The sequence below is a fragment of the Rattus norvegicus genome, chromosome 11, assembly GCF_021556685.1.
Source record: "Rattus norvegicus strain SHRSP/BbbUtx chromosome 11, alternate assembly SHRSP_T2T, whole genome shotgun sequence".
Taxonomy (NCBI): Eukaryota; Metazoa; Chordata; class Mammalia; order Rodentia; family Muridae; genus Rattus; species Rattus norvegicus.
Genome location: NC_141544.1, coordinates 32635433 through 33212148, shown reverse-complemented (window position 1 = coordinate 33212148; position 576716 = coordinate 32635433).

Genomic DNA, 576716 nt, shown 5'->3' with positions numbered 1-576716 from the left:
TTGTTTAAAACAGTTATGCATTTGTCTAATTGGGTGGCTGTATATGTATGGGCCACATGTGGGGCAGGCTGTGAATGGGTGTTCCTTCTGCCTCTGGTTTAATCTTTGCCTCCCTATACCCTGCCAAGGGTATTCTTGTTCCCCTTTTAAAGAAGGAGTGAAGCATTCGCATTTTGGCCCATACATATACAGCCACCCAATTAGGCAAGATGAATGAAGCAAAGAAGTGCAGACCGACAGGAGCCGGATGTAGATCTCTCCTGAGAGACACAGCCAGAATACAGCAAATACATAGAGAACGCCGGCAGCAAACCACTGAACTGAGAACGGTACTCCCGTTGAAGGAATCGGAGACAGGGCTGGAAGAGCTTGAAAAGCTCGAGACCCCGTATGAACAACAATGCCAACCAACCAGAGCTTCCACGGACTAAGCCACTACCTAAAGACTATACATGGACTGACCCTGGACTCTGACCACATAGGTAGCAATGAATAGCCTAGTAAGAGCACCAGTGGAAGGGGAAGCCCTTGGTCCTGCTAAGACTGAACCCCCAGTGAACGGGATTCTTGGGGGGAGGGTAGTAATGGGGGAGGATGGGGAGGGGAACACCCATAAGGAAGGGGAGGGGGTAGGGTTGAGGGGATGTTGACCTGGAAACCGGGAAGGGGAATAACAATCGAAATGTAAATAAGAAATACTCAAGTTAATAAAAAACAAAAAAAAAGAAAGAAAAAGAAAGAAAACAGTTACCCAGCATGCTGGTGTGTATGTGGCAGAAGAAAGGAACCAGGTTAGATAATATTCTCAGAAAAAAACAAATGAATGATGTGTCATGACATATCCCATATATATTTATATTTCCCCTTTTGTTAAAAAAGGAGTCTTTTCTCATATAATTTATTATGATTATAGTTCTTCTTCTCTCAACTCCTCTTCAGTCCTCCCTACCTCCCTTTCATTCCGGATCCACTCACTACCTGTCTCTCGTTACAAACAACTAAAAGGAACAACAACAAAACAAACAAAAACCAGAACATAGCAAAATACTATAAAATGAAACAAAAATTATCACTTCAAAGTAGGACAAAACCAAACACCAGAAGGAAAAGTGCCTACAATAAGAATAAGAATCAGACCTACTCTTTCACACACGCTAGAGTCCTATAAAAACACTCAACTAAAACTATAACACGTAGAAGACTTGGTCCAATACCATGTTCGCTTTACTTGCTGCTTCACCCTCTGTGAGTTCGGATGAGTTTTCCTATTAGATTTCGAAAACTTTGTCCTCCTGTTGTCCTCCATCCTTTCTAGCTCTTACATTCATTCCTCATGGTGTTCCCTAAGCTCAGAGAGTATGAATTTAATGGAGACATCACATGTAAGTTTGAGCCTTCTACAATCCCTCAATCTCTTCATAATGCCTGACTGTTTGTCGCTTCCCATTTACTTCTGGAGGAACCTTCTCTGATTATGGTTAAATAAAGGACTGCTCCATGAATATTGTTACTTGTTCTCTTTATATTCTTTTAGACAAGTAGTATTTTGTTGGATTCTAGATCTCTTGCGCTATTTTGTCTCTGATTCTTGGTCACCAAAACAGTGGTCGTGTTGGTTCGATTCTAGAGAGTACGGCTTAAATCTAATCAATCTAATCAAAACTCCTACAAGTTCTGTGTCACTGGTGTCCTAAGAATGTTTTGTAGGAGGACAGATTGTGAATAAATCAGTTTTTGTCTACATTTTATTTTGGCAGTCTGGAGTACCTTCCTGTACCAAATACATTAGAAGAAGGGGCAAAGGTTCCATGTAGGCAACGGCTTGATGTCTCCATATTCTGGTTGAGTGGTATGGGTGTTGTCTCCAACAATATGGCCTTGCTGTCTATTTGCAGGGACCAGTGTATTGTCCTGTCAACAGCCTGAGTTGTTTGGGGCTTTCCATAGGACTCCTTTAACCAACAATTCAACTAAATGCAAACTACTTCCTGTACTCAAAGCCTCATATGTGACAACAGATGCCTACTTGGCATTCTGTCTCCCTCATTATTTGGAGACCTTGTTAGGATCACCATCAGATATTTTGAGAAGTTTCTATAACATTAGCTTTCGATACCACCCCTCAAATATCCCTTAATTCTAGCAATCTTTCCCCATATATCTTCCCTCAACCCCATCTTCCTCTCCTTCCTTATCTGAGTATCCTATTCTCATTATCCCCAAGCCCAAGCCCATACCAAAAAAAAATCTATGTCCCCCTTCAAAATGATACATGTGTCCTCCCTAGTCCATTTTTCTATAAATGACCTAGCTGGAATTATGGATTGTACCTTGATCATCATTTATTAAATGGCCCATATTCTCATATAAGTTAATAATAGCATATTTACCTTTCTGGGTCTTGTTTACCTCTTTAGAAATGATTTCTGTAGTTTCATCCATTTGCCATAAATGTTTATAATGTGAGAATTAAAACAAGAAAATAAAGTATTAACCTTATCCATGGAGGCTAGCAATGTGCCACAAGGCTTCTCTTTTCATTTGTCTACACACATCTTTGAATGGTCATAAAATGCTTCAAGTATTGCTATTCTGTGAAAAGAAAATTTTGGTGAAGAAATATTGATAAGCATAGATTTATTAATATAGACAACCTACAGTAAGTGCTGTAAAGCAGATGTTCTGCAGGAATAAAAAAAAACATTGTAAAAAGCTTTCTTCTTGTTTATCCAAAACAAATTCTTTTGGTTTTGTTTTGGTTGGTTTTGTAAAAACTTTTACCTGGGCTACTAAGTTCTTCAGAGATCCATGACATTATAAAACACCATTTCCAATGTTCTGAAAACAGAAGAGAATATTTTTCTCTGTCACTGGGGAAAATGACCCTGGTTAACTATCAAAGGTGAGCATAATGCAGTACCTCATAGATTGTAGAACTTAAACGGAGGATTTTTATACAAAGGTACACTCTGTTCTAACCTCTCTCTGAGGACTGTAAGAACAATTCTCATCTTTAAATAAAACCATTCTCTATTTTGTAGATTGTGTGGGTTCAAAATACTTCTATTAGTTCAAGTTTTTTTAGAAACAGGTTGTTTAGGAAGTTTTAATCTTTACATTCTTTACATTTTATGTTAACACTGAAATGTTGAAATGCTATTCACTGAACTAATATTTATATTTCAGTGTTTCATAAAATGCGGGGCGATAAAGATGAATTGAAAGAGAGTAGATTTCGTAGTCTGAGTAGAAACTGAAAATACTCTGCATGCATTTATAATTTAATATTAATGCAGAGTAAACATATCTGCAGAGAAAAATAATACCTTGCAGATTGCTCAGATATACAAACACAGGAACAATAGACACAATTTCAAGATTGAGTATAATTTAAATGAGTTTTCATGTTTGTAGAATATATTGCTATGGTTTATATCCAGCCAATTGAGCTGCTGCTGTTTTGTTTGTTTTGTTCTGTTTTACAGATAACAACATTTTAAAACTGTAAACCTGAAGGCAAAGCATCAGTCTTTCTTAGCCATGTTCTATCATCTAAACATAATAAGTTATTTCTGCATCCTATTTTTCAGACTACAAACCTTGGTAAATAATTATTAGATGAAAAAACGACATCACTTTAAGTATTGGTAATGGAAAGTCAATGTAAAGATGAAAATGGTCTGAGAGTGATGGACACTATGAAGGATTCTTGAGCTTCAGAAAGTACATGGAAATCTTGGATTGGAAACATGTTCTCATTGGGCACCACTATTATATTGTGGTATTGCATCCAGAAGATACTTGGGGGTTCTTGGAACCAACTGAAATTATACACTAATTCAAAAATGAATTCAATGCCTAACAAATTCAGAATCCCAAAAGATAGTTTATAAACATGTATAAAGTTCATAAAGTGTTCTCTAGAACTTATATTATTGTAGACATTCAAATGAGTCACTTTGATGCCCTCAGTATGGACTTCCATACAATAGTATAAAATAGCCCAAAGAAAATACTCTTTGTCATCTATCTAGGCAGTTCTCATTGAAATGATGTGAAATTTAAACTTCTCAGTTCACACATGAAGAAGAGAGGTATTGTATCCTATAGATAACATTAGTTTTAAAGAAAATATCACATACATAAACAAAATAATGTAATATATTATTTAATTTAATAAACACATATATTATACTGTGTTTACATAATATATATATATATATATATATGAAAACAAACCAATTTTCAGGAAAGTTTAATAATAATTGTTAAAGATGATGTTATGTGAATGCTTCTTGATGACAATTATACCTATAGATAACTTTAGCAAGTCATCCTGTTAAAAGTTAAGCAATGAAAGAATTTGTTCAAATGATTCTTTTAAGGAGATTTTGTTAAGCACCTTTGAACAAGTCTCTTCTACCTATCTATCAACATAACCTCCTCCTCTGTGGGAAACTTCCAGAATTCACTTTATAAATATAGTGGTGTCAGCGATGATTTAAAAGTGGAGTCAAGTGCATGTCACCACTGATGTCTTTACACTACACCTGTGTGACAATTGGCACAGACACTTTTGGCTTGAAAACAAATCCAGGTGAGCTTCAAGAACTTGTCTGTCTTAACTATTGAGCCATTAAATTTTTAATGACTTGAAGGTTTAAATTATAAACAAGTCTTACTAAAGAAAAGAATTGACTTGTTAAAAAACAAACAAACAAAAATGACATATAGAGAAGTCAGGAAAATGAGATATATTTACTTTAGTTATTAACATTTCCAAAATATTGAGATGTAGCTTTTATAAAGAATTCAGTCTGTGCAGAAACTTTAATATAGAGATGGTCAAATCCATTAACTCCCAAGGAGTAGACCTTCCAAATCAACTTTGATGCTCTTCCCACAAAGGAGATCTATCTATCTAAGAAGTTAGACTTTGCAATACTTAGCCTAAGCGTATAAAGGAGAACTGTACATCTGCTGTTTCAGAATTGCATGAGTTTTCTACTTTTTTACAGATCCAGATGAAAAAGCAAGATAAAAGCAAAAATTCAGTAATATTATTAATAAATATTAAATGATAATAATAAAAAAAGACCAATGAAAAAACTCTAAAGCAAGCAGCTAATAGAGAAAATAAATTCCAAATTGTTAATATATTATGAATCCTAATTTTCAAAATTTACAGCTCATTTCTACCTTTGGAAGAAAAACATTCATATACATATACATACACATTCATACATGCATACACATACATATATGAAACTCAAACAATAGCAGGAAAATCAATAACTTAACTAGAATATTGGCAAAGATGTGAATCAATATTTTTCAAAGTAAGAAAGTAATGAAACTGTATAATTAAAAAAAACCTCAAATCAGTACAAGTCAGATTTTATTTCCCTGTTAGAACACAAAAGAAATTAACAAGAATTTTGACTTTTGAGATATTTTTTCCAAATGAAAATAGTAATTATCCTCATTTGTAACTCAAGTAATATGTAATTAATCTTTTTTGCTCGAACAACCCATATTGTGTTAGATAATTCAAAATAGTTTTCCCAGTTCTTAAAATGCAGGATTTTTTTCTAAACTAAATATTAATGGAAAAGGTGACAAAAGTATCTGCAAAAATCTACTGGTAAATAATGAAATTCAGTTGGCATTACTAAAGTACTTTTATTACTCAATTGTGATTTGAAATCTGTTCTCTTTATATTGTTTCTTATGATTTGGGAGTATAAGTTACAAATAAAATAACGATATTGTTCTCTTTACCCTACTTAAAAGATATTTTGCAAAAAGCATCTGAAGTAAGAGAAAAAATATATTCATGGTTGCAGACAAATTTTGCTCCAAGCGTACGCTATATTCTTATTGAGTAGGTCTGGCCAAACTAGTGCCTTTGCTAACTGTACTGTAGATCTTATTTAATCCAATGATTAAATCCAGATTTACCTTCAATGGCCTAGACAATAAGAACATGTTTTCCTGTTCCTGTTCCTGTTCTTAGTATAGAACAAAACAAGTTAACTTCTACTGAGCTACATCTACAGCCCTATTTTTTTCCTATTTCAACATAGGTTCATGAAGTTTGGGCATTCAAATGCTGATTTTCTTTACATTACCTTTACATTACCTAAATATTTCTAATATAATAGTTAAAGAAAGATCTATTGAAGATATATAAATTTATGTTCAGATTATAAAATTTTATTTACATTATAAAATAAAATTTTTAAATTTTAAAAATTTAAAATATGAAAATTAGTTGCTTGATTTTTGCTGAAATACTTTGAAAATACTGATCTTAAGTAGTTTTTGAAATATTAGTAATATATTCAATATACTAAATACAAAATCAGTACCTATATCAAGGATGGAGTCCAAACTAAAAAAAATTATTTAATAATTTAGTTTTATACTGTAACCATATTTTCTATTTTTATTAAGATGAAACTGAAAAATTCTTATATATTTACATTGAATAATATGACAATTTAGTATATCTGAATTGACTTTAGTAATGTTTTATCATATTCACCCTCACTTTATTATTGTGTTTATGTTAATTACTAATGTGTGTGTGTGTGAGTGAGTGTGTGTGTGTGTGTGTGTGTGTGTGTGTGTGTGTGTGTGTGCGCACACATGCCTGTGTATTGAGAACAAATAAGACTAGCCGAACTTTAGCACTCAGTAAACTGCTACTAGTTTTGGTCTTTTTTGGACATTGGATCAATATCAACTTTATTCTCTCACTAATGTATACCATTCCAACCCACTTTCCCACCCAAGAATGACCTCTTTTGAGTAGTTACTTAGCATTGCTATACTTTATAATAAGGAATTTGGTGTCTGAGAGTGTTAAGTGTAAATTATACTATGCATCACATGAGTTTCTGCACATGATTTACTTTAAATCACACCCAATCATCTTGATCCAATAAGCTGTTAATGATAGGTTTTGTTTTCTTAAAGATTGTATGATATTTTGGTTTTAAAGTGCTGAAGTCATGCTTTTGAACTCTACTCATGCTTGAAACCATGGGATCCACTTCTGAGTCATTATGCAGATATTGATATGTGTATGGGAGGGCAAAAAATTCTCTAACGTGCTGTTCTTTTAATATGTCCACTTATAATTGAGTGTATAACACATGTATTTCTTTCTACCTATGGGTTCCCTCACTCAGTATGATATTAGCAAGTCCCATCCATTTACCTGCCAAATCACTGATGTCTTGGTTTTTAACAGAGGAATAGTATTCTGTTGTGTAGATGTACCACATTTTTTCATCCCTTCTTCAGTAGAGGGCTAATATCCACTTATCAATGAGTGCATACCATGTGTGTTTTCCTGTAATTGGGTTACCTCACTCGGGATGATATTTTCCAGTTCCTTAATCATGACCTTTTACAATTAGGAAAATGACACCCTTCACAATAGTCCCAAATAACATAAAATTCCTCGGTGTGACTCTAACCAAGCAAGTGAAATATCTGTATGACAAGAACTTCAAGTCACTGAAGAAAGAAATTAAAGATTTCAGAGGATATAAAGAACCCCCATGTTCATGGATTGGCAAGATTAATATAATAAAAATGGTCATTTTGCCAAAAGTAATCTACAGATTCAATCCCCATCAAAATTCTAACTCAATTATTTATAGTTAGAAAGAACAATTTGCAAATTCATTTGGAATAACAAAAGACACAGGATAGCAAAATCTATCCTCAACAATAAAAGAACTTCTGGGGGAATCACCATCCCTGACCTCAAGCTCTTTTATAGAACAATACTGATAAGAAACTGTGTGGTATTGGTACAGAGACAGGCAGGTAGATCAGTGGAACAGAATTGATGACCCAGAAATGAACCCACACACCTATGATCACTTGATTTTTGACAAAGGAGCCAAAACCATCAAGACGGAAAAAAAACAGCATGTTCAACAAATGATTCTGGTTCAACTGTAGGTCAGCATGTAGAAGAATGAAAATTGACTCATACTTATCCTGTACAAAGCTTTAGTCCAAGTAGATCAAGGACCTCCACATAAAATCAGATATACTCAAACTAAGTGCAGAACAAGGGAGAAACAGCCTTGATCACATGGGCACTGAGGGAAATTTCCTGAACAAAATACCAATGGCTTATGATCTAAGATAAAAAAATCAACAAACAGGACTTCATAAAATGGCAAAGCTTCTGTAAGGCAAAGGACACTGTCATTAGGACAAAATGGCAACCAACAGATTGGGAAAAGATCTTTTCCAACCCTACATCTGATAGAGGCTAATATCTATAATATACAAAGAATTCAAGATGTTAGACTCCAGAGAGACAAATATCCCTATTAAAAATGGGTTACAGAGCTAAAACAATAATTATCAGCTGAGGAATATCAAATGCCTCAGTAGTACCTACAGAAATGTTCAACATTTTTAGTCATTAGGAACATGCAAATCAAAACAACGCTGAGACTCTGCCTCACACCTATCAGAATGGCTAACATCAAATGCACTACCTGAGGACCCAGCTATACCTATCTTGAGCATATACCCAAAAGATGCTACAACGTCCAGCAAAGACACATACTCTTGAAGGGGCGGGGAAGTAGGGAAAATGGGGAGTTGTTTGGCCTTAAGAAGGCCACATCAATGATTGCTGTAGTCTCTGATATCTGTCCTGATTGGATCCAAGTGAAAGTTCCTGAGATCAGGAGTTCAAGCAGGTCAGTTCAGAGAATCTGATGATGGATCTCACCAAAGCTGTATATTCTGCAATAAAAAAAATCTCAAAACAAAATTTTTGTACTATCAAGATATCTACATCGATTACATCAGTCTGTGTAGGCTGTACACAGGGTTAGGATGAAAGTCTGCTCCAATCATAAGTCTTCATTCTTGTCATGTGCAGGATGACACAGAGATTTTTTGTTTCTTTGTTTGATCCACCTGAATCTATTTTCAGGTGATCTTCCTCTGTCATATCTGATCCATATAGCTCTGAAAGGTGTATAGACACTAATCAGCTTTTACAAAAACAAAGACAAAACATTTCTGCTAAATATGCACATCCTTGAGCCAATAACCAGTAAAACCTTTAGCATGATCTCTCTCCCAGAGGAATAATATAACCACAAAACCCCAAATAGAACCCATTTTGAAAATTAAAACAATCTAAAACAAAGGAAGTAAACTAAAATATTGTATAAGCCTATTCTTAGGCTTTCTTTATTCTGTCACACCAGGAAATTAACCCAAAATTCTCTTGGAGCCCACATTCAAAGAGCGTGAGTTTCTTACAGACTGTAGTACACCATCTGTCTGTTATGCTCTCTGCCTGAAGTCAGTGACAAATGTTTCCTATCCGAGTTCTGAACCACAGGCGAATTTCCCTACATGACTTAAAAAATCTGTATATAAATCTATTGTAAAAGCAAGTAAAGCAGCCTTAGAATTAAATCATACTCTAATCAACATCTGCTGAGGAAGCAGGCAGCTTCCATTTTGTGGCTTTCTGACTCAGTGCAGCCGTCTTGTTTCTTTTCACAGCAGGGGAATACAGAGCCTTCTTTCTTTGTTTCAAGGTTCCTGTGCTAGGCCATTACATGACCCGACTCTTCCCTGCTCACCAAACCTCCATATTTCTAACTAAATTTCTAATGTTAGGCTACGAATCTTAAATTTCTAGTACATTCTTGCCTGCTACATTGCATATCATCTATAGCATGATATATTTAAAAAAAAAGGCACCAGCACTCTGTCACCAGCTATTTTCTGGCCCCAGCATTCTCTTCACTTCCGTAGACAACCCCATGCATTGAATGCTCATCTAGTGGCTCTCTTGCTTGGGACTCTGCTCACATTCCCAGCATCTGCCCCTTGTGGTTATAGTCACAAATCCCCGTAACCGGGTAAACTCAAAGCTCTAGAGGCTTGCAATTTTTTATTGGATTTTTTTTATTTACATTTCGAATGTTATTCCCTTTCCTGGTTCTCTGTCCGTTCGCCCATCCCCTCTCTCCGTTCTTCTATGAGGGTTTCCCCTTCTCCCATCAACCCCCCTCTTCCACCCTCCCTTACATTCCCCTGCACTAGGGTGGTCCAACCTTGACAGGACCAAGGATTCTCCTCTTACTGGTGCCCAACAATGCTATCTTCTTCTTCATAGGCAGCTGGAGCCTATGGGTCTGTCTATGTGTGGTCTTCGGGTAGTGGTTTAGTCCCTGGGAGCTCTGGTTGGTTGGTATTGTTTTCCTTATGAGGTTGCAAGCCCATCCAGCTCCTTCAACCCTTTCTCAAATTCCTCCAATGGGGACTCCGTTTTAGTTCAGTGGTTTGCTGCTAGCATTCGCCTCTGTATTTGACATGCTCTGGCTGAGCCTCTTAGGAGAGAGCAGCATCAGGCTCCTGTCAGCATGCATTTTTTGGCTTCATCAATATTACCTAGTTTTGGTGGCTATATATAAATGGGCTGTATACCCAGGTGGGGCAGGCTCGGAATGGCCATTCCTTCAGTCTCTGCTCCAAACTTTGTCTCCATATGCCCTCCTACAAATATTTTTGTTCCTCCTTTTAAGAAGGACTGAAGCATCCATACTTGATCGGCCTTTTTCTTGAGCTTCATGTGTTTTGTGGACTGTATCTTGTGCATGCGAGCTCTTGAGCTAATATCCACTTATCAGTGAGTACATACCATGTGTGATTTTTGTGATTGGGTTACCTCACTCAGGATGATACTTTCTAGTTCGATCTCTTTTAGAGGCTTGTAATTTATCAATCAGACTTATATCAATAAATTCTCATCCCACAGAATGTCCACATAAAGAACTCAGAGACTGTTAGAAATTGCCCACCTAGATAAGACAAATTGTCCTATAATAATCTATCCCTTATAAGATATTCATAGCTACCTGTGGCTATTTAAAGTCATGAGGAATCTGGATTGTATTTCTCTTTCTCCATCTTTTTTCCTCCTCCTTCTCCTATCTCTCCTGCCTCTCAAAAACTCTCACCCCTCCCTCCTTTTTTACTGTCCAATCACAGGCTCTAGCTTTGTCTTTCACCTGCCCTCACATACTTACAGTAATCATATATATATATATATATATATATATATATATATATATATATATAATTTAGCAAACATGCATGCAAATATATATGTAATTTTTAAATGGAATCTCTTAATTCATGCTAGCATAGAATTATGAGCCTTAGGGTCATATCACTGTACATAGTCATCATTAGATTGATTAAAATACTTATATGGTCAAGAAAATACATCCTAAAATGACCACAATTTCCACAGGAAGAGTTACATTAAATCATCATATTTGAGGCATACATCACATATAAACCAAGACTTAAAAATGAGGAAACCGATTGCATATAAAAATATAACCACATGAGATAGGTGAGAAGAAGTAAACTGTATAACCAAAAGAGAGGAGGAAAATGTGTTGTACATTTTGTGTGGCAGCAGACATACTCAGTCAGCCAATTTTTAGCCAACACTGAATGCTAAAAGCAAGTGTTAGGAGTGTGAAAAGCATTCCAAAGGGCTAAGGTTTTGTGCTAACTGGAAGTTCACTTTGGGCTTCCACAGCTCTCATATCTGATACGCTCTACTACAGAACCTCTTCACACATCAGGTGTCTGAAAGGATGCTTGCACACAGCAAGTTCTTAGCCCTGCAGCATTTGTGTGTTCCACTTTGATTCTGTTTTATTATTTCTTTTCGTTTTTGAGGTTACAACTTAATTATATCATTGCCAATTTCCAATTCTTCCCTATAAACTGTCACAAAATGACATGTTTTCCATTAATTTTTGTCACACACATATGTATGTATTTATGTACATATATATTTCTAAATGCATATGTATGTATGTACATGTATATTCCTAAATGCAAGTATGCTCTGCTTAGACTGTATAATGTTACTCGCATGTATGTATTCAAGAATGATTATTTACTATAGGAAAATGAATTAGTGTGCTCTTCCTTGGGGAAAAAACATTCTCTTGCTCTCATTACCCTTTAGTCACATGACTTTTTATGTAGGGTTAAGGGCTCTGGGGATTTCTCTAGTCCACCTTAGCATGTCTGCTGTTGCTGATAATGATTTTAATACATATATACAATTCCAGAATACAGGGAAATCATAAATAAAATGTAATTTCACTAAGAAGATGTAATTTTAGGCTAATTTTGTATATAAACCAATGACATTTCCCAATACTCTACAAAATATTCCTTCAATTATTCCCCATCTTACCTGGAAATGATTCCATATGAGATCAGGTTGTATTATTTTATTTCTAAAATGGCATGCATTTACTACAGAAGGAAAGGAGAAGCATTTATTGATCACTTAGATAGAAATCAAATTTGTCAATGAATTTCTGAGTTAATTTTTTATAGAAAATTTTAATCCTGATCTGGGGTTTCTGCCTTGACTTTGACTATTAAGTTCCCAGATAAAAGACACACAGCTTTTATTATTAACAATGAGTCTTAAACAGCACAAGAACTGGGCAGGTATATACTCTCTCCTCTAGGCTAAAATGTGGTACATCTACACAATGGAATATTATTCAGCTATCAAAAACAATAACTTTATGAAATTCATAGGCAAATGGATGGAACTGGAAAATATCATCCTGAGTGAGGTAACCCAATCACAGAAAAACACACATGGTATGCACTCATTGATAAGTGGCTATTAGCCCAAATGCTTGAATTATCCTAGATTCAAAGAACACATGAAACTCAAGACGGATGATCAAAATGCGAATGCATCACTCCTTCTTTAAAAGGGGAACAAGAAAACTCTTGGCAGGGAAGAGAGAGGCAAAGATTAAAACAGAGACTGAAGGAACACCCATTCAGAGCCTGCCCCACATGTGGCCCATACATATACAGCCACCCAATTAGACAAGATGGATGAAGCAAAGAAGTGCAGACCGACAGGAGCCGGATGTAGATCTCTCCCGAGAGACACAGCCAGAATATAGCAAATACAGAGGCGAATGTCAGCAGCAAATACTAAACTGAGAACGGGACCCCCGTTGAAGGAATCAGAGAAAGGACTGGAAGAGCTTGAAGGGGCTCGAGACCCCATATGTACAGCAATGCCAAGCAACCAGAGCTTCCAGGGACTAAGCCACTACCTAAAGACTATACATGGACTGACCCTGGACTCTGACCTCAGAGGTAGCAATGAATATCCTAGTAAGAGCACCAGTGGAAGGGGAAGCCCTGGGTCCTGCTAAGACTGAACCCCCAGTGAACGTGATTGCTAGTGGGAGGGTGGTAATGGGGGGAGGATGGGGAGAGGAACACCCATAGAGAAGGAGAGGGGGAGCGGTTAGGGGAATGTTGGTCTGGAAACCGGGAAGGGGAATAATAATCGAAATGCAAATAAGAAATACTCAAGTTAATAAAGATAAAAAAAATTAAAAATTAAAAAAAGTCTACTTTCCTATCCATCACCTCTAGTTATTACAATTTCATTAGGTTGCTCTTAACTTTAATTGTCAGGCCATGTTCTCTTGACTCATAACCCATGACATCTCTCTTCTTCACCTTCTTCTCTCCCTCTTGGTCTCTTCTCCCCAGCCATTGGCTCCTAGAATCTTTATTTACCAATCTACATTAACTTGTGGGCAAGGTCACATAGATTCATTTGGATCTACATGAATACTCTCATGTCTGGGCCAATCAGGTCTTGGGGCTTCACACGTAGCATTACAATAGACAGAAAAAGACCAAACCTCAAGAATAATTCTCCTCCTCTTCCTATTGGGTTTATGTACTTCATGGACCTGAACATCTAAGTTACTTTCCCAAGGTCATGTAAGGAGTAAATGGTAAGCAAGTTCTCCTTTTTTCAGATTTGTTTTCTTTTAATATACCATAACTACTGACATAGAACAACAGAAAGGAGGAAATGACTTTTTCTATCCTGTGACAGTATTTTGTGTCATGGAGACATAGAAATAAAGACTCATAAATAGCATCAAGTAGTCGCTAAACAGTAAGGGTCTTGTGAGCCATTCCCTTCTCTATACGTCCTGAGTTATCTAACCTAATCCATGTCATATTCACCTTGTCAATGTTCCAAGCAATTGGGAATATTTTATGAATCTTTGAACTCACTTTCATCCTGTTTTTGTATGTTCAGTGACACATAAGCCACAGGGAATGGTGCAAACACTGGAAACAACAGTATCATTAAATATTTTGCTGCATATTATTTTCATCACATAATTACTTTGTGAGTATAGTTTCTTGCTTTCATAGGCTTGGAGAAGTCTAGCCCAAGATAATCAATTTGACATTAAAAATATATAATTGATTATAATAATTATGTTTTAAAAGGTTCTATTATTTTGTTCACTCTTCTCATTCTAAATGTGTACACAAATATACTCACATTCATAATTGTATGGAAATCACTGGTACTATTTATTTATTAAGGTCTGAAGGACTGAGGAAATTCAATATGTTATAGACCTCTTTAGCCCACCATCTTCTAGATCCTTAAAAAGAGTCAAGGATCTAGGTCTAAAGGCTAAATCTTTCCAAGGTTACAGAGATATGACTTTGGTGTTATTAGATACACCAGGCTCTGATGAACACAGTAGAGGAAAGTGATGTGCCATGAACTTACGACTCTTCTCAATACTTTGTAGCCTAAGTTATGAATCTAAGCAGAACCAGTGTCAGCAGAAGACCTCAAGACTGGAAGCACCAGTGATTCCCACCCCATAAGCTCCAGAACGGATGCACACAGTCTCTACAGGGTACACTGCCCTTCTCCCCTCGTTCTCTCATCGCGAATCAAAAGGCAGCCTCAGTAAATGATGAATGGAACATACTTTAAGTGTAATTTTATTTATCAGCTAATAGAAAGAGGGACTTAATCAAAGTCTAGTTATGTATTTCTAACAAACATTTATGCATATGTAAACTTGTGACTTGATATTTATTCACATTATGTCTTAAGGCTAAAACCATGTTATCTTCTGTATTTGATGAATGCGGAAAACATGGCTAAGTGTGATTTATTATCTTCCCAAGGCCATGTGGGTAAACTAAGACAAATTCTGAACTAAAAAGTTCATAAACCACTCCTGTGCCTACAGTTTTCATGAATGTGACTGCTCAGAAGCTGTGCTTTATAATAATTGTACATGAGAATGGTTTAGGTCTTTTAACACAAATTTTATATAAACAGCCAAGGGTACATAATTCTCTGGGTTTCTTGACTGCAAAACACAAACATGCTGGCACAGAATCCTAGTACTCAGAGGTGGAGGCAGAAGGATCAGAATTTGAAGGTTATTTCTGACTGCATAGCAATTTTGAGACTAGCCTAGGATACCTACAAGCCTGTCTCAAATATCAAGCAAGTATTTAAAAAGCAAAATGTGGCTAATATTCAAAATAATCTTGAAACTAATAGAAATGAGTTCACTATCAGAGTAAATTAAACTGATACAATTAGTCTAAAATATCAGACAACTTCTGCTCACACTATTTGATGTCAAATGCATATCAGAATAGATATTTTAATGCTGATATAAGGAAGTGCAATCATTACCCAGTTTCTGTCATGCATTAATTAATAGATTTAATAAACCTATAGTAAACTTGTTATGGTGGTCTGAATCCCAAGTGAATGTCTTTATTTTAATCAATAAAGCAGATGCTATCTGAACCAACTCATGATCATGAATTACTAAACACCTTGTTATTTAGAGACAATCCACTGACAAATTTGCAGAAGTTGCTATTTCAGCATCATTGAACATGGAATATAGGGAAGAAAAATTGAATTACACTTAAATATTTATCAAAGAAGAAATAGCATTAAATATTTCAGCAATGTTATTTCTTTCAAAAGAATTAAATTATGTGATCCAAAACTGTCATATATATATATATATATATATATACATATATACAAATATATATGGAGAGAGAGAGACATATCATATAGATATAGATAGATATATAGATTGTATGACATATATGTGTTTATTCAAATCTGTGCCACTACAACCACAACAGACACATGTTGGAGTTCTGCAGGTTGTAAGTTCAAAGACAAGCTTTTTGAAATAGGGATATACCAAGGTACCAGCCAAAAGAGAAAAAATAATATGAATCGACTGTCAGATATTTGAATCGCCATTTTAGACTAACTCCAAGATGAATGGAGCAGATCTCGGTGAACTGACATTTCTGGGCTATTCCTCTATAATAATGTTTATTAGAAAGACAATATAATCATCATCAGTACAATGCAATGGTGGGACATATTACCAGAGAAGCTTTCTAGTTTGTGGGCATTTTTGTTTCTTCTTTCTTCAGTTGAGAGATCAGTAAGGAGTTCTATTGAAGCCTGTATCGTGTAGTTTCTCAGCAAGCTGAAAGTGCTGAGCAGGTCGTGTTAACCTCTTTTCCAAACACACACTGTACAGCCTAGAAACCATGCTGTTCCTTACAGCAGCAGTTACAGATGCTCACCTGCCCTCCGTGTTCAAAGGCAACTGGAGTTCGAAAGAAAGGAGCCTTATTCAGGCCTTGCATTATCCTATCCATCTCTTAGAGTTTGGAACCCCAGTTCTTCACATTATTGCCAACTTCACCTACCAACATGCCACATATATATGTTCAGGGTAAACTGCATTTACTCAGTCACTTTGTATTACATATTTTATAGCCATTAAATGGTATCTTATGCATCTCTTCATGCTCCTATTTATTAGTATGCATTATTTTATGTATCTGCTATGCTTTGGGGTTTTCTTTTCCTTATGTTTATCTGTATGTTCATACTTGAAAAACAAGGGCAAAATACCTAGTTAATACATACTAGAAACTATTTTTTTCTGTTTAGTACATTGTAACTAATGTGTATTAAACCTAATGAAAAATCTATATGTTTTCATTAGAATCTCATTGCCCTGAATATAAAACTGATATTTATAGAATTACAACTGAAAATGAAATGTGCAGTAATAGGTGATGAGTAACAGTGAACACACTATATGACATTTTGGAATTTAGGATGACAATAATTTTGTTATTTATCTCTTTCCATACATAAAGGCCCACATCCACATATATGGTATAACTATTTAACACAAGCTTTATTTACTGTTAGACTATAGCATAGAGAGGATGTCTACAAGACTCTTAAGCTTATTAACACTCCTTGTTTCAAAGCATAAGTGTTCATATTATTCTATTTCAAAGCTCCATCTCTGAAAACTATGTATCTGTTTAGATATTTTTTATATTCCCTTCTGTCTCTGGATTACTGCCGTTCCTTTCTCATAACAATGCACAAAGCTATCTGTTCTCAGATTTTTAGCTATCTCCTTTCTGGTCTTTTGTGATGCCTCATTTTATTCCATAATTCATCACTTTTCAGGTGCATTATATCACTCTCTCTCCTCATAATTCTCTAACGTGTCTTTCATTCTCATTGAAACTTAATGAAGATAAGCAGCCTGGACAGCCACTAATGTGAATAATTTATTAAGACTCATTGCACTGTTTAAGGAAAATAATTAATATTAAAGAATTGACTTTCCTTTTTTATCAAAACAGAATTGTTACTTTGACCTCCATTTAACACTGAATTCTAAAGATATTTTTTCTAGTATTGTAGACACAGTAAGAATGTTAGAAGTGAACATGGAAGAGAATATTTTAATTTACTTCTTTTTTTCACTTTCCTGGAAGACTGCTGATTGGAGACTCTATGAACAAGTGTTTACTTGGTTCATGACTGTTAAGCTGGGACAACTAGAAATGAAGACAGCATATCATAGAGAATTTAATATTGTTTACAAATAGTGTCAGAAGACACAATATGATGGAAAATATAAGAAAGAAAAGGAAGAATGGAAGAAAAACACAGGAAAAGAAAAGGGGCAAGGGGAAAGAAGACAGAACAATTTGTATAACTGGGGTTGGTGAAAGACAAACATACCCTCTGATCAATAACAATGCCCAGGATAACTCCAACCTTCTTGTGGTGATGACTTTCTTCATTCATGAGCATGGTATACTATCACTTAATTACGTCATCAAGGTCCCCTCTCCTAACACAATTAAAATGAAAAATAATTTTATTCCGAGATTCAGGGGTTTATTAAGACTACAGAAATAATGTGTGTCTATTTTGTAATCCAGACAGAATAATATTTTTGCCATACTTTTGAGAACATGACTGTGTTTTTAAGTAGTCACATAAATATTTTTCAATCAGAAAGAGCTATACTATACCCTTATCATTAAGCAAACAAAGTTTTTGTTACTACGTGAGATACAGAATTCAGATAAAACACACTCTGCTTTTGAATAACAAACCATGCCCTAAAACATGATTAAAATTTTAATAATGACTCTAATATTTGATGTATTCTAGATTAAGCATTGAGAATCTACTATAGACTATGATCAGAGTTTTTGCTTTGTGAGAAAATGGAAGAAGCTACTACTTAAATATCAACCAATAACTATTATGGTACAATGTACAGAAAGCAATGAAAGTTTGAGCCTTAAGTTCATTGCTACACAGGCAAGAAGAGGCACAGTGACATTTAATTCTCAATATTAAAGAAGAAAATAAACAGTGAAAGCCAGACAGACATACATAGACAAACTTAAAGGCAGTAGAACAGTTTGGAGAACGAATTCTCTGAGCAATTCAAAGGCAAGCACATGTCTGTCTTCTAAAACTTACATTAATATCCTGATCTGAATTAGTTCAGATAGTGATGTAATTAAATAGCAATTTAAAGAGTTAATTAAGTTTAGATTCAATCACTGAGGTGAGTATTTGTGGTGGCTCAAATAGCAATGGCCCCTACAGACTTATGTGTTTGCTTAGCCATAGGGACCAGCATTATTAGGACATATGGCCTTGTTGGAGTGGGTATGGCTTCATGTAGTAGTAAATATGTTGCTGCGAAGGGAGGTTTGAGGTCTAATGTTCTCAAACTATGCCCAGTGTAGTACAAAGTCTCCTTCTGCTGCCTGTGGATCAAATTGTAGAACTCTTTGCCTCTTCTTTATCACCATGTTAGCACAGATGCTGCCATGATTTTTGCCAGGAAGAAAATGAACTAAACCTCTAAAAGTATAAGCAAGCCCAAAATAATGATTGTCCTTTATGAGGGTTGATTTGGTAAAATTGTCTCTTCATTACAGTAGAAACCCAAACTAAGACAGTCTTAATAAAATTGTATTTATTTCTTGACACAAAGACTATACTAGGACATAGACACTCATAGACAAAAGAGCAGGTGAAGCCACAGTTTGCATATATCATCATCTCTAATGAGGTGACAGTTCTCAGGAAAACAAAAACAAAAGTGACAACAACAAATAACCTTGTTAGTTTCTAAGATCCATGACTTTAAGTTTATGTTTGTTTTAGCTCAGGTTTCAATTGCTGTGATAAAACACCACAACCAAAAGTGCCGTGGGGGGTAAAATGTTTCTTTCACTTGTAATTCTCTGCTCGCATCTTATCACTGAGAGAAATCAGGGCAGAACCTCAAGGCAGGAACTTGGAGGCAGCAACTAAAGCAAAGGGCAAGTTTCCATGGTTTGCTCACTGACTGTTTTTAATACAACGCTTGTCCAGGAATAGTACTTTCCAGAATGAGCTGAACTTAGTCATATCTATCATCAATCAAGAAAATACACTGCAGACTTGTGTACAATCTGAGTGGAGGCATTTTCTCAATTGAGGTTACTCTTCCAAGATGTTACTTGTGTCAAGAAGAAAAGAATTTCCTCACAGTGCTGTTATTTAAGGCACTTTACTGCATTTTATTATGTTAGTTCTTGCAGAGGAATACAGTGCATATTGCTGTTTAAAGCAAAAGTCGGTAAGTTCTGTGAGATGGCCTCATAATTTAGAATACTTGACACAGTTCGATGACATGAATTTGGTCCTCAAGGCTCTAAAAATAGTTAGATATGGTGATGTACTTCTTCTACAGTATCTGTCCTGATCTGTACTTTTGTGGTGAAGTGAGATGCGAGGACAGGAGAACTGGCCCAAAGATTTCAGGCTAACATGGAATAAAAACAAAAAAACAAAAAACAAAAAACAAAAAAAAAAAAACAAAAAACAAAACAAAACAAAAAAACAAAACAAAAATAAAAAACAAAACAAAACAAAACAAAAAAAGCAATAAAAGAGAAGAGATTGCAGTGAGACTTTGCAGTGAGACTTGGTTAACAATACAGGAGAATGGACTCTGAAATTTGTCAACTGATTTTTATGAATGTGCTAATGACCCCATACCCATACTGACACATATGTCATACACATACCCAGTAATAAAAAGTATTTTTAAAAAAAATCAAAGAGATACACACCATATAAATTTGGGACCATTGTCTAAAATTTGAATGTTTATAAAATATGAGTGTGTGCTACACATTTCAATAACTTGTATATTAATTAAAGTGTCATTACTAACATTCTATAATGAACTGAGTAAGATGTGGCCACAGTCATGGTGATGAGAAAATACAATTTTTCAGATGGACAGTATGGGGCCTACATAAAACAGAATTTGAGGACTCCGTATATGAGAAGTGAGCTGTAAAATGAGATCATTGTGAGTCGGAACTGCCAGAATCGGACTGAATTGGCAAGAGTACTGTGGAAACAGTCAATTATGTCTGCAACCCTTAGGAGATGGGTGGTTAACTGCTGAAGATGCCATTTTAGAGCGGACGGTTATTAAAATCTAAAGCATGCAATAATACCTTCCTTTCATTTTCTATAAGCATTTATTCTCTACGACATGGGATTATTGGTAACTGGTAAGGGCTGTGAAATCAGAAGAATTGAAAAGCTGAGCATTTTGAAGATTTATAAAGTAGGCAGTCATCCCCTGAGACATCCAAATTACACCAGTATTGTCAATACAGATTAAGACAGAACTCTGCAGAAGAATACTTTTAAAAGAGGCTTATTTTAACTGGAAATGTAGTAGCACATGTCTTGTTTTACCAAATTAACAAAGTCATATTTTGAAAATATATTCATTGTCAACTCAGTCACATGTTGATTTCCTAATCATTTATTTGTGTGGCATAGCATTAACATCTAGTTCATATTCTGTTTGTGTTTTGTATTCTCAGACATGAATGGTATTAAAGTGCTTATTTATTTTTCAGTGAAATGGAAATTAGTTGTACATGGAAAAGAAGAGATAATGTTTGAATAGTAAGATTTTCAAGTGAAAATGGGAGAGAGTTAATTCCAGAAACAAAGATTTCTAACCTGTTTTCCTTGATAAGTATATTCCTGATCCACCATCAAAAGTTCTTTATGACATAGATGAAGACCATTCCAGGAATCCAAAATGGATCAAAATGTAAAGAACTACTTACTAAATATGTGTAAAACCCCAATTGATATAGACAAAAAATCACTTCTACACGGAAAGCTCAGGAAACACCACTGTAAAAATATTATAAGAGCTTAGCTATCTGCTGTAAGATAGTGTTTCCTCCATGTAGCAGGAAATCTCAATGATATGGTTGCCAAAACAAGATCTCAGAGACAGATACAGAGGTGGAGAGAGAGATAGGGATAGAGAAGGAGGGAGTGTGGGATGAAGAGAGGAAGAGAGAGAGAGGAGAGGAGAGGAGAGGAGAGGAGAGGAGAGGAGAGGAGAGGAGAGGAGAGGAGAGGAGAGGAGAGGAGAGGAGAGGAGAGAGAATATTTAAAGAACAGGAGGTCCTGTTTTGGATTAGAGTGTAGATGTGGCATGTGAGGAGTTGGAGGCGGTAAGTGATGTGTGGACATGTTGCATAGAGTACTAATGTGCAAAATCTCAAGAATTAAACTTGTTACTTAAGGAAACGAAGCTTAAATTAACTTTCCAGTAGGTTCTGGAAAAATTTCTCAGTGGTTATGGTCACTGTTTCTCTTGCAAGGAACACAGGTTCATTTACCAGCACCCACATGGTAATTAATAATCACTTAACAATCGAGTTCCTTTGAATCTGATGCCCTCTACTAACCTCCAAGGTTATCAGGCACACAGTTGATGCATATGTAGGCAGACAAACATTCATATACACAAAAAATACATCTTTGAAATATATTTTAAATGGCATGGTATCTTTCAAAAACCAAGAAAAGAGGAATCATTATGTTGAAAATCACCAACTATGAAAGGACCTATGGCTACTGGAGCAACTAGAACTACTGTTGGAATATTGTAAAAGAACTACCAAAGAATTCAGTTGTAGACTCATATATCCCATATCATTTTGTAAATCATATTTTAAAGTGGTGTTGTTCATTGTTTCTATGTTCCACAGTACAGAATGTATGTCAAAGTAATTATTATTTTATAGTGCCTTTTTTGTCTCAGTGGGTAGAATATGTATGTTTTCAAATCCAGGAGTGATAATAAATGTATTCTCTTTGTCATTTTTCAAATGAGAATTTCTTTATATTTGTAGTTCCTGTGGATCTGGATTTCCTGTTGTCTGAGAAGAAATACTTTTCCACAGAGCAGAGCATCACTAGGCTTTAATTTATGATTGCTACTTAGTGAATATATCTTTTTATGTGAAAGAACAATGTCACCATCAGTAAAGGCAAAGGTAGGTATATACTAAGCAGTGCAGGCAGAAAAGAAATAATTTAATCCCCATGTGAAACATTGGAGAGTCTTTTACTGCTCTTATGTCAGTGTTGTTTATTGCAAATGGATAGATTGCACCCTTCCATCCTGAGCATGACATTCTAAAAGTGGACCAGACTGGACAGTGGCAGGATATGCTTCCTTCACTATGTTTATAATCAATTAGAATAATGTTAATTCTAGGAAGTTGTAGAGAGTATAGACTTGGTAAAAAAATACATGCTTCTTCAACTACAGCACTATTGGTGGGGTTTCTCTTATCAACAGATTCTAAGTTTTACTGAAAAATAGTTGACATAGGTTCTAGATAATCTCAGCTAGATTTGATACATGATGTAGGCCTTATAGTCTGCAATGGACTTGAACATGTTATCCTTGAAAAATGAAACTTTCTTTTCTCTAAGTCTCTGCGAAATTATCTGCTGTTGTGTTGTTAAGACCAAAGACTGACCCAACTGATACTTCCTTTAAAATTGCTTTTGACAAAAACATACATATCTCAAGGTCATTAAGTTTCATTCTACGTCGGTCCATCTCTTGTAGTGGTGAATGCCATTGTCAAATGTAGAACCTCCTTGCTTATATTTGAGAAGACTTAAAAGCCATTGTCAACATATCCAAAGGCAGAGGCATTACTGTACTTTGTTTCTATTCCTCCTTTTGATTTCTATTTCTTGATCTCTTAGAGCAGAAAATTCTTTAAAATATCTCTAAAAATTACTATTCCTGGGCTATACCTCTAGAAAACAATATAATAGATAATGAATAACAGCAAATTAAAATGATTATCCAAAATTTAGCATATACTTTCATAAATCTTTGAGCTTGACAGGAGACTCTTGTGTATAGATTTTGAGATCCTTAAGATTTTTAGATGAGGAATATATTTTAAAGGTCCTGACATATAAATTGTACAGAGAATACCTTATGTTTATATGGATGTGGCATATATCAATATCAAGTTTGATGGCCTGTGGCTTAGGTCATCGAAATAGGAAGTGGGACATCAAAGATGCAGAAAGAATTCTGGGCTGGGGACAAGTGGTAGATTCACCCAGGAAGATTTACTGAGACAGACACATGGCACCTGAGCACAGGTAACCAGCCACATGGAAGAATGCAGGTTAAAATAAATGGGTTATTTCAAGTTACAATCTAGTCAGACAAGAACCTAGCTGTATGGCCAAGGTATATGTAAATATATTCTGAATCTGAGTCTTATTTCTGAGAGCATGGGAGACTGGGAGACTGGGGATTGAATCAGTCTTAACATGAAGAATTGATAGTCTTAAATTCACAGAAAGGGGGGAAATCTCCACGTATAAGACCCTCAGTGAAAGGACAAGAAAGCCTACCATGAGCTCCAAAGAAAGAGAACAAGAATTCCCTGAAGACTAGCTTCTCACACACCAAAGTATGAAACCAAGGAGAGAGAAGGAGAGAATCAGGCAAGTTTTATAACATAGTGATGAATCCTGCTGGAGGAGACACATCCTCTTTCACTGAGGCCAGACAGGGCAGCTCTGTTGGGGATTCCACAGTCAGGTTACAGCTTTAGGGACCCACATGGAGACTGAGCTCTATGACTGTTACTTTCGTGTAGGTAGCCTCGGTCCAGCCCATCTTTGCATGGTGACTCAGTCCCTGATGCCTCCCAGGGTACCAGGTTAGTTGACACTCTGGGTCTTCCTGTGGAGTTCCTATCCCCTTCAAGATTCTTCAATCCTTCCTCAATCTCTTCTGTAAGAGTCCCAGACCACTGTCCAGTATTTGTTTGTGGGTCTTTGTGTCTGTTTCAGTCAGCTGCTGGGTAGAATTTCTCAGAGGATAGGTAATGCTAGTTTCCTGTCTGCCAATATAACAGAATATCAATGATAGTGTCGGACAGTGGCGCTTTCCCATGAGATGGGTCTCAAGTTCTACAAAGATTCCATGTATCAGGGTGGGGGGTTAGCCACACAGGGACCTACCCTCTAAGAGGAGAAGAGGATGGGGGATGAGGGAGGGACAATGTGATGTGAGAACTGGGAAGGGGCAGAATTTGGGATGTAAACAATCAAACAAATTAATTAATTAATTTAAAAATATTAGCTCTGCATTGCTAGATCAAGATGTAGACCATGAAAATGGTTAGTAATTTTGTTGTCTTTTTCAGTTTGAGAAAACATGGATTAATTCTCTAGCTTTTTTGATTTTGTAAAACTTTCAAATGATTAATTCAAATGATTCTTTTTTTAATCATGAATGTTCTGTCTCTTATTTCTTTTTACTTTTCTTTAGATCATCAGACCCTCAGTAATTTGTTTTTTTTTTTAATATTTGAGACATTTTATTTGTATTTCACTCTAGGATATAAAAACTTAGTGTTATTGGTATGTAAGTAGTACATAGATTTTCATGAGTATTTAAAGAATTGATACCTACATTTCACATAATTTGAAGAAATTCCAACATTAATCAAGTATCAGTTGTTGTATTTGGCACATTTAAAATAAAACGTAGAGATTAAAACTACCTAACTTGGGGTTGGGGATTTAGCTCAGTGGTAGAGCGCTTGCCTAGGAAGTGCAAGGCCCTGGGTTCGGTCCCCAGCTCCTAAAAAAGAAAAAGAACCAAAAAAAAAAAAAAAAACTACCTAACTTTCCTTCCTGATCCACTAACTGGAATGATATTCTGTAAGAAAGAACATACGTGTGAAAGACAGTTAGACTAATCACAAAAAAAAAAAAAAACAGTGAATGTAGCAAGTATAAAACATTAACAAAACCAAAATGTCATGCATTTTTTCAGCACTGTTCATATGTAACATTTCCAAAACTAACACAGCTAGGAAGCAACTATTAGAGTTTGTATTCAAGTCTCTGAGTGTTTTTTCTTTTCTTTTATTGGTTATTTTCTTTCTTTATGTTTCAAATGTTATTCCCCTTTTCCGTTTTCCCTCTGAAAATCTCCCTCCACCTGCTTCTATAAGGGTGCTCTGTCACCCACTCCCCCACTCCCTCCTGCCGCCATGCCCTGGCAGTCCCCTACAATGGAATGTCAAGCCTTCACAGGACCAAGCGCCTCTCTGTAGAGATGGCTTAGAGGTGACAAGTGCTGGCTCCTCTTCCAGAGGTCCTGAACTCATTTTCCAACAACCATATGGTAGCTCAAATGATTCTTAACCATAGTACTAAAACTACTTGGACATTTAAAATAAAATTCTGTAGCCTTCCTGTAACTTCCTCAAAGAAAACTGCAGTTTTCTTGTTGGTCCTTTGTCCTCCCACTGAGTAGTTCATAAACAAGTTGGAACTTCTGAGTGACAATCATTCTCTGCCGTGATGAGACAGACATTTTCTTCAGGGTTTCTCTAATACATAAACTAGACATATTAGGTACTGATCAATAAAACCAAGGAATTCTATCATCTGGTGATAGAATCTGAAGTTGAAAAAGCACTACATTACAAGTTAGAGTAAGTATCAGAGTTAATGTGATTCTTTTAGATGTACAAAATCATGTGTAAAATATTCTCATCATATTACAAATAGTTTTATGTAAAAATGTCATGAGTCCTTCAGCATATACATTTGACATTAAAACCTGAAGGTGGTTGTTTGGAAATACATAGATTTTGGACATACTATGAGCAACTTATGGTTCTGAGACTATGCATGAGAGCCTACTGGTCATCAACAGTAGAGAACTAACAATTAAACTTGTGATGGTGTGCAGAAATATAATCAGAATGCAATTATTTTACTCTTCATCCAACACCTATGTTCATATTTAGCATGTGATATGATCATGAAAAGGTTATGCCAGTAGCAAAAATGAGACATGCAACTTTCCAAACATGACTTAAAAACAAAACTAATGGCCTTGTTAGGCACCAGTGGAAGGAGAACCACTTGGTCCTGTCAAGGCTTGACCCCCAGTGCAGGGGAATGTCAGAGGGTAGGAAGGGGGTTGGATGGGAAGGGTAACACCCTTATAGAAGAAGTGGAGGGGATGGGATAGGGAGTTTATAGGCCAGAAACCAGGAAAAGGAATAACATTTGAAATGTAAATTTAAAAAATCCAATAAAAGAAAAAAAGAACAAAACAAAAATAAAAATACTAGGAGAAATATACATTGTTATAGAAGGTAATTGTATGTGCATCTACAGTTCCCTACAACTGCTTCATGTATTTTTATTTTGTTTCCTAAAAATATGTCTGTGTCCCCTGTTAAATACTGATCTCTTGAAACATGACACCTTTGATATATTGCATTTTAAAATAAGAAAATATAACAAGTCAAGGGTGATTACACTCCCAAAACCAAACGACAGAAAGGTAGAAATAAGAATGTCTTACAAAACTACAGAGGTCTTACTGCTTAGTGCTTGAAAGATGAGAAACTGATCCTACGCTGCAGTAGGAAAGGAGAGAGGATTACTAATGCCTTCACTCTAGGTTGCATCTCTTCATACCAGTTCTCTCACTCTGCACAACACCAGTCCCAGAGAGAAAAGAAGGCAACCATAAAAGGAAATGTCAAACAGTCCTAAAGCTAACACATTTCCCTGCGTTATAGAATCTCAGCCTGAGAACCGACGTCCAATCCTAGGCATACAGCTCAGTCTTACATTTCATCTAACATCTTTCTTTTGTCGAAGACACTAAATAATCCTACACTTGGCTATTTTCTTTTACAGTTAATACATGTTTCGGTATACACAAGGAAAGAGTCAGTGTACTTCCCTGTACAGTAAGGAATGTTCTAGTGGAGATAGTGAAATTAAACTGTGTAGCACAGAAAATGAGGAAATGCCATTATTCCTGATGGAACATATTAGGACAAAGAGTTTCTGGATAAGTTTATGCAACGTGGCAGTGGATCTAGCTTGGGGTATTCAGTAGGTGAAATGGGGAAAAGAATTTTAAGCAAAACTGCAGGACAACAATTAATAAAGTTAGCCTCTGAAGAATTGTTTAGAAAATGACATGGATCAGGTAAATGACTTTTTTTTTTGCTTATTGTTCTGGAAGTCAAATCATTCTTTGTATTGTTTCTCTACTAAAGAAACGGATCTGCATCCCTACATTTTGAAGCCCACTTCTGCCAATTTCAAAATAAAGAAAGAAAGAAATAGCACTAAATAGATGAGTAAGAGTGCTTGATGTATAAACCTGAGGCCTGATTTGATCCCTCAACCCAAGTGAAAATCCAGGCATGACCCCACGCAGAGCTGTAACCTCAGCATGTTGGAAAGGGATGCTGAAGGTCCCTGGGGCTTGTTGAACTGCCAGTCTGTGTGTCACCGTGAACTATACATTCATTGAGAGACTGGTAACTAGATTCCAGATATTAGCTGACTCTCATGAAACACACCAAAAATTTACTGAGCAAAACATGTTAAAATGCAAGAAGGAAAAAAAAAGATTTATTGAGACAAGCTGACATCCTTGGTTCATCCTGGTTTTCTTTTTTATTCCTTTTTTCTTATTTGAAATTATATATATGATTCGTTATTTTATCTATTTACATTTCAAATATAATCCCCCTTCCTGCTTTCCCCTCTGCAAAGCCCCTATTCTATCTCCCCTTCCTCGTTTTCTTATCCTATCATATTTCTTATGGTTTCATGCAGATTTTTGCTCCTAGCAGGCCTTTTGTTCCTTGCTACCCTTCCCATGGGAGTGGAAGCAGTTCTCTTAGGAAAAGTGTCTCTGATTTCCTGACAGTGAATGAATGTGTGTATCTCTCTCTCTCTCTCTCTGTCTGTCTCTCTGTCTGTCTCTCTCTCTCTCTCTGTCTCTGTCTCTCTCTGTCTCTCTCTGTCTCTCTCTGTCTCTCTCTCTCTGTGTGTGTGTGTGTGTGTGTGTGTGTGTGTGTGTGTGTGTGTATTTTCAATCATTGCATATCATAAGACAAGGAGGACCGAGCTATGCATACATCTAAGAAAGTAAAACTAGAGGGTGTGATGGCTTGGGCATGTGGTCTTGTAGAAGATCAGAGTTTCATTCCCAGCACCTATGCTGGGTAGCTATCTGCAACTCTACTTCTAAGTGCTTTTGGAGCCGTTGTTCCCTGCTGACACTAGAATTCTCATTCAGTATTCATACAAAGACCTACATACATATAATCATATACGAGAAAACAAATTTAAAAAGCACAATCAATAATAACAATACTCTTCAAAATTAAACTTTTTCACATCTTTTTATTAATTATTTTATTTATTTACATTTCAAATGTCTTTCTTACTGCTTGGTCCCTCCTCCACAGGCTTCCCACCCCATACCCCATCCCTTTAGCCTCTCAGAGAGTGCTCCCACACACACATGTCCACTCCAAACTCATCCCTCTAGCACCTCCCTACTCTGGACCATCAAGCATCCACATGACCAAATCATCCCCTCCCACGGAGGCCACACAAGTCTGTCTATGCTACCTATGCACCAGGAGCCGCAGATGTTCCGGTACACAAAGCACCCTTCACCAGAGGAAGATGACCACTGATAAAAATATTTCCCATATGGTGCCTGGGAAATGGTCGGCTTCAGAGACCCTTTGCTCATTCTTTATGAGCATTTCATGCTTACCATGAACTTACAAGTTTCCCTCTTGCTTTATTTTTCTGATTATTTGATTTTGAGTTGTTTCTAGAAGTCAACTAATATATAAAGGGGGGAGTTATGACATAGCTGCCAGACCAGTGAGATTTATTTCTGAAGGGTTGTTACATTTCAAAACACTGCATCCGGAGACTCTATGTTCAGCGCGCTGCAGGAGACTGAAGAAAACATTTCTTTCCTTGGCCACCACAATGTGGAAAGTGATCTTTTTATAAGAAAGGAGAATAAAGAATAAAAGAATCAGGAACAGTTTTAACTAATGACATGTTAATGACAGGAGGGGAAGGAAAGAGGATAAACAAAGCAGGTAACTCCAAAATCTAACAGAAAATCACGTACATTGTGATGTGGACGGCTTTAGTACAGTTACTGAAAAGTAGTCAGGAAAATAGGTTAAATTTAGCAGTCACATAAATTGTTGGCAAAGCTATATTAAAGGGAAAAAAAGACACAAGAAGAAAGCGTACTTAAACTTGGAGGGGAGGGGGTTTGTGGGTGGGCCAGGAAGACTTAGAAGAGTTGAAATGGTAACTTGTTCATATCAAACCATGTTATATACCTTTAGGAATATTCCATAAAATTTAACAAAATACTTTAAAATGGAAATAATTTAGAAATAAAATATGAGCTGAGTACATCTGTTTCTCAGTGTTTTGCCTCTGATGTAGTGAGTCCGAAGGCCTAACAGTCCTGTGACCATGTATTCTCAGCACTAATGTTCCATATTCTCAGGCTGTAAGGAGAAAAAAACCCAGAATCATAACCAGTTCAAAACTGTTTTCTCAACATTAAAGAGCTATAATTATAAGGAACAGCTCCAGAAACTACAGTTTGTACCCAAAACAATAAAAAAGCCTCTCCTTTTTTCTTTTGATAGCTATTTTCTTTATTTACATTTCAAGTGTAATCCCCTTTCCCAGTTTCCCTTCTAGAAACTCCTTATCCCATTCCCCTGATTCTATGATGGTGCTCACCCACCCAGTCCCTCCCTCTTCCCTGCCCTGGCATTCCCCTACACTGGAGCATCAAGCCTTCACAAGATCAAGGGCCTCTCCTCACACTGATGTCCAACAAGGTCTTCTTCTCCTACCTAGTCGTTCCAGGTGTGCTCATTTGTTAGTGATTTAGTCCTTGGGAGCTTTGGGGTGTGTGATTTGTTGATAATGTTGTTCTTCCTATGAGGTTGCAAACTTATTTAGCTCCTCAGTCCTTTCTCTAGTTCCTCCACTGGGGACCTTGTTCTCAGTCCAATGGTTGGCTGCAAGCATCTGCCTCTACATTTATCAGGCTCTGGCACAGACTCTCAGGTGACAACTGCATCAGGTTCCTGTCAGCATGCACTTTTTAGCATCTACAATAGTGTCTGGGTTTGGTGACTGTGTATGAGATGTATTCCCAGGTGGGGCAGTATTTTGATGGCCTTTCCTTCAGTCTCTGCTCCACATTTTGTATATTTTCCCCTGAGAGAGTAATTTGTTCCCCATTCTAAGAAAGACTGAAGCAACCATATTTTGGTTTTCCTTCCTTTTTGAGCTTCATGTGGTCTATAAATTGTATCATAGGTATTCTGAGCTTTTGGGCTAATAATCCACTTATCAGTAAGTGCATACCATGTGTGCTCCTTTGTGAGTTACCTCACTCAGGATGATAATTAGTAGTTCCATCCATTTGACTAGGAATTTTATAAAGTCATTGGTTTTAATAGTGATTAGGAGTCCCATGTGTACATGTACCACAATTTCTGTATCCATTCCTCTGTTGAAGGGCATCTGGGTGCTTTCCTGCTTCTGACTATTATAAATAAGGCTGTTATAAACATAGAGAAGCACGTGTCCTTGTTAAGATTCCACTCTGTACCTTTACAGGTTGTTATGACTATTCTTAACGGATGGATGTGTATAGGGCTTTGTATGTTTAGGTGGGCAATTACATCCTATCAGTTGGATCAGTGGCTACTGCTTTTTGTGTTCTTTCATGTAGCGATTTAAGTTTAAGAGAGTGTGTGGCGGCTGGAGACACTAAGCCACCAAGGAAATTGAATGTTTGTTTCTGGCAAGATATCTACCAGACATCTTGGGGCACTGTGGTATCAGATCTAGTGGGGGATAAAAGACAGCATTTTATTTATTTATTTTTTTATAATTTTACAGCTCCGGGTTTTATGTGGAGGTCCTTGATCCACTTGGACCTGAGTGGTGTACAAGGTATAAGAATGGTTTGATTTGCAATCTTCTACATGCTTACCACCAGTTGAACCAGAATAATTTGTTTGACATGGTGTCTCTTTTCTACTGGACGGTTTTAGCTCCTCTGTCAAAGATCAAGGGAACATAGTGTGTGGGTTCACTTCCGATTTTCTACTTTATTCCATTGATCTACCTGCCTCTCTCTGTACCAATAACAGTTTTTATCAAGACTGCTGTGTAGTACAGCTTGAGGTCAGGAATGGTGATTCCCCCAGAAGTTATTTCATTGTTCATAATATTTTTCACTATCCTGGGATTTTTGTTATTCCAAATAAATTACCAAAATGCTCTTTCTATCTCTATGAATAATTGAGTTGGAATTTTGAGGCGGATTGCATTAAATCTGTAGAATTTTTCAGTATGATGGCTATTTCTACTATATTAATCTTGCCAATCCATCAGCAGGGGAGATCTTTGTATCTTCTGAGGTCTTTGACTTTTTCCAAGACTTGAAGTTCTTGACACAAAGATATATCACTTGCTTGATTATTGTCACACCAAGGTATTTTGTATTATTTGTGACTATTGTGAAGGGTGTTATTTCTCAGCCTGTTTAACCTTTTCTCAAATGTTTCTCATCATCTAATGAGATGATCATGTGTTTTTCTCCTTTGACTTTGTTTATACAGTGTATTACATTGATGGATTCCATATATTGAGCCATCCTTACATTCATGTGAGGAAGCCTACTTGATCATAATGGGTGATCATTTTGTTGTGTTCTTGGACTTGTTTTGTGAGAATTCTGCATATTTTTGCATTGATATTTATAGGAGAAATTGGTCTGAAGTTCCAGTTCTTTGTTGGGTCTTCGTGTGATTTAGGTATAAGCATAATTGTGGCTTCTTAGAACTTATTGGTTAGTGTTCCTTCTGATTCTATTTTGTGGAGTAATTTGAAGAGTCTTGGTATTAGGTCTCCTTTAAAGGTCTGATAAAATTCCACACTAAACCATCTGGTTCTGGGCTTTTTTTGGTTGGGAGACTTTTAATGCTTGCTTCTATTTCTTTAGGAGTTATGGCACTGTTTAGATTGTTTATCTGATGCTGATTTAACTTTGGTACCTGTTATTTGTTTAGAAAAAATGTCCATTTCCTTCAGACTTTCTAGTTTTGTTGAATAAAGGCTTTTGTAGTAGGATCTCAATTTTTTTTAATTTCCCCAATTTTTGTTTTCATGTCTCCATTTCATTTCTGATTTTGTTAATTTGGAATCATTCTCTGTGCCCTCTGGTTAGTCTGGCTAAGTGTTTATCTATCTTGTTCATTTTCTCAAATAACCAGCTCTTAGTTTTTTTGATTCTTTGTATAGTTCTTTTTTTGTTTCTACTTGTTTGATTTTGGCCCTGAGTTTGATTATTTCCTGTCATCTACTCTGGCGTGTATTTGTTTCTTTTTGTTCTAAGCTTTCAGGTATGCTGTTAAGCTACTAGTGTATGATCTCTGTGGTTTCTTCTTGGAGGCACTCAGAGCTATGAGTTTTCCTCTTATCACTGCTTTCACCATCTCCCATAAGGATGAGTATATTGTGTCTTCATTTTCATTAAATGCTAAACAGTCTTTAATTTCTTTCTTTATTTCATCCTTGACCAAGTAATCATTGAGTTGATCATGGTTCAGCTTCCAAGTGTATGTGGTCTTTCTGTAGTTTTATTTTTTTGTTTGCTTTTTGTTTTTTTGGGGGGGGGTTCTTTTTTGCTGTTGTTGTTGTTGTTGTTGTTGTTGTTGTTGTTACTGAAGACCAGCCTTAGTTCGTGGTGATCTGATACGATGCATGGGATTATTTCAATCTTCTTGTAATTGTTGAGGCCTGTTTTGTGACAAATTATAAGGTAAATATTGGAGAAGGAAGCATGAGGTGCTGAGAAGAAGGTATATTCTTTTCTTTTAGTATGAAATGTTCTATAGATATTTGTTAAATCCATTTGGTTTATAACTTCACCTAATTTTACCGTGTGTCTACTTGGTTTCTGTTTCATGAGCTGTTCATTACTGAGAATGATATTTTGGAGTCTCCCATTATTATTGTTTGACAGTCTATGTGTGCCTTAAGGTTTATTGCAGTTTCTTTTATGAATGTGGGTACCCTTGCATTTGATCATAGATGTTCCAAATTGGATTAGGAGTTCATCTTGGAAGATTTATTCTTTGATGAATATGAAGTGTGCTTCCTTATCTTTTTTCATAACTTTTGCTTGAATGTCACTTTTATTCAATAGTAGCATGGCTACTCCATTTTGGACTCTTTGTTGTTGTTGTTGTTTTCAATCTTTATTTAATTGGGTATTTCTTATTTACATTTCAAATGTTATTCCCTTTCCTGGTTTCCAGGCCAACATTCTCCTAACCCCTCCCACTCCTATTCTATGTGGGTGTTCCCATTCCCATTCTCCCCCTATTACCACCATCCCCTCAACAATCCAGTTCACTGGGGGTCCAGCCTTGGCAGGGCCAAGAGCTTCCCCTTCCACTGGTGCTCTTACTAGACTATTCATTGCTACCTACGAATTTGGAGTCCAGGGTCAGTCCATGTATAGTCTTTGGGTAGTGGCTTAGTCCCTGGAAGCTCTGGTTGGTTGGCACTGTTATTCATAAGAGGTCTCAAACCCCTGCAGTTCTTTCAGTCCTTTTTCTGATTCCTTCAACGGGGTTCCCATTCTCAGTTCAGTGGTTTGTTGATCGCATTCACCTATGTATTTGCCATAATCCACCTGTGTCTCTCAGGAGAGATATACATCTGGTTCCTGTCAGCCTTCACCTCTTTGCTTCATCCATCTTATCTAGTTTGGTGGCTGTATATGTATGGGCCACATGTGGGTCAGGCTCTGAATGGGCGTTCCTTCCGTCTCTGTTCTAAACTTTGCCTCCCTAACCCTTCGTAAGGGTATTTTTGTTCCCCTTTTAAAGAAGGAGTGAAGCATCTGCATTTTTATCATCTTTCTTGAGTTTCATGTGTTCTGTGCATCTAGGGTAATTTGAGCATTTGGACAAATATCCAATTATCAGTGAGTGCATGCCCTGTGTGTTTTTTCTGTGATTGGGTTACCTCACTCAGGATGATATTTTCCAGTTACATCCATTTGCATATGAATTTCATAAAGTCATTGTTTTTTATAGCTGAGTAGTATTCCATTGTGTAGATGTACCACATTTTCTGTATCCATTCCTATGTTGAAGGGCATCTGGGTTCTTTCCAGCTTCTGGCTATTATAAATAAGGCTGTTCTGAACATAGTGGAGCATGTGTCTTTGGTGTATGCTGGAAATCTTTTGGGTATATGCCCAAGAGAGGTATACTGTTTCCTCAGGTAGTACAATGTCCAATTTTCTGAGGAACTTCCAGACTGATTTCTGGAATGGTTGCATCACTCTGCAATCCCACCATCAATAGAGGAGTGTACCTCTTTCTCCACATTCTTGCCACTATCTACTGCCACTGGAGTTTTGATCTTAGTCATTCTGACTGCCGAGAGATGGCATTGCTATTCCAGGGTTGTTTTGATTTGCATTTCCCTTTTGACCTAACAACAGTGTCCTTTGCCTTAAAGAAGCTTTGCAGTTTTATGAGATCCCATTTTTCGATTCTTGATCTTAGAACATAAGCCATTGGTGTTTTGTTCAGGAAATTTTCTCCAGTGCCCATGTGTTGGAGATTCTTCCCTACTTTTTCTTCTATTAGTTTGAGTGTATCTAGTTTGATGTGGAGGTCCTTCATCCACTTGGTCTTAAGCTTTGTACAGGGTGATAAGAATGAATGGATCTGCATTCTTCTACATGCTGACCTCCAGTTGAACTAGCACCATTTGCTGATTATGCTATCTTTTTTCCATTGGATGATTTTGGCTCCTTTGTCGAAAATCAAGTGACCATAGGTGTGTGGGTTCAATTCTGGGTCTTCAATACTATTCCCCTGGTCTATCTGCCTGTCTCTGTACCAATACCATACAATTTTTATTACTATTGCTTTGTAATACTGCTTGAGTTCAGGGATATTGAAACCCCATAAGTCCTTTTATTGTTGAGGGTAGTTTTAGCTATCCTGAGTTTTTTGTTATTCCAGATGAATTTGCAAATTTTTCTTTCTAACTCTCTGAAGAATTAGGTTGGAATTTGAATGGGGATTGCATTGAATCTGTAGATCGCTTCTGGTAAAATGGCCATTTTTACTTTATTAATCCTGCCGATCCATGATCATGGGAGATCTTTCCATCTTCTTAGATCTTCTTCAACTTCTTTCTTCAGAGGCTTGAAGTTCTCATTATACAGATCTTTCACGAGCTTGGATAAAGTCACACTGAGGTATTTTATATTATTTGGGACTATTATGATGGGTGACATTTCCCTAATTTCTTTCTCAGCTTGTTTCTCTTTCATATAGAGGAAGGCTACTGATTTATTTGAATCAATTTTATAACCAGCCACTTTGCTGAAGGTGTTTGTCAGGTTTAGTAGTTTTCTTGTGGAACTTTTGTGTTCACTTATGTATAATATCATATCATTTGCAAGTAGTGGTATTCTGACTTCTTCCTTTCCAATCTGTATCCATTTGATCTCGTTTTGTTGTCTGATTGCTCTGGCTAGGGTTGCAAGAACTATATTGAATAAGTAGGGAGAGAGTAGGCAGCCTTGTCTAGTCATTGATTTTAGTGGATTGCTTCAAGTTTCTCTCCATTTAGTTTAATGTTAGCTACTGGTTTGCTGTATATGGCTTTTACTATGTTAAGGTATGGGCGTTGCATTCTTGTTCTTTCCAGAACTTTTATCATGAAGCAGTTTTGAATTTTGTCAAATGCTTTCTCAGCATCTAATGAAATGATCATGTGGATTTTATCTTTCAGATTTTTTATATAGTGGATTACATTGATGGTTTTCCATATATTAAAACATCCCTGCATACCAGGGATGAAGACTACTTGATCATGATGGACGATTGTTTTGATGTGCTCTTGGATTCAGTTTGCCAGAAATTTATTGAGTATCTTTGCGTCGATATTCATAATGAAAATTGGTCTGAAGTTCTCTCTTTGTTGGGTCTTTGTGTGGTTTAGGTATAATAGTAATTGTGGCATCATTGAAAGAATTTGAGAGTGCTCCATCTGTTTCAGTTTTGTGGAATAGTTTGGACAATATTGGTATGAGGTCTTCTATGAAGGTCTGATAGAATTCTGCACTGAACCCATCCTGACCTGAGCTCTTTTTGGTTGGGAGACTTTTAATAACTGCTTCTATTTCTTTAGGAGTTATGAGGTTGTTTAAATGATATATCTGTTCCTGATTTAACTTCGGTACCTGGTATCTGTCTAGGAAATTGTCCATTTCTTCCAGAGTTTCAAGTTTTGTTGAATATAAGCTTTTTAGTAGAATCTGATGATTTTTTTGAATTTCCTTTGATTGTGTTGTTATGTCTCCCTTTTCATTTCTGATTTTGTTAATTTGGACAAACTCTCTGTGTCCTCTGCTTAGTCTGGCCAAGGGTTTATCTATCTTGTTGATTTTCTCAAAGAACCAGATTTTGGTTCTGTTGATTCTTTGTATAGTCCTTTTTGTTTCTACTTGGTTGATTTCAGCTCTGAGTTTGATTATTTCCTGCCTTCTATTCCTCCTGAGTAGGTTTGGTTCTTTTTGTCTTAGAGCTTTTAGGTGTGCTGTCAAGCTGGTGACATATGCTCTCTCCTGTTTCTTTCTGCAGGCACTCAGAGCTGTGAGTTTTCCTCTTAGCACAGCTTTCATTGTGTCCCATACGTTTGGGCATGTTCTACCTCCATTTTCATTAAATTCTAAGAAGTCTTTAATTTCTTTCTTTATTTCTTCCTTGACCAGGTTATCATTGAGTAGAGCATTGTTCAATTTCCACGTATATGTGGTCATTCTTTCTCTATTGTTATTGAAGACCAGCTTTAGCCTGTGGTGGTCTGATAAGACGCATGGGCTTATTTCTATCTTTCTGTATCTGTTGGGGCCTATTTTGTGCCCAATTATAAGTTCAATTTTGAAGAAATTACCCTGAGGTGGTGAGAAGACGGTATATCCCTTTTTTTTAGGATAGAATGTCCTATAAATATCTGTTAATTTCATTTGGTTCATGACTTCTCTTAGTCTGTCTATGTCTCTGTTTAATTTCTGTGTGAGGTGCAATGCATGCTTTGAGCTTTAGTAAGGTTTCTTTTATGTATGTAGGTGCCCTTTCATTTGGAGCATAGATATTTAGGATTGAGAGTTCATCTTGGTGGATTTTTTCTTTGATGAATATGAAGTGTCCTTCCTTATCTTTTTTGATGACTTTTGGTTGAAAATCAGTTTTATTTGGTATTCGGTATTAGAATGACTACTCCAGCTTGCTTTTTGAGACTATTTGCTTAGAATGTTGTTTTCTAACCTTTGAACCTGAGGTAGTGTCTGTCTTTGTCTCTGAGTTGTGTTTCCTGTACGCAGCAAAATGCTGGGTCCTCATTGCGTATCCAGTTTGTTAATCTGTGTCTATTTATTGGGGAATTGAGTCCATTAATGTTGAGAAATATTAAGGAATAGTGATTGTTGCTTCCTTTTATATTCATATTTGGATGTGAGATCATGTTTGTGTGCTTCTCTTTGTTTTGTTGCAAAACTATTAGTTTCTTGCTTTTTCTAGGGTGTAACTTGTCTCCTTTTGTTGGGCTTTACCCTTTATTATCTCTTTTAGGTCTGGATTTATGTAAAGATATTGTGTAGATTTGGTTTTGTCATGGAATATCTTGGTTTCTCCATCTATGGTAATTGAGAGTTTTGCTGGATACAGTAACCTGGGCTGGCATTTGTGTTCTCTTAGGGTCTGTATGACATCTGTCCGGGATCTTCTGGCTTTCATAGTCTCTGGTGAGAAGACTGCTATAATTCTGATAGGTCTGCCTTTATATGTTACCTGACCTTTTCCCCTTACTGCTTTTAATACTCTTTCTTTGTTTGTGCATTTGGTGTTTTGACTATTATGTGATGGTAGGAGTTTCTTTTCTGGTTCAATCTATTTGGAGTTCTGTAGCCTTCTTGTATGTTTATAGGCATCTCTTTCTGTAGGTTAAGGAAGTTTTCTTCTATGACTTTTTGAAGATATTTACTGGTCCTTTGAGCTGGGAGTCTTCACTCTCTTCTATACCTATTATCCTTAGGTTTGATCTTTTCATTGTGTCCCGGATTCCCTGTATGTTTTGGGCCAGTGCCTTTTTCTGTTTTACATTATCTTTGACAGTTGTGTCGATGATTTCTATTGAATCTTCTGCTCCTGAGTGTCTCTATTCTATCTCTTGTATTATGTTGGTGTTGCTTGTATCTATGACTCCTTGTCTCTTCCTTTGGTTTTTTTATATCCAGGGTTTTCTCTCTTTGTGCTTTCTTTATTGTTCCATTTTCAGATCCTTTACCTGTTTGACTGTGTTTTCCTGTAATTCTTTCAGGGATTTTTTGTGTTTTCTCTCTGTAGGCTTCTACTTGTTTACTTGTGTTTTCCTGCATTTCCCTAAGGGAGTTCTTTATGTCTTTCTTTAAGTCCTCCATCATCATGATCAAATGTGATTTTTAAATCTAGATCTTGCTTTTCTGGTGTGTTTGGATATTCAGTGTTTGCTTTGGTGGGAGAATTAGGCTCTGATGACACCATGTAGTCTTGATTTCTGTTGTTTGGGTTCCTGTGCTTGCCTCTCAACTTCAGGTTGTCTCTGGTGTTACTTGTTTTGCTATTTCTGACAGTGGCTAGACCATCCTATAGACCTGTGATTCAGGAGTGCTGTACCTGTTTTCCTGTTTTCTTTCCACCAGTTATGGGAGCAGAGTGTTCTGCTCTCAGATGTCTACTTGTTCCTGTCCATTGGCTTTCACCTGTCTGTGTAGGTTGGAACCAGAAGGGCCTGCCCCTACTTCTACTGGGTTCCTATGTGCAGGGGTCCCAGATGGTTCTAGGTGTTTTCCTCTAGAGTCAGAAATCTGGGCAGAAAGTAGTCTCCTCTGGTTTCCCAGGTGTGTCTGCCCCTCTGAAGGTCTATCTCTCCCTCCCACGGGATTTGGGTGCGGTAGCTGTTTGACCTGGTCCTTTCAGATCTGGGCGCAGTCTGGAGCCCAGGGTTCCTGAAGCTTGACTGCTGCAATGTTCCCACGCCCAGAGGCCCTATACATTTTCCTTTTGGACCAAGGATGTGGGCAAAGGTGGACAGAAGTGGTGGTCTTTCCTGCCCTGTAGTCTCAGGATTGCCCATACTTCTGGGCGATCTGCTCTCTCTCCCTTGGGGTTTGGGAGCAGGGAGCTGTGGGCCAGGATCAGTGAGATCTGAGCCCCTCCATTTTGTTTTTTGGAGCCATTTACTTAGAAATTGCATTTTCCAGCCTTTTCCTCTGAGATCATGTCAGTCTTTGTCACTGAAGTGTGTTTCCTGTATTCAACAACATGCTGGGTCCTGTTTCCTCATCTAGTCAGTTAGTCTATGTCTCTCTATTGGGGATTGATTCCACTGATGTTAAGATACATTTTGGAAAAGTGATTGTTGCTTCCTGTTATTTTTGTTGTTAGAGGCAGAATTTTGTTTGGCTGCCTTCTTTCGGTTTGTTAAAAGAAGATAACTTACTTGCTTTTTCTTAGTGTGTAGTTTTCCTCCTTGGGTTGGAATTTTCCATCTTTGTGTGTGTAGTGGGGGGAATAGATTTATGGAAAGATATTGTTTAATATTGCTTTTGTCATGGAATATCTTGGTGTCCCCATCTTTGTTAATTGAGAAGTTTGCGGGGTATAGTTTACTAGGCTGGCATTTAAGTTCCTTTAGTGTTTGCATGACACATGTCCAGGATATTCTGGCTGTCAAACTCTCTGTTAAAAAGTCTGGTGTAAGTTCTGCCTTTATATGTTACTTTACATTTTTTCCTTACTGTTTTTAGTATTCTTTGTTTTGTGCATTTGGTGTTTTGGGTATTACGTGACAGAATGAGACTTTTTTCTGGTCCAGTCTATTTGGAGTTCTATAGACTTCTTGTATGTTGATAGCTCTTGCTATAAGTTAAGGAAATTTTCTTGTATAATTTTGTTGAAGATATTTACTTACCCTTTAAGTGAGGATTTTTTTGCTCTCTTCTATACCTATTATCCTTGGGTTTGGTCTTCTTATTGTGTCCTACATTTCCTGAATGTTTTGGGTTAGGACCATTTTGCATTTTGCATTTTCTTTGACTGTTCTGTCAATATTTTCTATGGTATCTTCTGCACCTGAGATTCTCTATTCTATATCTTGTATTCTGTTGGTGATGCTTGCATCTATGACGCCTCATCTCTTTCCTAGGTTTTCTATCTCGGGCTTGTCTCACTTTGTGATTTCTTTATTTTTCCTATTTTCATTTTAGATCCCAGCAGTATTGTTTAATTCCTTCACCTGTTTAGTTCTGTTTTCCTGCAATTCTTTAAGGGATTTTTGTGTTTTCTCTTTAAGGACTTCTACCTGTTTACCTGTGTTCTCCTGTATTTAATTAAGGGAGTTATTTATGTCCTTCCAAACGTCCTCTAACATTATCATTAGAAGTGATTTTAAATCTGAATCTTGCTTTTCTGGTGTGATGGGGTATCAAGGACTTACTCTCGTGGGAGAACTGGGTTCTGATGATGCCAAGTACCCTTGATTTCTGTTGCTTATATTCTAGTGCATGCTTCTTGGCATTTGGTTATCTCTAATGCTACTTGCTGCTGCTGTCTCTGACAAGAACCTGACTCTCCTTTGATCCTGGTTGTGTCAAAACTCCTCATACTCCATCTGTCTCTGAAAACCTGTGATTCTGGGATCCTGTGATCCAGAGATCCTGGGTGTCTCAGAACTTCAGGGAGTCAAACTGCCACTGAGATCCTGAAATCCTGGTGTGAACAAGCTCCTAAGATCCTGTATTTTCAGAAATCCTGGAATTCGAGCTTGTTCAGGGTGTTGCAGGAGTGGGTTGGGACTCAGAGCCCTGGGTTTGCTCCGGGTACTGATTCAAGTGGGATCTAACCCTTACCTCTAGGTGGGCAGAGATTTCTGTTTCCCTAGTGCCTATGGAGGTCCCAGTTATGCTGGGTGTTGGGAAAGATGTTATGGCCTCTACTGTGATCTTCACCTTGTCAGAGTTCCAGTGCACCTAGTTGTGTCAGATCTCGTGGAAGTTGAGTGTCCTCTGTGATCCTTGGTGTTTCAAATCACCTGGGAGTTGGGCAGCCTCTGGGTATTGTAAGAATAGATGCAGAGACAGCACTCCAAGTTTGCTCTGGGTTCAGGTTCATACTGGATCGAAACTGTGCCACTGGCTGGAGGAGGGTTCCTGAGTCCCTGGATCCTGGGATACCCAGTTATTCCGGAAATTGGGGGAGATCTTGTGGCCTCTCCTGAGTTCCTGGACGATTCAGAGAAACTGGAGTTGGGCTTCCTCTGAGTATGGTGGGAATGGGTGAAGGACCAGCACCCAAGGTCTGCCAATAAACGAGCTTCTACATGAGTCAAGTAGTCCCTGTATTCAATATTTGCTAAGGTAATATTTGAAGAAGCGCTGCTTAAAAATGCTACATCGAGGCTGTTTCTATCCTCTTATTATATCCAAGCACTAACTAGAGATACTGTAGATGGAAGGCAGATGTCTTGAATCCTTCCCAAAGAAACTCATCAATTAGGGTTTAAATCGCATTCTAATAGAAGAAACAAAAGTTGAGACCACTTGCAAACAAACGTTATCAACCATATCACATTTCCTTTTGTAAGGATAATTCTATCATAGTTCACCCACATGTAAGTTTCCTGGTCATAACTTATTTATCCCTAGTAAGAACATCCACACTATTATAAAAATTATTTCTATATATATAGGACTTCTATACATTTCAAAGTTTTGATGTACTCCTCTATTGTAAAGCGAGATGAAATCAACTTGTATAACTTTTCTCCTGTTCACCTTTATCCTGTGAGTTTACTTTATAGACTCAGCTATTCAATTTTCAGTTTCAAAATATGCCATGGAATCTAGTATCACCCTGCTAATGAGCAGTTTATAGCGGGAGTCATGATGCAAGTAACGTTAGTGTATAAAATACCCTCCCAACCTTTTCTCCTCTTTAAGCACCACTAGATTTAAGTAACCTGAATACTTTAGTGACATATTTTAGGATGACATTTCTTGAATTATTCACTAAGTTGAAATTGAAATTATATTTCCTCAATTCTTTCATGATCTACTCTGCAACTTATTATAAACAGACTTGACCTGTCATAAAAGAGGAAATACTTTCTTTTCTATATTTGTGAATAAGGTCTTGTCCTTCCTTACCACAAACTAATAAGAAATTGATGATTTTGTGCTAATTGCAATTAAAGTTTCAGTTATCTCAGATACTTTGAATTGTTCAAGTCATGGAGATTAGGGCTCGCCTATGTTCTGTATTGAGATAACTAATGTAGAAACAGAAATTACATTGGATGGTGATGACATACTTTTGAAAAATTTTTTATTAGATATATTTGTTTACTTACATTTCAAACGTTATTCCCCTTCCCAGTTTCCTGTCCATAAGTGCCTATTCCCTCCCCTTCCCCTCCTCCATGTGGTATTACCCCTATACATTCCCCTTATTGTTAATCTTAGCACTTGGGAGAAAGAGGAAGACAAACCTCTGATTTTGAGGACATCCTGGTCTGCAATGTGAGTTCTAGGACAGGCTACACAAAAAAATTCTGTCTTTCAAAAAGAAATTACAACAACCCTACCCCCTACTACTTGGTACTACTACCCCTAACATATAAGCAAGTACATTTTTAATGATTAATTTTATTTTTATCTTTGTGTGTGTCTCTGTGTATACCATATGTATGATTGTTTTTGTGTGTCTGCATACATGTATGTGTCCCCTGATGCTGGAGGTGATTGTGAATTACCCTACATGGTTATTGGACACCAGACACCAGTCCTCTATAAAAATAGTAAGCATTCTTTTTTTTCTTTTTTTTCATCTTTATTAACTTGGGTATTTCTTATTTACATTTCAATTGTTATTTCCCTTCCTGGTTTCTGGGCCAACATCCCCCTAACCCCTCCTTTTCCCCTTCTCTATGGGTGTTCCCCTCCCCATCCTCCCACATTACTGCCCTCCCACCAACCATCACGTTCACTGCGGGTTCAGTCTTGGCAGGACCCAGGGCTTCCCCTCCACTGGTGCTCTTACTAGGCTATTCATTGCTACATATGCAGTTGGAGTCCAGGGTCAGTCCATGTATAGTCTTTGGGGAGAGATGGCTCAGCCGTTAAAGGCTAGGCTCACAACCAAAAATAGTAAGCATTCTTAATTGCCAAACTATCCCTATAACCCCAAGAGAATTTTAGTGATGTTAGCGACGTTTCCCAGATTTTGTTTGTGAACATTTTGTATTTTCTTTTTATTTGCTCAACCACAACAGTTATCAGTGTCTTCAGTCTTGTATTAGATCTGGATGCTTGCCACATACTAAGGAAATATTATGTAATATTTATAAAAATAGAAAATAACAGCACTTTTAGTTTTGCCTCAAAGGAGAAAATTCACAGTCTGCCTTCTTCTTGCCCATAGCTGTGTCAGAATCATATAAAACATTAAACAGAAGCCAAGAAACATGAACCCGGATATTTAGCCTTGATCTGCAGTTACCTGAAAATGGAGACATCTTTCTCTTGGTGGTACAGGGTTTGGAGATTTTCACTTCCAACGCATTACATTTTAAATAGAGAATGGAAGTAAAAATGACATTGTTGAAAATATATCCTACATCAAAGGAAACTGTTATAGACCTATTGAAATTATAACTGTTATATTTTTAAAATAACTTACTTTTTAAAGTAAGTTTTTTTTAATTTTATTCTCAATGTTTCTTTGTCACTTCTTTCAGAAGCATCATCACGAGGTTAGGTCAACACTAAAGATAAGCTACAGAGGAAGTGGAGAAGCTAAGATCTGAAGTGGAGAGGCTGTGTTCTCAAAAAGAAATGCAATATTTTAGACCTTCCAAAGAAGAATCATTCATTTGAGGAAATCCTTTGTGTGAATCAGAAGCATGATAGCAATTCAAGTACAATTAAGAAAGTCTATTTTAAAAGAATTACAGTTCTCAGGATAGTTATAGAAATTGAATAAGCTGCAGCAGTAATTCAAAATTCTTCAGGGACCGGAGGATACTTTTTCTATGAAATATGAAATAAAGGCTTTAGACAATGAAGGAGTACAGTTTTCAATCCCAAAGAAGGGTTCAGTGTAACAGATGGCAGGTTACTATTGATAATACAGTAGTAAGGAAAAGAAAGCCCATTCCTGCTCTGTCACTATTTCTCTCTGATTTTTATTTTCTGTGTGTGTATGTTTGTGTGTGTGTGTGTATGTGTGGTGTGTATGTGTGTATTTGTGGTATGTATGTATGTGTGTAGTGTGCGTATATGTGGTGTGTGTGTGTGTTTGTGTGTGTGTGCGTGTGTGTGTGTGATATGTATATATACATGGTTATCATCTCCCAGTAAGTACAGTAGGCAATATGCAAATATATCAATATTTGTAATTGAAGTCAACTTTAATCCCAAAGAAACTTATTTGATACAGTAAACACTGAATTAATAACATAAAGTGGTAGTGACAGAGTATTTAATTTTAAATGCTAGATCACAATTAAAACTTCATTACTGAAATACTACCAGGAGGACCAAGTATGCTATTTCTCTGGGAGAAGTCACCTGCCATATTGAGAAGGACCCCAGCATCTTATACTAAGTGTTGTGTTGCAGTGAACGCAGCCTTACTGCTCACAGTAATAAGAGCTGCCTGTTGGAGCCAGATCAACTCAGTCTTTAACACGGCAGCACCTGTATGAATGTCCCGATGCACCCCAGAAGAAGTCTTTGAGACGTCCAAATTCCAGAAATCTGGGTTTTCAGGAATTGAAGACCACTCTGTATTTTGTAAATTACTGCATTTGGAGTCATTTGCAGTGAGATATTTAATAAACAGCAAAAGTATCAGTGAGCACATTAATAATTAGTTGACTTAAAATGATATAGAAATTTGAAGTTGAGTCTAGAATTATGGAATTTCACAAAGGACATCAGTTACTGATGATGGACATGTTTTTAGATACATAATATAGGAACATTATGAAAATATTTATATAGCACTTATTTTTATTACTTTTTCTTTTTAGAAGCCAGTCTTTTCTCCTCTCGATGTTTGCCCTCCCATGGTTCCTCATCCATTCCTCCATTCCCCTTTCTCCAAGATTATGTCTCTCCACACCTGTCAGGCTTCCCAATTCCCTGGGACTTCAAGTCTCTCAAGGGTTAGGCACCTCTTCTCCCACTGAGACAAGACGCACCAGTCCTCTGCTGTATATGGCTTGGGGGCTTTGGACGAGATCAAGTATGCTGCTTGGTTGGTGGCTCATTGTCTGAGAGATCTCAGGGGTCTGCGGTAGTTAGGATTGCTGGTATTCCTATATAGCACATTTTGTGATAAATATGCAAAGCTCACACACATATATGTATATATATACAAAACACACATATATGCATATATCATTGCAACAAAGCACTGAGTATAGGTTGTTTGAGCCCTTCTCAAAATGGCAGGAGACTTAGAGAAAACAGTGCAATATGTCAGGGAACTGTTTCAGTCATGACTATATGTGTATATACACACTCAGTTTTCTTGTGCAGACGCAGTTATGCAAAGTTTTCGAGCTTCTGGGTACTATCATCAATACACGAGGTTATGTTTCCCACTACACAATCGATTTTGTCAGTAATAAAACCATTGCCATTCCAATGGGCACTTTTATGCAATACTGACCAATCTTCACAAATAAATGGGTTCCTCTGGCTCCTTGTATTCTATGCCTCTGTCTTATCTCGCTTTTCCTTCCATACGAATATGTGTGTGTGTGTGTGTGTGTGTGTGTGCGCGTGCGTGTGTGTGTGTGTGTGTGCGTGCGTGTGTGTGTGTGCGTGTGTGTGTGTGTGCGTGCGTGTGTGTGTGTGTGTGTGCGTGCGTGCGTGTGTGTGTGTGTGTGCGTGTGTGTGTGTGTGTGCGTGCGTGTGTGTGTGCGTGCGTGCGTGTGTGTGTGTGTGCGCGCGTGCGTGCGCGTGTGTGTGTGTGCGCGCGTGCGTGCGCGTGTGTGTGTGTGTGTGTGTGTGTGTGTGTAGTAAGTGTTGTTTGTCTCTTAGATACTCAAGTTTTCTAATATTCCAGTTGATGTGAGTAATGCAGAACACAGGTCTTCAGAGAATTTCCTTTTGTGGGTTCATTTACCCTACCAGGAAAAAGAAAACATTAGAATTCAAGATGTATTCAGAAATAAAGTAGAAAAGAAATCCCAACTTTGTAGAATGAACAGTTGTACAGAGAGAGTGGCGGGGGGGGGGATATGTCAATCAAGTTTCACTTCTGTCAGAACTATCCTTGAGAAATGATCCCTGAGAAGGAAAGATTTTGGCTCAGTCTTCAATGAGTACAGATCTGATAACTTGATATTAAAAATAATTTTAATAGAAAAACAGTGAAATATTTAAGTATAGAGTGAACTATTTTACATTACTTTGAAATAGTACCTCATATGCCTGTCCAAATTTAATATACAGGTACATAGAAAGTCAGTAATCTGTCATTACATCATTTCCTTCATTACTAAATAAAAACTGCAATGCAGGGGCAAACAAAGACAAAAGTTAAATATTGTTCTATTTTTTTAACTAAAATTTTATTTGACTACATTTCAAATGTTGTCCCCCTTTCCAGTTTCCCCTCCACATAGACCCCCATCCCATGCTCTGCTGTGTATGCAGTTGGAGCCTTGAGTGCCTCCCTGTGTACTCTGAGGTTGATGGTTTAGTCTCTGGGCGCTCTGGGGGGTCTGGTTGGTTGATGTTGCTGTTCTTCCTATTGGATTGCCATCCCCTTTGGCTCCTTCAGTCCTTCCCCTAAGAGATGGCTCAGCAGTTAAGAGCACCTGGCTGCTCTTTCAGAGGTTCTGAGTTCAATTATCAGCTACCATATGGTGGCTCACAACCACCTGTAAGGGGATCCGATGCCCTCTTCTGATGTGTCTGAAGACAGTGACACTGTACTCATATATATAACAATACCTATCATTCTATAACATCAATCATTCTTCTTTTTAACGTGTTCACCTGCCACTTTTGAAAATGTCACATTGGACCTATGTGGTCCTCATTATTCTACTGGACTGCCTACTGCCCAATTCCAAGTTCTTCACCCATGAATTCATGATTTCTAGTCATTTTTTTTGGACTGGATTCAGTAAAATTAGAAACTTCACATCAAATCTATGAGTAATTGTTAACATTTGATCTAATAACATATGTTGTTTTTGTTTTCTTATAAGTAGACATAGATGATTCGTAATAAAGGGGCAAAGTGAGGATGTTTTTGTACAAAAGTATAATGACTAAGCACATAGAATATTCTTTGTTGAAGAAAAGCCGAAAATGCCAGGAAACTTTAACATTAAAAAAGTATATAAAAAGAGGAGAGGTAGGGAAATATCTAAGGTCACCAAAGAGGACCGGAACCATAAAACATAGTGAGCTTATACTGTGAGAGAAATAAAACTGTAAAATATATGTTCAGCTTCTTTGAACTGGGACATTTATTGTTAAGTCCAGCATAACTGTTATTGGGCTTAACTTCTTCTGCAACCAGTTATGTGTATTGCTAACAGGAAAGTCATAGTTCTTTGTGGGTGTTGAAAGCGCAGACTTTTATTGACAATGTGAATGTAGTAACCAATTATGAACACGACAAAAATATCCTGAGGTTATAAAAGAACAGTATTTATATATATTTTTGCTATTGTAAATGAGCTGATAACAGTTTGATATAAAAAAGATTAAATTCTGCACTCTGTAGTTCTTTATACAATTGTCACCTGTCACTAAAGTAAGAGGGTAGTTTATTTATTTTTAATTTTTTTATTATTTTTTTTATTAACTTGAGTATTTCTTATATACATTTCAAGTGTTATTCGCTTTCCCGGTTTCCGGGCAAACATCCCCCTCCCCCCTCCCCTTAAGAGGGTAGTTTAATATCACTAACAAAAATATGATTCCTTTACATACAATGAGTCATTTTCATACATTTACATATTATTTCATAAAATTATTAGCCTTATGCAAATAACAAAACCTGTTAGAAACTAGTCACTTATTACTAAAATGCATTTGAACATGATAAATTATTTTCATGGGAAATACATTAAAGAAACTTTAAAGAGCAGAAGTTGTCTGCTAATATCTTTATTTTAGAATGTTTTATTTAATCACATTTTAAATTTTCCATACACCGGTATTACACTAATCCAAAATGTAAATGATTCTGTGGAAAGAACTTCCTGAAAAGCGTATGCATGTTGCCAAAGAGATATAAAAATAGAACCTCAAAAAGGTAACTGAGCAAAGTAATAATTACAGATTGTTAATACCTGTTGTTTTCCATCTCATGGTAAAATACATAGTATTACCTGTGATACTTCAAATTATTAAGTGTGGGTTCCATTTTCCAAAATTAAACTACTAAAATAGAAACTCCAGGAGAAGGCAGGTCATTTTCTAATGCAGTGCTTAACTCAAACAGCCTCCAAACTTGGATGACATGAGTAGTGATGGATCAGAAATTTGATGGGTAACATTATTGAAAGTGAAAGTTTTCGATCTCAGTCCTCAAACCACCATAGTAGTGAGTTTTCTAAATCAAATGGCAGCCCATATCAAGTAGCTAGATTGGAGAAATCTGCCTAGATTGCCATATCTGAAGCACCATGTTGAGTCTGTTGGCTGGTACTTGGAACACTTGAGACGCTGCACAGGAGATCCTTTCCGAACTTCCAAGGACAAACCGTTTCCCCTTGATTCCTCTGGTACTCTGCTATCTCTTCAGAAATCTCCTGACCGCCTCTCAGGAGAAGGGGAGACAGAAAATGTATTCATGCTACTGATTTTTCCTTTCTGTGGATTTTTTAAATTATTTTTTATTTATAATAATACATTTTATTTATTTACATTTTAAATGCTATCTGCTTTCCTGGTTTCCCTTCTGCAAACCCTCTATCCCAACCCCTAAGCCCCTCCCCCTTCCCCTCCTCCTCTCCCTCCCCCTGCTTCTATTAGGGTTCTTCTCCAACTACCTACTCCCAATTCATTGCCCTAGCATTCCCCTACACTGGGGCATCGAGCCTTCCCAGGACCAAGAGCCTCCCTTCCCAGTGATGTCAGATAAGGCCATCCTCTGCTATATATGCTGCTGGAGCCGTGGCTCCCACCATGTATACTCTTTGTTTGGTGGTTTATCTGGGAGCTCTAGGGTGTTCTAGTTGGTTGATATTGTTCTTCCTATGGGTTTGCAAATTCCTTCAGCTCCTTCAGTCCCTTTTCTAACTGCTCCACCGGAGTCCCAGTACTCAGTCAGATGGCTGGCTGGTAGCATCTCTAACTGTAGTGGCCAGGCCCTGGAAGAGCCTCTCAGGAGACAGCTATATCAGGCTCCTCTTAGCAAGCACTTGTAGGCATCAGCAATAGTGACTGGGTTTGGTGTCTGCATATGGGATGGATCCTGCATATGGGATGGATTCCCAGGTGGAGCAGTCTCTGGCCTTTGCTTCAGTCTCTGCTCCACTAAACATTGCTTCAGTAAGCCCATTAAAGTGTTTGAGTACTCATGCTCTTTTGCCCTTAGAAGAAAACATTAACACATAGATATGTATAGAAATTCCTACATTTACACATCAAAATTCTCTCAGTAAAATTATATTTCTCGTTACTTCAAAAAATCCCAAATTGTGCTTGGGGAAAACTTTTGTTGTCTATCAACATAAATTTGGCTCATAGTTCATCTGTTTGGACTGTGGTTAAATATTAGGTAGATAGACAAAAGATAGATAGATAGATAGATAGAGATAGAGAGATAGAGAGATAGTTAGAGAGATAGATAATACATACATATTTACATACATACACATATACATATACATATATATACACACACATATATATATACTATATTCTTAAAATATGTTTCAAATAATTTGGTACCTTTGCCATATTCTGCATTTGTAAATAGAAACGAACAACAACAACAACAAAAAACTTAGTCTGAATATTTGAAATGTAATTGCCTTACACAGAATTTTGTTTTCTTATTAAAGTTTGTTTTGTAAATTCACAGTAAATGAGCATAAAGGACAAAGGACTCATTGCAGAGGTAAGAATTAAGAGTGTTGCAGTGGGAGAGAGGCCAGCATTTGTTATCTTGCTTCAGGCTGTGCTTTTTTAGAAGGGTTGCTCAGCATCCAAAGTGAAATGGACCTAAAAAAAAATCCTTGTTTCATAATCATTATACGATATCTCTGACAAATCAAAAGGGATACTCAGTCGATAAATAATTAATTTAGCCAAGAATTTTAATTTTGGAATGTGGGCAAACCTTTAAAGTCTTTATTAAAGTAATTAGACCTCTATATTTAACCAATGTCTGAATTGAAATGTTAAATATTATGATTTATCATTGGAGAATCACTGTATTACACTGAAAATGGATTTAAATGGCACTATTAAAATAATGTCACTTTTAAGGAGCCATGAATGATCTGACTCTCAGTACTTCCAAATACTTAAAATTAAGATAAAATAAATCTTCACTTTGCTGTATTTCTCAATTAGTATTGATATTTTGTGAATCATTAGTGAGATGCATTGCTCTTTGCAACACTGAATACTTCAACAACAAAAGTAACTACGCTTTCTGCACTTGAATTAGATTAGCCAGATTTGAACTCTGTCTGTCTGTCTATCTATCTATCTATCTATCTATCTATCTATCTATCTATCTATTTATCTATCTACCTATCCATCACCTGTCTATATTACAAACACACACACACACACACACACACACACACACACACACACACACACTTACATCTGAATATATAGTATGTATATCAATAGGTGTTTTCTTATTTTCTGTTTATTTTATAGACACACATTCTCTCTCTCTCTCTCTCTGTGTGTGTGTGTGAGTGTGTGTGTGTGTGTCTTTGTGTGTGTCTGCATGTGCACGTGCACACATTGGGGCAGGGAGCATAGTCTTCTGTTTGTCTTGAATTCTTGATCCTTTTGAATCCATCATCTCTGGACTACATTAGATATTGACACACACAACCATGTCAGGCTCAATTGATATTTTCGAGTCAACAAAGTTAGGCCAACAGCACATCTGGGCAAGAAGGCATGAAAAATTTTGGTTAATTCCTTCAGTGAGAAAAACTGATGTATAAATATTACCAATGATCTGTCCTTGTAGTCGTCTGGCATGATCCGAACATGGCCACCTATTGTGATCAGCCTCCTCTCCTTATCCCACAATATTATCTGGGTTTGAAGGCTGTGTAGGGATGTATCGCCGTGTGGGGAAGTATCTGAATGACCTTTTCGTCTCTATTCCACACTTTATCTCTGTATTTCCTCCCATGAGTATTTTTATTCCCCCTTCTAAGAAGGTCTGAAGCATCCCCACTTTGGTCTTCCTTCTTCTTGAACTTTATGATGATTTGCATATGCTTGGCCCAGGGAGTATCACTATTAGACAGTGTGGCCTTGTTAGAGGAAGTGTGTCACTGTGGGGTGAACTTGGAGATCCTCCTCCTAGTTGCCTGAGGATGCCCTGCCTGTTCCTGATGTCCTTTGTGTGAGGATGTAGAACTCAGCTCCTCCTGCACCATGGCTGCCTAGATGCTGCCATGCTCCCACCTTGATGATAATAGACTGAACCTGTAATCCAGCCCCAATTAAATGTTGTTCTTTATAAAACTCATATTGGTCATGGTGTCTGTTCACAGCAATAAAACCCTAAGACAGAAGTTGGTAATAGAGACTAGGGTACTGCTGTGATAGGCCTGACCATGTTTTGTATGGAAGAATGTGGATTTTGGGACTTCAGATTTGGAAAGCAGTGGAATGCTTTAAATGGGACGCAATGGGCAAACTTAGTAGAAATGCAGAAATCTTTGTTATTGACAAAAATTTGAAATGTTCAGACCCGGCCCAAGATGGTTCAGTGAAGAAGAATGTTAGTATGTGGCCTACACACTGTTTTTGTGGTATTTGGGGGGGAAATGTGGCTGTTTTTGCCATTGTCCAAAGAGTGTGCCTGAGGTTAAGCTGAGGAAATTTAGATTAATTGCTTGGAAAAAGGAACTTGCAAAACAGTCTGATATATATTCTATGGTGTAGTTACTAAAATTCACTCTTATGAAGAACATGTTAATGAAAAAAAGGGAAATTGAGAGAGGAAAAATACAAAATATATAGTTTGAGTATTAAAGGGACACCTGGAAGTGAAATGGAACTGAAATCCTGTGTTCAAGAATATTAAATTGAATTAAGGGAGTAATGACCTTGGGGCAAGATCCCACCCAACTTAGTTAGCTCCAGTCATCTTAGTACAAGCCTTTAATCCCAGGAGACAGGCATACATATCTCTGAGCTCAAGGCCAATCTACAGCAAGATCCAGGACAGCCAAGCTTAGGCAGCGAAGGAGTTAGAAAAGAAACTAGTGATAATGTAATAGAACAAGGGGGCCATGTTCCAGCTCCTGCAAGCAGCAGAACTCAGCAGCTTTGGACATGTGTCTCTGGCTTTATATTCAAGAGGAGAAGGAGACTACTGGAACAATTGATGCTGGTCAGCTGGAGCTAAGGAATTAGTAGTAATTAAGAAAGAGACCAGCATCATTGAGGTGAAATCTTCAGGGAAATATTTTCTGGGAGCACAAAGAAGCTGTGTTCCAGAGATAGTTAAGGTTGTACCTCATGCTTCAGCTGGACTTGGTAATATGTAAGAGTCACCCAGGTGGTACTGGTTATGAACACATGAAGTCATCCCGAGGAACAGCTGAGGCTTGTGACTGTGAGAGACCATGGAAGGCATTGGTGAACATATAGTCTCAGATGTAGTTGACAACCCAGGAACAAAGGAGTCATGCAAAGGTGTTGAGGCTTGGCACCATGGAAGAACCTATGAGGGGGGCTATTGGGTCATCAATGGAGGCGTTAGCGAAAAGACTGAAGTATCAGAAGGAGTTTGCAACCCCATAAGAAGAACATAATATCAACCAATCAGATCCCCCCCAGTGCTCCCAGGGACTAAATCACCATCCCAAGAGAACACAGGGATGGACCTAGGACTCCATCAGCATATGTAGCAGAAGATGAACTTGTTGGGCATCAATGGGAGGAGAGTCCCTTGGTCCTGTCAAGGTTTGATGCCCCAGTGTAGGGGAATGTTAGGGCAGGGAGGTGGGAGGGAGTGGGAGTGGGTGGGTGAGGGAGTACCCTCACAGAAGCAATTCGTGTGGGATAGCAGATTTCTGGAGGGGAATCCAGGAAATGGAATAGCGGTTAAAATGTAAATTAAAAAAAAGAAAGAACTATTAACCAGGAAATTAAATGAAGTTAAAGCCCAATCATAATAAATATTGACTTAGCCTATTGATATTAAGTTCATAGAATTCTATAATTATAGAGATGAAGAATATATGATAATTTTGGTCATAATAGGAATTCTCATATCCTTATAAATATGTATGCCCATGTACATATTTCATATATTCTTAACAGTACCTTTTTATCAGAACAAGAATAAACTATATTTCATTCTGATTAAATTGGTAATAAATGCCCACCAAGACTACAATATGTATTTTAAAACATGGTCAAATATAGACTTTAATTCTATAGTAACTATTCTAACTCCTAAACCACCATAATTAAGCAAGAAAAGGAGAAGTACCAAATTGGAAAAATACTAAATATTTATTATGTTCTCTGGAACAATAAAGTTGAGTATTTCTTATCTTAGAATATTATAAACTTATCATTTTGTAAAATTAAGAAGAAAATATCAATCATAAAACACAAACATACACAGTGAGACAAGAGAGAGAGAGAAGAAATATCAGGAAGTTATTATAAGCACTTTTAGAAATGTATAAAAGTAATGGTACTAAGATAAAGTTAATTTTTTTATCAAAAATTGACTAAACCGACTTTCAGTAAGCACTTTGTTTTCTTGTGCTTACAGACAAAGATTTTCATACTTCGAACATTGTGATAATGTATCAGTGTTTTTTTTTTCACTAAAGTTATCCAATCACTTGACTTTTACTCTACCCTACCTCCATATAGTATAGATTTTCTAGGTGAACGTAAATATGCAAAAGCAATAATGACTGTATATAAATCAGAATTTTCTTCTGTCAGACATGATCCACTTTTTGACATTGAATGAAGACAAGACTCTGACATTGTTACCAATGGGTTTATTCTAAACAAATGTTAAAGTAATTTATCAAATTAAAATAAATAAACTTATATCTTGTACTGCTTTGGTTATTTTCATGGATTACATTTGGTTCGCATGCATATTTACTCTGGATTGCATCTAATTGCGCTAGAAGGGTCATGATATGCAAACAGTATCCACGGGTAGGAAACATTGGAATGAAAGATTAACCTAAACAAAATGCCTATTTGAATGAAGAGAATTCTAAACGCTTTTGTTTCAGAAAGGGTCTCGTGTGTTTCAGTATGCTTCACACTCCCTATGATTTTAAAACTCTGTTCCTCTGTCTCTTTGCTAAGTGCTGGAATCAGAGGGCAACGAGTCCTTCATGCTGTCTGAGGAAGGACCTAGGGCTTTGCACACGCAAGATGAGCACTCCAACAGCTTAGTTGCATCTCCATTCTACTCTTGCTCAATTTGTTTAAGTAAATAAATAAATAAAGGTCATTCAAAATAATTCAATAAAGTTGTCATACCTTAATAAATAAGACTTAAATTTAGTGATGGCAATATCACTCACTTAGTTAATGAATATTTAACATTACCTTATTTTATAAACTAGTCTTATAAATTGAGAAATTTTAAAGTTTTACAAAATATCTCCAAGAAATTTAAAATAGTTGTCAGTTTATTCCTCACAATCCACATTAATGAATTGGCATAATTATATATATATATACATATATATATATACTTATAATAATGTTTACAGAGATAAGGAGACCATAATTGTACTCTATCATATAGCAAAGAAAGAAATATTAATTTTAAGACACTTAAATACAGTAATTCTTATCTGCTGGGTCAAACCTGATAGCTTCCTTCCTGTGGTGTATCTCCCATGGTACTAGAAAATATAATGCATGCTACCAAGATGTTAAGGAACTGGTAGTATGACCAAGTTTTATCACTTATGTTACAAGAGTAGCAAGCATAGCACGGTATCTGTAAAGGTGCAGCAAATGCCTCATACATGCAGGTAGTAACAAACAGCCGTACAATTGCCTTCCAATCCAGTAAACATGATGGAAAACATCCCTCATTTTAGAAACTTGCCAACCATCACAGGGCCACTGAAGACGTAAATCTTGACAGAGAATAGAGGTCAACAAGCTGAAGGTCCCAAGTGAGGACACCTCAGTCGTACTTGGGAGATAGAAAAAAGCAATCACAAGGAGGACGGAGGGACTTGGGAGGGAAAGGTGAACAGAGTGGGAAACATGATCTGGTACTGGGAGGGGGAAAAGGACTGAATCCCTGAGGGCAAGCAGAAAGAATGAAAATAGGAGGAAGGAGTTTGGAAGAACCCTCCAGAATGTACCAGAGACCTGGGAGGTTAGAGACTCTCAGGACACAAAGCGGGGGTGGGGGGGTGTTGGTCAAATGCCCTACAGTGGGGAGAAGGAACTTATTGAGCCCAACTCCAGCAGAAAGACGGGGCATCAAGTGAGGGGTGCAATTGCTATCCTAGAGTCAAAACTGTGACCCAAAATTCTTCCTGTCTGAAAGAACTGCAGGGATGGAAATGGACAAAAGCCTGAGGAAAAGAAGGTTCAGTTACAGATTTGAACTGAGATCCAGCTCAAGGGGAAGCCCCAAGGCATGACACTGTTACTGAGGCTATGGGGCGCCCACAGAAAGGGACCTATCATGACTGCCCCCAAGAAGCCCCAACAAGCAGCTGAAAGAGTCAGATGCAGATATGTGCGCCCAACCAAGGAACAGAAGCTGCTGAATCCTCTGTTGAATTAGGGAAAAATTGGAGGAAGCTGAGGAGGAGGGCAAATCTGTAGGAGAACCAGCAGTCTCAATTAACCTGAATCCCCAAGATCTCTCAGACACCATCCAGACAGCATAAACCAGCTGAGATGAGGCCCCCAACACATATACAGCAGAGGACTGCTGGGTCTGGGTTCAGTAAGACATCCAAGAGAATCAAGACCTTAGGAAATTTAGAGGTCTGGTGAGGTGGGCTCAATGGGGACATCCTAGTAGAGACTGGAAGGGTAGGGAGATATGGAATGTAGAAGAATCAGAGGGTGGACTGGGAGGGGAATAAAATCTGGAGTATACAAACAAACAAACAAACAAACAAATAAATAAATAAGTAAATAATCTTTAGAGAGTGTCTATTACCACCTCTTTTCTAGACTAATGTAATTCCTACCTAAGTCCTAAATCATTTCGTTATATTTACAGGTTAGTGAAGCTCTCACCCTTCTTCAAGGAATCTTCTCTTTACAGCAAATCGGGACTATCACAGAAAACACAACTGGATTCTATGCAGAGATGAACAGACCTTTCACGGCCCAACCACCTCAATGGATACATCACAACTCCTGCATCAGCTTCTGAGGGAATATACCTTAAGTGGTGCCAGAAAGATTAGAAGAAGGAAAAGAGCAGGAAATCTGCTGGTGAAACCGTTTCTTTTGAACAAGAGCAGAATAATGCCAATACTGACAGATATGATAGTGGAGTGATGAAAATCTCAGTAGTTGTGCCCCTGAACTAGAATCATCTGGCAACTGATGAGTAATAAGAAAGACAGAGTTATCCCTTTTCTGAATGGGCAACCTATGGTGAATGGTGAGCCCTGAAACCATAGAAGAACAGACATCAAGTCAGTCTCAGCAGGTTGCATTTATATATTTACACATTATGAATAAACAGACAATATAGCATATGTGTGCTTATTTCTCTCTTTATTTGGGAGAATTTTTTTTCTGATAAAAAAGACCAAATGTGCATTCTAGGTTCAAGATAACAAAATGAGCATTTCTATTACGGAATAATTTAATGTGTATGCTCACAGAATTCATGTAATCTATTTTATGATTTGAGCCAAGCATGTATAAAAATACTTAAAAATTACATACTCCCACTTTGAGTATCTGAGAGTTATTTTTCAACAGTTGATTTCTGGCTGGATTACTCTCTAATTTTTCTGCAGTAATTAAAAACATAATTGTATAAATTTTTAATGTTAAAGATCAAGTGAAATTTTAATTGGATTATGGTGACCTGTAGCAAAATAAAAGGTGATCATGGGCTTTCAGTCGTTCAAGTAAAAAAAAAAATTAACTAGTCCAACAGACCAGCAATATTCAACCATGTATAAGTTACATTAAATTTACAGAGTAAATGAAAATGCTATGATAACAAAAAATAACAGGAAATTAAATAACATAGAAGCTAAGCCATTCCTATTGCCCTGAATTCCTACATGGATCCTGATTGTAACTGCCAGTTGCACAGTGAGTTCCATCAGAAAAATCACACAGTATGTTCAGAAAACAAACGTTAAAGGTGTAGGCTAGTCTAGTGTACATGACACATCGATGTTCAGAATTCAGAAACCATTTGTACTTCCAGATCTTAAGAGGTGAAGACAAGAGCTTTCAAGAAGACTGGATAGGTAGATTAGGCAAATTGTGAAGATATGGATTCAAAACTAGCCCTGCATCAGAGAATACAATTGAGAAAATTTGACAAGACCCTTGACATCAACCTCTGGTCTCCACATACACAAGCACACAGGCATACATGCACTCCCACACCAGAAATGCATACAGATAAGTGCAAAACAGACTTTAAAATAATAAACAAGCAGAAATTACTATTTTATAAGAGTTTATTTATTCTCTATGCTGAAAGGGGTTTGAAGGATAAGGAACCCTCAACTCATTTTTGGTGGGACTGTGAATAGATAGAGCCACTGCCTGTGTGGAGAATTCCCAAAACCCTAAAAGGAAAGGTACCATATGACCCAGCTATTCGCTCCTTGTTATATGGCTGAAAGACAACAAAATACTGTGCAGGTACTTTTCAGTCATGTTCATTGCTTCAATATTCTTAATGGGTAGAAAATAGAAACCAACTAAATGCCCATGAACCATTGAATGGATAATGAAAATGTCGAGCATATATACTAAGGAACACTATTCATCTGTAAAGAAAAAAATGAAATCATTCACTTTTAGGGTAATTGTTTGGAAACTGAAAACAACATATTAAGTGAGGTAACTTGATCCCAGAAAAACAAATCCCATGTTCTATGTCTTTGGATGTCCCTAACTCTAAAGCTTTAGAGGTTAAGAAATATACTGGGTTAACTGCACCAATGTGGGAGATGAGTGAGAAGCATTTCCAGGATGGGGAGTGGAGAAGCAATGGGGAGGGCAAGAGCAGGGTGGAAGTGGTCTGGCAATAAGGTGTAGTGTGTAGTTTCCACTACCCCACTTTAAGCTCCAGGTGAACTGCTCTACCAGCCCCTGCCCAGGTTCCCTCTGATTAGCTTATTTTTAATATGCTTTACCTCAATGGCAGGGCTCTTACAAGTCTCTCTTAGCTAGACTGCTCTTTTCTTCACTCACAGCTCAACACCTCTAATTCTGCCCTCAGCTCAGTTCCTCAGTTACCTTTAGTCCTAGCTCAGCACCCAAAATCTGCCCTTGGCTCAGTTGCATTTCTAATCTCCTGCCTGCTATCCCAGGCCCATTCGAGGAAGTGGCCAATGGCCACTCCATCCAAGATCTTTATGGTTGGTGGCTCTTTCTCCCTCTTAAGCATAGAGATTCCTTTCTTCCCTCCTGTGTCTGATAGCTTGCCTGTGGGAACCTGGAAGCCCTGCCTACTTCATCCAGCCATTCGTCCCTAGCACCTTTATTGATCTATTAAGAACTAGCTGGGGAACAGAACCATTTACTCATATAAACTTATAGTTTACAAGAAAGTTTCAAATCTATGCTAACAGTGATCCTCACGAGAGCCAAAGACCACCTATAGGAACATTCAAAAACAGACATGAAACTTCCTTGAGTCGCAGTTTCCTCAGACTCCAAAAACATTAGAGGCTATAGTTGTTGTTCTTGGTTACTCTCTAGAGGTGAGGAAGTACCTTTTGCTAAAGACACCATTTTCTTCAGACAATGAGTCCCCACATCCCTGAGATGGAACTGAACAGGATGCCTCCCTCCTGAGGACTATCTGAAAGTGCTGTCCTCTGAAATGATGGAGGCAACTAACAGTTATGTCCAGCTAGAACTATAATGAACCACGATGACCAGCATACATGATAACCTTAAAGGTAAAGCAGTGATTCCTTGCAGGTGACCAACACCTGTTAAATTGGATTTAAGACCATCTCAACAGGAGGATAATCATATCTCATATAGGAAATTTAGTCAAGTACCCATCCCTAGTGACATCATGGATCTTAAAGAAGAACCCACAGCTACTATTCCCTATACCAGAACAAACTGTAACTATGTTCTTCATGTTCCTACAGATATATTTAATGAGGTGCCCACACCTCTTGGTACAAAACAAAGGCCATTAGAGATAACCACAATCAATAAAAATAGGGAGCTATAGTGTCTAGTCTCGGTAGATACATCTATAAAACAGCGATCATGCCTAAGACTCACAGAACATTGTAAAAGAAAGTGTAGGAAGATTGTAAGTGCCAGATTAGGAAGTTTTCTGTGACAATGTGTCTTTTTGTAATATCAGAAGCATACTCACGGAACTGACTACACATAAGCTGAATGAGTAAAACAAGAGACATGAAAAGTAGACAGGGAAAATCCAAAAGCCTATAGGTATGTGTGTTCGTGGACCAGAAGAAGGTTTTAGGTCCTCTGGAGATAAAATTACAGATAATTGTTAGTTGTCCTGGAGATGGTGAGGAACCCAGGTCCACAGCAAGAACAAGAATTTTTAAAAAACTATACCATCTTTCCAATATGAATAGTTAGTTATATACTCCATTAATGCCTTTTTGATCTCAAGGGAAGTATCATGGAAAACTGTTTCATGAAAAAAATCATTTTATTGTTAATAGCAATTACTGGAACTAAAGTTTCATCTTTGAGTATACATTTCCATGAATTAGTTGATTGTTATAAATATTTGAAGATGGATCCTTAAATCATGTTGTTTTCAATTTTAAAAATATCAACTATCGCTCTTACGTATTTCAGAATTATTTTATAGAATGCAATATCATGTGACAGAAATTTAATTACATACCTGATGTTTATTAAGAGCTAATATCTGTATTTATTTGCTCACACTTTGCTTGTGCTTTAACTGAATACACACAACCTTACAAGTGGATTTTCAGGTTGGATTGCTTCAAAATAGAAAGCCTTATTTTTAAAATTATAATTCTCCCATCATTAAAATGCAACTTTTAAAACAACTAAAGTTTTCCTATAATTAAGAAGAAAACTTAAAACTACTTTTGATGTCGCTCTGAATTATGTTAAATTACCTTAGATTTTCATGTATTGTTTGATTCAAAACAACCTCATAATTAATAGTTATGTGTTTTTTAATTTTAATTTCACCTCAAATGAATTTTAATTATTTATTTGTAATACATGTTATGAAACAAGTACACATGTAACATAAAATAATTCATAAGTTGCAGTTCAAAGATATTAATTTTGAAAAGTATTTTTGTGTGCATGTTCTGTTATTATTCTCCTTTTTATAAGTACTAACAATCTTTTCTCCACTACTATGAGAAGATTTACTCTTAATGTAAAGTTACTAGTCTTTAGGCCCTGCTGTGAACAGATTTTATACACAACCTTCTCTGACAACCTGTAAAGATCGATTGGTGATTATGTTCTATAGAAACACATGAATGCCTCTTTCCTAAAAGAGGAATCTAAATCTTTTGTGGTTCTTTATCTGCTCTCAAGATTAAAAAGTAATAATAATAAAATAGTAGAACTAGAATCCCTATGGAGAGCTCTTGGTTTAAGTATTTGTGTAACTCTTTTCTCAGTGTGAACTGTCTCCTTTACTGTCTCCTGCGGTATCTAATCTCATCATATCTTACTTTCACCACTCTTACAAATACTGTCATTAGAGAAAAGAGCCTTTGCTCTGGGGCCAAGCAAGTAAGGTGTCAATTACAGAGCGATAAGAAGAAGAGATGTGACCCAGAAAGTTAAACCCATTTTGCCTTTGTGATTTTGATAGATTCACTCAGTATGAAAAGAAGCCAAGAGAAAAAAGCTACATTTTAATAATTTGTAGAAAATTTGTTCCTAGGCATGACCTGTCACTAAAATGCTGTGGTCCTGGAAAATGCCTTAGAAAATTATATATTTAACTGAAATACTTTGAATTTTAGGAAAATAAAGGCAAGAGAGAGAATTATTAAATCTTTTTTTTTTTTGCTTGTTTTACTTTCGAGGAACACATTGAATGAATAAAGGATGCCTGTCTGCAGGCAAGGACAGTTTTCTTTATATGTGACTGATACACAATTTATTATAGGTGATAATATCTATATGAAGAACCTACTTTAGAGCTAGAAGTGATATACAGAAAAATAGTCACTAATGATTGACAGTTCAAAGCTCAGGAAAATGCAAAAGCTCAGTTTAATTAATGTTAGATTTCTCTGACTGAATGCAAAGAAAATGAAAGAGTTACAAAAGATGATGATCCAAATGTTCTTGCATCCTATGAAGGATACATTATTAGAATTATTTCTTTTTAAAAAATATTTCTTTATTTTATTTATATGACTACACTGAACCTGTCTTCAGACACACCAGAAGAGGGCATCAGACACATTACAGTTGGTTGTGAGCCACCATGTGGTTGCCGGGAATTAAACTCAGGACCTCTGGAAGAGCAGTCAGTGCTCTTAATCTCTGAGCCATCTCTCCAGTCCCCTATCTCTTTTAATTTTACTGAGATTATAATTAAATTTCATTATTTTTTCTTTTTCTTTTTCTCCCTCTAAACATGCTAATATACAACAATGCTCTCTTTCAAATTCATAGCCTCTATTTACATTAGTTATTACACACAGACATACACACACTCACACACATACACACACAAAGACACACATACCTGCATCTACATTAATATCTACTTTTACATATACACTACACATATACACATATACATATATATACATACATATGCATATATGTTTATATACACCTATATAAATGTGTATGTGTTTATGTGTATGTGCGTGTGTATATGTATGTGTATTCCTAAACACAAACTGCTCATTGTGTAATGTCACTTGCATGTATAATTTCAGACTGATCATCTTATACTCTACAATCGTTTACTGTGCTACAACTTATCAAAATATGTAGAAGTGCAGTCCTGCCACAATGGCTGCATTTATAAAGCAACTCCAAAACTTGGACTTGGGGATCATTGTAGGAGTAAGCATGCAAAGATGGTAAGAATCAGAAAATTGTTGTTTGCTGTGCGGTTCTATGTATACATAATGTCAGATGTTGCACCCACTTACCTACGTAAACATGAGCTGAACATTTTTAAAGCACCCATTGTGATGAAGCTTTGTGTGTTTTCTGTGAGGTTTGAGTGACAGAAACTGTCTTCTGCCTAAAAGTGGCAGTTTTTACTTCATGTTAAATATGATCAGGTTGAATTATTGATACATTGGTGAGACTGTCCTAAGTATATTCATGGTGTTGGAAGTAACTCCTCAAACTACTAGAGAAAAAAAGACATTCATCAATATCATCCAGATACAGACTCTGCTAAAATAGTGATCTACCAGAAAAAAAAGTACATAAATGGTGTGGGCACAACCAAGCACATTTTTCTTAGATTTAGGGTCATTTTCTTGAGATAAGTTTCATAAATGGTGCTGCTAAAATAGCCAAGAACCTGAAACTAAATAGATCATTGCTATATTCTTCTAAGGGACCATAACAATGGTGAGTGCATCATTCAACCCTCATTGGCAAACTTCACACAGTACAATTGGCACAGTTACCCACATTTGGGTAACACACAGACGCTGATAACATTTTTAGCCCTGAGCCATGTTGGGGTTATCTTCAAGTTCCTCAAGCATCTCCTCAAGATTCGGTGATCTAAGAAAGTTATAAGGCAGAATTATTGCAAGAACAGGAGAGTCTGGATAAGGCTAAGGAAAATGTGCCTTCCAGACACAACAGTACTGTTAAACACATGTCCTCACAGAAAATGTGACAACATGCACAAGACTTGTACAAGTTCAAACAAAATAAATTCCCAGAAATAGAAGGTGATCTGAATATAATCATCCAGTCTTGAACAGTAATCCATTTAGATATAGTCCTGGCTTGCAAGGGAAATCAGTTTTTGCCAATGTAACTGGGAAGACCAACTAACAATAAGGCCAGGCCCCATGGCTAAGAGTAGTTGTACATACACAAAACTGAGACACATCGCTTTGGTTTGGTACGTGTGGTTTTGTTTTGCTTTGTCTTGTTATTTTTGTTTTATTGTTATTATTCTGTTGGTTTTTAGTTTCATGGTCTTTTATTTTTATTTTTTATTTATTTTTTTTACATTTCTAGAGAGTGGGAGAGGGAGATGGAGATAAAGAGCACAAAGTTGTATGAATAGAGAGGTGGATAGGATCTGTGAGAATTTGGGAAAGGAAAATCACTATCCACTATATTGTATAAAATGTTTTAAGTAGAAATGAATAAATGAAGTAGCAAACCTTTTTTATTGTCCAAGCTTTGATTAGACTGATTACTCAAATGCAATGCATAGCATAGTAAAGCTTTTTCTTTGTCTTTAATTTTAATTTTATTTTTCTTGAACATTTTACGTATTTACATCACAAATGTTATCTCCTTTCACCCCTCTCCTGTATCCAATTTTCCTCCCCACCGCATCTATGAGGATGCTTCCACTCCCACTGACTCTCAATTCAACATCATGTTATTCCCCTCTATTGTGGAAATGAACTTTCACAGGACAAAGGGCTTCTTCTCCTACTGATGCCATTCTCTGCTACATATGTGGCTACAGTCATAGATTTCTCCATGTGTACTCATTTGTTGGTAGTATAGTCCATGGGAGCTCTTGTGAGGTCTAGTTGGATGGTCTTGTTGTGTTTCCTATGTGTTTCCTATGCAAACCCCTTCAGCTCCTTCAGTCCTTTCTCTAACTCTTTCATTGGGGTCCCTACGCTCAGCCCAATGGTTAGCTGCAAGCATCCTCATCTGTATCAGTAAGGCATAGCCTCTCAGGAGACATCCACATCTGTCTCCTGTCAGAAAGTACTTCTTGGCATGATTAATACTGAGTTTGGTGGCTGCATACAGGATGGTTTCCCAGGTGGGGCAGTCTCTAGATGACATTTCTTCAGTCCCCGCTCCACTCCTTGTTTCTATATATCCCCCCATGAGTCTTTTGTTCTTCCTTCTAAGAATGACTGAAACATCCACACTGTGTTTTTTCTTCTTCTTGAGCTTTATATGATCTGTGAATTTTATCTTAGGTATTCCAAGTTTTTGGGCTAGTATCTACTTTTTAGTGAGTGTATACTATGTGTGTTCTTTTGTGACTGTATTATCTCACTTAGGATGATATTTTCTAGTTGCATCCATTTGCCTATGAATTTCATGAAGTCACAGTTTTTGATAGCTGAGTAGTACTCCATCGTGTAAATGTACCATATTTTCTGTATCTGTTCCTCTGTTGAAGGGCATCTGGGTTCTTTCCAGCTTCTGGCTATTATAAATAAGGCTGCTATGAACATAGTGGAGCATGTGTCCTTGTTATATGTTGGAGCAAATTTGGGTATATGCCCAGGAGAGATATAGCTGTGTCCTTAGGTAGTACTATGTCCAATTTCCTGAGGAACCTCCAGATTGATTTCCAGAGCGATTGTACCAGTTTGCAATCCCACCAACAATGAGGTAGTATTCCTATTTCTCCATATCCTCTCCAGCATCTAATGTCACCTAAGGTTTTGATCTCAGCCATTCTGACTGGTGTGAAGTAGAATCTCGGGGTTGTTTTGATTTGTATTCCCTGATGACTAAGGATGTTGAACATGTCTTTAGGTCCTTCGCAACTATTCAGTATTCCTTGGTTGAGAATTCTTTGTTTAGCTCTGTATTCCATTTTATAGAATTGTTTGATTCTCTGGAGTCTAACTTTTGAGTTCTTTGTATATATTAGATTTTAGCTCTCTTTTGGATGTAGGATTGGTTAACATCTTAACCCAATCTGTTGGTTGCCTTTTTTCCCCATTGACAGTGTCTTTTGCCTTATAGAAGGCATAGCACTACGTATGGACACAGTTATATCTCTCCTAGGCATACACCCAAAATTTCAATGTTATGAGACCCATTTGTCAATTCTTGATCTTAGAGCCTGAGCCACTGTTTTTTGTTGTTGTTGTTGTTGTTCAGGAAAATTTCTCTTGAGCCTATGTGTTCAAGGATCTTCACCATATTTCCTTCTATTAGTTTCATTGTACCTGGTTTTGTGTAGAGGTCTTTGATTCACTTGGATTTGAGCTCTGTATAAGAATGGGTCAATTGTAGCAAAACTTTTGGCACAAGATGGTTTTAGACTCAGAAGCTGTCAGAGAATGGATGCCAGTAATTTGCAGATAGACTTGTCAATGTGGGACTCTGGTGAGGAATTCAGAAACTGATCCTTGAAAATAAGAGTCAAAGACATTGTCTCAACTAGAAAACGTGGTTTGAAACTTCTCCACATGGATCTAATCTTTCAAATCACTTCAGAAAAAAATGTTAAGAAACCTTTTAAAAATGAAAGGAGAACTGAACATTTCCAGTTTCAGAGAAAGTTATGGTTTCTGAAATAAGATCACAAAAATGGGCAGACTTAACAGTAGAAGATGGCAAACAGTTCTCTCTTGGAATGGAAATAAATAGGAAAGCAGAGAAAACGATATGGTTTCTGAATTATAGATCTCAGGATGTCATCAGGCTTAACTATGAGTATCAATAAGTAGTTATGTATGGGGACAAGCTTTGATATGTATAAGTTCTTATTTCAGAACAGACATATCTAGCCCTCATACTATTTTATCATCTTAGTTGTGAACTATTTTCTTTCAAAATCTGGATTTAGACTGATTTCTTTACATTTTAAAATGGGAGTTTTCTCAAAGCAGTTATGGTAGCTCAAATCTCTATTCCCAGTAGACCTGAAGTTTCAGGCCTCTGAGCCATGAGAATTGCTGTCATTTCAGTATATGGCTATCTAGATCTACACATTGATTTCTGGGATATAATGGGTTTCAATGGGAGAGAACATCTTAAGAACCCAAAATGGACAACAAATCACCAAGGAACAACCATAGCAACAAAAAGTTTCCATTTTTCATTTTTACAAGAGTCCTGAAACAAGCTACTTATACTCACATCAAGAGGGTTTTGGTCTATATGTGATTCAAAATAATTGGCATGTATCTCAGAGGTAAGGAAATTGGTAAGTATTCATAAGACTCTAGGCTAAGGAACCAGTTCTACACACACACACACACACACACACACACACACACACACACACACACATCACACACATGAAAATACACAGACACAGGCACACACATGAACATCTGCACACACAGAAAGACATACCAACAAAGACACAGACACAGACACATACCTGCACATACCACAAATACAGACAAATACACAGAAACACATAAGCCTCTTTCAAATACATACACAGAGATACACTGCACAGGTTAACACACACAGCACAGAGACAGACACATATACATAACAAAACATACTCTGATACCTAAACTACACAAGGACTCAACCAAAAAAGAGAACTTCTAACCAATCTCACTTATGAATACTGATGCAAATACTCAATAAAATTATCACAAACCAAATCCAAGAGCACATCAAAACCATCATTCACCATGATCAAGTAGGCTTCATCCCAGGGATGGAAGGTGGTTCAGTATATGAAAATCCATCAATGTAATCCACTATATAAACAAACTCAAAGAAAAATAGTCACATGATCATCTTCTATAATGCATAAAAAGCATTTGACAAAATATATACCCCTTCATGTAAAAAGTATTGAAGAGATCAAGATTCAAGGCCCATCCCTAAACATAATAAAAGCAATTTACTGCAAATCAGTACCCAATATCAAATTAAATGGAGAGATAACTGGAGGAATCCCACTAAAACCTAACACAAAACAAGGATGTCCACTCTCTCCATATTCAATATAGTACTTGAAGTGCTAGCTTGAACAATACGACAACCAAAAGAGATCATGGGTTGCAAATTGGCAAAGAAAAATTAAAGTTGTTACTATTTGCAGATGATGTAATAGTATATATAAGTGAACACAAAAATTTGACCAGAGAACTTCTCCAGGTAACAAACAACTTCAGCAAAGTGTCCAGATATAAATGATACAAATGATAAACAGTCTGAGAAAGAAATTAGAGAAACAATTCCCTTCACAATAGTGACAGATAATATTAAATATCTTGGGGTAACTCTAACCAAACAAGTGAAAGACCTTTATGATAAGAATTTCAAGACTATCAAGAAAGATTCAGAGCAGGTCTCAGAAAATGGAGAGATCTACCATGCTCATGCATTGGCAGAATTAACATAGTAAAAATGGTCATCTACAGATTCAGTGCAATACCCATCAAAATCCATAGAAAATTCTTCAAAGACATGGAAAGAGCCATTCTCAAATTCATCTGGAAAGGCAAAAGAACAAAAAACAAACAAACAAAAAAACAGAATAGCAAAAACAAGTCTTAACAATAAAAGAATGGCTGGGGTAATCACCATCCTTGACCTAAAGCTCTACTACAGAGCAATAGTGATTAAAAACTCCATGGTATTGGTACAGGGACAGACAGGTTGATCAATGGATTAGAACTGTGGTCCCAGAAATAAAACCACACACTTATGCACACTTGACCTTTAACAAAGAAGCCAAAAATATACAATTGAAAAAAGAAATCATCTTCAATAAATGGTGCTGGTCTCACTGGCTGCCTGTATATAGATAAATGAAAATAGACCTGTATTTGTCACAGTGCACAAAGCTCAAGCTGAAGTGGATCAAGGACTTCAACATAAAAGCAGATGCACTGAATATAATAGAAGAGAAAGTGGGAAGAACATTGAACTCATTGGTACAGGGGGAAATTTCCTAAACAGAACTCCAATGGCTCATGCCCTAAGATTAAGAATTGATAAATGGGACCACATGAAACTGGAAAGTTTCTGTAAGGCAAAGAACATAGTCAATTAGACAAATCTACATTCCGGGAAAAAATTTTCACTAGCCCCAAATCTGATAGAGGGCCAATACCCAACCTATATAAAGAACTCAAGAGCTCTCTGCTCCCAGACCCCGTGAGAGAGAGAGACCTCACCGCCTGGTCAGGTGGGCACTCCTGAGGCTGCAGAGCAGAAGAGACCACCAACACTGCCGACCCCTGCCCACATCCCTGACCCAAGAGGAAACTGTATAAGGCCTCTGGGCTCCCGTGGGGGAGGGCCCAGAAGCGGCAGGACCCCTGCCTGAGACACCACCAGAACCTGAAGGAAACAGACCGGATAAACAGTTCTCTGCACCCAAATCCCGTGGGAGGGAGAGCTAAACCTTCAGAGAGGCAGACAAGCCTGGGAAACCAGAAGAGACTGCTCTCTGCACACACATCTCGGATGCCAGAGGAAAAAGCCAAAGACCATCTGGAACCCTGGTGCACTGAAGCTCCCGGAAGGGGCGGCACAGGTCTTCCTGGATGCTGCCGCTGCAGAGAGCCCGTGGGCAGCACCCCACAAGCGAACTTGAGCCTCGGGACCACAGGTAAGACCAAATTTTCTGCTGCAAGAAAGCTGCCTGGTGAACTCAAGACACAGGCCCACAGGAACAGCCGAAGACCTGTAGAGAGGAAAAACTACATGCCCGAAAGCAGAACACTCTGTCCCCATAACTGACTGAAAGACAGGAAAACAGGTCTACAGCACTCCTGACATACAGGCTTATAGGACAGTCTAGCCACTGTCAGAAATAGCAGAACAAAGTAACACTAGAGATAATCTGATGGCAAGAGGAAAGCGCAGGAACCCAAGTAACAGAAACCAAGACTACATGGCACCATCGGAGCCCAATTCTCCCATCAAAACAAACATGGAATATCCAAACACACCAGAAAAGCAAGATCTAGTTTCAAAATCATTTTTGATCATGATGCTGGAGGACTTCAAGAAAGACATGAAGAACTCCCTTAGAGAACAAGTAGAAGCGTACAGAGAGGAGTCGCAAAAATGCCTGAAAGAATTCCAGGAAAACATAAATAAAAAAGTAGAAGCCCATAGAGAGGAGACACAAAAATCCCTGAAAGAATTCCAGGAAAACATAAATAAACAAGTAGAAGCCCATAGAGAGGAGACACAAAAATCCCTGAAAGAATTCCAGGAAAACACAATCAAACAGTTGAAGGAATTAAAAATGGAAATAGAAGCAATCAAGAAAGAACACATGGAAACAACCCTGGATATAGAAAACCAAAAGAAGAGACAAGGAGCTGTAGATACAAGCTTCACCAACAGAATACAAGAGATGGAAGAGAGAATCTCAGGAGCAGAAGATTCCATAGAAATCATTGACTCAACTGTCAAAGATAATGTAAAGCATATAAAAGCTACTGGTCCAAAACATACAGGAAATCCAGGACTCAATGAGAAGATCAAACCTAAGGATAATAGGTATAGAAGAGAGTGAAGACTCCCAGCTCAAAGGACTAGTAAATATCTTCAACAAAATCATAGAAGAAAACTTCCCTAACCTAAAAAAAGAGATGCCCATAGGCATAAAAGAAGCCTACAGAACTCCAAAGATTGGACCAGAAAAGAAACACCTCCCGTCACATAATTGTCAAAACACCAAACGCACAAAATAAAGAAAGAATATTAAAAGCAGTAAGGGAAAAAGGTCAAGTAACATATAAAGGCAGACCTATCAGAATCACACCAGACTTTTCGCCAGAAACTATGAAGGCCAGAAGATCCTGGACTGATGTCATACAGACCCTAAGAGAACAAAAATGCCAGCCCAGGTTACTGTATCCAGCAAAACTCTCAATTAAGATTGATGGAGAAACCAAGATATTCCATGACAAAACCAAATTTACACAATATCTTTCTACAAATCCAGAACTACAAAGGATAATAAATGGTAAAGCCCAACATAAGGAGGCAAGCTATACCCTAGAAGAAGCAAGAAACTATTCGTCTTGGCAACAAAACAAAGAGAATGAAAGCACACAAACATAACCTCACATCCAAATATGAATATAACGGGAAGCAATATTCACTATTCCTTAATATCTCTCAATATCAATGGCCTCAACTCCCCAATAAAAAGACATAGATTAACAAACTGGATACACAACGAGGACCCTGCATTCTGCTGCCTATAGGAAACACACCTCAGAGACAAAGACAGACACTACTTCAGAGTGAAAGGCTGGAAAACAACTTTCCAAGCAAATGGTCAGAAGAAGCAAGCTGGAGTAGCCATTCTCATATCAAATAAAATCAATTTCCAACTAAAAGTCATCAAAAAAGTTAAGGAAGGACACTTCATATTCATCAAAGGAAAAATCCACCAAGATGAACTCTCAATCCTAAATATCTATGCCCCAAATACAAGGGCACCTACATACGTAAAAGAAACCTTACTAAAGCTCAAAACACACATTGCACCTCACACAGTAATAGTGGGAGATTTCAACACCCCACTCTCATCAATGGACAGAACATGGAAACAGAAATTAAACAGTGATGTCGACAGACTAAGAGAAGTCATGAGCCAAATGTACTTCACGGATATTTATAGAACATTCTATCCTAAAGCAAAAGGATATACCTTCTTCTCAGCTCCTCATGGTACTTTCTCCAAAATTGACCATATAATTGGTCAAAAAACGGGCCTCAACAGGTACAGAAAGATAGAAATAATCCCATGCGTGCTATCGGACCACCACGGCCTAAAACTGGTCTTCAATAACAATAAGGGAAGAATGCCCACATATACGTGGAAATTGAACAATGCTCTACTCAATGATAACCTGGTCAAGGAAGAAATAAAGAAAGAAATTAAAAACTTTTTAGAATTTAATGAAAATGAAGGTACAACATACCCAAACTTATGGGACACAATGAAAGCTGTGCTAAGAGGAAAACTCATAGCACTGAGTGCCTGCAGAAAGAAACAGGAAAGAGCATATGTCAGCAGCTTGACAGCACACCTAAAAGCTCTAGAACAAAAAGAAGCGAATACACCCAGGAGGAGTAGAAGGCAGGAAATAATCAAACTCAGAGCTGAAATCAACCAAGTAGAAACAAAAAGGACCATAGAAAGAATCAACAGAACCAAAAGTTGGTTCTTTGAGAAAATCAACAAGATAGATAAACCCTTAGCCAGACTAATGAGAGGACACAGAGAGTGCGTCCAAATTAACAAAATCAGAAATGAAAATGGAGACATAACTACAGATTCAGAGGAAATTCAAAAAATCATCAGATCTTACTATAAAAACCTATATTCAACAAAACTTGAAAATCTTCAGGAAATGGACAATTTCCTAGACAGATACCAGGTATCGAAGTTAAATCAGGAACAGATAAACCAGTTAAACAACCCCATAACTCCTAATGAAATAGAAGCAGTCATTAAAGGTCTCCCAACCAAAAAGAGCCCAGGTCCAGACGGGTTTAGTGCAGAATTCTATCAAACCTTCATAGAAGACCTCATACCAATATTATCCAAACTATTCCACAAAATTGAAACAGATGGATCACTACCGAATTCCTTCTATGAAGCCACAATTACTCTTATACCTAAACCATACATAGACACAACAAAGAAAGAGAACTTCAGACCAATTTCCCTTATGAATATCGATGCAAAAATACTCAATAAAATTCTGGCAAACTGAATTCAAGAACACATCAAAACAATCATCCACCATGATCAAGTAGGCTTCATCCCAGGCATGCAGGGATGGTTTAATATACGAAAACCATCAACGTGATCCATTATATAAACAAACTGAAAGAACAGAACCACATGATCATTTCATTAGATGCTGAGAAAGCATTTGACAAAATTCAACACCCCTTCACGATAAAAGTCCTGGAAAGAATAGGAATTCAAGGCCCATACCTAAACATAGTAAAAGCCATATACAGCAAACCATTTGCTAACATTAAACTAAATGGAGAGAAACTTGAAGCAATCCCACTAAAATCAGGGACTAGACAAGGCTGCCCACTCTCTCCCTACTTATTCAATATAGTTCTTGAAGTTCTAGCCAGAGCAATCAGGCAACAAAAGGAGATCAAGGGGATACAGATCGGAAAAGAAGAGGTCAAAATATCACTATTTGCAGATGACATGATAGTATATTTAAGTGATCCCAAAAGTTCCACCAGAGATCTACTAAAGCTGATAAACAACTTCAGCAAAGTGGCTGGGTATAAAATTAACTCAAATAAATCAGTTGCCTTCCTCTATACAAAAGAGAAACAAGCCGAGAAAGAAATTAGGGAAACGACACCCTTCATAATAGACCCAAATAATATAAAGTACCTCGGTGTGACTTTAACCAAGCAAGTAAAAGATCTGTACAATAAGAACTTCAAGACACTGAGGAAAGAAATTGAAGAAGACCTCAGAAGATGGAAAGATCTCCCATGCTCATGGATTGGCAGGATTAATATAGTAAAAATGGCCATTTTACCAAAAGCAATCTACAGATTCAATGCAATCCCCATCAAAATACCAATCCAATTCTTCAAAGAGTTAGACAGAACAATTTGCAAATTCATCTGGAATAACAAAAAACCCAGGATAGCTAAAGCTATCCTCAACAATAAAAGGACTTCAGGGGGAATCACTATCCCTGAACTCAAGCAGTATTACAGAGCAATAGTGATAAAAACTGCATGGTATTGGTACAGAGACAGACAGATAGACCAATGGAATAGAATTGAAGACCCAGAAATGAACCCACACACCTATGGTCACTTGATTTTTGACAAAGGAGCCAAAACCATCCAATGGAAAAAAGATAGCATTTTCAGCAAATGGTGCTGGTTCAACTGGAGGGCAACATTTAGAAGAATGCAGATCGATCCATGCTTATCACCCTGTACAAAGCTTAAGTCCAAGTGGATCAAGGACCTCCACATCAAACCAGACACACTCAAATTAATAGAAGAAAAACTAAGGAAGCATCTGGAACACATGGGCACTGGAAAAAATTTCCTGAACAAAACACCAATGGCTTATGCTCTAAGATCAAGAATCGACAAATGGGATCTCATAAAACTGCAAAGCTTCTGTAAGGCAAAGGACACTGTGGTTAGGACAAAACGGCAATCAACAGATTGGGAAAAGATCTTTACCAATCCTACAACAGATAGAGGCCTTATATCCAAAATATACAAAGAACTCAAGAAGTTAGACCGCAGGGAAACAAATAACCCTATTAAAAAATGGGGTTCAGAGCTAAACAAAGAATTCACAGCTGAGGAATGCCGAATGGCTGAGAAACACCTAAAGAAATGTTCAACATCTTTAGTCATAAGGGAAATGCAAATCAAAACAACCCTGAGATTTCACCTCACAACAGTGAGAATGGCTAAGATCAAAAACTCAGGTGACAGCAGATGCTGGCGAGGATGTGGAGAAAGAGGAACACTCCTCCATTGTTGGTGGGATTGCAGACTGGTAAAACCATTCTGGAAATCAGTCTGGAGGTTCCTCAGAAAATTGGACATTGAACTGCCTGAGGATCCAGCTATACCTCTCTTGGGCATATACCCAAAAGACGCCTCAACATATAAAAGAGACACGTGCTCCACTATGTTCATTGCAGCCTTATTTATAATAGCCAGAAACTGGAAAGAACCCAGATGCCCTTCAACAGAGGAATGGATACAGAAAATGTGGTACATCTACACAATGGAATATTACTCAGCTATCAAAAACAACGAGTTTATGAAATTCGTAGGCAAATGGTTGGAATTGGAAAATATCATCCTGAGTGAGCTAACCCAATCACAGAAGGACACACATGGTATGCACTCATTGATAAGTGGCTATTAGCCCAAATGCTTGAATTACCCTAGATCCCTAGAACAAACGAAACTCAAGACAGATGATCAAAAGGTGAATGCTTCACTCCTTCTTTAAATGAGGAAAAAGAATACCCTTGGCAGGGAAGGGAGAGGCAAAGATTAAAACAGAGACTGAAGGAACACCCATTCAGAGCCTGCCCCACATGTGGCCCATACATATAGAGCCACCCAATTAGACAAGATGGATGAAGCAAAGAAGTGCAGACTGACAGGAGCCGGATGTAGATTGCTCCTGAGAGACACAGCCAGAATACAGCAAATACAGAGTCGAATGCCAGCAGCAAACCACTGAACTGAGAATAGGACCCCCGTTGAAGGAATCAGAGAAAGAACTGGAAGAGCTTGAAGGGGCTCGAGACCCCATATGTACAACAATGCCAAGCAACCAGAGCTTCCAGGGACTAAGCCACTACCTAAAGACTATACATGGACTGACCCTGGACTCTGACCTCATAGGTAGCAATGAATATCCTAGTAAGAGCACCAGTGGAAGGGGAAGCCCTGGGTCCTGCTAAGACTGAACCCGCAGTGAACTAGACTATGGGGGGAGGGTGGCAATGGGGGGAGGGTTGGGAGGGGAACACCCATAAGGAAGGGGAGGGGTGAAGGGGATGTTTGCCCGGAAACCGGGAAAGGGAATAACACTTGAAATGTATATAAGAAATACTCAAGTTAATAAAAAAAAAGTACTCAAGAAGCTTACCACTAAAAAGCTAAATCACCCAATCAAAAAACTAAACAGAGTATTGATATTAGAGGAATCTCCAGTGTCTGAGAAGTACCTAAAGAAATGTTAAAATTCCTTAGTTATCAGAGAAACGCAAATCAGAATGACCCTGAGATTCTACCTTATACCAGTCAGAATGGCTAAGATCAAAATCTCAAGGTGACAACACATGTTGGTGAGTATGTGGAGAAAGAAGAACATTTTTCCAATGCTAGTGGGATTGCAAACTCGTACAACCACTGTTGTAATCAATTTGGAGTTTCCTCAGAAAACTGGAAATAGACCTCTCTAAAGACCCAGAAATACCACTCTTGGGAATATTCCCCAAAGATGCCTCACCATGCCACAGGGGCACATGTTACACTATGTGGTTTTATTTGTGATAGCCAGAAACTGGAACCAACCCAAATGTCCCATGACAGAAGAATGGATACAGAAAATGTGGTTCACTTCCTCAATGGAATACTACTCAGTTATAAAGAACCATACATCCTGAGTTTTGCAGGCAAATGGATGAAACTAGAAAAGGACATCTTGAGTGAGATCAGTCAGATCTAAAACAAATGCACAATATGTTCTCACTAATAAGTGGATATTAGCCAAAAAAGTACAGAATACCTAAGATGCAGTCCACAGAACTCAGAAAAGTTCAACAAGTTGAAGGGCCCAAGTGAGGTTTGTCTCAGTTCGACTTGGGAGGGAGAAGAAAGCAACCATATAGAGTTGAGGGGGAGGTAGGGACAGGGAGGGAAAGGGGATGTGGTTGGGGGAGAGGGGAACATGATCTGGTATTGGATGAGGGAAAAGGACTGAAGCCCTGAGGGCCAGCAGAAAGAATGGAAACAGGCAACCTCAGGAAGAAGGAGTTTGGGAAGATACTCTAGAATGTACCAGAGACCTGGGAGGTGAGAGACTCTCAGGACTCAAATTGGGGGACTCTAGGTGAAATGCCTTATAGTGGGGAGAGGGAAATTATTGAATCCACCTCTAGCAGAAAGACAGGGCATCTAGTGATGGGGTTGCTATCTCACAGCCAAAGCTCTGACCTCTCTGAAATTCTTCCTCTCTGAAAGAAATAATTCTTCCTCTCTGAAAGAAATTCAGGGATAGAAATGGAGAAGAGTCTTAGGAAAAGAAGGTCCAGCAACAGGCCCAAAGTGGGATCTAGCTCAAGGGGAGGCCCTAAGACCTGACACCGTTACTGAAGCTATGGAGAGTTCACAAAAAAGGGACCTACTGAGACTGCTCTCCAAAGAACCCAACAAGCAGCTAAAATAGTCAGATGCAGATATGTGTACCCAACCAACAAACAGAAGCTGCTGACCCTTCTGGTTGAGTTAGGAAAAAGCTGGAGGAAGCTAAGGAGGAGGGCAACCCTGTTGGAGGACCAGCAGTCTCAATTAACCTGGAGCCCTGAGATCTCTCAGACACTGGATCACCAACCAGACAGCATACACCAGCTGAGATGAGGCCTCCAACACATACACAGCAGAGAACTTCCGGGTCTGGGTTCAGTTAGAGAAGTTGTACCTAACACTCAAGAGACTGGAGATCTCAGAAATTTTAAAGTTCAGCTGGAGTTGGTGGGCTGGGGACATCCTTGTGGAGATGGTGGAGGTGCTGTGCGAGGGTCAGGGAGAAGTTATAGGATGTTGAACTCTCAGGGGTGAACCGTGAGGGGAATAAAATCTGGAGTGTTAAAATAAATAATTAATTTATTAATTAAAAACATGCACAACACACTGATACACACACACACACACACACACACATGAAAGACCATTGTCAAGCTGTCTGTAAAGATGATTATCCATCCTATTTATTTCTTTCAGAATATGTCAATATATTGGTCGTCATATGTCACAAAGCTTGTCTCCACCCTGGGAAGCAATCTCTGTACACATCAGAAAGTGACTTGCACCATTTGTATCACAGAAAGATGACTCAGACATGTGCTCTTACATGCCATGGACATGTGGGAATGATCTGGATACATCTGGCTGGCTCGTTTCATTTGCATACTCACTGCTTAGCATCTCTTATTATTTTTTCAGTTACATCCTGAAACTGAAAGGCTTCTGTAAGGCAAGGGACACTGTAAATAGGACAAAATGGCAACTTACAGATTGGGAAAAGATCTTCACTAACCGCACATCTGATAGATGGCTAATATCCTAAATATACAAAGAACTCAAAAAGTTAGACTTTAGAAAACTAAATAACCCATTTAAAAAATGGGACACAGAGCTAAACAGTGAGTTCTCAACTGAGGAATCTCAAATGGCTGAGAAGCACTTAACGCAATGTTCAACGTCCTTAGTCCTCAGAGAAACGCAAATCAAAAGAACCCTGTCATCCCACTTATACCATTCAGAATGGCTAAGATCAACAACTCAGGTGACAGCAGATGCTTCCTGACGATGTGGAGGGACTGCAAACTGGCACAACCACTTTGGAAATCAATCTGGCAGTTCCTCAGAAAATTGGAAATAGAACTCTCTGAAGACCCAGCTATGCCACCCCTGGGCATATACCCAAATGATGCCCCACCATATCACAAGGACACATGATCCACTATGCTCATAGCAGTCTTACTTATAATAGCCAGAAGCTGGAAATGACCAAGATGGCTGTCGATCAAAGAATGGATACAGATAATATGGTCCATTTACTCCGTGGAATACTATTCAACTATTAAAACATGGACATCATGAATTTTGCAGGCAAATGCATGGAACTTGAAAACATCCTGTGTGAGATAACCCAGACCCAAAAGGACATATATGGTATATACTTACTGATCAGTGGATATTAGCCAAAATGTTCAGAATACCCATGCTACAACTCATAGACCATAAGAAAGTCTTTTAAAGTAAGAGGTTCCTATGTATGTGAGACCAGGTATAGGCTGGCAATGCAGAGCAATTTTGAATGTGAACGGACAGACATGCAAGAAAGTGAAGAATCATAGAGACTGGGCAATCCCATCCGAGGCAAAGGTGACTATTACTAAGCTTCACACCACAGTCACTCGTCTAGGCATCTGCTATCTGAGGATAGTTCATCTTTCATGTTAAGTTTAAAAAAAAGTCATACATTATTTATGCAAATGCTAATGGTTTATGTCAATTAATGTTTCATTTACATCTTCCTTTTGACATGTACCTGGTCCATTACAGGTCCACTGCCGCTAATTTACCATGTAGTAGAATTGCCAAACAGGTTAATTTTTCTGTGAATATGAGCAATTTTAGCACATCATTTTGCCAGGGTTTTTTTTCTTTTTTCCTTCCTAACACAGGAATAGCATTAATACAAGAGCTAGGGAACGTTTTATCATGTCTCTTTTATGTGTTAAGTGATTCCAGGAACTGCCAAGTGCACCTTAAAGGACAGTGCTGTGTCAATTATCATAATCACTGTCCCCTCTTTCTCGCACAGACTTCTGCCATTAAGAGTCAGCTTACTGCTGAATGTCTCCTGATTTTAAACCTCTTGAGAGAATTCCCGCCTTCTCCTATGTGTCAATTCATTAAAGTCTTAGATATTTTGACATGCTTTAAAAGTGCCACCTTCTGTACTTTAAATACCATTTTATGTAATGACTTTAAAATTTTAATTGCAGAAATATCTCCTATGATTTTTATGACACTTTATATCTTCTGCACTTAAATATTTCATAACATTACAGAAAAATTTCCAACATATTACAACATATTCCCTACAACTTTTCCAGGTAGAAGTAATACCTATGTTTTATTTATCCATGGCAACATTATATTTTGTTACTTAAATACTTTCTAAAAACTCACTTATAAAATATTGTCTGGACATTCCTACAGTGTTGCCATCATTACTAAAAATTTGTGGCCAACAACTTGAATCCAAATGAATATTTTATTCAATGTAATACATAAATTTCTAAACACATATGGAAACTAAGATCTCTCTATAACAAAATTATGTTCTCTTTTATAGGTACAATTTGCCTGCATGAGACACTTGATCTCCTGGAGGTACTGCTGAAAATATATTTTCTCAGTTTCCGCAATTATACAGCTTCTGTCATTTTTGTCTGCATTTCCTTACAAGGGTCTTAAACCATCTATTTTTCCCAAGATATTCCAACTCCTTAATTGGATCCCTCACTTGGATTATGTTCTACACACCTCTCTCTGTTTGAATATTTTTATTATTTATGTGCCAACCAGTAGAAACTACAGATATAGCTCAACATGTATGGTCATTAAAGTCATGGTCTTTTTTTTTTTTTTTTTGGTTCTTTTTTTTCGGAGCTGGGGACCGAACCCAGGGCCTTGCGCTTCCTAGGCAAGCGCTCTACCACTGAGCTAAATCCCCAACCCCTAGTCATGGTCTTTTTAAAGAAAACAGGGACCCAACAAAGACTCTCTAGTTAGCTTTTTTATTCTTTTTTATTTTTTCCAGCATAGACGTTAGAATTGTTTATTTACTATCATTTACTGTCTGTGTCATTGCATAGACCCACATTCTTAATATCTTAATCATCACAAACATCTGATTTATAACCAGTACCCATTGCCAGAACTTTCTGACACAAAATTCTTTTCCCATCCCATGTGACCCCAGAGGCAACACTTTTAACACATCTAATATTTAGAGAGATTCCTTATCTCAGGGGCATGGGTTTTTTTAATTACTTCTGTCCAGAACCTCTTATAGTAATTATTGCTAAGAACTGGTACAGTGATTTTAAATAATTCTATTATTCTTTTTTGTGTTGTATTTATTTATGCACGGCTTATCCTGAAGAAGTTTTTTCTAAAAACTATTTCCTTTTGAATTGTTTTGTTACAAAAAAAATGGATGTAAAATACTGTGTGCCTGTATATATGTGTGTGTGCGCATATGTGTGTGTTTGCTTGTATATATGTTTCCTACTTGGATTATGGATAAATATTTAGAGGGATAATTACTTCAAATATCTTATTTCATTTTTGTATATATGTGTACACTAGATATGTATTAACAATGGTAGAGTTCACAATATTTTCCAGTGTCAGTACCAGCAATGCAAGAGCTCTTTTATCTCATCTAATAAAAGAGCATTGTAGTTGTATGTATTATAGAAACTTCTAGGTTCAGAGTGCCATATTCTGACAATATATGTCTTCACATATTTTAATATAAAATTTTATTTGATTATAAAATGAAATAAGTACCAGCATCCTATAGTTTAAGGTTATTTAAGTATGTGAACATAGACAGAAATAATTTATAATTCTACTGACAGACAGTATATGATAGTGAAGAAACAAATTCAATAGTTATGCTGAAAAAAATAAATCTAACTACAGGGTCCTTGTTTTTGTTAAAAAGACCATGACTTTAATGGCCATGAATGTTGAAAGTAAATAAGCATTGTAATACCTAAACATTGTCTATGAAATGGAACAAGGTCAGTTACTAACTAGATTCTTATTATTGGATCCACAATCTCTTTTTAACACTGACAACTTTCACAAGGTTTTACAAAGTTTGCATGAAGTCATGTGAATAGGAGGAAACAAAAGGATTAGTCCTCTAGTGTCATTGTCAATAGGCTAACATAGAAACAAAACTGCTGATTCCAAGGGGCCCCTTTCATCAATAAATGTAAATATCACTGGTATTATTCCTTAACATTTCCTTTGAGGGAGAGTCTTAGGTAAGCCAGACTTCCTTAGCACTTACTATATATACAAGGATGACTTTAAACTTCTGATCCTTCTGGTCAACGTGCTGAAATATGCAGCTGTTTCCCCATCCATGGCTTATGAGTTTGTGAGGATAGAACATAGGATCTTGTACTTCTTGCTTGCCTAGCAAACACTTTATCTATGGGTTACAGCCATAGATTCACTTCTAAAGCTTTTTCTTCTCTTGATGAAATTAAAAATGCCTCCTTCCTTTCCTTTATCTGGACACTTTGCATTTATAAAAGAAAATGCCAAACATGATCATAAAAGAACTAGGGGCAATGCAAGTATCAGTAAAATGTCTGTCACTGAAGCAAAATATTAATATACATAGTGAAATGCCATTGACCAATCAAGGCTTCTCACTTAGATGTGCAAATATACTCACATGAAAATAAGTATTGATTTATAACTTTATCATATTTTGTGTTGAAAGAAATATAATTAAAATGTTAATTATCAATTGACATTATAGTTTATAAGATGGGAATTTATTCAGTTTCTGAAAATCAAACATTAGGGACTGGAAAGGTGGCTCAGCGGTTAAGAGCATGAACTGTTCTTCCAGAGGTCCTGAGTTCAATTCCCAGCAACCTCATGGTGGCTCACAACCATCTCTAATGGGTTCTGCTGCCCTTTTCTGGTGTGTCTGAAAATAATTACAGTGTACTCACATACAATAAATAAATCTTCAGAAACAATTCTTTAAAAAATTCATACCGTAATAAATAACAAAATTGTATATGATAGTAATCAGATGTAATGTAAACAAATATCATATTATATTCTTTGGAATACTCATCATTATTTTTAAAGTGGGTGATTTTTATACTGAAATGCCAAGTACAGAATATATAATTCAATTTTATGCTGTTGCCGTATCAATGGTAACAGGGTTTGGGTATTTAATAATACTTAACAAGATTTGTTGACAGAAATTTTCCATATCATTCCATTACTCTCAATAAATTCATTAAAAAATACATATCCTACTCAACTTCTTTCTTTGTTAAGAATGACAAAATATACAGTTTTTTCAAAAGACAAAAACCCAAAGAACTTTATACGGGTCTTCTGACATTTATCATGTCTTTTTTTGCTTAAACATATGTGTATGCATTCGTCCTTTAAAATATATACCTTCATTTGTAAAATCCAGACACTCATATACACTTGAGAATGCTTTGCTAACTGTAGTAGATGGTGAGGACTGAGTGAACAGGAATCCACACTCATCTATTTTTTTTTCATGTAGAGTTCAAGGAAAACAAAAGCCTGAGGCTATTGAATAGCTGGAATCCAATGGCCTGCTCTGAAGTGAGCTAACAGGAAACCCATTCACACATCCTCTACTTCCTTTCAGTTTGTGATGGATTGTCTAGAATGTCATGAAATTCCTTTCACCTTTCTGAATGCAGTGGCATTTTGTAATGCTTTATTATAGACTCACAAGCTACCAACAAGATTTTGAAATATAATGAAGAAGCTTCCTTTTACTTAACATGACCAACTTCATACCAAGCTGCCACAGAACCAATGGAAGAAAAGCATCCATTATGAATATATAAACAAAATAGTGTGAACTATGAAAACAAATTTAATAGATTATAATTGTCAAATTTTATAATAGCATTGTTCTTACTTATTTTATATAGTATATATTTGTTAATAAAATATTCTTACCAATATATATAGAAAAGTATTACTATGCATTAAAAGCATATTATATTCATTTTACATAGTAACAGCTAAGTTATTATTACTCTAAAAACTTTATAGAATTTTCTAGAGAAAAAGAACGGTTTGCTTTGTGTTCAAGACTAATCTTGATTCCAGAAACTCATAAATTAGGTCAAAAATTGGTTTCCCATAAGATGGCTGCTTAGGGTGGAAGAGAACAAGGGGTCAAAAATAGGGAGTGGAGATGTTTTGGAAATGCCATGGCCCTATAATTCTTTACATGCTATTAATAATAAAATAAATAAAAACATTTCTCAGAAAGGAAAATTTGAATGAATATATCAAAAGTCAGCCTGAGCTAAAAGAAATATAAAGTTATATTTTTCTATGTCTTTTGTTCATTCAGAGTTATAGGTGTTTATATATATATGAACATGTATAATTATATTATATGTGATATATATATATACATATATATATACACATATAGATATACATATGGCATCTGGTGTAATTCATATACATTAATTAATTGATAGTATTATCTGGTCCCCAATTTAAATTTTTAAACATATGAGGAAGCTGAGACAAAGTAAATGTCATGGAGACGGTGAGCTGTTAACATAATACAAACTAGAGTAACTGTGAAGAGCAAACCTGATCTGTGGGCTTCTCTATGTCAACTGTTTTAAGTGATCATTATAATGTTAGGGCCCAATATAGATATCTGATACCATAATTGCTGGACAGGGGAGCCTGGCATATTTAAAAAGTGTGCTGAGCAAGCCACAGAAAGCATTCTATTAAGCAGTATAGTTCTATAGTCTCTGCTTCAGTTGCTACCTCTGGGTATTGGGGTGGCTTTTCTTAATGATGGACTGAATCTCTAAGCTACATACAACTTTTCCTCTCCATGTTTCTTTTGGTCATGATATTTACCACAGCAATAGAGAGGAAACCAACAACAAAATGGTTTCAGGAATGGTTGCTGCTGGACCTGACCATGCTATTTTCATACCATGGTCTATATTGGGGTCAAAGTTAGTGTATTTTGGAGGTTTGACTTGGAAATTCCATTTTATATTTAGACATTATTGAGATCTCCTAGTTATTCAGAAGATGATGCTGAAATATATACCGAAAATCAATGCCTGTTGTAAAGTATCAATGGAAATTATGAGAGTTCTGTAATGACTCCATCACTGTCATTCTTGTCACCACAAGCATGTTTAATGAAGAATCTATGGCTTCTGGCTATCTGAGGCTGAACAAAATCAGTTCTTATCTACAAGAGAAAACATCATTGGAGGCAATTTTTGGGTTTTCTGAGGCAATAGAAGATAGTTAAAGTTGAATAGTCAGGTATGCTTACAAAGAAGCCCAGCATCATTGAGAGGCAACCTCAGTGTCAGCACACAGAAGGTGTGGACTGGAAGGTTCCCAGGCTGTGCCTCGAGGATATAGTCAAACAAAATCTGTAAGAATTGTCCATTTTCTGTTCATTTAGGAGTCATGAAAGCCTTAGGACTGAAGGGGTCATGGACTGAAGCTAGGGCGTGGCCTAACTGGACAGTGATAGAAAGCTTGAAGAGACAAGAACAGGCCATTGAAGAAGGTGCAGTGAAGACCTCAGGATAGCAAAACAGAGCGTTGAGAAGTCTACATAAAGCAGTTGCACATAGGAGACAGGACTAGCCTGAACCTACAGGTCAAGATGTATAAGTCGCTTAAAGCCGAAATGCTAATGAGGGAGCTGAATATCAGACATTCAGCTACAACATTGAAGCTACACTGAAGAATTTTGGTTTTGCTTAGATTTGACTGCTTTTATGCCAAGATTTCAGTCTTAATTTTTGTTTAAACAGAAGCTCACTAGCGACCAATACAGAAAACCACAACCCATCAAAATGCAGTGATCTGAATCCCAAGTCCAGTGAATATATCTACAAAATGCCTCCTGCACCTAATGATCAGAGAGCAATGCAGAAGTGAGGACAGAAAGATTGCAAGGTGTCAGAGTGTTGGGATATTTTTTTGTAACATTGTAGTTCCTAGTAATGTCAGATGCTACACCGTAAATTTTCTTCAAAGTGACTGACTAAATCTGAGCCAAACAAGTGAAACAGTAGACACACTAAACTGTACAGAGAACTCATGAGGCCTCAAAGTTGCAGAGTGATTGTTAAAGTGTGTAATAATGGGGTAAGGAAATTGCTCAGTGGGTAAGAGCTTTAGCTATTTTTCTCAGGTACCTGTGTTCAATATCCAATACCCACATATTAGTTCATAACCTCTATAAACCTAGTTCTGGAAGATCTGACAATTCCATGTGGCTTCACTAATCATCCCAATGCACCATACCCAGACATTCAGATAGGCAAATATATACTTAAAAATATACAATACAATCATCTCTCTCTCTCTCCGTTCTCTGTCTCTGTCTCTCTTTCTCTCTCTCTCTCTCTCTCTATATATATATATATATATATATATAGAGAGAGAGAGAGAGAGAGAGAGAGAGCTGTAATGCTTATAGTGTTATTAATATGAGATCTTGGAGGCAAAAAAAGTGAAGATCATGGTTTAAAGTGAGATATATTTTATGTAAAAGTTGACACAAAAGTGAAAAAACTTGGAAGAATGAACTTTAATTAAAGGCTGATTATACCAGGTGGGTTTGTGGGTATTTTTCAGGTAACTGTCTTTACTGAAGGTTGATATGGGAGGGACCAGCTCACCATGAATATTCCCACTCCCGAGCAGGTTTGTGTAAGAATTATTGTTGAGAAAGCCAGAGAGAGCAAGCCAATAAGCAGCATTCAACAACATTCATCTAGTTTATGCTACTTTAGTTCTTGTAAGCCCTGTCTCCAGTTCCCGGCTTGGTCTTCATTGACATTATATAGACTATAAACTGTAAGAAAAATAAAACCCTTTCTCCCAAGGTTGATTTTGGGAATAATTTTATCATAACAATATTCTCCTGAACTGGGGGTCCAGCCTTGGCAGTACCAAGGGCTTCCCCTTCCACTGGTGCCCCAACAAGGCTATTCTCTGCTACATATGTAGTTGGAGTCCTGGGTCAGTCCATGTATAGTCTTGGCGTAGTGGTTTAGCCCTGGAAGCTCTGGTTGGTTGGCATTGTTGTTCTTACCAGGGTGGGGGGTTGCAAGCTCCTTCAACTCTTTTAATTCCTCCTCTAATTCCCCCAAAGGGGGTTCTTTCTCAGTTCAGTGGTTTGCTGCTAGCATTGACCTCTATATTGGACGTGCTCTGGATGTGTCTCTCGGGAGAGATCTATGTCTGGTCCCTTTCAACATGCATTTTTTAGCTTCATCAATCTTACCTAGTTTTGGTGGCTGTGTATATATATATTTTCTAGTTTATTTCATTTGCCTATGAATTTAATGAAGTCATTGTTTTTGATAGCTGAGTAGTACTCCATTGTGTAGATGTACCATATTTTTTTAATCTATTCCTCTGTTGAAGGGCATCTGGGTTCTTTCCAGCTTCTGGCTATTATAAATAAGGCTGCTATGAACATACTGGAGCACGTGTCTTAGTTATATGTTGGGGCATCTTTCGGGTATATGCCCAAGAGAGGTATAGCTGGGTCCTCAGGTAGTGCAATGTCCAATTTTCTGAGGCACCTCCAGACTGATTTCCAGAATGGTTGTAGTAGTCTGCAATCCCACCAACAATGGAGGAGTGTTCTTCTTTCTCCACATCCTTGCCATCATCTGCTGTCACCTGAGATTTTTATCTTAGCCATTCTGACTGGTGTGAGGTGAAATCTCAGGGTTGTTTTGATTTGCATTTCCCTTATGACTAAAGATGTTGAACATTTCTTTAGGTACTTTTTGGCCATTCGATATTCCTCAGCTGAAAATGTTTTGTTTAGCTCTGTACGACATTTTTAATAGTGTTATTTGGCTCTCTGGAGTCTAACCTCTTGATTTTTTTTTGTATATTTTGGATATTAGCCCTCTATCAGATGTAGGATTGGTATTGATCTTTTCCCAAATTGTTGGTTGCCATTTTGTCCAAATGACAGTGTATTTTTTGCCTTACAGCAGCTTCGCAGTTTTATGAGGTCCCATTTATTGATTCTTGATCTTAAAGCATAAGCTATTGGTGTTTTGTTCAGGAAATTTTCCCCAGTGGCCATGTGCTCGAGACTCTTCCCCACTTTTTCTTCTATTAGTTTGAGTGTATCTGGTTTGATGTGGACGTCCTTGGACTTAAGCTTTATACAAGGTATTCTTTGTCTTAGAAAGTTTATAAGCACAGAGGCAACTTCCAAAAATGAAAGGAGGTTTTTACATTTTCTTTATTTTAAAAAGTTTACTGTACTTCCTAACTAGAACCGTGGGAAGACAGAAGAGCACTTGACAAGACTCAACAGTTTATCCAGAGGTCTTTCCTTTAAGTTGCAAATGTCTGCTGTTCATCATAAGCATGATTTTCAAACTTTTCGATTTTACTTTCAAATGAAAACTCCTTGCTCTTTTTGACATACTGATATCTTAGAATATCACACACTCTACTCAGCCTATTAGGGCCTGCTTCCTTCCTAGTCTCCTTTTGCCTATCTTTTTCTATTTTCCCTGAAGGCATTTTCTTGAAATGCAGTGTATTGCTTTATACTCCTTCATAAAGCATGATATTTAAAAATACTTTGTACCCAAAATCTCATTTCTTTGATTTTCCCCCCTTCACGTTTTAAGCTATTTTTGCATGGCTATAAAATATACATTTAAATAACTTCCTCTTCTCACATTCTTTGGCTTAGACAATGTAATTGACCTCTAAGCAACCAAGAAATCTTTCTGGCTTATTTTTAGCTCTATTTGTTACCATTTGCTGTCAAGGTCATTAAACATTCTCTAGAGACTACTGCTAAATACTATTAACTAGGACTCATTTTCAGTTCAAATTAGCTCAACACGGGACATAGGCATATAACCAGCTCCTCCTGGAGTGTATGGATATATGATTTCTAATCAATTTAATTAAGTTCAATATTTTATAAATATTAGATAGGTAGCATAGTGTTCTTACCAATAAAATCTAAATTTTATATGACTTTCACTATTTTTTTAAATATTGACAATGGTCTCCATATATGGAGCAACATGAAGAGGATATATTGCTCTCCCTGAGGACAAAGGATGATCCTTAATACCCAAGTCCTTTTACCTTTACCTACAGCCCCAGTGTGACTCAATGCTTCTACTTTCTGCAGGTAATTGCACTCTCACGTGCAGATCATGCACAGATATTTATATGTGTCTAATTAAACATGATCAAATAAATCTGTAAAATGAATATTGGAAATATATTTGGAAACTACAAAAAAATCAATCAAAGCAAAAAGTCAATAAAAAGAGAACTCATGTTATATAAGTATTTTATATTTAAAGTTGAGTACCATGTTAAGTAATTATACATGTATAGGTTTGAAATAAGTACATTTTAAGGAGAATATATTTGAACATAATGAATATTTGAATGGTTTTCTTTCTTTGCTCACATAATGATGGATATTACAAAAATAAAATTTTGAAAAGAAAGGTTTATATAACATTGAACTAATATTGGTTTGAAGATTCTAAATTTCATAAAAGCAAAGAATTACTGATCTGCATAACTGGTATAGTTTCAACTGCTCTCCATACAACAAAAAGAAAAAAATTAATTGACTGTAAACTTGGTCCCAGTTGGTCTTTGAAATTGGAAGGAACTAAGGCTCAGGTCCATATTGTTTTAATGAACAATGATGTGTGAAATGAATCATAGCCTTGTCAACAAGATAATGGTGAATTATAGCATATTCATGGAGGAATGGTTATATGACAAGCACATTAAGCATTTTGTAAAAGATGGCAGTGAGTTTCTATCTGAAACTAAAAAGGTGCAGTCAATCTATAGCTTTAAGACACGCTATGAACAGAGTGAGTTAGTGTTCTGAAGACTTTACAGGAACAGGACATTTTTGTTGGCATCCTACTTGTTTTGTAACATATTTATTAGGATCTAACAGTTAAGTTCATGCAGATTCATTACAGTTATATGTCGCAAGTCATCATGTGCTTTTCAGGCTAAAGTAGAGGCATAGGGAGCCCTATGCCTTATTAGGAAATATCCAGAGAAGATTTACATTTTCATCATACTTTTATGGATTTTTAGCAAAATTCAGATTTCTGTGCTTAATAGTCTGCTATTAGCTCACTTTGTTAAATTACTAATTAGTATTTTCCTGGATCACTCTATTCATGTTTTCTTTTTTCTTTCCTTCTTCGAAGACAGTAAAATGAGCTCTATCTCTCTCAGGTCAGGTGGCATGCTTCTCTCCCGTCCACACTGCTCATTATCCTCTTCTTTCTTCTTCATTTTCCCTTCTCTCAGACTTAGTCAAGGAACAGTTCTTCATGTAATTGTATTGAACCAGTCACTATAGACTACCTCATCAAGGTGTGTCCCCTTACATGTGTAGACTCCTTTATGCCATGCAAGAGCTTATATTTATTCCAAACGTTAGACTTTGGACATCTTGGGAGGTGTATGCTATTCTGTCTATCAGGATTTTTGACATCATTTTCTTTATCCAGAGAAGTTTTTGCAAAGGCAAAGAAAACAGACTGAATACTTTAAATAAGATGATTTGATTTCTTCTTCTAGAGTCCTAGCTTTTCAGCAGTGTGGTTTTCTTTCTTTCTTTCCTTCTTTCTTTCTTTCTTTCTTTCTTTCTTTCTTTCTTTCTTTCTTTCTCTCTCTCTCTCTCTCTCTCTTTTTCTTTCTTTCTTTCTTTCTTTCTTTCTTTCTTTCTTTCTTTCTTTCTTTCTTTCTTTCTTTCTTTCTTTCTTTTCCAGACTCTTTTCTTGACTTACAAACTTACAGATAACTAAGTTTTTGCTTTATCCCAAGTAATACATTTATTTTCTCCATGATTGTTTCTCTATGGGTGCAAATTTCTTAGAGAAAGCCTGATCTGATTGGATGAGGATCTATACTGCTGCAATTATACCTAATACCGTCCACTTCCTAGAAGGCCATAATTCTAAATATAATCCCTTTCTAAGATGCTGTGTGTCAGGGTTTTGATAGGAAAGCTGACTGTGATACAGGGAAGCCCACAGTATCCAGTGAAGCCAAAAAAGCATACATGAGGCTAGTTTAATGATTCAGTGTGAAAGGCACATGTGGCCAAGCCTGATGCCCTAAGTTCAAACCCTAGAACTCTCGTGATGGAAAAGGAAACTGACTCCAGCTAGATGTCCTATGATAACCACATGTGCACTGGGGTTTACATGCGCGCGCGCGCACACACACACACACACACACACACACACACACACACACACACACACAAACACAAAAAACAGGCACACATAAACAAATTAATAAGTAAAACAAATACATAAATTTCATTAAAGTTTCAAAAACAGGTTACTTTAAGTCTAATCATAAATACTCCTAATCAGACAAATCTGAGAGTTCATAGTGCTCCCTACTATTCTATATGAACAATCTCAACCCAGTACACATCATGTACAGCACAACCTTCATAATAGAATTATGTCATTATGTATCCTATAGATAATTATTTTAGTATATATATATTGTCAAATCTTAACAACATGGTTTGTCTTGAAGAAAATATACATATATAATAAGAGTAATGTATGATTTCATATTATTTATGAATTTATAACTCTTATGTTTAAGGTCTATGTATTTTCACAGGCCTAAAACTCATATATATGCACATGAAATGGACTTGTTAATAGACATTGTATAACTAACCCATATAAGGTTTACTAATGGAATAATTGTATGCTTTATGGAGTTTAATTATTTATTTAAAGCAGTCACCATGATTTGGAGCATCCCACAAGGAAACTGGAAATGCCATTGCAATGATGCTATGGCATGATTTCTGTAAGCTTCGTGCTAAGAAGATACCAAAAAGCAGCAGTATCTCAATTATGGATAATAATTCCAAGAACTTTCTGGAAGAAGTAACACTAATGAAAACATGCATCCAGCCAGTTCTGAATCCCAGAATAAAGACATGCATAACTTCCTTGTTTAGGAATAGACTGAAAGTATAAACGTTTAAACTTGCGGTGCGGATGCATCTGGAAGTTAGACTAGTGAGGCAATGTGGGGAAGATGGAAACATCCTCAGACAGGCAGGAAAACAGAGATATAGTCATTTTTCCCATCTATGACATCTGCTATGCTATCCAAAATATTAGAAGTGCATCTCAGAGGAAATGACTTGGAATGCTGTGTAAAAATCTTTGCAAATTCATCAGGGCTGCAGCTGTAGGCATGTTTCCCCAAACTATAGCCAGCAAATAATTTACTGATTGATAAAGATAGTACCTTGGAGTGTTTAGGGGGGCAGTAAATTGTGTCTACACAACAAACTAATGAAACTAATGAAGCCTGACAATGTGTCAATTGTTTTTCTTCTTTTTCTAGACTCTTAAATAACTTGCCTCATTTAGGCACATGATTTAGAAGTATCTTTTTAACTTTATTTTCTATTCCAAAGGAAATCACAAGTAGAGATTTTTAAGTGACTCTTTCAAAGAAAGTATGTGTTGAGAGGCAGGTGCATAGGTACATCCTGGGAACTGACTACATATGGTTTACTACTATAGCTGTGTTTGAATGTGTAGACAGAGCAAGTTATTCAGGAAGGGATGGCAATAGAACTACATCTGAGAGAATCTAGACTGGGAAAGCACAGAGGCAGTGTAAGAGATTAGATATGGAAAACAGATTAAACATAAATGACAACTCGTGGCTCAAAATAAAAAAATAAAATAAACCCAAAACCAAATATAGTTACATTTGTGTCATTCTTGCTTATAAAAGTGCCTACATTTATTTTTATACTTTGTATGCTTTTAAAATTTTGATTTTTACTTATTCATTAATCATTTTTTTTTGTAGTTCAGACTTTATCCCCCTCCGGTCTGCCTCTTGATTGCTACCTATCCCATAACTCCTCTTCCTCACCAACCCCCAAACCACCATCTCCAAGATGATGTCCCCTGTCCCCAACCCAGACCTCCACCCAGCCAAGACTCCCCACACGCTGGGGCCTCCAGTCTCTTGAGGGTTAGGTCCAAGTTCTGTGACTGAGACCATACCCGGAAGTCCTCTGCTGTTTATGTGTCTGGAGGCCTCATGTCAGCTAGTGTATGCTGCCTGGTTAGTGGCTCGGTGGCTCGGTGTCTGAGAGATCCCGGGGGTCCAGGTTATTTGAGACTGCTGGTCTTCCTATAGGGATGTCCTCCTCCTCAGCTTTTTTCAGCTTTTCTGTATTGAGTTTGTTCTACTTCCTATATTGGACTTCATATACCTCATGAATAATTTTTAGTTTAGTCCATCTTTATAAATCAACATCTAATAGTAAAATGACAATTTTCATAGAGTAGAAGCAAAATAATTTTAAACGGGCAACTGCTGTAAAATCTTTGATTCTAAATATGTCTGATAAACAGTTTTGTACATCAAAATAGTGTAACTTCAAGAAATATTTTCTGGCAAAATTTGTAAAGCTTTGTTAAGCAGCAAACATCCCAAAGTGAAAAATATCAGGTATTTGACAAAACTTAAAACTGTGTTCCTAAGGCATATTATTACATGTTGACAGAAGTCACTTACACAGTTAAGGGTATATCTTAGTTAAGGTGAACAGACACCATGATCAAGGCAACTTTTAGAACAACCATATTTAATTGGGGCTGGTTTCCAGGTTCAGATGTTCAGTCCCTTATCATCAAGGCAAGAATATGGCAGCATGCAGGGAGGCATGGTACTGAGTAGCTGTGAGTTCTACATTTTTATCTGAAGACGGCTAGCAGAATACTGATTTCCAGGGAGCTAGGGTGAGGGTCTTAAGCCCAGTCCCATAGTGAAACACCTACTCCAACAAGGACACACCTCCTAATAATGTCACTCCAGGGCCAAGTATATACAAACTACAACAGCATGCATTTTTCAAACATTTTTACTCTAAAACATGTATCAACAAATGTCTTTACTCAGATGCACATTTTCTTATCTCATCTTACTCCTGCATGGACATAATAAATGATTCATAACACCTGTTCTAAGGTCTCTTTGCCTCCAGATGTTTTGTCCTAGTTTTTATGGTGCAGATCTCTGGATCTAAACTGCACATGGTTTAATATCTATCAAAAATCAAAACTCTGTTTTAAAATGGAAGCTGTAACATGTAGTGTCCTGTTGTCTCAGATCCCATGTCCTGCATTCCTATAAAACTGAAGGCCATCTCTATGTCTAAAGAATTCAAGTCACTTTCATAATTTAGAACAGAACCTCAGTTATGTTTCTTACAAATATCTCTCTAGGACATGCAAATCGCAGTTTCCATAGAAGAATATTGACATATCAAGCTCCAGAGAAAACTTTATTTAGAATCCGAGATTTCTAATGCTGTTGACAGAAAAATATATTAAATAATGCTATTTCTATATGACTGCTAAATTGTATTTTTCTGTTGTTTCATTAAAAATTAATACATACATATTTAGTTTATATATATTTATTTATATTTAGTTTATATATATTTAGTTTTTATATAGTTCAGAGTTCCAAGTGATATTAAATACATTTTAACATTTTATTGCTGCAGTGCTAGTTTAGCTGTACTTTATCATGTGCTCTCAGGCATACCCTTTACCAATACGAAATTGGCAAAACTCTTCCAGAAGTCATTTTTATTTGAAATGGCCTATTGCTATTTAATTTCCCAATGAATATAATGTGTGTCTTACATTCATGTACAAAATTTTCAAAGCCAGACTGTTCTAATCAGGTGCTAAATCAATTTTATAGCCATATTTTATTTTCCTAGTATTTCCAAATATGCCATTTCAAGATTATGCCCTATATATTTAAATTAAATAAATGCATTAGTTACTAATAATGCTTTGACAAGAGGAATGGACATTGAATCTTAAGCATTGTGGCATTTGGTTTTTGTTGTTGTTTTTTGTTTTTTGTTTTTTGTTTTTTTTTTACTATTCCTTACTGGAACTTGAGTGGAGAGCATCACGTATACACTGTTAAACTAACTGGCCCTCTTCAAGAGAAATAAGTATCCTAATTGTGTAAATGTTGTTGATACCTTTCTCTCCATACACCTTTCTAATATTCTTGTTGGGAATCCATCCCATATGTAGCCACCAAACCCAGTCACTATTGCTGATGCCAAGAAGTGCTTGCTGACAGTAGACAGATATGGGTGTCTCCTGAGAGGCTGTGCTAGAGCCCTACTGATACAGTTGAGGATGCTTACAGCTGACAATTGGACTAAAAGAGGGAACTCCAAAGTAGGAGTTAGAGAAAAGACAGAAGGAGTGGAAAGGGTTTGCAGCCCATAGGAAGAACAACAATATGAACCAACTAAACCCTACTAGAGCTCCCAGGGACTTAACCACCAACCAATGGAGGAACCCATGGCTCCAGCCTCATATGTAGCAGAGGACGGCATTGTCCAGATTAACAGGAGAAAAAGTCCTTGGTTCTGAGAAGGCTTGATTCCCTAGTGTAAGGGAATGCCATAGTGATTAGGTGGGATTGGATGAGTGGAAGTGAGAGCATCTTCATAGAAGCAGGGGAGAGGGGATGGGGTATGGAAGAGGAGAGAGGGTATGGGAGTGGAGGGGAACAGAGATAACATTTGAAAAAAATAAAAATATAAAAAAGTCTTTTAGTATCAAAGATATAACCTAAACTTAAAATATCTCTTTAACTCTGATTACATTTGTTACCTTACAGATGACCTACAACAGTATAAATTAACACCAAGAAGAGTTACTCTTGTTAAATTTAAACTTCCAAATTGTTGATGAAATTAAAAGGAAAATTTGTTATGTTCTCTTGAAAGCAGAAGTAATGGATTTGAGTGCATTAATTTGAGTTTGTTTTTCAGAAAATGAAGTCCTCTCTGTCAGTGTTTAATCAAATGGGCAATCAAAAGATAGTCCAGAAAGTATGTAGTTAGGGAGACAGCTCAACCAAGTCCAGTCCCTTTATTAATGGAGTTACAAATGTCATAGCCAGATCACACTTTGGAATGGTCCTCTGAACATTTTGTAGAATTTTGTCTCACTGTGAGTTTTTACCACTACATTGTTATGTAAAAGAATGAAAGGCATCTGAATAAGTAAAAGATTGTTTTGTTTTGTCCATTAGAACAGAGCCTTCTAATTTTTCTGCTACATTTATAAAATTATTTGTTTAATAGAAATGGTACATAATTGCTTTCCTAAATAAAGAAGTAACAACATGGGTTTCTCATCTAATGAAATTTATTTGCTTGGACATAATTGTTTTCAAGAAGTTTTTGTAATAAAAGAACTCAAAAAAAAGTGATTTTTCTTGATTCTGAATTTTAAAGACTTCTCAATTTTTTTCTACTTTTATTAATTGAACAATTTCAGAAATGTATTTATTCAATCAGCATACTTAATTTCTAGGTACATAGCATTATTCTTGCAAGTTGGGAACAACTTTTTAAAGGAAGCAACAAAATGCACCAACGTATTAAAATTGCATGTGATAGATTTTATAGACATGGAGAATGTAATGTTGCCTCTGGAAGCTGGCAGATTTAGTGGGTAGAGAATATGGAGAAATTGATCAAAGAACCACGAGGATATACCTTCAAGGGAGGATTGAGTCATAGTTTTATATCACAAACTTCATGAAAACATCTCCCCTACTGAGAATAAAGTTTTCTATTCTAATACCTTGAAAAATTAGTGTTAAAAGTTGTGCTAGTACTGCAAAGGGTTGCTCCCTCCAAATATCACACAGTATTATAGGAGAGATATTTCCATGAAATCTGTCTCCAGTCCTACTATATGTGAGCCAAGAGAAAGCAAGGAAAAGAGTGGCACACTAATAGTCAAAGACAATTCCAGAAAATTCCTAAATGGTAGAAATGGAAGAATTTCTGCACTGCTACAGATATTGAATGTGTTGGAATATAAAATACTTAGATAAGACATGGAAGGCTCATGATCTCTTTCACATGTTTATCCTATATATTTTTTCTTTCTTGTTCTTCCTTCCATCCTTCCTTCCTTCCTTCCTTCCTTCCTTCCTTCCTTCCTTCCTTTTTTGTTGTTCCTGAGTTATATGCATTACTTTAAATGTATAACTGTGAGCAAGACCTTGTCTTTAGCTCTGTGATCCTGACTAGGTAATTTAAAACCTGAAATAGTTAAAAAGAAAAATAGATTTCCCCACTACCAGGCATATGGTCCATATACCAGGCTTAGGAATTATGGTTAGATTCAGGTTCATGTCTGGTATTTAAACCAATTGAAGTACATCTTCATAAGACTAAATATCTTAAACTTCTGGGATATGACAAACACCAAACAAATATTGTCAGAAATTAAATTGTTTGACTTCATTAGATGTCAGAGAAATGAAGAGCTGATATATGTGGGAGTAACATGTATCATCAAAATATAGATGCCTTATTCATTATTAAAATTAGAATGTTGAGAATATTTTCCATTTACAAATAAAATCATTAATCTGGGCTCATTATATGAGCCCTATTGATCCTGAAAAGGATTTGATGAAGTAGCATAAAGTTATTAAATCCTGCTCTTATCACAAAGAAAAATAAGCTTATATGTGTGTCCTACTGATAGTGGGCCATGGAATTAAATTTACTTGTGAAAGACAGCACATTATTTTCGTGTTTCAATTACTTGGGGACGATTATCATTTCTTTAGACAACTGATGCTTAACTAAACAATACATTTTCGACTTCTACAATCTGTCTTCATAACTTGGCAAGTCGATTCCATTAATCATTGTGCTTCTCTCAAAACAATTCCTAAAGCCTTTTGTGAATGCTATATTAAGCTAAATATATCAGCTACACACACATTTATTGTTACCAGAGTCACAGGTGCTAGCCAATAGATGGCTTTTTATCTTGTATTCTGAAAGGTATAGTCATTCTATCAGCCATGTTGAGTAGATATTCTTGTTTCAAATAGCTCAGCTCCTGGGAGATACAGATGTGAAGATGATGTCTGTTTATATAAGCTCAGCCCCTGCTTATTGGGAAGTCTAAACCATCATTCTTCTATGATATCAGAAACCAACCATTCATTGCCTCAAAAAGTGACTCATCACAGAGACGGTCTTGTTATCAGCTCTGTTACCATTTACTACCTCAACTTTTTCTACTTTTCAGGCTAACTACTTTGTTAGTTTCCTTAGGTTCCCTGTATTTCCTTCCCTATTCAGCCTTTTAAGATTGCTCAATTTAGGTTTTGAGTCACAAGTGTCATAACACTTTGTAAAACATGTCAAAATTTCTATACTTCTAAGCAAAAGCTACAGCAATTTTAGCTATACACACATGGCTTTTATTTAATACTAATAACATTTTATATGTCTATATATTTATTAATTATATATAATATATGAACATATGTATATCACACATATACACACTAATATATATTATAATATTATCCTAATTGTTAATTCAGCTTATATTAGTGGTTCTATTCTTTCTGCTGGCATATATTTTCGGCTCACAGCATATTTCCAACATTCTAATGAATACATCTACTACTCAGCTACTTATGTGGATGTTTACTTCAAGTAATTAATCACCTGTAGACAGTGATAAATCAGGTATTTTTTTGGTTGGTAAGCTGAATTTTATAAGCACAGATCCTTGTGACTATAGATAGCTAAGATGTCTAAAGTTTCTTATGCATTATATGGAGTCTAAATATGTATTATATGGGTTTCTTTTGGTTAAACAGCTTTTGACTGTACTATGAACTTAAATTCCATGTGATAGAAAACAAAGTAAACAAGGGTAAAATTAAAAAGTAAAGTAAAATCTGTAAGTGTGTGTGTGTGTGTGTGTGTGTGTGTGTGTGTGTGTGTCTGCCTGTCTGTCTCTCTCCCTCTCTCTCTCTCTCTCTGTCCCCATCCACAGTCTCTGTCCCCAATCAGTGTATTTGCTCTTTTCCTAAGGCCATGTACCTCCGTGATTGATAAGCTGTAATTCTTGTCACCCAATCTGTCTGATTCTAATGATGTATTCTTCCAGGTCTCAGCACATAGACAAGTACTTGGGTGACTGTGGCAACAGATTTTTCAAGTTTGAGACAACCTTAAGACACACAGTGGTTTCTGCAGATGCTGTAGCTAAGAGTGCATTTCAAGAAAACAAACAATATCATTCTCTGGGTCTACCTTTAAGAAACTTCAGTTTCTGTTCTCATGTGACAGCTGAGTTGAGAGCATCATTTGGTGGTACCACATACACAGTAGAGTGGAACCAACAATATATTTTTGTCAGTTCCTCTCAAATTTATCATTGCAGCACACAGTACTATTGTATTCTCATTTGTAATATAAAAGTATATGTTATTTTTAAAAAACAATGACATTTTTACAATTTATATCTTTATTCCCCATCTCTCACTAATCCTAAATGCAGTTTTACTAGTTTTCTGGGTTTTTAGATGTGGATTGGGTGAAATATTTCATTTGGCTAATTATTAGTATTTTTTCTTGCATTATTCACCTAAAATTGCTCTCCTTGAAGATAATTTCAAACAGCTTTATTGTAATATCCTTTTTACCAGAAAAATGCAAACAGTGTTGTATAGAAATTAATCAAGTTTTAGGATACAAGGAGATTAGATAAAAATCACTTGTATTTTATTTTCAAAAATGTGTTAGCAAATTTTGTCATCACCAGTAATCAACACATGCAACAGCAAAACCTGGCTCTCAAGCACACCTGACACAAGTCACTTATGCCTAGTGCTTAAGTTCTAGGCAAGAGGCAAATCTGTTCTCTAGCACCAATAATGTGTTCTAAAGGTTTTCCCCTCTTGGTGTTTCACATGTCTCTATGTCTCAACAATTAATCATATTTTCATAAATATGTGATGGATCTTTGTTTCCAATCTTGTATATCACTTATAATGCCAGACTAAGTATTTAAAAACTAATTCCTATTTATCTTGTCAATAGGTCAGATAAAAACTTCTCTAGGGATGAACAATGATGCTCCTTATGTTACTTTTTCCTCAGTCAAGTGTGCGTTATTTGCTTAGTGTTTATGTGTAGTCTATCTTCCCCCTCAGTGAGAATTGTCAGTTTCAATCAGGAATGGGACAGAGGAGAAAAGGCCATCAGTTAAAAGAAACTTGGGTACACCAAGATTTTCTTCTGCTTGCAGGCTCATGAGAGAACTCTGTACATGAATGCACATTGTGAAGAACAAAGACTGAATTTCAAAAGCTCGGCTCTATTGTGATTGAATAAAACTATTTTCCCTTTCCCTGAATTATCTCTAAGAAATATTAATACACATAGAAAAAGGTCAGCACTTGAGTCATTCATTTTTTTCCTGACATTATATGTTCTTTCTCAGAGTAGACCTTGCAGGGGGAGTGGTTTTCTCTTTCCTTTTTGAAGAGTTTATTTTGCCTAAACTTAATTGACAAACATAGTGACAATTGACCGAGTTGATAGAGAGAACTCTGAAATTCAGTGGGCGTAGCCACTTGATTTCTAATTTGTAAAACTACTTTAATAGATTTTATTTTTCAGTGTCCATATTGTTTATTTTCCCTGTATAAGTTTCTTGAACTCCATATGAAGCCATTTCCTGCACTGCTACACATACAAGTGTCTGAACAATGCTTGCAATATGTAGTTACATATATCTTGACTCAACTTCTCTCCGCATCAATTTTTCACCCTTTATAGTCCAATACAACCTTCCTTTAGACGTTAGGTGAGTCCAATTTTAATTTTCAATTTGACACAATCTTCAATGGAATCACCTGGGAAGAGAATTTCAGCGGGGAATTGGAAAGATTATGTTGGCCTGTGGGCAGGACCTCAGAGGATTGTCTTGAATGCAATTATGCTAATTGATGTAAGAAGACAACCTATAAAATTGGTGGCACTGTTGTCTGGGTGTGTGTCCTGGATGTATGAACGCGGGGAACATGAGTCAAGCAAAAACTTTGTGCATTCTCTTGTCTGTGGATGCCATTGTCTTCTTGATGTTCTGACTGCCTTGACTTCCCCACAGTTCTGGACAATAAACAGGAATGGTGAACTAAAACAAATGTAATTTGCTTTCTAACTAGCTTTCACTTGCACATTTTATTACAGCAACAGTCAACAAAAGTAGAAAAGTCACCTATTTTGTCTCTTTTACCTGTGACAATTTTAAATGATCTGCCCTACACTATTTCGTATCTGTTCATCATCTATAAAATTTCAGCTTAGTGTGACAAATTTTTCTTAAAAAAATGTTCAAGTCCTTGGTCTTTTAAAATAATTACCATCGAGAATTACCACATATCTGACATTTGTCTGTAGATAATGTATACCTGTCAAGATTGGACGTTTAGAAATATCTTTTTCCTGTACAGGTTAATATGCTTTAACACATGTTTTCTAGCATTTACATTATATTTAACTTTATAAATAGCATTCACAAATTATCAAGAACAATGCTTCTATGGATCAAGGACAGTAATGGGGCTTAGAAAGAACTTGGATGATCAAATAGCGTTGTGATTATATTACCAAATCACCTCACAGTAAATTAAAAAAATAATAAAGACTGAAAGAAATTAAATTTCATGCCATTCCCTAAATCCATTAGTCACACACCATATTGACTATCATTTTTAAAAATTACTTAAAACTCCAGGTAATTTCTCAAATAACAGCCACATTGCTGAAGTGAGTACAAATGATAAAAAAAAAAAGGCCTAGGAAGAAAGTTAGTAATGACAATAAAACAATAAAAGCTAGAGCCAATCAAAAACAATGACTTTATGAAATTCATAGGCAAATGGATGGAACTGGAAAATATCATCCTGAGTGAGGTAACCCAATCACAGAAAAACACACATGGTATGCATTCATTGATAAGTGGCTATTAGCCCAAATGCTTAAATAACCCTAGATGCACAGAACACATGAAACTCAAGAAGGATGACCAAAATGTGAATGCTTCACTCCTTCTTTAAAAGGGGAACAAGAATACCCTTTGGAGGGAGTAGGGAGGCAAAGATTAAAACAGAGGCAGAAGGAACACCCATTCAGAGCCTGCCCCACATGTGGCCCATACATATACAGCCACCAAACTAGATAAGATGGATGAAGCAAAGAAGTGCAGGCCGACAGAAACAGGATGTAGATCTCTCCTGAGAGACACACCCAGAATACAGCAAATACATAGGCGAATGCCAGCAGCAAACCACTGAACTGAGAACAGGACCCCCGCTGAAGGAATCAGAGAAAGGACTGGAAGAGCTTGAAGGGGCTCGAGACCCCATATGAACAACAATGCCAACCAACCAGAGCTTCCAGGGACTAAGCCACTACCCAAAGACTATACATGGACTGACCCTGGGCTCCAACCTCATAGGTAGCAATGAATATCCTAGTAAGATCACCAGTGGAAGGGAAAGCTCTTGGTCCTGCCATGACTGAAACCCCAGTGAACGTGATTGTTGGGGGAGGGTGGCAATGGGGGGAGGATGGGGAGGGGAAGCCCATATAGAAGGGGAGGGGGAGGGGCTTTGGGGGATGTTGGCCTGGAAACCGGGAAAGTGAATAACAATCGAAATGTAAATAAGAAATACTCAAGTTAATAAAGATATATTAAAAAAAGCTAGAACCAGAGAAATGGCCTTAACTCTTATATCCTAAGGTGTGTATATGTAGAAGTTTATCAATTTGATGACATAAAACTCACATTTACATATGATTTGTTTTTTTTTTAGTGTCAACTTTTCTTTAGATAAGTCTCTCTATCACAAGAAAACTATCAGGTACAGAAAGAATAATGGAAAAATAAGTTTAGAGTAATGAATTTAAAGCTCATTTGATCTGATAATTTAATAAAAACCTAATCAGTAGTACTCCCTTTTTTCAAAAGACTTATTTTATTTGTGAGTACACTGTAGCTGTCAGAAACACCAGAAGAGGGCATCAGATCCCATTACAGATGGTTGTGAGCCACCATATGGTTGCGGGCAATTGAACTCAGGACCTCTGAAAGAGCAGTTGGTGCTCTTAACTCTTGAGCCATATCTCCACACTGATCTGATAATTTAAAGAACAGTTTGCAGCTAATGACCTTGGGATAGTAAAAGCATATCAAGATTGCTTGATTATAACTCTGCTACACCCATTTTTCCGATACTCAAAACCAGAAATGTGAGGGGGATTGCAATTTATTCGCATTAAAATGAAGAGAAGCTGCTCTTTTTATTCTCCAATCTGTTCTATGGGTGTATGTACTTAAGAAAAAACAAATCTTAAATTTAGCAAGGAAAAGCTATTCTTCAACAGAGCATTGGTGTTTTTGCAATAGTAGGGGTTTACTAAATTAAAAATTCAGTGCCAATCTCAGGGTTCTTCCCTATGTGTTGTTATCAGAGGAACCCAAGGAGAACCAAAACCTCAAAGCTTACTACCATCATTCTAGGTTGCCCATCATAGCTAGATCACAATACTGCTATTACTGAAGATGCCACTCTCTTCGGATGCAGGGATAGAGAAATGAACTCAGACTAACCAGGTCCATACTGATGACCACATTACATACTGTGTTTTGTAGACTGCTCAGGAATTAAGTCTGCAATTGCTGTACTTAGCACTTGACTCTGGATGGTACATTACATCCTTGGGAGGATGTGCCCCACCACAGCTTACTCAGGTCAACATTTCTGATTACAATATTTGTGGACATTAGACTTCACCTTCTTTAGACTCCAAATTTAGGCTGCACTCAGAGACAATTCAGAGATCCTCCAGCTCTTCAGATTTGAGCTGATACTATGTTTTTTATTCTGTCTGTCAGTTGGTTTAAAACTTGGTGGGCTAAACATTTCCTGGGATCTACCTCTCCCATGTATAGATTACAATGGTTACATAAGTAGATAAGTCAGCTTCCAATCATGTAGGGAAATCCAATATCCTTCTATAATTATATATGACCATATATTTAATAACAAACTATATAATTTATATATATATATATATATATATGTTCAGAATAAATTGTTAGACAGAAAAGTTCAACTCTTTGACTGACCATAACATCAACAACATCAAACAAACAAACAAACAAAGCACACCCTCAAACATAATACTTTTTTAAGGTTTAGAGAATTTACTTATGACAATGCCATATCCATATAATACACACACACACATATATACATATATATTACTATCTATTAAACATAAACATATATTGTACACATAACACATTAATAATACAGAGAAGTAACAATAATAATAACAATATGGTACATATACCATACAGAATGTGCATCCATTTTGTTCTGTTCCTTCAGTGAACCTTGATTAACTGAAATATTTGATGGGAGAATAATTTTTCTGATACGTATGATGTACACGAACTCCTGCAGAGAAATATCATTAAGGATGTAATAAACAGTGCTACAGCATTTGACACTGGAGAAGAGAGGATATCATCAGCTTATCGAAACAGGAAACAACGATATTCTGGTTGAGGGAGTGGGCTACACAGTAAAGACAAGCCATTCAGCCAACTATGTAAAACAATAGAAATCCGAATTGTCTTTGTCATGAATAAATTCCCTAAAACTTGTTGAAGTATCATGGCTGTGTGTGTGTGTTTGTGTGTGTGTGTGTGTGTGTGTGTGTGTGTGTGTGTGTGTAATGTGTTTCTGTCAGTTATTAAACAAGAAACAAAGAGATGAGGTTTTTAGCCTGAAACTTTATTCTGAAGCAAAAGGCCTGCTTTGGTTTAGCACTGTGAGAAATAATTGGAATATTGATATCAAGGGCCACTGTTGCCTGTAGGTGTTGATATTGCAATCACATCTTTCTTGACTGAGAGTATAAAGACTTGGCTTCCTTTCACCTCTCATGGGCTCAGAGAGGACCGATTCTCTGCCTTGTGCTCAATTCGGCTCCAAGTCATTTGTACTGTCTCTAGAAACAGCACGCCAGCCATAGTATTGTCTGAAAATTCCTATCAACATTCTGACCATGAAGGAAGTGGAGTGTGAACCATAGAGTTGGATGTCAAATCATGCTTCAGTATTTTTTTTTCATTCACCAGGAACTGAAAGTGTTGGTGGCAGATTACTCCTAGCAGAGCAGTGTTTCTTTTAGTTTAGAGTCAATTCTGAGTGTTAGTGACTGAGAAACAACCTTATAACCTTTATCAGAACATTTCTGGCTTATGATCTTGCAGTGAATATTAACTTAGTTCAATCAGACAGACAGTGAATTTTTCATCAAATGGATAGAAAGACAGGCCTTCAGAAATATTATCTAGTCTCACTTACTGTATATTTTGGAATACAAAATAAAAACAAATTTTCTATGCTTATGCTTTCATGTGAAAAAATTTAAAACAATGAGCTCTTAAGTATCAGTGAAAAAATTGATTGTTAAACGAAGCTTTTTGGTTTTGTCTACAAAGCAAGAGTCAACAGGAAGGGTAAAAAGGCTTCCTAACAATGGCTTTTTGTAGCCGAGTCAGAGAACATGACAGTGACATGTGAAGAAAACTAGCCTCCTATCAGCTAGTTAGGAAAGATCCAGAGATGCAAAGGCAGATGTGAATTGGAATCGATGGCTAGGCAGTTTAGTTGACACTATGGCACCTGTGAGAATTCTATGATGTATTCTGCAAAAGATTGCCCAGGAACTAATGGAGCTTAGACTTCAAAAATCTGCAGCCTGGAGAAGTGTCTCTGTAGTAAAGAACACTTTTTGCATTTTCAAAGAACCTGGGTTTGGTTTCCAGTAGTAACACTGAATAGCTTTCAGCCTATAACTCCAGTTGTAAACAATATACCTAGGCACATCATAAATGCACACACACATACATACACACACACACACACACACACACACACAGAGAGAGAGAGAGAGAGAGAGAGAGAGGGGGGGGAGGGAGGGAGAGAGAGATCCATCATACCGAAATAAATCTTTCATAAACAACCGAAAGCAATCTAAACTGTCTGTGCGGGTGAAGGCTATATAAGAAGACAACTATATTTCTAATCATATGCAAACAAGTTTAAGAAATAAGTGGGATGGGATATATACAAGATGGTGAAGGATGATAATAATGGACAATATTAATTTGTGAAAAGAGAAACTACAGGAAAAATAGAATTACCTCACCATAATACAGAGAAAGTTAAAATTTGTTATTAATAAAACAAAGTATAAATATTTTATGTGTATATCATACCTACCCGCATAAAAAGTAACATAATAAAATGTTTTGTCCATCCTGAGTGATCACATAATACATGATTGGTTTTAGAATCATTTCACATTGTTTTTATGGTAGGCCAGGAAAAGGGCAATGGTTAGAAAAGGAGCCTTTATATATTGGTCAGTACTGCATTAGCTTACTCAGATCAATAAACATGCATTCTTCTAAGGAAGAATAGATAGAAAATTATGAGAGAAAGAGGAAACGTCTTAAGTAATAAGCAAGAGAAATAGACTAATTGATAGCATTTCCTTAACAGTATGACAAAATTGAGTTAATATTCTTTCATAGATATTTCATCTTTAAGCAACAATGAATCAGGATCAGAACCTATGTGTATGAGCATATATGACATTGAGAAAACAACCTTTTGTCTTCATCATTACCTGAGAACCTCAAAGAATATTGTTTACATTAAAGATGCCCTACATCTTTATACAGCTGTGAGCTAGATGTCTAACTTGATTATAATGCTGCCAGTTTTCACTCAGTAAACACACAGTGATTCCATTTGTGTTTCTTAGAGCTTCAAACCCACAAATGTTCCATATGACGATTTAAAAAAAAAAAAGATCTTCAGGTCCATCTTCTCTTTAGAGAAATCTATACACATACTCTTGAGCGTGTCTTACCTTCTTTTGAGCATTTCTGCTTTTCATTGCCTTCATGCTTAAATGTATATTAAAGTACCTTTAGTAAAAATCTCCAGTTCTGCTTCATAAAATGGCAAGCATTAAAATTTTTATGGTACCAAAGCCACAAAATCTGGGTTGACCTGATTTGATGCAGCAAAAGCAAGGCTATTGTGGAGCATGGCATTCTGGTGCAGTTTCTTTCTCTCCTCACTGATAAAAAATTGTATCATGTATTATTATTTAAATATATCTTCTCGGGCTTGTAAAGCTAGTACATATCCCACTTTTTTTCTAAACTACATTCTGGATTTTGTTTCAAATCTTTCAACTTTATGAAGAGTATATAGACTATACTCTGGATTCTTGCTCTAGATATATGGTCTGTATGCCAGATGGTACATGAATTATTACTCACAAACTTTTTCATAATGATTGTTATGAGGGAAACACAGAATAGATTGATTGCAGGTTGACTTGGGAAAGAAGATAATATGAAATTATTTTTCAGAATGAAATTTGTAAGTAGATCTTAGGACCCATCAGGGGATTGGGGCACAATTAAATCTTGAGGTAGAGGGGCAGTTAGTAGAGACATACAGGACAACAGAGTGGTTTCCCAAGAAGACTGTTTTCCTTTCAACCTGGACAACAGCGTCATTAGGCATATGAGTAGAAGGCAGTTTTCATGTATAACACTGTAAGGGTAGGTTTTAGAAAGGAGAAGTAGACCATTCATTTTTTCCAGGAAACAAACAAACAAAATATTCTATTAATCTCTTAGTTCTCAGGCTACAAAGAAGGTCCACACCATATGACTTAGTTTGTTCTATCCTTTGTGCCAAGGACACAGGTAATGGGAGGGGGGACTTTAAATTGGCCTTGAAATTGCAAGGTACAGGGGTTGGGCTTTCTAACAGATGTGAGTGGGTGCCACGTGACTTTGTTCTTGGGAATATGACAGCAGGGACAATTGGTCTGAATCCTGAGATAGGAAATAGTCCGCAGTCTAACAATTATGCACTCATTGTCTACTGTTTAACACCTTCTACGGCCAATCAATACACCTCTAACTTGTAAATACAGTGGAATGCTTTAGGACTAGCTCTTGTACCCATGCTTTTCTCTGTGATTCTAGCCTTTATTTACAGTGCTCATTTTTCATGACATATTTAATGAAGTTTTGCATGTTTTAACTTGATCAAAGTAATACTTTACCTGAGCTCTACTAAGTGGCCAACAGATAGTTTTCTCAGTATATAGCACATGATTGCAGAAGTTATATTTAATTTTTTTGTTTTCTACGATTATGCAAGCACCATAAACTTATATCTCAGTGTTATAAATCTTTCATCATTTATCTGCAATGCTTCCTGGTAATAAGAAAACTACCAACTTTGTATTTTTGATAAATGCTGAAGGCAAGCATGTAGCTGTTTGCCAGAAGTGGTCATGCCACTTTCATAGACTTCTCCAATCTTCCTTTTTTTCCCCTCCATCTTTATTAAATTGGGAATTTCTTATTTACATTTCGATTGTTATTCCCTTTCCCGGTTTCCAGGCCAACATCCCCCTAACCCCTCCCCTTCCCCTTCTATATGGGTGTTCCCCTCCCCATCCTCCCCCCATTACCGCCTTTCCCCCAACAATCAGGGTCACTGGGGGAAGTCTTGGCAGGACCAATAAAACCAATCCAGCGAAAGTGATTCTATGAAATTCAGGTCTTGTAACATTAACTCGCTATTTATTGCATCAGCATCAATTGGTTTTCTTTTTCCTTCCTTAATTTCACTTTTCACTGTGTCATCATCACATCTCAATGAAAAATAAATAAGTGTAACTCTTTCACAAGTGATCCATAGATCAAGAAGAAACTACACTTATATATCATTGTAGAGAGATTAGCTTGTGTATTGTATGGCTGCATCATTCGCCAATTAAACAAACCTATTACCTATAGGAAAGGGTTGAATATAAGGAGGGGCGTCTGGGAGAGGAATAGGCTATTTAGATTTGCAAGGGAAGATCTCACAAGATGAACTCATGATAACTGAGCACTGGAAAACAGCCACATGGCAGAATATAGATTAGAACAAATGGATTAATTTAAGTGATGATCTGCTCAGAGAGGTGTCTAGCTATATGGCCGGGATATTTGTAAGCTTTTGAATCTTATTTCTGTGATCATGAGTCTATGAGGAAGAACTACTCATAACTTCTACAATATTTTCTTAAGAGTACTACTGAATTTATGGTAAAGTTGAAATTAATCTTTTTGTGATAAAATATTAAATGGAACAAAATGAGATTTGCTTGTATAGGAATAGAAAAATACTAAGAATTTTTTTTTTACTTTTCTGGCAAGAAAATATTTTTGAAGCCATTTCCATCTCACTTTCTGTTTTGTAGAGCCATGCATCACTGCTGAATCGATTCTAGCATTTCAAAATTGCCGTGGCATTTCTACGTGTTTGGGAAGACACACTCTCTAGAAACTACCACTGTTTGGCAAGGATGCAAAATGTTTACTCAAGCAACACTATCAAGCCCTTCCACCTATTGTATAGCCATCATTTCTGTCAATGTGTTAGTCAGGTAGTAAAGCATTATAGGCTTGGTGGTCATTGAACATGGACCTGCAGCATCAGCTTTGAACCTCCTTCTTGTTTCCTTGGTAACAAATAACCTTCAGATAAGAAAAATATGATCATTTCACTTTCTCAAAATTTAAACTCTCTTGGGCAAACAGAAGTATACAGGATCCAACAGCTTCAGTAATACACGTTAAGATGAAATTTCACTTTTTTTCTGTTATATAATTCATCAGTAAAAAAACATAGAGTTTGAATTCTCCCTCTGTTCTTGGGCAGTATTCTTATATTCTGTTTAAAAGACAATAGTATCAAAAAACAATCCCATTGTTCCTATCTACTAGGAGTTAACATCAATCAGCTTGTCAATAAATAGCGTAGATAGGAGACCATAGCTCAAGAATAATGATCTATCAGAAAACATACTAAAAAGATGTGACACACAACTATATTCCTCTGGGGATTTGTGTTCAAGACTCCATGATCCTCTCCCTTAGTGTCATAGCTCACAAATTTTCCCTCATTTACTAAGTTTTACATTACATAAAGGCACAAGTTTCTTCGACTTCATTGCATCTTTGTTTTTATAGTGACCAACATTTTGAACCTGTTTGTCTTGAGACCCTGGTCACTTTTACTTTCACTGAAAACTTCAGTCTAATGCAGCTAAGTTCTGCCTCCTATATTTACAAAATATACCTATAAAAGAGAGCCCCATGTTGTCATGCAACAAATGCACAACCATTGCTGAAAGCTGTGCATAGGGTGGAAGTGGGGAGGGAGACACATTTACTAAATATGAAAATAGTCATTATCAATGTTAATTTTCATATAGAACAGTTGCACATGTAGACAAGCATTATGTATTCACCTTATACTAGATTTCTTTCCTTACTGCTATCTTGACAAACAGGTTTGACCCTGGTTTTGTGAACACAAACCTTAGAATAGCTTCCTAGCTTCGTGTGTTCTTTTTCTGTTTCTGACACAGACCTCCTTACAGCCCATAAATGCAGCGTCTTTTGAGTTAGATGCTAACATACAATGAGACCTTCATCTGGACTCCACCAAAACTCCAGGGTAATTTGGATTATTTTATCACATCTGTGCTCATTAACAAAAGTATTTTTTGCCTCATATTTGATTGTACTTTTTTCTTCACACGGCTAAAACCTAAGCTTCAAAGAGGAAGATACTTTTCCCCCTTGTTCGTCATTATCTCTATCGTATTAATCATCTGACATAAAAAATAGCCAAGTAGATGAATGAGTGAGGGCTAAGCAATGGGGAAGATGTGCTCATCCTACAGCCATCCCATCTTGTTCCCACTCCACAAAAAAACAGAGGATACATCTATTTGGGTAATAAATATTGTAACAATAGATCTCGGATAATAAGTACTTTTCCATTTTAAGTGTATTATAACAATGATAAAAATGATGATTAATCAATGGATCAGTATGTGAAAAAGTTATTTAAAGTCTTTATGAAAGATATTCAATTAGAAAGTTTTGAATATCCAATGGACCTAGAATATAGCTGAAGTAGATATTAATAATTCATAGAGGTTATACATAGCATTCTTTAACTCTAAATTCTTCAACACATAGTTGTTGACAAATATGAGTAGAGAACAAACATGAAATAAAAAAATAAAAATGTATGCTAGACTCCCTACCATTAAAAGCTGATGTAGAATATAAGGAGATGCTAACCTGAGGCATTTTCTAGGTTCAGTGAACTCTCTGTTAATAGCATATAACATATTATTATGTGAATTGTTAAAAGTCTTCTATAATTGAAAAAATAGCATAAAATTAAGGCCTGTCATCAAAGCACACAAAAGTGAGATTTTGAGCTTATTACATGATCTCATTATAATGTCATGATTTTATGGTTACCTCTACTTACAGATGCATTGATAGATATTAAATGTGCCATTTTTCTATGCCACCGAATGCTAATTTTGCAAAAAGAAATCAACTAAAGTTGTCTTAGAATGGAATTTGTATCTTTTGCTATATTTGTGTACTTCTAAGCAGCATGCCTTCATGAAACATTTTTTTCCAAAAACCTGCTAAAGAGGGAGTAGTTCTATACCTGGATATTTCAGTCTATCAATCTTTGTTTTCATGTGCAATCTTAGTTACCTAAGCCATTATTCATTCTTTTTTCCCTTTCTAGGTGCCAACTCTTGACTTTGTATGAAATGTCACTGTATAGACATAGCAAAATTGTTTCATGTTTAACGTACCTTTATACCATACACGACTAAAGAAAAGTAAGGAAAAAATACATTTGAAGGTGATTTCCAGGAAGTCCCTGGAGAGTGGCTGAGTCAGCTACTAACTAGAAAATTCCCCTTTAAACTTCATCTTCCTTTTATCTGTCCTCTATTCACAACCACTTGACCTCCGGGATCAAAGTTTGCAGCTCCATTATCTACTATTTAACCTTTTGCATATATAGCACAGACTGAAAATGATGAATCCGATAGAAGGAAGGACTGGAGTCTCTGATGGTTTGACAAAGTCACTACGCTCAGCCTAGAAATCTACCTTTTAATTCCCTTGAGGTGAGAAAGAATGAAAAACGTGCCTTATTTTATCCCAGCCAGAGGCAATTTCTTACTTTTCCATTTTGTATATTTCCAAGGGGATATGACTGATTCTTCCAACAAGTCACAGAATTAATGAAATCATTAATTAAATGATTGATTTATATTTTGTCAAGAAATATTTCCTTTACTAAACAAAATGTACCTGTTTTTATTAATTTATCAGTCATCGTAATTCCCACAATTACTTAAAGGTATGAGCAATATCAATCAGATAAATTATAAAAATGTTTCCAATGACTGATAAAATAGTGTACTGATCATACTATATTTTAAATCTTGACACATCTGAACTGGCAATAAAGGACAAGAGAATTACAGAATAATTAAAAGATGAAAAACAATTTTTTAACATAAGAATAGTTGGTCATAAAAGGTAGGGTGTTGGTCTGGTACCACTATGTATTCAAATGCTAAATGCTGGCCTCTGGGATCTGGTTGACCCTAGACCTACAACCTACCCTGCCTACAAGATTTGCTGGGGAAATGGCACAGAACTTTGTGGAAATGGCTACCCTGTTTGTTTAACATGAGGTACATTCCACAGGACACAAAATTATCCCATGCTTTTTGGACATCTTTATCTGGGTCCCTGCCCTGGAAGAAATGGGAACCCCAATGAAGAGAAAAGAAAAGAATGTAGACATTACAGGGAATGGGGGAAAACCAGAAGATCATGGTCCATTGAATACATGAAGCGGGGCTCACGAGAGCTCAGAGATTGAAATGGCAAGCACATAGCCTGAATGGGTCTGCCTAGATATTATGGTTGTTTACTTGATATTTTTGTGTGACTTCTAAGACTGGGATTGGGTATGTCTCTGAGGACCTTTGCCTTGTCTACATCTTGTTTTGTTCATTTTCAGGTTTTATACTACTCCTTTTCAAAAAAGAAAAATCTGTATTTTCTGACATGTTTTGGTGATAGTATAAATAAGTAGGTTGGAGAAATTAAGTTAAAAACACTTCAACTAACTTTATAATAACAATATTAAAATTATGATGCATAACTTGTCACATTTTCTTGCTAGAATTAGATCTAAGAAGTTAGTGTTATAAATTTAATTTTATTTTAAATTCTGAATTGTTTCTTTATCTTTTCCAAATTTGTCTTCAACAATATAATGTACTCCTTCAGCTCATGTTTTGGCATCCAGGTGGGTGGCTCTGACCCTGCCTAGAGACATACTAGCACAGTAATCTCCGACAGTCTCTGGGCATTTCAATCTTTCAGCAACCTTTTCTAAAATGCTCTCTGAAACCTGAGGTATGGAAGGTTACTGTAGCAACTAGATATGTTTTAAACTTTGAAAGGAGGAGAAGAAAGTGTAAACGATGCAATTATGCTATATCTCAAAACATGAAGGACAATATTGAAAAATAAAGTAAGAAATTATTATTACTTTCGAAATATGACCTTCATTATATATAATCCAAAATGCAATCATATTGCTAACTCAAGTTTTAGCCACTTTAATTTAATTTAAATTTAATGGAAACTTTTAAGATTAACTGATGTTCTATTGTAATTTTCTTTTTATTTTTCTACTCAAAGATGAGAGAAATTATTATTTTTAGATTATATATGATAAGATACTTTCTATTCTGATGGGTATTTAAACATAACAAGTGAAAGGTTTATAGTTAATATGATAAATGTTAACATTCTTTTATGCTTTCTCTGTGGAAGGATCACATGAACCCACTTTTCAACATGCAGTTCACTCTGTGTTATAGAGCCTTGGTGTTATCTTTTCAAACTTGTTTATAGTTAAGTCATGGTGCAGAAAGCAGTGATTCATATGGAAGTCAAATTTCCCTATGGCATAATTATTATAAAACATTTCCAAGATTTTATGGTAATTTTAATAAGCAAATGTTACTGTATTATTTTTAACCTCCATATATGAATTGCCCTTCTCATTAAAATTTTGATAGAATTGGCATACCTGAAGGATTGTATAAATAATTTACCATGGTTTGATGGATGCCAAGTGTCATAGGAGAGCATGAAAATACATAGTGTTATTTAGCTAAGGAAGCCCACCACTTCTTTATATTCCCTATGTATTAATATATGAATCTAGATGTCTCTAGACTAATATCCAACGAATTTTATATAACTTTGAGATATTGTACACACTCAGGAATTAATTTTGAATTTTATAAAATACATATTTATAAGCTCAGTGTCCAGGTCAGATCCACCCTGCCCTAGGGCAGTGAAGTACATTGCTGAGAGACTACCAAATACCTAAAATTGCCCTGAGAGATAAGACTTATTACAGAAGCACTTGGCTCAGTAAAAGGCTACGCTTTTTTTCTTCCCCTTGAACCTTCAAGCGAAAGGCCAGTGTTGTCCTGCTAGGTGTGTAGCTCTTAGCCCATACACAGTTCTCTGTAGTTGGTCACTGTGTGGAGAGATCTTCCTTAGGCAGAAGAATGTAAACATTGCACCTGTACTTTGCTCTCGTGTATTTCCTAGGAACAGATTACCTTTGGCCAACATCCAGAACATACCTTCAAACTGAAGCTTTGAGTTTTAATTTCATTCAAAACCTGATGGTGCTAACCTAAGCAATATTGACATAGAAAGAGGTATCACATTGCCCAATTTGAAATTACATTATAAAACCATAGTAATAAAACCCGCTATTAGACAAAGAGAGAAATATTACTCCATTGAGTAGACTTGAGGATCCAGGTATGATCCCAACTAACTGAATTTACCTGATTTTTGGCAAACACACCAAACATAAACATGGGGAAAAATGGAAAATATGTAACAAATGCTGACTGTTAAACTGAATTTCAAAATGTAGGAAACAATGAAACTAGCTCCTTTCCTCTCATCTTGCTAAACAAAGAAACAAACAAACAAAGTAAAAAATGACAACAACAAAACCTCAACTCCAAATTGACTAAGGACCCCAACATAAGATATGTTTGCCTGAAATACAACAGAAAATAACGAATGCATTGCTGCTTATAGGCAGAGGCAATGCCTTTCTAAAGAGGACTGTGGCAGTTCAGGCATCTAGAGCACATGAACACTTGATTTCAGAGCTGGTGGCACTCTTTAGGGAGGTCTAATGAGGTAGGTTCCCTGGAGGAATTACTTATTAGAGGCAGATTTTGAGAGTTTAAAGCTTCACCACTCATTTGGTTTCTTCTCTCCGCTTCTATTTTTGTGATTGAACATGTAAGCTGCCACTTCCTGCTCATTCCACATGCATGCTTATTGTTTGAGGACATGAGTCAGAGTGATGACATACTTTTATTCCTCTGGTCCCATAAGTCCAAATAAACTTTTTTCTACCAAATAATCTTTGTTCAATTGCATCAATCATAGTGATGGTCAAACTTAACAGCTATGAGTAGAAAAATGCAAATGCATTTATAATGTAGCTCTGTTCAAAACTCAACTCTGTATAAAAAAATAAATCTCAATATTAGGCCATATGCATTGGATATAATAAAAAAGAATGTAAGAAATAGTCATGAACTGAAAGGTTTTTGTAAACAGAATATCAATTGTACAGTCACTGAGAACAATGACTAAGAAATGGGATCTCATGAAACTGAAAAGCTTCTGTATAGTAAAGGCACCAGCACCATCATTCGAACAAAGCAGCAGGCTTCTGAATGGGAAAGGAGTTTTACTAACTTCAAATCTGATAGAGGGATAATAACTAAATCATATTAAAAAAAAAAACAAGAAAACTGAACATGAACCCAATTAAAATTGGGCTGTCATTCTAAACAGAGAATCCAAAAAGAGGAAACCCAAATGGCTGTCAAGTACTTAAAGAAATGTTCAACACCTTCCTTCATTAAGGAAATGAAAATCATAACTACTTGAGATATTATTTTATAATTGTCAGGATGCCTGAGAATAATATAACACAAGACAGCTCATTCTGGTGAGGATATAGAAAAGGAATCTCCCATCCACGGCTGATGAACCAAACCTGTACAGCTGCTATGCACATTGGTGTGAAAGTTCCTCAGGGACCTGGGAAATGACCTACCTTGATATCTAGCTGTATTGCTCTCAGCTGTATAACCAAATGACTTTACATCCTACGGCAGGGACACTTCCTCGACCATATTCATTGCTGTTGCAATTTCTCCCTATTATTGGAAAAAGTTAACAGTGTACAAGGCTATCAGTGGAAGAATGGATAAAAAAAATGGTGTGTTTACATAATACACTACTTCACTGTTTAAAAATATCATGAAATACACAGAAAAAAATGGATGCAATTAGGAAAAAATATCCTGAGTGAGGTAAACCAAACCCAAAACCCAATATGACATTTATTTGTTTATATGTAGATATAAGCTATTTGCTATTCCTATAATGGCAGTAGTTTGGCATAGAGTAAATGACTGGAGGAAAGGATACTTGTCCTTAAGAAAGAGAAGTAGAATACACAGTTATGGATGGATGGGGGTGGCTAGAATTGGTGCATCAAATGTGGGATACAAGGAAAGGGTAAATTAAAAGGGAGATATAAAACTAAGGGGCATTTGAGTGGTTGTTTGAAAATTCAATATGTTAAAAATTTATATAAATATGTACTGTATATATTTATATATAATTGTATATGAAATACATAATTATATATGAAAATCTGTCAAATGCCTGGGAGAGAAGCCTAACTAGATATTTCCCAAAAAGAAATAAAGCATCCACTCTGGGAACAGGTTACAATCATCAAGGTTTTGGCCAAAGGAGACATGGACATTCCATATAACCCAGGATAATTCCTAGACTCCGTGAACTCAGTGTTGCCAAAGACAACAACTCGCTGGTTATGAAGGAGTCCTGCTGTCAGTAACTTAGAGTCTTTAACTTTATGATGTAGTGTCCATAGTGCTGCAAAGAATTCTGCATGATACCTAGAAGAAAGGTGGAACCAACCAGCTAGAAACTCTGCAGTCTATGATAGAGAATCAAATTATATTTTGAATTAATAGAATGATTATGGTAAAAGACACAAATACAGGAAAGAGTAATAGCACTGACAAAGTTGTCAATAATATGAGTAATGTTTGACTTGCATAATTCCATCAACATATTTTTCTTTGCTCATATGCTATTTATTTATGCAAATTCATGGTGGTGTTTAATTTTAGTATCACAGCAAAATGTGCACAAAATCATAAATCTACCCTACTTCAGTACTCTGTTTTATTTTACTTATCAAAAAGTATTTGGGAGTATGAGAATTATTTACAGACTTTGTATACCAATTAATATATATATATATATACATATATATATGGTAGTACGAGGCATATCGCCTTGACAGATTGCATCTGACTTTTACCACTTTTTGTCATACTTATTGGTATGCAGTTTTTAGCCAGTTAAAATTAATATATTGTTATAGAGTATACCTGAATTGGAATCATTGGGGCAAAAATCCTGAATTTGAGTAAGGTAACTAAATGGTCCAGTAAATTATGGGTGATGTATGATTCATGCTTTCAGCCAGGTTTGTGTGATATGCTTTATTTTAGAGATTTGAGTGGTCATTTTACTTTATCCGCAGTGTTTTTGACCTTATACATCCTTTGAGTGTGAAGTCACAGTTGGTCTTCACATATTCTTATATATACATACAACCACAAAACATCAAGTCTTATACCTTAAAGTGTGTGTGTGTGTGTGTGTGTGTGTGTGTGTGTGTGTGTACAACAGATGAAACTGTGGGTAATATCTATATTCACATGGGTAGAGGCTACATACACACCTGTGTGCAGGCCTTTCAGTGATAGAGAACAACCTATGGCATTATATTATTATATTCCAGGGCCATTCACCTCGGATCCCTCTGTCTCTCTGTCTCTGTCTCTCTGTCTCTGTCTCTCTGTCTCTGTCTCTCTGTCTCTCTGTCTCTGTCTCTCTCTCTCTCCTGCCCCCCCCCCCCGTGTGTGTGTGTGTGTGTGTGTGTGTGTGTGTGTATGTGTTTCTTGTTTTATTTGTTTGGTTCATTTTGAATTTTATTTTTTTTTTTTTGCTTTTACAAAAAGAGAGAAATGAAGGGAGCATGGGTTTGGGTGAGTGGGAAGTTGTAAAGGATTTGGAGGAGAGGAAAAGCATGATCAGAATATATTGTATGATTTTTTTCAATTAAAATAAATAAATAGTAAGAGAAATTTTGAAGAAAATGTTTTAAGACCATTAGATTTCTTAGATACTGCATCACCAACCAGGCAGTGTACACCAGCTGAGATGAGGCCTCCAACACTTATACAGCAGAGGACTCCCAGGTCTGGGTTCAGTCAGAGAAGATGCACCTAACCCTCAAGAGACTGGAGGCACCAGGAAGTTTAGAGGTCAGTGTAGTGGGTGGGGACATCCTTGTGGAGATGGGAGGGGGTGATTGAGTGCGAGAGGCAGGGAGGAAGTATGGAATGTGGAACCCTCAGGGTGGACTGCTGTATCAGGAGGGGAATAAAATCTGGAGTGTAAAAATAAATTAATTAATTAAAAAATATACTAATATATATTTGCAATAATGACCACAAAATCTCCCATAATGTTTAAAATAAGTTTACAAATTTTCACTGGGCTGAATTTATAGATGTCCTGCTATTTTGTAGGTCACAGTTGTGCATAATATAAAGCACTTAAGTTTTCTCATGTTTACAGCTGAGACTTCTGCCACGCTTCTATCCTAGTTTGGAATCCTCTGCTAGTAACCATTCAGTTGATTTTACCTTATGCTTGTGACAATAGAAGAAGCTTCATCATGACCCTAGTGTCATTTCTAATGTGTAGTACAAAAATAGCAATCGTATTTGAATAAACTCAAAACATTAATGTGTGAGTAAAAGTCAGAAAATAATTACTAGGGATATACCTTTCATGTACCCTTCATAGCACTGAAAGCTAAGAGCTAGCAAAGAGTGAACACACATTATATTCAAACGTGAAATATAAATTTCACCTAAATACCACCCAGCCTTGACCTGTGAAGCCAAGGAAAGAAGCAAGGATACTTGGTAAGTGAAAGATAAGGAAATATAATTTTCCAGTTAAGTAAACGAGAAGAAACGAGAGGCACATTGCTATTTGGATCGAAGTGATATACACACTTTTTTTTCTATTCTTCAAAGAACGATATGGTGTCTGCACATTCTAGTTTACTCCTCTCCAAGGACTGACATTAACGAGTCATGTAACTATGAACAACTCATTTTAATAGCCTTATCTTTTTCTTCCAAAATGTAAGTGAGAGAGTTCTAATAGGCAGTAATTTCGCCTTTGATCATAGTCAGCATGAGCATCAAGACATACTCGGTGTTCAGAACAGGATACACAGCAGTGTTTAGAACTGAAAGCATCGAAATATGTTTCTTTTTTTTATTTTTATTTTTTTTATTAACTTGAGTATTTCTTATATACATTTCAAGTGTTATTCCCTTTCCCCGTATCCGGGCAAACATCCCCCTCCCCCCTCCCCTTCCTTACGGGTGTTCCCCTCCCAACCCTCCCCCCATTACCGCCCTCCCCCCATAGTCTAGTTCACTGGGGGTTCAGTCTTAGCAGGACCCAGGGCTTCCCCTTCCACTGGTGCTCTTACTAGGATATGCATTGCTACCTATGAGGTCAGAGTCCAGGGTCAGTCCATGTATAGTCTTTGGGTAGGGGCTTAGTCCCTGGAAGCTCTGGTTGCTTGGCATTGTTGTACATATGGAGTCTCGAGCCCCATCAAGGCATAGGGGCTGGGGATTTAGCTCAGTGGTAGAGCGCTTACCTAGGAAGCGCAAGGCCCTGGGTTCGGTCCCCAGCTCCGAAAAAAAAAAAAAAAGAATCAAGGCATAAGGAAAAAATTATTTTGTTCTCAACTATCAAAAGACTGTTTCAAACCTTATTGATCAAGTTGTATTTATTATACAGTTAATTTTATCACTTATTTTACATCGATATGGAACCTGGACCTAACAATGAACAAATATATTCTCATGCTGTCCTAAAGGACTTGTCACTTCTACAGTCTTTCTTCTAATTTTAGTGGCCTAGATGAAATTGTGCATTTTAGGATGGCCATAGGGTTGAGAGCATTTACTTTGTGTTCATGTATATAAGAAGCATAGGCTGCATGTCAATCCTTCTTCAAAAGCTGATATATGGTGAATTTTAAGCCACCATTGTGATGCTAGGTAGGAGCAAGAGTACTGACAGGGAAATGTTATGTTCAACCGGTTCACAAATGTTATTCTCATAATAAACATAAATGGGGGGCCTTAAGGATACACCTTGATTCTGCCACAGAAAGGAGTAAGATCAGTATTGTTTGTAACTGAGAAGATCATTTTATCAGGAGCAAACATTCTGTTTTTCGGTTTGTTGACATTCTAGTCTATAGAATTTTCATGAATGAATTTATACTGGTTAGAAGTTGCTCAATAAAGACTGTTATATCAATCTGAATGGAAAGGCTGAGAGATTATTTAAACTCTGTCATTTTCTCTCTCTTCTTCCCTCCATTTTTCTATATAGGATATTGATGAAATACAGAGTAGTGCAAATCACATTACAGATTAAAATATATTGTTCTATTGTTTGAATCATAGAACAAAATTATAGCACACATAAATGATACCAATGATGAACTAGGGGTATTCGATTTGGTTAAACAATTGGAACAAAATCACAGACTACATAAATTAAAATAAAGAAATGTATATGTCAAAGTGCTGCATCTTGGTAGTTAATAAACAAAGTATTAACAAGGTTGGTTTCTGTGTTAGCTTTGTTGTGGCTTTCATATGGTCACTCTTACAATGTCCTCGCATGGCTATCCTTTGCACAGGAAGACTCCCATTAACCTCTTCTCTATCTTTATAGGATACTTGCTTAGTTGGATGTGAGCTGAGTGTTAAATCATCACTTAACCTTAATTATCTCTTCAATGCCATGTGTCTAGGCATTGTTACAATGAGGTTATACTGTAAACCTATGTCTTAGTTAGGGTTTAATTGCTGTGATGAAACACCATGTCTAAGAGCAACCCTTAGGAGGAAAGGGTTTATTTGTCTTACCTTTCCACACTGCAGTCAATTACTGAAGGAAATCACATCAGGCAATCAAGCAATCCTGGAAGCTTGAGGGACAAGCTGTTGCAGAGGTCATAGGGGTGCTACTTAATGCCCCTTTTCCTCGTTTGTTCAACCTGCCTTATAGAACCCAGGACCACCACCCCAGGAGTAGCAACACACTCAACAGGGGGCTGACCCCAATCAATCACTAATTTAAAAAATGCCCTGTATTCAAAACTTATGGAGGCATTTTCTCAATTGAGGTTTCCTCCTTTCAGATAAGTATAGTCTGTGTCACGTTGACATAAAACTGGCCAGTACAACATATGAAAAATTTATTGCCATAATTCAATGAACAACAGTGTTAACTTAGTTTGTATTATACTTCTTCCTCATTACTAATTGCACATAATGTTTAAAATCATATGGAAACCTACTGTTATTTTAGTGTTCATGTGCATATATTAATATTAAATTAAAAGTGTTAAATTGTATTTGACATACACAGAACATTATACTCATCAGAGAAACCACAGTGAGCCAAATGAATAGTTCAGTGCCTGATGTAGTAGATACCTTTCCTTCATTTGTCACAGAGTAGTGTCCTGGTGGAGAACGACAGAAAGTACATGTTACTGCCATCCTCTTGGATACCCATCAGCACCACTAAAGACAGAACACACACTAGTTACAGGACAGGAAGAAATGAAGCTTCCTTCTGCCTATCTTTCATAGTACTGAAAGGTATTATGTAGTCTGCCTTCAACAGTCTTACTTTCCTGTAAGCCGATGAACTATTACAATGTCTAGCATAACTATGCAGGTCCTTGAGCACAAGAGTGCCGAGAATGATGGGAATAAACAACTCTTAAATGGTTGGATTGAAGCTTCACAATACAGAAGGAAACATGTGCTCAGTGCTGCTAAAATTTGGCTAGTAAATACACAGTCCTGAGGTATCAATCTACTAATATTTTTCTGCTAAATGGATATACTATTGAACCATTTTTTCAAATTTAATATTTCAGGGTACTTTTCAAGATTCTTGCCCTCTAACATTTATATTAATATCTTACTTACATTATAGGATAATATAATCCCATCAGCTAAGCTGTGGGGTGGATTTGGAACTTGATTTAAGATATTAGCCTAGGATCAAGGTGAGGCTCACTTGCTGATGAAGTTGAGATTGAAAATTCTGGGGTTTTTTGTTCGTTTGTTTTTTGTTTCTAATGAGTAAACTAAGGGAGTGACTTCCCCATTTGGTTTTCTTTAATGAATAGAATAGTCCTCAAAGATATATGAGTCACTACCTCCAGTCAAAGTTTCCTCTTTGCCACTGACTTTATATGATATACTGTATGTTAGAGTAGTAGTGTATTACCATTATTATGAGTAGCCATGTTGGACGCAATACTATAATGAGCTTTGTATACATGATTGTGTACAGCTGTTACTTTCAAGACAATGAAAGTCCTCTTCTACCTGATATAGCTGTCACCTGAGAGGCTCTGTCAGAGCCTGACAAATACAAAGGCAGATGGTTGCAGACAACCAATGGACTGAGAATGGGGTACCCAATGGATGAGTTAGAGAAAGGACTAAGGAGCTGAAAGGGTTTGCAAGCACATAGGAAGAACAACAATGTCAACTAGCCAGGCACCCCAGAGCTTCCATGGACTAAACCACCATCCCAAGAGTACACATCGAGCTACCAATGGCTCCAGCTGCATATGTAGCAGATGATGGCCTTGTTAGGCACCAATGGGAGGAAAGGCCCTTGGTTCTATGAAGGCTTGGTGGCCTAGGGAACGCCAGGGAGGAGAGGAGAGAGGGATTAAGCAAGTCAGTGAGGGAGCACCCTCATAGAAGCAGGTTGAGGGGGCTGGAATACGGGGGTGTCGGAGGGGGTGTCCCCCTGAAAGGGGATAACATTTGAAATGTAAATAAAGAAAAATATCCAATAAAAGAAAAAAAATTAAAAAACTGAAAGAAAGTCCTCTTCTGTACCCACAAGTTACAGATTGAGCATGGACACTAATATTCTATAAACTCTTATGAGAATATAGACACAACAGATAGCCACACTACTACTAAGAAGACCTCAAAGCAGATAATATGGTTTAAGAAATAATCAGCACTTTAATTTATTTTACATTTACTTCTTATTTCTTGTTCAATGTGGGTAGTGTGTGTGTGTTGTGTGTTTGTGTGTGTGTGTTGTGTGTTTGTGTGTGTGTGTTTGTGCTATGTGAATGTGTGTCTATCTATGCCTATGTCTCAGTGTCACTGTAGAACTTGTGAGGATTGATTTTTCCTTCCATCCTGGGTTCCCAGAATCAAACTCAGGTTGCCAGGCTTTGTATCACAAGCATTTCTAAACAGAACAATTTTCCTGGTCACATAACTGAAAATTTGTTCAATTCAAAGAAAGATAACACACATACACACACACTCATATGCATAAGTGTATTTTCCATTATGACCGGTCATTCATTTCTTACATTGATTGGGTTGATAATCAGTTCCTGACAGAATCTCTTCTATTCTTGCTGAGGCCATTTCAAGTTCATCCAGAATTGTATTTCTTTATGAAGAATTCAATGGAAAATTACCCAACTCTGTTGTAGGACCTAAGATGAATCTGTCTGAGCAAGTTTTTCATAACTTCTGCTGAACTGTCTGCTTGTGTAGACCCCCTCCTGTTAGCTCTTTAGCTGCAGTTAAATTGCTTACTTCTGAAAAGTCCCCCGTGTAGTTGCCAAGTTAGATACCAGGACATGATTTTGTCTTCAAGATCCCTGTGTTTCAGATTCTCAGGGCTATACTTAAGTCCTGGATATCTGAACTTAGTCCCAGCTAGACTTTCAGTTGGATATAATCTATGGTTATGGTCATCTCTAGTGAGCTCCCCATAATAACATCAAACATTATTTGCACAGAATGAAAATTAAAATTTTAAATAATCTTGCCCTAAATCTCAAAACAGAAAGTATTTATTAAGTATTATTATCTTATCAAAAATTCAGCACTAATATTCTTTAACAAAGAAATGTCATTAGAATGGATCTTTTCGTCTTTCAGGTTGACTTCTGGGACAAAATATAAAAGTACATTTTAATGTAATTTCCATAAACCTATAGTAGACTAAATGTGTTCTGAACTCCACAACGTAAAAATCTTATAACTATTGATTTCTACCTTACAAATCTCTTGCTGCTTTAAGTCCTGTTAAGCAGTCTCCTGAATTTAAATCTAAAACCAAAGCATTCCGTCATACTCAGCCCAATGCTACTCAGTAACATGAACGTTGGACAGAGAATACTTTTGTACTTGAGAAAGTTTTATGGCAAAGTCCTATAAAGTCAAAATGAAAATGAGAATCAAGGTGATTGCTAAATTGAAGAGTCAAAATAAGATTGCAAAATTTCTGAAAAAAAATATATAAGGGCCACTTTCCATCAGACGAGTAAATGTCCCCAGTATCTGAATTAAATCCAAAAGCACAATGAATTGTTGTACTTGGACAATACTGTCTTAAAGGATGGAAACATCTGACTGCAGCCTATGGGTTCCATGATGAATGGATGCAGCCATCTGATGGAATAAGTACAACTTTAATGTACAAATAATGAACCTCTATTAAAATAATGGATATCATCAATCAAATCACTGCAGCAAAGTCATAAACCTGTGGCAACATAACGGCCATGAGGGCACTGGCTTTATGAATTGGGTATAGTGCAGTACCATTTCTCTAAGAGACGCTACTAAATATATCCCTGTGAAAGTGACTTGTGGATGTGACAAAGGTTGTAGACTATTCATTTAAAATAATGCTAGGTTCACATTATGATAGCTGCCGGTTCCCTTTTAATCTCACTTAGTCCTGAACCATGCTCCAGCTAAGACAAACATCCACTTGTGCTCCATTCTGATACTTCCGTATTTCTAACATGCTATAAAAATAAAAGGAGAAAGAGACAGAATGCATTAAGGAAACACCAAGTCTCTCTTTAAAGTAGATTTAGTGTCTTCTTCCTCAGTGTTTGTACTTACTAAATTCCCTTAAACCCGTCTTCATTTAAACCATATTCGCAGCCTTTGCTCAGGGTTGTAACTGTTTGCCATTCATATCTTTAATTTGCAGGTTTTATTATTTCCAGTAAAATTTCCAGTTCAATTTAATAAGACTTTTAGACAAAACAAGAAGTGATTTAACATAGCACTTACAAGCTATTCTCTAAGATTTTAGAAATAAAAATATATAAAAGGACAGTAGAAATGAATACCTATTTAGTAGAAATTATATATTCAGTGTGAAACACTTTTCTTCTAAATGATATCTCATATAAGTTTTGTTTGACTATTTAAAATTTTGTGCTAAACAGTTATAACAATGTCCTCATGTTATAGCTACAATTATTTTTAAAGTCATTTGATATAAGGACATGTTAAATAGTATGGATGTTGTTCTCTTAAGCTTCTAACTTACCTTACAAAAACTTAATTCCATTGTTGTCATAGTCCACAGCCATATGTACAAATACTACAGAAATTCCGTAAAATATATGTGTTCAATATGCAGAGACAACAGCATCATCTCTCCTTTACGGAAATCTACACTATTGGCAGGAAATGTTCAAGTTGGATACAATTAAGTGATATGTGTTAGCAACGGTTACTACGGTGCTTTCACCAAAATAACTGATGCCAAATTCTGACATTAAAACTTACAATTTAGTTTCAAGCAGAGAAAAATAAATATCACCAAATAAGGCATTTGCTTTGGAATATACATAAACTGTAGTGGAAGACATACTGAGAAGCCACAGCATTGTTCAACACGAATGCAATAAATATTTAAACCACAAGAAAAGATGCCATATGAAGGAACAAGGTTAATGGAAATAATCATGAGACTCAAATATTGTGAACTCCGTAAATGTCTATTGTAATTAAGAAATTGAGAAGCTCTTGGTCCTGCCAAGGCTCGACCCCCAGTGTACAATGTCAGGGCAGGGAAGCAAGAAGGAGTTGGTCTTTGGGTGGGGGAACACCCTCATACAAGAAGTGGGAGGTGGGATGGGATAGGGGGTTTATGAACAGGAAACAGGGAAAGAGAATAACATTTGAAATTTAAATAAAAAATATCCAATTGGAAAAAAAAACTATCCCATCCTCAGTGTCCTCAAAATCTTAAGAGGCTTCTAAATGTAGCACCCCTAAAAAAAGAAAAGAAAAGAAGCAAGGAAGAAAGTGCTTTAAATAACTAGCTCTGTTATCCAGAATCTAGTTAGCTCACAAGAGGCCTTTTAACTGTAGGCTTGTGGACCCAAGTACACATCCATAATGCCTTGCATATATGGCAAGCCAGTGATTAATACTGCAAACATATTAATAAGTAAACTTTGAGAACTGATGAAATCAGAGACCTTTTTTATGACCAAAAAAGATGTGGGTGTTGTTTTCTGAATTGTATGTTTTAGGTTCACAAGTTTTAACATTGTAGGTGTATGTAGACATGTTCCTTAAAATGTATACTTAGCTGTGTATTGGATTCCTAAAGTTTGCATTTTTGTTCTTTTCTTAGAACATGGAGTTTTTTATTTTAAAAAAATTACCTCTCTTGGGCATATACCCGAAAGATGCCCCAACATATAAAAAAGACACGTGCTCCACTATGTTCATAGCAGCCTTATTTATAATAGCCAGAAGCTGGAAAGAACCCAGATGCCCTTCAACAGAGGAATGGATACAGAAAATGTGGTACATCTACACAATGGAATATTACTCAGCTATCAGAAACAATGACTTTATGAAATTCGTAGGTAAATGGTTGGAACTGGAAAATATCATCCTGAGTGAGGTAACCCAATCACAGAAAAACACACATGGTATGCACTCATTGATTAGTGGCTATTAGCCCAAATGCTTGAATTGCCCTAGATGCACAGAACACATGAAATTCAAGATGGATGATCAAAATGTGAATGCTTCACTCCTTCTTTAAAAGGGGAACAAGAATACCCTTAGCAAGGAATAGGGAATAGGAAGGCAAAGTTTAGAACAGAGGCAGAAGGAACACCCATTCAGAGCCTGTCCCACATGTGGCCCATACATATACAGCCACCAAAACTAGATAAGATGGATGAAGCAAAGAAGTGCAGACTGACAGGAACCAGATGTAGACCTCTCCTGAGAGATACAGCCAGAATATAGCAAATACATGGGTGAATGCCAGCAGCAACTGAGAACGGGACCCCCATTGAAGGAATCAGAGAAAGGACTGGAAGAGCTTGAAGGGGCTTGAGACCCCATATGAACAACAATACCAAGCAACCAGAGCTTCCAGGGACTAAGCCACTGCCCAAAGATTATACATGGACTGACCCTGGACTCTGACCTCATAGGTAGCAATGAATAGCCTAGTAAGAGCACCAGTGGAAGGGGAAGCCATGGGTCCTGCTAAGACTGAACCCCTAGTGAACGTGATTGTTGGGGGGGAAGGTAGTAATGGGGGGAGGATGTGGAGGGGAACACCCATATATTAGGTGAGGGGGAGGGGTTAGGGGGATGTTGGCCCGGAAACCGGGAAAGGGAACAACATTCAAAATTAAAAACAAAGCACAAAGACACATCATAATTATCTCACTGTACAGAAATGCTATGAATGCTAAGACAATCCCCAATAAAATATATTCAGTGTTAATCTATTTATATTTTTGGTTGTGAGCCTAGCCTTTAACGGCTGAGCCATCTCTCCAGCCCAGTGTTAATCTATTTAAATAGTAAAATTCTCTGAGAGATTTAAAATATAGTGTAAGTTGTTTCCTATGTTTTAGGCTTAAAACATATTTTAATTACCATGTGTTATATCCAGAAACTAGACTATTAAAATACCTGGAAGTCATCTTTGATTCCATTATTTTCAACTTATTTCAGCAATCAATACCTATTCTTTGCTCGATGCTATTTAATTTTGGCAGATTTCAGAACATATTTTACACTTAATTGCATGTGTAACAAATGAAATAAATTAAATAAGGGCAGTCAAGTGATTTTAGCAAATCCTGAAATTATCTAAGCAATCTGGTTTTCTTTCCTTGGTTTAGTCTTTTGAGATAATATACATACTTAGCATTGGTACTAATTAAATTCTTATCACAGAAGTTTTTAATTTCCTTTAAACTTAAAATGGGGTACAGAATAAATCCTTGGTTTTCATTATAATGAACATTATTTTGCATACATTGTCTGATCATTAGTAAAGATTGATCATCTCAGATATCTATTGAGTGGGAATTACATGCCATATTAGTTAATGTAGCAATCAAGCTGGAATTATATTAAAGAGACTGGAAATTAGATGTGTATGTCTGCTTGCCACTGTTAAATGTTTATTTACAATAAACAGAAACATATAGTGAATTTGGTCAGCAATGCTATTTAAATAACATCTTAAAGAGAAGAAGAGATAGTTCATCTCTCTAGAGCAGATGTCACCAACTCAGTGACAGGAATTTGATCCATGAGACTCAGATAAGAAAGAGAGAAGTGACTTGCTCAAGTTGTCCTGTTACAAGATATTTGATCACACATATAACCCAAAAATTGTGTGATTTACTGGGAAAAACAGAATAAAACATTTGTTTCTAGTTGTGATGTGGCTCATCTACAGGACACATCTCTAATCTAAGAGCTTTCTGCATATTTTAAACAGGATTAAATGAGGTGAAGCAGCAGCCAGTTGAGAGGAAGTGAAAATAAATTTATTAAGAAATTCTCATAGAGGGTAAGAAGGAGTCAGAAGGACTAATAGAGAGATGTCCAGGAAGTAGAAGGGAGGGACAATCAGTTTGAAGGAGTTGGTTTGTGACAGCATGAGAAAGAAGCATGGCTTTTAAGATGTCACTTGAGGAAGAATGTCACCTGACTGCTTTCTCCGCCTTTCTGAGCTAGCCAGCTTCCACCCAGGCATCTGGCTCCAGAGTCTTCATTGGTAAAATTGAATGACTGAGATTTTGTGGAAAGCAACAACATGCTTCAGGGTGAATGCCAGAACCATGGTGTGTGACCCCACACAGATGTACACACACACACACACACACACACACACACACACACACACGCACGCACGCACGCACGCACACGCACGCACACTTTTTAGAAATATCTTATAATAACAAGTGAAATAATCTTTAAAGAAAAAAATAAAAATTAAATAAAATGATAAAAAAAAATCTGTAACCAAAACCATGTATCCATATACCATATAGTTACTTGCAATAACATTTCTTTCTTAAAAATAAAAACATTTTATACAAAGCTACATACATACCCTTACCCTGTCATCTTCCCAGTTGCCAGTGTTCTTAGAAAGTATTTTCAAAACACAAGATGTCAAGATTAAACTAACGTGTACGTTTAGGAGCCTGGTGGCTGGTGCAGCAAGTCATCAAGATTATTTGATCTCCTTCCCAGCACATAGGCAATTTACTAAGCTTCTTCTACAATTAGTGTAGGGATCAAAGAAGACATTTTATGTACTCTAAGGAATGAAGACATTCTAAAATATGAAAAATGTGTGCTACTAGTGAAGAAAGGACTAGATATAATTAAGAAAAAAGAAGGCAAAATTTTTGTTACAGTACAAAGAGTATACTTTAAAATACATTCAATTTATAAGATGAGGGGGTGTTTCTAATAGAATTTTCAGAAATTCAGGTATATTAAAATTTATAACTGAAATTAGGTAGTATTTACAAAAAATAAAAGAAACCATTATGTTTTCAATCTATGATGAGAAAATAATAGTTACTGAGATAATATTAAGGAAATGAGGCATGACCTGAAGAGTCTTACAAATGATAGGGAATTTTGTGAAGAAGAAAGTGAACCCCAGTAATAAGATGCTGCTACGACTTAGGAAACTATTGTCTATGTTCTTGATATTACACAGTGACCTGGCATACCAACATTTTAGAGCATTTTCTAAAACTATCCAATCTAATATAAAAACCCAAAAGCAACTGAAACCTTCATTTTAAAATACTAAAATTATCATGTGCCTCATTTCTGTGCTCTTTGTTACTGCTCCCTCGTGCCCTTCTTCCAAGCCCTAGAATTTATACTGTCTGTAAAGGAGAACCATTTGCTCTGTAGAGCCATGCTTAGGAATTATGTGTTCACTGTGTAATAATTTTAGTTGATTTTACTGTCTGACTTGTTGTTAGTTTAATTTTTTGAAAAATTTATTTGTGTTCATTTGTTTTGTGTTAGGACTATGAATGTTCTTGCTTTATTTATTCCTGTGCATAAGTATTTAGGTCGCCTCCATCCCCGATGTTTGCTGAGGTCAATAGACAGTACCGATGTTTGCTGAGGTCAATAGACAGTACCGGATTTCCTAGAACTGGTGTTAGAGAATGTTGCAGGCCATCAAAGAGGTGCTATGAACAGGTCCTGAGACCTCTGCATAGAAATAAGTTCTCTCTGATGCAAGCTCATCTCTCCAGCTCCTGTTTTGTCCTAGGAAATACTTTACACTCACTCCTTATGTTATTTACACAACATTAACAATGCGCACTTGTAAACTTGAAAAATTTATGTTTCCAATTTCAATGTATGACACTATTTTTTATCTTAACCAACTATTTTTAAAAGAGGTGAGATTTAGTATTTGAGGAGCAATGTTTATTTTCTAAAATGTCCCAAAGATGGGAATACACATGATATATAAATGAAGCTTCTGAAGCAAGGTCACTTCCATGGGAGTATTTAAAATTCTAAAAATTTCTTTCCATCATCGTTGAAAGTGAGACATGCCAACTGTTGAAGAAGAGAGATCTGTGCCATTGTTTTGCTTTCTAATACTTGTTTTAAAAGTTTGAAGGAACATAGAGAACTTTTGGTCTGGACAGCACTTGTGATATCTTGGCATTCGATGCATTCTAAAAATTATCACTCACAATTAACTGATGCTTAATCTTCCTGAGAACAGATGGCAAAGTTAAACAGAGTTTGCATATTCAGAATCAAAAAGCAGGAATGTGATTGAAAATTCACACTGAAATACTGTAACAGAATAGCCACATTTCCAGACAAAAGCATTTATATCTCTTCTTACATATCACAGTTCTCAGCTTGCATTCTTCCTCATATTGAGCGGTATAATGTTTCACCCTGTTTGGGTTACAGTCAGTCATCTGACTGTCAGGTCAATCTGTTTCGCACTGGGTTCTATTCTCCAAGTATTATTACATGTGCTTATAAGTGACATGTGTTTGAATGGATTGCAGATTGTAAATTTGTTATTAGTGAGTTTATTAGTCAGGGTTCCCTAGAGTCACAGAATTTATGGGTAGTTTCTATATAGTAAGGGAATTTTTTATGATGACTTACAGTCTGTAGTCCAACTACCCAACAATGGTCAGCTGTGAACGGAAGTCCAAGGATTCAGTGTGGCTGTGTCCCACCAGGCAAGCAGGGGAAGAAGAGCGAATCTTCCTCTTCAATGTCCCTATGTAGGTGTAATGTCCCTCTGTGATGTCTCTAGCAGAAGGTGGGGCCCAGATTAAAGGTGTATAGCACCATCCCTGGATTTGGGACTTGCTTTGTCCCAGATGACCTTGAACTCAGAGATCTCCTTGTCTTAATCTCCTGGGATCCATAGCTACTATGCCTCAAGATCCTCCTGTCAAGATTCAGGTCAGAAACTTGTATCTACCAGCCTCAAGATATGGATCACAGTGAGCCTTCCAGTTCTGGGTTGCAGTTCATTCCAAGTATAATCAAGTTGACAACCAGGAATAGCCATTAAAATGGGTGTGGATAAGCCAGACACAACCCTACATCTTGAAGAAAAAAGGCAGTCACTAGCTTTGGCTTAATAATTTATTTATTAGCTTTTTGGTTGCTTTCATGACCTAAATAAATTTATAAAATCTTACTTCAATTTACAACAATAACACTTTTAAACTATTACATCTATATGTAGTGAGCAGAATAACTCTCCAACTCATTTGAATCACATTAAAGATTAAAAAGCCTGATGTTATATAGAGACGTGAAACATCTCTCTCTCTCTCCCTATCTATCTATCTATCTATCTATCTATCTATCTATCTATCTATCTATCTGTATGTATTTATAAAGAGCACAAGAATTTAGAACAGAACAAAGAGGGTTGAATAAACAACAAGTTCAAAAATATAGTACAGTTTGAGGATAAGAAAGGGAAAGAGGAATCATGCAATTATATTTTAAAAATTAAAAAATGTTTTACAAAATATCAAATATCTTTATCTCTATTTCTTATTAGAGAATAGCTGTATTTGAATGAATGCAATTTTATTCCCATAGCTATTTTAGTCCTATAGACTATTTCAGAATTCTTACCACAGAACTATAAGATAACATTGTTTTTGGAGCTATTAAACTTATGGTTAATCACCAGAGCATGCCTAGAAAACAGATACATCTTCTCTTTCTATATTTATTACTATTCTCTAGGGCTCTTCCTGCTCATTCTGGTACCTACCTTATCTAAGCACAATCAACAAAGCCTTTTTATCAGTGGAGCATGCAAACTATGTGCCAACTGCTTATCAATAACTTTAAGAGACTTACAACTTATTATATATATTAATATTTATTACAAAATATTATTGAACCATAACATTATTCATGGGAATATGTGGAGCTTTTATTTGTCTAAATATATTTTCCTTTCATGAATCAATATAATAAAAACTGTTACTTCATCACCTTCTCATTTTTATTTAAAGAATGTCATACATATATTCTAATTATGATTTCCCTCCCCCAACTCTTCCCAAATGCTTATTACCACCCTATCCACACAAATCCACATACAAACTTTCTCTCTCTCTTTTGATAACAACAGCAACAAAAATATGAGTAGTTGTGGTGCCAAATAAACAAATGGCTCTGGTCTGGTCACAGAGCTATTCCTCAAAATTCATATACTAAAATCAGATTGGTCTGGCTTTAAATTCCTTGTTATAGTTATGCCATACTATGAACACAAATTTATATTAAATGCTGTTCCCAATACTAACTCTACATGACAAAGATCCAGGTAACTTTTAGTATTACAGAAGGCCAGTAGCTTAAACATAAATTTTCTCTTACATATTACAAACATATTTAAAATAATGATAAGCCATCTTAATATTGTAAAACTTAAAGGGACAAAATCAAGTTTATGAGGTCAGTGTCTAAGAATTTGAAGTATTTCCCTTTTTGTAAGAATACCATGTAACTGCTGATGATACTAGTCAAGGATATTTATAATTTATCCTTACAATATATCAATGTAGAATAAAAAACCTTATAAATACTTGATACATTTGATAGAGTAAGTATGGAAACTGCAAATTGATCATGCATAGAATAGAAAAATAGATAGTGCCCAAGTGACAGAGAAATATTTTAATATTGTTTTTAAATTTTATCTTCATGATATTTTTGCCTTTTGTGTATTTATAATGCATTTTTTGCTAGTACCCATTTGCTTTTACTGAGTTTCCAGATGTTTTAATATTTTTATTTGTGATCCTATGAAATACAATTTTCTGTATGTCACTAGTGGTTAAGGTAAGTAACTGGGTATATTAATTAGTTTGCATTTAGCAAGTGTCTTTTATTGCTGCAAGACAAATGTCAGTTCATAACTGGAGCTAAAACTACACCTATTCTCTTCGTGTTTCTGTTTCTGTTTTTCTGTCTGTTTCTCTCTCTCTCTCTCTCTCTCTCTCTCTCTCTCTCTCTCTCTCTTTCTCTCTCCTTTTCAATTTTTTTGAGACAGAGTATCTCTATGACCCTCAGCTGTCTCTCAAGACTCACTCACTGTGTACCTGAGACTGACATCAGCTGTAATATAATCCTGGTTCAGTTTCATTCTGTTGAAATTGCAGGTTTGTATCACCAAAGCTGATCAATATTTGACATTTCTTCTTTTATAAAAGAGCAAATGTATGTAGAAGAAAAGTAAGAACAAACAAAATTATAGAAAGAAGGAAGAAAGGTAGTGAAAAACAGAGGGATGGTCCCCAGGCAACATGATAACAGGATTGGGTTAGTATGAAATTGATGAGATATAGTGACTATAAATTCATACATTTGATAAGAGAATGAAGTTTAGAAATACCTAAGTCAAGCTATTTTGCCCTGTTTCTAACTTTAAGCAATGTATACAAGGAAACATGGATGTGAGTACACATTTGTATAAGTGATATATACCATGTAGCAGAAATTGTACCTCTAAGATAAACCATTATAACAGAAAACTTGTTGCAAATTTTTAAAACTTTAAATTGTCCACATGTGGCCCATACATATACAGCCACCAAACTAGATAAGATGGATGAAGCAAAAAAGTGCAGGCTGACAGGAACCGGATGTAGATCTCTCCTAAGAGACACACCCAGAATACAGCAAATACATAGGCGAATGCCAGCAGCAAACCACTGAACTGAGAACGGGACCCCCGTTGAAGGAATCAGAGAAAGAACTGGAAGAGCTCGAAGGGGCTCGAGACCCCATATGTACAACAATGCCAAGCAACCAGAGCTTCCAGGGACTAAGCCACTACCTAAAGACTATACATGGACTGACCCTGGACTCTGACCTCATAGGTATCAATGAATAGCCTAGTAAGAGCGCCAGTGGAAGGGGAAGTCCTTGGTCCTGCCAAGGCTGGACCCCAAGTCAACAGGTTACTTGGGGGGAGGGCGGTAATGGGGGAGGTTTGGGAGGGTAACACCCATATAGAAGGGGATGGGGAGTCGCTAGAGTGGTGTTGGCCTGGAAGCCTGGAAAGGGAATAACATTTGAAATGTAAATAAGAAATACCCAATTTAATAAAGATGGGGGAAAAAAAGAAAAAAAACTTTAAATTGTCTTTATTAAAATTAAAAAAACTGTTTTAATAGTTATAATCTCTAATCTTTAGGGATTATAATGTTAGATAAGTAATTCTATGATTGTAGTGCTAATTCACAAAACCAATTATCCTACAATAGACCAAGTTTTCTCCAGAAATGTCAAGAGCACACTTCCTTAAATTATATAATACTAAATTAAGGCACATTTTTAGCAACATGTAGTTCAATTCGTAATTAGCTGAAAATGTATCCTTTATCAAAGTCCCAACATATAGGCCTTCTTACTCACACTGCCCAGCTCATTCCTCTGTAGCAGACGAAGGCAAACCACCCAGGTTTCCTCTTGAGTGGGTCTCCGCGCAGGTATTCATTTAGGTACTCAACCGATGAGCTTCCTTCCTGCCAACTGTTTGATTTGTATATTTAAATTCTGTCAATAAAGAATTTGAAGTCAGCGAGGACAAGTTTATTACTTTTTATCTCCCATGTATGACTCTGAAAGAAATCGAAAGAAGCTTAAACAAGAAAATTTAGCTTCCGGTCTCCATCTGCTTCCAGGAGCTAAGGCTGTAGCCTTACCCAAATCCATACCCAAATCCAGCCCAGAGAGAACTGGTCTCACAGGAGTGATCTAACTCCTAAGGCAACAGGTGAGACCGTGCTCTGTAGTTCCTATGCCCTGTGCACTCCTCGGGAGTTTCTCTTTGGACAGTTATTGTAGTTAAACTGGGGTCTCACTTGTGGGCTGTGAAGTGAGAGCACTCCTGGGAAACCAGTTCTCTCTGGGCAGGATTTGGCTACGGAGGGCTGTGTGACTCCAGGGCACAGATGGAGACCTGAAGGATCCTGTCTCAGGCTGCTCGACAGTTCCTATGCCCTATGGATTCCTGGTGGGTCTCTCTTTGGACAGTTATTGGAGTGAAAGTGAGGTATTTCACTGGGGTTTAAGGAAATCATTCTTTACTAGTAGAGTACGAAATATAGTATAGGAGAATTTGATTAGTATCAGGATACAAATTGTTAAATACATCTTGAGTACACTGGTGCTTGTTGTATATTTCAGAGGAAAGCAAATCTAGTTTGAAAGATTCATATTGCACAAATACTTTAAGAAACTATGTTGCAAACATCAAGTGTCCACAGGTGTTGGAGTTTATTTCTCCGTCTTCAATTCTATTCCACTGATTGAGCTGTCTCTGCACCAATACCATGTGTTTTTTGTTTGTTTGTTTGTTTGTTTGTTTTTGGGTTTTTTTGTGTTTTTTTTTTTTTGGTTCTTTTTTCAGAGCTGGGGACCGAACCCAGGGCCTTGGGCTTCCTAGGCAAGCGCTCTACCACTGAGCTAAATCCCCAACCCCGTGTTTTTTATCACTATTGTTTTTGTAGTATAAGATCAGGAAATTCTCCCAGAATTTCTTTTATTGTTGAGAATTGTCACTATCCTGGATTTTTTTCCATATGAAGATGAAAGCTGCTCTTTGCATGCCCGTGAAGAATTGGATTGGAATTTTAATTGGGATTGCATTGAATCTATAGATTTTTTTATGGTAGGATGGCCATTTTTACTGTTAATCCTACCTATCCATGGGCATGGGAAGTAGGAGGGGGAGGGGAAAGGGGGGCAGAATCAGGTATGGGGGAAGATAGCAGAGAAGTCTGGAGGGCCAGGTGTGGTGGGGGCAGGGGGAATCTTTAGACAATCCCAGAGACCTGGAATGTTAGAAACTACCAGGACTCAATGGGAATGACATTAGCCGAAATGCTGAACAGTAGAGATATAGAACCTGAAGAGATCACCTTCAGTAGATAGACATGGCCTCAACTTGAGCCAGGGGGCTACCTACCCATCTTAAACATTTTTGACCTAGAGTTGTTTCTGTTCAAAGGAAATGCAGGAATGAAAATGGGACAGAGACTGAAAGGAAGTGTAACCAGTGCCCGACGCAACTTGTGATCCAGCCCATGAGTGGACATCAACTATTACTGATGCCATATTATGCTTGCAGACAGGAACCTGGCATAGCTGCCCTCTGAGAAGCCCTATCAGTAGCTGACTGAGACAAATGCTGATACTTAAAGGCAACCATTAGATTGAGATCTATAGTAGAGTTAGGGGAGAGACTAAAGGAGCTTAGGGAGACTGCAACCCCATAGGAAGAACAACAGTGTCAACCAAACTGGACCCCTCAGAAATCCTGAAGACTAAGATACCAACCAAGGAGCATACATTGGCTGTTCTGGGGCCTCAGGCACATGTGTAGAAAAGGATTGCCTTGTCTGGTCTCAGTAAGAGAGGATGAGCTTAGTCCAGTGGAAACTTGATTCCCCAGGGAAGAGGGATGCTAGTGGGGATGAAGTGGGGGTGGGTGGGGGTGGTTAGGCATTGGGGAAGAACTTCTCAGAGGGAGGGGAGGGAAGGTGAGGTGAAGTACTTGGGGAGGGGAGACCAAGAAGGGGAGCAACTTTTGGAATGTAAATAAATAAAATAATTGTACATAAAAAGGAAAGTATGTTGCATATTTCCCCATATTTTTTATAATACATCTTTACATCTTTGTCCTTCAGGGAATAATTCAGGAGATTTAATATGGGGAAGGTTAGAATATAAAATATACATGATATTTTATTGGTATCAATGGAATAACTAGATTCAGGTTGCACATACATAAATATCAGTGTCTGATAGAACACTGTAACCACTGTCAGGTGGGACTTAAATGTAGAGAAATCTTTGCATCTGGCCTCAGCGGAGTTCATCTTGAGAACTCATGTGAGAATGTACAGGTAGAACATGAGGACAGCCATAAGGGAAGACATGTACTCAAGGCTGCAAAGATCAGAACAATCAGATCATCTGCAGGTGTATTTGAGCAATGCAAAGGATTAAGGAGATACAGTCAGAAAAGAAATGTTTGATAATCTTGTAGCCACAGAAGGAAAAAGAGAAAATTTTGTGGTGACTACAAGGATCATGGTACTTTATGTGACACGATGACAGTGTAGAGCTAAGGCTTACATGTGGACTCATAGGGGTCGTAAGGTATTGCAGACATAATTAAAAAATAGGTCACTGTCAATGAAGAGTAGAAAGAAAACTAGCTATGCCACAGAAAGATAATAGGAGATTGCATTTTGATTTTGATTTTTATTCAACAACTATGGGACCAAAATGATGGTAAACCTTGTAGTAGATCAAAACGTATGTGCTTTATGAATACCATACAATGTATAGACATGGTTTGAAGGAAGAGACTTCACTTCTGCAGAAGAAAACATATGTAGCACCTACTTGTAAAGCTTGCCAATGATAGACATTCCTAGGGAAGTGAATTTTAAGTATTAATTTGACACTATGTTACAAAGAATATTGAATTTAGACTGTGACATCAGTCACAGGAACACTGGACTAGGGACTAAGGCTGATGAACTTGCAGCTATAGTCAGTCTGCTTGGACCCTAATGGGCAGGGGATTGGTTGATTCTCTCTTGGCTCACAAAGCATAATGCTGAGCTCTGCTTACAGCTTTGTCCCCTGTACATGGTAAGAATATCTTTTCAAATTAAACATTTTAAATTATTTTTTCTAATATTTATCTTTAATCTTTTATTACAGTCCAGTCTTTTTCCTCTTACTGGTCCACCTGCCATTCAACCAAAGTTCCTCATCCCATTTCTCTTCTCCCATAATTCCCCACCCATCCCACCCCTGCTGTCCTCATCCTCCCCACCCTACTCCCACCCGACCCTGTCAGGCCTCCCTAATCTCTGGGGCCTTAAGTCTTTCCAGGTTTAGGCATGTCCTCTCTTGTTGAGGGTAAACCAGGCAGTCCTCTGCCTTATATGTGTCTGGGGACTCAGACCAGATAATGTATGCTGTCTAATGGTGGTGGCTCAGTATCTGAGAGACTTCAGAGGTCTTAGTGAGTTGAGATGGCTGGTCTTTGTATGGGGTCCAGCTGCCCCTCAACTTTATCCAGCCCTTTCTTAATTCAGCCACATGGTTCCCCAACTTAAGCCGAATGGTTGGGTTTAAGTATCTACTTCTGTCTCAGTCAACTGCTTGTTGGTCCTCTCAGAGGACAACCATGCTAGGCTCTTGTCTATAAACACACCATAGAATCAATAATAGGGTCAGGCCTTGGAGCCTCCCTTGAGATGCATACCAAGTTGGGCTGATGGCTGGACATCCTCTCCCTCAGTCTCTTCTATATTTTTGTCCCTGAAGAGCTCTTTTAGACAGGAACAATACTGGGTCAGAGGCTTTCACTGTGAGATGGCAACCCCATCAGTCCACTGATAGCCTATCTTTCTACTGGAGGTGGACTCTACAAGTTTTCTCTCTCCACTTTTGGGCATTTCATCTAAGGTCCCTCCCTTTGAGTCTCTCACTTCCCAAGTCTCTGGTACATTCTAGAGTGTTCCCCCACCTCCTGCCTCCCACCTCCTGCCTCCTACCTCCTAATGTTGCATATTTCAATTCACTCTGCTGGCCCACAGTGCTTAATTCCTGTTCCCTGCCCAGTAACTGAACTTGTTCCCCTTTTCCCCAATCTCTCCCCTCTCCCCCCCAGGTCCCTCTGCTCGTCTGCCCTGCCCCATGATTGATTTCTTCTCCCTCCCTAGTGGGCTTGAAGCATCCTTACTTGGGTCTGTTCTCCTTGTTAACCTTCTTGAGTTCTGTGGATTGTATCCTGGGTATTCTGTACTTGTTTTTGGCTAATATCCACTGATTAGTGAGTCCTTACCATGCCTGTCCCCTTGGGTCTGAGGTACCTCATTCAAGATAATATTTACTAGTTCCTTCCATTTGCTTGTAAAACTTACAATGTCCTCATTCTTAATAGCTGAATAATATTCCATTGTGTAAATGAACCACATTTTCTGTATCCATTCTTCCTTTGTGAACATCTGGGTTGTTTCAGCTTCTGGCTATCACAAATCGGGCTGTTTTGAACACAGTGGAGCACGTGCCCCTGTTGCATGGTGGGGCATCTTTTGGATATGTGCCAAGAGTAGGTCTTCAGGTTGATAAATTTCTAATTTCCTGTGGTACCTCCAGATTGATTTCCATAGTGGTTAGTGGCTCCATAATAAAAACAAGGCTAGCAAAGTTGATTAACCATGGTTCTGTGCTACAGTTAACATTAAGTAACATCTTTTCCATCTTTGTCAAACATCAAGGGTCCTGAGGTGTGTGGGTTAATTTCTGGGTCTTGGATTCAATTTCATTAATCAACTTCTCTGTTTCTGTACCAATACAATGCAGTATTTTATAAATATTACTCTGTATTACAGCTTTAGATCAGGTATGGTGATTCCTCCAGAGGATCTTTTATTGCTCTGTATTGTTTTGGTTGTCCTGAGATTTTATTCTTCCATATGAAGTTGAGAATTGGTCTTTCAATGTATGTAGAAAATTGTGTTGAAATTTTGATGGGGATATCTTTGAATCTATAGGTTCCTGTTGGTAAAATGGCCATTTTTCACTATGTTAATCCTAGTAATCCAAGAGCATGGGATACCATTTCATCATATGATATCTTCTTCAATACTTTCTTCAGGGACTTGAAGTTCTCATGCAGAACTTTTACTTGCTTGGTTAGAGTAACACCAAGGTATATTATTTTATTTGTGGCTATTGTGAAGGTTTTGTTTTTGTGGTTTCTTTCTCAGCCCATTGATAATTTATATAAAGTAAGGCTACTTATGTCTTTGAGTTAATTTTATATCCAGCAACTTTGCTGAAGCTATTTTTCAGCTTTATGAGTCTCTGATAGAATTTTGGCAATACTATCACATCATCCACAAATAGTGATGCCTTGACTTCTTAATAACAGATTTCCATGGTGGTCAGGTAAAATATAGTAGATTTTCTATCTTTTATGGGTTAGAACAATGCTATAGCAATAACCTGTAGATTAAAAAACATTGAAATGGATTCTAATGATTAATTCAATCAAGACCAATTGTTTGGTTCTATGTTCATTGCTGATTCAAACAGGAGCATTGTAATAGGTTGATATTAGTTCTCCTGTATTAGAGATTTGCTCTTCTGCCAAATTTTGCTAATATGTATATTAGATAAAAGAAGCAACAGCTTTATCCTAGTTACAATAGATGTTTAAATAATATTATCTCTGTTCCAACCAAATTATATTTAATCAAAATTCTGTTACCTGATGAGATGCTTTGCATTTGATTTAATTCAAGTATATTTTAATATAAAGTTGTCCCTGTGGTAGCATTTGTCTGCTAGATTACAGATGGATGAGCCAGATGAAGAGGGCAGCCTGCTTTGTTGTGTAGGATATATGAAATGCTGTAAACTCTCATTTTGTTTCCTCACAGAAAGGGATGACATGAGAGACTGTACCCATTTACTCCCATGTCACCGGCCAAGCATTCCCTACCCACTGGTACCAGGTATGGTCATCCTTTGCTACATATGCAGCTGAAGCCATGGGTCCCTTCATGTGTATTCTTTAGTTGTTGGTTTAGTCCCTGGGAGCTCTGGGGGGGGGGGTCTGGTTGTTTGATATTGTTTTTCTTCTTATAGGGTTGCAAACCCTTCAGCTCCTTTAGTCCTTCCCCTAACTCCTCCATTGGGGTCCCCATGTTCAGTCCAATGGTTATCTGCAAGCATCTGCCTCTATATTGGTCAGGCTCTTGTAGAGCCTCTCATGAGACACCTATATCAGGCTCCTATCAGCAAGCACTTCTTGACATTAGCAGTAGAGTTGAGTTTGGTGGCTGCATATGAGATGGATCCCCAGGTGGGGCAGTCACTGGATGGCCTTTCTTTTCATCTCTGCTCCACTCATTGTTTCTGTATTTTCTTTACACAGGAGCAATTCTTGGTTAAAATTTTCGAGATGTGTGTTTGGCCCCATTTCTCAATTGGGAACCATGACTACAATCTGGATATTTGCTCTATGGGTTCTCTCTCCTCTTTGTTGGGTATTTCAGCTAATGTCATCCCCTTTGGCTTCTGGGTGCCTCTTGCTTTCCCGGATAAGTGGATATAAGGGGAAAAAATCTCAGAATACCCAGGATAAAACTCACAGACCATAAGAAGCTCATGGAGAAAGAAGACCAAATATAGATTCTTCAGTTCTACTTGGAAGGGGAAACAAAATAACCATGGAAGTTAGAGGGTGGGAGGGACTTGAGAGAAAGAGTACAGGGGAAGGGGTAAGGGGACAAGATCAGGTGTGGGAGGAGACAGGGGTGATGTACAGAGAGTCGGGAAATAGAAGAAAGCTGTGTAGCAATGGGGGATAGGAAACTCGGGGCAGCCACCAGGAAGTTCTAAAAGCCACAGGCTTTTAAAAGATTAGTTTTGTGCAAGTGTACATTATTCCTATGACTGTGGGAGCAGAGTTTGAGTCTCTAGACCTCACTTAAGCAAATATTCATCTGCTGTTTCTTCTGTATCTCTTTGTTGTAAGTGAACCTGGTTGCATAAGTAATATATGTCCGGGAATTTATCTTCTTGTCCAACAATAAAAGTCTAGGTAGAAATTTTAGAAAGACCAACTAAGCAAGTAATTTGTAGTACTTGTAAAAGCCTCAGAGTTAGAAGAGGCATCTGTGTTGGAAAGAAATTAGAGAAACAGGAGTCTTGTTGATTATTTACTGTGTCCAAACTGCATTAATTTTGTAGCAATCCATTCAATTTCATGGGAAAGAAATGTGTAATTGAACTCTGAAGAGAGTGTAATTTGCATGACCTAGGGATCCCATGAAGACACTATTTTTCGGTATATTTTGATTCCATACATAAAAACTGTAAATGTCCAAACAGTTTCACAGACAGTAATTTTTGTTATATATGCAAATTATGACTATTCATTTGTATATTATGTAGGCTATGTTCCCTGTCCTCCATTGAATTTACCAGAATGAAGCAATGGTAATTAAATATACATCATTTTCTTCAGAATATTCACCAGTATCTTTCTTCCTAGTAAGCTGATAATTCTCTTTTCCAGGATAATAGTAAAGTTTAGGAGCCTACTTTCAGATAGTGTCTGCTAATAATTTATCAAGAGCCACAGTCAGATACACCCTAGCAATTCCTGCAGGTGTCTAGGGGCCTGTTTGGACATCTATTACAAAAGAGGAAATGCCAATAACCAGGTGTTCTCCTGTCACTGTGGTTACTGCCATTCCCCAGAGTCTTAAAGTCCCCATTACACAACAGAGGTTGTAATTCACGAAGTAGCTCAGAGATAAGATGTGCTGCCAAATTCCACATCAACTGTTTTACAGTAGTGATTAAATTTTAGGAAAAGCCAAATTGTCAAAACAAGAGCCTTTAAGATCATTTCAATAGAAATTTAATTTTTACATAAAAATTTTCTATTCAACTATCTTAAATTTAAATAGAAAATTTAAAAAAATGATTTAATCATATTTCATTTTTCTTTTCCTCCTGATGTCCAGGCCTAGAGCTAAACATAGTACTTATCTCTCAGATACTTTCTTTCACGAATCAGCTATCAAAACTTTTGTTATGTTTTAGTTGAAATAATAGCATGATCTAAGTGCATTTGGTCATCATCACACATGTTGTTAAGCAGTTAATTCAGTGATGTTAAGTTGTAAGCATCTTAAACCCCTTCTGGAAGTTGGTAATTACATTTTGCAAAGTAACCTTTAGTTTTAACATTATCAAATAAGGTCATAGCAAGTCATAAGCATAATTCAGTTTTCAGTGGAAAAATATTGTTCAACTAAAAATACTACTTTTACTCTTGGAAGTAATTAACCCCAGATACTTACTTTTTCAACACCTATGTTCAGAAACAAGCATAAAACTATTTCAGATAGTTTTAGCATACTTTATCATTTAATTGCAAAATCTTGTACTAAGAGAGTCTCAATAAAAAGGTCCAGCAACAGGCCTAAAGTGGGATCCAGCTCAAGGGGAAGGCCCAAGTCTTGACACTATTACTGAGGCTATGGACTGGTCACAAAAAAGAGACCTATCATGACTGCCCTCCAAAAGACCCAACAAACAGCTGAAAGAGTTAAATGCATATATTTGTACCCAACCAATGAAGAATATGTTGTGGTTGAATTAGGTAAATGATGCAAGACGCTGAGGAGGAAGGTGACCTTGTAGAAGAACCAGCAGTCTCATTTAACCTGGACTCCGGCAATCTCTCAGACACGAAACCACCAACCAGGCATGATACGTGTTCTGATATGAGGCCCCGAACACATATACAGCAGAGGATTGCTTGGTCTCCATTCAGTCAGAGAAGATGCACCTAACCCTCAAGATACTGGAGACCCCATGGAGTAGAGGTCTGGTGGGTTGGGAAGGTGGGAGCATCCTCGTAGAGACAGGGAGTTGGAGAGGAGGTATGGGATGTGGAACAGTCAGAGAGTGGACCAGGAGGGGAATAAAATCTGGAGGGTAAAAAAAAAGTATTAAGCAGATGCATTTATATGCTTATGTGATACAGAATAAAACATGTATGAAGTATTGAACTTTGAATGGTCTGGGATTAGAAACGTTCTTCAGGCTCAGATATATGTCACTAAACAGAAGAAAGTTAAGAATATATGAGCGCAAGGCCCTGGGTTCAGTTCTCAACTCCGGAAAAAACAACAACAACAAAAACAACAACAACAACAAAAAAGAATATATGAGAAGGTAAACACTAGAAGGATTAAGGGCTTCTGAAGAAGAGAAACTTTACAAAGCCTGTCAAATCTGTAATGAGCTGCGCACCCATAGCTCTACAGCTACTGCTAACTCTCTTGTTTTGACAACTTAAGGACAAAAGCTCCTTTAATATTCCCGCTTCTGTTTTGTTGAACAATGGAGAGTAGCACTGACTCAGACACTGAGTTTTCAGTGGGTGAATAATAAATGAATTCCAAAAAGGAAAGGTGGAAGAAAAAGGAAGTCAATGTAGAAAGTAAAAATACTTGGCAGTGATTAAAAATTCTCAAGTATTTACTTACCATGTTGATTTGAATACCTTCATTAACTTTATTGAAATTATTTGCCTCTGAAGTAGAGATATCCTGGCAGATTCTAGCAAAACATAGAGAAATAAGAAGACACATGAAGGAGGAAATAGTATCACATTGGATATTCTCTGTAAATAGTCAATAAAGAAATGGCATGAATTGAGTAGGCTAGACCAACGAGTATAAACATCTAACAAATTACATAATTTTATGCTGTTGACAAAATGTTATGAGATAGGCATTTTACCTCATATAATTCTTTATGTAAAACAGTCACTATATAAGTATCTTAAGTCAATTGTCCACTTAGAGACATTTATTTGTTCATTTTCTATAATGGCAAACTACTCAGGGCTGAATAGAGTAAGTTTGTTTAGACCAAAAGGCAAGTATCTTGTTATAGAACCAAAGGCTGCTGTTTTTATTACAAACAAGGGACAGTGCTAGCACAAGCAAAAATGCCTATAAACCTTTCTAGCATTTATAATTTTTTTAAAAAAATCATATTTGTTTTTTAACATTACTTCTTCTCTGAGAGTTGCTTTCTTACAATATTCATCCCCTATACCATTATTCCTAATTCACCATAGTCCTTACCTACCTAAAAAGATATCTGGTATCTTTGTTTTTAATCTCTTCGATGGCAAATTGTGTTGCTCAAATATTACTAGATATGTGGTGTTCCATTGAAAAAATGACCCACACACTAGAGGCTAGAGGCTTAGAGAAATCTCTGTCTCTCACACAAACTAAAAAGTGTCAATAGCTACTTAGCTCTGGGCAAGACTCCATCTTCTTTCTGGGTTCTGTCTGTGTTTGGCTTTCACAGGTTTTGTGCTTTCTGTCCCAATTCTTGTGAGCTCATATGTGCAAATGCCCTTTTGTGTTTAGATGATTACTCCACTGCCTCTGGGTGTTCAACTCTTTCTTTAGTCATCTGTGAGACTAGAGGTTTAGGATGGGAAATACATAAATGTCTTTTTTTCTCTTTTTTCTTTTTTCTTTTTTTCGGAGCTGGGGACCGAACCCAGGGTCTTGTGCTTGCTAGGCAAGCGCTCTACCACTGGGCTAAATCCCCAACCCCCATTAATGTCTTTTATGGCTGAATATTCCATAGTCTCTCATTCTCTGCACTTTGGTCAGTTGTGGATACCTAAGTTAATCACTTTCTATGGCAAGTAGAATCTTCTGGAGTGAGAGTTGTGAAATGCACTGTAACATCGTCATTCTTGCAAATACTTCATTTCTGGAATTTCTGACAAAGTTGCTTCTTACTATTTGTTTGTTTGTTTGTTTGTTTGTTTGTTTATTTAGAATCAGATACCAAGAGCTGCCAAGTTCAGCAGTTTCAGAGTTGGTACCCAGTCCACTCTTTCTGAGTTGGAGAACTACCTCTCTTCTGCCCTGCTGTAGACTGTAGGCATCTTTATTCAAACAATAATTTTAACTTAAGGAGAAAAGTCACATAACATCACTTGGTGTATGTAAAGATCTCCCTGCCCCTGACAACAGAGAGAACTTATGGTGCCAATATTTAGTACAACATAGAGCAACAGCCCAAACCTCAAAGTCCTGGAACACATGCAGAAAATAGTAGAGAGGTACATTAATAGAATACATATAATCCATGCTTATAATCTAAGCATTATTAAATGTTTTGAGAATTCACAATTATTAATTATTTATAGATTAAATATGAGCCTCTTTACTTGAAACATTGCTGTTACAAACTCAAGATATAATGCTATTTAGAGTATTTTGCCTGTTATTAGAGGGATTATGTTTTGGAAATGTGAGAAATGGGATCGAACTAATAGGCAATGTGACATTTCAATGATGAAGACTAGTAAGAAGCAAATGGAAGCATTCCTTTCAAAAGGACTCAATATAGTTCTGTTGTGATGAAGGTATTCATCTGTGAGACAGATGTCTAGGAATGACCTTGGATGACTATGTTGATTGTATAATTGTGGTAGAGATATTTACCCATTGTGGGTGACATGCGATCATAGACTAAGTGAAGAAAGTAAGTAGAATATTAACATTCATTCATCATTCTTTGTTTCATGATACTAAGTAAAACTCAAGCTCCACCTTTTATTAATTCCTTGTCATGATGGACTATATTAAAGAATTGTGAGACATTATAAACCTTTTCTTCATAACTTAATATTTTTATGTACGTCCTATCAAATCCACAAAAAATAATTATCATACCTGTGAGCCTGATTAATTATTCTTAGAATACTTTTATAAAATTATAAGATTCACAGGTATCTAATTTATGTGATCTGTACCAAGATCTCTATCCACAGTATTAATATTGCCATAAGATCCTCTACAGAGATACCAGTCAGTTACTTAAAATTTTTCTGGGACTTAGGTGACCTTATTTATACAGACAAGGGAGACTTTCTGACCATCTGTACCAGCTGTAATCACCATTAAGTTAGCTTTAGTAGAAACTAGAAGGGGAGATTTTAACTTTTAAAAAGAAAGCTTTAACCATTGTTTAAATGACTTGCTTTTATTCTATTTGAATAAAAAGAAAACATCTGGGCTTGCCAGTAAGTCAATAAGCACATGACTGTATCCATTCCCTTGATATCATTAGGTAAGGGAGATAGGGAATAAGAAGTAAAGTATATATACCTATGTATGAGCTAAAACACTATATTAAAGACAAACCCAGCAATAATATATTTAATAAACCATTATATTAATTTATAACGACATAATGTATATGGCATTTTCATTAATATTTATTAGCAAGGTTAGTTTTACTGTTGCCATATCGGGAGAATGTTTAATTACTTCTCATGGGACATATCATTTCAATTGCTTGATTTTGAGTCAAGAAAAAGAGACTTTAAAAATCAATTGACATATGCCTTAGTTTTTTTCTCCACCAAAAATAGCAGAAATAATTATGTTTAGGTAGAGTCTTATGAATTAAATTTTACAAAGTTCAGTGGACATGACTATATATCTCCATTTTACTTGCTCCCTTATAATTCTAAATGTGGTTAAAATTTTATTAATAAAATTTAATCAGTGGCTTCTGAGATCATGCAGTAAAACAAATCATTCTTCTACTTTCAATGCCAGAAACAATTTTTTTCCAGGAGCCTGTTCAAGTTATTTTATTCCCCTTTAATGTTATGTTTCATGATTATGTCTCTGTATTTATTGTATTTTGGTGACCTTTCTAAGCTAAAAGATATCAGTATTGGCATTCTTGCCCAACATTTTCCCTCTCCCAGTATAAACACATTATATTTTATTGAAGATGTAGATGAGCTATTTTAAACATTTCTGTATTTTCTTACATTATAATAAATGCTTACATTACAGCAATAACTCACCAAACAAGTTACATCTTGAATCTAGAGTGGGGAAGAAAATTTTCTGTAATAGAAATGTTAAGTAAAGAATCCTTTAGAACTGAGTGCCATAGAAAGGAAGAAATGGATAAAAGTGAAGGTTTCTCACCACTCTACATTATCTTCCTCCATAAACTCACACTCACACATACTTACTAAGTCCTGATTATAGACTACTGAGGAGAGGAGATTCTCTAAGTATTCCAGGGGGGAGTAACTCTCACCAGAGAAGCAAAGAGCATTACCAATGCCAATGAACAATCACTTATAAATATTTATTGTCTGTCACACATTTCGTTAGCTTAATTGCTAATGTTAAAGGTTAAAAACTAAGAAAAGGAATCTCAAGAGTATCAGGATATGTGATTCAGATTGTAACACCGAAAGTCTCACCCACAACAGTAAATTGGGTTGAATAGCCAAAATATTGCAGGACTTAAATTCTTTAAAATGTTCTTAGTATCTAATACATCATTAGGCATTTGAGGAATTAAATATGAAGAATGAAGTGTGAGAATCTAATGAATGACATCTATAACAGAGATAATACACATATTTGTTTCATATTAAAGTCAAATATAAATATGAGAATATTGCATGAACATGCATGCGCACAAGCACACAGTATTAGGCATTTACTCTCTAGCACAGAATGGAAAGCTTTCAGACAGAGTAAATGCAATATTTGGTTAAATTTCGTTATGAGAGCTACACAAAAGTGTCCTTCCATCCTTTCACACCAGCATTTCAGAGCATTAACAAAAGGGGGAGTAAGGCAATAGTATGTTTACTTTGATTGCAAATTTATTAGATTGAGAGATATCCAATGCATCTGTGAGAGCATTTCCACCAAAGATTGTTTATGAGGAGTTAGCAGAGAAGTCATCATGGACCTTTGGCAGTGTTGAATCCAGGTCAGAAGCTCACTCAGGATACAAAGGAGAAAAGGACACATCCCAATGACACAGGGTTCTTTGTACTTTGTTTCTTGGAGATGATAATCTATAATACTATCCCTATGTGGTGATAGGATTAAATGCCTGAAATTAGGAGCCTGAATAATTTATTTGGTAAGTTGTTTAGGTTAGGAATTTGTTCACATGAATAAAGATTTTTACTATTTCAGGATATTGGTACACAAAACTTACACCATTGCTGTGAGGTATGAGAATGATTTAGACTAGGTTAATACAAGGAGTTTGGAAGCATTTGAAGAAATGAGGAAGAGAAAAGACTAGAATGTAGCCATCAAAGCTTGTCGTGCTACTTTGATAGGAGCTCAGGAAAAAAAACGTAGGATTATGAAAAGTAACGAGTCCTCATAAAAATTCAGGCGGAAATGAGGGCTCAACTGGGAATTAAGACTAGCAGTCATTCATGCTGAATTGTATAAATGGACTTGTTTCCATGCCTGTGTGTGTGTGTGTGTGTGTGTGTGTGTGTGTGTGTGTGTGTGTGTGTGTGTGCCCGTGCACAGGCGCATCCACATTTGTGTGGACCTGAGTTTAAGGTGATTGGCTAGAAGAGTTGGCAGAGAAAATTAAAAGGCAGCCTCCTATTCAGCCTGTCACATTGTTATTGTTTTTGTTTTTGTTTTTATGACAATAATAGTAAGTCTCAAGAACAGTCAGCTCTGAAACACTTGGGAAATCAACTAGTTTTGCCAGTAAAGGAACACAGCCAAAATTGGTTGCAAAACAGGGGTGGTTATTGAGAATTGTATAAAAAAAATGTTGATCTTGGACTTTTGGACAGCTTAATGCTGTTAACGCTGTTGAGAATCTTAAATATAGAGTGGATGTGTTTCACATTATGTAATAAACATGTTCTTAGGGGTGACATTCAGATCTGCCATATTGTGGTTGAAGAAGATACCTGGATGCAAAATTAACCTGTCATGAATTCTCAGCTTCCAAATTTGGTTGGATCAAAAAAATCTCTCAGAAGATTAGTAGAACGCTTCTTAGTATCTTTGTAAAAGTATATTTTAAGACAATTAATGGAGGTAAAGATGCATAGCAAATATTTGTTATGTTAGGGGATTAATGGAAAGAAGTAGAAAATATTTACCAATTGCTAATTTGTTAGTGGGTATAAGAATAAATATTTATAATGTGTTTTGAAATTATGCTGCTTTGGTAAAGAGACAGTTGTAGATTTTTGTCAATTTTCATGACTCCATTAGTACTTGTTTAGGTTTTTAACACCAACTACGGTTTTCATCTTGATGAGATTGTCTGAAATCTAATTAGAGGACTCATGATTTAACCACTGCAGAAAACAGAAAGCTATGACTGCCCATAATGCAAAGCAGAAGAGATCATTTGATGTCCAGACCTCCTTAATACATCTGCAGCATAGTTTCAAGGGATTCTTGCTGGGAAGAGAAGGAAAATATTGTAAGGGTCAGAGGAAGAGGAATTTGACTGTCAGGTTCTATTTCTTAGAAATGTCAGAGGAGCTATACTCATGAACTCTCATTAGACTGGCTTCCTGGGAAAAATTAGACAATGGACACGCTAGAGTGGAGAGAGAAAAGCTCTCAAGACTTTAACCCTAGACAAAGAACTAGAGGCAACTGGTAAATGAGAAGACTAGAAGAAATGCTGTCTCCTGGGGCAGAGACCATCAACTAATTAAGTAATATCAACTGCCAGTCTTGATGTCATTATACATACATACATACATACATACATACATACATACATACATACATACGGACAGAGTAGTTTGTATCTATGTAACTTTATTACAACAGATAAAAATAGCTCATGAATTTGAGTGACAGCAAGGAAAAACACAAGTCAAGAACAGAAAGATGAGATTGAGATTAAAAGGGATATACAGACACAAACACACACTCATACACACACACACACACACACATACACACACATATATATATGGATATTATCCCATATGTGGGAATATATATCATATACATGCTAATATATGTTTTCTTGCTTTTGGTTCCTACAATCCACTAAGTGAGTCATTCTGCATCTCTGAAAGGTCATTGAAACCTGCAGACGAAGTAATACTTTTGAGGCTTTGTGACAAATAGAAACTCTTGCTGTGGTGCCCAGCCTAGTGCTGTAAAAGGAGATATTCCCACATTATGATGATAACTAAAATATTTAAATATACCTAAGTTAAACTTTTTCAGGTGATATGCTACACTTTGAATATAATTTAACTTTAAATTAAGCCTCAGTTTGGAGTTACAATTTCTTACATATGTAAGATTCTCAGCACACCAATGAATGAGGCAGGAGGTTTGTAATGAGTTTGAACCATCGTTGGCTACATAGTATTAGGCCAGTAAGGGTTACACTGCAAGTCCTAACATAATTTTTTAAATAAAGATAAAAAATACACACAAACAATGCCAACTACCTTTAAGTATTCTAGCATAAGAATTTACGTAGCATCATTATTCTTTATAGCAAAAAAATATAAAAATTGAACCATTCAGCATTTTTTGTGAAGAGACACTGGAAGTTTTCAAATGCTTTCATTTTCAGCTACTAATCATCGTGGTTTATGGGACTTCGTTAGATTATACATACCCAATAAATCTTAATAATAATGTCATAATAACTTGATTAAAGGAAAGTAATTGGTCATAAGACAGAGAACCAGAAGCTTTCTCTTAGGATGATTCTTCTCAAGGAAACATCCTATAAAAGGAGAGAGTCAACAGCGCCAATATTTGGCTGAGAATTCCCTACATCGATACATGTTGAAGTAATACAATAACAGAGAAAATGACTACCAAATAGAGTTAGTGTAAATAGTAAATAATGGCATCTAGACCAGGTAGGGATTACTTGCTTTGTATACGCATACACAAGGTTCTAACCAATGTGAAAAAGCATGTTAAGTACAGAAGACATGTCACTGTACACATTAGTTTAGTGTGAGATAACATGGGCAACATGAAGAGTGGCTTACTGTGAACCAATGCATTACCTACTCATAATAATGTTCATTTCAACAGTTACAACAGTTTTGTTAATAGACAAATAATATGAATTATACAGGGCAGGGGTCAAGCAGGAAAATCCACACTAGCTGTTGATTTTTAGGCAGGGTTATATCATGTTACCGGGAAAAAAATTAAACATGTCAGTTTCTATCTAATAAGAGGCATGATTCTGAGCAACAAAGCAAATCTGTTGGAATAAGTTTAAAGGAAACTTTCCTTCGATATTGACACATGAAATTAATTAGTAATTTCGTTGTACCACATGAAATTGGTAATATTAAAAACTTCTTATGTATTAATTAAATGAATATGAAATTCATTTTCCACTTGTACTGAGCACTTGTACTTGAATCTATAAGAAGTTCTATTTTAAAAAGAGACAAATGATTATGAATTATATGTTTAGACATTATGAATCCTCTCCATTTTTATCAAAAGAGCAAGATACTGTCCAGTAGGAATTTGATTGGGATAAGACACACAGCATTCAACATTGAAGCAACGTAATCTTTTCATTGAATTAGTTTCCTGATTTGTAAAGAAAAGACTTTTTTAATTTTTAATTCTCTAATGAATATCACTTTTCAATTTTTAAAAGCTTATATTTATTGAGTGACATAAAAGGATATACATTGTGTGATTTGCAGGCAACTTTTTTTTTCATTCAAAACTCAGATATTCTGTGGAAGTAAATTACTTTCACAACTGAAAGATATAAAATGGCATTCAAAAAGTTATTGTTGACTGTCTAAGTTTGGACAGTGGGATTATGAACCTTTTACCTTGATTATATGATAAAATTGAATAAATTACAGTGATGAAGGTTATATGTAATGAGAAAAAATGATGCTTTAGCATTTATTAATAGACTAAGTAACCATTCTTGAAGTCTGCTTAAGATATATAGTATTAGAATTAAAAGCAATTTTTGTTTAATTATGACATTGTTATAAAAATGAATTGAGAGTTTTTTATAAATCATATCTGTCGATAATTACTGGACTTTGCATAACTAGTGTCTCAAGTGCTACCTCTTTGAAATTAAAAATAGAAAACTTAGATGGAGATTACGAATGTTGTTCTAAAGAACAGCAGTCAAACTCATCTGAGACAAAAAAAAAGTGCCTTGGCTCAGAGCACATCAAAACAATCATCCACCATGACCAAGTAGGCTTCATCCCAGGCATGCAGGGATGGTTTAATATACGGAAAACCATCAACGTGATCCATTATATAAACAAACTGAAAGAACAAAACCACATGATCATTTCATTAGACGCTGAAAAAGCATTTGACAAAATTCAACACCCCTTCATGATAAAAGTCCTGGAAAGAATAGGAATTCAAGGCCCATACCTGAACATAGTAAAAGCCATATACAGCAAACCAGTTGCTAACATTAAACTAAATGGAGAGAAACTTGAAGCAATCCCACTAAAATCAGGGACTAGACAAGGCTGCCCACTCTCTCCCTACTTATTCAATATAGTTCTTGAAGTTCTAGCCAGAGCAATCAGACATCAAAAGGAGGTCAAGGGGATACAGTTCGGAAAAGAAGAAGTCAAAATATCACTATTTGCAGATGATATGATAGTATATTTAAGTGATCCCAAACGTTCCACCAGAGAACTACTAAAGCTGATAGACAACTTCAGCAAAGTGGCTGGGTATAAAATTAACTCAAATAAATCAGTTGCCTTCCTCTATACAAAAGAGAAACAAGCCGAGAAAGAAATTAGGGAAATGACACCCTTCATAATAGACCCAAATAATATAAAGTACCTCGGTGTGACTTTAACAAAGCAAGTAAAAGATCTGTACAATAAGAACTTCAAGACACTGAAGAAGGAAATTGAAGAAGACCTCAGAAGATGGAAAGATCTCCCATGCTCATGGATTGGCAGGATTAATATAGTAAAAATGGCCATTTTACCAAAAGCAATCTACAGATTCAATGCAATCCCCATCAAAATACCAATCCAATTCTTCAAAGAGTTAGACAGAACAATTTGCAAATTCATCTGGAATAACAAAAAACCCAGGATAGCTAAAGCTATCCTCAACAATAAAAGGACTTCAGGGGGAATCACTATCCCTGAACTCAAGCAGTATTACAGAGCAATAGTGATAAAAACTACAGGGTATTGGTACAGAGACAGACAGATAGACCAATGGAATAGAATTGAAGACCCAGAAATGAACCCACACACCTATGGTCACTTGATTTTTGACAAAGGAGCCAAAACCATCAAATGGAAAAAAGATAGCATTTTCAGCAAATGGTGCTTGTTCAACTGGAGGGCAACATGTAGAAGAATGAAGATCGATCCATGCTTATCACCCTGTACAAAGCTTAAGTCCAAGTGGATCAAGGACCTCCACATCAAACCAGACACACTCAAACTAATAGAAGAAAAACTAGGGAAGCATCTGGAACACATGGGCACTGGAAAAAATTTCCTAAACAAAACACCAATGGCTTACGCTCTAAGATCAAGAATCGACAAATGGGATCTCATAAAACTGCAAAGCTTCTGTAAGGCAAAGGACACTGTGGTTAGGACAAAACGGCAACCAACAGATTGGGAAAAGATCTTTACCAATCCTACAACAGATAGAGGCCTTATATCCAAAATATACAAAGAACTCAAGAAGTTAGACCGCAGGGAAACAAATAACCCTATTAAAAAATGGGGTTCAGAGCTAAACAAAGAATTCACAGCTGAGGAATGCCAAATGGCTGAGAAACACCTAAAGAAATGTTCAACATCTTTAGTCATAAGGGAAATGCAAATCAAAACAACCCTGAGATTTCACCTCACACCAGTGAGAATGGCTATGATCAAAAACTCAGGGGACAACAGATGCTGGCGAGGATGTGGAGAAAGAGGAACACTCCTCCATTGTTGGTGGGATTGCAAACTGGTACAACCATTCTGGAAATCAGTCTGGAGGATCCTCAGAAAATTGGACATTGAACTGCCTGAGGATCCAGCTATACCTCTCTTGGGCATATACCCAAAAGATGCCCCAACATATAAAAAAGACACGTGCTCCACTATGTTCATTGCAGCCTTATTTATAATAGCCAGAAACTGGAAAGAACCCAGATGCCCTTCAACAGAGGAATGGATACAGAAAATGTGGTACATCTACACAATGGAATATTACTCAGCTATCAAAAACAACGAGTTTATGAAATTCGTAGGCAAATGGTTGGAACTGGAAAATATCATCCTGAGTGAGCTAACCCAATCACAGAAAGACATACATGGTATGCACTCATTGATAAGTGGCTATTAGCCCAAATGCTTGAATTACCCTAGATGCCTAGACCAAATGAAACTCAAGACGGATGATCAAAATGTGAATGCTTCACTCCTTCTTTAAAAGGGGAACAAGAATACCCTTGGCAGGGAAGAGAGAGGCAAAGATTAAAACAGAGACTGAAGGAACACCCATTCAGAGCCTGCCCCACATGTGGCCCATACATATACAGCCACCCAATTAGACAAGATGGATGAAGCAAAGGAGTGCAGACCGACAGGAGCCGGATGTAGATCGCTCCTGAGAGACACAGCCAGAACACAGCAAATACAGAGGCGAATGCCAGCAGCAAACCACTGAACTGAGAATAGGACCCCCGTTGAAGGAATCAGAGAAAGAACTGGAAGATCTTGAAGGGGCTCGAGACCCCATATGTACAACAATGCTAAGCAACCAGAGCTTCCAGGGACTAAGCCACTACCTAAAGTCTATACATGGACTGACCCTGGACTCTGACCTCATGGGTAGCAATGAATATCCTAGTAAGAGCACCAGTGGAAGGAGAAGCCCTGGGTCCTGCTAAGACTGAACCCCCAGTGAACTAGACTGGTGGGGGGAGGGCGGCAATGGGGGGAGGGTTGGGAGGGGAACACCCATAAGGAAGGGGAGGGGGGAGGGGGATGTTTGCCCGGATACCGGGAAAGGGAATAACACTCAAAATGTATATAAGAAATACTCAAGTTAATAAAAAAAAAAAGTGCCTTGGCTCAAAGGGTAAAAAGCCTGAGACAAGGTTCTGTTAAGCAACTGTAAGTATATAGGAAACATAAGAAAATGGACTAGGTTTAATATACCTATAGGATCAAGAAATTTCATCATACTAAAGCTTAATGTTTGGGTTCATCTATTTTAAAGCTATGTTTAATAACCTTTCAAGAAGAATGAAAAAAATTTAATAATGTCTATAGTGATTTAAAACTCAGATTAAGAATGACTTTTCAATGAAATAGATTTTATATCATATATTGATCCGATCGATATACTAGTATGTAGGTAGCATCTGAACATTAGTTTTATCAGACTGAGTTTCAGTCATGTTTGAACATAAAACAGTTTATAAATGAGATGTCTACTTAATTTTATGGGAGAGTAATATGTATAAAAACTGGAAAAACTTATTTGTAGTTTTAGCATGTAAATACTATTATATTAATAGAATAATTCAATGTCTTACTTTCATTTATATATGCTTTGTCATTAATATAAATGAGAATATTAGAAGTCCCAGAAGGAAGACTTTCATAAAAAAGGAAAGTAAAAGTGTACAAATGGGTAAATGTAACATGTTTTGTTGATAATGTTGGGTGTTATGAGACTTTTCTGTATGTACAGCTACATAAAAACACTGTATTCTTTGTTGTGATATCTGAGAACCTGAATTGAACAGGCAAAATAACCCGGAGTATTCAAGGGGGAATAGTTCTTGTGTCATGAGGTGAAGCTATTTTATTTTTTGAGTGTAAACAGTGTTATATTTGCACTTGTTCCTTATTTCAAAAGTACATCAGTCCTCTACAAAAAATGAAGGACAGATTAACCTAATCTTGTTTAAAATTAATTAGTCAAACTACTGAGAATAAATAATTTTCAGTGACCTCCCATTAATGAGAAATCAGTGTCATGTGCCACCTCTAAATCTCAGGCACATCGCTGAAGGAGAGGAGGAAAATATATGAGCTGCTGCACGGAATGTTTACTCCTGGGTAGAAAGAGCTTTGCGACCTTAAATTCACAACAGGGACTACTTGGACCTAGACTAATCTGTTTTAAGACTGTGATATTTCAACAACTGTCATAGAAAGAGGGAGTCTAGTGAGGCTGCACTCCTTCCTGAAGACTGATATGTAGATAATGTTTGATGAGGAGAGAGAGACATAGTCTTCAGCAATGTGGCTTTGGTGAGGTGCCCATGTTCCTGAAAAAAAAAAAATTCTCTCCTTCATTCATGTTTCCATAAAACAACCATTGTGAAACACAGTGGCTATCAACATACATAGAATACATGAAAGCATAAGAGAGGATGATGAGTAGAAAAGAAGAGAGAAAAGAAAGGGGACTACGGAAGTGAATTAAGTTCAAAACACCTTATGAACATATATGAACATGGCATAGTTAAGTTTCATGTCAGTTCCATGATTTATTTATTACTAACAATATTACAGTAATTAAACACTAGTGGAAGTTAAGCCACAGTAAATTGAGATGCCTCCTAATAGGAATCATGTGTGTGCATATATCTACATATTTTCATGTATTCATATGCATGATCACATAATGAATGTAAGTTTATATAAAGGAAGTTTTCCTCATAGATACTGATATTGAAATGAAGTATATAGTGTACAAGATTATTACAATTTGGCAAGTTCTAGAAAATGAGTACAGAAGAGGTCAGCCATGGATACTGTAGATAGCTAATGCAAGTTACTCAGTTCATAAAGCAAGATTTATTATTAATGAGATAAATTATTTTTGCTGGAACGTTCATTGAATTTCACATGTCTACTAAACACTCATATTTTTTTCCTTCATCTTAATTAACTTGGGTATTTCTTTTTTACATTTCAATTGCTATTGCCTTTCCCAGTTTCCAGGCAAACATCCCCTTAACCCCTCCCCTCCCCTTCTATATGGGTGTTCCCTCCCCATCCTTCCCCATTACCACCCTCCCCACAGCAATCACTTTCACTGGGGGATCAGTCTTGGCAGGACCAAGGGCTTCCCCTTCCACTGGTGCCCTTACTAGGCTATTCAATGCTACCTATCAGGTTGGAGCCCAGGGTCAGTCCTTGTATAGGCTTTAGGTAGTGGCTTAGTCCCTGGAAGCTCTGGTTGCTTGGCATTGTTGTTCATATGGGGTCTCAAGCCCCTTCAAGCTCTTCCAGTCCTTTCTCTGATTCCTTCAACGGGGGTCCCATTCTCACTTCAGTGGTTTGCTGACAGCATTTGCCTATGTATTTGCTGTATTCTGGCTGTGTCTCGCAGGAGAGATCTACATCTGGTTCCTGTCAGCCTGCACTTCTTTGCTTCATCCATCTTACCTAGTTTGGTGGCTGTATGTGTATGGGCCACATGTGGGGCAGGCTCTGAATGGGTGTTCCTTCAGCCTCTGTTCTAAACTTTGCCTCCCTAACCCCTTCCAAGGGTATTCTTGTTCCCCTTTTAAAGAAGGAGTGAAGCATTCACATTTTGGTCATCCTTCTTGAGTTTCATGTAAACACTCAATTTTAATATATGTTTACCTGCCACATACATATAGTATTCCAGAGTATGAATAAATATCTAAATAGTTCACCATTATTATAGGTCCTGTGACTATAAGTAAACATAAAATTGAAGTATGTATTTCAATGGTAATTTTATAGATATTTATTATCATTTTCAATATTTGTTATGTCACTTTTAGTTCTCTTTCTCACTGATTGTGTAGGGCCCATGTATTTCGTGTTTGTATGAATTTTCTCATTCATCTTTTGAAGTGTACTCTGAATCAGACCCATGATTAGATGCACTTATCAGGAAATTCCTAAAATTAATTTAAAAAACACTTTCCAAACTATTGTTTAAGTTTCTAATAATATTGCATACACAACTTTAGTTGCATATACCGTTGAGTCTTCTATTTACCTTGGTACTTCCCTGAAAAACACAGTGTTGGCTATGCCTGTAAGCTCACATTTTTCATAATATCATCTCATTTCTTAGACTTTTCTGCCAGTTAACCCAATAGTTTACAAAAATGCATCCTAAATTCTCTACAAAATTTATTGCCAATATTCATTGAAATATTATAGGTTTATTTATCTTATCAATTTATTAATATTTTTTATTTTTGAAAAATGTATACATCTATACAATGGAATTAGATGATTTATAGTACCTCTATTCCTCCTTCCTTTTTCACCTATCTCTATTCCAACAGTTTCCTCCCAACTTTACGCCTAGTGTGTGTGTGTGTGTGTGTGTGTGTGTGTGTGTTTGTGTGTGTGTGTGTGTATGGTGTGTATAAATGTGTGGATGTGTGTGTGGATGTGTGGTATCTGTGTGTGTATGTGTGTTTGTATGTGCACATATGCATATGTGTGTACACATCTGTGCCAGTGTGCAGGTATGTATATGTGTGTACTTCTACGTTCATATGTGCAGGTGTGTCTGTGTGTCTGTACTTGCATGCTTATGGGGCAGGCCTGTGTGTGTGTGTGTGTGTGTGTGTGTGAGTGTGTGTGTGAGTGTGTGTGTGTAATTCATTAAGTTCAGCTACTGCTCTCTATATTTGCATGGGTATAGGGACACCCCACTGGAGCATGGGAACTTAATGTTGGGTAAATCTTCAACCAATAATGTGTTTTTTTCCTATAGCAAATATACACTGGCAATATCTCCTAAGTAAGCAGTGAGGCTTGAATTTCATCTATGAAATTCCAAAGTACTTAACCTTCTGCACACTAAATATAAGCATGCTTTTTGTTGTACAATCAAAAATTGTATAGTCTAATTTTTTCTTAAAATACATGGAAACTGAAATATCTCTAAATAAATCCAGAAGTCATAATTTTAAATTGTTGTATGACATAGTTATCATGGAATCATCATTGTCTCCCAAGCTTTAGACAGTGGTGTCTTGTCTTCTTTTTGTAATTAAACATTTTTGTACAATAGATTTTAATCCTGTTGTCCCTTCCCTTAACACTTCCCAACTCATTACTACCTTCTTTGCAGCCAACTTTATACTTTTCCACTCTTTCAAAGATACCCAAACACACAAATACACACACACTCTCTCTCTCACACACACACACATATCCCACATATACAAAATAACAAATCAAAACTAAATACCAATTATCACAAAGGAAAAAAATGACAAAATAAACAAAATGAAAGAAAAATTCACCTCTTTAAACACTAGAGTATTTCTTTTGTGTTGACCAATTACATATGTGTGCAAGGCCTTTCCAGGTGCATGTTGACATGCCCATTGCACGTATACCTACATATATGCATTCACACATATATCTACCTAGTTTTTCTATCTCTATCTCTATATGTACATCTATATTTAAATCTATATATCTATATGGAGAATACTTATTTTCCCTTTTCCTGCAGGTACAGTACAAAAGTAACTTCTTGGTGTCTGTGGGAACCTGTGACTGCCTCCACATATCAGTAGTGCCATACTCTTTGTGAGTTCTTACTTGAATCAGTCCAGTTGCTTCTAGAAGGTATTGCTCTTTGGAGGGAGTCATTTATCACCTCTGGCTCTGGCTGTCTCTCTGATTCTTCTTATCTCTTGTAACAATGCTCTCTTAATGCACATTTCTCACTTTGCGGAATTAAAGGTTAGGGTCTAGATATTTTTGTTTCTATCCATTACAACATAAAAAGAAAGGCTCTACTTTTTAAATGCTGTAATAAAGTTTGGGAAATGTGGGGTACATGAATCCCTGCAAGAGCATTCTTCTTGGTTCTATTGCATCATCATTTGTTTAAATCCTCTATCCAACCTTCTCAGAGTTGTTTACGGGGATAACATCATCTCTCTCAAGTTCTGGTATATCGCAAATTGCATTTCCTCAATTTTTTCATACCTAATTTTTGTCTTGACCAAACTTTCAGACCATCCTTCTTAATGTTTTCCTTTTATTCTTCATTTTAATGTTATTTTGTTTATTTACATTTCAAATGTTGTTCCCCTTCCCAGTCTCCCCTCCACAAAGCCATACCATTCCCCCTCCCCTTTGTTTCTATCAGGGTGCTCCTCCACACACCCAACCATTCATCCATTCCTGTCTTGCCCCTCTAACATCCACCTATGCCGAGGCATAAATCCTCCACAACACCAAGCGCCTTCCTCCCATTGATGCCAGATAAGGTCATCCTCTGCTACATATGCAGCTGGAGCGATGGGTCCCTCCGTGTGTACTCTTTGGTTGGTGGTTTAGTCCCTGGGAGCTCTTCGGAGTGGAGGGGAGATCTGGTTGGTTGATATTGTTGTTCTTCCTATGGGGTTGCAAAGGCTGTCAGTTCTTTGCAAAGGAATTATGACTACCTACTGACTATAATGTTAGACATTCATTTGGTAACTCCTAGCCTGTCCATTCTTCCTGTCATTCATCCCAGTTTTCTTCAGCACTCCTACTTCCCAGTCACAATTGTATTACCGTATTATCTCTGTATCACAATAAATTTGCATTTTTGAGTTTTATATTTCTCTGGGGACTGAAAATACGTCCTTTTTTTTCTTTTCTTTCTTTTACCTTTTGTTTTTTTGATATTTGTATACAGTCCAGACTCTATCCAGCCTTTGATTGGTCCACACCCCATCCCTCCTCCCTCCAACCCATCTCCAGGAAGATGTCCCTATTCACCCACCCACACCCAACTAGACCTCCCTACTCCTTGGGGCCTCAAGTCCCTTGATGGTTAGGTGCATCTTCTCTGACTGAATCCAGACCTGGCTGTCTGGATTTCTGCATTCTGTACATATGTTGAGGGCCTCATGTCAGCTGTTGTATGATGCCTTGTTAGTGGCTCAATGTCTGAGAAATCTGAGGGGTCTAGGTTAGTTGAGACTGCTGGTCCTCCTACAGGGTTGTCATCCTCCTAAGCATCCTGCATCTTTTCCCTAATTCAAGCACAGGGGTCATCAGCTTCTGTTCATTGGTTGGGTATATATATCTGCATTTGATTCTTTCAGCTGCTTGTTGGGCCTTTCTGAGGTCATTGATGACAGGCCCCTGTTACATCCATTTGGTTCATAACCTCTATTAGTTTCACCGTGTCTCTCTTTAGTTTCTATTCCAATGAGATGTCCATTGGTGAGAGTGGGGTGTATGTGGTTTAATATGTGTTTTGAGTTTTAGAAAAGCTCTTTTATGAATGTGGGTACGCTTGGATTTGGGGCATAGATGTTCAGAATTGAGACTTTCTCTTCGTGAATTTTCCCTTTGAAGAATATGAAGTATCCCTCCTGACCAGTAGGATATATTGATGAAGAAGACTTTTAATGAAAGTATATAATTTGTGGCCCATTGTAAAATAAACAAAGAAAGAAGCAAAGACATGACGTGCCAATTAAGGGGTTGCCTGTTTTAACTGTCAGATTTGGGGACTTAGAATGCAAAGTGCATTGTATCATGTAAGTCAACATTTATTGTTCATAATGAGCACAATGCATTGCTATGACTGGACAGCAGTATACAATGTGTTCTTTAATCCCTAGAGATGTAGTCACAAGATTTGTGATCAGTACAGAAAATGTGGTTTTTCTACTTTGTTAGCAATTACAATTTTTCTTCTATCACTTTGTTTATTTTTGTGCATTTAATTTGCATAATTTGGAAAATTATCTATGACTATGAAATATGTTGAAATCAAAATGATTATTTTTCCATAAATAATTATGTTAATTTTTAAGTATTTGTCCAGTTCTTAAGAATATGTTAAATAATAATAGATTTAGTTATCTAATATTATTTTCTTAATATAACTATATGTTATATAATATTACATTTTAATTTGTACACAGATAATGTGATTAAAATTGTGTTTTCATTAGAGAAATTCTTCTCATTACCATACCACACTACATAGCATTCTGTATATAAAATATTTTTTGAAACAAATAAGATGGAGTCACTTGAAAACTTTCTCATTAATTACTCTCTTAACTGATAGTTTATTTCTCTGGGTTTCATGTGAGAAGACAGAAAGTTAACAGCAATCTTTCTGTTCAAATTTATACCATTGTGAGTCACTAGCGGGGAAAAATGCAAATGCTTTTGTTTGATTATATAATACATTTTCATAGAAAAAAACTTTTTTTCATCTTTATAAACGAGTATTTCTTATTTACATTTCGACTGTTATTCCCCTTCCCAGTTTCCCGGCCAACATCTTCCTAACTCCTCCTCCTCCCCTTCTCTATGGATGTTCCCCTCCCCATCCTTCCCCCATTACCGCCCTCCCCCCAACAATCACTTTCACTGGGGGGTTCAGTCTTGGCAGGACCAAGGGCTTCCCCTTCCACTGGTGCTCTTACTAGGCTATTTATTGCTACCTATGAGGTCAGAGCCCAGGGTCAGTCCATGTAGAGTCTTTGGGTAGTGGCTTAGTCCCTGGAAGCTCTGGTTGGTTGGCATTGTTGTACATATGGGGTCTCGAGCCCAAGATTTTTCAGTCCTTTCTAAGATTCCTTCAACGGCGGTCTAGTTCTCAGTTCAGTGGTTTAAGGGTGTCATTCGCCTATGTATTTGCTGTATTCTGGCTGTGTCTCTCAGGAGCGATCTACATCCGGCTCCTGTCGGTCTGCACTTCTTTGCTTCTTCCATCTTGTCTAATTGGGTGGCTGTATATGTATGGGCCACATGTGGGGCAGGCTCTGAATGGGTGTTCCTTCAGCCTCTGTTCCAAACTTTGCCTCCCTAACCCCTTCCAAGGGTATTCTTGTTCCCCTTTTAAAGAAGGAGTAAAGCATTCACATTTTGGTCATCCTTCTTGAGATTCATGTGTTCTGTGCATCTAGGGTAATTTGAGCATTTGGGCTAATATCCACTTATCAATGAGTGCATACCATGTGTGTTTTTCTGTAATTGGGTTACCGCACTTGGGATGATATTTTCCAGTTCCTTAATCATGACCTTTTTCAATTAGTATCTATAATATGCATCATTTTGACATTATGGTTTTGGAAAAGACAATGTTTTAAGAACACATTGAAAATGACAAAGTTAAGAATAGAAATAATCATTTCTGATTTGTGTATAACTTTTGTCCTTGAGGTGAAATAGGTGTTTGGGAAAGACTACAGACTTTTGCTATAGTTATTAGCACATAATATGTAAAGTCAAGCTTTTAATTATAAAACAATTCTGCATGAGTATGTTTCAATATTTTCCACTTGATCTTTCAATGATAGTATGATGGCAATGATTATTGTCACAAGTACTTATTTTGAGGTTATACATTGTCACCAGAAGAACCCGTGTGTTCTTATATGTTCCTTGGTCCTTCCTGCTTAGCTGAGCCCTACAGATGAGATAGCATGGGGCTGTGCTTCTACAATATCCACTTCAAAATTATTTCTATTATCATTTCCTGTTTCATAGGTATTACATTTATTGAACCAGAAAACATTAAAATGTTAAATTTTGGCTTTAAATTGTTCCCTGAAAGTTATGGAGCAATGAAATAAAATTAAAGATTTGACAGCATTAAGGGAGTTATCTGAATTCGATGTGTCCAGGAGCAGCCAGGTGCATATGTGTGTGTGTGTGTGTGTGTGTGTGTGTGTGTGTGTGTGTGTATAAGAATTAGGAAAATGAATGTGAGTAAAACCTAAGATGTCAGTAAAAGAATCAAAACTGCTGCAACGATAACCTCACCTTGACGGTCATCTCTCCTTTTTAGAATCTAGTTCTTTGTTTTGTGGGTATTTTATTTTAACATGACAGTATTGTATTTTGATCATATATATCTGAGAAAAAGTGTCCTTTCTTGCCCATGGGGTTTAATTTTTATTTGAGCCCAACAAAATATTATACTAGTAAAATTTGTTTTAAATTTTTAAATCTCATTTCTCTATGATCTGTACCACAAATTATACATAATATCTGAAAAAGGAAATGTGGAAATGCAAATGACTTCCAAAATTTCAGTGCAAAGTTTCCTGACTCCAGTGATATTATCACATTCCACAGGGAGAAATCCATCACAGTAAACCAATAACATCAATTTTCAACTGACCTTTTGTCAGAGTTTTACATCGACATTGGAAATGTAGTATTCCACTACTCTATCTGAGGTTTATTTTTACTCATACTGAAAATAATTATTTTAGCATCGTTCCATTCATATTTATCCAACTTGTGCCGTAAATGACAGAATTTTACACCTGAACTTGTCTGCATTTTAGACTTATATATACCAAGAAATACATGTTAGTTCTATATGTGCTGCCTATTCTTAGAACACTCAGTGACTTTCACTATGCTTCGGTTTTATGCTTCAATATTCTGGAATGAACTATACAAAATGCCTAACTTGCAGAAATTGTGTCTTAGAGTTACACAGATTACTGTGAATATTTTATTGTTCATTTCTCATAAAGCTATGCATAGTAGTTATCCATGGTTATATAATATAAGGTATATGATTAAAGCAATTGGATAGTATCTAGATTCATTCCCTATATTATCATTTAGAATCATGTCTCAATTCTTAACAACCTCGAGTATTAATGAACAAATTATATACTGTCACAGGAAAAATAAAACCTCTTTACAGTCAACATTTCAAAATGAAAATGAGACATATCCAAATAAATTATAAGCATGTGATCATAAAGAAAAGTGATCATCGGCTGGAAAATGACTGTTCCAGAAACCAGCCTGCTAAGCATTCCAAAAAAAAAAGACCTTGTTTTATTTTTAAAGATTAACAGTTCAACAAGAAAGTGATGGCAGTTGGTGCCTGCACCCTGAGCTGACCTGGTCCCATAGCTCTCTGTACACAAATCCCATAGGGGAGAGAGCAGAGTGGGACTCTCAGAAGTACTGACAATCCTGAGAGATCAGGGGAGACCACCACTTCTGCTCACACTCCTGGCCCAAGAGGAACTTCCCTGAAGACCTCTGGACACAGAAACCTAGGAGCAGTCTGGGATAAGATCCTTCTGGTTTCTGCCTGTGCCGGGAACTGAACCTGTGACACAGCTCTTTGTACCCAGATCCCAATGGGAGAAAGTCAGACTCCAGAAGTGCTGACTCACAGCCTTACAGGAGATCAAGCCACTGTCAGAGATAACAAAACCACCTAAGACCAGAGACAACCAGAGGGCAAGAGGCAAACACAGGAACCTAAGCAACAGAAACAGACTACTTGGCATCACCAGAGCCCAGTTCTTCCACTAAAGAAAATACTGGATATCCAAAAACACCAGAATAACAGAAAAACAAGATTTGGATTTAAAATCAAATCTCATGATGAGAACAGAGGCTTTAAGAAGGACATAAATAACTTCCTTAAAGAAATACAGGACAACACAGGTAAACAAGTAGAAACCCTTAAAGAGGAAACACAAACATCCCTTAAAGAATTACAGGAAAACACAACCAAACAAGTGAAGGAATTGAACAAAATCATCCAGGATCTAAAAATGAAAATAGAAGCAATAAAGAAAGCACAACGGGAGACAACCCTAGAGATAGAAAACCTAGAAAGAGATCAGGAGTTATAGACACAAGCATCATCAACAGAATACAAGAGATAGAAGAGAGAATACCAGGAGCAGAAGATACCACAGAAAACATTGACACAACAGTCAAAGAAAATGTAAAGTGCAAAAAGCTCCTAGCCCAAAAACAGCCAGGAAAGCCATTGAGATCAAACCTAAGAAAAATAGGTGTAGAAGAGAGCACAGATTCTCAACTTAAAGGGCCAGTAAATATCTTCAACAGAATTATAGAAAACTTCCCTTACCTAAAGAAAGAGATGCCCCCAAAACATACAAGAATCCTACAGAACTCCAAATAGAGGGGGTCAGAGAAGAAAGTCCTCCTGGCACAAATAGTCAAAACACCAAATGCACAGAACAAAGAAAGAATATTAAAAGCAGTAAGGAGATAACGTCAACTAGCATCTAAAGGCTTACCTATCAGAATTACACCAGGCTTCTTACCAGAGACTGTGAAAGACAGAAGATGCTACGCAGATGCCATACAGACCCTAAAAGAAAACAATGCTAGCCCAGGCTACTATATCCAGAAAAACTCTTAGTTAACAAAGATGGAGAAAATTGAAGAAGATCTCAGAAGATGTTCATGGATTGGAAGAATTAATATAGAAAAAATGGCCATTTTGCCAAAAGTAATCTACAGATTCATTGCAATCCCTATCAAAGTTATAACTCAATTCTTCATAGAATTAGAAAGAGCAATATGTAAATTCATTTGGGAAAACAAAAACCCAGGTTAGGGAAACCTATCCTCAGCAATAAAACAGTTTTTCCTTGCTTCTTTTGTTCTCTTCCCCCTTTCCCCCTCTGTCCCTTCTCTCCCCCATTCCCCTGCTCCCCATGTGTTCTTGGCAAGCCTCCTCTCTCTCTCTCTCTCTCTCTCTCTCTCTCTCTCTCTCTCTCTCTCTCTCTCTCTCTCTCAAAAAAAAAAATAACCTTCTGGGGGAATCATCCTTCCCTGACCTCAAGCTGTATTACAGCAAAATAGTGATTAAAAACTATGTGATACTGGCACAGAGATAGGCAGGTAGGACAATAAAATAGAATTGAAGACCCAAAAATAAACCAACATACCTATGGTCACTTGATCTTTGACTAAGGAACTAAAATGATTCAGTGGAAAAAAAGATTGCATTTTCAACAAATGATGCTGGTTCAACTGGCAGTCAGAATGTAGAAGAATGCAAATCGATCCACTTTTATCACCCTGAATAAAGCTCAGGTCGAAATGGATCAAGGACCTCCACATAAAAGCATATACACTCAAACTAATAGAAGAAAGAGTGGGGAAGAACCTTGAACTCATGGACACTGGGAAAAATTCTCTGAACAAAACACCAATGGCTTATGCTCTAAGATAAGAATCGATAAAAAGGGCCTCAAAAAATTGCAAAACTTCTTTAATGCAAAGGACACTGTTATTAAGAGAAAATGGCAACAAACCAAATGGGAAAAGATCTTTACCAATCCTATGTCTGATATAGGGCTAATATCTAATATATTCAAAGAACTCAAGATGTTAGACTCCAGAGAACCAAATAACACTATTAAAAAAAATTGGGTATAGAGCTAAACAAAGAATCCACAGCTGAGGAATGTCAAATGGCTGAGAAACACCTAAAGAAATGTTCAACATCCTTAGTCATCAGTGAAATGCAAATCAAAACAACCCTGAGATTCCACCTCACATCAATCAGAATGGCTAAAATAAAAACCTCAGGTGACAGCAGATGCTGGTGAGGATATGGAGAAAGAGGAACATTCCTCTATTGTTGGTGGCATTGCAACTGCTGGTACAACTACTCTTGAAATCAATCCAGAGGTTCCTCAGAAAAATTGTACATAGTAATACCTGAGGACACAGCTATAGCATTCCTGGGCATATACACAAAATATGTTCCAACATATAACAAAGACACATGCTCCACTATGTTCATAGAAACCTTATTTATAATAGCCAGAAGCTGGAAAAAATCCTAGATTCCCTTCAACAGAGGAATGGATACAGAAAATGTGGAACATCTACACAATGGAATAGTACGGAGCTATTAAAAGCAGTGACTTAATGAAATTCATAGACAAATGGTTGGAGCTGGAATATATCATCATGAGTGAGGTAACCCAATCACAAAAGTCACACATGGTATGCACTCACTGATAGGTGGATATGAGCCCAAAAGCTTGGATTACCCAAGATACAACCCATAGATCACATGAAGCTAAAGAAGGACAACCAACGTGCACATACTTCAGTCCTTCTTAAAAGGGGGAACAAAAATAATCATGGGAGGAGATGTGGAGTCCAAGTTTGGAGCAGAGACTTAAGGAATGGCCATTCAGTGTGTGTCCCACCTGGGGATCCAGCCCATATACATATAGCCACCAAACCCAGACAATACTGCTGATGCCAAGGAAGGCATGTTGGCAGGAGCCTGAAATAACTGCTTCCTAAGAGGTTCTGGCAGAGCATGACAGATATACAAGTGAATGTTTGCAGCCAACCATTGAACTTAGAACATGGTTTCCATTGGAGGAGTAAGAGAAAGGATTGACAGAGCTGAAAGGGTTTGCAATCCCATAAGATTAACAATACCAACCAATCAGAGCTCCCAGGGACTAAACCATGATCCAAAGACTACACATGGACAGACCCATGGCTCCAGGTGCATATGTAGCAGAAGTTATCCTTGTTGGGCACCAAAGGGAGGAGAAGCCCTTGTTTCTGCGAAGCCTTGATGCCCCAGTGTAGAGGAAAGTCAGGGAGAGGAGGTGGGAAGGGGCAGGTGGTTTTGTGGGGGAAGGGGGATGACATTTGAAAGGTAAATTTAGAAATAGCCAATAAAAAATAGTGAAAACCAGAAAAAAAAAGGAAAAGTAAAAGCAAGCAACTGACAATGAAGTCTCCAGCTCTGGAGTTAAGTGTAGCCAATCCTTGTATCTGCTTCTCCTGGAATTTTTCACGGAATAGAACTTGTGACCTCTGACCTTTCCAATAAGAATGGATTCTATTGGCTGATAAACAGTACCCAGGGTTAGTGATTAGAGAAGAATCGAAGAAAAGCCTAAGGACAGACTCCATTGGTTGAGGATGGGAATTAGATGGTGCTTCATTTCTAGTCATGTTCCCTGCATGTATTCACTGCAGCATCAAGACCTAAACAATGCTCAGGTTTGGGGAGATTGAGGTGCAAGCTGCCTCCTAAGAGAATAGTAAAGGATCATCAGCTTGATTGACCACTTTCCTTCAATCCAAAGCAGAATTTTTGTTTTTTTTTTAAATATGTGTCTTTAATCTTTTTCTACAATGTAGTTGTTACCTGCTTCTGGTTTGCCCTTAAACAGTTCCTCATCCCAATCTTCCTACCCACCTTTCTGCTAGAGGTTGTCTCTACCCGTTCACCCCACTCTACCCAACCCCACCCAACCCTTCCAGGCTTACCCACTCCACAGGACCTCAAATCTCTCAAGAGTTATGTGAGCCTTCTCTCACTGAGGTGAGACCATGGATTATCCTTTAAAGGCTAGGCTCACAACCAATAATAAAGCAGAATTTTTAAATGGCAGAATTTTAAACTGTCAAATAACTTGTTTTTGTTAATGTAGCCTTAAATTTTTTAGGATAGTAAGGTGTTTGATTAGTAAGGAGTTTGGTAATTACTCACCAATTTTATTGAGTCCACAGTGATAATGAGCAACTGTAGTGACAGAATGATAGAAAAAAAAAACAGAAATATGCTTTAAAAAAAAAGAGCCTATGAGCAAGCTAAAAATTTCAGCCAAGGGAAATATTATATAAAGGACTTTGCTAAGTACCAGCAAAAATCCAAACTGTGCTCTTTACTTATTGAGTGACCTTAAGCAAATCATGTCAACTCTGTGTACTTTTATTTAGTTACTGCTATTGTTGAGAAAATAAAAGTATCTACTTTATAGTGATGTAGTAGAAATGAAATGACTTGTATGTAAATACTTGAAATTCTGCATTAAAAAACATTAGGGTGTATTCTAAAGAATAAGAAATATAGCAGAAGAAATAATGGAATGCCTACTGTATAAATAGAATAAATCTTGTAAATAAAGTAAGTGTTCTCTGAATAAAATTTTTGTCTTACTTTGCAAATTGATGTGGTTTTTTTTTATTTCTTTTCCTTATTTTGGTTTTCAGTTGACAAAATTATTTATTGAATTGTTTTTAATTATTTCTTCTATTTTTGAGGTATAGTTTCTCCCTTCTCTTTCTTTCCTCCCAACCCTCCTTGCTTTCCTTCAGGATCACGACTTCTTCTTTCATTGTTTTTCTTGCTCTCAGCAGTCCTTTGCAGTCTGCAATTCTTTGTGTTGTTAGATGGGCTTTTCCTGTCCATTTTGGTAGGTCTATTGCTTTCTTCCTTTTTAAGCTTATGTTTCGACAATTAATTTGTTGAAAGTGATGGACTTAGTTTTACTTCAGAAAAGTTATTGACTCTGTGTGACTACAGTAACTAGGTACCTATTTTTAACACATTCCACAATGGTAAGACATGTACCTTCCCTTATTAGAATGGCATAGAAAAAAACAATCAGATTATGCTACGCCATGGAAGAACCCCGAGCTTGCGTACTTAATATATAGTAACAGCTATTTACGTTACACACACACACACACACACACACACACACACACACACACACACTGAGGGGGGAGTAAAAATTATCTCGTTACGTATATGTAGAATGAAATAATGTTTTAGACTATAAGGTAAAATGCATAGAATGTTAAAAGATCTAAAGAACATCCTTTTGAGATTAACAACCTTTGTGCTCGTTGACCATTTCCACATTAATCCATATGGAGAAATGAGAAAATAGGACAACTATGACACAAACTTTAATCTGCAGTAGTTCACACTAGGCACGAGCACAGGGATTATATAGCATCCCAACAGCCTGAAGGCTGTAGAGAAGTCATTATTGGCCATGCCTAAGACTGGTGATCAGGTATTTTCTTGCTCTTTGCAGATGTCACACAAGATGTGTAGAAAGGATGGCTATATATTTCTTTAAAGTTAATTTTAGAGGTTTAAATTGCTTAAAATTTGAGACAGCTGCCCAAAGATTTAATTTATATTCTGAGCTGATATCATATTCAGCATCATGAAAATATGGGACTTTCTTTTCCTATTTTTGTAAGTCTTAGTATATGGCTTTATTTCTTAGAATTTTATGCTGGGCAATAAAAACTCATAGCCAAAGCTAAGGACCTCTGCTCCTTGACTGTCATAAATTTCACCAATGTGTGACTAAACTATTATCTCAGGCAAATGATAAATCAATTGAAATATCTTAGTGAAAATAAAGAACAACTCTCATAGTTTCAAATTTGTTTTCCTTTCCTATTAATTGGCAAAACATATCCTCATGTCTTGATTGTTAATTTTTGGGGGGAGTCACAATTTTAGCTTGCAACTTAGAAGTGGCTTTTGTCAAAGGAAAATTCTTTCTTTGTTGGCATATCTGTTTATTACTTTTTAATACTTTTTTGTGGAGTAAACAAATGTTATTAGGTTGATAATTTCTCAGAAGTACTGTCTCATCATCTTGCAGAAATATTAAGTCTCAAAATCTAAAATAGTTATTTTAAAACACTATATAACATAGATGCTTTGGTCTCATCAGCCTAAAGCTTCTACATAAAATATGGGATGCACAGTTATTTTTCTATTTCAGATAAATTTATAGTTATTTTTATACAGGTCTGCATCAGGCACTATTTGTGACACTCCAATAGGAAATAAAGTATGGTTTATTGGAACTGTGTCTTAATTGGTAGATATTTTTTGCCTCTCAATGCTGGTAAAGCTCCTGGAGCACAAAGTGGAGACATTGTCATTAATCATCACATCACTGTGGTTCACAAACTTCCATACTCGGAATTTATCATCTGTAAATTCGAACTTGATGATTATTGATATAATATGTGTGCAGTCAGTATATTCTATGATAGATAAAATTCAGTGGCCCAAACAGATAGGAAAGAAAGTAATGTAATTATATTTTAATTTCAAAACAGGAAAATGCACACACACAAACACACAGAAACACATACATACACATGTATGTCTAGGCATTAAATTGTATGACTTGAAGCCTTCGAAAGTAGTCCCTTTCTTCTCTTCATTTATTGTCCATTCTGAATTATCCTTTCTTCTTTGGAAACAGCATGAATCTATAAGAACTTGCATCACCAACTCTCTTAACTATTTTTGATAAATTGTTCTTCCTATTCTGCACTGTTATTACTGCTATCATAGTTGATTTTTTCTATGCTGGCATTCTCAAATATTGCATCTGCATTAGTATATATTTTTATTGCTCTGAAAAGATCCTATTAATTAAGCAACTTACAGAAGAGTTTGTAGGTGACTTACAACTTCAGGGTGTGAGTAGATGATCATCATAGTAGGGAACACAGTGTCAGTCAGGCAAGCATAGTACTGAAGCCATAGCTGGGAGCTAACTTGGAGGTCCTTATTTGCTAGGGAGAGAGAGACAGAAAGAGAGAGAGGGTGAAAGAGAGAGAGAGAGAAAGAGAGAGAGAGAGAGAGAGAGAGAGAGAGAGAGAGAGAGAGAGAGAGAGAGAGGAAACCTGAAAGTCTATCTGCAGTGATATTTCTCCTTCAAGGCTTCACCTTGTAATTTTTCTCAAAGAGTTTAACTAACAGTGTGGCCAATCATTCAAATATAAGTTTATAGAAGCCATTTTTATTCAAATCACCACATCAAAACACTACTTCACTGTAATGCCTATGAAAATCTAGTCATCTTCTATAACAATACAATATTCCATTGTCAAAAATTATGAATTTATACAATTATTTCATTCATTTATTCATCTACCTGCATATCAGTGATTGGTCTTCCTACTAAAATGCAAGTGACACAGAACAGTAGAAGCTCCAACCTCACAGTATGACATCCATCACCAAGTATATAATAGAAACAATGCAATAATTTTTCTCTCAGCTTTTTGTTTCAGTTAGCTTCTTTAAAGAGTCAACTTCTGGCTTAATAGATTTTTCAGATACACTTTGACTTGTTTTACTCCTCCGAAGCCTACAATTTTATGCTACATAGTATCATATTTAAAAAAGTGTTCATGTCCAAGAAAATTGTTACAATCAGAAACTCTGAGCCCTATATGTGTAAATAAGTATAGTTATAATTGTTTTACATAGTTATAAGAATTCAGAAACACCTGAAATGACTCAATCAGGCATTGTTTGTAAACCCATTCATGTGTTTTCCAGTTCCTAACACTCATTCTATGAAAGTGTTGATTAACAGTGGAGTATGTGGAGGTGTCCTGAAACCTGTTATTGGATTTCTTATGTTGAAATATGTTCTTTATAGATATAACATACATATTTTACCATGATCACTTTTGTTTATATGATCTATGCCTCTTGTGCTGTTAACCAAACTCTACTAGTGTACAGAGTTGGCCTTCACTGTCAGAAAGACTAAGCACATCATCATGGTCACAAGACTTTTAATCTTCACCTTTACCATCACGAAATCCCTATAACCCTACATCCGTACATTTTCTTATACATATTACTTTCTTTTAATCATCCTACTGCAGTTTCGTTAAATTATTTTCAACAGCTATGAATAGTGCCATAGCCTCTTTCCAAGGTTTCCTGACTAATAGTCTATTTAATGTGTATTAAATATGAAGTAATAGTCGACAAAGGCAAGTGTCCTTTTGATCCCATTCCTCATGGTCTTATAGCATTATCATGTTGCCAAATGGCCACTTATATCAAATGAAAATTACTGACCGTGGCTTTTAAAATATTATAGCAATTAACACAGAGAGACCCTGCAATACACAGATAATCTTTCCTGGAATGAGCTCATCTCGTTTCACTGCAGTATTGACTAAGATTGTAGCATCCAATATGTGAACTATGTACCTAAATAAAATGTACAATGCTGAATTTGTTGGCAATACAGGAATAATTATTACTGTCAACAGAATATTTAAATCTGAATATTATCCTGCATTATCTTTTACAAACATTGAATATTATTTTGTTCCTTACACACACAAACACACACACACTCACACATTACATCTATGTGTGTGAGTCGTGCACATTTGTGTGTGTATATGTATATGTACATACATATATATGATTGAGAGCTAATAATTTATGTGCTATAAATATGTCTAAAGTCATTATTGGAGGCAAAGAGAAACATGGGGTTTTCACGATTAATCAACCATGGCTATGACAAAACCAAACATCAAAGCTAACAGGAGAGCAGGTAGCTCAAACTAGATATAAGCATTAACAGTTCTAAATATCGATTGTTAAGATTTTAATAATCCAAACTAATCAAAATCACAATGAATTAACACAAATTGTATGTCTGAAATGTATTGCTAAGATCAATGCAAATAAGATCGAAATGAAGCAAGTTAGAGGTCTTAATCCTGAAATAATTGTCCAATTAATGAAGGTAATACCAAAATTTTAAAGTTATTTAAAATCACCATCTCACAAAGTGGCATGTAATACAAAAGGGAAACAGTACATGAAGGTGTTTACTTGTTAATAAATGATAAGTATAAAAATGTACTAGAACAAATGTTTTATAATCAATGAACTCTTAAGACAGTAGAAGAAAGGAAAGAGCTGATCATTGCACTAAATGATTATACTGAATATTAAAGGAATATAATTAAAAAGAAATCACATGTTACTATTAATGCTTATAAAATATTCCTCAATTGTAATCAAAAGCAAAGATTTGAAATGCAATGAGACTTAATGTATATAAGTATATACAGAATTTAAAACTTTTAAAAATCTATTAAGAAGATTATTTTATAAGCTTTAATTTTGAGGAATGTTGACAATTATAGAAAAGGATTAAAATATGTCTGACAGCCCATGCTGTTCTTAATCTCCTTCACAGGCACAGTTCATAGGTCCTTGTTCCCCTGCATTATATTCATTCAAAATGTGCTGTCTTCACTCTCTGTGGTTATGGAAAAAATTAAGGCTTGCCATATTTCTAAATTCCTCATTTTATTTAAATGCATACATATTAATCATGTCCTTTGCAAAAGTTCCCAGCGTGCATTCACACCATTCCCAGCAAACAAATAAAACACAACAAAATCACTTTCCACCCTTGCTATTCTGTTTCCTCACTCATGAAAATTCAGGATCCATTGCATTTGTCAGTTCTGGATACAGGCAAACTAGTACACTGTCCTGTATTTAAAACAAATGTTGATTTCAAACCCATCAGTTCAATCATTAGCTCATCATAACATTATGAGAATTAAGTAAGTGCTCAATTACACATTTAGCATGAAGAAGAAAACTAAGGTGTCTCTTCCCAATGTCTCCTCCCATATAGAGATTTTAAATTTTGGAATAAAGCTATCTACACTAAAAAAGAACTAAGAATATACTAAAAGTTATTTTAAACTATCTCCATTTCATAAATTCACCGGGTTGAGCAATATTTCCGTCTCTCAGATAAACATATTTGCTGAAGTCTATGTCTGCAGTATCCTTGGCAGTCAGGCTGTTTTCCTCCTTGCCTTTCTGTTCTCTTTGTTTCAGTATTGTGTTTACCAAACATCAGATGCGCTTCTTCTAAAACTGTTTACACCAGTCATTTTTTTGTTCTTTTCAGTTTACATAATTTATTTACACACCATTTAAAATTTTGAAAATTGGAGTATGAAAATAAAGGAGGCTGTTTCTGTGAAAACCAAGTTTATGGATTGAAAACAAGTCTATAAAGTATGAGTAGTTTATTATACCCTCTCAGAGTAAGTGTGGAGTGGATGAATATGGAAATATAAAGAAGGAAATACCTTAGACTAAGAGGAATCTGATCTCAAATTGCTTCTCAAGTGTATATAATTGTCTGATGTGCCTTAAAAAGATGATGGCAAGAGAAAATTGTTCAAAATGAGTTACTAGTATAGTGAATACCTTAAAAAATCTGCCAAATTAAGAATCCAGATAGAAAAGCCCTTTCCATACTTTACATGTAGTTATCATACTGATTGACTTCTATGTAGTCAGTCATGGGCCACCACTATCTCTTTGTTTCTCATACCACGTGACTCTTCCTTTCTTCTGCATGAACTCAGTGAATTGAAATATATGGGCGGGCATTGCAATGCTGCCAAAGAAAGTCAGTGGTTGCTGACAAAGAAGCTGGTGTTTGTTCCGTTTGAAAAACTGAAAGATCAGGTAGTGTGTGTGTGTGTGTGTGTGTGTGTGTGTGTGTGTGTGTGTGTGTGTGATGTGTGTGTGTGTGGTGTGTGGTGTGTGTGTGTGTGTGTGTGTGTGTGTGTGTGTGTGTGTGTGTGTGTGATGGTTTCGATTTGAAATACAGATATACCTGTGGTCCCGAGGCTCAAGTTTGCTCGGGGTGCTGCCCACGGGCTCTCTGCTGCGGCAGCAACCAGGAAGACCTGTGCCGCCCCTTCCGGGAGCTTCAGTGCCCTGGACTCTGACCTCATAGGTAGCAATGAATATCCTAGTAAGAGCACCAGTGGAAGGGGAAGCCCTGGGTCCTGCTAAGACTGAACCCCCAGTGAACTAGACTGGTGGGGGGAGGGCGGCAAGGGGGGAGGATGGGGAGGGGAACACCCATAAGGAAGGGGAGGGGGGAGGGGGATGTTTGCCCGGAAACCAGGAAAGGGAATAACACTCGAAATGTATATAATAAATACTCAAGTTAATAAAAAAAAAAGGAATACAGATATAGTTCTTACAATGAGTGGAGATAGTTATAAAGGCTTTCTTGTAGGTTATGCCTGTTAAAGATATGTTTGAATTACATTTATACCCAAAACACGAAAGAAAATGCATTTAAGTGGGAAGTGGGAAGTATTCAAAAGAATACTTTTGAAAGAAAAGTCAAATGAGGTCAAGTAGTAATATGTTTGTCTATTTTCTAAAACTCTTTTTTTCCTCCTTTTTGAATGAAGGCTTCATACTTCTATTCTGGACTCAGCTCCAGAAACTGCTCAGTCAGCCTGGCTATACCGATCATGATGCGAGAGCCACTGTTACTGAGCATTTATCACGCGTCAGGTCCTCTGAAAGCACTTCTTTCGAATGGTTCATATACTTCGTAATTAAAACAACTAACCACCATACTTCCTATAAAAATAATTGAAAAATAGAGTGCTTGAACAATTGTCACTACAATAAATTCATTTTTAAACACTAGGAACTGAAAATCAATTGAGGTAACCATTATTGAATGATGGCAGCCTGTAAATCTTCTCATTCCTTCTGTCTTTTCAAAATTCCTTTCAAAAATGAATATTAAAATACTGTAGTTTGATTTTATATCTCTGCAATTTAAAGTTGCTAACGTTATTAAAAGTTTAATATGTTAATTGAAATTAAACATCTTAGATATAAAACATTTTCTTTCTCCTTTATTTCTTCCTTCTTTCTTTTTTCCTTCCTTCTTTCCATTGATTGATTGGTCGATTGATTGATTGATTGGCTGGGGTAGAAACACAGATGATGTCCTTTAGCTTGCCTCTGCTTACTGAGTATTGTGTGTGCTAGCCAGTCAATAGTATATTGTGTCATGCTATGTTTGTATTTATTCACAATGTTTGTTGTTGTTGATGTTAATTATAGTAACACATGCTTAGTTGTGATGCTATTAATACACATATGAAGACATATATGAACCTGTTGATATTTGCAGTTGACTTCATTTTGGTGCATGAAATAGGCTTAGATTAGGCAAGATAAAGTAAACAACCATTGGTCTTACATATATTCAGCTTGTTAAATAGGGCTTTGTTCACTGTTTCCTAAATTCAAGCCCAGTTTACATATGCACAAACAGAGAGAAAGAGAGAGAGAGGGAGAGAGAGAAATAAAATAAGAAATGTTATGAAAATATGTTTTAATATCTCAACAATTATTACTCTTCTGAAAATTAATAAAAATTAAGTTTTTCTACATATGATAAAGATATATATTTGCTATTTCTGTCTGGAAATCTGATGAAAATATACTTTTAGAATCTTTATTTCAACACTGTAATATAATTTATTGATATTTGCACAATAATACTTATAAAATTAAATATTTCACATATAAATAGAAAATATATTTTGAATTTGAGCTTAATATTTACAAAAATAAATATACATATAAAGAAGAATATGAAAGAATGCTTTAGTGATTTGACTTTAATGAAGTGTCCACCAAGATGCCAATATATGATAACTGAATTATTATCAATATGAAATTTTCTATGTTTTTATTAATGACAATTAGAGACATTATTGGCATATACATGTCTGTAATGTGCACACATGTGTGTTTGAGGATATACATGGGAATATATGCATATGTGTGTGCTTGGGAACATATGGAGGCCGGAGGTTGATACTGAGTGATTTCATAATCATTTTTAAGGATGTGGTTTTTTAATGAACTTAGTGGCCACATTTTTGGTTAGCTAGTTAGAAAATGTATTATGAATTACCTGACTGTTTTTAAATGCTATGATCATGTGAGGCCTTGGTTTCTGAATGAATTGCTCTGCTTAGTCACAAACTAATTCTGTCAGTCTCTTTTAATCTTCTGGCTCCTTCTCATTCTATAGCTGCCATTCTGTTTTCACCAGCAATCAGTCTCTGTAAAATTGTCCCAGTAAAATTTTCTCTCCCTCCTCCTCCTCCTCCTCCTCCTCTTCTCTGTCTTCTTCCTCTTCCCCTTCTTCTCTCTCTCTCTCTCTCTCTCTCTCTCTCTCTCTCTCTCTCTCTCTCTCTCTCTCTTTCTGCTTTCCTAAGTCCTGTTCTTTTGTGAGATAAGAATATACTATTTGTGATCTATCTTGTCAAGTCATTCTCTGATTCATCACTTTATTCGCCCTTGAATTTGACATGACTGCTAAGTTTTACAAGCTAACCTCACCTTTATTGTCAGATATTAAGATATGTGTTAAGGGTGTTTCTGTATTCCAGCCAAACCTACTGTAATCCAAGGCATGTAGGCATTCTGTCCTGATCATATAAACCTAGGTCTTTGGATGTGATCCATTTCCAAAAGAGTCATGACATGAGATTAAAATACATCCTCATTTCTTTTTTCTCTAAATTAATTTTCATTATTACATATATTTCAGAGCACCCCATTTGGTATAGGATATCCAGTTGATGTTGAAAATATTCTTCCCAAAAATGCTTACCTGTCCTCCTTCTATGTGAGTATCAAGGATCTAAATCCATTATTCACCTTTGTTGCACATTCTAAACAAAGTGCTTTATCTACTGAGACATCTTGCAGTAATTTTTTCCAGTTATTAAATGCCACATTCAGATATCACTTTAACCATGATAAACATTATTCTATGTGATATTACCACTCTATTGTGCTTATTTCAGTGACTCATACACATCCCTTTCTTTGAATAGCAAGTGAGCAACACTGGCTCCAAAGATAAAACAAGATGGTACTCGCTAGACATTGAGGTTCAACCAATGAAGCTTCCTGAGACTTCATTTAACTGGGAGTTGTTATGCTTCTATTTATTGAAGGATAATTGGGGGTTGTGTTGCTTTCAGTTTTATTTTCTTACCAAAAGAAATTGGATCAAATTAAATTTCAGAAAAAAATTTGCTATGAGTTTTGTTAGCTATAAAAATTTTTGTATTAATTGATAATTTTTGTAATGGCAGTAAAGATCGAGAAAAAAGATATGGCTTCTTTTATCAAAAAAATTACAAACCCCATCATGTAAAGACCAATAATCTGAAGGATGTATTCATGCACATGCTATAACAATATAAAGAGATCATGAAGAGTTGTTTTAACTAATTCTTAACTCTACTTAGGACTTTGACTCTATGATGTTACATGTGAGTTCAATATTGGGGGAACCATAAACCATGAGAAAACATGTCGTATATTTGTCATTCTTCATAAAATTTAACACAATGAAATTAAAATACACTGCAATTTTCATCCCCAGAGAAATAAACAAATTAAACACTTTATCATTGTGTTTAGCATATATTCCTTCTAGAATTATTCCTTTTAAAAATACATCACGAATCTTGATGAAGTGTCCAAATATGGTATATGATTTAGACATGCTAAGATACCAAGATACTGTCATGTGCAGGAAGTCATAAAGAAGTCATTAAACCTAGATTTAAGGATGTGAGAGAATGTGAAGTAAAACTGTTCAAAAGTGTGCTGATCTTTGTTGTAGTTGAACACATTCATACAAGAAAGAAAAAATTACCTTCTAAGATATATATATATATATATATGTGTATGCATGTATGTATATATACATATATATATGAAAAATAAACTGAAGGAAAATAACTGCTCATTTCTGATGCCATATGTGGAATTTGTTACTTAGTTTGTCTTGGTCTGCTAAATAATAACCTTTACTTATGCGACGCATATGAATATCAAATTTTCAAATATGATAGAGTGGTTTAATTTCATTATCTTTAATATTCTTCATAAACAAACTATTAGCAGTGTTTATTCTTACTAATTCATAGCTGGCATTTTAAATTCAGGCCATATATATTGTAGCACATTCTTTATAACAGAAACATTTGCATGGCATTACATGGACAAATAATTTTTAATAACATTGGAAAACTACATTGGACTGCTTTGTTTCATAAATATGAGAAACAACAAAAAAAACCCAAACAACCCTAAATATGCAACCCTAAATAAGATTATGATTTTAATAGTCTTTATCACAAGTGGTAGAGTGTTAACAGGTATGATGGGGATATTTGAATGTGAAAGTACTAATGCATTTAGTTGGATGTGAGATAAATGAAAAGTAATAATGGTACCTGAGTGACGTTGCTGCACTGTTTGAAAACTCATATGTGTTCCACTATGTTCATGCCAGCCTTATTAACAATAGCCAGAAGCTGGATAGACTCCAGATGCCCTTCAACAGAAGAATGGATATAGAAATTGTGGTACACTTACACAATGGAGTTCTACTCAGCTGTTAAAAACAATGACTTCATGAAATTATTAGGCAAATAGATGGAACTAGAAAGTATCATCCTGAGTGAGGTAACCAAAAAAAGAACACACATGGTATGCACTTACTGAGAAGTGGATATTAGCCCAAAACCTTGGAATGCCCATGATGTAATCCACAGACCACATGAAGCTCAAGAAGAAGGAAGACCAAAGTGTGGATGCTTCTGTCGTTCTTAGCAGGGGGAACAAAATATTCATAAGAGAGGATATGGAGACAAAATATGGAGCAGAGACAGCCCACCAGGGGACCCAGCCCTTATACAGTCACTAAACCCAGACAGTATTATGGATGCCAAGAAGTGCATGCTGACAGGACCCTGATATAGCTGTTACCTGAGAGGCTTTAACAGAGCTTGACAAATACAGAGGTTGAAGCTGGTAGCCAACCATTGGACCGGGAACAGGGTCCCCAATGGAGGAGTTAGAGAAAGTACTGAAGGAGCTGAGCGGGTTTGTAACCTTGTAGGATGAACAACAATATCAACCAATCAGATACCCCAGAGCTCTCAGGGACTAAACCACTAACTAAATAGTACACGTGGCTCCAACCACAGATGTAACAGAGGATGGCCTTGTTGGACATCAATGGGATGAGAGGCCCTTGATCCTGTGAAGTCTCCATGCCCCAGTGTAGGGGAATACCAGGGTGGGGAGGAGGGAGAAGGTTGTGGGTTTGTGTGTGGGGGAGCATCCTCATAGAAGCAGGGGAAGGGGGATGGAATTGGGGTTGACTGAGTGTGGGGCAGCGAGTCGTGAAAGGTACCCTGACCAAGACAGGTCGAATCCCTGTAAACTCTAATAGGGATGTCAGGTACATTCTCAGCCTCCCAGATCAGGTTCTCACTAGCTACAGCACCCCACAAACTCCCCCCACCCCCGAAGAGAGGTTTGAGACAGACCAAGTCACGTAGAACAATGCCCCCAAGCCCGCCCTCCACAGGTTGAGGACATGACCACAGGTCAAGTAGGCTCAAGACAGATCAGTCCTAGAGACAGGACCACGCCCCCGAATATGCAGATGAGATGACCCATCCAAAAAACTGTATTTAAGGGTTGTGTTCAGAAATAAAGATGTGCAAGAATCACTCTGTCATCTGAGAGCTTCTGTCATAAGAGCTGCAACACCACCTCTTGAGGAAGAGATCTGCTCTCCCGAAATCACATCCAGAAGCTCTCCTACACCCTTCGTGCTGTCTAGTCTGTCTCCTGCTGGCTAAATCTGGTTCTGAAACAAGCGGAGTAACACTGGCAGGAGTTCTCTTCCTTTCTGCTGGACCAGTGAACCTAGCGGGACCAGAGATCTCCATGGAAAACCTCCAGCACCGAGGCCCACTTTGGAGAGGAAACCAGGACAGGGGAACATTTGAGATGTAAATTAAGAAAATATCCAATATAAAAAAGAAAGGAAGGAAGGAAGGAAAAAAAGAAAGAAAGAAAGAAAGAAAGAAAGAAAGAAAGAAAGAAAGAAAGAAAGGGAAAGTGCGCGCATATGAACCCATTCCTGAAATGAGCTAGTGTACCTCTAATGCTAGAGTAAGGCATGCCATATTTATGATAGACTGGGTCATCCAAGATGATCACTTTGCTTGATAAGCTCAATGAGAATTAAAGAAAAGCAAAGTTCATTATATTTGTATGAATGGATGAAATCATGGACTAAGCACAACATGACAGTAATAATAAAACTGTGTGTCCTCTGTAATCCATTAACCCAAAAAGCCAGTAAGCAACATTGACCTCTGGCTCTCTGGCTGCTACACATACCAGTACACACACACACACACAAACACACACCCACGTGCACACACATACCATACTAACTTTTAGACATAGTATAATGTCAGTATCTAGACAGGACTCAGTGGGTTCTTGGATACAATGTAGGGGCATTTCACTGTTTAATGATTCTTACAAATGCCTTGGTTTTTGTTTGTTTGTTTGTTTGTTTGTTTGTTTTTGGTTTGTTTTTAAATGGTCTTCTTTTGATGTTAGATAAATGCATAGGTTTTCCTGAACAAACATGATGCTTTAAACTAAATTGTAACAGATCTCCCAAGGACTAAACCACTACCCAAAGAGTACACATGGACAGACCCATGGCTCCAACTGCATATACAGCAGAGGATGGCAAGGTTGGGCACCAATAAAAGGAGAAGCCCTTGGTCCTGCCAATACTGGAGCCCTCCTGTGTAGGGGAATGTCAGGGCAGGGAGGCTGGAAAAGGGGATTGGGGTGAAGAGGGAGCACCCCTATAGAAGAAAGAGGAGGTGGATGGGATGGGGGCTTATGGACAGGAAACCAGAAAAGGGAATAACATTTGAAATGTAAAAACGTCTCTTCTCTACTTTCCTCCCTTCCTTCCTTCCTTCCTTCCTTCCTTCCTTCCTTCCTTCCTTCCTTCCTCCCTCCCTCCTTCCCTTCTTCTTCCTTCCTTCCTTCCTTGCTTCCTTCCTTCCTGCCTGCCTTTCCTTCCTTCTGTCCTTCCTTCCTTCCTTCTGTCCTTCCTCCCTTCCTTCCTTCCTTCCTCCCTCCCTCCTTCCCTTCTTCTTCCTTCCTTCCTTCCTTCCTGCCTGCCTGCCTTTCCTTCCTTCCTGGCCTTCCTTCCTTCCCTCCTGCCTGTCCTTCCTTCTTTCTTTCCTTCCTTCCTTGCTTCCTTGCTTCCTTGTTTCCTTCCTTCCTTTCTTCCTTCCTTCCTTCCTTCTCTCCCGTCTTCTTTGATCTTAACTTTCCCTCTTCCTATTAATAAATGTTCCTTCTTTATTTTTGCTATGCTTCCTGATATTTTATGATTAGCAAGTCTAAGTAAATCAGACAACTCTATCATATTTTGAGTATATCATTATGCATTTTCATGGCTCATTTGTTTTCTCTGTGTACTATTTCAGTCTTATGTGGCTTTAAAAAGTATTTTAATGCTTCTGGTTCATTTGCATGTCTTCTTTATCTGAGATACGAGCTCAGGATTTATTTATTGTTTTACTTTGTACAGTTCCTTTAAAGTAATATTTTAACTTTTAAAGTATTATTATGCAAGGTTTTACTTTTGATAGTCAAATATATTAAATGTTTCCTTTATGTTATGTTCACATTACATGTTTATTGATCTATATATGATTTAACCATCTTCAAGTAAAGATATATAAATATTAGAGTGACACCAACTTTAACCATAGACAAATTACGGACTTAGAAAGATATAAGGAATAGTAAGTCCTCATAAAACACCAGGGTTTATAGCTGCTGGTTTCAAATGGAAAAGAATACAACTATTAAATAAGAATTTCTGTAAGGTACAATATATACCACCTAAGAGAAAGATGACCATCACACTCAGCAGGTGTGAGCTCTGTTTGTTAAAACACAAGAGTAGTGGTACAAACCTACCATTGGTGCAACCTAGTCTGAACAACATGAGAATAATAAGCACTTTATCACTAGATTTAAGTCCTGTTACACGAGATGCAAAATGTACTTGTCACTCCTTTCTGGCCAACAACCTGTGGCCAAATCAATCATAGACTTGAGAGGATGTTTATTGCTATTATTTTGCTAAATGGTATTCTGTTAAACTGACTCGTAATGACTTATCATTAGGCACACATAGATCAGTGAGCCTTTCAATCCTCATCAGAGAAGCTTCTTCTGCAATGGATGCAGATTAACACAGATGTAAACAAACTCATCAATGTGCAGAGAATAAGAACTTGCTAATTCTCTCTCTTAAATGTTTGTAACACAATCTCAAAATCCAGTGACCATTACGAAAGAGAAGGCAAAGAGACTGTAAGAGCTGAAAGTGGTAGAAGTCAATAATAAAACACTGATTTCCAGACATAGCAGTGTAGCTGTACAAATGAATTAATAGCGGTTCAGACCTGCCAAGACCTGCACAAACTCAATACAGACACAATCCCAGTGTGATGAAGAGAGATAGGACTGAAAGTGCATTCCTGGCAGAGATTGACAATTAATAGACCCAAAAGAGATTGAGTCAGTTTACTTCAAGAGTGCCCTCTTCAGGTTGACCAAGCTTCAGTTAAAGTTCTTCCCTCCGATGCCCTCCATATGGGCAGCAAAAATAGTATGTGATGAGTTTAAAAACAAGACAAAAGATAAGGACACAAAGTTGTGGAAGTAAAGAAGGGAGGTTGAATGTGAGAAGAGCTGGGTGTTGGGGGTGAATAAAATCAAAATGCGTTCCATAAAAGTTTTAAGTAACATAGAGTGAGAAAAATAAATGAATTCACAATTTTGAGTAATAAAGTTAGGCAGGACCTGATAAGTACATAGGGAATAAACTAAGCTTCAAAAGAAGTAAGGCATTTTGACCTTAATATGAAGACACTGGTTTTCAGAGCAAATGTTTAGAGAGTCTAGACACAAGTCATCTGTTCCAGAAGCTTCTGAGCTAAATCTGTGCCCACAAAGGTCCTGCCCTGGGTGTTCCAAATAATTACCTCTGTAACCATGAAGTGCCCACAGTGACTTTTCCCAGTCTCCTAACTTACCAGGGGCTTAGAAAATATGAGGACCTATATAAGACTGAGTCCAGAACTCTTTGGGGATCTTTCCATGGAATCGGAGCATATGGATTTGTCTACATCCATGTTCAAAAGCTTGGCAAACAGTAAATTAAGCAATGAATAAGAAATAAATCATCGCCACTTTTATGAAAGGCCACAGGAAAGTTTTATTGGTGGCCATTCAACACCTTATGTATTTTCAACATTTACAGATAGTTTTAAGGGAAAATGTAGAATATTCTGGAAACATTTCCTGAGGAAAACAGGAACTGGTTACTTGCCCAACTTAGCTTCTGTATTTTATAAGAGAATGATATTCAGCAAAGGCTTCGTTGTCACTTGGAGATAGAAAATACAGCATAAATTGTTTCTTGGATCTTCTTAGCTATGGTACAAGTGATCCTTGCCCAAATGGCATAGTATTTGCACTGAAATGTGTATATGCATGCATGTTGGTGGCCAGCTATGGCTCCAGCATTCTTCTTCCTGTGTCCAGGCTCAGCTACATACATTGGGAGGATGAAACCAAGCCCTAGTATGGCTGGCAGTGATTGCAGTAGAGGATGGAGGAAGAAGACCTCCAAGGATTTTAATGTTACCTTTCTTATAGTCAGTATTCAATGAAACAGCTCTCTTAGATGATCTTCAGTGAAACAATTTGCACACATACACTTTACTGGGCTGAAGAAAGACTATATGTGAACCTTGGAGAATAGGAAAGAGTTTTCAGGGTGAATGTAAATTATTGATCTTCTGATTTTTTTCTTTTTTATTTTTTTGGAGCTGGGGACCGAACCCAGGGCCTTGGGCTTGCTAGGCAAGCGCTCTACCACTGAGCTAAATAGCAGACCCTTGACTGTCTGATTTTTAAACTAGTAGGAATGCCTCATATTATGGAGAGGGATTCCTGGAATCCCAGGTTCTTGCTGGATGAGTTCTTATCAGGACAGGGGAAGTTAAATCTGTGGGTTTGTCAAGATCTATGTGCCCTTCCTCAGGTGGAGAGAACAGGAGTCAGGCTCCCCAGATAAGGTCAGAGAAAAACAAACTCTGATGGAAAGGGATTCCCCTACTTGGCACCAAGTCAGGGGAGCTATCTGGACAGATAGACTTTGATCTTAAGTAGCAGGGCTTCCCAACACATTCGAGCCTCTTAACCGTGGGTAAGCATCCCAGTTCTCTGCAAGTCTACCTACAATGTGGAGATAGGTAATGCACCACACTACTTTTGTGAGTTGTGTGTCCCAAAAGACTCGTGCATGAAGTAAGAATATGTTGCGCAAATTGTATTTTGTTTGAATGACAAGCCAGTATAAGTGAGTCTTCTTGGTAGTAGAGAATGTTCTTTTATCCATTCATTTTTTTTTCAGAATTTAAAATAATAGCGATGATCCTATCCTTAAATTCTGGATCATTAATGTCTGTCTCTGAAATTGTAATTTAACATACTTTATTCGACATGAACAAAAGAGATTAATTTGTGTCTCTCTATCTCTCGTAATTAGTTAAGAAGACATAAAAATTGTCTGAGTTTACTTATAATTGACTCTTCTTAATTAAGGAGGTGTGCATACTTTATATAATATTGAGAAGATTTTTGTATTAATTGATTTTCCTTTGCAGTGAGAAAATCGCATTCTTTAAACATGAATGAATAGTTTTTGTGTGTCTACGTGTGTGGGTTAGGACCCCACTTTTGTTCTACAGGAATTTCTTAGTAGCTGATACTCTATTCTAATGGAAATCACCTGTGTCTTCAGGATTCATATATCACCTGGACTTTTCCATCTGTTCTTTTCTTTAAAAATAATATAAAGAGACTCCATAATCTTGCTGCCTCGTTCTTTTTTAATTCTCTATTTCAAGATAAGGATAGTAAGTTTTCACAATTTTTCCATTCAATATTCATCCTTGCTTTCCACTAAGGTAAAGGGTGATTTTAATTTTTCTCAACCTGTAAAATGGTTGTGCATTTATGCATTTTCATTTGGTGCTCTTGACTATGAGATAAAAGTTTTATGGCTTTACATGGGAAATTCACAAACATTTGTTTAAAAGAGAAAAACAATAATAATAAGAGAAAAAGAAATTAATTTATTTTTCATTGTTATCCACCATTATCTGACTCGTGGGGAAATTGCTTCAATTCTTCAGAAGAAAGTTTACCATTCCGGCATATGACAATCCCTGCTGTGGATAATAGGAGAGAGACAAGTTGAATCTCCTGATCCAGGACTCCTCTAAATGCACTTAAACCATTATCCATACCTAAAAATCCATCTTCTACGAAATATATCAATCCTCACAATTTGACCCACAGCATCTGTATTTGAATATGTGTTTATAACTCCTAAACCATCATCTATGGTCCTTTCCTGACTGTGTGCAAATGTGAAAAGAGTGATAGCAATTTGAGTAACCCCAAGTTTATGTGTCAATCCAAGGTTGTCCCCCAAAATGCTTTGTGTTTGCTGCCCAAAGTCATCTTTTGGTTTATTAATAGCCATATGTTTGAAGGATGCAAGGGGTTTGTGTGCCCCTTCATTATTTAAAGTTACTCTGAAGCGCAGTACTGAAGTTACCTAGTTAACCTTACAGACCAAAAGGCTGCAACATGCCTTACAAAGAAATTACTTGAGCTCGTTGCCTTTCTTCAGGCATGAATTTACATTAAACTTATCAGGAAATTAAATATTCATAAATTCACATACACTGAATAATATATCTTTAAATAGAGACATACTTAAAAAACATATCAAACAGAATTTATAGGTTGATAAAAATGTGATCAAGGCTTTCTTTTACTTTGACTCTGTATTTTACCTGGAAAACGAATTCCTTGCTTTCAAATCAATCTCTTCTATTAACTTTCTAGAACATGACAGGAAGAGTCACCTGTACTTGATAATAAAACTCTAAATAAAGAGCTGTGTATCACAGCTGACCTGCAGACTTTTCAACACCTGTTGAAATTTACTAGGCTACAGTTCTCAGTTCCACGAAAATTTGGTAGGGGGACAATATTTCCTATGCATCTTACAGCATAAAGCTGGAAGGGACATATGCAGTAAGAGACCCAACAGCTCTGTGAGATGATGCAGTAGCTTGTAACTGAAGTGGCATCCCAACGTTTGTGGGCTAGTTCTTAGACACCACAGTCCTTCCCGATTCACCTGTAAACTATTTATACTATCTGTGTAGTTATATGTGTTTATGGGCATGCATCTCTGCATTAGGTATTTTGTGACAAAAATTACAAAATATAAGAACTGTTTATTTATTAAAAAAATTTTAAAAATCATCTTACTGTGCTGTATCATTGTAATAATAACTGGTATCACAGAACAGAAATTGATGTCAATTAAAATTATGTCATGATTACTACCTAATATTGCACCCACCATGTTCTTTTCTCCATTACACAGATTTTCAGTCATAGAACTAACTCCAATGCTACCAGGAAGACATCTCAAAATATGCTTTATTCTGTTGCATTTTATCTATATTTTTATTACTATGAACTCTACAGGTCTACTATAATTCATATTTCCAACTTTTCTCCAGTTTTCTTTTCCTGCCATGCTATAGTGCTGGCTGACTTTCTTCTGTGTTACATAATTTAAATACAGCCTCTTAATTGTATCGTGAAGACTGTAAGTATAAATACATCCTACAAATTCTTGATAGTCATGCTAATGTTAATTAATCTATGTAAATATTATGTTGAAAAAACATTAACTATTCTTTTACTTACCACAATATGCTATTTAGATATTAAAATTGTATTAATATTTATAGGTTGACAAGCTGTATCTCATTAATCAAATATTTAATTGTGTATTTTGCTACTGTATTTGACAAGTAATGTATTAAAGAATCTTTAGGAAGTTGGTAAATATTTATTTATTTACTAGACTTGATCACTTTTACTTTTACCTAGCAGGTTGCATTTTTGAAAATCCATAAGAAATATAATTTTAATTTACATGAAGTTACATATAATGTGTGTGTGTGTGTGTGTGTGTGTGTGTGTGTGTGTGTGTGTGTGTTTTAATGGCCTGAAACTATACAGCTACTTTTTCAGTTCCCTCTAAGTTTGGAAAGCATAGGAACACTGTTTTTCCTGACAAAGAGAAGAAAGGGACATACCAAGGGAAGTTTAATTCAGAATGTCTCCCACAGGAAGACATACACAGCATTTTCGCTTTCCCTTATAATTGATACACATAGTGTAAACTTAATCAATCATGCATAGATGAGCTTGTTTTAGGTAACAGGTATCTGTCAATAAATGTCAATAAAATAATATCTCTAAAAAGATATCATTGCCTTAAAAAGTAACTATGTTCATGCAACAAATAGAAGATGTCAAAGTACTGTCTCTCTCCTTTCAAATCTGATTCAGTTTTGGAACACTTCCAGGAAGTGGAGGGATGCACTTAAGGCCCTAACCTTTGACATTTATGACTAAAACACACTAAGTGCTTCTTCAGTGAACTGAATTCCTTTCACTGCTACAAACCCTCCAAATGTATTTTACCTTCCTTTGAGATTTTATATCTTGGTCAGTACATTCTGGAGAGTAAGTTGTCAAATGCTTAATAATGATTTGACTCATACACATAGTGTTATATAAAGACTTCAACAATTGTGTAAGTTTATAAAACAAAATAAAAACCTAAAGATTCTGCTTTTTGTATAGTATCTAAATATAAATAGTATAACCACATTATAACCGGGTTAAAGAAAGAAAGTCTACCCTTTATGGATATTGGCACATTTCAGATATAAATTTCTTGAATTTTACAGAAAGTTACAACATTTTGTTTTAAATTAAATATTAGCTAATAATTAGTTAATAATTAGGGCTTTGTTTGACTGATTTAAGGAATACAGCCAAATAATTATGCCTTAGGAAAGTACATTTGTATTCCAATAAAATATGTACTTCATTTTTTTCTTCTCATAAGACTGATCCAAGATGTTTATAATTATCAATTATATACAACTCCTTGAAGGAGCAACATTTCAAGTGATGGTCACATAAAATATCTTTTACTCATTTTAATGAGCTTTAATATCAATTAATAACATTTTCTGTGGGAAATATGCATGTGTTTATGTGTAATTTACAGTGTTGATAGTGATTTGGGGAAAGGAGGTGACTAATTGTAAGATACATGGACCTACTGGGAATGACTTACATGTCACAGAAAAGCCTATTTGATAGACCTGGGGAAAAAATCAAGGTGTGGGAGAGTTCATTTATGAGAAGGTTTACCTTTAGAGAAGAAAGAGGTAAATGAGTAAGGTAATCTGATCACTAAGTTAATTGTATGTGATACACTTTTCATTGATGTGAGAACTGTGGTAGCTAATATTGAGAGTCAACTTGACATATCTAGAATTAACATTGAGAACAGCCTCAAGTAATACCCTTGAGGAGTTAGATAGAACGGGTTAGCCTCTGGACATTTCTGTGAGGTGTCTTCAACATTCACTTACTTCTGGTAGGAAGGTTCACCTTAACTGTCAGGTAAAGTAAAGGAAGAAAGCAAGATGGCTGAGAGTGATGCCTAGGTTCCATCATTCTGTGCTTTCAGGTGACAGCAGCAATCTAGGTAGCTGACCTACATTGATGGACTATACCCCCAACTAAGACCATGACCCAAAATAAAGACTTCTTTTCTTAATTGGTTCTGTCGGGTATTTTTCTTAACATGTAAAGTTACTAATACAGTAGTACTAATGGGTGCTAGAAATAAAAACTTAAACAAATTATGTTTGAAATTCTGATTATCTTTTATTGTGTCTCTTTAATTTAGAGACATTCCACTTATGAAAATAACAGAACAGATATTCTATCTAGAAAAGTGCTAAAGAAAACATAAGTAAAGAATAAAACATTCCTTTTTTACACAGCCAATTTTTAGTAGAGATCATGAAAAGGTGATTATTTTTCTTTTAGCTTTTTCTTTATTTTATTATTGTATTATATTACTGTGTGCATATGTCTCTGGGTTCAAGATGAGTGTGTATACACATGAATGCCATAATCCATGTACAGTATAGAAATCAGAAGGCAACTTTGTGGAATACACACACACACACACACACACACACACACACACACACACTTGGAAAAATCATCTGAAGTGCAAAGATTATTTGCTACTGAAGCTTCATCCTGATTTTCCAAACAGATTATGTATTGAGAAATCTGAACGTATTCTAACAGTCTGTTTTCAATTAGGTCTGTGCATCTTGCTCGGAGAGAAATGATCATAAATCTTTCCAATTTTTTATTTGTGAAATAACTTTCATGCTTCTTGAGTGTTTTAAACCCTGCCTACTAGTGCTGAATAGCTGAGTGTACTCTTTGGAATATTGAATTATGAAGAAAATGCTTAATCATGCTTCCAGCTGTGTTTCCAGCCATGTTTCTAGCTGTCCTGGGGCATACAGGGTGTGCCACACAGCTGACATGTATGAAAGTTGACACTGAGCTCTGGCATTGTGACCCAATAGCCTTGACCACAAAGAATGATATAACCTGTGCTTTGTAGTATTTACCTCACCAAACATTTCTAAAATAGATTGATTCTTTACAATAATTTAGGGGCATATTCACAATAAGCTATCTCAGATCTAATGGAATCCAGGCAATCTGAGCCAGCATGGTTGTTATTAAAAACAAAATAAAACAAACAAATAAACAAATAAAACCCAACAACAACAATAACAAAAAAAAAAAACAGGAGTTGGATGATCAGATGTAAAGGTTTTTGTTCTACAAGCCTGATGATCTTACTTCTTTGCTTTAAATCTCCATAAATACACACACACATGCACCATAATTTTATTTAAAATTTAGCTAATATCTTTATTGTCAAGAACTTCAGTCAGATTCAGACCACTAGACAGAGCCTCCCAATCTAATAATCTCTACTGTAGATTAAATGAAAAGAGCGAAGCTGCATTCTAAATATCATTTTCCCCAGAAGTTATCTATGTGATCTATGTACATTTCATTCTTGTGATTGAGAAAATGAAAGAAATCTATCTTATAATTCATGTGTAGCATATTCATGTTGAATATATAACATAAAAATAAACTTCATATCATATCTGACCCAAGTATATTAACTTATTACCTTCTGCAACATGACATTTATGGAGAACAACATTTGCTAGGGTTATTTCCTAAGTGTGTCTGAAAGTCTTTAATGAGTCAAGTTGAAAGGAGCTTATCACTCATTTCCATAACTCATCAAAAGTCATGGCTCATAAGGACAGAGACATAAGGGACATGTAGGATTTCTTTTTCAAATGACCCTTTTAAACATGTGAAAAATCTAGCCAAGCATATATCCCTGATTAATTTAGGTACTCACGAGGTTTAGATTATGTTTCCATTTAGTAGAGAATAACACGTGATCTGTACAAGCACATGTAATGTAACAGCCACCAGTTGATGGAGCTGTTTGGAGAGGTTATGGAAACTTTAGGATGTGATGTGGTGTGGAGAGGTTATGGTTATCCTACAGTTGTAGGATGTGATGTGGAGCCCTGCTCAGTGAAGTACTGCATTGCACTGGGCTTTGAGACCTCATACCCTCACCACACTTTCTCTGAGTCTCTCCATTTCTTATGTGCAGTAGAGATGTGATCTCTCAGCTTCCCTGATCCAGCTGCTGCAGCCATGCAGCCCAGCAATTATGAACTCGGAAAACGTTAAGTCAAAATCAACTTTTTCTTTTGGTAGTATTTGTTTTGACTCTAGTCAAAATTTTCCTTATCAAAGAAAAATAGCTTACAAATGGCTTTTTGTATCTAACCAAAGCAACAGTAAAATTACAGATTATTGAATAGCATCCAACTCATGCTTTCCAGTTTATAAGAAAAACTAGATGGAATTAAAAACCACTTCCATGACACGATGAATTCCAATGAAGCTTCCAGTATATGTTGAAAGCTACTTAAAGAGCAATGTCTGAATGTACATCATGTTTCAAATTCTAGGCAAATCACAGATATAGGTACTTATATATTGATGTACTTATTGCATTTTTCAATATTTATTTTATTTTCAATTATGTATAAGTGTCTATGCATGTGGGAGGTATGTGCAGGCGAATACAGACATCTGTAAATCAGAACCTTTTGATGACCTGCAGCTGGAGTCAGTGTTGGCTGTGAGCCACCTAATGTTGATACTGTGAACTGAATTCCACTGCTCTCTAAGAGCTGTAGGCAAGCCATATCTCTAGTTCTCAGGTACTGTTTTAATGTAAATATTGGAAACTTTTGGTGAAGGAAATTACATGTGAAACAAGTTACAGTCCATGTTATACAGTCAACATAATGTGACCTGAAATTGCTATTTTATCTATGATAATTTAAAGGAGAAATGGACAGGTTCTATTTAACTAACTGCTCAGACAAACTAATGTACTGAGAGTTCATCCTCATTTTCAGTTTAACACTGTTGTTCTTTCTGTTGTCTTTTTTTTTCCTCCCGGCAGCTTAGGTCTCTTCTTTAATATTCAATCCGAAGATATTTATAAGAAGCTTTATACCAGGGTGAGAAGAAACGTAAAGAGGAGCAATTGCATAGGGAAACCTCGATGGAGTGAGGGAAGGAGCAAGGAAGGGGGAGAAAGAAAGAGAGGAGGGGATCATTGTGTATTGATTAAGGTTTGTTAGTCATTCAATTTCCAAGTTACAACAAGAAGATGGTTAGAGTTGGAGAAGATGCAAACATATATTTGTGGTAAGTATCTTAATCTTCAGCTAACTAGTCTCATTTATTTGTGAACTAAAGCTAAACTCATTAGAAGTAAATGGATGACCTGAAATCATACTGGAGCACTGCTTCTAAAGGTGCATTTAAAGTGTTAATAAGACAGAAATAGTTAGAAACATGCAATTTAACATGTCAGTCTGACCCAGACTCATCATTTTTAGATATGTGATTTCGTTCAGAGAAGCTCTACTTTGTAAGATGTAATGTTATGTGATAAACCACAATATTAACCATGATTTAAAAAAAATAGGGAATGAGCAACAAATTATTGAAGGAAAACACATACACAATACTTCCTAGAAAACTTTGAAATGACTTGTTTGTCATTAAAGTTCTCAAGTTTAGATAGTAATAAAATTTGACTTAAATAATAATGGATTTACATGCTGTCCTAAGAAAGCATAATGCCATAATGCATTTTTTTCTTTTTTCTTTTTGGATATTTTGTGTATTTACATTTTAAAAATTATTCCCTTTCCTGGTTAGCCCCTCTGCTATACCCACTCCCAAGCTTCTAGGAGGTTGATCTCCCTCTCAGACACCCACTTCCACCTCAACACCCTGGCATTCCCCCACACTGGGAAACCAAGCCTTCACAGGTACAAGGGTTTCTCCTACTTTTGATGCCAGATAATGTCATCCTCTGCTACATATGAAGCTTGAGCCATGGGTTCCACCGTGTGTACTTTTTGGTTGGTGGTTTAGTAACTAGGAGCTCTGGGAGTCTGGTTGATTGATATTTTGTTCGTACTATGGAAGCCCCTTCAGCTCCTTCAGTCCTTTCTCTAATTCCTCCATTGGTATCCCCATCCTTAGTGTGATGATTAGCTACAGGCATCCTCATCTATATCAGCAAGGCTCTGGTAGAGCCTCTCAGAAGACATCTATATCAGGTTCCTGTCAAGAAGTATTTCTTGGCATCAGCAATAGTGACTGGGTTTGGTGGCTGCATATTGTGTAGATCACCAGGTGGGGCAGCCTCTGGATGGGCTTTCCTTCAGTCTCAGCTCCATTCTTTGTCTCTGAGTTTCCTCCTGTGGGTATTTTGTTAACCCTTCTAAGAGGGACTGAAGCATTCACATTTTGATCTTCCTTGTGCTTGAGCTTCATGTGGTCTGTGAATTGTATTTTGGGTATTCCAAGCTTTTGGGCTAATTATTCACTTCTCAGTGAGTGTATACCACATGTGTTCTTTTGTAACTGGGTTTCCTCACTCAGGATGACATTTTCTAGTTCGATCCATTTGTCTAAGAATTCATGAAATCATTGTTTTTGATAGCTGAGTAGTTCTCCAGTGTAGATGTGCCACATTTTCTGTATCCATTCCTCTGTTGAAGGGCATCTGGGTTCTTTCCAGCTTCTGACTATTATAAATAAGACTGCTATGAACATAGTGGAGCATACATCTTTTTTGTATGTTGGAGCATCTTTTTAGTATACGCCCAGGAGTGGTAAAGCGGTGTCCTCAGGTAGTACAAAGTCCAATTTTCTAAGGAAACTCCAGACTGATTTCCAGAGTGGTTGCACCAGCTTGCAATCTCACCAGCAATGGAGGAGTGTTCCTCTTTCTACACATCCTCGCCAGCATTTGCTGTCAACTGAGTTTTTTATCTTGACCATTGTGACTGGTGTGAGTTGCAATTTCAGGGTTGTTTTGAATTGCATTTCCCTGATAACTAAGCCTACTGAACATTTCTTTAGGTCATTCTCAGTCATTTGATATTCCTCAGTTGAGAATTCTTTGTTTCACTATGTGCCCCATTTTTAATAGGATTATGTGGTTCTCTGGAGTCTAACTTCTTGAATTATTTGTATATATTAGATATTAGCTCTCTATCAGATATAGGTTGGTAAATCTCTTTTCCCAATCTGTTGGTAGCCATTTTGTCCTATTGACAGTGTCCTTGCCTTATAGAAGCTTTGCAGTTTTATGAGGTCGCATTTTTCAATTCTTGATCTTAGAAGATCATAGGTCTTTGGGTGTGTTCAAGAAATGTTCCCCGGTGCCCATTTGTTCAAGGTTCTTTCCCACAGTTTCTCCTCTTTGTTTCAGTGCATCTGGTTTTATGTGGAGTTCCTTGATCCACTTGGACTTGAGCTGAGTACAAGGAGATAAGAATGGATTGACTTGCATTCTTCTACATGTTGATTGCCAGTTCAACCTGCACCATTTTTTGAAAATGTTGTCTTTTAGCCACTGGATGATTTTAGCTTCTTTGACAAATATCAAGTGACCATAGGTATGTTGGATCATTTCTGGTTCTTCAATTCTATTCCATTGTTCTACCTACCTGCCTGTCTCTATATCAATACCATACAGTTTTTATCAATATTGCTCTGTAATACAATGGTGATTCCCCCAGCAGTTCTTTTATTGTTGAAAATAGATTTTGCTATGCTGGGTTTTTTGCTATTACAAATGAATTTAAAAATTGCTCTTTCTAACTCTATGAAGAATTGAGGTGGAATTTTGATGGGGATTGCATTGAATCTGTAGATTGCTTTTGGCAAGATGGCCAGTTTTACTATATTAGTCTTGCCAGTCCATGAACATGGCAGATCATTTATTCCATCTTCTGAGATTTTGATTTCTTTCTTCAGAGACTTGAAGTTCTTTTCATACAGATCTTTCACTTGTTTGGTTAGAGTCACACAAAGGTATTTTATATTGTGACTTTTGTGAAGGGTATCATTTTTCTAATTTCTTCCTCAGCCTGTTTATCCTTTGAGTAGAGGAAGGCTGCTGATTTGTTTGAGTTAATTATATACCCAGCCACTTTGCTGAAGTTGTTCATCAGATTTACTAGTTCTCTGATGGAACTTTTGGGGACGCTTCAGTATACTACCATATCATCTGACAACAGTGATATTTTTATTCATTGTATCCTTTATACATTGTCTTCCAATTACAATGTTCACAAGGAACTCACTCGAACAATGATCAGTCTAGATATTGATAGTAATAAAATAAATACACCGAACAATTTCACTATGATCTTTAGCATTACCTTTATTATTATTTTATATTATTATTATTATTAGTGTATATTCTTCACGTGAAACAATGGGATTCATGGTGACATTTGCATATATTCCAGAAAGTGCTGAGTTCTTTTGGCTTTGTGTGAAGTTATCCAGGTCTGCATAATATTAAAGTAAAGACCACTTCTACAGATTACACCTCTAATCTCAGTTGCCAAAATGACAATTGAGAAATTGGAGAGCATTTAATTAACATATTAAAACCATGTTCACAACAAAATAAAACAAAGGAAACAAATTAACAGGTACTGAAGTTCATCCATCCTACAGAGCTGAAACTGAGCTTTATACGCATATGCTTGAAGTAATAGTTTTTGTTTAGTCTTATTATGCTTTATTCATGTGTAAACAAATGAATGAATGAAAACCTAACCACTAGGGTAAAGTTTAACAATTGAATTGCAATACCTACTAGGAGAGAAAAAATATCAGTTTTCTCACATAGAGTGATATTAGTGATATCAACCACTCCAGGAGAGGTCTCATGCTTAGGAGTATTTGACCAACATATAATGGACTCCATATAATTTTTTGCATTGTGATTATTTTTTGGTAAGAGTTTAGTGTGTAATTTTTTGTTTTGTTTTTGTTGGTTGGTGTTGTTTTGGGAAGGGAATATTTTGTTTGGGGAGGTGTTGTGTTTTTTCTTGTTTTGTTCTTTTTAGGGGGGTTGTTCTTATATTAAGATTTTTTTGTTTGATTTGTTTTGTTTTATGAATGAACTTAAATTTGATTGAATAGGAATGGTGAGAGGATATTGAAGGACTTGAGTAGAGGATCAAATGATGAAAATATATTTAAATTAGACAACCAAAGTACAGAAGCTTTGGTTCTTCTTATAATGGGGAATAAAATATTCATAGGAGGAGATATGGAGACAAAGTTTGGAGCAGAGACTGAAGAACAGCCATTCAGAGCCTGCCCCACCTGGGAATTCAGCCCATATATGTACCGCCACCAAACCTAGACAATATTGATGAAACCAAGAAGTACATACTGACAGGAACCTGATATAGCTGTTTCCTGAGAATCTCAACCAGAGCATAACAAATACAGAAGCAAATGCTAGCAGCAAACCATTGAATTGGGAACAGAGTCCCCTTGCAGGAGTTAGAGAAAGGTTTGAAGGAGATGAAGAGGCTTGCAATCCCATAAGGACAACAATACCAACTAACCAGAATTCCCAGGGACTAAACCACTACCCAAAGAAAATACATGGACAGACCTATGGCTCCAACTGCATATGTAACAAAGGATGGCCTTCTTGGTCAACAGTGGGAGGAGAAGCCTTTGTTGCTGCCAAGGCTAGAACCCCCAGTGTGGGGGAATGTCAGAAGGGGAAGAGGAGGTAGTTGGGGAGAGGGGACACCTCATAGAAGAAGGGTGAGGGGTGATGGGATAGGGGGCCTATGGACGGGAAACGGGGAAAGGGAATAACATTTGAAATATAAATAAAAATATCCAATAAAAAATGAAAAATGAAAAAGATGATACAGTCCAAAATCCTGAAGGTACATCTGATATACACCCAGTATAAACACAATTTGGCTTGTAGATATTTAGGTAAAATCTCCTAAAACCATTTATCCATCATTCACACCAACGAATTGCCCCAGAAGCTGGAAAAATATTTTAAATAGTAAAATAAAATACTCTGTAACAAAAATAAGAGTACTTCTACCTATCACAGCATAGTTTCTTATTGCAGTAGCCCTAATACTTGCACAAGGACCAAATTAAAGCTGTGTTTTAAGTACAGGGTCTTTTCTGTTTATCAATTTATTCAGTAATCATACTATATCGCTGAGGTATCTTCTTTTTCTCCTCTTGACTTAACTGAAGACCATTACTATAAGGTTCTAAAAATATCTATGAAAGGTCTATCTGACACAATCACAGGGAACATACAGAGATCACACAGACATTCCATGCAAACGGGTTTTTTGTTTTTCCATTGATGGTGCAAGGTGAAGCAGTTGTGATTACAGCGAGGCTTAGTAAAGCAGAAGTTGTAAAAGGCACTGAATTCCGGCATCTTTCCAGATGAAATGAAGTTTCCTTAAAGTGTCCAGAAAGTAATCCAATTAGATTGTTGCCATAGAGAGAGTCACCCTCAACTGTTCATATGAGAGGAACTATTCAAGTACAGTCTCTGTAGGAGTAGAGACTGACACCTGTCAATGCAAGAGTCACAGATCCATAGCAGCTTAAGGTTATTGAAGGAAAGAAAACATTAAAGGGTATTTAAGTTAAAGACCTATTATTAAGTTTTTTGCTTTATTACAGAAGAGGGAGAGTCCTCTTTTTCTAGGACACTAGGTAGGTGTTAAATGTGAATGTGACATCAAATAAGCTAATAAATTATTACTGTTAATAATCAGTGCTTTTGTACTTTTAATTATTGCAAGCACCTACAGATACTCATTTTCTTATAAAAATACTCTAATATCATTTGTAAAAAACAGTTCAAGCCCGGCCTGCAGCAGCTCTCTGCTCCCAGACCACGTGAGAGAGAGACCCAACCGCCTGGTCAGGTGGGCACTCCTGAGGCTGCAGAGCAGAAGAGACCACCAACACTGCCCATCCCTGCCCATATCCCTGGCCCAAGAGGAAACTGTATAAGGCCTCTGGGCTCCCGTGGGGGAGGGCCCAGGAGCGGCAGGACCCCTGCCTGAGACACCAATGGAACCTGAAGGAAACAGACCGGATAAACAGTTCTCTGCACCCAAATCCCGTGGGAGGGAGAGCTAAACCTTCAGAGAGGCAGACAAGCCTGGGAAACCAGAAGAGACTGCTCTCTGCACACACATCTCGGACGCCAGAGGAAAACACCAAAGGCCATCTGGAACCCTGGTGCACTGAAGCTCCTGGAAGGGGCGGCACATATCTTCCTGGTTGCTGCCGCTGCAAAGAGCCCATGGGAAGCACCCCACGAGCGAACTTGAGCCTCGGGACCACAGGTAAGACCAACTTTTCTGCTGCAAGAAAGCTGCCTGGTGAACTCAAGACACAGGCCCACAGGAACAGCTGAAGACCTGTAGAGAGGAAAAACTACACGCCCGAAAGCAGAACACTCTGTCCCCATAACTGACTGAAAGAGAGGAAAACAGGTCTACAGCACTCCTGACACACATGCTTATAGGACAGTCTAGCCACTGTCAGAAATAGCAGAACAAACTAACACTAGAGATAATCTGATGGCGAGAGGCAAGCACAGGAACCCAATCAACAGAAACCAAGACTACATGGCACCATCGGAGCCCAATTCTCCCACCAAAACAAACATGGAATATCCAAACACACCAGAAAAGCAAGATCTAGTTTCAAAATCATATTTGATCATGATACTGGAGGACTTCAAGAAAGACGTGAAGAACTCCCTTAGGGAAACACAGGAAAACATTAATAAACGACTAGAAGCCTACAGAGAGGAATCGCAAAAATCCCTGAAAGAATCGCAAAAATCCCTGAAAGAATTCCAGGAAAACACAATCAAACAGTTGAAGGAATTAAAAATGGAAATAGGAGCAATCAAGAAAGAACACATGGAAACAACCCTGGATATAGAAAACCAAAAGAAGAGACAAGGAGCTGTAGATACAAGCTTCACCAACAGAATACAAGAGATGGAAGAGAGAATCTCAGGAGCAGAAGATTCCATAGAAATCATTGACTCAACTGTCAAAGATAATGTAAAGCAGAAAAAGATACTGGTCCAAAACATACAGGAAATCCAGAACTCAATGAGAAGATCAAACCTAAGGATAATAGGTATCGAAGACAGTGAAGACTCCCAGCTCAAAGGACCAGTAAATATCTTCAACAAAATCATAGAAGAAAACTTCCCTAACCTAAAAAAAGAGATACCCATAGACATACAAGAAGCCTACAGAACTCCAAATAGATTGGACCAGAAAAGAAACACCTCCCGTCACATAATTGTCAAAACACCAAACGCACAAAATAAAGAAAGAATATTAAAAGCAGTAAGGGAAAAAGGTCAAGTAACATATAAAGGGAGACCTATCAGAATCACACCAGACTTCTCGCCAGAAAATATGAAGGCCAGAAGATCCTGGACTGATGTCATACAGACCCTAAGAGAACACAAATGCCAGCCCAGGTTACTGTATCCTGTAAAACTCTCAATTAACATAGATGGAGAAACCAAGATATTCCATGACAAAATCAAATTTACACAATATCTTTCTACAAATCCAGCACTACAAAGGATAATAAATGGTAAAGCCCAACATAAGGAGGCAAGCTATACCCTAGAAGAAGCAAGAAACTAATCGTCTTGGCAACAAAACAAAGAGAATGAAAGCACACAAACATAACCTCACATCCAAATATGAATATAACGGGAAGCAATAATCACTATTCCTTAATATCTCTCACATCAATGGCATCAACTCCCCAATAAAAAGACATAGATTAACAAACTGGATACGCAACGAGGACCCTGCATTCTGCTGCCTACAGGAAACACACCTCAGAGATGAAGACAGACACTACCTCAGAGTGAAAGGCTGGAAAACAACTTTCCAAGCAAATGGTCAGAAGAAGCAAGCTGGAGTAGCCATTCTAATATCAAATAAAATCAATTTTCAACTAAAAGTCATCAAAAAAGTGAAGGAAGGACACTTCATATTCATCAAAGGAAAAATCCACCAAGATGAACTCTCAATCCTAAATATCTATGCCCCAAATACAAGTGCACCTACATATGTAAAAGAAACCTTACTAAAGCTCAAAACACACATTGCACCTCACACAATAATAGTGGGAGATTTCAACACCCCACTCTCATCAATGGACAGATCATGGAAACAGAAATTAAACAGAGACGTAGACAGACTAAGTCATGAACCAAATGGACTTAACAGATATTTATAGAACATTCTATCCTAAAACAAGAGGATGTATATTCTTCTCAGCTCCTCATGGTACTTTCTCCAAAATTGACAATATAATTGGTCAAAAAACGGGCTTCAACAGGTACAGAAAGTAGAAATACTCCCATGCGTGCTATCAGACCACCACGGCCTAAAACTGGTCTTCAATAACAATAAGGGAAGAATGCCCACATATACGTGGAAATTGAACAGTGCTCTGCTCAATGATAACTTGGTCAAGGAAGAAATAAAGAAAGAAATTAAAGACTTTTTAGAATTTAATGAAAATGAAGGTACAACATACCCAAACTTATGGGACACAATGAAAGCTGTGCTAAGAGGAAAACTCATAGCGCTGAGTGCCTGCAGAAAGAAACAGGAAAGAGCATATGTCAGCAGCTTTACACCACAACTAACAGCTCTAGAACAAAAAGAAGCAAATACACCCAAGAGGAGTAGAAGGCAGGAAATAATCAAACTCAGAGCTGAAATCAACCAAGTAGAAACAAAAAGGACCATAGAAAGAATCAACAGAAACAAAAGTTGGTTCTTTGAGAAAATCAACAAGATAGATAAACCCTTAGCCAGACTAACGAGAGGACACAGAAAGTGCGTCCAAATTAACAAAATCAGAAATGAAAAGGGAGACATAACTACAGATTCAGAGGAAATTCAAAAAATCATCAGATCTTACTATAAAAACCTATAATCAACAAAACTTGAAAATTTTCAGGAAATGGACAATTTCCTAGACAGATACCAGGTATCGAAGTTAAATCAGGAACAGATAAACCAGTTAAACAACCCCATAACTCCTAAGGAAATAGAAGCAGTCATTAAAAGTCTCCCAACCAAAAAGAGCCCAGGTCCAGACGGGTTTAGTGGAGAATTCTATCAAACCTTCATAGAAGACCTCATACCAATATTATCCAAACTATTCCACAAAATTGAAACAGATGGATCACTACCGAATACCTTCTACAAAGCCACAATTACTCTGAATATCCTAGTAATGAATATCCTAGTAAGAGCACCAGTGGAAGGGGAAGCCCTGGGTCCTGCTAAGACTGAACCCTCAGTGAACTAGACTATGGGGGTTGGGCGGCAAGGGGAGGGTTGGGAAGGGAACACCCATAAGGAAGGGGAGGGGGAAGGGGGATGTTTGCCCGGAAACCGGGAAAGGGAATAACACTTGAAATGTATATAAGAAATACTCAAATTAATAAAAAAAAAGATCTTTACCAATCCTACAATAGATAGAGGCCTTATATCCAAAATATACAAAGAACTCAAGAAGTTAGACCGCAGGGAAACAAATAACCCTATTAAAAAATGGGGTTCAGAGCTAAACAAAGAATTCACAGCTGAGGAATGCCGAATGGCTGAGAAACACCTAAAGAAATGTTCAACATCTTTAGTCATAAGGGAAATGCAAATCAAAACAACCCTGAGATTTCACCTCACACCAGTGAGAATGGCTAAGATCAAAATCTCAGGTGACAGCAGATGCTGGGGCGGATGTGGAGAAAGAGGAACACTCCTCCATTGTTGTTGGGATTACAGACTGGTACAACCATTCTGGAAATCGGTCTGGAGGTTCCTCAGAAAATTGGACATTGAACTGCCTGAGGATCCAGCTATACCTCTCTTGGGCATATACCCAAAAGATGCCTCAACATATAAAAGAGACACACGCTCCACTATGTTCATCGCAGCCTTATTTATAATAGCCAGAAACTGGAAAGAACCCAGATGCCCTTCAACAGAGGAATGGATACAGAAAATGTGGTACATCTACACAATGGAATATTACTCAGCTATCAAAAACAACGAGTTTATGAAATTTGTAGGCAAATGGTTGGAACCGGAAAATATCATCCTGAGTGAGCTAACCCAATCACAGAAAGACATACATGGTATGCACTCATTGATAAGTGGCTATTAGCCCAAATGCTTGAATTTCCCTAGATGCCTAGAACAAATGAATCGCAAGAAGGATGATCAAAATGTGAATGCTTCACTCCTTCTCTAAAAGGGGAACATGAATACCCTTGGCAGGGAAGGGAGAGGCAAAGATTAAAACAGAGACTGAAGGAACACCCTTTCAGAGCCTGCCCCACATGTGGCCCATACATATACAGTCACCCAATTAGACAAGATGGATGAAGCAAAGAAGTGCAGACTGACAGGAGCCGGATGTAGATCGCTCCTGAGAGACACAGCCAGAATACAGCAAATACAGAGGCGAATGCCAGCAGCAAACCACTGAAGTGAGAATAGGTCCCCTGTTGAAGGAATCAGAGAAAGAACTGGAAGAGCTTAAAGGGGCTCGAGACCCCATATGTTCAACAATGTCAAGCAACCAGAGCTTCCAGGGACTAAGCCACTACCCAAAGACTATACATGGACTGACTCTGGACTCTGACCCCATAGGTAGCAATGAATATCCTAGTAAGAGCACCAGTGGAAGGGGAAGCCCTGGGTCCTGCTAAGACTGAACCCCCAGTGAACTAGACTATGGGGGGAGGGCGGCAATGGGGGGAGGGTTGGGAAGGGAACACCCATAAGGAAGGGGAGGGGGGAGGGGGATGTTTGCTCGGAAACCGGGAAAGGGAATAATAACACTCGAAATATATATAAGAAATACTCAAGTTAATAAAAAAAAATAGGAAAAAAAAAAGACAGTTCAACTTCATAACTAGCAACTGATGGACTATCATTGACTATGTTGCTTCCCTGATGCAAAGTGACCATCAATCAAACAGGAAGCATGCTTATCTTAATGCCAGGCATTGGGGAGATTTCACTAATGCCTCAACGATATTCAGAAAGATCACAGCAGCACATTCTGTCTCCTGAAGATGCAACCTCAGCCAGCATTATTTCATTTTGTTTGTTCTGGAATTTTTACTAATACAATTGCCAGTGAACCAATATCTGCCAACCATTTCTATCTGGACAACATGAGAACTATCAGAACTATCATTTTGTTTGATGTGGAGTGAGCAATGCTGTAAACTGTGCAGACACAAGTCTTCATTTGCGTGCTAGGTTTGCTGTGATTGTGTAATACACTTCTGACTGGAGAAATAAAATGTTTTTCATAATGTCTTTATATGGCTTTCAAGAACTGGGTCCAGTAAAAATCTTCTCATACCTGGATTTTTCTTAGATATTTTTCATAATGTCTGCCTAGTTGATAAAATATTGAAACAAAAATAGTAGAAAATGAACAAAGAGAGTAGCAGTGGTCCCTGACCTGGTAGAGAGCTATTCTGAGAAAGTAGCAAAATGACTGTTTGCTTGACAGCAGAAAAAGAAGCTGGGTCATTTACACAGTCAAAGGTATGACATGTGTGTGTCTAAAGCTAAGGACCGGGAAAAACTATAAGGAATCAGAGAAGAGAAGGTCAAGATTGCCATGTTTTGGAGACTTCTAACGTGTTGTAAAGTCTTCAAGCCAAGGGTCTTAGACACTTGAGCTGGTAACTATATCATTGGTTGTTGTCCAGGGCTGATGAATCACAATGTATAGTTGCCCAGAGGTCACAATACCAACTGCTAGCAAGGCTGACTAATTCTTATTTCTTAGGTATACGAAGGAGCGCTAATGCTTGTAGCTTAAGAACCCTGAGCCCCAAGGTCTACAGGAAAGCTGTTACTTGGGAGGACAGTATCTGTTTTTATCTGTCCCCTATGATAGCAAACTGTTCTCTAAAGCCATCGGGAACTGAAGCTGTGAAAACTATCTCTAATTCTGTCTATCTTTTTTTTTTAATTTAGGTAAAGCAAATGATTCTACTAGATGTGTCAGAAGAAAAGCATTTCAAGTTCTTAGCTCATTCAAAGAACAGTTAGACATCTTCTGTCTCACTGGAAATAAGTTTCCCTATGTACCTGGTGAGACATTGAGTTGTCCATTTGTGATTTATAAAGAACATGGCTATTGTCCCTAAAGGGAAGATTGAAGCATTAATGAGGAATTTCCTGTAATTTAGACTTCTTTGATGTGTGACCGTTTGGTGACCTGTACTGGGTTAAGTGTGATGGATATGAGCTTTTCTTTTCACACTACAATCCTTAGAACTACCTCAGAGAAAGTTGAGTATTCAACTCAGCTTTCAAAAGAGCTAGTATCAAAATAGTTAGTGTTTGTGTTTAAGCCTAGGCTGAACAACAAAGCTTTTAAACATTTTCCTGTTTGTGGAAGTCTCTGATGTCATTTGCGTGTTAAATAGCATTGTGTAGATGTTGCCATTAATGTATAGTTGTTCAGAATACTGTCTTAGGTTTGAACAATTAATGTCGTTTAAAACAAAACCAAAACAAAAATATAAAAATATTTGCCCCTAGGTCCAAAGTTACCAAAGCATTGTTATTGGGTAAACAGAAAGCTAAGTTCAGAATTCCTCAGTAATCTCATAAGGATGTGTTTCAGTTAACTGGAATTTTCCTTCTATCCATCCTCAAAGGTCGAGTAACATAGGCAAGGACAACGAGTTCTAGATTAAGCTTAATAACCATGAATCATATTAACAAGCCCCCCCCCTTGCTGACTGTCCATAAAATCTGGTTGCTTTTCCCACATTTTTTTCATTCTGCCCCCTTTCAAGAGACAGGCATGGCAGTTGAATTCTCAGCAGATCTTTATACTCACCACATTGTCTAATTTAGTCATTTTACAGGTCCCTTCATACAGCAATGAGATTTATTCTCTTACATTTTTTTGTGAGGTCAGATTAGAAAATGTTAATTTCAGACAAAGATTTTAATCACAAAGAGTTAACCAAGGAGGAACATTTCCTAGGAGAAAGTCACACCCTTGTCTGAAACATGAATTTGATCCCTGAAATCCACCTTGTAAAAGGAGGGACCTAAATGTCCTTTCACTTCTGCAGGAAAATAAAAGTGGCACATACTTTTCTCCTTATCCCCCAAATATATAAATTTAAAAAAAAAAGTTAAATGCCACTCACAGGCTAACAAAAATACCGCAGGACATTGACTAAATGTCAAACAATTGTGGTCTAAATTCTAATTTAGAATTACTATTTTATAAAACAATAAATGATAAACAGGAAGAGAACTTTACTAGAGTTGTTTTTCCTCTGACAAGTGTCAGAGAATATGAACGCTGCCACACAGTTGTTAACTTGTCTGAGTATCTGAATTGCCAAGTATGAAGGCTTGATTGACCTTGACCTAAGAGGAAGTCATGATGGTGGTGAAGTACATAAACAGACATTTATTATGGGTTACTAGACTCCTAGAATAGACAGGTTCTGTCCACTTCCCTTAAGACCTAATATCTTCATGACTATTAGAAAAAACTCTTGGAATGTATCATTAAGTTTGAAAGACTTCTGTCCTCTAACAACTCTGAAGTTAATGTTACAGAAGAGAGTCTTCCCCAGTGCTGCAGCCCAGCAACTTGACCTGTAACCAACAAAACCTGTAAACACACCAATTGAAGACTTTATTCTCTTTCTGACTACAAAATCTCATATAATCTCTTCCACACTTGAACATGCCATTAAAGGTAACGTGAACTTATGTTCCTTGCTTATTTTTCCTCACATTTGCCTGTAAAAAAACTAATTTCTTCTTTTCTTTAAAGCAGAATTGCTATTTCATGTGGCATTTATCCTGGCCTATAGAATTTGTGGGCTCATTTATGTAGTTCTTTAGTCTTTTTTTTTTCCTGAGTTCTTGTTATTTATCTCTATGGGGAACTTTTCCTGATATAAGGTATATATACTAGGTACAGTTTGCTGGATTCTCAGGATGTAACTTCAGTGTTAAGCAAATTGTTTGCCTAAACCTGAAGAACTTAGCTTTCTCGTCAACTCTCATCTTATTGTAAAGTTCAAAGTGTAAAGTTTCTGACCAGTACAGTGTCTCTCCAGATTATAGCTGACATCCTAAATGAAGTATTATTTGTGACCAAGTGTTTTGACGCTTCAGAAACAGATGGCAATACCTTGGTTCTGAGAAGTGCCAGAATTTGAACCCAAATCCTTGACTTTATCCAAGATCCAGTGGACAGAGATCTCTATGGTGCTGCTGTGAAAGCTTCATACCACTACATGTTGGCATCACAGAGTAACGTTTCTCACAGGCTTCTTATTCTGAACCTGATCCTGCTTAAAAGTATTTGGGCGATAGCTGTAAAAATATCTTGTAGAGCACTGGCAGGTCTCACTTAATTCAGAAACTTCATGGGATTCCGAGCTGTCATTATACATAAAGAATTTGTTTAAAATTCACCTAGTTTAACCATATTTACAATTTTGTTTTATAAGTTGTTAACATCTTAGAGGTTTATTACCTCTGTAAGCCTATGAATTTGCTAGAACATAGGTTTTTGGTCTGTACTTCTGTGGATCTTAGGGTATATGGGTATGTAGCTCTGTGTGGAATTAAGGGTGTGTGGGATTGTGTAGAATGGTGGGTCGATAGATATGCAGACGCTGTAGATCTTTCAAAAGGTCAGACATTTTTATTTGTCCTTTCTTCATCTTAATCATATGAATTGTGATTCTCATTCTTTATAGATTGTACTGTACCAGAGGGCCTTTGTAATCTTAGCTACATAGCTTGGTAGAATGAGATGTCCAAATATAGGTTTAAGGACTATCTAGCAGCTAATAGAAGTTATTTAGCATGGTGAAACTGAACAAATCAAAACTCAGTACCAACAATTGGTTAGCTTTTGTGGAGTTGGGTTCCAGTAAGGTACCATAAACCCTAAATATTCCAAACTCTTGCCAATGCTCTCAGCTACCTCACAGAACTTGCCCTATGGTCTAGATATTATTTTTCTGGGAGTTGGTACGTATGTCATTGGAGATCACAAATAATCATCAATCATTCACAGCCATGATCTCTGTGAATTACAAAAACGTTTGGCAAGATGTGCCCATGATATGATAGCGGGAGTGAACAACTTCTTTCTGATTGGATCTAAGACCTGTTCTAAGTTGAAACTTATGTTTGACATGGCTATTAAAGCATGCACCTGTATCTAGACACTTCATGGGTTGTACATCAAAATCTTTTGCTATTTCTTTTCTCAGTGTGCAGAGTAGTAAAGTAACATCTACATTAATTGGTGCCTCAAAACCCTCACCAGAGAAACTTCACTTTTTGATAGATGGCAGGTAAGACTGGGACCCATAATTAGCAAGGAGCAGAGAAACAAGAGACTAAAGAATGCTCAGCCATACCTGGGATTGTCTATATTGCATTTCCACCTTCCAAGGACCAGAGGTCATTAGGGAAAGGAGGAAGAATGATTTAAGAGTCAAAGATAGTTAATGACATCAAGGATATATTTTCTGCATATAGCAGGGCACTTGTATATGAATTCATAGCAGTAAAGAAAACATGTAATGAAAGTTCATGCTAAACAAAATTGCAGCCCAGAAAGGGTAAGTCAACAGGGATGCTCACTTCCAGCAAAGGAACTATTGTCAATTAATAGCTACAAGAAAACACGGAGTCTGATTGTATTTTCACGTGTATGAACCCTGGTAATTTGATCACACTGTAATAGAATATCACTCAGACAAAAGCATATGGGCAATATTAACTCTGGAAAATGGATTTGCAACAAACTAACCAAAGAAGGTGAATAGTTGGATACTTAAGGAAGGGAGGGGATCTAGCCATTGTTGTAGGAGAGCATAAATATGAACAAAATACAGTGTATGAACCCCATGCTTTTATTTAATAATTGATCATATACAGATGTCCACGATTATTTGATCAGTTTACTAATTGTGATAATTTTTAACTGTTGCTCAAATATCACATTCAAGAAAAATTCAACTTTTATAAATAACATGTTTCAGGGAGGCTTTATTCTGAAACTGAAAACAAGAGAATGGTGCTATGAGGATAGCTCATGGAAACCATCATACATGTGACATGTTGTTCTACTGAACATGGTGTGTGGTTCAACTGTTCTTTCCTTAAAACAATATGGGAGGTTGTTGCTGTGTTCTGCTTTAATGAAACTACTTCTTTCATTAAAAAAAAAATACCAGCAATCTAACACAAGATTACGCATTATGCTTTAGTTCTAAGCAAGTCTGGCATGTGCATGTATGTATTCACCTGTACATGCCTATATATATATACAAATATATATACAAATGAATGAATGATTGAATGAATGAATGAATGAATGAATGTGGAGAAATCTATTATTCTGGTTTCTTCTTTGATTGCTCTCCACTTTTCTTTTCCCTTTCTTTCTCTCTCTCTCCCTCCCTCCCTCCCTCCCTCCCTCCCTCCCTCTCTCTCTTCCTTTCTTTCTTTCTTTCTTTCTTTCTTTCTTTCTTTTTTAAATAGGTTTCTTACTGAATCTGAAGGGCACAAATTATGCTAGATATGTTGGCCTAGTGAGCCTCAGGAATCTCTCTGGTCTGTGCTCCAACATAACCAGGGCTGAGATTACAAATTTGAGATCTTATACCATCCTTTTAAATGTGGGTTCTGGAAATCTTGTGCTTATTGATCGCTTTTCTGATAGAACTCCTTCCTTAACCCCTAAGATTGGCTTTGATATCATATCTTAATCCAATTTTACATAACAGTTCATTTCTCATAATTAGCTTCCATAATGTTTATTCTCTCCAACTGTATGCTATCCCTCCCATACACTAATGTCCCTTCAACATTAGACATTGTGGGTTGTTTTTTTTTTTTAATAGTAAAACTAAATGCTAACTTCACATGTTTTTCAATGCAGTCTATGAACTAGTATTACTTAAGAGATAACATAAAAGCAAGAATTCACATCTGGAAAGCAGATAGGTCAGCTTTGTTGAGCACAGTAAAAAAAAAAACGAGTGCTTTGGGGGAGAACATCAAATAGGGTAATTATCAATGTTATAAAACTATAAATGACATTCTCATGTGAGGAACCTCTGTAAATTGGATCAACATAACCCTTTTCGTTATTGAGATACTTAAGTGGATCTGTTTGGGAGAAATTCTTGCTTTTTATTCTGCACCTCTGCTTTATTCCTCCATTACGATGATTTTATAGTGAACACGCCTGCTTGTAAAGTAATTTTAGCAAATGTTTAAAAGTATCTTCCGGGCTGAGCGTATTACGTTTTATATAAGCCATGTTTTCAATGCTCAGCTTTATTGCAGCTATGTCCGTGGACCCTATAGTGTTTATGTAAGCTGCAGGCTACTGCCGTCATCTTTAGAGCATCTAGCCAACTGCTTTTATGTCTTTAAGATACTCTTACAGCTAAAATAACATTGGCAATAAGCACATGGGGAAATAAAGACACATTTCAGTAACGGACTTCCTGAAAATTCTGCAGATCGGATGGTTGAATAGGCCCATAAGTGCTTTGTAGTTTTGCACATAATCAAGGCTGGGATTTCTCCTGAAATTTTTTTCCTTAGAATGAGGTTATTTTCATGGAGGGAAGGGAGCACCCTTTGATAAAACCCTATATTGGAAAGATCCAGTCGTTATGAGAGTACTTGGTCTTTGATTCTTCTTTTGGAGTTAAAAGAGCCCAGATAATTTAAATGGTTCTAGTTTGGTGAAATTTTGGAATCGATTTTATGGGTTCTTCTTAGAATTCAAATGCAGGAAAAGAAATGTGAAAATTTCTCACTTTTTTTCCCCATTTTTCTTCCTCTAAGCATTCAGAGTTATTGCATTTCTATAAGCAATCATCAAAATTTAAATTATTAGTATTCTGATTTTAAAGTAAAAGTTCTTAGAAGTAAAACAGAACATAGAATAATCATACTAACCCAAAGTACCAAACAAAATATAGGTCTAGTTAAAGAATTTTGTACAATTTCTTATTTACAGTTCTTCCTATTTACCTATGCATTTTACTTGTATTTAAATTTTTTAATTGATAACACAAACTTATACATACAATGCTTAGCTTTATTCTCATTTGCCTTTTTGCTTTCATCCAAAGTACCAAAACTTTGGAAGATAATTTTTATGCTCATGAAACTTTTAGATATAAATACAAAGATGCTGTCCTATTGTCCTATTCACTAGCGAGTGTGATGAAACATATGCGTCAATAGCCGAAACTAGAGCAGCCGATGCAAAACAGTGTTTCCCACTGTGAACAGCAGCTTTACAATTTTATGTATTTTTAAATATTCTGACAATTTAATATGCAATATTCTAGCTTTAAATTCCTGTTACACTATTAAAATAATGTGATTTCGGCAATCTGGCAGGAAACAAGACAGGGAAATATATAAAAATTAGAACAAAGAACATGATCAAATAGGAATTTGTAGGTATATATAGGATGAATATTTCTAAGATCAACCTCTATCTGTAAGGTACAATTCACACTTTGAATAATTTCTACATACTTCCTTCACAGTAAAAGTACATACTAGCAAAAGTATGTTAGGCAGACATACTTATATTACTATTATTTTTATAGGAACCAAAAGTTATTATCTTACTTATTTTAAGATTGGTTTATTTTTCACTTATGTATGTGTTGGAATGAGGAATCTGTGTGTGAGCCCAGTGCCTGCCTAGTCCAGGAGACAGTGTTGCTTATCCTGGATGTGGAGTTAAAGGCTTCTGTGTCTTCTCTAATTTGGGTGCTAAAAAACAAATTCTGCAGCAGCAGGAAGTACACTTAGCATCTGAGCCGTCTTTCCAGGTCTACGACTCTTCCTTTTTAATTTCCAGTATTTAATAGAATAAGTCTGAAGCATTATTAAAGAGTACAATCTGTGTAAAATATCAATTATATATCTTACTTCCTTCTATTGGGTTTTAAAGATTAGTTTTATTTTTAAATGTGTGTGTAAGTATATGTGTATGAAACTGATGTGTTTCCCGCTGCTCAAAAAGGTTAAAAGCATCACCACTTGATAATTTTCTAAATATGTCATTTTATGTTTTCTGTAATTTATCATCTCCCATTATAATGATGAAACATTGTAAAGGGTTTATACTTGACCCTGAAAGATGTTCATCACTTTTAAATAAAATGCATAAAGGTATAACATAGAGGAAAATTTAAGTAAATAAATCATAAAACAATAGCAAACAGAGGAAAAATGTATTTTAGTTGTTACTTGTCCTCCTTTAAAAAAAATGCTTATTTTAGCATAGCCCTATCTATCCAAACTCTGAATATGCTTCATTGCATACTCAGGAGAGATTCATCACAGATAGAATTGAAACCTTTTTTTATCCTAATTTTCTTTGACTCACTTTTAGTGAGAAAGAATGAAACCAAACAATGGATAATTCTGAAGAGAAGCGAATGAAAAAACAAAACATGAAAATAACAAGAGTAGGAAGAAACCTGTAAAAAAAAGTAGACTATGGGTATGATAAGCTTTTAATGGAAAATGATTACCCATTTGATCTTCAGTATTTCACAGCCTGGACCATGTATGTGCAGTCTAGTTTTACTGTACGCAATACTTATTTTAATTTTACTATTGTTTTGCTATAGGATAGTGACCCCTTATATTGTACAAAATATATAAGTTCAGATGTACTAAACATATTTACACAGCTTTTTAAAATGTTGGTTGCCATTCTGGAAATCAGACTGGAGGTTCCTCAGAAAATTGGACATTGAACTGCCTGAGGATCCAGCTATACCTCTCTTGGGCATATACGCAAAAGATGCCTCAACATATAAAAGAGACACGCGCTCCACTATGTTCATCACAGCCTTATTTATAATAGCCAGAAACTGGAAAGAACCCAGATGCCCTTCAACAGAGGAATGGATACAGAAATGTGGTACATCTACACAATGGAATATTACTCAGCTATCAAAAACAACGACTTTATGAAATTCGTAGGCAAATGGTTGGAACTGGAAAATATCATCCTGAGTGAGCTAACCCAATCACAGAAAGACATACATGGTATGCACTCATTGATAAGTGGCTATTAGCCCAAATGCTTGAATTACCCTAGATGCCTAGAACAAATGAATCTCAAGACGGATGATCAAAATGTGAATGCTTCACTCCTTCTTTAAAAGGGGAACAAGAATACCCTTGGCAGGGAAGGGAGAGGCAAAGATTAAAACAGAGACTGAAGGAACACCCATTCAGAGCCTGCCCCACATGTGGCCCATACATATACTGTCACCCAATTAGACAAGATGGATGAAGCAAAGAAGTGCAGACCGACAGGAGCCGGATGTAGATCGCTCCTGAGAGACACAGGCAAAATACAGCAAATACAGAGGCGAATGCCAGCAGCAAACCACTGAACTGAGAATAGGACCCCCGTTGAAGGAATCAGAGAAAGAACTGGAAGAGCTTGAAGGGGCTCGAGACCCCATATGTACAACAATGCCAAGCAACCAGAGCTTCCAGGGACTAAGCCACTACCTAAAGACTATACATGGACTGACCCTGGACTCTGACCCCATAGGTAGCAATGAATATCCTAGTAAGAGCACCAGTGGAAGGGGAGCCCTGGGTCCTGCTGAGACTGAACCCCCAGTGAACTAGACTGTTGGGGGGAGGGCAGCAATGGGGGGAGGGGGATGTTTGCCCGGAAACCGGGAAAGGGAATAACACTCGAAATGTATATAAGAAATACTCAAGTTAATAAAAAAAATAAATAAATAAAATGTTGGTTGCCCATGAAGGTGGCCTTCACAGTGTGGAGATCCCTAGAGTCTAGCGGATGGAGTGGTTATGTTTCTTTTCTTCCTGGACCCACCTCCTGCCTCATTCTATTTCCACTTTTGTTTTCCTCTTGCTTACTCTTCCATCCCTTCTCTTCTTTTTCTCTTTGTTGCATTTTGGAGTTCAGCAACCTAGGGTTATCATTTTAAAGAAGTATAAAATATACTAAGCTAACCTATGGCAGAAGCACCACACACATACACATGTGTGCATGCAGACACAAAGAAAGAAAGTAAACTTCTAAGAAATACAAAATTTAGGATGTTGGCTGTCGGGTTTGATTTTTTTCAAGGTAGGGTTTCTCTGTGTGGTCCTGGCTGTTTTGAACTTGCTCCTCTTAAACAAGACTGTCCTCATACCTACTAATCACTGGGATTAAAGGCATGCATCACCACAACTGGCAGGAACTACAAATTTATATCTACTCAGTTCCTAGCCCTATCCTTACATCATCCTCAAATTTTGAAGGTGACTGAATACAGACATGTATGAAAAAATCATGTCAATCTAGACTTCTAAGTTGTATTTCATTTACCAGTTTCACTGAACTCTTTCTTTGTATGTATGGTTGGTTGATTATGATGTTTGGGTGAAAACCCACTGCATGTTCAAAGCTGGGAAAGTGATCTACCACTGAGTAACCTTCCTTACCCAAATTTCCTTCAAGGTAAACCTACTCATATTCATATTCATATTTCTCTCCTCACAGAAGTGGCCAGACTTTACTCATATTATTCCTGCCTATGTCATATTGATATATTTTTCAATCTTTTCAATATTTCCCTAAGTGTACTCCCAGCTCTACATGCTTTTCCTCACAATTCTTTTGTTAATCATTCCAAATGCTATATTTCTGACTAAAAACACTTGTGGTAGTCAGTTGGAGTGAAATCCTTGCCCATATCATGAAAATGGTTAATATTCTTGAAGAAATATATTGCAAAGAAACTGGTTCCTGGTGAGGTTATAGATCTGTGAGCAGAAGGGAGGTCTGAGAGAGTACCTCACAAAGAGCTCATGAAAGCCAGACTTTGATACAGGTTTGCATATTCTCAAAGTACTTAAGTCACGGATGTGACACAGCAAAATGTATCTGACTCATACATCTTTCATACCTGGTAATAGTAAGTTGGGATTCAAATCAGCCAAATAAGCAAGATAAGGCACTGTAGGTCTGGAGGAAGGCGAATGCTAGTTTGATTAGAAAGATAGTCTGGAGACTAATGGAAACAGTTGATCCAATCTCATTAGAAAGAGGATTTCCTTAAATTAACACATCTATGTTTTTGAACGCTTGCAAAACGTGTGAGCCTGATGTGATAAAGAAAATAGATGTACTTGATCATTTGATAATACACAATCTGCAATGTCGCAGCAGGTAGTTTTTCCGTGAGCTTCTGGAGCTCTAGAATTACCTCACCAAGTCTATATCTCTGTGTTTCTTATAGACATTTAAAATTTTACACTGAAATGTTAGTATGTGAAATAAAATGCCACTCTATTCCATTGTCTGATTCACCCCTACTTGGTTCCCTGACTCAGATACAATACCTAATGTTCTGCTGTGGATTTTTTGATGTACTGAATAAAGAAGTCTTCACAAACATCAATATTTTGGATGACATTTCACTTGACACCCTCAACATTTTAAACCAGAATGAAGTAACAGGTAAGCTTAGTGATGGGGAGAAAAGAGTTATTGATTTATTTGAAAATGGTGACAATGACACAAGAGTCAGAAGGAAATACATAGTGTGCCTTGAATTAGTACTCTCCCTAGATATAACGCCTTAGAAAAATGAATTCAAAACCTAAAATGTCAATTTACATTCACTTCTCTATTAATATTTTGCATATTCATTATATTAGGGTTCTTGGAACATACTGGATCTATAGAATGTGTATGATCAGGGAATTTATTAGAATTATATTAGATTTCATATTATATTACACAGTTAATAATAACAACACATTATTATTATTATCATTATTATCATTATTATTATCATTATTATCATTATTATCATTATTATAATTCCTGGTGGTCTGGTGGTGGGGACACAAGAGCTCCAGTGTCAGCCTCCATGCGAGTCAATGGCTGCTGTGGCTTTTTTGCATAATAATGTACATATTTTCACATTCCTCCAAGGAACATCCTCTCTGTTAACATTAATGACTCCATGATATTCTGGGACAGCATGATTCTAGGAGCAGAAAATGTGGCCAATGTCTCAGCAAAATAGTAAATAGTGGGACGTTCAGGAGAGCCCTTAAAACTATGGGAAAGTGCTCTAAATATATGAGTTTGAAATATATAATTTCTCAACTATGCAAAAATGTAAGGATCTAATATGAATTATGAGGGGCTTCATGAATCTCAAGGAACAAAGGTAGCTACACTAAGAGCCAGTTTGTCAGAAAGATAAAAAGACAGGCAGAATCCTGAGTTCAAGGTCAGCCTAGGACAGAGGGGGTTTAGGCCAGGTGTGGTAGCAAGGTAATTTCACAGCAGGGTTCTACCCAACTAGCTTATAGTCTGTGCTTAACAAAGGCAGACACACCTCTGAATTCTTTTGCAAGTTTAAGAAAAAAAAGGGATGCTTGCTGTCAGCTAAGAATCAAAGGACTGTGGTCACAGGATGCAGATTCATAAGATAATAAAAAGGAAACCTGGAGTAAATGACTGGATTAATATGTAAAAATAAAAGACTGGACCTGTATTCTGCAGGAAATGAGCTATCCAGAGAATGTTTTTTAGAATAAAAAGAGAAAAGTGCTCACACTCACACACACACACACACACACACACACACACACACACACACACACACATACACACACACACACACACACACACACACACACACACACACACACACACTCAGTGCAGCACATGCAGAGAGATTACAGGTCATCAGTTTGGATCCATGATTTGACTTCAAGTCATTCTTTTTGCCATTTCCAGACAGCTCTTCTTTCAGAACCTCTCTCTATGCCGAGGCTAGTTCTTGGCAATATTAGAATTATGTACTATTTATCAAATGCACTCTGGGTAGTCCAATAATAGCTGTCTTTCATTGGAAAAGCTGAGAATCATGTACCCCTTATCTTGAGGCTGGATCCCCTAAAATTTCCAGTCTCATGGTATTCAGTCCACATTCAAAAGCCAAAGAAGCTGAGGTCTTTGAATGATGGCAACAACCAAAGCAACTGCACAGGGAGCACTAAAGACAACATTAGTTTTCACAGAGCTGATGAACTGAGGATAAGGTGACAACTTCTCATTCAGCTGTCAGAAGAAGGAGCCTGAAACACAATGTTTCCAGTAAACCTTCTTTTGTCTTGGCTATTACCTCTTAGCTGATCCCATATTCAGTTAAGATGCCAATCAGTCAGCCATCACACTGAACTCCAAGAGACTCTGTGGTGATACCAAGCAATACGTGGATTTTGGAGCAGCACTGGCATTAGAAATTTTGAGACTACCCTTGGATGAGCAATAAAGATTCTCATTGTTAGAAGGAACACTGAGGCGTATTCTTAAACATTGAACATCAGTTGTTAGGAATCCACTGTTTATTGTTCTGAAAAAGAAGTATTTCTGACTAAGCAGATTGTGAAATTGAAAGGCACTTTTCTCAAAACATTAATATATATCCATTTCAGGAACCAATTTTCTTTTGTAAAGCACTTCTATTAGCATGTATACTATGTATCATTTTCACAAACACAAAGAAATTATGTTTATGATTTTTTCAACTCCCTTGTTATCAACTTTTATTCTCTGTCTTCAATAGGGTTTTACTGCTGTGAACAGACACCATGACCAAGGCAACTCTTATAAAAAACAACTTAATTGAGCCTGGCTTACACATCCAGAGGTTCAGTACATTAACCTCAAGTCAGGAGCATAGTAGCATCTAGGAAGACGTGGTTCATGAGGATCTGAGAGTTCTATATCTGGAGGGCAGCTAGCAGAACACTCACTTCCAGACAGTTAGGACTGGGTTAAAGCCTACTCCGACAGCAACACACATATTCCAACCAGGCCACACCTCCAAATAGTGACACTCCCTGGGCCAAGCATATACATATATGAGACTTTACCATAGAACAAAGTCTGCACTGGGCTTTTCTGAGACTTTCTTTGTCAAAGCAATTAATATCCATCTCTTTACCTTAGCCTTAGGTAGACTGTTCAGACAAGGGAAAAGAGGAGCCACATTCTTCACCAAAATACCACAAAAACAGTCTCTACACCACATACCGAAATTCTTCTCCTCTGAAACTTCATGGGCCAGGTCTGCACAGTTCAAATCACTCAGTGCAACAAAGTGTTCCATATTCCTCATAGAATAGCTCATTAAGTTCCACTTAAAACACTCCTTGGCCTTCCAAATTCAGTCTTCCGAACAAAACCATGATTAGGTATATCACAGCAATGGTACAGTCCCTAGTACCAACTTCTGTCTCTGTAAGGGTTTTACTGCTGGGGGCAGAAACCACCCCCCCCCACACACACACACTTTGTTTAATTGTTTAATTTCATATTGTTGAGATAGGATCATGCTTTTTTTTGAGGGGGGATATATTTTTATTTACATATCAAATGTTATTCCCTTTCCTGGTTTCCAGGACATAAGCTCCATTTCTCATCCCTTTTCCCTTCTTCTATAACAGTGTTCCCCTCCCCAACCACGCCCACCCCAAAATTCCCCTACACATTGGGGTCCAGCCTTGACAGGACCAAGGGCTTCTCCTTCCATTGGTGCCCAACAAGACCAACATCTTTTACATATGCATCTGGAGACATGGATCATTCCATGTGTAGTCTTTGGGTGGTGGTTTAGTCACTGGGAGCTCTGGTTGGTTGGCATTGTTATTCTTATAAGTTTGCAAGTCCTGTGAGCTCTTTCAGTCCTTTCTCTAATTCCTCCAATAGAGGAATCCCATTCTCAGTTCAATGGTTTGCTGCTAGCACTCACCTCTGTATTTGACATGCTCTGGATGTGCCTTTCAGGAGACAGCTATATCAGGCTCCTGTCAGCATGCACTTCTTAGCTTCATCAATCTTATCTGGTTTTGGTGGCTGTATATATATGGGCTGTGTACCCATATGGGGCAGGCTCTGAATGACCATTCCTTCAGTCTCTCCTCTAAACTTTGCCTTCCTTTCCCCTCCTATTAATATTTTTCTTCCCCCTTTTAAGAAGGAGTGAAGCTTTCACACTTCGGTCATCCTTCTTGAGTTTCATGTGGTCTGTGGCTTGTATCTTGGGTAATTCAAGCTTTTGAACTAATATCCACTTATCAGTGAGTACATGCCATGCATGTATTCTGTGATTGGGTTACCTCACTCAGGATGATATTTTCTAATTCAATCCATTTGCCTATGAATTTCACGAAGTCATTGTTTTTAATAGCTGAGTAGTACTCCATTGTGTATCCACATTTTCTATATCCATTCTTCTGTTGAAGGTCATCTGGGTTCTTTCCAGCTTCTGGCTATTATAAATAAAGCTGCTATGGACATAGTGGAATATGTGTCTTTGTTGTATGTTGGAACATCTTTTGGGTATATGAACAGGAGAGGTATAGCTGGGTCCTCAGGTAGTGCAAAGTCAAATTTTCTGAGGAACCTCCAGACTGATTTCTAGAGTGGTTGTAACAGTTTTCTATCCCACCAACAATGGAGGAGTCTTCCTCTTTCTGCACATCCTTCCCAGCATCTGTTGTCACCTGAGATTTTGATCTTAGCCATTCTAACTGGTGTGAGGTTGAATCTCAGGGTTGTTTTGATTTGCATTTCCCTGATGACTAAGGATGTTGAGCATTTCTTTAGGTACTTCTCAGCCATTCACTATTCCTCAGCTGAGAATTCTTTGTTTAGCTCTGTAACCCATTCTTTAATAGGGTGATTTGTCTCCCTGCAGTCTAACTTCTTGACTTCTTTGTATATATTGGATATAAGCCCTCTTTCAGATGTAGGACTGATAGAAACCTTTTCCCAATCTGTTGGTTGCCATTGTGTCCTAATGACAGTGTTTTTTGCCAAGGTAAGTCTTATAAGGACAACTTCATTGGGGCAGGCTTACATTTTCTGAGGTTCAATTCAGTATCATCAAGGCAGGAGCATGTCAGCATCCAGACAGGCATAGTACAGGAGGAGTTGAATGCTCTGCATCTTCATCTGAAGGCTGCTAGCAGAATATTCCCTTTCAGGCAGCTAGGACGAAGGTATTAAAGCCCACTTCCACAGTGACACACTTACTCTTACAAGGCCTTACCTACTCCAAGAAGGCCACACCTCCAAATAGTTCCACTCCCTGGGCCAAGCATATATTAAACTATCACATTCTCCTTTCATTCTGAAATAAATTTGTTGAGAGAGAGAGAGAGAGAGAGAGAGAGAGAGAGAGAGAGAGAGAGAGAGAGAAGAAAGTTGAAAGATGAAGGAAGAGAGGAAGGATAGCATTGCAATTGCAAATTTAATTATTTAAAGTTTTGATAGTTCCATACAAAATGTATGTTTACAATATATACAAAACACATCAATGTACTGGAGAGATGGCTCAACGGTTAAGTGCACTGGCTGCTCTTTCAGTGGTCCTGAGTTCAATTCCCAGAAACCACATGGTGGCTCGCAACCATCTGTAATGAGATGTTGCCTCTTCTGGTGTGTCTGAAGACAGCTACAATATACTCAGGTAAATAAAAAATTAGTACAGAAAACATTGAATCCTTTCAGCTCTACCTTTTCTCTTCTTCTTTCCTCCCCTAACTTCCTCATCTCTTAACTATTAAAATATTCTTCCCACTCATGATTTCTTGTTGTGTTTCTCTTAGTTTGAAAAGAACCATCTATATGACCAAGAGATCATAACTATCCGTTGAGAATGGTTGGTTCACAAGTGAGTACATAAGTGAAGGCAAGATTCCCACCAATCCAAAGCCAATTGATAGTTGAACATGAGAAGGAGAGATTGCAGAAGCTCCCCACTTATTCATGACTTTTATAAAGAACCTTTTGTGAAAGGTTATATGCCCAGTGAAAGTCTTAGCTGCTGAGTTCATGTTTATATCAGCTGCATGTGTCTAGCCGATGGGATTTCATTGCCTTTCTCTCTATCTTCCCTCTCTTGTGTTAAGTCTTTGCATAGTTGCACAATGGATTCCAAGTTTAGAGGAAGGAATATAAATTACTTATAAATAAGTCCTCAATAATCACTTACTGTCATCATCCTATGAAGATTATTAGTCTCTGTATTTATATATTGCTTACTGTCAAAAAAGAAACTTTCTCTGAATAGAATTGATATCAACCTCGTTTTAGGGTATAACTATAGATACTTGATAAATTAATCTCATGGTATTTTGCAAGAAAACAGTAGTAAGTTTTCTCATAGGGTTTATGACTTTCTGTGGGATTAGTTGTTTATCAGGAATAAGTTTCCAACCATAAGGCAGAACTCAAATCCAAACAGAGAGTGTCTGACCCAGTACTCTAATACATGTGGGCATAACTTTCCGGCAAGTGTCATATGGTCATATGGTGGTATATAGGATTCACTTCTGCATGAGACTGTCAATGCCTTTTGTCCCTTACAACCTCTGAAACACCTTTAGGAACTTGATATCTAGCCAGCATGGATGCTTATATCTCAATTCCAACTCGGTTTTCCCATATTTTGCATAAATAGACTGTGGTTTCTTCAGTAATAGAGTATTTTCAACTAGTTCTGATAAGTGACAAATCAAAAAAGGCAAAAGCTTACCTTATTTTTTGTTTGTTTGTTTGAGGGGTTTTTGTTTGTTTGTATGTTTGTTTTTTTAAGTTTCTGAGGTCTCAGTGGTCAACAATTCTTATAGGCATATCTCAAACCTGGCTTTGAATTTTGGCATATATAGTAATCAAAGAAAAGGAGGATAATCAACTTTAGAGTGGGTGCTGGTTTGAGGAGAGTGAACTTGAGAAAGCCTTTAGGAAAGAATGGTATGAGAGTGGTGTAATCATATATCAATTATAAATATTTTTTAAAAGTAGCTCTTCATAACATGTCAACGTTTTATATTACAGAAGATGAAATTAAGTTAAGGCACTAGAATGGTGAGAACAATAAAATATAAAAGAATATATTTTCAGTGAAATGCTGCACCAAAATGAGGTCCAGTTGACTGTGGGGAGAAGAAGAAAATGGTATGACTACAGGGGTAAGAATTCAAGTGATGATATTATAAGTCAAAGAAAGCTAGAAACTGCCACAATCCAGAAAAGAAAAAGGATGGGTATATCTATTGAATATTTACAGAGAACTATTGTTTACAGAGCAGAAAATGTGATGTGTGTATATAAACTCACAATCACAAAAATAAATGTCACATATTTGAAAAAAATCTAAGTTCTATATTAAGCCACAAATTAGTAATTTGATGCAGAAGAAAATAGGGGATGGGCTATGAAATACTATGGTGCCAGATTGGTGGTTGGTGGGATTGATAAGGTGGAAGAGAGCAGACACAGAGAACATTGAATATTACTAGAATATTAAATAAAAACAACTTTTGAGTATATGTACAAATTATATTCTACCCAATTTATTAACATTATGATTAATAGAGCTATATTAAAATTAAAACATTCATAAAATATAGGGAAATAAATCTAATGACTACAGATAAAATAATATGCACCATATTTCTCATTTTAGAATTGTAGATTTTGATTCTAACTAGTCAAATAGTCTAAGGGTAGATTTTATAATTGTATGTGTTATCATTAAGATTAAATATCCATGCCCTTCAGTTGCAATAATTTAGAGCTCATGAATTAATACCACTATCATAGTGTCAATGCAGTAATTATGTTTCTAGTGGATAATGCTACTGGAAAGTAGTTGCCTATCTTGATAAGATAATTCGCTACCCATATCTCCTTCCATTAAGTCAAGCTGAATGAGTTGAGAATAAAAATAAACAAATACACTCTATATATTTTATATTTACCATGTTTCAGAGTCAAATTAGCAAGCCGTTATGTGTTTGCTGAAAATAATTAGTGAAATAGTACTCATATATGATGTATAAATCAGTCAAGAAATATGGTGATTCCAGTATTAAATTTTTAATTATTTTTATTGTACTCTTAACTAGGAAGGCATTTCTACATTGTACTTTCTTTTGTTTTATACACACATACACACACACACATACACACACACACACACACACACACACAGAGAGAGAGAGAGAGAGAGAGAGAGAGAGAGAGAGAGAGAGAGAGAGACATATATGGGTGTATGTATATGTACATAAATATGGGTAACCTTGCTTCAGCAAAATCAGAATCCTAGTTATAAATTCCAGAATGGTGTCACAGAAAAAATGTTCCCTGCTCCTGACCCACCTCTTTTTGGGTAAGTACAACTACCATGCCATTACCAAAATCTTCTTTTCACAGGATATGGAGATAATAACAGAAACCCTCCACAGGTCAGAAGAAGCCTAGTCCAAATGGTTATACATTCATTATAGTTCCTACATTTTTTAGCTCAGAGAACTTAAGGAATGAAGAACTGAAAAAGATTGTAAGAGCCAGAAAGTAAAGAAGACTCCTGTGAAACAGTCTCTCCCAAAGTGTCAAAATAACCAAAACGGAGACAATGGCAATATTCATAGGCAAGCTGAGGTGGGAAATCTCAATGGAGCCAACTCTTAGGCAACAAACTTCCTCTGAAAGAGGGAGAATTAAATGGATATAAACCCTCTTAGTTGTTATCTAATACAAGTGTTAGATAGTTAAACCCTAAAACCACATACACACAGAAAAAAACAGTCTCATCATCCTGTTTCATCTGTTGAATTGTATATTTATGTGTTGATACTTATAAATAAACATACTCCTATCTGTCTTTACTTCTTTACCACAATCTATCAGTATACCATCTATCCATCATTCATCCATAGATAGATAGATAGATATACATATAGATATAGATTGATACATATAGATATAGATATAGATATAGATATAGATATAGATATAGATATAGATATAGATATAGATATAGATATAGATATAGATATAGATATAGATATAGATATAGATATACCTAGCTGAGATCTACCTATCTGTCTTGCTGTCTGTCTAGCTGTCTGCCTATGTATCTGTCTATTCTATCTATCAACCTATTTGTCATCTATAAATCACCTATTACCTGTCTGCCTGTCATCTATTATCTATGTCAAACTGTTATATAAAGAAATAAAAGATTATCAAGTTGAGAGTGAGGTGAGAACAACTGAGAAGTTGAAAAGATAAGAGGCAAAGACTTCGATGGGTGATGGCAGAAAACACAAAGTGAGAGTGACATAGCTGTAGGAAGTCAAATCACTGTAAATACAATACAAAATACAAAATTATACCCCGTCATGTTTTCACATCACATCGATGAAAAGATGGAATTCAGAATTTTCACAAAGTTTTACAATAATAAGATATACTACTAATGAGATTTTGGCAAAACTTTCAATATATGGAAAAATGCCAGGACTCAAAAATTAAAAGTTCAAGAGGACCATAGATCATTAACCCCTAAACAATTGTATCCTTTTCCATATGTGACTTTAACACTTTTCTTATCATATTAATATATTGTATACCTTGAAAATATTCAGTATTTTATTGAGTAATAGCAGTATAAGGAATGAATTTAAGAAAAAAATCTTAAAGTTTAAAATATGATACTCAAAAGATTAAATGTTACTCTCAGTGACACAGGGCTACTATTGAGGAAACATGAAAATACAGACCCTTTTATCTAAAAATAAAAAAAAATTGACACTTAGGCTATGTATTATGAATTCCAAATGAATAAACAATTTTCTTGGTTCTTGTACATTTTCCTCGGTCACTTTCAAACATGAATCCAAGGGAGTATAAGTTTGCCAAAGGTTAATTGAAGTTATAAAAAACTACCATCCAGAGGCTTTGCTATGAATTTATGTTGTATAATTATAATTTAATTAAATTTGATACCTTGTGGAGGTTTGAACTGTGTTCCTTTCATGCAATAAAAATATAACTAATTTTAATTATCTAATAATTTGAACATATACTGTAAATTGCTTTTTTGTGGTTTCAAATATGATAGAGATTCTAGGAAGATGTGGTAATACATTTGTGTGTTATTTTTGTTTGTTTGTTTTGAATATATATTTTAATTATGTCACTTTCTATTCTCTTAATTATCTCCAATCCCTCCAATTTGCCTATCCACTACCTTTCAAATGTAATTCCTTTTCATTAGTATTGCATACATATATGTACTTAATATACACATATATTTCTAAATGCCTGCTATTTAGTCCTATAAAGCACACATCTGTATTCATTAAAAAAAAACCAATATTTAAGAAAAAAGCAATAGATAGTTAATGTGTGGTGAGATGTCATCTTTTGAATATTTTTCTCTCCTCACTTTAGATGTCTTGAATAACATATCTGTTATCTTTTAAAATGCAGTATCTTCAAGAGCACATAGTAGTTACTGAAAGTCCAGGACAGTGCTCACACCCATTCAATTCTCTGAAGTCTTAGAATTGGAGTTGACATGTTGTCTTTTCTGTTATGTATTGATCCATCAAGTTGTTCAACTATGACCAAAATAAGAAAGAAGGAGTATATAAGATTATAGCACAGATAGATTGAATGCATGACATGTAATGAACTGAGTACTCAATTCAATTTACCTCACTGGGTAAGAAAGAAGATGTCACTCTTCATTTAGCTTTTCTTTATGTTCATCAGTCAAATGAGCATCAAATGAGTGTCTGTTCCAAAATATACCCACACTGTCAGAGTAGAATCTTCTTTTAATTTTTGAGTATTATACTATAATTATGTAAATAAACATTGGGACTGTCAATAATAGTTTAAGTAGCTGAACCGTATACCTTAGTCACAGAAGAAAAGAAACACTATCACTGTAGGTCAAATCTACTAACAATTTTCCCTTTTAGTTTACTATGTAGTTATATGTTGTTCCATATTCTGACAATTGTCATAGTTGTGATATTAGAAATTCATAGATTTTAGAAAGAAACTACAAAGTAATCTAAACATCACCCTATTAAACCTTGTGTATCTGACAGAAATTGAGGAGCAGAACTAGAAAAGAAAATAAAGAATCCTACAAAGTAATATTCTTTAAAATCAGAGCTAATACTCTTCCTTCTGATAATGGCAAAGAAATAAATTAATTGTATAATCAGATATTTGTGTTATTACATGTTATCCCCTTTGAATCATACATATGGTATGATAACATACAAATTATTTTCATAAATTCACATATTTTTTATTTTAATGGTGGGTATGGTTAAGGGAAAGTTCATGCCACACAGCATCTGAAGATGTTGGAGAACATATATTTTATTCTTTCTATTTTTGGGCAGTTCTAGGGAACTACTATAAGTTGATTGAGGACTACTCTTAGTTAGGTTTGTTGGTTTAAACAAAATGTTTAGTTTAAAAGTAACTTTTTGGAAGAATTGTTAGCAGTGGTCAGGTTCTAGGGTTCAGCGTTTCCAGGTTTGTGGTATCTTATTCAGGAACAAAGTAAAAGTGCACTCAGATTAGGAAATGCTGTGGTTACTACACACAGAAAAGCAATGGCACCTGTTAATACTTTGTCAATATGAGAGTAGTCTATGTGAATGTAGCCTGATTTATTGTTGAGTTGCTTCTTTTCATGATATTTTGGAGAGTACTTTGATTGGTAATGTTTAATGGAAGTAGTTCTCTTTTTTGTTGGAAAGGCATGGATTATATCAATAGTCCTTTTTTTATGGTTATCCCCTTTATGTGTTGGATTTTAAATATTTGCATGTTCAAACACACACAGAAAATAATTCATTCAAACGGCAGTGTTTGCCTGATTTTGTACCTATAAACCTTAACCTGGGTCAGGTTGTGTCTTTTTCCCAAGTTTCATATCTAGGAACAGCATTGGTATGATTGAATATAGTTTGTTTAGATTTGATTGTTGTTAAGTGGAAAAGAACGTCCTCCATTCTTCAGAGAAAGTATGCCTAAAACTTGGTTTAGATGGGAGTCCTTGGTTGCTTGCACGTTTCTAGGTGTATCATTGGTTGGGGAGGGGATACATGTATTCATAGCACTGCCAGTAAATGTCTCATATTATCAACTGTGAGCATGGATCAAATAGTGGAGGGTTGCTGTAAAATTTAAAAAAAAACGTTGTCTTTTATTCCACACTAGATCAGGCATGACAGTGCCCCAAGATATCTAGTATATGTCTTCATCTCAGTCATCAAATTGTCTCACCACCTTTAATCCATCCTATATCACACGGCCTCTCTCTAAGACTGGCAACAGTCTCTCTACCCATCTAGTTCCCAAGGCAGGTTGCCACCAAGCCAGAAATATACATCCCAGTTCCATGGCAGCCTTGTGTCTCCAGCTGCCACATACTTATAAACTTTAATCTCCATATGAAAGAACACACAACACAATAACCTCTGATCCAATTGCTAAGATATAATTGGCTCATCTGGACATACAAAGTCCTGTACACATCCATCCTTGAGGATATTCATAACAACCTGTAAATGTGCAGAGAGGAATCTTAACATCAGGCTCCATGTTCTCTCCACCTCTTCCCCTCTTTTTCGGTCCCAATCTCCTCTTCTCTAAAACTTCTCCCACCCATACTTCCTTCTTGTCCAATGACAGGTCTTGTTCTACCTGCCTACACCTGAGTGATGATATCATTCTACAGTGGAGTCTCTAGGTTTGTCCATTGCAAAATAACATTTGAAAGTTGTTCAGTATCATTAGGTACTAATTTTTCCTTATAAAATTAAAATATGATTGTTATACATTCACTAAATGTATAACTTACTAAGAATTCTTTGAAAACTAAATTACACTATTAATTTTAGATTTGGTATAGCATTTTAAAAACTAATACATCTAGTCAATGTATAAAATCAAAACATTGCAGGCATTTTCAGAAGTTGTTAATTATGATTTATCTCGGTTTATAGTAAATATTACTCATATTTGATTTAACCCCAGGGTCAAGAGGCTGTTTTGGTAACATTGAACATACAAGTGCATTATTTTTCATTGAAATATTGGAAATTGTAAGGAATAGACTGTTCAACAAAATGACTACTAAGACAATTATATTTATACAAATTGACATAAAGGCATCATTCACGATTGCCAGAAATGTCTCTGTGTTATTGTAATAGCAGTTATTAGTAATTTATACACAAGAGGATTTAATACGTATAGCTGATGTTTTTGTTACATTGTCTATATTGGAATAAAAGGTAAATTCAGGCATACTCTATGTTCTTGAGAAATAGTGACCAACACCACCAAGAACAACAGAAAATGCTGGTATGTGGTGATGCACATTACAAGAGGTAAAACAAATTTTAAGTGGTACAAAAGTGATACAGAGTGAGTGAATTGCCTTACAGTCTCTATTCATGACTCTCAGCCACACCTTCTTTGTTTTACTTGGCATCTCAATGGGTAGAGAAATATAGAAAATATTCCTGAGGTTTGTTAAAGACTTCTGACATTTAAAGATAGTTTTGTGTAAATGTGCATACCATGGTGTGTTTTAATGGCCTGAGAGAAAGATTTTCTTGACAAACATAAGAAATCAACTTGAAGCAGGATGGGGAATATAAATAGGAATAATCCTACATATGCTTGGAAATGCAGAAAACTACTCACAGGAACTGATGGGGTTGAGTAATATATTATTCAGGGTTCTCTAGGTTAATGAAACTTATAGAATGAATCTCTCTGTCACTGTCTCTGTCTCTCTCTGTCTCTCTGTCTCTCTCTGTCTCCCTCTGTCTCTCTCTGTCTCTCTGTCTCTCTCTATACATGTATATTTATATATAATATGTTTATATATACATTTATATATAATTTATATGTATATTTGATTTATTAGAATGACTTACAGGCTGTTATCCAGCTAATATGCCAGTAAAAGCTGCCTATGAAAAAACATGCGGTAATTGTTAGTTCTCTGCGTCTGGTATCTTAGCTCATTTTCAGTAGACATCAGAATCCTGAAGAAGCAGGCTGTAATACCAGTGAAAGGATGGACGTGCTAGCGAGGACAAAAGCAGCAGACAGAGAATGAGGCTTCCTTCTTTCAAGTCCCTTATATAGGTTTATATCAGAAGGGTTGGCCCAGATTAGAGGTGGATCTTCCCACCTCAAAATTCTAGGTTAAATGTGTGTCTTCCCACCCAAAGATCCAAATTAGAAGTGCATTGTTACACTTTCAAATTATTTCATTATGTAAAAACACTTGTAAGTGACAAGTTGGTAACCAAAAATGCCATCAAACGTAGGGATATTTGTTTGGAACAAAAATATAAAGTCACAGAAAGGTGTTTAATTTTCTGATTGACTCTAGACTTGTTAACTGGCTGGTAGGCTTGATAGTATTAACTGAATATTATAGGCATAGAAAAATAACAGTGAAATTTGCATTTGAAAATGATGATATCACTAGAAAAATGTCTATCAATATTTTGAATAATAATAAGTATTTAAAGAAGTGAATTAATTCTAAATATTTAACTATAGGTTTGAACTGATATTTAAAATTTGCTACCACTTTAGTGAGAAGGATAATTTGCATTTCATTGGTCTAACAGATGTTTGGATTTCTAGTAAAACACATCTGGCTGTCCATGAATTTCTGGAAAGGCTTAACATTTGCATTAGTAACACTGAGTAAACAAAATAGTATTGTGGAGTTGGAGAGGTAGCTTGGTGGTTCTGAGTACTTGTTCTCAATAATGAGAGCCAGAATGTTTATCCCAGTCAGTGGTCACACTAAGCAGTTCACAAGTGCCTATGACTTAGTTCCAAGGAATCTGAAATCCTTTTCTTGACTTCCTGAGCACCTCAATCTACATGTGTATACAATGACAAAGGCACACATATAATTTAAAAATAAATTACCACTCTAGACAGATGTCATTTTAACATAGGTCCATAAAGTAAAAAAAGAAAAGGTAAGAGAAACTGTATACTGAAAATGGAAAATCAACATTCTTTTCCTGCCCAACATCAATTTCCTTCTCCATATGTCATTGAACTCAGATTGCTTACACCATTGGATTTCTATCTTTATGATTGCATATCATGCAATTATTAGCTATCAAAATATGAAGTCAAGGGGTTGGGGATTTAGCTCAGTGGTAGAGCACTTGCCTAGGAAGCGCAAGGCCCTGGGTTCGGTCCCCAGCTCCGAAAAAAAAGAACCAAAAAAAAAATATGAAGTCAATGGTGTGGTGGTGGTGGTGGTGGTGGTGGTGGTGGTGGTGGTGGTGGTGGTGGTGGTGTGTGTGTGTGTGTGTGTGTGTGTGTGTGTTTCTATTTTATTCTCCATTTCTTAGAAACTCTCTGATTTTGTGACTTAAACCAACATATCTCTATGCATTGCTTCAGCTACTTTTGGTTGTACACTAAAGTTTTCTTTTTATGTTTACTGCAGGAATTTACTAGAAAGAATTGAAGGTCTACCAAGTTAAATTCTCCTTTGGAAATATGGACAAGAAAAGGTTTGACAGCAAGTTTGTTGTTGTTGTTGCTGTTGTTGTTGTTATTGTTATTGTTGTTTTTTCCAGTGTCAGGATCTTTGCAGTATTTTTTATTCAGGTTTTTCTTTTTTTTTTTTAATTAACTTGAGTATTTCTTATATACATTTCGAGTGTTATTCCCTTTCCCGGTATCCAGGCAAACATCCCCCTCCCCCCTCCCCTTTCTTATGGGTGTTCCCCTCCCAACCATCCCCCCATTGCAGCCCTCCCCCCACCAGTCTAGTTCACTGGGGGTTCAGACTTAGCAGGACCCAGGGCTTACCCTTCCACTGGTGCTCTTACTAGGATATTCATTGCTACATATGAGGTCAGAGTCCAGGGTCAGTCCATGTATAGTCTTTAGGTAGTGGCTTAGTCCCTGGAAGCTCTGGTTGCTTGGCATTGTTGTACGTATGGGGTCTCCAGCCCCTTCAAGCTCTTCCAGTTCTTTCTCTGATTCCTTCAACGGGGGTCCTATTCTCAGTTCAGTGGTTTGCTGCTGGCATTCGCCTCTGTATTTGCTGTATTCTGGCTGTGTCTCTCAGGAGCGATCTACATCCGGCTCCTGTCAGTCTGCACTTCTTTGCTTCATCCATCTTTTCTAATTGGGTGGCTGTATATGTATGGGCCACATGTGGGGCAGGCTCTGAATGGGTTTTCCTTCAGTCTCTGTTTTAATCTTTGCCTCTCTCTTACCTGCCAAGGGTATTCTTGTTCCCCTTTTAAAGAAGGAGTGAAGCATTCACATTTTGATCATCCGTCTTGAGTTTCATTTGTTATAGGCATCTAGAGTAATTCAAGCATTTGGGCTAATAGCCACTTATCAATGAGTGCATACCATGTATGTCTTTCTGTGATTGGGTTAGCTCACTCAGGATGATATTTTCCAGTTCCAACCATTTGCCTACGAATTTCATAAAGTCGTTGTTTTTGATAGCTGAGTAATATTCCATTGTGTAGATGTACCACATTTTCTGTATCCATTCCTCTGTTGAAGGGCATCTGGGTTCTTTCCAGCTTCTGGCTATTATAAATAAGGCTGCAATGAACATAGTGGAGCACGTGTCTTTTTTATACGTTGGGGCATCTTTTGGGTATATGCCCAAGAGAGGTATAGCTGGATCCTCACGCAGTTCAATGTCCAATTATCTGAGGAACCTCCAGACTGATTTCCAGAATGGTTGTACCAGTTTGCAATCCCACCAACAATGGAGGAGTGTTCCTCTTTCTCCACATCCTCGCCAGCATCTGTTGTCCCCTGAGTTTTTGATCTTAGCCATTCTCACTGGTGTGAGGTGAAATCTCAGAGTTGTTTTGATTTGCATTTTCATTATGGCTAAAGGTGTTGAACATTTCTTTAGGTGTTTCTCAGCCATTCGGCATTCCTCAGCTGTGAATTCTTTGTTTAGCTCTGAACCCCATTTTTTAATAGGGTTATTTGTTTCCCTGCGGTCTAACTTCTTGAGTTCTTTGTATATTTTGGATATAAGGCCTCTATCTGTTGTAGGATTGGTAAAGATCTTTTTCCAGTCTGTTGGTTGCCATTTTCTCCTAACCACAGTGTCCTTTGCCTTACAGAAGCTTTGCAGTTTTTTGAGATTCCATTTGTCGATTCTTGATCTTAGAGCATAAGCCATTGGTGTTTTGTTTAGGAAATTTTTTCTAGTACCCATGTGTTCCAGATGCTTCCCTAGCTTTTCTTCTATTAGTTAGAATGTGTCTGGTTTGATGTGGAGGTCCTTGATCCACTTGGACTTAAGCTTTGTACAGGGTGATAAGCATGGATCGATCTGCATTCTTCTACATGTTGCCCTCCAGTTGAACCAGCACCATTTGCTGAAAATGCTATCTTTTTTCCATTGAATGGTTTTGGCTCCTTTGTCAAAAATCAAGTGACCATAGGTGTGTGGGTTCATTTCTGGGTCTTCAATTCTATTCCATCTGTCTGTCTCTGTACCAATACCATGCAGTTTTTATCACTATTGCTCTGTAATACTGCTTGAGTTCAGGGATAGTGATTCCCCCTGAAGTCCTTTTACTGTTGAGGATAGCTTTAGCTATCCTGGGTTTTTTGTTATTCCAGATGAATTTGCAAATTTTTCTGTTTAACTCTTTGAAGAATTGGATTGGTATTTTGATGGGGATTGCATTGAATCTGTAGATCGCTTTTGGTAAAATGGTCATTTTTACTATATTAATCCTGCCAATCCATGAGCATGGGAGATCTTTCCATCTTCTGAGGTCTTCTTCAATTTCTTTCTTCAGTGTCTTGAAGTTCTTATTGTACAGATCTTTTACTTGCTTTGTTAAAGTCACACCGAGGTACTTTATATTATTTGGGTCTATTATGAAGGGTGTCGTTTCCCTAATTTCTTTCTCGGCTTGTTTCTCTTTTGTATAGAGGAAGGCAACTGATTTATTTGAGTTAATTTAATACCCAACCACTTTGCTGAAGTTGTTTATCAGCTTTAGTAGTTCTCTGGTGGAACTTTTGGGGTCACTTAAATATACTATCATATCATCTGCAAATAGTGATATATTGACTTCTTCTTTTCCGATCTGTATCCCCTTGACCTCCTTTTGTTGTCTGATTGCTCTGGCTAGAACTTCAAGAACTATATTGAATAAGTAGGCAGAGAGTGGGCAGCCTTGTGTAGTCCCTGATTTTAGTGGGATTGCTTCAAGTTTCTCTCCATTTAGTTTAATGTTAGCAACTGGTTTGCTGTATATGGCTTTTACTATGTTCAGGTATGGTCCTTGAATTCCTATTCTTTCCAGGACTTTTATCATGAAGGGGTGTTGAATTTTGTCAAATGCTTTCTAGGCGTCTAATGAAATGATCATGTGGTTTTGTTCGTTCACTTTGTTTATATAATGGATCACGTTGATGGTTTTCCGTATATTAAACCATCCCTGCATGCCTGGGATGAAGCCTACTTGGTCATGGTGGACGATTATTTTGATGTGCTCTTGGATTCGTTTTGCCAGAATTTTGTTGAGTATTTTTGCGTCTATATTCATAAGGGAAATTGGTCTGAAGTTCTCTTTCTTTGTTGTGTCTTTGTGTGGTTTAGGTATAAGAGTAATTGTGGCTTCGTAGAAGGTATTTGGTAGTGATCCATCTGTTTCAATTTTGTTGAATAGTTTGGATAATATTGGTATGAGGTCTTCTATGAAGGTTTGATAGAATTCTGAACTAAACCCGTCTGGACCTGGGCTCTTTTTGGTTGGGAGACCTTTAATGACTGCTTCTATTTCCTTAGGAGTTATGGGGTTGTTTAACTGGTTTATCTGTTCCTGATTTAACTTCGGTACCTGGTATCTGTCAAGGAAATTGTCCATTTCCTGAAGATTTTCAAGTTTTGTTGAATATAGATTTTTATAGTAAGATCTGATGATGTTTTGAATTTCCTCTGAATCTGTTGTTATGTCTCCCTTTTCATTTCTGATTTTGTTAATTTGGACGCACTCTCTGTGTCCTCTCGTTAGTCTGGCTAAGGGTTTATCTATCTTGTTGATTTTCTCAAAGAACCAACTTTTGGTTCTGTTGATTCTTTCTATGGTTCTTTTTGTTGCTACTTGGTTGATTTCGTCTCTGAGTTTGATTATTTCCTGCCTTCTACTCCTCCTGGGTGTATTTGCTTCTTTTTGTTCTAGAGCTTTTAGGTGTGCTGTCAAGCTGCTGACATATGCTCTTTCCTGTTTCTTTCTGCAGGCACTCAGCGCTATGAGTTTTCCTCCTAGCACAGCTTTCATTATGTGTCCCATAAGTTTGGGTATGTTGTACCTTCATTTTCATTAAATTCTAAAAACTTTTTAATTTCTTTCTTTATTTCTTCCTTGACCAGGTTATCATTGAGTAGAGCATTGTTCAATTTCCAAGTATATGTGGGCATTCTTCCTTGATTGTTATTGAAGACCAGTTTTAGGCCGTGGTGGTCCGATAGCACGCATGGGATTATTTCTATCTTTCTGTACCTGTTGAGGACCGTTTTTTGACCAATTATATGGTCAATTTTGGAGAAAGTACCATGAGGAGCTGAGAAGAAGGTATATCCTTTTGCTTTAGGATAGAACGTTCTATAAATATCCATTAAGTCCATTTGGCTCATGACTTCTCTTAGTCTGTCTACATCTCTGTTTAATTTCTGTTTCCATGATCAGTCCATTGATGAGAGTGGGGTGTTGAAATCTCCCACTATTATTGTGTGAGGTGCAATGTGTGTTTTGAGCTTTAGTAAGGTTTCTTTTACATATGTAGGTGCCCTTGTATTTGGGGCATAGATATTTAGGATTGAGAGTTCATCTTGGTGGATTTTTCCTATGATGAATATGAAGTGTCCTTCCTTATCTTTTTTGATGACTTTTAGTTGAAAATTGATTTTATTTGATATTAGAATGGCTACTCCAGCTTGCTTCTTCTGACCATTTGCTTGGAAAATTGTTTTCCAGCCTTTCACTCTGAGGTAATGTCTGTCTTTGTCTCTGAGGTGTGTTTCCTGTAGGCAGCAGAATGCAGGGTCCTCGTTGCGTATCCAGTTTGTCAATCTATGTCTTTTTATTGGGGAGTTGAGGCCATTGATGTTGAGAGATATTAAGGAATAGTGATTATTACTTCCCTTTATATTCATATTTGGATGTGAGGTTATGTTTGTATGCTTTCATTCTCTTTGTTTTGTTGCCAAGACGATTAGTTTCTTGCTTCTTCTAGGGTATAGCTTGCCTCCTTATGTTGGGCTTTACCATTTATTATCCTTTGTAGTGCTGGATTTGTAGAAAGATATTGTGTAAATTTGGTTTTGTCATGGAATATCTTGGTTTCTCCATCTATGTTAATTGAGAGTTTTGCAGGATACAGTAACCTGGGCTGGCATTTGTGTTCTCTTAGGGTCTGTATGACATAAGTCCAGGAACTTCTGGCCTTCATCGTTTCTGGCGAAAAGTCTGGTGTGATTCTGATAGGTCTGCCTTTATGTGTTACTTGACCTTTTTCCCTTATTGCTTTTAATATTCTTTCTTTATTTTGTGCGTTTGGTGTTTTGACTATTATGTGACAGGAGGTGTTTCTTTTCTGGTCCAATCTATTTGGAGTTCTGTAGGCTTCCTGTATGCCTATGGGTATCTCTTTATTTTGGTTAGGGAAGTTTTCTTCTATGATTTTGTTGAAGATATTTACTTGTCCTTTGAGCTGGGAGTATTCACTCTCTTCTATACCTATTATCCTTAGGTTTGATCTTCTCATTGAGTCCTGGATTTCCTGTATGTTTTGGACCAGTAGCTTTTCCTGCTTTACATTATCTTTGACAGTTGTGTCCATGATTTCTATGGAATCTTCTGCTCCTGAGATTCTCTCTTCCATCTCTTGTATTCTGTTGGTGAAGCTTGTATCTACAGCTCCTTGTCTCTTCTTTTGGTTTTCTATATCCAGGGTTGTTTCCATGTGTTCTTTCTTGATTGCTTCTATTTCCATTTTTAATTCCTTCAACTGTTTGATTGTGTTTTCCTGGAATTCTTTCAGGGATTTTTGCGATTCTTTCAGGGATTTTTGCGATTCCTCTCTGTAGGCTTCTAGTCGTTTATTAATGTTTTCCTGTGTTTCCCTAAGGGAGTTCTTCACGTCTTTCTTGAAGTCCTCCAGTATCATGATCAAATATGATTTTGAAACTAGATCTTGCTTTTCTGGTGTGTTTGGATATTCCATGTTTGTTTTGGTGGGAGAATTGGGCTCCGATGATGCCAAGTAGTCTTGGTTTCTGTTACTTGGGTTCCTGCGCTTCCCTCTCGCCATCAGATTATCTATAGTGTTACTTTGTTCTGCTATTTCTGACAGTGGCTAGACTGTCCTATAAGCCTGTGTGTCAGGAGTGCTGTAGACCTGTTTTCCTCTCTTTCAGTCAGTTATGGGGACAGAGTGTTCTGCTTTCGGGCGTGTAGTTTTTCCTCTCTACAGGTCTTCAGCTGTTCCTGTGGGCCTGTGTCTTGAGTTCACCAGGCAGCTTTCTTGCACCAGACAAGTTGGTCTTACCTGTGGTCCTGAGGCTCAAGTTCGCTCGTGGGGTGCTGCCCACAGGCTCTCTGCAGCGGCAGCAACCAGGAAGATATGCGCCACCCCTTCCAGGAGCTTCAGTGCACCAGGGTTCCAGATGGCCTTTGGTGTTTTCCTCTGGCGTCCGAGATGTGTGTGCAGAGAGCAGTCTCTTCTGGTTTCCCAGGCTTGTCTGCCTCTCTGAAGGTTTAGCTCTCCCTCCCATGGGATTTGGGTGCAGAGAACTGTTTATCCGGTCTGTTTCCTTCAGCTTCCAGCAGTGTCTCAGGCAGGGGTCCTGCCGCTCCTGGGCCCTCCCCCACGGGAGCCCAGAGGCCTTATACAATTTCCTCTTGGGTCAGGGATGTGGGCAGGGGTGGGCAGTGTTGGTGGTCTCTTCCGCTCTGCAGCCTCAGGAGTGCCCACCTGACCAGGCGGTGAGGTCTCTCTCTCACGGGGTCTGGGAGCAGAGAGCTGCTGTGGGCCGGGATCCGCGGGTGTGGCTCTACTATTCTTCTTTGGGGAACATTTGTCGTTTTATATAATCTGGGCCATTAAACATATTAGGGCTCAGCAGCTCCACATTGAATCCCTTTTATTGAAAATACTCTGCCTTGAAAAGAGAGAGAACTTTGGGGGTGGGTGAGGGAATAAATCTAGTGGACGAACAAGTGGGATAGAGAGCTAAGTGCCATTTGAGATTGCGTGAGGAATCCTGATCTGGTGGTAAATAGTTTGACATTTAAAGTAGATCCTGGAAAATCAGTAAGACAAAATCAAGGCCCAGAGTCCAAGGCAATGGCCACTTCTTCTGCCTCCAGGAAAAATTTCTTGGGTGACCAACCCTTTCCCCTACAGAATCACCAGCAAGCAATTTAGATTCAATAGGACAATACATCATTACAAGCTATTTGTTTTCTTGACATTCACCATTTCTCTGCTTCTGTTTGTAGTCTGTATCTTCAGGAGGTATCCCCCAGTCAAATCTCATTTTTATAAATTTGAATGGAGTCTACCATTGTTCTTCTGTTGAAACAAGACCAAACCTCTCTCCCAAAACAATAAAATTCCTTGCCTCCCTAAGGATGAAGTGAGGGCATCCTTAATATAGACAGACTAATTAAGTTCAGCAGTGTGGTGGTTTGAATATTCTTGGCCCATGTGAACTGGCACTGTTAGGAAGTGGGGCCTTGTTGGAATAATGGTGTTGTTGGATAAAGTGTGTCACTGTGCTTGTGGACTTTCAGGTCTCCTCCTATGTCCAGGCTCCACCCAGTCTGAAAAGGAGTCTCTCTCTTCCTAGTAGCCTTCAGATCAAATCTTGCATAATCCAACACCATGTCTGCCTGTGTGCTACCAAGCTTTCCACCATGATGATAAAAAACTGAACATCTGAAAGTGTGGATGCGATGAATCTGTAGATTGCTGCTAGAAGCATGGCCATTTTTTACTTTTAATTCTATTGATCTATGAGTGTGAGGGTTCTTTCCATCCTCTCATATCTTCTTCAATTTATTTTTAAAAGACTTGAAGTTATTAAGTATGCATGACTTGCTTGATTATATTTACCACAGATAGTTTATAATATTTGAAAGGTATTGAAAATATAGTATTGTAAAAGGTGTTATGTCCCTGATTGTTTCTTTGTTTGTCATTTGTATATAGAAAGTCTAGTGACTTTTTTAAAAAAAATTAATCTTGTAGAGGACTGGAGAGATGGCTCAGCGGTAAAGTGTACTGACTGCTCTTCCAGAGCTTCTGAGTTCAAATCCCAGCAACCACATGGTGGCTCACAGCCATCTGTAATGGGATCTGATGTCCTCTTCTGGTGTGTCTGAAGATAGCTACAGTGTACTTATATAGAATAAGTAAATAAATCTTTAAAAAAATTAGTCTTGTAAACAGTGACTTTGCTTAAAGCTTTTATCAGCTGTGGGAGTTCCCGGTGGAATTTACAGTACCACTTCTGTATAATATATTATCTGCAAATAAGTGTAGTTTGACTCTTCGTTTGCCTATTTGAGATCCCTGATCTTATTCTATTTTTTTATTGCTGTAGTTGAAACTTCAGGTACTACATGAAGTAGATCTGGAAAGAGTGGAAAACCTTTTCTTCTTTCTGATTTTATTGGCTGTGGACTTTAGTTAAATTGTGTTGATTATGTCCCTTGCATTCTTAGCATTTTTAGGAATATTAAAAAAAGAAGTGGCTATATTTTGTCAAAACACTATTCTGCATGTAATGAGATAATGTATATTCCTTTGCATCTTGTTTACCCAGAATAATACCTTTATATATTTTCATCCATGGTTCTCTGAGATGAAGCCCACTTTTCATGGTGGAAAATATTTTGATGTGCTAATGGATTCATATTTCAATGTAAATTTTTGTATATTTTATTTTGCATATGTACATAGGGAAATTTAGTCAGTTATGTGCTTATTGTATCTCTATGTGGTTTGTGGATCAGGCTAACTGTGGCTACATTAAAATGAATTAAATAATGTTCCTTCTGTTTCTATTTTGTGGAATAATTTGAGTAGAAATATCAACTCTCTGTTGAAAATCTGTAGCAGTGTTTTGGTTTTTTGTTTTTTTGATTTTTTTACAAACATGGCTGCCCTTGTGTTTGAGGCATAGATGTTAAGAACTGAAATGTTTGAGTGATTGTTTTCCCCTTGTTGAGTATGTAGTATCTTTTCCTATATATTTTGATTAGTTTTAGTTTAAGTCTATTTGTTAGATATTAAATGGGTACATCAGCTTGCTTGTATGTTCACTGGCTTGGAATGTTCCTTTTCAATTCTTTACCCTGAAATAATATCTGTTCTAGATGTTGAGGTATGATTCTTGGATGCAGCAGAATCATGGATCCCCTTTTCCCATCAATTCTATTAGTCTCTCTTTTTAGAGGGAAATCGAGTCCATGAATATAGAAGGATATCAAAGAGCAATGAGTAATGATTGTTCAGTACCGGAACTTTGTCGTTTTTGTTGGTAGTGATGATGTGTGTATATGCATGTGAGTTTGCTTCTTTTCCTCGGATTTCTCAAGTGCAAGATTATTTATTTTCCATGCTTTCTTGGGTTGAGTTAGCCATTTTGGTTGTCTGTTTTTCCCCTAGCACTTTCTGTAGCTTGATTTCTAGACCGTTATTGTTTAAATTTGGGGTTAACATGGAATATCTTATTTTCTCCTTCTATGGTTGTTGTAAATTTGGCTGAGAACAGTCGTCTGTACTGGTATATCTGGTCTCTTTCAGTCATCTTTCTGGGCCATTCTTGCTTTTGGTGTCTCCATTGAGAAGTTAGATGCAATTCTAATAGGTCACCTTATATGATGCTTGGTCTTCTACCCTTGCAGCTTTTAGTACTTTTCTTTGTTCTGTATGATTAGTATTTTGGTCATTATGAGGAAAGGAGACTTCTTTTTCTGCTTCAATGCATTTAATGTTCTGGACTCTTCTTGAACTTCCCTTAATTTGGAAAAAATTCTTCTGTGATTTTGTTGAAAAAAAAAAGTTGTGGCCTTTTACCTTGGTTTCTTCTTCTTTTCTTATCTATTCTTTTTATTTTTCTTAGTTTTTAAATTATTTTATCGGTTATTTTTTTTTTTTACATTTCAGATGTTATCCTCCTTCCCAGATTTCCCATCAAAAACCCTCATCCCATCCCCTTTCCACAAGCTTCTATGATAGTGCATCCCCAACCACCTACCTACCCATGCCTCAACACCCTAGCATTTCCCTATGCTGGGGTATTAAGCCATCACAGGACCAAGGACTTCCCCTCCCACTGATGCCAGATAAGGCCATCCTTAGCTGGAGCCATGGGTCCCCTCCTCCACTCCCATGTGTACTCATTGGTTCGTGGTTTAGTCTCTGGGAGATCTGGGGAGTTTAGTTGGTTGATATTGTTGGTCTTCCTATGTGGTTGCAAACCCATTCAGCTCCTTCAATCCTTCCCCTAACTCCTCCATTGGGGTCCACTTGCTCAGTCCAATGTTTGGCTGCAGGCATCTGCATCTGTATTAGTAGGGCTCTGGCAGACCCTCTCAAAAAACATCCATATCAGGCTCCTGTCAGCAAGTACTTCTTGGCAGCAGCAATAGTGACTGCATTTGGTGGCTGCATATAGGAAGGAATTCCTGGGTGGAGCAGTCTCTATATGGCCTTTTCTTTGGTCTCTGCTCCACTCTTTGTTCCTGTATTTTCTTTAAACAGGAGAGCAATTCCAGGTTAAATTTTTGAGAAGGATAGTTCTTAGCTATTCTCTATAATCTTAGGTTTGTTCTTTTTACAGCTTCCCAGATGATCTGGATGCTTTGTTTCAGGGGCTTTTTAGATTTAACATTTTCTTTGACTGATTTTTTTCCTATCATGTTTTTAGTACCTAAGATTCTCTTCTTCATCTTTTATATTATGTTGGTGAAGGTAATCTAAAACAATCTAGAGAATAGGAAGGAGCTGAAGTCTTCATAGTCCAGACCTAGGTCTGGAAGATTCTAACATTTATGCAATCTACATTTTTGTAAGACTGGACCTTGAAGACTTCAGTTTCTAGCCTTCATATTCCAAACTAGGCCTATAATGTTTCAGCATCCTAAACTGACTGCTGAATCAACTCACCCTTTCTAGCTACTTATGAACACTTGCTGGCTGGTTCAACAGCTTTTCTGGGTCAAACTCCTTTGAAGCTGACTGATTCTGTCTAGCTTCTCTCATCTTCACACTGAATTGCCTCAAACTGGCTACAAAACAAAGCTAGCTAGCAATTTATTGTAATCTGCTCCTTCCTATCCTCTGGGATTCTTATGTCTTTTTGTGTCTAGCTTTGTTTAACTGTTAATACGACATCAGCTGAACTCCAATCGAACTGCACGAACTCACAAATGAACTCAACTCAATTCAACTACAGTGACTAGAAGGAACTCAACTGTACTCCACTCCAAACTGTACTGAACTGCACAGAACTCAAATACATTCAACTGAAGTCAACTGTATTGCCTGAACTCAACTGAACTTCACTCACTGAACTGCCCTCCATCCCTATACTTCTGTTAAATCTCTTTCCAGTCTGTTCTCCTGAGAGTTAGGACTATTTTACACCTGTGACTTATTCTGCCAATTCTTTCTGATTATCCCTTGTCTATCACTCAATTAAACATCATTGCTTGTGATTAAAAATGTATACTAAGGGCAAGTCTGTATTCCAGATGGATCATGCAGACATAGGAGGGGCTTGGATGTGATCCCTTGTTATAGCAATTATGTTGCTGGATTAAAATTTAGCTACAGAATGCTTATTAGATAATACCCTTACCATAACTTACACACACACACACACACACACACACACACACACACACACACACAAAACAAAACCAAAAATATCCCCAGCCAGACCATTTCATTTACATAATGGATATTGGAAAAGATACAATTGAGAGTCTTTTCATTTATAGATATTTCAAAAGAGCTACTGTCCTACCATTGTTTTCCTCCCTAGGAAAAGTGATTCATTTTATTTCAGATAGTGTTTTCTCATTCTTATCATTAATTCATTTGTATCTATCAAACTTCTTTCCTTAGTGTCTAAATTTTTATTTTCAATTCTTCACCTCACATGCACAACTCAATAATTTTATCTATGTATTTGCACATAAAATCATTACTGCTATATTACTCATCACCCAAGTCCTTGTATATTCCTTCAAATATGATGGTATACCTGGTGGCACTCCATTAGGGAAAATTGGTTTTCCCTCCTCCAGCAGAAATCAATTCCAGTTAGTTTATTCATTAGGGATGAGACTCCATGTCCATGGTCCCATCTCCATGCTGGAATTTTTGTCTCTTGTGAACGTGTGTAGACCCTCTGTTGTCACAGTCTTTATGTTCATATGAACATCAGCCCTGTTGTGGCTGGAAGGGGCTCTTTCCTTAGATTCATCCAACACCTCTGCCTCATGTAAGTTTTCTGTTGCTTTTTCTACACAAGGCCCAGAATATGGGGCAAAGGTTTAATTAAGACTTCCTACTTAAGACTGAGTGCTCAGAAGTCTTTCCCTCTGTACTTTGTCCAGGTATGAGACAAAGTTTGTGATGGATTGATATAGTTGGCTCCTGGAAAAGAACACTCTTTGGAGATGTGGCTTTGTTGGAGTAAGTGTGAACTTGTTGAAGGAAGTATATCACTGTGTAGGTGGGCTTTGAGTTCTCCTGGTGCTCGAGATCCACTCAGTACAGAAGAGAGCTTCCTCCTTGCTGCTTGCAGAAGAGTTTCCTTCAGACTGACTTCAGTACAAGATGTTGAACTTTGCCAGCCCAGCACCAGTTGTCCTGGATGTTGCCATGCTTTCCGCCATGATGATAATGGACTGAACCTCTGAAATTATAACGCAGGCCCAATTAAACATGTTCCTTTATAAGAGTTACTTTGGTCATGGTATGTCTTCACAGCAATGAAACCCTAACTAAGGCACTTAATGTCAGTTGCAAATTAAAGGTTCTCTGGTGAGTGTTGAGTGAGGCACTGATGTGGGTAACACAATACATATCAACATGATTCATGTTTTGCTGTTTTCCTTTATCAGAATGAAATTAGTCGATTTTTCCCTGTGGTCTATGATTGATCAAATATCAAGTTCTTGATCATTTGAACAGTATCATACATGTGTTCCATCTCATGGAATGGGTCCCAAATGTAGTCAAAAAGTAAACTCTTACTCTCATAACATTTGTGACAGTATTTTAACAGTATATCTTGAAGGCAGGTCACTGTTTTAGGTCTCAAGGTTTATATCTGGCAAAACCAAATAATACTGGTCTAAAAACAGAAAACAAAAGATAATGATAAAATGTCTGCTGTTCTGGTAAACATTGCGACTATTACTTTGTTTAGCTATCACCAGAGAAGCTTCCTCCTGCAGCAGGAAAAACAAACATAGAGACCTGCAGCCTGAAATTACACAACAAATGAGAGAACTTGAAAAACTCATCCCACAATGAGACCTTTCTAACAAATCCCTACTCTCACAGTTCAGAGAAGCTCATAAAAGAGGGAGCAGAATAAAATATTAGAGCAAGATATGTTAGAGGACACCAAAAAATCAAAATCTTGTAAGTCATAATGAGCAAATCTCATATGAAATCATAGAAACGGAAGCATCAAGCATTGGGCCAGTATAGTTCTATACCAGGTCATTCATATATATGAATATGTATATATATGAATATATATATATAAATATATATATATATTGCCTTATAATTTAATGCTTTTATAGGATATAGGATTCCTGAGTATTCACACAAGTGGGTCTCTGAATATTGTGCTTTCTTTTGGGTGCTTTTCCTTCTGCTGTTTTGTCTTGCCCAAATTAAATGCAATAGTTTTGTTTTATCTTATCACATTTGTTTTATATATATATATATATATATATATGCATATATATGTATGTATATATATGATGTTTGCATGCACATATATGTAATATATACATATATATACATGATATGTAGAATGAATGAGTGAATGAATGAATGAATGAATGAATGAATGAATGAATGAATGAAAACTTAGCTGTCAGGAAACAAATTAACAACCAACTGTCATTTATTCCTGCTGAAAGGGAGAAATATAATTTTCTTTTGTATAGTGAATCTGGATGTATCTATCATTCTAGACAAGACCTCATATACAAGAGTAGTTGAACAATATAAAATGGACTGCACAGTTTTTTTGTGTTTACTTTTATTTGGTCACAGTTTGGTGGTTTTGTTTGTTTTCTTTTGGGTGTTTTTTTTCTTGGTTTGGGAGACTTTTATTGTATTGGCTTTTGGTTTATGTTTTGTCAAAGAACTTAATGTAGATGGGTTGGATGGGGGGGAGCATTTGGAAAGATGTAGTAGAGGGGATGAATATGATCAAAATTCATTTAGATTAAAGTTGTTAAAATTAATAAAAAATTTATTAGAAAATAGACATTTATAGTTTATTAGTCAATTTAGAGTTTAGTCTGAGCTATACTTCCTCAGTTATTATTTCACTCATTAGTCATTTGATAATTATTCAGTATCTTTTAAAAATGCACCAGTGTTTTCTATGTTGAAATATTTTTGTTGTGCCAACTCTCATTCAACCAATTTTACTTTTACAAGATAGTATTCAGACATTCTGATTAGAAATGCCATTTCTCTTCACTCCAAATGTCAAATGGCCCCTTGATTATCAGAATTGACCATGCCTGTCCATCTTTTTCATTTTTATTTTCCCATTTAGAATTAAGAAGAGAATTCAAAGGTCATCCTGCTATCCCATATCTGAAAACAATCCCTGGCAGTATCCTTCTAGTCTAGAGAAAAGTCACCAAGTCTGCTTATCTAAACAGTATGTCAACTAAGCATTTTCAGTTTCATTCTATTCTTTTAATCTGATTTAAATCAATTAGAGCTTACAGTGTTATGCCTGAACTCCAAGCTAGTTTCTTCTTCAACACTATTTGAACAAAAGGCCTTTCTAAGCCAGAAGGCAGTCAATAAATTAAATCTATAACCTACTCTAATTTAAAACAATGAAATGATTTTTCAATGGTTAAACAAAAATTTAACTTGCAACATATATAATTTATCTGTTATTGCAAATTTATTTGACAAAATGTAGAATTGCATAGGCAATTTCAATAGTAAAAAAGATAATTTTAACCTAATTTATCTTTCCATTCAATTTACTCACTACCCATTTTAAATATGACCATATATTTTGATATCTACACCAAGTTTTTCTAAAGCTGTATTTGAATTTTCAGTTCATTGCCCTATAACAGGAAATAATAATTTGATCTATCTTTAGTTTAATTAGAACAGATAGAGGGACATAGATAAGGGAAGTATATTAATAAAAATTATGGGCCTGTATTATTTAATTTTCTCACTACTGTGACTAATACCTGACATGAAGCAATTTGAGGATATTAGGGTTCACTTTGACTGAGAGGGATATGGTTCAACCTTGTGAGGAGAGCATGCACTCAGCCAGGAAGCAAAAGACAGAGAAAAAGTAGGGCCTGACATTCAAACCCCATGTCCTATCCCCGCTCTCCTCCAGTAAATTCACCATCTCAGGAAAAAATCTGCTTTCAAAAGGTTCCATAATCCTCCCAAAGAACCCCATCTTTTCTTATACATACAAATAAAGAATGCAAGTATACAAATTCACAGAGGAAATTCACATTCAGACAAAGCACAACTGTTCCATGTTTCAGGAAGATGTTTAAACCTTGAGTCTACCATTTGGTGGTCAAACACCAAATGTCCCTAGAGTTTCATGTACACCTGAATTGCTATTTTGAAGACCACCAATCTAGGCTAGTAAACATTCTCATTCTAGATATTCATAGCCCACAATATCTCTTGTTAGACGCCTTCTTCTCTGTTTACCACTGTGAATAAAAATTAATGTTCTCCTTTCCCACTTCTTGTTACATAGTCACTTTTTGCATTATTGTTACAGGGATAGTTTCAGCGAATACTGAAGCTTGCTATTGGTGGTTATAGAATTTGTCATAAAAGAGAATTCTGATTCACAGTTACAACAACTTGAAGCACCTTTTATTTCAGAAAACTCTCAGTTCAGTACTATCTTTATAGATGCTAATTTCATTTGAATAATGCAGTGAAGTATCATATATGGTGTTTGAGATATATATCACAAAGAAAAAGTTTTATCTACAGTTCCAACCCATTGGATATGCAAATTCATATCACTATTGCTTTGTAATACAGCTTGAGGTCAGGGTTGGTAATTCCCCAAGAAGTTCTTTTATTGTTGAGGATAGTTTTCACTGTTCTGGGTTTTTTGGTATTCCAAATGGATTTGCAAATTGCTCTTTCTAACTCCATGAAGAATTGAGTTGGAATTTTGTTGGGGATTTCATTGAATCTGTAGATTGCTTTCGGCAACATGGCCATTTTTACTGTATTAATCCTGCCAAATCATGAGCCGGGGAGTTATTTCCATCTTCTGAGATCTTCAATTTCTTTCTTCAGAGGCTTGAAGTTCTTGAGATACAGGTCTTTCACTTGCTTGGGTAAAGTCACACTGAGGTATTTTCTGTTATTTTTGACTATTGTGTAAAAGACAAATTTTTCCACAGTTCTTTATTTAATATCATCCTTCAAGGGACCCAAGAATTTTTTCTGACAAGTGTACAAGTGATACTCTGGCTTTCAGGTACAATTGGTCTGAAGTCATATTTTAAGGTTCTATGATCTGCCATCCATCCCTACAGAAGTATTCTGCCTTTCTGTGTAAAAGACTTGATGATTATACCAGTGGATAACCTTCATTGCGAATGTTTAATATAATTTTGCCTAAAATATGCAATGTTTTTCTAATATGATGATGTTAAAAGTGAGAAAATTTGATCAACATTAAATTTGAAAATACTGAAATCACATCATTCTGAAGCATATAGAGTTTCTTTGAATAATTTAATAATGCTTGTTAAATGGAATCCTGGACTTTAGTAACAAAGTTAAAGAGCCATGTGTTTATGTTTGGAACACTTTATTGAAAGTTTATTGAAAGGAAAGCAAACTTTGGACATTAAAGTAAGGCATGAAAAACTGGTAGAGTTGAGAACCTATTATTAGTTATCTGACTCTGAAAGGATTTTCCTATATAGAGAACTGCCTAAAACCTCTACCACATTAACCTATGTTTTCCTATATCTAAAACATTTTAAAAACTACTACTATAATATTTTTGTTTGTAATTATTAACTGTTGAGATGTATTCCAGATCACAGAGTTTTAATTTTACAGGAATGCATTATGATAATTTTTCAGATCTATCAGCTTTCATTCCTTTTCATCCAAAACAAAGATATTTTTTAAAAAGAACGTTATTATGTATAGATTATCCAACATCTTGGAGATATATTTTTATAATAGTATTGTGTTCCTATTGTTTGCAAAAACTGCCTCTTGATATAGTAATGCCAGCTCTTCTTCCATTTGCTATTTCACAAATAGGAAACCATCATAACCATTTTCCATGGTACTGAAAAGAGTTTTAAAATGCAAATTTGTTATTCAAATAAGTACTCATGGCTAAACTTTTCATTTTTCACAATATAACTGAAATCTCTTTGTGCTTCCCCAGCGACATGTGTGTCTCATTACTGAAGAACCTCTCTCCTGTCTCCCTGCTTAGGCATGGAAAAGTATACACAAGTCTCCTCCATGCCAATACCAAACTCAGATGCATCGCAATGCTTTCATCCTCGTGGGTGTGAGGCAGCGATCAACACTGCTATGAATACTTTCCCTGTTCTTTGTCATTTTTAAAAATTTTGCTACATTTATTGTTCTTTTCTATTTTGATCAATAACACTTTCCAAAGTGATTATTTTCTGCAGTTTCGCTTTCAGTACCTTCCAACTTTTATCTAGACTCTATTTCCATTGAAATTCTGTATCTGAGATTTGTTTTTAAAAAGTTTATTTCAACAGGATATTATGTTCTTATTTTCAGGGACAAAACATACTTCACAAAGTATATAGTTCTTTTATTATCGTGAGTTCAGATTATTTCCTGGTGAGAATAATTGAAGAAGTCTTTCTAAAATGTTAAATGTGTGAATGGTTTTACCATGGCTTTTCAAGAATTTACTTATTGACTACTGATTCAAGTGATTATTTTTGAGAGCAAGTGAATAAAAACTCTATCTTTTGAGTAACATCATTCCTAGTAAGCAAAATGCATGATGACATCAAACATTTCAAAATTGGTATTGAAACCACTGGGATTAAATGTGGATGGTTTGAAAAATCTCCTACAAATTTTACATCCCTCCTATTTCAGCTTTGAATAATGTCTGTTTACTGGTGTTACCAGTCTGACAATTATGTGAGGACATGGATGGGAACTATATAAGCCTAGCAGTGAATATCAATTGAACATATATCAGAAATCACACTTATACTATATAATTACATGTTTAAAATGTCAAGATTTCTATATATTTCACATTTATAATTTATAATGTCTAAGACAATGATGGAATGAAAAATAAGTTAATATTTCTAACATCTTGGAGGTTAGTGCATGATTATTCTCTTTGTGGCCTACATAATACTCAATGAAGTGTTCCAAATGTTGAGTTTATTTATTTTGCTAATCACTAATTGTCAAATGAAGGAGATACATTCATTGGCTTCTCCTTTCTTGCTATTGATGTGGTTGAGAAAGCATCACTAAAGATTCTTGTTTTTTCCTCAGCCATGTTTAAGTGAGGGTCTATTAAGAATCCAGAAGAACTGAAGAAGATCTTCATTGGAGGGCTAAGCATTAGAATATCCAAAAGAGTCTAAAAAGTCAACTTGAACAAATGTGAAAAACTCATGTGTGGTATTGAGAAAAAGTACCCCAAGAAACCAAAACCACCACTATCCCCACCCTATCCTACAACAGCAACAAAAACAAACAAACAACGAGCTTCACAAGGGATTTAGATTTGAAATGTAAAACATTGTGGAGGAAGTGCATGTAAATATGAATGACTTCAAGGCCACACAAAGTGGATGGAAGAGTCAAGAAACCAATAAAAACTTTGTCAACAAGAGAGGATTCTCAAAGACTCCGTGCCCACTTAACTTTGTAAAAGAAGACACTGAAGAACATCAAATATCACCAATGAAATCATTTTAAACAAACAGGAAAACTGAAGTAACTGACATCATAATTGAGAGAGAATGTTGCGCAAAGACATGCTTTGTTGATGTAATCTGTTATAAACCATGACTATATGGATAAGATTGAAATTTGGAAACACATTTTTATGAATGGTCAGAACTGTGAAGTGAGACTAGCTCATGGAATCAAGAGAAGACTTGTGCTTCACTCAGAGAGGTCAAAGTCATTCTAGAATTGTTGGTGGTAGTCATGGAGATAGTTTTAGTGGCAAACACCATTTTGGTTGGATTTAGTGGCAGCCTCAGTCATGGGACATACGGTAGCACTAGAGATAGTTGTCATGATTTTGATAATGATTGAAGTGATTTTGGAGGTACATACTGGAAGCTGCAATGTTTTTGACAGTTACAACAATCAGGCTTCAGATACTGGATGTTTTGGAGTTTGAATTCCCTGTCTGATAGAAGTGGAGGGTAGTACTTTGCTAAACTGTAAAATTAGGTTATCTATGATAGTTCCAGTAGCAACTGTAGCTTTGTCAATGGCATAAGGTTTACTGTCAGGAAAAAAAAAAACATTGCAAGAGGGACAGCTAGAGAATTGACTGAATAAAATACAGTGGCAGCCAGGCCACTCTAAAGAGGACATACTAATGTGTGTGACCAAAACACTCCATGACTGTATTTGTGACAACATGTATAACAGATTATTTTAGTTTCTGTTCTGTGGAAAGTGTAAAGAATCCTCAAAAAGGGTACAATGTAGACTCTTTTATTAGCCATAAAGTTGATTTCTAAATGTAATAGTTTCTCACTGGTACTCAATAAATGCATTAAAAAAGTCTGCTCTGAAATTATTTTACTAAGCTTACCTAACAGTATGAAATTAAAATTCCTTTAGGGTGTTGCCAGGTTCGTGTTCTCTGTCTCTATCTGTCTCTCTGTCTCTCTGTCTGTCAGTCTGTCTGTCTCTCTCTCTCTCTCTCTCTCTCTCTCTCTCTCTCTCTTTCTCTCTCTCTCTCTCTCTCTCTCCTTTATTCTTCTCTCATACAACACAACCCTCCTCCCCTTCTCTTCTTCCCCACCTCCTTTCTCCCCCAGGTCCACTCCTTCTCTATTTCCCTTCAGAAAAGAGCAGACCTCCCAGTGACCTCAACTAACTCAGCATAATAAGATGCGATCAAACTAGGCAAATACCCTCATATCGAAGCAACCCAGTAGGAAGAAAAAAGTCGCACAGTCCCATGAGCAGCTAAAAAAGTCAGAGCCACCCTCCACTTCCACTGTCAGAAGTTCAACAGAAAGCACCAAGCTAAATAACCAGTTTGTATTCAGAGGGTCTGATGTAAACCTGTGTGATTGTCGCTTCAGTCTCTGTGAGCCCCTCTGAGTCCTTCTCAGTTGTTTTTATGGTTTTATGGTTTGTGTTCTCCTCCTGTCCTCCACCCCGGTGGCTCCTACAATTTTTCCTTCCCCTCTTCTGTATAGTCCCAGAGCACTGCCTAATGATTGGCTCTGGAACTCTCTATCTGCTCCCATCAGTTCTTGGAGGAAGCCTCAAATGACTGATGAAGACTTGACTAGACATCAATCCCCTGACAGCTCAGAAAACCAGGGTTGACCCAAATAGGACAAACAGAAGTCAATTAAATTATTCCCAATCATTTCCTACTATATTCATTTGAAGTTTATTTAGGTATTCACGGGTAGAGTGGCCATCGTCTTCAGAAACCTAGGTGTAATTGAGTTGCCAGTTATTTCTGATTCTTTATGTGCTTCATCATTGAAAAGTTCATCTGAGAAAAGATAAAAAATTCCATTATAATAATAGTTTTTGACACATCTTCTGCAAAATCAAAATTGAGATATGGGACCAGATAATATAATACATGAGAATGAAGCATGTGTACAATCTATTGTTATTTGTGACCAAGAATTGACTCACCTTTTTTGTTAAATAAAACATAAAATGAAGGACTAAAAAAAAATACTATGTAGGTCTCAATTTGGGCCTATCATTGTACCTCCTTTGCCTCAGGCTCTTCTCCATTTTTGTCCCTGCAGTTTTTTTAGACAGGAACAATTCTGAGTCAGAGTTTTTGACTGTGGGATGGCAACCCCATCTCTCTACTTGATGCCCTGTCTTTCTACTGGAAGTAGACTCTATGAATTTCCTCTCTCCACTGTTGAGCACCAAGGACTCTGGAACCCTGGCAGGTTGTAGATGAACGTGGGGGTTTGGGAACAAACTCACAGAGACAGGGGAGGAGTGGGATGAGGAACTGTCAGAGGGCAGAACTGGAGGGGGATAGCAAATAGACTGTAAAAACAGATTAAAGACAATAAAAAATATATGTGTACCAATTAAAGTATGAAAGTTGTTACAGGTAAGATGTGTTGTCAAAATAAAAATTCTTCCATCAAGCCTTCTATATAACTCAATTCCCTTTAACATCCTGTGAAGGTTTGTGAGGTGAACTACCTTTAAAGAACTGAAGTCCTCATTTAACTATCTTGTAAATACTAGAGTGCCAATTCAACAAACAAACAAAGTTTTATTTTATTAAACATATTTGAATATGCCTTTTCTAATACTGTATATTGTACCCACAGGAAATTTAGTTAAAATAGTTTTGAATGGTAATCCAATTAAAGTAAAATATGTTCTGTAGCTTAAGAAATAGCATTCCTTAATCATCATAGGAATACTTTATTACAACAGCTCTGAGCATTTCATAAGACTCTAAAAGCATTTTTACAGTTGCAAACATAAGCACAAGCAATCAACCAAAATATTTGAACTTTTCTGTATAAAGTTTGGGGATTTTTATGTTGTTAATCTTCCCATGCTGCAAGAAACTAAGTTTATTATTTGTACTTGAAATACATAAATCTAATGCTTTGGTAGGAACAGACTCAAGAGATTATCTTTCCTATCCATAAAGTTTCATTTCCTAAAATATGAAGGGACAAGCCATCAGATACAACTTTAGATTTATCTTTCATAAGAATTTTATATTCCACTGAACACACTGTGCAATATTTCAGTTTGATTTATGAATTTCAGGGTTTTTTTAATTTTAAAAAGACATTTAAATGTTGAATTGATATCTTTCTTCCACTTTTAAAACATTTTGATATGTGAGTATATTTTGAACATTTGCATCACTATCTCTCAGCTCATCCCAACATCCTACCTTCCCAATATCTTGTCATATCTCTTTCGTCATTTATGAAGTACAGTTTGTGTTAGTCATGTACCCTTGGGTAGAGACCCACCATTTTGTCTTGTCAACCTAACAGGGAATACATGGTTACAAAAAGTATTAATAGCTGACTATATTTACCATAAACTATAAATTATCAGCAATTCTTTAGCTAACTTTTGGAATCCAAGTGCATCTACTCTGTCAGCATTGAAACTTTGTATGACATAAATTTTCATAGGATTTTTTACATGCTATCACAACTGCTATGGGTTTATATGCACAACTCCTTTGATGTGTCCAGGAAAATATTGTTTCCTTATCGACCATATATTGTATTTGCAATCTTTCTATACCCTCTTCTATGATGATACCACAGAATTGAGGAGGGATAAATATATATGTCCCATTAAGGCAAAAATCATACACAGTTTCTTAATTTCTGCACATGGAACATTGTACCTTTATGTTAATTACAATCGACTACAAGGGAAAATAGACTCAGATATGGGTTAAGAGAGTCACTAAACTATGAACATAATGACAAGTTGTTGGAAATCAGTTTAATACAATATATATTTAGAAGATGGGTTGTACTACAATCCAACAGAATATGTGAAGTATCTAGTTATGTGTTATAGAGTGAATATTATAACTGTAAGTTATGGATTTCATATTGATTCTTCCTATAACACTAGCATCACTGTTCATGACAGGGTACATTGTATTAGAGCAGGCATTACTATACATCCCAGAATTCAATCCTGGGTACATTGATGACTATTATTCCCCTCTTGTGTTATACATCATAACTTCCTACACTATGGGTGATAGCTGGTACAGAAAAAAGCATCAAAATCAGCATCAGACTTTTTCTCCATATCTTATAACTAAAGAAGTGGTTTTATTGGCAATGAAGGTCTTACTGAAAATGTTAATGTAACCAAGAAAAATATCAATGGCCTGAAATATTTGGGTTTCTATGGGAACACACTTACCAAAAACTCTGAAAAAGATAACCTATTTCTGGTTGGAATGTCTTATTTCTTAGTTTGCTTTTCTTTGTAGTATTAAAGTCATCTTAAATTTTTTTTTGCTTCAAATTCAGGAATATAGGTTGATAGGTTTCTTCATTATCTGCTTGCATGAAGTTAGATCACATAATCCATAAACACTGCAGTGGTATTTTGATGTAGGATATTCATTTGTTGATCAATCACTTTACCATTCATATAATTCCATGATCATTATTTCACTGGTACTATGACCACTATGCATTTTAAAAGTATATTTTAGTGTGTCTAAATAAATGAAAATTGAGTTAAATTACATTACTAAAATTCTTCATTTTTTATTATTAGCAGATGTCCAATTGAGGAAAAAATGTTTTACTGAAAAGGTTATTTATTTTGTTTATATCATCATAGTTGATGCTTGTAGGTAAAATTTTATTATTTGAAAATATCAGCTTTTAATATGAAAGATAGTAATTTTCTTGTTCTTCTCCTTCTCTCACATAACAAAGTCATCTGTTCTGATAATTTTATGTGTTCATATATCATTAAAGTATTTTTGCTTAGATTTCTGGCACTAAATATTCCAGGAGAAATATTTCATAAGCAAACTATACAGAGAGGTCATAACATTTTTCTTCCTGCAACTTGTTTTAAATAGCTTATTGGACACATCAATCCCATCACTTTCTTGTGTGAGATCCTAGGAGAAATAATTATTATAGATTTTAATGGAAATGGTTTGATCATATTAGTACTGTTTTTACACCTAAGTAATTTTAGGCATTTCTTTCCCGCAAATAGCTTACTCTGGTCACTGACAACTTAGGGTCATGAAACTTTGCTTCCTAATGCAGTTGAGAATAGTAATTTTAAGTATGGCCTGTGTCAAACAAAATTATTTATTAAAGACATTTCTACAAATGTTATGGAAATACATTTATATATACAAGTAAGGTCATTCAGGGAAATTAAAATTATTGTATTCTAATTGATAAAATCATAACACGATAAGAAAATTATGAAGTAAAATACCTATCAAACATGAATTGTTACATGACTTCAGATAGAGGACTTTTAAAAATTTTTGGGCATGATAGAAGAAAAGTGATTTAATTTTTTTCTATTAATGTGTAATATAAAATTACATTTAAATAAAATCTGTTAAATAAGGGAGCTGAATATTAGTATTATCAATATATTTACAGTTGCATATAGGTTATATTTGTGTAACTGCTCTGGAGAGATTAATTTCTTCACATTGTGAGAAGAAAGCCTAACAGGAGTCATGAACACACAGGAAACTTAGGTTCATCAAGTCCCTTTCCTAAGTTACACAAATATTAAATAAAGCTAGGGAGAAAGAAGCTTGGGAGAAACATATTGAACGAGGAGATTAGGAGATTAAGTGCTGCATTTTCTCAAGTGGATACCTTTGCATTGGGAGATTCTCAGTGATGTGGCTACCTTCACTTCACTCATGATTCTGTAAGCAACTTTGATGGTTTACCATCCTCTACTTGTTTGGAATAATTTCTTTGGTATATTGTTACATCTTCTTTCTGGCGTGAACAAAAATATTTTAGAAAATTTTGTCTAACAACATAGCCTCAAAATTATTTAGTGAAATATTTCGCCATTATATAAAACATAAAAATAATTGGAGAAATTATATTAAAGAAGACTTTCTGATCACCTAATTGAATAAAGCTCATTTGTTTTAGGTTAGTATAAAGCACATCAGAAGTGTAAATTTTATGTAGCTGTTAGTCTATTGACGTCACAGTCTAACTAATCACAGCTGTAAACAGTTTTGTTCCCCAATTTGCTGTGCAATGTAGAAGGCAAGTAATAACAAATTCCACATTTTAGATCATCAAAAATGTTTGCACATCATATTATAGTTCAGCTCTAATATGGCTTATATTCAGAATAAGGTTCAGAACAAATCTGACCTCAGAATACTCTCATACAGTTTTCAAAACTAGAAAAAAACAGAAGGTTGTGCATAATATTTGAAGATAATTTTTTCCAAATACATATTTCTGGTTAAAAGGTTGGTAAACAGGTCTGCATAAATTAAAAATTAATCAGAAATACAGTAAACTTTTGACTTCTGTTCATCTCAAAACATGATTATAGGTTTCCACATTCCAGCATGCACAGTGCCTTAAAAGTTTATATCTTGCAGTAAAACATAATTGGGAGATGGAAATTGAACATAATATTGATTTTCAAATCATTTCTCCGTACATTGGAAGGCAAGTTTACTACATACAAAAAAAAATTAAATTCAAACAACTTTTCTAATACTGTAGAAGCGATAGGGAAGTCTTCATACATCTTCCTGTTCATTATTTAAGAAGCATATGTATTAACCATTGGTGCGTTATTAAAATATGCATATATTTATTGATTGTTCAGTAATGTTTTGTTCAATGACCATATGCTATCAATTATTTTTATTTCATAGTTAAAGCAAAGACTCCAAAGGATCAGTTTTAAACTTGAAAATTTGAATCTCTTATGGATCCAAAAGATTGAACACTGTTGAAGCTAAAAACTAATGAAGCTCTGGTTTCTGACTTTAAAATGTTCTTGCTGAAAACTCAAAGGATATATAGTCTGAGAAAGCCATTAATGTCTTCATTAAGAAGGACCTTCCTCTGACAGATCATGTTTCTCCACATTAGTTTTAGCACTGACTGGGAACTACAGTCCTCACCATCACAGTGCTAAGCAGGAGTACATACATAGTAGGTACTTCCATGGTTATGGTTACTCATACTCAGGTATCAGGTTGCCTCAAGGAAACAGCATCCTTTCCCTCATCAGTCTCTCTGAAGATTAAGTAGACACAATGTTTTGGTTATTAGAAGAAAAATTAAATTAATTTTATGGGGGTAGTTTCTAACTAAAAAGAAAGCAAAGCAAAATAATTCAAATTAGATACACACTTCTGAATAGTAATGTTTATTTCTGCATTGTTTTTAATGTGTCATCTCTAAGAATAACGAACAGAGCATATCACAATAAAATGTGTTTATCATATAGGACCTGATGGTCCCTACATCCGGGAAGTCTCACCGATGAAAACACAGAGCCGGAGAGCGATTCAATCGAGCAAGAGGTTTAATGATTCAGCGCACTGGGGTGATTCTGTGATTGGAACAGAGGAGACTCTGAGTAACAAAAGCACACACTTTTTATACACTTGTGGAGGACAGTCTTTGGCAGTAGCTTGAGTTGGTCCTTGATGACGCACATTGACCCTTACATTCCTCAATGGTGAGATAGGGGGGACTGCTAAGGGCCCTTCCCTCTTCGCAGTTAGGTCACTTCCTGGAACAGGGTGTTATCCTAAATTCTTTGGAAACTTTCTCTGGTTCTGATAACTGAAAGTCCCAGCCACCTGGTGTTTCCCTAAGGCGGCCATTGTCATTAAGTTTGAATCTTACAATCACGGGATCGATTATAATACCGAGAAATGTAAAGTTTCTATGGAAAAACTTAGTGGTACAGAAAAGCAAGTCTCCATACCTCATAAAAACAACCAATAGTAATCATAACGACAAGTTAAATTTTGGAACTGAACAGTTAAAATTATTGTATTGCTGTATCTCTTAATACGTAATAATCCTGTAATACCTTAAGCATTGTCTCAGTGTCAATCAAACCTGCATGGTAATTCTCAAATAAATATTTCTGTGGCATTGACTAATATTACATAAGTTACACATATTTCATTTTATTTGTAAACTTAAGTAAAATTAGTCTTTCTTCAATTTGTACTAATATAGAATAAAATGATTATTCTTGCAGAAAGGAATGCATGTGAATTCTTATCTTTAACAAAGGTATTCATACTAGTCTGAATATAATAACATATACATACCTGTTTTGTTAACAGCTATTAGTTTAGTGTAGATTTTGTATCTGTGTTGACAACTTTTAACACAGTTTAATGTGTAGTAGAAACATGAATATTATTTGAGATATTTTGATTTTTTCAATTTACCAATTATATTACAAATTCTTATCAAAATGTTAATTTTTAGTATTCGACTGTGTTAGTCGTCTTAAGAGGAACATAAAAAGGAGAATTAATATCTATTGCAAAATACATGCGTCACTGGTTTACGGAATGTGGGCTCGGTAGTCCAACACTGACTGCATGCTGGGGAAATCGAGAGCTTCATAGGAGTCCTGAAGGCTATGCAGCTCAAGAGCTGAAATCTGTTGTTGTAGCAGCACTGGAAGACTTCTGGAAAATGGACTGAAAAGCAAAAGAAGCTGAACTCCATCAGTTGTCAGGATAGCAGCAGCAGCAGAGGCCGATGCAAACAGTAGGCTCAATCACTGAAGTTAGACAGGCAAAGACAGCACTGCTTTTCCCTCAGATTTTCATATAGCTGGACCATCACTTTCAGGATGTGCTATACCTGGTAGGGCAGGGCCTTCCATGCTCCAGAGAGTACCCTCACAGTCCCATGTCAGAGGCATGTCTTTGGTTAATTCATCATTTAATCTAGTTGAAAAGCAGAGTTTATCCATAATGCTAAGCTTCTAAAACTAAGATATAATTAGACATGTGTGTTGTTTGTTTCGAAATTCAACAAAATAGATTGAATAAAATACATTTTTTTAGATCTCTCAGACACTGAGCCATCAACCAGGCAGCATACAATAGCTGGTCTAACCCTCCTACCCCTGTCCCTTGTCCCCTGTCCTGACATGTACACAACAGAGGACTTCCTGGTTTGGCCTCAGTGAGAGAAGACATGCATAATCCTTAAGATATGTGAGACCCCAGGGAGTGGGGAGCTCTGTTGGGGTTTGGGGTTTGGGGACATCCAATTGGGGACTGCGGAGGAGGAGGAATGGGATGAGGAACTGTCAGAGGAGAAAGACAGACCAGGAAAGGGACAAGGACTGGATTGTAGAAACATAAAAGTAATAATAATAATAAAGTTAAAGCTGTTAATTATTAGGATACCATTATATAGAGAGACCCAATTTTATGAACCCACACACTTAATGGTGTACATACACACACACACACACACACACACACACACACACACACACACACACAAACACATACTCAGAATTAGACCAACAGATTCCAAAAGACTAACAGTAGGTTTCCTCAGGCAAATAAAATTACAGACAACTATAAAATACGTTGTTGGGGTAGAAATCTTGGCTCTTGTCCAGAAAGACCACACCAAGCCAACATATTTCCATGTGGAAATGTTTAGTGAGAGAAGAAGAGTAGAAGAGAAGAGGAATAAAGGTCAGCCATGAGCATGTGGAGGGAATGGGGAAGGGAGTGGGGAGAGAAGGGACAAAGGGGAAGAGGGAAAGAGCAGGAAGCAAGAGAAAAGAGAGAGAAGAGAGTGAGGAAGGGGCAAGCAGACCCTTATACTGGGTCCGGTCGGCACAGCTGGCTGTTGCCAGGTAACTGAGGGGCAGAGCATACCTGACTTTTAACAGGTAACTATGGGAGTGGAGCTTAGACAGAATACCAACATACATTCTTTATGAAAACTTTCATGATCAAACTATTGTATTTACACCAAACTTTGGGATATCTGTTCAAAATTGTTTTTTAAAAAATGTTTACAGTAAAATGACAGTGGTAGCCTTTGTGATTTTAAGAGCACTAAGAATATTTGATGTTTGCTACAAATATAAAATGATTTAAATCATTTAAGATGAATAATTGTTTTCTAATATTTCTGTTTCCTTTTAAAAATTCATTTCCAGAATTTCTTCATATAAAAGTGAACTTGCTTGACAATGTGATAAAACAATTGTCAATTATTGAAAAGGAATAAAGTAAAGATATTTATCAAAACAAAACTGTTTTGGCTTTGGTCATATAGTCTGGCTTGATCTCATTGACATGTTCAGTGAAATTAAATAATAATATTAAATAGAAAAATATCTTTTAAGTTTTGTATATTATACAATAAAGACTATATATTAGAGTAAAACAGGCATATTTAACATTATACTTACATGTATAAATTACCATGTTTAAATATGCAGATATAAAATAAAGACCTTAACAAGCTTGAAGTAGTCTCACTCTGATTATTGTTGTGAATTAAACTTCTTCTTTTGATGTTATTACTGCCATAAAAGATGCAGAAACCTAATAGAATATCCCAACCAAGAGAAGAAGAATGTTGAAGGATGCTGCCATGAAGAAAAAAAAAAAACAAAAAACCTTAATTTCTTAAACTCTCCTTTTCCAGGTTTTCTGTTAATGAAGTAAAATGAGGAAATCTCAAATTTATTATTACATTACTCTTCCAGTGGCTTTCAATCTCAAAACTTGTCAAAAATGACTCAGAATATCCCATCAATCACTGTTCCTTATTGAAGGCAGAAAGCATAACGTATTTAAAATAATTTCTAAGAGCTTCTAATGTTAAAATCATATGTTATTTGGTGCAATTCTTGCTAAGTGACCTTACTAGTTTTCAAGAGTATAAGAATATCAAATCTCTGACTTAGATGGAAACCTAGAGCCACCAAGTTCAACTATTTAATGTCACTGGGTTTTAAATGTGCATGAATTTACTTATAAGATCAAATTTAAGAAGATGGTAAATATCCTGTTCCTCTACACTTTTAGATACAAAATAAACTAAACACCCTGTCTTTAGTCAGATGAACAATGAAAATGACGAGTCTGTTGTAGAATTTTTACATTTCATGGTTAGTACATATCAAGACGTACATCTTGGAAGAATTTGCTACTCTATTTAAACTACTTTTTTATTTCTAATTTTAAAAGTAAAATCTTTCTTCAGAGACTCGACGTTCTTGTTAAACAGATCTTTCACTTGCTTGGGTAGAGTTACACCAAGACCTTGCATGACATTCTGCCTTACACCAATCAGAACAGCTAAGATCAAAAACTCAGGCAAAAGTAAATGCTGGTGAGCAGGTAGAGAAAAGAGAAAAACTCCTCCATTACTGGTGGGATTGCGAGCTGGTTAAACCACTCTAGTAGATAGACATGGCCCCTATTTGAGGGTTGGGAACACCTATTGATCTCCAAATCTTGAACTTGGGATTGTTCCTATCTAAAGGAGACACAGAGCCAAAATATAGAGTAGAGGTCAGAGAAAAGACCACCCAGAAACTGTCCCTTCTTGGGATCCATCCCATCCGCAGACACCAAACCCAAACACTATTGCTAATGCCTAGAAGTACTTGCAGACAGGAGCCTAATATAGCTGTCCTCTGGGAAGCGCTGCCAACACCTGACTAAGATTCTTACAGACAACCATTGGACTGAGCACAGAGACTCCTATAGAAGAATCATGAAAAGGACTGAAGGATCTGACAGGGATTACAACCCCAAAGGAAGAACAATAGTATCAGCTACTGGGCCCCTCAGAGCTCCCAGGAACTAAACCACCAACCAGAGACTTTACATGAGTAGGTTCATGGCTCATGTACATAAGTAACAGAGGATTACCTCATCTGGCATCAATGGTAGTGGCCACACTTGGTCATGTGAAGGCTTATTGCCCCAGCAAATGAGGATGCTAGAGGTGTGAAGTGGGAGTGGGTGGGTGGAAGGCGGAGCACTCTCTTACAGGCAAAAAGGAGGGTCATGGGGTGGGGACTTTGCAGAGCAAAGACTGGGAAAAAGGACAGTAGTCGAAATGCAAATAAATAAGATAATTAATAAAAATAAAACCTCATCCCAGTGTTGAGATGTAAACAAAAATTAAAAAATAGATATGAGCTGCCTTAACCTTGGTAGAAGATTCTTTCTCAGAGGGCAGTCAGCGCAGAACTATAGAATAGTCAAAGTGCTAAGAATAAGAAACCTAAGACTTTGCTCTATGTGGGACATCTTCGAACACAATAAACATTGTGAAGGAAGAGTAAAAAGAATGCAAGAACTTTTGATTGAGGAAGAATGCTGCTAAGTGCTTTCTTCTGGACATGACATGGGTATTGTACTCAAAAACTCATAGCAGATGTAGTTACCTGCACAGTATGGAGTCAGACAGACAGAACTCCTTCAGATATTGTGGAAGTGCTCTACAGGCCCTACCTCTAACTGTGGATCTGTTCAATGTTGATAGTTGCTGGAGGAAAGAGAATAGTTTTGTTTGTTTGTTTGTTTGTTTGTTTTAAAAGGTATTTCCATTGTTAGGTTTGCCATGCTCCAGTGGACATCCATGCACTTATGGTTAGCACTAGCACTAATTGGACTCAGTAAATTGTCAAAAAGTAAAATAGAAGACATGGGAAGGTGATATGTTGGAGAATAGAAAGAGTTGGAAACGGGGAATGGATAGGATTGTGTTTTCTTGAGTACATGCATGAAGATCTCAAAAGTAAAGAAAACATAACAAAATTTGTGTTACCTATGCAGTACACTGTTTACTGTAATCAATACCATGAAAATAAGTAAGAGTGGTAGAGTTCGTAACGACAAAAGTAAAGCAACAGAGACACCCAGATTCTCAAACCTCTTATACTCAAGGAGTCCTGAAATTATAAGATGTAGAGAGCTTTTGGGGCCTTAGAAATTTAGTGGGAATTTGACAACAGGCCTGGGAAAAGAAACAAATTCAAGGCCAGAATCTGGCTTTGGCCTAGGACTCAGGAAATGGACTCAGATTAAGAACATTTACATTTGAGCTAATACAAAGCTCAGAGTGGGCTCACCTGAATCAAGTGTGGCATTCCTTTTGTCTTGGTCATCCTGATTAGACCCAAGAAAGGTGTTTATGGGATTTTATTTATTGCCTTGCTTCCTCCTAGACCCAGAAGTGATCTTCTTACTTTGCATGTACATAAAATGGTATAAAAGCAGAATGGGGTCATGCTACAGTGTCTTTTTTTCTTTTTAATCTTTGCTCCTGTCCTGGAAAACCTGTTGACTGACTGAGTTGGCTTGGTGAATAAGAAGACACTCTGCCTGGAGGCAAAAAGAATAATGTAGTTCTATTTGAAGCCTTAGAAAAATGATATTGGTATCTGGATCCTTATCTGGAAGCAGATTGAAAGATGACACCTGTCAATCTTGTATAGACTGGTTCTAAAACTTAGTAAAGAATTATCTAGAAGGAATACTTAAGCTCCATTTATAGATTAGGTAGGAGTCTCCATGAAACATTGAAGAAAATGAAACTACAGCAAAAATTCACACCAAACTCTTTAAAAGGAAATGAAAAAAATTTCAAAGATAAACAAGGGGAGAGTGCTGTTTTCTTTGTTTTGTTTCTTTAAGAGCTAGGTAACTAATATTTTAGGCCTTGCAGAGCATGTAGTCTCTGTCACAGCTACTAATCTCTGACTCTGTGGTATGAAATTAATTATAGATGGATGAATTTAATAGGAATAACTGTATACCAATAAAACTTTATTTACAAAAATAAAAAACAAAAAAGTAAAATATTGTGATTTTTATTTGTATCAGTTATGAGATCACGAATAAAAAAGAATCTTGATGTGTTTATAAAGGGTTAAAGAGAGGGAGGATATTTTCTATGGAGGTATGGTGAGGTGTGGGGGAAGGTGGTGCCTCTGGAGGCCTATGCTGAGGCATTCCCTCCTCCTCTCCTGAAGGATCAGCAACATAATGGTATAGTATAGAATGGATTTTATGGGAGAGGGAGTCAAGAGGGTAGTAGAGACAGAGAAAGGCAAAGAGAGGGGGAGAGAGAGAGAGAGAGAGAGAGAGAGAGAGAGAGAGAGAGAGAGAGAGAGAGAAGAGAAGAGAAGAGAAGAGAAGAGAAGAGAAGAGAGAGAAGAGAAGTAAAAGATGGTCCTGAGGATGTGGAGAGAGAAGGGGGAGGGTAATGAGAAGACAGAGCAGGGGCAGGAAGTCAAGAGCAAGAACAAGAGAGTGAAGAGGGGGCAAGCTGCCCCTTTTTTAGTAACAGGTATACATGGCTGTTGCCAGGTTACTGTGGGGTGGAGCTTAGACAGAATGCTAACAGAACTAATACCTCAGATTCAGGTATGCTCTTAGGCAGCTTTTAATCCCTCAGTTGAACACTTAGGAAGAGATTCCTATCGAAAGGTTATCTACATTGGTTTAGTCAGCTTTAAGTCTGAGGAGACTAATTCTAATTTAGTTAATTGAAGTAGAAAGACTAAGCTCTACTTTGGCCTCCACCTTTCTCTAGGCAACTAGAGCTGGGTTGTAGACAAGTATAAAATTTGAGTTGAGGACAAGCAAACAAGCAAGCATTGATTCATTCATTGTTCTCTGTTCTTCATTTAGGTGTGATATATCTGGCTGTCACAGGCTTTTTACTATTGCGACTTTCCCACAGTGATGGATTGTAACCTCAAATTCTTTGCCAAAAATCCCTGTCTGCACTAAGCTGAATTTTGGTAGAGTATTTTATCATATCAACAGAAAGGAAACTAGGTCAGTAAGCCATCATTCTTACTACTGAGTTATATCCACTGCACAAGATGTTAAATTTCAAAAGTTGTTAAGATACACTTCTGTAGTTATACTTTAATTCCAAAAATAAGTTAAATATACGCTTATAAGTCAAATTATTAATTTATTTTCCTATGTATTTACATTTGTCAGTAATTATACTGTACCATGATGTTTTTTAAGTAACAAAAGTAATTGGGGATTTTAATTATTTTTGATCTCTCAAAATAAAACAAATGGGAATTAAAATACTTATATTTAAATGTTAAACTTCACATAAAAGTCAATATAAAATAATGAAGTAACTTTCCCATTTTCTACTGTGGGCATCAAATTAATTACTTTCCTCAAACTGTAGTCTCCACCATGGGTGTTCATTTTAAAACACGTTACTTTTGAAAGACCCATGGAGCAGGGAGTCCCTCACTCAAGTCTCGGGATGAAGCAACCCCCAAGAACTCACATAAGATGTCCTTGCTGTAATTTACACAAGGTTTATTGATAGGAACCAGTGCAGTGGGGTCGAGACTCTTATCCCATGCAGGAGCAGAGGAGTTCGACCAAGTGTGGCTGGGAGAAGAGGTATTTAAAGGAAGAAACTGCAACCCAAGGGGGTAGGGAGGGTGTCATTGGAAAATGTTGAGAATACCAGTGAAAAATCACAAGGAGAAACTTCGTGTTTCTCAAGATTGTTTAACTTTATGGCCAGCCAGTTCCTGGGAGAAGCTTCCAGTTTCTCAAGATTGTTCTTTAAGATTTTAATCTAACTTTATGCTCAGTTAGTTCCTGGGAGAGAGTTGACGAAACAGCTGGTGTATTTGCAGTTCCAGGGCCCAGTTTCTTTCTTCTGCTCTAAACTTTTGTATAGGGGGGCAACCTTAAAACTTCTACCTTTCAACTTTCACTATATTTTGTCCTTACAACATATTGTAACTTAATATTAGAAATTTAGAATAGTCTGACCTGTTAATGAGCACTGTCTTGAAAAAGAAAGTTTTCCTCCCAATGCAATAAGTTCTAAAGATATGAATGATTGTGGAAAAGAACTAATTTCTCCATTCATAAGTCAGCAATCTATATGAGCAGCTGATTTATCATAAACAGTTATAATTTTCCATCTTTATTAAATTGGGTACTTCTTATTTACATTTCAAATGTTATTCCCTTTCCCAGTTTCCAGGTCAACATCCCCCTAACCCTTCTCCCTCCCTTTCTATGTGGGCGTTTCCCTCCCCATCCTCCCACCATTACTGCCCTCCCCCCAAAAATCCCGTTCACTAGGGGTTCAGCCTTGGCAGGGCCAAGGGCTTCCCCTTCCACTGGTGCCCCTACTGGACTATTCATTGCTACCTATGAGGTTGGAGCCCAGGGTCAGTCCATGGGTAGTGGCTTAGTCCCTGGAAGCTCTGGTTGGTTGGCATAATTGTTCAAATGGGGTCTCAAGCCCCTTCAGCTCTTTCAGTCCTTTCTCTGATTCCTTCAACGGGGGTCCCATTCTCAGTTCAGTGGTTTGTTGCTGGCATTCGCCTCTGTATTTGCCATATTCTGGCTGTGTCTCTTTGGAGAGATAAACATCCAGTTCCTGTCAGCCTGCACCTCTTTGCTTCATCCATCTTACCTAGTTTGGTGGCTGTATATGTATGGGCCATATATGGGACAAGCTCTAAATGGGTGTTCCTTCAGTCTCTGTTCTAAACTTTGCCTCTCTATCCCCTCCCAAGGGTATTTTTGTTCCCATTTTAAAAAGAAGGAATGAAGGATCTGCATTTTTGTCATTTCTTGAGTTTCATGTGTTCTGTGCATCTTGGGTAATTTGAGCATTTGGGCTAGTATCCACTTATCTTTTTTTTTTTATTAACTTGAGTATTTCTTATATACATTTCGAGTGTTATTCCCTTTTGGGGTTTCCGGGCAAACATCCCCCTAATCACTTCCCCTCCCCTTCTTTTTTTTTTTTGTTCTTTTTTTGAAAGCTGGGGACCAAACCCAGGGCCTTGTGCTTCCCAGGTAAGCGCTCTACCACTGAGCTAAATCCCCAGCCCCTCCCCTCCCCTTCTTTATGGGTGTTCCCCCTCCCCATCCTCTCCCCATTGTCGCCCTCCCCCAACAATCTAGCTCACTGGGGGTTCAGTCTTAGCAGGACCCAGGGCTTCCCCTTCCACTGGTGCTCTTGCTAGGATATTCATTGCTACCTATGAGGTCAGAGTCCATGGTCACTCCATGTATAGTCTTTAGGTAGTGGCTTAGTCCCTGGAAGCTCTGGTTGCTTGGCATTGTTGTTCATGAGGGGACTCGAGCCCCTTCGAGCTCTTCCAGTTCTTTCTCTGATTCCTTCAACGGGGGTCCTATTCTCAGTTCAGTGGTTTGCTGCTGGCATTCGCCACTGTGTTTGCTGTATTCTGGCTGTGTCTCTCAGGAGTGATCTACATGCTGCTCCTGTTCGCCTGCACTTCTTTGCTTCATCCATCTTGTCTAATTGGATGGCTGTATATGTATGGGCCACATGTGGGGCAGGCTCTGAATGGGTGTTCCTTCAGTCTCTGTTTTAATCTTTGCCTCTCTATTCCCTGCCACGGGTATTCTTATTCCCCTTTTAAAGAAGGAGTGAAGCATTCACATTTTGATCATCCGTCTTGAGTTTCATGTGTTATAGGGATCTAGGGTAATTCAAGCATTTGGGCTAATAGCCACTTATCAATGAGTGCATACCATGTGTGTTTTTCTGTGATTGGGTTACCTCACTTAGGATGATATTTTACAGTTCCAACCATTTGCCTACGAATTTCATTTTTTTTTCTTTTTTTTCTTTTTTTCAGAGCTTGGGACCAAACCCAGGGCCTTGCGCTTGCTAGGCAAGCGCTCTACCACTGAGCTAAATCCCCAACCCCTGCCTACGAATTTCATAAAGTCATTGTTTTTGATAGCTGAGTAATTTTCCATTGTGTAGATGTACCACATTTTCTGCATGCATTCCTCTGTTGAAGGGCATCTGGGTTCTTTCCAGCTTCTGGCTATTATAAATAAGGCTGCGATGAACATAGTGGAGCACGTGTCTCTTTTATATGTTGGGGCATCTTGTGGGTATATGCCCAAGAGAGGTATAGCTGGATCCTCAGGCAGTTCAATGTCCAATTTTCTGAGGAACCTCCAGACTGATTTCCAGAATGGTTGTACCAGTCTGCAATCCCACCAACAATGGAGGAGTGTTCCTCTTTCTCCACATCCTCGCCAGCATCTGCTGTCACCTGAGTTTTTGATCTTAGCCATTCTCACTGGTGTGAGGTGAAATCTCAGGGTTGTTTTGATTTGTATTTCCCTTATGACTAAAATGTTGAACATTTCTTTAGGTGTTTCTCAGCCATTCGGCATTCCTCAGCTATGAATTCTTTGTTTAGCTCTGAACCCCATTTTTTAATAGGGTTATTTGTCTCCCTTTGGTCCAACTTCTTGAGTTCTTTGTATGTTTTGGATATAAGGCCTCTATCTGTTGTAGGATTGGTAAAGATCTTTTCCCAATCTGTTGGTTGCCGTTTTGTCCTAACCACAGTGTCCTTTGCCTTACAGAAGCTTTGCAGTTTTATGAGATTCCATTTGTCGATTCTTGATCTTAGAGCATAAGCCATTGGTGTTTTGTTCAGGACATTTTTTCCAGTGCCCATGTGTTCCAGATGCTTCCCTAGTTTTTCTTCTATTAGTTTGAGTGTGTCTGGTTTGATGTGGAGGTCCTTGATCCACTTGGACTTAAGCTTTGTACAGGGTGATAAGCATGGATCGATTTGCATTCTTCTACATGTTGACCTCCAGTTGAACCAGCACCATTTGCTGAAAATGCTGTCTTTTTCCCATTTGATGGTTTTGGCTCCTTTGTCAAAAATCAAGTGCCTATAGGTGTGTGGGTTCATTTCTGGGTCTTCAAGTCTGTTCCGTTGGTCTATCTGTCTGTCTCTGTTCCAATACCATGCAGTTTTTATCACTATTGCTCTGTAATACTGCTTGAGTTCAGGGATAGTGATTCCCCCTGAAGTCCTTTTATTATTGAGGATAGCTTTAGCTATCCTGGTTTTTTTTTTTTTTATTCCAGATGAATTTGCAAATTGTTCTGTCTAACTCTTTGAAGAATTGGATTGGTATTTTGATGGGGATTGCATTGAATCTGTAGATTGCTTTTGGTAAAATGACCATTTTTAATATATTAATCCTGCCAATCCATGAGCATGGGAGATCTTTCCATCTTCTGAGGTCTTCTTCAATTTCTTTCTTCAGAGTCTTGATGTTCTTATTGTACAAATCTTTTACTTGCTTGGTTAAAGTCACACCGAGGTACTTTATATTATTTGGGTCTATTATGAAGGGTGTCGTTTCCCTAATTTCTTTCTCGGTTTGTTTCTCTTTTGTGTAGAGGAAGGCTATCTACTTATCAATGTCTGCATACCATGTGTGTTTTTCTGTGATTGGGTTACCTCACTCAGGGTGATATTTTCCAGTTCCATCCATTTGCCTATGAATTCATAATTTCATAATTTCATAATATGATAGTTGAGTAGTATTCCATGTGTAGATGTACCATATTTTCTGTATCATTCCTCTGTTGAAGGGCATCTGAGTTCTTAACAGCTTCTGGCTATTATAAATAAGGCTGCTATGAACATATTGGAGCATATGTATTTGTTGTATGTTGGAGCATCTTTTGGGTATATACTCAAGAGAGGTATAGCTGGGTCCTCAGGTAGTGCAATGTCTAATTTTCTGAGGAACCTCCAGACTAATTTCCCAAATGGTTGTACCAGTCTGCAATCCCACCAACAATGGAGGAGTATTCCTCTTTCTCCACATCCTTGCCAGCATGTGCTGTCGCAGGAGTTTTTGATCTTAGCCATTCTCACTGGTGTGAGGTGGAATCTCAGGGTTGTTTTGATTTGCATTTCCCTTATGACTAAGGATGTTGAGCATTTCTTTAGGTGCTTCTCAGCCTTTTTGATAATCCTCAGCTGTGAATTCTTTGTTTAGCTCTGAACCCCATTTTTAATAGGGTTATTTGGCTCTCTGATGTCTAACTTCTTGGGTTCTTTATATACTTTGGATATAAACCCTCTATCAGTTTTAAGATTGGTATAGCTCTTTTCCCAATCTGTTGGTTGCTGTTTTGTCCTAAACAGTTATTTTGATCCAAATGTATCACTGAAAGCAGCTGCTTGGAGTGGACAATTTCACTCATCTTCCACTTCCCGAGGTTTGTATTGGTATACTTCTAAAATTTCCTAATTTTCTTCACACATGAGAATAACAATATTGCTATCTCTTAATGCTTTCTTTCCTGCTTCCAAATATATATTAGATAACACCAAAATTGCTTCATCTATTCTAATCTTTTTACATCCATTGCCTGCTTACCCTTGCTAACACAAACAAAATTATCATCCACCTTAGTCAGTAACAGAAAGAGATTAGCTTTTCATACAGGCAATCTTTGTAGCTTTGCAAAGCCATAATTGAATATCTCTTTTTATCAGTTCATTTCATATATCTGGCTTCAAGTCTTCAATAGTACTTTTCTCATAACTTTCCTTAGAGATATATTTTTAGTCTGAAAGTGGAACGTACTAAGTTGTCAGCACACATTACTATAAAATTGATTGCCTATATTCAAGGAATGAATTATACCAGATTATCTCAGGATAGTATTCCAATGACATAACAGCAGGAACAGATAATAAAATTGTTCTCCAGGAGAAAAGATTCCAAAAGTAGAATATATCTGATTTTAATGTAGTAAGTGGAAAGGGAAAGTGTTGTTTCCTCTTAAATTTGTTTGCTCTCAAAATCCTGACTTCATCTTTGATGAACTATATTATAGTTATATATTATATTCTATTATTTTATCATTATTTGTATTAACTAATATAGAGAAAGTTATATTAAAACTCAGGTGGTATCTATATTATATTTGAAATTTTGAAAGTAGCAAAAAATATTTTGATGTAAATTATGCATTAAGCCAATTTGGTTTATTATTAAATTGTAGCATATGCTTAATAAAAGTTTATAAAATACTCTAAATTGGAAAATAATACCAATTGCATCATAATCAAAATTATACTTTGAAATGTAGACATAAAATTAAAAATGAAACCAGATATTATTAAAATATGACTAGTCAATTTAATATTTAATTAACATTTTTATTAAGAGGAAAAGATACAAATATAATCTGTACATGATCAAAATAGGAGTCAAGCAGATTTTTCCACAGGAGCAGCAAGGATCCTGAGTCTGTGATCCATCTTTTAGCCTCGCATTTAAGGTTTCAGATAGGCTGATTATGATTCTGAATATGGATACCACATGGTTCTTATCCACATATAGACACAGTATAGATATATTTATTTAAATAGATATATAAATGTATGTATGTACTTGCCTAATAATAGTACATCTTTTCATATGACTTAATTATGAAGAACTTACTCTTGAAAGAAAACTTAAAGTATCATGCAATAGTATTCCAAGTATTTGCCAAATGCCAATTAAAGCATCTGTTGAATTTGTCATTGCCACTCTATTAAGACACAAACAAAGAAAATGTATAGGAAAGAATATGACATCTACTTACTTCTAAATATGTTCCAGAACTTTGGACTACTTCATCTCTAATTCTCTTATGAAGATGATCAGAAACTGTGTGATCCAAGACGACCTTCTGCCCCAAATACAGAATATATACTGAGGTAAATGGGAACAGTGCTAAAACCTGCCAAGAGGATGCTGAGAGGTTATGGTCAGACACAGAAAGAGAGAAGCCCTAGCTGTTTCTGGAAGTAGAAGATGGTGCTTTGTATTTCAGAATTTATAAGAGGTCAACAGATGACTAGAAAGCATGTACAACAAGCTAGAAGCATGCTTGTGAATACAAAAAAACCCCGAGTAAGTTAAAAAATACAACCCTAAGATGGTGTGGTAAACACATCCTGTTTTATATGTAGATTTTGTTTTTTTTTTATTTTTTTTATTAACTTGAGTATTTCTTATATACATTTCGAATGTTATTCCCTTTCCCGGTTTCCCCTCCCCCCTCCCCTTCCTTATGGGTGTTCCCCTCCCAACCCATTTTGTTTATTTTGTGAGTCACTCCTTAGAATCATACTGGATATGGGTTTTCTGGTCATGGGGATTCAGTAGGCAGATGAATAGCTATGTTGTTACTTACTGCTCATCATCTTACCCATAGCTATTTATTGTCAAGAACAGCTGAAGTAACACACAGAAGGTTTATTGGAAAATATAAGCAACACATTGGAGGAGCTCTGCAATGTTTTCCTGCTCCACAGAGCTGAATGCTTGATAAAGTAATATGGGACAAGACTCTTACATACGTGCCATGTGTATAATAAAAGATCTAACAAATGCTTTATTTTTTAAGTTCTACCATTTGCAAAAGTCCTGGCCTAAACACATGCATGCCAAAGTACAAGCGACATATATTCCACCACCATGTTTATAAAATTTAAAATAAAATAGGTGAAAACAATAGTTATCATGCTTAATTATAGTGTGGTATTGATTTTCTGTCATTTTCATTGTAGAAATGAATCAAATTGCATCCTTAACATAGCAGAAACAATACATGTCTTAGCATCTTTACACATTTGAATATAGAAAAAAGTCTATTTGTACATCGTTTGGAGAAAAAATTATAACTGTGTGGGGAGCAGCATTACGTAAATATGAAAATATTCTTGAGTTTTGAAAACACCTATTGTTTATTATACCTTATATTTTAAACTGGAAATACTTAAGCATAACCCAACTATTTGCTATGTTTTAGTATATGTAGTTCATATATGGGATAACCCCGATTTTCTGAAGAATGCAATTTTCCACAAGACATAATGGAGAGCTAAAGGTACACCAATTCTCCTCCACATTTAATTTCTCTGGATAACAGAGCCTGCCCCATGCTCGATTATGACCAAGAACTCAAATGCTGTCATTTTGAGTGACAAGGTAAACATCGAAAAGATTGGAAATTTGATAAGGGTGAAATAAAATATGGGACTTGGCAGCTTTCCATTGTTATAAAATTGACTTCAAAGAGATTGATGTTTTGGGGTATTATTTTAAGTTATGTCAATTATATTTGTGATTACAATTTTATGAGAATACATTTATTACTACGGGTTATTTTTAATGAAAACTTGCCCTACTCCTCGCAGGTTCTAAATTAATTTTAACTTGTAATTATTTAGACATTTAAAATAGAGGCAGTTCCCACCAAAACATAATATTCTTGTGTAAAGCCTGAAGGCAAATGGAGCAGGGAGACTTTTCAAATTCACTTCCCATAAGTAACACACCAGTAAATCCCTGTGGTAGAAACTTGACTATTACTGCCTCCCAGATGATGAAAACTCATAAATAAAAGTATTTTCTGTGTAACCACATTAGAAACCCATGGTAGAAATATCTCTAAAAAATTTCTGATAAAAATATTTGTGGCATTGACCAATTCTATTTTTTGATATCCAAGCAGCCAAACATTTGTAAAAATAACTCCTAGCTTTGTCTCTGATACTACATATACATGTATATACAAATAGAAATCAATAAGACACAAATGTTGAGCACTACTGGATATATTTCTCGAGTTTACTCATAAATGTTTTAGCCCAAATGTATACCAATAGACCTTCTATTGCTCAGTAGAGTCTGTCAAATTTCATATATAAATGTCTATAACATATTTTCATGTTAAATGTGGCAAACAAAACATTTTTCTTGCAGTGCTTTTAATACTGGACTCTTTATAATGTACTCAAAGGCACATGGATGCCACATTTTGCTCAGAAATGTGCTTTTCAATCACTTTGAAAGGGTTTATAGTGATGATCACTGACAGACATTTTAATGGTGGATCGCAAGGGCAAATTTCTGATATTGTTTGAGAAATCCTGGGACCTTGTGATTTCTTAAAGTGATGTTATTAAACCATTATGACGTTTGTGTTTAGGTGTTTGGGAATGTATATTGGGCAAATACATAAATGACAGACCATCCCAAACCCTTTCTAAGAGCATGTGAATAAGCAATATGGGGCAACCATTTTCAAATGAAATGCTCTTAAATTTTAATGATAACAACAGTGGAAAACCAAAAAAGGAGAAGTAAAGTAATTAAGTGGATAATAGCAAAATGGTTCAGAATATACATGATACACAACCAAAACCCAAAGAAGCTAAATGAAAAAGAAGGCCAAAATGAGATGCTTTGTCAAGGGCCATGCAGGAGGAACAACAAGTGGCATTAGAGCCCATGGAATGCAGCCCACGGGTTGCCAATACCACAAGGGTGAGCCTCAGTTTGGCACAGCCCAGAGGACTATATGTGTCCTGAGGACTTTATGCTGTTATGGAGCTCTGCTCTGCTTGCTGCTTTCACATGCCACTTAATCAAAGGATTATATGAAAACTCTAATGGGGTCTTCCAGCCCCTCACTGGATGGTATTTCTGATACTCACAGTAATAGTACTTGATCTCTTCCAGGCATTACTGCTGGAGCAGTTCTTTCCCTAAAAAAGAACTTAGAGTTGTGAATCGTCAACAATGACCATCACCCTCAGAAAACATTTAGAAAAGTAAAGTTGTTAGTGAAGGTAGTTTGGGATGTTCTTACGACTGGCTGTGATGTAAAAAAAAATCTTAGGGAACAATTTGAAGTCATAAAGGCACACTCTTATTAGTTCAGCTAGGGACCGTTTATGATCAAGGAACAAAAACAATATCACCACTGGCTGACATGACTCTCACAGGGGCTGGACTGGTGATGATTTTTTTTATGCTCATTTTTGCCCTCAGCTTCCTGATATGACTTATAAGCATTGCTGATGCATTTTGAGGATTAAAGACAGATGTGGCTGATGGTTATATAAAGGTTAAGATCTGTGGTTCTTTTAGGATTTTTACAAGATTAGTTTCAAAAATAAATATTAAAATAAATACTCCTTTCTTTGTAACTGCAAATTGCTGCCTGACAGTAAGAGCAAACTGGCTGACAAAACTAATTTGCTTGCTTCCACTTTGATAATCTATAACAAGTTGTTTGGTTACAGATATATGTAGGTTTTGGAAATAACTTTTTTTTGTTTAACCTGTACTACATACTGGCATTTCTTGTAAAGGTGCTGGAAAACACATGTGTTTTTCATAATTATTCAGTAGAATAAAAGTAAAATGTAATCACATTGTAATTGTATACTGCTTGAATGATTTTGCAGGCACATATAAGCTGTGGAAGAAAGAATGAAGAATGGGTGGCTGGAACATTGTTACTTCCAAACATCAGCTATGTCTGTTTAAAGTTTGTGTGTATGATGGGTTGGAGTGTTGTTCCTTTCATCCATCAACTCTGTATGTATAAGGTCTGCGTGAATGGGGGAATGTACCATTGTTACTTCTGTCCATCAATTGTGTGTATGTTTGTATATATGTAAAGTTTCTCTGGATGTGTGTTGGAACTTGCTCAATCCATCAATTGTGTGTGTGTGTGTGTGTGTGTGTGTGTGTGTGTGTGTGTGTAATATTTGGATCCTAATTGCTGGAGTTTTTCTCTACCATTCTTTGTGTGAATGTGTATATGTCTGTCTGTAGGTTTGTGTGTTTGTGTGTGTGTACTTGTATGTATGTATGTATGTATGTATGTATGTATGTATGTATGTATGTATGTTTTTGTGTATAAAGTTATTGGATTCTGTCTTTGTTTCATTCACTCAGTGTGTGTGTGTATGTGTGTGTGTGTGTGTGTGTGTGTGTGTGTATGAATTTTCTTTTTCCTTTCTTTCTTGATGGCCACAGGAGCTAACGTCTTTAATTGCTGACTGCCTTTGGCAGCAGTCCTGGTGGGTATTTGGATCTACCCCCATCAGCTGCTCTCATAATTGTACCCAAAATGGCTGTCTGCCTCAGTTTACTCTCTGGTGCCAAATCTAATATTTTGGCAATGCTTGAATCCCACTTAGAAAGGGGAACACAATTGTCAGGGGAGGCAGAGAAAGGGAGTGAGCTGGATGATGAAGAGGACAGCTAGGGGAACTGGGGGTTGGGGCAGGATCAGGTATGAAAAGACAAGAGAGAATCCTAAAATAATGATTGGGAATTTGCAGCTAATGGAGGTGGAGTGTGGAAGATTCTCTAGGAAATCCGAGAGACACAGGATGAGGGAGGTTCCCAGGAGTCTTCAGTCTTAGTTGAAATGCCTCAAAGTGCAGATATGGAATCTGAAGAGACCACCTATAGTAGCCAGAGAGGAGACCCAGTGGAGAGAAGGAGACACCATCCGAAAATTCCACATTTTTGACCCAAAATTGATCCTGTCTAAAAGAAATGTAGGGACAAAGATGGACCAGAGGCAGAGTGAATGGCTGACTACTCACCAGCCCATTTTGCGAATCATTCCATGGGCAGGCACCAATACCTCACACTATTAATGATGCTATGCTGTGCTTGAACCTAGCATAGCAACTCTCTGAGAGATTCTATGAAGTAGCTGACTGAGACAGATACAGATGCCCACAGACAAATATTGAAAGTAGGTCAGGGACCCCTGCAAAGAAGTTGGGGGAAGGATTGAAGTTCCTCAAGGAGATGGAAACTCACAGGAAGGCCAATAGTGTCAACTAACATGGACTCCTGGAAACTCTCAGAGACTAAGATACCAACCAACGAGCATACATGAGCTAGTCTGAGCTTTCTTCTCCCAGTGCAACACATATGTAGAAGGGGCTGCCATGTGTGACCTCAGAATAAGATGTATCTAAGCCAGTAGAGAGTTGATGCACTAGAATGGTAGTTGGGGGGGAATAGGAGAAGGGGAGCTGCCCTCTCAGAGGTGAAGAGGATGGGGGGAAGAAAATATGCAAGGGGGCACAGCATTTGTAATGTAAATAAATAAATGAATAAATAAATAGAGTAGAATTTAAAGAATTTAAAATTTATTTTAGGAAAATGAATTTGCAGATATTTAGACTTCTAAGAATTCTACATGAAAAACTGCAAAGCTTCTGTAAGGCAAAGGACACTGTGGTTAGGACAAAACGGCAACCAACAGATTGGGAAAAGATCTTTACCAATCCTACAACAGATAGAGGCCTTATATCCAAAATATACAAAGAACTCAAGAAGTTAGACCGCAGGGAAACAAATAACCCTATTAAAAAATGGGGTTCAGAGCTAAACAAAGAATTCACAGCTGAGGAATGCCGAATGGCGGAGAAACACCTAAAGAAATGTTCAACATCTTTAGTCATAAGGGAAATGCAAATCAAAACAACCCTGAGATTTCACCTCATACCAGTGAGAATGGCTCAGATCAAAAATTCAGGGGACAACAGATGCTGGCAAGGATGTGGAGAAAGAGGAACACTCCTCCATTGTTGGTGGGATTGCATACTGGTACAACCATTCTGGAAATCAGTCTGGAGGTTCCTCAGAAAATTGGACATTGAACTGCCTGAGGATCCAGCTATACCTCTCTTGGGCATATACCCAAAAGATACCCCAACATATAAAAAAGACACGTGCTCCACTATGTTCATTGCAGCCTTATTTATAATAGCCAGAAGCTGGAAAGAACCCAGATGCCCTTCAACAGATGAATGGATACAGAAAATGTGGTACATCTACACAATGGATTATTACTCAGCTATCAAAAACAACGACTTTATGAAATCTGTAGGCAAATGGTTGGAACTGGAAAACATCATCCTGAGTGAGCTAACCCAATCACAGAAAGACATACATGGTATGCACTCATTGATAAGTGGCTATTAGCCCAAATGCTTGAATTACCCTAGATGCCTAGAACAAATGAAACTCAAGACGGATGATCAAAATGTGAATGCTTCACTCCTTCTTTAAAAGGGGAACAAGAATACCCTTGGCAGGGAAGAGAGAGGCAAAGATTAAAACAGACACAGAAGGAACACCCATTCAGAGCCTGCCCCACATGTGGCCCATACATATACAGCCACCCAATTAGACAAGATGGATGAAGCAAAGAAGTGCAGACCGACAGGAGCCAGATGTACATCGCTCCTGAGAGACACAGCCAGAATACAGCAAATACAGAGGCGAATGCCAGCAGCAAACCACTGAACTGAGAATAGGACCCCTATTGAAGGAATCAGAGAAAGAACTGGAAGAGCTTGAAGGGGCTCAGAGACCCCATATGTACAACAATGCCAAGCAACCAGAGCTTCCAGGGACTAAGCCACTACCTAAAGACTATACATGGACTGACCCTGGACTCTGACCTCATAGGTAGCAATGAATATCCTAGTAAGAGCACCAGTGGAAGGGGAAGCCCTGGGTCCTGCTAAGACTGAACCCCCAGTGAACTAGACTGGTGGGGGGAGGGCGGCAATGGGGGGAGGGTTGGGAGGGGAACTCCCATAAGGAAGGGGAGGGGGGGAGGGGGATGTTTGCCTGGATAACAGGAAAGGGAATAACACTCGAAATGTATATAAGAAATACTCAAGTTAATAAAAAAAATAAAATGTAAAAAAAAAAGAATTCTACATGAAACTAGCCATGACACTATTTTGAAAGTAGAAGTAAAATTTTATTAAATTTTACTAATATATACATAATAATGTTTTGCTCTGTTATTCCTATAGACTGGACTTTAAGAAAATGCTTAATATTCAGATCTCCAAGAAAAGTTGGAGTGTTTTTAGTGGCATAATTTTAATTTTAAAATATTTCTAAAGGAAATACCTTAATATCAGGGTGGCTGGCATATGGCATAAAACAATCAGACCATCAAACAGATCAATTATACATAAACAATCAAATTATAGGCAAACAGAATCTTTCTCACAAAATCAGAATAAATGAGTACATGAATAAATAAGTCAAGTAAATGTTAACCAAAATCGCTATAACTCATATTTGTTTTGTTTATAAATTAATAGTATTTTAATTTCTATTTTATCAGTATATGAAATGCTAAAAAATATATTAATGTGAATTTTAAAAAATGTTGTAGCATTACACTAATAAGAAATAGCCTTTATTGCTTTACCCTTGGTGTATTTTCTGTGCACTTAAGTGAAGAGAATGTCTTGCTCTACCCTGTCTGATCTCTTCAGCTTTCTATATAAACTTCTCTGTTTTTATCATTTTCCATTCTTTCAACTATTACTCTGCTTCTCTGTTCTCTCTCTCTCCCTCTCTTCCTCTCTCTCTTCCTCTCTCTCTCTCTCTCTCTCTCTCTCTCTCTCTCTCTCTCTCTCTCTCTCTCTCTCTCTCTCTCTCTCTCCTCAACAGAAAGGCATAATATATATGAAGCAGACCAGTGCAGGCCCTACGGATGCCGCTTCACTCTCTGTGAGTCCATGCAAGCTCTGTCTACACGTGAATTTAGAGTACCTTCTATTCTTGGTGTCTTCCATTCATTCTAACTCTTACACTCATTCTGCCTATGATATGGTGGAGTTCTCTGAGCTTGATTGAATCATCTCTTTCAGTACTGAGTGGTCCAAGCCCTTTCACTTTCTGTGTAATGTCTGACTGTGGGTCTTTATGTATGCTATTGTCTGTCTTCTTCCTTATTAATCTATCTACTCTTACTCATTTTTTTGCTCTATGACTTTTATAGGGTAAAAATCCACATGGTATTTGGGCTTTATATTACCAGGAACTGTTTTGTTTTTCTTAAGTCTCTTCTTATATCAGTTTGTCTAGCAATATCTCCTAAGGTTTTCTGATTCATTTTTCCCCATTTTTTATTGAATATCTTCTATATTTACATTTTGAATGTTATCCCTTTTCCCCTCTGCAACCCCTCCATGCCACCCTCCCTCTCCCTACTTCTATGAGGGTACTACCCCCACAGCCCACACACACTCCCTCCTGTATCCATTCCCTGGCACTTTCCTACACTGGGGCATCAAACCTTCACAGGATCAAGGGTCTCTCTTCTCACAGATGCCCAACAAGGTCTATCCTTTGCTATATATGTGGCTGGAGCCACAGGTTGCTTGACTGTATGTACTCTTTGGTTGGTGGTTTAGTCCCTGAGAGCTCTGGGGTATCTGGTGGGTTGATATTGTTGTTCTTCCTATGGGGTTGCAAACCTGCTCAGATACCCAGTCCTTTCTCCATCTCCTCCATTGAGGACCATATTCTCAGTTCAATAGTGGGCTGCAAGCATCCAGCTCCATATTTGTCAAGCTCAGGCAGAGCTTCTCAGGAGAAAACTATATCAGACTCCTGTCAGCACGCACCTCTTAGTATTCCCAATAATGTCTGGGTTTGGTGCCTGTATATGTGATGGATCCCTAGGTGGGGCAGTCTCAGGATGGCTTTTCCTTCAGTCTCTGCTCCACACTTTGTCTCTGTATTTCCTCCTGTGAATGTTTTGTTCCCTCTTCTAAGAAGTACTGAAGTATCCACACTTTTTCTTCTTCTTGATCTTCATGTGCTCTGTAAATTGTATCTTGGGTATTCCAAGCTTTTGGCTAAGATTCACTCATCAGTGAGTACATACCATGTGTGTTCTTTTGTGATTGAGTTACCTCACTCAAGATGATATTTTCTAGTTCCATCCATTTGCCTACGAATTCCATGAAGTCATTGTTTTTAATAGCTAAGTAGTACTCTATTCTGTAAATGTACCACATTTCTGTATCCATTCATCTATTGAAGGACACCTAGATTCTTTCCAGCTTCTGGCTATTATGAATGAGGCTGCTGTGAACATAGTGGAGCATGTGTCCTTGTTATATGTTGGAGCAGCTTTTGCATATATGCCCAGGAGTGGTATAGCTGGGTCCTCAGGTAATATAATATCCAATTTTCTGAGGAACCTCCAGATTGATTTCCACAATGGTTGTACCAGCCTGCGATCCAACCAGTAATGGAGGAGTGTTCCTCTTTTTCTACATTCTTGCCAGCATCTGTCATCACCTGAGTTTTTGATCTTACCCATTCTGACTGGTATGAGGTGGAATCTCTGGGTTGTTTTAATTTGCATTTCCCTGATGACTAAATATATCTAACATTTCTTTAGGAGCTTCTGCACCATTCGGTATTCTTCAGTTGAAAGTTCTTTGTTTAGCTCTGTACCCCATTTTTAATAGGGTTATTAGGTTCTTTGGAGTCTAACTTCTTGAGTTCTCTGTATATATTGGATATTAGCTCACTATCACATATAGTACTGGTAAACATCTTTTCCTAATCTGTTGGTTGCCGTTTTGTCCTATTGACAGTGTCCTTTGCCTTACACAATCTTTGCACTTTTATGAGGTCTCATTTTTGTGTTTCTCAATCTTAGAGCATTAGCCATTGGTGTTCTGTTCAAGAAATTTTCCCCTGTTTTCACGTGTTCCAGACACTTCTCCACCTTCTGTTAGTTTCAGTGTATCTGGTTTTATGTGAGGTCCTTGAGCTGTGTACAAGGAGATAAGAATGGCTCGATTTGCATTCTTCTATATGCTGATTGCCAGTTGAACCAGCACCAATTGTTGAAAATGCTACCTTTTTTCCACCGGATGGTTTTAGCTCCTTTGTCAAAAGTCAAGTCACGGTAAGGTAAGTTGGTTCATTTCTGGGTCTTCAATTCTATTCCATTGACCTGCCGCCTGTCTCTGTACCAATACCATATAGTTTTTATCACTATTGTTCTGTAATAATGCTTGAGATCAGGGATGGTTCTTCCCCCAGAAGTTCTCTTATTTTTGAGAATAGTTTTTGCTATCCTGGGTGTTTTTCGTTTCATTTTGTTTTGTTTTATTTTGTTTTGTTTGTTTGCTTTTGTTTTTGGTATTCCAAATGAATTTGGAAATTGCTCTTTCTAACTCTATGAGGAATTGAGTTCTTATCCTTATGTTTCCAAATTTATAGTGTGGACTTGAATTTTCTCTGTTTAAATTTAGCAGCATTGATTGAGATCTAGGGAAATGTTATTTTTGGATAATATAGGCACAGAAATTTTTTTTTTTGGTTCTTTTTTTCGGAGCTGGGGACCGAACCCAGGGCCTTGCGCTTCCTAGGTAAGCGCTCTACCACTGAGCTAAATCCCCAGCCCTAGGCACAGAAATTTTTAAGTCTGTAGCTGATGGTATGCTATATCTTCATATGAATTTTAATGCTGTGATCGCTATCACTCTTTTCATCTTCCCTTTAAAATTACCAGTTATTATTTTTAATAGGTAATTTTATTCACTTCTAGTCCTGTTATCATGAGTAGATTGATTAAATAATTTAAGACTGTTTTCAATTAAAAAAACATGCCTTAATTGAACTTTTTACCTTCTAGCATAAATATTCATACCACATATTTTTCAAATTCTTTAGAATTTATATATACAAATGCTCGGAATACTGCAAGAAGTGACCTAATATATAGTGACAGACATCTTCAAAGAGTAACAATTTTTTTATATTTTATTTATTTATTATATCTGAGTACACTGTAGCTGTCTTCAGACACAGCAGAAGAGGGCATCAGATCTCATTACAGGTGGTTGGGAGCCACCATGTGGTTGCTGGGATTTGAACTCAGGACCTCAGGAAGAGCATTCGGTGCTCTCAACCACTGAGCCATCTCTCCAGCCAAGAGTAACAATTTTTGAAAAAGTTTGTAATATCCATTTGAAAAATTATTTTGTATTTTATTCTGTTTATTTAAGATGGATTTATTCTAGTTTTGTTGTTTTGTTTTTTCCCTTTTATTAAAGATAAATTATATTCTCACATATTATATCTTGATTAGCGTTTTCACCTACCTATTCCTCTCAGTCCTTGCTCCTCTCCACTTCCATATGGCTCCACTCCCTTTCTGTCTTTGTGAAGATGCATATAGGCTTTTCACGGATAATAATAAAATACAACTCAATGAAATGAGGTAAAACAAAAGCTGACACATGAAAGTTAGACATGACAAGCCAACAGCAGAAAAAAAAGAAAAACAGGAAAAGGCACAAGAATTGGAGACTCATTTATCTTCCTACTCAACAGTCCCCCTGAAGCACTAACTGAAAGCCATATTATATATGCAGCAGACCTGGTACTGACCCATGCAGGCCCTGTGGATGCTGCTTCAGTCTCTGTGATTTCATATGAGCATTGCTTGTGCTAATTTAGAGCATCTTGTTTTCTTGGTGACCTCCAATCCTTCTGCCTCTTACACTGCTTCTGCTTATGACATGATGGGGTTCCCTAAGCTTTGAAGGGAGGGACTTGATTGAAAACTCTCATTTAGTTCTGCATGTTCTAAAGTCTTTTACTCTCTGCGTAATGCCTGACTGTGAGTCTTTCTATAGGCTACTATCTGTTGTAGCAAGGACCTCTGTTGATGATGTCTGGACTAACGTATGAGTGTAACAGAATATCATTAGGAGTCCTTTGGTCATTGTGCTTTTTGTTTGTTTCTTTGCTTTTTAAGTCAAGCAGTATTGGGTTCTACCCTAGGAGCCAGGCAGGGTTAATTAGACACTGATTCTTAAGTTATCCAATTAATGTTGGGAATAGCCTCCATCTGATAGAGTCGGGGTTAAATCAAATCAGTTATTAGTTGGTTACTACCATCATCTGTGTTCACCAGTGCACTAGCATATCTTGCATGCAGAATTCTATTATAATGAAGGATTTGTGACTGACTTGGTGTTTATGTTTATATTTTGGTAGCCTGCAGAGAACCTTCCTGTTCAAAAGATACCACAGCATGAAGAGGTGAAGGCTCTCTTAAGTAGGTATCATCTCGACTTCTTAATATTTAATGAGTTGTGTATGTGTTGTCTTTAACAACAGGGCTTTGCTGTTGTCAGTATATGAAGAACAACATGAGTTGTTTGGGGATTCCTATGGGGCTTCTTGACCAAAACCACAATTAAATGTAACAGAATCCTGACACTGAAAACCAATTTATTTGCAAGAGATGGCCAGTTAGGAGTCTCTGTCTTTTTTTTTTTGATTTCATAATTACTGCTATACATGAATATATTTAAGGAATGTTTCCATACTACACTCAAATGTCCCTTATTTTAGCTATCTTCCTCTAGTCCCTTCCTCATTCTCTTCTTCCTTTCTCCTTCTTTCTTGATTCCCATCTTACCTAATTAAATAATTATCTATTCTTTCTTCTTTTCTAATGAAGTCCATTAATACTCTCTGGTTTCTTATTCTATACCTCTCATCTAAGTTTCTAGAGATTGAAGATTGGTCATCACTGAATTAACAGTTAATATCTATGTCCATGCTAATACAATGGGTCTGGGAATGAAATTTGTTTTTGTTTTGTCTATTTGTCTGCACATTTCATGATGCCATTATTTTTAACAGCTGAATAATAGTCTTTTGTGCAAATATACCACATTGTCTATGTATCTTCTTCTATTGAGGAGCTTTTTTTTTTCCAATTTCTGCCTATTACACTAACAATTTTTTCATTATTTTCCTTTTATTCAAAATAGAGTCTTTTCTCATACAGTGCATTCTGATTAGTGTTCTCCTCCCTTTATTCCTCCCAGGTTCTCCAACGTCCTCTTCCTCATGAAGCAGCTTCTTTCTGTTTCTTATTAGTAAAGAAGAGACATAGATGCTGTTCCTTCTACTGTTTGTGTTTTCCAGGAATTCTTTATGGGATTTATTTGTTGCCAATTTATGGACCTCTATTATCTTCTTATAGGCAGTTTTAAGATATGTGTGTGTGTGTGTGTGTGTGTGTGTGTGTGTGTGTGTAATCTGTGTTGGAATATTCAAAGGTTTGTGCCATAGGATAGCTATGCTCTAGTGTATACATTATGTTCTGGCTGTTATTGATTTTGTTTCTGTGTTGGTTTTTTAGACATCTGGGATTGCGATAACTATATGTCTACGTACTGATTTCTGGATTTATCTTTATTGAGTGACTTGTTTGCTCTTTGCTTTTGTTTTTTCCCCTCTCTGTGCTTTTAAAAAGTGTGATGCCTGTGTATTGCATAGTTACATTTTCTTTTTCTTTTTGGAAACGATAGCTGTAGTCACTGGTAGTTCCAGGCAAAAATATATTTCTTTGTATTAGTGCTGACATTTAGGAATGGGGATAGGCCAGAGATCTGAAGGGGTTCATTGGAGGGAAGAGAACAAAATGTTCCACCAGGGTCTACAAATTTCATTTTGTTGGAATAGGGGGCAACAATGAAAAGAGGTCGCCCTAGAAGGTCTACTTACTCTAGAACTGGAGATGAGACTGGTAGGCAGAAGTTAGCAAGGAGATCCTCCGAGGGATAGGACCTGGGGAAAAGCAGCTGCTGGGAAGAAAGTTTCAAATGGAAAGTCTCCAGGAACCAAGAGTGATGTGGACAGAGGAGGAAGGAAGAATGAAGCACGTATTCTGTTGCAGAGATATGGAAGGGGCTAGGGTATTACATCTGGAGGAATAAGAAGAGAGAAGAATAATAAGTAGACCCATCTCACCCTACTTATTGCCTTCTTATTCTAGTAATTTCTTTTTTTAATATTTTAATTTTAGGTTTATCTCTCTAATGGGATTTGTTTATTAAATGAAATGATTTCTGAAAAAAAAGGAAAGTGCAGAAGTTAGATGAAAACTTATCTATGGCTAAACAGTTTTAAGAAGCAAAACATTTAACATGTCCTTTTGTGTCGTTTTTAATCCAGCAGTTGTTAGGCAGAAACATGTTAATCTCTATGAGTTTGAGGCCAGTGTGGTCTATGGAATGAGTTTCAAGTCAGGCAACATTATATCTGAGACCCACTCACAATTAAGCAAACCGAAAGTAAAACAAAACAAAACAACCAAAATAGAGGTTCAAACCTTCTATGGCTAAAGTTACAATCCTGACATGCTATAGGAGTAACTCATAGTTTGTGAATTTAATTTACATGAACATTCTGTAACTTTCACTATCAGAATTCCCCAAAGAGTACAGTGATTTCCTTAGGCAGTAGTAGTAAAACTTAAGTAGGACTTTCTGGATCCATATTAGGGAATGAGTGAGTTTGGAAAAATCATGTAAAACTATTCTTAAAAAATACAAGTACATTCATAGGACAATAGATATTTTGAAAAGAGGCAATTTCTTCAGATAATATGTATTAATAAATTATGTCTTTAGTTTTGGATATTATTCTATTGTTTATTGTTTACAATGAGATAGTTGGAAGAATGACCACGTCAGGAAATTTAGATCACTCTCATTTTTATGTCATTTCTGTTAACATTATGCTGTTTCAGGTGTAAATACAGCTATCCTTTTCTTTAAATGCACTGTATTTATAAAGTTATTTTGTTATTATAAAAAGGTCAGTATTACCCAAAACAAAATAAGGAACTGTCGAACTTAAAATGAAAGCATGTCTTTACTATACATTTATTCATTTTAAGAATATTGAATGAGGACCAAAGAGTTCTATGAATATCATTTAGAGTACATTGGCATATATTAAAACAAATACATTTCAAATATACGTAAACCATTTCAGCATATATAAATTTACCATACTGTAAGACATTTAGTAAAAAAATATTAATTGTTACATTTTACAATCTCATGAGCAAAATATGATTACACATAAATACTGAATATTTATGTTTAGCTCAGTAGGAAGGAAAATATGTTTTATTGACAGCCAAAGATTACTATGACGTGTTTATTGCTCAACAATGAGAACCAATTTGAGACTGATAAAAATACAAGCTTGTTGGCAAGGACACATTATTCATAGAGTGTGTTGATATTTCGAGACTCACTATAGTTTATTTTACATGCTGGGAAAAACCAAGAGTTCATCTATCACCTGCTTAATTGTGTGTAGAAACATTCAGGCCTAAGGAGTGTTGAAAGAGTAACATCAGGGCAGCCAGGAAGCTGTTTCTATGCAGTATCTCCATAGACCCACCTTTCTTTCTTCACATAAGAATGAAATTGAGAGGCCAATTCTTTTAAGTTCAGATTTCATTTTACAGAACCTGACTTAACTTTGAAATCAGGTAAATTAAAAGGCTGTTACCTAGTATTAGTTTCCAAGCTGTGCCCCCAACAAAACTGGAGTCTAGCTCCAGTCTCTAGGCTAATCTCCACAACCAGCGTCTCCAGGTTTTAACTGCAGCAAGAACAATGTCTTCAGGTTAGCTCCCAACAGACCTGCACCCCCAAGTTACAAGCCCACCCCTTGCCTAATGACCACCAATCCAAAGGGAAGCAGAATTAAATTTATGATGTGACTCAGCACCTGCCAATGATGTTAAAAACCACAATAGCTTTCCTATTAGATACTTGTACACTCACTCCCTGCTTGCTGCTTGTTACAAAGCCTTTCCCTGATAGATGTTCAGGACACCCCCACCACCAAAACCATCCAGGGTGACTGTGGTGTGTTGGAGAGGACAGGGCTAGCTCACATAGCATAAAGACCCTGTTGTGAGTTGCATCAAATTGGCTGTTGTCTGTTATTTGGGGAGGGGTCATTAACATTTCCTTGGCACCACAAACTCATATTAGCTGAGGACATGTGGGAAAATAACATGACAGAATGATCACAGTGGTGAAAGACATTACTGCTGCTAGAACACAGTGAACATTGTCTGACATTAATTTCTTTCTGTGCACAAATTAGAACCTCATCTTTGACTATTATACTCCTTAGGTTATCACACCTCTCTGACCCTAAAGATATTTACTTCTAAAACCCATTCACTAATCAGATATATCTCAGAGTTTATTACATTAGCTGGAGCAAAGTTTCATTTTTGTTATTTAATCAAAATTTGAATTTTTCTTATGAAGAGTAGTAATGATTGTTTTCATAAACATATGATAAATGTCATTTTATTTTTCTGAGATTCCCTTTCTTTCAATTTATGTAGTTTGGAAAACGTCTAAGCAATTTGTCGTGGATGACAGCTCAATCCTGTAGAGTGTTGCCCATAGAGTATAAAAAGAGACCTTTTAGCATGCTAAAAAGTCCTTCTTCATTAATCAAGGTAGCAATAATATTTGTAATATCTCATCAACTTATGATACTAGTGTATATAAGTTATACCTCACCAAAACTGATAAAAACAAATGCATTTTTTTTAAAAGTGCAGAACGGTAACTTTTTCTCCACATTCTAATTTTCAAAACTCTAAACAATCATCACATAATTGAAGGGACCTCATTTTATTTACATAATTAGCACTGAGAAATATTGAAAACCATGTTCTGCTGTTGTGAACAGTTTAATTCTTTTATTTAAATATTTATTAAGTATATTTGTCTTTTTTCCTTAACCTTTTTCATTTTCTTTTTAAAAGTCCCCCATGAAAGCATCCCGTGTTCGTTTTTATGTGGCCGACTCTGCCTAGAGCGCCTGATTTTCTCCTAATCCTTTAACATTTCATTTGCTGCCAAGTTGTTGTTCTCTTTGAGGTGAAATTTAAAGGCTGTTTCAAGCCACTTCTAAGTCGTTTCATTTGATCAGAGAACAGACTTTGTTTGAATGATATGAAAGTCATGCTTGGAGCCCAGATTTCACTTTATTTTAAGTTACCCCTGCATTTATTTAGTACTTCCGTCCAGACTGAATTTGCATCAAGCTTTGTGTTTTTCCCTTGTTCAGCATAGCAATTCAAACCGTAGTGATCAATGGAATCTTTCTTATATCCCTATAAAAACGTTTATTAGATATTATTAAAAATTATCCATGACCTTTTAAGACAGTGGAAAACCCAAACCCTGACACTATTAACGATAAGCTGTTGTGTTTGCAGACAGACAGAAGCTTAGCCTGACTGTCCTCTTGAGAGTCTCCTCCCAGAAGCTGACTGAAACAGAGGCGGAGATCCACAGCCAAACATGAGATGAAGCTCAGAGTGTCTTATGGAAGAGAGTTCCAGGAAGTACTGAGGAGGGGATAAGAACTCCACGAGACGACCAACAAAGTCATCTAACCTGAACCTTTGGGGTTCCCAGAGACTAAACAACCAACCCATCATCATACAATGGCTGGACCTAGGCCCTCTGCACATATGCAGACGTGCAGCTTGTCTTCATGCTGGTCCGCCAACAGTTGGAAGGGAGGCTTACCCTGTCTCTGGTGCCTGCCTATGGATCCTGCTCCCCTGAGTTGGCTTGTCTGGCCTCAGGGAGAGAGGATGAAGGTGAAAGGTCTTGGACAGGAGACTGGGGGGAGAGGAGGTTGACTGATGCGATTAAGATGTACATTGAAAAAAAAAGATAAGCCGTAATACTGTGAGCATCCCCTTATCACGGGCTGTGAATAAATACACAGGAGAAGGCATTCAGAGGACTTGTGTACATTTATCTGTCTCCGTTCTCTGACGAGATGACCATGTACTCACCTTTTAGTCCCATGATGCCGTAGATTTCTTTATATAGGAAACTAAGAGAAAACCCCATTTTTTCTTTAAAAAATAAGAGTGGAAAGATGTATTACTTAGGGACCCCAAATATTAGTTATAGGGAGTGTGGCAATGGAGTCTAGCAGACAGTGAAAGAGATCATGTTCCACAGTTTTAGCCTTTAGGGACTCTTGGCTCAAATTTTTACAGAATGGTAGAGGAAGGGATAGCTCTTTCAGTCCTCAATGATTGTGTTCTTCCAGGTTCAAGGTGTAAATATTAAGTGTCAGTCATAAGGTATTGTCTTAGTCAGGGTTCCTACTCCTGCACAAACATCATGACCAAGAAGCAAGTTAGAGAGGAAAGGGTTTATTCAGCTTACACTTCCACATTGCTGATCATCACCAAAGGAAGTCAGGACTGGAACTCAAGCAGGTCAGGAAGTGGGAGCTGATGCAGAGGCCATGGAGGGATGTTACTTACTGGCTTGCTTCCCCTGGCTTGCATAGCTTGCTCTCTTAAAGAACCCAAGACTACCAGCTCAGGGATGGCACCACCCACAATGGGCTGGGTCCTCCCCCGTTGATTACTAGTTGAGAAAATGCCTTACAGCTGGATCTCATGAAGGCATTTCCACAACCGAGTCTCCTTTTTCTGTGATAACTCCAACTTATGTCAAATTGATTCACCAAACTAGCCAGTGCAGGTACTAAACGCAATTCAATGCTTTTAAAACTAAACAGAGTCTTGGTAAATACCACTGCAGTTCTTACAGTGATATCTTTTACTTACTCCATACTCTGACCTAGAAAGAATAGAACAAGCTTCATTTTCATTTATGAAAGTTGTTTTTATTCTAAGTGGCCCATGTGAAGGGGAATACAACTGGACCCAAGATATATGCAAATTTACTTGCATGCTCAGAGAAGGAAATGAGGCTTAGCTCTCAGATTCCTTGATCAGGCTCCCTGGGTGAGAAGGCTGAGTCAGAGGTGTCTGTAGCTGAATCACATTTGAGAAGGGAGAGGAAAAGGTTTGGCTGCTGCTCAGCTCCCAGTGCTCCAGAACCTGCATATGAAAGTGGGTGCAGCTGCCAGGCAAGTGAAGGGGCTCAATGAAAGAGCAGCCTTCACTGTCACCAGAGTGCCCAGGGTGCAGTGCGCACCTCCAACTTTTCTGCTGGAGGTCTTGACCCCATTCCCCAATCTTTAAACTACTGATTACTTTCCTCCAGACCAGGACTACAGCGAAACGGAAAAGGCATGGGATTTATAGACAACCCTGAGATTGTGTTTTTGTTAGTTTTTTTTTAATTCACCATTATTGTTAAAAATAAAACAAAATAAAACCCACAAACTCACATAATAAATGAAATCTAAACATCTGAAATAAAGACAGTGTTTATCCGTATGCCCTGATTCCTAAGACTGACTCTGGTTCCAAATTGCAGAGTGTAGTGAATATCTGTTGTTTGCCAATGGATTTATCAAGATACTGCATTAAAATATTATATAATCTCGGTTTTAAAAAAAAAAGAAGAAAAAGACAAAGTAGTGAGAACACATTTTCAAATATGATAATAACTAAGTTTCAAAAACCAGAACCTAACATTTGCAAAATTTGCAAAGAAACATTTTCTAAATAGTTCTTTCAGTGAAACCCTGGCCAGATTGTGAGTCTCTTCCACCAGTTACAAAACAAACAAACAGACAAACAAACAAAACCAAAGAGTATTTTAATCTAAAGGGGGATTGCTATGGTATTAGTTCCATTTAGGCAGAAGTTTCATGAGAGAAGGGATGGGAACAATAAGCCTGTAAAATTTCTTGCATATACAAATGTAGGTCAACATACAACAAGAATCTGTTTCTGACATTCTTTTTGTGTTGTGTTTTGAAACAAGCTTTTTCATTGTGAATGTCATGACCTGTTTGGTCAAAGTTTCTTTCTTATAAGTCCTAGTATGGTAAATTCAAGAAATAGAAGTGAACATGGACCAAATGAACGTTCCACAAACCATATAAAACTTAAAAACAGCTCTGCATAACCTTTTGAAAGAAAACATCATTGTAAGATTAGAGTTTCAAATATTGTTTTGTTTATGTTATTAAATTATTTCATTTAAATGCATCACACAAAAATATTGTCATAATTAAAAATAAACAATACTTTAAGTTGAAGCCAGATAAACAGCACTGGGAAACAATGTCTCTTTTCAAACTTCTTCACTTAAATTCCTGCTATGACTTCTTTAATGCCAAGGCTGGACTCAACCAGCTAAGTGGTAACAATACAGACAACAAAGAGGTGTCACTCTATTAGTATCATCACATTAACTTAAATTCTGTATGTTTTTCACTCTTGGAAATTCCAAGCTGTTTTCCCCATTCACGACATTCCCCTATGTATTTATTTTACTTTATTGATAATGCTTTAGAAACCATATTTCTCACTGCTGTGAATTCTTTTTTTTTCTTTATAACTTTTTAAAATTTACCTTTACCCTCCATATTTTATTACCTTCCTGATCCATCCCGAGGGTTCCACATCACATAGATCCTCCCATTCTCCCCGCACACCCCCAATTTCCACAAGGATGTCCCCACCCAATACATCCCAACAGACCTCCCTCTAAATTTCCTGGGGCCTTCAGTCTCTTGAGGGTTAGGTGCATCTTCTATGACTGAACAAAGACACTGGAGTCCTCTGCTGTATGTGTTGGAGGCCTCATTGCAGCTGGTGTATGCTGCCTGGTTGGTGATCCAGTGTCTACGAGATCTCAGGGTCAAGGTTAATTGAGACTGCTTGTCCTCCTACAGGGTTGTTCTTCTCCTCAGCTTCCTCCAGCTTTTCCCTAATTCAACCAGAGGGCTCAGCACCGTCTGTTCTTTGGTTGGGCGCACATATTTGCATCTGACTCTTTCAGCTCCTTGTTGGGTCTTTTGGAGAGCAGTCATGGTAGGTTCCTTTTTGTGAGCATCTTATAGCCTTAGTAATGGTGTCAGGATTTGAGGCCTCCCCTTGAGCTGGATCACACTTTGGGCCTGTCGCTGGACCTTCTTTTTCTCAGGCTCTTCTTCATTTCCATCCCTGCATTTCTTCTAGAGAGGAAGAATTATGGGTCAGAGCTTTGACTGTGAGATAGTAACCCCATCCCTCACTTGATGCTCTGTCTTTCTGCTGTAGGTAGGTTCAATAAGTTCCCTCTCCCCACTGTAGTGCCTTTCATCTAGGGTCCCTCTCTTTAAGTCCTGAGCCGAGGTCTCTGGTACATTCTAGAAGGTCCTCCCAACCTCCTTCCCCCTGAGGTTTCCTGTTTCCATTCTTTCTGCTGGCCCTTAAGGCTTCAATCCTTTCCCCCGACCCAATACCAGATCATGTTTCCCTCTCCCCCCACCCTTATCCCCCTTTCCTCCCATGTCCCTCTCTCCCCCCTTGTGGTTGTTTTTCTTCTCCCTCCCAAGTTGAACTGAAACATCCTCACTTGGGTTCTTCAGCTTGTTGATCTTTTTGAGTTTTGTGGACTGTATTTTGAGTATTCTTTTTTTTTTTTTTAGCTAATACTCACTTATTAGTGAGAACATATTGTACATGTCCTTTTGGGTCTGAGTTACCTCACTCATGATTATATTTCCTAGTTCCATCCACTTGCCTGCAAAACTAGAATGTGCTCATTCTTAATAGCTGAGTAGTATTCCATTGTGTAAATGGACCACATTTTCTGTATCCATTCTTCTGTTGTGGGACATCTGGGTTATTTCCAGCTTCTGGCTATCACAAGTAAGGCTGCTATGAACATAATGGAACATGTGCCCCTGTAGCATGGTGGGGCATATTTAGAGTATATTTCAAAGAATGGTATTGCTGGGTTTTTAGTTAGGTCTATTTTTAATTTCCTGAGGAACCTCCAAATTGATTTCCAGAGTGGTTGTACCAGTTTGCAATCTCACCAGCAATGAAGTAGTATTCCTCTTTCTTCACATCCTCTCCAACATGTGTTGTCACCTAAGGGTTTGATCTTAGTCATTCTGACTGGTGTCAGGTGGAATCTCAGGGTCATTTTGATTTGCATATCGCTGATCACTAAGGACTTCGAACATTTCTTTAGGTGCTTCTCAGCCATTCCAGATTCCTCTATTGTGAATTCTCGGGTTTAGTTCTATACCACATTTTTTGATTGGGTTGTTTGGTTTTTCGATGGTTGGCTTCTTGAGTTCTTTATATATTTTGGATACTAACCCTCTATTAGATTTGGGGTTAGTGAAGACTTTTTCCCATTCTGTAGGATGCCAACTTTTCTTGTTGACTATGTCCTTTGCCTTGCAGAAGCTTTCTCTTTTCATGAGGTCCCATTTATCAATTCTTGATCTTTGAGTGAAGAGCCACTGGAGTTCTGTTTAGGAAATTTCTGCCTGTGCCAATGAGTTCAAGTTCAGTGTATCTGGCTTTATGTTGAGATCATTGGTCCACTTGGACTTGATCTTTATGCATGGTGGCAAATTTTATTTTTCTATGTACAGGCCAGCACCATGTATTGAAGATGCTTTCTTTTTTCCATTGTATATTTTTGGCTTCTTTGTCAAAAGTCAAGTGTGTATAAGTGTGTAGTTTTATTTCTGGGTCTTCAATTCTATTCCATTAATTAACCTATGTATAGCTGCACCCATACCATGCAGTTTTTTATCACTGTTGCTCTGTAATAGAATGTGAGGCCAGGGATGGTGATTTCCCCAGTCATTCTTTTATTGTTAAGAATTGTTTTCACTATACTGGGATTTTTTGCCTTTACAAGTGAATTTGAGAATTGCTTTTTCCATGTCTTTGAAGAATTGTGTTGGGATTTTGATGGGGATTGCATTGAATCTGTAGATCGCCTTTGGTAGGATGGCCATTTTTACTATGTTAATTCTGCCAATCATGAGCATGGGAGATCTCTCCATTTTCTGAGATCTTCTTTGATTTTTTTCTTGAGAGACTTGAAGTTCTTAAAATAAATATCTTTCACTTGTTTTGTTAGAGTTACCTCAAGAGAGTTTATCTTATCTGTGGCTATTGTGAAGGGAGTAATTTTCCTAATTTTATTCTCAGTCTATTTATCATTTGTATAAAGGAAGGCTACTGTTTCATTTTATTTTTCTATAAAGTGAGAAATGTGGTGAACCATTGGAGCATGTGAAGTGTGCACAAAACACATGCCAGCATAGTGTAAGTGGATTATCTAACCTCAGCAGGACATACCTAAGCACCCTGAGATTTCTGTATAGTAGTCGAAATGCTTTAAACCATTAGTAAAATTCAAATAATTGCCCACAGTTTATTCCTCATGAAATGAGGAATGAGAAATCAAACAATGATTATATAAAGCAGTATTCAGACAGAAATTAAGGAAATAAATAAAAATAGTAATCCTAATAAACAAGACAGAAAGATAACAAATAGCTCTTCTAGAAGGTCTGTAAACTTGATATGTAGACAGAAAGATTAGAAAAACATAGAAAAGACAATGGCTGAATATTACAATATTCAAATGGGTGATAGAACTGCAGGTCCCACAGAAATTAAAATAACAGCAATGAAATATGTACAATACTTTCCAAGTCAATGCTATATTTTAGTAAAATGAACACTTTGAATGATGCAATGTACTAAATAAAGTTCATTTTAGATAGTTCCAGGGAACAGATAAACTTCCATCCACTTTGCTGGTGGATTTTTCATAACATTTAAGGATGCATTAACATATTGTTCTACAATTCTTCTGAACATTAATTTAAAAAATAATTCCCAGAGACCTCAATATTAGCATCAGGTAAAAATGTAGGTAAAGAGAAAAAAATTACCATTGGTCATATGTATATTAAAAAACTATTGTGAATCAGTTTTACTGTAAGATATTCTTCAACCAACCAGTGAATTTTATGCAATACATGAATATCTAATTTATACTAACAACAAAATAAAAACATAATTTAAAAATTAACAGTAAAACTGAAAAATAATCACTTTGGTGGGTATGAAATTTTTATTTTGAATATACATTTTTCATCTGCATTAGAGTAGAATGTAGCACATTTTAAAAATCTGGATCTACTATCATAATTTGTATTAAAAATGGAAAATATTTATTTTCAATATCTAGTTATATGAAGTACAACATAGGATATGAAAAGTAAGAGAAAAGCAAAAATAAAAGAAAGAAGAATAACGTGTTTGAAAAGAAAAAATGCTTAGATAGGGAAAGTAAATGGCTATTCAAATGAATGTGTTAGGGTTGTTGGACACATCAGTCCATTAATATTAATCTAAAATAAATCAGGTTTGTTCCTATATACTGTATACAACAAATGGAAATTTCAATTTAAATTCAATAGCACAAAATGTGAAAGGATTAGTTATTTCTTTGACTTAAAATGTGCCAAAACTCTTTATGACAACTTCTACAGTACTGGAAGCAATAGTATTTATGTAAAAGGCAGCTTCAATGTTGCTATGTAAGGTCTGTTCAGATTCATCTATAGATTCAATGTGCTTTGTGTGTTTCCAACAAAAATAGCAGTATACGTACATGCTTCTTTTTAGCAGCAATCTGTTACAAAATTCACATGAGAAAGAAATGTTTTATAAAAATAGCTGCCCTAAAATCATGGAAATTACTGTAGGGAATGTGTTACTTGATTATGATATGGACTAGAGCAACCTCAAGACTAAAAGCATCATGGGAGTGACGGGTTCCCCTGTAAAATTATAGGACAGAGAAGAGGTCCATAAAGGGACCCACACACATTTATATAACTAAATTATTGATGAAATATGAATATCACTCATAGGTAATAGAATAAAAACTTGATTATGTAGTCAAGGATCAACTAGGTAACATAAGCAATAAGTATTCAATATGAAGAATGGAAAAATGAAAAAAAACTAGATTTGGGGACAGAGGGAAGTTAAATGAAGAGAGGAGACTGGATTGGAGTAGAAGGGGACGAGGGGCGAAAAATAAGGGCAGAGGTCAGGAGAGGACACAGGTTATTGCAACAAATCTGCATTGTGGAAATTCTTTAAAGGAACCAGAAATAGGCTGAATAAATTACTATGAGATAAGCTGTTATCTATAAACAGTTCTTCATCAGAGAATAGTAAATTCTCAGAGTATCTAATATTTCATTTAATTACTCCCAAGGTGATCTAAGATCATATTTCTTAAAGCAACTCAAGGCTTTAATCAGTTTTAGAAAATGTCTTCAGAACAATATTGGGATTAATATCTGATGGAACCACCAGAAAAATAGCCCCTCGTCAACTTGAAAATAAAAATAGTCATCATTACAGCACAACTCATGCTGATGCTAGCAGAAAACACAAGGGTATACATGTGGCACCAGGCAAAACCCAAGTTAACACAAAAAAAGAACAAAACAAGCACAGAGAGCATCTTTGAGACCATGGATATCAAAGCTCTCTGAGATATAAAGATTAAGCATAATTTCCAAACACAGTTAAAATAAAATGAAAAGTGACTGTCATATTGATATAGTGACAGATGCGTGGAGTCTGAAATAGGATGATCACATCCTCAGATTAGAATCCCAGGTCTTTAAGGATAATGTAGCAGTACCTCAAATTTTTAAAAACCAAATATAATTATTCGCATTAAAAAGCATGTGCTACAACATGAGTCAAATCTGGGCCGATCATGTTAAGTGAAAAAGAAAAATCCTAAAATGTCAAAAATAGTATTGTACATAGACTGAACGTATAGAAGAGCCAAAAATAATTGGTGGTGAGGGGAATTTCTGCTGGTGGGCACAGAGTTTCAGTTTTAGAACATGTCATGTAATAGAAATGGGTGATTCTGGTACATTTTGAAAATACTTAGTAGTTGAGCATACAGCTCAATGGATGAAGGACCATGGCTTCTATAAGGAACTGATTCTTCCATTGGAAAATACATAAGTAAGTGAAATATTCGTTTACTGAATACAACTTATCTGTCTACTAGAACCGGTTGGTAGTTGCGATAATAAATAGTGTAGTATGTTGTACTTGGTGTTTGCCACTCTGTGGGTTCTTCTTTCTCACAATCTTTTATCACCTCAGTTTTGCTGTTCAACACTAGAAGAGAGAAAAGAATGGCAGATCCTTAAATCTAATATTTTTTGCCAATGGTTCCTCTCAGTTTCTAACCCAGCCCCTTCAACCATTTCTCCCAATTGTTCCTTTTTCAGTTCCCCAACAATCTGCTTAGCCAGTGCCTTCCCCCAATTCTCCCAATACTAGTGACTCTAAAATATAACAACTATTGTAGCCTATCTGCTCTGCGCATGTTATCCTGGTTCAGCTGTCTCCTAACAATGTCTTCTGCATCAACTGCCTTGTCCTCTCACTCTTCTAGCCAAATTCACTTCCAGGTGCACATAGACTCACAAAGAAAGACACACACACACACACACACACACACACACACACACACACAGAGACAGAGAGAGAGACAGAGACAGAGAGAGAGACAGAGAGAGAGACAGAGACAGAGAAAGTAAAAGGAAGAAAGGAAAATATAGTTAAACTATAATAGTATCCACTGTGGCATTCATAAGAGTGGAAATATGTTTAAACCAAGATTGGAAAATGAAAAATCACAGTTTATTTTCCAAGACCTAGATACTCGGGAGTAGTAATATATTTTTAAATAAATAAACAAACTGTTTTGCCCATGCTATTGAAAACAACTTGAGTAAAAGGAAATTATTAACCTTTGCATAGACCTGGATCACTTTCAGAATAATTTTTCTGTGTGAAATATATCAAAGAACACATTTCCACTATGCAAATTCACTTATAGAAAATAAAAATGAAATTTACGGCGACCTAATGCAAATTATGGGTTTCCTGGGTTGAGGGTTTGTGGGCTGGGGAGTGGTAAAATGATGAAAAAAGTAATTAATTATGAGGGTGAATGTCTGGAGAAGCTTTTTGTGATATATATGTAATATTTTAATGAATTTTGCTAAAGCAAGACATAAACACAAAACAATTCAGTGATACATATGAGTGATTACATATAAATATTATGTATAATACAGAATATATAAAATACACACACATATAATTACAGAAGAATTTGAAGAAAGAAAGGATATGCAATTCTAATATTTGTTAGTATCCTGTTTGAAGTATTTTCCTTTTTTGGAGCCAAGCAAGTTATATGATGTAGACAGCATTGCCACAGGCAAGACACAGGACTCCATGTGATTTCAGTTAACGTCCTCCTTCACCAGGTAATCATAAAAGTGATTTAACCTCCTTGAACCTGGTTTTGTAACTTTAATATATGAAAAAAATCCACCACAAAGGACTCCAAGAAAATGGAATACATCAGAAAAAACCTCTGGCTCACCGTGGCTTAGTATATTTTACTCAACTTCAGCCTTTCCAATGTGATAAGCAAATTTAATTATTTGTTGATGATACTTTTATGATTTGGTTTCCTACCAAAGACTGTTCTATAATCCATGAAGAATGTCTGCTCAATTTCAATATGTCTGGTTATACGCCTTCTTCCAACTAAGAAAGAAGATTAATGAAATCTTCTACCTCTGCTCTCCGAGGAAATGTAAGCTTAGGATTTGAAAAATTATATTAGTAAATACAATGCATTCTAAAACTGAAGTGCGCTTGAGTTTATTTAGTAGAAATTTATTTTAATTATGCTGAAGGTGATTGTTCCCAGCCTGCATCCCACCCTCAGTTCAATCTCCTGTGCAGTTTGCGTCACACTTCAGTGGGAAATTGGATTAATTGTTACGTGAATAACACTTAACAATTATGATCCTAAATACTTTAAAGTTAAGCTGTGTGCTTTGAGGACTACTTCCTTTAAATAGGACTGTTAGACCCAAGTATTTATATGAGATTTATATGATACAAAACTGCACTTACAACAGTAAACATTTCAAATAAGTAGCGGTGAATTGAACGGATTTTAGACAGTTCAGAATTATTTTGTATTGAAGCAGGTGAAACTTATTCTTGTGGTCAAATTCCTATGAAATCTTACCTACATAATTCTCACTGGAAATTCACTCTTGTTAGTGAATACTTTGCATTTCTTTTATTTACCTCAATAAACTACTACATTCAAAACCCTATGGATTACTTTCGACAGAAAACTGTCATCTGAGGCGGGAATATAAAGTAGTTCTGAATAATCCTCAAACTGAAAATGCATAAAATTGCAAGTCTGTGTGTAAATGAAGGGCTATAAGGTGAATGATATCTCCAAACAACTTCTGAAATATTTAACTGTCGCCGGTAATAATTTATAAAGTAAGTATGTAGACATTCGCCTGATAGATCTGAGGGGCATGTTAATGGGGTTCAATGAAGACAGATAGCTCCATTCTGGTACCACTGAGCATACAGCCGCCTCCTGAAACACTTCCCTGCAAACGGCCATCAATCTCCTGCCAATGGCTTCTCAGATTAGACAAGGAGGCATACTTCTGTGAATCTTAAAAGGCCATTTCTGTCTCCTGTGAAGTTGTTTAACTTTGTTTTCATTTTACGCAGCCTAGCTGAGCTCTAACACACAATGGATTTGGATTTGACAGATCAATCTTTATAAGATACCTAAGAATGAATGATTTTTATGGAAGTATAAATTACAAATCTCACTGAGTAAATTCAACTTGGCACTAACTGGAGACATGATAAGATTATATTCATTGTTTATAACTTTGTTCATATATTTTTATAAGTAGGTCCATATTTTTGTGACATTATTTGATTTGTTACAATTTAAATTGTGATCCTTGTCGGTAAGGTGGAATTTGAAGAACACATATTTAATTATCTCTGAACCAAGTTATATGGTTTATGAACCACATAAAATGATTAGGACTCCCTGAGGAAAACACAGAACAACCACTTCAGACCAGTCACTAGAATCAGGTCTTGCTATGCTGAAAGCATCATCCAGATCCATTCGGGCATCCTTCATCCTTTGTCATCGGGGACATTGCACAATATATGATACCCCTGCTTTTCAGACGTGATTTGTTCCTAGGACTTGTAAACTGCAGCATAATAATGTCAACGTGTACAGTGTCATGCTGATCCTGTGTCCATGCATCATTACTCTAAACGAGTGCAATCTATTATTAAAGATCGTATTGTCAGGATCCAGCTCGTGCAAAGAAGCCATGCGGTATTATGTGCTTCACTGTTTGAGCTAAAAAGCAATCAGTCAAATGGAGGGAGTATTTATTTATGGATGTATTCATTGTATATACATATGTAATATACACACATGTACATAGTACATTTTAAATTCTGCATGAGCTTGAAGACCTTTGACGTGAATCTTAAGCAGGATCATTTTTTTTTTTTTTGCTGAATTTTGATCCACAACATTTTATTGCTCTTGCAGCTCAGGTATAACTTCCTTAGCTCCGTCTATACCACCCGCTTCCGCTTCACACCATCTCTGTGCACTAATTATTTTGTCTAGCAGCTCACTCCACTCTAGTTCTCTGTCTGAAACATATAGAACAAAGCATTTGAAGAACTCCCATTTCCTTGCCTCACTGAGGCCAGGCCTTAGATCAACTTGACTTAGAAATAAGAATCCTAAGAATTATTAATGACCCTAAAATTAAGTGACACTGTGTGGGAACCACTGTATTCTATTTCATGAACTTCATCCTATTCCCTAACACATTGTGCTCTTACTTTTGAATTACATAACTCTTTACAGAGGCAAACGTTTTATTCCTTACTGTGTCAGCAGTCACTGATTGATATATTTGAACAATGGTACTAGGGACTCAGATAGCACTATAGATCTCAGTGAGCACGAGAGCCTGCCAGAGTTCAATCACAATGCACAAGGCTCAAATCCTATCTCTTTCTCTCAGCGTGTTACTTGAGAGTAGCTGCCTATAAAGAGACTACCAAATTTCAAACAGATCCCTGAAATAATTTCTGTGTAATAACCTTACTGAAATTTCCCCATTCAAGAGGATGTTGTTTGAATCTCTGTGTTATTCACTAGTATCCTGAGCAGAGAACATTTCTTTCCAACCAGGATAAATAATTTTATCATTCATTATTATCTTGATAATTTGTTTACAGTCTTCTCTATAAGCCTAGCACCCATGTGTGTTAACTTTTTCTTCATGTTACTCCCAGAAGGTAGGGAATTATTTGGAATGTGGTAGGAGTTCTGTGAAAGGGTAGGACATACCAATCACATTCAGCCTAAGAGAAATGGAGATTCTGAGTCTACATAAGTCAGCCACTCAGGTGGGTTATTACTTCTGACACTGGAGTGTAGGTAAGTTCATGGTGAAGAACAATAGTTGATTATATATTTCAAGAGTCATATTTCAAGTTACTGGGCCAAAATATATTTTTGTTTGCCCCATTATAGAAACTAGACTTTTTGTTCTAGATTGTTAAAATCCAGTTTAGTGAAAGGAAGAAAAAATATAATCTCTCTGAATAGTAGTTATTTCATGTGGATGAGGATATTTTCAATAATATTTTAAGTATCTATGTATCTCAGAAAGGTCTAAAAATGATAGTAGTCATCTGTTGATATGGGAAAGGTTAGCAATTAAACTTGTGTGCTCACTAAATATAAATAGACTTCCAAAAGAATAATTAACTAGGTTAAGAAGGTTCTTTGAGCATTTTTTGGCCAGTCCCTGTATCCTTATGTTAGAAGGGACTTTGGCAGCACCATAGGACATATTGGAAATAGGATTCTCAGGAATGTAAATTCTTGGGCAGAAGCACATTGCTCCAAAAATATTTGAAAATATAATCATGTAAATTTTATATTTTGTATTAAAATGCCATTCAGTGGGATAATTGTTCCCATTTTATACTTAACATCAGATTTAAAGAGATTAAATGTATTTGCCTGTTGTTCATAAACTAAAACATAACTCTTCTGTGGAAATCATTTTTGAAAACTAAGAGGCCAAAAAAGCTCTGAAGAGCTTTAATTTAACTTAATTTTGTATGTAACACGGGGTTGAAATAATTGCTTGACTTATAAAGAGTGAATTAAATGGACCTTTTATCTATTTGTGCATTTGCTATAAGTTCCACTTTGTTTTATATTCCTTGAACATACGCACTCTCATTCAAATCAGAGATACTCAACACTACTCTTTTAAACACCCATTAACATGCTTAACAGAAAACATGACATTTTGATCACTACAACATAAACCTGAGTAGAGTAATTTGCTCCTTAGGGGTGTAATGGAGGCTGTTTTCTTGAGCATAGTCTTTTCTTTATAGACACGAAGTTTTTCGGCTTTTTGGACGAGGAATGTGAGCTGCCTGAACTTCTTTACATCGTTACCTGCCTCATTATCAACTCAGATGTCCTAACTGATAAAGATAGATAAAGGTCCATTACTACAATTAATGGACAAAAGCGCATTCAAATTCCTCCTTCTTATTGACCATCCTGTTTAGATACATATAAAAATTAACAGAAATTTTGCTTAATCTTTAATTTATATCTGTAATGTTAACTAGATCACTTCATTGTTATCATTTAAAATCTTATTAAATAAAAATTATTAGGATATTTCACATAAATAAGTTATATTAATCTACATTTAAATGTATGTATGTATGTATGTATGTATGTATGTATGTATGTATGTATGTATGTATCTATGTATCTAGCTAGCTAGCCAGTTACTTGCATACTTACTTACTTACTTTTGAAACAGGGCTTTACTGTGTAGTCCTGGTTGTCCTGTAACTAAGAGATCTCTTGCCTCTAAAATTCTTATTTGTTTTTCTTTAACAAAAAAAGTTCATTGAGATTCCTGCAATCAAGTCTACATTTTTTCCTAAAATAATATATTTGTCATTATTTGCTCTGTTCATTTATATACTAGATCAAGCTTAGAACTATGTTTTCACTTGTTAATATTTTCAGGACTCTAACATTTGAGAGTATATTTGTAATATATATGCGTATAAAGAGTCATATCATATGTCATACATGTCATAGATTGTTTATCAATAATGAAAACATTAAGACATTCTTTTTTTTATCTTTATTAACTTGAGTATTTCTTATTTACATTTCGATTGTTATTCCATTTCCTGATATCCAGGCCAACATCCCCCTACCCCTCCCCATTCCTTTCTATATGGGGGTTCCCCTCCCCATCCTCCCCCCAGTATCGCCCCCCCCAAACAATAACGTTCACTGGGGGTTCAGTCTTGGCAGGAACAAGGGCTTCCCCTTCCACTGGTGCTCTTACTAGGCTATTCATTGCTACTTATGAGGTTGGAGCCAAGGGTCAGTCCATGTATAGTCTTTGAGTAGTGGCTTAGTCCCTGGAAGCTCTGGTTCCTTGGCATTGTTGTTCATATGGGGTCTCAAGCCCCTTCAAGTTCTTCCGGCCTTTCTCTGATTCCTTCACGGGGGTCCTGTTCTCAGTTCAGTGTTTTGCTGGTGGCATATGCCTATGTATTTGCTGTATTCTGGCTGTGTCTCTCAGGAGAGATCTACATCCAGTTCCTCTAGGCCTGCACTTCTTTGCTTCATCCATCTTATCTAATTGGGTGGCTGTATATGTATGGGCCACATGTGGGGCAGACTCTGAATGGGTGTTCCTTCAGTCTCTGTTTTAAACTTTGCCTCCCTATTCCCTGCCAAGAGTATTCTTGCTCCTCTTTCAAAGAAGAAGTGAAGCATTCACATTTTGGTCATCCCTCTTGAGTTTCATGGGTTCTGTGCATCTAGGGCAATTCAAGCATTTGGGCTAATAGCTGCTCATCAATGAGTTCATACCATGTGTGTTTTTCTGTGATTGGGTTACCTCACTGAGGATGATATTTTCCAGTTCCATCCATTTGCCTATGAATTTCATAAAGTCATTGTTTTCGATAGCTGAGTAATATTCCATTGTGTAGATGTACTACATTTTCTGTATCCATTCCTCTGTTGAAGGGCATCTGGGTTCTTTCCACCTTCTGACTATTATAAATAAGGCTGCTGTAGTGGAGCACGTGTCTTTGTTATATGTTGGGGCATCTTTTGGGTATATGCCCAAGGGAGGTATAGCTGGGTCCTCAGGTAGTTCAATATCCAATTTTCTGAGGAACCTCCAGAATGATTTCCAGAATGGTTGTACTAGTCGGCAATCCCACCAACAATGGAGGAGTGTTCCTCTTTCTCCACATCCTCGCCAGCATTTGCTGTCACCTGAGTTTTTGTTCTTAGCCATTCTCACTGGTGTGAGGTGAAATCTCAGGGTTGTTTTGATTTGCATTTCCCTTATAACTAAATGTGTTGCACATTTCTTTATGTGTTTCTCAGCCGTTCGGTAACCCTCAGCAGTTCTTTGTTTAGCTCTGAACCCCATTTTTTAATAGGGTTATTTGTCTCCCTGCGGTCTAACTTCTTGAGTTCTTTGTATATTTTGGATATAAGGCCTCTATCTGTTGTAGGATTGGTAAAGATCTTTTCCCAATCTGTTGGTTGCTGTTTTGTCCTAACCACAGTGTCCTTTGCCTTACAGAAGCTTTGCAGTTTTATGAAATCCCGTTTGTCGACTCTTGATCTTAGAGCATAAGCCATTGGTGCTTTGTTCAGGAAATTTTCTCCAGTGCCCATGTGTTCGAGATGTTTCCCAAATTTTTCTTCTATTAGTTTGAGTGTATCTGGTTTGATGTGGGGGTCCTTGATCCACTTGGACTTAAGCTTTGTACAGGGTGATAAGCATGGATCGATCTGCATTCTTCTACATGTTGACCTCCAGTTGAACCAGCACCATTTGCTGAAAATGCTCTTTTTTTCCATAGGATGGTTTTGTTTTCTTTATCAAAAATCAAGTGACCATAGGTATGTGGGTTCATTTCTGCATCTTCAATTCTATTACATTGGTCTATCTGTCTGTCGCTGTACCAATACCATGCAGTTTTTATCACTATTGCTCTGTAATACTGCTTGAGTTCAGGGATAGTGATTCTGCCCGAAGTCCTTTTATTGTTGAGGATAGTTTTAGCTATCCTGGGTTTTTTGTTATTCCATATGAATTTGCAATTTGTTCTGTCTAACTCTTTGAAGAATTAGATTGGAATTTTGATGGGGATTGCATTGAATCAGTAGATTGCTTTTGGTAAAATGCCCATTTTTCTATATTAATCCTACCAATCCATGAGCAAGGGAGATCTTTCCATCTTCTGAGGTCTTCTTCAATTTCTTTCTTCAGAGGCTTGAAGTTCTTATTGTACAGATCTTTTTCATGCTTGATTAATGTCACACTGACGTATTTTATTTAATTTGGGGCTATTATGAAGGGTGTCGTTTCCCTAATTTCTTTCTTGGCTTGTTTCTCCTTTGTGTACACACTCTCTGTGTCCTCTCTTTAGTCTGGCTAAGGGTTTATCTATCTTGATGATTTTCTCAAAGAACCAACTTTTGGTTCTGTTGATTCTTTCTATGGTCCTTATTGTTTCTACTTGGTTGATTTCAGCTCTGAGTTTGATTATTTCCTGCCTTGTACTCTTCCTGGGTGTATTTGTTTCTTTTTGTTCTAGAGCTTTTAGGTGTGCTGTCAAGCTGCTGACATATGCTCTCTCCTGTTTCTTTCTGCAGGCACTCAGAGCTATGAGTTTTCCTCTTAGCACAGCTTTCATTGTGTCCCAGAAGATTCGGTATGTTGTAACTTCATTTTCATTAAATTCTAAGAAGTCTTTAATTTCTTTCTTTATTTCTTCCTTGACCAGGTTATCATTGAGTGGAGCATTGTTCAACTTCCATGTATATGTGGGCGTTTTTCCCTTATTGTTATTGAAGAACAGCTTTAGCGCATGGTGGTCTGATGGGACACATGGGATTATTTCTATCTTTCTGTATCTGTTGAGACCTGTTTTATGACCAATTATATGGTCAATTTTGGAGAAAGTACAATGAGGTGGTGAGAAGTATGTAGATCCTTTTGCTTTAGGATAGAATGTTCTATAATTATCTGTTAAGTCCATTTTGTTCATGACTTCTCTTAGTCTGTCTATGTCTCTGTTCAATTTCTGTTTCCATGATCTGTCCATTGATGAGAGTGGGGTGTTGAAATCTCCCACTATTATTGTGTGAGGTGCAATATGTGTTTTGAGCTTTAGTATGGTTTCTTTTATGTATGTAGGTTCCCGTTTTTTCGGAACATATGTATTTAGGATTGAGAGTTCATCTTGGTGGATTTTTCCTTTGATGAATATGAAGTGTCCTTCCTTATCATTTAGTTGAAAATCGATTTTTTAGATATTAGAATGGCTCCTCCAGCTTGCTTCTTCAGATCATTTGCTTGGAAAGTTGTTTACCAGCCTTTCACTCTGAGGTAGTGTCTGTCTTTGTCTCTGAGGCGTGTTTACTGTAGGCACAAGAATGCAGGGTCCTCATTGCTTATCCTGTTTCCTAATCTATATCTTTATTGGGGAGTTGAGACCATTGATTTTGAGAGATATTAAGGAATAGTGATTATTGCTTCCTGTTATATTCATATTTGGATGTGAGGTTATGTTTGTGTGCTTTTCTTTTCTTTGTTTTGTTGTCAAGATGATTAGTTCCTTGCTTTTTCTAGGGTGTAGCTTGCCTCCTTATGTTGGGCTTTACCATTTATTATTCTTTGTAGTGCTGGATTTGTAGAAAGATATTGTGTAAATTTGGTTTTGTTATGGAATATCTTGGTTTCTCCATCTATGTTAATTGAGTTTTGCAGGATACAGTAACCTGGGATGGCATTTGTGTTCTCTTAGGGTCTGTATGACATCTGTCCAGGATCTTCTGGCTTTCATAGTCTCTGGCAAAAAGTCTGGTGTGATTCTGATAGGTCTGCCTTTATATGTTACTTGACCTTTTTCCCTTATTGCTTTTAATATTCTTTCTTCATTTTGTGCATTTGGTGTTTTGACTATTATGTTATGGAAGGAGTTTCTTTTCTGGTCCAAACTATTTAGAGTTTTGTAGGCTTCTTGTATGTTTATGGGCATTTCTTTCTTTAGGTTAGGGAAGTTTTCGTCTATGATTTTGTTGAAGATATTTACTGGTCCTTTGAGCTGGGAGTCTTCACTCTCTTCTATACCTGTTATCCTTAGGTTTGATCTGCTCATTGAGTCCTGAATTTCCTGTATGTTTTGGACTAGTAGATTTTTCTGTTTTACATTATCTTTGACAGTTGTGTGATGATTTCTATGGAATCTTCTGCTCCTGAGATTCTCTCTGCTATCTCTTGTATTCTGCTGGTGATGCTTGTATCTGCAGCTCCTTGTCTCTTCCTTTGGTTTTCTATGTCCAGGTTTGTTTCCCTGTGTTCTTTCTTTATTGCTTCTATTTCCATTTTTAATTCCTTCAACTGTTTGATTGTGTTTTCCTAGAATTCTTTTAGGGATTTTTGTGATTCCTCTCTATAGGCTTCTACTTGTTTATTTATGTTTTCCTGCGTTTCTCTAAGGGAGTTCTTCACATATTTCTTGAAGTCCTTCAGCATCATGATCAAATGTGATTTTAAATCTAGGTCTTGCTTTTGTGTTGTGTTTGGATATTTAGTGTTTGCTTTGGTGGGAGAATTGGGCTTTGATGATGCCATTTAGTCTTGCCTTCTATTCCTTGGGTTCCTGTGCCTGCCTCTAGCCATCAGATTGTCTCTGGTGTTACTTTGTTCTGCTATTTCTGACAGTGGCTAGACTGTCCTATAGGCCTGTGTGCCAGGAGTGTTGTAGACCTGTTTTCCTGTTTTCTTTCAGCCACTTATGGGAACACAGTGTTCTGCTTATGGGCATGTAGTTTTTCCTGTCTACTGGTCTTCACCTGTTCCTGTGGGCCTGTGTCCTGAGTACAGCAGTCAGGTCCCTTGGAGCAGAAAAAATGGTCTTACCTTTGGTCCCGCGGCTGAAGTTGCTTGTGGGTGGCTGCTTTTGTGCTCTCTATGAGGGAGGCAACCAGGAGGGCCTGTGCCGCCTTTTTCGGGAGCCCCTGTGCACTGGTGTCCCAGATGGCTTTAGGTGTTTTCCTCTGGAGTCCACTAAGACTTATTCTTATACTGCAAAAAATTCTTGTTATCTATATACCTTCTAAATACAAAGTTATAAAAAACATTACCTTTAATATTTAAATTAAAAAATTTTAAATTAATTGACATTTTAATGGAATAATGTTTTCTTTTCTCAAGGGCACTGAATCCTGTAAAGTAGCTAATATCAAAATTTGGTAACATATAACAAACTTTAATCTCATTGAATTGGAATGGAATATTTCATGACTTTTTAAAAAATGTATACTCTATATACCTGCAAAATTCCAAGGCTGTGATATTGCTACAATACTACTTGTAGCTAAAAGATATTTGGAAGGATGTGCTGGAAATGCATGAAGATATTTTTTTCATGATTATGCCACAGGGTCTTATGTAATCCTGGCTGTTGTTAAAGTAGTTTGTAGCGCCAGCTATACATGAGCTCCTGAATTTCTGTATCAACATCTGAAGCCCTGTTAGCAGGAGAGCGGGTCACCAAGACTAGTGTGCCCGATGCTCTGCTGTTGCTTAACTAGAGGGGCCTTGGTACATTAATTTATTTGTAGTGGTAAGATTACTATAGCATATAAAGACATTATATTACTAAAAACAATAGCTTATTTTATCGAAAATAAGGGGGCAATATTGAAATCATCAGTAAGGGAGCAATTGCTTATGCTAAAGAGGACAAAATGAATGACTAAGACACAATACTCTCTTCTTTTCCCTCGGAAATTTAGCTCTAAATACAGTATTATTGAAAAAAAAGTTCCTTTAGTAACTAACTTAAAGCAATGGATTAGTGTTCTAATTTTCTTGAAAGTTTTGAGATATAAGACTTAACCACTTTTCATAAGATATTCTGATTTTTTGATATCCTGAGAGAATGGGATATAATATAAAACCGTCATCATGTTTTTTATCTAAAATATTGTAACTTTCCCTTTATTTCCCAGTTAATAGATCATTTATAAACATATTTAAGGAAACAACGAATACCAAAGCCTGATGTGATATATCTTTGTGTCTCTGAGATTTCGCCTTCTTCTCCTGTGTTCTTATAGAGTTCCTTCTACAATTGTTTGCATCAGCCCAGCTGGCCAAACTCACCAGAAATTGCACATTCTCTCCAGGGAGTCTCTTTGTTTGAAGCTTAAGAAAGCCAGAGGGAACTGATTGGGAAAGGGTGCAGAAAATTCTGCTTTGCTACCTGTTGACCAGATAGCAGATGAATCATCTCATGCTGAAAACCATTCTCACACATGATCCCACATCCATATTCAGCTTACTTAACCATCTGACCTTAAACTTGCCAATTACTTTATTTAGTTTTCTTGGAACTCTTTTATTAAAAAAATTTCATCTCCAGGTTCTAATTCAGCCTATTATCCTTTATGGTTTTGAAGAATTAGGGTCAATATGAATAAAGTAGCATAAGTTTCATTATCTCTTTTTTAATTTTATTTTTCAAGGATATTTTATTTATTCATATTTCGGATGTTATTCCCTCCCTCTCCCCATAATCCCTTCTCCTCTTCCCCTGTTTCTGTGAGGATGTTCCCATTCCCACACACCCACTCCAAACTCAACCCCATGGCATTTTCCTATATTGGAGAAACAAGACTTCACAGGACCAAGAGCGTTTCCTCCCTTTGATGCAGGATATGTGGCTGGAGTCATGAATCCCTCCAAGTGAACCCATTGGTTGATGGTTAAATCAACCCTGAGGTCTGGTTGCTTGATATTGCTGGTATTCCTATGGTGTTGCAAACCCCTTCAGCATCCTCAGTCTTTTCTCTAACTCTTCCATTAGGATGCCCTTATATAGTCCAACGGTTAGCTGCAACCATCCTCAACTGTATCAGTAGGGTTCTGGCAGAGCCTCTCAGGAAACAACCATATATGGCTCCTGTCAGCAAGCACTTCTTGGTATCAGCAATAGTGAATGGGTGTGGGGGCTGCATATGGGATGGATCCCCAGGTGGGTAGTCTTTGGATGGCCATTCCTTCAACCCCTGTTACACTCATTATCCCTGTATTTCCTCCCATGAATATTTTGTTCCCCGTTCTTTTTTTTTTTTTTTTTTATTAACTTGAGTATTTCTTATATACATTTCGAGTGTTATTCCCTTTCCCGGTTTCCGGGCAAACATCCCCCTCCCGCTCCCCTTCCTTATGGGTGTTCCCCTCCCAACCCTCCTCCCATTGCCGCCCTCCCCCCCATAGTCTAGTTCATGGGGGTTAGGTCTTAGCAGGACCCAGGGCTTCCCCTTCCACTGGTGCTCTTACTAGGATATTCATTGCTACCTATGGGGTCAGAGTCCAGGGTCAGTCCATGTATAGTCTTTAGGTAGTGGCTTAGTCCCTGGAAGCTCTGGTTGCTTGACATTGTTGTACTTTTTGGGTCTCGAGCCCCTTCAAGCTCTTCCAGTTCTTTCTCTGATTCCTTCAACGGGGGACCTATTCTCAGTTCAGTGGTTTGCTGCTGGCATTCGCCTCTGTATTTGCTGTATTCTGGCTGTCTCTCAGGAGCGATCTACATCCGGCTCCTGTCGGCCTGCACTTCTTTGCTTCATCCATCTTGCCTAATTGGGTGGCTGTATATGTATGGGACACATGTGGGGCAGGCTCTGAATGGGTGTTCCTTCAGTCTCTGTTTTAATCTTTGCCTCTCCCTTCCCTGCCAAGGGTATTCTTTTTCCTCATTTAAAGAAGGAGTGAAGCATTCACATTTTGTTCATCCGTCTTGAGTTTCGTTTGTTCTAGGGATCTAGGGTAATTCAAGCATTTGGGCTAATAGCCACTTATCAATGAGTGCATACCATGTATGTCTTTCTGTGATTGGGTTAGCTCACTTAGGAAGATATTTTCCAGTTCCAACCATTTGCCTACGAATTTCATAAACTCGTTGTTTTTCATAGCTGAGTAATATTCCATTGTGTAGATGTACCACATTTTCTGTATCCATTCCTCTGTTGAAAGGCATCTGGGTTCTTTCCAGTTTCTGGCTATTATAAATAAGGCTGCGATGAACATAGTGGAGCACGTGTCTCTTTTATATGTTGAGGCATCTTTTGGGTATATGCCCAAGAGAGGTATAGCTGGATCCTCAGGCAGTTCAATGTCCAATTTTCTGAGGAACCTCCAGACTGATTTCCAGAATGGTTGTACCAGTCAGCAATCCCACCAATAATGGAGGAGTGTTCCTCTTTCTCCACATCCTTGCCAGCATCTGCTGTCACCTGAGTTTTTGATCTTAGCCATTCTCACTGGTGTGAGGTGAAATCTCAGGGTTGTTTTGATTTGCATTTCCCTTATGACTAAAGATGTTGAACATTTCTTTAGGTGTTTCTCAGCCATTTGGCATTCCTCAGCTGTGAATTGTTTGTTTAGCTCTGAACCCCATTTTTTAATAGGGTTATTTGTCTCCCTGCGGTCTAACTTCATGAGTTCTTTGTATATTTTGGATATAAGGACTCTATCTGTTGTAGGATTGGTAAAGATCTTTTCCCAATCTGTTGGTTGCCGTTTTGTCCTAACCACAGTGTCCTTTGCCTTACAGAAGCTTTGCAGATTTATGAGATCCCATTTGTCAATTCTTGATCTTAGAGCGTAAGCCATTGGTGTTTTGTCCAGGAAATTTTTTCCAGTGCCCATGTGTTCCAGATGCTTCCCTAGTTTTTCTTCTATTAGTTTGAGTGTATCTGGTTTGATGTGGAGGTCCTTGATCCACTTGGACTTAAGCTTTGTACAGGGTGATAAGCATGGATCGATCTGCATTCTTCTACATGTTGACCTCCAGTTGAACCAGCACCATTTGCTGAAAATGCTATCTTTTTTCCATTGGATGGTTTTGGCTCCTTTGTCAAAAATCAAGTGACCATAGGTGTGTGGGTTCATTTCTAGGTCTTCAATTCTATTCCATTGGTCTATCTGTCTGTCTCTGTACCAATACCATGCAGTTTTTATCACTATTGCTCTGTAATACTGCTTGAGTTCAGGGATAGTGATTCCCCCTGAAGTCCTCTTGTTGTTGAGGATAGCTTTACCTATCCTGGGTTTTTTGTTATTCCAGATGAATTTGCAAATTGTTCTGTCTAACTCTTTGAAGAATTGGATTGGTATTTTGATGGGGATTGCATTGAATCTGCAGATTGCTTTTGGTAAAATGGCCATTTTTACTATATTAATCCGGCCAATCCATGAGCATGGGAGATCTTTCCATCTTCTGAGGTCTTCTTCAATTTCTTTCCTCAGTGTCTTGAAGTTCCTATTGTACAGATCTTTTACTTGTTTTCTTAAAGGCACACCGAGGTACTTTATATTATTTGGGTCTATTATGAAGGGTGTCGTTTCCCTAATTTCTTTCTCGGCTTATTTCTCTTTTGTATAGAGGAAGGCAACTGATTTATTTGAGTTAATTTTATACCCAGCCACTTTGCTGAAGTTGTTTATCAGATTTAGTAGTTCTCTGGTGGAACTTTTGGGATCACTTAAATATACTATCATATCATCTGCAAATAGTGATATTTTGACCTCTTCTTTTCCGATCTGTATCCCCTTGATCTCCTTTTGTTGTCTGATTGCTCTGGCTAGAACTTCAAGAACTATATTGAATAAGTAGGGAGAGAGTGGGCAGCCTTGTCTAGTCCCTGATTTTAGTGGGATTGTTACAAGTTTCTCTCCATTTAGTTTAATGTTAGCAACTGGTTTGCTGTATATGGCTTTTACTATGTTTAGGTATGGGCCTTGAATTCCTATTCTTTCCAGGACTTTTATCATGAAGGGGTGTTGAATTTTGTCAAATGCTTTCTCAGCATCTAATGAAATGATCATGTGGTTCTGTTCTTTCAGTTTGTTTATATAATGGATCACGTTGAAGGTTTTCCGTATATTAAACCATCCCTGCATGCCTGGGATGAAGCCTACTTGATCATGGTGGATGATTGTTTTGATGTGCACTTGAATTCAGTTTGCAGAATTTTATTGAGTATTTTTGCGTCGATATTCATAAGGAAAATTGGTCTGAAGTTCTCTTTCTTTGTTGTGTCTTTGTGTGGTTTAGGTATAAGAGTAATTGTGGCTTGATAGAAGGAATTCGGTAGGGCTCCATCTGTTTCAATTTTGTGGAATAGTTTGGATAATATTGGTATGAGGTCTTCTATGAAGGTTTGATAGAATCTGCACTAAACCCGTCTGGACCTGGGCTCTTTTTGGTTGGGAGACCTTTAATGACTGCTTCTATTTCCTTAGGGGTTATGGGGTTGTTTAACTGGTTTATCTGTTCCTGATTTAACTTCGATACCTGGTATCTGTCTAGGAAATTGTCCATTTCCTGAAGATTTTCAAATTTTGTTGAATATAGGTTTTTATAGTATGATCTGATGATTTTTTTAATTTCCTCCGAATCTGTAGTTATGTCTCCCTTTTCCTTTCTGATTTTGTTAATTTGGACGCACTCTCTGTGTCCTCTCGTTAGTCTGGCTAAGGGTTTATCTATCTTGTTGATTTTCTCAAAGAACCAACTTTTGGTTCTGTTGATTCTTTCTATGGTCCTTTTTGTTTCTACTTGGTTGATTTCAGCTCTGAGTTTGATTATTTCCTGCCTTCTACTCCTCCTGGGTGTATTTGCTTCTTTTTGTTCTAGAGCTTTTAGGTGTGCTATCAAGCTGCTGACATATGCTCTTTCCTGTTTCTTTCTGCAGGCATTCAGAGCTATGAGTTTTCCTCTTTGCACAGCTTTCATTGTGTCCCAGACGATTCGGTATGTTGTAACTTCATTTTCATTAAATTCTAAAAAGTTTTTAATTTCTTTCTTTATTTCTTCCTTGACCAGGTTATCATTGAGTAGAGCATTGTTCAATTTCCACGTATATGTGGGCTTTCTTCCCTTATTGTTTTTGAAGACCAGTTTTAGGCCGTGGTGGTCCGATAGCACGCATGGGATTATTTCTATCTTTCTGTACCTGTTGAGGCCCGTTTTTTGACCAATTATATGGTCAATTTTGGAGAAAGTACCATGAGGAGCCGAGAAGAAGGTATATCCTTTTGCTTTAGGATAGAATTTTTTTTTTTTATTAACTTTAGTATTTCGTATATACATTTCGAGTGTTATTCCCTTTCCCGGTTTCCGGGCAAACATCCCCCTCCACCCTCCCCTTCCTTATGGGTGTTCCCCTCCCAACCCTCCTCCCATTACCGCCCTCCCCCCATAGACTAGTTCACTGGGGTTTCAGTCTTAGCAGGACCCAGGGCTTCCCCTTCCACTGGTGCTCTTACTAGGATATTCATTGCTACCTATGGGGACAGAGTCCAGGGTCAGTCTTTAGGTAGTGGCTTAGTCTCTGGAAGCTCTGGTTGCCTGGCATTGTTGTACTTTTGGGGTCTCGAGCCCCTTCAAGCTCTTCCAGTTCTTTCTCTGATTCCTTCAATAGGGGACCTATTCTCAGTTCAGTGGTTTGCTGCTGGCATTCGCCTCTGTATTTGCTGTATTCTGGCTGTGTCTCTCAGGAGCGATCTACATCCGGCTCCTGTAGGCCTGCACTTCTTTGCTTCATCCATCTTGTCTAATTGGGTGGCTGTATATGTATGGGCCACATGTGGGGCAGGCTCTGAATGCGTGTTCCTTCAGTCTCTGTTTTAATCTTTGCCTCTCCCTTCCCTGCCAAGGGTATTCTTTTTCCTCATTTAAAGAAGGAGTGAAACATTCACATTTTGATCATCCGTCTTGAGTTTCGTTTGTTCTAGGGATCTAGGGTAATTCAAGCATTTGGGCTAATAGCCACTTATCAATGAGTGCATACCATGTATGTCCTTCTGTGATTGGGTTAGCTCACTCAGGATGATATTTTCCAGTTCCAACCATTTGCCTACGAATTTCATAAACTCGTTGTTTTTGATAGCTGAGTAATATTCCATTGTGTAGATGTACCACATTTTCTGTATCCATTCCTCTGTTGAAGGGCATCTGGGTTCTTTCCATTTTCTGGCTATTATAAATAAGGCTGCGATGAACATAGTGGAGCACGTGTCTCTTTTATATGTTGAGGCATCTTTTGGGTATATGCCCAAGAGAGGTATAGCTGGATCCTCAGGCAGTTCAATGTCCAATTTTCTGAGGAACCTCCAGACTGATTTCCAGAATGGTTTTACCAGTCTGCAACCCCACCAACAATGGAGGAGTGTTCCTCTTTCTCCACATCCTCGCCAGCATCTGCTGTCACCTGAGTTTTTGATCTTAGCCAATCGCACTGGTGTGAGGTGAAATCTCAGGGTTGTTTTGATTTGCATTTCCCTTATGACTAAAGATGTTGAACATTTCTTTCGGTGTTTCACAGCCATTCGGCATTCCTCAGCTGTGAATTCTTTGTTTAGCTCTGAACCCCATTTTTTAATAGGGTTATTTGTTTCCCTGCGGTCTAACTTCTTGAGTTCTTTGTATATTTTGGATATAAGGCCTCTATCTGTTGTAGGATTGGTAAAGATCTTTTCCCAATCTGTTGGTTGCCGTTTTGTCCTAACCACAGTGTCCTTTGCCTTACAGAAGCTTTGCAGTTTTACGAGATCCCACTTGTCGATTCTTGATCTTAGAGCATAAGCCATTGGTGTTTTGTTCAGGAAATTTTTTCCAGTGCCCATGTGTTCCAGATGCTTCCCTAGTTTTTCTTCTATTAGTTTGAGTGTGTCTAGTTTGATGTGGAGGTCCTTGATCCACTTGGACTTAAGCTTTGTACAGGGTGATAAGCATGGATCGATCTGCATTCTTCTACATGTTGCCCTCCAGTTGAACCAGCACCATTTGCTGAAAATGCTATCTTTTTTCCATTGGATGGTTTTGGCTCCTTTGTCCAAAATCAAATGACCATAGGTGTGTGGGTTCATTTCTGGGTCTTCAATTCTATTCCATTGGTCTATCTGTCTGTCTCTGTACCAATACCATGCAGTTTTTATCACTATTGCTCTGTAATACTGCTTGAGTTCAGGGATAGTGATTCCCCCTGAAGTCCTTTTATTGTTGAGGATAGCTTTAGCTATCCTGGGTTTTTTGTTATTCCAGATGAATTTGCAAATTGTTCTGTCTAACTCTTTGAAGAATTGGATTGGTATTTTGATGGGGATTGCATTGAATCTGTAGATTGCTTTTGGTAAAATGGCCATTTTTACTATATTAATCCTGCCAATCCATGAGCATGGGAGATCTTTCCATCTTCTGAGGTCTTCTTCAATTTCTTTCCTCAGTGTCTTGAATTTCTTATTGTACAGATCTTTTACTTGCTTGGTTAAAGTCACACCGAAGTACTTTATATTATTTGGGTCTATTATGAAGGGTGTCATTTCCCTAATTTCTTTCTCGGCTTGTTTCTCTTTTGTATAGAGGAAGGCAACTGATTTATTTGAGTTAATTTTATACCCAGCCACTTTGCTGAAGTTGTTTATCAGCTTTAGTAGTTCTCTGGTGGAACTTTTGGGATCACTTAAATATACTATCATGTCATCTGTAAATAGTGATATTTTGACTTCTTCTTTTCCGATCTGTATCCCTTTGATCTCCTTTTGTTGTCTGATTGCTCTGGCTAGAACTTCAAGAACTATATTGAATAAGTAGGGAGAGAGTGGGCAGCCTTGTCTAGTCCCTGATTTTAGTGGGATTGCTTCAAGTTTCTCTCCATTTAGTTTAATGTTAGCAACTGGTTTGCTGTATATGGCTTTTACTATGTTTAGGTATGGGCCTTGAATTCCTATTCTTTCCAGGACTTTTATCATGAAGGGGTGTTGAATTTTGTCAAATGCTTTCTCAGCATCTAATGAAATGATCATGTGGTTCTGTTCTTTCAGTTTGTTTATATAATGGATCATGTTGATGGTTTTCCTTATATTAAACCATCCCTGCATGCCTGGGATGAAGCCTACTTGATCATGGTGGATGATTGTTTTGATGTGCTCTTGAATTCGGTTTGCCAGAATTTTATTGAGTATTTTTGCGTCGACATTCATAAGGGAAATTGGTCTGAAGTTCTCTTTCTTTGTTGTGTCTTTGTGTGGTTTAGGTATAAGAGTAATTGTGGCTTTGTTGAAGGAATTCGGTAGGGCTCCATCTGTTTCAATTTTGTGGAATAGTTTGGATAATATTGGTATGAGGTCTTCTATGAAGGTTTGATAGAATTCTGCACTAAACCCGTCTGGACCTGGGCTCTTTTTGGTTGGGAGACCTTTAATGACTGCTTCTATTTCCTTAGGGGTTATGGGGTTGTTTAACTGGTTTATCTGTTCCTGATTTAACTTCGATACCTGGTATCTGTCTAGGAAATTGTCCATTTCCTGAAGATTTTCAAATTTTGTTGAATATAGGTTTTTATAGTATGATCTGATGATTTTTTTAATTTCCTCCGAATCTGTAGTTATGTCTCCCTTTTCATTTCTGATTTTGTTAATTTGGACGCACTCTCTGTGTCCTCTCGTTAGTCTGGCTAAGGGTTTATCTATCTTGTTGATTTTCTCAAAGAACCAACTTTTGGTTCTGTTGATTCTTTCTATGGTCCTTTTTGTTTCTACTTGGTTGATTTCAGCTCTGAGTTTGATTATTTCCTGCCTTCTACTCCTCCTGGGTGTATTTGCTTCTTTTTGTTCTAGAGCTTTTAGGTGTGCTGTCAAGCTGCTGACATATGCTCTTTCCTGTTTCTTTCTGCAGGCACTCAGCGCTATGAGTTTTCCTCTTAGCACAGCTTTCATTGTGTCCCATAAGTTTGAGTATGTTGTATCTTCATTTTCATTAAATTCTAAAAAGTTTTTAATTTCTTTCTTTATTTCTTCCTTGACCAGGTTATCATTGAGTAGAGCATTGTTCAATTTCCACGTATATGTGGGCATTCTTCCCTTATTGTTATTGAAGACCAGTTTTAGGCCGTGGTGGTCCGATAGCACGCATGGGATTATTTCTATCTTTCTGTACCTGTTGAGGCCCGTTTTTTGACCAATTATATGGTCAATTTTGGAGAAAGTACCATGAGGTGCTGAGAAGAAGGTATATCCTTTTGCTTTAGGATAGAATGTTCTATAAATAGGATAGAATGTTTTATAAATATCCGTTAAGTCCATTTGGCTCATGACTTCTCTTAGTCTGTCGACATCACTGTTTAATTTCTGTTTCCATGATCTGTCCATTGATAAGAGTGGGGTGTTGATATCTCCCACTATTATTGTGTAAGGTGCAATGTGTGTTTTGAGCTTTAGTAAGGTTTCTTTTACGTATGTAGGTGCCCTTGTATTTGGGGCATAGATATTTAGGATTGAGAGTTCAACTTGGTGGATTTTTCCTTTGATGAATATGAAGTGTCCTTCCTTATCTTTTTTGATGACTTTTAGTTGAAAATTGATTTTATTTGATATTAGAATGGCTACTCCAGCTTGCTTCTTCTGACCATTTGCTTGGAAAGTTGTTTTCCAGCCTTTCACTCTGAGGTAGTGTCTGTCTTTGTCTCTGAGGTGTGTTTCCTGTAGGCAGCAGAATGCAGGGTCCCCGTTGCGTATCCAGTTTGTTAATGTATGTCTTTTTATTGGGGAGTTGAGGCCATTGATGTTGAGAGATATTAAGGAATAGTGATTATTGCTTCCAGTTATATTCATATTTGGATGTGAGGTTATGTTTGTGTGCTTTCATTCTCTTTGTTTTGTTGCCAAGTCGATTAGTTTCTTGCTTCTTCTAGGGTATAGCTTGCCTCCTTATGTTGGGCTTTCCCATTTATTATCCTTTGTAGTGCTGGATTTGTAGAAAGATATTGTGTAAATTTGATTTTGTCATGGAATATCTTGGTTTCTCCATCTATGCTAATTGAGAGTTTTGCAGGATACAGTAACCTGGGCTGGCATTTGTGTTCTCTTAGGGTCCGTATGACATCAGTCCAGGATGTTCTGGCCTTCATAGTTTCTGGCGAGAAGTCTGGTGTGATTCTGATAGGTCTGCCTTTATATGTTACTTGACCTTTTTCCCTTACTGCTTTTAATATTCTTTCTTTATTTTGTGCATTTGGTGTTTTGACAATTATGTGACGGGAGGTGTTTCTTTTCTGGTCCAATCTATTTGGAGTTCTGTAGGCTTCTTGTATGTCTATGGATATCTCTTTTTTTTTTGGTTAGGGAAGTTTTCTTCTATGATTTTGTTGAAGATATTTACTGGTCCTTTGAGCTGGGAGTCTTCATTCTCTTCTTTACCTATTATCCTTAGGTTTGATCTTCTCATTGAGTACTGGATTTCCTGTATGTTTTGGACCAGTAGCTTTTTCCGCTTTACATTATCTTTGACAGTTGATTCAATGATTTCTATGGAATCTTCTGCTCCTGAGATTCTCTCTTCCATCTCTTGTATTCTGTTTGTGAAGCTTATATCTACAGCTCCTTGTCTCTTCTTTTGGTTTTCTATATCCAGGGTTGTTTCCATGTGTTCTTTCTTGATTGCTTCTATTTCCATTTTTAATTCCTGCAACTGTTTTCCTGGAATTCTTTCAGGGATTTTTGCGATTCTTTCAGGGATTTTTGCGATTCCTCTCTGTAGGCTTCTACTTTTTATTAATGTTTTCCTGTGTTTCCCTAAGGGAGTTCTTCACGTCTTTCTTGAAGTCCTCCAGCATCATGATCAAATATGATTTTGAAACTAGATCTTGCTTTTCTGTTGTGTTTGGATATTCCATGTTTGTTTTGGTGGGAGAATTGGGCTCCGATGATGCCAAGTAGTCTTGGTTTCTGTTACTTGCGCTCCTGTCCTTGCCTCTCGCCATCAGATTATCTCTAGTGTTACTTTGTTCTGCTATTTCTGACAGTGGCTAGACTGTCCTATAAGCCTGTGTGTCAGGAGTGCTGTAGACCTGTTTTCCTCTCTTTCAGTCAGTTATGGGGACAGAGTGTTCTGCTTTCGGGCGTGTAGTTTTTCCTCTCTACAGGTCTTCAGCTGTTCCTGTGGGCCTGTGTCTTGAGTTCACCAGGCAGCTTTCTTGCAGCAGAAAAGTTGGTCTTACCTGTGGTCCCAAGGCTCAAGTTCGCTCGTGGGGTGCTGCCCAGGGGCTCTCTGCATCGGCAGCAACCAGGAAGATATGTGCCGCTCCTTCCGGCAGCTTCAGTGAACCAGTGTTCCAGATGGCCTTTGGTGTTTTCCTCTGGCGTCCGAGATGTATGTGCAGAGAGCAGTCTCTTCTGGTTTCCCAGGCTTGTCTGCCTCTCTGAAGGTTTAGCTCTCCCTCCCACGGTATTTGGATGCAAAGAACTGTTTATACGGTCTGTTTCCTTCAGGTTCCGGAGGTGTCTCAGGCAGGGATCCTGCCGCTCCTGGGCCCTCCCCCACGGGAATCCAGAGGCCTTATACAGTTTCCTCTTGGGCCAGGGATGTGGGCAGGGGTGGGCAGTGTTGGTGGTCTCTTCTGCTCTGCAGCCTCAGGAGTGCCCACCTGACCAGGCGGTTGGGTCTCTCTCTCACGGGGTCTGGGAGCAGAGACTTGTTCCCCCTTCTAAGTAGGACTAAAGAATCCAGGTTTTGTTCTCCCTTCTTCTTGATCTTCATATGGTCTGTGAATTATTCTTGGTATTCCAAGCTTTGGGGATTATATACACTTATGAGTGAGATCATACCATGTGTGTTCTTTTGTGATTGGTTATCTCACTCAGGATGTTATTTTCTAGTTGCCTTCATTTGCCTAAGAATTCCATGAACTCGTTATTTTTGATAGCTGTGTACTATTCCATTGTGTAAATATACCACATTTCTGTATTCATTCCTGTGTTGAAGAACATCTGGGTTCTTTTCAGTTTCTGGCTATTATAAATAAGGCTGCTATGAACATATTGGAGCATGTCTCCATGTTATATGTTGGAGCATCTTTTGGGTTTATGCCCAGGAGTGGTATAGGTGGGTACTTAGGTAGCACAATGTTCAATTTTTGAGGAACCACCAGATTGATTTCAGGAGTTGTCGTACCTGCTTGAAATCCCACCAATATTGGAAGATTGTTCCCTCTTTCTCCAAAACCTCGCCAACATCTGTTGTCACTAGAGGTTTTTTTTTTTTCTTTTAATGTTTCTTTTTTTATTGAATGTTTTATGTATTTACAATTCAAATGCTATCCCCTTTCTCCCCTGTCCCATTTGTCCTCCCCCTCCCCCAGCTTCTATGAAGATGCTTCCACTCCCACACACCCACTCCCAACTCAACACCCTATTATTCCCCTACATTAGGTAAGCAAGCCTTCACAGGACCAAGGACTTCTCCTATTGATGCCAAACAATGCCATCCTCTGCTACATATACAGCCGGAGCCATGGGTCCCTCCATGTGTACTCTTTGGTTGGTGATTTAGCCCCTGGGAGCTCTGGGTGGTTGATATTGTTGTTCTTCATATGGGGTTGCAAACCCCTTCAGCTAATTCAGACCTTTCTCTAGTTCCTCCATTGGGGTCCCTGTGCTCAGGCCAATTGTTAGCTGCAAGCATCTTCATCTGTATTAGTAAGGCTCTGGTAGAGCTTCTCATTAGACATATATATCTGGCTCCTGTCAGCAAGCACTTCTTGGCATCCAAATAGTGACTGTGTTTGGAGACTGCATATGGGATGGATCCCCTGGAAGGACAGTCTTTTGATGGCTTTTCCTCCAGTCCCTGCCCCATTCTTTGTCCCTGTATTTCCTCTGTCACCATAGTTTTGAATTTAGTCAATCTGACTGCTGCAAGGTAAAATCTCAGAGTTGTTTTGATTTGTATTTCTCTCATGGCTAAGAATATTGAACATTTCTTTATGTGCTAAGCCCCCATTCAATATTCCTCAGTTGAGAAGTCATTGTTTAGCACTGTACTTCATTTTTAATAGGGTTATATGGATCTCTGAAGTCTAACTGTTTGAGTTTTTGTATATATTAGATATTAGTCCTCTATTGGATGAATGATTGGTAAAGATCTTTTCTTTATCTGTTGGTAGCCATTTTGTCCTATCTACAGTGTCTTGTTTGAACATCTGATAGAATTCTGCACTAAACCTTTCTGCTCCTGGGCTTTTGTTGGTTGGGAGACTTTTAATGACTGCTTCTATTTCTTTATGGGTTATGGGACTCTTTAGATGATTTATTTGATCCTGATATAAGTTTGGTACTTAGTAATTGTCTAGAAAATTGTCCATTTCCTCAAGATTTTCCAGTTTTGTTGAGTATAGGCTTTTGTGGTAGGATCTGATGATTTTTTTTTGAATTTCCTCAGTTTCTGTTATGTTTACCTTTTCATTTCTGATTTTCTTGATTTGGACACTGTCTCCGTGCCCTCTGGTTAGTCAGGCTAAGGGTTTATCTATCATGTTGATTTTCTCGAAGAACCAGTTCCTGGTTTTGTTGATTCTTTGTATAGTTCTTTTTGCTTCTACTTGGTTGTTATTTCTGCCATCTTCTCCGCTTGTATATATTTGCTTATTTTTGTTCTAGAGCTTCTAGGTGTGTTGTCAAGCTGTTAATGTATGCTTTCTCTAGTTTCTTTCTTGACGTGCTCAGAGCTTTGAGTTTCCTCTTAACACTAATTTCACTACGTCTCATAAGTTTGGCCATGTTGTGGCTTCGTTTTCATTAAATTCTAAAAAGTCTTTAATTTTTTCTTTCTTTCTTCTGTTATCATTGAGTAGAGAGAGCATTGTTCAGCTTCCATGTGTATGTGGGTTTTCTGTTGTTTTGTTCTTATTGTAGACCATCCTCAGTCCCTGGTAATCTGATATCCTGCATTGGATTATTTCAATCCTCTTGTATCTGTTGAGCCCTGTTTTGTGATTGATTATATGGTCACTTTTGAAGAAGGTACCATGAGAGGCTGAGAAGAAAATATATTCTTTTGTTTTATGATGAAATATTCTATAACTATCTGTTAAATCCATTTGGCTCATAACTTCTGTTAGTTTCACTGTTTCTCTGTTAGTTTCTGTTTCCATGATCTGTCTATTGAGGAGGGTGGGGTGTTGAAGTCTCTCAGTATTTTTGTGTGGTAAAATGTATGCTTTGAGCTTTAGTAAAGTTTCTTTTAGGAATGTGTGTTCACTTGTTTTTGGAGCCTATATGTTAAGAATTGAGTGTTCATCTTGATAGATTTTTCTTTGATGAGTATGTAGTGTCCTTCCTTATCTTCTTTGATAAATTTTGCTTGAAAGTAGATTTTATTTGGTATTATAATGGCACCCCAGTTTGCTTTTTTGGGAAAATTTGCTTGGAAAATATTTTCCCTGCCTTTTACTTTGAGGTAGTATCTATCTTTGTCACTGAGGCATGTTTCCTGTATGCAGCAAATTGCTGGACCCTGGTTATCTATCCAGTATGTTAGCCTATGTCTTTTTATCGAGGAATTGATGTTAAGAGATATTAATGAATAGTTATTGTTGTTTCCTGTTATTTTTGTTGTTAGAGGTGGAATTATGTTTGTGTTGCTCTCTTCCTTTGGGTTTGCTGCAAGGAGATTACTTTAATGCTTTTTGTCTAGTGTTTTTTCCTCCTTTGTTGGAGTTTTCCATCTATTAGCCTTTGTATAGCTAGATTTGTGGAATGATACTGTGTAAATTTGGTTTTGTCATGGAATACCTTGGTTTCTGTGTCTATGGTAGTTGAGAGTTTTGCTGGGTATAGTCCCTGGACTGGCATTGGTATTTTCTTGGGTTCTTTATAAAATCTGTCCAGGATCTTCTAGCTTTCATAGTTTCTGGTGAAAAGACTGGAGTGATTCTTATAGGTCTGCCTTTATATGTTACTTGACCTTTTTCCTTCCTGCTTTTAATATTCTTTGTGTGTGTGTGTGTGTGTGTGTGTGTGTGTGTGTGTGTGTGTATTTTGTGTTTTGACTTTTATGTGATTGGAGGAATTTATTTACTAGTCTAATCTTTTTGAAGTTCTGTAGGCTTATTGTATGTTTAAGAGCATATCTTTCTTTCTTTGGCTTAGGGAAGTTTTCGTGTATAATTTTGTTGAAGACATTTAATGGCCCTTTAAGTTGGGAGTCTTCACTCTCTTCTATACCTATTATCCTTGGGTTTGATCTTCTCATCGTGCCCTGGATTTTCTGGGTTAGGAGCTCTTTGCATTTTATATTTTCTTCGGCTACTATGTCAATGTTTTCCATGATGTCTTCTGTCCCTGAGAGTCTCTCTTTGATCTCTTGTATTCTGTTGGTGATGCTGGCATCTATGTCTCCTGATCTCCTTCCAAGGTTTTATATCTCCAATTTTGTCTTTCTTTGTGATTTCTTTATTGTTTGTACTTCCATTTTCAGATTCTTGATGGTTTTGTTCAATTCCTTCACTTGTTTGGCTGTGTTTCCTTTAACTATTTAAGGGATTTTTGTGTTTCCTCATTAAGGACTTCTATTTGTTTAACTGTGTTCTCCTGTATTTCTTTAAGGGAGTTATTTATTTCTTCTTAAAGTCCTCTATCTTAATCATGCAATGTGATTTTAAATCAAAATCTTGCTTTTCGTATGTGTTTCGATATCCATTATTTGCTTTGGTGGGAGAACTGTTGTCTTGGTTACTGTTGCTTGACTCTTGCCGTCTGGTTTTCTCTTATGTTAGCTGATTTTGCTGCCTCTGAGTGGTGCTTGTCCCTCCTGTGGGCCTGTGAACTTGTGAGAGCCCTCCTGAGAGAGCAACTCTCTCAGGGCAGGTTTTGGGTCTGGAGGGCTATGGGACTACCTTAGCTCTGGACTCTCATGGAGACTCACAGGATCCTATCCCAGGCTGCTTGTCAGTTCCTGTATCCTGTGAAGCGAAAGTGGGTTTCACCTCTGGGCTTAAGAGGGAGAGAACTCCCTAAAGGGCTGTGGGACAGACTTAACTGTTGCTCATCGTTTCCCTAATCTACTGAGAATATCACTCATATGTCATGGATCCTCACGATTAAAGATAAGTGTAGACATCCTAAGAATTGGAATCATAGAGGCCTCGCAGTTTTACCTTTTGTAGCTTATCTGCATCTACTCCGACCTTCCTGCCATGTACATTTGTTGTAAATCACCCATGAATACCAACTGCAGAATATTTCTTTTCTTTCTAGGAGCTGGTTGGTGGAAGAAGATAAAGGAGGGAAGAGAAGGGAGATGGAAAAGGAAAGAGAGAAAAGCAAAAGCAGAGGGAGGGAAGAAGATGGAGAGTTAGTAGGAAGAGGGAGAAGTTGAAAGCTAGAGACAGAGGACAGACAGACAGAGAGCAGAGATTCAAAACTATACTTTTTTTTTTTTGAGGGACATGTAATTTCTCTTTAGAGTGTTTTAATATAAACATGATGTTCAGTATATTCACCTCATTTATATGCTGGAGTTTTCAGTCTTTTTTTAAACAAAATCAAGGCTCTATTTTGGAGCTCTTGCTGTTGTGTGACTAGCTTTAGCTTGCCCCGCTGCAGGCTGTGCACAGACCATTATGTCTGGGCTTCCAGGGCCCTTCTGCTTTTCCTTGCTGATAGTTTTGATAACCTAGTCAAAATGTCTGGTTTTTCTAGTCTGTTTCTTCTCATCATTCATACACCAATGCAACCATCCTAAAGACCCATATTTTTCTTATATTGTTTTGATTATGATTAGGGGTTTATTTTCTATTATTTTCCTTAATTAGTCAAATTATCCTACACTGGGCTGTTTCAAACCTATTAATGCTGAAGATTATGTCTTTATGTTATGTACCTTTCTATCTGGACTTTTCTTGTAATTGGAGAAATTCAACTTTACAAAAGAAAAAAAAATCATTCAAGCTCGGGTTTTGACTTATCTCCTTATTTCCTAGGTTAATTAATGTAAATCCACGTTCCTTGATCTTTACTAATCTTCTTTCTGTGCTTCTAATCAGAGCTATAATACATCAATAAACAAACATAGTGGACTAAATTAATATGCAAAATTACTAGTTTTCTCTGCTAACTTTGCTTTTAAATATTTATCTAAACATTCTCTATGTGCATATCACAGTAAGAATTTTGTATAATTATTTTGTTTTATAAACATTTTTCATATTGTTAATGCTAAATTTCAAAAGTTGATATATAGAATATTGTAATGATATTGCCTGATTTTAACACTAAATTTAAAAAATTTTAAAATATCAGTCCCTCATATTTGTATTTGCTTTTAGTAGCAGAGTTTGTTTTTTTCAAAATAATTAAATTTGTAATAGACTTGAATTTCTGTGATTCATGCTAAGGTTCTCAATAAGTCTTTATTATTTTATAAACTAATTAAGCTTTTCCTTATTTGGATAATACTTAATTATATGATCTGGATACAAACCAATAAATATATTTTACAATTTTATAATTTACAGTGTAATACAATTTTAGACTTTACTAAATGAAATACTGTAGAATATATTTGATAATTAACCATAGTATTTTCTCTGTTAAGCAATTATACTTCCAAGATAGCATTAACAATAACGTCCAAAAGACAAATTGTTACTACAGGTGAAATTTTCTAATTATTCATTTAAATTTCAACAATATTTATTTTAGTCTAATTAAACAAAATGATGGTATAAATATTAGTGTAGACTTAAGTTTGACTACCAATAATTAACAAATTATTTATCTAAAAGTTAAATTTGTTAACAACTTAATGATTACATAAAAATAGTATCATCAGGCTAGTTACTTAAATTTTTGGAAAAATAGGGAAACTATTAAAATTGAATCAAATAAATGTTTTGGTAATCTTTGTAATTACATACAGCAGTAATATTTTAAATAACTAAAATATTCTAAATGATTCTTTGCATGCTAATTCCTCAAGACTCTGTTTGAGGATTGAAATACAGAAGACCACAGTTTTTAACTGAACCATTTGTTGGTGGACTGCTGAGTACCATTCGTCAAAAACCTTTGTAAGTACTGTCTTTTCTGTACCATTTCCACTTCTAATTCATAGGGTAATTATCATTGTTCATGTTAATCTATGAATTAGTTTTACAAATAATAAATTAGAATCAATCAAATAGTATTTTGTCACCTGTAATTAAAAATTCATAATATTGTTAAGGAAGCAAGAATTACGGTGCAAAGATTATAAAATTCAAAGACAGTCACATCAACCGGTAAGATTGGTACAACTAATTTTGGCAAACTGTAGTTGCAGGTGGTTCAATGCCATCAGATGTTTCTTTGGAATCCATAGACTTCTGATAACCAAAGCGTATGAAATTCATTTTATCATATTGTTACTACTCATGAATTCCTGGAATTCCCAAGAGTAAACATAGATTACTGCTGAAATTTATTAACCAATAATTGATAAAAATATCAGAATGAAAATTGTAAGAAAAATGTGTGGAGAATCATATTTTCAGTGAAAGAGTTGTTTTCTTGAACTGATTAATAGGTTATTAAAATTATTCTTACCAAAAGGTCAAAGTAATAAAACACCTATTCTTTTTCAAAGAGAAAAATACTGAAAAGTACACGGTCACCATGATTTACATGCAGTTAATCCCCAAGTTTACTTCTTTTTACTATAACAAGTACTATTTATTAAGAGTGTGTACTCTGTGATTTAAGAGACAAGCATGTACCAAATGTGAGCGAGCCACGACAGTGACGTTTATGTTAAAAAGACTATGTCATTTGCAACATAATTTCATCACTACTAAAACCTACTAAAGAAAGTGAAGTGTCACTGCTGTGGAAGGTCATATGACCATGACGGCAGAAAGATCTCACTGGAGTCTGCATAGTTACTCCTCCCAACCTCATGCTTTTTGATTTTTATTTTTTCAGATCCACCAGCCAGTCATGATGCAAGTATTTATTGAATATACATTCATGTTCTTAAATGAGATCAAGAAAGGTATTTTCGATCATATTTTTTTGGTTAATTAAACATTGTCATGTTACTATACGGCTGATTAAACCATTAAAAGTCCTGGCAGCACTTTTTATTAAACAAATGATTCTATTATTTACTCTTAGATTTGGCCTGGCTTTGTTTATAAATTTTTTGTAGTATAAGTTCAACATTCTTCCACCTTCCTTTACTAATTCCAAACTCTCCCCTACATCTCTCCACACCATCCTTCAAGCTGATAGCCTCTTTTTTACTAATTATTATTATATGCATGTGTGTGTGTGTGTGTGTGTGTGTGTATGTGCATGTGTGTGTACATATTCGTACATATAACCTGTTCAATTTGTATAATCTTATTTTTATGTATATTTTTGGTTTGTCCATTTGTATTTTTCTTTAACAAACAAAATGTCGCCAGTCACTTACCCTTGCACTTAAAGGTGTTTGAAATTCCAGTTTTGAAATTATGTGTAGCTATGCTGATATTCTCTTGAATAATATAACAACACAGTAACATAACATGGCAGACTTCCAGAGGATGAACATTCATGTAACAATTGTGGCTGGGCCACAAGCCAGCATGTGAATTGCTGCTATCTAAAACTAATCCTAGAGTATATCAATGTATAGGAAATAAAGTAAAAGACAACCAGATAAATTCAGTCAATCACTAAACAAAAAACAAATAAACTTGTTTTGAGTAACTGAGTATTATGGTGATTTGCAATCAGTGTGTGTGTGTGTGTGTGTGTGTGTGTGTGTGTGTGTGTGTGTGTGTTCTATTTTTGTCTCAAAAGAGAAAGTTTGAAGACAATCAGGGTAACCCATGAAAGTCAAAACAAGACAGTCAGAGAATAGGATGGTTATTATGGTCTAATTTATGACTTGGAGATTTATTCAAGTAAACCTAACAAACGCTACTGGCTATCTGCAATGTTGTCACCAAAAAAGAGTAATGCCAGAAAATACTGGGATGTCAAAATCTTGAGAAAGAAACTAATTCTTCATGTGATGAAATTGTATCTCTGACTCTCAACTGGGAATTGACATTTGCCAAGGCTGAAGCAGCTAACATTAAATAAGTAAGTTTGCCTTTTCCTTCTTCAAGATTCAAGTCAGATGCCCCCCTGACTGAATTGGAAAACTTGAACCAAAATCAATCTTTCTTTACTTCATTGTTTCTGTTATAGATTTGTCTCAGTAATTAAGAACTAACAGAGTACACCAATTGTTTATCTAATACCAAGTGGTCATCACTGGAAATACATACAAATAACATTGTACATATTCAGTATGCAGAGTACAAGTAGGTATCATTTAATCTAGTAGTATTAATATATTTAACAATAAATCACTTGCGATTTATATGTGTGTATTTTATATGTATGTATGTATGTATGCATGTATGCATGTATGAGTGCATGTATGTATCCTTGTATGTATGTAACAACAATTAATGAAATGAAGAGGCCATAAATTTCACAGATGGCAAAGACAAGCATGGAGGAAAAAGGAAGAATTATGTAATTATATTATAATCTCAAATAATAAAAAAATAATTAAAAATAAAAAAACTCATATGTTGGGAAGGTGACTTAGGTTTGTTTATTTTATTCCATTATAACATCCTGCCAAATGCATTTATTGGTTGAAAACTATAAGTACACCAGCTTCTGAATATTTTTCTGCCTTTACAATTCAGGTATTCTTTTATAGCTAATTTTATTTCTTCTTTTTCAATATAACCTATTTAATACTGTGTGATAACTTCTCTGGCTAATATTTTTCTATGTTTTAATGAATTTAAATAATGAAACAAGTTTTCATTTAGGGAGCATGGTGGATATCAGACCTGGAAGCTAAGAGTTCAACATCTGCAGGTAGTGGAGACACAGAGTTGGGACTTTGGGTGGCCTTTTAGAAAGCTCAAAACACATTCTTAAGGACAGACATTCTCCAGATGGCCACGCCTACTCCAACAAGGTCATATCCCTCAATCAGTTCTAAGCAATGCCATTTCCTGATGACTAAGAATTCAGGGAGCCATTCTTACTCAAACCACAACAATAAATGTCCTTAAAAATATGCAAGGGTTTTCAATACTACAGTTTTGTGTGTGACTTTTTCTAATTGTATTACTTATATTACATCCAGCTTTGTAATTTCCATACAGATAGAAGTAATAATCTCTTCTTTCTCTATAGCAATAATGTGTGCCTTTTCTCCTTTTTTCTGAGTCAATCTAATTTAATATATATCAATATTTAATTTTGCAAAGAACAAAATTGAAGATGCATTTATCATTCTCAATGTTTTCTAATTTATATGTGATTGATTTCTACATTAGGTTTTATCAACTTCTTTTAACTTACTTTGATTTTAATTTACTTTTTCCTCTGTAGGACAATAAAAGTTTAATTATTAATTTGGGAACGTCATCACTGAGGATGGCATGCTGATATACATAAAGGAAGAAATTAGTTTCACAGTTCTGAAAATTGTAGCCTAAGATCAAGATGTTAATAGGATTGACATATTCTGAGTTTTCTTCTTGATTTATGCTTGTTCCCCTCATTCCTATATACCATAGCATACAAAACAAAAGAAGTGTATTGCTGGTAATTAGTACTTCATAACATTTCAATTTTAAATGAAACAAAAACAAGTCTACATTTCCGCAGCTTCATATATTACCAACGTCATTGAGATATTAAGCTTCCTTTTTTGGACTCTTCATCATCTTTGAGTGACAGTGATTCAAGGTGGATTTGCTTTGATGCTGGCCATCTTCCTGTTAAGTTGGTAATAACATATCTAGTTCGACTATGTGAGGTTTTGGGTTCTAGTAATTGTAGTTTTGATTTATCTAATGTCTATGTAGTTTCAAACATTTAGATTTTGTAGCTACATGACGTGTCTATACAAGATAGCAAGCAAGGACGGAGCAATAAGATGGGGAGAAAGAGCAAATTCTCAGCCTTGGTCAGAGAAGTCTCTTCTGTGCGAGAGAGTGATAACCATCATTCTCTTGGGTGATGGTTAAGGTTGAGACTCCTAACTACTGGACGTGCTAAGAACAAATGACTCTACACTGATCAACACTAAATAGCACATTTATACCAACTATAGAGGGTTGAAGAAATATCTCTGAAGAGTGGATAGAAATGCTGTAAGAGCATTGGGATGGAGTGGACCACTATAAAAGACACTGTATTTTGAATATATCACAAACATTGTAATCACAAACACATGACCGCCTGCACAACACACACACACACACACACACACACACACACGCACATCCACATGCACTAACACATGTACACACACATACACACACAAGATATCAAAACACAAAGAGAGAAAGACACATAAACTCATACAAACAAATATACAGAGATAGAGACAAACACACACAGAGACACTCACACACATACAAACATATTCACACAAAGAAACAGATGCAAACACAAATGCACACATATATGCACAGGGACACAAATATAAACACACAGAAACACAAAACAAACCAAATAAAAACAAACAGGCGTTGTGTAAATATGGAGGAAGACCCAGTCAGAGGAAGAAAGTAACCAGCAAGTAGGAGGATACAAATAAGCAATGAAAGAAAAACTTTATATAAGGCTCAGACAGTCTAACATCATATACCCTCACGTAATTAATAGATTAACCTTGGCTTGAAGCAAAAATTAAAACAAAACCTGGTGCTTTGATTAGAAGAGAGATGAAAGCTAACATATTGTAGAGTACAAGTTTGATTCCAAAATTACAAGTAGCAAGAAAATCTTTAAAAAGTTCTATTCGCTGTGTCTTACTTTTTTCTCAAAATCTTCCCAAAGTCAGCAGGACTTGTAAAGCCATTCCTATTTGAACATTTTATACTATGCATAAGAACTAGACGATTAAGATGAGAAGAAATAAAAAAAAAGTGGAAAACATCTATTCATCAGAATGCTGACTGCCTGTTATGATACAAAAGCAACACGATTAAAATTCTTTGGCTATGTTAATGACAATGAAATAAAAACCACAAGTAAACGTACAGCAAGAATGTGTGTGATGGCAGGAGTCATCCTCTGCTTGGGTTCTGGATTCAAAGAAAACGTGAATGGAATATGGCGAGTTTATTTTTAAAATGGTGATGGAATCCTTTTAGTCAGCTCTGGAGTTTAAATAACAACCCCAGGCAGGAAAAAGTTGTATCTCAAAACCTACAATTCAGCTGCTTCCTATCTAGTCGAGTTCACAGTAATATGACTTTCAAAAATATTACAGTGATAAACTTTCCTTGATGGAGTTGGCCTTAACAACTTAAGTTAATGGAGAAATTAAAAGAAAAAGCCAATGCCTGCATCATGTCATGTCCATAGGTTTCAGAAAAAATGAGTCTAAAGCACTTGAACTTCAGGATATTTTGATCTACTGTCATTATGGTATTCAGCAAATATTGCCAGGTTCCAAATAAGATGCTAGTGGTAACAGCAGGACTTTCAAAGTATGTGTATAGAATGAGGAATTAATAATAACAACGCAGGAACAAGGGGAAATCATTTAATTTTGCATACTTAGGAGAGACATAGTGCCTATAACTAAAAATTAAAAACATACTCAGATTAAAATACTCTAGAAAATACCTTACTCAAAGTTATATTTATGGAGCACTACATATAACCAATACACATTTTCTGGCATTTTAATTTTTATTTTTGATAGCATAATTTGATTACTGCATTTCTCCCTTACCTTTCCTCTCTTTAAATCCTCCATGTATCCTGCTAAGACTGAACCCCCAGTGAACTAGACTGTTGGGGGGAGGGCGGCAATGGGGGGAGCATGGGGAGGGGAACACCCATAAGGAAGGGAAGGGGGAAGGGGGATGTTTGCCCGGAAACCGGGAAAGGGAATAACACTCGAAATGTATATAAGAAATATTCAAGTTAATAAAAAAAATTCTCCATGTAGACCTCCTTGCTTATTTTCAAATTCATGACTTCCTTTTCTCAATGCTGTTTGAGTCCATATACATGTTCATGTGTGTGAGTGCACATGTATACATATACATACACATACATATATACACATATACATATAGTCCTAAATATAACCACATATATCTGGATCTGGTCCTTTGTGTGTGTGTGTGTGTGTGTGTGTGTGTGTGTGTGTGTGTGTGTGTGTATGTGTGTGTGTGTGTATTCTTAAACATAACATTCTTAGTCCACATAATGCAATCTGAATGTATATTTAACAGCAGAGAATGCTCTCCAAATACAATATTATTCCACTCAAAGATAAATCTTCCTTTTATCTTTTAGCTAAAATATTACAAAATTCGATATATCTATATATATATCTGTCTGTCTGTTTGTCTGTCTGTGTGTTTTCATAGTGTATAATATCATGCTAAATGGTTCCTAATCACACTGTAGATAAACATATGATTTCATATAACATAAGTTAAGTCAAAGTAGATCATATGTAGATAATATGTAGATTATAGATAAACCAGAAGAATGATTTCTTAGGAAAGGAAAATATCCAAAGACCTTCTCTACTCTCCTCATAACCATGTATTGTTGTGTATACCCATACTCATAGGATTGCTACATACAGACATATGCCATGTACAAAACACATGCGTGCACACACACACACACACACACACACACACACCATAGACCTTGAGATAGCTTAGCTATTAAATGCATTTTGACCTTGAGATAGCTTAGCTATTCAATGCATTTTGCTCTTATAGGAAAAACCCTTTCAAAAACAGTAAAAATCTTTTAAATATTTTTTTGTTGTTGTTGAGAAAGAGAAACATAACATTAGGTTTGGTAGGAAGCAGTTAGGGGAGTGAAAAGAATATGACCAAAATCTAAGAAAAAAATTTAAATGAAATGAAATAATAAAAGAGTATTGTGATCAAAGTTAATAGCATTATTTATGAAAAAATTAAGCCTTCATTTGAATGATCCTTGATTTTAATGGATGCTAAAGTCAGTGGATATGCTATATTACTGTAGCTATTAAGGAGGATGACTCTTGGCCTTCACTGCACTCCAGGCTGTAGCTTGACTCAGAGTATCTCATGCTGTCTGTGGCTTGACTTACTCTTTCAACATTATTTATTTCTACTTCTTAGGTGTACAGTGGGCTACGTGGATAAACAGGTCAATAGCTTTGAAACAGATGTCCCAGAGCCTGAGTTTTTTCCTCCAATGTGTTAATACATAAATTTCCACTCCTCGCCTCTGAGTTTTTGTTAACACGGCTAAAGAAAGTGACTGGTTTTCAAGAGTCTATTCACTAACACTAAAAGACTCCTTAGGGAAGACATTCAATGTGCTCTGTGCTATGAACTCAGATAAAATGTATTCAACGCACTCAAGGGGCTTAAATTCTAGTGAAATATAAGAATACGAATAGATAATTGGACTGGTAGAAAAGTTAACAATGATGCTTTTCAAAGTGCTTTAATATGATCAGATTCAACTAATTCATCTTCAGCCTCAAGAAGAAATGTCCTTAAGGAATTTGCCTCTGAAGCTGGCCTTATTAAATGACTGAGAACACGTAAGAACAAAGAATTGGAGTAAATTACAAGTAAATCGAAACGACATGGAAATGAACACTTTTATCATTAGCACATGTATGCCACAAGCATATGTAGGGCTACTGGTGTAACGAGGGGGATTAGGGAAGCAACAGATATAAGGCATTTGGGAACAGCTCAAGAGGTTATCTAACAAAAGTAAGCTCATGCCAATCTCCTGACAGAAGCAGAACTGAAAATAGTCTAAAGAGACAGCTGTGTCCCATTCTGCCTTTTAGCTATCACACTGCTCAGGACTGGCAGCCTAGTAAATTGGCAGTTCCCCAGGAATACCTATTTGGGAGAAGGGAAAGACTGAAGTCCTCTGCAAGCCAAAGGGGAAGAATAGCGCCAGGAAAGGGAATACACATGGTTCTGAAAACTTGTAAGACTCCCTTGGTGGATGCTGGACAATGATTTGGAGGGAAGCCACACCTTCTCAGGACAGCTTAGGTATGACCATCTCTTGCCTTCTAATTAATTCTCTTCCCTTAACATCACAAGGTCTACTATAGCACTGTAAGTTAAACACAAAGTAATGTTTCACCGCAGTGTGTTTCTGCAGTCATCCTTTTTCATCTCCTCCCATCCTTGTCCCTCCAGCTCTGTATACATTCTTTACTTCTTTCTTCCTTTCCCAACAGTCCCTTCTTTAGTTTTTTTGTCACAGGCATTCCTTTTCTTTCTCATTTTTAAAACATTCTTCTCTCATACATTCTGACCACAGTTTCCCTGCCTCCATTCCACCCAACTCTTTCCCCAAACTCCCTTCTCTCACCAACTCCTCTGCCCCACCCCCCTGCACCTTTTTTTTTAAAAACAGGAGGCCTTCCACTATGTTCAGAATATTCACTGAACATACCTCACAATATCTAATAAGATTATGCACATACATATTTTATGTGGCTAGATAACCTTTGATTAGGTTGATGTCCCAATTGCACTGCTCAGAGCCTTGCCTCATAGAAACCAGTTTGAACTTTATCCTGCATTACTAAGAGACATTAATGTGGCCACTCTTGTAGACTCCTGCTGCTTCTTTGATCATGTTGAAATGTGAAAATCTTAGTAAGACTCATTTACAGGCTGTACACACACACACACACACACACACACACACACACACACACACTTGCATGCATATACACTGAGAACAGAATATCTTTTAATGTGGCAAATATTTTTTCTAAACTTGTGCTCGTTTTCTCTTCTTTTCATTTTCTCCTTTTCATAAAATTTGGTTCTTTTCTCATACATGATATCCTGATTAGTTTCTCCTCAATACTCCTCTTGGTTCCTGCATTTCCTCTTTCCTCTTCATCTACTTCCTTTTGGTTTTATTATTAGAAAAGAATAGGACTCTAAGGGATAAAAATCAAACAAGACAAAATAAAATGTAATAAGATAAAACAAACCCATCATATTGATGCTGGACAAGGCAAACCAACAGAAGTAAAAGAGTGCCAAGAGCAGAAACAAGAGTCAGCAACCCACTCCTCCACAGACCTGAGTTCCAAAACACTATATATATATATATATATATATATATATATATATATATATATATATATATATAACAGAATCTGGTGCAGAGACACAGAAGCCTTGTGTTTGTTGCTTCAGTCTCTGTGATTTTTGTGTGCACCTTTTGTAATTCATTCAGAGAGCCTTGTTCTCCTGGTCTTCTCCATACCTCTGGCTTTTATACTCTATCTGCCTCCTCTTTCATGGGGTTCACTGAGTTCTGGGAGGAGGTATAGAGACATCTAATTTAGAATCTCTTTTCACATAATGCTTGGCTGTGGGTCTGTTCCCAACTGCTGCCAGAGGAAGCTTTTCCGATGATGATTGAATAAGCCAATGATCCAAAAGTACAGCAGAATATAATTAGCAGTCATATATATCAGACCAGTGGTGTTTGGGTTAATCCTAGGTATCGGTGTCTTCTAGTCTACTGTTATAAGTTACACAAGCAATGTCAAGTATGTGTTTTGTGTCATGAAGTGGTCCTTAAGTCAAATCAGACTCTACCTGCCTACTTCCACAAGTTCAATGCCACCATTTTCTTAGTATGTTTTGAAGAAAGGCCAGATTATAAGGTAAAACTTTTGTGGCTTGGCTGGTGTTTACTTTTCTCCTTTGATATCTTCCTTCAACAAAGACATGAGAACACAGGGGTGAGGCTTCTTACAGTAACCAGCTCTACGCTCCATGTTCAATGAGTTGTGTGGGGGTTTATCTTGGCACTGAGGCCTTGTTTGCAGGTTGTGAAGAGCAACCCCTTTTTCTTAGCAACAGGCAGTGTTCTTGATTTGGGGGTTTCAATGAGACCCCCTCAGGTAACAATAATTGAGTGCCACATAGTTCTACTACTAAAAGCCTCCTTGGGCGACATGAGAGGCCTGTATAGGTCTTTATTAGGACACTTCTTTGGGATCACCCTCATAAATTTCAGGACATTTCCACTGCATATGATTTGTAGCTGGTTCCTCAAATTCCAGACCCTCGATTCCTATATGCCCCTCAATTCCAGCTGTTTTTTTATTAATCTTATGATTTTGTTGGATTTTTTAAATTTATACTTCAAATATTATCCTCTTTCCTGCTTTTCTGTCCATAAATCCCTATCCCTTCCCCCATCTCCCTTCTTCTCTGAGGGTGTTCCCCTACCCAAAACCTACAGCTTCCTGCCTCCTGCCCTGACATTCCCCTACACTGCGGGGGTCCAGCATTTGCAGGACTAAGGACATCTCCTCCGATTGGTGCCCATCAAGGCCATCCTCTCCTACATATGCTGCTGAGGACATGGGTCTGTCCATGTGTACTCTTGGGTTGGCGGTTTACCATCTGGGAGCTCTGGCTGTTTGGCATTGTTGTTCTAATGGGTTTGCAAACTACTTTGGCTACTTCAATGCTTTCTCTAACTCCTCCAATGGGAACCGCATTCTCAGTTCAATGGTTGGCTGTGAGCATTCGCCTCTGTATTTCTCACACTCTGTCAGAGCCTCTCAGGAAACAGCTATTTCAGGCTCTTGTCAGTATGCACTTCTTGGCTTCTTGGTATCAGCAATATTGTCTGGGTTTGGTGGCTCTATGTATATGAGTTGGATCCTCAGGTGGTACAGGCAACAAATGGCCATTTCTTCAATCTCTGCTTCAGATTTTGTCTCCATATCCTCCCCTCCTATGAGTATTTAAGAAGGACTTTTTAGAAGGACTTTTTAGAAGGACTGAAACATCTGAACTTTCGTTTTCCTTCCCGAGCTTCATGTGGTCTGTGGATAGTATCTTGGGTAATTCAAGCTTTTGGGCCAGTATCTACTTATGAATGAGCACATAGTGTGTGTGTGTGTGTGTGTGTGTGTGTGTGTGTGTGTGTGTGTGTGTGTGTGTGTGTGTGTGTTGTGATTGGGTTACCTGACTCAGGTTGATATTTTCTAGTTCCATTCATTTGCCTATGAATTTCATGCAGTCCTTGCTTTCGATACGTGAGTAATATTACATCGGGTAGATGTACTACAATTTCTGTATCCATTCCTTGGTTGAAGGACATCTGGGTTCTTTCCAGATTTTATGTACATAGTGGAGCATGTATCCTTGTTTTATGTTGGAGCATCATTTGGGTATATGCCCAGGAGTGGTATACCTCAGTTCTCAGTAGTACTATGTCCAATTTTCTGAGGAAACCTCCAGACTGATTTCCAGAGAGGTTGTACCAGCTTACAATCCCACCAACAATGGAGGAGTGTTCCTGTTACTCTACATCTTTGCCAGCATCTCTTGTCACGTGAGGGTTTTTTTTTTTTTATCATAGCCATTTTGACTGCTGTGAGGGGGTAATCTCAGGGTTGTTCTGATTTGTATTTCCTTCATGACCAAGGATGTTGAACATTTTAGGTGCTTTATGGCTTCTCAGCCATTGGATATTCCTCTGTTGAGAGTTCTGTATTTAACTCTATACCCCATTTTTAATAGGGTTATTTGATTCTCTGGTGTCTAACTTCTTGAGTTCTTTGTATATATTGGCTATTAGCCTTCTAACAGATATTGGATTGGTAAAGATCTTTTCTCAATCTGTTGGTTGCCATTTTGTCCTAATGACAGTGTCCTTTGCCTTACAGAAATGCTGAAGTTTTAAGAGCTCTCATTTGTTGATTCTTGATCTTAGACCATAAGGCATTGGTGTTCTGATCAGGAAATTTTTCCTATTGCCCATGTGTTCGAGGGTCTTCCCCACTTTTTCATCTTACTTTGAGTGTATCTAGATTTATGTAGAATACGTGAGCTTTGTACAGGGTAATAAGAATGGATCATTTTGCATTCTTCTACATGCTGACCTCCAGTTGAACTACCACCATTTGTTGAAAATGCTATCTTTTGTCCACTGGATGGTTTTAGTTACTTTTGTCAAAGCCAAGTGACCATAGGTGTGTTGGTTCATTTCTGGGTCTTCAGTTCTGTTCTATTTATCTATCTGCTGGTCTCTGTACAAATACCTTATAGTTTTTAATCACTATTTTTTGTAATAAAGCTTGAGGTCAGTGATAGTGATTTCCCCCAAAAGTTCTTTATGGTTGAGGATAAATTTTGCTGTCCAGGGTTTCATATTATTCCAAATGAATTTGCAAATTTCTTTTTCTAACTCTATGAAGAATAATGTTGGAATTTTGATGGGCATTACATTGAATTTGCAGATTACTTTTGGCAAGATGGCCCTTTTTACAATATTAATCCTACCAATCCATGAGCATGGGAGATCTTTCCATTTTCTTTGATCTTCTTCAATTCTTTCTTCAGAGACTTGAAGTTCTTTTCATACAGATCTTTCACCGGCTTGGTTAGAAGTATTTTATGATATTAATGACTACCATGAAGGGTGTCATTTCCCCAATTTCTTTCTCACATTGTCTATCCTTTGAGTAGAGGAAGGCTACTGATTCGTTCGAGTTAATTTTATACCCGGACAGTTTGCTGAAGTTGTTTATCAGGCTTAGGAGTTCTCTGGTGAGGAACTTTTGGCGTCACACAAGTATAATATCATATCATCTGGAAATCATGATATTTTGATTTCTTTCTTTCTTTCTTTCTTTCTTTCTTTCTAATTTGTATACCTTTGACGTCCATTTGTTTTCTGATTGCTCTGGCTAGAACTTTGATTACTATATTGAATAAGTAGGGAGAGAATAGGCAACCTTGTCTAGGCGCTGATTTTAGTGGGATTGCTTCTAGTCTCTCTTCATTTAGTTTGATGTTGGCTACTGGTTTGTTGCATATTGCTTTTACTATGTTTAGATATGGGCCTTGAGTTCCTGATCTTTCCAATATTTTAGCATGAAGGGGTGTTTGTTGAATTTTGCCAAATGCTTTTCCAGCATCTAATGAGATAATCATGTGTTTGTTTTTGTTTCTTTGAGTTTGTTTCCATAGTGGAGTACATTGATGGATTTCCATATATTGAACCATCCCTGCATCCCTGGGATGAAGCCTACCTAATCAGATGAATGATGGTTTTCATGTGTTCTTGGATTCAGTTTGTGAGAATTTTATTGAGTATTTCTGCTTTAGTAAGGTTTCTTTTATGAATGTAGGTGCCCTTGCATTTGGAGCATAGATATTCAAGATTGAGAGTTCTTCTTGGTGGATTTTTTCCTTTAATGAATATAAAGTGTTCTTCCTTATCTTTTTTTGATAACTTTTGGTTGAAAGTCAATTTTATTTGATATTAGAATGGCTACTCCATCTTTTTTCTTGGGACTATTTGCTTGGAAAATTGTTTTGCATTCTTTTACTCTAAGTTAGTTTCTATCTTTGTCACTGAGGTGTGTTTCCTGTATGCAGCAAAATGCTAGGTCCTCTTTATGTATCCAGTCTTTTAGTCTATGTCTTTTTATTGGGGAATTGAGTTCATTGACGTTAAGAGATATTAAGGAATAGTACTTCCAGTTGTTAATCCTGTCTGTACTTCTCTAACCCTACCTCTCTTCCACTCCTTCTCCTAACCTGACATTCCCATTCCTACCTGTACCTGTGTGCAGATAATCTATACATCTACTCTGCTTCTCCCTCTCAAGGAGAACCATGTTTAATACCCTAGTCTCTTTGTCTATACTTGACATTTCTGGATCTATAGATTGCATCTTGATAATCTCCTGATATCCAAATATAAGTAAACACATACCATATTTTTTTCTTTTTGCCTGGGCTATCTCTCAGGATGGTTTCTTTCTATGTTTATGATTTGCCTAAAAATTTCATTTCTAACACCTCAATATACTCCATTTTGCAAATGTACCAACAGATTTTCTTTATACAATCTTTCGTTGAGGGACATGTAGGTTGTTTCCAGTTTCTGACTATTATGAATAGAATAGAAGGGAGCTTGTTTGAGTAATTGACCATTCGATAGGATGAAGCATCATTTAGATATACAACCAAGAGTTAGATTATTGAATCTTCAGGTAAATAAATTCCCAATTTCTAAAGTAATTGTAATTGTGATTTCCAACATGGTTGTACAATGTTGTGCTCTCAGCCACAATAGAGGAATGTTCCCTTGATTCATATCCTCAACAACATGAGCTGTCATTTGTGTTAATGATCTTAGTCATTCTGACAAATGCAAGATAAAATCTCAAAGTAGTTTTCATTTGCATTTTCCCTAGTGGCTAAGAACATTGAATATTTCTTTAAGTGTTTTCAGACATTTGAGTCTCTTTGTTGAGATATCTCCATTTTGATCTGTAACCAATTTAAAATTAGGACTATTTCCTATTTTGATTACTAGTCTCTTCAGTTCTTGATATGTTTTAGATGTTAGTCTTCTAACACATGTTGAGTTTTTAAAAATCTTTTTTCCATCCTTTAAGCTGCTGCTTTGTCTAATTATGGTGTCCTTTGCATTACAGAAGCTTTTCAGTTTCATGAAGTCCCGTTTAGTGAGTTTGATCTTAATGCCTATGTTAATATTATTCTGTTCTAAAAGTCTAAAAGGTTAAGACTATTTCCCCCTATCTCTTTTAATAATTACAATAAGACTATGTGCATTCTCCCGTCTCAAGGGTGGACAAGGCAACCCAATAGGAGAAGTACCCTAAGAACAGACAACAAAAGTCAGAGATATCCCCACTTCCACTGTTAGTCAACCCACAAGAACACTAAATTATACAAGCATGACATACACACAGAGGACCCAGCTCAGACCCATAAAGCGTCTGTTTTTATCGAATTTGTCTGAGTCCATATGAGTCCTGCTTAGTTGATTTTGAAGGCAATATTCTTGTGATCCTGTGTATCCTTGGCCTGTATGACACCTATAATCCTTACTTCACTTCTTGACTGCTTCTACTTCACTACGGGATATAAGTATACTATAAATAAACTATGTAAGAGATTTGGTTTATCTCTTAATGTCACATCTCCAAATATAGACCTAAGGAATCACTTAACCTATTTATTCTCCCTGAAAATGTAGTCATATTGAATGACTATTATTGTTATGCTTTTAGTATTTGCTTATTTAATTAGCGTATAGCTAATTTGTAGATAAGCATAGAATGTGAACTCTGTCAAGCATCTGACTCTAACAACTCAAAATTATTTTCTTCTTATGAGAAAAAATTAAAATATCTTTGTCTTCTTTATTTATAAACATTGTTAAGGTTGAAATATATCACCCTGAAAAATTGAATGTTTTACATGATTAAGTGTTCATATATATATATATATATGTATATATATATATATATATATATATATATTCAAGTATATTGATGGAACTTTTTCAATTGTAAGCATGTTCTCTAAAACATGTAATTATAAACAAATCATGACTGTATTGTAAGCAGGAAACAGTTTATATATATATTATAATTTAAGGGTTATTATGGATTGCAGAGAAGAGAGGAAATATGTGTGTGTGTTTACATATATATGATATAATCCTCCTCCTCTTCATTTTCCCTTAACCACCATACTGGTTAATGCATTTCCACCAAACTGTTTTTCCTAACTTTCTTTTACTTTTTAAAAAAGTCTTATTATATTTGTATATTTATTATATACAATGGAATATATATGTGTCATGTATATTTAAGTGAAGTCAGAGAAAAAGTTCTTGGAGCTTAAAATAGTATTATTAGGCTGGATGGCAAGTGTCTTTACTTACTGAGCCATCTCATAATCCAAAATAATCTCTGGAACTCTTTTATGTAAATCGATAGTCATATGCAAGCATCATTTTACAGTACATACAGGTACATATCATACCAATACAAAAGTTCATAGATTAAGGAAACATTCCAATTATATATATAATGCCAAAATGCTTTCCAAACTACTCTAGCAATATACATTCCCATTATTAGATAAGAGTTTCTCTTATCAGGACTCTTGCTGAAATATGACTTTTTCAGAATCTTCTTTTTGTCTGGTTTTCTTATATCTCCTGGAGAAGTTGCACGTCTTTTCATGATTATGCTATAGCACCTTTTCTCTATTATATATTTCTTTGAATGACCAGCTCTGTTTGGCTTTCTTTTACTTTTGAAGACAAAATATAGTATTTTTCTTCAGTGATATTTATATTAATTTCAAAATATCTTAAAATTGTCATCAATATATTATCTCTATATCTGTCCTATATTGCCATTTTAAAAAACATCTCAATTAGGGAATACTTGGATATGATTTCCCTGTTTATGTGTTTAATAAATGAAGAAGCAACTATTAGCATGTAAAAACAAGTAGCAAAATGCTAGGAGAAACTAATGTCTCATGGAAAAGCTAGGCTTGAACACAGATTTGACTGTCCTTCCCACACATAATAACATCAATGGAGTAAGCAGGTACAAACATGGAGATAAATGACAATTTAAGAAGAATGTCAGCACAATATGATGTGAAAGGAATTAAAATGACCATCAATGTTCAGAATTAAATTAAAATACTTTTTATATACAAAATAAATAAAATTTATTTCAAAATCTACTAAACTTTGTTTTCCATTGCTAACAAGCTTTAATGTGGTCTTTCATAAACCACAATGCAACAGATGCAAGCTAAGAAAATAAAGCCTGAGTTTTAGTCTACCTTCTTAGTGAAAATGATGACTGCCAAACGCTTCAAAAAGAAGTTAATATGCTGTAGGACAAACCCATCTTTCAGGATGTCATGTCCTTCTGTTCCTTCTCTAACTATTCAATATCAAAAGACCCGTTTGCGTTTTATTTCGTACTTGAAACTTTCCAAAGAAGTTACAAGGGTATGGTCTTTACTTTCCGACGTAAATCTTATGATGATTCATTACCCTTCAAATTAATTTTCCCATAGTCATTTATCGTCATCAAGTTTCTATCACATGGCAGGTTAGTTATGTCATGCCTGTTGCTCTTTCTTCCTTAGACTGACATTTCAATGTCAGGAAAGGCATATTTTCTCACTACAGATATATAAAACGATACCATTCCGACACATATTATCATGACACAAGTACATAGTTTGGTGTGCGTATTTCTATGCACATCGAAGTTGAGAAATAAATTCATTTTACTAAAAATTAGTGTAATTTTTGCTGTCATATAGACTGATAAGTCCCATCTAAAATGAGCCCCAGCTGTTGAACTTACCCTTAATAGGATTGTTTTCTGAGAAATTTGAAATTCCCCTTCAAGTATAGGCTGACAGATGTGCTTTCCACCTCTCTAATGCACAATTTAGAGACAGGAGACCTGAGAGTCTTCTTTGTCTCACTTATTCCCTGTTACAGAGATCTTTTCTTTTCTCTTCTTTTCATCGTTATTAACTTGGGTATTTCTTATTTACATTTCTTTTTTTTTTTTTTTTTTTTTTTTGTTAGCAACTGGTTTGCTGTATATGGCTTTTACTATGTTTAGGTATGGGCCTTGAATTCCTATTCTTTTTTTTTTTTTTTGGCTATTCTTTTTTTTTTTTATATATTAACTTGAGTATTTCTTATAAACATTTCAAGTGTTATTCCCTTTCCCGGTTTCCGGGCAAAATCCCCCTCCCCCCTCCCCTTCCTTATGGGTGTTCCCCTCCCAACCCTCCCCCCATTGCCGCCCTCCCCCCATAGTCTAGTTCACTGGGGGTTCAGTCTCAGCAGGACCCAGGGCTTCCCCTTCCACTGGTGCTCTTACTAGGATATTCATTGCTACCTATGGGGTCAGAGTCCAGGGTCAGTCCATATATAGTCTTTAGGTAGTGGCTTAGTCCCTGGAAGCTCTGGTTGCTTGACATTGTTGTACTTTTGGGGTCTCGAGCCCCTTCAAGCTCTTCCAGTTCTTTCTCTGATTCCTTCAACGGGGGACCTATTCTCAGTTCAGTGGTTTGCTGCTGGCATTCGCCTCTGTATTTGCTGTATTCTGGCTGTGTCTCTCAGGAGCGATCTACATCCGGATCCTGTCGGTCTGCACTTCTTTGATTCATCCATCTTGTCCAATTGGGTGGCTGTATATGTATGGGCCACCTGTGGGGCAGGCTCTGAATGGGTGTTCCTTCAGTCTCTGTTTTAATCTTTGCCTCTCCCTTCCCAGCCAAGGGTATTCTTTTTCCTCATTTAAAGAAGGAGTGAAGCATTCACATTTTGATCATCCGTCTTGAGTTTCGTTTGTTCTAAGGATCTAGGGTAATTCAAGCATTTGGGCTAATAGCCACTTATCAATGAGTGCATACCATGTATGTCTTTCTGTGATTGGGTTAGCTCACTCAGGATGATATTTTCCAGTTCCAACCATTTGCCTACGAATTTCATAGACTCGTTGTTTTTGATAGCTGAGTAATATTCCATTGTGTAGATGTACCACATTTTCTGTATCCATTCCTCTGTTGAAGGGCATCTCGGTTCTTTCCATTTTCTGGCTATTATAAATAAGGCTGCGATGAACATAGTGGAGCACGTGTCTCTTTTATATGTTGAGGCATCTTTTGGGTATATGCCCAAGAGAGGTATAGCTGGATCCTCAGGCAGTTCAATGTCCAATTTTCTGAGGAACCTCCAGACTGATTTCCAGAATGGTTTTACCAGTCTGCAATCCCACCAACAATGGAGGAGTGTTCCTCTTTCTCCACATCCTTGCCAGCATCTGCTGTCACCTGAGTTTTTGATCTTAGCCATTCTCACTGGTGTGAGGTGAAATCTCAGGGTTGTTTTGATTTGCATTTCCCTTATGACTAAAGATGTTGAACATTTCTTTAGGTGTTTCTCAGCCATTCGGCATTCCTCAGCTGTGAATTCTTTGTTTAGCTCTGAACCCCATTTTTTAATAGGGTTATTTGTTTCCCTGCGGTCTAACTTCTTGAGTTCTTTGTATATTTTGGATATAAGGCCTCTATCTGTTGTAGGATTGGTAAAGATCTTTTCCCAATCTGTTGGTTGCTGTTTTGTCCTAACCACCGTGTCCTTTGCCTTACAGAAGCTTTGGAGTTTTATGAGATCCCATTTGTCAATTCTTGATCTTAGAGCGTAAGCCATTGGTGTTTTGTTCAGGAAATTTTTTCCAGTGCCCATGTGTTCCAGATGCTTCCCTAGTTTTTCTTCTATTAGTTTGAGTGTGTCTGGTTTGATGTGGAGGTCCTTGATCCACTTGGACTTAAGCTTTGTACAGGGTGATAAGCATGGATCGATCTGCATTCTTCTACATGTTGCCCTCCAGTTGAACCAGCACCATTTGCTGAAAATGCTATCTTTTTTCCATTGGATGGTTTTGGCTCCTTTGTCAAAAATCAAGTGACCATAGGTGTGTGGGTTCATTTCTGGGTCTTCAATTCTATTCCATTGGTCTATCTGTCTGTCTCTGTACCAATACCATGCAGTTTTTATCACTATTGCTCTGTAATACTGCTTGAGTTCAGGGATAGTGATTCCCCCTGAAGTCCTTTTATTGTTGAGGATAGCTTTAGCTATCCTGGGTTTTTTGTTATTCCAGATGAATTTGCAAATTGTTCTGTCTAACTCTTTGAAGAATTGGATTGGTATTTTGATGGGGATTGCATTGAATCTGCAGATTGCTTTTGGTAAAATGGCCATTTTTACTATATTAATCCGGCCAATCCATGAGCATGGGAGATCTTTCCATCTTCTGAGGTCTTCTTCAATTTCTTTCCTCAGTGTCTTGAAGTTCTTATTGTACAGATCTTTTACTTGCTTGGTTAAAGTCACACCGAGGTACTTTATATTATTTGGGTCTATTATGAAGGGTGTCGTTTCCCTAATTTCTTTCTCGGCTTGTTTCTCTTTTGTATAGAGGAAGGCAACTGATTTATTTGAGTTAATTTTATACACAGCCACTTTGCTGAAGTTGTTTATCAGCTTTAGTAGTTCTCTGGTGGAACTTTTGGGATCACTTAAATATACTATCATGTCATCTGCAAATAGTGATATTTTGACTTCTTCTTTTCCGATCTGTATCCCCTTGATCTCCTTTTGTTGTCTGATTGCTCTGGCTAGAACTTCAAGAACTATATTGAATAAGTAGGGAGAGAGTGGGCAGCCTTGTCTAGTCCCTGATTTTAGTGGGATTGCTTCAAGTTTCTCTCCATTTAGTTTAATGTTAGCAACTGGTTTGCTGTATATGGCTTTTACTATGTTTAGGTATGGGCCTTGAATTCCTATTCTTTCCAGGACTTTTATCATGAAGGGGTGTTGAATTTTGTCAAATGCTTTCTCAGCATCTAATGAAATGATCATGTGGTTTTGTTCTTTCAGTTTGTTTATATGATGGATCACGTTGATGGTTTTCCGTATATTAAACCATCCCTGCATGCCTGGGATGAAGCCTACTTGATCATGGTGGATGATTGTTTTGATGTGCTCTTGAATTCGGTTTGCCAGAATTTTATTGAGTATTTTTGCGTCGATATTCATAAGGGAAATTGGTCTGAAGTTCTCTTTCTTTGTTGTGTCTTTGTGTGGTTTATGTATAAGAGTAATTGTGGCTTCGTAGAAGGAATTCGGTAGTGCTCCATCTGTTTCAATTTTGTGGAATAGTTTGGATAATATTGGTATGAGGTCTTCTATGAAGGTTTGATAGAATTCTGCACTAAACCCGTCTGGACCTGGGCTCTTTTTGGTTGGAAGACCTTTAATGACTGCTTCTATTTCCTTAGCAGTTATGGGGTTGTTTAACTGGTTTATCTGTTCCTGATTTAACTTCGATACCTGGTATCTTTCTAGGAAATTGTCCATTTCCTGAAGATTTTCAAATTTTGTTGAATATAGGTTTTTATAGTAAGATCTGATGATTTTTTGAATTTCCTCTGAATCTGTAGTTATGTCTCCCTTTTCATTTCTAATTTTGTTAATTTGGACGCACTCTCTGTGTCCTCTCGTTAGTCTGGCTAAGGGTTTATCTATCTTGTTGATTTTCTCAAAGAACCAACTTTTGGTTCTGTTGATTCTTTCTATGGTCCTTTTTGTTTCTACTTGGTTGATTTCAGCTCTGAGTTTGATTATTTCCTGCCTTCTACTCCTCCTGGGTGTATTTGCTTCTTTTTGTTCTAGAGCTTTTAGGTGTGCTGTCAAGCTGCTGACATATGCTCTTTCCTGTTTCTTTCTGCAGGCACTCAGCGCTATGAGTTTTCCTCTTAGCACAGCTTTCATTGTGTCCCATAAGTTTGGGTATGTTTTTATCTTCATTTTCATTAAATTCTAAAAAGTTTTTAATTTCTTTCTTTATTTCTTCCTTGACCAGGTTATCATTGAGTAGAGCATTGTTCAATTTCCACGTATATGTGGGCATTCTTCCCTTATTGTTATTGAAGACCAGTTTTAGGCCGTCGTGGTCCGATAGCACGCATGGGATTATCTCTATCTTTCTGTACCTGTTGAGGCCTGTTTTTTGACCAATTATATGGTCAATTTTGGAGAAAGTACCATGAGGAGCTGAGAAGAAGGTATATCCTTTTGCTTTAGGATAGAATGTTCTATAAATATCCGTTAAGTCCATTTGGCTCATGACTTCTCTTAGTCTGTCGACATCACTGTTTAATTTCTGTTTCCATGATCTGTCCATTGATGAGAGTGGGGTTTTGAAGTCTCCCACTATTATTGTGTGAGGTGCAATGTGTGTTTTGAGCTTTAGTAAGGTTTCTTTTACGTATGTAGGTGCCCTTGTATTTGGGGCATAGATATTTAGGATTGAGAGTTCATCTTGGTGGATTTTTCCTTTGATGAATATGAAGTGTCCTTCCTTATCTTTTTTGATGACTTTTAGTTGGAAATTGATTTTATTTGATATTAGAATGGCTACTCCAGCTTGCTTCTTCTGACCATTTGCTTGGAAAGTTGTTTTCCAGCCTTTCTCTCTGAGGTAGTGTCTGTCTTTGTCTCTGAGGTGTGTTTCCTGTAGGCAGCAGAATGCAGGATCCTCATTGCGTATGCAGTTTGTTAATCTATGTCTTTTTATTGGGGAGTTGAGGCCATTGATATTGAGAGATATTAAGGAATAGTGATTATTGCTTCCCTTTATATTCATATTTGGATGTGAGGTTATGTTTGTGTGCTTTCATTCTCTTTGTTTTGTTGCCAAGACGATTAGTTTCTTGCTTCTTCTAGGGTATAGTTTGCCTCCTTATGTTGGGCTTTACCATTTATTATCCTTTGTAGTGCTGGATTTGTAGAAAGATATTGTGTAAATTTGGTTTTGTCATGGAATATCTTGGTTTCTCCATCAATGTTAATTGAGAGTTTTGCTGGATACAGTAACCTGGGCTGGCATTTGTGTTGTCTTAGGGTCTGTATGACCTCAGTCCAGGATCTTCTGGCCTTCATAGTTTCTGGCGAGAAGTCTGGTGTGATTCTGATAGGTCTCCCTTTATATGTTACTTGACCTTTTTCCCTTACTGCTTTTAATATTCTTTCTTTATTTTGTGCGTTTGGTGTTTTGACAATTATGTGACGGGAGGTGTTTCTTTTCTGGTCCAATCTATTTGGAGTTCTGTAGGCTTCTTGTATGTCTATGGGTATCTCTTTTTTTAGGTTAGGGAAGTTTTCTTCTATGATTTTGTTGAAGATATTTACTGGTCCTTTGAGCTGGGAGTCTTCACTCTCTTCTATACCTATTATCCTTAGGTTTGATCTTCTCATTGAGTCCTGGATTTCCTGTATGTTTTGGACCAGTAGCTTTTTCTGCTTTACATTATCTTTGACAGTTGAGTCAATGATTTCTATGGAATCTTCTGCTCCTGAGATTCTCTCTTCCATCTCTTGAATTCTGTTGGTGAGGCTTGTATCTACAGCTCCTTGTCTCTTCTTTTGGTTTTCTATATCCAGGGTTGTTTCCATGTGTTCTTTCTTGATTGCTTCTATTTCCATTTTTAATTCCTTCAACTGTTTGATTGTGTTTTCCTGGAATTCTTTCAGGGATTTTTGCGATTCCTCTCTGTAGGCTTTTACTTGTTTATTAATGTTTTCCTGTGCTTCCCTAAGTGTGTTCATGTCTTTCTTGAAGTCCTCCAGCATCATGATCAAATATGATTTTGAAACTAGATCTTGCTTTTCTGGTGTGTTTGGATATTCCATGTTTGTTTTGGTGGGAGAATTGGGCTCCGATGATGGCATGTAGTCTTGGTTTCTGTTGCTTGGGTTCCTGCGCTTGCCTCTCGCCATCAGATTATCTCTAGTGTTACTTTGTTCTGCTATTTCTGACAGTGGCTAGACTGTCCTATAAGCCTGTGTGACAGGAGTGCTGTAGACCTGTTTTCCTCTCTTTCAGTCAGTTATGGGGACAGAGTGTTCTGCTTCCTGGCGTGTAGTTTTTCCTCTCTACAGGTCTTCAGCTGTTCCTGTGGGCCTGTGTCTTGAGTTCACCAGGCAGCTTTCTTGCAGCAGAAAATTTGGTCTTACCTGTGGTCCCGAGGCTCAGGTTCGCTCGTGGGGTGCTGCCCACGGGCTCTCTGCAGCGGCACAACCAGGAAGACCTGTGCCGCCCCTTCCGGGAACTTCAGTGCACCAGGGTTCCAGATGGTCTTTGGCTTTTTCTTCTGGCGCCCGAGATGTGTGTGCAGGGAGCAGTCACTTCTGGTTTCCCAGGCTTGTCTGCCTCTCTGAAGGTTTAGCTCTCCCTCCCACGGGATTTGGGTGCAGAGAACTGTTTATCCGGTCTGTTTCTTTCAGGTTCCGGCGGTGTCTCAGGCACAGGGGTCCTGCCGCTCCTGGGCCCTTCCCCACGGGAGCCCAGAGGCCTTATACAGTTTCCTCTTGGGCCAGGGATGTGGGCAGGGGTGAGCAGAGTTGGTGGTCTCTTCCGCTCTGCAGCCTCAGGAGTGCCCACCTGACCAGGAGGTTGGGTCTCTCTCTCACCGGGTCTGGGAGCAGAGCTCTTATTTACATTTCGATTGCTATTCCCTTTCCTGGTTTCCAGGCCAATATCCCCCTAGCCCCTCCCCCTCCCCTTCTCTATGGGTGTTCCCCTCCCCATCCTCCCCCCTATTATCGCCTTCCCACCAACAATCACGTTCACTGGGGGTTCAGTCTTGGCAGGACCAAGGGCTTCCCCTTCCACTGGTGCTCTCACTAGGTTATTCATTGCTACCTATTGGAGCCCAGGGTCAGTCCATGTATAGTCTTTGGGTAATGACTTAGTCCCTAGAAGCTCTGGTTGGTTGGCATTTTTGTTCATATGTGGTTTTAAGCCTCTAAAAGCTCTTTAAAGCAAACTCTATGTCTAGAGAAATAATTTCCATTAAGAATTTGACTACCCTAAAGACCTGAATTTGGTTCCTAGCACTTATATTAGAAAGCTCAAATTTTCCTTTACCTCTCCTCTAAAGGACGCAACTTTTTCTGTAGCTGCCTCTGTGGGCAGCTATAATTATATCCCCACATTAGCACATAGACACAAATGGGTGTACATACTCAAAGTTAAAAAATAATTTTCTCTTTTATTGTGCCCCTCACTCTAATCCTCCTAGTTCTTTTCTTCCTTTAGGTTCCTCTTCTTTGGCGTCTCTCATTAGATAATTACAGACCACATTGAAACAGATGTACAGCTTAGTTGTCATGTGGGTCCCCCAATGACTGGAGCAGGGGCTGCCTTTGACTCCCTTGCCTGCTGTGAATTTTGTTCCTTTAATTGGGTTGCCTTGTCTAGCCTCTGTCGGAGAGGATGCACACGGTCCTGCACTGTCTAGATGTGCTAGGGTGGTTTTGTAACTAGAAGGGGCCTCCCCATTCTCAGAGAAGAAGAGGAGGGGTGGGGCTAAGTGAAGGGGACTGTGAAGAGGGGGCCAGCAATAAGAATATGACTAAATAAATTAAATAAAGAGAAGTAAAACAGAAATGAAATGAATAACCTGAAAAGAGAAGAAAAGAAATAGGCTTCTAACAGATAAAAGGTAACATATGTATATTAAGATAAAGCAGAATCTTACACAACGGATTTGGGTAAAACAAAAAGAGCCAAAGAGAAGAAACAAGAACCAAAGACAAGAACAGCGCCTGTGCATGATGCTGACTAAGGCTTTGTGTGTAATTCTCACTGACTTAGAGAACTTTGCTTTCTTTGTGACCTTCACTGTCCCTTTTACTCTTTCTCCTCCTTCTTCCTGAGTTCTCTGATCTCTAAAGGGATGGATTTGACGGAAACATCACTGTCAGGACTGACTGTTCCAAGGTCTCTGGCTGACTGCATGATGTCTGGCTGTGAATGTCTGTAACTGTTTCCATTTGCTACAAGAAATTTCTCTTCTATAGTTCACTATCAATTCACACATAAATTCAAATCATAAGTTAAATAAGTTCACAACATATATGTTTACATGTATTTCCATTAAGAGTAATTATCTAACTAGACATTCATTATTGTCACTAGTGACACAATTTTTATTTTTATTTTTTATTAATCATTCCATTGATTTATATCTCAAATTATATCCCACTTCCCGATTACCCCTCCATCCATCCCCTCATTCCATATCTGCCCTCCATTCTCCCCTTTCCCTCTATGAGAACCATGGATCCCTCCAGATCGGCTCCTTGGTTGGTGGTCTAGACTCTGGAAGAACTGGGTGCTCAGACCAGCCTATATTGTTCTTCCAATGGGGTTGTGATCCCACTCTGCTCCTCCAGCCCTTCTGCCTTTTTCTATTTTTTTTAAAGATTTATTTATTTTATTTATAGGTTAGTACACTGTAGTTCTCTTCAGACACTTCAGAAGAGAGCATGGTGGTTGTAAGCCACCATGTGGTTGCTGGGAATTGAACTCAGGACCTCTGGAAGAGCAGTCAGTGCTCTTAACTGCTGAGCCATCTCTCCAGCCCCCTGCCTTTTTCATAGAGAGTCTAAAACTATTATGTTTTGGAAGAAGTTAGCAATGAACTTTTAAATAATTCCAGCCAACATTTTTTCTTCTGTCCTTATACCTACAAGAAATCATCAGTTCCCTTTTATGACCTTTGGTTAATTGTTTTACATCCTCTTGGAATGTGTCTTTAAGTTGTAATGCCTTCTTTCTATCTGAGAAGCAATTAGCTCATGACACATGAAGACTAGCAGAGTTATAGTTACAGATTTCATATCAGATATGACTTAATAGGAGTCCTATTATAAATGGCTTCATACTTACTAGTATAATTTTAGGAATTCTTACAGCATCACTACAAAACAGTACATCTTTGTTGAACTGCAGAAATCCGACCCAAAAGGTGGGCCTAACTAGTGATTATAATATATGCTTAATAATAATTGGAATGGCATACTAATGACAAGAACCTTTCCTAAATTTTTGTTGTCCCTTTGACATTGCCTTGAAGGTCCTTTTCATCCTAACTCACAGTCTACTGTGAAACCATCTCACGAAGATTACCTTATTTTTCTCTCAGTTCATTTTTTGTCATTTTTATATAGGAAAGTGACCTACTTTTGTGAGTAAACTTCATATCCAGCTACTTTGCCAAAAGTACTATCAGCTCTAGATGTTCCCCAGGAGAAATTTTAGGATCATTTATATATACTTTATCATCTACAAATAAAGATTCTTTGCCTATACTCTATAATTTCTACAATTTGAATTCCCTTGATTTCCTTCATTTCTCTTAATGCTCTAGTTAAGGCTTCAAGTTCTATATTGAATAGGACAGGGGATACTAGAAAACCTGTTTCCCAAAGCACATGAAGATCCAACAAAAAAGAGAACTACTAGAATGTTAATTTTCTCCAGAGTATAAATTCAGAATAAATTAGCAAGAATGATAGATTACACATTTATAACCTTGAGAGTTTACTACTAACCCTATTCAGTGTGGGACAGAAGGAGCTGATGAAGGAGGTCAATTGGCTGCTTTCTTTTCTGCTCTGAGCTAGCAGGCTTTCACTCCAACATCTGGCTCCTGAGTCTTCATTGGCAAAATGAAATAATTGATATTTTGTTAAAAAACATTTGCAATCCTGATATGTATTGCCATTAGAGATTTCAATTAATATGTGTTTTGAAGAGCTAATACTTAGGGCTGGGGAAAACCTAAGGAGGGCCCTGGGAGGGATAAAATAATCCTTATTCTATAAGGATATGCCTAATAACTGGGAATGGTACACAAAGTGAGTAGAGGCCACAAAAGAAATCTACTATAGAGACAGGGGTGAGATTTGAGAATTGGATGAGGATGACAGGAGGAAGGGTGAAGACCTGGAGCTTGCTTACTTGCTCCTCTGCCCTGTTTGCTTTCAATGGGCTTGGCTGTTGTATTCTTAGGGAAGGCTTCATGGATTTTGAGGCTGTGATACTAGAAAGAGTAAGGAAGAAGTTTGGAGAAGGTCTGAATGATCTACTGGAGATTAGGGCAGAGAGGGGAATCAGCTGCAGCTGATGGTTTTCTACAGACATGGGGTATAACAGAAGTATTACATTTTGGTGAAAAGAGGGACAGGTAAAGATTCCTAGTTAGGCAACCTGCATCCCTGGACTGAAGAATTGGTAGATTCCCAGGAATGCACGTGAGAGTGGGAGACTAGAATGAAATGTGCAGAGAAAGTAGAGATTGAATGGGAAGTTCTATATGATCCCCTGGAAATGAGTGCAGAGAGGGAGGTGAGGCAGTAGCAGGAGTTCGGCTACTGATCTGGGGTTCAGAGGACAGTATAGGATTTGGAGGAGCAGAGAGGAAGATAAAGATTACCAAGTAGCCTACCTCTTCCTTGGCCTGTGTAGCAGTAATGTTCTCCGGGGATTCTTATTTTTGGAATGTGAGATAATAGTCAGTTGGGGGAAGGAAGGTTCAAGAAGAGGATTCATGGGATCCTTTAAAGCCATGGCCCGAGAAAAAGAGGAAACTGCAGCAATTGTTCTTACATAGAGTTGGAAATGTGCCTCCGTGTTGGATTTGGAAGACAACATGGAGACATGCAACTCAGCAATTAAACAGCTGCTTCCTAGTCAGAGTCTTCCTCAGTTTCCAAAGAAATGCCTGCTGGGGTTGACGGTGACACAATTATACTCTTTTTTCTTTTTTTGGTTATGTTATTTATTTACATTCATTTCAAATGGTATCCCACTTCCCAGTTATTTTATAGTTCATTGACTTCAAGAAGAAGAATAGAAAAGGTAAAGATTGTGAGTCCATGCTGAGGAATGAACATGGAACATAATAATGTCACATCAGAAAAAGAAATATGAAGAAGTAAGGACGGAGTTAGTTGTAATCACTACCGGAATCCATTTAATTGGAGCAGCAGTAAGATGCAGTAATTCCATCACAATAGAGATTAACCACTTTCGTAGTAGATCTCCTTCTATATGTATATCAGAAATAAGTATACTTTTAGTTTGAATGGAACTGTACTACCGTGCAAAATGCTACACTGGACTAACTTTTGGCTTTCCACAATATTCATGTTGTTCCCTAATCTCCATGCTTACTCAGACTTCAAATGGGACCAATAGTAGATAATGAATATTTTATGAGATATTAAGCTTGGAGCTTCAATCCTATATGATTTGAGTACTTATAAGAGACAGTGATAGCAAATTAATTTCTACTTCTTCTTGCCACTAGAAAAAACAAGATGTGATAACTGATTAAGCAAGTGAGTATCTGAGAAGTAGGAAGAAGGGTAACCTCAGAAGCCAATCCTTAAATCCAAGTTGACACTAACTTTCTGTCTTTAAATTATATGAATGGAGATTTGCCTTATTTAATCTACAAGGTGTATTCTATTTTGTTCCGTCAAATCAAATTTATTAATAATTATGCATATATGCTTTTGTCTAGTATATTCATAAAGCAGTCTTCTAATAGATAATAAAATTAAATCTAATTTACTATAAATATCACAAAATTGGAATGATTTTCTTCAAATCACCTAGAAAAGAAGACATAGTCAGGATTAATCACGTCCTTGTTTTTCTTTGGAAGGTTTTCATATTTTACCAATTATTCAAAAAAAGACATTGTGCATGTCTCTGTCAATATCACAGTCACAGAACAAGAATCCTCATGAAACAAGAAGGAAGTCTGGTTCCAATGACTCAGTAGCTGATGTTGCTTCAAACTTATAGAACCTAACCATAAACAGTTTATTTTAGGCTTATTATAAATACAATACAATTTAGGGGAAATTTTCTTGACTTAACATAATCTTGTGTGTACAATAAGTCATTCTTCAAAACTCTTTTCAAAGTATGTTATTTCTTCTATGATAGGCTATATGTAGTATCTTAATGACATATAGGATTATCTGGTGTGGTCTCATAAAACTAGCAAAGAGGCTGCCTTGGTTACCAACCACTTCTAGTACTATTTGTGAAAGGTGGATGTGCCTTGCCCTATAGATAGTGCAGAGGTCACTGTCAGTGGCACTATTAACCTCCTGTGTCCCCAGGCTGCGCTGAGTAAAACATATCTTTCTGTGAAGGGCAGAACAATTTTAATCTAACAACATCCAAAGACCTTCTAGGTCTGTGTAATCTGGCTGGAAGATAGAAATAGCCTTAGTACACATCTTTTAATACCTTTTGCTGGAATAAAGACATGCCCTTCATACCTACCTTTAATCCCTAAAAATCAAAGATTAGTTTGTAGAAGGAAAACAGCTATGTTTGAAAGTGACATCGAATTGATAGGCAGTGGTGAATGAGAGAAAGATTTGACAGAGTGAGTCAGAAATAGGATATGCCCAACAAGAAGAGAACAAGTAAGATAAGATAGTTAAAGGGTGGGGAGAGAGAAAGAGAGAGAGAGAGAGAGAGAGAGAGAGAGAGAGAGAGAGAGAGAGACAGAGAGAGACAGAGAGAGACAGAGAGAGACAGAGAGAGACAGAGAGAGACAGAGAGAGACAGAGAGAGACAGAGACAGAGAGACAGAGAGACAGAGAGAGAGAAAGAGAGGCAGAGAGACAGAGAGAGACAAAGAGATATTGAATCAGTTTAGTCAGTGCAGTTCATACAATTCTGTTGAGTTCCTACAATTCTATTCAGTGGTTCATCCAGTCGAATTCAGTGCTGTGAAGTTGAGTAATAGTTCAGTGCACTTCAGCATGGAGTCCAGTTGAGTTCCTGTCAATTAGTAGAGTGGACTTGAATTCATGTGAGTTTGTGAAGCTTGTGCAGTTTCAACAGAAACAGTTTTACCAGGAGAGTTTTACATTGACAGATCTCAGATGAAGACAAAGGGAGCCAGAAAAGGAGAAGCAGCCAGAAGATTAGCGCATACTGACAAAGTTAGTTTAAGGCCAGGCAAAGTAATTCAGTCAGAAGCAGAGAGAAGCCAGATTCTATCAGTCATCTTGTAAGAAGATTAGATTCTACAGAAGATAGAAGCTTCCAGGCCAGGAATAGTTAGAACAGAAAGGAAATGTTCTGGACTGAGCTGAAGCTATGTATTTGTAAACCTCAGAAATGGCTCTCATCTCATCACCTCATCTGAGAAAATAAATAAAGATCTTTACAGTAAAGAGACAATTTTGCATATTTAACAATCCTGCTTTCCCTAGTTATCAGTGAGTTCAACTGTGGCCTTATTAAGGGGGTACAGCAAGTGACATCAGTATAGATGAAAACCTAGATGAAAATTGAATATTTTTTCCTCAAAACTGAGAAAGCATTTAGATCTGGTAGCAACTGGAGGCTGAGGAAAGAAAATCAAAAATTTTAGAATAGCCTACCTACATGAATGAGTAGAAGATTCAAAAAGAAGAGTCAAAGTGCAGTAGACCAAATCTTGAAGTTTTAATGTGGAAAGAGATTTAGCAAAGTAATATGTACAATATGTTACTTTCAGGTAAGTATATGTATTAGTGCAGGAGTGGGTTTGAAGGTTTAACATTTATTAGTTTCTCCAAAGCTTCTAAAATATGTATTGTTGATGTATATTCTTGTTGTATGTGTGTTGTGGGGCCAGCTGTGGTTCCCAGTCCTCCTCTTGTCCCACTCAGGGTATATGGAGGACAATGCACTCAGGTTTGGAAGGGTGGGGTTCTGCAGGATCCTGACCCAGCTGGGGATGAATGCTAGGCAGGAGAGGAGGGAGAGTGTCTTCTCTGCACATCTCTTTTAAATGAAGGCCTTCTCTGTGAATCTTCAATGAAACAGCTCTGTGAGGTTTTCTTAGCTTGTGCAAGTACATGTATTCTGGGTGAGCTTATAGTCATACAGTTTTGGGGTAAAGAGAGCATATATATGGATCTTGAAGATTGGGAAGGTGTTTTCAGAGTCTTAGTAAGAGTTTTACTGCTGTAAACAGATGCCATGACCAACTCTTTTAAGGTCAATGTGTGATCGGGGCTGGCTTACAGGTTCAATTTCAGTCTGTTTTCGTCAAGGTGGGAGCCTGACAGTGTCTAAACAGGCGTGATACAGAAGGAGCTGAGAGTCCTACATCTTCATCTGAAAGCTTCTGGCAGAATGCTGTCTTCCAGGCAGTTAGGATGAGGGTCAGTGCCACGCCTACAGAGTCGCCACACCTTCTAATAGTGCCACTCCCTGAGTCAAGCATATACAAACCATCACTCAAAATAAGTGGAAAATCATTCAATAGAGTTTGAAAGTTCTGTGAATGCCTCATTTGTATGAAGAGGCATCCCAGGAATCCTAGTACTTGCATCAGGAAAAGGGGGATGGTGGTGGAGTGGAACTTGTAGACCTGCCAAGGACTACTGGATCCTCTCCAGGTATAGGGTATGGGAGTGTGGCCTCACCAGACAAGGTCAGAGAAGGGTGAAGTTCTGCTGTAAAGGGAATCCTCCATTTTGTAAGGAGCTTAGAGAAGATACCCCATCATGGGAGACTTCGATCTTAACAGAGTTTCCCATGTATCCTCTCGTTTTTTACTAAATTGCTGCTCACATCATGACCTAGGAAATGCTGACACATAAACGTTTTTATCTTTATATTTTCTGAATGATTTGTTTATTTTCAAGTCTCAATCATCTTTCTTTAATATCAAACTCATTTTAATACTCTTGTTAGATTTTTTTTTACATTTTTTGCATACTTGCCTGCTTCATTGATTAGTATGCTTTAAAATGTAATGTTTTAATTAAAACAAAATTACATTCCTCCCCCCCACTGCTCCATTTTTTTCTTCCAGCCCCCTTAGATACCCTTCTTTGAAATTTTCTCATAACCCCTTATCAGACTCTGGCCCTTTTTCTTTGATTATTATTGTGACCTTCACAGAAAAAATAATGTTTATAATATTTACATGTGATTAATTTCTATGCAAAAGAGTTCCTCTTAAAGAATAATTTGTATATGTATCTGTATGAAGAAGAAAATGTTTAAATATTACACCTCATGAGTCCTATTTATATATATAAAAAATCATCAGTATAACTAGAAAGGCAAAAGTAATACAATTATTTCAAAGAGAAAACTCAAGTTACCATGGTAACTAACTTCAGCAGACACAACCTAAGGTTTATATTGAAAACAATATACTTATGATATCAATTTTAAATGTAATTTATTTTTAAAAATGTATGCACATAATAAACTAATGAGAAAGCATAAATTATATTTCTTTTTATGTTTACCTGTTCTGGAAAACTACAGTAATATTTATGTGAGAGATCATACAAACAAAATAATTAACATCTGATGTTAATATTAGGTATATCATTTTTTAATGAATCCTTGGTAAATATATTGTGAATGTGTTCACTTTAAGAAATAGAATAGTTTCAATAATATGAGAAAATATTAAAAACAACATATTTATTTTATTTTTCATAGTTTCATTTCCTAAATTGAGCCATTAAACACTGGAATGGAATAAACACTTAAAAATATAAATTATTTTCATTGCTATTTTTTTCCTGAATAGGCCATCCTACTTTGTAATTATGAAATTTTCAATAAAAATATGAAATTAATTGAAGTATAATACATTAAAAATGTCTGGCATGAAGCATATAAGACAATGAGAAAGAAAAGATGAATGTGTCTAAATATTTTGAGCTATATTTATGTATTTTGGTGGTTTAGTGTTAAGATACATTAGCATTGTTGTCTATTAATTATAAGAAGCACTTGTCAATAGTGACAAAATAATTAAATAATAAGAAATATTCCATATTTCACATACTATTGTAGTGTTTTAAATGTTATTTTACTTACTGAAATTACAATTACACATTTCATATATATATTTTAATAACAGCTGTGAAAAACTTATCTGCTCATTTTTCATGAGCCTAAAGTTTTTAATAGCATGCAAGTTCATGCAGTTAATCTGTGATAAATACTTTGGCATATGTTAGGAATTCTAGAAGAATAATTTATATTAGATACAACAGCTGCTTAAAAAAGCAGACATGTTAATCAAATTTCATTTACTCTTTGTGTGCTCGTTCGTCAGGACGGCAATCAAATGAACACCAAGCTACTGTGTGGGTATGCCATCTGCACTTAAGAAAACGTCTTGGCTAAAATTCAAATATACTTCTTTGGTGAGTTTTATCCAAGAAATATTCAGACACACACACACACACACACACACACACACACACACACACTCCACAGTCAAATGAATTTTACTTATAGGGGCATTTGAAGAAAAATCATTTTTTTTTAGCATTGTCAGTGCTAGGTGATAAGTGAATTATTACTTTTTGATTTTATTTTTTCCATATTTTCATTGTTTATTTCATCTATATACATTTCAAATGTTATCTCCCACCCCCTGCCTCAATGAGGTTGCTCCCCCAACCTCCCACCCAATCATGCCTCAGCATCATACTATTCCCCTACCATGGGTCACTGAGTCTTCACAGGACCAAGAGGCTTCCTTCCCAGTGATGCCAGATAAGGGTATCCTCTGCTACATATGCACCTGAAGACATGGGTCCCCCACATGTGTGTACTCTGTGATTAGTAAACCACAAACCACAGAACTACTAATTTCTTTTTTTTCTTATTATTATTTAATTTTTTTCCACTCCAGTTTTTTTCTGCTCCCGGTCCACCCTCTGACTGTTCTACATTCCATACCTCCCAGCCCCCCCTCCGTCTCCATGAGGATTTCCCCACCCCACGCCCACCCCACCAAACCTCTAAACTCCCTGGGGCCTCCAGTATCTTGAGGGTTAGTTACATCTTCTCTGACTGAACACAGACCCAGCAGTCCTCTGCTCTATATGTGTTCGGGACCTCATATCAGCTGGTTTATTCTGACTGGTTGATGGTCCAGTGTCTGAGAGATCTCAGGGGTCAAGATTAATTTAGACTGCTGGTCCTTCTACAAGGTTGCCCTCCTCAGCTTCCTCCAGCTTTTTCCCTAATTAAACCAGAGGGGTCAGCAGCTTCTGTCCATTTGTTGGGTGCAAATATCTGCATCTGACTCTTTCAACTGCAAGTTGTGTCTTTTGGAGAGTAGTACCTTTTTGTGAGTACCCCATAGCCTCAGTAATGGTGTCACATCTTGGGGCCTCCTCTTGAGCTGTATCCCACTTTGGGACTGTCACTGGACCTTCTTTTCCTCAGGCTCTCCTCAATTTTCATCCCTGCATTTCTTTCAGACAGGAAGAATTATGGGTGAGAGTTTTTACTGTGGTTTAGCAACCCCATCCCTCACTTGAAGCCTAATCTTTCTGCTGAAGGTAGGTTCTACAAGTTCCCTATCCCCACTTTAGGGCATTTCCCTAAGGTCTCTCTCTTTGAGACCTGAGAGTCTCTCACCTCCGAGGTCTCTGATACATTCTGGAGGGTCCCCCCAACCTCTTACCTCTTGAAGTTGCTTGTCTCCATTCTTTCTGCTGGCCCTAATTTCTTAATAATTAGTTTTAGAGTTTAAATCTGCTATAAGCCTACAGCAAAAGAAATAAAGTTTTTCTATTAAACATAGGGATGGTGAGTTAACCTTTGTTTCAAGCTCCACAGGAACAACAACTCTCTCTATATATTCAAACTTTACCAGAGAATTATTGCTATGAGCTAATATCAATACATGAATCAAAGCAATCAATAACTATTTTCTGCTGGAATACATAGACTAAACCATGAAATTATAATCTTCCTTATAAAGAGTACCTTTTTCACTATGGCTTTTTTTTAATCAATAGGTGCATAAGGTACAGTTTATGAATTAGAACTTCATGGTGGACAGATTACTTTCATGAGCCATCATGGAATTTTTTATGCAAAAAATAATTCTATAATACCTAATTTTTAAAAATTCTGTCTCCTCCATACCTTTGTAAACAATATTTTTGTAGGTATGAATAACCTTTTTTGGCAGTTTGGAAAATATGTGTGTGTGCGTGTGTGTGTGTGTGTGTGTGTGATCATTGGATTTGATCTCTTGAACTCTTCATACCATACATTTTTGATTGATTTAAAAAGAACGTCCTCCCAAAATTTTGAGAGAAATGATACCCAATGAGTTAGCATACTTATATCTTCATAAAAACGGAAATTTTGATTCAACAGAGAAAGACTTGTCTAGGTACAGATGAACTATTTTCATGTCGCCTAGTGCAACATAAGTAAAAAAATATGATTTTTTAACAATCAAAATATATCATATTTCTGAAGCTTCTTTAGCATATGAACAGGATTGCTTTTGTAGAAAGAAAACTAATATAACAATGTAGAACTCACAAGTTCAAATGATTTTAGCCTTTGAAATATTTATCTAAGACGAATTTAAGCTAATCATTAATGCTGTCAATATCAAAAGAAAAGAGAGGGCAAACAAAGACACAGACAAGAGTTACCCAACAAAGCAAGATGATCAGATATAATTGTATCCTTAATAGGCATTCTGGGAAAGGAAAAGAATACATAAGAAGAAAACAGAGAAAATATTAACAAAAATGAACCTTATTAAAAGATATTTAATCAATGTATTATTAGTTATAATGACTGGTTTCTTTGATGTAAAATATTAATCATGGAAACAGGATTGCCCAAAAGGTACAAGTTCAGACATCCATGCAAAGCGTTCTAGCTAATGTAGTAAATATCATTGGTTAATGGAGAATAACTGACAGCTAATGGAGGGAAGATCCGTGTATTAAGACTAGCAAAAGATAAAGTCATTGTCAGTAAAAGCTTATTACAAAAGGACCACACAAGAAAAGTGATAGTTACTTTTTTTTTATGTCTGTTTGCTTTGGGGGTATTGAGATAGTGTTTCTCTGTGTCACTCTGACTGTCCTAAAACTCACTCTGTAGACCATGCTGGTCTCAAACTCTGCCTCCTGCCTTTGTCTTCTGAGTTTCATGATTAAAGGCTTGTGCTACTACCTCCCAGCTAAGAAAATGATAATTGTAAAGGGTTCTCTGATTAAGAATATCATCATATTTCTATTAACTAGAAAAATGCACTCAGAAATATGAACAGTTTTTAGAAACTGTTCTTAAATAACACATGTGATGATGTATATCTATTGACAATTGGGCATAAAGGTTATGGAGATTAATTCTAGTTATTAACATATTCTTTTAGTCTATCTTTTATTTGAAAAATTAAAATTAAATATATTGTTTGATTATTGAAAGGTTTCTGTTAACTTTGTCACTTTTCTGATTTTATGGAGTTTTATGAGACTTCTGTTGATTAATGGAGCTAACATTGTTCATTTATGGCTTTTGACCTTGAGGGTGTCCATCTCTTCTTCAGAATGAAGCATACCTGACAATAGTCTTGTGATAGTTGGGTTTTTTAGTCATGAATTCCTTTAAATAGAATTAACTTAGAAATATTTTATTTCTCTTTCAATTTTGATGGATTCTTATGTTTGGCATAATAGTCTAACTTAACAGTTTTGGTCTTACTAACAAATCTAAATTTTAAAAGAAGGGAAAGCATCCCATGGAAATAGAACCTCAAAATAAGCATATATAGATACATGTTCTAATGTATGACAAAATTGATTTTTAACTAAGAACACAAGAGACATAAGGCTCATTTTTTAATATTAAGGAAAAATATACCAAAAAGACATCAAAATTACCTCTCTGTCACTATTGCAAGGAAATATTAATAGTTGAAAAAGAAAATGTAGAACCTATACACAATGAAATACCGTTCATCTCTAAACACAACAAATATGAAATTTATAGATAGATGTAAAAATCTAGAAGTGATCATTCTAAATAATTAATCCAAACTAGAATGAAAACTATGGGCCATATTTGGGTGTTTACTTTGACTACTTAATTATGTGTGTTTAAATTGAAACAGCATAATAAGTGGCTATGGGAAAAGAGTCTAAGAAATTTAATACAGCTGATGTGATTGGAAAATAGGTAATAATACAACAGGAAGATTTAAAAGAAGCTGGGAATGAGAGAAAAGGCAGGAGAAGAAATGTAGGGAGGAATAGTCAACACTAAAAACATTGGAAGAATCAGCATGAGAAGCCGCTACTGTAGACACTACTATATATAGTATATATATGATCATATAAAATATCCATATTAAGAAACATGGCAAAAATGACATAAGAAATGTGAATAAACAATATTTATACAGAACATGAGTTATAGGTAGCAAAAAAAGGGAACAGACACAAATTTCACGTAGAAAAAGGTGGCAAATCTAAATATCTTTACCTGTGATTGTGAGTTTTAAAATACTGAAAAAAATGATGAAGCAAAATTGGTTTCAAAATCATGAGTGCCACCTGGCTCTTTGTTTTCTGTTTTGCGTTAAACGTTTAGAGCACTGGTTCTCAACCTTCCCTATGATGTAACCCTTTAATAGAGTTCCTCAATGGGTGGTGACTCCCAACCTTAAATTGATTTTGTTGCTACTTCATTAGTGTAATTTGGATATGATTATGTATCCTAATGTACATATATCCAATATGCAAGGAATCTGATATGTTACCCTTGTGAAGTGTTGTTTGATCCCCCAAGTTTTTGTGGTCAACAAGATAAAAATAAGGCACAAAAATACATGAAGACATGAACTGATTTATACTAACACAAAACTAAAATAGAGCCTAGAGTCATAAGACTCTATGTATCCGGAATCAATGATTACAAACAGGAAAGCAATCTTTTGTTGAATATTGTAGGCTTAATTCATATTCCTCTGGCAAAGAGGGTTAGAACACAACATTCCAGGTGGAAGTAAAATGCTTGATTTAAAAAGGTTTCTTGATAAAATCAGAAGGGGTTCTGTTTAGTAGTCAGGCTTCAAATATTTTATGCACTATGAAACCCATAGTACCCATTCATCATAAAGAGTGATTTTAATATGTGAAATAAGAATTTACAAACAGAACAAAAGACCTATTTCAGAATATAATGCAGATAACAATAAATTAAGTTATCCAATAAGTGTCTGATATAATATCACTCCAAGGATTGAAAATAACATATAAATTTAAATAATGTATAACAATATTTTGAATACTCTATCTATAGTAATTAAATGAGTTTTTGTTTCTCCAAATATAGGGGATTGGAAATGATGAGGTTTCTTTAATTTGTAATACTACTGCAGATATATTTGATTATTGGTGGAAGTAAATGAAGTTATAGGCAAAGGGAGGCTAGAATATGATCTGTGCTATTACATCACAGTTGGACTGTGGTTTAACAGCTGCTAGCTGGACTTAGGTTTAACAGATGAGTAGTGGCAATATTAGATAGAAGAAAGAAAAAGAGATAGGATGAAAAAGTTATTAAATCAATTGAAAAAAGAGAGAGATCGTTTTAACATTTTCAATGACATGGAGTTAGTAAAATCTTAGGAAGTATGCTTCAGTTCATCTCTGTGGAATCTTCTTAGTAGCTCATGTTCAAAGAATGGTAAAAAAAAGGAATATAGAAAACTTTTCCTGCAGATACATGGTAAAATTTTGTCAGCAAATTAATCAAGCTCACCTGTGTTACAGGAGGTAGATATGCTGTTTCCTAGCCTACTAACTGATCTCATCAGACTAGCAACCATATTATCTCTCCATGGAAACTTCAGTTTGAGCATCCTGTTTTTCAAGGAGGCAAAGTTACTTTTAGTAGAATACTAATATTTCATAATAAACAAATAATAAAGTTGAGACCAGACATACCCATGTTCAAAATCTGTTTATGTATGTATGTATGTATCTGTCTGTCTGTCTGTCTATCATCTATCATTTATTTAACCATACCTATCACCCATATAGCATCTGTCAATTTATCCTCATATATACATGTCCATATCATCTCTACAATTACATACTTTTAACAATTGAAATTCTATTAGATTATTTTCATCCAAAGATTGCAGAAGAAAGGTACTTCATGTAAAGCGGATATATGATACACATAAAACAAAATGAAATTAAGGATATTCATTAATGTTTCACAGTCATAAAGAAAATATATATTATCATATTTTGTGAACATCAAAGGGGCATGACAACTACATGAAACATGGCATCCTGTACTATAACAGGGGATAAGAATATTGCTTATTGAAGAACAATTATAGATATGGAGTATACTAGAAAGTAGGGCATCAATACTAATAATTTAGAGCTTACACATGTACTATGATAATTTCTTCAGGAAATGAGGACATCCCTTATTGAAATTTCATGTTCTACTTTGTTATGCTTCCCATAAATATAGATGTATTTCAGCATAAAATCTCTGTTTTAGAATTTAGACAGTAATTGTTTCACAGCTTCTTAAAGTTTTCTTTCTGTAGTCTACATAATAATGAAAATGAAGAGTTTGTCTGAGTGGAACAAAATCTAAACTAAATAAATTTGTCCTTGAACAAACTGTAACCTTTTGGAAATAACATAGATTATTTTTTAGTTTGCATGGGATTTTATTATTAGTGAGTGTGTTTTAGCTGCCTTCTTCTTCCAGTTGAGTAGAAGGACCTTTTATTCAGTTATACTGTTGGTATATGTTTAAATGTATAAGAATGAGCATTCCTACTCTTGGCAGGGAAGAGAGAGGCAAAGATTAAAACAGAGACTGAAGGAACACCCATTCAGAGCCTGCCCCACATGTGGCCCATACATATACAGCCACCCAATTAGACAAGATGGATGAAGCAAAGAAGTGCAGACCGACAGGAGCTGGATGTAGATCGCTCCTGAGAGACACAGCCAGAATACAGCAAATACAGAGGCGAATGCCAGCAGCAAACCACTGAACTGAGAATAGGACCCCCGTTGAAGGAATCAGAGAAACAACTGGAAGAGCTTGAAGGGGCTCGAGACCCCATATGTACAACAATGCCAAGCAACCAGAGCTTCCAGGGACTAAGCCACTACCTAAAGACTATACATGGACTGACCCTGGACTCTGACCTCATAGGTAGCAATGAATATCCTAGTAAAAGCACCAGTGGAAGGGGAAGCCCTGGGTCCTGCTAAGACTGAACCCCTAGTGAACTAGACTGGTGGGGGGAGGGCGGCAATGGGGGGAGGGTTGGGAGGGGAACACCCATAAAGAAGGGGAGGGGGGAGGGGGATGTTTGCCCGGAAACCGGGAAAGGGAATAACACTCGAAATGTATATAAGAAATACTCAAGTTAATAAAAAAAAATAAAATGTAAAAAAAAAAAAAAAGAATGAGCATTCCTACTGGCTTTCATATTGAGAAGTTACATTTGACTTGTGTTGGTGTGACTTAAAAGGAGGAAATTGGGTAGAACCTAGATCATTTCTTAATAATGTCACTGTTTCGGGTGGATTACATTTCTTAAATTGCTTTATCAGCCAAAGGATGTTTGGTACATTTTTAAAAGGAAACGTTGTGAAGTTCCATCATCCTCTAGAAAACTTCTTACCCTCAGCCATACGATTTATGTGCCCTTACTAATTTTAGATACTCGAGACATTAATGTTAAGAGATAACAATACAACACATAGGATTCCCATTGTTTAAAACGTGTTGTATATATTTTTTTAAATGATACTCCAAACAAAAGGTATAAAGAGCTGATTGAGTGCTTTCAGGGGCAGAACTCACAGAAATTGAGATTATCAGTAACCCCAGGCAATATCTTCAGAGACACAGAGAATGGCTACTGACAGCATTGTCAGCCACATTAGGGTTATGTTTTCTTTTTCCTTTAACTGTTTAAAGAAATTCACAAGATAGATCACAAAATTCTTGTATGGTACTAGCAGGAAAAATGTTTTTTAAAGTCTTTTGATAAATTTACAGACTTTATTTTGTAACTTGTTTGGCTCAGTTTAACATGCAGAATCAAACAAATTTACATGTTCATGTTCTAAATTCATGGCACGCAGATGGAATGTATATGATTGAAAACTTCATTTTATTCAGTTTTATCAAGCATGGTGACTCTACCCTTCCAAAAAGAAAACACTTGGCTAGTTATCTTTTCTGTTTTGATAAAGTCTTTCTAGGCGGATGCTTGTACCATGATTCCATCATAGAGGTATATTTAATAAACAGCTCTTACTAATAAATTTGATTCACATTAGCGAATTTGCTATGCACTAATAGAAAAGTTGATGATAGTATAGTTTCTAAAAAAAATCAAAATTAATGCAGTGATTCTTAAATGTCACCATGCATATGCATATATTTTCTCTTATGCACAGTGAAATAAAATCACAAAAGAAATACAAATGAAAGTATAATCATTGGTCATTTTGCATTTGCCTCTGAGAATTACTGGTGATCGTAAGACAGATTTCGATCATTAAGAACTTTATTTTTTGATAGAAGAATAATATATAATGTGGTATATTGCAGTTTATCTTAATTAGAGATCTAAGTTGCACTGAAGCATTAATAAATTAGTATTGTAAAGAGCTTATTTTGGTACAAAAAGTATAAATTATTTAGTCTTCCAATTGGTTTTTATATAACTAGGCAAGATATCCTTGTTGCTTTGGACAACATGAACCTTTCAGTCATAAAGTTTGTCTAATTATGGTGGAATTCTTATACTGCCTGAAATGTGAATTTGCAATTTTATAAAGTAACTCAGTAAATGTTAATCGTTTTTTAGACACTAGAAAATTTTATTCAATTTGAGAGAAAGGTTGTGCAGGCAAGTCATTTTATTGTGGAAGTAATGTAGTCACCTGGCAAGTCACTTGGGAATAAATAGTTCATAAACAATTTTAAGTGCCAACCTGAAGGCATGGGCATCCAGTAAAAAATTAAGCATAACATCATGAACCTAGGAAAAATGCAATATGATAAACAAAAATATCAGTCATGGAATTCAAAAATAGGGGATTATGCTTACAACGATTAAATGCACACAGCATAAAACAATGAGATACAGAATATCTCAACTACATAGCAAAATCATTAAGCAGAAAAGACAGACACTGATAAGAAAATAATATATATTTTTTAAATTAGGATATGATGAAGAAGAGATACATTTCTTTCCCCTGGAAAAAAGAATAACCTCATTGAAGTTAATCATTTTCTACATGATTTTTTTTAAGCTCTATAGTTTAATTTTGTCTTAATTTCTAGGGCTAAGATTTTGAAAACATTTTCTTGTAAACTTAAATTACTTTGAAAAAATGTGCTTTTAAAATCTGTACTCTTTGAATTCTCTATTACAGATGTTGCCAATTGAAGTACTCGCAGTCTCATAATCATGTATACATGTGTCACATTAGCTCAGTCTTTAAGACTATTTCTACTTTCTCGCTACTTAGGATAAAATAGTGAGAGCACATATCTCTTAGAAAAGAGCTTCTTCATACTGATGTGGCTCTCATATATGCATGCACTAAAATTACCACCTACTTATGCTCTTAGACTAAATCTATCATTCCAAATTTTCAGGGAAAAGAAGTGGCAATGGAAATGCTTATGTCTTAGACATGTCAGGGCTTTAGAATAAGCTAATTGTGCTGATGGCTTCCTTGAACTCAGCCACAGTCATTTCATTTTTGAAAATCTTTATGAACTATTTTTTTTCTAATTGACATCAGGATGTACTTACCATTATATCACCAAGTATGATATTATGTATGATTTTGTGGGCCTGTCTCTTTGTCATACATAAGCCAACAAAATGGATGCCTGTGAAATACAATGTCATTTCTACATCATTTCCAAATCAACTGCAATGAAGAACAATCACAATTTAGAGGTAGGCAAGTTAAGAGTGAGAGAAGATACCTGCCTGTCAACACCCCTCTGGGTAAGCTCAGCAGCTGGGAGCTCTGCTCTGTCCCACATGCCCTCTGCAGATAGCTCCACAGCTGGTTTTGAGTTCCCAAAAGCCTGCAACCATCAGCTACTACCAGGAGAGAACTTTTGCCCCCCGTTCCTTGCCTGCAGGTTTCTCTCTTGGCAAGCACAGCAATGGTGAGCTCTTCCCTATCCCCTGTGACCTCCATTTCTCAGCTCACAGCTCTGTGCATTCCCTTAGGCTTGCTGAAATCAAGTACTACCTAAACCCTACTGTTATCTGGTACTAGTAGCCCTACCTGCATTTCCAAAGTACTACTCTCATGGGCCTGTTACCATCAGGTACTGCTAGGCCTACCAACACCAAGGACAACCACTGACTAAGGGCCAGCATAAGAACAAAATCAACACATATCAGGGCAATACAGCAATTACAGCTGAAGCACAAGAAAATGACTTTAAAGCTAATCTCTTGAGGATAACAGAGGCCTTTAAAGATGAAATGAATAGATCCATTAAGAAATACAGGAAAATACAATCAAATGGGTGAAATAAATAAATAATATGTTAAACACCTGAAAAGAGAAATAGAAGCCATCTGGACTCAGTGAGAGAGGATGCTCCAGGGTTGGGGAGTACTGGGGAAGGGGCACCCTCTCAGAGGAGAAGCAGAGGGGGATATGGAGAGGGACTTTGTGATGGGAACACTGGGAGTGAGGAGCATCTGGGATATTAATCTATCAGTCAGTCAGTCAGTCCGTCAGTCAGTCAGTCAATTAATAAAAGAACACACAAACTGAAGGAATTCTGAAAGTAGAAAATCTAGGTAAGAGAAGAGAAACCACCGATCTACTACAAATATAAACTACTTTTACATTCGTAAAAGAAACATTACTTAAGATTCAATCACAGGTTGAACCACAAGCATTACTAGTGGGAGACTTTAGTACCCCAACAGAATACAAGAGATGGAAGAGAATCTCAGGCATAGAAGGTAGGATAGATGAAATTGATACATTCATCAAAGAAAAATGCTAAATATAAAGGGTTCCTTCCACAAAACATTCAGGAAAATTAAGATGCTCTGAAAAGACCAAACTTACAAATAATAGGTATAGAAGAAGGAGACTATTTCCAGCTCAAAGACCTAGAAAATATTTTCAACAAAATCATAGGAAAAAAATTCCTAACCTAAAGTAAGAGATGCCTATAAATGTACAAGAAGCCCACAGAAACAGATTGGGCCAGAAAAGAAAATCCTCTCATCGAATAATAATCAAAACACTAAATGTGTAAAACAAAGAACAAATGATAATTGTAAAGGGTTCTCTGATTAAGAATATCATCATATTTCTATTAACTAGAAAAATGCACTCAGAAATATGAACAGAAAAGTCACAGAAAAAGGCTAAGTAACATATTCTGAATTCCACCAGAATTCTCACCAAGGACTTTAAAGTAAAATGATGCTGGATAAATGTTTTGCAGTCTCTAAGAGACTACCAACATTAGCCCAGAGTAGGATAGCCAGAAAAACTCTTAGACAGCATAGATGGAGAAACAAAGGTATTCCATACAAAACCACATGTTAAATAATATCTCTCCACAGATCCGGAGCTACAGAAGATATGAGAAGGAAACTCCAATTCAACGAGGTAAACTACACCCACGAAAACAAAGGAAATAAATAACCCCACACAAGCAAATCTTACAGAAGGAACACACACACACACACACACACACACACACACACACACACACACAAACACATCACTCTACCTGCAACAACATCAAAATAAGAGATATGAGCAGTCATTTGACATTAATATCTTTCAATATCAATGGACTCAATTACTCAATAAAAAGATGCAAGCTAACAGAACAGATGTGAAAACAGGATCCATTATTGTGCTGTATGCATAAAACATACCTCAACATCAAAGAAAGACATAACCACAGATTAAAGAACTGGAAAAAAGTTTCCAAGAGTATGTACACAAGAACCAAGCTGGAATAGCCATTGTACCACATAATAAAATATACTTTAAATCAGAGTTAATAAAAAGAGATGGGGAAGGACACTTCATATTCATCAGAGGAAAACGAAACCAAGTTGATATCTCAATTCTGTAGATCTGTACTCCAAATGCAAGAGCACCAAGATTCGTAAAAGAAACATTACTTAAGATTCATGTTGCACCACAAACATTACTAGTGGGAGACTGTAGCGCCCCATTCTCAACAATAGACAAGTCATTGAGACAGAAACTAAACATAGAAATAGTGAAACTAAGTGATGTTATGAAGCAAATGGACTTAACAGATACCTATAATATATTTCCCTCAAATACCAAAGAAAATACCTCACAAGATCTTCTACAAAACTGATCACATAGTTACAAAGCAGAGCTCAAAAGAGAGAAGAAAATTGAAATAACCTTCAATGCCTTATCAGATCACCATGAATTAACACTGGACTTCAACAAAAACAGAAATAATAGAAAACCAACAAACTCATGGAAACTGAACCACTATCTTCTCAATGATCACTGGGTTAGGGAAGAACTAAAGTAAGAAATTAGAGACTTTCTAGAAATAAATAAAAATTAAGGCAGAGCATACCCAAAGCTATGGGATACATGAAAGTAGTGGTAAGTGGAAAGGCCATAGCAGTAAATGCCTTCATAATGAAATTAAAGGGTTCTAATATTACCAATATGACAGCACACAATGAAGCTCTAGAACAAGAAGAAGCAAACACACAGAAGAAGAAGAGAAGACAGGGAGTAATGAAACTCTGTGCTCAAACCAGTACATTTGAAACAAAGAGAGCAACACAGAGAATAAATAGCAATACAACAAAAATCTGGTTCTTTTAGAAAATCAATAAGATAGACAAACCCCTTGCCAAACTTACTGAAAGAGAGAGAGAGAGAGAGAGAGAGAGAGAGAGAGAGAGAGAGAGAGAGAGAGAGAACACATATTAAGAAAATCAGTAATTGAAAAGGGGGATATACGACAGACACGGAGGAATTCCAATGAATCATTAAGTCTTAAGGGTTCCAGAGAGAGATCATGGAAAGACATCAGAAACCCAAAGAGTCAGACCAGTAAGCATAGATGTAGGCTGGGTTAGCCAGATTAGCATAGACATTAAGGTAGCTCATTTAACTCTTCAGGGACTGAGGTGCAGAGGTGCAGTTTTACATAATCTTGGTTTCTCTCTGTGCTTTCTGGGGACTACCATAGGCAGAAAAACACAACTTCTGGATTAATAAACTACTTACATTTATAATAAATATAATAATAACTCATTTTATATCTTTATTCCAAATAATGGGAAAATCGAAATAAATCAGAAGATTTTCCCGATAGATACCTCTTAACCAAAGTTAAATCAAGATCAGGCAAACTATTTAAATAGTCTGATAGCTCTGGAGGAAAAGGAAGCAGTCATTAAAAAGTTCCCAAAACAAAAAAGTCCAGGACAGCTGTCTTACAACAGAATTCTACCATACTTTCAAAGAAAAAGAAATATCTGTAATCTTCAAACTTTTCCATAAAATTGAAAGAGAAGGAACATTGCCAACCTTATTATAGAAGGCCATAGTTACCCTGATATATAAAAAACACAATTATTCAACAAACAAAGAGAATTTCAGACCAATTTCCCTTATGGACACAAAGGCAAAATGCTCAGTAAAATAATCTAAGGGATGCAAGGATAGTTCAGTATGTGATCCATAAGTAATCCATAAGTATAATCCACCATAAAAACATACTGAAGGAAAAAAGAGACCATGATCATATCATTAGATGCTGAAAAAACCTTCATGATGAAAGGTCTGGAGAGAGGCATGTACCTAGACACAATAAAGGCAATATAAAGAAAGCCAATAGCCAACATTAAATTACATTGACAGAAACTTAAAGCCATTCCACTAAAGCCAGAGACAAGACTGACTACTCTCTCTCCAATTCACTAACAACTATTATATCATCTTCAATTAATAAAAATAAGGCCATCTAATTAAGTCAGTTTATATTTCACAGACAACTGTGCAAACATTCCCCTAACAGGGTCCTGGACAACTAAGTGACTGGTCCAACTTGAAACGTATCCCATGGAAGAGAGCCAACCCTTGAAACTATTAATGGCATTCTGCAATTCATGCACAGCAGAGGTGATCATAAATGTCTTCTGAGAGGCTTCATCCAGCAGTGGATGGAAACAGATAAGAGATCCACAGCCATACAATAGATGGAGCTCGAGGAGTCTTGTGGAAGGATGAGGGGAAGGAATGAGGGACCTGGAGTGGTCAAGGACACCACAAGAACACTTAATGAGTAAACTAACCGATGTCTATGCAAGCTCCAAGAGACTTAACCATCAACCAAAGAGAATGCATGGGTTGTATCTAGGGTTCACATCATATGTAGCAGATATGTATGTATCTTGTCTTTCCTAAGGGCTCCATGACAATTGGAGTGGAGCTATCCCTGATTCTGTTGTAGACCTTTAGATACCTTTGCATAGCTGGATTGCCCTGTCTGCTCTCAGGGCGAGAGAATGTGCTTAGTTATGCTGCTTCATGTACCATGGAGGACTTCCCTGTCTGTAAGAAGAGGAGACAGAAATGGGTAGAGGTGGTATAAGGGTGGGCTGTGATCAGGCTGTAAAGTGAATAAATGAGCAAATTCATAAAGAAAACTTAAAAGCGTACATTTTAATCTGTAAAAATAATAAATTGTCATCAACAACTGAACATTAATATATTCTGTGGGCTTTGCCTATTCTATTTTTTCCATATTTAAAAAATGAACAATTTAATTTTCAATAATGAATCTTGGGAAAGGAAACCTCTTTGAAGAAGAGTACATTAAGATTAAAAATTGATGATCTTTACTTGATTTGAACATTCTTTTATTCTATGTGAATAGCAATTATTCTGGAGGAAAGCGACAATGTTGGTAACCTGAGATGTAGCTCGCACTGACCTAAAGTTTTAGAGTCAGAGGCTCACAACTCATTGCTTTCATAGAAAGTTGCTTATTGAAAGCACTTAAAGTCAAGTATTTATTATTCTATGAAAACTCTGTCAACTGTCAGTAAATAGTTCACCGTTCAACTTCTGAACTATGCATATCAGGATCCTTGTATCTTTGTGCTGGTAGCCCTCTCAAACTTTGTTTTTTCATCACTCACTCAGTTCTTCCGTATTTGCTTATATTTTTTAAAATTACTTTATCCACTGCCCCATATTTTTGTACTCCTGCTGTCTCTTGAATGGTCCTGTAAGTTCTTAGCTCAAACTTAGTAGTTGACCTCTGTCATTTCAGCTATTTACCAAGGATATCCTGGCCTTCGGTTCTTTGGCTTTCTGAACCCTTTAGAGGACAATGATATACTCAGTGTCACCTTCACAGCTGAACACACTAGAGAAGACTTATGCTTCTTCAACAAAACCAGGCCTAAAACTACAACTCTCTGGGATAGCTAGCTAAAAAATAATCTACAGTGTAAAATGTCTGTAAATCAAAAGAAATGGGTTTTTATAATCATCTGTAGACAATTAGATGCTCTACAACCTGTGTGAATGTGCAATTCAATAAAAGACTGAAGTGAATGACTCAAATAGACACATGTAGTTTATTTGCAAACAGCTTATGATTGCCTTAGTTGAACTGTAACATATGGTAACCATGTGTAATAAGTAACACATTTATTATAATTAATAGAAAAGTGCCAGTTAAAAAAATTGTACATGTCTGAATGTGTTACACGAGTTTGATTATGATGAATTTGCCAATAAAATATATTAAGACACAAAGCATATGAATTTATATAGCAAGCTTTAGCAATAAAATTTGAATATATGAGTAATAAGGTACCTAAGTAATGCTGTGAAAGCCTAACATATCGGGAATGGAAAAGAAGTTTAGAATTCATACAATAAATAAGAAAGTGACTTCTTATTTTCAGTAACTTACTACTTCAAAGAAAATGCAACCTGCGGCATGTACCACTCCACTAACTTGAACAGATCACTCTTTCTTGGTGCTCGCCAACTCATTATCATATCATGTACTTGCCTTTTCAAGTCATTAGACAGAGACTTCCCATTTAAAACACATTAATTCTCCTGCTCTTCTGAAACCTTCAGCCAGAGGTGGAAATTGATAACTGCTAATGCAAAGTATAAAAAGAAAGGTGTGGACTAGGATTGTTTCTGTTAATAGAGACTAATGGCTAAAACGTCTATAGCTAAGAAATCCATGATGATTATTTCTCTTATTAGTTATTAGGATTTAGTTTTCTTATTAGATGTTCTAGTTTATTTACAATAATAATTCTTAAGAGGGGATCTTCTGGCATTTATCACTGGCAAACTTTTATTATATGTGGGAGAAATATTTCAGCACAGTAGGCTCTTTGTCTATGCCTAAGCTTCTATAACTGGGTAAGCACATTATCCCCATTTGACAATTTGGAGGTTACCTAAAATCATTAGTTCAGACTTCACACAAAAACATTCTATTTACCTTGAATAAGAGTAATAAAAAAGAGATAAATAACACCAAAAATTCTTGAAAAAAACCTTTGTTTTTATATATTTATATCTATATATATTGGTTTATATATATTTGGTTTTATATATTTTTATATTTTATATATATATATATATATATATATATATATATATTTAGAGTAACACTGTAATATGCATACACACACACACACACACACACACACACACACACACACACACACACTAAACCCAGTTCTTCTTTGGGATGATGCTACCACTATGGTCTACAGACTATTTAACAAATACATCAGTGCCAGTCAAGAAAAGGAATTTTTTTCTTCCTTTCAAATTGTTGGACAGAGGAATTTTAAAAGATTCCCCCAAACAAGATAGGCTATATCCATTACCCTTTTTTGCCTATCAGAATAAGATAGTAAAACCCTATTGTTACTGACACTACAAACTTACAAGGAAGTCCTTGGACAATTGACATTGGTATTGACCTTGAAACTTCTTCCCTGAGGTCTATGTATGAGTAGATACTTCATAAGCTACAAAAAAGGAGAGTATTCAGTAATCCTAGCCAAGAGTTAATTCCATATTCCACAGAAATCACTGGGCTGGAAATATATTCACAATAGTGAAATAGTGGTACTGATATATTGAAATTAATCAATGACTTTCTAATTGAACTTAAGGTCAACTCAAAAGGAGGCAATGCCTATTACTACAGATACGGCCATCTATTATTGCATGAAAAGTGGTAAAGATTAGAGGAAAAATAACCTCCACCATTTTTACCTTTCTTACTCAATCTTCTAATTATTCTAAGCACCCGCCCTTCTATTGAAAGATATATTTAACTCTCATTGTCCCTCAAAGAAGTGTCTTTTTACAACAGACAATCTACTACAAAAATTTACCCTGGTAAAACTGTAGAAAAATGTCTGGGCATGGTGGTACCAGCTGTTATTTTCAGCACCCAGGAGGCACAGGCAGGTGGATCTCTGTGAGTTCAAAGAAAGCCTGGTCTACAGAGCCAGTCCAGGATAGGTAATGTTACTACACAGAGAAACGCTGTCTTTAAAAACAAAATAAAACAAGACACAAAACCAAAAAACATAAACTGCAGGAAATAAATGGTTTTGTACTTCCTGGCATCAGTAAATATGTCTACATTACTAGTCCTACACCTAACTCGTGGGAATTACCATTCTAGAAGTTATACAAAGACTGTAATAGTCAGAAGACAAGGATGCTTGCTATATGACAGTATGGTACAGAAGCTGCTTTTATGTGAAAATGTATTGAAGAAATATCATAAAGCCACACTCCTAGATGAAGACTTCCTGGTTATTAAAGACTGCTGAGAGATGAAGAATCCATCCTCTTCAAAAGGTAACTCACTTTAGTTTATCTACTCCCAAGTAGTCAGCCGTAACCATATGGAAATATGAATAACACTAAAGAGACTTGATTGGTTTTATGTGTATACAAATGTATATGTATAGAAATATTAGAAAAGAGCATAATGAGTCCAAGAATGGAAATTATATATATATGTATATATATATATATATCTGTGTGTATTAAATTATATATTTATATATTATATGTTATACATATAATATAGGTATATATTTAAATTACATATAAACTATATGTTATAAATTATGTATATTCCAATGTTTTCTGTGTATAAAAATTGTGCACTACTTATGTGGACTAAGAGTAATCTACACTATTATAATTGTGTTATCCAGCACTGGTATATATTCGTCCTCCATTTTCCTTAAGAAAGATTTAATTCGATCAAAGGGAATCATTACAATGTTTTTGAAGTTGTTGAGGGACTTTCTCATACTATAAATCATCCACATTAGAAGCAGAAAAACCAGATCTTAGATCTTTAGTACACATGTAAAATGCAGTCTGCTGGTTAACCACTATTTTGCTTTTAGAGAGTAGGTAGAAAAATGAAAGTCCATTGCTACAGGTCTTCCTAAAATGCAGGTTCGAGCTTCAGTGGAAGAATCCTTTGTCAAAGGCTTAACACAGAAAGAGAGCAATAATGGGAAACACCACCATTGACCTGAAGCCTACACACACACACACACACACACACACACACACACACACAAGCAAGCATACATATGTGGGCACACATATGCACATGTATAATTATGTTCATATGCCTTTACCCTTCACACACTCATGCCAAAAAAAAGATTTTCATGAGAGATTTAGCTTACTCATTTGAAATCTACAATGGAGGAGAATGTAATAGAAATATTACAAACTCAAGGACTCCCTCTGCTACATATTCTCATATTAAAAACAATGAAATAACCAAAAACCATCCAGCCATATCTTCTCACCTGAGCAACCATGTTACTATTTTTCTCTCTTAGTTTGCAGGAAAGAAAAGTTACTAGAGCATGCGTATAAAGCTTTACTAAATCCTGCTACAAAGAGTTTCCTAGGCTATTATATAGGATTTCAAGAAAATCTCATTCAGAATTATTAATCAATTGAGCAATAGACAGAATTATTGATAAAAATGTCAAAAGTAAAGAAAATATTGGAAAATCATTGTGGAATTTTTGACATTTGAAAAAAATCAAAACATGTCTTTATTACATTCTTATTCTTCAAACAAAAATAGCTTAATTATTTTTATGGAGTTTAGTATCAGAATAGTAGAATTGTCTAATAAGACCACTGAATACTATGAATATTAAAATAGACAAAATACATTAAAATATTTTCATATAGGGGGATTATGTGTGTATATGTTTGTAGTTTAAAGAAGTTATTACACTTCAATTGACTATACTACTCAGAAGATATACAGACTATCAAATACCCCCAAGAGAAGTATTGAAAATTCCCTTTCAAATTCTTGGCCAATGAAGCTCAAAAGCCCTGCAAAATTCTTGAGATTATTATAGTTACTCTTGGTTGCCTCCCAGAAGCTGTTAAGTCTATTGTTGAAGAAATCATGCATTTTGGACAAAGGATTAGGAAGATCCAAATAGATCTGACCTGAAAGATACTTTTCAAACTGCAAAGAGGGATAACCAATGAATAATCTTAATGGCTGTGAAACTTAGGAACCAGGACAATGACTGGCATGGCAGTATATCCCTAAAGGTGTAACACTTCTATAGTGGCAACTCTCTAATTGGACATAACCCTCTTAACAGAATATTCATGATTCCTATCCCTTGAAACCCGTGAAAATTTTAATAATGATGTCACAGATCTTTGTGAAGCTTGTGTAACCATTTTTTAAAGAAATAATCAGAATTTGTTTTTATTATTAAATTATTTTATTTATTTACATCCCAAATGTTGTGCTCCTTCCCAGTCCCTCTCCCGGAATTCTTCACGTCATCCTCCCTATCATCTGAGAGGGTGCTCCCCCACCCACCTACCCACTCCCACCTCACCACTACCAGCTTCCCACTTCCCTGGGACATCAAATTTCTACAAGATTAAGTGAATCCTCTCCTACTGAGGCCAAACAAAGCAGTCCTCTACTACATATGTGCCAGGGGCCATGGACTAGCCCATGTATGGTCTTTGGTTGGTGGCTTAGTTTCTGGGAGTCCTCACAGGGCTGAGTTGTGTTAGCCAATAAATTTGTTCTTCTTATGAGGTTGTAATCTGCTTCAGTTCTTTAATCCTTCCCCAACTGTTCCTTAGGTGTTCTCAACCTGAATCCAATAGTTGGCTGTAAGTATCTGCATCTGTCTCAGTCAGCTGCTGGTAAAGCCTCTCAGAAGACAGTCATGCTAGGCTCCTGTCTGCTAGCACAACATGACAATAGTAATACTGTCAGGGTTTGGTGCTGGCACATGTGATTGATCCCAAGTTGGGCCAGTCACTTCGATGACCTTTCCTTCAGTCAATGCTCCATTTTTGTCCCTGCATTTCCTTTAGTCAAGAAAATGGAGATGGCTGGACAGCTCATGGCTCAACTGGGGATCAGGTCTAGTAGTGCTCAGCCTTCATTAAAGAAGACTCTCTTTTCTTCAAATGAAGAATAGTACAGAGACCGGATAAACAGTTCTCTGCACCCAAATCCCGTGGGAGGGAGACCTAAACCTACAGAGAGGTAGACACGCCTGGGAAACCAGAAAAGACTGCACTCTGCACACATCTCTGACGCCAGAGGAAAACACCAAACGCCATCTGGAACCCTGGTGCACTGAGGCTCCCAGAAACAGCTGCGCAGATCTTCCTGGTTGCTGCCGCCACAGAGAGCTCATAGGCAGCACCCTATGAATAAACTTGAGCCTCGGGACCACAGGTAAGATCAACTTTTCTGCTGCAAGAGACCTGCCTGGTGAACTCAGGACACACAGAGGCAAAATTCCTCTAGGACCGGGCACTTCCTGTGTTTACCGGGAGTCCCAAACCCGCGGAACCCGGCCCGCAGCAGCTCTCTGCTCCCAGACCCCATGGGAAAGAGACCTCACCTCCTGGTCAGGTGGGCACTCCTGAGACTGCAGAGCAGAAGAGACCACCAACACTGCCCACCACTGCCCAGATCCCTGGACCAAGAGGAAACTGTATACGGCCTCTGGGTTCCCGTGCGGAAGGGCCCAGGAGCGGCAGGACCCCTGCGCCTGAGACACCTCCGGAACCTGAAAGGACAGACCAGATAAACAGTTCTCAGCATCCCGTGGGAGGGAGAGCTAAACCTACAGAGAGGCAGACACGCCTGGGAAACCAGAAGAGACGGTACTCTGCACACATCTCTGATGCCAGAGGAAAACACCCCACGAGCAAACTTGAGCCTTGGTACCACAGGTAAGACCAAATTTCTGCTGCAAGTGACCTGCCTGGTGAACTCAAGACACAGGCACACAGGAACAGCTGAAGACCTGTAGATAGGAAAAACTACACGCCCGAAAGCAGAACACTCTGTCCCCATAACTGAATGAAAGAAAACAGGAAAACAGGTCTACAGCACTCCTGACACACAGGCTTATAGGACAGTCTAGCCACTGTCAGAAATAGCAGAACAAAATAACACTAGAGATAATCTGATGGCGAGAGGCAAGCGCAGGAACCCAAACAACAGAAAACAAGACTACATGGCATCATTGGAGCCCAATTCTCCGACGAAAGCAAACATGGAATATCCAAACACACCAGAAAAGCAAGATCTAGGAGCTGTACATACGAGCTTAACCAACAGAATACAAGAGATGGAAGAGAGAATCTCAGGAGCAGAAGATGCCATAGAAATCATTGACTCAACTGTCAAAGATAATGTAAAGCGGAAAAAGCTACTGGTCCAAAACATACAGGAAATCCAGGACTCAATGAGAAGATCAAACCTAAGGATAATATATAGAAGAGAGTGAAGACTCCCAGCTCAAAGGACCAGTAAATATCTTCAACAAAATCATAGAAGAAAACTACCCTAACCTAGAAAAAGAGATACCCATAGGCATACAAGAAGCCTACAAAACTCCAAATAGATTGGACCAGAAAAGAAACACCTACTGTCCCATAATAGTCAAAACACCAGACGCACAAAATAAAGAAAGAATATTAAAAGCAGTAAGGGAAAAATGTCAAGTAACATATAAAGGCAGACCTATCAGAATCACACCAGACTTTTCGCCAGAAACTATGAAGTCCAGAAGATCCTGGACTGATGTCATACAGACCCTAAGAGAACACAAATGCCAGCCCAGGTTACTGTATCCTGCAAAACTCTCAATTAACATAGATGGAGAAACCAAGATATTCCATGACAAAACCAAATTTACACAATATCTTTCTACAAATCCAGCACTACAAAGGATAATAAATGGTAAAGCCCAACATAAGGAAGCAAGCTATAACCTAGAAGAAACAAGAAACTAATCGTCATGGCAACAAAATAAAGAGAAGAAAAGCACACAAACATAACCTCACATCCAAATATGAATATAACGGGAAGCAATAATCACTATTCCTTAATATCTCTCAACATCAATGGCCTCAACTCCCCAATAAAAAGACATATATTAACAAACTGGATACACAACGAGGACCCTGCATTCTGCTGCCTACAGGAAACACACCTCAGAGACAAAGACAGACACTACCTCAGAGTGAAAGGCTGGAAAACAAATTTCCAAGTAAATGGTCAGAAGAAGCAAGCTGGAGTAGCCATTCTAATATCAAATAAAATCAATTTTCAACTAAAAGTCATCAAAAAAGATAAGGAAGGACACTTCATATTCATCAAAGAAAAAATCCACCAAGATGAACTCTCAATCCTAAATATCTATGCCCCAAATACAAGGGCACCTACATACGTAAAAGAAATCTTAATAAAGCTCAAAACAAACATTGCACCTCACACAATAATAGTAGGAGACTTCAACACCCCACTCTCATCAATGGACAGATCATGGAAACAGAAATTAAACAGAGACGTAGACAGAGTAAGAGAAGTCATGAGCCAAATGGACTTAACAGATATTTATAGAACATTCTACCCTAAAGCAAAAGGATATACCTTCTTCTCAGCTCCTCATGGTACTTTCTCCAAAACTGATGATATAATTGGTCAAAAAAAGGGCCTCAACAGGTACAGAAAGATAGAAATAATCCCATGCGTGCTATCGGACCAACACGGCTTAAAACTGGTCTTCAATAACAATAAGGGAAGAATGCCCACATATACGTGGAAATTGAACAATGCTCTACTCAATGATAACCTGCTCAAAGAAGAAATAAAGAAAGAAATTAAAAACTTTTTAGAATTTAATGAAAATGAAGGTACAACATACCCAATCTTATGGGACACAATGAAAGCTGTGCTAAGAGGAAAACTCATAGCGCTGAGTGCCTGCAGAAAGAAACAGGAAAGAGCATATGTCAGCAGCTTGACAGCACACCTAAAAGCTCTAGAACAAAAAAAAGCAAAGACACCCAGGAGGAGTAGAAGGCAGGAAATAATCAAACTCAGAGCTGAAATCAACCAAGTAGAAACAAAAAGGACCATAGAAAGAATCAACAGAACCAAAAGTTGGTTCTTTGAGAAAATCAACAAGATAGATAAACCCTTAGCCAGACTAACAAGAGGACACAGAGAGTGTGTCCACATTAACAAAATCAGAAATGAAAAGGGAGACATAACTACAGATTCAGAGGAAATTCAAAAAATCATGAGATCTTACTATAAAAGCCAATATTCAACAAAACTTGAAAATCTGCAGGAAATGGACAATTTCCTAGACTGATACCAGGTACCGAAGTTAAATCAGGAACAGATAAACCAGTTAAACAACCCCATAACTCCTAAGGAAATAGAAGCAGTCATTAAAGGTCTCCCAACCAAAAAGAGCTCCGGTCCAGATGGGTTTAGTGCAGAATTCTATTAGACCTTCATAGAATACCTCGTACCAATATTATCCAAACTATTCCACAAAATTGAAACAGATGGAGCACTACCGAATTCCTTCTATGAAGCCACAATTACTCATATACCTAAACCGCATAAAGACCCAACAAAGAAAGAGAACTTCAGACCAATTTCCCTTATGAATATCGACGCAAAAATAATCAATAAAATTCTGGACTCAAATAAATCAGTTGCCTTCCTCTATACAAAAGAGAAACAAGCCAAGAAAGAAATTAGGGAAACGACACCCTTCATAATAGACCCAAATAACATAAAGTACCTCGGTGTGACTATAACCAAGCAAGTAAAAGATCTGTACAATAAGAACTTCAAGACACTGAGGAAAGAAATTGAAGAAGACCTCAGAAGATGGAAAGATCTCCCATGCTCATGGATTGGCAGGATTAATATAGTAAAAATCGCCATTTTACCAAAAGCAATCTACAGATTCAATGCAATCCCCATCAAATTTCCAATCCAATTCTTCAAAGAGTTAGACAGAACAATTTGCAAATTCATCTGGAATAACAAAAAACCCAGGATAGCTAAAGCTATCCTCAACAATAAAAGGACTTCAGGGGGAATCACTATCCCTGAACTCAAGCAGTATTACAGAGCAATAGTGATAAAAACTGCATGGTATTGGTACAGAGACAGACAGATAGACCAACGGAATAGAATTGAAGACCCAGAAATGAACCCACACACCTATGGGCACTTGATTTTTGACAAAGGAGCCAAAACCATCCAATGGAAAAAAGATAGCATTTTCAGCAAATGGTGCTGGTTCAACTGGAGGGCAACATGTAGAAGAATGCAGATCGATCCATGCTTATCACCCTGTACAAAGCTTAAGTCCAAGTGGATCAAGGACCTCCACATCAAACCAGACACACTCAAACTAATAGAAGAAAAACTAGGGAAGCATCTGGAACACATGGGCACTGGAAAAAATTTCCTGAACAAAACACCAATGGCTTATGCTCTAAGATCAAGAATCGACAAATGGGATTTCATAAAACTGCAAAGCTTCTGTAAGGCAAAGGACACGGTGGTTAGGACAAAACGGCAACCAACAGATTGGGAAAAGATCTTTACCAATCCTACAACAGATAGAGGCCTTATATCCAAAATATACAAAGAACTCAAGAAGTTAGACCGCAGGGAAACAAATAACCCTATTAAAAAGTGGGGTTCAGAGCTAAACAAAGAATTCACAGCTGAGGAATGCCGAATGGCTGAGAAACACCTAAAGAAATGTTCAACATCTTTAGTCATAAGGGAAATGCAAATCAAAACAACCCTGAGATTTCACCTCACACCAGTGAGAATGGCTAAGATCAAAAACTCAGGTGACAGCAGATGCTGGGGACGATGCGGAGAAAGAGGAACACTCCTCCATTGTTGGTGGGATTGCAGACTGGTAAAACCATTCTGGAAATCAGTCTGGAGGTTCCTCAGAAAATTGGACATTGAACTGCCTGAGGATCCAGCTATACCTCTCTTGGGCATATACCCAAAAGATGCCTCAACATATAAAAGAGACACGTGCTCCACTATGTTCATCGCAGCCTTATTTATAATAGCCAGAAGCTGGAAAGAACCCAGATGCCCTTCAACAGAGGAATGGATACAGAAAATGTGGTACATCTACACAATGGAATATTACTCAGCTATCAAAAACAACGAGTCTATGAAATTCGTAGGCAAATGGTTGGAACTGGAAAATATCATCCTGAGTGAGCTAACCCAATCACAGAAAAACATACATGGTATGCACTCATTGATAAGTGGCTATTAGCCCAAATGCTTGAATTACCATAGATCCCTAGAACAAACGAAACTCAAGACGGATGATCAAAATGTGAATGCTTCACTCCTTCTTTAAATGAGGAAAAAGAATACCATTGGCTGGGAAGGGAGAGGCAAAGATTAAAACAGAGACTGAAGGAACACCCATTCAGAGCCTGCCCCACAGGTGGCCCATACATATACAGCCACCCAATTGGACAAGATGGATGAAGCAAAGAAGTGCAGACCGACAGGAGCCGGATGTAGATCGCTCCTGAGAGACACAGCCAGAATACAGCAAATACAGAGGCGAATGCCAGCAGCAAACCACTGAGCTGAGAATAGGTCCCCCGTTGAAGGAATCAGAGAAAGAACTGGAAGAGCTTGAAGGGGCTCGAGACCCCAAAAGTACAACAATATCAAGCAACCAGAGCTTCCAGGGACTAAGCCACTACCTAAAGACTATATATGGACTGACCCTGGACTCTGACCCCATAGGTAGCAATGAATATCCTAGTAAGAGCACCAGTGGAAGGGGAAGCCCTGGGTCCTGCTAAGACTGAACCCCCAGTGAACTAGACTATGGGGGGAGGGCGGCAATGGGGGAGGGTTAGGAGGGGAACACCCATAAGGAAGGGGAGGGGGGAGAGGGATTTGCCCGGAAACCGGGAAAGGGAATAACACTTGAAATGTATATAAGAAATAATCAAGTTAATAAAAAAAAAAAATTCTGGCAAACCGAATCCAAGAGCACATCAAAACAGTCACCCACCATGATCAAGTAGGCTTCATCCCAGGCATGCAGGGATGGTTTAATATACGGAAAACCATCAACGTGATCCATTATATAAACAAACTGAAAGAACAAAACCACATGATCATTTCATTAGATGCTGAGAAAGCATTTGACAAAATTCAACACCCCTTCATGATAAAAGTCCTGGAAAGAATAGGAATTCAACGGCCATACCTAAACATAGTAAAAGCCATATAGAGCATACAAGTTGCTAACATTAAACTAAATGGAGAGAAACTTGAAGCAATCCCACTAAAATCAGGGACTAGACAAGGCTGCCCACTCTCTCCCTACTTATTCAATATAGTTCTTGAAGTTCTACCCAGAGCAATCAGACAAGAAAAGGAGGTCAAGGGGATACAGATCAGAAAAGAAGAAGTCAAAATATCACTATTTGCAGATGACATGATAGTTTATTTAAGTGATCCCAAAAGTCCCACCAAAGAACTACTGAAGCTGATAAACAAATTCAGCAAAGTGGCTGGGTATAAAATTAACTCAAATAAATCAGTAGCCTTTCTCTACACAAAAGAGAAATAAGCCGAAAAAGAAATTAGGGAAACGACACCCTTCATAATAGACCCAAATAACATAAAGTACCTTGGTGTGACTTTAACCAAGCAAGTAAAAAATTTGTACAATAAGAACTTCAAGACTCTGAAGAAAGAACTTGAAGAAGTCCTCAGAAGATGGAAAGATCTCCCATGCTCATGGATTGGCAGGATTAATATAGTAAAAATGGCCGTTTTACCAAAAGTGATCTACAGATTCAATGTAATCCCCAACAAAATACCAATCCATTTCTTCAAAGAGTTAGACAGAACAATTTGCAAATTCATCTGGAATAACAAAAAACCCAGGATAGCTAAAACTATCCTCAACAATAAAAGGATGTCAGGGGGAATCACTATCCCTGCACTCAAGCAGTATTACAGAGCAATAGTGATAAAAACTGCATGGTATTGGTACAGAGACAGACAGATAGACCAATGGAATAGAATTGAAGACCCAGAAATGAACCCACACACCTGTGGGCACTTGACTTTTGACAAAGGAGCAAAACCATCCAATGGAAAAAAGATAGCATTTTCAGCAAATGGTGCTGGTTCAACTAGAGGTCAACATGCAGAAGAATGCAGATCGGTCCATGCTTATCACCCTGTACAAAGCTTAAGTCCAAGTGGATCAAAGATTCCACATCAAACCAGATACACTCAAACTAATAGAAGAAAAACTAGGGAAGCATCTGGAACACATGGGCACTGGAAAAAATTCCTGAACAAAACACCAATGGCTTATGCTCTAAGATCAAGAATCGACAATTGGGATCTCATGAAACTGCAAAGCTTCTGTAAGGCAAAGGACACTGTGGTTAGGACAAAACGGCAACCAACAGATTGGGAAAAGATCTTTACCAATCCTACAACAGATAGAGGCCTTATATTCAAAATATACAAAGAACTCAAGAAGTTAGACCGCAGGGAGACAAATAACCCTATTAAAAATGGGGTTCAGAGGTAAACAAAGAATTCACAGCTGAGGAATCCCGAATGGCTGAGAAACACCTAAAGAAATGTTGAACATCTTTAGTCATAAGGGAAATGCAAATCAAAACAACCCTGAGATTTCACCTCACACCAGTGAGAATGGCTAAGATCAAAAACTCAGGTGACAGCAGATGCTGGCGAGGATGTGAGAAAGAGGAACACTCCTCCATTGTTGGTGGGATTGCAGACTGGTACAACCATTCTGGAAATCAGTCTGGAGGTTCCTCAGAAAATTGGACATGGAACTGCCTGAAGATCCAGCTATACCTCTCTTGGGCATATACCCAAAAAATGCCCCAACATATAAAAAAGTCACGTGCTCCACTATGTTCATCGCAGCCTTATTTATAATAGCCAGAAGCTGGAGAGAACCCAGATGCCCTTCAACAGAGGAATGGATACAGAAAATGTGGTACATCTACACAATGGAATATTATTCAGCTATCAAAAACAATGACTTTATGAAATTCGTAGGCAAATGGTCAGACTGGAAAATATCATCCTGAGTGAGGTAACCCAATCACAGAAGAACAAACATGGTATGCACTCATTTATAAGTGGCTATTAGCCCAAATGCTTGAATTACCCTAGATCCCTAAAACAAATGAAACTCATGACAGATGATCAAAATGTGAATGCTTCACTCCTTCTTTAAAAGGGGAACAAGAATACCCTTGGCAGGGAATAGAGAGGCAAAGATCAAAACAGAGACTGAAGGAACACCCATTTAGAGCCTGCCCCACATATGGCCCATGCATATACAGCCATCCAATTAGACAAGATGGATGAAGCAAAGAAGTGCAGGCCCACAGGAGGCGGATGTAGATATCTCTCGAGAGACACAGCCAGAATACAGCAAACAAAGAGGCGTATGCCAGCAGCAAACCACTGAATTGAGAATAGGACCCCCGCTGAAGGAATCAGAGAAAGAACTGGAAGAGCTTGAAGGGGCTGGAGACCCCATATGCACAACAATGGCAAGAAACCAGAGCTTCCAGGTAATAAGCCACTACCTAAAGCCTATACATGGACTGACCCTGGACTCTGACCTTATAGGTAGCAATGAATATCCTAGTAAGAGCACCAGAGGAAGGGGAAGCCCTGGGTCCTGATAAGATTGTTGGGGGGAGGGCGACAAGGGGGGGAGGATGGAGAGGGGAACACCCGTAAAGATGGGGAGGGGGGAGAGGATGTTTCCCCGGAAACCGGGAAAGGGAATAACACTCGAAATGTATATAAGAAATACCCAGACCGCCGGAACCTGAAGAAAACAGATCGGATAAACAGTTCTCTGCACCCAAATCCCGTGGGAGGGAGAGCTAAACCTTCAGAGAGGCAGACAAGCCTGGGAAACCAGAAAAGACTGCTCTCTGCACACACATCTCATATGCCAGAGGAAAAAGCCAAAGACGATCTGGAACCCTGGTGCACTGAAGCTCCCGGAAGGGGCGGCACAGGTCTTCCTGGTTGCTGCTGCTGCAGAGAGCCCGTGGGAAGCACACCACGAGCGAACTTGAGCCTCGGGACCACAGGTAAGACCAACTTTTCTGCTGCAAGAAAGCTGCCTGGTGAGCTTGTGACACACGGAAGCAGAATTCCTCTAGGACCGGGCACGTTCTGTGTTTACTGGAAGTCCCACACCCGCGGATCCCGGCCCGCAGCAGTTCTCTGCTCCCAGACCCAGTGAGAGAGAGAGACCCAACCGCCTGGTCAGGTGGGCACTCCTGAGGCTGCTGAGCGGAAGAGACCACCAACACTGCTCACCCCTGCCCACATCGCTGGCCCAAGAGGAAACTGTATAAGGCCTCTGGGCTCCCGTGGGGGAGGGCCCAGGAGCGGCAGGACCCCTGCCTGAGACACCACAGGATCCTGAAGGAAACAGACCGGATAAACAGTTCTCTGCACCCAAATCCCGTGGGAGGGAGAGCTAAACCTTCAGAGAGGCAGACAAGCCTGGGAAACCAGAAAAGACTGCTCTCTGTACATACATCTCAGACGCCAGAGGAAAACACCAAAGGCCATCTGGAACCCTGGTGCACTGAAGCTCCCGGAAGGGGCGGCACAGGTCTTCCTGGTTGCTGCCGCTGCAGAGAGCCCGTGAGCAGCACCCCACGAGCGAACTTGAGCCTCGGGACCACAGGTAAGACCAACTTTTCTGCTGCAAGAAAGCTGCCTGGTGAACTCAAGACACAGGCCCACAGGAACAGCTGAAGACCTGTAGAGAGAAAAAACTACACGCCCGAAAGCAGAACACTCTGTCCCCATAACTGACTGAAAGAGAGGAAAAAAGGTCTACAGCACTCCTGACACACAGGCTTATAGGACAGTCTAGCCACTGTCAGAAATAGCAGAACAAAGTAAAACTAGAGATAATCTGATGGCGAGAGTCAAGCGCAGGAACCCAAGCAACAGAAACCAAGAATACTTGGCATCATCGGAGCCCAATTCTCCCACCAAAACAAACATGGAATATCCAAACAAACCAGAAAAGCAAGATCTAGTTTCAAAATCATATTTGATCATGATGCTGGAGGACTTCAAGAAAGACGTGAAGAACTCCCTTAGGGAAACACAGGAAAACATTAATAAACAAGTAGAAGCCTACAGAGAGGAATCGCAAAAATCCCTGAAAGAATTCCAGGAAAACACAATCAAACAGTTGAAGGAATTAAAAATGGAAATAGAAGCAATCAAGAAAGAACACATGGAAACAACCCTGGATATAGAAAACCAAAAGAAGAGACAAGGAGCTGTAGATACAAGCCTCACCAACAGAATTCAAGAGATGGAAGAGAGAATCTCAGGAGCAGAAGATTCCATAGAAATCATTGACTCAACTGTCAAAGATAATGTAAAGCGGAAAAAGCTACTGGTCCAAAACATACAGGAAATCCAGGACTCAATGAGAAGATCAAACCTAAGGATAATAGGTATAGAAGAGAGTGAAGACTCCCAGCTCAAAGGACCAGTAAATATCTTCAACAAAATCATAGAAGAATACTTCCCTAACCTAAAAAAAGTGATACCCATAGGCATACAAGATGCCTACAGAACTCCAAATAGATTGGACCAGAAAAGAAACACCTCCCGTCACATAATAGTCAAAACACCAAACGCACAAAATAAAGAAAGAATATTAAAAGCAGTAAGGGAAAAATGTAAAGTAACATATAAAGGCAGACCTATCAGAATCACACCAGACTTCTCGCCAGAAACTATGAAGGCCAGAAGATCCTGGACTGATGTCATACAGACCCTAAGAGAACACAAATGCCAGCCCAGGTTACTGTATCCTGCAAAACTCTCAATTAACATAGATGGAGAAACCAAGATATTCCATGACAAAACCAAATTTACACAATATCTTTCTACAAATCCAATACTACAAAGGATAATAAATGGTGAAGCCCAACATAAGGAGGCAAACTATAACCTAGAAGAAACAAGAAACTAATCGTCTTGACAACAAAACAAAGAGAATGAAAGCACACAAACATAACCTCACATCCAAATATGAATAAAACGGGAAGCAATAATCACTATTCCTTAATATCTCTCAACATCAATGGCCTCAACTCCCCAATAAAAAGACATAGATTAACAAACTGGATACACAACGAGGACCCTGCATTCTGCTGCCTACAGGAAACACACCTCAGAGACAAAGACAGATATTACCTCAGAGTGAAAGGCTGGAAAACAATATTCCAAGCAAATGGTCAGAAGAAGCAAGCTGGAGTAGCCATTCTAATATCAAATAAAATCAATTTTCAACTAAAAGTCATCAAAAAAGATAAGGAAGGACACTTCATATTCATCAAAGGAAAAATCCACCAAGATGAACTCTCAATCCTAAATATCTATGCCCCAAATACAAGGGCACCTACATATGTAAAAGAAACCTTACTAAAGGTCAAAACACAAATTGCACCTCACACAATAATAGTGGGAGATTTCAACACCCCACTCTCATCAATGGACAGATCATGGAAACAGAAATTGAACAGAGATGTAGACAGACAAAAGAAGTCATGAGCCAAATGGACTTAACGGATATTTATAAAACATTCTATCCTAAAGCAAAAGGATATAACTTCTTCTAAGCTCCTCATGGTACTTTCTCCAAAATCGACCACATAATTGGTCAAAAAACGGGCCTCAACAGGTACAGAAAGATAGAAATAATCCCATGCGTGCTATCGGACCACCACGGCCTAAAACTGGTCTTCAATAACAATCAAGGAAGAATGCCCACATATACTTGGAAATTGAACAATGCTCTACTCAATGATAACCTGGTCAAGGAAGAAATAAAGAAAGACATTAAAAACTTTTTAGAATTTAATGAAAATGAAGGTACAACATATCCAAACGTATGGGACACAATGAAAGCTGTGCTAAGAGGAAAACTCATAGCGCTCAGTGCCTGCAGAAAGAAACAGGAAAGAGCATACGTCAGCAGCTTGACAGCACACCTAAAAGCTCTAGAACAAAAAGAAGCACATACACCCAGGAGTAGAAGGCATGAAATAATCAAACTCAGAGCTGAAATCAACCAAGTAGAAACAAAAAGGACCATAGAAAGAATCAACAGAACCAAAAGTTGGTTCTTTGAGAAAATCAACAAGATAGATAAACCCTTAGCCAGACGAACGAGAGGACACAGAGAGTGCGTCCAAATTAACAAAATCAGAAATGAAAAGGGAGACATAACAACAGATTCAGAGGAAATTCAAAAAATAATCAGATCGTACTATAAAAACCTATATTCAACAAAACTTGAAAATCTGCAGGAAATGGACAATTTCCTAGACAGATACCAGGTACCGAAGTTAAATCAGGACAGATAAACCAGTTAAACAACCCCATAACTCCTAAGGAAATAGAAGCAGTCATTAAAAGTCTCCCAACCAAAAAGAGCCCAGGTCCAGATGGGTTTAGTGCAGAGTTCTACCAAACCTTCAGAGAAGACCTCATACCAATATTATCCGAACTATTCCACAAAATTGAAACAGATGGATCACTACCGAATACCTTCTACGAAGCCACAATTACTCTTATACCTAAACCACACAAAGATCCAACAAAGAAAGAGAACTTCAGACCAATTTCCCTTATGAATATCGACGCAAAAATACTCAACAAAATTCTGGCAAACCGAATCCAAGAGCACATCAAAAATATCATCCACCATGACCAAGTAGGCTTCATCCCAGGCATGCAGGGATGGTTTAATATACGGAAAACCATCAACGTGATCCATTATATAAACAAACTGAAAGAACAAAACCACATGATCATTTCATTAGACGCTGAGAAAGCATTTGACAAAATTCAACACCCCTTCATGATAAAAGTCCTGGAAAGAATAGGAATTCAAGGACCATACCTGAACGTAGTAAAAGCCATATACAGCAAACCAGTTCCTAACATTAAACTAAATGGAGAGAAACTTGAAGCAATCCCACTAAAATCAGGGACTAGACAAGGGTGGCCACTCTCTCCCTACTTATTCAATATAGTTCTTGAAGTTCTAGCCAGAGCAATCAGACAACAAAAGGAGGTCAAGGGGATACAGATCGGAAAAGAAGAAGTCAAAATATCACTGTTTGCAGATGATATGATAGTATATTTAAGTGATCACAAAAGTTTCACCAGAGAACTACTAAAGCTGATAAACAACTTCAGCAAAGTGGCTGGGTATAAAATTAACTCAAATAAATCAGTTGCCTTCCTCTACACAAAAGAGAAACAAGCCGAGAAAGAAATTAGGGAAACGACACCCTTCATAATAGACCCAAATAATATAAAGTACCTCGGTGTGACTTTAAACAAGCAAGTAAAAGATCTGTACAATAAGAACTTCAAGACACTGAGGAAAGAAATTGAAGAAGACCTCAGAAGATGGAAAGATCTCCCATGCTCATGGATTGGCAGGATTAATATAGTAAAAATGGCCATTTTACCAAAAGCAATCTACAGATTCAATGCAATCCCCATCAAAATACCAATCCAATTCTTCAAAGAGTTAGACAGAACAATTTGCAAATTCATCTAGAATAACAAAAAACCCAGGATAGCTAAAGCTATCCTCAACAATAAAAGGACTTCAGGGGGAATCACTATCCCTGAACTCAAGCAGTATTACAGAGCAATAGTGATAAAAACTGCATGGTATTGGTACAGAGACAGACAGATAGACCAATGGAATAGAATTGAAGACCCAGAAATGAACCCACACACCTATGGGCACTTGATTTTTGACAAAGGAGCCAAAACCATCCAATGGAAAAAAGATAGCATTTTCAGCAAATGGTGCTGGTTCAACTGGAGGGCAACATGTAGAAGAATGCAGATCGATCCATCCTTATCACCCTGTACAAAGCTTAAGTCCAAGTGGATCAAGGACCTCCACATCAAACCAGACACACTCAAACTAATAGAATCAAAACTAGGGAAGCATCTGGAACACATGGGCACTGGAAAAAATTTCCTGAACAAAACACCAATGGTTTATGCTCTAAGATCAAGAATCGACAAATGGGATCTCATAAAACTGCAAAGCTTCTGTAAGGCAAAGGACACTGTGGTTAGGACATAACAGCAACCAACAGATTGGGAAAAGATCTTTACCAATCCTACAACAGATAGAGGCCTTATATCCAAAATATACAAAGAACTCAAGAAGTTAGACCGCAGGGAAACAAATAACCCTATTAAAAATGGGGTTCAGAGCTAAACAAAGAATTCACAGCTGAGGAATGCCGAATGGCTGAGAAACACCTAAAGAAATGTTCAACATCTTTAGTCATAAGGGAAATGCGAATCAAAACAACCCTGAGACTTCACCTCACAGCAGTGAGAATGGCTAAGATCAAAAACTCAGGTGACAGCAGATGCTGGCGAGGATGTGGAGAAAGAGGAACACTCCTCCATTGTTGGTGGGATTGCATACTGGTACAACCATTCTGGAAATCAGTCTGGAGGATCCTCAGAAAATTGGACATTGAACTGCCTGAGGATCCAGCTATACCTCTCTTGGGCCTATACCCAAAAGATGCCCCAACATATAAAAGAGACACGTGCTCCACTATGTTCATCGCAGCCTTATTTATTATAGCCAGAAACTGGAAAGAACCCAGATGCCCTTCAACAGAGGAATGGATACAGAAAATGTGGTACATCTACACAATGGAATATTACTCCACTATCAAAAACAACGAGTTTATGAAATTCGTAGGCAAATGGTTGGAACTGGAAAATATCATCCTGAATGAGCTTACCCAATCACAGAAAGACATACATGGTATGCACTAATTGATAAGTGGCTATCAGCCCAAATGCTTGATTTACCCTAGATCCCTAGAACAAACGAAACTCAAGACGGATGATCAAAATGTGAATGCTTCACTCCTTCTTTAAATGAGGAAAAAGAATACCCTTGGCAGGGAAGGGAGAGGCAAAGATTAAAACAGAGACTGAAGAAACACGCGTTCAGAGCCTGCCCCACATGTGGCCCATACATATACAGCCACCCAATTAGACAAGATGGATGAAGCAAAAAAGTGCAGACCGACAGGAGCCGGATGTAGATCGCTCCTGAGAGACACATCCAGAATACCACAAATACAGAGGCGAATGCCAGCAGCAAACCACTGAACTGAGAATAGGTCCCCCGTTGAAGGAATCAGAGAAAGAACTGGAAGAGCTTGAAGGGGCTCGAGACCCCAAAAGTACAACAATGTCAAGCAACCAGAGCTTCCAGGGACTAAGCCACTACCTAAAGACTATACATGGACTGACCCGGGACTCTGACCCCATAGGTAGCAATGAATATCCTAGTAAGAGCACCAGTGGAAGGGGAAGCACTGGGTCCTGCTAAGACTGAACCCCCAGTGAACTAGACTATGGGGGGAGGGCGGCAATGGGGGGAGGGTTGGGAGGGGAACACCCATAAGGAAGGGGAGGGTGGAGGGGGATGTTTGCCCAGAAACCGGGAAAGGGAATAACACTTGAAATGTATATAAGAAATACTCAAGTTAATAAAAAAAAAAGAAATACTCAAGTTAATAAAAAAGAAAAGAAATGTATATAAGAAATACTCAAGTAAATAAAAAATAAAAAAAGAACAGTACAAACATCACAACTTGTCAAAATACAAATAAATATGATCCTAGGGTTCCAAGACACAGTAGCTGTATCTGCAGCATAAATCCTGCACATAGTGCTCAGACATGACAATTTTGACTACAGTGAAAAGGCTCCAGGACGATGCCATTGCCTTACAAGTCTAGAATATATCCAAGCAAGACCCAGTCACGTTTTCATGATGTCATTTTACTGTGAACCCCATTGTATACAACTGATAGAGTGTATCTGCTGGATATGCGATGCTCAACAGAAAAAATATCCTGACAAAGTAATCAGTGTAATGCTTCTAAGGATATTCACTAATAGATTATTGAGGAAACATAAGAACATGTTATTAAAATAGGCAAACATTATGCTTCTATGGAAATCCAGAGTCAAGAGTATAGAGGTAATAGTTGTAGAACATAGTATAAATGAGAAATTTATTAGAAAAACATGGCACTTTAAGGAGCTAAAGAGAGTTGTTTAAACTGAACACCCCTATACATAAGACAAATATCAAAAACACAAATAGTTTAGAGCCTCAACAATGAACATTTTTAAGTCAGGAAAAAAATTCTGAGCTCGAAGACTGGCATATTAAAATAACCACTTTGATGCTGGAGCAATGGCAGCCCCGCTATTGAAACATGGGTGTAGCTTCCCTGAAATGTCTTGAAGGATGAAATACAGTGGAAGAAAATTGTTGTTATACAGAGAAACAAAGAGGTTTGCAGTTATCTCATGCAGAGTCTGGAAAACACTAACTCATCTTCTCTGAGAGTAGGTTGTGTCACATTTTTCACACCTGGAAATGGCACAAAAGGGAATTAAATTCGATCTCTGCATTTTGATTGGTTGCAGTTTTCTCTAAAGGTCTCTCTGCTGTTATATCTACAACAAAACACCTGCACGCAATGATCCCAGGGACCACTGAAGAGGAGGCAGAATGATTGATTATAAGAGCCAGAGGAGAGGCCCTTGGCCCTGTGAAGGCTCAATTCCCCAGTGTAGGTGAATGCCAGGGTGGTGAAGAGGGAGTACGCAAGTGGGAGGGGGGGCACCCTCATAGAAGCAGGGGGAGGAGGGATGGGACAGAGATTCAGGAGGGGAAACCAGGAGAGAAGATAACATTTAAAATATAAATTCATAAAATAGCAAATAAAAAAGGGGCCAGAAATACAGATAGTCTATCTACTGTTAGGTTATATCTTAGACACTTCAGAGAAACAACACCCATGAAGTCTCAAAAATGCAGCTACCTGAGCAAGGCTTGAACAGGGGAAACTCCTACACACATGCTAGCACAAATGGAGTGTTCTAAGTTCTAGACAAGAAACTAGAGGGAATTAAGAAATGCTGTGAGGGAGAAACAATCTTCCCCAGGAAAATTCCTAACAATTTGTTATATAACATTAGATTCATCCTTGAAACATACACATAAAAGTTGTATTTGACATTATATTGACTGAGCAGTTTGCCTTGAAACATATACAAAAAATAAATGCACACACACACACACGTATATGTGTGTGTACATATATATATGTATATATATATATATATATGTATGTGTGTGTGTGTCACATATATGTTATAAATGTACGTCTATATGTAGCAACTATTAAAAACATAGACCATGATCAGGGGGAGCGCAGGGACATGGGAAGGAACTGAGAGAGAAAAGGGAAGGACAAGGTATGTAGTATGTATGTATGTACGTACGTATGTATGTATGTATGTATGTATGTACGTATGTCTTCTTTTAATCTTTTTTTTTTCCTGTCCAGATTCTATCTGCCTCTGGGACCACCCGATGACTGTTCCACATCCCATACCTCCACTCTCCTCCCCCTTCTGTTTCCAAGAGGAGTTCTCTACCGCCCCAAACTTCACCCCACTAGATCTCCCACGTCCCTGGGAAAGGTGCGTTTATCTCACTGAGGGCAGATCAGGCAGTCATCTGCTGTATATGTATTGGGGATCTCATATCAGCTAGTGTTGCTGCCTGGTTGGTGGCTCAGTGTCAGAGAGATTTCGGGGGTCCAGCTTAGTTGAGGTTTCTGATCTTCCTATGAGGTCTCAGCTTCCTCCAGCTCTTCCCTAATTTAACCCCAGTGCCCCCCACCCCCGATTCCCCACCCTCTAGTTTTAGTCCATTGGTTGGGTGCACATATCTGCGTCTAACTCTTTCAGCTACTTGTTGGACTTCTCAGATGGTAGTCATGATAGGTCACTTTCTGTAAGCACATCATAACATCAGTAATAGTGTCAGGCCTTGAGGCCTCCTCTTGAGCTGGATCCCAATTTGGGTCTTTCACTGGACCTCCTTTTCCTCAGGCTCTTCTCCATTTTTGTCCCTGCAATTCTTTCAGACAGGAAAAATTCTGGGTCAGAGATTTTTGACTATGGAATGGCAACCTCATCCCTCCACTTGATGCCCTGTCTTATACTTGATTTCCAAAAGAAAGATATATTAAAATTAAAAAAAGAGATAGTTACATATTACATTGTATTTACAAAATAGCAAGCATCAAAATGGTTTTAACTTTTTATCATTATTTGTGAGAATTATGATCATAGCTACTCCCACTAACTCCTTTCAAATCCCTCCATTATATTAATCTCCTAAGTTTTTGCTTATTTTCTGTTCCAATATTGTCTTAGTTAAGGTTTTATTGCTGTGAACAGACACCATGACTAACATAAGTTTTATAAAGGACAACAAGCTCAGAGATTCAGTCCGTTATCATCAAGGCAGGAGCATCGCAGCATCGCAGCATCGCAGCATCGCAGCATCGCAGCATCTAGACAGGCATGGTACAGGAGGAGCTGAGTTCTACATCTTCACCTGAAGGAAGACTGTGCATCCTCAGGAAGCTAGGAGGAGGGTCTCCAAGCCCACCTCCACAGTGACACACTTTCTCCAATAAGACCACACCTTCTAAGAGTGCCACTCCCTGGGCCAAGCATGCAAACCATCATAAATACTCAAACAATTGAACTTACACTGCTTAGATGTGCATAGAATTGGTGCAATCTACTTAATCATTGAGTGTCTACCAGTCACTAAAACCTCAAAAGAACAATTTACCCTCCTAAAGCAGCTATTAACTGCAAAGAGCTCTTAGTATGGGCTGCAGAACACTGAAACAGTAACAAAAGCACTCATACACATTTTATCAAAAAGAGAATACTCTTAAATATTATATATAAAATGTAATTAAGAATAAATGGAGACATATGAAGAAAAATTTCAATAACATCATAATCAGATTTAAAAAAACCAATAATACAAAAATATTGAGAACAACCAAAGGACAATGAATCATGCACAAGAATTTTAAAGAGAGTTATGGCTGACCTTCTAGGTTTCCCTCTATACATATTAGCTTCCTCCTTGATGCAACATAACGCCAATAAAACAATTTAAGGAAAGGTTAACTTTGGCTCATGTTTCAAAGCAATAGTCAATCAGTATGAGGAAGCATTGGTGGTAGGAATGTGGGGCAGCCACTCACACATATAAATGCCAGAATTAGCTCTTCTATTCATTCTAAGATCCCCAGACTTTCAGAGTATTTATCTTTGATTCTCAGCTCAATCCATATTTCTTACAGATATACTCACAGGTTTGTCTCTGCTAGGTGATTCTACATACTATTAAGTTAACCATCAATACTTACTATCACATTCTGCATACCACTCAAGAATGATGTTAGCCTTTTACATTTTAACAATTAAAAAACATTAAAGTGAGACTCTGCTCAAACATGTTTTCAAGAGTGAACAAAAATGAGATCATCTACACACAAAATTTGTAAAGATAATTTGTCACCATAGACATGAGCTTTAAAAACACATATAAATTATTCCTTATACATAAATTATAAATGTATGCATTATTCTTCTGTATAAAAATATATTAATTAATTTATATATTAAAAATTTCATAGCACATATAATTACCGTCAGAGTAACACAGTGAGTTGAAACTACTATCTTTAATCAAACTTGATTTTAGGGATGAGTAAATTGTGGACGTTGTAAAGGGAGTTTATTGTGTTTACTTTATAATATATTCATTATTAACTTCGAATATGTGAAAACTAGAAAAATATTGTATCAATTTCTTTTTAACCAATGTTTTGCTCAAACCCATGTTTGGTTGCTGAGCTGAAAGACCTGAATAGAGAGACTGTATAGAAAGTTATCTATACATGGTCAAGCTATGCATTCTGGTTCTGCACAGAGTATGGCTTTAGAAAATTCAAAATCACTACACATCCATCAGCAAACAAATGAATGAATAATACACACAAAGGAATAATTCCTTATTATTCACAGCAAATGAATATAACAAGCAGACATTGTGTCATTTTGAAATAAGTTAATTACATGAGGACCTATACTACATAATGCTGCTTATATTTAAATGCTGAAAAACATTCACCTGGAGTGAGTAGGGACTGAGAAAGTGAGCGTTTAGTGAGTATTTAGTGAGAGGGTACACATATAAGTAATAACTTTTATTAATCTATACATCTATGATGAGTCTTTGTGAATTACCTAATATATGTCATATGAATAATTAAAACAGTTTTAGGAATGTTGGAAGTGAACATAAAGTAAGAAAAGTCATGGAAATAGTAATAGCTCCATGTTTCTCAATAAAAATCATAAGCATATATCAAAAGTTAACTTGTGTTATGAAGTAAAACAACAAAAATTAAAATATATAACTTTTGGAAAGAATATTTACATGGGGATTTAAAATTCTCAGATTATATATCCTTGAGAATTTAGTGGTCTTTCATTATTAATTTATTCCATAGCATCTTCTGACCTACACTAAAACAATGAACAGCAAGTAAAGATCAGAAGGACTCACTTGGAGGAGGAATAGATCTTTGTTCTTTGGGGTTAGGGGAAGTGTCATTTAGTTTTTAAGTATTCCATGAGCAGACTTTAAATATGAAAGGAGTTTAACTTAGTTTTCTTGTGAAAGCATGAGTGTACTCTTTTAAAGAGAACCTAGACACCATACCAATGGCTATACTACTGAAGAAAACCAATCATTTTTATTATCAACAACCTCATACCATCCTATACTCTAATTCTATATTGATATTGTCTTTCTATAGTTACAAGGTAAATAGGTTTTTTCCCTCTCTTTCAATATATGCTTCAGTTTCTTATTGGTATTTTATACAAACTAATTCTCCAATATAGCAGAAATGATAACATGTTGTTATCACATTAATGGGGGAGAGAGCTGGAACCTCAGAAGTGTGGATACTCCTGAGAAGTCAGAGGAGAATACCCTCTGCCCACAGTCCAGACCTAAGAAGGAATTGCATAGTGCCAACTGTGCCTGCTGTGTGCAAGGACCTACATGTGTAATCAGGGGCAGGACCCTTTGATTTCTGCCCATACCTAGAGCTGGAAGACAGTCTCCAGGAGTGCCTCCACAGCTGAGAGTAGAGGTAAGACCCACGTTTTCTGCTACCAAGTGACCTGCCTGGTGGATTCAGGATACACAGAGGCAGAAGTCCTTTGGGTCAGGGCACTTCCTGTTCCTGGCTCTGCCTGGAGGTGAAGTGATAACATCCCACATTTCCCTGAACCCAAATCCTGTGGGGAAGAGAGCTGAAGACCAGGACTGCAGACATCCCAAGGCCTCAGAACAGACTGCCACCTCTGCACACCTCGGCCCACATCCCTGGTCCAAGGGAAAACTGCACAGTGCCTCTGGACACAGGAATAAAGGAACAGACAGCTGCAGGTACCTGCAGTTCTGGTCTGCGCCCAGGACCAAACTGATCCTGCCAAGAAGCTCCCTGCACCCAAATCCAGTGTGGGGAGAGAGCTGGACCCTCAGAAGTGTGGATACTCCTGAGAAGTCACAGTAGAATACCCTGTGCCCACAGTCCAGACCCAAGAGAGAATCGCATAGTGCTAAATGTGCCTGCAGGGTGCAAGGACCTACACGAGCAATCAGGGACAGGACACTTTGATTCCTGCCTGTGCCTAGAGCTGGGAGACAGTCTCCAGGCGCACCACCACAGCTGAGAGCAGAGCACCTATTCTCAGGAAAGGCTGAAAGAAAACAGGAAAACAGTTCTACAGGAGTGCTGACACAGAAGCCTACAGCAGGGCCAAGTCACTCCCAGAAACAGCAAGACAAGCAAACACCAGAGACAACCCAATGGCTAGAGGCAAGCACAGGAACCTAAGCAACAGAAACCAAGACTATTTGGCATCATCAGAGCCCAGCTCTCTCACCAAAGAAAATACTGGCTATCTAAATACACCAGAAAAGCAAGATTTAGATTTCAAGTCACATTTTTTTGATAATGATGGAAGGCTTTAAGAAAGACAGAAAGAACCCCCTTAGAGAAGTGCAGGAAAGCACAAGTAAACGAGTAGAAGCCCTTAGAGAGGAAACAACAAAAATCACGGGAAGAAGAACAGGAAAACACAACCAAACAGGTGGGAGAATTGAAAATGGAAAGAGAAACAATAAAGAAAGTACAAAGGGAGACAACCCTGGAGATAGAAAACCAAAGGAAGAGACAAGGAGCCATAGACATGGCATCACTAAGAGAAGAGATAGAAGAGAGAATCTCAGGGGCAGAAGATACCATAGAAAACATTGACACAACTGTCAAAGACAATGCAAAATGCTAAAAGCTCCTAGCCCAAAATGTACAGGAAATCCAGGACACATTGAGAAGATCAAACCCAAGGATAGCAGGTATAGAAGAAAGTGAAGACTCCCAACTTAAGGGGCCAGTAAATGTACTCAACAAAATTATAGAAGAAAACTTCCCTAACCTAAAGAAAGAGATGCCCATAAACATACAAGAAGCCTACAGAACTCCAAATAGATTGGACCAGAAGAGAATCCTTCTGTCACATAATAGTTAAAACACCAAATGCACAAAACAAAGAATATTAAAAGCAGTAAGGGAAAAATGTCAAGTGACATATAAAGGCAGACCTATAAGAATTACAACAGGCTTCTCACCAGAGACTGTGAAAGCCAGAAGATCTTGGACAAACGTCATACATACCCTAAGAGAACACAAATGCTAGCCCAAGTTACTGTATCCAGCAAAACTTTCAAATAACATAGATGGAGAAACCAAGATATTCCATAACAAAACCAAATTTCTGCAATATCTTTCTGCAAATCCAGCCCTACAAAGGATAATAGATGGAAAACTCCAACACAAGGAGAGAAACTACACCATATAGAAAGTAAGAATATAATTTCCTTGCAATGAAACCAAAACAGAAACAAGCAAGCATAATTCCACCTTTAACAACAAAAATAACAGGAAGCAACAATCACTATTCCTTATTATCACTAAACATCAACGGACTCAGTTTCCCAATAAAAAGACATAGACTAACAGACTGACTATGTAAAGAGGACCCAGGATTTTGCTGCATACAGGAAACACACATTAGAGACAAAGACAAACACTTCCTCAGAGTAAATGGCTGGAAAACATCTTTCCAAGCAAATGACTTGGAAACAATAGCTCCAGAAACAAGCTAGAGTTGCCATTCTAATATCAAATAAAATTGACTTTCAAATAAGAGTTATCAAAAAAGATAAGGAAGGACCCTTCATATTCATCAAAGGAAAAATCCACCAAGATGAAGTCTCAATCCTAAATATCTATGCTCCAAATGCAAGGGCAACTACAGTCATAAAAGAAACCTTAATAAAGCTCAAAGCACAAATTACACCTCACAAGATAACAGTAGGAGATTTCAACACCCCACTCTGATCACTGGACAGATCATGGAAACAGAAATTAAAGAGAGACATAGAGAAACTAACAGAAGTTATGAACCAATTGGATTTAACAGATATTTATAGAACATTCCATCCTAAAACAGCACCTCATGGAACCTTCTCCAAAATTGATCATATAATCAGTCACAAAACAGGCCTCAACAGATACAGGAAGATAGAAATAATTCCATGCATCCTATCAGATCACCACACACTAAGACTGGTCTTCAATAACAACGATAATGAGAGAAAGCCCACATATACATGGAAGTTGAACAATGCTCTACACAATGACAACTTGGTCAAGGAAGAAATAAAGAAAGAAATTAAAGACTTAGAATTTAAGGAAAATGAAGATATAACATTCCCAAACTTATGGGACACAATGAAAGTGGTACTAAGAGGAAAACTCATAGCTGTGAGTGCCTGCAAAAAGAAACAGGAGAGAGCATATGTCAGTAGCTTGACAGCACACCTAAAAGCTCTAGAACAAAAGAAAATACATAGACCTAAGAGGAGTAGAAGGCAGGAAATAATCAAACTCAGAGCTGAAATCAACCAAGTAGAAAAGAAAAACAAAGAATCAACAAAAGCAGGAGCTGTTCTTTTGAGAAAATCTACAAGATAGATAAACCCTTAGCCAGACTATCCAAAGGTCACAGAGAGTGTATCCAAATTAAGAAAATCAGAAATGAAAGGGGAGACATAACAACAGAACCTGAAGAAATTTTAAAAAATCATCAGATCCTACTACAAAAGCCTATATTCAATATAACTGGAAAATCTGGAGGAAATTGACAATTTTCTAGACAGATAACAGGTAGCAAAGTTAAATTAGGAATAAATAAATCATCTAAACAATCCCATACTTCCTAAAAAATGGAGGCATTTATTAAAAGTCTCCCAACCAAAAAGAGCCCAGGTCCAGATGAGTTCATTGCAGAATTCTATCACACCTTCATAGAACACCTCATACCAATACTGTCCAAACTATTCCACAAAATTGAAACAGACAGAGCATTACCAAATTCCTTCTATGAAGCCACAATTACTCTTATACCAAAACCACACAAAGACCCAATGAAGAAAGAGAACTTCAGACCAATTTCCTTTATGAATATCAATGTAAAAATACTCAACAAAATTCTTACAAATCGAATCCAAGAACACATCAAGACGATCATCCATCATGATCAAGTAGACTTGATCCCAGCATGTAAGGATGGTTTAATATATGAAAATCCATCAATGTAATCCACTTTATAAACAAACTCAAAGATAAGGACCCCATGGTCATTTCCTTAGATGCTGAGAAAGCATTTGACAAAATTCAACACCCCTTCATGATAAAAGTCCTGGAAAGATCGGGAATTGAAGGCCCATATGTAAACATAGTAAACGCAATCAATATACAGCAAAAACAGTTGCTAACATCAAACTAAGTGGAGAGAATCTTGAAGCAATCCTGCTAAAATCAGGGACTAGACATGGCTGCCTACACTCTTCCTACCTATTCAATATAGTGCTTGAAGTCCTAGCCAGAACAATCCGACAGCAAAAGGAGGTCAAAGGTATACAAATAGGAAGGGACAAAATCAAAATATCACTATTTGCAGATGATATCATAGTGTACTTAAGCGACCCCAAAAGTTCCACCAGAGAATTACTTAATCTGATAAACAACTTCAGCAAAGTGCTGGAGTATAAAATTAATTTAACAAATCAGTAGCCTTCCTCTACTCAAAGTATAAACAGGCTGAGAAAGAAATTAAGGAAATGACACCCTTCACAATAGTCCCAAATAACATAAAATATCTTGCTGTGACTTTAACCAAGCAAGTGAAAGATCTGTATAAGAACTTCAAGCCTCTGAAGAAATAAATTGAAGATCTCAGAAGATGGAAAGATCTCCCATGCTCATGGATTGGCAGGATTAATATAGTAAAAATGGCCATCTTACCAAAAGCGATCTACAGATTCCATGCAATCCCCATCAAAATTCCAATCTGATTCTTCATAGAGTTAGACAGAACAATGTGCAAATTCATCCCAGGATAGAATAAACTATACTCAATAATAAAGGAACTTCTGGGGAAATCACCATCCCTCACTTCAAGCAGTATTACAGAGGAATAGTAATAAAAACAGTTGGTATTGGTACCGAGACAGGCAGGTAGATCAGTGGTACGGAATTGAAGACCCGGAAATGAAGCCACACACCTATAGCCACTTGATCTTTTACAATGGACCTAAAACCATCCAATGGAAGAAAGATAGCGTTTTCAACAAATGGTGCTGGTTCAAGTGGAGGGCAGCATGTAGGAGAATGCAATTTGATCCATTCTTATCATCATGTACAAAGCTTAAGACCAAGTGGATCAAGGACCTCCACATCAAACCAGATACACTCAAACTAATAGAAGAAAAAATGGCGAAGAGTCTTGAACACATGGGCACTGGGGAAAATTTCCTGAACAAAACACCAATAACTTATGCTCTAAGATCAAGAATTGACAAATGGGAATTAATAAAACTGCAAAGCTTTTATAAAGCAAAAGACACTGTCATTAGGACAAAACGGCAACCAACAGATTGGAAAAAGATCTTTACTAATCCTATATCTGATAGAGGACTAATATCCAAAATATATAAAGAACTCAAGAAGTGAGACTCCAGAGAGCCAAATCACCCTATTAAAAATGGGGTACAGAGCTAAACAAAACATTCTCAACTGAGGATTATCGAATGGCAAAAAGCACCTAAAGAAATGTTCAACATCCTAGTCATCTGGGAAGTGCAAATCAAAACAACCCTGAGATTCCACCTCACACCAGTCAGAATGGCTAAGATAAAAACTCAGGTGACAGTCAATGCTGGCAAGGTTGTGGAGAAAGAGGAACACTCCTCCATTGTTGGTGGGATTGCAAACTGGTACAAACATTCTGGAAATCAGTCTGGAGGTTCCTCAGAAAATTGGACACTGAACTAGCTGAGGACCCAGCTATACCTTTCTTGGGCATATACCCAAAAGATGCCCCAACATATAACAAAGACATGTGTTCCACTATGTTCATAGTAGCCTTATTTATAATAGCCAGAAGCTGGAAAGAACCCAGATGCCCTTCAACCGAGGAATGGATACAGAAAATGTGGTACATCTACACAATGGAATATTATTCAGCTATCAAAAACAATGACTTCATGAAATTCATAGGCAAATGGAATGAACTAAAAAATATCTTACTGAGTGAGGTTACTCAATCACAGAAAAACACACTTGATATGCACTCATTGATAAGTGGGTATTAGCCAAAAAGCTCAAATTTCCTAAGGTGCAATCTACAGACCACAGGAAGCTCAAGTAGAAGGATGATCAAAATGCAGATGCTTCTACTCTTTCTTAAAAATGGGGAAAATATTCATAGCAGGGGATATGGAAGCAAAGTTTAGAGGAACAACTCAAGGAATGGCCATTCAGATTTGACACACATGTGGGCCATATATATATACAGCCACCAAAACTAGATAAGATTGATGAAGCTAAGAAATTCATGCAGAAAGGGACTGGATTTAGATCTCTCTTGGGAGAGCACGTCCAATATAGAGGTCAGTGCTAGCAGCAAACCACCGAACTGAGAATAGGGCCCCCTTGGAGGGAATTAGAGAAAGTATTGGAAGAGTTGAAGGAGCTTGAAACCCCATAAAAACATCAATGCCAATCAACCGGAGCTTCCAGGGACTAAACCACTACCAAAAGACTATACATGGACTGACCCAAGGCTCCAACTGCATATTTAGCAGAGAATAGCCTTGCTGGGGCACGAGTGGAAGGGAAAAAGCCAAGATTGTATCTCCAGTGCAGTTGAATATGGGGAAGGGCAGTAAAGGGCATGTATATGGGGAATATCCATATGGGGGGGAGGGAATGGGGGCTTATGGACAGGAAACTGGGAAGGGAAATAATCCTTGAAATGTAGGTAAAGAAATATATAATAAAAAGAATTTCATATTAATAAGTACTATACCATATACAGTAAGATATATATGCCAAGTACTACATATCTGTAGCAAATTCCGTAGTATTTTATATAAATACTAGTCCAGACCAGAAGGGACTCTGCAAAAGTATATGGAGCCTTCTCTACTAGTGGAGCCCCACATGTCTTCTCCTGAGATGTTTTCTTTACTGCTTACACAAACGTGCTATGGTAATAATTTTATCAACTTTTCCAAAAATTCTTTTTAAGTATGCAAAACATCAGTAAATAAATATCTTGCTAGAACTGAAATTTTACCATCACAAATTTACAGCTATTTATATAAAACTATTTTAACTCAGTATTTTGCGTCAAAATTAGTTTTTAAAAAAATAGAACATATCTCTGCCAATCTTCAAGTCTTATCATCTTGATGATATTCAGATGTTAGCCTTAGTATTGTTTAACCCCCCTAGATTATTTCTTAATTTTCTTTTTGCCATCCTTCTTGCTTCTATGTATCTACATACCATACATACTTTGGGTTATGTTCTTTTATTTGTTTAATTATTTTATTATAATTCTTAGGATTAAATATGCAGAATCTCATAGGGATATGCTTCATTTTGCAACATAAAATAGTAGATAGCTTTTCTCTGGATGCATTATTGAGCTCATAATGCTGTAAACATTTACTGTAAATGCTAATTACACTATTCTAGAAATGTTTAATTGAATTTGGTGTTCTGTCAAGCCACAGTATTTTTCACTCTGTCATTTCCAATGTCTTACTATGTTCCAACACTCTCAGTGCAAGGCATAAGACTAATTCCAGTCATTTCTCTCACTAACACTCTTATGACTAACATCAGTACTATAGTTTTTCTCAAATAAATTGCTCTTAGAAAATCATACTAATTCAGATTGCTTAAAATGTTGCTTTATTCCGTCTTTAAAAGGGGAACAAGAATACCCTTTGGAGGGGATATGGAGGCAAAGTTTAGAACACAGACTGAAGGAACGCCCTTGCAGAGCCTGCCCCACATGTGGCCCATACATATACAGCCACCAAACTAGATAAGATGGATGAAGCAAAGAAGTGCAGGCCGACAGGAACTCAGATATAGATCTCTCCTGAGAGACACAGCCAGAATATGGCAAATATCATAGGCGAGTGCCAGCAGCAAACCACTGAACTGAGAAAGGGACCCCCATAGAAGGCATCAGAGAAAGGACTGAAAGAGCTTGAAGGGGCTTGAGACCCCATACGTACAACAATGCCAACCAATCAGAGCTTCTAGGGACTAAGCCACTACCCAAAGACTATACATGGACTGACCCTGGGCTCCAATCTCATAGGTAGCAATGAATAGCCAAGTAAGAGCACCAGTGGAAGGGGAAGCCTTCCACTAATCGGTAATGGGGAGAGGATTGGGAGGGGAACACCCATATAGAAGAGGAGGGGGACAGGTTAGGGCAATGTTGACCTGGAAACCAGGAAAGGGAATAACAATTGAAAGGTAAATAGGAAATACCCAATTTAATAAAGATGGAGAAAAAATGTTCCTTATTCATCAAAGCACTTCACATCCATTTTTTTTTTTTTTGGTTCTTTTTTTTTTCTGAGCTGGGGACCGAACCCAGGGCCTTGCGCTTCCTAGGTAAGCGCTCTACCACTGAGCTAAATCCCCAGCCCCTCACATCCATTTTTCTAGAGATCAGTGACCTCACCCTCTCCCTTTCTACCTTGTTTAGTTCCTTTCAACTCTTTATTGGGTTTTTAGACACATTTCTATGTAAATGATCTCTACCTCCTATTAACACCATGCTTATAAGATGAATTGCAAATACTTCTCCAAATTAAATATATTGAAAAGTATATTCAAATAATAACTTTAAAGCAACGAAAACATTTTGTTGGTTTAATGATTTGTAAAAAAGCATAGATTACCCAATTTCAAATAAGAAATAAATGTCTCAGTGTGGTGACGAGAGTGTATTCTAATAGTGAAATCAAAGATGTTTTCTTGTTGAAATAACTTGGGTTAGCAATTTGAAAATTTTTACTCACCCCTCAAGGAATAATAACCTCATCTCCAGTTGTAGGGGACCCACATGAAGACCGAGGTACACATCTGGCACAAAAGTTTAGGGGGCATATGTCTAGCCCCTTCATGCTCTTTGCTCTTTGGTTGGTGTCTGTAAACCCGAATGGGCACAGGTTAGTTGACCCTGTAAGTCTTCTTACAGTGTCCTTAACCTGCCTAACTCCCTTAACTCTATCCCCTACTCTTCCACCTCTGCTGCATAAAGCCTTTCAGGAGGAAGGGAACTGGGATGAAAGGAAGTCAGGAAGGGAATGGGAATGGGGATCAATGTGGTGACAAAAGGTGTGGGAAAGACCTGGGAGTAAGGATAGTAATTGATTCTGTGGCATCTCTGGGACTAACTGAAAACCTGGGATTGGGAAGAAACAAGGTATCTCTAGGGTGATGTTAGCTGAAGCTCCAACCAGCACAGGATATGGACTCTGAAGTAGCCACCTCCTGTAGCTAGCGGGGGGGGGGGGGGGACTTCCAGTGAAGGGAGGGGAACAACAAACCAACACAAAAACTTCAATCCAAAATATGTCTTGCCTACAAGATACACAGGATAATGATGAAGCAGGGTCTGAGGGAAGGTACAGTCAGTGAATGACTGGCTGAACTGGAAACGCATTCCATATAAGATAGCAAATCCCTGACATCATTAATTGTACTCTATATACTTGCAGAAATGATTTTTTATAACCCACCTACAAATAATCATGGCAAACTAAAAATATGTATGTGTATAGATAATCAGAGAGAATGAAACTTTTATTAGACATTATTTGTTGTACTTTTAATTATCTATAAACCAAAGCCATAAGAAAATTTCTTGTTTAACAGTATGACTTTTTTTCACCATAATTATTTTTATTGCTGCAACTATGATGCATTTAAGTGTTTGAATCACAAAGAAAAAATTTTCATTTTAATAAATCAGATTTTTATACTGAAAAATATTAACCAGCATATGCAACCTGAAGGAATTTTCATGAAATAATAAAACCTCTTATAGTCCAACTTTGACAAACATTAAATAATTACCTTGGAACATATAATGACTGTTCTAAGATATTTTAATTAGGCATGAGTGTTAAAGAATAGGAACAGGTTAATTTACAGACATGAGAACAGCTTCACATTTACTATGAGATATGTCTCATATTATGTTTTAACATATTTCGTAATGTCTTTCTGCCAAACCACATCTCATGACTGGGGATCACAAAAGCCAACAAAAATAACGCAGCCTATTTCTTTGATCTCTGTTGCTCATCCTGCAACTGAGGACATGACAAAATTTGGTCACAGGAAGATCATAGAGAAATCAAGCTGGAAATGAGCTGGATGCTTCCTCTATTTCTGCTAACTGTCATGGTCCAACAAAGTACTGTGAAGTCTGCTGGAAAAAAAAGCATTGATTATCTCGCTCATGTCTGAACCTGAGCCTATGAGCTATAATAATGACATACAAGGAAAAGCGTTCCCTCGGATGTATCAATGACATACAAGTTTTCCTTTTAGATTTGAAACTTTCTCCACAGGCTGTGGATATGCAAGCCTGGTTCTACACATTGAATCAAGCACCATTGGTAAAGAAGGTCAGCTGCTCTATGTGGGAGTTTGCTACTAATCTTTTGCTAAATAATCACATTATCAAACTACTTCCTAAATACTAAGGCTGGTATCCATACATTACTACTTTATTCCCTTGCCACAAGAGAGACCTCTTCCTGTAGCAGATGATTCTTTATTCTGATACACAACTGGTTAAATTATAAAGTCTAAGTGTTGGTGGAGTTAGTTATAAAATTCTCCATGATAACTGTTTCCATACAGATGAAGAGGTAGAAAGGAGTTAAGAGCCCAGGCTAAGGAAGTGTGGGATGAAATGATGCTTTCTGGAAAGGAAATAGTCATTTCACTCAGCAAGTTGGCTGCACAAAATTGTCCAACATTTCAGCACGAATAAAAGAGGGCATGAACTGCCTCAAACCTTCCAGCACTATTGGTAAATGATGTTTTCTAAGTTGTAGGGTGTCACTCTCTTAAGTTATGTAGTAACAGAAATTAGCTTTGCTCCACTTGAAAAACTTCAAACCAAACTCAGGCAAGCCTACTTAGCCATACACAGTGAAGACAGGAATGTAGGGAGTGGATGTCTGGAGTAGAAAGATCAATGTGAGAGCCAGGGGTGTTGGAGAAAGGAACTGGAAGGATCAAAAGTGACTGAAGTTTATTGGGTAAATGTATGAAGCTGTCAAACAAAAATGATGGGGGGAAAGGAGAGAAAGAAACCATCAAGTAAGGCATTCCTGAATTTTTCAAATTAAAATCTCACAGATATGCTAAAGCTTTAAAATCACAGTATTTATTCAATTAATCTAAAATAATATGCCAGAAGATGGCAAAATAAAAATGGCATAAATTAACATAGTTAGGAACAAGAGTCATTAAAACATACCATTCTGGATTTTGTGGTACACAACATCAGAATGTAATTACTTTTGCCTCGCTGTCTTTCCGTGTTGTTAATGCAGTTGTAAAACATAAAGTTAAAATCTGAGCTATGGGACATAGTGGGTGAAAATGTCTTGAAGCACATGTTTATTGAAAAGTGTGTAGCAAGTAAAATTAGTTAATGGCATGAATCTAATTTACTACGTTTGTTCTTAATTACATTTCTGGAAGTTCAAGTAAGGCCATAGTAGATGCCCGAAATAGATATTGAATGAAAGATGCTTTGACTGGCAAACTGAATGTGGCATATTTTATAGTGATTTCTCTGTGCTTTCAGTGTCGATTACTTATTATTACAAGTGACTGACAATACATTGTATTCGTAAACATTTGGCATGAATTTTCCACTGACTTACAAGGTATTCACTCCCTATTCTTCATTTTTAAGAAACATCTCAAGCCATCTATAATATTTTTATCTTTAGTATAATCAAATATACCTAAATCATAGAGCAGCATGATTGTCATTTCATTCCTGTTTGAACATTTTTCTCTGTTTAATGGAGATCGGAGTACTGGGAACTCTCCCAACATAATTACTCACTTCCCAGTCCTAAAGTCAGAATGGTTGATCCTGTTTGAGCTGTTATTGAAAATTCATGCAATCATTTTTCAAGCTGACATAAGAATAAGTTGAGTGAATAGGGGCATTCCTTTATTCCTTTTCAAACAATGCCTTTAATAACCACACACTTTAGGGTGGGATTATGTAGTTTCAGTGACAGGACATTTGCTGTTGGGCATGAATATGTACAAAACCCTGTACTTGACTTACAATGCTGAGAATGAAAACAAAGAAAAACAACAAGGGTTTTATTGTGACATTTTGGTAAAAGTATGTCCACCACCTAAGGCAGCCTATATTGTAGACCATCAAGAGATTTTGCCAAGGAAATGAGGTAGGAAAATTATTTTTCTATGCAATCACTACTTACTCACAAGAATGCATTAACAAAAAACCATGCACAGCCATAGGTCGCATAGACAGGACATGACAGAAAACGTCTACTTGTAAGTAATGACATGTATTCTGTGGCAACCTGTGATTTCCTTATAGACGTTCACTTCGGAGTAGCAGCACCTCCAACTACAGCTGTTGTGCTGACCTTATACTTTGCGTTTGCCTCATTCTTTCATTGACTAAGAAGGAGATAGTAAGCATAATCAGATACATAGTCAATTCAAGCCATTCCTAGGGTAGGTAGCGAATTCTCTCTAACTTTTCAATAAACATGTGGTTCAAGACATTTGTATCGACTGTGGCCCTCATTCAGAATTGAACCGTATGTTTTACAGCTGCATTATGAACACAGAAGAATGGTTAGGCAAAAGGAATAAAAGACAGGAAAGTCAAACAGTGATGCTGGGTACCTCAAAGTTCAGAATAACATCATTTGAATGTTTCTTATTCTTCACCATGTTAATTTACGCCTTTATTTTTCCATCTTCTGATATCTTACTGTAGATCGGTTGAATTTGTGTTTGCACTGAACTGAAGCTCATTCACAGGGTCCGTAGTAAAACAGCACAGTAGTATTTCAGCTCAAAGACTTTCTAATATTATACTCAAGGTCTCTGTGGTATACCAAAGATCTATGTCAATGTCTGAGATAATTTATCTTTTTTTCTTCTGCCCCCCCTTTTTTTTACATGTTTTTAGTAAATTATTTTTAAATTATTGTTATTTTTACTTAGCATTTTATATCCTGTTTACTGCTCTGCTCCTGGTCAGCTCCTCCCACAATTCTCCGGCCTCCCCTTCCCTTTCTCTTCTGAACTAGTGGGACTCCCTTAGTATTCCCCTATCCTAGCACACCAAGTCTCTGTGAAGCAATTCACTTCCTCTCCTACTGGGGCCAGATAAGGCAACACAGCAAGAAGAACATACTCCACATACAGGCAACAGCCTTTGGGACAGCCCCCTCTCCAGTTGTTCAGGACCTATATGAAGACCAAGTGGCACATCTGTTACATATTCCTCCTTTCTTAAAAGTTGTAATTACAGTTAAGATTCAACTGCTATTTAGATTCTGTCAGTCCACTTCTTAATGCGCAGAGGCACTAACTTTGACAAATCTAAATAACTTGTTCCATATTTTTCAGTATCTAAGAAATTGCATGCTAGCTCCAAAAAAGAAGAAAAATGTCGTTATATATATATATATATATATATATATATATATATATATATATATAATGTTAGAGGTTTTGATAAGAGGTAGGGAGAAAACAATTTAGGGAGCAGAGAGGAAGTAAGAAGTAACTACTTACATGTCCATGGGCATCAGAGCTGAGAGACGTCAGAGGGTGCAGCTGGAAACATGTGGGTGCATCAGCAGGACCACATTCCTGACCCTAGTGCTGACATTTTAAATATTGGGCTTGCTGGTCCAGTTCAGCAGGACATTTCATCTTGAGGAATGAAAACTGTTTTGTTTTGTTTGGGGTTTTTATTTTTTTCATACAGTAGTTTTATTTTTCATTCATATTAATCCCTGGTAGGTGAGAGTCATGGAGTCATATGAATAAAGACTAAACAAAGATAGCAAAAACCCTTGTCCTGGGTGGGGGACAGTCTTGTAGAGAATATTGATATTATATTAGCATCTCTAGATGATTTCACCCAGTATTACATTAGAATTAGAAATTTTCATTGACAGACAATGGTCCTTTATGAAAGTAAATTATCTATCTACTCTCTATCTATCTAATAATTTATTACCTGTCTCTCTATCCATCTAAATATTTTATGTGGGCCATTTACTGCTGACCATGGCCTAAATTTTGGGTTAGATACACAGCAAGACTTTGTGGGGGAAAACTAGTTTTTTCTTTGTTAGTGGTTAACAGTAGAAATAGTTTCTGGTTTAGAGATGGTCTTCAGTATTACCTCCTCTCTTAGTGCTGGGATCCCATCTAGTTTTGACATGTGTAGGCCCTGTGTGTGCTTCTGCCATCTCTATGCATTCATAAATTCTGCGTCTAAAAGGCCTGTTGCATCTAAAAGGTCTTCTTTCCTTGTTTTTTCCCAACTCTGACTTTTATATTCTTTCTAACTCTTCTTATGCAAACTTTCCTGAGTCCTGAGAGGGGAGATTTGATAAAGACATCTTATTTAGAACTACATGTTCCAAAATTTCTCACTCTTTGTAGGTTCCCAGTTGTGGGTCAGTTTTAATTCTCATTTACTCTCAGAGAAAGCTTCTTGTTAATTACAGAGTGAGAGAGTTACCAATGAATTCAGTAGAATATTGTTAATAATCATGGTATTGGAATGGTTCTTTAGCAGAGCACTAGTATTTTGGTTTTGGTTTTCTAGAAGTCTCTTACACATTTCCTCTCAGGGGCTTGGCCATCCATGTAGTGTCAGGCCTCAGAGTCCTTTCACAGAATGGGCCTTAAAACCTTTCAGAAAATGGATGGTTACTCCACAGCTTTTGTGCCACTATTGCACCTGTGTATCATATAAGCAGGTTACTCTTATCGAACACAGGTTTGTAGCTGAATTGGGAGAAACCATTCTTCTCTTGATGTACAGAGTACTACTCAGTACCATAAGCAATAATCAGTAAAGATAAAGCATATTGTTAGTTATTAGCATGACTTCCCTGTGTTCAATGAGGTATGTCAGTATTGTCTTCAGTAATATGGGCTTACTGTCAGCTTGTGCAGAACAACCAATAGCACTGGCAATAGTCTGAGTTATTTCGAGCTTTCCATGGGATCTCTTTGGCCAACAATTCAACTATGTGTAACCGTTTCCTGTTATTAGAGGCAAACTATGTCTGCTAGAACTTGGTCTCCCTCATTATTGGATGGTTTCACTTACAATTCGTTCATATATGCATACATTTTAGGAAGTATACTGTAATGTGTTTCCACAAGATCCTTCACACCTTCACATGGCCTAAAGTGTTAGTCATCTTTTCTCTTCCTCTTCCCTCAATCCCTCTGTATAATTTTCCTAATCCAGGATCCATCTCTCCATAACTACATTTTCTACACTTGATCTTAGCCAAAAGGCTGAGAAGCGATAATAACTACATTTTCTACCTCCTCTCTTTTGAGAGATCATTTCCTCCCGCTAGTTCCTTACACTATATTTAATGTTTTTGCTTATACATATTATACCACATATACAGAAGTTTTAAAAGCTAATAGCTACATAGTATGATAATTTTCTTTTACATTGGAATTACCTCACTCAGGGTATTTTCTCTAGTTCCATCCACTTACCTATGATTTTCATAAATCTTTTAACATCTTGGTTGTATTTGATTATATATGTATATATACCATGCTTCCTTCATTTAATGTTTGCATACAACTTCAGGGTTGAGGATTTGGTATTGGATAAATTATTATGACACTTTTTGCTGAGAAAAACTATTTCCTCAGATTTCAGCATTCCTTAGTTGCCTACAAGTTTTTTTGTAGGGATGAGGTACCTAAATTTCTTCCTTTCATTTTATCATGTCAGTTGGTATTTTACTTCTCATTTTAAAGTTCTAAAATTAATATGACATTCAATTATAACAACATCAGTATTGACACCAATGTCACTAAATTCATAAAATAATTATTATCTTACTTATTTTAGTTAGGGTCCTATTGTTGTGAAGAGACAATATGATCAAGGCAACTCTTAGAAAAGAGAGCATTTAATCGGGGCTGCTTTAGGTTCAGAGATTCAGTCCATTATTTTCATGGTGGGAAGCATGGCCAGGTCGGGCACCCTAATGCTGAAGGGCAGGGATTTCTACATCTTGATCTGCAGGTAGCAGGACACACTAAATTCCATTCTAGAAAGAGATCGAACACGAGAAACCTCAAAGCCCACCCCTACAGTGATGTACTTCCTCCAACAATGTCAAATGTACTGCAATAGGACCAAAGCTCCTAATAGCACCACTCCTTGTTGGCTAAGGAATGGAAACACATGAATCTATGGGGACCATCAAACCACCGTGCCAGTGTACGGTTTTATATATATATAAAATCACTGAGAAAGTAGTATTTTCCAGAAAATATATAATATTATTAAAAGTCAGTAAGAGAAAAGATTTTGTTTGTGTTTGTGTTTGTCTTTTTCATTTTTATTTTAGTATAGCTGCTGAAACAAAAGTGTTTTTCTATGTTCTCTTCGTAGCTCTGGCTGTCCTGGAACTCACTCTGTAGACCTGTTTGGCTTGTATCTCAAAAATCTGCCTGCCTCTGCCTCCCAAGTAGAGGGGCTGAAAGTGTGCATGATCACCTGGAATCTCCTGTTTCTTAAAGCCAGAAATCTAAGACTAAAACACTAGCAGGACTGCGTCATATCAGACTGTATGGACTGGGTTTCTCCATTCACAAAACTTTTGGTAGTTGTCTGCCAGTTCTTGGTGTTACTTGATCTAAAAAATCATGCTAAGGTATTTCTGTGTTGCTCTTGACTCTGTCCAAGTATTGTTTTCCACTAGGAAACCACACATACTATCTGAATATCCCAGCGAACTTAAGTAGGATGCCCTCCTACTTAATTAAATCCATAGAACTGTTCAAAGAAGACTATATTCTGAGCTTAAAGCTTCTCCATATGAATTATTTAGAGGTCCAATTAGAGCCAACATGTAGAACCAAATCAAACCATATATATATATATATATATATATATATATATATATATATATATATGTGTGTGTGTGTGTGTGTGTGTGTGTGTGTGTGTGTGTGTGTGTGTGTGTGTGTGTGTATTTGAAGATTTGTAGTTAACAGAAATGAGCCCACACTTAAGCATTAAACAAACCTGTAAAGATAAAGAAAAATACATTTTATTTTGAGACCTTTAACAAATTTTAATTAAAATTTTAAGAGTAAAGTAAAATACAAATTAAAGTCTATTTTGTACCATAGACAGTGCTGGAAAAAATGTTAGGTCATCAAGGTTATCACCTCAATTAGAGAACTGTGAGTGAGCAAGGATTAGAATGAGATGAACTTATGCAAATATTCTGCGTCTTGATATAAACATTGTCTCTAAAGAGAAATAACTTTGTGACGAGGCAGCTACCTGTATACTTATGATTTCTTTACCATATGCCCTACATAATGAAAATATCACAAAATGTCATATTATGATCTACTCTAATGTTTAGTGTCATTTAGTAGAGATCACAGACATAATGAAATATTTGTAGATTCATTTTAGAACTACTGCACGTCAAATGAGTAGAACTTAATAAGAACACAGGAAGCAGGCAAAGCTTAATTTCGCATTTTACAGTATTTTCATGTTTAGCTGTAAGAAACTTTGGTATAAAAAGTATGCACTTTCAGATGAGTTGTCAACTTTTTTATTTGTTTATCATCTAGTATTTTTAGCATGCTTTATTTGCAAGTTGTTCAAAGTACTTGGAAGGCAGAAAGGCATGCAAACATAAATTATTGGAGCTAGCAACTGACATGTCTAGAAATATCTTTTCTACCTCATTTGCATAGTCATCAGTATAGTCAGGAGAAATAATATTCTCACGTACTGTAAACTTTTGTGTATTCTTGCATTATGCTCCCAGAGCTATGCTATACAACTTTTAAGGAAAACAATATTCATTTAAACTAATGTCTCAATGTACCTCGTACATAAGACACAACAAATACATTGAATATGGATGTGGATGCTGGCTGAAAGGTCTATCTCTTTAACTAGGACCTTTTTCCAGTTTGAGTAGCAGAGGGTACACCAGGGTCTTCTCTTCCCCTGTAATACTTAAAATAAGTCTTAGAGAGCTGGGATGATGACTCAGTATTTAAATTATTTCATTCCTGGGCAAGAGGAAGTCAGATCATTAGCACCCATGTAAAATTTGGTGCCCCATCCAATGTGTAAATTCAACAACAGAGAATGAAGAGAGGAGGATCCTTAATAATTGGCTGATCAGTCAGTTAGACCAAAGAGAGTGCTCCAGTTTAAATTAAAGTAACTGTTTCAAAAAATTAACAGCAGTAACAATTAGAACAACATCCTGAGCTCAGATGCTGGCTCTACTCAAGAGGCAAGCAATACTGAACACACTCACATGCATGCACATGCATAGACTACACACATATGCATACACAAGCACAGTTTTTAAGGGGAACTAAAAACCATTACACTGGTCAGATGGCTCCACAGAGAGGGACATTAAAGTGTTGGAGAAAAGCCTGAGTCCAAGTCTTGATTCCCAACTGGGAGTAGGAGAAACACTTCTAAGACTGTTTCTCTTACTTCCACAAGTTTGGTGGCATGTGTGTAACTAAATGTATGTATACAAAAATGCAAAACACATACACAGAACATACTCATACACACACACACAAATAAAACACACAAGCGTGCAATACACACACACACAACATACACACATTCCACACATAAAGATAATGCAAATAAAATAAACAATAACAAATATCATATAATACAAATGAGTATAAGTCAGCATAAACTTAAAGACAGGTAGCATAAAGATCTTGAAAATGTTTCTATGTCTTCTGTAGATCATTACTGACATTGAATTTGTTCATGTTTTGCTGCTGAGGGAATTCTTATCTCAGAGACTCTCTTCTTCAGCAGTCTTGGATGAAGATCTCAGAATTCTGTGTTAATGATTCAGTGATATATTATCAATTCTATTTTTTAGAAATCCTGACAATAGAGTTTTAAATATTTTATACTAATTTCATCATTAAAATGTAGCACAGTGAATATGCATTTATTCCCCTTGTCATGTTCTCTGATACTTTTTACTTTAAGTACCATGAAACTGCAGGCATGAAGTATTTGTTGAAAGATTAAGTACTGATATTCTTATTTTTTACTATTCAAGCATTTATATACATGTCTCATTAAACTCAGAAAAAGAAAAGCATCCTGTGACTATTTCTCCCTGAGAATGCAGGATCAGAAAACCTTCTGACCTGACTGAGAAAGACAGGAAGAGGTGAACTTCATGTAGATTTTCCAACCTGTTCAGTTGGTTCAGGTAGGGGTGAGATCTACAGCAAAGCCAAAGGGAAACCAGGATATTGCCTACCCGCGCAATCTCCAGAATTAAAGAATTTTAAGTCTACGAGGACTGAGAGGTCATAAACACTTTGATAAAGTCTCTCTGAACTTCCAGTATTAGTTAACTATTGTTGTTCCAAGGATTTATGTGGCATTTGTAGTTTTAATCCTTCACTGTTTTACTATGCTCTTTAATCATTTGTGACATGATAGGATGACATATTTTATGAAAAACTGTGTCTGGTCATGGGAAGTTTGTTGGGTTCAGCAGAGATAAAAACACAGCTCCACACTGTCACTCAAGGCATCACCAAAGAGTTTCCATAATCTTTACCAACATCGACTCAGATAAGTCTGATTTTTGTTTTTGATGCAACAAAATATTGAAAGCAGATAAGTATGGAGCAAAATAACATATGTTAAACATAGAGGGGGAAGGCATTTATGGAAAAAATGAGGTACATGAAAGGCCAGGAGCAGGGGGTTCTCAACAAAGAGTTATAGATTATTAAATGTCACCATTTAACAGCTGTTTATTCTTATTCAAAGGTGCATACACACACACACACTCGTGCGTGTGTGTGTGTGTGAATGAGTATATCTTTATGTCTGTGCACATACCTGCAGAGGACAAAAGAGGGGGGGTCAGATAGTTTGTAGCAAGAGCTACAATTTCTGGGCAATTCTGGGTGTTCTACCTAAATCGAAACTCTGGCTTATATGATAGATTAGGAAGCACTCTAACTACTAAGTCATATTGTGTGTGTGTGTGTGTGTGTGTGTGTGTGTGTGTGTGTGTGTGAGAGAATGAGTATATCTTTATGTCTGTGCACATACCTGCAGAGAACAAAAGAGGGGAGGTCAGATAGTTTGTAGCAAGAGCTACAATTTCTGGGCAATTCTGGGTGTTCTACCTAAATCGAAACTCTGGTTTATATTGTAGATTAGGAAGCACTCTAACTACTAAGTAATATCTCCATCTACAGAGATATCATTCAATATATGCATTAAGAATAAAAGAGGCACGCAGCGAATGAATAGGAAATACTCAGGTATGCATAAGGGCTCCTTAAGAGGCAAAAGTATCCTTAAGACCCATTTCCACTCCTCTCTTTTCCACTTTGCTCTATAGGTAAGATTATAAGACATTTACAGAGGTGCCTTGGAGCAAATTACAACCTGGTAAAATAAAACGAGCAATCACTGGTGATGCACAAGCAGGTGGGGATGTATCATTTTACTATAAAGGGACTTTCTAGTGAGATACTGGGGGAAATTACAGGTTTATACCTGGGAAAGGAGGAATATATTAAGCTAATGTGAAAGTTTTGGAATTCTCGTTTCTCAACTTGCAGAAGCCTCAACCAGACTCCAAAGTGAGCGCATCTTTGCTTCTACGGTCTGTATGTAATAATTTCCCTGTCTTTCTGTCCTGCGGGATGTTCTTTGCTTCTACGGTCTATACGTGATAATTTCCCTGTCTTTCTGTCCTGTGGGATGTGGTGTTTTGTCGGCCTTCTGTCCTGCTTCACATCAAATCTCCTGGGTATATGCTTGTCTAAAAAGTTCTCTCTAAATAGATGTGATTTTCTTTGCCAAAGCCTGTTGAGCGAAGTAGAATGAGCAACTTCCACAAGAGACTAAAGAGAGGGCTTGGTGGATAAGTGGTTAGGAGGGTTAGCTGCAATCCCAGAAGACCCCAGTTCAGTTATCAGCCACATGTTGGGATGTTGACAGGTACTTAAAACTGTAAACCCCGTCATCCTCTGGAGGTACTAAACACATGACAAAAGCACAAAGTAGGAACAAAACAACATTTAAAAGAGTAACCAAAGTGATTATCATTGGGGATCCAAACTAGTTATTTTTATTAGGCAGGTGTGGCTGCATCTTTCCTTTCCTTTTTATTTTGTTTCATCTCCAACCACCTGGTTGTATGGATTTCTTTCATTAGCCTGCCTCTGCTGAGAGTCATCTCATTTTTATCCTTGGCCAACCTTCATTAATTTCAGATCATCTATGAAGAGTTGGTAGGTCAATCCTCCACATACTCAGTGTTGATTTGTGACTGGAGAAATACCAATGATTCAAATAAGGATAACCAAGCAAACATGTGTCTATTAACTCCCATCTGTGCCTGTTGGGGGCTGAGCTATGCTACCTGAGGCCTGAGACTGTGTGGATAGGATGAGAGGAGGGGCATTTGGGCCGCTCAGCAGACTGAGTTTGTGTATAGATTATTTCATGTAACCTAAGTTATGCCTTCTGGGAATATGTAAATGACATGGTACATGCTGGGATGGAGAGCAGTCTCCTGTCTAGGATGATGGGCGAGTTGCTTCACACCTATGCCTCAGAGTTTGAGGAAACCATAGCATATAGGTATTTTACATGTCTGAACGATTTGTTTAATTGTAGGGTTAAATTAAATATAGAAATAATTAAAATTTCTGGTAAAATTAAGTCATGTTTGTATAATTTTATTTCTTGTTTTTTCACTTCAGGACAATTGTTTAACAATCTCTGGTTTCTCTAGTTTAGAGATGTATTCTTTTCCTGGGATTATCTTTACATTTAAGATTAATTTTTAGCCATGTAAATGTGTGTGTGTGTGTATTTGTGTGTGTGAGTGTGTGTGTGTATGTGTGTCTGTGTGTGTGTGTCTGTGTGTGTGTGTGTGTGAGCATGCATGTGCCCTCATGAGTGAATGTACACACAGAAGCCAGAGTAGGTGTCAGATCCTTTAGAACTGAATTTATAAGCAGTCGTGAGCTACTCAGTGTAGATAATGGGAAATGAAATAAGAGTCCTCTGTTAGACCAGTATGCACATTTAACCATTCAGCTATATCTCAATCTCTCTAGAGTTTTCTTAATAAAATTAAAAAAAAAATGCTAAAGGTAACAGGGACAAAAGTGGAGCAGAGTCTGAATAAAGAGCCACCCACCGACTGTCCCAACTTGGCATCCATCCCATGTGTACACACCAAACACTGACACTATTACTTATGCTGTCTGTGCTTGTAACACACCAGCAGCTGACTGAGACAGATGCAGACACCTACAGCCAACCATTAGAATGAGGTCCGGGACCCATATGGATGATTTAAGGGAAGGACTGAAGCAGCTGAGGGGGATTGCAACCCTATAGGAAGAACAACAGTGGCAACTAACCAGGACTCCTCAGAGCTCCCAAAGAATAAGACAAAAATGAATGGGTAAACATGGGCTGGCCTGTGACCCGGACACATGTGTAGCAGAGGACTGCCTTGTCTGGCCCCATTGGGAGAGGATGTGCCTAATCCTGGGGAGGCTTCATTTCATGTCCCCCAAATGGGATGCTAGTGGGGGATACATAGGGGTGGTTGGGTAGGTGGGGGAGCATCCTCTCAGAGGCAGGAGGGGAGGGAGGTGAAAACGTCGGGGGGGGGCAGGAAGAGGGGCAACTTTTGGAATGTAAGAAAATAAAATAATTTAATAATAATTTTAAAAGAGCCAAGGGTAATAGTATGGATAATGGAAGAGAAATACTATCAATCATATCACTGTTCCTGGTTATAAATAACTGTTGTTGTAAAAATATTTAAAATAGAAAGATATAGGTGTCTTTTACCCGGCTGGGTCCCAAGGTATCTGCTAGATATCTTGGCGGAATTACATCCCAGCTCCACAGCGGCCCAGTGTCTCCTGCTGCTGCACACTTTCCTACACTCAAACCATCACATAAAAGAACACACAACACAATAATTTTAGATCCAATTGATAATATATAATTGCCCACTTAAACATACAAAGCCCGGTACCATCCATCCCTTAGGAACATTAATAACAACCTGTAAATACACAGAGCAGAATCCTAACATCACCTGCCATGGCTTCTGCCCCTCTCCTCCTGTCTCCTCTCTCTCCTTTCTGTTCTAGTCTCCTCCTCCTCTTCCTTCAAACTTCTCTCCCACCCATCTTCCTTCTCCTCCAATGACAGGCCTCCTTCTATCCTGTACCTGCCCCTCACCTGTACTTTACAAATTCAATGGGGAAAAGGTTCTGGTGAAGTCACCTGATTCCTGAGTATGTGACTAGGCAGCTGTCCTTAGGGCAGTGGAATTAGCATCAAAATACAGATAACTTCAGGGCAAACCACAAAAAATAACTGTTGATAACAATTGGACAAAAATAGGTCTGGAAAGACAGCTCTGTAAATAAAGTGCAGCACACAGACACAATGACCAGAACAGAGTCACCTAACACTGACAGGGAAACCTACCATAGGTGGTCTACAATTCGCTCAGTGACTAAGAATATTTAATAATTTTAAAAATTACCAATATTCAGTTGAAACCACCAGCAGCAAGGTTAACAACATCTGTAATTGTAGTTTTAGGCAATTTGGTGCCCTATTTTGAATCTGTGGCTCATGCCCTCATACACAAATGCAGAAGAGTCATATATATAACATAAAATAAGTTAACTGAAAAATAAGAGCCTTGCAAGTGTGGCAGTGTGTGTGCAATCCCAATGTGGGGAAGGCAGAGACAAGGAAGAGCATAGCCAGCTGACTAGCTAGATCATCTCTGTGCACAGAGACCTTGCCTCTAAAAACACAGAGGCAAGCAGGAGAGGAAGACACACATGGGGCAATGCATTTAATAGGTAAAACAATTTGAGATATTGGATGCAACAATCTTCATAATTTAGGATTATCATTTTCCTTCTCATTCATTACTTCATTATGTCATGTGTGTTCCTGTTAGTTTATCTTGAGCTACTACACATGACATCAATTTGTCTTAAATAAGGCAGATTTCATAAAGCTATTCTAGGTTTAGCCCAAGTATACAGTCATTGACTATTTTGTGTGCGTGCTGTAGTATCTGCAAAAGTGAAAAGAGGAGGACACTAATCAATTCTCCCTGCTTCCACCAAAATAAAAATAAAAATAAATTGGGCTCAATATTAATTTAGGAAGCTGTCAGGTTGAGGAATGATAACCAGTGCAGAGAAGTGTAGGAAAATAACATAACAATGAATATGAAAGAGTGATAATGCTGAGTGAATAGAATATAGAAATGGACGCACATTTTACCTGTGTTTTCATTTTTTTTAAATATATTTGTTTCATTTGAATATTGTTTTCATTAGAAATCTCTCTTAAGAATTGGAATATATAAAAGTTAGACAATACTAATGTATAAGGGGTAGCTGAAGCCCTGTGTCACATAGTATTTACAAGAGACACTCACTATACCTCATTAAAGGTAAAGGTCCTTATTAGGGGGGCAAGACAAGTGTGGCTTTTCATGGGCTTCTTAAAAATAACTGTTTTCTTTTTTTTTTACATTTTTTTTATTAACTTTAGTATTTCTTATATACATTTCGAGTGTTATTCCCTTTCCCGGTTTCCGGGCAAACATCCCCCTCCCCCCTCCCCTTCCTTATGGATGTTCCCCTCCCAACCCTCCCCCCATTGCCGCCCTCCCCCCATAGACTAGTTCACTGGGGGTTCAGTCTTAGCAGGACCCAGGGCTTCCCCTTCCACTGGTGCTCTTACTAGGATATTCATTGCTACCTATGGGGTCAGAGTCCAGGGTCAGTCCATGTATAGTCTTTAGGTAGTGGCTTAGTCCCTGGAAGCTCTGGTTGTTTGGCATTGTTGTACTTTTGGGGTCTCGAGCCCCTTCAAGCTCTTCCAGTTCTTTCTCTGATTCCTTCAATAGGGGACCTATTCTCAGTTCAGTGGTTTGCTGCTGGCATTCGCCTCTGTATTTGCTGTATTCTGGCTGTGTCTCTCAGGAGCGATCTACATCCAGCTCCTGTCGGTCTGCACTTCTTTGCTTCATCCATCTTGTCTAATTGGGTGGCTGTATATGTATGGGCCACATGTGGGGCAGGCTCTGAATGGGTGTTCCTTAAGTCTCTGTTTTAATTTTTGCCTCTCCCTTCCCTGCCAGGGTATTCGTTTTCCTCATTTAAAGAAGGAGTGAAGCATTCACATTTTGATCATCCGTCTTGAGTTTCGTTTGTTCTAGGGATCTAGGGTAATTCAAGCATTTGGGCTAATAGCCAGTTATCAATGAGTGCATACCATGTATGTCTTTCTGTGATTGGGTTAGCTCACTCAGGATGATATTTTCCAGTTCCAACCATTTGCCTACGAATTTCATAAACTCCTTGTTTTTGATAGCTGAGTAATATTCCATTGTGTAGATGTACCACATTTTCTGTATCCATTCCTCTGTTGAAGGGCATCTGGGTTTTTTCCAGTTTCTGGCTATTATAAATAAGGCTGCGATGAACATAGTGGAGCACGTGTCTCTTTTATATGTCGAGGCATCTTTTGGGTATATGCCCAAGAGAGGTATAGCTGGATCCTCAGGCAGTTCAATGTCCAATTTTCTGAGGAACCTCCAGACTGATTTCCAGAATGGTTTTACCAGTCTGCAATCCCACCAACAATGGAGGAGTGTTCCTCTTTCTCCACATCCTCGCCAGCATCTGCTGTCACCTAAGTTTTTGATCTTAGCCATTCTGACTGGTGTGAGGTGAAATCTCAGGGTTGTTTTGATTTGCATTTCCCTTATGACTAAAGATGTTAAACATTTCTTTAGGTGTTTCTCAGCCATTCGGCATTCCTCAGCTGTGAATTCTTTGTTTAGCTCTGAACCCCATTTTTTAATAGGGTTATTTGTTTCCCTGCGGTCTAACTTCTTGAGTTCTTTGTATATTTTGGATATAAGGCCTCTATCTGTTGTAGGATTGGTAAAGATCTTTTCCCAATCTGTTGGTTGCCGTTTTGTCCTAACCACAGTGTCCTTTGCCTTACAGAAGCTTTGCAGTTTTATGAGATCCCATTTGTCGATTCTTGATCTTAGAGCATAAGCCATTGGTGTTTTGTTCAGGAAATTTTTTCCAGTGCCCATGTGTTCCAGATGTTTCCCTAGTTTTTCTTCTATTAGTTTGAGTGTGTCTGGTTTTATGTGGAGGTCCTTGATCCACTTGGACTTAAGCTTTGTACAGGGTGATAAGCATGGATCGATCTGCATTCTTCTACATGTTGCCCTCCAGTTGAACCAGCACCATTTGCTGAAAATGCTATCTTTTTTCCATTGGATGGTTTTGGCTCCTTTGTCAAAAATCAAGTGACCATAGGTGTGTGGGTTCATTTCTGGGTCTTCAATTCTATTCCATTGGTCTATCTGTCTGTCTCTGTACCAATACCATGCAGTTTTTATCACTATTGCTCTGTAATACTGCTTGAGTTCAGGAATAGTGATTCCCCCTGAAGTCCTTTTATTGTTGAGGATAGCTTTAGCTATCCTGGGTTTTTTGTTATTCCAGATGAATTTGCAAATTGTTCTGTCTAACTCTTTGAAGAATTGGATTGGTATTTTGATGGGGATTGCATTGAATCTGTAGATTGCTTTTGGTAAAATGGCCATTTTTACTATATTAATCCTGCCAATCCATGAGCATGGGAGATCTTTCCATCTTCTGAGGTCTTCTTCAATTTCTTTCCTCAGTGTCTTGAAGTTCTTATTGTACAGATCTTTTACTTGCTTGGTTAAAGTCACACCGAGGTACTTTATATTATTGGGGTCTATTATGAAGGGTGTCGTTTCCCTAATTTCTTTCTCGGCTTGTTTCTCTTTTGTATAGAGGAAGGCAACTGATTTATTTGAGTTAATTTTATACCCAGCCACTTTGCTGAAGTTGTTTATCAGCTTCAGTAGTTCTCTGGTGGAACTTTTGGGATCACTTAAATATACTATCATGTCATCTGCAAATAGTGATATTTTGACCTCTTCTTTTCCGATCTGTATCCCCTTGATCTCCTTTATTTGTCTGATTGCTCTGGCTAGAACTTCAAGAACTATATTGAATAACTAGGGAGAGAGTGGGCAGCCTTGTCTAGTCCCTGATTTTAGTGGGATTGCTTCAAGTTTCTCTCCATTTAGTTTAATGTTAGCAACTGGTTTGCTGTATATGGCTTTTACTATGTTTAGGTATGGGCCTTGAATTCCTATTCTTTCCAGGACTTTTATCATGAAGGGGTGTTGAATTTTTTCAAATGCTTTCTCAGCATCTAATGAAATGATCATGTGGTTCTGTTCTTTCAGTTTGTTTATATAATGGATCACGTTGATGGTTTTCCATATATTAAACCATCTCTACATGCCTGGGATGAAGCCTACTTGATCATGGTGGATGATTGTTTTGATGTGCTCTTGAATTCGGTTTGCCAGAATTTTATTGAGAATTTTTGCGTCGATATTCATAAGGGAATTTGGTCTGAAGTTCTCTTTCTTTGTTGTGTCTTTGTGTGGTTTAGGTATAAGAGTAATTGTGGCTTCATAGAAGGAATTCGGTAGTGCTCCATCTGTTTCAATTTTGTGGAATAGTTTGGATAATATTGGTATGAGGTCTTCTATGAAGGTTTGATAGAATTCTGCACTAAACCCGTCTGGACCTGGGCTCTTTTTGGTTGGGAGACCTTTAATGACTGCTTCTATTTCCTTAGGAGTTATGGGGTTGTTTAACTGGTTTATCTGTTCCTGATTTAACTTCGATACCTGGTATCTGTCTAGGAAATTGTCCATTTCGTGAAGATTTTCAAATTTTGTTGAATATAGGTTTTTATAGTAAGATCTGATGATTTTTTGAATTTCCTCTGAATCTGTAGTTATGTCTCCCTTTTCATTTCTGATTTTGTTAATTTGGACGCACTCTCTGTGTCCTCTCGTTAGTCTGGCTAAGGGTTTATCTATCTTGTTGATTTTCTCAAAGAACCAACTTTTGGTTCTGTTGATTCTTTCCATGGTCCTTTTTGTTTCTACTTGTTTGATTTCAGCTCTGAGTTTGATTATTTCCTGCCTTCTACTCCTCCTGGGTGTATTTGCTTCTTTTTGTTCTAGAGCTTTTAGGTGTGCTGTCAAGCTGCTGACATATGCTCTTTCCTGTTTCTTTTTGCAGGCACTCAGCGCTATGAGTTTTCCTCTTAGCACAGCTTTCATTGTGTCCCATAAGTTTGAGTATGTTGTATCTTCATTTTCGTTAAATTCTAAAAAGTCTTTAATTTCTTTCTTTATTTCTTCCTTGACCAGGTTATCATTGAGTAAAGCATTGTTCAATTTCCACGTATATGTGGGCATTCTTCCCTTATTGTTATTGAAGACCAGTTTTAGGCCATGGTGGTCCAATAGCACGCATGGGATTATTTCTATCTTTCTGTACCTGTTGAGGCCCGTTTTTTGACCAATTATATGGTCAATTTTGGAGAAAGTACCATGAGGAGCTGAAAAGAAGGTATATCCTTTTGCTTTAGGATAGAATGTTCTATAAATATCCGTTAAGTCCATTTGGCTCATGACTTCTCTTAGTCTGTCGACATCACTGTTTAATTTCTGTTTCCATGATCTGTCCATTGATGAGAGTGGGGTGTTGAAATCTTCCACTATTATTGTGTGAGGTGCAATGTGTGTTTTGAGCTTTAGTAAGGTTTCTTTTACGTATGTAGGTGCCCTTGTGTTTGGGGCATAGATATTTAGGATTGAGAGTTCATCTTGGTGGATTTTTCCTTTGATGAATATGAAGTGTCCTTCCTTATCTTTTTTGATGACTTTTAGTTGGAAATTGATTTTATTTGATATTAGAATGGCTACTCCAGCTTGCTTCTTCTGACCATTTACTTGGAAAGTTGTTTTCCAGCCTTTCACTCTGAGGTAGTGTCTGTCTTTGTCTCTGAGGTGTGTTTCCTGTAGGCAGCAGAATGCAGGGTCCTCTTTGCTTATCCAGTTTGTTAATCTATGTTTTTTTATTGGGGAGTTGAGGCCATTGATATTGAGAGATATTAAGGAATAGTGATTATTGTTTCCCTTTATATTCATATTTGGATGTGAGGTTATGTTTGTGTGCTTTCATTCTCTTTGTTTTGTTGCCAAGACGATTAGTTTCTTGCTTCTTCTAGGGTATAGCTTGCCTCCTTATGTTGGGCTTTATTATCATTTATTATCCTTTGTAGTGCTGGATTTGTAGAAAGATATTGTGTAAATTTGGTTTTGTCATGGAATATCTTGGTTTCTCCATCAATGTTAATTGAGAGTTTTGCTGGATACAGTAACCTGGGCTGGCATTTGTGTTCTCTTAGGGTCTGTATGACATCAGTCCAGGATCTTCTGGCCTTCATAGTTTCTGGGGAGAAGTCTGGTGTGATTCTGATAGGTCTGCCTTTATATGTTACTTGACCTTTTTCCCTTACTGCTTTTAATATTCTTTCTTTATTTTGTGCGTTTGGTGTTTTGACAATTATGTGACGGGAAGTGTTTCTTTTCTGGTCCAATCTATTTGGAATTCTGTAGGCTTCTTGTATGTCTATGGGTATCTCTTTTTTTAGATTAGGGAAGTTTTCTTCTATGATTTTGTTGAAGATATTTACTGGTCCTTTGAGCTGGGAGTCTTCACTCTCTTCTATACCTATTATCCTTAGGTTTGATCTTCTCATTGAGTCCTGGATTTCCTGTATGTTTTGGACCAGTAGCTTTTTCCGCTTTACCTTATCTTTGACAGTTGAGTCAATGATTTCTATGGAATCTTCTGCTCCTGAGATTCTCACTTCCATCTCTTGTATTCTGTTGGTGAAGCTTGTATCTACAGCTCCTTGTCTCTTCTTTTGCTTTTCTATAGCCAGGGTTGTTTCCATGTGTTCTTTCTTGATTGCTTCTATTTCCATTTTTAATTCCTTCAACTGTTTGATTGTGTTTTCCTGGAATTCTTTCAGGGATTTTTGTGATTCCTTTCTGTAGGCTTCTACTTGTTTATTAATGTTTTCCTGTGTTTTCCTAAGTGTGTTCATGTCTTTCTTGAAGTCCTCCAGCATCATGATCAAATATGATTTTGAAACTAGATCTTGCTTTTCTTGTGTGTTTGGATATTCCATGTTTGTTTTGGTGGGAGAATTGGTCTCCGATGATGGCATGTAGTCTTGGTTTCTGTTGCTTGGGTTCCTGTGCTTGCCTCTCGCCATCAGATTATCTCTAGTGTTACTTTGTTCTGCTATTTCTGACAGTGGCTAGACTGTCCTATAAGCCTGTGTGTCAGGAGTGCTGTAGACCTGTTTTCCCCTCTTTCAGTCAGTTATGGGGACAGAGTGTTCTGCTTTCGGGCGTGTAGTTTTTCCTCTCTACAGGTCTTCAGCTGTTCCTGTGGGCCTGTGTCTTGAGTTCACCAGGCAGCTTTCTTGCAGCAGAAAATTTGGTCTTACCTGTGGTCCCGAGGCTCAAGTTCGCTCGTGGGGTGCTACCCAGGGGCTCTCTGCAGCGGCAGCAACCAGGAAGACCTGTGCCGTCCCTTCCGGGAGCTTCAGTGCACCAGGGTTCCAGATGGTCTTTGGCTTTTTCCTCTGGCGTCCGAGATGTGTGTGCAGGGAGCAGTCTCTTCTGGTTTCCCAGGCTTGTCTGCCTCTCTGAAGGTTTAGCTCTCCCTCCCACGGGATTTGGGTGCAGAGAACTGTTTATCCGGTCTGTTTCTTTCAGGTTCCGCTGGTGTCTCAGGCAGGTGTCCTGCCGCTCCTGGGCCCTCCCCCACGGGAGCCCAGAGGCCTTATACAGTTTCCTCTTGGGCCAGGGAAGTGGGCAGGGGTGAGCAGTGTTGGTGGTCTCTTCTGCTCTGCAGCCTCAGAAGTGCCCACCTGACCAGGCGGTTGGGTCTCTCTCTCACTGGGTCTGGGAGCAGAGTGCTGCTGCGGGCCTGGATCCGCGGGTGTGGGACTTCCGGTAAACACAGAACGTGCCCGGTCCTAGAGAAATTCTGCTTCCGTGTGTCCCAAGCTCACCAGGCAGCTTTCTTGCAGCAGAAAATTTGGTCTTACCTGTGGTCCCGAGACTCAGGTTCGCTCGTGGGGTGCTGCCCAGGGGCTCTCTGCAGCGGCCCTGTGTTTTCATTTTTAAAAAGTACTAAGTTTTTTATTTAGAATACATTTGATATAAACTAAATATAAAGGCAATTTTCCTCCTAAAAATTGTAAATCTAAATAAAATTTTTATTAGTGGTTTTGTATATAAACAATCAGTGTAAAATGAAAACACACAATTTTTGAAGCTTAATTAATTTTTGGAAATCATTTTATATTGTGGAGAAGTAATGAAACACTAAGTAACCAGATTACTGTAGTTGAATAAAAATTACACTTCTTGGTATTGAATTTAAATTTGATGATACCTCCTTTTATATTTTTATCAATACTCATATGATTTTAAGTTATCTTCTTAAAGAGCACTTTCCTTGATAATGTTCTTTGTTTTATATTCTCTACAACAACTGAACCATGCTCGTCAGTTAATCTCCCTATTATGTTTCATTTTCATAATTTGTTTTTCATCAGACCTGGAACCTGGCATTACTTCCCTCAGCAACACTCACATTCAGTTATATTCACATCCAGACCAGTCCTTTGTTCTTCTTCCAGTAAAAACCAAACGTTCCTTAGGTCACTTTTTCCTGTGTTCAGCATCATTTGGTTTTAAGAATTAGCAACCTTCCAACAGCCCTCAGTATTAGGAACATACCATCGTACAAAGTTTCTTAAATACAGCAGAAAAGCATTCAATTTAATGAAAGAATAGTTCACACATTTCTTCCCTTTAATAAATCACCCCACCCTTTTTTGTCTCTGAAGAACTAGTGAGATGAACCCTAAACCTTTAATTTCATAGTCAATCTCATACTTCGGATCATAGCAGTGTACCATGATCTGTCTTAGACAAGCGACCTTCGAGGGGTGTGCTGGCCTGTCAAAAGCCTTGTGAAGGTGCCGCACACACTATGTGAGATAGAGCATATGGCAGTTGGCAAATATCAGCATTGGAAACCGCCTTCTCTTCGAGTCTTTCTGGCACAGGCACTGAAGTATTCAGAGTATCTAACTTACAGGAACATAGGATTCATTTTAACTCGAGAGAGAAGACACACTACTGGTTGCATACTTAAGATGATACTAAAACAAGTGGTGCATGAAATTATGTCTGAAAGTATATGTAACAAGTGGAACCGGCTAAAAAGACCCCCTATACAAGTTACCCAAAAGTCAGTATCATTTAAATGACAGAAAAACACTCCTTTACTACATGACAGAAGCAAAACATAATGTAGGACACTGCATTTTCAGCTTAAAAACATCTTTTACCAGAAAAGCTTCTTCGCTTGGCAGTCTTACTTCATCAAATTCTCTTGATAGCTTGGTGCTGTCCGTGTATCTCTGTTCAATACATGTTTTTCAAAACAGGAAATTAGAAACTGTAAAACTGTGCCCTGTGAACCTCCAATATTGACTAGTCGCTTGCCCACAGTTTCTACTGGTACTTTTGAGGGAGGATGTTCTTTGTTACTGTTGTTGCTGTTGTATTGTTTTTATTAATTTTATTAATTTACATTCAGGCCATTGTCCAACTCTCAGCCAACCTGTCAAACCTCCTCCTCCTCCAACATACACACAGTTTCTCTTCCCACTTCCCCTCCCCCTTGCCTCTCAGAGGCTGCTGTCTTCCTCCACACACTCCCTTCCCCTTTCCTGGGGCCTCCTGTCTCTCCAGGATTAGATGAATTGTCTCCTTTCTCCCACTGAGGCCAGACCAGGCAGCCCTCTGCTGCACATATGTCAGAGACCACAGACTACCTCATCTATTCTGCCTGGTGAGGGGATCAGTCTCTGAGATCTCCCAGGAGTCTGGATTGGTTGAGACTACTGGTCTTCCTATAGGGTCATCCTCTCCTTCATCTCCTTCAATCCTTCCCCTAATTCCTCCATAGAGGTCCTTGATTTCAGACAGATGGTTGGGTGAAAGTATCTGCATCCTTCTCAGTCAGCTCTCAGAGGCTCCTATCTCTACATCTTATCACCAGTAACTGTGTCAGGCCATGGTGCCCCAATCCCATGAGATAGATCATCAGTTGGGCCGGTCACTGGACAGCCTTTCTTTCAATATAATTTCCATTTTTATCCCTGTAGATCTTATAGATGGGAGCAATTCTAGGTCAGAAACTTTGAATGTGGCTTGGTAACCCTGTCTCTCCACTTGGTGCCCTGTGTATCTACTGGAGGTGGACTCTTCTAGACTATTTTGCCTAAGGTCACCCCCATACCCATTGAGTTCTGAAAGTCTCTCACCTCCCATGTCTCTGGGATCGTCTAGAGAGTCTCCCCACCTTCTACCTTCAGAAGCTGAATATTTCCATTCATTCTCTTGACCCTCTGGGCTTCTCTCCTGCCCCCCAACCCCCATACCTGATCCTGTTTGTCTTTTCCACTTCACCACCCCACTCCTATTCAGGTCTCTTCCTCTCTTTGCCTCCCGTGATTATTGTTTCCCCTTCCTTGTTAGTGTAAAGTGTTATTTTATGCATTTAAAACCATCAGATGTTGGTCCTGATTTCCAAACTTCTTCAAAAATGTGATGTTATTTGTTGACAGATCTCTTGTGCCTGCACCTAGTTAAGATGAAGTCCTACATGAGTTGGACGAATCCTGAATCCAATTTCATTGCAGTCCTTATAAAGACCTTTGATTTGAACATGGACAGGAACACAAGGAAAGTCTCGTGAAACCATACAGGCAAAGATAAATAATATGGTTCTAGAAAGAGAATAAAACCAAGAATTGTGTAGCACTCATCTAGAAACTGGAAAGATTACACCAATGGATTCGCCCTGATTACAACTAGTGGGACTTAAGTGTGCCAATTTTGTCACTTGAAAGGTTCTGTGGTCTTGAACTGCCGAAATGATCAATGATGTCCTGTTTCACAAAGTATACTACACATTGTCATGGTAACCAGAGCAAATTAGGGTAATTATGATTTTAAAGTATTCTACTTGTGATCTTTCAATTATTTAAAGGTGTCACTATTAAAGGTGTCACAAGATTAGCTTCTTAGCACCTAATACTGTCACTGGTATTTGACAGTATGCCTATGTCTGTATACTAAGATTTGCTGCAAACTGTCAGATTTTTAGAGTGAGTGAGTGAATGTGGGTGTATTGTTTCACACTTGTGTGTATTAAAGTTTAATAAGACTGTGCACTACTCTGTGGTGAAAGAGTATGTCATACAACATCCTGATCTATCAAGTTAACTGTATAGATTCCACTGTCTCCAATTTAGGGCACTTGAAGACCTTTGTTAAATGCATAATTACTCTTTTTTCTATCTTCCTTCCTCTGTCTCTTTTCTCCCTCTCTCCCATTTATTTTCCCCCTTTCATTTTCGCACATGTATTTTAAGGATCCAAACTCAGATTCTCCAACTTGACCTTTCTATTTTATGACCTGCTGAGACACATCTTTGGACCTTTTCATTTTGGGTATGAGAGATCTATCCTTACAACTTTAAAATGTGATGATATAGTTATAAGTTTTTTTTTGGATTTTTGAGTCATTGCTATGCTGACTTACCTTTTAGTCAATATCCCATTATTTTGCTTTAATGAGCTATTCATATTTCTCTTAAATAATAAGCATTCATCTTAAGATATTATCTATTCTTATATAAATTTATTTTTGTCACATAGTATATATACAATAAATTATATATAGAAGCATATATGCATAACTTTATAAACATGTATAACTTGTGTCATATGATTATGTGGAATGTGTACAGTAATATATATATATATATATATATATATATATACATTGTACGAAATATATGTTTATATATATTTTTTTAATTCACTATTTACCCAAAGAGCAATGTTTGTACTAGCCACTTTTCTAAACTTATTTCTAAAGCTGTTCTTCAAAGGCCCTACTGGGATGAAGACACACAATGTAGACCTTAAATGCAACTGATGTTAAGATTTTATTTTTGTGACCTGCTTTGAACAATCTTCCTTTTGTTCTTTGATGGAAAGATCCTGTGTCCAACAGTTGATAGCTGACAGACTTTGCCTTACAATGCTTTTGCTTTTAATGTGTGGGTTTTTTTAAAAAAATCTGATTCCCTTGCAATACATTTGAAGTATGTCTAAACATTTTCTAACTTTACCGATAATCGCCAACTCTTACAAAATTATTTTTGTGAACATAAACAAATACTCCCTCACTTTAACACAGGTTCCTTAACTTGCATCTTTAAATGCCATTCTAATTACCAGTTCTACTACATTGGCTTTAACATTGCTTGTTAAAATTTTCTTCCTATATCATTTTGACCTAATTTAAAAGATATAAAGGAATTTTAATCCACTAGACATTCTGCTCTGGCAAGGGATCACATCCAACCACCTTCTAAGTCTATATGATCTGTCTAGAATATAGACCATGTCCTTAGTACACATCTTTAATCCCAGTTGGTTAGTTTGTAGAAGAAAGCACCCATGTTTGAAAGTGTCATTTAAATGAGAGATATAAGATTTGGCAGAAGGAGTCAGAAATAGGAGGTGCCCAACTCTCCCCAGAACAGCACAGGAAAGAGACACTACTTAAGATCAGTAAGTGGAGAGGGACGAGAGTTCAGTGAGTGCAGTTTAGTTGAGTTCAGGGAAGGCAGTAGAATTTGGTTGAGTTCAGTCAGTGCAGTTCAATGCACTACAGTTCAATGGAATGGAGTTGAGTTTTTGCGGTTCTTTTCAGTTCCATTCAGTTAATGTAGTCCATGCAATTCAGTTGATGGAATTCAGATACAGTTTATCTTAGCAGATCAATTTAGTCAGAAGCCAGTTTGAATCAGTCAGCAATGAGAGGACATTTTAGAAACAAGAGCTGAACTGAACCAGGCAACCAGAATTCAGAGAAACGGGGAGCTTATTCAGGAGGAAACCTGAAAGTTATCAATACCCTAAATTTGAAATCATCTTTACCTTTAGATTCAAGTAACTCATATGCATGATGTAATTGTCATCATACTTATTCCTTTATATGCATATCTAGAATTTGAAAACTATGTACATAGACATTTACTTGCAAATTACAAATTCTGAGGTCATATTCTGCAGTTCCCAAATTATTAGTTTTCTATGGTGCTCTTCAGGCTCATATGTTGAATCCAAAGTAACATTCTTTACCTCTGTTACAAAACAGTTTTCCTTACACAGTAAAATCTCTCAAAAGTGACAGACAGTGATGGAAAGAGGATAGAGAGACTCAGGGATGCTGACTCTTTATTAAGTTGGGTTGCTAAGAATGCTTATAATTTGTCAGAAACCTACCAAGGAACCAAAGTTCTAAAGATAGCTTTCTTTCCAGGGGTCCAAAGAGATAACATCGACTTCAGGAATAAGTATGTGGGAGACACAAAAATGAAAAAAAGATACATAAGTTTAATAGCCTAAAATTTCAGGGAGAGGATTCTGTAGATGAATTCACAAATGCCAACATCAACAGGTGAATGCAGTAATTAAAAGACAGCTTCCAAGAAAGAATTGCTTTGCCTAAGAAAAGAAAGCACCTTTTCAGCTTCTGATACAGTAAAGAGATGTGAATGAGAGACATTAGGGCTAGTAATTTTTTGAATGTAAGACTGAAACTTGATTTGCAGAGACCACAGAGAGCTCCTTGACTAAGTCAGCTACAAGATCATTTATCCCAAGCTTGGCCTCAGTTGTAATGAAATTAAAAGATGATGGGATTTTCAAGATGTAGGGTAGAACACAAAGTTTTTGAAGGACATCCCTAGAGCTGGTCTTGTTTTCATAATGACCCTATAGCTAATATTTTACTATTACAATTAGAAGAGTATAAAAACATCTTTATGATAGCCCACATCAGAGGCTACTTTACATTTGTAATTTCTGGATCAAAGTAAATAATGTATTTTCTCTAATAAGCTGTAACTTTCAAGTGTTCAGTTCAATTAAAAAGTAAATGAACAAAAGTTTTAACTTCACAATAACCAATGTGTGTAATCCATATCTATATTGCAATGAAGGAAAGGAAGGATACCAAAAATAGTGTTTTAGATTGCTTTAGGTAGGATGGCCATTTTTACAATATTAATCCTGCCAATCCATGAGTATGGGAGTTCTTTCCACTTATGAGATATTCTTTGATTTCTTTCTTCCGGGACTTGAAGTTCCTGTCATACAGATCTTTCACTTGCTTGGTTAGAGTCACACCAAGGTATTTTTTGTCATTTGAGACTATTGTGAAGGATGTCGTTTCCCTAATTTCTTTCTCAGCTTGTTTATTCTTTGAGTAGAGGAAGGCTACTGATTTGTTTGAGTTAATTTTATACTCAGCCAAATTTCTGAAGTTGTTATCAGGCTTAGTTGTTCTCTGGTGGAACTTTTGGGGTCACGTAAGTATACTTTCATAGCATCTGCAAATAATGATATTTTGACCTCTTCCAATCCGATTTGCATCCCTGTGAACTCCTTTTGTTGTCTGATTGCTCTGGCTAGGAATTATTGAATAACTAGGGAGAGAGTGGGTAGCCTTGTCTAGTCACTGATTTTAATGGAATTGCTTCAAATTTCTCTCCATTTAGTTTAATGTTGGCTACTGGTTTGCTGTATATTGCTTTAACTATGCTTAGGTATGGACCTTGAGTTCCTGATCTCTCCAATACTTTTAACATGAATAGGTATTATATTTTGTCAAGTGCTTTTTCAGCATCTATTGAAATCTTCATGCATTTTTTTCCTTTGAGTTTGCTTATGTAGTGATTGACATTGATGGATTTCCCTATATTGAATCATTTCTGCATTCCTGGAATCGAGCCTCCTTGGTCATCGTGAATGATCATTTTGATGTGTCCTTGGATTCAGTTTACAAGAATTTTATTGAATATTTTTGCATTGATATTCATGAGGGAAATTGGTCTAACGTTCTCTTTCATTAGTGAGTCTTTTTGTGATTTAAATATCAGTGTAACTGTGGCTTCAGAGACTGAATTGAATAGTGTTTGTTCTGTTTCTATTTTGTGGAATAGTTTGAGAAGTATTGGTATCAGGTCTTCTTTGAAGGTCTGATAGAAGTCTGCCCTAAAACTATCTGGCTTTGGGCTTCTTTTTGATTGGGAGACATCAAATCACTGCTACTCTTTCCTTAGGGGTTACAGAACTATTTAGATGGTTTACCTGATCCTGATTTAACTTTGGTACCTGTTATCTGTCTAGAAAATCATCCACTTAATCTAGATTTCCACTGTTTTTTTAATATAGACTTTTGTAATAGACTCTGATTATTTGTTAATTTCCTCAGTTTCTGTTGTTGTATCTCTCTTTTTGTTCCTGATTTTTATTAATTTGGATACTATTTCTGTGCCCTCTAGTTAGTTAGGCTAAGGGTTTATCTATATATTGTTGATTTTCTCTAAGAACCAAATTCCCACTCAATTCTTCACAGAGTTAAAAAGAGCAATTTGCAAATTTCTCAGGATAGTGAAAAATATTATCAACAATAAAAAACTTCCAGGGGAATCACTGTTCCTGAACTTAAGCTCTACTACAGAGCAATAAAGATAAAAACCTTATAGTATTGGTACAGAAACAGGCAGGTAGATCAGTGGAATAGTGTTGAAGACCCAGAAATGAATCCACACACCAATGGTCATTTCATCTTTGACAAAGAAGCTAATACCAACCAGTGGAAAAATGACAGCATTTTCAACAAATGGTGCTAGTTCAGTTGTAAGTCAGCATATAGAAGAAGGCAAATTGATCCATTCTTTTTTTTTCTTTTCTTTTTTTCGGAGCTGGGGACCGAACCCAGGGCCTTGTGCTTGTTGCTAGGCAAGCGCTCTACCACTGAGCCCAACCCTAAATTGATCCATTCTTATCTCCTTGTACAAAGCTCAAGTCCAAATGGATGAGAACCTCCACATAAAACCAGATATGCTGAATCTAATAGAAGAGAAAATGGGAAATAATTTTGAACACATGGTCTGAGGGGAATTTTTCCTGAACAAAATACCAATAGATTATGCTCTAAGATCAAGAATTGACAAATGAAATCTCATAAAATTGAAAGGCTTCTATAAGACAAAGAACACTGTCAATAGGACAAAATGGCAGCCCACAGATTGGGAAAAGATCTTTAACAACCCTACATCCAATAGAGGGCTAATATCCAAAATATATAAAAACCTTAAGAAGCTAGATTCTAGAGAACCAAATAACCCTATTAAAAGGTTGGGTACAGAGCTAAACAAAGTATTCTCAACTGTGGAATCTAGGATGACTGAGAAACACTTAAAGAAATGGTCAACATCCTTAGTCAGCACAGAAATGCAAATCAAAATGATCCTGTGATTCCACTTCACACCAATCAAAATGACCAAGATTAAAAACTCAGGTGACAGCAGATGCTGACAAGGATGTAGAGGAAGAAAAACACTCCTCTATTGCTGTTGGGACTTCATTTTGTTAAAAACACTCTGAAAATCAGTCTGGTGGTTCCTCAGAAAATTATAAATAGTACTGCCTGAAGACTCAGCTATATCACTCCTTGGCATATACCCAAAAGATGCTTCAACATATAACAAGGACACATGTTCCACTGTGTTCATAGCAGCTTTATTTATAATAGCTCGAAGCTAGAAAGAACCCAAATGTCACTCAGCAGTGCAATGGATACAGGAAATGGGGTACATTTACACTATGGAGTACTACTCAGTTATTAAATGCAATGACTTCATGAAATTCACAGGCAAATGGATCGAACTATGAACTATCATCCTGAGTGAGGTAACACAGACAGACAGACAGACAGACACACACACACACATAAATAAAAAAAATAACTAAACACATGGCATGTACTGACTAATAAGTGGATATTAGTCCAAAAGCTCACAAAGCCCATGGTGCAACCCACAGACCATATGGAGCTTAGGTGGAAAGAAGACCAGGGTGTGGATGCTTCAGTCCTGTACTGAGGAGAGAACAGGATGATTGAGGGAGGTGGAGGGAATGAAACTGGGAGGGAGAGAGGAGGGAGAGAAAATAAGGGGACAGTATCTGGCACTGGAGGGGACATAAGAGAGATTCAGACAGACAGGAAATCTAATAAAAATATGTGGTAATGGGGAATGAGGATCAGAGGATAGATACTGTAGGGTTCCAAAAGCCAGAGAGGCTCACAGGACCCAACAGGGATGACTTTAACTGAAATGCACAGCAAAGGGAAGATAGAACCTGTAGAGATCTCCTTCAGTAGAAAGGTACGGTCCCTGGTCAAAGAATGGGGCCACCCACCCATCTCAAAATTTTTAACCTGAAATATTCATGTCCAAAGTAAGAACAGGGTCAAAAAATGGAGCAGAGACTAAATGAAGGGGTGCTGTGAGGATCCATCCTGTCAGTAGACACCAAACCGGACACTCTTGCCATTGACAGATGCTTACCTAGAGGAACCTGGTATGGCTTCTTTGGGAGGTCTGGCAAGCAATTGACCCATGCAGATGTGGATACTTGGAGTCAACCATCAGACTAAGCTCCAGAATCCTGTTGGGGGTGCTGGTCAAAGTACTGGAGGAATAGAGGGGTAGTACAACACCATAAGAAGAACAACATTGGGTTGGGGATTTAGCTCAGTGGTAGAGCGCTTGCCTAACGAGCGCAAGGCCCTGGGTTCGGTCCCCAGCTCTGAAAAAAAAAAAAGAAGAACAACATTGGCTGGCTGGACCACCCTGTGTTTCCAGGGACTAGACCACCAACTAAGGAGTGTATACGGAGGGATCCATGGCTCCAGATTCATATGTAGCACAGGATGACTTTGTCTGACATCAATGAGAGAGGAGGCCCTTGATCCTGTGGAGGTTTGATGCCCCAGTGTAGGGGATGCTGGAGCAGTGGGGCAAAAGAGGATGGGTAGGTGGGGGAGCATGCTTATAGAGGCAAAAGGGAGGGCGAAGAGGGCATATGTGGGATAGGGGATTTGTGGAGGGGTAACTTGAAAGTGGGATATCATTGAGATGTAAACAAATGGAATGATGAATTTAAAAAAAATGTATTTTAGGACAAAGGAAGGAAGTTACCAATTGTTACAATTAAAAATGACCTACACAACCGTTCTATTTACACAAATAATAAGTTTGCTATGATGCTCTGCAGTATGAATACCTGGGTTGTCACGAAATATTTCCTTTTTTTCTAAACCCTTCAAGATTTATGCTGAAAGAAAACACTGTTTTCTCTCACCCGTAGATTCCATTTTTTCTTAGCTGTTTGTAATAGATACTGGCATTGTTACTGTGACATAATAACTGGCCAGAACTTATTTAAGATTAGACAGATTTGCTTCGAATCACTCTTTGAAGGTACAGGGCTTACAAACTGAATGTCAACATGAACTGTTCAACTCAAGAGCTTGGTGACAGGTATCCATAACTGGTCACCAGCCACTAGTCTCCATGTTTTCCTGTCTACTCTTCCCTGCCTTGGTTGCTTGATTTCTTCAACTTACTAGCTCAGTCAACAATTCTGTCAGTAGGCGAGATGAGCCTACCAGAGGCAAGGTTTTTTTTTTTTTTTTTTTTTTTTTTTTTTTTTTGCACATCAGTTGGGGAGAAGGAGGACCAGGATATCTCCAAACTATTCAATGAGTACTTGTAGCAAGCTGATAGCATGGCCTGAGATAAAATGACAGATAGAATAATAGATAGGTAGATTTGAAAAAGTGCTGGAGAACAATGCATTCCAAAGATAATCAAATGTTTAAGAGATGAAATGTTTCACAACTGAGTTCAATGCACTACCTTCAATCACCTTCTTTGAGTTGTATGTTCTCACATGCATATTTCATGTAGGCCATCTCACAAACACACACAGAGATTCCACAGAAAGTACTCCAAAATTGCTTTGTAAAAGTGTGTGTATACTCAATGTCAAAAAATTCCTATTGAAGTGGGGGTATTATGAATTTTTAAGCAATTGTCTAAGAATATAAAAAGTGTTTTTCATTGTAAATTTAATTAGCTCAAACACCATACCCCCAGATGAGATTTTAGTTGTTATCTCTTCATTCAATCCTACCTATACCTAGCATCTTTTTTTTTTTTTTAATTAACTTGAGTATTTCTTATATAAATTTCAAGTGTTATTCCCTTTCCCGGTTTCCGGGCAAACATCCCCCTCCCCCCTCCCTTTCCTTATGGGTGTTCCCCTCCCAACCCTCCCCCCATTGCCGCCCTCCCCCCACCAGAATAGTTCACTGGGGGTTCAGTCTTAGCAGGACCCAGGGCTTCCCCTTCCACTGGTGCTCTTACTAGGATATTCATTGCTACCTATGAGGTCAGAGTCCAGGGTCAGTCCATGTATAGTCTTTAGGTAGTGGCTTAGTCCCTGGAAGCTCTGGTTGCTTGGCATTGTTGTACATATGGGGTCTCTGAGCCCCTTCAAGCTCTTCCAGTTCTTTCTCTGATTCCTTCAACGGGGGTCCTATTCTCAGTTCAGTGGTTTGCTGCTGGCATACGCCTCTGTATTTGCTGTATTCTGGCTGTGTCTCTCAGGAGCGATGTACATCCGGCTCCTGTCGGTCTGCACTTCTTTGCTTCATCCATCTTGTCTAATTGGGTGGCTGTATATGTATGGGCCACATGTGGGGCAGGCTCTGAATGGGTGTTCCTTCTGTGTCTGTTTTAATCTTTGCCTCTCTCTTCCCTGCCAAGGGTATTCTTGTTCCCCTTTTAAAGAAGGAGTGAAGCATTCACATTTTGATCATCCGTCTTGAGTTTCCTTTGTTCTAGGGATCTAGGGTAATTCAAGCATTTGGGCTAATAGCCACTTATCAATGAGTGCATACACTGTATGTCTTTCTGTGAATGGGTTAGCTCACTCAGGATGATATTTTCCAGTTCCAACCATTTGCCTACGAATTTCATAAACTCGTTCTTTTGATAGCTGAGTAATATTCCATTGTGTAGATGTACCACATTTTCTGAATCCATTCCTCTGTTGAAGGGCATCTGGGTTTTTTCCAGTTTCTGGCTATTATAAATAAGGCTGCGATGAACATAGTGGAGCACGTGTCTCTTTTGTATGTTGAGGAATGTTTTGGGTATATGGCCAAGAGAGGTATAGCTGGATCCTCAGGCAGTTCAATGTCCAATTTTCTGAGGAACCTCCAGACTGATTTCCAGAATGGTTGTACCAGTCTGCAATCCCACCAACAATGGAGGAGTGTTCCTCTTTCTCCACATCCTCGCCAGCATCTGCTGTCACCTGAGTTTTTGATCTTAGCCATTCTCACTGGTGTGAGGTGAAATCTCAGGCTTGTTTTGATTTGCATTTCCCTTATGACTAAAGATGTTGAACATTTCTTTAGCTGTTTCTCAGCCATTCGGCATTCCTCAGCTGTGAATTTTTTGTTTAGCTCTGAACCCCATTTTTTAATAGGGTTATTTGTTTCCCTGCGGTCTAACTTCTTGAGTTCTTTGTATATTTTGGATATAAGGCCTCTATCTGTTGTAGGATTGGTAAAGATCTTTTCCCAATCTGTTGGTTGCCGTTTTGTCCTAACCACAGTGTCCTTTGCCTTACAGAAGCTTTGCAGTTTTATGAGATCCCATTTGTCGATTCTTGATCTTAGAGCGTAAGCCATTGGTGTTTGTTCAGGAAATTTTTTCAGTGCCCATGTGTTCCAGATGCTTCCCTAGTTTTTCTTCTATTAGTTTGAGTGTGTCTGGTTTGATGTGGAGGTCCTTGATCCACTTGGACTTAAGCTTTGTACAGGGGGATAAGGATGGATCGATCTGCATTCTTCTACATGTTGCCCTCCAGTTGAGCCAGCACCATTTGCTGAAAATGCTATCTTTTTTCCATTGGATGGTTTTGGCTCCTTTGTCAAAAATCAAGTGACCATAGGTGTGTGCGTTCATTTCTGGGTCTTCAATTCTATTCCATTGGTCTATCTGTCTGTCACTGTACCAATACCATGCAGTTTTTATCACTATTGCTCTGTAATACTGCTTGAGTTCAGGGATAGTGATTCCCCCTGATGTCCTTTTATTGTTGAGGATAGCTTTAGCTATCCTGGGTTTTTTGTTATTCCAGATGAATTTGCAAATTGTTCTGTCTAACTCTTTGAAGAATGGGATTGGTATTTTGATGGGGATTGCATTGAATCTGTAGATTGCTTTTGGTAAAATGGCCATTTTTACTATATTAATCCTGCCAATCCATGAGCATGGGAGATCTTTCCATCTTCTGAGGTCTTCTTCAATTTCTTTCCTCAGTGTCTTGAAGTTCTTATTGTACAGATCTTTTACTTGCTTGTTTAAAGTCACACCGAGGTACTTTATATTATTTGGGTCTATTATGAAGGGTGTCGTTTCCCTAATTTCTTTCTCGGCTTGATTCTCTTTTGTGTGGAGGAAGGCAAAGGATTTATTTGAGTTAATTTTATACCCAGCCACTTTGCTGAAGTTGTTTATCAGCTTTAGTAGTTCTCTGGTGGAACTTTTGGGATCACTTAAATATACTATCATGTCATCTGCAAATAGTGATATTTTGACCTCTTCTTTTCCGATCTATATCCCCTTGATCTCCTTTTGTTGTCTGATTGCTCTGGCTAGAACTTCAAGAACTATATTGAATAAGTAGGTAGAGAGTGGGCAGCCTTGTCTAGTCCCTGATTTTAGTGGGATTGCTTCAAGTTTCTTTCCATTTAGTTTAATGTTAGCAACTGGTTTGCTGTATATGGCTTTTACAATGTTTAGGTATGGGCCTTGAATTCCTATTCTTTCCAGGACTTTTATCATGAAGGGGTGTTGAATTTTGTCAAATGCTTTCTCAGCATCTAATGAAATGATCATGTGGTTCTGTTCTTTCAGTTTGTTTATATAATGGATCACGTTGATGGTTTTCCGTATATTAAACCATCCCTGCATGCCTGGGATGAAGCCTACTTGATCATGGTGGATGATTGTTTTGATGTGCTCTTGGATTCGGTTTGCCAGAATTTTATTGAGTATTTTTGAGTCGATATTTATAAGGGAAATTGGTCTGAAGTTCTCTTTCTTTGTTGTGTCTTTGTGTGGTTTAGGTATAAGAGTAATTGTGGCTTCATAGAAGGAATTCGGTAGTGCTCCATCTGTTTCAATTTTGTGGAATAGTTTGGATAATATTGGTATGAGGTCTTCTATGAAGGTTTGATAGAATTCTGCACTAAACCCGTCTGGACCTGGGCTCTTTTTGGTTGGGAGACCTTTAATGACTGCTTCTATTTCCTTAGGAGTTATGGGGTTGTTTAACTGGTTTATCTGTTCCTGATTTAACTTCGATACCTGGTATCTGTCTAGGAAATTGTCCATTTCCTGAAGATTTTCAAATTTTGTTGAATATAGGTTTTTATAGTAAGATCTGATGATTTTTTGAATTTCCTCTGAATCTGTAGTTATGTCTCCCTTTTCATTTCTGATTATGATAATTTAGACGCACTCTCTGTGTCCTCTCGTTAGTCTGGCTAAGGGTTTATCTATCTTGTTGATTTTCTCAAAGAACCAGCTTTTGGTTCTGTTGATTCTTTCTATGGTCCTTTTTGTTTCTACTTGGTTGATTTCAGCTCTGAGTTTAATTATTTCCTGCCTTCTACTCCTCCTCGGTGTATTTGCTTCTTTTTGTTCTAGAGCTTTTAGGTGTGCTGTCAAGCTGCTGACATATGCTCTTTCCTGTTTCTTTCTGCAGGCACTCAGCGCTATGAGTTTTCCTCTTAGCACAGCTTTCATTGTGTCCCATAAGTTTGGGTATGTTGTACCTTCATTTTCATTAAATTCTAAAAAGTTTTTAATTTCTTTCTTTATTTCTTCCTTGACCAGGTTATCATTGAGTAGAGCATTGTTCAGTTTCCACGTATATGTGGGCATTCTTCCCTTATTGTTATTGAAGACCAGTTTTAGGCCGTGGTGGTCCGATAGCAAGCATGGGATTATTTCTATCTTTCTGTACCTGTTGAGGCCCGTTTTTTGACCAATTATATGGTCAATTTTGGAGAAAGTGCCATGAGGAGCAGAGAAGAAGGTATATCCTTTTGCTTTAGGATAGAATGTTCTATAAATATCCGTTAAGTCCATTTGGCTCATGACTTCTCTTAGTCTGTCGACATCACTGTTTAATTTCTGTTTCCATGATCTGTCCATTGATGAGAGTGGGGTGTTGAAATCTCCCACTATTATTGTGTGAGGTGCAATATGTGTTTTGAGCTTTAGTAAGGTTTCTTTTACGTATGTAGGTGCCCTTGTATTTGGGGCATAGATATTTAGGATTGAGAGTTCATCTTGGTGGATTTTTCCTTTGATGAATATGAAGTGTCCTTCCTTATTTTTTGATGACTTTTAGTTGGAAATTGATTTTATTTGATATTAGAATGGCTACTCCAGCTTGCTTCTTCTGACCATTTGCTTGGAAAGTTGTTTTCCAGCCTTTCACTCTGAGGTAGTGTCTGTCTTTGTCTCTGAGGTGTGTTTCCTGTAGGCAGCAGAATGCAGGGTCCTCGTTGCGTATCCAGTTTGTTAATCTATGTCTTTTTATTGGGGAGTTGAGACCATTGATATTGAGAGATATTAAGGAATAGTGATTATTGCTTCCTGTTATATTCATATTTGGATGTAAGGTTATGTTTGTGTGCTTTCATTCTCTTTGTTTTGTTGCCAAGACGATTAGTTTCTTGCTTCTTCTAGGGTATAGCTTGCCTCCTTATGTTGGGCTTTACCATTTATTATCCTTTGTAGTGCTGGATTTGTAGAAAGATATTGTGTAAATTTGGTTTTGTCATGGAATCTTGGTTTCTCCATCAATGTTAATTGAGAGTTTTGCTGGATACAGTAACCTGGGCTGGCATTTGTGTTCTCTTAGGTTCTGTATGACATCAGTCCAGGATCTTTTGGCCTTCATAGTTTCTGGCGAGAAGCCTGGTGTGAATCTGATAGGTCTGCCTTTATATGTTACTTGACCTTTTTCCCTTACTGCTTTTAATATTCTTTCTTTATTTTGTGCGTTTGGTGTTTTGACAGTTATGTGACGGGAGGTGTTTCTTTTCTGGTCCAATCTATTTGGAGTTCTGTAGGCTTCTTGTATGTCTATGGGTATCTCTTTTTTTAGGTTAGGGAAGTTTTCTTCTATGATTTTGTTGAAGATATTTACTGGTCCTTTGAGCTGGGAGTCTTCACTCTCTTCTATACCTATTATCCTTAGGTTAGATCTTCTCATTGAGTCCTGGATTTCCTGTATGTTTTGGACCAGTAGCTTTTACCGCTTTACATTATCCTTGACAGTTGATTCAATGATCTCTATGGAATCTTCTGCTCCTGAGATTCTCTCTTCCATCTCTTGTATTCTGTTGGTGAATCTTGTATCTACAGCTCCTTGTCTCTTCTTTTGGTTTTCTATATCCAGGGCTGTTTCCCTGTGTTCTTTCTTGATTGCTTCTATTTCCATCCTCAATTCCTTCAACTGTTTGATTGTGTTTTCCTGGAATTCTTTCAGGGATTTTTGTGTCTCCTCTCTATGGGCTTCTGCTTGTTTATTTATGTTTTCCTGGAATTCTTTCAGGCATTTTTGCGATTCCTCTCTGTAGGCTTCTACTTGTTCTCTAAGGGAGTTCTTCATGTCTTTCTTGAAGTCCTCCAGCATCATGATCACAAATGATTTTGAAACTAGATCTTGCTTTTCTTGTGTGTTTGGATATTCCATGTTTGTTTTGATGGGAGAATTGGGCTCCGATGGTGCCATGTAGTCTTGGTTTTTGTTGATGGGTTCCTGCGCTTGCCTCTCGCCATCAGATTATCTCTAGTGTTACTTTGTTCTGCTATTTCTGACAGTGGCTAGACTGTCCTATAAGCCTGTGTGTCAGGAGTGCTGTAGACCTGTTTTCCTCTCTTTCAGTCAGTTATGGGGACAGAGTGTTCTGCTTTCAGGCGTGTAGTTTTTCCTCTCTACAGGTCTTCAGCTGTTCCTGTGGGCCTGTGTCTTGAGTTCACCAGGCAGCTTTCTTGCAGCAGAAAATTTGGTCTTTCCTGTGGTCCTGAGGCTCAAGTTCGCTCATGGGGTGCTGCCCACGGGCTCTCTGCAGCGGCAGCAACCAGGAAGACCTGTGCCGCCCCTTCCGGGAGCTTCAGTGCACCAGGGTTCCAGATGGTCTTTGGCTTTTTCCTCTGGCGTCCGAGATGTGTGTGCAGGGAGCAGTCTCTTCTGGTTTCCCAGACTTGTCTGCCTCTCTGAAGGTTTAGCTCTCCCTCCCACGGGATTTGAGTGCAGAGAACTGTTTATCTGGTCTGTTTCCTTCAGGTTCTGGCGGTGTCTCAGGCAGGGGTCCTGCCGCTCCTGGGCCCTCCCCCACGGGAGCCCAGAGGCCTTATACAGTTTCCTCTTGGGCCAGTGATGTGGGCAGGGGAGAGCAGTGTTGGTGGTCTCTTCCGCTCTGCAGCCTCAGGAGTGCCCACCTGACCAGGCGGTTGGGTCTCTCTCTCTCACCGGGTCTGGGAGCAGAGAGCTGCTGCGGGCCGGGATCCGCAGGTGTGGGACTTCTGGTAAACACAGAACGTGCCCGGTCCTAGAGGAATTCTGCTTCCGTGTGTCCCAAGCTCACCAGGCAGCTTTCTTGCAGCAGAAAAGTTGGTCTTACCTGTGGTGCAGAGGCTCAGGTTCGCTCGTGGGGTGCTGCCCAGGGGCTCTCTGCAGCGGCAGCAACCAGGAAGCTATACCTAGCATCTTATTATTCTAAATGTTGTAGTGAACAAATGTCTTTGAGATAGCCTTCTTTCTGTGGGAAACAACAGTCACCTCACATTATTGCTTTTTAAAATACTTACAAAGTTAACATAGAAAATATTATTTATTCTTCTGGAGAATTTTATGAGTATATAGTTGATGAATTAGTAGGTTCCAAGTGCTCATGAAGAAGGCCTTGATGAATGAGCACAACGTTATAACATTTTTTTGTTCATTTTGAGCAAAGAATTTATTTCTCTTATCATATTAAATAAATTAATAATATTTTATCATTTGCTAAATGTGTCTATATCAATATCAATAAATTGAAAGCCCTGGGCTAATAGATGAATTATATTTAAACTCATCAATGATGTTAATTGAAATAATTAAGTTGAAAGTTGAAAATAATTTTCAACATTTGTCTTCCTTAAAAAAATCTATCTCCACATATTAATCATTGATGTTAATTGAAACAATTAAGTTGAAAGTTGAAAATAATTTTCAACATTTGTCTTCCTTAAAAAATCTATCTCCATATATAAATCATTGTGAAAGTTAAATTTTTTTTAACATATCTTCAACTTTAACTGTGAATTTACAAAAAGCAAATTAAAATTACACATGGTTCTAAGTGGCTGGTTGGTACTGTGAACTAAAGCTGCCTCCTCTTTAATATCAAAAATTGCTCTTAACAGAGCAGAGCTCTATCTCTATCACCTACATGATAGGAGTATGTTTTAAGCATGTGTGATAGTTTTTCTTTATACAATGACAATTTGACTTTATTGATAACGATTTGGAAAGTATTCATATTAATTATCTTCCTTGGTAATAGCAAGTGGGACCTTTATGGTAAGTAAAACCATGAAAGCAGACATTCTTGTCCTGTTTCAGACCTTAGAAATAAACTCTCACCTTTCACTCATTCAATGTGACACACTCTGAGCTTGTCTTATGCTGATCTTATTGTGTTTAAATATTGTCAGATTACACTGAGCTCTTTCAAAGTTTTATCACAAATTATTTTTGAATATTACTAGAATTTTTGTAAATTTTTGGTTTAATTCACACTTTCTGTCCTTTATTGCTGTGTATTTTCTATGCTGTATATTTTAGTTTGCATATGTTAACTATCTTGCAACCTCAAGGTGAATCCCACATTATTACAGTGAATACTTCTTTAAAGGTACTCTAGTGATACTGTGATAATATATTAAAATAAAATAATAATTGATACACTTAACTAGCAATAAATCTGAAAGAAACAGCACTGGAATTGAGTGGGAAACCTTGAAAATATAGCTTTGCAACTACATCCAGGTGAACTTGAGTGGTGAAAATTACTCTAGAGAAGGGATTTATTTTAAATAAATGGCACCAGAAAAGCTGGCATTCTAATGGAAAAGACAGAAACAAGACATAAATCCCCTCATTCATGCAAATAGATTTCAAATGAGTCAGACATTCAAATATATGACCCGAAGCTAAGAAACTGTCAAGAAATAATGCAGAGACACTTGGAATGGTAAAATAAAGGACATTTTTTAAATGTCTCCTTAATGCAAGAATCAAATGCAAAAGTAGAAAATTAATTAGCTATGGAACTTATACATGGAAAATGATCAAAACAGCAACAATGTAAGAAGAACAATTAAACAAAAGTTTAAGCAGCTGGAAAAGGTAAATATTCAGCATATATAACGAATTCAAAAATTTGTTTTAAAATGCAATTGGCAAAATAGCACTGAATACAATTTTCCACAAGAAAATATATTTCTCCTCAGAAATATACATTTCTCCTCAGAAAGGCCAGTGCCTTCATGAAAAATGATATCATTATTACCAGAAATTGTGAGCCTGCAAATTCAAAGTATCGAGGCCCTAGTTCGAGGAAAAGTGTGTGTTTTTTTAAATGACAAGATACAATAATGCTAGTATGGATAGGGAAGGCAGAAGATTTCTATACACTGCTGGTGGGAATGTAAATTCACACATCACAGAAATAAGTATAGCATGATCCCTGGTAGCTAGGTCTTGGTCTACAGAGACTAAAGTGTCCTCTGACTGCAGTGACTGAAATCAGTGAAACTGCAGGCATTAGAACAAATGAAGTGTTAGAGAGATAGTCAGGTACTGGGAGAGAAAGGAGAGAGCCCAGAGCACCAGGAGAATGAATAGGTGCAGGGGCTTGGCGGTGGGGTGGGAGGAACATCTAGAAAGTCCCAGAGACCTGGGATGTGAGAGAGTGCCAGGACACAATGGAGTGACCTTAGCTGAGATGCCCGACAGTTTGGAGATGGAACCTGAAGAGACCATCTCTAGTCGAAAAGGCCCCTAGTGGAGAGATGGGGCACCCTAACTAACTACGTTCAAGAAATTTGGTCCAGAATTGTTCATTTCTAAAGGAAATGCAGGGACAAACATCAACAGAGATATAAGGAATTGCCAGTCAGTGACTGTCCTAACTGGGGATCCATGGGAGAACACCAAACCATGACATTATTTCTGACGCTATGTTGTGCTGCGGACAGGAGCTTGGAATGGCTGTCCTCTGAGAGGTTCTACCAGGTGCTGACTGAGAGAGATGCAGATGTACTTAAAGCCAACCACTGGACTGAGGTCGGGGACCCCTTTGGAAGAATTAGGGGAAAGACGGAACGAGCTGAATGGAATGGCAATCTGATTGGATGACAAACAATATCAACTAACCCAGACCCCTGAGAGCTTCCAGCGACTAAGTCACCAATAAAAGAGCATACACAGGCTAATCTATGACCTCCCTCCCCCTGCACATTTGTTCCAGAGGACTGTCTTGTCTGGCCTCCATGGGAGTGAATGGGCCTAATCCTGTAAAAATTTGATCCTCCAGGTGTTGACATCAAGGGGGATGCTCAGGGTGTGGTGGAGTGGATGGGTGGTTGAGGTAGGTGGGATGGCAGGGGAAGGGGATGAAAACCCTCTCAGGGTAAAGGGAGGGTGGATGGGGTCCAGGAAGGGGAGTAACTTTTGTAATGTAAATAAATAAAATAATTTATTAAAAAATAAAATTAAATAAATCCTTCCTCACTTAAAAAAAGGAGATCAAGAAAATAACCCTGTTTAGTTACAAGGAGAGAAATGGTGGTTATGGCCACATATATAGTGAGAAATACCCCAGAAGCTGGAAAGAACCCAGATGTGCTTCAACAGAGGAATGGATACAGAAAATGTGGTACATCTACACAATGGAATATTATTCAGCTATCAAAAACAATGACTTTATGAAATTCATAGGCAAATGGATGGAACTGGAAAATATCATCCTGAGTGAGGTAACCCAATCACAGAAAAACACACATGGTATGCACTCATTGATAAGTGGCTATTAGCCCAAATGCTTGAATTACCTTGATGCACAGAACACATGAAACTCAAGAAGGATGACTAAAATGCGAATGCTTCACTCCTTCTTTAAAAGGGGAACAAGAAAACCCTTGGCAGGGAATAGAGAGGCAAAGATTAAAACAGAGACTGAAGGAACTCCCATTCAGAGCCTGCCCCACATGTGGCCCATACATATACAGCCACCCAATTAGACAAGATGGATGAAGCAAAGAAGTGCAAACCGACAGGAGCCGGATGTAGATCGCTCCTGAGAGACACAGCCAGAATACAGCAAATACATAGGCAAATGCCAGCAGCAATCCACTGAACTGAGATCTGGACCCCCGTTGAAAGAATCAGAGAAAGGTCTGGAAGAGCTTGAAGGGGCTCGAGACCTCATATGAACAACAATGCCAAGCAACCAGAGCTTCCAGGGACTAAGCCACTACCCAAAGACTATACATGGACTGACCCTGGGCTCTAACCTCATAGGTAGCAATGAATAGCCTAGTAAGAGCACCAGTGGAAGGGGAAGCCCTTGGTCCTGCCAAGACTGAACCCCCAGTAAACGTGATTGTTGAGGGGAGGGTGGTAATGGGAGGAGGATGGGGAGAGGAAGCCCATATAGAAGGGGAGAGGGATGTTGGCCCAGAAACCGGGAAGGGGAATAATAATAGAAATGCAAACAAGAAATACTCAAGTTAATAAAGATAAAAAAGAAAAAAAGAATTGAGCATACTAGTATATTTCAGCCTAGATACGGATATTTCACAACAATATGATTATGATAGATTTTTAAATAGTGATGTATTATTTTGCCCAATTATAAACTATAAGTTATGTTTAAAAAGTTGAGAAAATAGACAATTGGATAAAGAGATATCAGTACGCCAGGAGACAAATAGATGTTATAGCAAAAAATAGAAAGAGGATATGAATTAGAGTTGCAAGGATTTATGGGGTTGTTAGCAGCAGTAGATGTGAGTCAAATCATCACCCCTGGCAGAATTAGGCTTTGAGAGGCTCGTTTCCACTACATCTACACATGCTTACTCCCTGGTTGTAGTTAACTGACATCATGAAAGGCTGGCATATTACTCTCTTCCTACCAGGTTTCAGACCATCGACATACAATCCCTGATAAAATTGTGTGACAGTTAAGAGTGTTTAGGGACTTTTTAACAAATTAATATTCTTAGGTTTACCTCTAACTTTTTTCATATACTATCTTCTCATGTATTATATCCTCACCACAGTTTCCCTTCCCTCCACTCATCCAAGCCTCACCCCTTTCCTTCTGCCCCAGATCCACCATTCATTCATTTACCTTCAGAAAAGAGCAGGTTTCCCTGGTATATTAAATCAATACAGGGATTCAAATTACAAAAAGACTAGTCACATACCCTTACAGCAATGCTGGGAGAGGCAACTCAATAGGAGGAAAAGGGTTCTAAGTGAAGGCAAAAGAGTCAGAAAAAAAAAACCCACAATTCTCATTGTTAGGATTTTCACAAGAATACCAAAATATAAAATCATAGCATATATGCAGAGGCCCTAACATAGACCCATATAAGTTATCCAATTGTCACTTCAGGCTCTGTGAGTCCCTGTGAGCCCTCCTTGGTTGATTCTGTGGTTCTTTTGCTTTCCTTGAGCCCTCTGGCTCCTACAATACTGCCCCACCCCTCACTTTTCTAGAGTTTCCTCAGCTGAGCCTAGTATGTGGTTGTGGGTTTTTGCATCTGCTCCCATCAATGGCTGAATGACACCTCTTTGATTATAATTAGTCTAGACTCTATAAGTATATAAGTATAGAATATCATTATGAATCGTTTTTTTTGATTTTGGGGAGGAGGGGCTATTCATGTTTTGTCTTTCCTAGGTCACTATGCTCTCCAGCCTCTGGTCTGGGTCCTCAAGGTAGGGTCAAATTTTTTATCTATTCATTCTTTCATCTAGTTGTTATTGGTTAAATCCCCAACAACTAAAAGACTCAGAAATTCTGCCCTTGAAACTTATAAAGAATGGAATGCACACCATGTGTCCATAAAATTACCATTTCTGAATTAAAACAGAACTTGTTTTGCAAACAGAAAAGATAATAATTGTTTCATTCTCCCTAAAACAAATGCTTTATGTGAGCCATCTCTATTCCTACTAACAACCTGTTGAGAGCACTGTAGGCATTTTAAGATGAGGACAACTTCAAAGGGAATTTATATGGTTTATATATGGTTAAATATATATGGAGATATTATTACCCTTAAGTTGTGGTACAGGTTCTGTAATAGAAGGATGAGTAGCAGATGCTAGGAAAGGCAGTGAGCCATACCATACAGAAGGCTAAAATGACAGTTAGCAAAGAAAATATGCTCAGTGGAAAAAAAGACGAAGGGAGGGAGAATGATTTTACTCAGTAATTCAGCGACTTTGTCTTATTGTATTCCCAGAAGTCATTGTGCTTCTTTGATTTTACTACTGTGAAGGAAAGTATAAGAAAAATGAAGCTGCAGATTGGGCCTTAAAATAGTTGTTGAAAACTCACTGAAGTACACTCTTTTTACTAATCAACATATGTCAGAAACAAAATTTAGTGAGTACGAATTGTTGATTTAAAGGGGCTGTTTTCATATTAGTCACAGTAATGTGTTACAGTTTATAAAGCCAATTAACACTTCAATGAAAACAAACAGGAGAAAATATGTCAAGTACCTGTAACAAGGTCAAGCTAACTTTCACTTTTTCTCTATGTAATCTTCAGCAACGAAATTTTCTCTATTTTCAACTGTGTTCCCATATAATTTGTAGGATGTAATATAAATGTTATTTAAACTACCTCTCAGCCAAATTGTAAGAGTTAAGGGGGAAATACTTTTGATAAAACATTACAAAAAATGACCATAGTAACAGACTTACAAAAGTGCATGATTTTAATCATCTATAAATTTATGTAAAAGAAATCAAAATGTGAATTTCGTTCAAAGTAAAGTATTTCCTTAAGCAACTCTCTATTTTCAAATATTACACAATACCTGTTCTATGCAGACCTTTAAATATTGAGAAAATAAAGCTAAGAGGTTTAAAACTTGTAAGTAAGCTAATATAATTTAATATTTGTTACAGGTATACTAAGATCTTAAGAATCTGTAGCTATAAAACAGAATATTTCATTTCTATGTCTGTTTCTTTTTGTTTTTCTCAGTATCATCTTGTCTCTTTCTCTCGCTTATAGACACACACATACAAGCATATACACCCCCCCCCCACACACACACATGGGGTGGGGAGGGAAGACTGGGAAAGAGGGAGGGAGTGAAGAGAGAAGGAGAAAGAGAGAGACTCACAAACCAGAAATACTATTCAGAATTTGAGACTCTAATAATTTTCTAAAGACTAGTCATTACTATTGAGGTTAAAAAAATATGTAGAACTCAAGAAGGATGACCAAAATGTGGATGCTTCACTCCTTCTTTAAAAGGGGAGCAAGAATACATTTAGGAGGGGATAGAGAGGCAAAGTTTAGAACAGAGACTGAAGGAACATCCATTCAGAGCCTGCCCCACATGTGGCCCATACATATACAACCATCCAATTAGACAAGATGGATGGAAGCAAAGAAGTGCAGGCTGACAGTAACCGGATGCAGATCTCTCCGGAGAGACACACCCAGAATACAGCAAATACAGAGGCGAATGCCAGCAGCAATCCACTGAACTGAGATCGGGACCCCCGTTGATGTAATCAGAGAGAAAGTTCTGGAAGAGTTTGAAGGGGCTCGAGACCTCATATGAACAACAATGCCAACCAACCAGAGCTTCCAGGGACTAAGCCACTACCCAAAGACTATACATGGACTGACCCTGGGTTCCAACCTCATAGGTAGCAATGAATAGCCTAGTGAGGGAACCGTGGAAGGGGAAGCCCTTGGTCCTCCCAAGACTGAAACCCCAGTGAACAGAATTCTTCGGGGGAGGGCGGTAATGGGGAGAGGATTGGGAGGGGAACACCCATATAGAAGGGGAGGGGGATGCGTTAGGGGGATGTTGGCCTGGAAACCGGGAAAGGGAATAACATTTGAAATTTAAATAAGAATTACCCAATTTAATCAAAATGGAAAAAATATGTAGAAGAGTCTGTAAATCTTTCCACTACTTAAGCATGTTATGAACATTATGAACAAAGAGCTCCTGTTTTCCAATCTTAAGAAGCCTGCAGCCATTTTGTATACTAGTTAGCAACAGGTAGAGAAACAAAAATTAATCAAACTCTAGTCCAATGCAAGTGTATTTACTAATATGGAATATATATATATATATATATATATATATATATATATATATATATAATTTAGAATGTGTAGTTGTGCTCCAAGGTAAAAGAGTACAACTATAAGGACAAGCAAACAGAACAGACACTATTTTTTGATGAGGCATAAACAAAATTTGAGGTTGGGTTTGAATTATTTGGTGATATGCATTACTTCATTAATCCTTGCTGTCACAGACTTATTAATATGAATCAAAACTTTCTCCAAATTCTCTGCATAATAATCCCTAACTTTTCACTTCTAGAATCATATAGGATTATTCATGTTTACATATTGAGTTTTAAAAATTGGCTAATAGTCAATTTCTACTATCTCCATGAAACCATATATATTTTTTTTAGGTTGTAGCAATGAAGTATTTTATTCCTGTTCTGATATGGTTGTTCCTCAACTTCCTTTTATCCATTCAGTAAAGTGTAAATGGTTGTAGTCTCTATTTTATTTGTGAAATTATTTTTGTGTTTGTGTGCAATTATCTGTGTGTGGGTTAGTGCATGTGTGTGCAGTGGCCTATGGAAGCAAGGATTAGGTCAGAACCCAAGGGATGAAATTCCAGGCCGTTGTGGGTTGACCAAGTGGTTAACGGGAACTGAACTGGGGTGCTCAAAAGAGGGTGGAACCCCTTAACAAATTCATCTCTCCAAGGCCATGCTTAAACTTTTATTCTGTTATCACATGTGCCCAGATAGCATGATTCATATATTTATGAATATTTATATTTCTCTCTGTGCATGTTTACATGAATTCACATCTGTATGCATGTCTGTTACTGATTAAGGACTATGTAAATGCTACTTCACAATTTCAAGGTTTTATGTTGGGGGAGGGAGGCTATTTATTTTTATTTTCTGTTAATGATGACACGAGACAAGATCTCATTTGTAGGACAGGTACATCAGGAACCTGCTGTGTAGCCCATCCTATCTTTAGTTCATGAAAACACCTTATTTCAAGTACAAACTACTGAGGTTGTACATGTACAACCTACACCAACAAACAGACTTAATATCTGTTCTTTATTATTGAAATGCATTAATGAAAATGGAGCAATTTATAACTTAAGATTCTGCATAAACATATGTAATTTGGAATTCTACTTGTGCACATAGTGTTTTACTCAGTACATCGAAAACCTTCAGAAATGATTTATTGGTTAAACCTCTACTTGTAGGAATATTCTGAAGGCAGAACTTTATATCATTTTTTCTCTCTTTTGTTAAATCCATCATTTAACCTGTTCTCTCTCTCTCTCTTTTGTGTTCATATTATATTAGGTTTTTATAGGAAAAAATAAAATTGTATGCCTAAAGTAAGAATTCTAATTAACTTTTGATTGCAAGTTATCTATTAAACTAAGGCCCTGGAACAAAATACAAAGCAAGATTTTCATAAGGCGATGGTTAATATTAATTGCAGAATAAATATTCCTCAAGAAAAGCTTGTAATCATATTGACAGCACCACACAAGAGACAACAGCACAATATTAAAAAACCAAAGGTTTCTTTCCATAGGAAAACTATGTAGACAAATTTTAAACTGTGTTTCAAAAAGAAATTGCAAGTCCTATTTAAATGGACATTAAGTTCACACAAAACATGATTTTTACTTAAATGTAAACTTTAGTAAATTTCATAGTCATATATTTTTCTAAAGCAATCAAAAAAAAGCAAGAGAATCAAAATGATAATCCCAAGTTTTTACTCAGGAAATGCTGGTCTATTTTATTTTGACTATCTACAAAAGTATAATCATGAGTGCTATTTTACAAAATGTGACCAGTAAGAGAGATGTATACATTAACAGGATGACATTTTCACAAATTGTTAGCATTTTTCAGCAGTCCTCAGCAATATACTATAAGGACCCTAGATAATACCAGCAAGCCAGCACTCCCAGAAAGTTAAACATCTTTCATGATTGTCATTGCTATTCCATTAAGCATCGGAGACAATCTTTCTGTCTCCACTATTTTGTCATTATTAACTGAGTTTGATGGCATTTGAAACAAAATAGAAACAGAAAACAGTGAAATATTAAAAGCTTATGGAATTTTTGTATCTGAGGATAATATTTAAAATAATCTTTTCTGACATTTTAAAATGCAATTCTAAAATTCAAGGAAATATATACATTTGTTTTGATATTAAGAAATTATATAGATATATAATATATATGCAAACACACACATACACACATAATTTCCATTTCTTAATCCACAAATGGCTTTTGAGTTTCTCCTTTGAGGAAGATTAAATACTGTTTTAGGCACATTCTTAAATATTGTCTTGTTCCCACATCATAATGTCTAAAATAATTTAAGAAACTCCTTATTCCATTATAATACTAGATTTTTATTATGCATAATAAAAATAAAATTAATATAAGTTATATAAAATTGTACATAGAGAGATAATATATACCCTAATTGTTCATATTATCATTGAGATTCCAATAAATCATATTGAAAGTTATAAATACGAAACAATCATATACACCCTGCTGATGTAAGCATAGTTTTAAATTCTTATATTGAAAATAAGTTTAATAATAGTAGCATCTTAAGATGTGTCTCCATTCGATAGAAATAATATTAGAATAATATCTTTACTTTTAAAATCCTAATCACCGTTTTTTTTTTTGATGCTTGATATCATTTTGATAGTATCAAAAAATTGTTTTTCTGGTTTTCTTTGTTGAGAGTTTCACAACTAGAAAATATATAACTGACCAATACTGACTGTGATAAGAAACAATTAAAGTAACATTTAATTGTTTGATTTGAGATTTTAAGTCTGCAATTTAATCTCCATGCTACCAAATGTTTCTCTGTTCTTGTAATGATGCTGTGCTTAAAGCTTTATATTCTAGTCACACAAACATTTTTATTTTAGTATCATCATGGCTTTAAAAAAGGGAAAAACCACCATCAACATGATTTGTTGTCTGTCCTTCCACTTAGTTATACCCTGAGAGTGGATGGAACCTTACCAGCATGTCAGTATATCAGCAGTTTAGTTCACAAGAATCACCAGCAGTAGTTACATCCACTTCCAAACATCACTCAAATCAGTAGTAACAGTTCAGTCCAGAAGAAACCTCCAGGCTCTGCCAATTGGGCTGAGTCCACAGAAGCCACAGGAAGCTACCTGAATATCATGAGAATTTCTTTTTTTAAAAAAAATTAAGCATTCCATTTATTTATATTTAAAATATTATTCTACTTCCTGCTTACACCTCCACAAAGCCCCCATCCCACATCTGTCCTCTCTTCCTTCCCCTTTGCATCTATAAGGGTACTCTCCCACTTATCTACCCCCTCACCACAGAACCCGCATCCTCCTACACTGGAGCATCAAATCTCCACAGGACCAAGGGATTTCTCTCATACTGATGTAGCTCTGCTACATATGTAGCTGGAGCCATGGGTCCTTCCCTGTACACTTCTTGATTGGTGGTCTGGCCCTTGTTATACTGGGTGATCTGGCCAGATGATGTTGCTCTTCCTATGACTTTGGTGTCTTTCTCCCTACAAAGTCACAGTGAATGAGGATCAGTGAAGAAGGCAAGGCAAACCAATGCTACAACATCATTAGTGAGGACCATGTTGGCAAAGGTATCATCATCATCAACAACAACAACAACAACAACAGAAACAGAGAAAACTGTCAAGGTAAACAATTACTGCAGCATGTTCCACAGTCTGTTGGGTTATCCTTTATTTACATCCTTAAATCCTTTCCAAACACGACATGTCCTCTCAAATGTCCACTCTAGTAAAACCCGGCATCCTCTTTGTCAGGAAGCATCCATAAAAACATTACATGTATCTTCATATGTTACATATGTATAGGGGCCTGTCTGTCCCATGCATGCTCTTTGGCTAGTCGTTCAGTATCTTTGAACGATTATAGCCAATGCTAGTTGATTTTGTAGGTTTTCTTGTGTTGTCCCTGGATCCCTCAATCATTTCTCCCCCTCTTTCATCATACTCCCTGATTTTCACCTAATGTTTTGTTGTGCATCTCTGCATCTTTTTATATCAGGTTCTGGGTAAAGCCTCTTAGGTAAGAGTTATGCTAATCTGCCAAGTATAGCAGGATATTTTTAATAGCATCAAGGGCAGGCTTCATCTCATGGCATAAGTCTCAGGTTAGGTCAGTCATAGATTGGCCATTCTTTGAATTTGTGCTCTATCTTTACCTCTGCACATCTTGTAAGTAGAACAAATTGCGGGTCAAAGATTTATGGCTGGTTGGTGTCCCTATCACCCCATTGGAAGACTTGCCCAGTTATAGGAAGTAACAGTTTCTGGTTCCATATTCTCTATTGCTAGGAGTTTAGCTAGTGCCAAGCTCATAGATTCCAAGGATTATCAAAAATTAAAAACCTCAACAAAATCATAGAAGAAAACTTCCCTAACCTAAAAAAAGAGATACCCATAGACATACAAGAAGCCTACAGAACTCCAAATAGATTGGACCAGAAAAGAAACACCTCCCGTCACATAATTGTCAAAACACCAAACGCACAAAATAAAGAAAGAATATTAAAAGCAGTAAGGGAAAAAGGTCAAGTAACATATAAAGGCAGACCTATCAGATTCACACCAGGCATTTCGCCAGAAACTATGAAGGCCAGAAGATCCTGGACAGATGTCATACAGACCCTAAGAGAACACAAATTCCAGCCCAGGTTACTGTATCCAGCAAAACTCTCAATTAACATAGATGGAGAAACCAAGATATTCCATGACAAAACCAAATTTACACAATATCTTTCTACAAATCCAGCACTACAAAGGATAATAAATGGTAAAACCCAACATAAGGAGGCAAGCTATACCCTAGAAGAAGCAAGAAACTAATCGTCTTGGTATCAAAACAAAGAGAAGAAAAGCACACAAACATAACCTCACATCCAAATATGAATATAACAAGAAGCAATAATCACTATTCCTTAATATCTCTCAACATCAATGGCCTCAACTCCCCAATAAAAAGACATAGATTAACAAACTGGATACGCAACGAGGACCCTGCATTCTGCTGCCTACAGGAAACACACCTCAGAGACAAAGACAGACACTACCTCAGAGTGAAAGGCTGGAAAACAACTTTCCAAGCAAATGGTCAGAAGAAGCAAGCTGGAGTAGCCATTCTAATATCAGATATAATCAATTTTCAACTAAAAGTCATCAAAAAAGATAAGGAAGGACACTTCATATTCATCAAAGGAAAATTCCACCAAGATGAACTCTCAATCCTAAATATCTATGCCCCAAAGAAGGGCACCTACATACGTAAAAGAAACCTTACTAAAGTTCAAAACACACATTGCACCTCACACAATAATAGTGGGAGATTTCAACACCCCACTCTCATCAATGGACAGGTCATGTAAACAGAAATTAAACAGTGATGTCGACAGAGTAAGAGAAGTCATGAGCCAAATGGACTTAACGGATATTTATAGAACATTCTATCCTAAAGCAAAAGGATATAACTTCTTCTCAGCTCCTTATGGTCCTTTCTCCAAAATTACCATATAATTGGTCAAAAAACGGGCCTCAACAGGTACAGAAAGATAGAAATAATCCCATGCGTGCTATCGGACCACCACGGCCTAAAACTGGTCTTCAATAACAATATGGGAAGAATGCCCAAATATACGTGGAAATTGAACAATGCTCTACTCAATGATAACCTGGTCAAGAAAGAAATAAAGAAAGAAATTAAAAACTTTTTAGACTTTAATGAAAATGAAGGTACAACATACCCAAACTAATGGGACACAATGAAAGCTGTGCTAAGACGAAAACTCATAGCGCTGAGTGCCTGCAGAAAGAAACAGGAAAGAGCATATGTCAGCAGCTTGACAGCACACCTAAAAGCTCTAGAACAAAAAGCAGCAAATACACCCAGGAGGAGTAGAAGGCAGGAAATAATCAAACTCAGAGCTGAAATCAACCAAGTAGAAACAAAAAGGAACATAGAAAGAAACAACAGAACCAAAAGTTGGTTCTTTGAGAAAATCAACAAGATAGATAAACCCTTAGCCAGACTAACGAGAGGACACAGAGAGTGCATCCAAATTAACAAAATCAGAAATGAAAAGGGAGACATAACAACAGATTCAGAGGAAATTCAAAAAATCATCAGATCTTACTATAAAAACCTATATTCACCAAAACTTGAAAACCTTCAGGAAATGGACAATTTCCTAGACAGATACCAGGTATCGAAGTTAAATCAGGAACAGATAAACCAGTTAAACAACCCCATAACTCCTAAGGAAATAGAAGCAGTCATTAAAGGTCTCCCAACCAAAAAGAGTCCAGGTCCAGACGGGTTTAGTGCAGAATTCTATCAAACCTTCATAGAAGACCTCATACCAATATTATCCAAACTATTCCACAAAATTGAAACAGATGGATCACTACCGAATACCTTCTACGAAGCCACAATTACTCTTATACCTAAACCACACAAAGACACAACAAAGAAAGAGAACTTCAGACCAGTTTCCCTTATGAATATCGACGTAAAAATACTCAATAAAATTCTGGCAAACCGAATTCAAGAGCACATAAAAACAATCATCCACCATGATCAAGTAGGCTTCATCCCAGGCATGCAGGGATGGTTTAATACAAGGAAAACCATCAACGTGATCCATTATATAAACAAACTGAAAGAACAGAACCACATGATCATTTCATTAGATTCTGAGAAAGCATTTGACAAAATTCAACACCCCTTCATGATAAAAGTCCTGGAAAGAATAGGAATTCAAGGCCCATACCTAAACATAGTAAAAGCCATATACAGCAAACCAGTTGCTAACATTAAACTAAATGGAGAGAAACTTGAAGCAATCCCACTAAAATCAGGGACTAGACAAGGCTGCCCACTCTCTCCCTACTTATTCAATATAGTTCTTGAAGTTCTAGCCAGAGCAATCAGACAACAAAAGGAGATCAAGGGGATACAGATCGGAAAAGAAGAGGTCAAAATATCACTATTTGCAGATGATATGATAGTATATTTAAGTGATCCCAAAAGTTCCACCAGAGAACTACTAAAGCTGATAAACAACTTCAGCAAAGTGGCTGGGTATAAAATTAACTCAAATAAATCAGTTGCCTTCCTCTATACAAAAGAGAAACAAGCCGAGAAAGAAATTAGGGATACGACACCCTTCATAATAGACCCAAATAATATAAAGTACCTTGGTGTGATTTTAACCAAGCAAGTAAAAGATCTGTACAATAAGAACTTCAAGACACTGAGGAAAGAAATTGAAGAAAACCTCAGAGGATGGAAAGATCTCCCATGCTCATGGATTGGCAGGATTAATATAGTAAAAATGGCCATTTTACCAAAAGCAATCTACAGATTCAATGCAATCCCCATCAAAATACCAATCCCATTCTTCAAAGAGTTAGACAGAACAATTTGCAAATTCATCTGGAATAACAAAAAACCCAGGATAGCTAAAGCTATCCTCAACAATAAAAGGACTTCAGGGGGAATCACTATCCCTGAACTCAAGCAGTATTACAGAGCAATAGTGATAAAAACTGCATGGTATTGGTACAGAGACAGACAGAAGACCAATGGAATAGAATTGAAGACCCAGAAATGAACCCACATACCTATGGTCACTTGATTTTTTCAAAGGAGCCAAAACCATCCAATGGAAAAAAGATAGCATTTTCAGCAAATGGTGCTGGTTCAACTGGAGGTCAACATGTAGAAGAATGCAGATCGATCCATGCTTATCTCCCTGTACAAAGCTTAAGTCCAAGTGGATCAAGGACCTCCACATCAAACCAGACACACTCAATCTAATAGAAGAAAAACTAGGGAAGCATCTGGAACCGATGGGCACTGGAAAAAATTTCCTGAACAAAACACCAATGGCTTACGCTCTAAGATCAAGAATCGACAAATGGGATCTCATAAAACTGCAAAGCTTCTGTAAGGCAAAGGACACTGTGGTTAGGACAAAACGGCAACCAACAGATTGGGAAAAGACCTTTACCAATCCTACAACAGATAGAGGCCTTATATCCAAAATATACAAAGAACTCAAGAAGTTAGACCGCAGGGAAACAAATAACCCTATTAAAAAATGGGGTTCAGAGCTAAACAAAGAATTCACAGCTGAGGAATGCCGAATGGCTGAGAAACACCTAAAGAAATGTTCAACATCTTTAGTCATAAGGGAAATGCAAATCAAAACAACCCTGAGATTTCAGCTCACACCAGTGAGAATGGCTAAGATCAAAAACTCAAGTGACAGCAGATGCTGGCGAGGATGTGGAGAAAGAGGAACACTCCTCCACTGTTGGTGGGATTGCAGACTGGTAAAACCATTCTGGAAATCAGTCTGGAGGTTCCTCTGAAAATTGGACATTGAACTGCCTGAGGATCCAGCTATACCTCTCTTGGGCATATACCCAAAAGATGCCTCAACATATAAAAGAGACACGTGCTCCACTATGTTCATTGCAGCCTTATTTATAATAGCCAGAATCTGGAAAGAACCCAGATGCCCTTCAACAGAAGAATGGATACAGAAAATGTGGTACATCTACACAATGGAATATTACTCAGCTATCAAAAACAACGAGTTTATGAAATTTGTAGGCAAATGGTTGGAACTGGAAAATATCATCCTGAGTGAACTAACCCAATCACAGAAAGACATACATGGTATGCACTCATTGATAAGTGGCTATTAGCCCAAATGCTTGAATTACCCTAGATCCCTAGAACAAACAAAACTCAAGACGGATGATCAAAATGTGAATGCTTCACTCCTTCTTTAAATGAGGAAAAAGAATACCCTTGGCAGGGAAGGGAGAGGCAAAGATTAAAACAGAGACTGAAGGAACACCCATTCAGAGCCTGCCCCACATGTGGCCCATACATATACAGCCACCCAATTAGACAAGATGGATGAAGCAAAGAAGTGCAGACCGACAGGAGCCGGATGTAGATCGCTCCTGAGAGACACAGCCAGAATACAGCAAATACAGAGGCGAATGCCAGCAGCAAACCACTGAACTGAGAATAGGTCCCCCGTTGAAGGAATCAGAGAAAGAACTGGAAGAGAAAGAGTTTGAAGGGGCTGGAAACCCCATATGTACAACAATGTCAAGCAACCAGAGCTTCCAGGGTCTAAGCCACTACCTAAAGACTATACATGGACTGACCCTGGACTCTGACCTCATAGGTAGCAATGAATATCCTAGTAAGAGCACCAGTGGAAGGAGAAGCCCTGGGTCCTGCTAAGACTGAACCCTCAGTGAAGTAGACTATGGGGGGGAGGGCGGCAATGGGGGGAGGGTTGGGAGGGGAACACCCATAAGGAAGGGGAGGGTGGAGGGGGATGTTTGCCCGGAAACCGGGAAAGGGAATAACACTCGAAATGTATATAAGAAATACTCAAGTTAATAAAAAAATAAAAAATTAAAAAAAATTAAAAAAAAATTAAAAACCAAAGGTATAAAGTGTGAATTTCAGCACTTCGGCCTTGTACAGATATGTAGAGGTCATTCCTGTGAGCTAAAAGCAAGCCTTCTTCGCAACCAACTCTTTTCACTTAGGCTTCTTGGCACAAAAACTTTAGAAAGTACATTATGTTGCTTATAAGTTATTTCCAGTGTATATATATTGTTCTGATTTAGTGTACTAATACAGCCTTCTAGTTCACTGAAGTATAAGACAGGAAGCAGAAAGAAGTACTTATGAAGCTAATAAAATGTTGATATATTTAGTATTCTAGCATTTATTGGTCACATACTCTCAAACTATTATAGGATGTTCAAAATCTTCTGGTCAATGGAAGCTTTCACAATCATGATTACTGATGAGAATGTGTTAAAGTGAACAATTTTAACACAGAAAAAGTTAGGATTTTGTCCTCTTTGATTCTTTTCTTACTATAGTTTACTTAGCATTATACTCTTCAACATATCAATATGTCTTAACACAAAATAAGTGTTATCAGAAAGGACAGATGTATAGAAAAAGAAAGAAAATATTAATGTTCAGGAACAAAAACCATTCCAGAAGCAAAAAATATGAAGTGTTTACTAAAAATTGAGCAGACTGAGGAGAAAATTAATCTAATGAACTTACGATGTCTGCAATCTGTGACTCGGCTTTACCATCTGGACTCATCTTTAAGCTCTGATCAATCAAGGTTTCAAGCTATGTTTGGCTTAGAGCCCATTTTCTATTTTGGCTCTGAAATATTTTTACTGTGACACTTCCCAGGAAAAAAGTAAGACTTCAATAAATACTAGTAACCTACATGTTTGTTCTTACATCCATAAGCAGGAAAATTCCTCTTCACTAGATTTACTCGAAAACCTTATATCATATAACTTCAACATAGGTTAAGCCCAAAGAACAGCCATGCTCAAATCTCTACAACCTAAGAAGAAAATTTTAGAAGCAATAACCAGCAAAATCTTTGTACATACATTAAATGAGGTCAAGATGCTCTTAGCAAAGAAGCCAATTTTATGAAAAACTGCTTCTATACAATGTGTGGAACAATATTTTAGTCTTAAAATTAGAAGTAGAGTAAGACAAATGATTCACAGTTTATTGTTATGAAACAAAAGATAGAGTGGAATAATTAAGCAGGTTTTGCTAATTACAAAATAAATGTGAAATTGTTGTTAAATGACAGAAATTCTGTGGCAGTATCTTTTTTTTCCTTTTTTCCTTTTCTTCTATCTTTAAAAGCTTTAAATATCATGTCTCTCAAGATCATGAAACTGACCATGATTCAAGGGAAGTTCATAAGTTTCCTTATAAAACTTCCAGAAATAGAAGATAAAAATAAATCGGTAATAAAATTATATTAGAAGATTTGACAGCATGATGACTTAAAATTGACATTTACTTCATGTAAGTTTTGTGTGAAGATAAAATTCAAGTAAATGTCCAAAGATCCTCAAATACAAATTGACGCTCACTCATACACTTCCTCCACTTGGATGGCTTCCATGATAAAATCAGCAAGCTTTCACTGACAAAATATCACTAAATAAATTTACAATTTTCTGTATACATTAAATAGATGTATCAGTTACATACCAGTTTATTGCTGGCATCTTATGTATTTGGTCATATACTTATATGCATACATATACACATAAATGTATATGACACACACACATATATATACATATAGATATACATACACAATTATGAAATTTAAAAAGAATATTGCACTAACATAAAATATTATCTTGGTGAGCATAGCTCTCATACCTCATCAAGGAAGTATTCTTTTTAGCTGACAGAACCTGCTACCTAGAATTACAACTGATCAAGATGCAAAGAATCAATAACCATGGGCAGTCCACCCTCAGTTGAAGCATCATCTACAATACAACCTCTTTCTATAAAGCACTGAGAAAGTCATTAAGAGAAGGCAGAACTAATGTAAGAACCAGAAACTCGAACATTCCTACTATGATTGCATATCTACATATGACAAAGATGCTGCACCCATGAAATCTCAAGTGTAGTTTCCTGCACACGATATTAATAACAAGAATACCAAGTTACATGTCATAGTGAATGCAAAAAAGCTTCCCAGGGGCCTATAAGTCAAAAAATACCTATTGACAGTCAATGAATAATGAGAAAGGAGGAATCAACTTTGTCTAGGGACAAACTTATTGATAAATCTTGTCTTAATTTATCATCTCTAAATACATGAATATATAGGCAACATTAATTAGAAGCAATAGGTTTAAAGTTTACAGGGAATCCAATTAATGTGTGTGTGTGTGTGTGTGTGTGTGTGTGTGTGTGTGTGTGTGCGTGCATGCATGTAAAACAAGTATAATTGTACAAAAACCAAGTTGAGTTTGCAGAAGTCATCATGGAGGGAGCACTAAGATTGATGTAACTACAGTGAATTTATTTTTATTTTCTTAAATTTTATTGAATATATTTTTATTTACATTTTAAATATTATTCCCTTTCCCGGTCTCCTGTCCATAAGCTGTCTTTCCCCTCTCCATCCCCTTCTTCTCTAAGGATGTTCACCTCACCATCTACCCCCCCATTCCCACCAGCCTTGGACATTCCCCTACACTGGAGGTCCAACCTTGGCAGGACCAAAGGGCATCTCCTTCTTTTGGAGCCCAATAAGGCCATCCTCTGCTAATATGCAGCTGGAGCCATGGGTCAGTCCATGTATAGTCTTTGGCTAAAGGTTTAGTCCTTGGGAGACCTGGTTAGTTGACATTGCTGTTCTTATGGGGTTGAAAGCCTCTTCAGCTCTTTCAATCCTTTCTCTAATTCCTCCAACAAGGGTCCCATTCTCAGTTCAATGGTTTGCTGCTATTATTCTCCTCTGTATCTGACATGCTCTGGGAGACAGCTATATCTGGTTCCTGTGAGCAAGCACTTCTTAGCTTCATTTATCTTATGTAGTTTTGGTGACATATATGTGATATGTGGGGCAGGCTCTGAATGGCTATTCCTTCAGTCTCTACTCCAAACTTTGCCTCCATATACCCTACTATGAATATTTTTGTTCCATCTTTTAAGAAGAAGTGAAGCATTGACACTTTGGTCATTCTTCTTCATGAGCTTCATATGGGCTGTGGATTGTGTCTTGGGTAATTTGAGCTTTTGAGACAATATTCACTTATCAGTGAGTTCATACCATGTGCGTTTTTCTGTGATTGGGTTAGCTCACTCAGGATGATATTTTCTAGTTCAATCCATTTGCCTATGAATTTCATGAAGTCATTGTTTTTGATACTTGAGTAGTACTCCATTGTGTAGATGTACCACATTTTCTGTATCCATTCCTCTTTACAGCTTCTAGCTATTATAAATAAAGCTGCAATAAACAAAACTGGAGCATGTGTCTTTGTTGTATGTTGCAGCATCTTTTGGGGTATGCCCAGGAGAGGTATAGCTAGCTCAATCCTGAGGTAGTGGAATGTCAATTTTCTGAGGAACCTCCAGACTGATTTCCAGAATGGTTGTACCAGTCTGCAATCCCACCAACAATGGAGGAGTGTTCCTCTTTCTCCACATCCTCTCCAGCATCTGCTGTCACCTGAGATTTTGATCTTAGCTATTCTCACTGGTGTGAAGTAGAATCTCAAAGTTGTTTTGATTTGCATTTCCCTGATGACTAAGGATGTTGAACATTTCTTTAGGTACTACTAAGTCATTCGGTAATCCTCAGCTGAGATTTGTTTGTTTAGCTCTGTACCCCATTTTTAATAGGGTTATTTGGCTCTCTGAAGACTAACTTCCTGAGTTCCTTGTATACTTTGGATATTAGCCCTCTATCAGATGTATGATTGGTAAAGTTCTTTCCCCAATCTGTTGGTTTCCTTTTTGTCTTAATGACTGTGTCGTTTGCCTTACAGAAGCTTTGCAGTTTTATGAGGTCCCATTCTTGATCTTAGAGCGTAAGGCATTGGTGTTTTGTTCAGGAAATTTTCCCCAGTGTCTATATGTTCGAGACTCTTCCCCACTTTTCTTCCATTAGTTTGCGTGTATCTGGTTTGACGTGGAGTTCCTAGATCCACTTGTCCTTAAGCTTTGGATAGGTTGATAAGAAAACTGCAAAGCTTCTGTAAGGCAAAGGACACTGTGGTTAGGACAAAACGGCAACCAACAGATTGGGAAAAGATCTTTACCAATCCTACAAAAGATAGAGGCCTTATATCCAAAATATACAAAGAACTCAAGAAGTTAGACCACAGGGAGACAAATAACACTATTAAAAAGTGGGGTTCAGAGCTAAACAAACAATTCACAGCTGAGGAATGCCGAATGGCTGAGAAACAGCTAAAGAAATGTTCAACATCTTTAGTCATAAGGGAAATGCAAATAAAAACAACCCTGAGATTTTACCTCACACCAGTGAGAATGGCTAAGATCAAAAACTCAGGTGACAGCAGATGCTGGCGAGGATGTGGAGAAAGAGGAACACTCCTCCATTGTTGGTAGGATTGCAGACTGGTACAACCATTCTGGAAATCAGTCTGGAGGTTCCTCAGAAAATTGGACATTGAACTGCCTGAGGATCCAGCTATACCTCCCTTGGGAATATATCCAAAAGATGCCCCAACATATAAAAAAGACACGTGCTCCACTATGTTCATTGCAGCCTTATTTATAATAGCCAGAAGCTGGAAAGAACCCAGATGCCCTTCAACAGAGGAATGGATACAGAAAATGTGGTACATCTAAAGAATGGAATATTACTCAGCTATCAAAAACAACGAGTTTATGAAATTCGTAGGCAAATGGTCGGAACTGGAATATATCATCCTGAGTGAGGTAACCCAATCACAGAAAAACACACATGGTATGCACTCATTGATAAGAGGCTATGAGCCCTAATGCTTGAATTACCCTAGATGCCTAGAACAAATGAAACTCAAGATGGATGATCAAAATGTGAATGCTTCACTCCTTCTTTAAAAGGTGAACAAGAATACCCTTGGCAGGGAATAGAGAGGCAAAGATTAAAACAGACACAGAAGGAACACCCATTCAGAGCCTGCCCCACATGTGGCCCATACATATACAGCCACCCAAGTAGACAAGATGGATGAAGCAAAGAAGTTCAGACTGACAGGTGCCGGATGTAGATCGCTCCTGAGAGACACAGCCAGAATACAGCAAATACAGAGGCGAATGCCAACAGCAAACCACTGAACTGAGAACAGGACCCCCATTGAAGGAATCAGAGAAAGAACTGGAAGAGCTTGAAGGGGCTCGAGACCCCATATGTACAACAATGCCAAGCAACCAGAGCTTCCAGGGACTAAGCCACTCCCTAAAGCCTATACATGGACTGACCCTTGACTCTGACCTCATAGGTAGCAATGAATATCCTAGTAAGAGCACCAGAGGAAGGGGAAGCCCTGGGTCCTGCTAAGACTGAACCTCCAGTGAACTAGATTATTGGGGGGAGGGCGATAAGGGGGGGAGGATGGGGAGGGGAACACCCATAAAGAAGGGGTTAGGGGAGGGGGATGTTTGCCCGGAAACCGGGAAAGGGAATAACACTCGAAATGTATATAAGAAATACTCAAGTTAATAATAATAAATAAAAAAAAAGAATGGGTCAATTTACATTCTTCTACATACTGACCTCCACTTGAACCAGCATTATTTGCTGAAAATGCATCTTTTGGATGGTTTTAGCTCCATTGTCAAAGATCAAGTGACAATAGGTGTGTGGGTTCATTTCTGGGTCTTCAATTCTATTCCACTGATCTACTTTCCTGTCTTTGTACCATTACATACCATTTTTATCACTATTGCTCTGTAATACTACTTGAGGTAAGAGATAGTGATTCCCCCAGAATTTCTTTTATTGTTGAGTATAGTTTTTTGCTGTCCTGTTTTTTTTTTGTTATTCCAAATGATTTTGCAAATTGCTCTTTCTAACTCTATGAAGAATTGAGTTGCATTTTTGATGGGGATCGCATTGAATCTGTAGATAGCTTTTGGCAATCTAATTATATTAATATGATTAATATAATTAATAATCTAATAATATTAATCCTGCCAATCCATGAGCATGGGAGCTCTTTCCAACTTCTGAGATCTTCTGCAATTTCTTTCTTCAGAGAATTCTATTCTTGTCATACAGATCTTCACTTGCTTGGTCAGTGTCCCACCAAGGTATTTTTTTTATTATCTGGAACTATTGTAAAAGGTGTCATTTCCCTAATTTCTTTCTCAGTCTGTTTTTCCTTTAAGTAGAGGAGGCTATTGATTTGTTTGAGTTAATTTTATACCCAGCCATTTTACTGAAGTTGTTTATCATATTCAGTAGTTCTCTGGTGGAATTTTTGGGGTCACTTAAATATTCTATCATATCATCTGCAAATAGTGATATTTTGACAACTTCCTTTCCAATTTGTATCCCTTTGACCTCCTTTCATTCTCTGATTGGACTGCCTAGGACTTTGAATACCATATTGAATAAGTAGGGAGAGAGTGGGTAGCTTTGTCTAGTCCCTGATTCTAGTGGGATTGCTTAAAGTTTCTCTCCAGTTAGTTTAATGTTAGCTACTTGTTTGCTGTATATTGTTTTTACTATGTTTTTGTATGGGCCCTGAATTCCTGATCTTTCCAGGACTTTTATCATTAAGGGGTGTTGAGTTTTGTCAAATGCTTTCTCAGCGTCTAATAAAATGATCATGTAGTTCTTTTTGCTTTGAATTTGTTTATACATTAGATTACATTGATGGATTTCTTTATATTGAACCTTCCCTTCATTCCTGGGATGAAGCCTACTCGATCAAGCTGGATGATCATTTTGATATGTTCTTGGATTCTGTTTGCAAGAATGTTATTGAGTATTTTTGGGTTGATATTCATAATGGAAATTGGTCTGAAGTTCTCCTTCTTTGCTGGTCATTGTGTGGTTTAGGGATAAACATAATTGTGACTTTCTGGTTCATTTATAAGATAGGAGACATCAACACCCCACTTTCATCAATGAACAGATCACGGAAACAGAAACTAAATAGAGACACAGGGAAATGAACAGAAGTTATGAAACAAATGGATTTAACAGAACATTTCAACTGAATACAAAAGAATATTCTTAGCACCTCAGGTTACCTTCTCCAAAACTGACCATATAATCAGTCAAAAAACAGGCCTCAACAGATACAGGAGGATAAAAATAATCCCATGCACTCTACCAGATCACACTGGACTAAGTCTGGTCTTCAATAACAACAAAACATCAGAAAGTCCACATACATTTGGAAGATGAAGAATGCTCTACTCAATGATAACTTGGTCCAGGAAGAAATAAAGAAAGAAATTAAAGACTTTTTAGAATTTAATGTAAATTAAGGCACAACATACCCAAAATTATGAGATACAATGAAAGCAGTGCTAAGAGGAAAACTCATAGCTCTGTGTGCCTCCAAAAAGAAGGAGAGAGCATACATTAGCAGGTTGACAGCATGCCTAAAATTTCTAGAAGAAAGAGAAGCAAATGAACCCATGATAAATGGAAGTCAGGAAATAATCAAACTCAGGGCTGAAATAAACCAAGTAGAAACACAAAGAACTATTCAAACAATCAACAAAATCAGGAGCTGGTTCTTTGAGAAAATCAATATGGGTCATAGACCCTTAGCTTATAATAATCACGGGGAACAGAGAGAGTATCCAAATTATCAAAATCAGAAATGAAAAGGGAGACATAAGAGAAACCGTGGAAATTTAAGAAATCATCAGATCTTACGAAAAAAGCCCATACTCAACAAAATTGGAAAATACAGATCAAATGGACAATTTTCTAGACAGATACCATGTACCAAAGTTAAATCAAGATCAGATAAACCATCTAAACTGTCTCATAACCCATAAAGAAGTCTCATAACCCACAAGATAAGTAAACAGTCTCCCAAACAACGAACAAACAAAACAAACAAAAAGCCCAGGAACAGATGGGTTTACAACAGTATTCTATCAGACCTTCAAGGAAGACCTAACACCAGTACTATTGAAATTATTTCACAAAATATAAACAGCAGGAACACTATCCAATTCATTCTATGAAGCCACAATTATGCTTATACCTAGACTACACAAAGACCCAATAAAGGAAGAGAACTTCAAACTGATTTCACTCACTCTATGCAAAAATACTTAATAAAATCTCACAAATCAAATCCAAGAAAATATTGAAATGATCATTCACCATGATCAAGTAGGCTTCATCCCAGGGATGCGGGAATGGTTAAACATAAGGAAATCCATCAACATAATCCACTATAAACAAACTCAAAGTAAAAAACACAATCACTTCATTAGGTGCTGAAAAAGCATTTGACAGAATTCAATACTCCATCATGTTAAAAGTCTTACAAAGATGAGGAAGTGAAGACCCATACCTTAACATCATAAAAGCAATATACAGCTAACCAGTAGCCAATATCATATTAAATGGAGAGAAACTTGAAGCAATCCCAGGAAAATCAGGGACAAGACAAGGCTGCCCACTCTCTCCCTATCTATTCAATATAGTACTTGGAGTCCTAGCCAGAGTAATTAGACAAGATAGGAGCTGAAAGGAATACAAATTGGAAAGGAAAAAGTCAAAATATCACTATTTGCAGAAGATATGATAGTATACTTAAGCGACCCCAAAAGTTCCACCACTAAACCACTAAGCCTGGTAAACAATTTCAGTAAAGTGACTAGATATAAAATTAGCTCAAACAAATAGGTAGTTTTCCTCTACTCAAAGGATAAACAGGTTGAGAAAGAAATTAGGGAAATGACACTATTCGCAATAGTCACAAATAATATAAAATACCCCGGTGTTACTCTAACAAAGCAAGTGAAAGATCTGTGTGACAAGAACTTCAATTCTCTGAAGAAAGAAATTGAAGAAGATCTCAGAAGATGAAAAGATGTCCCATGCTCATGGATTGGCAGGATTAATATTGTAAAAGTGGCCATCTTGCCAAAAGCAATATACAGATTCAATGCAATCCCCACCAAAATTCCAACTCCATTCTTCACAGGGTTAGAAAGAGCAATTTGCAAATTCATTTGGAATAACTAAAAACCCAGGATAGTGAAAATTATCCCAACCATAAAAGAACTTCTGGAGAAATCATTATCCCTGACTTTAAGCAGTATCACAGAGCAATATTAATTAAAGAAATGCATGGTATTTGTACAGAAACTTTCAGATAGACTAATGGAATAGAATTGAAAAATCAGAAATGAATCCATAAACATATGGTCATTCAAATTTTGATGAAAAAGCTAAGACAATCTAGTAGAAATAATGCAGCATTTTCAAGAAATGGTGCTGGTTCAACTTTTGGTCATCATGTAGATTATTGAAAATCACGTCTCAACTCCTGGTACAAAGCTCAAGCCCAAATGGATCAATAAATCCACATAATTCCACATAAATCCAGATATGCTGAATCTACTAGGAGATGAATTGGGGAATAAGTTCAAACACATTGGCACTGGGGAAAATTTCCTGATCAGAACACCAATGGCTTATGCTCTAAGATCAGCAATCAAATGGGATCTCATAAAATTTGTGAAGTTTCTGTGAGGCAAAGGACACTGCCAATTGCACTAAAAGGCAACCAACAGGTTGGGAAAAGATCTTCCCCAATCTTACATCTGATAGAGGTCTAATATCCAATATATACAAAGAACTTAAGAAGTTATACTCCAGTGAATCAAATACCCCCTTTAAAAATGGAGTGCAGAGATAAACAATGAATGCTTAACTGAGGAATATCAAATGGTTGAGAAACACCTAAAAAAATGTTCAACATCCTTAGTCATCAGAGAAATACAAATCAAAACAACTCTGAGATTCCACCTCACACCAGTCAGAATGGCTAAGTTCAAAAACTGAGGTGACAGCAGACGCTGGCAAGGATGAGGAAATAGAGGCTCACTTCTTCATTGTTTGTGGGATAAGCTGGTATATCCACTCTGGAAATTAGTCCTGTGGTTCCTCAGAAAATTGGACATAGTACTACCCGAGGACCACTCCTGGGCATATGCCCAAAAGATGCTCCAACATATAGAAAGATCACATGCTACACAATTTTAATAGCAGCATCATTTATAATATCCAGAAGCTGGGAAAAACCGTGTTGTTCCTCAACAGAAGAATGGATACAAAAAATGTAGTACATTTACACTATGGAGTTACTAAAAACAATGGCTTTCTAAAATTCCCAGTCAAATGGATGGAACTAGAAAATATCATCCTGAGTGAGGTAACCCAGCCACAAAAGAACATACAAAGCATGTACTCACTGATAACTGGATATTAAACCAAAATCTCAGAATTTCCATGATACAACTCACAGATCATATGAAACTCAAGAAGGAAGACCAAAGTGTGGATGACTCAGTCATTCTTAGAATGGGGAAGAAAATACTTACAGGAGTTAGGGAGTGGGGGTGACTTCAAAGGAAAAGAGGATGGAGAGGGGTAAATGCATGGCTGGATCATGTATGGGAGGAGAAAGGGATGATATACAGAGGGTCTTTCACATCTGCATCTAGCCTTATTTTTTATACTGGAGAAACAATGGGAGATAGTTCTGTATAGAGAGTCTCTGTGAAAGAAAGTCTTCATATAGACTCTCTACATAGAAATGTCTTGCCATGAAAGGCTAGCTCACAAACATATTACATTATAAAATAAGAAATCAGGCACTTCGAATAAAATTTTCAAAGTGTTACAAATTCAGAAAATGTATATGAAAGAAACAGTAATATACAACAAAGTAATTTCACATAGCAAATAAAAAGTATGCCTTAAAAAGATGACAGTTTTAGGTTTAAAATGGAAGGAATATGCCCATACATCATTGTTTCGATGCTCCATAAAGTAGTGTACACAATTTCTGATAAATTTGGAAGCTCTAGCATCCAAAAATATATATTTCTGTTGATCAGCAGTTTCTTGTACATCAGTGGGATTCACAGAATTATTGTCAGTAATTTCATTTAGTACATTATATAATTGAAGCGAGGTATTTGAACTCTGGTAATTGGACATTAAGTATGCTTTTAGCATTTACACACTGAAATGTGCAATTGAATTAAATTACTGGCATACAACGGCATAAGAAGCTCAAAACCATCTGCATGATTGCTCCTAAACCTTAACTTACCCAGTAGTCTACACTACAATTACATCATGACAGCATATATATATATATATATATATATATATATATATATATATATATATGCCCTTTCTACAGCAATTTTACTATATATTATGATAGTTATGTTATTATTGTGGATAATTAGTAATTTACTTACTAAATAGTACACACACACACACACACATATATACATATATATATATATATATATATATATATATATATATATATGATGTCTATATATATAACTTTGCTTTTCTGAAGATCCATAAACTCAGGATTTTAAATGAATATCATTCTTTTACCTGAGAGTAGTACATATGCCTTTCAGCTGCAAGTGCTTTAGCATTTTTTTTCTTCCAAGTAAATCCTTCCAATATGTGTTTGCCAAATTTTGGGGGGATCAGCTACTACTTATAGTGGATAATAAGAAGGGTATTTTAAATTCCAATATTCTATAGACCAAGAAATAGGCCCTTCATAGTTCCTTCAAGATTCCGAACACAAACAACCCTCTAGAGCTACTTATGTTTAGCAAAAATTTTAATCTTTTAACAAAGACTGGTTTATTGCGTTCTTCTAAAAGGAGTCACAAAATCCATGACATCTTTCTGATGTCTATAGGTAGCCTTCCAGCAGGATGGACTCTTTTTTTAGATGATCTATATGGGCTGGATGAAAGGAAGACAACCCTTGATTTCAGTAAATTAAGATTTAGGTTCTGTAATTGTAGTGTAATAATAAACTATTTATTATATAAACGGCACTTTTTCTTTTCACTCGGTAGACCATTCTCTCTTTTCTCCTTGCTAGGCTGCAGTAGGCAGGGTATGATCCTTCACTCTGTTTATTACCACTTTAGTAATGAAGCTTTAACAGTTCTCTTTGAGCCTCTCTTCTTTTATGCTCTTTTGTCACTACAGCTATTTACAAGAAATCTAGAAATAGCAAGTAAGGAAAACAGTATTTAAGCTCAGATAGCCACTGTTCTCATCCTGGAAATATCAGTGAATGTCCTTCAGCTAGGCATCCACACTGCTGTCTAACCTTGATCTTATTTATTATCACGCCAACATACCCTTGGAAGAAGAAAAATAACCTGTATTTTATGTGTTTAAAGGGGTCCATTTCAGATGTTCCTGACTTCATGCAGGGCTTCATTGCACAGCTTTCCATTACATTCTTCATATATTTCTTGCTTTGAGAAATGAATATATACATATATAAATACTTTATATAAATATATATGCATGCATATCTATATTTCTTATGTACCTTATGAATTAATGAATGATCTTCAGTTTTTATTGTTAGTGTTATAATGTTGTACATGATATTTTATTAATTATCTAAAATTTCAATATAATTCTTAGAATTAATAAGGACAATTTTATCATGCATTTAACATTTTATGCACATAGACACAGTATATTTATTCTAAATATTATTTATCATGCTTACATCTTATAGAGTTTCTAGGAAATTAAAGCTTAAATAAGAAAAAAGCCTTCCACATGTCATGAACTATGGCAATATATAGTACACTAAGAATATTTTAATTTTTTTTACAGCTGGATTTAAATATTCTTTAAGAGTGTTTTCATTTCTGTAAAGGCTGAAATTGTATGTTATGATGTTTGGTACCTATTCAGTTCTACAGAAAGATTAATTAATTTCTTCTTACCTAAGACAGTAACCTCAATAGTCCTTGATGAAGATTTTGATAGTCTTTGAGTTTTGAAATGTACTTACTTAAAAAAACAAACAAACAAAAAAAAAACAAAAAGAAAACAAGCAAATCGTGGAATCCTCAACTTGCAGAGTTGTTTTTCCAAATTAAAATTCATGAAAACTTTTGTTTTTATGTTTTATTCTAAAGAACAGAAGAGAATGGACAGTGTATATTTTTGTGGTTTATTTGAAAAATGTTATTTTATTAATATAACAAATATAGAACTATGAACAAATTTTTAAGCATTATTTTAAGGAATAAGACCCAAACAACAGGAAACGAAGTGATACAGAAACACTGAGGAACTCCGAGGGCTCTTATATTACCAGTTTATATTTTCATTTCTTGAAAAAAAAATTGAGTAGCTGAACAAACTACTCTGTTTCAGCAATTTGTTTATAGTGGTAATTATATTTTTAAAGAATACTAGAAATGAGACCAGGCGGTCGTTATGCCTCCCTTTAGTCCCAGTACTTGACTAGCAGAGGAATCTCTATGAGTTCAAGGCCAGTCTGGTCTACTGATTAAGTTCCAGAACACGGAAGGTTATTCCAAGACTGTGTCAAAAAAAAAAAATCCAAAAGCCAGAAAACAAAACAAAAACAAACAAAACAAAAACCCCACAAAACCATCCAAACAAAACACAACACAAGTAAAAAACAAGAACTAAAAATGTCACAAAAACCAGGAGTGGTTGTACCAGCTTGCAATCCCACCAGCAATAAAGGAGCATTCATCTGTCTCCATCTCCCAAGAAGCTCAATGCCCCAGTGTAGGGGAGTGCTCGGGCTGTGAGGAGGCACTTGTTGACTGGGTGGAGGAGTTTTCTCATAGAAGCAGGGGGAATGGGGGGAAGGAATAGGGGGATTTCGGTTTGTGGATGGGGAGACCAGGAAGGGGTATAACATTTGAAATGTAAGTGAATAAAATAACCAATAAAAATAAAACAAAAACACTAGTGCTTCTCCATCAGTGCTCAGTGGAACGCCTGTGTTTATAATCTTTAAACCTCAAAACAGAATCTTCACAGTCGAGTGGGGTGCTGTATGTTTAGACACTGTGTTCATGAGTACGCTTCTAGGAGGAAAGGACATTATTTGCACTTTCAAGTATTTACACGTTCATTTAAAAAGTATCTCTTTAGCAATTCCACCTAAGTGTAAACAGATTTTGAATACTCAAGTATCTGCATTATTTTAAGGTTAAACATCTGTGAGAATAAATATTAGGTGTTTTTTCTAAACAGAAAAGAACATATAAATGGTGTGAAATACAGTGGGAATTTTTTTCTACAGAAGGTATGTTTTTATTAGCAAATAGTGTTTTAAGACAGAAGCTCTTAAGACAAATTATGGCAGGAAAAAGTTTTGTAAGCTGCCAAAAATTGGAGGTCCTTTTCTGGTTTTAATATTCCTAATAATTGGGCTCAATATTTCTACAAAGGATATTGTATTATACGTAAGAGGAAAGTGCATGTTTAGTTGAACCTTTGAAGCATAGATAATTACAAAGTTACACTGTATTTATTATAAAAGCCTTATTTTATGAGGAAGTACATTCTTAGGCAGAATTCCTGAAGTGAATGTTTTCTCAAGCAGAAGAAATAAGACCATGAAGGGAAATATGAGTTCAGAAACTACTGACTTGCAAGAGAGGATGATAGTATACAATACAATAATTAATAATATAACTAAAGACTCCACTAATAAACTATAATTTGAAGAGAAACAAATGAAATTTTAAAAGTTTCATGAATTCATAGATATAGTTTGTTAATTTTTAATATTGATTAGAAGAATTAAAAAAGCTTAACTATATACATGTTAAGCATTAGATTAATAGTAAAATTGAATTTTGGAGCATGTGACATGACATGGCTCCCTGAAATAACATGCTCATATTAGTTAAAAAATTATGGGGTTGGGGATTTAGCTCAGTGGTAGAGCGCTTGCCTAGCAAGCACAAGGCCCTGGGTTCGGTCCCCAGCTCAGAAAAAAAAAAAAGAAAAGAAAAGAAAATTATTAGAGGCTACCCCCGCGGAGAGCTCATAGGCAGCACCCCACGAGCAAACTTGAGCCTCGGGACCACAGATAAGACCAACTTTTCTGCTCCAAGCGACCTGCCTGGTGAACTCAGGACACACAGAGGCAAAATTCCTCTAGGACCGGACACTTCCGGTGTTTACCTGGAGTCACAAACCCGCGGATCCGGGCCCGCAGCAGCTCTCTGCTCCCAAACCCAGTGGGAGAGAGACCTCACCGCCTGGTCACGTTGGCACTCCTGAGGCTGCAGAGCAGAAGAGACCACCAATACTGCCCACGCCTGCCCACATCCCTGGTCCAAGAGGAAACTGTATAAGGCCTCTGGGTTCCCGTAGAGGAGGGCCCTGGAGCAGCAGGACCACTGCTTCTGAGACTCCGCCAGAACCTGAAGGAACAGACCAGATAAACAGTTCTCTGCACCCAAATCCCGTGGGAGGGAGAGCAAAACCTACAGAGAGGCAGACACGCCTGGGAAAAAAGAAGAGACTGCACTCTGCACACATCTCTGACGCCAGAGGAAAACACCAAATGAAATCTGGAACCCTGATGCGCAGAAGCTCCCAGAAAGGGCGGCGCAGATCTTCCTGGTTGCTGCTGCCACGGAGAGCTCATAAGCAACACCCCACGAGCAAACTTGAGCCTCGGAACCACATGTAAGACCAACTATTCTGCTGCAAGTGACCTGGCTGGTGAACTCCAGACACAGGCCTACAGGAACAGCTGAAGACCTGTAGATAGGAAAAACTACAGGCCCGAAGCAGAACACTGTGTCCCCATAACTGGCTGAAAGAAAACAGGAAAACAGGTCTACAGCACTCCTGACACACAGGCTTATAGGACAGTATAGCCACTGTCAGAAATAGCAGAACAAAGTAATACTAGAGATAAACTGATGGCGAGAGGCAAGCGCAGGAACCCAAGCAACAGAAACCAAGACTACATGGCATCATTGGAGCTCAATTCTCCCACCAAAGCAAACACGGAATATCCAAACACACCAGAAAAGCAAGATCTAGTTTCAAAATCATATTTATTCATGATGCTGGAGGACATAAAGAAAGACGTGAATAACTCCTGGAGAGAAACACAGGAAAACATAAATAAACAAGTAGAAGCCTACAGAGAGGAATTGAAAAAAATCCCTGAAAGAATTCCAGGAAAACATAAATAAACAAGTAGAAGCCCATAGAGAGGAGTCACAAAAATCCCTGAAAGAATTCCAGGAAAACACAATCAAACAGTTGAAGTAATTAAAAAATGGAAATAGAAGCAATCAAGAAAGAACACATGAAACAACCCTGGATATAGAAAACCAAAAGAAGAGACAAGGAGCCGTAGATATGAGCTTCACCAACAGAATACAAGAGATGGAAGAGAGAATCTCAGGAGCAGAAGATTCCATAGAAATCATCGACTCAACTGTCAAAGATAATGTAAAGCAGAAAAAGCTACTGGTCCAAAACATACAGGAAATCCAGGACTCAATGAGAAGATCAAACCTAAGGATAATAGGTACAGTGAAGACTCCCAGCTCAAAGGACCAGTAAATATCTTCAACAAAATCATAGAAGAAAACTTCCCTAACCTAAAAAAAGAGATACCCATAGGCATACAAGAAGCCTACAGAACTCCAAATAGATTGGACCAGAGAAGAAACACCTCCCGTCACATAATATTCAAAACACCAAACGCACAAAATAAAGAAAGAATATTAAAAGCAGTAAGGGAAAAAGGTCAAGTAACATATAAAGGCAGACCTATCAGAATCACACCAAAGTTTTCGCAGAAACTATGAAGGCCAGAAGATCCTGGACTGATGTCATACAGACCCTAAGAGAACACAAATGCCAGCCCAGGTTACTGTATCCAGCAAAACTCACAATTAACATAGATGGAGAAACCAAGATATTCCATGACAAAACCAAATTTACACAATATCTTTCTACAAATCCAGCACTACAAAGGATAATAAATGGTAAAGCCCAACATGAGGCAAGCTATACCCTAGAAGAAACAAGAAACTAATCGTCTTGGCAACAAAACAAAGAGAAGAAAAGCAGACAAACATAACCTCATATCCAAATATGAATATAACAGGAAGCAATAATCACTATTCCTTAATATCTCTCAATATCAGTGGCCTCAATTTCCCAATAAAAAGACATAGATTATCTTTGACAGTTGAGTCAATGATTTCTATGGAATCTTCTGCTCCCGAGATTCTCTCTTCCATCTCTTGAATTCTGTTGGTGAAGCTTGTATCTACAGCTCCTTGTCTTTTCTTTTGATTTTCTATGTCCAGGGTTGTTTCCATGTGTTCTTTCTTGATTGCTTCTATTTCCATTTTTAATTCCTTCAACTGTTTGATTGTGTTTTCCTGGAATTCTTTCAGGGATTTTTGCGATTCCTCTCTGTAGGCTTCTACTTGTTCTCTAAGGGAGTTCTTTATGTCTTTCTTGAAGTCCTCCAGCATCATGATCAAATATGATTTTGAAACTAGGTCTTCCTTTTCTGGTGTGTTTGGATATTCCGTGTTTGCTTTGGTGGGAGAATTGGGCTCCGATGATGCCATGTATTCTTGGTTTCTGTTGCTTGGGTTCCTGTGCTTGCCTCTCGCCATCAGATTATCTCTAGTGTTACTTTGTTCTGCTATTTCTGACAGTGGCTAGACTGTCCTATAACCTGTGTGTCAGGAGTGCTGTAGACCTGTTTTCCTGTTTTCTTTCAGCCAGTTATGGGGACAGAGAGTTCTGCTTTCCGGCGTGTAGTTTTTCCTCTCTACAGGTCTTCAGCTGTTCCTGTGGGCCTGTGTATTGAGTTCACCAGGCAGGTTTCTTGCAGGGGAAAAATTGGTCCTACCTGTGGTTCCAACGCTCAAGTTTGCTCGTGGGGTACTGCCTAAGTCCTCTCCGCTGTGGCAGCATCCGGGAAAATCTGTGCCGCTCCTTCCGGGAGCCTCCGTCCACCAGGGTTTCAGATGACGTTTGGTGTTTTCCTCTGGCGCCTGGATGTGCACAGAGTGCAGTCTCTTCTGGTTTCCCAGGCGTGTCCGCCTCTCTGAAGGTTCAGCTCTCCCTCCCACGGGATTTGGGTGCAGAGAACTGTTTATCCGGTCTGTTTCCTTCAGTTTCCGGCAGTGTCTCAGGCGCAGGGGTCCTGCCGCTCCCGGGCCCTCCCCTAAGGGAACCCAGAGGCCTTATACAGTTGCCTCTTGGGCCAGGGATGTGGGCAGGGGTGGGCAGTGTTGGTGGTCTCCTCCGCTCTGCAGCCTCAGGAGTGCCCACCTGATCAGGCGGTGAGGTCTCTCTCCCACGGGGTTTGGGAGCAGAGAGCTGCTGCGGTCCGGGATCCGCCGGTGTGGGACTTCCGATAAACACAGGAAGTGCCCGGCCTTAGAGGAATTTTGCCTCTGTGTGTCCTGAGTTCACCAGGCAGGTTTCTTGCAGGGGAAAAGTTGGTCCTACCTGCAGTTCCAAGGCTCAAGTTTGCTCATGGGGTACTGCCTAAGTCCTCTCCGCTGTGGCAGCAACCGGGAAGATCTGCGCCGCTCTTTCCAGGAGCCTCTGTGCACCAGGGTTCCAGATGGCGTTTGGTGTTTTCCTCTGGCGCCTGGATGTGCACAGAGTGCAGTCTCTTCTGGTTTCCCAGGCGTGTTTGCCTCTCTGAAGGTTCAGCTCTCCCTCCCACGGGATTTGGGTGCAGAGAACTGTTTATCCGGTCTGTTTCCTTCAGGTTCCGGCAGTGTCTCAGGCGCAGGGGTCCTGCCGCTCCCGGGCCCTCCCCCACGGATGATCAAAAGGTGAATGCTTCACTCCTTCTTTAAATGAGGAAAAAGAATACCCTTGGCAGGGAAGGGAGAGGCAAAGATTAAAACAGAGACTGAAGGAACACCCATTCAGAGCCTGCCCCACAGGTGGCCCATACATATACAGCCACCCAATTAGACAAGATGGATGAAGCAAAGAAGTGCAGACCGACAGGAGCCGGATGTAGATCGCTCCTGAGAGACACAGCCAGAATACAGCAAATACAGAGGCGAATGCCAGCAGCAAACCACTGAACTGAGAATAGGTCCCCCGTTGAAGGAATCAGAGAAAGAACTGGAAGAGCTTGAAGGTGCTCGAGACCCCAAAAGTACAACAATGTCAAGCAACCAGAGCTTCCAGGGACTAAGCCACTACCTAAAGACTATACATGGACTGACCCTGGACTCTGTCCCCATAGGTAGCAATGAATATCCTAGTAAGAGCACCAGTGGAAGGGGAAGCCCTGGGTCCTGCTAAGACTGAACCCCCAGTGAACTAGACTATGCGGGGAGGGTGGCAATGGGGGGAGGTTTGGGAGGGGAACACCCATAAGGAAGGGGAGGGGGGAGGGTGATGTTTGTCCGGAAACCGGGAAAGGGAATAACACTTGAAATGTATATAAGAAATACTCAAGTTAATAAAAAAAAAAAAAAGACATAGATTAACAAACTGGATGCGCCACGAGGACCATGCATTCTGCTGCCTAAAGGAAACACACCTCAGAGACAAAGACAAACACTACCTCAGAGTAAAAGGCTGGAAAACAACTTTCCAAGTAAATGGTCGGGAGAAGCAAGCTGGAGTAGCCATTCTAATATCAAATAAAATCAATTTTCAACTAAAATTCATCAAAAAAGATAAGGAAGGACACTTCATATTCATCAAAGGAAAAACCCACCAAGATGAACTCTCCATCCTAAATATCTATGCCCCAAATACAAGGGCACCTACATACGTAAAAGAAACCTTACTAAAGCTCAAAACACACATTGCACCTCACACAATAATAGTAGGAGATTTCAACACCCCACTCTCATCAATGGACAGATCATGGAAACAGAAATTAAACAGAGATGTAGACAGACTAAGAGAAGTCATGAGCTAAATGGACTTAACAGATATTTCTAGAACATTCTATCCTAAAGCAAAAGGATATACCTTCTTCTCAGTTCCTCATGGTACTTGCTCCAAAATTGACCATATAATTGGTCAAAAAACGGGCCTCAACAGGTACAAAAAGATAGAAATAATCCCATGAGTGCTATCAGACTACCAGGGCATAAGGCTGGTCTTCAATAACACTAAGGGAAGAACGCCCACATATAAGTGGGAATTGAACAATGCTCTACTCAATGATAACCTGGTCAAGGAAGAAATAAAGAAAGAAATTAAAGACTTTTTAGAATTTAATGAAAATGAAGGTACAACATACCCAAACTTATGGGACACAATGAAGCTGTGCTAAGAGGAAAACTCATAGCTCTGAGTGCCTGCAGAAAGAAACAGGAAAGAGCATATGTAACCAGGTTGACAGCACACTTAAAAGCTCTAGAACAAAAAGAAGCAAATTCACCCATGAGAAGTAGAAGGCAGGAAATAATCAAACTCAGTGCTGAAATCAACCACGTAGAAACAAAAAGGACCATAGAAAGAATCAACAGAACCAAAAGTTGGTTCTTTGAGAAAATCAACAAGGTAGATAAACCCTTAGCCAGAATAACGAGAAGACACAGAGAGTGTGTCCAAATTAACAAAATCAGAAAGGAAAAGGGAGACATAACTACAGATTCAGAGAAAATTCAAAAAATCATCAGATCTTACTATAAAAACATATATTCAAAAAAACTTGAAAATCTGCAGAAAATGGACAATTTTCCAGACAGATACCAGGTACCGAAGTTAAATCAGGAAGAGATATACCAGTTAAACAACCCCATAACTCCTAAGGAAATAGAAGCAGTCATTAAAGGTCTCCCAAACAAAAAGAGCCCAGGTCCAGACAGGTTTACTGCAGAATTCTACTAGACCTTCATAGAAGACCTCATACCAATACTATCCAAACTATTCCACAAAATTGAAACATATGGAGCAGTACCGAATTCCTTCTATCAAGCCACAATTATTCTTATACCTAAAACTCACAAAGGCGCAACAAAAAAAGAGACCTTAAGACCAATTTCCCTTATGAATATCGACGCAAAAATGCTCAATAAAATTCTGGCAAACCGAATCCAAGAGCACATCAAAACAATCATCCACCATGATCAAGTAGGCTTCATCCCAGGCATGCAGGGATGGTTTAATACACGGAAAACCATCAACGTGATCCATTATATAAACAAACTGAAAGAACAAAACCACATGATCATTTCATTAGATGCTGAGAAAGCATTTGACAAAATTCAACACCCCTTCATGATAAAAGTCCTGGAAAGAGTAGGAATTCAAGGCCCATACCTAAACATAGTAAAAGCCATATACAACAAACCAGTTGCTAACATTAAACTAAATGGAGAGAAACTTGAAGCAATCCCACTAAAATCAGGGACTACACAAGGCTGCCCACTCTCTCCCTACTTATTCAATATAGTTCTTGAAGTTCTAGCCAGAGCAATCAGACAACAAAAGGAGATCAAGGGGATACAGATCGGAAGAGAAGAAATCAAAATATCACTATTTGCAGATGATAAGATAGTATATTTAAGTGATCCCAAAAGTTCCACCAGAGAACTACTAATGCTGATAAACAACTTCAGCAAAGTGACTGGGTATAAAATTAACTCAAATATATCAGTAGCCTTCCTCTACACAAAAGAGAAACAAGCCTAGATCGAAATTAGGTAAACGACACCCTTCATAATAGACCCAAATAATATAAAATACCTCGGTGTGACTTTAACCAAGCAAGTAAAAGATCTGTACAAAAAGAACTTCAAGACTCCTAAGAAAGAAATTGAAGAAGACCTCAGAAGATGGAAAGATCTCCCATGCTCATGGATTGGCAGGATTAATATAGTAAAAATGGCCATTTTACCAAAAGCGATCTACAGATTCAATGCAATCCCAAACAAAATACCAATCCATTTCTTCAAAGAGTTAGACAGAACAATTTGCAAATTCATCTGGAATAACAAAAAACCCAGGATAGCTAAAGCTATCCTCAACAATAAAAGGACTTCAGGGGGAATCACTATCCCTGAACTCAAGCAGTATTACAGAGCAATAGTGATAAAAAGTGCGTGGTATTGGTACAGAGACAGACAGAGAGACCAATGGAACAGAATTGAAGACCCAGAAATGAACCCACACACCTATGGGTACTTGATTTTTGTCAAAGGATCCAAAACCATTCAATGGAAAAAAGATAGCATTTTCAGCAAATGGTGCTGGTTCAACTGGAAGTCAACAGGTACTTCTACCTGTTGCAAATAGATCCATGCTTATCACCCTGTACAAAGCTTAAGTCCAAGTGGATCAAGGACCTCCACATCAAACCAGATACACTCAAACTAATAGAAGAAAAACGAGGGCAGCATCTGAAACACATGCGCACTGGAAAAAATTTCCTGAACAAAACACCAATGGCTTATGCTCCAAGATCAAGAATCGACAAATGGGATCTCATAAAACTGCAAAGCTTCTGTAAGGCAAAGGACACTGTGGTTAGGAGAAAAGGGCAACCAACAGATTGGGAAAAGATCTTTACCAATCCTAAAACAGATAGAGGTCTTATATCCAAAATATACAAAGAACTCAAGAAGACAAATAACCCTATTAAAAAATGGGGTTCAGAGCTAAACAAAGAATTCACAGCTGAGGAATGCCAAATGGCTGAGAAACACCTAAAGAAATGTTCAACATCTTTAGTAATAAGGGAAATGCAAATCAAAACCACCCTGAGATTTCACCTCACACCAGTGAGAATGGCTAAGATCAAAAACTCAGGGGACAGCAAATGCTGGCGAGGATGTGGAGAAAGAAGAACACCCCTCCATTGTTGGTGGGATTGCAGACTGGTACAACCATTCTCGAAATCAGTCTGGAGGTTCCTCAGAAAATTGGACATTGAACTGCCTGAGGATCCAGCTATGCCTCTCTTGGGCATATACCCAAAGGATCCCCCAACATATAAAAAAGACACATGCTCCACTATTTTCATAGCAGCCTTATTATAATAGCCAGAAGCTGGAAAGAACCCAGATGCCCTTCAACAGAGTAATGGATACAGAAAAAGTAGTACATCTACACAATGGAATATTACTCAGCTATCAAAAACAATGAGTTTATGAAATTCGTAGGCAAATGGTTGGAACTGGAAAATATCATCCTGAGTGAGGTAACCTAATCACAGAAAAACACACATGGTATGCACTCATTGATAAGTGGCTATTAACCCAAATGCTTGAATTACCCTAGATGCCTAGAACAAATGAAACTCAAGACGGGTGATCAAAATGTGAATGCTTCACTCCTTCTTTAAAAGGGGAACAAGAATACCCTTAGCAGGGAATAGAGAGGCAAAGATTAAAACAGACACAGAAGGAACACCCATTCAGAGCCTGCCCCACATGTGGCCTATACATATACAGCCACCCAATTAGACAAGATGGATGAAGCAAAGAAGTGTAGACCTACAGGAGCCGGATGTAGATCGCTCCTGAGAGACACAGCCAGAATACAGCAAATACAGAGGCGAATGCCAGCAGCAAACCACTGAACTGAGAATAGGACCCCCTTTGAAGGAATCAGAGAAAGAACTGGAAGAGCTTGAAGGGACCCCTTATGAACAACAATGCCAAGCAACCAGAGCTTCCAGGGACTAAGCCACTACCTAAAGACTATACATGGACTGACCCTGGACTCTGACGTCATAGGTAGCAATGAATATCCTAGTAAGAGCACCAGTGGAAGGGGAAGCCCTGGGTCCTGCTAAGACTGAACCCCCAGTGAACTAGACTGTTGGGGGGAGGGCGGCAATGGGGGGAGGGCTGGGAGGGGAACACCCATAAGGAAGGGGAGGGGGAGGGATTAGGGGGATGTTTGCCAGGAAACCAGGAAAGAGAATAATACGCGAAATGTAAATAAGAAATACTCAAGTTAATAAAAAAAAAAAAGAAAGAAAGAAAGCCAGCTGGGCAAACCAGAGGAAGCAATCCAGTAAGCAGCACCCTTCATGGTCTCTGCATCAGCTCCTGCCTCAAAATTCCTGCCCTGTGTGAGTTCTAGTCAGACTTCCTTTGGTGATGAACAGCAATGTGATAGTGTAAGCTGAATAAACCCTTTCCTCACCAAAAAAAAAAAAAAAAAAGAAAGAAAGAAAAGAAAAGAAAACTATTAGAAACCCTTGTGAAAGGAAAGAAGCAATTGGTAAAAGTTGTTTTGACATTTCCATGTATACTATAGTACATACATGGATGGACATACACACACACAGACACACACACACACACTACACACACACCACACACACACACACACACACATACACACACCATACACACACACACACCACACACCACATACACACACACACACACATACCGTACACACAGAAACAATATACACACACAGCACACACACCCATACCACATGCACACCACACACACACACACACACTCTCTCACACATACCATACACACCACACACACACACACACACACACACACACACACAAAAACACACCAAACGTCCCGTACAATTACAGAAAGGTATTTACAATAAATTAGTAAAATAAAAAATAATAAAACAAAATTATAAAATATAATAAATATAGTATTCATTTGTATTTAAGGAACTCTAGCTCTGATTTTTTTAAAAAGTATGCTTAAGTACGAATAGACAGATACATATATTTTAAAATCTTTATTAGTTCCAAAGAATTAATGAAGGAGAGAAAAATGTTTCCAACACCAAATACTATAAAGTCTCGTTAAATCATTAACTTTCTTCTCAAACACAGAATACTCTCAGATTGTGTACTTCAAATTCTCTCTATAAATATTGAAAACTGATGCTACAGGGGTGATTATGATGTGAGCAGAAAACAAAATGCAAAACAGTGGATATGTAATAAAATACTGTTGGTTATAATATCATGAAATTCTGATATCACTGACAATAACAAGGTAAGAGAAGATCGTTCTGATATGTAATTGAGAATACATATATACATATATGTAAATTATAGAAAAATAATTGATCATATGTTTTTCAAAAGTTGTATGAAGAGTACAGATGGTGAAGAGAAGGTCCTTAGGGATTAATTTATAGTTATAGTAACATATTTAGAAGATATCCTAATATACTACTACATGGCAATTTATTTGTAAACGACAGCTATACATTGCATCTCTAAAAATCTAAGACTATTTCTCAGCAAAGGCAAAGGGTAAATGTCTGAGGATCAAGATTTAACATTATTGAACATCATTCAAATGTATGTGTTGAAACATCATGGGGTACCTTAGGATGAATAAGTATATATGTTGGTCAAGAAATAAAGTTAAATTAACTTTAAACAAGTTCCTATTAGTGAATAAAATAAACTGATTATAAAAATTTTTTCATACATACATACATAAACACAGAGAGAGAGAGAGAGAGAGAGAGAGAGAGAGAGAGAGAGAGAGAGAGAGAGAGAGAGAAGAGAGAGAGAGAACACTGGTAAGGATCAATAAGAGAGTCCCTCACAAATATTAATATTTTTCCTGTGTATATATATACATGTGCATATATATACATATATATACATGCACATACATATATATTTATACACATACACGTTTCATATATGTACGTAAATGAAAGTAACTGAAGAAAACAAATTATCATATTCTTCATCATTCATCAGGATCTAATCAATGGTAAATGTATCCTTTGGAACATTCAGGATCAAGTCAGATTTTGTTCCTGTTTAAGTTCATTCACAAAACCTTTTCTGCTGTCTATTTTCAGCTTCTCTCTTCACTTACTGAAAAGACCATTGCATATCTACGTTGTCAAGTACTTTTATATCGTACAGTAATGTTTTCAAACATTTCTACTTCACCGTGCATTCCAGGCTATGAGGTGTTTGTGTGATTTAGTTGTCCTGCTGCACGGGGACTGCCTGCAAAGCTCCTTTGCTGAATTCTACCTTCCACTCACAACACTTATTTTCCTCCTAGAGCAAATTTGGTTAAACCCATTGTGTGATACTGCCCTGTTTCATTTTATTTTGTTCCTATTTAGAAAATAAGGCCCTTAAATCCCTATGCTTGAATGGCTCCCTTTCAATCTGCTTTTCCATGTTACCATTAGGCCACCCACTCGCCTCACAGGAGGCCGGAGATGAGGGCGGTCTGGCTGCATAGTAAGGAGGAACAAGTTTGTGATTCCTGTGAGCACACTGCATTTTCCTAGAAATCCGTGTTCCTATAGTGTGTCACGCTGACACACTTCTCGTGTATTCTCCTGATAATACCTTGCTCTCATTGAGCGTCTTACTCAACACTTTTATCATATTGTTGATACCTCTCATTTAAATCTTACGTGGGAGGCCATCTTCTCCTCCCTCACACAGTGCATAAGACCTTGTGTTATGCACTGTATTATGCTCAGTCTTTAATCCCTAAAATCACTGAACATATTTATTACTACATTGTAGAGATTTGTTAAAAATATCTACTGCACTGAATATTTAATTATTAATTATTCTTCCTACACTCTGGATTCTTCCAGGCATATTAAAGAAACACATATTCCAACTAGTTATTTAATATGGCAACGTATTTAGTAAACAAAGATCAAATAGATATTAAATGTAACAAAACACAGTTTGCCAATTATAATGTATTCCTCTCACAAAAGTGGCTACAAATAAGTTTAAGGACTTAAATGTCCCTATTTTTTTCTTGTTGAGGGTTTTTAGTCAGTTCATGACGTGTTTGTTTCCTTCACTGAATTTAACTCTCCACATACTGTACTAAGTGTTGTTGCCTGCTCAAGCACATTTATAAAATTGCTACGTAATATGAATATTCACACCAATATTCTAAGGCCACAATAAAATTGACTAGTGAAGCACTCGTATCAGAAGAAACATTGCCAAAAGCCTGGGGTCTCTAGCAAACCGATAAACAAACAAAAGGGTATTCTGTACGCATAGAAAATCATATCTGACCATAAACATTTAAAAATACACAAATGCCACCAAAGTCAACTGATGTTGCCATGTTATTCATTTAAAAAATTCAGGTAATGTCAAGAGACTGTACTTTATGTAATTCCATGAAATTAATACAGAAATATGTGCTTTCGGTTGTCTTAGTTAGAGACCCGCACATTCTGAATAACAAGGAAAAAGCAGATGAAGAAAATTAAGAAATAAAATAAAATAATAATAAAATTCAAAAAGTTAAAACAAACGTTTTGAAAATACTTTAAATACTCACTCTTATAAGATTTTAGGAAAACAATTTAGCCAAATATTAAATGGCATATAACCTACATATAAATGACATAAAATCAGTAGAACTAATGTCACTTGATTAAATCAAATGCATGTTTAGTAAAACAAATTTTATATACACACAGACACACAAAGTGAGAGAGAGAGAGAGAGAGAGAGAGAGAAAGAAAGAGAGATGGTTGGGGTTTTAGCTGAATGCCGCATATCTAAGAAAAATCATTTGATCCACCAATAAATGGTTTTAGCATTTCTAGACTGGGAGATACTCTATGTGAAGTTTAATAAGGAAGTTTAAGAACTGAAAAATAGTTACAGTTTATGTTCAGGTTGTTTGGAAGTATACAAATAGGTATCAACAAATTTGGGTGTGGCATATCTATCACTGCCATAAACCAGAGCACGGGAGGATAAAATCGATAATAATGGCTTAAGAATCGATGCAGGGGTGCTCAGGATAGCAAGGTGGTGAAGAAAGGAGAATGAGGTGGTATGGCCTTTTCTTCTGGCTTCTGTCTCTGCGCCCCTTGAAGAACTTCCAGCAGCACCAGCATGTGGGACCATCCGTATCCATAGGTTCACCACCTCTGTGGGCCGTCGCAGCCACTACAAGGTGGGGCTGGGGAAGAGTTTGCCATTTCTTGTGGAAAACAGTGCTGGTTACCAGCTATCATGACCGTGTAGTTTGGATCTGGATTTGCTGCTCCTTTCTTTATAATAAGGCACATGCTACTTAAAAAGTAAGGAAACTCATCCCTTTAAGAGAATGAAGAAAGTTTAAGAGATATGATCTGAAAGTTAGATTAAACCCTTGAATTCTTATACTAGAAAAAACTGTAGATAAACTAATGACATAAAAAAGAATTGAAAATTAAACAAACAAAAGGACATACTGAACACATAGAAAATCATATCTGACTGTAAACATTTAAAAAATACACAAACACCGCTAAAACCAAAATTGTTAAAGAAATAATCAGATAATGTCAAGAGACTGTACTTTTGGTAATGCCATGAAATCCAAGTCCCAGGCCAAGACAATTTCTCAAGGAGAACAAAAATAAACCTTATCTTATATCTGTTGGCTACAACAAAATACCATGTAATAGTAACTATAACTCCATCATTCTGAGGTTTTGATGATAGATCAGTGGGATAATGTCTTTGAGTTCTGGCAAAACTACAGTATTCGATTCATGCCAGCCAGGAATATTTATGATATTATCCTTTCAAAATTGCCACCATGGCCGCATGTTTTTTTAAAGCATTTTCTTAAACACCTATTCTTGTTGTTTCTTTGTCTGCTGCACATCTCCCTCTGCCTTGTCTCCCAAGACCCACTTAAAAAATGTGTTTATTTTTTCATTCACTTTACATTCCATTCACTGCCCCATTTCTGGTTATGTCTCCCATAATCCTCCCCCCCAACCACTTCTCCTACCCTGGCACTTCAAGTCTCTGCTAGGCTACGTGCTTCCTTTCCCACTGAGGTCAGAAAAGGCAACCTAGCTAGTAGAACATTATCTCACAGACAGGCAATTGCTTCTAGGATAGCCCCCTCTCCACTTGTTCAGAACTGAGAGGAAGACCAAGTTGCATATCTGCTACATATGTAGCAGGACACCTAGGCCCAGCTGATGTATACTCTTTGGTTGGTGGTTCAGACTCTGAGATCCCCAAGGATACAGGTTAATTGACTCTGTTGGTCCTCCTGTGCAGTTCCTATCCTGTTTGGGACCTGCAATCCTTCCTTCTATTCTTCCATAAGAATCCCCAAGCTCCATCCACTGCCTGTGGGTGTCTTCATCCATCTCATGAACACCTTTCTAGTTACTTGACCTCACCTCCCTATAAGTACTAGTATATAACAATTGAATGTAGTTTCTACATTTCTGAGAGAACGGTTGTCTGTCTTAGCTTGTGTGATCTCACAAGTTTTGTTTTCTTCAGTCTTTTCATTATTAAATCCTTCTATGAAAAAAGAACACCTCTTGTCTTATCCTATCTTCGGCTTTGGACTTTTTTGGCTCGATAAGAAGAATCAGTTTTGAATATGAGCCATTTCTCATCTTAAGTCTAAAGAGGTTTTCCTTATCTCATTTTTAAAATCAAAAGTGACTTTTATCCCAATAATAATAATAATAATAATAATAATAATAATAAAATCCATTATGAAATCATGGCAATGCATAGAAATTTTGCTCTACCTCCAGACAATGTTACCAGAAATATAGTTGGAAATGACTGTTGGAAGTGAGTTGGAAAAACGTGTTGCTTAATACTCAACAACTTGTAGGAAGTCTAAATGGGAATACACACTGGTAAGACATACCTATACTTAAAACAGATACTGTCCCAACTCTTTGTAACAGTTCTATTTTGTTCTAATCTCTAGAATTCTCAGAAATGTGAATTTCTGAACTATGGCATATGATATATTTAATCATTATTATTTACAAAGTTAGGTCAACACAGAGTTTCTACTGTTATATGGAGTGAAATGTTAGCATGTGTCTATTCCGCACAGCTTCGCATTTCCCACTTGCTGTTGTTTTTCCTTTTACATTGGTTTTGTTGTCTTCATTCTCATATGCTTTGTTAATATGATTTGTATGTTTTGGGGAAACTGCCATATGTTTGGGGGATGTCTTCCAGTATATGTACAAAGTTATTTGAAGATAAAAATGTACCCTTGCCTTCCTTTTCATTCTTTTTCATGGTTTTCACAAACGCTCTTCGGTATGACAACAGTTTCTAACCTCAGTTGATGAACTTGGATGAATTAACCCAATTATCAACAGTTACACTTTTTTTTTCTCGTTTACACTTAATGTGTATTAAAATACATTTCATTTGGAATTAGGATGCAATCACACAACAGTATACACACACTGGCTTTCCCCTTTCTTACGAAGATATTCTAAATATTGGCACTATTTGAAAGATTCTAAGTTAGAAGGCAAACTAGTACAAAAAACATAAAGTAGAAACAAAGTCTGAGGTGAAAAGGATTCACACAAGTTAATATAAAGAAAAGAGGCTTGGTTGAAATTGAGAATCATTGTCCAGGTCTCATTTCCAACTTGGTTATTGCTTGTTAATTTTGTAGCATTTCTATTCTTTTTGGAGGCAAAAGATGATAACCCTGGTGCCTAGATTAAATCACATTCTTACAGCCTTTAAAAGTCGCCAACCTTTAAACTTACTTGTAAAACAAGGGTGTGTCACAATATAGAGTTGTTTTTATTCTTTTTCATAAAAATAGAAGGAATAATGAAGAAGCAGAACTAAATCTGCTTCGATTCCTAACTTCATCAATGCATACAACACCAGTTTAATCCTTGATTACATCATCATCATCATCATCACCATCATCCTCGTCACTGTAAAAAATAAACAATGAACTCAGTCCCTTCGAGTATAAAGTTGATTTATCTTTGGTCTCAGTGTCAAAGAACTGAGGAACCTGAAGGTAGCATTAGTGGAGATCCTTTATTTTGTCTGACAGTTGCTTTTGACTCTTAGAAGCATGCCTTCAGGCACTTAACTTATTCTCTGACCTTTGCCGAAAACTCAGTCAATGCCCAAACATAATAACAAAGAAAAAATATCATAATAGAAGAACTAATAGCCTTAGGCCGAGTTATGGATTCCCTGGAGGTCTCATGTACCTGTAAACACCTGACAGGGCTGCCAATTACTCTGTGTGTGTGTGTGTGTGTGTGTGTGTGTGTGTGTGTGTGTGTGTGTACGTGTGTGTGTTTCCCAACACTCAAACATTGTCATCAGTTCAACACTTAATAACAGCATGCGATTGTGCTGACTGCTACCATAAAAGAAGGTTCCCCCCACACATTTCTCTCTGAAAAGTCACCAATATTTTCATTTTTCTGAATTTGGTGGATTAGTACAGAGGGTTTTAGCAAACCCGACCTTTCTTCAGGTTATTCTTTTTCTCAGTTTTGTAACTGAAACATATTAAGTAGAACGCAGTACTAATTTTAAAAACATAGCGAGAACTATTGTTACTGTGTCATTCATATCTATGATTTTTTTTGAAAGGCTACCAAACAATGAGGTTTTAAGATTTCAGGAACGCTCTCCCTTGGAGACTGAAATACGTGTTGATGGATGATGTGCCTTCATTTATTCATAACTTACTAGGATGCTGCTCGCCCACTTCGATGGCAGCTTTCCTGAGATAAAGAAAAATGTTTTACTTCTGAAAGAAATAGCTTCTACAAAATAGATTATTCATAAAGTTTAACTCTACATTTCTCGCCGGTATTTGGTGTACAATGCATTTATTCATTTAAAAAAACACCTCTGTTTTTGATTTTTACTAAAATCTGTGTGGAATTGAAATGATCGGATATGTCATATGTACCTGGGTGTGCCTCTGTATTAATTAATTGGAAACTCATCCCTTATTAATGCTAGGACTGAACATGTCTCTTAAACTTTCCTAATAAAGTACTACCATTTCATATTTATTTTTCAGTTTTTTCCTCCAGAGGCTCAGAAGATAAAATGTGGTTTCTGCGGATATTATACTGGGGTAAACATTTACAGGCTTAGTCATGACGATTATTTTTTTCTTCACAGAGACTAATATGCGTGTTTGTCCACATCTTCATCACGTTATGATCAGCTATGTGCAGTTGTTTATGCTTCTCAGTTTTTCATTTTATGATGTGGTTACCTGAATTGCACACAGGGATTTGTTCTGGCCTCTGTGATGAAGGTGGTACCATGTACTAGTGTATATAAGTAATGTACTATGTGTGCTTGTGTGTGTCTGTTTGCGCATGTGCATGCATGTGTGTGTTAATGCCCATATAGAGATCAGAGATTATGTTCGGTTGCCTTTTCCTATTCCTTCCCATCTTATATTTTGAGAAAGGATCTCTGACTTCACTGACTGAACTACACTTGCTAACCAGCAAATCCAAGGGATCCCTGTCACCAGCTTCCTAGTACTGGGTTTGTAACTGCACTCTAGGTGCACAGGATTGAACTGAGGTATTTATGCTAGCACAACTATGTCATTCACTGGGTCATTTCCCCTGCTTTTGTAGATACAGATCTTCATGGCACAATCATTGTCTTTGTTTTGTTTTATTTATTCCTAACAGAATAATATTGTCTCTTTGATTTTTATTTTGGTAACCTAGCTCTTCCCTATTTTGGCCAGGAAACTCCAACTAAAGTCTAATCAAACTTGTGGGACTTTTCATACACAAAAATGTTTCACTGACTTTTCTCCTTCTGTGTTCCTCTTCGCCACTTCTCTTTTGCTCTAATCTTTAGTCACTCCTCCTTTTTAATCATAGACATTCAACAGTGAACGATTTCCCTCTTAGCTCTGGTTTAATACATGGCATGACACTTCAACGCAGGTCTTCCTTTGCATGCTCATCACAGAACGATTGTAATTACTGTTGTAATTACCTTCTGTTATCAACATGCAGTGTGAGTCTAGCCTCTGCTGACTGAAACACATTCTTTGTGTTGTTCCTTGAGTCTTCCTTTTACACATTCTATTTTTTTGATGTCACTCTGTTTTTTTGGAGAACAAATGTTTTTCTGTTGATGGCATGTGCCTCATAGAAATATACCAAATATCATCTTCATTTTTTACACTACATGGAACTGAAAATTATGTATTTCCCATTATTATTGCTGAATAGTTGTTTTTACATATGCACATTTAATTGCATTCCTTAACTATTCATTTTTTAAATTATTTCTTTAATCTGATTTTCTGTGCATTGGTTTGAGGATATCAGATCCCCTGAAACTTACAGACAGTACTGAGCTACTATGTAGGTGCTGAGAATTGATCCTGAGTTTTCTGGAAGAGCAACCAATGATCTAAATCACTCGGAAATCTCCCCAGCCTATCTATTAATACTTATCTATGTTAATAAATAGAAGTTTACATTGCTAAAAACAGTCTCTCTTGAAATCTATGTAATATTTATTTTTTTCATATTTTTCTTGGCAAAATATTATTATAGTTAGAATAACTCCCTTGTTTATCTATACAGTTAATATTTTACACAAATTTTCAATAGGCTCATAATTAAGTCTAAAAATTCATCTGATATAAACTACATACCTCAATATCATATGCATAAATTTATTAATTTTTATTATATATATATGAGCGGCAGAAACATTAAAGTTTGAGGCCACCCTGTATTATATAGCATTACCTGTCTTAGGATATTATGAAAAATCTATAGAATTCCATATCTTTCACTAACATTTCCAGGGATCTCCTTCTCTCTCTCTCTGTCTCTGTCTCTTTTGTCTCTCTCTCTCTCTGTCTCTCTCTCTCTTTCTCTCTCTTTCTCACTCTCTCCCTCTCCATATATATATGGAGTATATGTGTGTGTGTGTGTGTGTGTGTGTGTGTGTGTGTGTGTGTGTGTTTATGCATGAAATGAGGGGGCAGTCACTAAACCATGATGGCATAAGTGGATGTGGGCATGAATATTCTTTTTTTTTTTTTATTAACTTGAGTATTTCTTATATACATTTCGAGTGTTATTCCCTTTCCCGGTTTCCGGGCAAACATCCCCCTCCCCCTTCCCCTTCCTTATGGGTGTTCCCCTCCCAACCCTCCCCCCATTGCCGCCCTCCCCCCATAGACTAGTTCACTGGGGGTTCAGTCTTAGCAGGACCCAGGGCTTCCCCTTCCACTGGTGCTCTTACTAGGATATTCATTGCTACCTATGGGGTCAGAGTCCAGGGTCAGTCCATGTATAGTCTTTAGGTAGTGGCTTAGTCCCTGGAAGCTCTGATTGCTTGGCATTGTTGTACTTTTGGGGTCTCGAGCCCCTTCAAGCTCTTCCAGTTCTTTCTCGGATTCCTTCAATAGGGGACCTATTCTCAGTTCAGTGGTTTGCTGCTGGCATTCACCTCTGTATTTGCTGTATTCTGGCTGTGTCTCTCAGGAGAGATCTACATCCGGCTCCTGTCGGTCTGCACTTCTTTGCTTCATCCATCTTGTCTAATTGGGTGGCTGTATATGTATGGGCCACATGTGGGGCAGGCTCTGAATGGGTGTTCCTTCAGTCTCTGTTTTAATCTTTGCCTCTCCCTTCCCTGCCAAGGGTATTCTTTTTCCTCATTTAAAGAAGGAGTGAAGCATTCACATTTTGATCATCCGTTTTGAGTTTCGTTTGTTCTAGGGATCTAGGGTAATTCAAGCATTTGGGCTAATAGCCACTTATCAATGAGTGCATACCATGTATGTCTTTCTGTGATTGGGTTAGCTCACTCAGGATGATATTTTCCAGTTCCAACCATTTGCCTACGAATTTCATAAACTCGTTGTTTTTGATAGCTGAGTAATATTCCATTGTGTAGATGTCCCACATTTTCTGTATCCGTTCCTCTGTTGAAGGGCATCTGGGTTCTTTCCAGTTTCTGGCTATTATAAATAAGGCTGCGATGAACATAGTGGAGCACGTGTCTCTTTTATATGTTGAGGCATCTTTTGGGTATATGCCCAAGAGAGGTATAGCTGGATCCTCAGGCAGTTCAATGTCCAATTTTCTGAGGAACCTCCAGACTGATTTCCAGAATGGTTTTACCAGTCTGCAATCCCACCAACAATGGAGGAGTGTTCCTCTTTCTCCACATCCTCGCCAGCATCTGCTGTCACCTGAGTTTTTGATCTTAGCCATTCTCACTGGTGTGAGGTGAAATCTCAGGGTTGTTTTGATTTGCATTTCCCTTATGTCTAAAGATGTTGAACATTTCTTTAGGTGTTTCTCGGCCATTCGGCATTCCTCAGCTGTGAATTCTTTGTTTAGCTCTGAACCCCATTTTTTAATAGGGTTATTTGTTTCCCTGCGGTCTAACTTCTTGAGTTCTTTGTATATTTTGGATATAAGGCCTCTATCTGTTGTAGGATTGGTAAAGATCTTTTCCCAATCTGTTGGTTGCCGTTTTGTCCTAACCACAGTGTCCTTTGCCTTACAGAAGCTTTGCAGTTTTATGAGTTCCCATTTGTCGATTCTTGATCTTAGAGCATAAGCCATTGGTGTTTTGTTCAGGAAATTTTTTCCAGTGCCCTGTGTTCCAGATGCTTCCCTAGTTTTTCTTCTATTAGTTTGAGTGTGTCTGGTTTGATGTGGAGGTCCTTGATCCACTTGGACTTAAGCTTTGTACAGGGAGATAAGCATGGATCGATCTGCATTCTTCTACATGTTGCCCTCCAGTTGAACCAGCACCATTTGCTGAAAATGCTACCTTTTTTTCCATTGGATGGTTTTGGCTCCTTTGTCAAAAATCAAGTGACCATAGGGGTGTGGGTTCATTTCTGGGTCTTCAATTCTATTCCATTGGTCTATCTGTCTGTCTCTGTACCAATACCATGCAGTTTTTATCACTATTCCTCTTTAATACTGCTTGAGTTCAGGGATAGTGATTCCCCCTGAAGTCCTTTTATTGTTGAGGATAGCTTTAGCTATCCTGGGTTTTTTGTTATTCCAGATGAATTTGCAAATTGTTCTGTCTAACTCTTTGAAGAATTGGATTGGTATTTTGATGGGGATTGCATTGAATCTGTAGATTGCTTTTGGCAAAATGGCCATTTTTACTATATTAATCCTGCCAATCCATGAGCATGGGAGATCTTTCCATCTTCTGAGGTCTTCTTCAATATCTTTCCTCAGTGTCTTGAAGTTCTTATTGTACAGATCTTTTACTTGCTTGGTTAAAGTCACACCGAGCGACTTTATATTATATGGGTCTATTATGAAGGGTGTCGTTTCCCTAATTTCTTTCTCGGCTTGCTTCTCTTTTGTATAGAGGAAGGCAACTGATTTATTTGAGTTAATTTTATACCCAGCCACTTTGCTGAAGTTGTTTATCAGCTTTAGTAGTTCTCTGGTGGAACTTTTGGGATCACTTAAATATACTATCATGTCATCTGCAAATAGTGATATTTTGACCTCTTCTTTTCCGATCTGTATCCCCTTGATCTCCTTTTGTTGTCTGATTGCTCTGGCTAGAACTTCAAGAACTATATTGAATAAGTAGGGAGAGAGTGGGCAGCCTTGTCTAGTCCCTGATTTTAGTGGGATTGCTTCAAGTTTCTCTCCATTTAGTTTAATGTTAGCAACTGGTTTGCTGTATATGGCTTTTACTATGTTTAGGTATGGGCCTTGAATTCCTATTCTTTCCAGGACTTTTATCATGAAGGGGTGTTGAATTTTGTCAAATGCTTTCTCAGCATCTAATGAAATGATCATGTGGTTTTGTTCTTTCAGTTTGTTTATATAATGGATCACGTTGATGGTTTTCCGTATATTAAACCATCCCTGCATGCCTGGGATGAAGCCTACTTGATCATGGTGGATGATTGTTTTGATGTGCTCTTGAATTCGGTTTGCCAGAATTTTATTGAGTATTTTTGCGTCGATATTCATAAGGGAAATTGGTCTGAAGTTCTCTTTCTTTGTTGTGTCTTTGTGTGGTTTAGGTATAAGAGTAATTGTGGCTTCGTAGAAGGAATTCGGTAGGGCTCCATCTGTTTCAATTTTGTGGAACATTTTGGATAATATTGGTATGAGGTCTTCTATGAAGGTTTGATAGAATTCTGCACTAAACCCATCTGGACCTGGGCTCTTTTTGGTTGGGAGACCTTTAATGACTGCTTCTATTTCCTTAGGAGTTATGGGGTTGTTTAACTGGTTTATCTGTTCCTGATTTAACTTCGATACCTGGTATCTGTCTAGGAAATTGTCCATTTCCTGAAGATTTTCAAATTTTGTTGAATATAGGTTTTTATAGTAAGATCTGATGATTTTTTGAATTTCCTCTGAATCTGTAGTTATGTCTCCCTTTTCATTTCTGATTTTGTTAATTTGGACGCACTCTCTGTGTCCTCTCGTTAGTCTGGCTAAGGGTTTATCTATCTTGTTGATTTTCTCAAAGAACCAACTTTTGCTTCTGTTGATTCTTTCTATGGTCCTTTTTGTTTCTACTTGGTTGATTTCAGCTCTGAGTTTGATTATTTCCTGCCTTCTACTCCTCCTGGGTGTATTTGCTTCTTTTTGTTCTAGAGCTTTTAGGTGTGCTGTCAAGCTGCTGACATATGCTCTTTCCTGTTTCTTTCTGCAGGCACTCTGCGCTATGAGTTTTCCTCTTAGCACAGCTTTCATTGTGTCCCATAAGTTTGAGTATGTTGTATCTTCATTTTCATTAAATTCTAAAAAGTTTTTAATTTCTTTCTTTATTTCTTCCTTGACCAGGTTATCATTGAGTAGAGCATTGTTCAATTTCCACGTATATGTGGGCATTCTTCCCTTATTGTTATTGAAGACCAGTTTTAGGCCGTGGTGGTCCGATAGCACGCATGGGATTATTTCTATCTTTCTGTACCTGTTGAGGCCCGTTTTTTGACCAACTATATGGTCAATTTTGGAGAAAGTACCATGAGGAGGTGAGAAGAAGGTATATCCTTTTGCTTTTGGATAGAATGTTCTATAAATATCCGTTAAGTCCATTTGGCTCATGTCTTCTCTTAGTCTGTCTACATCTCTGTTTAATTTCTGTTTCCATGATCTGTCCATTGATGAGAGTGGGGTGTTGAAATCTCCCACTATTATTGTGTGAGGTGCAATGTGTGTTTTGAGCTTTAGTAAGGTTTCTTTTACATATGTAGGTGCCCTTGTATTTGGGGCATAGATATTTAGGATTGAGAGTTCATCTTGGTGGATTTTTCCTTTGATGAATATGAAGTGTCCTTCCTTATCTTTTTTGATGACTTTTAGTTGGAAATTGATTTTATTTGATATTAGAATGGCTACTCCAGCTTGCTTCTTCTGACCATTTGCTTGGAAAGTTGTTTTCCAGCCTTTCACTCTGAGGTAGTGTCTGTCTTTGTCTCTGAGGTGTGTTTCCTGTAGGCAGCAGAATGCAGGGTCCTCGTTGCGTATCCAGTTTGTTAATCTATGTCTTTTTATTGGGGAGTTGAGGCCATTGATATTGAGAGATATTAAGGAATAGTGATTATTGTTTCCCTTTATATTCATATTTGGATGTGAGGTTATGTTTGTGTGCTTTCATTCTCTTTGTTTTGTTGCCAAGACGATTAGTTTCTTGCTTCTTCTAGGGTATAGCTTGCCTCCTTATGTTGGGCTTTACCATTTATTATCCTTTGTAGTGCTGGATTTGTAGAAAGATATTGTGTAAATTTGGTTTTGTCATGGAATATCTTGGTTTCTACATCAATGTTAATTGAGAGTTTTGCTGGATACAGTAACCTGGGCTGGCATTTGTGTTCTCTTAGGGTCTGTATGACATTAGTCCAGGATCTTCTGGCCTTCATAGTTTCTGGCGAGAAGTCTGGTGTGATTCTGATAGGTCTCCCTTTATATGTTACTTGACCTTTTCCCTTACTGCTTTTAATATTCTTTCTTTATTTTGTGCGTTTGGTGTTTTGACAATTATGTGACGGGTGGTGTTTCTTTTCTGGTCCAATCTATTTGGAGTTCTGTAGGCTTCTTGTATGTCTATGGGTATCTCTTTTTTTAGGTTAGGGAAGTTTTCTTCTATGATTTTGTTGAAGATATTTACTGGTCCTTTGAGCTGGGAGTCTTCACTCTCTTCTATACCTATTATCCTTAGGTTTGATCTTCTCATTGAGTCCTGGATTTCCTGTATGTTTTGGACCAGTAGCTTTTTCCGCTTTACATTATCTTTGACAGTTGAGTCAATGATTTCTATGGAATCTTCTGCTCCTGAGATTCTCTCTTCCGTCTCTTGTATTCTGTTGGTGAAGCTTGTATCTACAGCTCCTTGTCTCTTCTTTTGGTTTTCTATATCCAGGGTTGTTTCCATGTGTTCTTTCTTGATTGCTTCTATTTCCTTTTTTAATTCATTCAACTGTTTGTTTGTGTTTTCCTGGAATTCTTTCAGGGATTTTTGCGATTCCTCTCTGTAGGCTTTTACTGTTTATTAATGTTTTCCTGTGCTTCCCTAAGTGTGTTCATGTCTTTCTTGAAGTCCTCCAGCATCATGATCAAATATGATTTTGAAACTAGATCTTGCTTTTCTGGTGTGTTTGGATATTTCGTGTTTGTTTTGGTGGGAGAATTGGGCTCCGATGATGCCATGTAGTCTTGGTTTCTGTTGCTTGGGTTCCTGCGCTTGCCTCTCGCCATCAGATTATCTCTAGTGTTACTTTGTTCTGCTATTTCTGACAGTGGCTAGACTGTCCTATAAGCCTGTGTGTCAGGAGTGCTGTAGACCTGTTTTCCTCTCTTTCAGTCAGTTATGGGGACAGAGTGTTCTACTTTCGGGCGTGTAGTTTTTCCTCTCTACAGGTCTTCAGCTGTTCCTGTGGGCCTGTGTCTTGAGTTCACCAGGCAGCTTTCTTGCAGCAGAAAATTTGGTCTTACCTGTGGTCCTGAGGCTCAAGTTCGCTCATGGGGTGCTGCCCACGGGCTCTCTGCAGCGGCAGCAATCAGGAAGACCTGTGCCGCCCCTTCCGGGAGCTTCAGTGCACCAGGGTTCCAGATGGTCTTTGGCTTTTTCCTCTGGCGTCCGAGATGTGTGTGCAGGGAGCAGTCTCTTCTGGTTTCCCAGGCTTGTCTGCCTCTCTGAAGGTTTAGCTCTCCCTCCCACGGGATTTGGGTGCAGAGAACTGTTTATCCGGTCTGTTTCTTTCAGGTTCCGGTGGTTTCTCAGGCGCAGGGGTCCTGCCGCTCCTGGGCCCTCCCCCACGGGAGCCCAGAGGCCTTATACAGTTTCCTCTTGGGCCAGGGATGTGGGCAGGGGTGAGCAGTGTTGGTCGGGCATGAATATTCTAGAGTCAGTCTTCTTGCTATTCTATTTGCACATTAGCTTTTCTGTAAACATATTAAATATGTTGCATTATATGACACACCTACAAATTATTTTATTTTATTTATGGAAAATTTATGCTTTGTCATTGTGAAAATGTAGAACTTCATTCAATTTCAAATAACAAAGTTGAAAAACAATGAAAACAAATTAGTACTTTGGAAAAAGAGTAAGGACATTAGTTTTGAACATAAAGTTATTATTTTATCATAACTTAGAAGCAATAAAACTGGTATATACAAAGTGACCTGCTGCAGAAGAAGGTAGAACCTGCAATAATCTATTATAGTAAAGTGTTTTTGCTCACTTTTCAAACCTTAATGTATTTAAAAAAACTTGAAATAAGTAAGAACATTAAATACTCAAATTAACAACATCCAAAGTGTGTACAGATTAATGAAATTATATATAATCAAGTTGGGCTTCAAACCAGAAATTATAAAGTTTCACAGTATATTTTAGAACTCACTCATTACCTAAACAAAATTTATTACAGAATTAGAAAAACAGATTCATTTCACTAGTTTTTCACTTTCTTTTTTCTTCCTGCTATACATTAACCACACAAACATTGTCTATAATGTTGAATAGTTTACAAAATTGAGAGAAAGCATAAGTTTTTCTCTTTCATAGATGGTTTGAAGTCCCTGAAAACTATATATTACAAATATATCCATTTGCCAGGCCATTTTACAGTTACATTTTTAGCATCGTGCAGCATTACATACATATAAAAATATACGCACACACACAAGCACACACACAATATACTATACATTCTGTATATCCTATATATTTATATATGATATTGTATTGTATTATCTACACATTAATATATCATATACTAAATATATATATGATACCACATGTATACCAAATATTGCATATATATATTTGTTTTTCCATTTATATCATAATTATAGCTCATATATTTTATAGAATTACATATTTATGCAATTTTATAATTTATTATATTTTGTACAATGATGACATATCTTTTATAGCTATGCTTTAATATATTTATATAATTATCTATTTTATATATTATATATTACCAAATTAATACTATCCATTAATTATTTATACATATTTCTGTGGTAAGATACGTAGATTCCTCAAGTTTTTGAAATAAGTGAAATAGCAGGGTTATATGATAGTTATATATATTTTTTTAATTAACTTGAGTATTTCTAATATACATTTCGAGTGTTATTCCCGTTCCCGGTTTCCCGGCAAACATCCCCCTCCCCTTTAACCCCTCCCCTTCCTTATGGGTGTTCCCCTCCCCACCATCCCCCCATTGCCGCACTCCCCCCCACAGTCTAGTTCACTGGGGGTTCAGTCTTAGCAGGACCCAGGGCTTCCCCTTCCACTGGTGCTCTTACTAGGATATTCATTGCTACCTATGGGGTCAGAGTCCAGGGTCAGTCCATGTATAGTCTTTAGGTAGTGGCTTAGTCCCTGGAAGCTCTGGTTGCTTGGCATTGTTGTACTTTTGGGGTCTCGAGCCCCTTCAAGCTCTTCCAGTTCTTTCTCTGATTCTTTCAACGGGGGTCCTGTTCTCAGTTCAGTGGTTTGCTGTTTGCATTCCCCTCTGTATTTGCTGTATTCTGGCTGTGTCTCTCAGGAGCGATCTACATCCGGCACCTGTCAGTCTGAACTTCTTTGCTTCATCCATCTTGTCTAATTGGGTGGCTGTATATGTATGGGCCACATGTGGGGCAGGCTCTGAATGGGTGTTCCTTCAGTCTCTGTTTTAATCTTTGCCTCTCCCTTCCCTGCAAGGGTATTCTTTTTCCTCATTTAAAGAAGGAGTGAAGCATTCACATTTTGATCATCCGTCTTGAGTTTCCTTTGTCTAGGGATCTAGGGTAATTCAAGCATTTGGGCTAATAGCCACTTATCAATGAGTGCATACCATGTATGTCTTTCTGTGATTTGGTTAGCTCACTCAGGATGATATTTTCCAGTTCCAACCATTTGCCTACGAATTTCATAAACTCGTTGTTTTTGATAGCTGAGTAATATTCCATTGTGTAGATGTACCACATTTTCTGTATCCATTCCTCTGTTGAAGGGCATCTGGGTTCTTTCCATTTTCTGGCTATTATAAATAAGGCTGCGATGAACATAGTGGAGCACGTGTCTCTTTTATATGTTGAGGCATCTTTTGGGTATATGCCCAAGAGAGGTATAGCTGGATCCTCAGGCAGTTCAATGTCCAATTTTCTGAGGAACATCCAGACAGATTTCCAGAACGGTTGTACCAGTCTGCAATCCCACCAACAATGGAGGAGTGTTCCTCTTTCTCCACATCCTCGCCTGCATCTGCTGTCACCTGAGTTTTTGATCTTAGCCATTCTCACTGGTGTGAGGTGAAATCTCAGGGTTGTTTTGATTTGCATTTCCCTTATGACTAAAGATGTTGAACATTTCTTTAGGTGTTTCTCAGCCATTCGGCATTCCTCAGCTGTGAATTCTTTGTTTAGCTCTGAACCCCATTTTTTAATAGGGTTATTTGTTTCCCTGCGGTCTAACTTCTTGAGTTCTTTGTATATTTTGGATATAAGGCCTCTATCTGTTGTAGGATTGGTAAAGATCTTTTCCCAATCTGTTGGTTGCCGTTTTGTCTTAACCACAGTGTCCTTTGCCTTACAGAAGCTTTGCAGTTTTATGAGATCCCATTTGTCGATTCTTGATCTTAGAGCATAAGCCATTGGTGTTTTGTTCAGGAAATTTTTTCCAGTGCCCATGAGTTCCAGATGCTTCCCTAGTTTTTCCTCTATTAGTTTGAGTGTATCTGGTTTGATGTGGAGGTCCTTGATCCACTTGGACTTAAGCTTTGTACAGGGTGATAAGCATGGATCGATCTGCATTCTTCTACATGTTGCCCTCCAGTTGAACCAGCACCATTTGCTGAAAATGCTATCTTTTTTCCATTGGATGATTTTGGCTCCTTTGTCAAAAATCAAGTGATCATAGGTGTGTGGGTTCATTTCTGGGTCTTCAATTCTATTCCATTGTTCTATCTGTCTGCCTCTGTACCAATACCATGCAGTTTTTATCACTATTGCTCTGTAATACTGCTTGAGTTCAGGGATAGTGATTCCCCCTGAAGTCCTTTTATTGTTGAGGATAGCTTTAGCTATCCTGGGTTTTTTGTTATTCCAGATGAATTTGCAAATCGTTCTGTCTAACTCTTTGAAGAATTGGATTGGTATTTTGATGGGGATTGCATTGAATCTGTAGATTGCTTTTGGTAAAATGGCCATTTTTACTATATTAATCCTGCCAATCCATGAGCATGGGAGATCTTTCCATCTTCTGAGGTCTTCTTCAATTTCTTTCCTCAGTGTCTTGAAGTTCTTATTGTACAGATCTTTTACTTGCTTGGTTAAAGTCACACCAAGGTACTTTATATTATTTGGGTCTATTATGAAGGGTGTCGTTTACCTAATTTCTTTCTCAGCTTGTTTCTCTTTTGTATAGAGGAAGGCAACTGATTTATTTGAGTTAATTTTATACCCAGCCACTTTGCTGAAGTTGTTTATCAGCTTTAGTAGTTCTCTGGTGGAACTTTTGGGATCAATTAAATATACTATCATATCACCTGCAAATAGTGATATTTTGACCTCTTCTTTTCCGATCTGTATCCCCTTGATCTCCTTTTGTTGTCTGATTGCTCTGCCAAGAACTTAAAGAACTATATTGAATAACTAGGGAGAGAGTGGGCAGCCTTGTCTAGTCCCTGATTTTAGTGGGATTGCTTCAATTTTCTCTCCATTTAGTTTAATGTTAGCAACTGGTTTGCTGTATATGGCTTTTACTATGTTTAGGTATGGGCCTTGAATTCCCATTCTTTCCAGGACTTTTATCATGAAGGGGTGTTGAATTTTGTCAAATGCTTTCTCAGCATCTAATGAAATGATCATGTGGTTTTGTTCTTTCAGTTTGTTTATATCATGGATCACATTGATGGTTTTCCGTGTATTGAACCATCCCTGCATGCCTGGGATGAAGCCTACTTGATCATGGTGGATAATTGTTTTTATGTGCTCTTGAATTCGGTTTGCCAGAATTTTATTGAGTATTTTTGCGTCGATATTCATAAGGTAAATTGGTCTGAAGTTCTCTTTCTTTGTTGTGTCTTTGTGTGGTTTAGGTATAAGAGTAATTGTGGCTTCGTAGAAGGTATTAGGTAATGATCCATCTGTTTCAATTTTGTGGAATAGTTTGGATAATATTGGTATGAGGTCTTCTATGAAGGTTTGATAGAATTCTGCACTAAACCCGTCTGGACCTGGGCTCTTTTTGTTTTGGAGACCTTTAATGACTGCTTCTATTTCCTTAGGAGTTATGGGGTTGTTTAACTGGTTTATCCATTCCTGATTTAACTTCGGTACCTGGTATATGTCTAGGAAATTGTCCGTTTCCTGAAGATTTTCGAATTTTGTTGAATATAGGTTTTTATAGTAAGATCTGATGATTTTTTGAATTTCCTCTGATTCTGTAGTTATGTCTCCCTTTTCATTTCTGATTTTGTTAATTTGGACGCACTCTCTGTGTCCTCTCGTTAGTCTGGCTAAGGGTGTATCTATCTTGTTGATTTTCTCAAAGAACCAACTTTTGGTTCTGTTGATTCTTTCTATGTTCCTTTTTGTTTCTACTTGGTTGATTTCAGCTCTGAGTTTGATTATTTCCTGCCTTCTACTCCTCCTGGGTGTATTTGCTTCTTTTTGTTCTAGAGCTTTTAGGTGTGCTGTCAAGCTGCTGACATATGTTCTTTCCTGTTTCTTTCTGCAGGCACTCAGGGCTATGAGTTTTCCTCTTAGCACAGCTTTCATTGTGTCCCATAAGTTTGGGTATGTTGTACCTTCATTTTCATTAAAGTCTAAAAAAGTTTTTAATTTCTTTCTTTATTTCTTCCTTGACCAGGTTATCATTGAGTAGAGCATTGTTCAATTTCCACGTGTATGTGGGCATTCTTCCCTTATTGTTATTGAAGACCAGTTTTAGGCCGTGGTGGTCCGATAGCATGCATGGGATTATTTCTATCTTTCTGTACCTGTTGAGGCCCGTTTTTTGACCAACTATATGGTCAATTTTGGAGAAAGTACCATGAGGAGGTGAGAAGAAGGTATATCCTTTTGCTTTTTGATAGAATGTTCTATAAATATCCGTTAAGTCCATTTGGCTCATGTCTTCTCTTAGTCTGTCTACATCTCTGTTTAATTTCTGTTTCCATGATCTGTCCATTGATGAGAGTGGGGTGTTGAAATCTCCCACTATTATTGTGTGAGGTGCAATGTGTGTTTTGAGCTTTAGTAAGGTTTCTTTTACATATGTAGGTGCCCTTGTATTTGGGGCATAGATATTTAGGATTGAGAGTTCATCTTGGTGGATTTTTCCTTTGATGAATATGAAGTGTCCTTCCTTAATTTTTTTGATGACTTTTAGTTGAAAATTGATTTTATTTGATATTAGAATGGCTACTCCAGCTTGCTTCTTCTGACCATTTACTTGGAAGTTGTTTTCCAGCCTTTCACTCTGAGGTAGTGTCTGTCTTTGTCTCTGAGGTGTGTTTCCTGTAGGCAGCAGAATGCAGGGTCCTCGTTGCGTATACAGTTTGTTAATCTATTTCTTTTTATTGGGGAGTTGAGGCCATTGATGTTGAGAGATGTTAAGGAATAGTGATTATTGCTTCCTGTTATATTCATATTTGGATGTGAGGTTATGTTTGTGTGCTTTTCTTCTTATTGTTTTGTTGCCAAGATTAGTTTCTTGCTTCTTCTAGGGTATAGCTTGCCTCCTTATGTTGGGCTTTACCATTTATTATCCTTTGTAGTGCTGGATTTGTAGAAAGATATTGTGTAAATTTGGTTTTGTCATGGAATATCTTGGTTTCTCCATCTATGTTAATTGAGAGTTTTGCAGGATACAGTAACCTGGGCTGGCATTTGTGTTCTCTTAGGGTCTGTATGACATCAGTCCAGGATCTTCTGGCCTTCATAGTTTCTGGCGAGAAGTCTGGTGTGATTCTGATAGGTCTGCCTTTATATGTTACTTGACCTTTTTCCCTTACTGCTTTTAATATTCTTTCTTTATTTTGTGTGTTTGGCGTTTTGACAATTATGTGACAGGAGGTGTTTCTTTTCTGGTTCAATCTATTTGGAGTTCTGTAGGCTTCTTGTATGTCTATGGGTATCTATTTTTTTAGGTTAGGGACGTTTTCTTCTATGATTTTGTTGAAGATATTTACTGGTCCTTTGACCTGGGAGTCTTCACTCTCTTCTATACCTATTATCCTTAGGTTTGATCTTCTCATTGAGTCCTGGATTTCCTGTATGTTTTGGACAAGTTGCTTTTTCCGCTTTACATTATCTTTCACAGTTGAGTCAATGATTTCTATGGAGTCTTCTGCTCCTGAGATTCTCTCTTTCATCTCTTGTATTCTCTTGGTGAAGCTTGTATCTACAGCTCCTTGTCTCTTCTTTTGGTTTTCTATATCCAGGATTGTTTCCATGTGTTCTTTCTTGATTGCTTCTATTTCCATTTTTAATTCCTTCAACTGTTTGATTGTGTTTTCCTGGAATTCTTTCAGGGATTTTTGTGTCACCTCTCTATGGGCTTCTACTTGTTTATTTATGTTTTCCTGGAATTCTTTCAGGAATTTTTGCGATTCCTTTCTGTAGGCTTCTACTTGTTTATTAATGTTTTCCTGTGTTTCTCTAAGTGAGTTCTTCACTTCTTTCTTGAAGTCCTCCAGCATCATGATCAAATATGATTTTGAAACTAGATCTTGCTTTTCTGGTGTGTTTGGATATTCCATGTTTGTTTTGGTGGGAGAATTGGGCTCCGATGTTGCCATGTAGTCTTGGTTTCTGTTGCTTGGGTTCCTGCGCTTGCCTCTCGCCATCAGATTATCTCTAGTGTTACTTTGTTCTGCTATTTCTGACAGTGGCTAGACTGTCCTATAAGCTTGTGTGTCAGGAGTGCTGTAGACCTGTTTTCCTCTCTTTCAGTCAGTTATGGGGACAGAGTGTTCTACTTTCGGGCGTGTAGTTTTTCCTCTCTACAGGTCTTCAGCTGTTCCTCTGGGCCTGTGTCTTGAGTTCACCAGGCAGCTTTCTTGCAGCAGAAAAGTTGGTCTTACCGGTGGTCCTGAGGCTCAAGTTTGCTCGCAGGGTGCTGCCCTCGGGCTCTCTGTGGTGGCAGCAACCAGGAAGATCTGCGCTGCCCTTCCGGGAGCTTCAGTGCATCAGGGTTCCAGATGGCATTTGGTGTTTTCCTCTGGCGTCCGAGATGTATGTGCAGATAGCAGTCTCTTCTGGTTTCCCAGGCTTGTCTGCCTCTCTGAAGGTTTAGCTCTCCCTCCCACGGGATTTGTGTGCATAGAACTGTTTATCCTGTCTGTTTCCTTCAGGTTCTGGCGGTGTCTCAGCCAGGGGTCCTGCCGCTCCTGGGCCCTCCCCCACGGGAGCCCAGAGGCCTTATACAGTTTCCTCTTGGGCCAGGGATGTGGGCAGAGGTGGGCAGTGTTGGTGGTCTCTTCTGCTCTACAGCCTCAGGAGTGTCCACCTGACCAGGCGGTTGGTTCTCTCTCTCATGGGGTCTGGGCGGTAGTTATATTTTATCATTTCATTGTTTTTCAAATTATCTCCATGTTGGAAATTTATATTTACCACCCTCTACAATGGATAAAATTTTCTTCCAATCCACATGCATTCCAACTTCCATTGTCACGTATGTTGATAATAAAACTTTGAGTGTCTGGATGAGATATCTCAAAGTAGTTTAATTTACATATCCTTGTTTGATCAGAATATTTGAGACTCTTTAAAGTAAGCAATGACTGCTTGGTCATTTGTTCTTTACCCACTTATTGACTGGCAGTGTTATTGCTTTGGTGTCTAATGTCTATATTTCTTTGTAAATACTGTGTATCTGTCCCTTTGCTGATGAGAAACTGGAAGGTTTCCTTCCATTCTGTGAGCTGTCTGTTCCCACTACTGATTGCTTTCTTTGTTGTACAGATTTATATATATATACATATATACATATATATATACATATATATATACATATATATATATACATATATATATGTGTATATATATATATATCCCCTTCTGTTGAGACTGGGGTTATATCTGATGTTGTTGGTGCTCTCCTTGAAGAGTTCTGACCTTTAACAAGTGTCACTCCAGAAAAAGGCCCAGCATGCATTAATCTAGTATAATAAGACCACTCATAATATTTTATGTAATACCCTTGATGAGTTTCTTTCTCATGATCATCTTCTCAGCACACTGCTAAGGGCACAGAAACTAGAAATTGTATTTTATAGGACAAAACATCAGAAGTGGAGTTTGATGATGTCATGTCAACTTCTGGGAGCAGAGTTGTTATTATTAATATCAATTTTGTTTTTGATGAGACCAGACTACACATTGTGCTTTCTGGTAATGGATATTCTCTGAAAAGGCAAGCTGTGTGGTTTTCTGTAAGCACTGAACACTGCATTAGCAAACATGGGGGTCTCCCTTGTCAGCTCTTCTCAAACATCAAGGTCTTTTGTCTGAACCCAATTAATTTGGTGACTCTTGACAATGAAAATGTGTGAAAAAAATTCATCCTTAACCTCGTTTGAACTGCACTCCTGCCCTTTTCAAGATAAACACTGAAGTTTCCTAAAAGTCATTTCAGCAATTGCAAGTCATAAATAAATGGTAGCAGGTTAAAACTAATAAAAGGCTGGGACATAATAGGCAGAAAGAAGGAATGAGATGAGGTTGATTTTGATAAGTGTGAAAATGGAATTCAGTAAGTGTGCAGTCTACTCTCTCAGGTAACTCCTATTAGGGGTAAATGTGTGCTCATGTATCTCATACCACATTCTAATTAGTCCTACCTCTTGCTTAGTTTTTAGAGCACAAATAAGCTAAATTTTGGCTTTAAGGTTTGTCAACTTCCCATTTAGCCCATACATGAAGCAATGTTTAACAATGGTAAGAAGTCAAATTAAAATTATTTAAAAATTTTAGTGAAAACCATTTGATACATAAAATGTATTCCTACTCTACAGTGAGATGCCATCAAGGAACATTTTTATATAAAATTGTCAGTGACTGAAAATTGATTATTATTATAATTATAAACCTGTACATTATCCATTTTACCCAAGTTACTAGCATTGTTCATTATATTCAGTAAGGGGTAAGAACAACCACTGCTGCTCACGTTTTACTTTGATTTAAAAAAAAATCTCTACAGAATGTAGAGAATACTATTTTCTTCACTGATTTCAGCTAGTGCAGCACGTTTAATGTAATAATCTTTATCATCCAAACGAAGGAACTTTATGTGTTGCCATGTTACAGAAATAATCTAAACATATTGCACCCAACTCAGAAATCAAACAGACTCTAACATGACGTGCTGCTCTCCCGTCACAATCCATTTTCGTACTTAGAGCTTGACTCAGCCAATCAACACTGGCGTAGCCTACTGGGCATATTTCACTGTAATTGTTCTGCCTTTGTAGCATATACATTTCTTTTCCCCAGTGCCACCTTGGCAGGTCATTCGTCTCATCCATCACATAGGCATAACTATACCTGTTAAGTAACCATCAGAGAAAATCAATATTAAGCATTATACCCATTGAATTACACAAATGAGTGTCCTAAAAAGAATATTCAGCTTGTGACTTGATTTCTTGACCTTACCTAGAAAGGAAAGGCCAACTGCTAAGGGGTTAGGATGGATCACTTGCCTTTCTCCTCGTCTTTATTTTTGGCTCCCAATACTGGCCTGCCTGTCACCTTCTCCTATTTATTGTGCATTCCTGGTACTTGACACTGCAATAAGTGGTTTGAGATTTACAGTTTTTTATTTGCTCCTTGCCCTTAAAATTCAGCTTGATGGGATGAAAAAACACAGGCCAATAGATTTTAGGGCTAGATTCACACGGTTAGAAGAAGAAAGAATATCAGAACCAACGAAAATCTTTAGACAATAAGAAATTGAACCATTTAATGGTTGTGTAGAATGTCTGAAGGGTCCATGTAAAAGAAATAATTGGCAGGAGGTTGACATTATACAGAAGTTACACAAAAACATTTCACTCGTATTCTTCATAAATGAAACAATGAAGTAGGGTTGAATGTGTACTATTTTATATTAAGAAAAGCAAACAATTGTATAAGATAGCAATAATACAAAAACGAAATTAAAGAGAAATATCTTACTTATCATATCCCTTTTAAGTTCCTAAATTGGAAAAAAATAGAAATATCAGATAGCTCACAATCCAAATCCAGTACTAATCTCTGTCTGAAATGTGCTTTGTGGGTTTACTGTACTTAAACATTTGCAGAGAAAACTGACTCACAATAGAGATGCCGAAGCATGAAGAGTGATGGCCCACTAGTTCATTAGTCATCTTGATGAGATTAAGCCCTTTCTTATTATTAAATTTGAATCCAATATTATTATAAACTGAAACAACATATCAGTCATAAATCTTACAAAACTTCCAAAAAATTATATATAAATGCAACTTGTATTACATTAAAAATAATCTGCTTTTTAAATAAATCATAAATATCAGACACAATGTAATTTTGTAAATAAAATGGACATATTGCAATAGATGACTGAAAAAGCAAGGTATTTTTATCAAGATCATAAATTTATATGACTTTTTCTATATTGATATTTTCCTATCTGTATTGTTTTGTAAAGTTTATGTGGTTTGTGTTAGAATGACTCCACAGACGCATGTATTTGCATACATTATCAAAGTTGGGGAAATTGTTTGGCAGTGGTGAGAAAACTTGGAGGAGGTGTGTCACTGGGAATAGGCTTTGAGGTTTTAAAACCCACGTCTTCCACAGTCTTCTCCTACTTGTGAATAAGAATGTAAGTTCTGAGCTAAGTCTCCAGCATCATATTTGTTTGAGTGATGCCACATTACTGTCATAAAAGTCAGGGATTCATCAACAGGATCAGAAAGCCCCTATAAACTCTTCTTAAATTATCTGGCATTGTGGTTCGTTACAACAAATAAAAAATAACACAGAACGTCTCATACATAGCAGATGTGCAGCCTGTTCTTCATGTGGGTCCTGAACAACTGGAATGGGGGCTATCCCAAAAGCTGTCGCCTATAGAAGTCTAGCATGGCTGTCTTCTGAGAGGCTCCACCCAGCAGGTGGCTTAGAGGAATGCAGAGACCCACAGGCAAACATTGAATAGAGTTTAGGGACCCTTCGGAGTTGGAAGAAGGATTGAGGGCTCTGATGGGGATAGGAACTCCACAGAAAGACCAGCAGAGTCAACTAACCTGTATTCTTGGGAGCTCTCAGATACTGAACCACCAACCAACAAGTTGGCATAAGCTGGACCTAGAACATCCCAAACATATATAGATGTGTAGCTTAGTGTTCATGTGGCTCCCAACAACTGGAACATGGGATGTCCCTAAAGCTATTACCTGTACGTGGGATAAGTTTTTCAAGCTGAGCTGGCTTGTCTGGCCTCAGTAGGAGAGGAACTGTTTAGCCTTGCAGACACATGATGCGCCAGATGAAGGAGAAGCACAAGGGGGCCCCACCCTCTCAGAAAAGAAAGAGCCTGACTGGGGAATGGGAGGACTGGAAAGGTAAACAACTGAGGAATAAAGTGAATAGAAAATAAAGGAAAAAAAGAGAATGGAGTGAAAACAATACATGGTTAAGGAATCAGCTTATGTTCTGGATGAATGTGTGTGTGTGTGTGTGTGTGTGTGTGTGTGTGTGTGTGTGTATGTCTGTGTGTCTGTGTATGTCTGTGTATGTGTACTTGTGCAGGTCCATGTACTTGTGTATGTGTACATATGAGTATGTATGTTGAGAGTATGGGTATGCATGTACTTACACTTGCTCATGTGCTTCTCTGCAAATGGATAGGTGTGTATGTATGCATGCATATGGTTGTGCATGTGTGTGTCTGTGTGCCTCTGTGTGTGTGTGCTTGTGAGTGTGAATATACTTATATGAGTATGCATGTTTATTTTACTAAAATCTAGAAAAGATATTAAATTTACACCGGCAAAAGCAAGCTTGTACAATCAGCTGCTTAGGAACATAAAAGTTCAGGCATATTTCATACTTGAAAGTGAAAGTGACTGATAAGGAAAAAATATTTATTAACATCTATCATATTCCTGTATTACTTGGTTTGATATAGTGTTTAATATACAGTAGCTCACTTTTTTTTTTCAAATAAAACCCCAAACCCTCTATGTGCAGTAAAAAGAGAAGAAATGCAGAAATAAAAATGTAGTTCTCTAAGATAGTGTTTGCAGGGTATGGGATAATTGATACTCCTGTAGCTTGAGTGAGATGGGAGGGAAGAAGAGTGGGCTTGGGTGTGTTGAATTTCATTTCTAAGGAAATACATTGTGTAGTTATCTGAACATCTATTCAATTTCAACATTGAATGATTCCTCTGTAAGACTGAGATCTGATCTGCTTATTCAGTCTTCAGGATTCTTACTGAAGCAGAAGTAGAATCATATTTACTCTAAGAAAGATTATCCTCAGGTCACTATTTCTTATCAAAATGCTAACAACAATCAAACTAGAAAGCTTTAGTAAGAAAAAAAAACAGTGGCGGCCATATAGAAATAAAGTCATATTTAAATATTGAGAGTTACAATTTCAGAAGAAAAGTGAAGTTATTACATTTTGACATATATTTTTATAATACATGTGCGTGTTTGTGTGTGTGTGTGTGTGTGTGTGTGTGTGTGTGTGTAAATGGTTCTATTGCTATGTCGAAATGAATCATAGATAGTAAATGACAAGTGATTACGGTTTTCAGTTTTATTTTCACCTAAACTCATAGTTAATAAGCCATTATTTTACTTTCTCTGAGTTTGGTTTTTCTCAACATTGTTTTCTTTGTTTCTCATTTTTGAAGTAGCATAGGACAGTGGAGTTAAGTAAATGTTTGAGAAAAGTATCTTCCTTAATATTGCCAAGAATACATGAAAGAATGCGGGCAAAAATGAATTCGTTTGAAATTTGGTTATCTAGTAGAGTGTATTTACTATAAAACAGATGTTCCAGATTCATAGCAAGAAGTCCTTGGTCAGAATTCAGACTTAATCACTCACACAATTTATAAACATGTGTCATAATTATAACATGGGTAAAATTGGACTATGTCCTTTTTTGTATCGCTCCATGTTCTTTATTTCTCTGCAGATACTTTGTAGTTCACAGGCTATTTACATTCTGACAGTGTTGTTTCAAAGTACTGAAGAGAGTCTGAGAAACAAACAAATAAATCTCTAATAATTGAGTTCAGAGACCATAACTGGTTGGGAGGCATAAATTTGGGGTGGTTGGCCTTCCCAGGGCCATAAAACAGTAGGTCACAGATGGACAGTGCTTTCTAAGGTCACTGTTAATAGCAGGATGAGCCTCCAATCCTATGTTAACACAATAGTATGGCATTACAATTCAGCTTCAGAGTGGTGCTTAGAGCAATTATTCTTCATTGGACTCTATTAATATGATTAATATTGTGTAAAATATCTATATTAGTGGAGAGCTGGAGAGTTTCTCCCCAGGAAACTAAATTAAGTGGCATGATCTTAAAAAGTTCATTATATTATAACAAAAGACATGGAAAATACTAGATTAGGATGGTAAATACCAAATATAAACACTCACCATGTGTTAACTCATAATACTGATCTGTGCAACCTTGAAAGGTAGCCTGGTTCCTTGTTGTGCTAAAGCTAGAAGCCCCAGAGACCCTAAAGGGACAGAAGGGTCTTTGCCTACTTCCAGGCAACGAGGCCCTTGACACTAACTGCAGCCCTCCCCACCGTAGATTTGTGGTCATCAGTCGAAAGTCAAAAGGGCAACTCCCCAAGTCCCCCACTTTAGAACAGAGATGTGACCACAGGTCACATAGGTTCAAGACAGAGATCTCCTTTCTAATGAGATACCTAAAGGCCTGGAGGGCTTGGCCAATGAGCTTTCCTTCGCAGACATTCCTCCCTGAAAAAGTATTTAACCTTAGGCTCACCCTGGATATGGTTTCACACTCCACTTTTCTCAATGACAATAAATGCCTTAGGACCATAGGCTGCCTCTTTTCCTCGGGTGGGGAACCATGGAAAAGGCCTTCACCTACAGAACTGCTGTCTTAGTCTCTGTAGAAGGCCTCTCTGCGCTCCCAAGCCTGCAGCTTGCCATCAAGCCAAGGACTTGCACCATTGAACCAGCTGAAGCTTCTTTTTCCCCCTGGCTCCAGGTCAGATCAGCCCATGAATCCAGATTCCATTCTCAGCTCTTCCACAACTTGCAGCAGTATCTGGGTGTCCACGAGCCTGGGAACCTCATGGCTCTGGCTTTTTCACAGGCCCGGGGAACCCTGAAACAGCTCCAGCTGTTCCGTGCTTCAGACCGGTTTTTCCACCCCCAGAATAATATCCGAGGGCTTCCCTATGGCTCAATACCCACCAAGCTCCCTGTCCTATAAGCACAGTTAAGCTACCCCTATCTACCCTGCCAAAGCAGCCATGCCCTATGGCTGAGTGGACCTGGTACTCACTAACCCTACAGTCTCTCTATCTTTCAAATATTAAATAATCTTTAGAGATAAAATTTATGTTACATGGCATAAACTTCCAAAGACAATACTTTCTGATTTCAACAAAACAGTAGTTTTAATTTTTTTCTGTGTAGCTTTCAATATTTAATTTTATATTTAATCATAAAATTACTGGAAATAAAGCTGAAGCACACATGGGAATACTGTTTATAAAACTGTAGGTACAAAAACATAGAAAAGTCAAGCATACCTTTAATTATATTGAAGTGATGATCTTAGAACAGAGAAAAAATATCACCTTTGCCATTCATTATTAAGTGAAATAGCATTGTCTTATATCTGAAAATAACCTGGAAAACCCTTTAAAGTAAATATAAAACTAAAGAAATAATGTAACAACTTTTTGATGTGTTAAAATTATCAAATTAATCATTAAATGTAAAGCTTCTAACACAGACGCTGGTAAATACTTTCATGTAAAAATTGCAAACATATTTTAATTTTATCTTTACCCACCATCCTAATTATAGGTATTGGACATATATGATGAGAGAAGAAAGACAGCTAACACACTGAATCTTGAATATTTAATAACGTTTTCACATAGAATAAATCCATTCATGTCATTCAGTAGAAGGCTGGATGGACATGTTGAAATGTTTTTATCTCTCAGATCTACTGCTTCTTTTTGAAGTGTGATTTTATGGTGATTTGTGACGTTCAAATAAGATAACATGTGTAAGGAGTTTAATATTCCTTAGTTCCTCTCCTTCCAATGGATACAAATTGCTGCTAAGAGATGTTGGAACATATTTCTGTTGTCCTTAATCATGGAGATATAGCTGCTGCTCCTTAGATATTATATCTTCAACTGTAACTCTCTATCTTTTAGTTAAAAAATCTGAGTGAGGCTTTTAGACTAAGTCAAAGACAATCCCCGAGGTGTCTTCAACCAGCACCCCTCACAATTAGACACTACTTCCTACATTTGACAATCCATGGTTATCACTGTCTATGCAGGAATCCCATAGGAAAGTATTCAGGGTGTGTGAAGTAATTCAGATTATTCCTTACATTCTAACTCAGTACTTAAGAACTCAGTAATTTTTGAGCTATCATCATCCTCACTAAGTAGTCCGTACTCCAGGTTCGAATAAAACAAAGTTAGTTGTGGTGGGCCATGACAGGAGGACCAGAAGGAGGCAGATGCAGGTGATCAAGTTAAAGAAGGAAGAGGAAGAAAAAGAGAGTGAGTGAGAGTAACAGAGAAAGATGTAGAGGGGAGAGGGAGGGAGAGAGGAAGGGAGAGGAAGACAGAGAGACATACACACACACACAGTGAGAGACAGAGACAGAGACAGAAACAGAGACAGAGACACAGAGAGAGACAAAGAGAGACAGAGACAGAGACAGAAACACAGAGAGACAATTAGAGACAGAATATACCAGAGCATTTTTATTTCCTCTGGCATTCCTCAAACACTGAGATGACTTTATAAACAATTGAAGTATATTTGTTATGATTTTAAAGGCTGAGATATCCAAAGTCAAGAAATCTGTGTGTTTGACAGGAGGTGAGTGTTTTTTTTTTTTCTATTTCCAAGATGGTAATTTAATGAATACCCCTCTGGGGAAGAATCTATGTCAATTCAAACCAGTGTTTTTAGGCACCGAATGTTCTGATTATTTCCTTTTCCTCATCGTAGGCAAATGGTTGGAACTGGAAAATATCATCCTGAGTGAGCTAACCCAATCACAGAAAGACACACATGGTATGCACTCATTGATAAGTGGCTATTAGCCCAAATGCTTGAATTACCCTAGATGCCTAGAACAAATGAAACTCAAGACGGATGATCAAAATGTGAATGCTTCACTCCTTCTCTAAAAGGGGAACAAGAATACCCTTGGCAGGGAAGAGAGAGGCAAAGATTAAAACAGACACTGAAGGAACACCCATTCAGAGCCTGCCCCACATGTGGCCCATACATATACAGCCACCCAATTAGACAAGATGGATGAAGCAAAGAAGTGCAGACCGACAGGAGCCGGATGTAGATCGCTCCTGAGAGACACAGCCAGAATACAGCAAATACAGAGGCGAATGCCAGCAGCAAACCACTGAACTGAGAATAGGACCCCCGTTGAAGGAATCAGAGAAAGAACTGGAAGAGCTTGAAGGGGCTCGAGACCCCATATGTACAACAATGCCAAGCAACCAGAGCTTCCAGGGACTAAGCCACTACCCAAAGACTATACATGGACTGACCCTGGGCTCCAACCTAATAGGTAGCAATGAATATCCTAGTAAGAGCACCAGTGGAAGGGGAAGCCCTGGGTCCTGCTAAGACTGAACCCCCAGTGAACTAGATTGTTGGGGGGAGGGCGGCAATGGGGGGAGGGTGGGGAGGGGAACACCCATAAGGAAGGGGAGGGGGGAGGGGGATGTTTGCCCGGAAACCGGGAACGGGAATAACACTCGAAATGTATATAAGAAATACTCAAGTTAATAAAAAAAAATATAATTAAGGGCAATAATTGCTATTAGGTAAATATGAGGAAAAACTCCTCATAGGAATTATGAGTTGATGCTGTTTTTATAATGTCTGAAATGGTCATATACTGAAGATTAGATTTCTCCTTTAATATGGTCTTTCCTTAAGTGAACAGACCTTCATTTATGGAACTCCATATGCGCTAATCTCCTAAAGTCTAACCACTGGTTGATCAACGACAATTCTCTCATGATATAACTAAAGGTCACTTTTCTTTCATGTTTTTTGTATTGTCCTTCTTATGTAGATAGTTTTATAACTTCACAGTCTCCCTGTTTCTTCACTTCTTGGGAACCACAAGATTGCTTAGCCAGTGCATAATGTGCAGAGGGGTAAAAGAAATTGACAGGAACAAAAAAATGAAAATTATTTCCTGATATATCATCTGAGTACTCCATTTTTGGAGGCTGAGTTTTAATTATTTATTTATTTATTTATTTATTTATTTGATTGCAAATTTATTTTTCATTCAAGTCTTCCAGTTTTATTTAATGTGATGGGACACTCAGTCATACTCAGGGGACTGGAGTAGAAGAAACATTTTTATTTATATAGAATATGTTCTATGTATGTCTCTATACCAAGTAGAGTCTAAACTGACCTTGAGGGATTTCAGTGCTCCCTTGAATGATCTCAAATTTCATTATCTTCGGTAATTTTAACAGTGTTAGGAATAGAAATTATTTGTTGTCCTCAAGGAACACACATCCTAGTAGATCAAATTTTTCCATTTTATGTTTATATTTATTATCCCATATTTATATTTAATATATAACCTCATGTTTACATTTAATATATTCATTAACATAAATGCACATGAGACTGTGTACTACATTTTTCAGGCAACATCAGCAACTTATCTTTCAGATGTTTATAGGGCAAACAACAATTCTCATTTATCAAATTTGTCAGCTGCAAGACCCATTTTATTTTCTATGCTGTTTAGAGAAATCTAAGTTACTCTACTTGTCCATTCATAAGGAACAATTAGTCATCACACAGAAGGAAAAATAACAGACCTTTATGAATTAATATTTTAAAGCATAGTGCCAGCCATCCTAATTAAAAAACATGAGCAGAACTTCAAATTTCTGTTTTGTATAAAATTATTACTGATACTGTGATGATTTGAATGAAGAAAAGTTCCCCTTCCTGTGTGGGTGTGTGGGGAGGGTCGGGGGGTGGCACAGTCTTGCTGGAGGAAGGATGTCATGGACAGCACACTGTGAGAGTTCATAGCCCCTCCTCACACCAGGATTTCTCTCTCCCTGATACAGTCTTTGATTCCTGCTCCTGACAATTAGCTAACTATTTGTTGCCATGTCTTCCTACTGTGATGGACTCTTATTTCTCTGGAACCATAAGCTGAATATAATAATCTTTCTTCATAAGCTGCTTTTATTTGACAATAGAATTATAACTAAAACATTTATCTCCCTAGTATGATAACTAATCATTTGAACTTATGATAAAAATCAGTAGTTCATGACCATAGTAGGTTTTTAATCACTATGTCCTAACATTTAATATTATAGCTGTTATAGTATTTTGATATTGCAATTGTTTACTATTGTGATTTACTTCCAAAGGCTCCTTGTGATAAGGTTATGGATTTTTTATTTTTCTCTCTTCTGGAAAAACTCTAATATTATAACAGTACATAACATATTACATCTGTATACATTATAACTGATAATAAAAACTAATAATAAGGGTAATTAATAAGACATATGCCTTTTCAAAAGAATACTTGGCAAAAAGAGAAAGAAATAAAGAATAATTGAACAGTGACACATAAAGCAAACAATTCTGCTTTCTGCCAGACTGATTTCAGTTATTTCTCTGTATTTCCATTATTTCAATGTCCTGTTTTGCATTAGAAGACATTCTCGGGGTTGGGGATTTAGCTCAGTGGTAGAACGCTTGCCTAGCAAGCGCAAGGCCCTGGGTTCAGTCCCCAGCTCTGGAAAAAAAAGAAGACATTCTCACATTTTGGCAAAATTAAACAATTTTTATATAGATAACCTGAAGATATATCATAAAATTTAATAATTTATAATTTTTTTCATTTTATTCTTTATTTTTGAACCAGAGGTTACAGGGGTCAAAGTTGAACTAACCTATTAGCTCTCAATGAATATCCCTTCATTAAATGAGGTTTCTAGTTCTTTGTAATGACTGAAGGAAGTGTTAGGGCAAAGGAAGCTTGTTGCATCTGTTGCTATGTGACAGGGAGAGGGAGAGATTTCCTCACTTGGAGAAGGAGTGCAAGAGTATGTGATTGTTAATCTGTTTGTTTATTTATTTACTGATTTATTTTGTTAGTACACAATGACGTCTTCAGACACACCAGAAGACGGCATCGGATCCCATTACAGAGAATTGAGATCAGAACCACGGGAAGAGCTCTTAACCACTGATCCATCTCTCCAGCCCTGAAATTGTTAATCTTAAGTGCACATAACTCATCAAGACTGGGATTTTAACTCACCGCACATTATCATACAATGATAATGAACCCTTTTTACCAAACATTGTCTTTTAAATACAAAAGGACTGTCTCCATCTTTAAATTAGCCTTCCCTTTTATTCTACTGCTCTCCCTCCCTTTCTGAATCTTCTGAGACGGTTTTGACAATGTCTCCTGAAGTAGACAAATAGCCCTCGGGAAGGAGTAGCAGAACAAAATAGCAAATTTTATTACTCTATACATAATGAATTAATTTATATTAGGTGCTTGTGAACTTTACTAAGACTTAGAGAAATGTGTTACACATACATACAAACACACACATTTACAATCCATTCTATGACAAATGCATATATTTACTTGCACATAAAACCATAGTGTAGCTTTGATAAAAACAGTGTGACCTATATTGTCCTTATAAGATTCTGGTTCTCATAAGAATGAGCAGTTTCTAGTCTCATTATTGGATGCCATTAGAGATTTAGCAAAATTTACCTTTTGTTCTATTGCCAATGGAAATTCATAGATAGCTATGATAAAAATATGATGAGGTAAGTTTAATAACACATGACTATATGAGTTCCTGAGAATACTCTAACTCCAGACAGGGTCTTGAACTAAGATAAGCTTTCAGGTAGATGAGTCTTGCAGGTACATCAGTACGAACATTTTATGATTATGTTGGAGTACAAAATTACCCTAGAGCAACTGGAAAAAAATTATAAATATTAAAGAGAATCTGGAAAAATCATAGATTTCTCAAGAATTTGTATATATGCTAAAGTCCAGCTAAAGAGATAAGTAAATATCATAGTGGTTTATTCAAAACACATATTCCTATCTCCATAATTTCTAATAAATCAAAATTATACTTTTTCAATTCTTTTAATTAGTCACTTTGAAATAAGCCTTAGCTAACCATGTGCTCATATTCACAGGAATAAAAATATTAATGATCGTGGAGCATTTGAATGAACCTCAGAAAGTATGATTGTAACCTGTCATACATCTAATTAGACTGCTGATTCTCTGGAGTCCACTCTGCTTCTGCAGTTATTGTGATTGAATTATACTTTGCAAACAAACAAAAAAATCCCCAAAGCTTATAGTACATTGGTTCAATATAATTTAATAAGAGAATATACACGTTTGAGATAAAGTACTCCATTTCACTACCTAATTTTCTTTAATTTCACTTGAATAAGTTTTTACCCACTAGAATAAACTAATTCAACCCCTTCCAACTTTCATTTTCTTATAATCTCAATATATCCTATTTCGGCTGTTAACACTGTCATTTGGGAAAATTAGAAAAAAAAATACATGAAAAGCAAAACTGTATTTCAATCCACACAGAAGCACTTTGAAGAGGAGAATACCAACCTAGGAAAGAGGAAAACCTCATCTGAGGTGATGTTTTAATTTAAAAACAAAAACAACAGAAAACCTCACACTATTTGGAGTCATATGGTGTCCCAAAACATTGTGATGTCGATATGGTCTCTCTTCAAGGAATAAACCAATGGCCTCTTGTCACAGATATTTGAAAACTTTCTTGTTTCCTCAGTATTTTTAAAGAGTTTTATGTGTACAATGATGTTTTTACCTGTTAGAATTGTTATAAAGTACAAATGAGAAAATGTGTGTGTACATCAGTATACCGTTTAATTAAACAAGCAACACTTAATCACTTGGCTATGGGTATCAAATATTAATTTATATTCAAATCATTACTAATTTATTCAACTAAATCTTCAAAATGTATGCTTCACCATGAGCCTGAAGTAAAGGTTCATACAAATGTACACTTCTGAATACCCACCCATCACACAAACACACATACACACACACACACACACACACACACACACACACAGGAGAAAGAAAAGCAGAGAGGAAGAAAGCGAGAAAAGAGAAAGAAAACTGTAAAGTGCATGGGCTTTTATATGATTAAAATAATCTGATACAATATGGGCAGATATTAGAGAATTACTTTGCAGCGAATAAACTTCAATGTGTGAAATTTACTGAGTAAGTCATGTGCAGCTTTTACTCATGTTTTTACTCATTCCAGAAATATTCTAAGCTTTTCTGGACTGAAAGCAGTTGCATAAACAGAAGAGTGGACAGTGTTCTTTCTCTCATGAACTTGTATATGCATTAGGTAGCATGCCATGTTATGATAAGTGTTAATAATGAGTGAATATCAGAACCACCAGTGTGAACAGCTGTATTATATAAGATCAGCAATATCAACAAAATGAGAAAAAAGTGATATAAATATTATTGGAAATGGAAATAAAACTCACACATCCTGGAGCAATATGGCCTTCTATAGCATTATGGATCTAGGGAAGAATGCTTTAAGATGTTACAAAGGTATATTTATATTGTGTGCTAATTAAAATTTATAATTATATAATATGAAAATATCAATATCCCCAAAGTTCTTTATCAAGTTAAAATTTATACTTAATTTTAACTGATCACTCATTTTATTAACACTTTTTACAAATCATAATGTCAATGTTCTTAAATAAGGAAAACTCACAGATTTATTTCTTTAAAAGTACTATATGTAGATCGCTCCTGAGAGACACAGCCAGAATACAGCAAACACAGAGGCGTATGCCAGCAGCAAACCACTGAACTGAGAATAGGACCCCCGTTGAAGGAATCAGAGAAAGAACTGGAAGAGCTTGAAGGGGCTCGAGACCCCATATGTACAACAATGTCAAGCAACCAGAGCTTCCAGGGACTAAGCCACTACCTAAAGACTATACATGGACTGACCCTGGACTCTGACCCCATAGGTAGCAATGAATATCCTAGTAAGAGCACCAGTGGAAGGGGAAGCCCTGGGTCCTGCTAAGACTGAACCCCCAGTGAACTAGACGGGTGGGGGGAGGGCGGCAATGGGGGGAGGGTTGGGAGGGGAACACCCATAAGGAAGGGGAGGGGGAGGGATTAGGGGGATGTTTGCCCGGAAACCGGGAAAGGGAATAACACTCGAAATGTATATAAGAAATACTCAAGTTAATAAAAAAAAAGTACTATATGTAAATTTGATATACATTGTTTTATGTTGTCATTCAACTCTTTACATTTTTTTATTTTTCAGATTTTTTCTATTATTTATTTTATTTATTTATATTTTCGGGAGAATTTCATGCTTTTTTAAAAAAATACTTCATATTTCCTCTTTTATTATATAAATATCACTTTAATCTTTACTGTAAGAATGTATTTGTTTTAAAACCACAGTGCCAGTTCTCCACCAAAATAAAGTTATCTATTCCTCCCTTTAGAAACAAAAGTTTTTCAAACTCACAAGCTTCCATTTCATGAACACTCTGCAGACTCTGAGCTCCTAGGCAGGACAGGAAGCCTCACTATATAACCTTTTGGTGAGAAAATTTGGAAGAGGGTTGGGATGGGGCTTATTTGCATAGTCAATACTCCTCTTCAAGACTCAATGTGCATCTCAAGCAAACAAACAAACAATTAAAAAAAAAGGGAAGTTCTGCTCTCATGCCTCCCATACATTCATGCTATAAATTAAGTCAATGTTAAGAAACATGGTTGGGTCATCAAAGCCCAATAGACGGGGGAAAGTCATAGTCAGGATGTGGAAGTGGAACACACTGCGTAGAGGGAGGTTAGGAAGAAGCAAACACCAAAACATATAAAAACCCATTGGGCGTCTTTCCAGTGTAGGCACAAAAATGTTTCAATCTCAAAATATATCTCTTGTAGAATTCCAGGGCTTAAGAGAAAAATAGTAAACTAAAACAAGGTAGCCAGCCATTTATTTATATTTCAAATGTCCCCCTTCCTGGTCCTCCAGCTGCAAACAACCCACTCCGATGGTCCCTCCCTTTGGCCTTAATAATGCTGCTCTTCAATCCACCCAACCACCTACTCCTGCCTCACCCCTCTAGCATCTCCCTGGGCTGTGGCCACAAGTTGTCACATGATCAAGCTCTTCCCCTTCCACTGATGCCAGATAAGGCAGTCCTCTGCTACATATATAGTGGGAACCACAGACCTTCCCATGTTTACTCTTTGCTTGGTGGTTTCGTCCCTGGGAAATCTGAGGGGCCTGGTTAGTTAATATTGCTGTTCTTCCTTTGGGGTTGCAATCCCCTTCAACTCCTTCAGTCCTTTCCCTAACTCTTCCATTGAGATCCGCAGGCTTAGTCTAATGGTTGGCTGTTGAGTATCTGCATCTGTCTTAATCAGGCGTTACCGTAGCCTCTCAGAGGACAGCTATACCAGGCTCCTGTCTGGAAGCACTTCTTGGCTTCAGCAATAGTGTGGGGGTTTGCTGTCCATGGATTGGATAGATCCCAAGGTGGGGCAGTCTCTGGATGGCCGTTACTTCAATCTTTGCTCCATTTTTTTGACCCTGCATTTTACTGTAATCCTTTAATAGGTTACAAAACCCAATGTTGCAAATTTCCATGAAATTGTCAATGTTCACATTTTTACCTAACACTATATGCTCCGAAGGTAGAATTTATAGTGAATTCAAAGAGCTTATTCAGTATTCCAAACGTCACATTATCACAAAAAACAAACAGCAGTACAAACAAACTCTCACCATATTTTCCAGGCAGATCATGTATTTATAGCTTTCTTAGCTTGCTCTTTACTCTCTTATATAAGTGCCTTAGTTTTTGTTGCTCTGATAAAACACCATGACCAAAAAGCGACTGGAAGAAGAAGGAGCTTATTCAGCTTCCTCTTGCTCATTACTGTTCTTCACCAAAGGAAGTCTGGATAGAAACTCAAATAAGGCAATATCCTGGAAGCAGGAGCTGATGGAGAAGCCCAGAAGTTGTACTGCATACTGGGTTGCTTCCAATCAAATGCTCAGCCTGCTTTCTTTTAGAACCCAAGACCACAAGTCAGGTACAGCAACACCCACAAGGGGCTGAGCCTTCCTCCATTGATCCTTAATTGAGAAAAATGCCTTGCAGCTGGATCCCATGAGGGCATTTTCTCAACTAAGGCTCCTTCCTCTCTTGATTACACTAGTTTGTGTCACGTGGACAGAAAACTAGCCAGTACACTTGAAATATAAGATTTCAGCATGTGTATTTCAACAAAATGTAGGTCTATTATCTGAGTATATGCACAGATGATGATGTACACTAGGATCTTGGAATTCGGAGCAGATCCATTCCACTGAACCATTCACCTAAACCATTCCAGAAATCTTATTTCTACTGCTTAACTTTTCTTCTAGTATTTCTTTTTCTTCAGTGTTCATTTTTTGTCATTGTTAATTTCCATAATAATACCTTCATGTTTTTCATATTATAGAAAATGGTATAGAAGTAGAAATTAGAAGGTTAATCAAAATAAAACAAACAAAAACATCCATATTGGGATTTTACTATACCAATGCCTACACTGCAAACATTAACAATGACTAGAATAATAACATAAGCTTTTGACATTTTCCTGGAAAGATAAAGATCAGAAACAGATTTCTCCAGATTATTTCCCCTGCCTCAATATCCATTTCAATGACCTTATGAGAAGCATGCTAGAAAAGAAATGCATTGGAGGAGATGGGAAAGATAACATGTCAATCTGTGGTCTCAGAAAGGCGATAGAGAACTCCATCATGTATCACAATGGCCTTTACATAAGGCTGCATAGACTAAGTAAGTCGTATTTAGGAATATATATGTTGTCATGGTTTCAATGAAAATGGCCACCTAAGCTCTTGCCTTTGAAAAGTTGTTTTCCAGTGGATATAATGGAACTTGTAAATAAGGATTAGGAGGTGTGAACTTGTTGGAGAAGGTGTGTTACCAGAAGTGGGATTAGGGTTACAAATGCACATGGATTTCCAATTGGCTTGCTCTTATCTTGAGGCTATTGTCTCAACATGTAAGCTCTCAGTGACTGCTCCAGCACCAGTGCCATGCCTGCCTACCAGCATCCATGCTCACTGCCATGCTTTCAATGGACTCATCTTCTATAAGTCACATCAAATTGAATGCTTCCTTTTATAAGTTGTTTCGGTTATTGTGGCTCATCATAACAATAGAAAAACAACCTCAGTGTGACTTTAACCAAGCAAGTAAAAGATTTGTACAATAAGAACATCAAGACTCTGAAGAAAGAAATTGAAGAAGACCTCAGAAGATGGAAAGATCTCCCATGCTCATGGATTGGCAGGATTAACATAGTAAAAATGGACATTTTACCAAAAGCGATCTACAGATTCAATGCAATCCCCATCAAAATACCAATCCAATTCTTCAAAGAGCTAGACAGAACAATTTGCAAATTCATCTGGAATAACAAAAAACCCAGGATAGCTAAAACTATCCTCAACAACAAAAGGACTTCAGGGGGAATCACTATCCCTGAACTCAAGCAGTATTATAGAGCAATAGTGATAAAAACTGCGTGGTATTGGTAGAGAGACAGACAGATAGACCAATGGAAGAGAATTGAAGACCCAGAAATGAACCCACATACCTAAGGGCACTTGATTTTTGACAAAGGAGCCAAAACCATCAAATGGAATAAAGACAGCATTTTCAGCAAATGGTGCTGGTTCAACTGGAGGTCAACATGTAGAAGAATGCAGATCGATCCATGCTTATCACCCTGTACAAAGCTTAGGTCCAAGTGGATCAAGGACCTCCACATCAAACCAGATACACTCAAACTAATAGAAGAAAAACTAGGGAAGCATCTGGAACACATTGGCACTGGAAAAAATTTCCTGAACAAAACACTAATGGCTTATGCTCTAAGATCAAGAATCGACAAATGGGATCTCATAAAACTGCAAAGCTTCTGTAAGGCAAAGGACACTGTGGTTAGGACAAAACGGCAACCAACAGATTGGGAAAAGATCTTTACCAATCCTACAACAGATAGAGGCCTTATATCCAAAATATACAAAGAATTCAAGAAGTTAGACCGCAGGGAGACAAATAACCCTATTAAAAAATGGGGTTCATAGCTAAACCAACAATTCACAGCTGAGGAATGCCGAATGGCTGAGAAACAACTAAAGAAATGTTCAACATCTTTAGTCATAAGGGAAATGCAAATCAAAACAAGCCTGAGATTTCACCTCACACCAGTGAGAATGGCTAAGATCAAAAACTCAGATGACAGCAGATGCTGGCGAGGATGCGGAGAAAGAGGAACACTCCTCCATTGTTGGTGGGATTGCAGACTGGTACAACCATTCTGGAAATCAGTCTGGAGGTTCCTCAGAAAATTGGACATTGAACTGCCTGAGGATCCAGCTATACCTCTCTTGGGCATATACCCAAAAGATGCCCCAACATATAAAAAAGATACGTGCTCCACTATGTTCATCGCAGCCTTATTTATAATAGCCAGAAGCTGGAAAGAACCCAGATGCCCTTCAACAGAGGAATGGATACAGAAAATGTGGTACATCTACACAATGGAATATTACTCCGCTATCAAAAACAATGACTTTATGAAATTCGTAGGCAAATGGTTGGAACTGGAAAATATTATCCTAAGTGAGGTAACCCAATCATAGAAAAACACACATGATGCCCCACCATGTGAAGCCCTTGCTGTATTACAGCTATGATCAACCAGTGATTGGGTACTGCCAAGCCCACCAGCCCCTTCACATCAACAAGGCATATAAAGCTGTGTCCATAGAGCAGGACGACAGCCCCAGTTTGGAGCTTGGGAGAGACCACAGCTTCATCGCCACCATAGCCAGGTCGGCTGCACCTGCCATTTACCTGGAGAGAATAACAAACTAACAGCAAAGCTAACTTCTTGATGAAGAGCTCACAGGGAAAGGGAGGCCTCCACCACAGAGGAGATGAGGTGTCCGGCTCAAGAGTTCAATGAACCTGTACAGAAGTTTAGGGACTAGTGAGAAGCAAACCCCAAACTGCTTATGAAGTTGGGCAGCTGATGAAACTGCCATCGACCCGGGAGGACACAGAACTTCTTTGCTTTAAAACACAAAACAAACACAAGCACTCCCGGATGTAAATAGTCAAGAGTGTTAAGTTCTTATAAAAATAGATTTCACCCTAGCTATCTATAGGTTTGTTTGTATATTTGATTTTTCTACAATGCATGGTTCCTGGGCTGGAGAACCACAGTGGGGAGGGTGGAAATTTTGGGGAAACAACACAATTTTTCTTGTAAGGTGTGCATAACACTCACAGACCTTTTTTCCTATGTTTTCATTTTATTTTTCCTTTAAAATCTGGTTTTACCCTTTTATTTGTTTTATTTTTCTTAATTTCCTGGTTGAGAGACTTTCTACTTCTAAATATCAGTACCTACATGGTACCAAAAGAAGATTTGTTTTTTGCATTGATGTAAAGTAAAGAAAGTTGACTACAACGTTCAATAAACTACTGGAATGAGTTAAATACATCGAAGTGTATATTCACTCAATACACATTATAGACAATATTAGGAGCTCTGGTTTCTTCCCTCATCTGTATCCACCATGATAGCCTGACCTGTGAACACATGGATGGGGAGGAACCTGCGTACTACCCTCAATGAAGAGAGCGGCTCTGTGAACAATGGCCGTGATTCCTGTGGATGGCACTGTCATGGGATGAATTTCTAAACTCAATATTGCTTTTAAATTTAATTATCACATAGCTTTTGTGTAATTTTTATCAATAAAAGAAAAAATGTTGAAAAATAAAATATATTATTTTGCAGTTGGTATACCATAAAAAAAAGAAAAACAACTAAATTATATACACATGTAACAATAGTAAAAAGTGAATAATTGAATTCAAAAGAAGACAGGGAGGAATATACAGGAAGGTTTGGAGAAAGAAAAAGAGAGAGGAAATAAATTTCATTTTATTGTAACTAAATGAAAAAAATACAAAATAAAATTCACAAAGAACTATGGCATTCTATCAACAACAACAACAACAACAACAACAACAATAATAATACACAGTGTGGTGATTTGACATTAAGTGATACTCTAATGTGCCTGTAGAAATGGAGGAACAAAAATGTTGATTGTTATTATGAGTATGAAACTCATCATATTTAATTTCTGAAGCCTTTGGTTTGTTAAGACTATACATGGACTGACCCTGGGCTCCAACTGCATAGGTAGCAGTGAATGGCCTAGTAAGGGCACCAGTGGAAGGGGAAACCCTTTGTCCTGCTAAGACTGAACCCCCAGTGAACAAGATTGTTGGGGAGAGAGCACTAATGGGGGGACGATGCGGAGGGGAACACCCATGTAGAAGGGGAGGGGTTAGGGGGATGTTTGCCTGGAAACCAGGAAAGGTAATAAGAATTGAAATGAGTGCATACCATCAATGAATATCCTAGTAAGAGCACCAGTGGAAGGGGAAGCCCTGGGTCCTGCTAAGACTGAACCCACAGTGAACTAGTCTATGGGGGGAGGGCGGCAATGGGGGGAGGGTTGGGAGGGGAACACCCATAAGGAAGGGGAGGGGGGAGGGGGATGTTTGCCCGGAAACCGGGAAAGGGAATAACACTCGAAATGTATATAAGAAATACTCAAGTTAATAAAAAAAAATATATATATATAAAAAAAAAAGAATTGAAATGTAAATAAGAAATACCCAATTTAATAAAGATGAAAAAAAATCAATTGTATCTGTTTGTTTTAAAAGGGCTTTCTTTGTGCTTTTGAAAGTTTTTACAGGTTTTGATTCTATTTTAAGCCCACTCACAAATGTTTCCCTTGTCCTCACTTCCTAGCCATTTTGAATCTTTTTTGTATCTAACCTTTCAAGACCAATGAGTGCTGCCTAAATATTGCTGGGTGTGTATGTGTGTTCTTCCACATGAGGATTATTCCCCTACTAGTGCTACACTTTTAGAGAATATGCTCTCTGACTCTCTCTGCAGCTACATATTCCCAACAGCTCCATGACGAGGCAGGGGGGGTTGTGTGCCCAGTTCCATTCTCAATTCTGAATTTTGGTCTAACTTGGGCTTTTGCATATTCCAAGTATGTTGTTGTAACCATTGTAAAGAGTTCTTAAATTCTAATACATTTATTTCCATTATTTATCTAACTTAAATAAGCTCCAATATTTTTTACTATTCAAATCCATGTACATAGATGAAAGGAACTGAGTGGAAAGAATTTATAAGTGGCTAAAAAGATGGTTCAGTGGTCAAGAGTATTTGTTCCTCTTGTATATGACCCTGCTTCAGTTTCTAGCTCCTACATGGAGATGAGCAGTTATCCTTATGGACTTTCAGAGAGGATACAAAGCCCATTTCTTATCTCTGCTACCCAAGATATATATGTGTTGTTCATACATGCAGCCAAAATTCTCATGTACAGAAATAAAATAAATAAATATAAAATAATACTGTAAAAAGTACTAGTCATCAGCCAAGGTTTGCTTTAATGAGCAGTATGATGTGACAGAAAAAGAATAGAAAAATCACAGTGAAGATCAGCAGATTCAAAATATTAGTCAAAGAATGTTCATTGGTGAGATAACTTGGTTTTTTAACATTTTAACTCTGACTCACTATAAAGTTTTATCTAAATTATATTTTAAATTATATATCATAGGTAGTAAAATAACTTTCTTATAAATAATTTAACATAATTGCTTTCATTATGCCTGTCTTAATTAGGGTTTTACTGCTGTGAACAGACATCATGACCAAGGCACATCCTATAAAGGACATTTCATTGGGCTGGCTTACAGTTTCAGAGGTTTAGTCTATCATCATCAAGGTGAGAGCATGTAGCATCTACATAGGCAAGATACAGGCAGAGCTGAGAGTTCTACGTTTTATCTGAAGGCTGCTAGTAGAAGACTGACTTCCAGCCAACTAGCATGAGTGTCTTAAGCCCATGCCCACAATGACACACCTATTTCAACAAGGTCACACCTCCTAATAGTGCCACTCCATGGGCCGAACATATACAAACCATTACAATGCCTAAAACTGAAGAGTTGATTTTCTAATAGAATATATTGTATGTATTAAATACCATTACAAAATAATCTTCTTGTATGTGTATATACATATAACATATAAATGTTAACTACATTAGCAATTTGTTAAGTGTGCCTTCGTCTTGTTGGATTTATTGACACATTGAAGAGTGAAGGATAGTTTTGTTTCTCAGTTACAGAAACCATATGAAGAGCTCCTCTTTTTAATGAGTTCTGACTGTCCCCCTGCTTTGTGAAAGTCTTCCCTGACAGAAGATAAACTACCCCAACAAAGCAAGAACAGTTCACTTGCTTTCCAAGCCATGAATAATCAAATCCTCAGCACTGATACCTGGAATCCCATCTCTCATTTCACCATTGTTGGGTAGTTGGTAAGAGCACACTTCTGCTAGAGGGAAGAATAATCTCAAATATTTAAAATTCCTCATCAGTTAGTTAGTTGTTGACATACATAATCAGGTCTAGCAATACTGTTCTTAATCATTTCAGAATTCTCTACTCATTTTCTCTTTTATTTGCTCTGGGTTAAAACATTGCACTCATATATAAGAGAAAGTATGAGGATTTGTGGATAGTGAAATGATTGAATTTCAAAATAAGTATGAAGCTAGTGCTATAACTGTGACAAACTTTGAGCTATTAATATGAATTTTATGAGTTTTGCTTGAACACTTTTTCAAAGCTATAATATTTCAATTAGATTTTCTTACCTGATAATTTTGAGGTCTCTTGCTCACTCCCTATGCATTTCTTCATCTATTATGACACTTGAACATTTTTTGTTGATATTACTACTGAAAATGACACAAGTTAATTTAAATGTATTCTACAGAAGAGTGACCAATGTCTTAAAGAAGTCATCGATTCTTTATAACCACTTTAATTGTAATTGAGAAAATCTAAGCAAAGAAGAGGTGGTAGCCACAATGTTGCCCAGAAATCTAGACAATGAATTAGGGTTGGGCAAGACTAGAGCAGGATCATCCTGAGAAAATTGGAATTTCAGACTTTAATTCTGCTCAAGGCTCATAGATTTTTGACTCATGTAGATCAAAATAGCCACCCACTTGAAAATACTTTTGGCTTAGATTTTATAGCCCTTGTAATAAAAAAATATTGCTTTGGCACAACGTAAAAGAAATACTATTTTTGCCTATGGAAATAGCTTAGCAGGTTACCACTTCCTACACAAGACATTAGATCCCCAGGGACTAATATAATTTTTGGTAGGAGTAGAACATCTGCCTATAATCCCAACATGTATTTGATAACACACCAGGTGATTATCCAGAGAAAGCCAGATAGCTGGACTGGCTAAATCATGGTGATCTGTATTGAGTGAGAGACCTCACCTCAATATGTAAGGTAGAGGGTGATTGAGAAAGACTTTAAATGTCAAACTCTGACCTCTCTACTTATGCTCATGTGAAAGCATGCAGAGACCCACACACCTGAATATGCATTCATAGAGAATATACATATACATGCTGAAAAACAAAAGTGACTCTATTACAATATATAATACTTTAAGCAATGGCTGGGTGAACTTTCATATTAGACTGACTGGGGAACTAGAAACCCAGTCAAAGTCTTATATAATTACTCTATCTTATCTGATAAAGTGTCATTATCCATCTGTGCCATATAACAAATGACTCTTAAACCTCTTAAACTTATTGTAGAGGGATGTCTGAAAGAATATCTGACTTCAAATTATTTCAGGATGGACCCTTTCTGAATTCAAATCCAAGGAACATGTAATTATACATATATATATATATATAATTTAAGTATTATAGATGGGATAATAAATCTAACTATTTATTGAAAGTACAGAAAAGTTCTTTGGCAGTAGATATGAATAGAGCTCTTAAAGGTTAGAAAATGAATGCTTGAGCACAATGATGTAATAGCTTGGGAACTTGAAAGATTGTTAAACACAATGGGATTTGGGCTATATAACATATTGATTTCATTTCGTATCAAGGCTGTTAGTTAAGGAAAGATCACTATTAGAACTTAAGTGATCTTCCTGCAACACAAAGGCATTTGATAAGGAGATCTTATTTATTGATTGTATAATATATTGAATAAAAATATTTTTTTCTACAGAAGAATTAGTTTAAAAGACAGTACAAAAGTATAAAACTAATATAAACTAAAAACTAGGAGAAGAGAAATCCCTTTGTATTTTTCTTGAGTTGAAATGGAGAGTTTTCAGTTTTAAATGAACAGAGTGGAGACAAGGCATTTTTCTATGCTCAAATGTAATATATACGTTATTCAGTATTATGAACTCATAAAGTAATCACTGTAAACAACCTCGTTTAGTAGCTAAAAGCTTTCTTGAAGGTAACATACTAGTAAACTCTTGTTCTAGGATTCACATCTAGTTGGCTGACTCTTATTATCATTCTTAATTTCTGATTATACTACTGCCTTTTAAGACAAAGGAAAGATTAATATCTGGATAAGATTCTTCTAAAATCTCCAATCATCTTCTGTATTCAAATATTGTATTTCTAAGTTACAAAAAATCATTTGGGAAATAATAGAAGTAAAGGTAGGAAGGGAACTGGAATAAATGAAGAAAGGTTAAATAAATTTTTGGCTCATGGTATTTTCAATCCACGATGGGCTTATTGAGTTGTACCCTCATCATGAATTGAGAAAACCCAGCACTGTCGAATTAGACTTCAATTGTAAGTACACTTTCACTCAAAAGTGAAGGTCAAGTAGGAACGGATTCATTACAGAAATCTGTGCAACCTAGAAGTAACAGACATTCGAAATAAAAAGATAAATTTTTATTGCAAAAAAAATACAACTAAAATCAAAAAAGTGTGTTGCAATATGAACACACTTCCAAACTCAACTCATCCTAAGAAGTATTGAGTATTAAAGATAAATGCACAAATTCAATTATAGAAACTAAGACAATTAAAGCCACACAGCACCAAAAGTATTAATTCTTATAGATAGGGTATGAGGGCAAGGTTTTGGGTAATTTGCTCTAAAATTTGGTATTGATTTTGGCTTCAAAAATACATTTATTTCTAAGCATACATATCCAGTTTACTTTAATACTATATGATGAATGCTTCAGTGTTACAGAACAAAATACAGAACAAACCTCAAGCGTTTATTCAGAAAGGAAAATAGTAATCATTGTGAGGATCATCACTGTCATGGGAAAACTATGAGAAAAACAGTTAAAAATAGAAAGGAAGAATCTATAAATTTTAAACTTTTAGGACACTAAAAATTGTAGTCGTGTTTAGATATATTGATATAAACTTGTTGTCAACTATAAGCTGCCTAAAATCATGATCCAATTAGTTTCAATGGAAGCATCCTTCTAAAACTTGCTATCAATGTATAATTGGGATGCATTCCACAACTCTGTATTTTTTGTTCTCTTTTATAATTAGATATTTTCTTTATTTACATTTCAATTGTTCTTCTCTTTCTAGGTTTCTTCTCCAGCAACCCTTATCCCATCTCCATTCATCCTGCTTCTATGAAGGTGCTCAACCACCCATTCCCTCCCACCTCCCTGCCCTGGCATTCCCCTATACTGGGACATCCAGCTTTCACAATACCAAGAATATCTCCTATTGATGCACAGCAAGGCTATCCTCTCCTAACATATGCAGCTGGAGCCATTTGTTGCTCCCAGTGTACTCTTTTCTTGGTGGTTTAGTCCCTGAGAGCTCTGGTATGTCAGGATGGTTGATATGGTTGTTCTTCCTATGGGGTTTGCAAACCCCTTCAGCTCCCTCAGTCCTTTCTCTAACTCCTCCAGTGGGGAACTAGTTATCAGTAAAATGGTTGGCTGTGAGCATCAACGTCTGTATTTGTCAGGCTCTGGCAGACTCTCAGTGTCTGCTATATCAGGCTCCTGTCAGCATACACTTCTTGGCATCCATGATAGTGTCTGGGTTTGGTGACTGTATATGGGATGAATCCCCAGGTGGAGCAGTCTGTGGGTAGCTTTTCCTTCAAACTCTGTTCCAAATTTTGTCTTCATATTTCCTTCTATAAGTATGTTGTTCCCTCTTCTAAGAAGGACTGAAGCATCCAATCTTTGGTTTTCCTTCTTCTTGAGCTTCCTGTTGTCTGTAAATTGTACCTCAAGTATTCCAAGCTTTTGGGCTAATATCCACTTATCGGTGAGTGCACACCATGTGTGTTCTTTTGTGATTAGGTTACCTCACTCAGGATGATATTTTCCAAGTTCCATCATTTTACCTAAGAATTTCATGAAGTCATTGCTTTTCATAGCTGAGTAGTACTGTTGGGTGGTACTCCATTGTGTACCACATTTTGTGAATCCATTCCTCTATTGAAGATCATCTCAGTAATTCCTAGCTTCTGCCTATTATAAATAAGGTACAAACAAGGTGGAGCATGTATGCTTGTTATATGTGGAGCATCTTTTGGGTGTATGCCTAGGAGAGGTATAGCTGTGCTCAAGTTATGTCCAATTTTCTGAGGAATCACCACACTGATTTCCAGAGTGGTTGTATCAGCTTGCAATCCCACATGCAAGTTAGGAATATTCCTCTTTCTCCATATCCTCTCCATCATCTGCTGTCACCGAGTGTTTTTTTTAAGATTTATTTATTTATTTATTTATTTATTTATTTATTTATTTATTTTAAAGATTTATTTATTGTTTATATGTGAGTACACCGTCACTGTCTTCAGACACACCAGAAGAGGGCATCAGACATCCTTACAGATGGTTGTGAGCCACCATGTGGTTGCTGGGATTTGAACTCAGGACCTCTGGAAGAGCAGTCAGTGCTCTTAACCACTGAGCCACCTCTCCAGCTCCGATTTATTTATTTATTATGTATAAGTACACTTTATCTCTCTTCAGACACACAAGCAGAGGGCATATCTCATTACAGATGGTTGTAAGCCACCATGTGGTTGAGGGGATTTGAACTCAGGACCTCTTGGAAGAGCAGTCAGTGCTCTTAACCACTGTGACATCACTCCAGCCCTCATGTAATGTCTTAGCCATTCTGACTGGTATGAGGTGGAATCTCAGGGACGTTTTGATTTGCATTTCCCTTATGAGTAAGGATGTTGAACATTTCTTTAGGTGCTTCTCAGCCATTCAATATTCCTCACTTGAGAATACTTTGTTTATAGCTCTGCACCCCATTTTAATAGTATTATTTGATTATCTAGATTGTACCTTCTTGAGTTCTTTGTATATATTAGATATTAGCCCTCTATCGTATGTAGGGTTGGTAAATATATTTTCCCAATCTGTATCCTTAGATTCAGTTTCAAGTATTTTATTGAGTATTGTTGCATCAATATTCAAAAGGGAAATTGGTCTGAAGTTCTTTTTCTTTGTTTGTTCTTTACATGGTTAAGCATAATTGTGATTTAATAGAATGAATTTGGTAGTACTCCTTCTGTTTCTATTTTCTGGAATAGTGTGTGGAGTATTGGTATCAAGTCTTCTTTGAAGGTCTCATAGAATTCTGCACTAAACCCATCAAAACCATCTGGTCTTGGCCTTTTGGGGGCTTTTAATTACTGCTTCTACTTCTTTTGGGGTTATGGGACTGTTTAAATGGTTTATCTGATCCTGACTTAAATTTGGTACCTGATATCTCTCTAGAAAATTGTCCATTTCATCCAGATTTTCCAATTTTGTTGAGTATAGGCTTTTGTAGTAGGATAAAAACTGAATATAATTGGCAGAAAAACAAACAACAACAACAACAACAAACAAACAAAACCTCAATTATATGGTTCATAATCTGCTGCAGATTGGTGCCTTATCCATTCATCACCAGGAAGGTGTCATTCAGCAGCAAATGCACATGGGTTCAGAGACCTACCAAAAATATGCAGAGACAGAGAATCTAAATTGGAATTATTCATATGGTCCCTTTACTCCAAGATCAGAGAATACTGCAGAAGACGAAGACAGAAAACTGTAGAAGTCTGAAGGGATAGAGAACACTGACAGAACGTGGTCCAGAGTCATGTTTTCTTCAATCAAGAGAATCAACTAATAGGACACACAGTGGTTCACACAGCCTGAAATGCCAAGTACTGGGTTGCAAGGGTTGGCACCATGTTCTCTGCCTATATATTGTGGCTGTTAGCTTGATGTTTCTAAGATTCTTATTTCTGAACTCTTGGGGCAGGTGGATTCCTACCTCTTTTATCTGTTCTTGAGATTATTTTCCTCCTATTGGGTTCTCTTGTCCAGTTTTTGCCTTGTATTATTTTATCTTTTTTTGTCCTATTGTTCCTTGAAGACTTGCCCTTTTTTGAAGAGCAAAAGGGGTGGAGATGGATCTGGGAACAGGAAAAGGAGATAAAGTCACAGTAATAAATTAAAGAAAATAATGGCTAAAGCATTTTCAAATTTAATAAATTACATAAATATCCAACAAAGATGCCAACATCAAAATGCATCATGGTCCGATTGAAGTTAAAAGTACTTAGTGTTCTCGAAGAGGACTCGGGGTCAATTTCCAAATGGTAACTTACAATCATGGACTGCCAATTCAGATAATTTAGTGCTCTCTTCTGGACTCTGAATGCATCAGGCACTCATACAGTGCACAAAATTAGAAGAAAGCAAAACAGTAACACATAGACTCAAAATCTGACCAATTAAACTCCCATCCAGTCTCAGATCCAGGGCTTTGAGATGGTCCACCCATTTCATCTATGAAATGCTGGAGCACATGAAGGGACTGGTCCTCCAGAAGTAGAACAACAGAATCTTCATGACTTTGATCAACAAGAGGATATCCAAGAGGAGTCCAGTACTGACAGTATGGTAGAAGCCAGAGGACTTAAATAAGCCCAAAAAGACATTGCAATAAACATTTGCATACAAAGCTGTTTGTGTAAAAGACTATACAGTGTGACATATTACATGTTTGAGCAGAGAACCATGTTGACAATCCTAAGCCATACTGTCACTAAATATCATGTGCAAGTCCTTGTCATATGCTGATGCTGGAAACTATGGATGTTTGTGGTCCCTGATGTTGCCAGAAACCACATAGAAGTCCATGATCTGTACTCCATTCGACTGTAAATAACGAGGAAGTTGTTCTTGCAGTGGCATTCACGACTGCAGACTAACAGTTGAGAAACATGAACATAAGTGGCTTCTGTGACATCGCCTATCCCACCGAAGTAACAGCTTAAAAAGAAAGAAAGCCACTAAAGAATACTTAATTTGTTTTTAAAATATTTTTATAACTCAACTCATGCTGGAAGAATTTATTAGAAAATAGAGTTTTACAAAATAGCAGCTAGAATGAGTTGTAGCTTCTTGTACAAAAAACAAAATTGAGCAAGTGGCAAACTGCTACTAGGCTGGAAGAACACCTCTATTCTTAAAGTATAGATCTTCATAATTGATGGCTTTTGGGCAAGGTGTTAAGTGGAGAAGAACTCAGCTTTCCTTAGAGCTGGCCACAGGGAGGTGGCCATGTTCTTATGAGTATATGGACAACATAATATGGACTCCTTTTTCTCCCTATTTTCTTTTTCTTTTCTTTGTCAGGGAAGGAGGGGAGATGGAAAGTTATAAGGGAGGGGAAGCAGACATAGGAGGACTAGGAAGTGAATGTGATTGAGGTGCATGATATGAAATTTCCAAATAAACAATATGTTAAAGAAGTCACAGAAAAAAATGGGAGTTCATAAACCATGATAACAAAAATATCAATATAGGAAAGTGATTTTAGGAATGATGGAAGTCCACAGAGGAAAGGGTAATTAGAATTTATACATTTAGGACAATGTCAAAGAATGGATTTAGACAATAAAATTTCATTAAACAGAGAATAACACTTAAAACAATTATTATTCTATAATAAACTATCATTGTAAACTTGGCTGATAACACTGTGATTTAAAATTACTTGCTGTCCAGGTATTGGTGAAGATGGGCTCTCACTCCTGGGTTTACCCTCATATTAAACAAAACACTTTTTGGCCACTCCCATATATGCTGTGACACAATTGGCCCTATACATCTTGAAGGTGGAACAAATTACAGGTGAATAGTTTTATGATTGGACTAGAAGAGGAACATTGGACACCAATATAGTTGTAATTAACGTTTTATTGTCTTTTAATGCTACTGAGGTCTCTATTTACTCCATTTACTTGGGTAAAAAGTTTCTATATATATTGTGTACGAAGACTATTTCCCCCTGTACTATCTCAAGTTTTATATTTTGTTTTCTGTTAAGGTCTGAATTTATTTAACTTAATGGTTTTGCTACATCTCAGTTACCACAAAAATTTAACTCAATAATTTGTTTTAGGTTCACTTTTCTGTTTTAAAACGTTTGATTGATTTCTTTTGTCTATCCACATCATCCTGGCATTCATTGTATTTCCCTTTAAGGCAGTTTTTGCTTTTAAGTTTTTATATAATAGAAAATACATGAAAGCCTTTTAGAAATAATTATTCATTTTCCTTTTAAGGGTATGGAATTTCTATGTCCTGTTTGTTTTGTAATTGTCTTATTTTTATTTTTTGTCCAAAATTAGATTTCAGTATCTGGAAATCAAATCACACCCCTCAGAGTTTGCTTTGGTATTGTTATTGGCAGTACAGCTCTTATTTCTTTGCTTTGTAATGACCGAGTGATTGTGTTTTTTCAGTCTATACTTTATAATTTTCTGTATGGAAATAATGGGGTTGAGGAAGGCAAAAGGTTAGAGAATCTTAAAGTTTCTCAGAAATCACCTCACTCAGAAATAGATAGATATATAATGATATACATGCACACACACACACACACACACACACACACACACACACATACACACACACTTAGTTTTTTGGTTTAAATCTTTGAGATCAGATTACCAAACAAAAATTAAACCAAAAGTGTGAAATCTTTACAAGAAAGGGTTTTCTGTCCACCTTGTCTTTACAAGCAACTTGACATTCTTCTTCCAGTTAGGGTTGAGGTAAATTCTCAGTTGCTTTAGTGTCACAAGCAGAATTGATAGAATTGCAGTCCAGATTATCACCCCAGGCCCCTCGTAGACATTGAAAGTGTTACAGATTCTTGTAGTCTATAATATTTATGGATCCAGTCATGGAGAAAGCCTTATACTTCCTATAGCATTTTACCAGAATCCTCTCAAACACAGTTTAGATGAATACAATTTTTAGATAACATTTGGTGCTTTTATTCTTTTTTTGTTTTTAATTTCTTTCCTGAGGATATATAATTGAACACATATTTTATTAATTGATATTGCTATATTGCATAATAATAATGAAAATTAAGAGATCTGATACAACTGTACTTATTCATTCCCTCCTATACTTGGAACATCAACTACTAGTCACCATGCCTGTTAATGCTCTATCACCTGTGGCCCCAGTAGGCAAACAGAATAATTTCATCTTAATTGTACAAAACATCATCATACTTGATTTTATTTTCTCATTTTGAAAATGAACATTTGTATGTTTGTGTCAAATTTCCTTATTTGTGTTTTGGTGTATGCTACAGTTATATCTATTTCATTTAGAGAATTCACAAGGTTTAAGTATTTAGTAAAGGAACAGTATGGTAAGAGGATCTTCTAAGAAAATGATATAGGACATAATGTTAAAAGGGAAAAAGGGGGAAAACAGAACATGAGATTAATTATAGTTGGGAGGGAGTAAAGGAGTAGGGAAATATATATATATATATATATATATATATATATACATATATTTTTTTAAACAGTCCCTATATAGTAGTGGAGAAAATTACACTACTAAAATTAGATTCTAACAAGTAAAATTCCTAGTGAAATAGTAGTTACATCTATTTATTCCATTGGAAAAAGTGATCCATTAGAGGCCACACTGAGCCCCATCTCCTAAATGTAATGTCGTCAACGTGATTGGTTACCATACAAAATAAGACACGGTTTCTGAGATAACACATAAAAAGGCCATAAGGAAGAAGAAATCTATTTTGTACTCAACTGGAAGCTTCACTTCTACAGTTTAGTGTTGGTACATGCTAATGGATTAGAAAATTAATCAACAGTATCAAACAGCAATAAATTCTCTGAGTTATAATAACAACCTACTGAAAATGATACCTACCAGAACTGTAGAGGCATGAATGATGAGACACACAGAAATTCGTTTTCTTTTAAATAGGGTTTAAGGTTCACCCAATGAGATAGAACCATTAGCTGACACTACTTATAAAACCAAGAACCTAAGACTAAAAGGTGTTGGGCCAAGTGCAATACCTACTGCTATTACCATGCTACGTGAATATAGCAATAAAGTAACTCTTTTTTTAAAATATGAAATGAGATTCATTTTGTGCTTAAAAGCAGTAGAAATTTAAATTCAATGATATATTGCATGGCATGGAACAGGAGGTTTCAAAACCGAGTTTTACTAAATCAAATCTATCCAGAAAAATATCAAAAAACTTTGTTAGCTATTTTGAACATTTCAGTATATCAAGAATCAGTATCTGATTATTTTTTTCATACAAATTTTACAGCTGAAGTGGAGCACATTGACTATACTCATCCTCTCATAATCTGTTTTATCATGTTGCATTTTTTTTAACTTGAATATTTCTTATATACATTTCGAGTGTTATTCCCTTTCCCGGTTACCGGGCAAACATCCCCCTCCCCCCTCCCCTTCATTATGGGTGCTCCCCTCCCCACCCTCCCCCCATTGCTGCCCTCCCCCCAACAGTCTAGTTCACTGGGGGTTCAGTCTTAGCAGGACCCAGGGCTTCCCCTTCCACTGGTGCTCTTACTAGGATATTCATTACTACCTATGGGGTCAGAGTCCAGGGTCAGTCCATGTATAGCCTTTAGGTAGTGGCTTAGTCCCTGGAAGCTCTGGTTGCTTGACATTGTTGTACATATGGGGTCTCGAGCCCCTTCAAGCTCTTCCAGTTCTTTCTCTAATTCCTTCAACGGGGGTCCTATTCTCAGTTCAGTGGTTTGCTGCTGGCATTCGCCTCTGTATTTGCTGTATTCTGGCTGTGTCTCTCAGGAGAGATCTACATCCGGCTCCTGTCGGCATGCACTACTTTGCTTCATCCATCTTGTCTATATGGGTGGCTGTATATGTATGGGCCACATGTGGGGCAGGCTCTAAATGGGTGTTCCTTTAGTCTCTGTTTTAATCTTTGCCTCCCTATTCCCTGCCAAGGGTATTCTTGTTCCCCTTTTAGAGAAGGAGTGAAGCATTCACAATTTGATCATCCGTCTTGAGTTTCATATGTTCTAGGCATCTAGGGTAACTCAAGCATTTGGGCTAATAGCCACTTATCAATGAGTACATACCATGTGTGTCTTTCAGTGATTGGGTTACCTCACTCAGGATGATATTTTCCAGTTCCAACCACTTGCCTACGAATTTCATAAAGTCATTGTTTTTGATAGCGGAGTAATATTCCATTGTGTAGATGTACCACATTTTCTGTATCCATTTCTCTGTTGAAGGGCATCTGGGTTCTTTCCAGCTTCTGGCTATTATAAATAAGGCTGCGATGAACATAGTGGAGCACGTGTCTTTTTTATATGTTGGGGAATCTTTTGGGTATATGCTCAAGAGAGGTATAGCTGGATCCTCAGGCAGTTCAATGTCCAATTTTCTGAGGAACCTCCAGACTGACTTCCAGAATGGCTGAACCAGTCTGCAATCCCACCAACAATGGAGGAGTGTTCCTCTTTCTCCGCATCCTCGCCAGCATTTGCTGTCTCCTGAGTTTTTGATCTTAGCCATTCTCACTGGTGTGAGGTGAAATCTCAGGGTTGTTTTGATTTGCATTTCCCTTATGACTAAAGATGTTGAACATTTCCTTAGGTGTTTCTCAGCCATTCGGCATTCCTCAGCTGTGAATTGTTGGTTTAGCTATGAACCCCATTTTTTCATAGGGTTATTTGTCTCCCTGCGGTCTAACTTCTTGAGTTCTTTGTATATTTTGGATATAAGGCCTCTATCTGTTGTAGGATTGGTAAAGATCTTTTCCCAATCTGTTGGTTGCCGTTTTGTCCTAACCACAGTGTCCTTTGCCTTACAGAAGCTTTGCAGTTTTAGGAGATCCCATTTGTTGATTCTTGATCTTAGAGCATAAGCCATTGGAGTTTTGTTCAGGACATTTTTTCCAGTTCCCATGTGTTCCAGATGCTTCCCTAGTTTTTCTTCTATTAGTTTGAGTGTGTCTGGTTTGATGTGGAGGTCCTTGATCCACTTGGACTTAAGCTTTGTACAGGGTGATAAGCATGGATCGATCTGCATTCTTCTACATGTTGACCTCCAGTTGAACCAGCACCATTTGCTGAAAATGCTATCTCTTTTTCCATTGGATGGTTTTGGCTCCTTTGTCAAAAGTCAAGTGACCATAGGGGTGTGGGTTCATTTCTGGGTCTTCAATTCTATTCCATTGGTCTATCTGTCTGTCTCTGTACCAATACCATGCAGTTTTTATCACTATTGCTCTGTAATACTGCTTGAGTTCAGGGATAGTGATTCCCCCTGAAGTCCTCTTATTGTTGAGGATAGCTTTAGCTATCCTGGGTTTTTTGTTGTTCCAGATGAATTTGCAAATTGTTCTGTCTAACTCTTTGAAGAATTGGATTGGTATTTTGATGGGGATTGCATTGAATCTGTAGATAGCTTTTGGTAAAATGGCCATTTTTACTATATTAATCCTGCCAATCCATGAGCATGGGAGATCTTTCCATCTTCTGAGGTCTTCTTCAATTTCTTTCTTCAGTGTTTTGAAGATCTTATTGTACAAATCTTTTACTTGCTTGGTTAAAGTCACCCCGAGGTATTTATATTATTTGGGTCTATTATGAAGGGTGTCGTTTCCCTAATTTCTTTCTCGGATAGTTTCTCTTTTGTGTAGAGGAAGGCTACTGATTTATTTGAGTTAATTTTATACCCAGCCACTTTGCTGAAGTTGTTTATCAGCTTTAGTACTTCTCTGGTGGAACTTTTGGGATCACTTAAATATACTATCATATCATCTGCAAATAGTGATATTTTGACCCCTTCTTTTCCGATCTGTATCCCCTTGATCTCCTTTTGTTGTCTGATTGCTCTGGCTAGAACTTCAAGAACTATATTGAGTAAGTAGGGAAAGAGTGTGCAGCCTTGTCTAGTCCCTGATTTTAGTGGGATTGCTTCAAGTTTCTCTCCATTTAGTTTGATGTTAGCAACTGGTTTGCTGTTTATGGCTTTTACTATGTTTAGATATGGGCCTTGAATTCCTATTCTTTCCAGGACTTTTATCGTGAAGGGGTGTTGAATATTGTCAAATGCTTTTTCAGCATTTAATGAAATGATCATGTTGTTTTGTTCTTTCAGTTTGTTTATATAAAGGAAAACGTTGATGGTTTTCCGTATATTAAACCATCCCTGCATGACTGGGATGAAGCCTACTTGATCATGGTGGATGATTGTTTTGATTTGCTCTCGGATTCGGTTTGTCAGAATTTTATTGAGTATTTTTGCGTCGATATTCATAAGGGAAATTGGTCTGAAGTTCTCTTTCTTTGTTGGGTCTTTGTGTGGTTTAGGTATAAGAGTAATTGTGGCTTCATAGAAGGAATTCGGTAGTGCTCCATCTGTTTCAATTTTGTGGAATAGTTTGGATAATATTGGTATGATGTCTTCTATGAAGATCTGATAGAATTCTGCACTAAACCGGTCTGGACCTGGGCTCTTTTTGGTTGGAAGAACTTTAATGACTGCTTCTATTTCCTTAGGAGTTATGTGGTTGTTTAACTGGTTTATCTGTTCCTGATTTAACTTCAGTACCTGGTATCTGTCTAGGAAATTTTCTATTTGCTGCGGATTTTCAAGTTTTGTTGAATATAGGCTTTTCTAGTAAGATCTGATGATTTTTTGAATTTCCTCTGAATCTGTAGTTATGTCTCCCTTTTCATTTCTGATTTTGTTAATTTGGACACACTCTCTGTGTCCTCTCATTAGTCTGGCTAAGGGTTTATCTATCTTGTTGATTTTCTCAAAGAACCAACTTTTGGTTCTGTTGATTCTTTCTATGGTCCTTTTTGTTTCTACTTGGTTGATTTCAGCTCTGAGTTTGATTATTTCCTGCCTTCTACTCCTCCTGGGTGTATTTGCTTCTTTTTGTTCTAGAGCTTTTAGGTGTGCTGTCAAGCTGCTGACATATGCTCTTTCCTGTTTCTTTCTGCAGGCACTCAGAGCTATGAGTTTTCCTCTTAGCACAGCTTTCATTGTGTCCCATAAGTTTGGGTATGTTGTACCTTCATTTTCATTAAATTCTAAAAAGTCTTTAATTTCTTTCTTTATTTCTTCCTTGACCAGGTTATCATTGAGTAGAGCATTGTTCAATTTCCACGTATATGTGGGCGTTCTTCCCTTATTGTTATTGAAGACCAGTTTTAGGCCGTGGTGGTCCGATAGCATGCATGGGATTATTTCTATCTTTCTGTACCTGTTGAGGCCCGTTCTTTGACCAATTATATGGTCAATTTTGGAGAAAGTACCATGAGGAGCTGAGAAGAAGGTATATCCTTTTGCTTTAGGATAGAATGTTCTATACATACCTCTTAAGTCCATTTCGCTCATGACTTCTCTTAGTCTGTCTACGTCTCTGTTCAATTTCTGTTTTCATGATCTGTGCATTGATGAGAGTGGGGTGTTGAAATCTCCTACTATTACTGTGTGAGGTGCAATGTGTGTTTTGAGCTTTAGTAAGGTTTCTTTTACGTATGTAGGTGCCCTTGTATTTGGGGCATAGATATTTAGGATTGAGAGTTCATCTTGGTGGATTTTTCCTTTGATGAATATGAAGTGTCCTTCCTTATCTTTTTTGCTGACTTTTAGTTGAAAATTGATTTTATTTAATATTAGAATGGCTACGCCAGCTTGCATCTTCCGACCATTTGGTTGGAAAGTTGTTTTCCAGCCTTTCACTCTGAGGTAGTGTCTGTCTTTGTCTCTGAGGTGTGTTTCCTGTAGGCAGCAGAATGCAGGGTCCTCGTTGCGTATCCAGTTTGTTAATCTATGTCTTTTTATTGGGGAGTTGAGGCCATTGATATTGAGAGATATTAAGGAATAGTGATAATTGCTTCCTGTTATATTCATATTTGGATGTGAGGTTATGTTTGTGTGCTTTTCTTCTTATTGTTTTGTTGCCAAGACGATTAGTTTCTTGTTTCTTCTAGGGTATAGCTTGCCTCCTTATGTTGGGCTTTACCATTTATTATCCTTTGGAGTGCTGGATTTGTAGAAAGATATTGTGTAAATTTGTTTTTGTCATGGAATATCTTGGTTTCTCCATCTATGTTAATTGATAGTTTTGCAGGATACAGTAACCTGGGCTGGCATTTGTGCTCTCTTAGGGTCTGTATGACATCAGTCCAGGATCTTCTGGCCTTCATAGTTTCTCGTGAAAAGTCTGGTGTGATTCTGATAGGTCTGCCTTTATATGTTACTTGACCTTTTTCCCTTACTGCTTTTAATGTTCTTTCTTCATTTTGTGTGTTTAGTGTTTTGACTATTATGTGACGGGAGGTTTTCTTTTCTGGTAAAATCTACTTGGAGTTCTGTATGCTTCTTGTATGCCTATGGGTATCTCTTTTTTTAGGTTAGGGAAGTTTTCTTCTATGATTATGTTGAAGATATTTACTGGTCCTTTGAGCTGGGAGTCTTCACTCTCTTCTATACCTATTATCCTTAGGTTTGGTCTTCTCATTGAGTCCTGGATTTCCTGTATGTTCTGGACCAGTAGCTTTTTCTGCTTTACATTATCTTTGACAGTTGAGTCAATGATTTGTATGGAATCTTCTGCTCCTGAGATTCTCTCTTCCATCTCTTGTATTCTGTTGGTGAAGCTTGTATCTACAGCTCCTTGTCTCTTCTTTTGGTTTTCTATATCCAGGGTTGTTTCCATGTGTTCTTTCTTGATTGCTTCTATTTCCTTTTTTAATTTCTTCAGCTGTTTGATTGTGTTTTCCTGGAATTCTTTCAGGTATTTTGGTGACTCCTCTCTATGGGCTTCTACTTGTTTTTTTTTTTCCTTTTTTTTTATTAACTTGAGTATTTCTTATATACATTTCCCGGTTTCCGGGCAAACATACCCCTCCCCCCTCCCCTTCCTTATGGGTGTTCCCCTCCCAACGCTCCCCCCATTGCCGCCCTCCCCCCATAGTCTAGTTCACTGGGGGTTCAGTCTTAGCAGGACCCAGGGCTTCCCCTTCCACTGGTGCTCTTACTAGGATATTCATTGCTACCTATGGGGTCAGAGTCCAGGGTCAGTCCCTGTATAGTCTTTAGGTAGTGGCTTAGTCCCTGGAAGCTCTGGTTGCTTGGCATTGTTGTACATATGGGGTCTCGAGCCCCTTCAAGCTCTTCCAGTTCTTTCTCTGATTCCTTCAACGGGTGTCCTATTCTCAGTTCAGTGGTTTGCTGCTGGCATTCGCCTCTGTATTTGCTGTATTCTGACTGAGTCTCTCAGGAGAGATCTACATCTGGCTCCTGTCGGTCTGCACTTCTTTGCTTCATCCATCTTGTCTAATTGGATGGCTGTATATGTATGGGCCACATGTGAGGAAGACTCTGAATGGGTGTTCCTTCAGTCTCTGTTTTAATCTTTGCCTCTCTCTTCCCTGCCAAGGGTATTCTTGTTCCCCTTTTAAATAAGAGTGAAGCATTCGCATTTTGGTCATCCTTCTTGAGTTTCATGTGTTCTAGGCATCTAGGGTAATTCAAGCATTTGGGCTAAAAGCCACTTATCAGTGAGTGCATACCATGTATGTCTTTCTTTGATTGGGTTAGCTCACTCAGGATGATATTTTCCACTTCTAACCATTTGCCTACGAATTTCATAAAGCCGTTGTTTTTGATAGCTGTGTAATATTCCATTGTGTAGATGTACCACATTTTCTGTATCCATTCCTCTGTTGAAGGGCATCTGGGTTCTTTCCAGTTTCTGGCTATTATAAATAAGGCTGCGATGAACATAGTGGAGCACGTGTCTCTTTTATATGTTGAGGCATCTTTTGGGTATATGCCCAAGAGAGGTATAGCTGGATCCTCAGGCAGTTCAATGTCCAATTTTCTGAGGAACCTCCAGACTGATTTCCAGAATGGTTTTAACAGTCTGCAATCCCACCAAAAATGGAGGAGTGTTCCTCTTTCTCCGAATCCTCGCCTACATCTGCTGTCACCTGAGTTTTTGATCTTAGCCATTCTCACTGATGTGAGGTGAAATGTCAGGGTTGTTTTGATTTGCATTTCCCTTATGACTAAAGATGTTGAACATTTCTTTAGGTGTTTCTCAGCCATTCGGCATTCCTCAGCTGTGAATTGTTTGTTTAGCTCTGAACCCCATTTTTTAATAGGGTTATTTGTCTCCCTGCGGTCTAACTTTTTGAGTTCTTTGTATATTTTGGATATAAGACCTCTATCTGTTGTAGGATTGGTAAAGATCTTTTCCCAATCTGTTGGTTGCCGTTTTGTCCTAACCACAGTGTCCTTTGCCTTACAGAAGCTTTGCAGTTTTATGAGATCCCATTTGTTGATTCTTGATCTTAGAGTATAAGCCATTGGTGTTTTGTTCAGGAAATTTTTTCCAGTGCCCATGTGTTCCAGATGCTTCCCTAGTTTTTCTTCTATTAGTTTGAGTGTGTCTGGTTTGATGTGGAGGTCCTTGATCCACTTGTTCTTAAGCTTTGTACAGGGTGATAAGCATGGATCGATCTGCATCTTTCTAAATATTGACCTCCAGTTGAACCAGCACCATTTGCTGAAAATGCTATCTTTTTTCCATTGGATGATTTTGGCTCCTTTGTCAAAAATCAAGTGACCATAGGTGTGTAGGTTCATTTCTGGGTCTTCAATTCTATTACATTGGTCTATCTGTCTGTCTCTGTACCAATACCATGCAGTTTTTATCACTATTGCTCTGTAATACTGCTTGAGTACAGGGATAGTGATTCCCCCTGAAGTCCTTTTATTGTTCAGAATAGTTTTAGCTATCCTGGGTTTTTTGTTATTCCAGATGAATTTGCAAATTGTTCTGTCTAACTCTTTGAAGAATTGGATTGGTATTTCGATGGGGATTGCATTGAATCTGTAGATTGCTTTTGGTAAAATGGCAATTTTTACTATATTAATCCTGCCAATCCATGAGCATGGGAGATCTTTCCATCTTCTGAGGTCTTCTTCAATTTCTTTCTTCGGGGTCTTGAAGTTCTTATTGTACAGATATTTTACTTGCTTGGTTAAAGTCACACCGATGTACTTTATATTATTTGGGTCTATTATGAAGGGTGTCGTTTCCCTAATTTCTTTCTAGGCTTGTTTCTCTTTTGTGTAGAGGAAGGCTACTGATTTATTTGAGTTAATTTTATACCCAGGTACTTTGTTGAACTTGTTTATCAGCTTTAGTAGTTCTCTGGTGGAACTTTTGGGATCACTTAAATATGCTACCATATAATCTGCAAATAGTGATATTTTGACTTCTTCTTTTCCGATCTGTATCCCATTGACCTTCTTTTGTTGTCTGATTGCTCTGGCTAGAACTTCAAGAACTATATTGAATAGGTAGGGAGAGAGTGGGCAGCCTTGCCTAATCTCTGAGTTTAGTGGGATTGCTTCAAGTTTCTCTCCATTTAGTTTAATGGTAGCAACTGGTTTGCTGTATATGGCTTTTACTATGTTTAGGTATGGGCCTTGAATTCCTATTCTCTCCAGGACTTTTATCATGAAGGGGTGTTGAATTTTGTCAAATGCTTTCTCAGCATCTAATGAAATGATCATGTGGTTTTGTTCTTTCAGTTTGTTGATATAATGGATCACATTGATGGTTTTCCGTATATTAAACCATCCCTGCATGCCTGGGATGAAGCCTACTTGGTCATGGTGGATAATTGTTTTGATGTGCTCTTGGATTCAGTTTGCCAGAATTTTATTGAGCATTTTTGCGTCGATATTCATAGGGAAATTGGTCTGATGTTCTCTTTCCTTTTTGGGTCTTTGTGTGGTTTAGGTATAAGAGTAATTGTGGCTTCATAGAAGGAATTCGGCAGTACTCCATTTGTTTCAATTTTGTGAAATATTTTGGATAATATTGGTATGAGGTCTTCTATGAAGGTCTGATAGAATTCTGCACTAAACCCGTCTGGACCTGGGCTCTTTTTGGTTGGGAGGCCTTTAATGACTGCTTCTATTTCCTTAGGAGTTATGGGGTTGTTTAACTGGTTTATCCGTTCCTGATTTAACTTCGGTACCTGGTATCTGTCTAGGAAATTGTCCATTTCCTGCAGATTTTCAAGTTTTGTTGAATATAGGCTTTTCTAGTATGATCTGATGATTTTTTGACTTTCCTCTGAATCTGTAGTTATGTCTCCCTTTTCCTTTCTGATTTTGTTAATTTGGACGCACTCTCTGTGTCCTCTCGTTAGTCTGGCTAAGGGTTTATCTATCTTGTTGATTTACTCAAAGAACCAACTTTTGGTTCTCTTGATTCTTTCTATGGTCCTTTTTGTTTCTACTTGGTTAATTTCAGCTCTGAGTTTGAATATTTCCTGCCTTCTACTCCTCCTGGGTGTATTTGCTTCTTTTTGTTCTAGAGCTTTTAGGTGTGCTGTCAAGCTGCTGACATATGCTCTTTCCTGTTTCTTTCTGCAGGCACTCAGCGCTATGAATTTTCCTCTTAGCACAGCTTTCATTGTGTCCCATAAGTTTGGGTATGTTGTACCTTCATTTTCATTAAATTCTAAAAAGTCTTTAATTTTTTTCTTCATTTCTTCCTTGACCAGGTTATCATTGAGTAGAACATTGTTAAATTTCCATGTATATGTGGGCATTCTTCCCTTATTGTTATTGAAGACTAGTTTTAGGCCGTGGTGGTCCGATAGCACGCATGGGATTATTTCTATCTTTCTGTACCTGTTGAGGCCCGTTTTTTGACCAATTATATGGTCAATTTTGGAGAAAGTAACATGAGGAGCTGAGAAGAAGGTATATCCTTTTGCTTTAGGATAGAATGTTCTATAAATTTCCGTTATGTCCATTTGGCTCATGACTTCTCTTAGTCTGTCTACGTCTCTGTTTAATTTCTGTTTCCATGATCTGTGCATTGATGAGAGTGGGGTGTTGAAATCTCCTACTATTATTGTGTGAGGTGCAATGTGTGTTTTGAGCTTTAGTAAGGTTTCTTTTACGTATGTAGGTGCCCTTGTATTTGGGGCATAGATATTTAGGATTGAGAGTTCATCTTGGTGGATTTTTCCTTTGATGAATATGAAGTGTCCTTCCTTATCTTTTTTGATGACTTTTAATTGAAAATTGATTTTATTTGATATTAGAATGGCTACTCCAGCTTGCTTCTTCCGACCATTTGCTTGGAAAATTGTTTTCCAGCCTTTCACTCTGAGGAAGTGTCTGTCTTTGTCTCTGAGGTTTGTTTCCTGTAGGCAGCAGAATGCAGGGTCCTCGTTGCGTATTCAGTTTGTTAATCTATGTCTGTTTATTGGGGAGTTGAGGCCATTGATGTTGAGAGATATTAAGGAATATTGATTATTGCTTCCTGTTATATTCATATTTGGATGTGAGGTTATGTTTGTGTGTTTTTCTTCTCTTTGTTTTGATACCAAGACGATTAGTTTCTTGCTTCTTCTAGGGTATAGCTTGCCTCCTTATGTTGGGCTTTACCATTTATTATCCTTTGTAGTGCTGGATTTGTAGAAAGATATTGTGTAAATTTGTTTTTATCATGGAATATCTTGGTTTCTCCATCTATGTTAATTGAGAGTTTTGCAGGATACAGTAACCTGGGTTGGCATTTGTGTTCTCTTAGGGTCTGTATGACATCAGTCCAGGATCTTCTGGCCTTCATAGTTTCTGGCAAAAAGTCTGGTGTGATTCTGATAAGTCTGCCTTTATATGTTACTTGACCTTTTCCCCTTACTGCTTTTAATATTCTTTCTTTATTTTGTGCATTTGGTGTTTCGACTATTATGTGACGGGAGGTGTTTCTTTTCCAGTCCCATCTATTTGGGGTTCTGTAGGCTTCTTGTATGCCTAAGGGTATCTCTTTTTTTAGGTTAGGGAAGTTTTCTTCTATGATTTTGTTGAAGATATTTACTGGTCTTTGAGCTGGGAGTCTTCGCTCTCTTCTATACCTATTATCCTTAGGTTTGATCTTCTCATTGAGTCCTGTATTTCCTGTATGTTTTGGACCAGTAGCTTTTTCCGCTTTACATCATCTTTGACAGTTGAATCAAAGATTTCTATGGAATCTTATGCTCCTGAGATTCTCTCTTCCATCTCCTGTATTCTGTTGGTGAAGCTTGTATCTACAGCTCCTTGTCTCTTCTTTTGGTTTTCTATATCCAGGGTTGTTTCCATGTGTTCTTTCTTGATTGCTTCTATTTCCATTTTTAATTCCTTCAACTGTTTGATTGTGTTTTCCTGGAATTCTTTCAGGGATTTTTGTGACTCCTCTGTATGGGCTTCTACTTGTTTATTTATGATTTCCTGGAATTCTTTCAGGGATTTTTGTGACTCCTCTCTATGGGCTTCTACTTGTTTAATGATGTTTTCCTGGAATTCTTTCAGGCATTTTTGTGATTCCTCTCTGTAGGCTTCTATTTGTTCTCTAAGGGAGTTCTTCACGTCTTTCTTGAAGTCCTCCAGCATCATGACCAAATATGATTTTGAAACTAGATCTTGCTTTTCTGGTGTGTTTGGATATTCCATGTTTGTTTTGATGGGAGAATTGGGCTCCGATAGTGCCATGTATTCTTGGTTTCTGTTGCTTGTGTTCCTGCGCTTGCCTCTCGCCATCAGATTATCTCTAGTGTTACTTTGTTCTGCTATTTCTGACAGTGGCTAGACTGCCCTATAAGCCTGTGTGTCAGGAGTGCTGTAGACCTGTTTTCCTGTTTTCTTTCAGCCTGTTATGGGGACAGAGTGTTCTGCTTTCGGGCGTGTAGTTTTTCCTCTCTACAGGTCTTCAGCTCTTCCTGTGGGCCTGTGTCTTGAGTTCACCAGGCAGGTCACTTGCAGCAGAAAAGTTGGTCATACCTGTGGTCCCAAGGCTCAAATTTGCTCGCGGGGTGCTGCCCACGAGCTCTCTGCAGAGGCAGCAACCAAGAAGATCTGCGCCGCCGTTTCTGGGAGCTTCAGTGCACCAGGGTTCCAGATGGCGTTTGGTGTTTTCCTCTGGAATCAGTAATGTGCAGCGTGCAGTCTCTTCTGGTTTCCCAGGCGTGTCTGCCTCTCTGAGGGTTTAGCTCTCCCTCCCACGGGATTTGGGTGCAGAGAACTGTTTATCTGGTCTGTTCCTTCAGGTTCCGGTGGTGTCTCAGGCGCAGGTGTCCTGCCGCTCCTGGGCCCTCCAATAAAGTAACTCTTGATGAAGTTTTTCTATTTCAAAGGTCACAGTTGTGAATGTAAATTTTTTTTTCTTTCCTCAGAGCATGGAATGAGATGAGTGCCACACACCAGCTTTCAAAATCCGTGGATTGGATGAGGCCAAATAATCTCCTTTTCTTTTCTATCTCTAGACCTGTGCCTGGAAACTTCTATCCTGGCTACAATCTAATCTTCTGCAAACTCAAACTTTGAAGATTTTTGCTTCCAGCCTTAGTCTGGTAACCTAGACTTAGAGTGTTTCAGCTTCCTAAACATCCTGCTAAATAAATGGATTTTTTCTAGCTCTTTCTAAACTCTGAGTCACTAGTTCAACTCAGCTTCTGGCTCAAACTCCTCTCCAAGATGCCTGAAGCAAATTGGCTTCTCTCATTTTCTGACTCAATTGCTCTGCTTGAAGCAACTACCTCTGAATTCCAGGAACTCAACTGCCTAGAATTTAACTCTACTGAACTGAATTGAATTGAATTCAATTGAATTCTTTCTTCTTCAGTGTTTTTTAAGTAGCCTCTTTCTGGCCTGTTCTGAGTGTTGGGAATATCTTATCTCTGTCTCATTCTGTCAAATCATTCTCTGTTGTTTGGGATTAAAGGTAAGTCTGTATTCCACCTAAAGTGATCAAAGGTGTAAATTATAGGCGTGTCTGTATGCAACAAAAAAACAAAACCCAGACAAACAAAACATCTCCCTGCAGTTGATTTTAACATATCAACCTACACAGTGAAAACACATAGAAAATGGGAGACTAAAGAATAGCCTGAAATCAGATGTCTCTCTCATACTTGTTCATTCAATCTTGTTCTCAGATCTATGAGAAACAAGGGGGCAGAAAGACTCTTGGCACCATAGGTGTTTAGCAATTTTAATGAAACAGCATTATGCAGACACAATTGGGCAAATGTCTTAGGGATTGACTGCTGTGACCAGATACCATGACCAAGGCAACTTTTATGATACCAACTTTGAATTGAAACTGGCTTATATGTTCAGAGGTTCAGTTCATTATCATGAGAGCAGGAGTATGACAGCGTCCAGGCAGCCATAGTGCAGGAAGAGCTGAGATTTCTACATCTTGATCAGAAGGCAAACAGAAGACGGGCTTCCAAGCAGTAAGAATGAGGGTCTTAAAGCCCATGACACTTCATTCTACAAGGCTACACCTACTCTAAGAAGGTCGCATCTCCTAATAGTGTCACTCCCTGAGCCAAGCATATTCAAACAACCACAAATATGCAGTTTCATAGAGAATATGACAGCAACATTCATGCACAAGCCTTTATAAGAAAAGATCAAGCCAAAAATCATTCTAACCAGGAAAAAGGAAGTATGGGCATGAGATCCCACTTCTTTTCAAGAAGATTTTTCTAAATGATCTTCAGTGGCAAAGGAAAAAGCCAAGATTTTGTTTGCTTTGTTTTGTTTTTGTTTTGTTTTGTTTTGTTTTGTTTTGTTTTGTTTTGTTTTGTAGAGTGGAACTGAGTGTATAAATGCTCTGCCAAGCAGACTCCAGGCTCAGAGTAAGTAGCCAACACAAATCATACTCCATGTTTGGGTTTTTTGTTCTGTTTTGTTTTGTTTCATTGAATGCTTTAATTCTTTTTCTTTTTAGAAGGGGAAAGAACATAAATTAGGTGGTTGAGGAGAATGGAGGATTTGGGTAGAATGGGAGGACAGGAAAGATGAGGATGAAAAATGCTGTACGGAATTCTCAAATAATAAATGTTTTAAAACATAAAAAAAGGAAATCGATCTTTTACCTGAGGTGCTTTCGTACCTTTTTTCTGTTGTCAGATTTGTTGCTTAACACATTCAATGATGGTTGGAAAAGTATAATTACATTCATGTATACATTTCTTATACAGTACCAAAAGTACAGCTGTCTAGCTTGACGTTGACTGACTAGGTACTGTACCATTAAAATAAAACACTATTACCACAAGAGGATGTTGTAAATGAACTTTATTTCCATTTCAAATTCAAGACGTTGTCAATGATAAAACGTGATGGCGATTCTTACTAAGTCACTTCCTTGGATTACTATTTATACAAATCTTAGTTGAGACTGGGATGAACATAGTCACGCCCCTTCTTCTAAGTGGAAATCAATGGAAGTTCTCCCAAAGCTGGCTCACATTCTTTTTTTGTTTGTTTGTTTTGTTTTGTTTTCGTATTGTGTTTTTACATGCACAGCTGAAGTAGACACCTTTTATTTAACAATTATTTTCAAAGCATTGTGCTAGCTCACATTCAAATGTCAATGAAGACAGGAAAGAACTGAACGCTACACCTAAGCATACTAGAGCTAATAAATTCAACACATGGAAAAGAGAGACCATGACCTTTGTCTTAGTAAAATTTATATATGATTTCAAACAGTTATTTAAAATACGATTCTAAGAGTCTTTTTATCTTTAAAAATGGTTTATTTCCCCTTGAACAGAAACATTTAAATGAGATTGTACATGTTGGGTTTGAGGTTGACACCAAGAAAACTCACTTTAGTGACAAAAGCTATAAAGACAAGAGTTTTATTGTCTGATTGCTCAGAGAGGCAGCCAGTTTGGGATCTGAACTTTGTCCCAGAAAGGAAAGGGTACAACATTTTTCATAGGTGTGAATGCAAAGCACGGGGACCTGGGGAAAGCTGTCATGTTATCCAATATTATTTTGACATTATCAGTTAAACAAGGGAGGCTGTGCTGTATTCAGGGCACGTGGCTTCAAGACCTTTAATTCATCTTTTGCAACCATGTCCCCCTTTGGAGTCAGTCCCAGAATTTTAAACTGAAAATGGACCAAAGTAGTGGGTTGAGTGCATGTAGGTTATAACAGGCAATTGGTTATATGAAGATACATATATGTTGTTGTTTAAAAAAAAAGTGTACAACCAGTTCCAGCAAGTTCCCACTCTGTGTGGATCCACTCGCTCTAGCTGTTTCTCTGTCAGCAGCTTTCACCCATTGTCCCTTTTGCAGGTTGTTATACGCATAGCTTTCTGAGGGCCATGCTAGCATGGTCCATGTCATACTAGCCCCAAGCATTCTATAGCCTCGCAGGGCTTCTTGTCACAGACTCTGCTTACACTCCTAACAACCAGATTAACCTAACCCCAGTTACGTCATGACTCAACAAACTGTAACCCAACAACCAGATTTATACATTAAATGCTCAATGTACAATACATCCACACAATTAACTTACAGCTAATTGATAAGGATATAAACTGCCCAGCTAGATAAAATAAATTTGCCTATAGAAATCTATCCCTTAAGAAATATTCACAACAATTTATATCTATGTAGAGATGCATGGTAAGGAACGGTTACATCTGCCTCCATGTTTCTTCTCCCTTTCTGCTCCCTTCTCCCCTTTTAAAATCTCTGTTCCCACCTCCCTTTCTTTTTCATTCAATGACAGGCTTCATTTTATCTTCTATCTGCCTTTACATGCATAAGGGCATCAACCTACACACACACACACACACACACACACACACACACACACACACACATATATATTATAATGTATGTATATTGGATTGGATTAGATAACAGAACTTTCAATGTTCTTTGAAAGTTAGACAGTTATAAAAAAATTTGGAGAAGTAGAATAGGTACTCATTCCTAAGCCAGGGAACATGAACTGGTTTAACCGTGCCAGCAAGAGATGAAGTTGTCTATCTTGAGACAACCTTGAGAAGGCTGGACTCAGACAACTGTTTGTGACAGAAGCTATGCCACTATGGGGAAATCTGCAGCTCCCCTGTATCCTGAGAACCTTGAATTTACTTTCTCTCTATGATTAATGGAATCTGAAAACAAAATTGCAGTACTTAGAATAAGGTTCTTTTGCTTCTTCCCAATAGTACATGCATGCAAATATGCCTCTATTCCTATTCCCAATTTCCAAAGTCCAGCTGAGAAATCCTAGACTTTAATCCTTAGTTGGGGTTAAGTCATTGCAAAAATAGATGCAGGTCAGTTATAATATCAATGCCATCAGCTCCAATCTGTAGGTCCTATAAAGATTGCCTGAGAACAAATGATATAAGGAGAGAAAAAAAGATGGGTACAGTCTAGAGAACAGGTGAAGGTAAAGGAGTTTCCATAAGTCTCCTCCCATCTGAGAATCTAGAATTCTATCATAGTTATTATTTGCAATAAAGGTTGATTCACAGGAACAAAGTCTTTCTATATTGAGGAGAGTATTAAAAACAATTAATCAAATTTGAGGTCTAAGCATGTATGACCCTCAAATATAGATATACTCTTAGCAAAGAGTTTCTAGAAATTTCATAAATATGGCTAAAATTTTCTTTGCTGTAAGAGCATTTTAAGATTTCTGCAGCCCTTGTGACCCAGTTTTTTAACTTATCAGCTTCAACCTTGTTTATTGCAGATCTTATGATTTCTGTAAGTCTTTTTTTGGTAATGATGATGTTGATGATGTTTTTGTGCATCTGTGTTTCTCTTAGTTGAAAGAAGTGTTAACCAAGAAGAACTTCATAGACACATCGATCAATTTGCATGTGATAGTGATCTTCATCTAATTTACATTTATTCAACAAATTCTCGCTTCAAATAAAAAAATGTGCCTAGTACCCGCCATTGCAAGAATATTCTGTAGTCTCCCACCTAAATAAGTTGTAGGCCACCTTTGATTCATTTGTGTTTGACATGAGAGACTTGAGTTTACTAAATGCTGAATACCTGTTTTCAATCATAAAATCTCTTGCAAGTTTAATGGTGGCCAGAGAGATGATTTTGTATGTAACATCTCAGGCTACACACATTTGATAAATCTCCTGCTTACTTTGCTAGAATCTGTTCCCACATACTCCTGTGCATTTGCATTCCTTAGCTCTTCTAAGGAAAATGGAAGGGAGTGAGAGAAGATCAGGTTAGTGGTCCCTGCAGCCTGAAGCACACAAAACAGAGAAACAAAGGAGATCAAGCCACAAAATGTTGGAGACCTGAGACATACGCATCAGCTCTTGGATGAATATGATAATTTTGTCTTGCCTTCTCTTGTTCTCTCTCTTTTTTCCCATCAATACAGTTCAAGGAGGCACTGGCTAAAAACATACTAAGTACTAAGTGCTATATGTCTTAATTTTTATTGTATACGTTACTGAGATCGGCTTTATTTTGAATCCTGAATGTTGGGAATGATGAGCTACTAAAGGGTTTCTTGTATAATTGACAAGTATAGATGATAAGAATTGTGTTTTTCAAAATATAAAATACTCTAAAATGACAACCATGAAGGACCAGGAAACAATTATTTTTAAAATCAGTGGCCAGCTTTAATAAATATTGGGTTCCTTGGGCTATTGCACAAAGAAGAACAACTTAATGATTTACAGTAACAGATATGCATGAAGTTTCTTGACTCTTTCACCCTTGAAAGCTGTAAGTAATATTCCTTATATTTTCATGATTTCTGATGATTCTCTGAAATCTAGTGTGCACTTTAGCTTTTTATTGTTTTTTCCCAATCTCTACCTGCATGGTCACATGTTCAATCCTCGTGAATGTCTCTTTTCCTTAATTAAATTGTAGTCACTGGATTTATTATGTACTTCAAACAATTGTGGTACACTTTAAGCTGAAAGTACTTGTGTATAACTTACCTTCAAAATGTATGACAACCACATGGACTGAGGGCCAGGGCTTAAACATAACATCAACAGAAGGTATATTGGAAATATTCAGAAAAGAGGAAAATATAAATACTAAGAAAACACAAAATGAAAATATTCAAGATTCATATTAATTAAAAATAAAATAAAGTATGAAGACAGATTCAATGCATAGAAAACTACATCACTGACAATTTTATGATGTGGTTTTTATGTGGGGACGCTATAACTGCCTAAGTCGGAAAAAAGCAAATGATATAAAAATATTAAATATGTGGCCTTTTGCAAAAATATAGAACAGATTTGACTAATACACGAATAAATAAATAAAATATTATTTATACTATGTGAGACTTGGTTAAGGAAACAGAGGTAAAGATGATCAGGAAAATAAGCATTTTACTAATGACTCATTGGGAAATAGCAGTTCACAAAATTGTGGGGTGCATGGAGTGACATGGTAAAGAACAGCTCTGAGTTTTCTTCAGTTTGCATGATCTACACTTGAATATAATTAGAACTCACGGGAAGAGAAGAGAGACAGGAGGAAAGATAGGGAGGGCACAGGAGGCTGGGGAAGAACAGAGAGGCAGTAAGGATGATAACAAACTCAGGGGGAAGAAGGCAAAAGTAGACCTGAGGAGAAAAGGAAAGAAGTCTGAGGTGTTATTATTGTAAATCACTATAGTAATTTCCACAAATAACTGAACGATCTAATTAAAAACTTTTCAATGTTCAGAAAAACGCCACAGCCTATGTCTGTATTTTCAAACCCTTTAATATCTTGAGTCCTAATTTCGTACTTTTGAAAATACAAAGTGTGTTCCAAGGCAGAGGAAAATTCTTTAAATGCCTTCTTTTTGTTGGTCCTGTGCAACCACAATTTCCCCTTTCATGTGATGCCATAAGGTGCTCACTTTAGGACTTATACTGTGGTCTCAAGGGACAACACTTTGATCTTTGGACTCCATGCTTTCATAATGAGAAGGACAAAATAATTGTAGTCCAAGGTTCTCAGTGTACATGATTCAGTTCTTGCAAGTTAAGCTTGTGAAAACAACATTAAGTGAGATTGTGCAGCTGCAATAGAGGTACACAACTTCCTGCTCGATTGAAAAGTGGTTTCTCTGGATGGCTTTGATGACATCATGCTCCTACATAGCAATGCGGAGAATAAATAGAATTTCCCCCACTGACTGGCAACAAAGCAAAAAGGTCATGCCCATTAGATCTGTTGGGAAAGCCCTCCTGAAGTGAGGTTTGAACTTGACACAAGCTCTATAGAGACCAAAGTTTCACAACCAGGAAATCGGTTATTTTACTGATGTGAATAAGGAAATAAATTAATTGCATCCAATATCTAACTGTCTATCTCCCTGTCTCTGAGTAGAAAACCTGCAGTGCAATCCAAGAGGGGTAGAAGTGTTAAACTTCATTGAAATTGATTTGCACATATGTATTCATAATCTAGAATGTTAGCTTTGGGCTCTCAAATGGAAAACAAGGGTTCATGCTCATGTATACATATGTCTTTACACTTATTTAGTGTTTATGTACTGCAAATTTATTGTTACCTATTATTAAGGTTTAAATAAGTTCTCATTATATCTTAAACAATAATCATTTGAATTCTTTGCCTTCTAGGCTATGTCACAGCAGGATTGGATTGCCTTTTATGTTGCTGGATTGAGCAACAGTGATGGCATTACACTGCAAATATAAAGGATAAACACTAAACGATTGTGGTTTGTGTAGCAAAATCATCAGACATTTATGCAAGTTTCCTAAAGGCTGCATTTCCATGTATCATGAGATAAAATGAAGTGTGAATGGAGATAAGAAAAAAAGTGGAATCTCCTTTTGAATAAAAAAGGAACTTCAGCTAGCTCGATGCTCCATACATTTGTAAAACTATGAACAGCCAGGAAGAAAAAGACCACACTGCTTCAAGGGGAGATGCAGCTACAAGTGTTGTCTTCAAACGCCACTACCACCTTACACACTTAGTTTATATTTTCCTATTTAGAAGATATTTTTAATTAATTAATTAATTAATTAATTAATTAATTATACGTAAGTACACTGTAGATGTCTTCAGACCCAACAGAAGAGGGCATCAGATGACTGTGAGCCACCATGTGGTTGCTGGGATTTGAACTCAGGACCTCTGGAAGAGCAATCTGTGCTCTTAACTACACTGAGCCATCTCCAGCCCAGTAAGGTTTTTTTTTTTTTTTTTTTTTTGCTTTTGCTTTTGCTTTTGTTTTTGTTTTGTTTTTCGAAGGTCATTTGATTTATTTTGAGCTGCTCTAATTCTTTTCCGGATATGAAAGCCATCAGATCTCCAAGAGCAACCACAAATTAAGTTCCTTTCATCATGCACAGCTTTCTTTCTCATATTTGCATTTGACTAAAACTCTTACAGAAAGAGAAGTCAGCTTGTCTCCAGAAGCATATTATTTAAAAAATACCCTGTTTGAGCTCCCGTACATATCTTCCATTTGTTCTTCTAGACCTTTCAGTTTATACAATTACTTGCTTGTTTGTGAGACCTATACATACATAGCCTGGGAGGGATAACACTACACTTTTTCCTAGTACTACTAATCCAAACTTTAAAATTATTTAATAGGAATTGATGAAATTAATTCTTTCTTTTTCTTTTCTTTCCTTTTCTTTTTTCTTTTCTTTTTCTTTTTCTTTTCCTTTTTTCTCTTTTTTTTCTTTCTTTTTTTTGTAGGAGAAGGATATTTTTCTTATTTTTATTGGATATTTTCTTTATCTACATTTCAAATATTATCCCCTTTTCTGGTTTCTCCTCCAGAACACCCCTACCGTATCCCCACACCCCCTACCTCCATAAGGGTGCTTCTCAACACACCCACCCAGTCCCTTCAAACTCCCTGTTCTGGCATTCCCCTCACTGGGGCATTAAGCCTTCACAGGACCTAAAGCCTCTCTCCCACTGATGCCGAGGAAGGCCATCCTCTGCTACATATGTGGCTGGAGCCATGGATGGCTCCATGTGTACTCTTGCTTGGTGGTTTAGTCCCTGGAACTCTAGGGCGTCTGGCTGCTTGATATTTTTGTTCTTCCTATATGGTTGCAAACCCCTTCAGCTGTTGCAGTCCTTTCTCTAACTCCTCCATTGGTGACCTCACTGCTCAATTCAGTGGTTGTCTGTGAGCCTCCACCTTTCTATCTGCCAGGCTCTGGCAGAGCCTCTCAGGAGACAGCTATATCAAGCTCCTGTCAGCATGAACCTCTTGGAATCCCCAATAGTGACTGGGTTTGGTGACTGCATGTGGGATGGATCCTTAGGTGTGGCTTTCTCTGGAGGGCCTTTCCTTTAGTCTCAGCTCCATACTTTGTCTCCGTATTTCTTCATGTGAGCATTTTGTTCCCCCCTCTACAAAAGAGTGAACCATCCACACTTTCGTCTTCCTACTTCTTGAGCTTCATGTGGTCTATAAATTGTATCTTGGGTATTCGGAGGTTTTGGGCTAATATCCACATATCAGTGAGTAAAAAAACAATGGAGGAGAGAGCAAATATCTCTGTGGTAAAAACCACTTGTCTCCGATTCTAATGACCTAGATTTAATCTGAACTCAAAAGGTAGAGGAAAACTGACTTTTGCCAGGTGTCCTTTCATTTCCACACTCAAACTGTGGCATGTGTGCCCAGCCCTCCCCACGCACACCACAAAATAAATAAACGTTTCAAAATAAAAAACACCATTTTACCATGTGTTAAGTACATGCATAAGCAGACTGTTGGTGACTTCTGAATATTCCAGCTAAATGTCTACAATTTTGAATAGTCCATTACCTTTTACTGCTATTTTTTTTATTTTCTGCATTTATCAAATACCCTTCCCAACCTTAATTTAATGGTTGACCTTCTTTTTGTTCCTATTTGAATCAAGTTACACTTATGGTTGCCTCCTGTGGCCTTTAGTAACATTACATTTTGAAATAATACTGCTAAGGAGTAAGTGCTATTTCATAAATGAATCCGTTAAAATTCCCTTGTAGTGCTTGTATGTGAATTTCCCACAGATTTGCAAACTTTGAGTTGGGAATTTGTTTTTGTTTTCATTTGGTTAATGATTTACCTAATGAATAAATTCACAGCATTCTGTTTTGTAATTGGAACACCGTTGCCTGGGTTACAGATACAACATCCAAGGAGGTTACAGCTGCTTCCTTTGCTCAGGATATGATCAAGTAGGTAAATGATCTATTCCTGTGCTATCCATTTTACATATAGACTTGTTAAACAATTCTGTAAATTGTTTTCAGAAAAGAAACCAACTTAATCAGTTTATACACTGTGCAAACCAGAAGCACTTCTGGGAGAATGAACTGCTTTGCTTAGACTTTACCTGGCCATCTGTTATTGATTTTTACTGTCTGAGTCAAAGCCTGGCCATCTGTTACTGACTATTACTGTCTCAGACATCTATGCAGAATATGGCAACTGACAAATTGACTTGATTAAATACTCAGTTTTCATCTCGGTTTTTAGTGATACATACTGCATAATAGTTTTCTAGTTTATTCATGTAGATCATACACTATTGGCTGATTAATATTAATGTTATTTTTAACATATTGTACTAATATGCCTGTATGCTATGAGTGCATGGTGCATGACTTTTAATTTTATTTAATATAACTTTTATACTCCAAATGTTATCCCCCTCCAAGTTTACCCTCTGACTATTTCACATCCCATACCTCCCCACTTCCCTGTTTCCAGGAGCAATGTCCCAACTCCTCCTCCCCCCAACTCACCAGACCTCTCCACTCCATGGGGCCTCCAGTCTCTTGAGTCAGGTACATCTTCTCTGACTGAACCCAGACCCAGTGTCTGAGACATCTCTGGGTGGGGGGTGTCTGTCCAGGTTAATTGAGAATACTGTTCCTCCTAAAGGGTTACCCTCCTCCTCAGCTTTTTCCTGCTTTTCCCTAATTCAACCACAGGGATCACCAACCTGTCCATTGCGTGGGTGTAAATATCTGCATCTGATTCTTTCAGCTGCTTATTGGTTCTTTCAGAGGGCAACCAATTATGATAAGTCCCTTTTTGTGAGCACTCCATAGCCTCAGTAATAGTGTCAGGCCTTGGGGCCTCCCCTTGAGCTGGGTTCCACTTTGAGCCTGTCGCTGGACCTTCTTTTCCTCAGGTTCTTCTGCATTTTTGTTCCCGCAGTTCTTTCACACATGAACAATTCAGGGTCAGAGTGTTTGACTGTGGGACAGCAGCCCCATTTCTCAATGAGTGCCCTGTCCTTCTGCTGAAGGTGGGCTCAGTAAGTTCCGCTCCCATTGTAGGACATTTCATCTAAGATCCCTCCCTTTATCATGAGAGTCTCTTACCTCCCAGGTCTCTGGTAAATTCTGGAGGATCTCCCCACCTCCTACCTCCAGAGGTTGCCTGTGTTTGTTCTTTCAGCTGGCCCTCAGGAATTTTTTTTTTAACTAATGATATATTTGTACAGCTTTGAGTCATTGAAGAAAAACTGTAATATCCTTGCTATACTTGCATTTAATAAGTTAGCAAAACAGCCAACAATGTGTTATATGTTTAATTACAATTATATCATGTAAATTTTAAGCTTGATTTTCAAAATTACATGTTGCTTGTCTAGAAGCACATTCTTCTATAGAATACTGTCAGATATGTTTTGAATTATTTCAAGTGACTAAAAAAATTAAAGCCAATGTTTGAGAACACAATGTCAGTAATTACACAGTACAGGTTTTGAAATATTAAATTTGGAGGTAACATAAAAATCCTGAAAATACATGAAACTAAGTTTGAATAAATTGTGGAGAATCCAAATATATGAGTGAATCATAACTTAGAATTGCTATGATCAGACCCTAATGAAATGATGAAACACTGACTTTTACATAAAACAAGTGTTACTTTCCCCTTAGGAAAAATGAAAGAACTACATTCTTTTACACAGGTAACACTAAAATATAAATGTCATGAAATAATGGAATTAAAATGTGATTCTTGTTTAGTAATAAGCAGGATGAACTGATTATTTAATATACCACACACTGGTGCTCTAAATTCTTATACTCAATTATATATTATGAGAAATATAATCCAAGGCAATATAGTAAAGATATTTCACAAATGAATAATAAAGGAAAATATAAAAGCAATAATTTGTAAAAACACCTCCACACAGCCTTCATTTTTTCAGAGGTACAATGTTTCAAATTTGTAATTATTGAAGAATGTCTCATTTTCTCTATTATTATATTTTCTTTTTGCTGTTGTTCAAATGACAATATTGATTTCTTCCTTCACTAAATGACAGTAATTATAACTGAAGTGACTAAGGTAAAGCCATCTTACCCTCACTCCTTTAGAGTTTGCTTGGCCAGCCCGTGAAATTCTCAAAAGTCATGTATACCTTAACAACATGTGAGAGTCCTATGTTCTAGTCGTAATACATCGAATATCTAGTGCGTATATAAATTTAACATAAAACAAAGAAAACAAACCAAAAAACATAACAGAAAAAGAAAAAAAAAAGGTATGTCAAGATAGTTGTATGTTGTGTACTAATTCATTACTTTGTGGTATCAGAAACAAATGCTTTAAGGTTCCTCTGACCATAATATAACTTTTATGTATGCTATTTGTTGGCTTTGCCTTTAAAAATTCTGTACCCTTGAACTTTGGAACCAAGGCATGAACCTTGACTCTGAGTCATGAACCTGCGCTTGGTTATCAACCAATAAAGAACTCATACTTTTAGTTGGCCTAATCGGCACGGTTGTCTATATCTTACTTATGTGGATTATTGCAGACATACAATACCCTATGATAATACCTTTTTTACACACAGGAACTAATCTAATATCCAAAATTAACCACTGGAAGCTGTAGTGAGATACAACTACAAACTCTATATTGTTAAGCTTTTATTATTATCCTCTATATGCCTAGAAATAAAATATGCCACCCTTTATCACTCTCTATGGAGCACATTGATTTAATAAAGACACTCAGAATGTCCCAGATACCAGCAACAGCATCAGACGAACCACTTATAATGTTCAGTGTTTTATTTTACCCGTGGTATATGTTTTTTTAGATTGAGTACAAAGTTCATTAAAAACTTGGGTCACAATTAACAATACTAACACTGTAGCCCTGTGACGATGGCTTAACCATTAAGATCACTTGCTGTTTTTTCCAAGGACACATGAGTTACATTCCCAGCATCCATGTTGGACAGCTCAGAACTACAAACTTCTCCACTTCCATGTGATCCCACACTATCTTCTTGACTTGACAGGAACCTTAAACTCACACACAGATGCACAGACACGCAGATATATGATTTAATATATGCATTATATATTAAAACAGTGATAATATTTTCAAGATGTTATTCTAGGTATTTTCTTTTGCGAGATGTAATCCTTTTGGGATTGTTATAAGCAAATCTGAGAACAACAGAAAAAGGAGCATGGACTATGTATGGAGTGATGGTTGGAGACAGAAATCAGAATTTCACATGTAAGATATCCATGAGTAAGTACAATCTTCATTTTATTATTTAATTCTGTTGATATTGGTATGCATATTTGTTGGATGCAATCATGTGATCATGTATATGACCCTAGGGGTATGTAGAAGTCAGAGTAAAAGTTCACATGTTGGTCCTTGCCTACTGAATTGTGTGAGAGTGTCTATTGTTCCTAACTGCATCATTCTATCTAGAGAGCTGGAGGGCTTCTAGAAATTCTTGTGTTTCCCTCACCTATTTCTGGTCAGAGTGCATGTATGTCCCGAGGATTTGAACATGGTTCCTAATCCTTGTACAGCAAGAGATTTTCCAGCTTAACCACCTTTTCAACCATGCAATCTTTATCTTAAAGTAATATCAAATAAATCACATGGGAAGGAAGCCATTCACCTGGAGTTCCAATTCATTCAGGAAGCAGGATTCATATGTCAAGGTCAAATGTGCTCTTTAGGATAAACAGAGACCTCTGTTCACTCTGGCAGTTCTTGTCTTTTACCCTACGAGCTTTCATTCTCCTTTATACCATTTAACAAGTTTTATTTTTGAATTCCATCATCATTTCTACCACCTCCTTCATCTGCTCTTTTAAATGTAAAGAAAACTAATTAATCAACTTAAAACTCACAAAAAATTTAGGTTATTGTATAAGTGAAGGAACCAAAGTTTGACCAGGCCAAAAATTAAAAAGAATATAGTCATTAAAAGAGAAACAGTGCTAATAAATATCCCCCAGTGACCTATATTTTTAAACATCTATGGGCTATAAATAGAAACTGATGCTCTCTAATTATTGTTAAAGACTTACATTTTCTACTTCTCTTAAACATTATTTCTTAACCTAATATCTAAGCAGAAATTTCCACCAAATGTGAACACTAGAAAAAAATTATGTTGGTACACACTCCTAACAAAAAGCAAGTTAATTAACAGAAAAATGAAATAAAGTCATTTAGCAGAATATTTATTTGATAGCAATAACTTAGGCTAAGACCAAGTGTCTGTTTCTACTTCAAGCTGCAGCATGCCTGTACAGGAAGATCTGGAGGTTTGCCACTTGAAACAGGGAAGGTGTCAAGCCTGTAAATTACTCTTAATTATCAAAAATAAAATGCATAAAGTGACTTTCACACTCTTGGGTATAAAACACATCAGTGGTTCCCATTAGACATCCCCTTACAGCTATAATTCAATCACTTGATTTTACAGAGTCCTCCGGTGTCCAATTTTCTTGGCCCACCTGCTCCTGTCTCCACATAACTCATTATCCCTCTTATTCCTTTTCCATCGACTCCTCGGCTGGCACATTTCCATTGTCTCCATTACGCTTCCCAATAATTTCATTAAACGAGTTCACCTCAGCAAGTAGTGTTTGATGCATGAAGCTTGGAGCTGGCATCCCACTCACTGCCCGTGGTCCATACACAATGGTTAGAGTAGAAATACGGTGGCTACTGCTCGCTGTCCAAGGGCTAAGTATACAGACACATTATTAAGATCAATTATTGATCTCCTGATCTAGACAATGGTTTGCAACATCAGGAGAGTGTGAAAAGAATAATGTTCTGCACACAGGTCATTGACTCAAATATCAAGTGGCTCTTACATCAAAGTGATAACAACATCAAACCTAGGAAAAATAGTATTTCAAGGTTTTTTTTTTCTGATTATACTTGGGTGTTGTTTAGAATATTATCAAAAACCTGTGTATCTCTTCTGATTTCAAAGGGTCAAAGTCCCTGTTTGCTACATAACTGAGAAATGAAAAGATGCAAAATATTTCCTAACATTCTATTTTCTGTGAGCATTTTTCCTTCTTTCATTTGAAGTCATTTATTTCTCTCATTTTCAACATGTAAGAAAATCAGCTATGTTTTTTAAATGAAAATATTCTCTGAAATTAATCCACCACAATTTTTTAGTAGAACATAAGCAGAGACCAAACCCTCCTCCCTACATTCCCTGCTTTCAGGATAATTAGTGTTTTCTGTTTATTTAGATACCAGGGTGGCACAGGTATCAGAACAGGTCTCAGACATGGCTAGAAGTGAGAGGGGAGCAGCAGGTGCGAAGGGGAAGGTGAGAGGTTTGAGAAAACAGAACATGTGCACAGAAATTGTGTATGAAGGCCCAGGCAACACTCATTGGCATGGTTTGGAATATCTTCTATTAAGCTTGAAATATGTCAGAAGGTGGGGTGCTCAGTTCTGACAAACATACTTTATTTTTCATGCATGACACATTTATAATTATTTTAAAAGTACATTTTGTTCCAGAGATACCTTCTCTCTAATATTTAGCAGAATTTCAATCCT